Source organism: Amblyomma maculatum, chromosome 6 (genome assembly GCF_055883805.1).
Source record: "Amblyomma maculatum isolate TAMU_Amacu chromosome 6, ASM5588380v1, whole genome shotgun sequence".
Taxonomy (NCBI): Eukaryota; Metazoa; Arthropoda; class Arachnida; order Ixodida; family Ixodidae; genus Amblyomma; species Amblyomma maculatum.
In genome coordinates this window covers 165,498,315-166,075,030 of record NC_139349.1, presented here as the reverse complement: position 1 = coordinate 166,075,030, position 576,716 = coordinate 165,498,315, and the positions used below count along the sequence as shown (strand labels likewise).

At 45.5% G+C, this 576,716-nt stretch overlaps 1 protein-coding gene, 1 non-coding gene and 1 pseudogene across 2 annotated transcripts; all 3 read left to right on the top strand.

Annotated features, from left to right (window-relative positions):
- Positions 1 to 20,983: 20,983 nt before the first annotated feature.
- LOC146187344 (uncharacterized) lies at positions 20,984 to 28,008 on the top strand (annotated as a pseudogene).
- A 241,507-nt stretch (positions 28,009 to 269,515) lies between these two features.
- On the top strand, positions 269,516 to 542,249 carry LOC146187342 (uncharacterized). The gene is made up of 7 exons (XM_084607651.1): positions 269,516 to 269,970; positions 405,742 to 405,776; positions 471,430 to 471,626; positions 522,593 to 522,720; positions 524,238 to 524,503; positions 526,580 to 526,646; positions 540,213 to 542,249. Exons 1-7 carry the CDS (start codon positions 269,817 to 269,819, stop codon positions 540,398 to 540,400), a joined length of 1,035 nt encoding a protein of 344 aa, XP_084463777.1. The 5' UTR covers positions 269,516 to 269,816; the 3' UTR covers positions 540,401 to 542,249.
- TRNAS-GGA (transfer RNA serine (anticodon GGA)) lies at positions 397,222 to 397,295 on the top strand. The gene has a single exon. It is a non-coding gene; the product is annotated as a tRNA-Ser (tRNA).
- Positions 542,250 to 576,716: the final 34,467 nt, after the last annotated feature.

Sequence of the window (576,716 nt, the reverse complement as noted above, 5' to 3'; positions counted from 1 at the left end):
GACCTGGATTAGGGTGTGCAAGAGCACCAGGCACAAGCCGTTAATTTCATCAATTCACGCTCTCGTAAGTGAGACCTATGCGCCAGTTATATGTTTATCTCATTTCCGACAACCGGCGATGGTATAGAGTAGACCTAGACGCAATTTATTCACAGAGCCCGCTTTCGGCGGTATCAATTATCCACGTGAAGCGTACTTTGAAGTTCTTGAAGTGAGCAATGTACACAAGAAATAACTGATGGAGAGCTTTCATGCTGCAGCCATTTATTGCCAATTAAGAGCTGTTAGGCTCGTATTGTTTTTTTTTTTTTTTTTTGCAGTGGCTAGGAAGAGCTGTACGGGGAAACCTGAATCAAGAAGAGCGAAAGGTATACTACGTAGCCACTCGGAAGCGTCAGCAAGGCAAATTTCAGCCAGTAGTCTTCGATGCTTATGCACACTCTCATAATTAGCCAGCTGAATATGATCGTCGCTTAAAACTCAGTATGTTTGGAAGAGGCGGAACGACAGATGTTTTTCTTGCTAAACAGCCACAGACCGAAGGCACGGATCACACAGAGTAAACTGGACCCCAAAGTTATTGTGCTGTAATTTGCGACGAAAGACTCACGCTCATATCATAATAGCAGCAATTTGGTTAATCAAATTCAATACAATAGTTTGAAGCGAACGCGGTTGAGGATTAGTGTTACGCAGACAAAATAGAGAGCAAGAGAAAATTTACAATGGTAATATTGTTCAAACGAGTGGAACGTTACAGGGCAGTTTAAATAACCTGAGGGGTGGAATGCGGCAACATTGCGAACAATTTTGTTCATAAAGGTTTTTTCATTTCAGTAGGACTTGCTAACATGCTGTCCCAGTTCAGCACGTACAGAGTGCCTGCAGAGCAGTCACCCTGAGCTGTCTTTCTATGGGATGAGACGGGCTTTCTGGTTTCATTCACACTTGATTTCTCACCTGCTCGTTGCCTCAGAAAACTCACCCTTGTCACGTGGTTGCATGACGTCCCACGACAGGGAGACCATTCAGCACTCAGTTGCATTACTGCTCAAGGGAGGTGAAGTATGCCGCTCTTCTCTGTGTACACCTAAACTTACTACGAACTGCATGCAGCTGAAGGTAAACATGTCCTTTCAAATCCATATTTCCACCCAGAATCCAAATTAGCTGAAGATTCAGAAGATTGCCAGTGAGAAAAAAATGAAGCAGGATTTCGGAAAGAATACTCTACCGTCGATCACATCCAGACTATCAAGCAGGTAATAGAACAGTGCTCAGAATAAAACCAGCCCCTATACATAGCATTCACTGACTACGAGAAAGCATTTGACTCGGCCTCAGCATGCCGACATTTTGAGATCAGGGTGTAGGTAAGCCATGTGTAGAAACACCGGACGATATCTACAGTGGCTGCCCAGCAACCACAGTTCTGCATAAAAGTGATAAATTTCAAAGTACGAAAGACGACACGATCTCCCCAGTGGTATTTATAGCTTGTTTAGAGGGTATATTCAAAGGCATGAAATGGGAGACGTTACGCATCAGGGTCGATGGAGAATATTTCAGTAATGTTCGATTCACTGATGACATTGCCTTGTGATGTAACATGGGAAACCAGCTGCAACTAATGGTTTGTAATTTAGACAGGAAACGAAGAAATGTAGGCCTAAATTTAACAGCAGAAGACTAAGGTAATGTTGAACAGCCTCTTGGAAAGGAACGGCAGTATCAAACTGTTAGCGAAACTCTGAAGTGGTGGCAAATATGTCTGCTTAGAACAGGTAGTGACCGCAGATCCGGACCGCGAAAGGGAAATAACTAGGAGAATAAAATTGAGATGGAACGCATTTGATAAGTATTCGCATATTATGAGTACCAGCTTACTGGTATCGCTAAAGAGGCATGCATGCAACAGTTGCATCTTACATGTACTCACCTATGAGGCTGAAACATGGAGGTTAATAAAAAGGATTAGACTTAAGTTGAGGACAACGCAGAGGGCTATTGAACGAAACACGGACGTTACAGGATAGGAAGCGTGCAGAGTTGTCAGAGAAATAACTCAAATTACAGATATTCTCGTTGAAATTAAAAAGAAATGGGCATGCGCATGACATGTAGCGTGAAGGAGTACAAGCGATGGTCTCTAAGAGTAACCAATTAGGTTCGAAGGTAAGGTAAGCATAGCAGGGGGTGACACAAAACTAGTTGGGTTGAGTAGGTGAAGACATCTGTAGGGTTCACCTGGATAGGATGTATAGGATAGGATAGGAAAAGAAAATAGGATGTACATTCTCCCTGCAGTGGGTATAGTCCGGCTTATGAGAACAAAATTTTACACTACTTTGGAAGCTGCCCAAAGACTAGTTGCGCAAGAATATTTACACAAAAATCTGGGGATTTTTTTTGATGCGTTTTTTTACTTTCCGTCAGGTGACGGCGAAGTCTTTTCCAGACAGCGAGCTATGTACGCTTCCCGTAACATGAGACACAACAAAAAGGATTGTTCTTAGGCTTTGCGTTAGGAGCACATGATATCTCGTCTGACATCAGATTTTTCTTACGCATATTTTTGTGGTTTCAGACTGACGCAAAGATTGCTAAAGAAACGACTTTATTTGGTATCGTTTGAGGAAAAAGGAAAGCGTAGAATGTCTAACTTTTCGGTGGACATTCAAAATGCAATTAACAGCATAGAATTGAAGGCCCAGATGTTGTCGCTTCAAATTTATATCACAAAGTAGACTGTAACTTGACCAGCAGATGAATGTCAAGTGGGAGGAGCTATGAAATGACAACACCCTGATCTCTGCACAAAACTACCGGTTGCGCGGCGATTTCAAGCCGAAATTAAATTCTTATATTTTAAGACACTGTCTTAGTTCATGCTTACGGCGACGGGAACTGCGACGCCTGGTCTACCAAAGGAGCTATGTACACTTCCCATATTATACAATAACCATGAAGCCCTGTATGTGTGGCGCAGTGGTTACGGCGCTCGACTACTGTGCCGAAGGAAGCGGGATCGAATCCGGCCTCGGCGGCTGCGTTTTGATGGAGGCGAATTAGAGTGGTGTCCGTGTACTGTGCGATATCAGTGCACTTTAAAGAACCCGAGGTGGTCGAAATTTCTGGAGTCCTCCACTACGGCGTCTCTCATAGCCTGAGTCGCGTTGGGGCGTTAATTCCGACAAACCAACCTACAGTAACCATGAATATCCAATCAATGGGCACCATGAACTTTCAGCTAGATATATCATCAGGCAAATTTACGTGGGCCCCTTAAATACGAATATGCGCTTGAGAGTTCAGATGGCATTGTAAGTAAGCTGTTCAACAAAGCTGCTCTTGATACATGACATGATATCCGGTGCGAGTTGGTAAATTAAGAGCTGCTCCAAGCACACTAGCTGCAGATTCAATATAGCGGTCACGACCTTTGTCCTTCCCCGTATTATCATCACATTTTATTTGCCCCTTTTTCTTAAACTCTTTCGACAGCTGAACCTAGTATAGCAAAATATTTATTATTGTGTCATCTCTAGCGCTGCCAAATACATGCAATAGGTACAGGGTTGCATAAAGAAATGAATGGCGTCTTGTGCTCTCACTCTGGGGATGTCAATAAAGGGTGCTATAAGCGAATTAAAAGATATATTTGAGAAAAGGAGTAGACGCAAGCAGTGCCAGGCTCACTTCTCATCTAGCACAGTGCGCTGTCCAAAACAACGTTTAGAGGCGAAAGCCTTTCTTCCACCTGGAATGAAATCCCGTGCGCGAGAACTGAGATTTGTGTGCGAAATCTGTCATTTCTGCGAGATTCCACGAGATCTCTTCTTGTCGAGCATTTTTGAAATCTGCAATCCCACACTCACTTGAATACGCGTCAAGGAATGCCACGCAACAGGAGCGATGGTGTACCATCCAAACTCATACTTGCCGGAGAAAATGTTACAGATAGTGGGCCTTTCCTGCCCTGTAAACAAGTTGTAATTATCTGTAGCTCTGCGACGAACGCCTATAAGAGGCAAAAGATGAGAAGCAAATAATAAAAGAGGAAAGGTAGGCTTTCGCCATTCTCCCTTTAATAGGCTATCTAAATTTCAGTTACCAGTTAGCGCCCAAGTTTGTCTCTTTCCATGCTTTTTGCATACACTGTAGGGTTTGATTTGACCATTGGCGTAAGTTTGGCTTGAATCCTAATCAAATATCAGAAACCCACAGATGTTCGTGCCCAGTTGCGGTTTAAAACTGTGCCGCTTTTAAACAGCGCTCATAACTTTAGCATGCCGTCTCCAGCACGCGAACGATAAAGGCAAGTGTGGTCGCGTTCGCTCCGTATTCCTGGATCAAAATACAGAATGGCAGTACACTGCAGCCCTACACTGCTCCGTGCCACGTCCCAGCCGACGTATGGCAATTGTGAGCATTTATACTTCAGTCCCTCAGCGCCCGTGTCTGTACACAGCTCAAGCGGTTGCATCTTTAGATCTCCTGGCGGCATGTCAAGAAGAGGCCCACAGTAGGGTTAGAGTACCGAGTCGAATGGGTGCGGTCTGCTCTAGTCGCGCTGATGCGCTTCCACTCCGAGGGAGGGAAGGGGGCACAAGTGTTTTTGTTACACAGAAAGTTCGATTATACAAAACTGAACTGCATTACACCCATTAGGCTACTCGCTCCTGGTGTCCATCGGAATCCGACAGGGGGCCGCAGCAGATTCTTTGACTGACAGAGGTTGGCGCACGAACGCCGGTTCGCTAGGTCAACTGTGGTTCGTGAGGCTGCTAACTACGGCAGCGGCTTTTAAAAGGCGGAATTTACCGGGTGGGTTTATGTATTCAGGGGCAGATAAAGGGCTATTCGTCCTTGATGGAAGGCAGGCCGTCAAGGCACAAGATATATCCCTCAGGCCAGGTCTCCAAGGCAGAGAAAAAATCTACCGCTCACTTACAGGCTCAATTACGCTTAGCGGAAGCGCGTGTCCACGTGGCTGAGCAAATGTGAAACGACATTGCGCCCAAGGCTGTAGCGAACTAATTCGAAAGGTAAACGACACAAAGCACCACCTCGAGGTACATGTTCTTGTGCTCCACTGTGCATTAATTTTTTAGAGGTTTTAATAGAATGGAGTCCACGGCCACGTTGAGCCACATTCGGGCTAAGTCTTGTTGATCCTTTCATCATCCTCATCATCATCATCTTCAGCCAGACTATACCCACTGCAGGGCCAAGGCCTCTCACATATTTCTCCAATTAAACCGGCTGTGTGCTAGCTGCATCTACTTTACCCCTGCGAACTTCCTAACCTCATCCGCCCACCTAACTTTCTGCCGCCCCTGTACGCTTTCCTTTCCTTGGAATCCTGTTTGTTACCCTAAGCGACCACCGGTTATCTGCTCTTCGCACTACATGTCCTGCCCATATCTTCTTCTTGATTTACACTAGAATGTCAGTAGCTTGAGTCATTTCTCTGACCCACTCTGCACGCTTCCTATCTCTTAATGTTACTCCTACCATTTTTCGTTCCATAGGCATCTGAGTTGACCTGACCTTAAGTAGAACCCCCTTGATTAGCCTCAACAGTTCAGCCCCTTAGGCGGGTACAGGTAAGATGCAACTGTTGTATACTTTCCTCTTGAGCGATACCGGTAAGCTGCTAGTCATAATCTGCAAGTGCTTGCCAAATGCGCTCCATCTCAATCTTATTCATCTTGTTATTTCTTTTGCATGGTCAAGATCTGCGGTTACTACCTGTCCTAAGTAGACATATTCGCCTACTACTTCAAGTGCTTCGCTACTTAACGTAAACTGCTGTTCCTTCCCAAGGCTGTGAAACATTACCTTAGTCTTCTGCATATTGATTTTCGAGCCTACCTTTCAACTTTTCCTCTCTAGGTCATCAATCATGATTTGCAGTTCATCCCTCGAGTTACTTAGCAAGGCACTGTCATCAGCAAATCGCAGATTATTGAGGTATTCTCCATCTACCCTTATTTTTAACTGCTCCCATTCCAAGTCTCTGAATACTTCATCTAAGCAAGCTGTGAATAGTACTGGGGAGATCGTGTCTCCTTGTCTAAAACCTTTCTTTATGGGAATTTTGTTATTTTTTACGCAGAACTATGGGTGCTGTGCAGCCACTATATATATCTTTCAGCACTTTCAGGTACGGCTTGTCTACCCCCTGATTTCGCAATGCTTGCAGCACCACCGAGGCTTCTACTGAGTCAAATGCTTTCTCGTAATCAATGAATGCTATGTATAAGGGCTGGTTATATTCCGAGCATTTTTCTATCACCTGGTTGATGGTATGGATATGATCGATAGTAGAGTACAGTTTGCAAAAACCTGCTTGAACCTTTGCTTGATTGCAGTCTAAGGTTGTCCTGATTCTATTAGCGAGAACCTTAGTAAATACCTTATGCGTAACAGACAGTAAGCTTATTGGTCTGTAATTTTTAAGGTCCTTAGCGTCCCCTTTCTTATGATTGAGGATAATGTTTGCATTCTTCCATGATTTCGGTATCGTCGATGACACCAGGCATTGCATATACAGGGTGGCCAGTACATCTAGCACGATATCTCCCGCGTCCTTCAGCAAATCTGTAGTTATCTGATCCTCTCAAGTTGATTTTCCCCTTTTCATAGTTTCTACTGCTTTCTTGACCTCGTCCTTCGTCACTGATGGAACGTCTAACTGTCTTTCCCTACCGCCAATCTCATTATGGTCCTGACTATTTTGGCTACTGTAGAGATCTGTATAGAACTCCTCGGCTACTTTGACTATCTTGTCAATATTCGTGATGACGTTGCCTGCCTCGTCTCTTAACGCATACATCTGGTTTTTGCTTAAGCCCAATTTCTTCGTTACCGCTTTAAGGCTTCCCCCGGTCTTTACAACATGCTCAATTTTCTCCATGTTATACTTCTTTATATCGGCCACCTTGCGCTGCAGCGGGGCAAGTGCAGCAATGGCGTAGTGGTAGAACATTCACCTCGCTTGCAAGAGGACCGGGGCTCAAATCCCGGTGCCGCGCAATTCTTCACCGGATAAAAAAAAAATCCGCTAGTCGATGGAATTGTATACACAGGTTTGGTGTGCGACCTGATGCCGGCGAACACCTCTGGCAACGCACTCCCTCACCAGAACAGGATTTGGCCACCCTGGTGCAGTTATTGGCCGCAACCTCTTATGGTTATTCACATAAAACCCTGGCCCTCAGTCACCAGTGGCTGCGGAACAACTGACGACAGCGGCGGTCAGACCTGCGACGCAGCAGGGGGTGCTAAGAATTCCTGGCTCCACTGGACAGGCCACGATTGGAAACTGAATCTGACAACGTTTAATGCTAGAACCCTAGCTAGTGAAGCTAGTTTAGCAGTGCTGTTAGAGGAACTAAAGGGTATGAAATGGGATGTCATAGGGCTTAGTGAGGTTACGAGGCCGAATGAGGCATATATTGTACTGAAAGATGGGCATGCACTGTGTTATCGAGGTTTACCGCAGAGGCGAGAACTAGGAGTAGGTTTCCTTGTCAATAGGTATAGAGCGGGTAATATAGATGAATTCTATAGTAATAATGAGAGGGTGGTAGGCACCGTAATTAGGCTTAATATGCGGTATAAACTGAAGGTTGTACAGGGCTATGCACCTACACGTAGTTATGATGACCAGGCAGTTGAAAGCTTCTACGAAATGTAGAATCGGCAATGCGAAAAGTAAAGACGCAGTATACTGTACTAATGGGCGACTTCAATGTCAAGGTAGGGAAAAAACAGGCAGGAAACCAGGCAGTAGGTGTCTATGGCATTGGTTCTAGGAATAGCAGGGGGGAGTTACTAGTTGAGTTTGCAGAGCGTAATAAGTTAAGAATCATGAATACCTTGTTCAGAAAACGGAAGAACCGGAAATGAACATGGAAAAGTCCTAACGGGGAGACTAAAACATAAATTGACTTCATACTGTGTTCAACCCTCACCATTATGCAAGATGTAGAGATAACCGGTAAAGTGCGATGCAGTGACCACAGGATGGTCAGGTCCCGAATTAGCCTAAATCTGAAGAAGGAACGCAAAAGATTAGTAAGAAAGAAACCCATCAACGAATTAGCGGTGAGGAGAGGGGCAGAAGAGTGCAGAATCTCGCTACAGAATAGATATTCTGCTCTAACCGAGAACGGCGACATTACCCTTGAAGCAATGAGCAATAATTTCAGAGATATCATTACTGAGTGCGCTGTAGAAGTAGGCGGTAGGATAGTTAGAGAGGATACCGGTAAGCTGCCTAAGGAGGCGAAAGATTTGAACAAGAAACGCCAGAGCATGAAAGCTTCCAATCGAACAGACCAGATAGAATTGGCCGAAATATCAAAGCTAATCAATAAGTGCATGGTGGCTGATATAAGGAAGTATAACATTGTTCCCGTACCCGCCTCTAAATCAATTCCCAGTGTGTTATACTCATCGCTTCATCGTTCCAACTCCTTGGCACGCCCGCGAATCACTCCCGAGAACGCTCTGCTTTGGATCAACGTCACACCCATGCTGGCAAGCCAGTGGGCCTCTTTACCCAATACCTTGGAGCGCGGCCTGGACGACCAGCGGGCCAACGCGCGTGGAGCGATGAGGGGCAGACGACGTCCAGAGCTATATCGCACCTCGCTTAGGACACGGAGTTCGCTTGTGTCGTAAAGAACAGCGGGTGCCCTACAGACGCCGCGAAACATCTTGCGGGAACGAAGCAGTGATGCGGTAGCAAACAGCTGGAAATACTTGCTGAGCGGGCGTAGCTACAGCACACGAGTACTCAAGTGGAGTATTTCCGGGGACGGCCTTCGCCCTGCTCAATTTTAGTCTCATAGAATGCTCATATTGGTCAATTCCGATTAAAAACGTCGGTCTGTATTTAAGACCGGGAACAAAATTGGGTTGTGTATCTCGTAAAGCGTAGCGCGCGTACACTTTTGTTTACGCGCGCTTTACAATGCAACAATGCTCTGGCGCCACATCTTGCATGGGCTTGCATCCGCACTAACAAGAAAACTTGTTGTGCGTAAGCGCATGAAGCATCATTTGAAAACTCCTCGTGTGTTTCTGACATACATCTGTTCGGTGTACGTGGAAAATACGCTTCAAGACTTTCCATATCACGGCCGCTCTTCTAAACGAATAAAAGCACCACAAATATTTTCTGATGTACCTTTAGGATCTGCAAACGCTAAAGGCTCAGGTCAGTCAAACGTCGTTTCTGTGCTTAGAAGAACGTATTGTGTTTCCATCGACGCTATCCTAGCATTCCGGAGGAATGTGGACAGGATGGCGTCCCTTACAGTAAACTCCCAGCTGTTGGTTATGGTTCGTGATCACTGTTGCTTCGTTTCGCCATCGATATGCAACTTTGTACTCCCTTAAAATAAAAATATTTAAAGAAAAACAAGGCACTCCTGGGGGCGTTAATGTGAAGGATATCTTGCATTTAAGTATATTTTTATACTAGTATATATTTCATACTTAATTATTTAGGGCCCCTGTGTAGATGAGATAGCTTAGCTGCGTACCATCGAATATTGTTCCTGATTTGGAGCTTCTTGTGTCTCTAAAGTGTTCTTATCATCTGAGGAATATTTATTTTCTGCGCTCGTGGAGCAAAGTTTAATTTGTCTAGATAGATGAACTACAAAGTTTCCTTTTATTAGAACAACTATCGCTCAGGTAGATATCAGTCTTATTGCCTTTGCTTAGTAACAAAGTAATTGACAATGATTCTAAGCACGCTATGCCCACATAGTCTTAAGATTATTTGGCGCTTCTGGCGTCCTCCACTATTCATTTGCCCGTAGTCTTCATACAAGGGTCTGCTTTGATGGACACATTCAATTTGCCGCACTTGCTCGATTGTGATGCCCAGAAATGGAGATGGAGAAGATGAGGTCGACGAAGAGGCGGCTCGTGCTAGGACTCGCAAGTGGACACGGCTTGGTGTTCGCCGTTCGGCCTGCGTAAATTAAAACCTTGCTCTTAACATCTTGGTGCAGCTGCTGGGGATCGATCCCAGTACCTATCGCGCTGGGTACCTATAGCGCTCAGAGGCGCTAGATAGACGTTCACCAGAAACCCCGAAGACAGATTTCCAGCTTGAATCGCGACCAAGGAAGTATAACTGGCTTGCTGGCTTGCCGCCATTGTATTGCATTGTATTTTACTGTATTGTTTTTTTTGGTACAGAGGCTATCATGCGCCAGGAACAAGGTTTGGTTTTTGTGTGGATCAGGACTGGTATATATATATATATATATATATATATATATATATATATATATATATATATATATATATATATATATATATATATATATATATATATATATATATATATATATATATATATATATATACCAGGTTTGTTCAGATGCGAAGACAACATAAAATGAATTCGATGAAGCGTTTATGGTGGCTGCCCGATTTCCATTCTTCATTGATCGGCTTGACAAGGTGTAATGTATTATTTATTTCGTTTTTCCATGAGGTCGCCATTTTAGTCCCAGTTTTCTTTTTACAAGTCTTAGAACATCTTTATGTGGTATTTTGACTGGCTGTAGTTTAGTAAGACGGGCTGCTGCAGCACATGCATCAGCTCATTGCCGCTGATTTCAACGTGGCTTGTACAGAATACATAATTTAATTGTATGCCCCTGTGTTTCAGCGGGTATTACATTATGAATGATGTCTCCGAATTGAGGTTATGTAGCATTTGTATGAATAAATGCTGTGATAATGCTGACAGAATCGGTAATAATGATGCTATTTTCAAAACCTATCTAACATTTTTTCTACTGCCAAAGCAACAGCGTGACTTTGAGTTGGGAAAGTTGATGATAACTCCAGTAATTGTACTATTTTTTCCCGTTTTTCTTGTACCACCGTACTTCCAACATGAAATGTTGTTTTAGACCCATCTTTATAGAACACTGTGTAATCTCTGTATTGGTCATTTAGTACAAGGAAGTCTTGTACTATGTGTTCATGTGGTGGTTGTTTCTTACTGAAGTGTGTCAATGTAAAGGCGTGTACAGCGGGGAAATGGTACCAGGGGGACAGTGGACTGGGTTTTCGGGCAATGTTTAAAAGTGAATGACGTATTTCTAAATCTTGGCATATCTGTTCAAAACGAAGAATTTACGGTCTGATTGCTTAAGGGTTTTTGTTAAACAGGGTTCTTAATGAGCACTTTGTAACTATGGGGTAGCAAAGGTGTTTTGAGTGAACAGATGTTAAAAATATATGAACATGTTAGCATGGGTATTCTGTCCTCAGGAGATAGCTCATTGGCTTCCACATAGCCTGTTATAGGTGATGTCCTGTAGGCTCCGGTTGGAAGATGCAAACTTGAATTACGAACAGGATGCAATCGTTTCAGATATGAGGGTCTTGCTGAACCATACACTATGCTACCATAGTCGAGGCAAGAGCGCACTACAGCGCGGTAGATATTAAAGGGGCACATTCGGTCAGACCCCCAATGTTTACGTGACAGGACCTTTATTTTATCGAGATGGCATTTATATGGGGGGAGGAAAGAGATCTTTCTGTCAAAAGTTAAACCGAGGAATTTGTGTTCGTGTTTACTAGTAATGTAATTTCATTAGGGCAAGTGGTGCGGTCAGTGCGCAGTGCGTCTTAGAGGGAAAGGATGGCTACTGATTTTTGTGTGGAAAACCTAAAATAATTTCTATCTGTCATGCTGCCAGTTTATTTACTGTTAGCTGTATCTGCCTTTCACATGTTGCTACGCTGGCTGACGTGCATGCAGTTTGCAAGTCGTCAACATAAACCGAGTACGTAATGGACTTCGGGATTACCTTTGCTATATATTTCATGTTTACAATGAAAACAGAAGTGCCTAAAATGCACCCTTGGGGCACTCCAGTTTCTTGTGTGAAGTTTTTAGAAAGGATGGAACCAAGACGTACTTGAAAAGATCGGATATGGAGAAAGTTAGCTAGAAAATTTAGGATCCTGCCGCGAATTCCAAGCTCTCCCGAATTCCGTAGGATCCCAAACCTCTATGTGGCGTCGTAGGCTTTTTCAAGGTCAAAGACGACAAGGCAGCGTTGCTTATGTGCAAACGCTTCTCGAACTTCTCGCTTCTCGAGTTTTCGAGGCGGACAAGATGATAAGTGGTGGAACATGTGTTCGTAAAACCGCACTGGGTAATGTCCAGTAGCTTTCGAGATTCGAGAACAAACATCAGTTTTATATTTAGAATGCTTTCAAAGCACTTCGATAGACAGCTCGTCATAGATATTAGCATATAAATGCCTGCGGAGTTTGGTAACTTCCCAGGCTTCAACACAGGCACTATAATAGCTTTCTCCCAGGCCTCTAGAATTTTTCCGGATATCCAGATTTTATTAGAGTTTCAATGATGCTTCTACTCTGGTTTCAGATAAATGAGCTAACATTTCAAAATGAACTTCATAGGGCCCTGGAGCAGTGTTTTTTCCTGATAACAGCACTGCATTTATTTCGTCAATGTTAGCAATGAAGCTTTCATTTGCACTACCAGATATTGGGAGGAGTTTTCGTCTTTCAGCTATTGATTTGTAGTTTAAAAAAGAATGTGTATAGTATGCTGAACTTGAAACTGCAGCAAAATGTTTTCCTAATATGTCTGCTTGTTCCTCTACAATCGTTTGTGTGCCAGGGGTTATCAGCAGTGGAACTGCAAAGGGTGAGTATTTTGCGTCCAGTTTATTAACTTGCTCCCACACCTTTTGGATGTATTGGAGCTGTTTACCGATAACACATAATTCTGCCAGGACATTTTCTCGGCACCTCGGCGAGTGTGTCCTGCTTTCGCTCTCGCTTTTTTGAAATTGACAAGACTATCGTGTGTTGGATATCTTCGGAATACTACCCATGCCTTATTCTGATTCTGTTTTGCTTGTTTGTATTCTCGTTTATACCAAACTTCGTGTTTTCGCTGTACCACTTCCGATGACTAAGGAATAGCCCAGTGTGCGGCAGCAATCCCAGGTAGCACAAGCGACCGGCCCGATATTGTTAATTGATTCGCAACGTCTGGTCCACCAGTGGCCCGGTGTTGCCAATGCGCTAGAATAATGGTACAGCCATGTGATAACATTGACCACTCTTGGACCAGTGATTTACATGTTCCCCAATGATTGGCATTCTTAGGCTGTAACGGGCAATAATGACCTTGTGTAAAGAATTGCTTGCCAACATTATATACACAATGATAAATTATGGCCAAAATTACCAGCCATTGTCAATGTCTTGCCCATAATTCGCAAATTATGGCGTACATTGAGAAGTATTTTCCTGCCAGTATATATGGCTTGTTGACACTGAATATAGCTTGGCATTCATTGGTCTGTATCATCGGCCAGTCTTACTGGCTTGCCAACATTGTATCCATCTTCAGTTCCAGTGGCCGATATTGCCCGAGCGGTGGCCACTGGTCTCCATTGAACATACGGTGGCAATATCTGCTAGGTGGCAGATATTGCTAGGCAATATAGGAACGCTAGGTGGCAATATCATGGCATGCATTGGTAAATATTGTCCAGCAAGTATTGGCAGCTTTTTAACGTCGAATATATCTTGGCATACATTGGTCAACATCCCCCTGCCAATCATGATAGCTTTCCAACATGGTGTATATCTGCAGATAAAATGGTCATTGATGGCATACAATGGTAAATATTGTCCTGCCAGTGTAGCTGGCTTGCCGACATTTAAAATATATTGGCATATATTGGTTAATGTTATCCCGCCGGTCTTAGTGGCTTCCTAACTATGCATACTTTTGGCTTTAGTGGGAAATATTGCTAAATGCACTGTGGTGATAGGCCAGCATTTCACCTATCATGGCATATATTGGTGATTATTGCAATGCCAGTATTGATTGCTTGTCAGCATCGAATGTATCTTGGCATACATTGCTCAATATCATCGCGCCAGTCGTCTTGGCTTCCCAGAATTTTGTATCTGCAATTACAGTGGTCGATGTTGCTTGAAGAAGTGTAATGACTTGCCAAAATTCCATGCATCTTTACGTAGGATAATAAATATTCTCTTGTTATCATTGATGACCTGTCAACTCGAAAGATTAACTGCCATATGATGGTCAATATTTTACTACTAGTTGAGATGGTTTACACTAGTTGCCAATATTGAATGCATCATTGTATGCATTGATTGATATTATCCTGTTAGTATAGCTGGCTCATCTACATTGAATATATTTTAGCATACGTCATCGATGTGGCCCCGCCAGTTTTGGGGACTTTACAAAAATGAATATGACTGGGTAATAGGGGTCGATATTGTCCACTGAGTTTTGATGTTTGGAAAACATTGCACATAACATAACATGTGTTGGCCAAAATTAGCTTGCAGATATTAACGATCAATTCTCAACCTGTATATGCTGATATATTTTTAACGTCCCGAACAATACTGATGTTTCTTTCGCGATAGCTTTCCAGTATGTTTTATGCATTGTCAACAATGTAGTAGTAGTAGCAGGGAACATTTATTCAAGAAAAATGGCTCAAGCAGTAAGGGCACGGTTGGTATAGGGTCCTCCTCCCATGCTTCGGTGGCTTAACCCCTGCTGGCGTAAGGCTTCATTTTCTTGACAAGCCCATGCCATGAGAAAAAGTTAGAGATTCTGTAGCCAAAACTTTTAGAAAGGCCCGAAATGAATGATTGGGTGCCACTACGCATGCAATAATGGCATGCTTCGTGCAATGTTGCATTCGAGTCGGACGCATGGCTTATGCCGTCTACGAAGCGCTTAGAAATGCCCGGCTGTTGCACTGTTAGCAGCTGTGAAGAATTTTAGTACATAGGTGGAACGCGCCGCAATTACAGGCCCCACTATTTCTTCTATACGTCTGCAGCGTAATGCGTGAGGCCACTCATGCATCACAATTTTAGGAATACTTCGTCGCCCTCCACGACAAAATCGCAACAAAACAGACGCATAATTTTTCAAAGTTGACAACGGTCGCTGCCTATGTATAGAAACACAATACGGCGGAGTACACAAGCATATACACTTCTGCAATCTGCAGTAGGCCAGTAAGACGTAGCAAGTTGAAAACCATATATATTATAGGCTGTCAGCCCAGCTTAATTTGTTGGGATGAGGTTTTACGTCTGTATGCTGAAACCTTTGTCCATATCTGAGAAATTGACACATAAATGCTTTATTTATGAACACCGTTGCGGGCGCGCAACTTGTATGCTGCATGATGACCGCTTTAGCCGACGATGCACTGGGCGACGTCTGCGCTTGAAAGGCTTTTACGCTTCCTTCGCATACGCCCGTTTCCAGTATGCACTATTTCATTGCGTGGAGAAGGAGAAGATCAAATTCTGGGAAACAGAGGTCGAAGAGATTGTGCTAGTGAAGGCAAATGCTGCACCGTTTCGTCATGTACGCTAGATGACTCCTCAACGAGGCGCCAGCATCGACTGTATTCCGCACAGAAGACGGGCTAGCTGCAGCCTATTTTGTATTGTAATTCACATCAGCCATAATCTTGCACTTGATTCCTACATGCCGGCGTTCTCTGCTTTGAGTGCTTCAGCTAGGGACAAATGATGAGCAAACCCTTTAGGCTGCTGATGCAGCATAGCTCAGTCAAAAGGTAGATCCCCCCACATAAAAATAAAAGCATTATTATCTATGCGTTCTCAACCTTCGCTTGGCAGAGACAAAAATTCAGCTTTCTCAGATGTTCTGAAATGAAGTGTATATAAATTCATCAGCGTTGCACTGTGCACAACGGTTTACTACAAGTTGTGTACTTGCTATGGCAGCTGTTAACTTGTTCGGACTTAACATTTGCTGGTAAAGACATGAAAGAGGAAATATTGAAGAAGCTTGAAACATAGCAACCCCTCGTTTGGAGACTGGAAATAAGTGTGATTGAATTTTTTTGTTTTACAGAATAAAAATAACATGAATGAGTGCTCAGCACCGAAATATTTGTCTTAGAATTATTGTTGTCTGGTCATGCTGCTGTTCAAGGAAATTATTTTTGACCGAAAGCTGTATAAGGGCGTGTACAACTTTCATGACCTGCCATCGAATATTTTTGCCAAGTCAGCTTAACATCACGCATTTAAATGCTTGTTCCTATGCAGTATTCTGGGAAAATTCTCCACGCTTTTAGTAAAATTATCAAAACACACTGCAACCAGACCGAGGGTATTTCAATCTAGAAATTATGTTCGTTCGCTGTAACAGTTTAGAAAAATCATACCGTCGTTGCCAAAAAGTAATCAGGCTGCAGGGTTTGCTTCTAAACCGTGTTTGGAGCCCTTGATCTATTTCAGAAGGCAAAAAATGGTCTTTACAGATAACAGTGATGGGCTTTTTTCCGCACAGGTGATTAATGATTTAGCATGTCCAATAAAGCGCCTAATTGCAGGGCTAAGGAGCAAATCGGGCAGCTGTTCTCTTTGGCAAAAACGGTACATTCTTTCTAGCAGTGTTAGACAGGCGGCTATTTGCGACGCAGCGGCGCCAGCCTTCGCCGTGGCAGCGTACGCGTTCTTCGTTCCCACGCATGAGCAGCCTCAAATCAACCTCGCCGGAATTCCAACTTGCAGTGTCATATGAAACCATGCGGACAGCGTTGCCACGCTCGCACGACTGGCGTCGGCGCGCTCTGTCTTCGCTTTGCCCTCGCACTCTAGCAGCGCAGGTGCGCGCCTCGCGGGTTGCCTGCTGCAGCTCCGCTCGCAATCGGAGAATAAACAGTAGAACCACGACATCCCTCGTCGTGTCTCGCGGAACAGTCTGCAGATCAGTGTGAGCACCACTGAGCCTTTATTTTAAGATATATGTTCGTTACGGGAGTAGGTTTTTGGGAGCATTTGTTGCTTTATTTGCCTCCCATGTTGTTACACTTCCCAGCCGGAGTAAAGACTCGCGATCACTAGGACGGAACTTTGCGTGCCATTTTCCTCTTGGGCTCCTTCGATTGATGCTGCATGCAGAGCTGTGTTGGACGACCGGCAAGATATCCATTTTTCTTACAGTGCGGCATATTAACTGGAAATAGTCATTTTGTCAGTCATTGGCACCTGATAATTAAGAATAACAAAATGTGCTTATCTCCTGTTTATGTACGCCGAGAGTAAGAAAAGCTTTTGCTTCAACTCTATTGCACAAAACATAAAATATGCATTCTTCATGAATTCTAATTTCAACACACTGACTTGGACAAACTAATTTTGTAGCCACGGCACGCTTTACTGCTCATGAACAGTTTGCCCAAGCTGTACAAAAAAAGACAATTCTGCATAATAGCGCCCCTATTTTTGTTTTCGCTTGCAGATGTTTATACGAAAGGAAGATGGTGACATGCAAGCTGCTCGAGCATACATCTTCAAGGGCTGCTGAAAGATGCTGTTCTTATAACCGAGAGCGAAAGGCGCTCGCTAGAGACGCTGGCTTGGCAGACACCTGAAACTGCCTTTAATGCGGCGTCTTCCTACAACCTGGGATCTGCCGACACCTTGTCAATGGACCTAACCAGAGGTGAAGTCCTTGAAGTCTGAAAGAATTCTGCTTTTAGTTTCTTTTCACTATGTACCTCATGCGCACCTAATAAATATCCATGAAACGAACAATTCTGGCATTTTTGTGTGAATGCATGTAACTTTCAGGATGCTGTATATGTATTATTAGCTGCATGTAAAAAACCTGGAAAAAATTAACTCAAACCTGTGTGTGGCGCATGATGGCCTTAGCTGGCTCTGCACCGTAACACCCATCAAATAAAAAAATAGTCGCAAACGACATCATTAAATAATAATAGGATTGCCTACACTCCAATGATGCAAAGCCAGTGGAAAAGCCTGGGTGGGCGATGTTAGGCAGCTGATGAGCCTAGCTGGATAGCAGTTATTAAAAACCAGTGAGGAAGCTTGGTTATAGGTATTGGATAGCCAGTGAGAGTGGCTGGATGTACGTTATATAGGAGCCAGTGGGTATGCTTGGGTGGAAGATATTGGATAGCCGCTGAGTGAGGCTGCATGCAAATAAGTAACCTAGTCTGCCATTGGTGGCCATTGTAGGAAAGCCAGTCTAGTAGCATGGATTAAATCTTGGCACGGGCAGCGCTCTAATTAAACACCATTATTGGCGCCAATAGTGGGGCCGGTTTCCCCCAATATTGCGCTGATGGCGGTCCATTGACGGCGTGCTACTTGGGTAGTGCGCAGCTTGCAGTAGGGATCCTCGTTCCAGTTCATCGCGCTCTGCCAGGGGAGCGCTGTGCTACGGGTGTCTGCGCCAGGGACACTTCGCGGCTGTCTGCTCACGGACACACTGGACCACGGAACCCGAAGTACGGTATTTGGAGGTAGGCCCGCACAGCTTGTTTTGTGGGTCGTGGAGCAGCGCTAGCTGTCTACCCGGAGGGCGCAGATGGCGCTGCCTCGGGAGCGCTGTGTGATACCTGGGTAGGCGCCAATGAATGTTGTGTCGCCGCGCCATGCTCTGTTACACAACACTAGGAACGATTTTCTGGCAATGGAAGTCTCTTCCCTTCTTTCCCGTAAGTTATATGTTCTGTAAATTTCAGAGTAATTACTTCCTTTTCTTTTTTCCATGCTGGGCATGACCGCGAGTAGGAAGCGTGATTTCCTTGACAGTTGGTACAAAGGTGTGGTTCAACATCACAGTTATCTGTAGGATGCTTGTGTGAAGCACATTCGGCACATTTGAGTTTGCCCCGGCAGCTCTGCGAGCTATAGACGTACCGTTGGCAGTTATGGCATCTCTGGGGGCTCAGGATTTAGGGCCTACTTCGTGTACCCCGTAATCCTGAACCCCCAGGATCCAAATATCTTGCTTCGACAGATTATGGGACAGTGCTTGCAGCAAAGGTGAGTACAATATGCTTTGTTTGTATCTCTTTGTTGTCTCCTCTGATCTTTATCCAATAAATGTCTGTGAGATTTTCTTCTTTAAAGCCTTCAAGAAGTTCTTGTTCACTCACATACCTAAGACATCATCAGAGATGATTCCTCGGACAGCAGTTAGTGATCGGTGCGGGCTAATTACTATTTCTCCAAACGATTTGACTGCACTTAGCCTTTGATGCTGATGACTGTAGAATAATTCTAGCACCAGGTCACCGTTGCCAAGTTTCTTTATCTTATAGCCGTGGCCTATGGCCTCAGTCAACATTCATGAAATGACAAATGGGGACACAAGTCATGCAGTTATTTCCTCATGGTCACTGTGGACCAACGTGAAAAAGAGGAAAGTTGTTTAAGTTCTTTGAAAAAAAAAAAACACGGCGGTCTCAGTGTGCCCCCTTTTAAACGGAGGTCGATCAGGAATGAGAGGTTTAGAAGCCATAAAATGGGTTTTTTTGCTCGGCCAGGGTGGCGGCCATACACCGCGGAGCCCAGAAAGGGAACGCGACAAGAGCTTGCAAGAAGGTCCTGCCTACAGGTTAACCAGGTTAGGAAGGTTAACCACCACTGCCTGGAACTAGGAAGAAACGAAGAAGACAGAAAACCGGACAGTTGTAAGAAAGAAAATGGGAAAGCAAAAGATGGAGGGGAGAATAGCCAAAGGTGACTGCCGATCTCCCACGGGTCGGACAGCCCGGAGGCGCAGTCTATGGGAAGCGTGGGCCGAAGTGGTATGTTGCCTTCACCGAGAGGCCTTAAATGTCCAAACACCCTGCATCGGCTCAACCATCAGAATCCCCTTTCTCCCGACACGGCGATGCCTTGCACGGCTAACCATGGGTGCTCGGGATCCGTGGTGCAGCACAGTACATACAAACTTAACAGGTGTCCCCTGCGGGGGCCACCATTCTGCCTACGACGTCTGTTGACAGCAACGCTCCGAAGTTTGTGCCTAGCAGCTCATGGCAGTATCACCGGGAGCTGCGTTCGTTCAAGGGCTCATCCAGCGAAAACATGGATGAGTGGCTCACTCACTACCAGCGGGTGAGCTTTTGCAAAAAGTGGGCCTCTTTCTCCAGCTAGCTTAGTCTTCGCGCTTAACGACACAGTCCTAACGTGGTACGACAACCACACGGACACTTTCACCACCTAGAACCGCTTTGTAGAAGAGATAAAAAGTTCTTTGGGGAATCTGACACGAAGAAGAATCGAGCTGAACAAGCGCTCTCTCAAAGAGCTCAGCTTCCTGAGAAAATATGCACAAAGTATATCAAGAAAATTTTGAAGCTGTGCAAGCTTGTCTCTGCTCGCATGACATAAGAGGACAAAGTTGGCTATCTGCTTAAAGGGTCTGCTGAAGATATCTATAGGTTCCGAATCGACAAATAAAGCCTTGACTAATTGGATGACGGGATCCAGCATTGCCGCATGTTCGTGACGCTTAAAATGCGTCAAATAGATGATAAGTTCGAACGTTTGGCTGGCATGACGTCGGTGGCCGCTCTTGACGCTGCTGACATAACGTCATCTGACTATCTGGCCTCCACGATTCGTCAGATCGTTTTCGAACAACTAGGTGAGTAGCTAGAACTATCTTGGGGCTCCTCAGCGCTGCCCCCATCGCACCCGCTGCGTCCGCCTCCTACAACCGCCTTTAATGCAGCGAACTATGTTAATTCAGTGCACTTCGATGATTATCTGGGACCGCAGCAGCCGCGGCAGAGCGACATACTTAGGACACCTCAAGGCAACGGGCCCGCTACTACCAGCTGACACATAGCCTGTATGACAACAGTCGACGGGATGCTCTCAGTTGCGACTAACTTGCCCGCGCCACCTTTTCCTCCACCTCCTGTGTGCTATCGCGGCGGCCAACCTTGCCCCATCTCAAAATCATGTTCTCGTCGCCAAGCATCACATTACGGCTACGGCTCCATGAACTACCCTGAGCAGCAGAATAATAATCCTGGCTCTTCTCGTCTTTCACGCTGCCCTATGATTCCGAGAACCCATGGCAAGTACCTTTGCGGGATTTTTGAACAGCATTCAACAGAAGCAGGACACCACCCCCAGCTTCCCCTTCCCGCCATTCTCCATCACTCCGGCGGCGCTCACCACCTCCGAAAAACTAGTCGGCGAGACCGATGGTGGTGAGGTCTCTGGACGTTCGCTACTAGAAGAGATACCCCCGCCTGTGCTGATGTTACAGAACAAAGTCCACGTTTAAGTTGATGGTGTACCTGTGATGGCTTTAGTGGATACCGGCCCGGGCCACCGCGGGATAGGTCTATTTGGAGAAATTCTTGGTCAGAAGGGTTAGACACTGAACAATAAATAAGACAATAATCGGCAAATAAAAGGATATGCCAAGATAAATGCTTGGGTAAATCGGTATATGTACGAGGAATAACAAAAGGCCGAGGTTGGAGCACTGCGGCACAAACCGGAAGTGACTGGAAGCGGGTTCTAAAGTTGGCTGTTGATGACGACCGATTGAGAGCAATGCAAAAGGAATAGTCTTCAACCCTTCAATTATGTTTGGATCTAGGCTGAATTGAGAAAGTTTTCGAAGCAAGCGTTGCTGAGGTACTTTGTCGAATGCCTTAGTAAAGTCAAGGTTAATGCATGGCGTCAGTTTCTAGGTTAATATCAAGGTTGGTGCGAATATCGTGAAGAAAATGGCTGTTGAGCTTCGCAGAAAGCCCTTACGAAATCCATTGTCAATAAAAACATCACGAATAGCAAGACAAGACAAGATATAAGGAAGATACAGGACAAGCGCTTGTCCTGTAGCTTCCTTATATCTTGTCTTGTGTCTTGCTGTTAGCACTGTTTTTATTGACAATGGGTGTTTACCAACTCGCCCAACAACGTATCTTGGTAACCCTTACGAAGCCATGCTGTAAGGTATGGAAAATTATTAGAACCTAAGAACTGCCTGATTTTGGTGCAAAAGGACATTTTCAATGAGTTTGTCGGGTGCACGTGTTAATGAAATGAGACGATAGGTAAGATGTGAATATGCAGCGCCCGTTTTGTGGAAGGGAGCCACCTTCCCCACTCTCCAATAGTCTGGTATGGTTCCTTCTGAGACTGCTTGCGGAAACAGTAAGCAAAAGATAATTTGACAGGGTAGTTTGTTGTTCTTGAAGATTTTTGAGTGATATCGTCTCTGCCAGTGGCAGATGAATTCTTAATTTTATGAATGACGTGTGTGCTGAACGTAATTGCTTCTGTGGCTGTAGTAATAAAAAGTGGTAATGTAAAACGTGCTGTTACAGTTTCTTCAGTAAAAACGGATGAAATGTAAATGTGTTCACACATTCTATATCGGTCGGGGTTGCATCAGCATTGCTTGTGATGGTTACAGCGCGTGTTTCCTTCGGGTTTATCATTTTCCAGGACTTCCTAGTGTTGGCTCCTATCATTTTTGACAGATCTATTTCATAAATGAACGCTTAGCATTTTTAACTTCGGTCAAGTATGTCTGTACAGCTTTGTAGCATTCTTCCCACGCGTGTGGGCTTGCTTTGCGCTTTGCTATAAGAAATGCGTTTTTTTTTTGTTTTCTTGTCTTTCTAGGGTTGTTTTTTTTTTTGAACCAGGGTTATTGATTGTTTTTTCGAAAACTGCGCGTTGGGGTATATTTAACGGTTAGGTCTGATATTGTATGTTTGAATGGCGTCTAGTTTTTGTTTACATTTCTACTATAGAAAAAGGTTTGAAATACTCAGAAGTTGGTTATTTCATTGCTAGTTTTCTTGTAGTTCTTCTTATCTTGAGCCTTGTAGTTTCCTCCAACGTTTGCCTTATTTCAGGTAAGAAGTTAAAAGTGGCATGAATTACTTTATGTTTGCTGGTTTCTCGGAGGCATGTGATAAATTCTAGGTTGTCTGGATGGGTAGTCAGTATGAGGTCCAGACTATTAGCTTTTTCCCCTGCGACAGGAGTCGGCTGAAATATTATTTGTGTAAGAATACAATTAACGCAAACGTCTACTACGCATTCCTGCATTTCTTACTAATTGACAATGGGCTGAGGTTGATTGTTCGAGTCCATATAGTTGTAGTTGAGATCCTCAAGAAGTAGAATGTGTGCTTTAGGGAGCTTTGAAACTAAATTATTTAGGACATCGTGAAGTTTGCTAGGAAAGCCGGGGCTGTTGCGAGGTGGCTTAAAACACACGCCAATTAGTAGCATTATTGGTGTAGCTTGGCCCTTGAACCATATTATTTCTTCGTCTGACTGGACGCTGGTGGCGGAGCAAGACAACTGCTCAGTGACGGCGATAACGACATCTCCCCCACGACCATCCCTGCGGTCGGAGCGAAAAAGACAAAAATTGGGCAGGATGAACAGACTTTCCGAGTGACTGAAGTCATTCAACCATGTTTCGGATACTAGACTACCTCATCATTCTTCAAGAGTTTACACGATATGACCTTTCAGGAGGATGCTGCGAATGTTAGTATATATAACTGATAAGGGAACATTGACAGAAGGTGTAGAAGACCGATGTTTCGATTAGAGGTAGGAATTGGTTGATTGTTACTGTATTGTTTACAGACTAATTTCATCAACAACGTAACGTTTTGGGCCAATCTGCAGTGTCTTGGACCTCAGAGAAAAAGACACAGACTTCGCCTTAGCAAAGGCGACCAGATGTTTACGGAAATTGTGAACACGGCGTGAAAAATCTACACCTATGCTGCAGTCTATCTTTGAATTTCGGACCTTCAAAAAGAACCAATTCGTTAGTTTTGAAAGATGTATTCTCTACGATGATAGCGCGTTGCCGATCTCAAGAGAGCCATTCGAGGCGGTGGACACGTTTGATTTCATTTGGACTTAACTAAATGCCAAGGTAATCAGCGCAGTGGCGAATAATTGGGTCTTCAGATTGTGAAATGGTTTAGGATTGGTTAGTGTCAGGTAAGCCACAGAATATTAAGTCGCTTCGTCGCGAGCGATATTCGGCATCATCAAGACAAGCCCTCAGCACACCAACTAGTCGAGCTGTTTTTTTGGAGTGGTTTGAATTGTATCGAGATCAGTTCTGAGTGCAGGCAGATTTTTACAGTCAGCTTCCAAAGCGCTGAGACGCATGATCAGACTCGGTCTGGCCAGCAGACATCTTTTTCAGTTCACCAAGGATAGCGCCAAACTTATTGGGGCCAGGGTTTCTCGCGGTATCACCGCAAGCAGTAAAAGCGATCGAAAAACATGAAGCACTCGACACTGACAACAAAGCAACACTGAGGGCTCGGAAGCTGTACCAAAGAATAGTTACTGCCTTTCTTCGAAAATTGGCTTTGACAGTTACCAACCTGCAAGTTGAAGTCCAGCGAATTCGATGACTGTTGTGGCACAAGCACCACAGAGTGCCATAAGTATTCGCTGCTCCTTTACAGCCATGTCTGGTTGCAGACGATATTGCCTTCCAACCGAGACTGAGGCTCCATTTCACTTCAACTTGTGACACGGAAAATGGGATGTTGGAGGCCGCCGCGTAGTGTTCCTTCTTCAGCTGAGCCGCTCAAGGATGCCTGCCCCATCGCCGTCGGCTAGGGAGCACAGAAGACCGCAGGGGGCGTGATGCAGATGATCATGGACGCGAAAGACCGCATATTGAAGACGAGCAGATGAGATAAATGTGTTGTGGCACAGTCACCTAAATTGTATTTCACGTTGTGACCCCGTCGGGGTGGCGCAGGGGTTACGGCGTTCGACTACTGTTCCCACGATTGCGGGATCGAATCCAGACCTCGGCGGCCCCTTTTCTGTGAAGGCGAAACGCCAGCAGCCCGTGAGTTATGCGATGTCAGTGCATGGTAAAAAATCCCAGCCTGAGTAGCTTTGGGACGTTAAACTCCACAAAACAAAGCACAATGTTCTGCTTTAGCTCAGAAACGTTTGCTGGTGAGAATGTGTGAGATATCACAGAGGAAAAAATAGGATTTGCGGAGTAGGAAATTGCATCTACACGGACCAGGATCCTCAAGTGGAACTGCAGACGGAAACCACTACTCCTCTTTCATCATTACCTAATAGGCGTAGTTTAACAGCGACTCCCTTCCCATATTTTATTTGACAGAAGAGGGACAATAATTCAAATGTGTTGCTACTTTACGATAACAACATCGAGAGGGTTTGTATGATTTAAAAGCTGGAGCTTGTCACATATAATAGGAAGTTTGAAATAGAAGTACGAATTAATGAAATTTGGAGAAGACGACGTGAATGACGATAAGCATGACGTGTATGAACCCATGAACAAAGAAATATTCGGTAAGGTTGTTACAGATGAATGGCGGAGAAGAGAAGGCGAGGACGACGACGACATGGAGCACGTGTTCCAACGCGAAGCTTATAAAAGCGTGAAAGATAGCGCGGAACTGGGGGAAAAGAAAAGAGACGTGGATTTTTTGGCGGGTCAGGGCCACATTGGTTCTAAAGAGAGCAACGCCGGCTGCACCAGTGATATCGAGTTCTGAGGCGTCGCACAGGTAGCTTCCTGCAGTTTCTGAGCCTGTTCCGGGGAGTAAACGGCTACCGCAACTACCTGCTGCGGCCAGGGGTACCTCCCGTGCTTTTACCACCCATCCGGGTGGTGCTCACAACGCCAACATTGCCCGAATTGCCTCAACGGGCACTTGAACCGGGAGCGCGTACAGCGCCGCCAACTACGCCTGCCTGAGAGCTTCGAACGCCACCTCGGCGCCGCTACCTGGATGCCACTGACTGGACCAATGCAACGATTAATCAGCACCGAACCGTGAGCATGAACTCCGAACGCTAGTAGGCTTTGTTACCTGGTCGTGAGTATTGGTAGTCTTTGTGCTTTGTTCTGGTTTTGTCAGTTTTCCGTGCTAGTGTTTGCGTCGCGTAGGGTGTATTAAATGTGCATCTGTATGGTTACACCTGTCTCCTAGTCCATTCTTTCCGCCCTCGTGCCCTCCGAGGATCCGTGACAGAGTGGCGAGCCTAACAGCATTCCTTTCCTTTTTTTTGCTTCTTGGCTTGTCTCGGATATTAAGGCGAAAGCCTTTATTGCCTCATGCTGTAGTGGACAAAATGTGTCCCGCATTTGCGGCGGCTCTGATTGGCCAAGGCGGGATGACATCATAGACGTCTCGACCAATTACCGAGCACCACCACAGTATGCGCGAATGCCATATGCCAATCGATGATCAATTGCTGATTAATGACTAATTAATTGAATAATGAATGACTAATTATTGGATAATTATGCAATTCATTATTTACTAATGATGTCTAATCAATCAAGCAAATCAAGTACCTGCCTAGTGACAAATAATTAATTAATACATCATTATTTCTTAATTACTAATCAGTGCCAGTTGCGTAGCAGAATGCGGCACTCAAGCTTTCGCCTTTCACTAATTTAGTCGCTAAAGTCTCTCGTAATTGTTTCCGATCTATCGACTGTAGTCTGTAGGGATTTAGCAAGAAGGTTAGAACTGGCTCTCAAGCTAAATCAAAACAAGAAAGAGGAGATCCGTCGCTATGACGAGGCGGCAAGGAGACAGAGAGAGGAAATGGTGCAAGCATGCTCAGACACTCGCAAGGCAGAAAAGCGGGAGGCTAAAGAGCTCGCGAAACAGAAGGAGTTTCTTTTGTGGAAACATGCGCATGTGGCGGGAGGATATGAGGGCATCACTGGCGATGATCAGCGGTCCTTAGCGGATATAGAATCTCCTAGACCGGCCAGAGTTTGTCCAAGAAAGCTGATGGCTCATTTTGATGACAAAAGAGATGATTTTGACGCATATCTACAACGATTCAACTGGATAGCTTTGTGGTAAGGCTCGGAGCGCAGTGAATGGGCCATTGCGTTGAGCATGTGTATAGTCGGGGAGGCACTATATAAACGTGTTCGGGAGGATGCGTGCTGCTGATTCCATGGACTACGAGAAAGTCAAGAAGGCATTCCTTCAATTATTCAGGCTTACGGCAGAGGGGTTCCGCGAGAAATTTCGGACCACAAAACCTGAGGATTCTGAAACCACTAAGCAGCTTTCCTGCAGGCTGGTTAGGTATTTCGACAGATGGCTTGATATGTCAAACACAGAAAAGTGTTTTGAAGGGGTAAATGACAAGCTGGTGGCATAGCAGATTTATTATGTTTCAGTCCAAAGCTAGCGCTATCCCTGAAAGAAAGTTATGTTGATTGGAAGAATTTGCCGACACTGCACACTGATGCCTCGAGACTCAAGTGTTGAGAGATGTGAATGAGGCAAAGGAATAACTCAAAAGGTGCTAGAGACAGATGCGACAAAACCAGATCCTATTCCGGTGCATCTAAGGCGCTAATAAGGTGTTTCCTTTGTGGCAAGGTGGACACGTGCAGTTGAAGGTCGGACTATTAGTGTTGCCCAAAAGATACAAGTTCTGCGTCAAGGTTGGTTGTGAGAGGAGATGACAGGAGATGGCAGGACCGAGCTCCATGCGTGGTCGACTCTCGGGTAGAACTTGTCACACCACCTGAAGTTCCACAGCTAAAAGGAGAGCAAACGCCACTTGAAAATGTGGCAGTGAGTGGAACACTCAAGGCAAAAGCAACACTGCCAGTGGTGGTTGTGAAAATAGCGGGCCGTCCTATATTGGTGCTCAGAGACAGCGAAGCCAACATAGTTTTGTTTACAGCAAGCCTGGTGAAGGACGAGGGCCTTACAGGGGAAGCGTCGGCCGTCACTCTTGTAGGTAGCACAGTCAGGTGCCTTACTGAAGCCAGGATTATAGTGTCCACACTATACTGGACAAGCAATTGCGAAATACGTAGAACCATCAATATACGATCTCATCTTGGAAAACATTACGGGTGCAGGAAGTGTCGAGGACCCCGATGCCGAGTGGGGGATGTTCGATGTTGAGAAAAACCAAAAAGAGGAAAGGCCCATGACAGCTCCGGCGGGTGATGGTGAACTCAATTGCTCGTTGACAGTGCAAACAAGAGCTCAAATGACAGCCCAGGCAACGCAGCGACCGCTCTCTGCTCCCGTTACGAATATCTGAGCGTAACGCTGGGCAAAATTGCAATTAGGCAAAGAGAAGACCCGAGCTCGAAAGCCTGCTTCGAAAGAATATGGTAAAATGTGAAAACAAAAAGGAGTCATACGTCATTCGAATATCAATGGGTAAACGGTCTTCTGCACAGGGAATACATATTTACCTCGGGAAGGCGTGTCTAACAGCTTGTGTTACCAAACGATATGCGACAGACAGTGTTGTGCTTAGAACATGACGCCATTATGGTTGGACGCCAAGGTGTTCACAAAACGGTGTCTAGAATTACTGAGGAAGGTCTTCTGGCCAGGTGCCCAGAGCGATGTTAAACGCTTTGGTCGCTCGTGTGACGTGCGCCAGCGCGCAGTGCCAAAGGGAAGAGTTGGTCCCGTACCCCTGGGCGAGATGCAAGCCATCGACCTACTGTTTGAAAGAGTGGATATTGACATTTTGGGTCCAACCTCGGCAGTATCCTCCAGAGGGTAATAGAAATATGATTACCCTGTTCTATGTGGCCACTCCTTATTCTGACGCTATTGCATTAATAAAGGAGGTAATAATAATAATAATAATAATAATAATAATAATAATAATAATAATAATAATAATAATAATAATAATAATAATAATAATAATAATAATAATAATAACTGGTTCACAGGAAGGGAAAGCCGCAGTATCTGTCACACTTACTCTGTGGAGTTAACTGCCTTTTCTCAGTAAGACATTTACTAACAACGCCATACCATCCCATGTGTAATGAAGTTATAGAGTGGTTCAACGGCACCCTCAAATATATGATAAGGAAAATGTGCTAACAGAGATCTACAGATTAGGATAGATACATCGCAGCATTTTTCGCTTATTGCGAAGTATCGCAAAGGAGTCTTGGTTTCTCACCTTTCCCTGATATTGTGTGGGAGAGCCGTCAGAGGTCGACTTACAATATTCAAGGAGCTGTGGCATAATAACGAGATTTCGTCAGATCTCAAGACAACATACACACACTTTCTTTAATTGCGGGACAAGGGGGAGGAACCATGCAGGCTTTTACATAAATGCCTGAAGAGGGCACGTGAAAAATGTAAGAGCTACTTTGACAATCATAAAAAATTCAATCGGGCCGGCAGGGTTCTCAATCTGCTGCCCACGGATATGTTACTGATATATATATGTTACTGATGCAATGAAAGGGCCCTTACCTTGTGACGGAGAATAAAAATGACATGGATTATGAATTATTGATAAATAACACCAAGAAGGTTATCCATGCAAATGTGTTGAAAAAATAAGAAGAAACGGTACCATTCCACTGTACGGTACCATTCAAAGCTAACATGCTCGGTAGCGGCAGAGGAGAGATGATATTGCCGAGGTGCCCACTTGCAAGGGGAAGAAAAATATAGGATGGGATAACAGGTAAAGCTGGGCAGACTTCCTGAGTAGAGCCAACTGAACTGCTTTGATTATCTCTTGGATGTGTCTTTTCGTTGGTGGTGTTGTGTGCTTATACAAGAGAGTGTATTGTGGATATTACCATGTTTATTATTGACACCGTACGTACTACGGCAGTGGTTTGTTAGTGTTCCATACATTTCATTTGGTGTCCTATGCCAGATGTGTGCTTTCGATGTGTGCTTGACATATGTGTACTGTCGTATGCTGGATTCAGAATCGCTAAGCAAGATAGTTGGTTTACTGGAGGGCTTAAAGACAGGCTGGATGTGACCAGTTTTTAAGGAACAACTCTTGAGAGAGAAGGCCGTTGTCACATATGATAGGAAGTTTGAAATAGAGGTATGAACTTAAGAAGTTTAGAGAAGACGACGAGGATGACGATAAGCATGGCCTGTAATAACCGAAGAATATAGAAGATGAAGAAGTATTCGGCGAGGTGATAAGAAATGATTGGTGGAGAAGAGGAGACGACGATGACAAGGATAATATGTACCAACGCCAAGGTTATAAAAGCGATAGGGATAGCTTGGCACGGGGGAAAAGGAACAGAGAAGCGGAGGTTCCGGTGGGTCAGGGACACATCGGCTGGAAGAGAGCAACGCCAGCTACCGCTCTGTTGATCTCGAGTTCCACAGCATCGCACCGAAGACGTCCTGCAGTTCTGAGCGAGTGATGCCGTTCTCTCAACGTTGGGCTCCTCTGAGCAGCGTTGCCTGGTGACAGATAGCGTAAATATTGTAAAAATGACTAAGAGCGCATTTAAAGTCTGCCGTACTCCGTTCTTTAGTGGCGCAATGTATTGACACTATATACCTGAGCACTGAGCGAATAAAACATCTGTTCGAATATTTAAGGTGCAACATTTTTCGGATTTGTTTTAATCGCAACGTTAAATTAAGCTACTTAGATCTCGCCTGGGGTGTGTTTTCTTTTAGGTTGCATTATGTGATGCATTTAATTGTTAATAGCCGCAAAACTAGCCATGAACAGAGCCACGAAATGATTGGTTTGCGGGGTTTAACGTCCCAAAGCACCACGAAATGACAGCATGACAACGGCATACACAAGTACCAGTCTGACCTTGAGCGCCGCCTCCAACAGCATCAGGAAGCTATCACCCAAATTGATGCCAAATTCAATAGCCTCAATATTCACGTCAGTGTTCAGTTCGAACACATCCTTAATTTGATCTCCACCTATCAGACTTCACTGCAAACCAGCACGGATTCTCTTCCACCTCCCCCAAAGAAGCGCGATGGCATGCCAAAGCGCAACCAAATTAGTTAGATGCCATCATGGAGGACCTCAATATAATTCACTGGAACTGTGGCAATCCCAATACTAACCGCACTCCATTACATCAGTATCTTCTTACTCTCCCCTCTCTGCACCATTTCCTTCTCCTCCAGGAAACTCGCTGCTCCGCTAACGTCCCTGGCTACCAGGCATTTCATTCTATAGCTACGAACCCCCTCTCATTTATCTACGTTCCCCGTGATCTCTCGGTAGCAGCCCTTGAAATTCCTTCATCGCTCCAATCCTACCTAGTAGGCACCCTCTACTATATTCCTCAGGCTCACCTCAGCCTGGCACTGTTGTCCTTCTGCAACCCCCCCACTCACGCCACATATTACACGGCCCTAGGTAAATTTCTTAACACATTGGCCTCTCATACGGCTATACTTCTCTGCGGCGATTTTAATACCCCGCACACACTATGGGGGTATCCGCAGACCTTTCGTGCCGGCCGCCTACTCCACTCCATGGCCCAGCAAGCTCACCTTCCTCTCCTCAACACCCCCGGAGCACCCACTAGGGCGGGCATCTTCTTCCACGGCCACACAACCCGCTGACCTCACTTACTGTTCTGGCCCTATATCACCTCAATGGTCAGCCACTACCGATACCCTTCTTAGTGATCAATATATTATTTTCATCTCCGTCCCTCTTCGAATACCCACCCGCAAGCAACGCATTCGACATACTGACTGGCAGGCCTTTCGCTGTCTCCTCTCCTCTGCCTCCTTCACGTCGTATGCCTTTCTCCAAGCGGCTTCATCTTCCACTTGCACGAAGACCGCTGCATATCCAACTTCTGACCCCGACCCCCATCTCACCAGGCTATGGAAGCATCGCAAAAAGCTTCTCCGAACAGCAAGACTGCAACCCCGCAATATCCAACTGCAGACCATGCTTTCAAAGTTGCGAGACTATATCGTGACATATTGCGCTACGCTTGAGGATTCTCGTTGGAATACCCTATGCAACACTCTTGACATGGGGCTCCATAAAAAATCAACCTGGACTCTTTTTCGAACCCTCCTTGATGTCACCCCTGCCGCTGCCCCGACTCCTGCTAAAGCCCTAGCTACAAAGTCTCCCGATGAGATTTTCAAAACCCTTACAGATCTTTATCTCCCACCCCCTTTGTCCCCCTTCTACCCTGATTACGCAGGCTGTGCAAGCAATGACCTCGATGCCCCTTTTACACTGCGCCAGCTTGAAGCTGCACTTCTGGCTAGCGCCACTCGGTCGACTCCCGGTGAAGATGGAATCACTTACTCCGCTCTTCGCAATCTTCCCGATAACGCAAAAGAGTACCTTCTCAACCTCTATAACACTGCCTGGGAATAAGGCTCTCTGCCATCGTCCTGGACTTCCTCACTTATTTCTCTCATTCCTAAACCTGGTAAGCCTCCAGCCCTTTCAAATCTCCAGCCCATTTCTCTGACCTCTTGTGTCGGCAAGGCAATGGAAAGAATGGCGCTCACTAGGCTTAATAGGCATTTGGAATTTTTAAACTGGCTCCCTCGTATCCTCATTGGTTTTCGTTCCCGCGTATCTGCACAGGACCTTTTCCTTATACTTCAGCATACTTTCTTAGCCTGTGGTAGCTCTCAGCTTCATGCCCTGGTCACAGTCGATGTCCGCAAGGCATTCGATTGCGTCTCCCATGACCATATTCTTACCGGCCTTTCCAGCACCGGCTGCGACTCCCGCATGTATAACTACATTCGAGCTTTTCTTTCTAATCGCGAGGCCTGTTTCCGAGCAATGAACTTAACTTCTACACCCCACCGTTTCACCCGGTGTATCCCGCAGGGTGCCGTTCTTTCGCCCACCCTTTTTATTATCGCCATGGCTCCTTTCGCGGTTCAGTTATCGTCTATCCCGATCTTCAGCATATTGTTACGCCGACGACATCACTCTGTGGTGCTCGCGCGGATTTCCTGGTCACGTTAAAAACGTCATTCAGCAGGGATTGGATATCATTTCTTTTTTCTTGACCATGCAGGCCTGTCTCCCGCGCCCGAGAATTCAGAACTCCTACTTTTCACTCACTCTGTTTATCAGCGAGCTTACAACTCACTGATATCCATTACCTTGGGCGGCTCCCAATCCCCAAAGTTTCTCAATGCCGCGTTCTTGGCATGCCTCTGCATGCCGCCAAAAATGTCCGGGCTCTCCGTGCGGCTTTTGCTACCCGTCAGTCCGTCACCCATTTACTTCGCCGAGTTGTGACACGGTCCTCTGGCCTGAGGGACGCTCACGCCTGTCGACTGGCTCAGACACTGGCTCTTAACAAATTCCTTTATGTCATATCTTTCATTCACCCAGGGCCAGCTAGACACACATGCAACAGCTCGTCAGGGCCTTTATAAAGCTGCTCTTTGTCTTCGCATAACCACTTCCACCAATAAGCTTTATGCCAGCGGGCTTTTTCATCCTCTTCTCAGTCTCCTTTCCCTTCACCGTGACCGACAGATAGCTCGTCTCTCCGGCACAGTTCATGGATGCTGGCTTCTAAACCAGGCTAACATTTCCCCCATTTAGTCAGCCCCTCTGCCAATTCCTTCCCCCTCAGAGCCCCAAATACCTCCGTATACTTCCTCTTCCAACCATAATGTCGCCGGTTCCGCATGATGGCCGCTGACATGCTGCTGCCTCTCATCATAGTCCGCCCTTCAATACCCATGGAGTCGTCTACACGGATGCCTCTTATGTGGCTCATCGCGGGTCCGGAAGCCAGGTCCTCTTTCATCCTCGTCTATCTACTCCTGTCAGACACACTAACGGCCCCTTTCTCCACCCTCCGGATATTATCTCGCTTGAGGTCCTCTCCATCATTCATGTCATTCAAAGTTTCCATTCTCTCATACCTGTGCCTCAGTATATTATATACACCGACGCCCAGGCTGCTATCCGTGCTATTCAATCTAAAAGTCCAACACGTCATCTGTTCACGGAGCTCGAGGTTGCATTTGTTGCGCTGCAGCCCTGCCCTGTCTTCTTCCGATGGATCCCTGAAAACTCGGGGATTGACGGCAATGAGCTGGCGAACCAGCTCGCCCGTGAAACTCGTAACCGGGCACCATTCATCCCCTAGCCAAGATCCTTGGAGGGCGGGTCGAGACTGTCTCTTCGCGCCACTATCAGTGAATGTTACAATGCTACTCGCTTAGACCGCAAGCTCTACCCCGAACCTCATCCTAATTTTTCCGTTCGGGAAGCTCATATCCTTCGGCAAATACAGTTGAACACACTCATAACCCCTGCACGGCTATATCTCTACAAATTCCGTCGTGATCCATCAGGCCCCAACTGCCCTTCCCCTTATGCCAACCTCTCACTCTGCCTATTTTCATGTCCGGTTTCATTGCAATCGGGATTCTTTCCCACCTCCTCCCATACTATCTGGACCTGGGTGGACTGGCTTGGTGCTCAGGGTGAAGAAGAACAACGCCTGCTCGTCCAGCAGGCCATCGATGTATTAGGCGCCTAAGTGCTGCGCCTCAATAAAGTCTTTTACTACTACTACTACTATTCAATTACCTTCACTTTACTGATTTGTTGCCTTCAGCAAGTATATGTTATCTTTAGGAATCGTTAATAGATACATCTCGGTAACAATTACCGTTTAACCTGCTGAGAGGCAATCAGTGAGGAGAAAGAAGTTGCGGGACCCTACCGTTGAGGAGACAAAATTACGCGTTCTGAGCCCGCTCCGGGGTCTCAACGGCTGACGCAAGCCCCTGCCACTGCCAGGCTGCCTCCAGTGCTGTTACCATCATCCGGGCAGTACCCGCAACATCAACATCGCCAGAATTGCCTTCACCGGCACTTGGACCCGTAGCTCGTACGAAGCCGCCAACGACACCGCCAGCGACGCCTGCCTGACGAACACCACCTCGACGACTGCTACCTGGATGCCACTGACTGGAACCATGCAACGCTTCATCGGCACTGAACCATAAACATGAACGGCGAACGCTAGTAGACTGATTTATCAGGTCGTTTATATTGGTAGTCTTTGTATGAGGTGTTATTTATGCGTAATTCCGTCTCCTCAACGGTTGGGTCCCGCCACTTCTTTCTCTTCACTGGTTACCTCTCAGCGGGTTAAACGGCGATATTTACCGAAAGGTGTCTCTGAACGCAACCTAAAACATACACTCACTGACGGCAGGAAATGATTACGGTGAAGGTAATTGATTTGTGTTATCATTGTCATGCCATCACCTCGTGGCTCTGTTCAAGGCTGGTTTTGCGGCTTTTAAGAAGTAAAAACACTACATATTGTAACCTAAAGGGGAACACTCCCCAGGAATGAGCTCGGTGGCTTATTGTAATGTTGCGATAAAAAAAATTGACAAAAAAATAAAACGGTGCTATTACTGGATGCGAAGAATGGTTTTAATCACTTATTGCTGAGGTAAGTAGTGTGAATCCATTGCGCCACTGAAGCAACGGATACGGCATCCTTTAAACCCGGCATTATTTCTTTTTACAATATTTCCGCTATCTGTCGCCAGGTGACGCTGCTCAGAGGACCCTACCCTCAGAGGACTTCGGTGGAAACTAGCAAAAAACGACTGGAAGATTGGTGGCTTAAAAGCAGGGAAGTGACATAATGTTAGTAATGTAGGAACAAAAATTTAATAAATAGAATGATGGTTTAGTTAACCATTCTAAATCAATAATTAAGATATATGGAGAAAAATGAGCATATTAGCTACTGCTACCACACCGTTTCAAAGGGGACGCTCCTATATTCCATCCATCCATACCGTTGAGGGAACGGAATAACGCGTTATTTATGTTGGTGAGTTTGGTGTGCTATTTTTTGTGAAACGTAGGGTGTATTGAATGTGTTTCTGTGTGAATACACCTATCGCCTAGTCCATGCTTTCGGCGCGAGCGTTCTCCGCGGATCCGTGACAGAGCTACAGGGTAGATAACGGGAAGTATACGCACTGATGCACACATTACTACCACCGCTTACTTCCGCAAATTGCAGTTTATGAAGTCTGTTTTTCAAGGGGATATAAAGAAAGCTGTAGTTTATCCTACTATTCATTTCCAGCCGGGGACTATGATATCTGGTGGGTGGAAAGCTTCCAAAATTAATGTACCCGATTTTAAATGCGTTAAGTGGAGCACGGTTAAAATGAAAATTAACAACGCAATCAATCCGAGGTAGATAAATATAAGTGGAGCTGACCTTCGCCATAACTTCTCCAAGTTTCTGCCAGTGGTGAAACAAAACTGATCGAAACCGTAACAAAGTTTAAAGAGTATACAATACAATCAATAAATTTCCACTCACACTTATGGAACATTTTCTCAAATTCCAGTGCCGGCAAGTGTTTACCTAAATCGCAGAGCGCAACAAATCTTAGTGATGTTGCAATTAGCATTTCTGTAAATGAAGGTTGCTGTATATTTCTGATCGATACTACGTTTTCTTTTTTTCTGTGCTTAAGCCCGGCTTATCGACCCCGCCTTAGATGCCTTCGAATCCAGCTCAATGGAAACAATGCTCAGTAGATTGTAGTTTCGGACGAAAAAGGAATGTACTGAACTAAAAAAAAAGAGTTAATGCGAGCATAGGAAACGACGAAGAGGTTTCGCGAACATCTTCCATGGGTAGACGGGCTAAATCGGCTTTCCGCAAAGCTCGGTCAGAATAAATAAACAACGGTGCCCGAAGCCGAGATGGCGACATAGTCCCTGTGGGCTCAACGTTTGAACTTTCCACAGGAGAAAGCAGATGACTTCCTCTAACGGAGATATTTTCGCTGGGAGGCCGCAGTGTTTGCTTTTGGAAGCCTCAACACAAACACAACACATAGGTCAGAAGAATGATCGAGCGGAGCATTAAAGCGCAGGCGAAATCTACAAGTGCCGACGGAAGCGAGTTTGCCGTTTTTATCTGTGAAATAAAACAGCTTTCGAAAACGAAAACACAGCCTACGCACCAATGGGATGACACTGACGATAGTAAAAAAGGTTAGTGCACTCTGAAGTGCTCAAGAAAAGTATGAGAAAGCATTTGAGTGGATGGGGGGAGGGAGGAGGACGATAGAACAATCTTTACACACTCGATCTTAAATGTACGTTTAAGAGAGCACGTTGTTTGGCTAGTCGGTCATACATACTTAAAAAAGGGGGAAATGCGCTAAAAAAGACGCGGACGAGAAGAGGACATGGACGGGCGCAAACTCGCGACTGATTTTATTCAGCAAGAAAAAAATATATATACCGTGAAGCTTATCTAATCAATGCCTAAGCGCACATGCCAGGAAAGTTTTCTCTTTCTTATACAACTTGATACTAGAATCGCTTACGCATTCATCACCTGACTTATCAATGAAAAAAGCCTCTGCGAGTTCACGTGCTACCTGGTTACGACTGCGCCTTAAGATTTTGGTTCTAGCCAGCAAAGGCTGGCATGCTTTATCAGGCGTAGCCAAAGGGCATGCGCCGCAATGTAAGGGCAAATTTGACCCTTTTCCGTTATTCATAGAGAGCTGATATTCACTTAGTCGTTCATTTATACAACGGCCCGTCTGGCCGATGTAAACTTTTCCGCAAGTCAGGGGGATCTCATATACAGCCCCGACAGAACACCTGACAGTCTGGGTGGCGTGACGCTTCGTGCAGTCTCGCACTCATTCCTCACCGGAGACAATCCGGGGGCACAAAGAGAACAACGTGCGCGGGGCAGAAAATACCACCGGCACACCGTAGCGATTGGCTACATTCTTCAGGTTTTGGGACACCCTATGGATATGGGGGACAACCGCCGGTCTGGACTTCGGTTGACCGCCACCTTCTTGAGGTGTTCTAGCATTAAAACTTTGCAGAAGCTTCTCTGCCACAGCAGCCACGACTGAAAGAGGGAAACCAGCTTTCTGTAACCTGCCAACCTGATTGGTGAGGCTGTCGTTTACCAGGTGAACACCCTGGTAAACGACAGCCCCCCCCCCCTTTTTTTAAGTTGTATGACCGACTAGCCCAACAACGTGCTCTCTTTAATTACGTTTCTTCGGCAGTGGGCCCTTTCTTTTGTGTTTCTCCGTCAAGCTGTAATGTACCTACTTTGATAAGCTCCATTGTGTCTGCGACCTGCCGTGCCCGATTTTTTTGCTATTGCCTAAAGAAGAATCTAGTGCCGCTAGAATTTACAGCTCATTTTTGCCACGTTTTGCCGTCTGTTGGACATTTGAAGCGCCTCTGCAAGATATTGAGATCGGAGCTATGGCGCCAAATCAGACTTCTGAATCACTGGCTGCGTTTGCTAGCCTTTAGCACAGACTCCGAGTGGATAGGTGAAGCCAGGTTACAGTCCTATAGGCGACAGACTTCCCAAGCGGTCGAATTTTGGTGGAAGTGCCTTTTGCTGCGCCTTCCAAAAAGGCCGGCCTAGGGAAAAAAGTCTTGGCTGTGCGATTTCTCTGCTCGCCGACACGGAACTACCACCCGAGATAGCCGACGTGCTAAAGAAAGGTCCGAAGTTCAGCATGAAGCCTAATGTGCCAGCGCACGAGTTGCTGTCGTTGAATCGACAAGTTGCGCGCAAAGCTAGTGAAGAAGACCGTGAAAGGTGTCTTCTTGGTGGGGTTGATTGTCTGCTGCGGACGGCCACCAAGCCTCAAGTATCTGCGAGCCGAGGACAGTCAACTGTGGAAAAGGACGCCGAAGAAGTCGTATCCTTTTTCAGGGATCATCAGCAGATGCTTCTGCAGGCAGACAAGGAGGGAGGATTTGCCGTGCTACCAGCGGGGGTGTTTCACGACAAGGCCGTTGACGCCGTCAGAAGGAACTTTATTACCAAAAACGTGAAGACTTCCAAGGTAAAGGCTCAAGCCATTGAACTGTGCAAGGACTTGGCTTTAGACTGTCAAGAGCCGTTAACAACTGTAAGCGCAATAGCCTAGAACTGTTTTTTACCGTGAAGACGCACAAATATGACAAGCCGTTCCGGTGCATTGTGAGTGAGAGGGATACGTGACAACGGGAGATTAGCTCTTTCCTGAAGAAGTGTTTAAAGAATTTAGTTATACAAGACCCTTTTGTTGTAAAGAATTCAGGTGATATGGTCTCTTTCCTACAGGGTTCCTCATCTTTAGGTTACGCTGTCTCTTTTGACATAGAGAACCTGTTCTTTTCTATACCGCATGATGCCCTATTTTGTGCAGTTAGGTCTTGCATCGACGATAATGGTGTCGTAGATTTTCGGAACACCAGCGGCCTAACCCTGGACAATTTCATGAAGCTACTAGAGTTTTATCTTGAGTCCACTTTTGTAACTTCTGACAATCATTTTCATGTTCAACGTCAGGGCATTTGCATAGGGTCTTGTGTGGCACCTTTATTGGCTAACATTTTCATGGCCAGCATTGATCGTGATCTGGTGTGCTATTTGGACGACAAGATAGTTCTTAAAGTTTTTAGATACGTGGACGATTATTTCGTGATTCTTAAAAAGGAACCCGGTTTGACACACACGTTCACCGTGCAAGAGACGTTATCTGTCTTTAAACGACACGGGAGGGGTCTAACCTTCACCTACGAATTACCTGAAGAAGATAGATTACAGTTTTTAGATATTAACATCACTTTAACACCAGATCACACGTGTTGGATGTATTCACCACGAGCCCGGAAAGACCTGTTGCCGTTTGAATCTGCTCGTTCTAAGACGGTAAAACGCGCCAATGTTATGCTGTGCCTGAAAGAAGCCTTGCAGAAATCATGTGTTCACCTGGTAAACGACAGCCTCACCAATCAGGTTGGCAGGTTACAGAAAGCTGGTTTCCCTGTTTCAGTCGTGGCTGCTGTGGCAGAGAAGCTTCTGCAAAGTTTTGATGCTAGAACACCTCAAGAAGGTCAACCGAAGACCAGACCGGCGGTCCCCTATATCCATAGGGTGTCCCACAACCTGAAGAATGTAGCCAATCGCTACTGTGTGCCGGTGCTGTTTTCTGCCCCGCGCAAGTTGGCCTCTTTGTGACCCCGGATTGTCTCCGGTGAGGAATGCGTGCGAGACTGCACGAAGCATCACGCCACCCAGTTTGTCAGGTGTTCTGTCGGGGCTGTATATGAGATCCCCCTGACTTGCGGAAAGGTTTACATCGGCCAGACGGGCCGTTGTATAAATGAACGACTAAGGGAACATCAGCTCTCTATGAATAACGGAAAAGGGTCAAATTTACCCTTACATTGCGGCGCATGCCCTTTGGCTACGCCTAATAAAGCATGCCAGCCTTTCCTGGCTAGAGCCAAAATCTTGAGGCGCAGTCGTAATCAGGTAGCACCTGAAATCGCAGAGGCTTTTTTATTGATAAGTCAGGTGATGAATGCGTAAGCGATTCTAGTATCAAGTTGTATAAGAAAGAGAAAACTTTCCTGGCATGTGCGCTTAGGCATTGATTGGATAAGCTTCAATGTATATATATTTGTGTTCTTTCTGAATAACATCAGTCGCGAGTTTGCGCCCGTCGATGTCCTCTTCTCGTCCGTGTCTTTTTGTGGCGCTTTTCCCCCTTTTTTAAGTTTAAATGTACGTACTTTACTATCTAGGGTAATTGGAGATAACATATTCGCACCGAAACATACCTTTCAAAGCTCAAGTAAAGCAAGCATCTCTGTACCGAAGTCGAAGATGCTTTCGCTATTCTGGATGCCTCGAGTCTGGTTCCACTGATGTTCTGACCGGGCTCTTCGGAGTCCTTCGGATAAGGAATTAATGCTGTGAAGACGTGACTTTCTATCCCCGGGCCGCTTTTTGTTAAGATTTATTTATCTAGAGCCACTCTGGCGTCACCATCACTTGGACATTGTTTCATGGTCCTCGTGGACAGTCGACATTGTAGGACTCGCGTGATCATACTCTTTGTTCATTCTTCCCCTTGCTTGTCAAGTAAAAAGCAAATAAAGAATTTCAGCGAGTTTCATTTCATACTTTACGGTACTTACAAGCATTTTATAGTATGCAAGATGTAGTCTCTGTTGGGTCTAGTAGGGCTTCTAATTTATTACATTTTACTTTTTCAGCGAGAGAAGGGTGTGACAGTGTGATCAGCTGAGACAGCTTTTAATTCAGGCAACAATCACCCACGTACAAATTCCTCTTGGCCAAGTAGTCTAGCAGCTGGGCGTGCGAAGTGAATAGATCGAGGGTTCTGAAAAATTAACATTAAGTAACCCTGTTTGTACAGCTGAGCCCCATTATATAAGGAAGTGAATGACAAGCAAATTAACGCAATTCTTTTCGCTCCTTTTTCAATATAGTCTTCTTAGCTCGGACAAGGAACTATCGTAACTTCTTTGACCGTGTCAGTTTTACGATTTGAAGGAACCTTTCGTACAGTGTATGGACCGTCAGTACAACCGACTATGCCCGAAACGTTACAGACAAAGAGAAATTGCACTTAAAAGGGTTGATACGTCAATTTTTATAACATTAGCTCCGCTGCTGCCATTCGTGAGCAGAAGGAAAAACAACGCGCCTGTGGTGGGAACCGAATTCATGACTGTATCTTCGCGGGAACGCTAGCCGATTTGCCGGAAAGCATAGTTCCCAAAAGACATGCTGCCACTAGCAGCGCACACTAGTTCCGCTAGTACCGCAATGACTCAGCAAACCGCGCGTGGTTGAAGGATCTCGCGGTAGCGAAACTCCCATAGACGCCTGCGTGTTGTCTTGAGCGAGGCTTTAGTTTCTTGGCGCCGCCTGCGAACTGCTATGCAAAACAAAAACGTGACGTTTGAAGGCACGAAACCCGTGACGTCGCAGTGGCGTACCATAAGCGGGCAATTTGATTTTTTTCTTACTTTCGAATGAAACACAAAACCAACGATTAGAGACGCAGAACGACGTTCGAATAATGCGGTAAAATGGATACCGTAACTGTTAAGCCAACTTTAACATGACATGAATTTCTGTCATGTTTCACGTTAACTGAAATGCTACGGCATTATAAAATACCTCATCATAGTATTGTCCTGGTTCCGTTATCGTTAACCTAGTCTTTCGTCGCGCGACGTGTAAGCGCATTGTGTGGCTTATTTCTTCAGGCGCCTCTATGAATTCAAGGGGCCTTCAAGTTAATTTGGCAATCAGATGAATAAGAATCGAATGGCTTGAGTTACTTCACTAAGGTACTAAATGAGCAAAGCTGTGTTGCATCAATAATCAAGCTTTATTAACTCATGATTACATACATAGACGCGTCGCCACAGTGCAAATCAAGCTGTAAAAAGGCCACCACCTTCACTCATCTCTCATGATCTTCATGCAATCCTCGTAATAAAAAATCGCTTTAGTGTAGCCTGTGCAAACAAGAGGCGGCGATATTATGAAAGGGCCAGACAATTGCGAACAATCAGAGCACCCTAAATAGCAAAGAAACGTGAACGGGATGCCTGTAACGCTAGCATTAACACATATAGCTATAAGAGTTTAGGTAAGAAATTCAAAAGAACATCGATACTAAGAAATAACTGCCTGTGTCAAAATCAATTGAGATACAGTACCGTTACTTATAACTAAATTCTCGTCTAGCTCTGCGCGATTCCATTGGTTTCTCGCGTCACAGAGAGGTGTCAATGTGAGTCTAGTATTTTTGGCAACGTTAGCAGTTAATATATCTATGAAAGCAATTCCGCCGACAATAAGAACTTTCCAGTAATGCCAGCTAAAGAACATTCAGCTAACATTGGTGCGTAAATGCTACGCAGTAAGCAGAACACTCAGCAAAAGGAACAGGCCGAAGGCTTTTCGAAATGCCGCATGCGTCTTGAGGTAAATAAAATCTCACCTTCACTGTTCAATTCAAAGGGGACGCAGCGAGAGGCTGCTCATGCAGACGTATATCCGCACCACAACCGCCTTTTCTGCGCCGTGCCCGGGAGGCTTAGCACTGACGCAGCAATATTTGTTTTACTTGGGGGTTTAAGGTCGGAAAGCGATTCATTCTGAGAGACATCGTAATGGAGGTCTCCGGAAATTACGACCACCTATGGTTACCGTGCACTGTCATCGTACAGCACACGAACGTCTTGGTTTTCGCCTCCATTGAAAGGCGGCCACCGCGGCCGGGATTCGATCCGGCATCCTTGGGCACACAAGTCGAGGCGAGCAGCATCGTACGAAAATAGGCGCACGCAGCGCCAACTAGTTTCTCAATGAGAAAGTACCGTTTTCGCCATCCTGTAAAGCCCTGTACCACGGCCAGCACAACCACATGGTGACAGTTTGACACAGATAACCCTCTTTGCACGCAGACGCTTGAAAAATGAAGCAGGCAACATTGAACCGGGGCCCTTCAAGCACCCACACCGCGTGAAAAAAATGCTTGCCTCTGAAGTTCGGAGAACTACGCAGCTGCTACTGAATGATGGAGAGAGGTCGTTAAAGCAAGTTAAGATATTATTACAAGTATGACAAGGTTTTTTTTTTTTTTCTTGTGCAGAAAAGAACGTCAACTGCATTCCTTTGTGCGCATTGAAACAGAATTCGCGCACGTTGCGACTGCCAGGCGCTCTTGTTGAACCCAGCGCTGGGGACGCCATCTCAAAGATTCTGTCCCTAATCCCCCACTGTCTGCCGCCCAACTTTGAGAAAGCAGTCGTTGCCGAAATACGTGCGTCAGCAAGGCCAGCAGGCGGCTGGGGCCAAGACGTTTCGGCTGAAGAGTTTTCATTTCACCGGAGCCGCTGATTCGTCCGTCTGGGCCAAGGCTGTCTGGAGACGGCGGCGGGAAAAAAGGATGCCACAGGCGTACTGTGCTATGAGTCAGTCAGAATCCAGTTGGGATGTAGGATCTGGGATTGTCGGTGGTGTGTTCCCTAAGAGCGCGTGCGTGTAGTGTGTCAGTCAGGGCGCATCGGTTCGTCGCAAGGTGTTCGGCCCAGGGAGGAACCACTAAGGCGTGCCGACATCCACACCGTGATATCCTCCTCGGATCTGACTCTATCACCCCGAACGGCTAAGCACTCGCACTTTTTTAAATTCAAAGGCCTTTCTAGGCTCATGGAATAAAATCCCGTGCGTGAGAGTTGTGCGCAAGATTTCTGCGCTGCATGAGTGCGCTGATGTGTCAATCACTGATAACGTATTTATGAGGAGAAAAGTTACGAATGAAAACGATTTAAGATGACTCGTAATGAATAAAAGTTATTCGATAAATGCCAACAGATGTAATGAATAATGATAATGACTAATAGAGTGATCATAAAATGACTACGTAAAGAACAATATGTGAAACGACGACTTGAAATGACTGGAACTGGCTCGAAACGAGTAAATGTGCTTAGCTATGAGTGGTTACGACTACAAAGGCTACGCACGAGTACAAACGACCAGTATGTAAAACGACAACTTGTAATGGCTGGAACTGACTGCAAATGAGTACACATGCTTAGCTATGAGTGGTAATGACTGCAATGACTATAAATACTTCGTCATTAAAGAGGCAAAGAGAATGAGGCAAACAATAAGAGGCAAGTGGTAAGAGGCAAAGAGAAAGAGGCAAACGATGAGAGGCAAATGATAGGAGAAGAAAGGTAGGTTTTCGCCGTTCTCCTCTTAAGAGACATTTAGGAGACCCTCTACCTTTCCTCAATGCCTCTATTCCGAAGGTGTGCTCGCTAACCGCGCGTGCGTATGGTGTGTCTGCCAGGAGGCGTCGGCTCGTGGCAAAGTCTCCTGCCCTCAGAGAAATCACGCAGGTCAGCCGACATCGACAACCCTACGCTCACCTCTGAGCGCACCCTACCGCCCCGAACAGCTGAGCACTCACCCCACGGTCGTCTTTTGAACCCTCTCACTAATTTTTATCTTCAAAAGTGTCTCTTACTGTATTAGTATTTCCGTTGCTCAGTGATTATGAAATGAGTGACTATGACTTCGGGCCTGGGAATAACAGGGAGTGGTATTGGTCGGGCTAGAAAAACACAGTACTCTAGAAATCATAAATACCTTCATTAACGAATGGAAGAACCGCAAGCAGACATGGAAAAGCCCGACAGGGAGACTAAAAATTAAATCGACTTCGTACTGTGTTCTAACCGAAACACTCTGCAGGATGGACAAGTAATCGGCAAGGTGCGATGCAGAGACTTCACAATAAAAAAGGTCCCAAATCAACCTAGATCTGAAGAGGATTTGCTAGGTTTGTGGGCTTTAATATCCCAAAGTGGTAGACGCCGTAGTCAGGGTCTCCGGCAAGTTTGACCACATGGGTTTTTGTTGACGTGAACTGGCATCACACAGCACACAGGCGACTAACTTTTCGGCTCCTTCTAAAAGCGGCCGCCGCGGTTGGGATTCGATCCCCTCATCCTTGGTTATAGTAGCCGGGTGCTCTAACGGTGGCAGTAAAGTTTTCATTCAATCAATTTAACCCCTGCACCACCACGGCGGGGTATGTGCAGAGGGAATGGAACAAACTAGTGAGGAATATAGCCGTGAACAAAATGGTGGTGAGAGGGAAGGTAAGCGCATTCAGAATATCGCTCCAGAACAGGTAAGGTTTAACTGAGGAAGTCGACATTAGTGTAGAAGCAATGAACGATAAACGCAGGTATGATTACTCAGTGCACTATACAAGTCTGCGCTAGGACAGTTGCCCAGGATACTGGTAAATTATATACAATTAGACAAAAGACTTTGTGCAAAGGAAAATAAAATTTGATTTGATTTGATTTGAATAATAAACGCCAAATAGGAACTCTTCTAAACCAACAGAGAGAACAAAACTGGTAGATATATCAACGCTATTCAATAGTCGTAAAATGTCGGACATAAGGAACCATAATACGGAGAAACTCGAGCATGCTTCAGGGAGCGGGTTGCCTGAAAGCGGTGAAAAGGAAGTTGGTTGACAGGAATGGAAAGGCGCTTCATTTGTCACAATTTTTTCGTGGACACCTTAGAAGCGCCGAAAGGGAAGAGAGGTAGGTAGAATTGAAAGCGAATTAGAAAAAGAGGGGCCGTAGTGGAAGGCGACGGAGCGGTTTTGATCACCTAGGAATATTTAACGTGCATTGACATCACACAACACTAGGACGGCTCACCGTTTCACCTCCATCGAAACGCAGCCACCTGCGGTCGGGTTCGAAACCGGGTATTCCGGCAGAGTAGTCGGGCATCTTAACAACAACTCCACTGCGCCGGGGTGAGAAAGAGGAAATTGGGTATAGGCAAAAATCGGATGTATGTGCTCAGGAATAAGCAGCGAAGTGTCATTACACATTATGCACATGGACAAGGCAATCAGAGTAGCTAAGGAGTTTTATGAAAGTACTGGAAAATATCTACAGTGGCTACACAGCAATCAGTTCTCTGTAAGTAAGGTAATAAAATTCCCCTAAAGAAATGTGTTAGCCAAAAAGACACGGTATTCCCAGTACTATGCAGCGCTTGTTTAGAAGAAGTGTTCAGATACTTCCAATGGGATCAGAGATAAGGGTTGAGGAGAATCCCCCCGTAATATACAATTCGCTGGCGACATTCTCTTGTAAGTAGCTGATGGGACGAATTAAAAGTTATGAATAATGACCTAGGGAGGAAAGCTGAAAGGTAGGCCTAAAATTATTATGCAGAAGACTAAAGTAGCGATCAACAGTCTCGGAAAAAGAAGAGCAGTTTTAAATAGGTAGCGGAGCAGAGGAAGTAGTAGGCGATTATGTCTAGTTAATAAGACAGGTGAGAAAGGAGTGAGGCAAGGCTGCATAGTGTCGCCCTGCCTATTTAAGCGATATGCAGAGTGCATCATGAGGAAGGCCGGTCTGTACGAGTCTTCAGCTGGAGTGAAGATTGCTGGAAAACGTATGAACAACCTTAGATATTGGGATAATACCACTTTAATGGCAGAAAGTGAAGTGGAACTCAAGAGACTTCTGATGCGCGTACAAGAAGAGAGTGAGAAGTTTGGGCTTAAACTGAACAATAAAAATAAAGATCATGGCGTCTTGCGCTATCAAGTCCTGGAGCATCAATGGACAAGAAGTGGAAGCTGTGACAGATTTTCTCTTCTTGGGCTCCAAGATTACCTTGCAAGGAGACTGCAGCCATGAAATTAGGAGACGCCTGTTCTGGGAAAGAGAGCAATGGTTAGCCTAGACCGCCTAGTAAAGAGCAGAGACAGTCTGCCAACCAAGATCCGTATAACTCGTGCTATGGTCTTTCCAATTGTGATGTATGGATGCGAGAGTTGGACTGTGAAAAAGGCTTACCGCCGAAGAATTGACGCGTTTGAATTGTGGTGCTGGCGAAGACTCTTGAGAGTTCCTTGGACTGCCAGAAGATCAAATCAGTCGATATTGTCGACCATAAACCCTGACTGCTCATTGGAGGGTCAAATTCTAAAGTTAAAGCTCAGCTACTTTGGTCATCTGATGAGAAGAGAGGAGTCGCTGGAGAAAGATTTGATGTTGGGAAAGGTTGAGGGTCGCCGGAGAAGGTGTAGGCAGCGAACGCGATGGTTAGATGGCATCCTTGAGGCCCTGCAGATGAAGTTATGTGATGTTAGGAAGAAAGCGAGAGACCGGAAAGCGTGGCGTGACATGGTCCATAGGGTCACGAAGAATCGGACACGACTGAACGACTGAACTGAACTGAATAAGACAGGTAGTAACGGCAGGTCAGCGCCACGACATAGACAGGCTGAGATCGGCATACATTGAGGATCCAACTATTCCCAGCGCTCCTCACCACGCCACCTACTTTTCTGAATTCAGAGGAGCATGCACATCGTCTCTAGCTCCTTACACCTCTATAGCGAAAGCAAGTGCGTGTGCCACTCCTCAGCTTTATAAAACGCTCCGTTGCTAACGGCCGATTCACGCGTTGGGCGAACCGTCCTTGGACGAAGCACAACGTCGTGCGACATTACTAACTACGTCTCAGTCGCTGGCGTCGGAAGGACAGAGTGAATGAAGGCGCGGACGGAAACCGGCTGATGCTGGGGAGACATACCACAGCTCCACCACCTAAGAAGAAATTTGGAGGCGGCGCCATGTCAAACCAACCACGCTGCATTGTTGACTAGGGTGCCTCAATGGCCAAGAACATACCAAGGGGGCGAGAGCATTGACGCACTTTTTTGTTGACAATAAAAAAGCGCCCCGACTATGTTAGAAAAGAAACGAAGATAACATTATGGCCCCACTTATAGAAGATGTAGTTCTGCTAGAAAACACCAGACCAGCGTCATATGTTTAGAGGGGCAACACATTCCGCCTGTTTTTGACTTGCGAAAGCTACGCTGTCCGTGGAAGAGGTGGAGCCAGTATTGTCGGTCATGTGGTGCTCCTCAAACTCACGGACTCCAGCGATACCATTCGTCATGTGAGTCGGCTTTAATCAAAAGGTCCACGTACCAGCAACGGAAGGTCCACGTACCAGCAACATCCCGAGACTGTCATTTGCAATTTGTGCCGCTTCTCAGAAGTGCCGGCCCCAACTTTGCTTGGAAAGCCCCACCAAAGATGAATAACGCCACACGGAAAGGTCAATGTGAACGCTCGTCCAGCTGTGTGCTTTGTGTCTTGTAGCACACTTGCTTTAGTTACTGGCGGAAGCAAGTTCCGGGCAGTCAAACATCATGGATAATGTTTGCTTCGGATGTGTTGGAGACGTCCCTTCATCAGACGTGTTAAAGGACTATAGATACGTAGATATGCAGGATGTTACAAAGGAAAGGTCAGAACGCTGGGCTGGGAGCAGAATTACGAAAAACCCAAAACACGCCACTAGAGGATCCGGAGCAGTCAAACGCAAAAACATTACTATGCCTTAGCTCGCCCAAGCCCGGCCATGTAAGCGAGACCTTTTCATCCTTGCTTATTCTTTATTGCTGAGCCACGTTAGACTCACATTGACCAAAACCTAGTTTAGAGAGTAGAAGTTCAACTAAGCGTGGTCAGGCATAGTTTCCTCTGGTTTAAATCCTCAATATCTGTCTGCGAACGTCAAGGAAACGTAGTCGAAGCCTTTTTTACTGCTCGCGACTACTCCTAAATCTGCCTCTGAAGCTCAAGGTCATCATAGATTGGCCTAGACGAGACGAAACTGTTGAGGGAACTTTTAAGTGGGATGAATTTTGAACGGGGCGGAAGGGGGTGGTGGAGGGCAAGGGTAAGCACGGCTAAGGCAATAAAATTTTATTCACAATACGTGGGAGGAATAGGAGACGTCAGCTAGCGTGCCGCAGTCCGTGGAGACCTTTAGCGACGCCGGCCCATTGACGGCCTTGAAATGAATGCCAAGGTCATCGCTGGACCTTAGCTTCTCCCAAGCTCCTTTAGAGGAATCAGGCAAGAGCTCTGAGGGAGGCCTATGGGCTTCGCACGCAACAGGAAGGATGAGACACATTGTGTGAGGCAGTTTTGCGTTATTTTGGAGGTATGTACCGCTGCGAATAAACTTTGCCATATGTACGAAGAAGAAGAAACAGATGTGCGAAGTAGTAGAAGAAGCGAGCGCCACCGGTTCAGAGCGTCGCACGTGCACGTCCTTGTGCAAGACTATCTTCTCGGAGCCACGTTTTCTCGCTCGTGCTAGGCCACTAAAGCTTTCCCTTTAAAACTCAACTTATGAACTCGGGTGTTTCAATCAGTCAATCAATCAATCAATCAATCAATCAATCAATCAATCAATCAATCAATCAATCAATGTATTTTATTTTTCCAGAAAATAAGCCTAATGGTCTCCTGGGCTAAAAGCTCCTCAAGAAGCTTCACTAAGGCCCAAGAGACCACTACGTGGCAGTAGCATACAAAAAGAAAACAAACAATCATTATATAGTTGGCTGATAAACAGTCGAAAACATGATATTTACATTGGACATTGATAAGAAAAACAAAAATAAAACAATTTTAATTACATCCTAAAAATGTAAACACGAAACAGTTCAAAACACGAAATTCACATCCGGGATGACAAAAGAAAGAGAAAGTAGTGAAACAAATTCAGTGGCTTCAACTTAAAAAATGAGTTGTGGTGCAGCTCGCTGCTGCACCTGTGGTAAACGCGCCAGCTGGGAACGTGGTTCTGCCGAAGACGCAGTCAGGTGCAGGTCTTGTATCATCAAGAAAGATCAGTTCCCACTAACATCTCATTTTCCTGAATAATATACGCGTGGTGACCATCCAGCCCGCGTCCCGCTCATGCAGACTAGACATGGAAACTATTTTGAAATAAACTGATCCTATGAAATAAACTGATCAGCATGCGTGTTTTCCATATCGCACTTAGCAGTAGTGAGTAAACGCGACGGGCGAGATGTCGAAACAAACAACAGAACATTATGTGGCACAATTCTAGAATTCTGTAACAATAATTTTCAAACTTTTTAGAAGCGACTAGGGCTCGGGCTAAGGATCCGATCAATCATAGATCCCCCTACTTTTTTCTTTCAATAAAGCGTTTTCATCATCCAGTGACTATTTTCGCGAAATCCATGACTACAGCCACATTTGAATTTACCACCAAACAGCAAGGTAGAAACACTTCGCCCCTAAAAATACGATCACGTGCTGTTTTGTTTGTATAGCGCATTTTCTCACGTTCAGTAAGCGAAATTCTTTATCACGCAAACTGTACACCTCGCTCAATCAAAAAGCAGTCAGTGGAGTCGATTCTATGTGCCGAAAATATTCGTGTGGAAAAGTCCTGCTTGCTGGACATAGTTATGACTTCACAACCCCATGACTTCGTGCGGAAATTGCAAACATCCAATATTCAAACTAAAGACATTTAATGGATTGGTGAAAGGTACAAATGAAGGAGAAATCGGCACTGAGGTTCCTCTAATTAAGGTACGTATTTCAGGAGTTAAAGGTTCCAACTGAATAATTCAGTCGCCATTCTGACTGGAACCCAGAGCCTTTGCATCATGCTAGCCGGCCGTGCTACGCATAGGCCACGACGGGTCGTCGGTATCAAGCGTGTTAGAGAGGCGCACCCATTGAAACCGTTGTGATGCCTGTGATTTATTAACGAGTCTTATTGCGAAAGCAATACTACTCTAGGTTTCGAGCCTTCAGAGTAGCGCGGCGGTAGCAACGTACGTCTTACTCACGTGACGCTGTGACGTCACAACACACGTGACACACGGGCTCGCAGAAGCTGCCAGCTGGGGTCTCTCGTTTCACATGGGACGGTCATGTTAGAATCAGCCTGCTAGGACCCTGGCATTCACGTTACCCTTATAAGCCACTAAGGCACGTTCGTGCGGCTTGGTTAAAGCGGGGCTTTATAGGTAGGCTGAGAAAGAAGAAAAAGAGAACGCTCAGTAATCCGCAGCTAATACTTACGCTCAGTATTTCGTTCAGCAGCGTTAAACTCTTGTAATTTTTTTGGAAGAGGGCTGATGTTGCAGTAGTGATATTTCTAAAATTGAAATGATTTAAACAATAAAAATAAAAACATTCGGTATTAAAAGGTATTCGCGCCTTTTTAATGCGAAGCTTAAGCGTCCCCGTGATATTTAAATTTCATGGTAGCGGACTTTAAGACAACGGGAAAATATTTATAATTTAGCAAAAGTAGAGTAATTGCCATAAATTAGTTTTCGTTATTATCGTGCGCATTTTTTCACTGTAGAAGCCTAAAGAATACGTGAAAGCCATTGAGTTATTCGGGAATATATAGCTCGAAATATGCACACATATTTTCAGTTGTTTCACGACTGGAGAGCAAAAAGTGACAGTTGGGATTGCATCAGTAGATGTAGTGCCTGGCATGACGCATAGAGACATGGAACAATTTCTCTCTCCTGTTTCTCACTTCTAAGCACCGCGAACATTAAAATTGAATTTTTGAATCCCCAGGAAATATGTGACCACATAGATTTCAGTGTACCTACCGGCTAACATATTGAAGCCCCAGTCATGCATAGGTCTTGTGTATCATGAAATAGAAACTTAGGGAGGGTAACTGTAAGATATTTATTTATTTTAAATACCTTCAGTCGCCGAAACATTGAAGAGGGGAGTGGAATACAGGGATACATAAACAAAATAAATAAATACGAGCTAACATCTGCTAGAACAGTGAACACCTGACGCAGATCACATTAGATAAATCAGTAATAATGACCAAATTACAACATTTTTAACAAAATATAGTACTGAAGAGGGGTTTATTGGGGGTTATTCGAGAGACAGGAGACGGCGATCTGTGACACAAGACGATCGTAGAGCGAAGCCCAATCTCGTCCGAACAAGACAGTCCGAGCTCTCAGTGCGCGCGCCAGCTTATCGGCGTCCTCATCGTCGTTAGCTTCGGCGCTGTATCATCTTCCTCCTTACAATTGCCCCGGCGGAAAAAGGGAGCCACCCTGGCGACTCCAGGCAAGGGTATGACAAGGGGATCGTAGTATGGCTTAAGTCGACTGACGTGAACAACTTCTCGGCCGCGGCGACGGTGGTCTGAAGAAGGCGTTGCTGGCTCCACGACGTAGTTATCTGGTGATGTACGCCCTAATACACGATAAGGGCCATTATGCTTTGCAGAGAACTTGGAATCAGCCGGAACACAGAGCCAAACGAGGGTGTTGGTAGGAAAGTCAGAAGCGGGCTTACCGTGATCACTCTCATGTCGGCGAAGATCTTGAATGTCCGACGTGAATTATGCGAGCCAGCTGACGGCACTGTTCAGCATTACGGGCAACAGCAGAAAGAGAAGTGTACTCTGAATTGTCGGGGTGGTAAGGCAGTATAGTGTCCAGTAGACAGGAGGGCTCACGCCCGTATAGGAGAAAGAATGGGGAAAATCCAGTCGTTGCCTGAGACGCTGTGTTATAGGCATAGGTGACATACGGAAGCACCTGATCCCAATTATACGCGTCAGAAGAAACGTACATGGCGAGCATGTCACCACGAGTTCGGTTAAACCTTTCTGTGAGGCCCTTGGTTTTAGGATGGTAAGCTGTGGTGGTTCGATGTACTGTTTGGCAAGCTCCCAACAGCTCGTTGACCACTTGAGAAAGAAAGACGCGGCCGCGGTCACTGAGGAGTTCACGAGGACCCCCTGGCGTAGAACGAAATGACGCAGGATGAAGGAGGCGACGTCACGAACACTAGCCGTAGGCAGAGCTGCAGTCTCAGCGTAGCGAGTGAAGTGATCCATGGCGACTGTTGTCCAGCGGTTGCCTGATGTCGAAGATGGAAGAAGGCCATAGAGGTCTATGCCGACACGATCAAACGGTCGCGCTGAACAAGGCAATGGCTGTAAGGGCCGGCGTAGGGGCGCGGAGACGACATCCGCTGCTGACAAGCAGTACAGGAGCGAATATAGCGGCGGACAAAGTTGTACATCCCCCGCCAGTAGTACCGCTGGCGGAGACGCTAGTATGTCTTCAACAGGCCAGCATGTGCGCTTTGCGGGTCGACATGGTGATGGGCACAAATTTCTGAGCGAAGATGACGAGGAATGATCAAAAGCCATTTGCGACCACCCGGGCGATAGCTTTTGCGATACAGCAGACCACTCCGGATCGTAAAATGGGAAGCTTGGCGACGAAGGGCTCGCGGGAATGAAGACGCTGATGACGCGGTGAGAACGTCTAGGAGCGAAGATATCCAGGGATCCCGGCGTTGTTCAAAAGGCAGGTCATCGGAAGTGCAACGGAGGGTTCGGATAGCAAGTCCGAGGGTGCAGAAGAAGGCAGCGGTGAGCACCACAAGCCGTCAACGTCGGAGTGTGCGTCCCGATCGATATATCACGTCAAGGTCAAAGTCTTGAAGGCGAAGAGCCCAGCGGCCGAGGCATCCAGAAGGGTCTTTCAGGGAAGCCAACCAGCAGAGGGCATGGTAGTCGGTGATGATGTTGAAGCAGCGGCCATGTAAGTAAGGGCGAAACTTTATTAAGGCCCACACGATTGCAAGACACACCTTTTCTGTGACGGTGTATTTAGATTCACCTTTCTTCAGCGCTCGACTATTGTAAGCAATCACATATTCAGAAAAGCCTTGTTTGAGCTGAGCGAGAACAGCACCGAGGCCAATGCCACTGGCGTCAATGTGCACCTCTGTGGGAGCGGATGGGTCGTAATGGCGGAGAATGGGCGGTGAAGTTAGTAGACGTCGGAGCGTAGTGAAAGCATCGTCTCAGAGTGGGGTCCATGTAGACAAGTCGGCGGGATCATTCAGCAATTTTGTAAGCGGTGCAATGATGGTAGCGAAATTGCGGACAAAACGGCGAAACTATGAGCATAGGCCGACGAAGCTGCGCAGCTCTTTAACAGACATCGGTTTCGGGAATTCAGTGCTCGCACGTAGCTTGTCCGGATCGGGCAAGACGCCATCTTTGGACACGACATGACCCAGTATTGTCAGTTTGCGGGCGCCAAAACGACATTTCTTCAGGTTAAGTTGGAGACCGGCGCCAGTGAGACAGCTCAGGATTTGGTGCAAGCGCAAGAGGTGCGTCGAAAAATCGGGAGAGAAAACGACGATTTCATCCAAATAACAAAGACAAATGTTCCACTTGAGGCCACTTAATATGTTGTCCATCATTCGCTCAAATGTAGCAGGGGCGTTGCAAAGACCAAACGGCATCACAGTGAACTCATATAGTCCATCAGGGTTAGCAAAGGCTGTCTTGGGCCGGTCAGACTCAGCCATAGGGACTTGCCAATAGCCAGAACGCAGGTACAGGGATGAAAAGAACTCGGCTCCTTATAAACAATCGATGGCCTCGTCAATGCGGGGTGGTGGGTACACGTCTTTACGAGTAATTTTGTTAGCACGGTGGTAGTCAACGCAAAATTTTATACTGGAGATGACCACGGACTAGATGAAGGCTGAATTACACCACGTTGTAGCATGTCGTCGACTTGCACAGCAATAACACGGCGCTCCGTAGGCGAAACACGGTAAGGGCGCTGGCGAAGAGAGGCATGACTGCCGGTGTCGATGTGGTGAACAACCTCGGTCACACGGCCCAAGGAAGTCGTCTGAGCGTCAAATGAAGAACGGAACTGGTTGAGGAGAGCAAACAATTGCTCACGGTGAGTCGGGTCGAGGTCACGGGCCACAGACGATTGAAAAAGGTCCCAACTCGGTATATCGGAAGACTCAGTAATCGGCGTTAGGGAGGCAACGTGGGCACTCTGTGGTAAATACCTAAAACGGCGAGATGAGGTCAGCAACTGTAATATGACCAAGGTATTCTCCACGAATTAGCGGGACCACAGCGGTGGAGGTATTCGCAACAGCAATGTCAGCGGCACCATAATTAATATCGGTGCTAGCAAAGGGAAGAAGAAGGTGACGGCGAGAGGCGAACATTGGAGAAGGCGCAAAAAGAACAGTCGCATTGAAAGAAAAGGGTACACATACAGGAACAATCACAACACAGTTGGGCGGAATGTCGGTGTCGTCGAGGACAACAAGTTTGGCTCAAGAAAAAGACGGCGAATGGTCAAGAACCGCATCACAGAGCGCAGAGAAGGCAACGTGGGCACGGGTGCAGTCAATAACAGTATTGTGGCGGGAAAGAAAATCCCAGCCAAGAATTAAGTCATGCGAGCATGACGCAAGCACTAAAAACTCGACGACATATAAGACGTCCGCGACAACTACACGCGCTGTGCAAGCAGCAGATGGACGAACGGAATCGGCGCTGGCGGTGCGAAGAGAAAGTCCAGAAGGCGGGGTTGTGACCTCATGAAGCGAGCGGCAAATACTTTCGCTAATGACTCAGAGAGTGGCCCCTGTATTGACGAGTGCAAGGGCACGAACACCGTCAACAAAAACTTTGAGAACGTTCGGCGGAAACAGACGAGGACTTGTGGTAGGCGAAATGTGCGCAGTTCGTGCCCCAGGAACTGCAGCTGCTAGTTTTCCGAGTCTTGTGTCACGCTGCGACGCCGCATTGGCGTCAAGGACCGACGGCAAGCGGTGCAATGGAATGTTCTGGCGGCCCGATGAGCTGTGCGGCTGCCCTGAAGATGTCCCCGATGGTGGGTGCAAGGTGTCGTACTGATAATTGCTATCAGCCATAGTGCGTGCAGGGGCAGAACGCACAGTACGACGGCACAGGCGGGCGACGTGGCCTGTAATACCGCAGGCATAGCAGATAGGCCGGTTGTCATTCGTGCTCCAAGTATTGTAGGGAGACGTCGTTGATCGGAACCGTGGAGCGACAGTCGGTGGCGCCATAGTCGGCACGTACGCAAAGGACTGTTGCGGCGGAGAACGGGCGGCAACTTGTGCATATGTGGGAGGCATTTGCACCCAGCACCTCCATGAAATAAAGAGGGGTTTATTGGGGGTAATTTGAAGGATTGATGACGGCGAGCGGTGACACAAGACAATTGTAGAACGAAGCACAATCTCGTCCAAACAAGACAGTCCGAGCTCTGCGTGCGCGCGCCAGCTGATCAGCGTCTTCATCATCGTTAGCGTCGGCGCTTTATCGTCTTCCTTACAATACCATTTAAAAAGACGTACATATAGCAAAAACAACTAAGCATGAAAGAAAAAACTGAATAATAGATAATAGGCACAGTTCGAAAAGGCTATTTACCAAGCACAAAATACAAAATGGGACACAACATTGAAATAAAGACTAAAAAGAAAACTAACTACATAATCAGATTATTTTGTGGCGTAGCAGAACACGTAAGCTAGATGTAACTGTGGTTGCTTCGAACCAAAAGTGCAAACACACACAGAACAAGGCACTTCACCGGTTAGTCTGCGGCATTGACAAACATAAAAGCTGATAATGCCTGCTTCTAAAGGACCTAATCGTTGATGCATGCAAGTTTAGAATAGAAGTATGAACTTGAGAAGGTAGGAGGAGATGACAAGGATGACGATAAGCATGACGTGTATTAACCCTGGTGTAAAGAAAAGGAAGTATTCGGTGAGGTGGTAACAGAGAATTTGTAAAGAAGAGAAGACGGTGACGATAACGACAAGGATGACGTGTACAAACGCCAAGGTTGTAAAAGCGCGAGGATAGCATGGCACGGGGGGAAGAACAGAGAAGCGAAGGTTCTGGTGGGTCAGGGACACCTCGGCTGGAAGGCAGAAATGCCGGCTGCAGCTCCACTGATTTCGAGTTCTACGGCGTCATACCGTAGACTTCCTGCAGTTCCTGGGCCCGTTCCGGGGAGTCAACGGCGGATGCAACCACCTGCTACTACCAGGGGAGCCTTCAACGCTGTTGCCACCCGTCCATGTTGACAGTTAACAGCCGTGTGGTGCGGACGCGTACTCCATCGCTCCTCCGATTGCACGTGGCTACCGGGAACGGACGGAATGGCGACAGCGGGTGCTTCCGAAGCGTCAAATAGAAGAGTTCTTTCTGTTATTAACTTTATTTCCTTTTCAGCTAGTTAGCTTAAGTGCAGCCTAAAGAATAGATTTTAGCTCTTTATCCTAGCGGCTTGGTTTTTCGTGCCGGCAGCTAGGTTTTATCGGCGTTCATTCTTTAACTATTTCGTTTAGATAAATATATTTTTTTTCTAGGCTATTGGCATTCGCAGAATTGATTTTAACGCGTGTTTGCTAGTCGTTTCTTGTGTCTTCTTTTGGCGGTTTGAATATTTTGAGAATTCATAATAAAAATAGTTCAGTCGATACATGCTTAAGATGTGCAATCAAAAGAAAGTAAAGTGTAGTCAGTGTGAGGGGCAGGTTAATCTCAAGGAAACGCGTTTTGACTCTAGGTGAAGCGGAAGGCAGCGACGTTTTGTGTGTGTGTTGCGTGCTGAGTGCGCGCCTAGATAGATTTGATCAAGAAAGGGGCAGTTTAGTGTCTCGTGTGGATGATTAAGAAAATGAAGTACGTTAAGGGCAGAAAATCAGAAACTGCTTAGACAGCTCCCTCAAACGAAAAAAAAAAATTAGCCGACTTTATCTTTGGAACCAACGAGGACGAACTTCCAGTGCGGGCTACGTTACTGGAACCAGCACTGGCATGGAAGGCATAAGCAAAGTAGGTCAGGCGGATCCGAACCGAAAGAGTTATTTAGAAGCAGCTACTAAGAAGCCGAAAAAAAAGGAAGAAGCAGCGAAGAATGAAAATTCCAGAGACAAGGACACAAATAATCGAAAGCAGGAGCCAACAGTTGGGAGAGGGAGAGAGAAGGGCCAGGTGCTTATCGCCGGAGATTCTAACATGAGCAGGTGCAAGCGAGATATCTTGGAACGTGTAAAGGGTGATAAGCGACTGTTGGTTGGAGCCTTCCCAGGGAGAACAATGAGGGCAGTGCTAAAAGAGAGTAAAAATAGGCTGTTGAAGAATTCCGCAGAGCGCAGTATGGTAATAGTAGCCGCGGGTCTAAACGATGTCCTAAATGGTGATGCTGCAGGAGTGGTGGAAAGTTTAGCTAAGGGAGTTGACGAGATCAGGGAGATAGCACAGCAGACGCAGATAGGTGTATGCACAGTACAAGAGGTGCTAGGATTGAACGGAAAGATGGAAAAGGACGTGGTGACAGTTAACCAGGACATAAGAAAGTTAAGCCTGGAGAAGCGTTTCAAAATGGTTGAGGTAAACAGGGAGGTGCATAAAGCAGGTTTTGGTAGGGCTTTTCAGCGAGATGGCATTCGTTTTAACAGAAGGGTGGGAGCAGAGATCGGCTGGCGCCTGGCAGGCAGGGCTGTAGTTTTCTTAGGGGGTCCGCGAGGACTCCGTGCACAGAGGTAGTTAGAAGTGAAGCAGAAGAAAGTATAATAACGGAGGCTGAGCCCCAAAAAATAAAACTAGGATCAGCTACATAAACATGCAAGGAGGTAGAAAAAGAGCAAAATGGCTAGAGATTGAACAGCAGTTGAAGGATGACAAAATAGGTGTGTACGCTCTTTGCGAGACACAAGAAGATCCGCCGTTTATAGAAGGGTACGTCTGGGAAGGGTGCAACAGAACGAGAACGGAAAAAAAAAAGGTGGAGGGGGACGAATGTTGATACACCAGGGAACAAATTGGTAAAGAATTAAATCATCTTGTAAAGACCATATCTGGGTATCAGGAACAATAGCCGGCATAAAGACATGGCTAAGGGTAGTTTATTTAGGAACAGGACATCAATGCAGGCAAGAAAACAAGGATCTTGTTGAATGTCTCAGTAACGATATAAACCAGTTTGGAGACGGGACCAATATTATTCTCCTGGGGGACATGAACGGCCACATCGACGATCTGGAGGGATACACGGATTGTAACGGGAAGCTAATGCTAGATTTCCGTGAGCAACACGAACTAGTTATAGTAAATAGAGAAACAAAATGGTGAAGGCCAAATCACGTGGGAATTCCGCAACAGGCGGATGACCATTGACTACTGTCTGATGTCGCAGGAAATTTATAGCAAGGTCACAAAAATGGAAATAGACGAAGAAGGGGAGTGTAGTCTGGGAAGTGATCATAAACGTATTAGTCTGCAGATGGGGCCCTTGATGAAAAGAACAATGAAACTTAGACAAAAAGTAAACGAAAATTTACGATCAAAGAGCGCAGATAGCAGCAGACATAGAGGAAGCAATAGAGAAAAGCTCCATTAAGGACTGGGATTATGAACAGGTGGAAATACTCATAAGGAGGAAAATTAAGGAGGTTAAAGTAGCAAACCACTGGAATGGAAAGAGGAAGCCACGGAGCTAATGGAATATGGAAATCAGGGACGCTATTGAACAACGACGGGCTGTTTTAAGGGAACACCAAGTGGCAAAGAAAGCACAGCTATCTCAGGAGGAAATCGATCAAAAATGGGAATCATATCGACAAAAGAAACTTGAGGTACAGGCCCTCGTCCAAAGTAAAATAAGGCAGTCCACCGATCGCTGGATGGCTGACATACAGGATGCCTCTAGAGGCGGAGCAAGAAAAGTCTGTAACCATATAAGCTGGCTAGGGAAGAAGAATCAAAGAAAGCAGGATCAGATTCAAGATAACGAGGGAAATAGTTTAAAGGGAGACCACGCAGAAAACTACATTACATCAGTTATAGCAGAGTCATTTAAGAGCGACGATAGGGTAATCTCCACAATTCAGGAAGCAGAAGGTAGCAGAATACAAAGCAGCTTAATACTCACCAATCTAAATTAGAAAAAGGCAAAAAAATATACCTAAAAACACATCTACAGGAATAGATGGAATTCCGATCAAGCTGATTAATGAACTTGGTCCACAAAGTAAGGACACGTTGTTACAAGCTCTGGAAACAGTCATAACTAATAAGCAAATTCCGCACACCTGCCGGCAGAGTAAAATGAATTTGATTTATAAATGAAAATTAGAAAGGATGCACATAAAATCTTACAGGCCGATTACCATAACATCTGTTATGTACAGGTTGGCCATGCAGGCGGCGAAATTTAAGATGCAAGCATGGGTAGAAAGTAACAAGATACTCGGAGAACTTCAGAACGGCTTTAGAAATGGTAGGCGCTTAGATGATAGCCTGTTCGTGCTTACCCAATGCATCGAAATATCTAGAGTGGAAAATAGACCTTTGTATTTGGCCTTCCTGGACATAAACGGGGCGTACGACAACGTAAACAGAAAACTCCTGTGGAACATATTAAAAGAAGAAGGTACATAATAGAGTTCCTACCGGAAATATACCGGGATAAAAAAAGTAGAAATTACATAGGATGGGATAAGAAGTACGGAAGATGTCAAAGTATGCAAATGATTAAGACAAGGCTGTCCTCTATCACCGCTGCACTTCATGCTTTATATGATAAACCTGCACCGGAGGATACAAGACAGCAGCCTAGGTTTTAACCTGTCATATATATTAGGTGGAAAGGCGGTAGAGCAGCGCCTCCCCGGTTTGACGTATGCAGACGATATTGTGCTGCTAGCTGAGAGTCTGAAAGAATTGCAAACTCTAGTTAAGAATTGCGGAGACGAAGGGGAAGCTCTATGCTTCAGTTTTCGCGCAGTTAAGTGGGGTCTGATCATTTTCAACGGCTTAACTGATCAGGGTCTAAAAATACAAGGCCATGAAATACCCAAAGTAGCAGAATATAAATACCTGGGGGTATGGGTAAACAAAGGATTGGTATACAATGGAAAGCGTGAACAATCACTTAAGGCCAAAGGGCAAAGGAATGCCGGGATAATGAAACATAGAGCATTAAGAAGAAGAAGAAGAAGAAGAAGAAGAAGAAGTTTGTTTATTCATGAAACAGGTATTACATAAATAATACAGAAGGAGGTCCCAGAGCTCAAGGCTGTATCGGGACCTCCTATGGATGGATGTATAAACTTAAGAAAAAAATATTATTGGACAGCAAAAGCAGTCAAAAGGGGCAAAACCGGCGAACATAATATGGTAAAAACAAAAGAATAGGAATTCAATACAAGCTCGAAAATTTCATGCGCGGCCGGTATTGTTAAAATTAAGTATACGAAGTGATACATATTCATACAAAGATACATATACAAAGTGATACGTCTTCCCTACGGGCATATGAAAACACTCATGAATTGAATGTGAACAAAGCGGTAAGTATATAAAGAAAAAACTTGTTTGAATGTGACACTATTGTGATAATACAGATAACAGTTGTTGTTTAAAACCGGACAGAGATGGGGATTGCTTGACATGAGAAGGGAGGTTATTCCAAATTTGTAAAGAAGCAAAAAGAGCCGTGTGCTTGCCGTAGTTTGTTCGAACGGTTGGTAATAGAAAATTGTTGTCCTTAGCAAATCTTGTTTGATTGTTATTGGTGAGGGCCTCCCTGTTGATTACAATTGAGGGTATGGTGTTGTGCACAGCTTTATAAAGTAGGATTGCGAGACTAGAGGTAATCAGTGAAGCGATTGGTAAAATGCTGTGCTCGTGAAGAAGTGATAGCGCTTCGCTGCGGTATGAACTGTAGGTTATTATACGTATGGCCTGATTTTGAAGGTGTTGCAGTTGATATAAATGTGATGGGTAAGCGTTTCCCCATGAAGTGATGCAGTAATTAAAATGACTATGAATGAATGCGTAGTAAAGAGCTATTAAAGTGTCACGATTGAAAAAGGGACGCGCTTTTAGTAGTGCTCTGATGCCAAAACCACATTTTTGTTTCAGCTTAGAAATGTGCTTATTGTATTTAAGGTTAGCATCCAGAGTAACGCCAAGAAATGTGCAATGTTCTGAAAGTTCAATGCAATGGGAATTAAAAGTAAGTGGTGGGATGTGTACGGGAGCCCTGCGATTGGAGCTGAATACCATGAATGTTGTCTTAGAAGGGTTGATCTGCAAGCAGTTACGATGACACCAGTTTAAAATATTATTGAGATCAGTAGTCAGCACAGATGTTAATGAGTGGATTGATTTATCAGTAGCTAATATAGTAGTGTCATCGGCATAAAGAAACGGTTCTGATTTAGCAAGACAACTAGGTAGATCATTAATATATATTAAAAACAGCAGAGGGCCGAGAATAGAACCTTGAGGCACACCTGTATTAATTGTATTTAAGTTAGAGAGCACATTAGAAATCGACACGGCTTGTTTTCTGTCTAGTAAGTAACTTTTGATGAGATTAAGAGGCGGCCCTACTACCCCTACAGCTTCTAGTTTACTTAGTAATATAGAGTGGATGATAGAATCGAAAGCCTTGGTCAGGTCAATAAATACTGCCCCGGCAAAGCATCCCTTATCAATGGCAAATTTAATTTTGTCAGTGAAGGCAACCAATGCTAAGTTAGTTGAATATCCCGAGCGGAACCCAAATTGATGAGGTGAAAGTATGTTGAACTTAGAGAAGTAACTAGTCAGGCGCTGTGCTATGCACCTTTCTATTACCTTGCTAAAAAATGGTAAAATGACAATGGGGCGGTAATTCGAGATACAATGACGGTCACCCTTCTTAAAAACTGGAATAATCTTAGCGTTTTTTAGCTGAGGAGGAAATAGTCCCGTTTCAAAGATGATGTTAATAATATAAGAGAGAGGATCGGCAATAAGATGAGCGATCCATTTGATGTTAGTGGGGGGAATGCGTTCAAGCCCTGCACTTGTTGTCTTTAGATTTAGAATACATGTTTGAATTTCCTGTGCGGTGACAGGAGATAAGAAAAATGATTCTGGGCAGCGTGGAAAAGGTGAAAGACGAGCATCAACTGGCAATGAGGTGTGATTGCAGTAGAAATCGTTGAATGAGTTTGCAATATCAAATGGATGGTCGTAAACGGTGCCTGACGGCATGATTATTTTTTCAATTTGTAGATCTTGGGTCTGTCTGTTTAAAAAAGTATTGAACACTTTCCACTTTTCCCTGTGGTCATTTCCAAGCTGGTGGATTTTTGATTCATAATATTTCCTTTTGGCTTCTTTAAGTAATCTGCTGAGCATGTTACTGTATGTGCTGTAGCGGGACTTGAGTTTGAGGTTGAAAGGTCTCTTTTTGACTTTCTTGTAAAGATTGTCTTTCTTACGCATTGAGTTAAGCAGGCCGGTTGTTAACCAAGGGTTATGTGGGGCGGAATATTTTTTACGACATTTAACGGTCTCCGAAGAACTGTTCAGGCAGTGTTGTAAGGCGGTAGAAAATGTTTCGAAAGCGATCGCTGCATCTGTTGCTGACTTTAAATTCGTCCAGTCGAGATTAGAAACTTTAGAAATAAATTGGTCTTTATTAACCACAGTCCTATAAAATACTTTTTTGCTGCTGGATAAGCTGGAATGAAGACGAAAGAAAATGGGGTAGTGGTCCGTTATGTCAACCTCGAGGACCCCGCAGTCTTGTGGAGAAATGAAGTTAGAAAAAATGTGGTCGATGAGCGTGCTCGGCCCTCCAGGGACACATCTAGTTGGCAGCGTAATTGCAGGCTCGTATCCGAATCCGAGGAAGCAGTTCGAGTAGTTGACACTGGCAGGATTGTTTTCCTCTCAAAGGTTAATGTTGATGTCACCCATTATGACCACATTTTTTCCCTCTGATGATAAAGTAAATAATATCTCGTGAAGTGAAGAGCAAAAGTCGCTCACTGATGACGATGGGGAACGATATAAACATCCAAGAACAAACCTATGCTGACCTGTGGGTAGGGAAAGTTCGGATACCTCTATCTACACAGATTCACAGTCGGCAATGCAAATATCAAGATCTGCATTGATCTGCATATCAATAGCATTGTGGGGATACAACAGGTAGGAGGTTTCAAGGGGTAGTTTGAAAGGAATTATGGTTACCGGACTTCCTTTCGGAAATGCGGTTTTGTGCCTAAAATCAGAGGTACAGTCGACATTAGAAATAAATCGGAGAGCCGTTGGATGATTAGCACTAGGTGCCCACGGCAAAACCACAAATGAGGCGGTACAGGGAGATATGGGATGGGCATCTTTCGATGTACGGGAAGCTCAGAGAAAAATATTATATGAGGAACGCCTGAGGAAATTGGACTGTAACAGAGGGGCATCTAAAGTATTCAAGTAGCTGTACTTAAAAAGCGTTGACTCGCAATGGAGGAAAAGAACTAGGAAACTAACTAGTAAGTATTCTAGTCACAAGGACGGAGAAATAAAGAGCATTAAGCAACAGGTGAAAAACACAGAAGGTGAAAATTAGATAAATTCGACGAAAAAAAAACAGAATGTGGACCTATACCGAAAGTGGAAAAGACAGATCAGGAAGGAAGCTTTCTTTAATTACTCAAGTGGCAGTGCCCTACTTTTTGAAGCTAGATGAGGGTGTCTTAGAACACGCAGCTGCAAAAAGAAATTTAACAATGAAGATGACGTATGTGCTGTATGTTGCAACTCCAGTGAAACAATTGACCATATTATACTCGAATGTAATGGTATCCATCCGGAAGTTGATGCAGGCGCAATCACTGTTCCTGAAGCTCTGGGGTTTAGAGATACCAGTGGCCGGGTGAATAAACCGGCGGTGGAAACTAGCAAAAAACGACTGGAAGATTGGTGGCTTAAAAGCAGAGAAGTGACATAATGTTAGTAATGTAGAAACAAAAACTTAATAAATAGAGCGATGGTTTAGTTAACCAATCTATATCAGTAATTAAGATATAGGGAGAAAAATGAGTATGATAGCTACTGCTACCACCCCGTTTTAAAGGGGACGCTCCTATATTCCATCCGTCCATCCATCCATCCATCCAGGTGGTGACCACCACGCCAACATTGGCAGCGTCGCCTCCATGGGCACTTGGACCGGGAGCTCGTACGACGCCGCCAGTGATGCTGGCCAGAGTATTTCGAACGCCACCTCGACGGCTGCTATCTGGATGGCACTGATTGGACCCCTACAACGCTCCATCAGCACCGAACCGTGATCATGATCGCCGAACGCTAGTACAGTGTGTATTCACAGGTTGTGTGTTGGTAGTCTTTATATGTTATGTTTGTTTTGTGTGCTAGTGTTTGCTTCCTGTAAGGTAGGCTAAATGCGCGTCTTTGTGGGTACACCAGTCGCCTGGTTCATTGTTGAGGCCCGAGCGTTCCCCGAGGATCTGTTAAGTGGCGACCCTGCAGGTTTCATTTCCTAGTTTCTTTTTTTGTCTTGTATCTTTCCGATCTCTCGACGGCAGAAAAATGGATTTGGCAAAAACGTTACAACTGGTTCCCTAGCTAGGTCTAAGCAAGAAAGAAGCGATGGGTCTCTATGACGAGGAGGAAAATAGGCAGAGAAAGAAAGCGGTGCAAGCATGGGCAGGTGGTCTAAAATACTCCGAAGTCTTCCACTACGGCTCCTCTTTCTCTATCTACTTTCACTTGCACCTTCCTTCCTTCCTTATCTTAGACGCTCACGAGGCAGATGAGCAAGGGGCTATAAGAGTCACTTTAGCGACTAAAGTGGTGAAAGGCGAAAGTCTGAGTTCCGCATTCTGCTACGCCTTTGTTGGGGATCTGGCAGTGAATCCTGCTTCGAGTAAAGAGGGTAAATTCTTTTTCACAATCCTCACTTCCTCTACAGGTTGGTACATATATCCGTGGAGAATTGTGAGAGATACTGCGCGTTTTTTATTCTGTAAATCAATTTCAAGCACGCTGATGCCTGCTGTACTAACGGCTCCCAAACATCTGGGTCTGCTTCTTTTGCTGTGTGGTGACGCTTTCGAGGAAGCGGCAAACGAAATAGCGCACGGCCGCCTGAATCGGACGCCGGAGGGGTAAGCTTCATATATGCATGAGTCGCCTTCTGGCATCATGACACTTGTCGAACACAGCCAGCATTTCGTTCAGCGAATTAATTCACCAGCGTTCTTAATTCGTCTACAGGAAAGCAAGGGTACAGTATCTGTCCTCGCGAAATCCCGCTATCATTCTCACTGTAGACAAGGAGAATTGTGAAGAGCGATTCACTATCCGGGGCGTGGCGCAATGGTAAAGCGCTGGGCTGGGGATCCAAGGGATGGAGGTTCAATTCCACGGTGAAAGACATGGTTTATTAAATTATTTACATTGCCCTAGCAATACTGCGCCTTGTTTCAAGCCGTCGCGTGATCACGGCGGAGGCCACGCTTGACCATGGACAGCCGAGGAGGACGAGGAGCAGAAGAAGAAATAGACGGGTAACCTACGCTATCGCGTCATACTCTTAAAGAATGAGCTTTAATGCCCCAATAATTTAGCACCTTACACTGATAGGACGTGATAGGGGAATAATGTAGCAGGCAAACGAAACTTCCGCCGTTACTATCGCAATTCAACTAAGGTTAACCAGAGTTTAATCACAACTAATTTTTTAAGTATCAATTCAATGGTGATTTTGCATAAGAATTCTGGTTAGTCGCTTTGAATTTGACGGCTAGTGACGTCACTTCTCTGTCGACCAATCGCGAACACAGCTTTTTTTCGACATCAGTATGAGCCAATAAAGGCTTTCGCTTTAAAAGAGCTCGCAATCAGAAGATCGGGAGAAAAGAATGGAATAGGCGACACGTGTACCAACACAGACGCACATTTTATACACATTTTATAATTTTATGCACATATATAGAAAACTGACAAAAACTAGCCCAAAACACAAATGCTACCAATACAAACGACCCGGGAACACCCAGTCTACTAGTGTTCGGCTTACGTGTTCACGGATCGGTGCTGATGAAGCGTTGCATGGGTCCAGTCATTGACATCCAGGCAGCAGGCGTCGAGGTGTCGTTCGAAGTGCTGAGGCTAGCGTCACTGGCAACGTCGATTGCGGCATCGTACGAGCTCGCGGTCCAAGTGCCCGTGGAGGTAACGCTAATGACGTTGGCGTTGTGTACAGGCCCGCCGCGCCCTAACCAGGCGCTGGAAAAAACAAAAGCTTATAATCACAAGCTTAAGCAACGGATAGCCGACCTCACCCGCCGGGTGGCCGATTACGCAACTACTCTATCCCATAAAAACTGGCGTACCCTATGCGATAATCTCCGTGGAAAACTCGGCCTTTCCAAAACCTGGAATATGCTACGCGTCCTTATTGATCCAGCTAACCGAAATATCGAACAGAAAGCACCACTACGAAGAATTATTCACGGATTTACAGGTACAATTGAGGATCTGTTTGCAACGCTCACCAAAACGTATCTCTGCACCGAACCCTCTTGTTCCTACCCAGACTACACAGTTACGCAGAATCCCGCCCTGGATGTTGATATCACAGTTGCGTAATTCGCGCAGCTCTGGCCGCTATGTGGAAAGGTGCAGCGCCGGAGCTAGATCGTATCAACGGCAAACTTCTTTTTAATCTTCACGATTCAGCCCTTGAGGCTTTGACTGAATATTACAACAGTAATGTTTGGGCACAATGACTTATTTCTGACTCGTTGAAGACTGCTGAAATCCGCGTTATGCCAAAATCCGAAAAACCCTTCTCAGTTGAGCACCTCCGCCTTATTTCCCTTACTTCTTGCTTGCGGAAGCTGTTTGAGCGAGTTATTAATACCAGTCTCACCAAATATGAGGAAGATAAAGGCATCCTTAGCACTCTATGTTTGGCTTCCGCGCCCATCTCTCTACACAAGATATTGTTATGGTGCGCAATATCTAGATGACGGCGACGCACTGGTGTGGTGTTGTGAAGAAGACGACGCTCAGGCTAAGCTGGGTTCGTGCTAGTGGTGTGTGTTTCTGAAAATTATCTGGCGTTTACCGCTGTGTGAGTTTTACTTAACATTTGGTGGAGGATTGCTGGAAGTGCACCCGTAGGAAACCTGGATCTCCGTAGTGGCCGCCAGATTGGTACCATCACGATGCCATCCGACGCGACATCAGCTTGAGCTGCACCACCGGCTTCCACAGTCGTCATGACGCAGCCTCGTGACCCGGGCACCTTTTGCGGCACCGACCATGTCGACGTAGAAGACTGGATCGGTATGTACGAGCGCGTAAGCAAGCACAATCATTGGGACGCGACCCTCATGCTCGCAAACGTCATCTTCTACCTGGCGGGTACGGCGCGCGTCTGGTTTGAGACGCATGAAGATGACATCACATCCTGGCATATGTGCAAAGAGAAGCTTCGCGATCTATTCGGCAAGCAGATCGCACGCAAGCTCGGCGCACAAAAAGACCTCGCATCCCGTGTCCAGTCTTCCACGGAATCATATTTGTCTTATATTCAAGATATTCTAGCCTTATGCCGAAAAGTGGACTGCGCCATGTCCGAATCAGACAAAGTGGGCCACATATTAAAGGGCATTGCAAACGATGTTTACAATATGCTGCTTTGCAAAGACTGTCCGACGGTCGACTCAGTCATCCAATTTTGCCGGCAGTTTGAGCAAGCAAAACACCGTCGCATTACTCCCCGCTTCGACCGCTTGCCAAATACAGCTGCTACGTCTTCGTGCGAAGACAGTCCAACACTGCAGCAGCCATCTCATCCCTGCAACTTGACCAGGATTGTTCGCCGAGAGATAGAGGCTATGGCGCCCGTTGCATTCGCTCCTCAACCGGCAGATGCTACTATAGCCTTAATACAATCTGTCGTTCGCCAGGAGTTCGCAAATGTGGGCCTCAACGCGAACGTGGGCTTCAACTCTGGCCAGTCTTCCGCAGAGCCCTCGTTCCAACCTAACGCACAGCCATCTGTCTAACCCACCGTTCCGGTGGTAGCAGCTGCGGCTCCAACTGCGCCCTTGCCGACGCGATACCGCTACCGCAATCCGGACGAATGGCGAACCTAGGATGACCGACCCATCTTCTTCAACTGTTCACGTTTCGGCCATATTTCTCGTCATTGCCGCAGCCGTTGGATTCCGCCACCTCGACCCCGCTACTTTCCTGATCGCAGCGCCGAATATCCACACCCAAGCCATTTCCGGGATGCGCGCTCTCGTGACTAACTCGCCAGCCCCGCGCATGTCCAGCCGCTCACCGTCGCCTCAGACCCGGAGGTCCCGCTCGCCCCTACCTCACCGTCCATCATCCCCTCACTTCTCTGGCTCTCTTCCGGAAAACTAACCAATGCAGCTCCCAGAGGTGATGCTGCATTGACGACCCGGCCCGAAAATCCTCTGCTGACCCTCGCTCATCGCCGCAACCTTCTAGACGTCTGCGTGGATGGTGCCTCTGTTACTGCCCTCATTGACACTGGTGCCCAAATTTCAGTCCTCAGCTCATCCTTTCGCCGCTGTCTCAAAAAGGTTGTCACACCAGCCGCTTCATTCGCCGTTCGTGTCGCCGATGGAAGCGTCGCTGCCGTCGTGGGACTGTGCACTGCGCGCGTCAGTATTTCCGGTCGCACTACCCCTGTTCTCTTCACTGTTATCGACCGCTGCCCTCACGACGTGATCCTCGGCATCGACGTTTTAGCGGCCCATTCTGCCCTGATTGATTGCTCAACTGGCCTTCTTCGCTTAGACCTGCCCTACTGCCCCGAAAACACCGATGTCAAGCCCCGCCTCCGATCCGCCGAATTTGTTCGTCTACCACCCGAAGATGCTATTTATATTCCACTGGCTCCGTTCCCCGCAGTTCCTGACGGCACATACGTCACTTGCCCGATTACCGATGTTGTTCTGCGTCGCAACATCATACTCCTTCATACCGTTGTGACTGTCACTGCTAACCGCACCTCTCTTCCCGTCCTTAACTTCAGCCGCTCGACCCAAATTTTACCCCATGACATCGCACTTGCTGGTCTGGTTCCTTTGGCGGTCTGCGAAGTTGCTGCTCTAACGCCTCAGCATCTGTCGGAACAGCATATATCAGCTTCACATTCGAACCTCTTTTCAAGCATCATATCTGCGGATCTGCCAGATGACCAAGCCAGAGCTCTCTCCGACGTTTTGCTGTCGTACGCTGATATATTTGATTTCGGGGACCGACCATTGGGCCAAACATCCGTTGTGACCCATCGAATCAGTACGGGTGACGCCAGCCCCATCCACAGAAGGCCTTATCGTGTTTCCCTTACGGAGCGGTATGCTATACAGAAAGAAGTTGACAAGATGCTGACGCAAAACATTATTGAGCCTTCCTGCAGTCCCTGGGTGTCCCATGTCGTATTGGTCAAAAAGAAAGACCAAAATTGGAGATTTTGAGTGGACTATCGCCACCTTAATCAAATAACAAAGAAAGATGTTTACCCTCTTCCACGAATTGACGACGCGCTTGACTGCTTGCATGGTGCCAGCTATTTTTCTTCCATCGACATGCGTTCAGGCTACTGGCAAATTGCTGTCGACGAACGGGATCGCGAGAAAACCGCATATGTCACCCCCGACGGACTCTATCAATTCAAGGTGATGCCATTTGGACTCTGCAACGCTCCTGCGACATTCGAGCGCGTGATGGACTCGATCCTCCGTGGCTTCAAGTGGACAACATGTTTATGCTACTTAGATGACGTCGTAGTTTTCTCTTCCACGATCGAAACCCACCTTGATCGACTTTCTACAGTCCTGGCCGTTTTTCGCCGCGCCGGTCTTCAACTGAACGCCAAAAAATGCAGCTTCGGTAGGCGCCAAATCAAAGTCCTGGGTCATTTGGTAGATGCAAATGGTGTGCAGCCCGACCCTAACAAGGTTCGAGCCGTGCGCGAGTTCCCTACCCCGCATAGCTCAAGTGACGTGCGAAGCTTCCTTGGCCTTTGTTCCTACTTCCGCCGCTTCATTCGGAACTTCGCAGACATCGCTCGTCCGCTTACCTCTCTTCTGAAGAAAAACGTACCTTTCACATGGGGTTGTGACCAAGCCTATGCCTTCACGACGCTTATTTCCGCCCTCACTACACCACCTGTTCTGGCGCACTTCGATCCTTCTGCACCTACCGAACTGCGCACCTCCGCTAGCGGCCATGGTATTGGGGCTGCGTGATTCCGTTCCCTCAACTGTAGGGTCCTCTGAGCAGCGTCACCTGGCGACAGATAGCGGAAATATTGTAAAAATGAATAATAGCGGGGTGTAAAGCATGCCGACCTCGTTGCTTCAGTGGCGCAATGGATTGACACTACTTACCTCAGCACTAAGCGCGTAAAACAGGTGTTCGAATCCTGTAATAATTACTTTTTTCTTTTATTTTTTAGTTTTGTTTTAGGGCAGCATTATAAAAAGCTACCAAGCTCATTCCTGGGGAGTGTTCCCTTTTAGGTTACAATTCGTAGTGTTTTTATTTCTTAATAGCAGCAAAATCACCTGTGAACAGAGCCACGAGGTGATGGCATGACAATGGTGACACTAATCAATTAACCTTAACCGTAATTATTTCCTGCCTTCAGTGAGTGTATGTTACCTTTAGGTTGCGTTCAGAGACACCTTTTGGTAACTATCGCCATTTAACCTGCTGGGAGGCATTCAGTGAGGAGAAAGAATTTGCGGGACCCAACCGTTGAGGAGCCGGAATTACGCATTGGTGCTATCCTTGCCCAATCCCAGCATGGGTCCTCCCGCGTCATTGCTTATGCCAGCCGCCTGCTTTCGTCCCCTGAGCGCAATTATTCAATTACAGAGCGGGAATGTCTTGCACTTGTTTGGGCGCTGACCAAATTTCGCCCTTATTTGTTTGGGCGGTCCTTCTGTGTAGTGACAGACCATCATGCTTTGTGTTGGCTGTCCTCACTTAAGGACCCCACTGGCCGTTTAGGTCGCTGGGCCTTGCGAATACAAGAGCACGAATTTACTGTCGTATACAAGTACGGCCACTTACACCAAGACGCTGACTGCTTGTCCCACCATCCTGTAGATCCTCCCGATTTGTCCGACCGTACTGCTGACGACTACATTTTGTCCATCTCGGATTTTATAAATATCCCCTCCGAACAGCGTCGGGATCATGCCCTGCAACCAATTATAGACCAGCTGCGCAACAACCCTGATCCTTCCGCCAACATGTTCGTGCTCTTAACGAGACATTATACAGACGCAATATGCGTCCAGATGGCGCGGACCTTTTATTGGTTGTTCCGGCTCATCTGCGCTCTACTGTCCTCGCCCAACCTCCCCACGCCCCTATAGCAGGACACTTGGGAGTATCACGCACACACGACCGTGTGCGACGACAATTTTTCTGGCCTGGTCTCTACCGCTCTGTCCGTCGCTACGTCGCCGCTAGTGAGCTATGTCAGCGCCGTAAGACACCATCGCTTCAACCTAGTGGGCCCCTGCAACCAATCTCAGTGCCAACTGAACCGTTTTCTCGTGTGGGCCTCGATCTTCTTGGGCCTTTTCCGACGTCGACGTCTGGAAACAAATGAATTGCTGTGGCGACTGATTATACTACCCGATATGCTGTAACCAGGGCCAACCCCACCGGCTGCGCCTCCGACGTTGCTGACTTTCTTTTGCATGACGTAATCTTGATTCATGGCGCTCCGCGTCAACTGCTCACAGATCGTGGCCGCTGTTTCCTTTCTAAAGTGGTTCATGACCTTCTCCGCTCATGCGCTACTCGTCACCAATTCACCACGGCCTACCATCCGCAAACGAACGGTCTTACTGAGCGCCTTAATCGCACACTGACCGATATGCTATCTATGTATGTGTCCGACCACCATCGCGACTGGGACATCTCCTTACCTTTCGCACGTTCGCCTATAACTCCTCACGCCATGATACCGCCGGATACTCTCCCTTTTATCTACTTTTCGGCCGCAACTTTTTACTCCCCTTCGACACCTTGCTGCCTCGTGACAACTCTGTGGTTACGCTTCGGACGCCATCGCCCGCGCTGATGCCGCCCGCCACATTGCTCGAGATCGGCTTGGCGCGTCTCAGTCTCTTACATACACAGAACTTCTTGAACACTACAGGCTGTTTTTATCATACATTACCTCCTCCTTCTCCCACCCTGTCTACTCAAGAAGCAGCAACTTAACGCCGCCTGCAAACTCATATCTTTATTACACCATTTCTCCTAAACCTCGGGTACCCCTCCCTTAATTCCCCTGACTGCCCACATTGCGGTGAGCGGGCAACGTTCTACCACATGGTTAGGGCGTGCCAAATTACCCCTTCCCTAAGCTCTCTCCCCACCCCTGCATGGAAGATTGGGAGGCGGCCCTGCAGGACCTTTGCCCGGAGCACCAGCAATGGCTGGCTCGCCGCGCTGTTGCTGCAGCCGCGGCCAACGGGATCCTGGACTGAGGGTATCCACCCCCCGCTCACTATATAAATAAAGATGTTTTGTCCTCCACCACCCGGATGAGTGGCCACATCGTTTGAGCCACCCCTGGTCGTAGCAGGTGGTTGCATCAGGCATTGACTCTCCGGAACGGGCTCAAGAACGGCAGCAAGCCTACGGTACGACTTAGTAGACTCTAGACCACCGGTATAGTAGCCGGCGTTGCTCTCTTTACAGGCGACGTGGCCCTGAACCGTAGGAGCTTTCGCTTCTCTGCTCCTCTCTCTGTGCCATGCTATCCCTCGCGCCTTTATAACCTTAGCTTTGGTACACGTTTTCCTTGTCGTCATCGTCATCGTCTTCTCTTCTCCACCAACCTCTCTTACTACCTCACTGAATATTTCATCTTCTTTTTCTCTGGTTAATACATATCATGCTTATCGTCATCCTCGTCATCTTCCCCAACCTTCTTGGGTTTATACTTCTATTTCAAACTTCCTATTATATGTGACAGTAACCAAAACGACATTCCGGAAGGGTAGCCTGCACTGCGAGGAAGGTAAGAAGGCTGAAAGGGAAAAGCGGCAGTGAGAAATCCGGTCAGGATAAGCACACCATTGTAAGGAACACTTGCTTGAAAATCAGTCTCCCGAGTCGACGGGCATTACCGATGTTCAAAGGTGTATGAAGACATGTTCCTCGCAAAGCATATGAATGCACAGTTAGAACTACATTGCAAAAACGTATTTAACCAGTTGACCTCGTGCTCATGTGTCATGCTATGAATTTAAAATTGCGCTCTGAGTAGTAATATTGGAGTCAGATAAACTTGTGAAATGCACTTCATCTGGAATTATAGAACGGGTGTTCACAACTGGTGCCAGACATTTATTTAGCGCATAACGGATCACATTAACCAAGCTGTTGACAGCTTGCTTGGTCATGGGAATGGTGATAAAACTCAGTAACTTGTTCTTTCTCCTTATCCAATTTCCTTTTATATTCCTCTTTCGTACGCAGTACCTTCTTTGACACTATCGGGGGCGGTAAAAATAGTGCCTCCTTTATCCGGAAACTGAGATGGCGAGGAATCGCTGGTGCGGAATTAGAAAAACATAAGTGCCAATAATGAACTTAACATCTGTCTTGAATGCCTGAGGCAGAGAACAAAAGCACTTGAATCACGACCACAGGGAAAGATAGTCGTATGAAACCGCCACATTGGGTACATTATACAAGCTACAGGTTTTATGAACAATTCTTCGCAGATCCAGCTTTTATTGTTTTGCATTGAGGGCATTGAGTCAATGTACCTGTATGGACAAAAGTAAACGGAGCACGCTATTTCCTTCTAAAAACTTTCATTCTTTGGAGAACTGGAACTGGCTTTAATAGTATATGCGAACTAGCGGTAGACGCCAGTGCCCTTTCATTTGGACAAATACTGTTTTCGTATCTCCGGAGCAGAAGGCGTGATTTTATTTTGAACGAAAACGAGTGTTCCGTTTATTAATGTCTGCACCTCTACGCCCTTCCCAAAATACTTCGTGCGATTATATCCGATGCAAACCACCGCCTAACATCCAGGCATGTCGTTTTCTTCAATAGATCTGAAGCTGCAATACCGTCCCGAACAGAGGGAAAGAAGATCGCCACAACGGCACATTATAGGTTGGCAGCGCGAACGACTCAACGGGAACACGAGACAAGAGGATGACGCAACGAGCGCTCTCGAGTGTTCCCGTTACGTTGTTTGCACTGTTAACTTATAATGAATCACCAAAACAAGCCTAATCGCCTGTACTAGGACACAGTCTTCTTTTCCCCCGCAACTATGGTTCGGAAGTCTTTCAAAAGATTTCTCGTAAAAGCGAAGATGACGTCGGCCATTCATGCATAAGCTACCGCAAATCGAACAGCTTAAAAAGAGAAACCACAAACGACTGTTGTCATGATAAGCATTTTTGTTGATAACAGTTCAAAAGGAGCATTATTGACTGAAGTTCAGGGCAAGGCAGAATAAACATCTGTTATCATCCTGGAAGATTTCTGCAAGGTAAAACCATCCAGGATTTGTTCTGCTTCACCATATTGATGGGCAGCTATGAAAACTAAACGGTCCAAAAGGTTTTGGTTCATTAAGGGTTACAATTTATGCGTTTCGGCGAGCCTCCACGATCATACGAACAGGTTTGAGACATCGTTTTATAGGCACATCACTGAAGCCAATCAAATGCCGTTATCCTTTTAGAGAACGGCTGTTTCTTCCTCTCTCAAGCTACAAACTTTGAAGAATACACTGAAGGTAATACTGCTCTACCGGCCGCTGTTGAAATGCTCTACATATAATTACCATTTGTTCTAAATAAGCTGCAGTATGCAAGAACGTTGCACATGCCTTGTCACATTTTAGTCGCCGCTAGCGCAAAAATGCGTCCATGCTGCCCACCCCTCACTGAGGGAGAAAACTCTTAAATTCCTCAGTTGTTTCTTGCTTTTGCTTTAGTACCAATCCTCTTGTTTTTTCATGCGTTATGCCTATCTCTTTACGTGTGGTACAGCGACAAGCGCTTATGACCACTTCTGCACGCTACTATGCACATACTACTTGATAAGTGCATTTCAGTAGGCACTTTGCTTGTTCGTAAATGTCTGGCTGTCACCTGTGTAGCAATCTCTTTTTGAGTATTACACTTTTTAGTCGTTTACGGCGGTTTTCCAATATCTGAACTTGACAGACGGAAATTATACATGCACGTTCTGATTCAGCAGCCCACTCGTAAGTGTCAAGGAAAAACAGCAGAATACTGACCGCATCTTCGTCCAAAAAGCACTAGAAGTGTAGGCGGCAATGGGCAATCGCCTAAACGACCGCAGCTGTCCATGTGCTGTAGTACTTAATATACAAACTTGTGACCTTGCCTGGGTTTTAAACCGATTCTATGCTAAATTTATCAGTCGTTAAACGAAACAGCGAATGAATATACCAAGGATAAGTTTCCGCAACGCTTCGGAATGCCGGATTAAAGGATGGCAGATCTTAAACTCATTTTCGATGACGAGTTAATTAGGTGTGATGAAAGGTAGATTGAAATAAGAGCGAGATAGATCATTTTAGGCAGTATCTATGCCATCGGGCTTACCATACTGAATACGCCAGTTCTCGTCCGATCACCTGCTAATCAGCATTGGACTCGGTCAGTGCGAAATCATCTAGGAACTGCAAGTGCTGACACTTCTTTTGCCTGGTCTCCCTGCTTGCTCTGGCCAGCATTCCCGTGGACCTCCACGGACATGGGAAAAGGCGCACAGCCAGCAACGGTGATTATCAGAGCTGCTCACCGCGTCACTGCTCCGGTAGGCGGTATCCGGTGGTGCCCTCCTGTTGCTCCCGACAACGTGGCAGCGATGGACCACTGCCGCCACCGCAGTCCTCCCAGCTCCTGGCCTATCAGGCCCCCGCTGGCGCTGGTCAAATTCCCACCGACTCCTGCATGGGCTCACTTGCCCTAGGCGCGCGCCGGCGGCGGCGGTTTCCAGCATCACCCGCAGAACGATCCTCCCCTGCTGCCGATTGACATCATCGCCGCGGCAGCCTACTGCCGGCAGTCCTCGCCGCAGTCCTCCAGCTGCCCCGCCGGGGTATTGTTCCAGGCCCTGTCTACTCCTCTTCAGATAATCACGGCTCCTACCCGGAGTCGGAACACTGAAGTAAGCCAACCTGCTCCAGCCTGCTCCAGCGGCACCAGACATCAAAGGCCCGGCCCCACGTATTACCCTAGTAACTTATCCTTAGGACTTGGTCCCATCGGATTTTGTTCTGAGTCAACGCTTCGGTGCCCCTCTTCCTTGCCCAACTTCGCCTATCGTCTCGCACCTGTTCTTGAACCCAGCGGCCAGCATACGTCGCGATTATGTATCCCCCCTCCCCCCGACTACCTCATATAGAATCCGGCAACCACCATCGCTACTAACACTCACGCAACCTCCAGCTGGCACCACTAATTCACACGTTGACAACTCGTCATCTTTTCTCTCCTCTCCTTTGTTTCTTGCGATGTTCGTCTCTTACAACAGAGCACACAATTTTTATTTACTTAAACAGACAATGCCACCAGTGTTCTACCTTATCTTCCAAAGAACTAAAAGATGTCCCATTTCCTGTATTACTGACTCAAAAATGGCAGCAAAAAAAAGCTGCATTATGCTATATTCGGCATTTGGCGCTTGGCACGCGAGCTATTTGCGAGCAGGATCACCGTCGTTCCCGGAACTACAAGTGGGAGGACTGTAAAGCAAAATCTTTTCGGAGATGTTACGAGATTCTTCAGCGGCTCCTCGCAAGCCTGGTTGTCTGGCGTCCGTTATCGACATTTCTTGATCCAGTGCATCCAATATGAATGAGGCAGCCATGGACGCCAAAGGAATGCCGGACCCAGACCTCATGCAGGAGGGAAACAACACCTGCGTAGGCCGCGAGCACGTAACAAGGTTGTGTCGTGTACTCTGCATGGCCAGCGCTCTCCGTGCATCGGGCGCTACCTTATTCCTGATCTGGTGCCTGTCTACCGCCAAATGAACAGGCATGTGCGCTTAGCTGCTGCTGGAAGCACGTTTCTAGCTTCCAGTTTTTCTTCGTACTGACACGGCCCCGTGCTGCAGGTAGGAGTGGACTCCCAGTCTGAGAGTTGTTTATTAGCGCTGCTATTTCACTGCGCCGCATCGCACTTTTTTAATTGGTTACCTTGATCGTAATTCTTAGGGTGCCGACAATATGCAGCGAAGAGCGCTCATGTTCTAAGAGTAATGTGCTCAGATTTACAGACTTGGTTGGCCAATTTATTTGAACACTATATGAGGGAACTGAACCTACAGGCGAATAAGATTGATTTGCTGGCAGTTGTTTTATAATCAACTGAGCCATACATCTCATCATGTCCTTAAACAGTGGGAATGATACTGAAGGAAAAGACCAAGCTACACGGGGAGAAGAAATGTGGCCCGCTTTTAATGGAACTGTTAACGTCGAGAGACCTAAGTTACAGCAGATGTTCTCTTGTTATTTTTGTGGACTGATCCGTTAGGGACCCATTTCTCGCCAGAGGGATCTTGAGTACATGCGCTAGTGTCGGGTTCAAGCGCAGCAGGTATAGCTGCAAAAGGCAGATACATTCGTTGTGTAAAGGTGACATAAGAAAAGTGATTGAACTCAAGCGATCATTGAATTATCCCTTAAAAACTAAAAGCCCGTGCTGATACCTTTGCTTCTTCTACAGATACTTTTAGTGCAAATCTAGGCCTTACATAAGATTTCACTGCGCCATCTTTCTAGAGTTGTCAGAAAAATGTCATCCGTCCATGTCCATCAGCAAAACATGGTTAGGCTTCATGTCACGCCTCTTGAATATGAATTCAGGGGAAGTAATAAAAAAGTCGTTATCATCTCCTTTGTTTTTTGTATCCTGCAGGAAGGATGTCTTTCTAGTCAGGCCTACTACAGATGATTTACTGCGTGGCAAAGTTGTTCTGGACAGCTCGAACATACACGGAGTACTAAGTGCTGGAGCTAGTATTTGAAACATACTGACAGAACGGCGTAATATAACACTACCCGCGGTGGCAGCTGCTGCGAAAGACGCCGTGGGCTTGGAACCTAATCGTAGAACAAGCTCCTCTGGAAGGCTAAAAAAAGAAACATCTATTACGGTGAAAGCGCCTTTTCACTCATAACAAAGGAGCCCGACACACTCAAACTTGTCCGGAGCCTCGTTATTAGCAGAGTAGCGTATGCTCTACCCTACTTAAATATGATCAAAGGAGAGGAAGACAGAGCGGACGCCATCATCAAAATGGCTATCAAGACCGCACTCAAGCTCCCCAAGAACACAACGAACCACAAGCTAGCAGCTCTGGGCCTGCACAATACAATACAAGAATTAGCAGAAGCCCAAATCAAGTCACAGCTAAACAGACTTCTACAAACGAGGACGGGAAGACGGGTGTTGGAAAGACTGGGATATAGCACACACCTACAGGCTTATAACAAGACAAGAGAGGTATCGCGGGAAGTCAGAAATTGGTACCGAATTTGGCCCATACCAAGAAACATGGACCCCCCCTTACATCCGGGAAGGAGGCAGGCAAGGGCAGAGTATTATGAAAAAACTTTCGGCCAACAAGACACGTCAAGGTTCACCGACGCAGCCTTATACGAAACCAACGCAAAGAGTGCGATAGCCACGGTCACAGACTGCGAAGGCCGGGAGGTAGTTAGCGCCTCGATCCAAGACCGTACAGTCACGGAGGCAGAGGAAGTGGCTATCGCACTGGCCATTAGGCAAGGAAGAGAAACGGGAGAGAGTCTGACGATACTGTCGGACTCTCAATCCGCGTGAAGAAATTTTCAACGGGGTAAATTATCTAAGGTAGCGCGCCAAATCCTTACTTCCACAAGCGAGCCAACAAAACAATTCACTCAAACACTAGTGTGGATTCCGGGGCATGCAGGGATCACGGGGAATTTGTACGCAGACGGGGTAGCCAGAGGACATGCAACCTACCGTGCGCCCAACAGTCTCGCGACAGAGGACCTGATTCCGCTTGACCCTGACTACACCACAATACTACAACACTACAGAGGCTTGCGGAAAGTATATCCGGAGCCGCATAAAAAGCTCAGCAACGAGGAGGCCATATATCTGAGGCGGCTACAGACGGGCACCTTCATTAATTTGCACATATTACACATGATGCATCCCACGACATTCAGAGACGAGTGGCCGTGGTGCGGGAAGACCTCTACCCTGTACCACATAACATGGTAATGCAGCTCACATCAACTACAAAAAATTTAAAGCCCAAATAAAAAAAAGTGGGAAGCTTTGCTGGCCAGCTCTGACCCGAAGGCTCAGCTCTACCTGGTCACAAGAGCTCGCAAGCTGGCGAACGCCAGTGGTGCCCTGGACTGGGGGCGCCAACCGCTCGTCAGCCTCGGTTGAAGAGGCGAAGAAAAAGATCCCCGAGGAGTTAATAAACTTCACTCACTCTCACACTCACTCACTCTGATCTTCTTTGTCGTGTCTTTGTGATTGGCTAATGTTTACTTCGAATGGCAGGTCGCGAGCGCTTGGTCGGATCACAAACGAAGCGCATCACTCTGGCTAGATCCTATGCTCCATATTTGCCATTAGAATGTGTTCACTGAGGCGGGAGCATGCTCCCTGGTGTCGTAAGCCAAACAACGCGCACTCTGGTTTTCGTGGCTCCGCCCTTTGCAGTGGCCGCCGTCGCCATCGCTCCGTTACGAGCACATTTTTGCAGCGGTTGAAAAGCAAGCGTATCTAATGTCGTGAATCTTTACGTTTCTAGTAAAGCATAATCAAATCTTGGATAGAAGCTAACACATGTCCTTGTAGCGGCGGAGGTGCAATCTAAAAAAGCTGCCGACGCCGAGCGTAGCGCAACGACATCTCAAGCGAAGAGAACGAATGTTTTTCCAACCTACAGTAGTTCAGGGGCTCGTGCATTAAAATGCAAATAACTTAGAGACTGCTTAGAAGCATTGTTCTTGCATCGGCTAGGATGCGAACCATTTACGAGATCCGAATGCGAAAAGCATATGCTTCGATTGTCGACGTTGTCGTGGCTGGCTGCAGCGTTTCGTGGTCTTGCTGCCGCCGAAGTCTGCAAGCACAACGTTTAGAATCATGCATACAGATAACGTGACGTGTTCTTCCTTTCTTTCTTTCTTTATTGATTCCTTGGACACAGTCTAAGAGGGGGCCGAGGCTAAAGGCGACAACGCACCTGACAAGGGCCTCGACCCCCTTACACAATGTACACAAACAAAATAGTAAAACAAAGTTCGGTCAAGCAGTCTATTTGGGTACTAAACGGGACTCGTCACTGCGAGATTGACATGCAGTCACAAACACTTTGATCTGCAAAACAACGATAAGTACAAAATAACAATAATTTAATGATGTATCGCGAACATGATGTCTGTAACAATAGGCCATTGGACAACAAACCGGTTTCCAATAAGCAATCAGCAAATCATCACACATAACCATGACATGCATCGTGTAACCAATACGCTACAGTACAGTTTCACAGAAGTACACTAAAATTGTAAGAAATGACAAGGACATGGCGAGAGATCATAGAACGCATGAACACATTTTGCAATAATTTACGCCAATGAGAACTGAATATTACTGTTCACAAGAAAATTCCTGCAGTACTTTTTAAAACTTTTGAGACCCATATTAAAGTTTACTTGCATATCGTTGCTGTTCAATGCATTAGTTATTTGAAAATCCAGTGCTTGCCTTCCGTAATTGGTTCTAACTTGCGGCATTTTTCGTTTTGGGTTCCGAATGTTGTACGAGCTTGAAGTATGTGCTGGGGAAATATGTAGCTTGTGTTTATGGATCCGTTGCAATAGTTTGAAGAAGTACACCTGGTCAGCCTTCAACATATTGTTACGAAGGGGTAAGACGTCGGAGCGCTGAACTACAAGACGATAGGGTAGGGAGCTCAGCTGGTCAACGGCAGCGCGTCCGGCACGAGAGTCCTTTTTCAACGTCTTTCTCCTTCACCTGTCTTCTAAACTTCATCTTCTTCCGTGCTGTTACATTTTCCCCCTTTGCAGACGAAGCCCCCCGGGCGAGGTAGTTATTCGTTTCCACGAGAGTGACACGGCTTCATCCGGGCGACATGGGCAACTTCAGTTCTGACTGAACGACGACCACTTGCTGTCATACGTGCTATTTGGTAGTTCACTTCACTGATGCGTTCAAGCACAACGTAAGGGCCAGCGTAATGCGCCAACATTTTCTGCGCTAAACCACGCTTTCGGAGAGGTCGCCAAAGCCACACTAAATCTCCAGGGGCGTAAGACACATGGTTATGCCGGCTGTCGTACCGAGCTTTTGAACGCTCTTGAGAAGCGAGAATTCGCAAACGGGCGAGACGGCGAGCTTCTTCGGCTCGACAAAGAGTTTCCGCAATGCACGGTTCATCATGGACGGAGTAAGGAAGAATGGTATCTAGACAATACCGAGGAGGACGGGCATATAGCAGGAAGAACGGGCTATAGCCAGTAGTCTCATGGGTTGCGGTGTTGAATGCAAACGTTATAAATGGCAGTATAGTATCCCAATTCTTGTGGTCAGATGCGATGTACATAGATAGCATGTTTGTGAGTGTGCGGTTTGTGCGCTCCGTCAAGCCGTTGGTTTGAGGGTGATATGGTGTGGAATGCCTAAAATGCGACGCACACAAACGAAGAAGCTCTTCCACAACATCTGCCATAAACTGGCGACCTCGGTCACTGATGATCACTCGCGGAGGTCCATGGCGGAGGATCACAGAACGGAGCAAGAACAGGGACACGTGGTGAGCGGTGGCTGAAGGAAGAGCTGCCGTTTCGCAGTAGCGGGTGAGGTAGTCGGCACAAACCACGATCCAACGATTTCCGTCGGATGACTTCGGGAAGGGACCCATAAGGTCGATTCCGATTTTCTCAAATGCGCCACGTGGTGGAGTCACAGGATGCAGCAGGCCCTGTGGCGTGGACGTAGAGCGTTTGTGTCGTTGGCACTCAGTGCAGCTCGCCACATATCGCTCAGTTGTCTGGCGCATCTTTGGCCAATAAAACCGGTCGCGGGCACGATGGAGCGTTCTTGCAGAGCCCAGGTGACCGGAAGTGGGGTCATCGTGCATGGCACGTAAGATGCACGAGCGGTAGCTCTCGGGAACCACAAGCAGAAAATTCGTACCGGTGCTTGAGTAAGCCTTTTTGTACAAAAGGTCATCACGGAGACAAAATGGGCTGGAAGCAGTGGAATCCCGCGCCTCCGCAAGCAGGGGCTCGAGGCTTATGTCGGTCTCTTGCGCAGTCCGCAGAGCCGAGGCGTCGGGAAACTCGGGCACGACGGAGGCGATGTAATGATCGAAATCACCAGAGTCACATTCGGTCGTAGGAAGAGGAAGGCGTGAAAGGCAGTCTGCATCGGCGTGTTTGCGGCCACTCTTGTACGAAACAGTGAAGTCGTACTCTTGCAGACGAAGGGCCCAGCGTGCCAGACGACCAGATGGATCACGAAGGTTGACAAGCCAACACAGGGCATGATGGTCCGTCACAACCGTGAAATGGCGTCCATATAGGTAGCACCGAAACCGCTGAACAGCGAAAACTACAGCGAGACACTCCTGCTCCGTAACAGTGTAGTTACGCTCAGGTTTGCTGAGGGAACGGCTTGCATACGCAATTACATGCTCGCCTGTTGTCGAACGTTGCACAAGCACAGCGCCAACACCAATCCCACTTGCATCAGTGTGGACTTCAGTCGGAGCGGAGGGGTTGAAGTGCCGTAGTATGGGATGTGACGTTAGCAGAAACTTTAGTTGGCGGAAAGACGCGTCGCAATCTGAGGTCCAGTCGAAAGGGACGTCCTTTTGTAGAAGGGATGTCAGAGGGTAGGCGACGTCGGCAAACCTTGGAATGAATCGTCGAAAGTAGGAACACAGGCCCAGAAAACTGCGGAGCTCCTTTTGAGTCTGTGGTCTTTGGAATGCTGCAACTGCTGCAGTCTTCTGTGGATCTGGCCGAACTCCATCGCGGTCGACGAGATGCCCGAGTACCAGCGCTTGACGTTCACCAAAACGGCACTTTTTAGAATTCAGGACAAGGCCAGCCTTCTGTAGGCAATCTAACACAACAGCGAGTCGCGTGTTATGTTCAGTAAAAGTCCGGCCAAAAATAACAACATCGTCTAAATAGCACATGCAGATTTCCCACTTGAGGCCACGAAGTATTGTGTCCATAAATCTTTCAAATGTGGCCGGCGCATTCCATAGGCCGAAGGGCATCACGTTAAATTCAAATAGGCCGTCCGGGGTAACAAATGCAGTTTTTTCCTTGTCAGCAGGATCCATCGGAATCTGCCAATAACCCGATCGCAAATCAACTGATGAGAAATAAGACGCGGAAAAAAGGCAATCTATGGCATCGTCGATGCGTGGTAGAGGATACACATCCTTTTTAGTGATGGAGTTGAGGCGACGATAGTCAATGCAGAACCTCCATGTTCCGTCTTTTTTCTTCACCAATATCACCGGAGCAGCCCAAGGACTGGAGGATTCCTGTATTACGCCCCTGTTCAACATGTCTTGGACTTGCTCGGTGATGATCTTACGCTCTGATGGTGACACGCGGTACGGCTTTTGACGGATCGGATGGGCTGATCCCGTGTCAATCCTGTGGCGTGCGCGCGACAGCGGAAAACGTTGCGAGCCGTTGGACTGCGTGAAATCAAAGACGGATAGGTGCTGGGACAAGAGGTTCTTCAATATCTGTCGTTGTGAGGTGTTCAACGATGCACTGATCATCGGAAGAAGCTTTTCGTCAGCAGGTGAGTTAGTAGCGGGGTTGTCTAGGTCAGGAGTAACGACAGCTACACAATTCGGGAGAGTTGCGCTACATGAAGCTAGTTTGGAACCCGCTGGAAAAACAACTGGTTCCAATGAGCAATTTATAGTCCACAGTCCGGTACGGCCCTCTTTCACGCGAACCAAACAATGCGGCACTAACGCATTTTTCTTTACGCACTGTAAATTAAGAGGCGCCACAGTAGCCTCAAAAGAGTCGTTAATAACACGGGAGCAGGACACCTGGACACACACTGCTGAATTTGGCGGTATGACGACTTCATCACACACACACAAAACGTCTTCATAATTTGATGTCTCTTCCAAAAGTTCACGAGGAAGAGAACCACTAACACTTAGCTCTCCCGTTCGACAGTCAACTGTAGCGCCGCACATACGCAGGAAGTCAATTCCCAAGATTACGTCATGTGTAGATCGGGGCAGTACTGCAAATTCCGCCGGAAACACTGTGCCCCCCAAGGAAACTTTAACGCTGCGTACCCCAACCGGATACAATAACTCTCCACTTACTCCATAAAAATTTGAAGTTTTGTCCCAAACAAACATAACTTTGTTCTTCAAAAGGTTCTTAAAATTTAAACTCATTACTGAAACTGTAGAACCAGTGTCTACCAACGCCATCGTTGGCAAACCATCAACAATCACATTGACCTTGTTCTTTAACATGAACACAGACGGAGGAATAATAGGTAGCAGCGCACATTGTCCAGCGACCTCACCTCCATTGGCCGCGCTGGCTAGTTTTCCTGCGTTGGTGGTGGAGATCGGCGCCGTGGAGACGGGGAGCGGCGCACACGAAATGACGGAGGTGGTGTCACACTACGGTCAGACGCTGGCGAATGGCTGCGGTGCCCTTCGTTTTGAAAACGGCCCCTCCGGGAAGGATGTTCTGGCCGATAGTTGTCGATGTAGGGCTGGACGATGCGTCGGTTCGGTGCCGTCGGGGGATTCCGAAACGATGTGCGCCGATTACAGTAGCGGGAAATGTGACCCGCGGCACCACACCGGTAGCACACCGGAAGAGGTCGCTGAAAAAGTGGCGTGTCAGCTGGTTCCTGCATGGTAGGCCGCGACGAATATCCGGATGGTGGTTCCGGAGCGATGTAGTTGTCCGGCGGTCGGCGCGATGTACGACTGGAGTAAGAGCGAGGATCTGTACGCTGATGGCAAGAGAATTGTTGGAAATTCTCTTCAGGCCTTGGTCGCGGAGTGTATAGGTCTTCGCGGCAGACAAAGTCGGTGACATTCGCGGACATCGGCGGGCACGCACCCCCACAAGTTGGACGAGCATATACGTCCCCTCCGAAGCCATTGGGCCGGACAAGCTGCTCACGTCGTGACATCTCATCTCGAACAATTTCACGGATGGCGCACAGGAGGCTTTGAGATGGCGACTCTTCAATGCTAGCCAGTGTAGTCACATTTGCGAGCCGTCCAAATTTCAGTGTAATGCGGCGAGTCTTTAGGGCCTCGAATGTTCGGCAGTGCCGGATAACGTCAGAGACCGAACTCAAGTTTTCTTTGGCAATTAGGAAGTGGTAGACATCTTCCGCAATGCCCTTGAGCAGATGGCCTACCTTATCATCTTCAGTCATCCTGCTGTCGACGGTCTTGCACAACTTGAGTATGGCCTCTATGTAGGTGGTGCAGGTTTCTCCGGCTGCCTGGGCCCTCTGAGCAAGTGTCTGCTCTGCCTGTTTCTTCTTTGCAGCTAGGTCACCGAAACATTCCTTGATGGCTTCGACAAAGCTTTCCCAAGTTGTCAGGGAGTCCTCGTGGTTCTCATACCACATCAAGGCGGTTTGCGTCAAAAAAAGACTACATTGGCTAGTTTAGCCACTGAATCCCAGCGGTTACAGCGGCTCACACGTTCATAATGAGTGAGCCAGTCATCAACATCTTCCCCTGCTTGGCCGGCAAAGGAACGAGGCTCGCGAAATGGTAGCGTCGCATTCGTGGTGGTCGGCGGCGCATCGCGAGACGAGGGTAGAGGGTCCCGTGTTGATGTTCGGGGCTGCTCGGTAGTCTGCTGCATTCTTGTTGAAAAGGGTGGGAGACCAGCGAGGCGACGGCTCCGACGAAGCTCCAGCGATTGAGGATGCGTCTTGAGGGTAGTCGTACCCAGCACCTGACCACCAATTTGTTACGAAGGGGTAAGACGTCGGAGCGCTGAACTACAAGACGATAGGGTAGGGAGCACAGCTGGTCAACGGCAGCGCGTCCGGCACGAGAGTCCTTTTTCAACGTCTTTCTCCTTCACCTGTCTTCTAAACTTCATCTTCTTCCGTGCTGTTACAATATTATATTTGACAAACAATGGTTGTGTTCTCAAAGACTGTTTATTACCTGCGTAATCTTCCAATATACGTAATATTTGATTTTGTAATATATTAAGTTTATTGTAGTTAGAGCTTGTTGTCGTTCCCCAAACGAAAACACCATAGCTTATTTTGGAGTAAACTAGAGAATAGTACAGTGCTTGTTTTAGGCGTCTGGGTATCAAATGTTGAACTTTATAAATACACCCAATGGTACGAGACAAGGTTGATTTAAGTTTACTAACATGGGTATTCCATGAGAGGTCGTGGCTGAACCAAACACCAAGAAACTTTTGTTCTGTAACTTGTTCCAACAAGCGTCCTTCAAACCTAATGCTCACCGAGGTGCAGCCTTGTTTATTTATTGGTCTAAATATTATGTACTTCGTTTTATTTATATTTAGACTCAAGCGGTTTCTTTGAAGCCATTTAGATAACTATATTAAGTAATCGTTTGCAGAGTTCTGTATATCCTGCGCATTTTCTCCGGTGAAAAAAACATTAGTATCGTCTGCATACATTATTATTTGTGGGGATCCAGTTATTGTGGTAATGTCATTTATATAAACAAGAAAAAGCAGGGGTCCCAAAATAGAGCCCTGTGGAACGCCATGTTGCACTTCTAGTTTGCTTGAGGACCAATTATTGATACACACATATTGATATCGTTTCTCCAAATAACTACGAATCAGTTTTAGCGCCACTCCTCTGATGCCATATTTTTCCAGCTTTCTTAGCAAAATATCATGTTGAACAGTGTCGAAGGCTTTGCTCGAATCTAGAAATAAGCCAAGAGTAAGCATTTTTTTTTCTATATTTTTAATTATCTTATCCTTGATGACAATAAGTGCTTGCTCTGCTGATTTGTTCGCTTGAAAACCATACTGAGATTCTGTTATTACTCGGTGTTTCTTAAAAAAATCGCTTAGCCTGATGTTGATGACGTTTTCAAATACCTTCGAAAAAACAGTCAGAACCGAAATTGGCCTATAGTTCCTTAAGTTAGACTCACTACCGCCTTTATAGATAGGTGTAACTTTTGCAATTTTCAAATCGTCGGGGAAATCTTCGCTAAGAAGCATATGGTTTATTATGTGCGATAATATAGGACTTATTAAGAACGACACATGCTTAATAGGCAATGCCTTTAATCCGTCATCACCGCAGGCGACACGATTTTTTAGATTTCCTATTATTTTTTCAATTTCATCAGGTGATGTAGGAGTGAGCATAATGGAGCCTAGCACACTGCTTACACGTATGCAGTCATCTGCACTGTCATATAGGCCTCAGTATATACCTGTTTTCACAAAGTGCCTATTCATTTCGTCTGCTAGGTCGTTGCCATTTAGCACCACATTGTCAATGCGGATTTCCTTCGGACTGCATCCGGCTTGGCCTCTCTCTAATATGTTATTCAGCATGTCCCATGTCTTTCTGCTGTCATTTTGAACGTCCTGGAATTTATCTTTGAAATAACTAGACTTTGCGCTCTTGAGATCTGGGTTCAGTTTGTTTCTTAATTGTTTGAATTCGGCCAGTAAACATGGGTCTCGAGTTTTAATAAACTCTTGAAATTTCCGGTTTTTTCCTTTTATTCTGGTATACAGCTCATTAGTAACCCATGGTTTCCTGATCCGTTTGTGTTTCTTACCACCTTTTTTTAGTGGAAAGGCCATATCGTAGCAGCGCTTAAATATATTCAAAAACACCTGGTACGCCAGTGTGACGCTATGTTGCTTAAACATATCATCCCAGTTCTCTTGTTCGATCATGTTTTGAAACCGCATCAAGGCTTCGTCAGTTATTGCTCGGTACAAAACTTTTTCTGAAGGAGAGGCACTTTTTTTGTCAAAAGGAAAACCCAAGCAAAAGATCGGTAAATGATCACTGATGTCATAGGTCAGAACGCCAGCGATAACATTCGTTTCATTCAATTTCGTGATGCATACGTCAAGACACGTGGCAGTATCTGCTGTGACCCTGGTTGGTAGTGATATCAGATTAGAACAGGCGTGCGAACTTAAGATGTCATGAAAGTCTCTTGCGCATGTGCTATCTGATATGGTATCTATATTGACGTCACCAAAAACCATGAATGACTTCGTAACACTCTTTAAAGAGTACAGCGCGTTATCGATGGATTTAATAAATTCCGCTGTGTTGCCTGCGGGCGGCCTGTAGATCGCGCCAACAGTGATGTTTGACAATTTCACGAACAGGCTTTCAATATCTCGATCGCATCTCGTCATGTCGCTCAGCACCTCATACTGCACGTCTTGTTTTATGAAAATTGCTATGCCGCCGCCCCTTTTTATGTCCCTACTAAGGTTAACACATTTGTAACCAGGAAGGTGCGGTACCGTGTCTTTGTGTTAGCCAGGTTTCTGTCAACACTATTGAAGAAAATTTGATGCTTAGTGATTGAAGAAGTATCTCAAGATTGTCCACTTTGTTTTTTACGCTTCGCATGTTCATATGTATAGCCGAAAATTCTTTGTTTAACCTGTACTTTTGGTTAAAAGACTGACAGTCGTAATACTGGCAAATATCCTTTCCTGCCATCATTGTTCTGAAGTGCATCCTACAGATGCGACACCAACCTTAGTTTATTTTTTCAAGATCAGATGTTTTAGCAATCCTGATTGCATCGAAGCCCTCATCTTTTCGAGCAAGAATTTTTCCTCCTGCGCACCACACGAACTTCCATCCTGCAGATCTTTTCTTGGCAATTGCAGCCCCCAGAAGCCTTTTGTTCAGAATTGTCAAATGTTCATTCACGTATACAGGACAAGGTTGCCCCTCATAGTCTAGATCCTCAGTAGTCATCCTTTGTTTTTTACTTTTTTGCAGAGCTGCATTTCGCATGGTACGCTGGACGAAACGAACAACAATATTTTTCTCTTCCGACTTGTGCACAGGGACACGGTGACAGACATCGATATCAGCGTCACTAATTGGCTCGCCCAAGAAGGTGCCAATTTTCTTAACGACATCAGTTGTATCTCCATCTGTTGGAACACCCTTGATTTCTAGGTTGTTAGATCTCTGATGCTGTTCCATCTCTTCGATTCTATCGCTCAATCTGCGGTTCTCGGCTGTGAGTTCTTCGTTCCTTTCCACTACCTCTTGAAACTCCTTTCGTAGTTCTTTCAGCTCTTTCTTAATATCATTTACACCATCACATGTGTCACTGCAGAATTTCACACTGTCTTTCAAAGTCCTGAGGTCCGCTCGAATTTCGCGCTTGAAGTCATCAAGGGCCTTAGAAAATTCTTCGCTCGTGGTGTTCGTCTCTCGCTCTTGTGTCCTCGTCTTTTGCTGCGCTATAGTGTATTGGAAAATTCTTTGCCGTCCCTACTCATAGCTAGACAAACTTGAACAGCTGTGAATACAAAGACAAATCTTCGTTGTACACTCGAGTGCTCAAAAAAAAACAAGGGCGACACTCATGGCACGCGTTGTGTTCGGCAACAGTGCACGCACAAATACATTTTTTTGAGGATAAGTACGATTAGCCTCACCTGCAGTAAGGAAACAAGATTAGGTCCGTGTTCACTGTGCACTGTCGCCGAACTGAGGCCGCAGCTGGATGTCGTCCTTCTTAAGTAGGCTGGTGTGGCGCGAACGTCGTGGCGAACTTCTTCACGGAGCGCGCATGCGCAAGGTAGCCGTGGGAAGGATGACCGAGGGTGATGAAGCGGCAGCTGGTCTTCGCTGTGCGATCGGCCGTTCGCGGAAATCGATCCGTGACAGGGACTTCAGTAAGACAGGAAACAAGATTATGTCCGTGTTCACTGTGCACTGTCGCCGAAAGGTTAACATAAAAGAAAAGCGTACAACGGATAAATTATTCCGTCTTATTTTGTAGCAATTTCTTTTGCGAGTGGTAGCCACTGCTCGTCTATACAGCGTCGCTGCGACGGCTGCCCTCTGCGATAGGCCTGATGCCGGTGCTTGCCGGCGGCATCCGCGCCTTGCTCGATTTCGATACAGCCCGCCGTTCAAGATCTTTCGCCGCGAGGATTTCGCAGTGAAAGTTGACTCATTGGAGTCGAGCAAGCAGGCGCTGCTTTCATGTCATACACAGCTGCTCGGGCCACCGTACAACGACCAGGAAGCAACCATGCGCCGGTCGTAGCAGAGAGCAGAAGCGGAAAGATGAGACGCGGCATACGCGCTTACAGCCAAATCCTCCGATTCCAGCGCAGAAAATATCGCTGCTCCACCGAGCGATCTGGGATCCACACCTGACCCCAACCTACCATTGGAATAGACTGCTCTCGCTCCCATTCTGTCATTCGAATACAACTGCCCCAAACGGAGCAGAAAGTCTTGATTAGGATCTGCCATTGAAATTGAACATAAGTGTTTTCTTGAGATCACAATCGCGTGACCTCGTACAGGTAGTTCAAACTCAGTCCAGTATAGAGGTTCAAATTCTCTAGTCCAACAGACAATTATTTCAACCTCACCAAACATTCGAGAAAGTCAGAGAGCTATGACTGAACAATGACTGACCATGTCTCTCGCAGTAGTTTCATGTTTTAAAACTTCCATCTGAGTGAATTCCAACCAGTCGGATTGGAACCCGGATACTTGGGTTCCATAGCCGAGGTTCATTAACACTGAACCACGGGGGGAGATTCACTGATCGCTTTAACTAGATTTAAGTATCCGCAGTTTGAAGTCGCAGTTCCCAGATGGGCCCACAAGAGGGTTAAACTCCCGGTCTCCGCTATTAAGCATGTCATTGCGCCCGAGATGATGGCAAAGGCCACGGTTAAACCTCCGTAATTTCACGCGGTGGCTCTTAGATGTAATGCTGTAATGTAATGCTGCAATGCTGAAACATGTAATGCTGAAACTGCAGCTTCCCTGCTTTCGCGTTACAATAGGTTCAAGAGATGCACCTCTTGTCAGTTTTAGCTATACGGATGTAATGTGGCATTCACGTTGTTCTCTATTTATAGCAGAAAGACACTAGCTGAAATTACGGCTCAGAATCAAACATTGGTAACAGCTCAGGTTCCTTGGGAATCACTGAGACTTAGTGTGGAATATTCTGGACACTCTTGAAATTGTTTAAGTTAGTGGCCCAATATTCCGTTGAGCATTATGCATTTCTTTGTAATTTGTACTTAGCAGGCATCGAGAGTTAAGACTTTCATGGGAAGACAATAGGAAACATTTTGACGGGACAGAAAAACAGGGACAGCATTAGTCCGAACGCGTGCGCGAGTGTTGAGCTTCGTGTTCTCATTGATTTAGTAGAGGTGAAAAATATGCGAGCAAAGTAGTCTGATAATTTCTCTCTACTGTTTTTTTTATTTTTTAAACATTTGAGCAATGATTTATTTAATTCACAAATAGTGTTTGTGAAATATAATATTTTCTAGAGAATAATTTCTTAGTGCTTGCGTAAATATATTGTTACGGACGACAAGGAAGAAGAAGCGGGCAGTGGCGCGGGCAGGAGCGCTCACGCTAGGCTCGCGAACATTCATTAAAGTCATCTACCATCGTCATCGGTCAGTTCTGTCTCCTGTCTTCATCGGCTTGCCGCTTCGTAACATTTGGGCAGTGGCGCGGGTAGGAGCCCGCGCCACTGCCCGTTTCTTCTTCCTTGTCGTCCGTAACATGACCCGGGGCCATCGAGCAATCGTCCCGATCGTGGACGAGGAAGTTTAGCGATGTTAATTATTTTATGGCATTATGATGGGCGTGTCTGGATGCTTGAAAAGAAGAGGAAGAAGGAAGAATAGAACGGCTTGCCGGTACGATATGTCTGATGCGTGGGTGATCCGCCTCCCTTGGAGCTGTCAACCATCCGTCACCAGAGTCCATGGGACCGATGGCTCGAGGTCACGTCGGGCAGCTTAGGCGGGGGGTTGCGTGTTCGTGTCCATCGGTTCCTTCGGGTCATTCGGTTCTTTCGGGTCCTTCATCTCGATTCTGATCGGTATGTCTGTTTTCCTTGTCTTCAGGTCCTGGCTGGGGGCTGGGCGGTGGTAGTTGTTCAGGTCTGGGCTTGAAGGGCTGGGCGAAGCTGCTCGGCGGTGTCCCTGGGCCCTCGGTGACAGTCCCGGCTTGAAGGTGGCGTCGATGCTCCAAGGAGAGGATGGGGATGCCGCACCCAGCACCTCCACCAAATGTTACGAAGCGGCAAGCCGATGAAGACAGGAGACAGAACATGATTGATGACGATGGTAGATGACTTTAATGAATGTTCGCGGGCCTAGCGTGAGCGCTCCTGCCCGCGCCACTGCCCGCTTCTTCTTCCTTGTCGTCCGTAACAATATCATGTCTTTATGTGATTTAGTTAAGATGCCGAAATTGTTCACTGCTTTATTTTTCAGGATCCTCAACGAATAATCATTTAGGAAATATTAATGCGCAGAAGGCCGTTTTAAGAGGTTTCTTTGCCGAAGCAAGTAGCACAATCGTAGAAAATATGAAATATATGTGAGGTAATTGATTCAACGGTCCATCAGAAATGCAATAGGAAGTTTAGTTGAGAAACTTCGTGGTTTTGTTGATAATGCAGAAGATTGGAAATGCCGCTTAAACATAGGGATTAATTTTAAGGTTGCTTTTCGAGGCTTTAAATGTGGCCAGTGCCTTACAAGCCGCGCGAAACTCCACTTAATAAAGGATGCCGCTGAGCAGACCGCATTACTAAGAGCTGTTCGAAAGGTATCGTTGTCTGGCCGCAGTCAGTCCACTAAAGTCAGTCCGCAGTCAGTTTTTATTTGCAGGAAATCACTCTTTCCTGCGGGTGGCAGAGACAGAAGACCTGATAGCTTGACGCGGTCTCTGCCCCGTACCAAACTAAGCGGTCTGCAGCTGTACATCAGAAAGCTGGTACGATACACAATCAATATGAACATAGGGGCCGCGAAAAAAAAATACGTGTGTACATTTATACATCGTGGCTCTATTCACTCAACCACTATCCACTGAGCGGCCGAATTCTAATTCGTTATGATTTCAATCACATTGAAAATTCGCTCATGTCACAAATACACAGAAAAATGTTCCCATTGGCATAATGAAAAGAAAACACATTTATTTATTCACATTGTCAACACAAACCAAAATTGTGCGGATTTACCGTTTGGACGCTTTTATTGGTCGACAAAAATCCAAAATAGGAAGATAGCGATTTAAAACATCTATTACCTAATATTACAGATCTTTTTTTCCATAGTTTGTTCTAACTTTCTTAGTTCTCTGTTTGGGGTTGCGAATATCCTATGACACCAACACAGGCATGTAAATAGTGTGGAGCTTCTCTTTATACGCTTGCTGTGCCAGCATCTATAAAAACACTCTATTTGCTGGCAAAACATTAAACGTAAAAAGAAGTGATTGCGTTGGCAACAATCTAATAGGGCCTGTGTGGTTCACAAAATACGGAGGACATGTTTTTTTCAGCATTTGTAGCCTTTCATAGTTCCCATTTGCCGTCGTTCCTTCAGTTCAGTTCAGGCGTTCAGTCGTGTCCGACTCTTCGTGACCCTATGGACCATGTCACGCCACGCTTTCCGGTCTCTCACTATCTTCTTAACATCACATAGCTTCATCTGCAATGCCTCGAGAATGCCATCTAACCATCGCGTTCGCTGCCTACCCCTTCTCCGGCGACCCTCAACCTTTCCCAACATCAAATCTTTCTCCAGCGACTCCTCTCTTCTCATCAGATGACCAAAGTAGCTGAGCTTTAACTTTAGAATTTGACCCTCCAATGAGCAGTCAGGGTTTATGGTCGACAATATCGACTGATTTGATCTTCTGGCAGTCCAAGGAACTCTTAAGAGTCTTCGCCAGCACCACAATTCAAACGCGTCAATTCTTCGGCGGTCAGCCTTTTTCACAGTCCAACTCTCGCATCCATACATCACAACTGGAAAGACCATAGCACGGGTTATACGGATCTTGGTTGGCAGACTAATGTCTCTGCTCTTTACTAGGCGGTCAAGGCTAACCATTGCTCTCTTTCCCAGAAGCAGGCGTCTCCTAATTTCATGGCTGCAGTCTCCTTCCGAGGTAATCTTGGCTCCCAAGAACAGAAAATCTGTCACAGCTTCCACTTCTTGTCCATTGATGCTCCAGGACTTGATAGGGCAAGACGCCATGATCTTCGTCTTTTTAATGTTCAGTTTAAGCCCAAACTTCTCACTCTCTTCTTGTACGCGCATCAGAAGTCTCTTGAGTTCCACTTCACTTTCTGCCATTAAAGTGGTATCATCCGCATATCTAAGGTTGTTGATACGTTTTCCAGCAATCTTCACTCCAGCTGATGACTCGTCCAGACCAGCCTTCCTCATGATGCACTCTGCATATAGGTTAAATAGGCAGGGCGACAGTATGCAGCCTTGCCTCACCCCTTTCTCAATCGGAAACCAATCAGTAAGACCATGCCCAGTTCTGACTGTGGCCTCTTGCCCTTCATAAAGCTTCCTGAGGAGACAGATGAGGTGAATTGGAACACCCATCTCTCGGAGAGCTTGCCACAATCTGCTGTGATCTACGCAGTCAAACGCTTTTGCATAATCAATAAAACAGAAGTAAATGGGTTTCTGGAACTCTCTTGCTTTTTCCATGATCCAGCGAAGGTTGGCAATTTGGTCTCTAGTTCCTCTGCCCTTGCGAAACCCAGCTTGCACGTCCGGAAGCTCCCGATCCACATACTGCTGCAGCCTACCTTGCAGGATTTTTAACATCACCTTGCTAGCATGCGAAATAAGCGCGATCGTGCGGTAGTTGGAACAATCTTTGGCACTGCCTTTCTTTGGAATGGGGATGTAAACTGACCTCCTCCAATCCTGTGGCCACTGCAGGGTTGTCCAAATCTTTTGACATAATGTATGCAGTGTGTTAACAGCGTCATGGTTGAGGTTTTGAAGCAACTCAGCTGGAATACCATCAATTCCGCTAGCTTTGTTCTTAGCAAGGCTGGCTAAGGCCCATTCAACTTCACTCTTCAGGATGCCCGGCTCGAGATCAGTAATCACAACCGTCTTATTTGTGTTTGCACATTCGGGTCCTTCTTGTACAGTTCTTCTATGTATTCCTGCCACCTCTTCTTTATCTCTGAGACTTCATTGAGGTCCTTGCCTTGTTTGTCCTTTATCACGCCCAGCTTAGCACAGAAGCTTCCTTTGATATCTTTGATTGTCTTATACAGAGCTCTTGTGTTCCTTAATTGGCTGTTGTCCTCAACTGCTTGACACTGTATGTTCAGGAAGGCATTCTTATCCCTCCTTGCTATTTTCTGAAAATCCGCATTGAGAACCTTGTATCTTTCTCTTTCCCCCATACCTTTTGCCATCCTCCTTTCCTCAGCTATTTGCAAAGCCTCTTCAGATAACCAGTTTGCTTTTTTGCATTTCTTTTGCTTTGGAACTACCTTAGTAGCAACTTCTTGTATTATATCACGAACATCAGTCCACATCTCTTCGGGCTCTTTGTCTTCTAGATCTAATTCTTGAAATCGATTCCTCACTTCCACAGCATATTCTAATGGAATCTGATCCAGATCATACCTGAAAGGCCTTCTAGTTTTCTGCGTTTTCCTCAATCGAAGCTTAATTTTGGCAACAAGAAGCTGATGATCGGTGCCACAATCGGCCCCAGGCCTTGTTTTTACTGCTTGTATAGCGCTTCTCCATCTCTGTCGGCAAATAATATAATCGATCTGATTCCTGTACAGACCGTCCGGTGAAATCCATGTGTACAGGCGCCTCTTGTGCTGTTGAAAATGAGTATTCGCTATGGTCAGGTTGTTTTCTTGACAGAACTCTACTAGCCTCTGCCCTTACTGTCGTTCCTTAGACAAACATAGAAGATAGAGAAATTTGGAAGAGGGCAGGGAGTAATATGGTGATTATTTTTACCAGAGAGCTAGACGAAAACTATTTTTCTGAGATATCCAACATACTTTCCGAGTTCGGAGAGCAGGTGATTGACATGAGAGGTCCATGACGTCTTCACTAAACCATGCCTCAAGAAACGTCTGCACACTTACTTGCTGTAAGTATTGTCCTCTCTATAGTAGATGAATCTTTTTCTCCATACCTATTGACTGTCCTAAATATCATGTACTTCGTTTTTACAGCATTCATTTGATTTTTTTTTGTTGCACCCACGCAGATAGTTCATTCAAATGCAAATTTAGTGATTATTCAATATCGTGCACTGTCCAACTTGTAAACAATAGACTAGTGTCTGAAAAAAAGATTAGTGTAGGTGTTGTTTTTAATTACGTGATGTGATTTCACACTTAAGAAGAAAAGCAACTTGTCTAGTATCAACCCTTGCGGAATATCTGGTTTAATGTCAAGTTGATTTCAATGAGTACAATCTATCATAACAAACTAACGCTTAAACGATAAGTAGCTCTTGATAAGATCTAATATAGTTCCTCGCATCTCATAGCAATCTAGTTTTATAGCTAAGCTTTCACTGTCAAACGAATGAAAAGCTCTACGCAGATCTAGAAATATCCCTAAGGTGACGAGCTGACTTCAAGATTTTGCTTCTTTACCGTAAGAAGAGCACCCAGAGCTGTCTTATTTTTCTTAAAGCCATAGCCGGAAGATGAGATTATATTGTACTTGGTTAGGTATTTTGACAACCGGTTGTCGACCGACAGGTCGTAAATCTTGGAAAGCCCCGGTAGCACTGAGATTGCCAAGGTCATTCGTAATATTCTTTATTGTTTTACACTGTGACATACTATAAATGATGCTGAACAAACATGTAGTTGCGATATTCATGCCACGGACTTGAGTTTGATTCACATCGAAGTGACAAATCCTTCTTAGGCGTATGCTGATCGGTGCGCTTAGGTTTAAACCGAAAAGGTAAAACCTGGGATCATTATTGCAATTATATGATAAACCAGGCTACCGCTCGATGCATCTAATTGCAGTATTGTACAGCTCACATAGATAAAGCATATATATTCAAGAACTTGCCTGATGCAGGTTATATAACTGCAGAGGTTTAGGTGTTAAATCTAGTGTACGAGAGAAAGCTCTTTTAGGCAAGGTTCTCAGAACTTTCGCCCAGCAAGCTATATTGACCGGATGATCAGTCTCCGCCTGGCATCAATAGGGAACCAAGCCTCAAGTTTGGCTGCACGACTGCAGAGCGCTCCTCCCCAAACGCGAAATTCTGCGACGCTAAAATGGCGCGACGCTGCCACGCCGCCTGCAACACGTACGGGCTGCGCGCGCTTTCTCTTTCCGCATGCTGCTCGCGCCCGTTGCGCTCGTCTCCTCTCAACCGCGGCGGGTGCAAGCAGATGTCCGGCGGCAACACCGCGCATCGATTACGTTGGTCGGTGGGCAGTGTTTTCATAGTTTACGCGACGTCACGGCTGCCTAAAAGAGGGGATGCGTCTTGCTTGCTTCCCTTGCGTCTTGCTTTCCTCAGATGACGCATTCGTCTACTGTCTTGCGTGTTATGCACTGAAACTCTAGGCACGTGGCACGAATTGCATACATGTGAAATGTCAAAACAAATCGGTCATGACTCTGCCGTTGTAACTTCGAGGTAATTGGAACCATACATCGCCTGCGACTACAGCCTGCGACAAGCACCGGCAGTCCTTCATTATACACTTTTTACTTATTGGGCACCTGTAAACAGGCAGTGCGTACAATTTCAAAGACGAAAATGCAGACGCCATTTTATATCCAAAGTTCTTCCGTACACGCAGGGTGGTAAGAAGCGCAGCTCTGCAGTTTGTAACCCTTGTAAATCATAGACTTCTGCGTGATCGGGCAAAACGAAAGCAATGTCCAGGTAGTAGTTTTTGAAATTGATGACCCAAGATGGATTGCACGGGCGGTCAAAACCGGTTTGGAGGATTTCGGATTAGTAGGCATTGGATATCAGTCCGTATGCTAAATACGCTGACCACGACCATGAATCAAGGCAGCGTTGGCTAAAATTACAAGGCAGCCAAGTGCTTAGTAAGTGCCGACTTCAGGCGCTCTGTCATAGATGGGTGGTGGTCGCCGAAGCAGAGGTGGACCGAATTTGAGAGTGAATAGTTTTATTTATATCATGAGCACTGAAGCGGATAACTTTCGGCCTTCTTGTTGCTTTCCTGTGCACCTGTTCCTCGGTGGAGAATATACTTTATATATAATGCTTAGCCAGCAATCACTTCGGTCTAGTCACATGCCCGGCCTTACCGAAAGAACGCAATCTCTTCTCTCCGGTAAGATGCCGATCCGGGAATTGTGCTGACGGACTCGAGTAATTGTGGTTGTTGTTCAAAATTGGTGATATATCGAATCACTCACGCAATTTATTCCTTGCACAAGAAAGCCGAGGAGGACACTAGGTGCACCTTTAAAGGCACGGAAACGCTGGCGCCGTTGTGTGTGGTTGAGAGGCACAACTGTGACCAGCTGATTTCCCGGGAACAAAACTTGAGGACACTGTTTATGACGCTGATTGAATTGAATGAGAATACGCAGCACATTGCCGCCAAATCCTGAGTGGTTCATGCGGCGTGAACTCACAAGCGGTCGAAGTCTCGAGTCAATCTTGCCCAAGCCTTTCGCCGAAAATAAATGGGAAGTGTTTTGATGACGCCATCGAGATGCGACACCGCACCCAGAGTTGTTCACACAAAGGAAACTCAGGCGGTCGGGTTGAGTTTTACCATGTCAAAGGACGCATTCAACTCAGCACCTCTGTCTCGATGTGGACGAACGGCAGAAACGTACGTCACACCGAAATTTCAGCCACATGTGGTCAGTCAGGTGCATAGACATCACAAAATGGGTTTTCGTATTTCGCCCACACCAAAGTGCGTCAAGTATCAATCAGGGACGCTTGAGTCAGCAGCTTGGAGCCAAACTGAATACCGCACCACGGAAACAAAAACGCGAAAGTAACAGACAAATGCAACCAGGACAATAACTCAGCGGAAGCAACCACGGGGAGCCGAGCAAGTACGGTATGAAGGCGGGAAAAGGCGACACGCATTCATGCCGCAGACTCGTTTATGGTAGGCTCTTCATTTGCACTTCGTATACGTGTTTATTATCTAAGAAAAAATTTTGCTCCGAAGATAAGCGTAAAATACCAATTCCCTAACCGACGGGAGCCCGCATGAAATCTTTCGCGGTCAAGCAGCTAACTGGCAAAGACACAGTCTGTAAGGCAACCTGCAGAAATTATTAATAATAGAATTGTCACGCATTGCTAGTTTTATATTAGCATGCGAAGAGACTCGTCATTTCTGATATGGTTTTTGATACTGCACAGTTATGTTTTACCCCTTTTGTTGGCGCACTGTCATATATAATTTGTCAGTGCATGGCACACTCCACCATTTCAACTACTGAATGATGCGGAAAGGGTTTTTTCTTTAATTTACATTAAACATTGTTTCAAAATTACTTAGACACCTTGTTAAATAACGGGAATATAAGACATGATTGAAAAAATAATAGTATGGTTCAGAACCATTGCCTCGTAGTGTGGGAGACGGATATAAATAAAATATTACCATTTCATAGAATACGAAATGCTCATTTCATTCAACTAAGTACATTTTCGAAAACGCTGGAACCTAAATCTTGGGCGCATCTAAAAATAAGCTATAATCTCTTTTTAATAGCTTTGGTGGGCAATTCATGTCATTAACACAACTGTTTTCTTGAATAATTTCGCAACATGTATAATGAGAAACTTTGTTCTGTTCAAGGATATGGTAATATGCAAAACCGTTGGATTTAGTCATTCTCCAGCAATGAAATTGGAAATGAAACGTTTTAAACCTTGGTTGCACACGCATTATGTTTCTTCGGAAAGGTTACTACGCCATCGATTATATACATATTGTCAACTCGCTGATAGCCAAACATAGCTAAAAAGAACACGGAGAACACGAACAAATGGGAGAAAAGGGACGCAGCAAGCGCTCCAACGTTTTTACTCCGAGAACACAGACACACAGCAAAACAGAAGGTGAAGTGAGCTCCTGTTGAGTTCTCATTCTCTATATTGTCCGCGTGTTTTCTGTGCTCCTGTTAGCTATGCATTTTGACCAAATAGGCCACATACCTGCGTTGATAGAAAAACGTTCGTTATATACGAGCCCCTACACATATCTTTAAATAATTACAGGAAAGCATTTTACTCAGTCGAAACCTCAGCAGTCGATCTTGCTAGAGCATTGTGAGATCAGGTTTTAGATAAGCAGTACGCGAATCCACTGGAAGATATCTATAGACCTTTTGTTCTGGCAAAGGATACATCAAAGTGCCTCTTGTGTGCACTGGAGAAAAACTGGTTCCGATGCAACGCCACCGTGCTAGCGACAAGCTAAAATTGCAGTCCAACGAGCACTATGGTGGTGCCCAGCGACAAATTATTGAAAAGATTTATAGTAGCTGCACAACCACCATAATTAAATTTAGTAATTGAGGTCCCATAAACGGGCGCGGGCAAGAAGACACACTCTCCTCAGTATACTATTCAGTGTTTTCTTAGAGGAAGTATTCAGACTTGGAATTAGAAGAGTTAGGGATAAAGGTTGTGAAGAACGCCTAATTAATTATTGATTCTCTGATAACTTTGCCTTGACATGCATATCCGGAGACGAATGCAAAGAATTATGGATGACCAAGGTAGGAAAATTAGAACTTAAGGCATAAAATCAAAATGCCCAAGACAAAGATAATTTGCAAAATTTCCGCAAAAGAACACCGGTTTGCAATAGGCAGCGATGCTGGAAGTAGAGCTGTGCACGGGCTCGGGCCAGCCCGAAAGCCCGTACCCCCCCCCCCCCCCCCCCCCCCGAGCCGGGCTCAGGATCGGGATCCCTTTCGCTTGGGCCGGGCCTGACATCACGATCACGAACACAAGAAATCGCGAATACGGCTGTAGTGCGATAAGCGTCCTTTTCCAGCGTCGTACCCAAGCGAGAGCTCCGCCTTTTGCGCGAGTTTTCTGCGCATGCGCGAAGCCGTAGCGGCGACCGATGGAAACACATTGGATGGGGTCGATGGCGTTTCTCGGCGCCGCCAGTGCACGGGGGCTGGCGGCGCCTGGCGGCACGGTGACCGTCGCAGGCTTGGCAAAGGGATGCCAACCACACCTGCCGCGTACGCGCTTGCCCCTCTCTAAGCGTGCCGAGATGCAAGACGCGGTTTTTCAGGTTTCCTTCGGTGAGCCGCGACCAACAACGACGTGAAGCTTGAATTAGGGCCACCAAGCGTCAAGATGTGAATGGCCGACCTTAGCAACCAACTGCGTACGCTCGACTGTGCGAAAAACACTTCGTCACAGGTATGCATGCATCTAAAGAAAATGTGCATGATGAAAAGTATCTACCGGAGTTTGCACCAAGCCTGTAACCCACCAGTGATAGCCACAATGAGCATTTGTTCGGCGCGTCTGATGGCGATGTATTTTGTCGTTTGTTTTCTTTATGTGCGAAGGGGCCGAGTAGCGCAGATATCGCAGGTGGCTGTGTGCGCCACACCGTAATATTTTGCATGTTTTATCACGGCTGCCGCCTTACTAAAAAGAAAAAAGAAATTGGGCGTTTGTTGTGATGTACCGCCGTTCGCGAACCGATTGGTTGAGCTGGTCATGAGGCTCGCGAACGGCAGTGCATTAAAACGCCGTAATTTTTTTTCTCGTTAGTCAGGTGGCAGTCACGATATAACATGCTAAATATTACGGCCTAGCGCACACAGCTGCCTGTGATATCTAAGCTACCTAGCCCTTTTGCACATAAAGAAAAGAAGCGACAAAATACATCGTTTTCAGGCCCCGGCGCAACTAAAGCAATCACGCACAGAAGAAATCCTCATTGCAGCTATCACTGGTGCGTTACAGGCTGGGTGCAAACTCCAGTAGGTGCTCTTCATCATGCATATTTGCTTTAGATGCATACTATACCTGTAGTATCTGTTTTTGCCCCTCGGAGCACATGATGCACTTGACACTCTTGCGCGACGCACAGTATTTTTTTTACCTTAAAGGCTCGCCTTCGTGCACGCCAAAGCATTCGGATTTTGTTCCTTTGGTTTACGCACTCAGACGCACTTAGGAAGCTATCGTCGTCTTCGTCCAACCGTTTGCAACGGCAAGGAAATCGCCCGGCACAAATGAGTCTCCTGGAGGGTTCATGCTCGTTCACTTGCAGAGTGGATCGCTCAGGACGTAGAACAGGGTTGGTTCCTGACCGAGATGCGCATCCGACATGTAGGAGATACACATGTGTCGCCAAGTCGTCGATTCCGCAGAAATCGCGGCGGAGGCAGAAAGGTTGTGGATCCTTTCACAACATAATGACCGTTGGCTGTGCACTGAGAACCTTTTCACCAATGTGACCACACCTGTTCTGACCCCTGAGGGCAGAAACGGGCTACAGCGCTGAATTATCCGTTGCCAGAAAATTGCCGCGCGTTTTTTGCAGGTGTGCATTCCGGCCGGGACAATGACCTTTTCAGAGGGTGTGTATAAGTACCTCTCTGCCGAGCTTCGTAGACGAAATCCTATAGCTGCGCGATTGTAGATGACGCGAGGAGGAAGCGACGCCCATTGCACCATGCCGGCGACGCGGTGACCGCATTGTGCTCGGTAACTCAAGACACCCCGCGCATATGCGCCGCTCGAACTTACAGGAGACGATTCCACCTAGCTCTGCAGCATCAAGAAACCCCTGGCTGCTTTGCCCTTTGAGATCCCTCTCTCTGTCTCTCTGCCTCCGCGCTCTCCTGTCTGCCGAAAACCTGCAGGCTGAGAGCGTCTCATTCTGTCACGTCGAACACGGCCTGCGCTACAAGCTCTTACAATACGAAGATAGTATATGCGTGCGTTATGAGTGGATTGTCAAAACACTGTACATTCCCCCATACGGCGTGAACATGACATACTTCAATCACTGTCACTACTTTCTGCCCCGAGGCCAAAAAAGGGGGGAGCTTTCGCTGTCTACCTGCGTTGGCGTGGTCTTTTCGTATGGTGCGCTTTCGCGTCGTCTGCTACACTGCCGTCCGATGTGTTTCTCGCCCGCTCCCGCATGATGGCGCCACATCCTCCCGCAAAAGGCGGCGACGTCGACTCGCCCTTCCTCCCCGCCTCCTCGCCGCAAACGGAATTTTGGTAGCCGTCAGGGATCGAGCAGAGAGGCCGCTTGAGGGCTATTGCCTTTTGAGTTTCGCATATCCGCTTTCGTAACACCGTTGCTGATGTTTAGGTATCTGTTTCAAAATTGGCGCCACGCTTCCGCCTGTCACACGTCTCATTGTGACTTACTCCAGCCTCGATATGGCCTCGTTTTGAGGCGGGACATGGCTGAAAGAATCTGCGGTGCAAGAGTTTCCTGTTTTTTCTCTTGTTGCGAAAATTTCACTTGAAAGGCCCACGGCGAACAAGGCGAGCTAACCGAGTACTTGGTCCCATATTCAGCCGCTTGTGTAGGTTTAGAGCTTGCGCACTTTTGGGGAAGCAAACAAGCTGCTTACCGAAAACTTGGTTTTCTATCAAAGAAAGTGGTAGCCTTTCCAGCCATAAGCTGTAGCACTGAAATAAACTTCAGCGCTACCGGGTTTATTATCAAGGAGCGCCGCAAATGCCTCAATTCAATAGATAACTTGTTGTTTATGCGCAATAAGCTAATTCTGAGTGCTTGCTGTGTCCCTATATATTCAGCAAATTTGTCATTTCAAACGTGATAACTCAACACTTTCAGTCCTTCGATAGACTTATCATCCTGAAATTAGTTTCATATTTTTCATCGCTTCAATTGCAATTATAGCATGAAGGGCCGGACCGCACTCGAGTCTATAGTATCGTGCCCGGGCCGGGCTCAGGCTCAAAATTTCGAGCCGTGCACACCTCTAGCTGGACGTAAGATAAGATAAGATAGGAAGCTTAATTTTTCATCAACGATGAAGGGAGACGAGGCTAAAGCGGCGGCAGCAGCTTGATTAGTCTTCACCCCCCCCCCCCCTACATGAGAACGATGGAGCGGCAGATGGCACTTGACAGCAAAGCATACAATACCAATGAAAAATACCAGTTGCACAAAAGATATTGGCGTGAATAGTACACAATGCCGACAGCAATGTGCAGTGGCGAACAAAAAGTCTAGGCCCATAATGGAGTCTAAGAGATAAAAAAATTCGGTAATCATGAAAAAGGAGATAATCTACGCAACTCTCTTGCATTTGAAATCAGTTCAGGCACATACTGACATCAACAAAAAAAAGGAGTATACTAATGCATCAGAAATGATATCACCAGAAGATAACAACAAAAAAAGTGATATAATTTCCAGGTTATACAATACTAATATCGAAAGAAAATGCTCTTAAGCTGCTTAACATTCAGCGGTAAAATTTCGCATTATTAGACAAAAAAGAATTTAGAAGCGATGGAATACAGTATTTTAGTGTTTGCGCACCGTAATTCGTTCTGCTGAAATCAACTTTCCAGCATTCGGGTCTCCGCACGAATTGTCCAGACGAAACTTTGGGAGTTAATTCCTAAATTTGTTATGATATTACTATTCTGCTTCCTTTCTTTGATTAATGCAGACATAGATTGTAATTTTACATGTCTTTCACATGCAAAAGTCCCAGCGTTTGAAGCAATCGTTGCACTTTAGTGTCGTAATGATTCTGACTACCTTTCTCTGAAGCCTACTGAGTTTCTACATATTAGTCACTGTAATAGTACCCCACACGGGATTGCAATAATTATTGTAAGACAAAACGAGAGTGTTATATAAAAGTGTCATAACATTCTGAGGTGAGAAAAATTTCTTTCTATGCAGGACACCAATTACTGACGCAAGCCTAGAAGATATGTAATCTATGTGTCGGTCCCAAGACATAGTATCTGTAAACATGACTCCTAATGTGCTAAATTCACGCACAATTTCTATTTCCGAGCTATTTAGCTTAAGTTTTAACTCTGATGGTAGCATTCTTGTTTTCGCACAGAAAACGGTCGCTTTTAATTTATTGTTGTTAATTAGTAAACCGTTCTGTTTTGCCCAATCACCTACTTTAGATAACGCCGAGTTTGCAATGTTAAAGAGTTCTGTACAGCTATCCGAGACACAAAAAATGCCAGTGTCGTCAGCTATAGATTACGAACTTAGCCTGCGCTTCAACGCTGATGATGTCGTTTAAGTATACAATAAATAGAAATGGTATAAATGCTTCCCTGTGGGACCCCGGACTGCATAAAAAGTAGACTTGAGGAATGGCCACTGAGCTCAACATACTACACGTGATGTGAAAGTTATTATTTGATTAGCTCTAACGGTAACCCACGAGCACCGTACTCCTTTACTCTTTCAAACAGCAAGTTACGATTCAGATAGTCAAATGCCTTGGTAATATCTAGGTATATCCCTAGTACATACTGTTTGTTGGCTATGTTTGTTAGAATGTATTCTTTTTGATCTAGCAACACAAGTTGTGTAGATCGAAATTTCCTAAACTCATACTGCGCATCGATTAAGCTGTTTGTTTTTTCAAAATAGAATTCAAAGCGCACAACCCTATCTTTCTCTAACCCTTTAGAAAATACAGAAAGGATAGAAATTGCGCGGTAATTATTAAGAATGTTATGATCCCTTTTTTGTATATAGCCCTCACCTTCGCTATTTGTATGTCGTTGTGAAATACTCCAGAGCTTATACACAAGTGTGTTAGGACAGGTGATATAATATCAAGAACTTATTTTACAGGCTTAATTTGCACATTATGGACATCACAGCTGGCGGAGTTGTTTAGTTGCGTGAACATAAATACAATTCATTGTTTGTCACAGGACTGAATGAACACTTGAGATGAATAATTACTTAAAGCCTGCCTCTTTTCAAACCATTATTCTCATGTCTCCTGTCTGGCAAAACGAAGTATTATGCCAGGAATCTTGCCGGACTTGGACGGAAGGGGGTGAATAGCGTAACGTCACGTTTGGTTAACTCTGGAATATCCATCATTTCAGCGAGAGCATTGACCTCATCAAGCAGAGTTTCGTTTTCAGTCTGCGGAATTCCTTGAAACTCTAGATTTTGTTTACGGTTCCTCCATTCAAGGTTATTTAATTGATCCCTCAGAGTTTGTACTTCTACTGTGTCTTTCTGTTCAAGCTTTTGTACCTTAGCTTTACTTTCCTTGATCTCTGTGTCATGACGTGATATGTCTGCAATAATTTTGTCGTATTTGTCAACATGAGCTCTACAGCTTGCTCAATGTTTAGAGCGGTATCCTTCAGGCTCAGAAGCTCTCCGAGTTTCTCTTGTATATCTACGAGGACGAGACTAATCTGAGGGCCTTCATCTACTGATGTCTCTAGCGTAGCTGCCTCTGAAACGCTGTTTTGTTTTTGGTCCGACTTGTGTTCGCCCTACTCGGCATGTCTGGCAGCACCATGCCTTTCTCGTCGTTTTCCTTATGGAATTAAGCTAGGATTCGTGAACACCAGAGCGTTTCCCTGAGTGATGCATATAATTGCAGTCACTGCATGTCAAGTAGGGATCTTCTTTGACCAGTTCTGTCATACATAGCAAACATCTCAGTTCACCAGTCACGTTCACAACCCAATTTTCTGGCAGCAGCAGGGAAGACACATACAATAAAAAATAAAAACCAGCCTAAACGGCGCAAGTATGACAAGACTGACCTGCGACTGACAGTTGCATCTTACCGGCACTCACCAAAAGGGCTGAAAAGCGGAGGCCAACGAAAGGGGTTGTACTTGAGTTGAGGACACGCAGAGAGCTATAGAAAGAAAAAAATTAAAGAGCAACGCAGAATTTACATTGGAGTAATGCGAAAGCAATGCTGCTGTTGGTTGCTTCTGGTTGCTTCTAGTAGCTTAATTTCCTTCTTGTTGGCTCATTTTAGCCTTTGGTACTTTCAAATTGCGCGCCAATCCCTTCCTATGCCCTCTATCGGTTCTACTTGCACTTGCCGCTTGGCCACCTCCTATAGTAACCAACGTTGCACCCCCGGCGGTGGCTGCGGCTGCAGCCCCATAATTTCTTCTTAGCTTTAGGAGCACGTGACACAAATGCAGCTCCGCCCGGCCGTAGATCAACGTTGGGCTTAACTCTCGGTGTGTAAGGGCGTACCCGAACCGGCGCCCCAAACGTCGTTCTAGACGGTCTCACAACAGTCTCAGGGATGATGTCAATCCGGCTGTAGTGCTCCCTCACGGAGGGAGCGGAGTTAGGCCGCGGCTGGTAGCTACCGCCTCGCGAGCCGACGTAGCGAGTTGGGTCATAACACGTGTGGCGCTCCTGGCGGAGAGAGCGGGAGTTAGACCGCCGTTCATGCGCACCGCCATCTCTCACGGACGGCGCGAGTTGGTAGCCCAGCTTTGAGGGGTGACGTCATAACACCTGTGGCGCTCCTGGCGGAGAGAGCGGGAATTAGGCCGCCGTTCATGCGCACCGCCGTCTCTCACGGACGGCGCGAGTTGGTCGTCAGCTTTGAGGCGTGACGTCACACAGAAGTCATGCGAAAGGTCATTTGATGTGCACCGCCGTCGCACCGCAAAGGCTTGAAAGTGAAAGTAGTATTGCTTTCGCAATAAAATGGCAGGTGAAAAGTTAGAGATAGGAAGCGTGCAGAGCGGGTATAAAAAATAATTAGTTAATGATATTTTTGTAAAATGAAATTCCGAGACCACTGTGGAATCTACACTGTAGAAATGCGAAAACCTGAGCTTTGCTGGTGCGCACGGTGCATCACAATTGCTCTCGTTATCATTATCAACTAAATGCACCGTCATTACCATTTCTAATGCCCTCTATGTCATTATCCCTAACTGCAGGGCCATTGTCACTGCTACTATCATCCTCCCGGTACTTTTCACGGTCCCGGGCGTGGTGTAGTTTTTTAAAGTGCTCGGTTGGGGATCTAAGGGCTGGAGGCTCGAATCCCGATAGAGATCAGATTTTTGTGTTTTTGATGTCTTTAGTTCAGGTTTGGAGTTATGATGTCTCTTGATTCACAGCTATAGTGTGAGCGAATGAACGAACACCGACAGTATGAGCCCTTAAAGGCTTCCGTTTTAAAAAGAAATAAATTGACATGGGCAGGGCAGTAGTGTGAGGAGAGGAGCCTCAGTTGTCTTTAGTTAAACAAATCATAATGCAAGTGAAAGAAGGCGGAATCAGGGAGTGGCAGAAAGTAAGGTGGACGGTTGAGGTTAAGAAATTTCCAGGTGTAAGTGGATGAAGCTAGCCCATGACAAGGTTAATTGGAGAAGTATGTTAGAGGCCTTCGCCCTATAATAATAATGATTTTTCGGCTAGAAGTTTAGGGGTTTAATGTCACCTCCATGATTGATAGGCGTGCTTCCAATATAGTTAACTCTAACGGTAAAATACCGAGTGTTTAGGCGTGGGTGATCCAGAATATTTAAAATAATTTTTTTAGATACAAAGATGGCTTGTGCACTAATATAACATGAATGTTGGCGGAGAAAAAAATGTCTAACAATTTATTTGCTTTGGAAGATATTGGATAATTTTTTTTTATGATTAGCGTTAGGCGTCTGTTAGGAAGTACAGATTTTTACCTGTCCATTAGAAATACCTCATAACTTTTTAGAATGTTTAAAAGGCGGTTACCCTGGGAGCCGGGGATCACGAAATGTTTACATCTCGCGCCACCACGCGCGTGTTTTCTTACAACCAGCGTCAGTAAAAAGCGACGCCGGTGCCATTCAACTTTTCTGGCCCGCCAGACTTGCAAGGAGCTCGGGCGGCATTCAGAAGATCAGTTTGGCTTATAGGGTTTAGCGTCCCAAAGCAAGTAAATTTATGAGAGAGTGAAGGGGTCAGAAAATTTCGACCATCTGGGTTTCTTACACGCACTCATTGCAAGCGAGGAGGTAACGAAGCGATCAGGCTTTACACCTAAATCATGACGACTGTAGGCAGTGCTGCGCTGTCTTCGAATGACTGGTAGGTAAAGCAAAGAAACAAAGTTAACTATGTGTTCTCTCGCATTACTCGCCCTTCAAGCGAAAGGAGAGGCGCGTCACTTTGCCGGTAAGTAGTGTACGTAAAGTCCGAGGCAAAAGTTTGGGGGACCTGGATTTGTGGAAAAACATTTATTTCTTTTTTGCCTGCCTAGTTTGTCCTTTTACATTTTTTTTCTGCAATAGGTGTGTATGTGGCCTTGCGATTCAGCACATTTCTTTCACAAAATTTGCCCAACAGCACAAAAATAAATTTTTTTCCACAAAGTTGCCCCCCGCAAGCTTTTGTCCCTGAATGTGCGGCATTAAAGACAAATAGCGTGCCTGCGCTAGCGTCTACCTCCGGCGTCGGGTGTTGGTGTCCACGTAGTTGAATGTAGTATTCGGAACGCGTGTATGCGCAATCTACTGAGGTGTAAATTTGTTAAGCACAGTCTTTTGTGGCGTGCGTGTATTGCTAGACGAATCGAAACACACTTGGAAAGTTCTCCAACCATGAGATGAAATGCAACTGCGTTTGCTGTGTAAACCCGCTCGCGGAGCTAGATGCTCTTGCCGTTTTGTTACCTAGGGATATGCAAAGCTCATCAGTGAATTTTCTCAGACTTGTGGCAAAAACTTGAGAACGAAATTTATTGCAGCGTTTAGTAAAACATGCATGCTTCCTTGCATTTATTCGTTTGTCGTCAGAGAGACGCAACTGTTCATCACTCAAGAGATTGCTTACAATCAATTTAGATGGTACGTGTCCTAATCTTAAGTTATTGCTTTAGCCGCGTCTTTGCCAGCTGCACCGTGACAATAAGCAAAAATATTTTGGTAATACTTGAATTAGTGATTGTTTCGAAGTAGTGCTAACGGTTGATGTATCAACCGACCCCTTTAAAATACTACCTTCCTTCCAAACATTCTTCAATTTGTCATACATGTAGTTATTTGAAAATTATAGGGTGTACGCAGACTTTTTAAAGTTATTAAAATAAAAAATAGCGTGCCCATTTTTATCACTTATGTTCCATGTCGCGGTGTTGTGTTTGAAATAAGAGTCATGCATGCACCGGTGCTCCCTTTGGTTTCTGCATTGAAAATCCTTGATATGTATAGTTCTTGAGCGTAGATGATTTAATAGCTTGATTCTTTATAACAGCACAGAAGACACAGACGGCGAAGGGTATGGTTGCATGCAAATGCAGGGTAATTACTTTCTACAGCAGTTTAATGAGGCCAGTAGCTTGATATTCCTGAACGCCAGAAACGAACTAGCATCAGAGCCTTCTGATAAATCTCTTTGTGTGTCCTTGTGGTAAAGAAACTTGCCTATTTTACATGCTGGTAAACACATTGTTATTATGCGCATATTTGTGAAGGAAGGCTATGTAGTTGTTTCGGCTGAAGAAAATGTTCTTAATTTCACTTAGTTTCTCTGCTGATGATTTTGCGCTGTTATCAAAGTGTATGTGTACTTGGTTTTTGGATTTCATCATTTTGATTTCCTATGTATTTCGGATTGTACACGAGATGCCGATGTGTACTTATACCTAGTGATTCGAATAAACTCATTTGGAAACTGGTGCCCTAGTGCATCCTTGTCCGCGTCCCGCAGTGCTGTTTCATTGGAAATGAAGTCTTCCTTTTTGTCGTAAGGGTCATTCGCAAGAACACGACAATGGTTTGACACTTTCCGGGGTCGTTCAGCCAGTTCATGGTGTTGAGCGCGCCGCAAAAAGTTTGTCTAAGAGGAAATTTTTGTGGACTGCGAAAGTCATGGGCGCCTGAGCAAGCCAGACTCTTGTTCCGCATCTGGCGAATAAATGAACGTGGTTGCATTTTTTGAAAGCCACGACGAATAGGCGTAAAGGAAAAATCATTTAGCGTGTAAAGACGAAAGGAGATGACAATCTTAATTTTAGCTTTTTAGTCGAGACACAACCACACGAGTATCGTTTTCATGTTCGGCTCATGCTTAAGCGGCAACAACAGCAACGGAGACATCAAGCGCGTCTTTTCATCAACTGTGTGCAGAGGAGGACATGTGCAGGCCTTTCTTGTACGGGGGGGGGGGGGGGGGGGGGGGGGGGGCTGGAGGTGAAGAGCGGGCGCTAATAGCACTTATTTTTAAATTCTTTGTAAGATATAGGCTCTGCGCAAAACTTTTTGAATTTGATTCGAGCCCTATAAAGACCACTTCTATAGATTTCTTACGCTAGGTTATTTCCGCAAGCACAATTTCAGGGGACCTTTAAAATTGGTGGGCAACTTTTCTTGATGAATTAAAGTCGCTGTGTGGTGCTTTAAAAAGGGTCTAACGGAAGAACGACCTTCAACGAAATGCGTAAAAAGATAATTAGGAAAGTATATAGAATACCTAGTTCACAAGAAAGGAAGGCGCAGCATCTACCACACTTGTTCTGTGGACACCTGAAGCGCGCTCTTAGGGAAGGGGGAAGTGAAATCGGAAAGAGAGAAATGGATGCCATAGTGGATATGACGCCAAGGATGTGACGTCACACAACCGGAAGTAGAGCCAAAAAAAAAGGGGGCATAGGCAGGGAATTGGCGCGCAATTTGAAAGTAACAAATACTAAAATGGGTAAACAAGAAGCGAATTAGTGCGAGGTAGAGGATCTGACGTCATGCAACCAGATGTAGAGCCAAAAAAAGGCATAGGAAGGGAGTGGCGTGAGATTTGAAAGTACCAAAGACTAAAATGGGCAAAGAAGAAGTTAATTAAGCAACACGAAGCAACCAGAAGCAACCAACAGCAGCATCCGCGCTTTCGCATTACTCAGATGCAGATTCTGCAGCGCTCTTTCATTTTTGATGGAAGCTGTGCTTTTTTATAGTGGCTAATCGATTCACGCACGTGTCAATGTCTGCGGCAGCGTTCGGTGCGGAATGTGGCTCGCAGGCACTGCGCATGCGTACTTGCTACATCTTCCCCTGTTTGTCAGAACTTTGAAACGTCAGCGATTTACTTGTTTGAAGTTCTGCTGTGGAGCCTCTTTGGCTGGCTTGTATTTCTGAAGGATCGCCTTACTTTTGGCGTTGACTAGCCTGTGTATTTGGCGCCTCCACCTCTATTTAGCCGCATACAGGGCACCTGCTGGTAGACGGGCTAGCGCTCACTGTCGGAATTGTCACTTTCGGCTGTGCTGTGCTCAAAAAGGTTTAAGCGTCGCATTTAGGTGCCTTCTGTTACAGCGGGGCAGTTCATTATCTTCGGTAAGCAATCGATATGGACGCGGCGCAACTGGCCCCACTATTTGTGCTTTGCGAGTCCACGGCTTGTCACGAATCCTAACCCCGTCTCCTTTCTTGAAGCATAGTAGAGATTTAGAACCAGCATCCAGAGGATTGCTCTTGAAAGCAGTTGTCTTCGGCTGTCTGCTGAAGTTAGGAATTAGTGTGCGCACACGTCTGCCTTGCAAGACCTCACTAGATGAACGGCCGTTCTCCAATGAAGTCGACCGGTAGGAAAGCAGTCCCAACCAGAACTCATGCTGTGTCTCCTGCGTTTTTTTTCAAGATACTTTTTATAATTTGGACGCCTTTTTCCGCACGTCCATTAGATTTTGGAAACCCAGGGCTCGAAGTAACATGGTTGAACTATAGTACCTAGATGCAAAAGCAGCCAATTTATGTGAGGAGAATAGGGGACCATTGCCACTGTAACTTCCACTGGAGTACAATAAAGAGCAAAGGTTGGGCTCAGCTTGTCAATAACAGTACGAGCTGTGCACTCGCTAAGTTTATCAACTTCTTGCGAATTGGAGAGGGCATAATACACGCACAGGTAAGAACTACCGCCATGCTGGAAGTTATCGACGCTGACTCTGTACCAAGGGTAACTGGGTGTTGGCCGCATCAGGAAAGGATCGCGTTGTTGTTGGTACGCGCATTTCTTGCAGACAGAGCAACTGTTCAACATCCGCTGAATATCGGAGCACAGTCCAGTCCAGAACATTAGCTGGCGTCTCTTGCTTTACTTTTATTCAAGCCTAAATGGCCTACATGTAGACGTTGAAGCGTTTCCGCCCCCTCATCGACTTTAGGATGACAACCTTGGCCCCCTTTAACACAATTGCTTCAACCAGTAGCGAATGGCTTCATGCTGCCAACCAGGTGACCTCTATTTTTTTGTAACGTTTAACAGACTGTAAATCAGGATCCCTTGCAGTGGCCTCAACAAGTCGATTCATGTTTTCGCTGCTCACAGATCCGTGACCACTCCACCTGCATGTACCTTTACGTCATCTGGGAAGTCGCAACGTATGCCGATTCCTTTGGCGACAATCTTGATAGCATGTCGGCGAGCAGCAGCTCATTCCCTGGTAAAACTTTAAGGCACAATTTAAGGTACAAAATTAAATTTAAGGAAGTAATCGTACTTCAGTAAGTGTAAAAAGAAACGTTGAAGCCGTGGCGGTATATCACCGATTCCTTTCGCCGCAATCGCTAGGAGTGGGCGGTGCTCTGTTTCAACAACGATTTTTCTTCCATAATCAAAGTGGTGAAATTTTTCGCACCCAAATGTAATTCCCGTGGCTTCTTTTTCTGTTTGCGAATACCTTTGTTAAGTTTCAATCATCACACGCGATGCGTAGGCGACCGGACACCAGCTATTCCCGTGACGCTGCCGAAGCCCAGCTCGTAGACAACTTTTTTATGCGTCCGAGTTGGTTTTCGTTTCCTTAGCTGGATCGAAAATTGCCAGCACAGGTGTGCTGCTTAAAACACTACAACGAGCAGCCCACTCAGTGGCATGGTTCTCTGTCCAATGAAATATTATATTTCTTTTTGTAAGATCTTGCGACAACTTGGTCTTCATAGCAAGATGCTGAATACACTTTCGAAAGTAATTGGCCACCCCCAAAATTCGCTGAACTGCTCGTCTTATTTGTTGGGAGCGTCATTCCGGTGAATGATGTGCTGAACGTGGGACTGGGCTTTATGCCGTCCTGGCTGGTGATGTCACCCAAGAATTTCGAATCTGTGAACACGAACTTATATTTGTTTGCTATTAATGTCAGGCCAGCTCGCTCACGAAGGCACTCATCGTGTTCTTTCTGTGTTGTGCCCCATGTCAGAATGTCATCAACATGCACGCAAACGCCTGGAGCTCGGTAAAATAGCTCAGTCAATTTTTTTCGGAGCACCTCCGGGGCGGAAGCAATCCGAAATGCCAGTCTTGGGAAGCAATACCGTCCGAAAGGTGCAGCAAATGCGCAAAGTTTTGACGTGGTCACATCCAGGGATCTCATGAAACCCTCAATCGGCATTGAGGCGGGATAAGTATTTAGCGCCAGTGAGCTCCGCCTCAATATCATCACGCTTCGGCATCTGAGAGTGTTCACGCTTCAGGTACTGGTTAATATTTCTGAGATCCATGCAGACCCTCAATTTGTCATCTTTCTTCCTGACAATGACCAGTGGACTCACCCAGTCTGTTGGTTCGCTGACCCTTTGAACGATGTGCGCCTTTTCCATGCGTTGCAGCTGCTCTCGCAGTGCTTCTTGCAACGCCAAGGGAACGCGTCGTGCCGGCTGTATCACTGGAATTGCATCTTCGCGCAGAACCATCCAGTATGAACGCGCTACAGAGCGGGTACCTTGAAAGAGCGGCGGGAATTCTCGCAACATTTTGTCCGAACGCAAGTCGTCCACGGCTTTGACTGAACGCACTACCAGTCCTAGAGCCTCAGTTGCCCGTAGTTCAAGTATTGACTGGTTGCTCTTCTTTACAATGAAGAAGGTGAACGTCTCGGACTTGTCGTTCATGACCACTAATAGGGTCGCCACTCGAAATTGTTTAATCACGTCCCCACTGTACGACCAAGGAATGGAGCAGATGGGTTGCAGAGATGTCTCTGCTTTGCTTTTACGAAAGACCTAATAAGGCAGCAGGTTTGCCTGAGGCCCAGTGTCCTCTTTGAAAACAGCATTCTGGCTGGCCATTTGGCTACTAGCATCCAATGAGCTGTCCTTTCGACAGTGCAGACACTGACATTGAGGATTTCAAAGCTGTCCTCCTGAACTACCGCACTGACTGCAGACATTCTGGCAGCAGGTTGCGAAATGATTCGCCCCTTTGCACGCAAAATATGTCTTCCCAAACGCTGGATACTTGTTCCGCTCGTGCGTTCAATTGTATCTGCGGCGACGGAATTGTGGACGCTTTTTCATCGAAGCCACTTGCTTTTCAATTTGGCCCCAGGCCTAATTCTATTGGGCTAGCACTTAGCAGCTTTACAGGTTCTGCCTTCACCAGCGTAACGTCTTTCACCTTGAACATTTTCTCCCGGAGCTTCGGGTTATTTGTGCCGAACACAATTTTGTCCCGGATAATCGAGTCATTCGATGATGCGAAATTGAAACTCTGGCTTGCTTTCCCAGGTCGCGCTCAAAATGTTCAAAGGGTTCATCTTCTGCCTAGATTCTTGTTTGAAACACTTCTTTCTCATAAACTTCAGTCTGCTGCTTTTGACAGTAAATTTAATACTTCTTTACGGCTGTTGCATAGTCATCTTCGCTCTCTTCCTCCGCAAAAGGGAAGTTAATAAATACCTCATGGGCCTCGTTCCCAGCAACACTCATCAGCAGAGCCGTTTTAGCCGATTCTGTCCTTTGTTTCTTGGTCGACACTGTAGCATTTAGGAAGATCTCGAACTTCTGTCTAAACAGCGTTGACTTCGTTGCTATGTTTGGAGACAGAATAAGTTGGTCGGGCGGCTTGATCAGCTCCACCCTTCCTGACGGTTAGCGGCGTCTTCTTTCTTCTTAGGTACTCCGCTGACACCATGTTACAGTCAAGACAGGTAAGAGCAGAATGAGCGTTTATTGAGGGAAACTGTGCTTTTTTAGAGTGCCTGATCGATACAGGCACTTGTCGGCGTCTGCGGCAGCGTTCGGTGCAGAATGTGGCTGGCAGGCACTGGGCGAGCATATCTTCTACACTCTCGAATGGAAAGAAATTTGAAGCATACAATTTCAAGTGTGCAGAAAAGGGTGTGTGCGATAAAGGTTGATATGGAGAAATGTGTGTTTCTATTCATTCAATGCTCAGGTGAATAGAAGGAAAGAAAAGCCAACTGTGAATCGTTTGGTTGACATTTTTTACTCGCTTAGCGTTCTATATCACACAACAAAACATATATCTTATAAGACACACGCAGGGAGCTAATCGAATCGAAGACCTATCAGCATTGAATAGTAAGGTCAAAATTTTGACACATTAATTTCTCTGATGGTCGTGCTAATTTCTTGGAATGCAGCCTAACAAGTAAGATGGCTAAGCGCGGTGAAGACCTCATTATTTTTCTTGACGATAAAAGCAAATAGGTCTGAATATACGTCGGAAAGGACAAAGATGAGTTGTCGAAATTCATTCTTGTGTCCACAAAACCTGCGTTCTGATATTGGAGTTTTTTATGCATGAGAAGAAAGATCATGTAAATACCGGGAATAAAAATGGACGCAGGTCGCTTTCTCAAATTAATATAGGGGTCTAAAAAATTCATAAAATGCAACAACCAAGGAGACCAGCGGGGTCACTAGCCCGGCTTTGTAATCGCGGTGGAATGTATCTAAAAACCTTTGCCTTTCTGCCTGGCATGCGAACTTCGTGCTGCATGGAGGCTGAATTGGAATGTCTAGAGGTAAAGCCTCCACTGCCCGCACTAATGAACCTTGGATCAATATGCGGTCTTTCGCTCGGACTGTCTCAAGGCCTGTGCTAACGCCAACTCCCTCTTCGTTATCGTCAAGCACGGCTGGGCCAATCGTAGTTCCTGCAGTAGCCACGCACGAACAACAAGCCTAATGAGCTCAGCTCACTTCGTTTCACTTCTTCATTTTCTTTTAGTGGCAGCTGAGAAACCACCTCCTTGTTTGAGGAGCTACGCCTCGGCGAATTCTTCCATAGATAAATTAGGGATGAAGAGACAAATAAGTGCCTTTCTCTTGAGTTTCCAACGCACGTGCTTGGCTAGGGGGAGTTTTGCGCAGCCTAAAAATGAATTCAGAACCAAAGAATGCGATATTCTCGAACCGCCGTTTTAATGCTTAAGCCGTTCTTTGAGCCATGCAAAAAAAAAAAAAAAACATTTTTCCACCTGATTCTTTTTCTTTTTCATCGCTCGATCCTATATTTCTATGTTTACCGCAATCCAATGGAGAGACTTCATTTTTTGCTATTTTATAAAGATGTAGAGCAGAGGTGCTGAAATATTTTTAACTTGAAAGAGAATTCAAAGTGCGCATATTGTAACGAGACCGATTTTAACCGCCCAACAGGAAGAGTTGTTTTACTTCAACCTGAATATGCATAAAAAATAAGCGCCGCCGTTATGGGTATAATGCCAAAGTTTTGATGCTTTCGCTTCACCGGTGCGCCTTGCGGGTCCTCTTTGCGCACAGTGCTACTCAAATAATTATTATACTTCAATTTGCGCCTCTGTTATCCCGCAAATACTAATTAGCATACAGCCGTAACTACTCCATTATATGAAAGGTCACCCAAATATATACATAAATCCTCAGTTGAACCAGGCTGTACGAACGGCGTCTATGTAGGCGTGCAAAAAGCACTGAACAAGGGTAGAGGGGAAAGACTCAGTTTCGAGGTAGAGCCAACGTTTTGACAAGTGGACTTGTCTTCATCTGGGCAAAGCGATCATCACTGGCAGGGGTGTACGTACACTTTTGCTTCCGAAGATAAAAAAAACGAGGGGGAGGGGGGGGGGGGGAGAGAAAAACGTAGGTCAGGGAGTTTACTTTCAGAATGCATTGTCGGTTGTGAATATGGATTGTATTTGTTTTCCCTTCAAAAATGGCGTTGTGACATAGTTTCAGTGTGTGAGGCCTGCGGCTCGTCAAGCTGTCTCTTGTGACAGCATTTTCTGCAGGGACTCTGTGTCTTGTCTTTCTTATAGGACACAAAATAAAGTCATTATCATTATCATTAAAAACTGTCTGTTCGATATGTATTTCGCACTCTAAGACCGGTGATCCTGCAACCTGAAAAAGAAAATGAAATGCTGAAGCAGCAGGAAAACTATGGAGACAGCACCTAAAGCAGGTTTGATAGTGACACATCTTTCTTGAACCGGGAGAGGTATTCCATAGGGTCTTGATAAAAGCGTGCAAAGATCATAGGTCATTTAGGAGCCTTTTAATTTCTCTTCGCCTCTTCAAGCCAAAGCCCGACTTCGAAGTGCCTGTTAGCTTGATCACGTATGTAGACTGACGATGGTGTGCTGCCCGATGATCATTAAGTGCACGGCCGAGTCACCTGCCATCTATAACCTGCCAGAGCCATGCCCGTGATTTCCCACTTTCAACGCCAGCTCCTAATTGCCTAAAAAACGGAGAATTTACCAATATCGCGTAAATAGTAATACGGTATCTTCCTGTTGCTAATTCCTTTTTAACGTCGAAGAATAGAGGTGAGCTGAGGGCTGGTAGTTAGGCGTTCTGGCCGCTGCAAGGGCGATCCTGTTGTGAAAGCAATACCGCTGCGTGATACATGGCACGATGGGGATGATGCACGGGATTTGTGTTCGGATTTACATGCGTAAAGGCAGCGCGGGAACAAAGCACAAAAGTTATCGCGAATAGAGCTGCCTTTCTAAAATATTACCATAAAATCATAAAAGATGCCACGTATATCAAACACAGCTGCTGTACTATTTGGTAAAACGGCGACAAAATAAGTCTGGGCACACGCAGAGTGGCACAGATCATATAAAACTGTATCGCCGCGCCGCCTGACATTGCATTTCTCTTGTAGAGACGTAGCAGTAGGCCAGCTTGTAGCAGTGCCTCCTCTATATTTACAATGCCAGCCGAATCGCGCGCTTGGCAGTGTGAACAGGCGGTGCACCTCACTTCAGTTAGTTGCCGAGATGTTGCTCTGCCCTTAAGCTAACACTGCTCGAATCAAGCTTGCGTCCGTGAGCACGCATACGTAAAGTATTTGAGGTGTTTTCGTCGCTGATTACTGTTCTCTGAGACATAGATTCATTGTTTTAAGTTGTCACGTTCTTCGTTCGTATCGCCTACGAAAGCTTCTCGCTCGCGCGTTTATTTCGCTCTATCTCGCTGTTTCTGCATTTGTCTGCGTCTTTGCCTCTTCTTCGTCACCGTCTCTTGCGAGCAGTAGGTTTTCCGTCTAATATGAACCAGCTGGCCCGAAGTGACTACAAAGTACTCCCAACTCGCAGCCCAGCATTTACAAAAGAGATGCCAGACCGATAAATTAATTGGCTAAATAAATGCTTTCACATCAGCCTCTGCACCATACATTCGAAAATGGAAACAACCGTACAATAAAGCCATCGTAGCTCAAGACTACCACGGGCAGCGAAAGGCGTTTGTTGCCTTAATGATTATATATCATAATTAAAACCTGCTGATGCCTAGTAATTTCCACGAATTCCTTCTCAGTTAAGACTCACCATGTTTTATTGATATCTTCCTCTCTCCTATTTTCCGTACTAAATTAATTGACTGACTCAAAAATCATGCAGCTAACTTTATTTTTAACTACTTTTACCCTGTGAAGTAATATTTTTGTTCAGCAGTTTCACCGCCACTACTGAAATGTCCCTGCGTCTAGCTAAAAGACATACGTGTTTCCAACTAGCCAAAACATACTTTCACAGCGACGCTAATGCCGTTACATCCACTACCCGTGCCTCGTTTTAAAACCAGCACCTCCAGCATTGCACTAACGGCGCTGTCTGTGCGACGTCATTTCTTGAAAGACAGCCTGATCATAAAGAAATTAATAAAGAGCGGATAGTCCTAAATCCGGCCCCAGGAAATGACTTCTGGGGACGTGAGGTGAATCTCTGTATTGTGAAAATGATGGTGGGCTGGCACCTCGGCGCATCAGCCTGCCAGAACTGCGATCAAAGACACCTGTGTCAGTCGCCGCCATCAGAAAAATGCTTCAGGGCTGTTTCTTCGCTTGTATAACTTGGACTTGAATACAGGACTGTCAATAACGCGCATATTGTGAAGCTCGTTGGCCAATAATAAAGAGCTGTTCCATGTAATACCTACGATAAAAAGCCAGTTTTTCACGCAGCCACTAATGTGCTGCTGCCTGGAGCGATCGCCTAGAGTCTGCTAGCCTGGGTGCTTAGGGCATCGCGCAAATTGAGCAGATCGTTAATTTATTAATGGATGGGCTTCACAGTATGCGGTGACAAGATTCGAACATCTATTGCAGTGTTGGTATGCCCTGAAGCACCGTCCGCTGCCCCTGATGCGAAACCGGCTAGGCCCAGTTACGATTAGGGCAGAAAGAGATCAGCGCAACTGGTAGCCCTACGTATCTGCGGACTGCACAATTGTCGAAAGCCCCAAACTTGTGCAAGCATGCTGCTGTTGAAGTTGAGGTTTGAACTTCCTTTATTGATTCACGAAGTTTTCCTGTGCAGGAGGCAGAGGCTAAGTAAAGGCAAGATGAATGACGTACAAAGCCTCTACGCCCCCACTGTTCAAAGCAATATATCAGTCGAAATAGAAACATCAGGAGCACCAAACCTTTTTCACTTGAGAAAAGCACGCAGATCCCCGAGACATGCCGTATGTTGAATTGTAATAATAAGTTTTAAGATACTTTTTACAGGAATAGGAACTAGTCATAATCATATGGTATAAAAAACACTATATATCACAAAAGAACACGAAAAACAGCTTTATTTGATTCAAACGTAATGTCCACATTTTAATGACCACGTAATGGACACATAATAATTGAGATCTTTTAGTGACATGTAATGAAAGTATGTTGTTAATCGTAGTAAAAAGGTTTTCGAGATGACTACAGTAGCTGCACTTTATAACTATTCCTACCTATTTGTACACGCAAATCAAGCCTTTCCCGCTCGTCCACGTTCAAATATTTCAAATATCTCCTTGTCTTTCTCTTTTGTGTGCGTTCATTGTTTGCGCCAGGGTCCTTCCCAGATTTTAAAAGATCACATTTCCCGCCACCGGAAGTTAAGTCTACGTCACAGGAAATCAATTACCACGTGACTCCTTTTTGACGTCAATATTACTCCTCCCGGCTGTTTCGATGGCTGAATGGCCTAATTTTCTGTAATCAATAACTAAATAACCCCCATGCACCTCCCTATTTCTCATACGAGGTTCTTTGATGCTCTGTCTCATTAAATCATTCTTGTTCTTATAAACTAATTCGTTCGAACCTAATCGTGATGCCACGAAACCGCAAACTTAGCCATACATTGGTTACGCATTTATAATCGCCGACAAACATGGAAACATTAAAGAAATTCTGGAATGAAACGTGTTATACAAATGAAAATGTGATGCATGAATCTAGCGGGCAATCCTTCTAAAAGCATTGCTGTTCTCTTTTTTCTTGTACGATCGTGAGGTTAATCTAGCTAGGGAGTGCTGAGACAGTGCTGCGGGGTGACACCGGCTCTGGGTGAAGATTGAGAGGCCCACCATAGTGTGGCTTGTTGCTTCATGTGCCACTGGTTTGCGCTGGGGCGGTAGTAGGCGGTGATCGGTACGGCGAAATTCTGAAATTTTCGCACATGTGCCTCCTCCTATATCGGATTAACGTAAGCACCCCTCCGCCCCACCTCCTAATCTTGATTCGCTAGCATACAATGCCACTGTGATCAGGTAAGCACATGACCCTTAATATGCCACAATTGACCATATGAAGTAAGGCGCAGCACACAATATTGTTGCGGTGGTGTCGGGAGACGACGAGGATGTTTTTGGTGGTTTTTAACGACGACGACGCTGAAGCGGAAGCTGCTGTGTGGTTGTGCACTGGGGTCTCTAAGATGCTCCTGCCATTTAAGGGAGACCCTTCGCTAGGAACGCCCCATAACACTATGTCAGAGATATACCTGTATAGCATCGGCTTGAATACCAATTGCAGAGCATCCTAGAATGTGTCCAGCAGATGCAGGCTAAATGGGTAGCGAAGTGGTATGTTAGCCACCGCTTAAAATCAGATTCCAAAGTGGGTGAGCTGGCATGTATCCATTTTTTTTGTGGCACCACAAAAACGAGGACTGCCTTGTTCTGTCCCTTCTTCGTCTCGGGCCTCGTTTTTGCGGTGCCACAACAAAATAGAATCGCCCTAAAGGTTGTACAAATAACGATTGCATCACAATGGTGATAAGAAACCATTGCAGAATTGCTCCAACACGTTTTTCTAAATTCTGCAGGTCACGGGGATAGCGATGCCTTTTCGGTCGATCGAATTGTATAGGCTTCGAGTTATAACACAAAGCTGACCACACCTGCGATGAGACGGTTTCGCAAACGCGGCGACGCAAACAATTGACCTTCACTGGCCTCTGCACGAGAGCATTATGCTGTTGCCGCAGCCGATCATCAGTCGTGTTATACCTGTCACTCTCTCGCCCTGTGCATTGCATATAGTCGTATTCATCATATTCCACCTCTGGGCAATGCAATGGATCTAAGCGAACGTCTATTGCTTTGCCCTCTTAGGGTCGATTAATCGGCCTTAAAGTTTTATACAATGCTACTTTTATTGGGAAGATGAGACAAGAGCCGAATCCGAGCCATTGAATCCCGTATCAGGCGTACAACGCATCGGCCATGAAGTGACGCTCAGAAGGCTTGCAAAATAGGGTTTTATATCTACGTCAGGTGGTCTTTCATAGAATTTGGTATCCCACTCCTGTATGATATGTATGCTTCACATGACGTAGACGATAAGTATGTGCGAGGCATTAGAGGCAATATCAAGGAAGTAGTGGCTGGAAACATTGGTGGTGCAGAATCAAAAAAGAAAATTAATAAAAACGTGAACGCAAAGGACTTTAACAATTACAGACCAATCGGCTTACTATCCGCTATCTACAAGGTATTTACTATTGTAACCGCTAATGGAATCAATGCAAGCTTAGACTTCAGTCAATCAAAAGATCGAGCAGATGTTTGAAAACTATAATCTGTACTATCGATCATCTCCATACTGTCCACCAGGGGATAAAGAATGCTCGGAATACAAGCAGCCCTTATAGATTGCATTCATTGTTTGCGAAAAAGCATTTGACTCAGCCGAAACCTCGGCAGTCATGCGCAGGAGCTGCAAAATCAGGGGGCAGATGAGCTGTGCGTGCAAGTATTGGAAGATATCTATAGTGCCTGCACAGCAACCAAAGTACTGCATAGAGAAAGTAATAAAATTTTCACAAAGAAAGGTGTTGAGCAAGGAGACACGATCTCCGCTGTACTATTCAAAACTTGCTTAGAGGAAGTATTCAGAGACTTGTAATGGTGGCAGGTATGGGTAGATGAGACCAAAGTCGAACCCGAGCCATGAAATCCCGTATCAGGCGTACAACGCATCGGCCATGAAGCGACGATCGGACGGCTTACAGAATATTTATGTTTTGTATGTTTTCTTTTCCTCTGCGACCTCTGCGAATGCTGTTTTCTTCAATATGCTGAATTTCCCTCTCCGGACGGGTTTCCGTCAAATCCACAACTACGGATAAGGATTCATGCAGAATATCTCAGTAAGCCGCGATTCGCTGGTGACCTTGCTTGGCTAAGTAACTCGATCAAAGGAAGAATGGAAAAAAATGATTGATGACCTAGAATGAAAAACGAGAAAGGTGGATCATAAAATATTATGCAGAAGACTAAGGTAATGTAATGCTGTTCCTCGGGAAAGAACAGCTGTTCACAGCAGGTAGCGAAGCACTGGAAGTGGTACACCAATATGTCTATTTGGAACAGTTAGTAACCGCAGATCCAGTGCATGAAAGGGAAATAACTAGGAGAATAAAATTATAATGGAGTGCATTTGGCATGCGCTTGGAGAGGACGGCTAGCACCTTACCAGTATCACTCAGGAGGAAAGTATATAACAACTGCATCTTACCTGTACTCACCTATGTGGCTGAACTTGAAGGCTCACTGAAAGTGTTGTATTTCAGTTGAGAACAATGCAGGGAATCAGGGAAAGAAATATGATAGGTGCAACGTTTAGAAATGAAAAGCGTGCAAAAATGGACATGGGCAGGGGACGTAGTTCGAAAAGAGGATAACCGATGGTCGCTATGGGCCACAAGTAGGATTCCATGGGAAATAAAGCGTAGCAGGGGGCGGCAGTAAGTTAGGTCGGCGGATGAGGTTATGACGTTCGCAGGGGACAAGTGGACGCAGCTAAAAAAGCGTTGGATTAGTTGGAGTAATATGAGAGAGTCATTCGCCTTGCTGTAAATGCGACCGCAGATTCGAAAAAGGAGCCGCGCTGATGGGAACCATTAAACCAGCCGAGTCGTCCTCTCGAAGGCGAAACTTAGGAATTGCGCAAATTGTCTGCAGTGAAGTAGTGAAATATCCCTTGAATCTGTGTTCTATGTAAGTATCGCAGGGAGAAGCGGGCTAGTTGGTGGTTAGTGCTGGAATGCACTTTGCAACAGCGTGAAATCAAGCAACAAGGAAGACGGCATACAGGTCGGGGCGTGGAAAACGGAGGTTTTACGGAAGCAAGAATCATTTTTCTGCAGTAAGTTAATTATGCAGCATCAAGCACGTTCACAGCTTCGTCCATGAGGAGTCGAGGCGTCCTTTATCGAATGTTCCGGTCCTGTGGCAAATGTTGCATAAAACAAACTGTCCTTTGCAAAAATTGCTAAATGTTTGCATAGATCATACACAATCATTCTCGTTTTTAAGTGCCCACCATTTCTCCATGGCCGCGGTTATTCGCCTCGGTTCCGCGAGACGGGAATTTTGAAAAAGGTCGTATCCGAACTTTTAAGGGAATCGTTTGGTGCTTAGTGCATAAGGAAATGGTTTGGCACCACGCCGGTAGCCACGCCGCGGCGCAGAAGAAGCAGCAGACGAAGAAAGAACAGAAAGAGAAGCTACCTCGGCTTTCCTTATGCAACCTACATGGTTTATTAACAATAGCTAAATCCCAGCTAATTTTTTAGACGATTTATCTGGATGTTTCCCTTGCCAGTTTTGAACTGAGTTCTGCGAAAAGAAGCAGGCCTTCTTATTTCCGCAACTACCGATGAAGTTTGCTGCAATGACCGCTGCCGATTTGCAGATTCCTGCGGGGGCAATTCAGCTCGCAAAAGCGGTTCTTCAGAAGGCCCCTCGTTTTCTTCCTAAGTGCGACACTTCCGTCTCGACTATGCCAATGCATGTTTTCTCGGGACAGAAACTCGCCCACACACCGCTCAATGCTAAGTAGATGAAACGTGGAGGCGGATAACAATCATGTAGTGAGAAGGGACTGGGCGCAAGATGAAGGTTGGTTATGAGGCTAAAAAACTTTAACTGCACTAATATAGAAACACTTTCGTGTCATATTCTCCACCCTGACACGAACGCAAATCACGTGCTGCTCTTGAATAGGGCATTACATAGACTGTGGTCGTTGCTTCACACTCGTGGATTTGAATTCCTATATAAAAAATGTGACCTAATTGAATGAAGGATCATATTCTACACTGGATAAGAAATAGAACAGCCGGCTCAAAGCCCCGCGTTCACCAGAAAATCCGGTGTAGCGTCGGCGCTCTGAACGAGAAATCACGAGCATGTCTGCGGCAGGTGGTAGTTGGCAGGTTGCATGTCTGGACACAGATTAGCCGGAGGATTGTATGACGTCACATGGCCACGTGGCCTGGCCGAGTTAGTAGGAGCCTATTTGAGATGGAAGCATGGAATTAGAGTCGAGTCCTCTAAGACGATTTTATTCCAAGTCAGACACTCTAACCTTAAGTAACGCAGGCGTTTTATAGGGGATGGCTAGAGCGGAAATTATATCTACGTCCTGTGGCCTTGCACATATTTGTAGAGTAAAACTGATCGGTGATGGGCATCAGTGAAATAATGGAAGTACGAAGCGCTGTTAAGGTAAAGTTTCTAAACAGGTTGGTGTAAAGTGTAAGAAATATTAAGTACAGCACACATCTGGGCGGTTTGGTATGTATTGATACTGGCGAATAGCGCAACAAAGGCCCGAGAAGGCAAAACAAGCGCTTCTTTCTTCGTTGTTCCTCCTTTGTTGTTCTGTTCCTCACTATGAATACCTTTGAACTCGTTTGAACCTCATCTTTATTTCCGGAAATGACGTCTGTCATGCCGTATAGCAACTGTGTCATGCCGTATAGCAAGCTGTTTGGGCAGGCGAATAGTGCAACAAAGGCAGGAGAAGGACAAGACAAGCGCTTCTTTTTCGTTATCCTGCCTTTGCTGCTCTGTTCCCCACTATGAATACGCACAATACGTACCAATGTGTCCGGAGCTAATATTTACTTCCAGGAGTGACGTCTGTCGTTACAGCTACCGGAAGCTGCTTAGGCTGTGAGAGCAGTCAGCTTTGTTCTTCCCGAATAACCTCGCATACGTTGACTCACAGATTGACACCGTTTGCACTCATGTTGTGTGGCTCGATTGCTAAGCCCACTCAAAATGTCCGTACACTCAGCGTCAACTTGGAAAGAATAAACCTTCAGTCAACTGGAAAGTAACAAATAGTTTTGAAACGAAAAGCTTCACTACAATGGTAGGAGCCGAGCTTCGCGCATGCCATAAGCCGTAGGCCACGATCGAGTGACTTCACAGCCAAGGCCAGCTGCGCAACCCCCTGTATGCGAGGTGTGCGACTCCTCCTCATTAAAGAAAAAAAAAACAACTGTCTCCGTCCTGGAACCAAGCCTCCATCCCATGGACCTCCAGCCGGACGCTTTACCGCCGTGCCCTGCCCTGGGTCGTGAAACACTCTTCATAATTCTGCTTGTCTACCTTGAGGATGGTAGCGGGATTCCGCGAGTGACAGATACTGCAATTGGCACGCAATTCGAAAGTACCAAAGACTAAAATAGTTGTCACTTAATTAGGGTGGCGCCGAGGATGTGATGTCACCCATCTGTCGTAAACTATGAGAACCAAGCGGAACGAGTGCGCTCCAACGCAGCCGGATGGTGCTTCTTGCCTTCCACGAGTGACAAATTTTGCGCCTTTCCTTTCCTGTAAACGAAATATAGAACACCGGTGAACTTAGACGCGCTCGACATGGAAGCCAAGGAGAGTTTAGCTGCTGGCGAACGGCGCAGAAGACTGGATAAATTTTCTTCTGATCCCAAGGTAGTCACTGCTTTTTGCTACGTATATCCAGGCATAGCAGAGCTAAGCCATCTTTCTTTTTTTATATTGTAACGATACTTCATTCTCAATTAAGCAAGCGGTAATGTACCAGGGAGGAAATGAGACAGCTATTTGCTTGTATTTGTTTGTTTCCTCTTAAATATAAAGAGTACTCAGAGTACGCAGGTTTCCCCAAGACCGAATACCTTCATATTCATTCTCACTGTATACAAACGAGTGCTCCTGTCTGCACACATCGAGCAAGAGAGCTTCACGTCTCGCTTTGTCTTTGCAACGTTGTACATACAGTTGCGACTATACACGCGTAGTACTCTAAGACAATATGCCACTAGAAGGCTTGACGCGGTTGCTTGTGCGCTTTGCTGCATGCTATTTATTCAAGAGAGCATAAAGCGCGGACGCGCCTTTGAATATGCGCGGTTTATTTGCATATGTATGCTGTGCTCGACCAGGCGCAGAGCTGATACGGAGTTTGCCTGGACACTCGCGTAAACATGTTCACTGTAATGGCTTTTTGATGACTTTCCTCTGTAGAGATCTATTCTTTAATTGACCTCGGTAATGCGTACCAGGTCCTTCATTTGTGTCAACCAAAGCTCGGTTCCTTGGGACATTCGAGGTCGGCAACAATTTTGCTAAGGAAGAATCTGTACATTTAGCATCCACTTCCTCGTAGACAGGCGGAAAATTCATCGAACAGATCCAAAAAAACTACGTTCGTGAAGAAAAATTTGTCCTGGTCTCATTTTCGAACACTATAGGACACTGAACAATTCTCTGCTAATTGAGCTAACCATAAGCATTGTAAGAATACCTTTTTCTTTTTTTCAGATTTTTTTTTAATTACGGAACTTTAAGAAGACGAATAACCATTCTGCGCTTAAACTCTTTTCGCCTTTACTGACCCTGTTATCAAGTAATCAAAAGAAAATGCCTTCTGAACAGTATGCTTGCTAAGTGGTCCAGATTGGAAAAATTTTGTTGGCGTTGCTATAATTTGAAGCTTTAGCATATCGAAAATCAGCAACAATTTGTAATTACTCCGCTTCATGTAGCCACACCGAATTGTGCGAAAAACCATTTAAAGGGTCTTTCACCCGTTTAAAGTAACAGGGACTATAACCAATTTTAAATGAGTCTTTTACAAGCCTATTCCCGGTAGAACACAGTGCGATGTTAACGCTTGGGCTTAAGATGACAGGCAAAGGAAAACATTAAGGCGAGAACGGTGGCACCCTGGCGTTATCAGTCTCCTCTGTTCTGACAAAATAGGAACAGGCCCCATTGCTGCCTCACTGCGTCTGACGCTTTTTTGATAAGTTGTTTCCTCGTATAGACCCCGGGCAATGATTTTTTCTGTCGTATTTTTAACTCCTTTCAGAGTGTTTGTCGCCGTTTTATGGCTTCCGTCAATATATTCCCTAATCTAGTTGAAGGCTATTGGTTAGCCAGCCTTCCATGCTGACCATCTACCCCTTGGCTTCTTTTACGTAGAGCCACCAGATGCCTTTATTTTGCTATCATAACGAACTAACAGCTCTTCTCTTTTTGTAAGGAATGTAAAATATTACCACGAGAAACAATCTTGTTATCGTGCCATTCTCGGGCTGCCGAGGCCACGACGAACTTGTACATTGCTTTTGAGTGTAACTCTGTGTTGCTGAAGTTGCTGCTAATGACCGGTGTCACTGAAACCAATCCGGACCCTTTTATCGATTTTGATGACCTGGTTAGCACCCTGAAGCAGTTGCGAAACAGGCAGTTAGAGATTCTTGGCTAACGAAATTCATTTAATCCACTTTAGCAGAACACGAAGTTTCTTTTACCTAAAAACCAGACTAGATACTACTGAACAGTACTGCGCTCCTTTAGCAGCAAAGAGGAATCAGATTGAGGACCTCGATCTTCCACACAGTATTACTTATCAGCTCAGCCTGTCCGTTTTCACGAAAAAGGGCTGCGTCGCAACAATCATTTATATGTTAAAATATGCTCATAATATTTCGTGATGCCAGTCGGAAAATCTCAGAATCAATCTCTTTAAAGATAACTTTGCAATAGGCATACAGCCTCGAGAAAGTGACCGTGCACATCCGCAGGGCACCTTTTCTGTAAATACGACATATACAAATATCCAGCCATTGCCAAGTTCACTTTTTTGGAGGACAAAGATGTTATCTGTGGATAGTAAGCTAAACTACACCGACTATGCTCTTGCTGACGACTTTTTACTTGATGTCCATGTAGTTCTCAAGCATTTAATCGAATATGAAAAGTATCATGACATAAAATTCAATCTATAATATTAAAACTGATCTCTGGCAAGAAAAGGCATCTATTTGAAGCTATTCTGGCACATTCTTTGAGTGCACGTCCTATCAATTATGTTTGAGACCTGCCAGAAACAATTCGTGGAAAGGTCATTCTTTATCTTTTCTTTTTACTAAGACAGGCAGTGTTATTCTGAAGCAAAACATTTTGTGTAATCTAGCTTTTTGAGTTCATTCAATATCATTCTGTGGTGAAATATGGCTAAACTCATCATTTCTCGATCCCGACATAGCTCAAGAATTAATCAACTTCGGCATCTTTCCTGAAGAGAGAATTTATAACTGCCGCTGAAGGGGCGTGCAAATCACCACTAAGCATATTCTGCACCGCACACTATTTATCCTACCATCCCCATCAGAAATTATTTGGTTATGCTATAATAAATGGGAACTGGGCACTTTCATTGGAGTCTGTTATCGCCCACCGAATGCTGTCGCCTTCTTTGCACATCATTTTCATGACGCTGTGAACACACGTAGAAAAACTTATCTAAATAATCCAGCCCTAATTGTAGGTGATTCATGCCCTCCTTGAATTGGTCTTACATTGCTTCCACGTTATCGAAAACTAAAATGCTTGCCAGTTTTTCAACAAGAGAGTGACTATCGGATTAATACAACTTCTCTCACAGCCAACGTTCACCGCTCTCCATTTTTCAAACGCTCTCGACCTTATGTGGTACTTCTTGTCCTGAAAGCTTCATCGTAGTTTTAAATCTTCAATGCCTCAGCGACCACACAATAATTCGTGCTTTATTCACGTACATTTTGCTCGTACGTAAAAACCTTAAAAAGAATCTCACACCTTACGATGGTGCCGATTACTCCAGCGATAGTGATGATTACTCTTCCGAATAAATCAGGAGTGCACTTAGCACAAACTATAGGCCTGCAATGCACTCATACGATCAAAACTCGAATATGCCGCTTTTGTTTGGTGTCACCATGCAAAATGACTATTACAGAACTAGAAAAAATACAAAGACGCGGAGTCGTTTTATATTTGATAGCTACAATAGAGCTGATTCCCCACCTTCATTATTGGCAGCAAACGATATTAAATCTTCACTTTTCAGAAGTAAGATCACCCGCTTAACCTTCTTTCATCATTCCCTGCTTCCGCGAGTAATATGGGTTGTCGATTTTGGCAAGGCACATGTGACCTATTTTATATTATGCATGTGCTATATTAGGCAATTTTATTCCTCTTATTTATTGATGTTGCTTGCCCTTAAATTTAGTGATTTATTGCCGCCCTTCCTGTCTGAGCACGGATGAGGGTCAGCAGTATTGTACTAATAAATAAAAATGGGTAACAAATTATCCATTGTCTATGAGAGCTTCGCTTCCAGTTATCAATCTCGCTCAACTGAGTCTAACTGGCTACTTATAAGATTGGAGATTCAATAATTAAGCTAAACATTCCAACAATTTCAATAACCGAACATGCGCAGTGTCTTGATTTAATATTAAGCTAAAGCGTCTGAACAATATTACAACATGCCTCTTCTTCCATGCGAAACTTATTAACGTGCAACTCGACTGGGACAAAAACTGCTCTGCTGCTAACAATGATTCTGTTGTACTAGAACAAAAACGAAAATTTGACTCTTCTGCCTTACCTCCCATGCTGCATAACAACCGCAATTACATTTGAAACAGTACTCATCCCAGGTAGTCTAATACTGTACCCCTTTGTGCTATCGGTGGCTCACGTATTCCCTATTCCGAGGTAATTCAATAAACAACGCGTTTTGTTCTGTGTTCCAACCTGAGCCTGTTAAATATATTCCTAATAATCCTTGTCACAATTATCCTAAAATCGGTAAGAATTTTCAGTCTCAGCGGCATCACTTAAATTATTCAATCGGTAAAAAAATGCTTCAGCTGTTGTGACTGATTACATTATTTTGTAGTTTTTAAAGAACACTAAGCATATACGCAACTTAACTTTGTCTCCCATATTTCAGCAGTCATTAACCACAAGCTATGCTCCAGCAGGTGATGGATTGGTAGAACAATTACTGTATTAATAAAGGTAACGGATCGTTTTCGAACACTTACCGACCCATTTCCTTCAATGGTGCCTGCTCAAAAATGATAGAATATGTTATTTATTCAAATTTTCCGAACTGTTATATTCTTCTGACATCTTTCATCCTTTTTGAAAACCGCAACATCGACACTCTTTCCGCAAAGGGAGTTGTTACTCTCAGCTTGCTCTTTTTTGCTTCATGACTAACGTTCTTCCCTTGACCCTAACATTTATGTCGACGCCTTGTTTTCAGACTCCGAAAAAGCATTTGATAAATTAAGCAATATATTGCCGCCTAAGAGCTTAACACTTAAAATTCCTTTATTCTTTATTCAATAATTAGACCCCATTGCCCGAAGACATTAGGCAGGAGGTTAGAGTTTAGCAAGAAAAAAAAAGAGAAAAAACATCGTGGTGTGCATCCTAATCTTAATCTCCATCCATCTGTGCTGAAATAGATCCCGGAATTCTTAACTATTCTACAATAATTTTTTTATGCAAACTTACATTTCCCTCCTATATCCGCCGTCCTCTCCGGAGTGTCCCATGGTAAAGTAGTTGGTCTTCTTTTCATCATATTACATATTAACAACCTACCTGATAACGTCTAGTACAAAATTCGCCTATTCGCGCACGAGTCTGTCATATACACAATAACGATTCACCTAGATGCTTCCAGCTTGTGACAAGATCCTAAAAAGTTGCTAGCATGGCGCAACGTATGACTCATGATCCTCAATGAAAGACGTCCTATCTTCCACCACCACAATAACTACGTCGCTCCAGCGCATTGCATCTCTGCTGTCCTTTCTGACTCCTGTAAACACATAAGTAACACATAGGTGTTAATAGCTTTAATTATCTAATCTGAGCATAGCACGTTAACTTCACTATCTTGGCTACTTGGTTGCCGAGATTTTTCTGATCTTGCGAATCGCACAACCTTGCAACCGGGCATTTGCAAATATTATTTAAGTTACTTAGATACAAGACCCTAATCCGACCGAAACTAAATTACGGTAGAGATACATTTGACTCTCATTACAATAACCTAGGAATAGAAGGGGGGAGTTACTAGTTGAGTTTGCAGAGTGAAATAACCTAAGAGCCATGAACACCTTCTTCAGCAAACGGAAGAATCGGAAGTGGACATGGAAAAGCCCTAACGGGGAGACTAACAATGAAATTGACTTAATATAGTGTTTTAACCCCGCCATTGTGCAGGACATAGAGGTAATAGGGAAGGTGCGATGAAGGTGCGATGCAGTGACAACAGGATAGTAAGGTCTCGAATTAGCCTAAATCTGAAAAGGGAACGAAACAGAATAGTAAGAAAGAAGTTCATCAACGAATTTCTGGTGAAGGGTGGGGCAGACGATTTCAGAATCTTATGCAGAATAAATATCTAGCTCTAACCGAGGATGTCGACATCAGCCTAGAAGCAATGAACAATAATTTCAGAGATATCCTTATTGAGTGCGCTGTAGACGTAGGCGGTAGGATAGTTTGAGAGGATACCGGTAAGGTATCTAAGGAGACAAAGGATTTGATTAAGAAACGCCAAAGTATGAACGTTTCCAAACCAACAGATCATATAGAATTGGCAGAGATGTCAAAGCTAATCAATAAGTGAAAGTGGCCGATATAAGGAAGTATAACATGAGAAAATTAAGCATGCTTTAAAAAACAGGGGAAATCTTAAAAGGATGAAGAAGAAATTGGGCATAGCCAAAAATCATACGTATGCAATAAGGGAAAAGAGGGCAATGTCATCACGAATATGGACAAGATAGTCAAAGTAGCCGAGGAGTTCTATACTGATCTCTACAGTAGCCAACAAAATGAGCGCAATAATAAGACTGGCGGTATGGAAATGCAGTCAGACGTTCCGCCAGTGACCAAGGACGAAGTTAAGAAAGCCTTAGAAAATATGAAAAGGGGGAAAGCAGCTGGAGGGGATCATGTAACTATAGATTTGATGAAGGACGGGGGGGATATCGTGCTAGAAAAACTAACCACCCTGTATACGCATGTCTGGTGTTATCGACGATACCGAAGCTATGGAAGAACGCAAATATTATCCTAATTCATAAGAAAGGCGACGCTAAGGACTTGAAAAATTACAGACCAATCAGCTTGCTGTCTGTTGCGTATAAGGTATTTACTAAAGTAATCGCTAATATAATCAGGACAACTTTAGACTGCAACCAAGCAAAATATCAAGCCGGTTTTCAGAAACGGTACTCTACGATAGATCATATACATACCATCAACCAGGGGATAGAAAAATTATCGGCATATAACCAGCCCTTATACATAGCATTCATTGATTACGAAAAAGCATTTGACTCAGTAGAAACCTTGGCGGTCATTCAGGCATTGTGAAATCAGGGTGGAGACGAGCCGTACGTGAAAGTGCTGGAAGATATATATATATATATATATATATATATATATATATAGGGGCTGCACAGCAACCATAGTTCTGCATAAAGAAAGTAACAAAATTCCCGTAAAGAAAGGTGGTAGGTAAGCAGACACGATCTCCCCAGTACTATTCGCAGCTTGCTTAGAGCAATTGTTGAGAGGCTTGGGCAATGGGAGCAATTAGGATAAGGGTAGATGGAGAATACCTCAGCAATCGGCGATTTGCTGATGACATTGCCTTGCTAAGTAACTCAGGGGATGAATTGAAAAGAATGATTGATGGCCTAGACAGCGAAAGTAAAAAATGTAGGCTTGAAAATGAATATGCAGAAGACTAAGGTAATGTTCAATAGCCTAGTTAAGGAACAGCAGTTTACGTTAGGTAGCGAAGCACTGGAAGTAGTAGGCGAATATGTCTACTTAGGACAGGTAGTAACTGCAGATCCGGACCATGAAAGGTAAATAACAAGGAGAAAAAGATTTGGGTGGAGCGCATTTGGCAAGCACTCCCAGATTATGACTAGCAGCTTACCGGTATCGCTCAAGAGGAATGTATACAACAGTTGCTTCTCACCTGTACTTACCTATGGGGCTTAAATGTGGAGGCTAACAAAGAAAGTTCTACTTCAGTTGAGTACAACGCAGAGGGCAATGGAAAGAAAAATGGTAGGGATAACTTTAGGAGATAGGAAACGTGCAGACTGAGTCTGATAAATAACTCGTCACTGACATTCTATTGGAAATCAAGAAGAAATTGGCATGGCCAGGACATGTAGCGCGAAGAAAGGATAACCGATCGTTGCTTAGGGTACCAAACTGGATATCAAGGGAAGGAAAGCGTAGCAGGGGGCGGCAGAAAGTTAGGTGGGCAGATGAGGTTAAGAAGTTCGCAGGAGTGAAGTAGATGCAGCTAGTACAAGACCGGGTTAATTGGGGGAATATGGGAGAGGTCTTCCCCCCTGCAGGGGGTATAGTGAGGCTGATGATGATGATTAGGATGACAATAACCTAACAAAAACCCTCCGATTTATGCATAACCGGCCCACTGGATATATTCTATCTGATTACTCTTACAGCAGTATTACAGGATTAAAAACCCACCTGGACTTGTACTTACTCCCCAGCGTCTCGTCGTAAAATAGCCCGCCTCGTTTGTTTTTTAAAGATTTTGCACTTATTGCCACCACACAACGCTTTATGAAACCTCCCTAACTTCATTCCGCAATTCCTCCCCCCCCCCCCCCACCGCCCCTATCAAGTTCTGCCTTCCCCACGCACAAGCACTGTCATATACCAAACTCCTAACGGCAGAAAGCATAGAGCATAAGCATAAAAAACGGCCCAGCTGAACTGCATAACTATGAGGTTTTAAAAGAGAATGGCGATCAATGTGCCTGGTGAACAGTGTGTTAGTACATCTTCCGTTTCCTTAATGAATAATGAGAGAATTACTGGCTTACTGTTAGGACAGGGAAGGAAGCCATTAGCTGTACTTAGATGAAGTGATGAAAGAAGACGCGCGGGTGTGAATAGTTAGTTGTCCGTACAGCATCCTCGTGTGTGTGTGTGTGTGGGGGGGGGGGGGGGGGTGCATGTGTGTTGTTAGTTAATTACGTTCCGTTTTGTGGCGCAAAAGCAACTAAGGCTATGATGCACCAAACACAAGATTCAAAATGTAGGTATAGGTAAAATAGTTTGACACCTATAGTTTCTGTAAAATGCTAGCGTTTCTGAGGAACCTAAACATTTTTGAAGTATCGAGAATGTTTGTTCACTTAAAAGCAGCATTGGATGTAACGGAAGCAGTTTTTGCAAAATACTTTAAAAAGTGGTTTAGTGTTAGTTCATCAGCGCAAATTTCGCAGAGTGGTTTGCCTTGTTTTGTCAGTAAGTAGTTGTGCGTGAGGTGGGTATGTCCGACGTGTAGGCGACATAAAATTACTTCTTTAAAACGTTCTTAATCTCGACAGGATTTCCATTCAGATAAAAAGGGTTTTAACAGAGCATATTTTGCATGTTTAATTGCTCGTACCATGTAGCTAGCCATTTAGATCTCAATTTATTGTGTACAAGCTTTAAACAATCCCTATGTGGCATGCTCAGTTGTTTAATTTGATCAAAGCGGGCTTGTGCCGCATATATATCCGCTTTCTCATTTCCCTCAATTCCAACATGGCTAGGGAGCCAGCAGAACTTTGTTATGTTTTCGAGCTGTGATTTTACTTATGTTATGTATTATGGTTCCTAATAAAGGTTCTTGTGCATTTTTGTGTTGTATAGCTTTAAGTACGCTCAAGTAATCGGTATAGATTACGCTGTTTTTTTTTTTTATTTTCTTCTTGGCCATCTTCTCTACAGCGACACATACGGCGTAACACTTGGCAGTGAAACCCGAGGCGCATTCTGGCAGTCGTTCTGTTTTGCTGGCGCCTTGAACTACTCCACTTCCTACGTGCACTTCTGTTTTTTGAGCCATCTGTATGATATTCGGTGTAAGCATTACATTTTGCTTGGACTGCAAAGCATTCTTGTAATTTGTGCTGCTGTGGTGTTTTACTTTTCAGTAGCGGTGTCAGTGAGAAGTCACATACTGTAAGGAGGTTTGTTAGAGGGTCATTTCTTGGTGCGATGTTAGGTAAAGCATCAAGCAAGTTTAGCTCTTTACATTTAACTACAAACCGTAATATCAATGGCCTGACAGAATTTGGTCTGTTGAGAAATAGTATTTTAGACGGGAATTTGGTTATAATAGGGTAGCAGAGATGCCTCGGGGATGAACGGATTTTTAAGACGTATGTACCCATTAGAGCAGTTCTGCGATCCTCTAATGAAGGTGTATTTGAGTCTACATACGGGCTGGCTACGGAGGATGATCTGTGCGCTCCGGATGCTAGGCGCTGACCGAGATTATGAACAGGATTGAAGCGTTTTAAATAGGACGGTCTTCCCGAGGCATATACTAAACACCCATAATCTAACTTTCATCGAACCACAAAGCGATAGATTTGCAAAAGACATGCTCGATCAGACTCCCAACACTTTCTTGACAGAACCTTTAGAACATTAAGGGCTTATGCAGCCTTTCTGTTAGGTTGTTTATGTGCGTTAAAAATGTGAGCATTTTGTCAAACGTAATGCCTAAACTTTGTGTTGCTGTTTCATGGCAGTGTGGTTCAATTCAGGTGTAGCGTGGAATCAATCTGTAAGCTTCGTCGTAGTGAGAACACGAGAGCTACTGTCCTTTGAAGGGAAAACTTAAAACCATTCCTGTCTGCCTGTGCAGCCAGTTTATTAGGTGTGATCAGTATTTGTCTCTCACATGTAGCTATGTTGGGGGAAGTGCATGCTATCTGTAGGTGATCTATATAAAGGACATAAAGACAATATTGACTTCGTGGTTATTTGAGCTAAAGAATACATTTTTACTATCAAAAGAGTTATGGTGATAATGCACCCCTGGGGAACGCCGTTCTCTTGAATAAAGGTGTTTGAGAAGGTTGCACTTAGGCGAACTCAAAATGTGCGATCAGCCAGGTAGTTGCTCAGGCAGTTTAGCATCCTCCCATGAATTTCTAGCCCCGATACACTGCTGTTTGCGAATGAACGCCTCCCCGACTGTGAAGATGCCTTTTACAGCGATAGCAACATTGCGCCAGGTTTAAGCCGTCGCGTTATCCCGGCGTACGCCACGCTTGACCTCGAACAGCCGAGCCGAGCAACCGTTTCAACCGATCTAAAGCCCCGCCCGCTTCATCGGCGCCGCTACCGCGCCGAACAGATTGTTTGCCGTTGCTTCGGCCTCGCCGTGACTGCTTTGCTATGCAGGCAGAGAGGTGTCGACGACAAACTGCGGCAAGTAAGCGACAACGTGCACAAGAGACAGTTGAAGAACGTGAAGGACTTCGTGCTAAGCATCGTGCACAAGATATAGCTCGGCGACTATGTTCTAGCTCTCCGACTGCTTCCACCTCGTCGGCTACTGATGAACACATGACTACTCAGGAACGCCGCAATGCCACCAAGCGATGACAGCGCGCTGAAGAATCGCCAGAAAAACAGTCGTAACCATTGTGTGTCCTGTGTTACTCTATAGCCAAATTATCGAACCACACAAGATACGCAACAAGCGAACACACAAGCGTAGCCATGCCTCCATTGCTAACGCAATTTACCAGGCATAACCAGAGCTAAGCCACTGCCAATTTTTTAAAACCGTATTGACGTACGTCCATCAGCTGCCGACATTCAAGAACAAACGTTAGTCGGATGTTTAATACGCTTTCGAACGATTTGCGATGCAACTAGTAAGGACTATTGGTCTGTAACTTGTAGGAGTTGGTGATTTGCCGGGTTTCAGAAATGGAACTATTATGGCTGTATTCGATGCCTTCGGTAATTTGCCAGTTATCCATATTTTATAACAAAATGCCAAGAGTGCCTCTACGGCAGCCTGGGAGAGGTTAGTTGGCATTGTGTAGAGTATAAAGTGTGGGCCCGGTGCTGCTTTTTCCCTAAGTTTAACACTGTTTAGTTCCTGTATTTTGAAAGGCTGTATTCCTCATGTAGGCCTGTGTGTGTGTGTGTGTGTGTGTGTGTGTGTGTGTGTGTGTGTGTGTGTGTGTGTGTGTGTGTGTGTGTGTGTGTGTGTGTGTGTGTGTGTGTGTGTGTGTGTGTGTGTGTGTGTGTGTGTGTGTGTGTGTGTGTGTGTGTGTGTGTGTGTGTGTGTGTGTGTGTGTGTGTGTGTGTGTGTGTGTGTGTGTGTGTGTGTGTGTGTGTGTGTGTGTGTGTGTGTGTGTGTGTGTGTGTGTGTGTGTGTGTGCTTTCGTTCGTGTTGGTGTTCTCTGTTTAGTTATCTGTTCAGCTGTGTGTTTCATTATGTGTAGTGACCAACTAGCTCAATGTTCTACTGAATTATTTCTCTGTGGGCGTAGGTCTGACGATTGTTTTATATGCCGATATTGTGATCAGCCTATCATACCTTGTATGTTGGATATGTTGGAGGAAGTAGCATGCACTTCCTCTAACATATCCACCTGTGAGAGACAACTACAACTGACACTAAATAAACTAGCTACCTGGGCAGACAGCAATGGATTTAAGTTCTCTCCTCAAAAGACAGTGGCCGTTGTGTTTTCATTGAGACGAGGCTTACAGAATTATCCCACGTTATACCTCAACCAAACCATACTACTAGTGAAACATGAACATAAATTTTTGGGTATCACATTCGACAAGAAACTTTCATTTCTTCCCCATTTACACCATCTGAAAAAGAAAGCAGCCCAATCACTTAACGTCCTAAAGGTGCTGTCGCGAAAACGGTGGGGGTCCGACCGAGTATGCCTTCTGCAAATCTACCGCTCCGTGGTGCGCTCTAAGTTAGATTACGGTTGTATAGTATATGGTTCAGCTAGGACATCCTATTTAAAACGACTAGACCCGATACAAAATCTTGGATTACGGTTAGCAGTTGGCGCGTACAGAACATCCCCAATAACCAGCCTCTATGTAGAAACAGATGAACCTGCAATAAAGGACAGATGATGCGCCCTAACATGTGCATACATCCTGAAACTTCGTTCTCAACCAAAACATCTATGTCATTCAGCAGTCACGGAATGTCCCTCTAGGACAGTCTTCAACAACAAGCCCCAGTTGATTAAGCCGCTTCTCATGCGCTTCGAACAAATCTGCCAAGATTTAGACATTAGTGAATTGCCAAGTATTGCCCCAAGAAATAAACCACTCCCACCATGGTACACCCTCCCAGCAGTTTTCGACCTCACACTAACGCAGTTTCAAAAAACACGCACACCACATGAGCATATATCACAAGAATACCTTGCATTAAAAGAAAAATATGAAAATTGCATTGCATTTTTTTCAGATGGCTCAAAAACTAAAGACTATGTTGGCAGTGCAATAGTAAAAAATAACACAGAGAAAATAACACGACTACCCCAGTGTGCATCAGTTTTTACAGCCGAATGCTACGCTGTCTGTGTTGCTGTTGAGAAAATATTGGATAAGAACATCAAAAACAGCATCATCTACACAGACTCATTAAGCGTCATCAGTGCAATAAACTCCAAAAATGCTGTTCAACCACTGATAGGAAACATTATACACAACATAGTAAATATCACAAGAAGAAAACATACTATCAAATTCTGCTGGGTACCCAGTCATGTTGCGATAAAGGGTAATGAACGAGCAGATATATGCGCTGCAAGTGCGAAAAATTTACAAATAAAGCAAATCAACATGCCACACAGAGACGGAATGAAGTTAGTACGTACGAAATTAAGAGCTAAATGGCAGGCTGATTGGGAAAGCGAAGCAGAGAACAAGTTCCCTCCATAAAGCCCATATTAGGAGAATGGCAATCATGTGATCATCAGAAACGTTTCATTCAGGTAATTTTATGTCGTCTGCGCATAGGCCATACACACATAACACATAACTTCCTACTAACGAAAAAAGGCACACCTGTATGTGAAATGTGTGGACATGAGCTAACAGTAAATCATATTTTAATCTCATGCTCACAACTCGAAGAGCACAGGAAAAAATATTTTACTGTATTTTACAAAGAACACATCCCATTTCATCCCGCATTGCTTTTAGGCCAAGGAGCACTTGTTGATTTTTCACTTGTTTACGGATTTTTAAAGGAAGCCAATGTTTTAAACCAAATCTGAGCATCTTTACTGTAGCCACTTGATCGTCTAACCTTGCGGTTGGTGCATGATAGCCACAGTTGCTTATGCGCCATAAAACTCCATATAACTAACTAACTAACTATCCTACCTGAAATTTCGGCGTGAATATATCCACAATTCGGTATGTCGGCTTATTGTACAAAACGGACCTGCATAAAACCGGCATTAGCTGTCTTACTGAAAACATTGCTAAGCGTGAAAACGAGAAGAACCATGTGAGAAGAGGAGATGGGCGCAACCTTTAAAAACGTTTATTTGATGGTGAGCGTTTAAATATCCTCAGTGCACAGCAGAATGCAGGTTAAAGGTGGTAACTCGAAACTAGATTCACTTTCAAAAGATGGATGGAAAAACTATATTTTCGTCAGAGAGCATGTGTGGATGATTCCGTGTTAGATGGCCATCAACCCATGGCTGACGGCGACCTGGGTGGCCCACTCCACGGCCCTGGTCTGGACGACTGGGTCTGAGCTGGCCAACACGGCCTCCCACTGCTCGAAGGAAGGATCACGCATAATATCCGCCGGTGGCGGTGCTATGCTGCAGCTCCATAATATGTGGTCATAGGTTGCCAATTCTTGACACCATTTGCACTCCGGCTAAATCTCCGGGTAGATTTTGCTCAACACGTATGGGTTGAAGAAACATCTAGTCTGCAATCGTCGCCAGACGCATTCCTGCGCTTACAGCAATTGTTTGCCCGCGGGTGGGTAAATCCTCCGCTCAAGTTTGAAATGATTAGTAATGTCATGAAAGGATACCAGCCCATCTCTCGTGGACCTTCCCGAAACGTCCGGCTCACCTACTCGGCTGACGAAACCTCGAGCATTGATGTGAGCCGTCTTGTTCCCAGGGTTCCTAGAGTGTGCAGGTACCCAGACAATTTCCGCCTCCGTAGTCCCTCGCCCCGCGGCCCGACTCAGCAATCGCGCCGCTGTGACAGATATTCTGCCCCTCGCCAAATTTCGGATGGCTGTTTTTGAATCGCTGAAGATGAAGTCAGCATTACTACTAGTAATAGCTCGCCGCTTCCTCTGCAGTTTCTGGGGAGTGGGTTCTGACTGATCCCGAGGCGATCAAGCGTTTCTTGAAGACATAGCGCAAAAAAGAGACGGGGACAACACAGATGTAGACAGGACAGGCGCCTGTCCTGTCTACATCTGTGTTGTCCCCGTCTCTTTTTTGCGCTATGTCTTCAAGAAACTACTACCAACTAGCCCAAACCAAACATCTGTCGATCAAGCGTACCCGCCCGTCCACCCCCGCAATTGCAAATGCGTTCTTGTCCTTATAATCGGCGACATCTACATAGACTGCCCCGTTGTACTTCCCGTACTTAGCATGTAATGCTTTGGCTCTTGCCTTCCTGCGGTCCTCGTGATGTATTGGATGCATGTTCTTGGGCAAAGGTTTTATGTACAAGCCCTTGTGCATTTCCCGCCTAATCTGAATTTTAGTGTCACCAGCTGGAGCGTCAACTCCAATGCCGATCCTTTCCAATATGTTCCTTCCTGCTTTTGTTTTTGAAAGCCTACCGAGCTGCATCACCAAGTGCGCCTCCCGTAGTTCTTCTAGGGTGTTGTGCACCCCTAATCCCAGCAGCCTTTCGGTAGACGCATTGTGAGGCAACCCAAGGGCCGCTTTATACGCCTGCCTAATCATAGCCTCCACCTTGCCTTTTTCCGTCGCGTCCAACTTCAAATAAGACGTCGCATACACTATTCTACTGAGCACAAACGCCTGCACCAGCTTACACATGTTCTTATCCTTAACACCTCTCTTACGATTGGCGATTCTCCTGATTAGCCTCATGGTAGCATTGACCGTATTTTTAAGCCTTTTCAAGGACTCGCTATTCTTCCTGCTGGTCTGCAGATACATACCTAGGATCTTGATCGTTTGGACCTCAGCGACCGGTACTCCCCCCACTTTGAACTCTAAAGGCGGTGGCGGCACATAGTGCATCGCATGTATCCCTCTTGGTTTGTCCCTCAGCACAAAAAGCTTGGACTTGGGCTGAGAGCACGAGAGTCCTGCTTCCCCTGCTAGCTCCTCTACAATATTCACCGCGTGCTGTAGAGTTTTTAGCAAATGTGCGTCACTGCCTTTTGTTACCCAAAGAGTAATGTCATCCGCATAAAATGTATGTTTAAGTCCCGATATCCCTTGCAGCCTGGGTGGTATCTTGATCAAGGCGAGAAAATAGGAATGGCGATAATACCGACCCTAGCGGTGTCCCCCTGCCCCCCCAATGGGAACGGATCCGATTTCATTTCTCCGACTATAACCTCCGCAGTCCTACCCTCCAGAAACGATCTGATGTACCAGAAGGTTCTACCCCCGGTCTTATTTCCGATAGGTTCCTCAATATTGCCTCATGGGTAACATTGTCAAAGGCCTTAGTTGGGTCGAGCCCCAAAATAGCCTTGGTGCCCGTGCCGTACCCAGGATCAACCACGTCTTTTTTGAGCTGTATCATAACGTCCTGCGTTGATAAATTAGCCCTGAAGCCAATCATTGTTTCAGGTATACACTCGTTGTTCTCTACATAACCCTGAAGCCTGTTCAGGACCACATGCTCCATCAATTTGGCTAAACACGACTTTAGCGAGATGGGACGCAGATTCTCAATACAGAGCTTCTTCCCTGCTTTAGGAATAAATGTAATCCTAGCATGCTTCCACTCTGGCGGAATCTCCCCGGCCACCCAACCTTTATTCATCAAATTCGTGAGTGCCCCCACTGACTTGAAAGCCAGGTTCCTCAGCATTTTATTAGTAACCCCGTCCGGACCCGCTGCTGACGTGGTACGAAGCTGACCCATTGCAAACTCCACCTCCGCAACCGTAAAGTCTGCATCTAATTCAAGGTTTTCCTCTTCCGAGTAACCTGGCAAGCAACCGCCCGCCTCTGCGTTTATGTAACGTCTTCGGAGTTCATGTATAAACTCCCCAGTCGTGCCTTGATACCGATGCACTAACTTAGTCATTTGCACTTCTGCGCAGATTTGGTTGCCGCCGGGTCTAAAAGGTGCCTCAACAACTGCCATGTTTTTTTGCATCCGAATTGCCCGTTCATTCGGTCAGAAATCTGCCCCCACTGTTTGCACTGAAACTCCAATGTGTACGTTTCGATTTCTCGTTCTAACTTGGCCATCTTTATTCGGAGGACACCATTATGCCTCTGTTTCCTCCACCTCCGAAGGAGTCTCGCATGTGCTTCCCACATGTGTAACAATCTGGAGTCAGCCGTAGAGCCCTCCTCCTCCATTGCAACCTCTTCTGTGGTACTCTTCACGGTCTGCTTGAGTGCCTCAACCCAGGCTCCTAAGTCCTCGATTTCCCCGTTCACTGTGTAATTCCTTACTTTCCGAAATCGGTCCCAGTCCGTCACTCGAGTTCCTTTCACCTTGTCTTTGTGCTTAGCAGCACTAAGTATTGTGGAAAGGATATAGTGACCACTTTCCAGTGGCTGTCGCGTGTTTACCCACTTTGCATCCCCGAAACCATTCACAAATGTGAGGTCTGGAGAAGTGTCTATGCTCAAGCTGTTGCCTATCCTCGTATGAGCTAGCGGGTTGTTCAAGATCGTGCATCGCAGGTCCTGGGCAGTCTGCCAAAGTTTATTTCCCTTTGGGCTGGCTCGGATGTAGCCCCACTCCGGATGAGGCGCATTGAAATCCCCCACCACGATGGGTTGAGACCTAGCCGCTAGCAGTTGCGTCTTTATCAGGATGCCTGGCAAGCCCACCCCCTTATCTTTTGGAGAAGAGTAGACCCCTTCATGGATCACTGCCTTGTCTTGGCGGAGGGGCTTGAGAAACTCGATGAAGTCGTGAGCTCTGCTGTGTTGGGCCACCCAAGATAGACAGGTCACGGCAGAGAGTTCTGACAAAATGTGATTCACTGGAGAAGGTAATGGCAACCCACTCCAGTATTTCCTGCCATGAAAACCCTATGGCCAGTCACAATACCATTAATGATATGGCGCCGGAAGATGAGCCCCCCAGGTTGGAAAGCGTCCCACATGTTACTGGGGATGAACAAAGGACGATTCCTAGTAGCTGCAGGACGAATGAAGCGGCTGGGCTAAAACCAAAAGGACGCTCAGTTGTGGATGTGTCGGGAAGCGACCGGAAAGTGCGATGTTGCAAGGAGATATATCACATAGCAACATGGAATTTAAGATCTATGACGCAGGGTAAACTGGATGTCGTCAAGCGAGAAATGGACAGATTGAACATTGATATCTTGGGTATCAGCGAGCTCAAGTGGACCGGAATGGGAGAATTTAACTCCGGCGACCATTATGTCTTTTATTGTGGGCACGAATCCAAGAGAAGGAATGGGGTCGCTTTCATAGTAAACAGAAGAATGGGCAAAGCAGTGCTAGGGTACAACCCCAAAAACGACCAAATGATTTCACTTCGGATCCAAGGTCATCCTTTCAACATAACAGTTATTCAAGTCTATGCACCGACCACTACTGCTGAAGGAGCTGACGTTGAGAGATTTTATGCGGACCTACAATGCCTTTTAGACCACACCCCATCATCAGACGTCGTTTTTCTCATAGCAGACTGGAATGCTAAGGTCGGGAGTGAAGAAATATCCGGAATTATAGGCACGTTCGGTCTTGGCGAGAAAAATTAAGCTGGGCAGAGGCTAGTAGAGTTTTGTCAAGAAAACAACCTGACCATAGCGAATACTCATTTTCAACAGCGCAAGAGGCGCCTGTACACATGGACTTCACCGGACGGTCTGAACAGGAATCAGATCCATTATATCCTTTGCCGGCAGAGATAGAGTAGCGCTATACAAGCAGTAAAAACAAGGCCTGGGGCTGATTGTGACACCGATCATCAGCTTCTTGTTGCCAAAATTAAGCTTCGATTGAGGAAAACGCAGAAAACTAGAAGACCTTTCAGGTATGATCTGGATCAAATTTCATTAGAATGTGCTGTGGAAGTGAGGAATCGATTTCAAGAATTAGATCTAGAAGACAGAGGGCCCGAAGAGGTGTGGACTGATGTTCGTGATATAATAGAAGAAGTTGCTACTAAGGTAGTTCCAAAGCAAAAGAAATGCAAGAAAGCAAACTGGTTATCTGAAGAGGTTTTGCAAATACCTGAGGAAAGGAGGATGGCAAAAGTTATGGGGGAAAGAGAAAGATACAAGGTTCTCAATGCGGATTTTCAGAACATAGCAAGGAGAGATAAAATGCCTTCCTGAACATACAGTGCCAAGCAGTTGAGGACAACAGCCAATTAAGGAACACAAGAGCTCTGTGTAAGACAATCAAAGATATCAAAGGAAGCTTCTGTGCTAGGCTGGGCTTGATAAAGAACAAACGAGGCAAGGACCTCAATGAAGTCTCAGAGATAAAGAAGAGGTGGCAGGAATACATAGAAGAACTGTACAAGAAGGACCCGAATGTGCAAACACAAATAAGACGGTTGTGATTACTGATCTCGAGCCGGGCATCCTGAAGAGTGAAGTTGAATGGGCCTTAGCCAGCCTTGCTAAGAACAAAGCTAGCGGAATTGATGGCATTCCAGCTGAGTTGCTTCAAACCCTCAACCATGATGCTGTTAACATTCTGCATAGATTATGTCAGAAGATTTGGACAACCCTTCAGTGGCCAAAGGATTGGAGGAGGTCAGTTTACATCCCCATTGCAAAGAAAGGCAGTGCCAAAGATTGTTCCAACTACCGCACGATCTCGCTTATTTCGCATGCTAGCAAGGTGATGTTGAAAATCCTCCAAGTAGGCTGCAGCAGTACGTGGATCGGGAGCTTCCGGATGTGCAAGCTGGGTTTCCCAAGGGCAGAGGAACTAGAGACCAAATTGCCAACCTTCTCTGGATCATGGAAAAAGCAAGAGAGTTCCAGAAACCCATCTACTTCTGCTTTATTGATTATGCGAAAGCGTTTGACTGCGCAGATCACAGCAGATTGTGGCAAGCACTCCAAGAGATGGGAGTTCCAATTCACCTCATCTGTCTCCTCAGGAACCTGCATGAAGGGCAAGAGGCCACAGTCAGAACTGGGCATGGTCTTACTGATTGGTTTCCGATTGAGAAAGGAGTGAGGCAAGGCTGCATACTGTCGCCCTGCCTATTTAACCTATATGCAGAGTGCATCATGAGGAAGGCCGGTCTGGACGAGTCTTCAGCTGGAGTGAAGATTGCTGGAAAACGTATCAACAACCTGAAGATATGCGGATGGTACCACTTTAATGGCAGAAAGTGAAGTAGAACTCAAGAGATTTCTGATGCGCGTACAAGAAGAGAGTGAGAAGTTTGGGCTTAAACTGAACATTAAAAAGACAAAGATCATGGCGTCTTGCCCTATCAAGTACTAAAGCATCAATGGACAAGAAGTGGAAGCTGTGACAGATTTTATGTTCTTGGGCTCCAAGATTACCCGGAAGGAGACTGCAGCCATGAAATTAGGAGACGCCTGCTTCTGGGAAAGAGAGCAATGGTTAGCCTTGATCGCCTAGTAAAGAGCAGAGACATTAGTCTGCCAACCAAGATCCGTATAACTCGTGCTATGGTCTTTCCAGTTGTGATGTAGGGATGCGAGAGTTGGACTGTGAAGAAGGCTGACCGCCGAAGAATTGACGCGTTTGAATTGGGGTGCTGGCGAAGACTCTTGAGAGTTCCTTGGACTGCCAGAAGATCAAATCAGTCGATATTGTCGACCATAAACCCTGACTGCTCATTGGAGGGTCAAATTATAAAGTTAAAGCTCAGCTACTTTGGTCATCTGATGAGAAGAGGGGAGTCGTTGGAGAAAGATTTGATGTTGGGAAAGGTTGAGGGTCGCCGGAGAAGGGGTAGGCAGCGAACGCGATGGTTAGATGGCATCCTCGAGGCACTGCAGATGAAGTTATGTGATGTTAGGAAGATAGTGAGAGACCGGAAAGCGTGGCGTGACATGGTCCTTAGGGTCAGGAAGAGTCGGACACGACTGAACGACTGAACTGAACTGATACATTAAGAGCAAAGAGACTCTTATCGCCCTTTCTTTTGGGCAAAATTTCCAGCAGGACGTAGTCCTCCCTGCTGCTATCTATGGTGTGCTGAATTACTGTGGTGTTGCGATGGACTGGCATGGCCGTGAAGACGCTCAATACGCCCCCTCGAGCAATCTCTTGTGGTGTAAATGTCTTAAATCTCGGTAATTTAACAGAGCCGCTAGCCTCCTGCAACGCTATAATGTCCGGCTTACTTTCTAGATTTTGTATGTGCAACTGCAGGTTTCCCCTCTTGCGACGAAAGCCCCTGCAGTTCCACTGCCAAACCTCAATTTGCTGGCGAGGCCCATGGTGAGGCACTAGGTTCACTAACATCGGCTCTTGGCCTACTACGGGAGGCAATCTAGCCTCTAGCATAGCATTTAGGTGTTTAAACATACACATTACTTTGGTCTGGAAACCCCGCAAGTCATCGGTGAAGGCGTCAAGACGCTCCTCAATCTTGCCTAGTCTGGCTTCGATCCTGTCGACCCGACCTTCCAACCTATCCTGTCTCTCTTCCAGTTTTCCTACTCTCTCCGCAATGGTAAGCATGTTCCTACTAAGACTAGTGACTTTAACTACTGGCTGTGGCGTGTCCGCCGCCGAAGTTTCTGCTACTCTCTTTGCATGAGCTCCCTCATCTTCCGGCGGCGGCCTTTTGACCGTCCCCCGATTCTCCACTTCCATAGCTGTGTTATCGTCCACGCTAGAAGCGTTCGCCTGCGCCGCTTTCTGTGGGGCCTGGGCCAGCAGCGTCTGTACCCTTTCTACTCTGCCGGTTTTAAGCGCGCATTCCATCTCTGCCATCCTAGCTTCCATCTTTTTGATAGTTTCGGCTTGCTGCAACACCTGCATTTGTAGCTCCTTCTCTCGAGTGGTCTCATTTCGGGAGCCCGCGTTCGGCCAGCTCACCTTTTTCCTCGTGCCACTTGGACTTCTTCCATGACCGGAACCTTGCCCTCATTTGGCAGGCTCGGGTCCGGGCAGTGACGGGAAGGAAGCTGACCGGTCCCTTCTCTTGCTATCGCCTCTCGCACCGCTAGATGACCGCTTCTTGGGCCTCGAACGCCGCTCTTCCTTGCCAGTTTGGCTCTTGTCCTCGTTGCTATGCGGCGAACGCCGCTCTTCCTTGCCAGTTTAGCTCATGTCCTCGTTGCTGTGCTGCCGACCCGTCGGCTGCTGACGGGCTAGGCGAAACTTGCAGTTGCGGCTTCCCGTGCTGTGCGCCCCATGGCACACGCTGCAGTCCGGCGTGCAGGTCAGCGACTCTTCGTCCGGTGGTGCAGGATGTTCCTTCCCGCAACGGCGACACATATTAGTCTTCGGACGATAGAATATTATTATATCAATGTTGGGATCAACATGCTCATGCGTCGTTTTATTTCTATTCTTCAATAACCCTCTCGAATCGGCAAGGCGATGCTCTGAAGTGACGCGCTTGAGAATGCTCGTAAAGATTGGGGCCCTTCTATGGTAACAAGCTCACGCAACGTCTGATTTAGCCAACGTGGACTTTCCCGCACGTAGGCAGCAGCTTGCGCAAGAGACCATCACATTCATTTTGCTTTTTCCTATTAGTACCAAATTTAGGATCACGAGAAACATTTTTCACCCCTGACTACATATATCGGAAAAGAAAACATTCGACACCAGTCTGTCCGGTTGCAAACTATAATCTAAAGAGGTAACTAGCTCCATCTAAGTTCTTTTACAGAAAAAGCTGACTTTTGCATTCCAAGCTCGAAATATGTGAGCAATATGCTAGTTCACATTCTCCTAAAAGAAAGGAGTTAATAACGCACAAATCGAATACGACCATCGGGTGTATCCTCTCCCATCCGAAGGACTACTACCGTAAACAAATAAGGCGACTACTTGTATACAGGATCCCCTACTTGGTCTGCCCGGCATTGCACATAGAATGAATAAAGCAGCAAAAAGCGGACGTCTTACAAATGCACTGTGAGCGGAGTGCCGTAGCCGAACACTGCGAGGCACGAGACTACAAACGGAATTCTGCACTGCTATATTACTAGAAACCTAAGCGAATCCAAACAGGAGGCTCCTACTCCAGCCATGGCACAATCAGCATGTACGAGGAAATATAAATCGCTCCTTTGGGACCCTTTCCCATTGCGTGCACTGTCTAGGCGGTCGAGCACACGGGAGCTTAAAAAAATTACAATCGTTCAACGCTGCTGAACCAAATATAGAGCGAAAGCATTAGCTGCGGGTGACCGAGCTTGCTTCCTCTTCTGTTTTTCTTCTTCCTCAGCCCACATATAAAGCTCCGCTTTAACCAAGCCGTATGAACGTGCCTCAGTGGCATATAGGGTTAACGTGAATGTCAGGGTCCTAGCAGGCTGAGACTGGCATAACCGTTCCATGTGAAACAAGATACCCAAGTTGGCAGCTCCTACCAGCCCATCTCTCGCTTTTGTTTCACGTGGGGTGTGACGTCAAGGCCTGCGTCGTGGTTGCGACCGCGCTACGCCGACCGCTTGAGTTGGTAGCCGAGCTCTCACCCTAGTGCCACGTGGGGTGTGACCTCACAGCGTCACGTGAGTGTGGCCGTGCTACGTCGACCGCTTGAGTTGGAAGCCCAGCTCTTACCATAGTGCCACGTGGGGTGTGACGTCACAGCGTAACGTGGGTGCAGCCGCGCCACGCTGAAGGCTCGAAGCCTAGAGAAGTATTGCCTTCGCAATAAAAGTAATCTGCGCCTTACCCGTAGCCACGTCATGAAGGATCCCTGCCGGTTCCGAAATATCATGTTGTTTCTGTGTAAGACTGCTTGGCGCTATTAACCGTTCTCTTAAAAACATACATCCATCATTATGTCGAAGTTGAGATATTTTCCTTGTATGGGAGCCGCTTATACACGTCCCCTTTTTAGCCATATAGCTTGCTTACGGCTAGATCAGTGCTTTTAGGGGGAAGTCTTGGCTAGTGACAAGCGTTGATCTCAAACTTTGTATAGAATCTTGATGCAACAACGATCACACGCGGTGCAAAGAGTGTCGCTAAATCCCAATTTTTGGCAGGAGAAGATTGAAAAATCCAGTATGTATCGGTAGATCGCGTTTCTTACGCTTGCACTGGAGAGTTTGATGAAATATAGTATGCCTCTACAAAACGTACTTTATTTCTCTTGCACATTTTCCCAAATACCCTGATTTCTGTGTACATCTATTGTCAAGGTATAAAGCCCATCGAGTCTGTTTCTGATCCACTTCTAGCGGCTTATGATGCATTTCCAGTGTTCCAAATGTCTTCATGGTAAGAAGCTTTTTGTGCTACCCACTACAACGGGAAAGACCGCGACTAATTCTGAATCAGTGCCACTACACGGTTCAAAACAGATCCCCTGAACTCGACACCTTTGACAAAAGCTGTACCTTATGTATGCACGACTACTGTATTTATAGAAAGGCCGCGATTCTTCGATCGTACACATAATCCTTGTGCCGCACTGCGTCTTAACTATTACATAATGGCTGCCGGGCATTACCACTTAGATTTAAGTGTTTTAAATTGATTTTTTTCCAGTGGTCTTTAAACTGGTTAACTCACCAGTAAGTGGAGTACTGAAATATATCCACACTGAATAACGCGGACACAGCACCTCTTTTGTGCACGCTATTTCAGAAACAAATGATTATTATTAGCTTGCAAACATTACACATTGTCATACTTTACTAGTAATTCAACGAAATGATATAAAATTACGGTTCGAGATCGCAGAGTTTTTTTTTTCTCACGTGGAGGCAGTATTTCGCAGCTTATACAAGAACTCGTTCAGAAATCGTGGATATTTTGACCACATTGCAATTTTGAAATGCCGTGTTATGTCTAGTGTGAATACTACTCGCAGTCGTCTTATGAATACATCATTTCATTTTCCTGCGGCTTTGTGTCGCAGTACTCTTTGGCGCTCCATTCTTGCCTGCATATTTTTCGCTGAATATTCACCGTAATTATAGCAGCGCAAATATTTTTGTATGCTTTCTTTTTTTTTTCTTCACGGCAGTGCGGAAAACCGCACTGCCATAGAGACCGCCGGTGGTCGCCTACTTCCATGGGTTCATGGCGGTAGGAAGGCAACGCTTTCTTTACTGCGGCCGACACGGTCACTCTCGATGAAAGCGTCCACAATCCATCTCTGTCGACCGGCGGCTGTGCTCCCAAAAAAAGCACAAGTGCCGCTGACGAAGACAAGCAACTTCTAGGCCGAAAGTTCTAACACGGCCGGCCGTTTCGGCGTCCGTGTCGCCTGCGAATGAAGCTAGCAGCAATATACAAAGTGGAAGCAAAAAGCGTTCTGCTGGAATACGGATTGAGCGCGGAACTAGCAGAGGCAAGCGCGACTTCGAAGCTTGCGCTTGCGTCTCTTGTTTATGGCTTCCGGCCCGCCGTGAACGAACTTGCTGGACATACTATGTAGGACGACAGCGTTTCTAGTCCTCTACCACAGCCTAGTTCAACTCCTACATGTATATTCATAACCTTCAAGAGTCACTGACGGCGAGCGCGCATCACTCAGTCATAAACCCCCATGGTAGTGTTTCATGTTCCCCGTTTTAGACATAGGCGAGTATTGAATTTTTGGCTGTGGGCCAGCGACGATAAAATGGAATCATTCGAATAATAATATTTATCCCAATGGGTCATATACTTCGCTATTGCTTGTCATGCAATAGACTACGCTAAAAGCAAGATTTCCGATGATATTCTTACCGGCCGGCAAGCCGACAAAAACAGAACAGAGGACAGTGAGATGTCCGATGATCGTGAGATGACGTTTAATGTTGCCGAGCCTAGCGCGAGCGCTTCTTCTTCTTCTACTTCTTCTGCATTTATATAAGGCACATACCCATGAAGGGGGATTGGGCAGGGTTCAGTGTGGACAGCCAAATATCCTACACAAACTGAATTAGTGCATTACAGTAATTGTTAACTAAACAAAAACATAACATTTAAGATCACAAAAGTGATTGATAGAAAAAATACGAAGCAAAAATTTGGAAGTTTGTAAATTTGGAATACAATTAGCAAGGGAATCTGTCCGTAGCTGTGATGTAGTTATGTAAGTACTGACAAATTTGAGGCAACGCAAATCCTTTCGCACTCGCCTCGAAGGAGAATAGAAGCGGCACCGACAACATAAATCCCAAGCGTGCAATTGGAGTTTCTAAATGCACCCTCCTCCGATGTAAAAACTTTCGGCAAGCGAGAAGGAACTGATCAATAACTTCAATCTCACCGCAAGCCTCACAAAGGGTTGTGGAGCTGATCCCGCATCTACGTAAATAAAGATTTAGACGAGGAGTCCTCAATCTCATGAGTCATCGTTACCTCTCACTGCTCAAGTAATACTCTTGTTTGGGCGAGTTGGTACACAAACGGGACACAAAAAGGCACATAAACGACATGTACAGTGCGCATGTCGTTTATGTGCCTTTTTGTGTCCCGTTTTTTGCGCAAATATACATAACCTCTCACTGCTGTGATTTACATGAACGAACTTTCCATGAGTGTATGAGATGCTGGTATTCGGCTGTAGATAGCAAGGAATCATTGCATGAAGCGGCTAGGTATTGATAACGCTGGAAACGGGACATTCCACAAATGGTGACATTAGGGATGGTACATGAAAAAGATGCATCAAGAGCTAATTTAGCCAGGATATCTGCTGCTTCGTTCTGGAAAATACCGCTGGGACCTGGGGCCCAGATGAAGCGTATTTCTTTCACCCACCCCGCTATGAAATACTTTAGTGAGCGGCTCAACAGAGCATCCCGTGCTGACTCCAGTGACAACAAAACAGAAAGAGAGTCTGATAGAAAACTTATTTTTGATTGGCTGTAGGGAACTTTTAGTAGTGCTAGCCCAATTGCCATAAAGGCTGCTAAAAATATCGCTGTGTAATCCGGGACACGCATCGAAAAACTCCAGGAAAGAGTCTCGTAAAAAATTCCATTCGCTGCTTTCTGCGCAGTCACAGACGCATCAATGGGAATTACAGTGTGATCAGGGAACTTTTCAAGTTGAATACATAGGAAACTGGATATTAGACTTGAAGGTAAGTGCTTCACATTATATGAAAATATAGAATTATAATTTATATCCACAAAGGACGTTGAGCAACCAGTAGGACGTATAGAACCGAGGTCCACACTAATGTTTGCTAAAATGCTCTGCGTGAAAACAACCTGGGGCATGCAGACCCTTGGTCACTGGTGAGTGAGAAAGGGGGCGGGGTTTTACACAAAAATAGGTATAGCCACACCGGGAGTAACCTCAAATGATCGCAAGAATGATCAAACAGTTAAAAGGCGGAAACGGGAGTTAAGGTCCGGAATGCGGGCCTCCAAGTACAGAACAGTGGTAGAGACTGACTGTGGAAGCCCTAGGCAGAGGCGCAGGGCCCGTCTCTCTAAAAGCAGCAAAGGAGGCCGCTTATATTTTGGACACCCAGAAAAAGGAATACAGCCAAATTCCAGAATCGGTCTCACACAGGCTTTGTACAGAACTAGAAGAGTATCCCGACGCATACCAAATTTCCTATTACTTATCCGTATGAGCCTACCAAAGGCACACTCACCTTTCCGAACATTAGACTTGATGTGAGGCCTCCAATCTATACTAGCATCATACGTAAGGCCTAAATACCGCCCAGATTCCACTTGACGTATGACATCTGCGAACGCTCCTGTCCGCGCCACTGCCCGCTTCTTCTTCCTTGATGTCGTCCGTAACATTACCCGGGGCCACCGAGCGATTGTCCCGATCATTGGCGAGGAAGTGCGCGATGTTGATGATAGCATGGCATGATGATGGGCGTGTCTGGATGCTTGAAGAAGAAGAGCAAGAAGGAAGAACAGAATGACTCGCCGGCACGATGATTCCCGATGAACCTTGGTCCAGGGCACCCTCGGGCCACACGTTGCCACGACTCGATAACGGAGGACAAGGCTCGCACCGCATAGCATAGGCAGGGGAGGATGTCTTCAAGTGTAGCGGTGTCTTGGGTCGTGGGATCGTTGGTCGGCACATCAGGTCAGTAGGGTCACAAATTGTCGTTCGGGTGTCTTGTGGTCATGTGTGGCGTCTCGGGTCAGTTTCTCCTTTGTCGTGTCTTGTGGTCGGGGCGGGGGGCGGGGCGGAGGAACGCAAGGTTTTGCTGGGTCTGGAAGGCTGGGGGATAGTCATGCGATGCCTCCTAACCTTTCGCCGGCGGCGCAAGAAGTCCCAGGGCGCCGAAGCTCCAGAGCAGGATGAGGGGGTGATGATGAAGTACCCCGCACCTCCAACCAAATGTTACGGGGCGGCAAGCTGGTGAACAATATTTACAGTTCCCCTAATATGAAAAATAGCAGAATAGAAATGAATTTAATTGACATTGAATATATTGAAAGTTTTATATTCATACGTAGACGCTTACGTTTCACTATGAATCAATGCTATGTACCAATAGTTACACTATCCTGGTAGTTCATATAAAGTCAAAGTGATGCTTACATGTTGCAGCGATTATTACTACCACCAAATTGAATATCCTCATTCCCCCCACTAATGACATGCGTCGCGTCCAATAATACTTCCACATTAGGTAGATGGTATATGATGCAAGGAGCTTGCACAAAAACTTTATGTCAACAATTTAATAGCCATTGCTTCCTGATCGGTTTCTTTGCACCACTCTGATGTAGGCGATATCTTCAAATATCTCATTCTGGACCTTAAAAGGGCTGACAAAATCAAGCATTTGTTCACCAAAAATTTGCTTACGTTAGCACAAAAGAAACAGAAAATTTACTGTATGTTAAAGTATTACTCATGATACGAAGCATTCAGTAAACCCAACACTACAAAAAGCAGCGTCAAAATTGCAATGTATAATTCAAGGTTGCCTTTTTACAAAACATCGATTGAATAATAGAACAAAATAAAAATTTTAGAAAAACATAGCAGGAATAAAACGGATAGTATATATTGCTTGAAAAAGGTGATGTTGCAGAGGGAGATGCCGCTTCAAAAGCAAAGTGGTTTATGGCTAATTCTATTCTAAAAGAAATGGTTATGGTATTCTAAAACGACGGTTACTGCAGTTGTACTATCGATAAAAAATATTGCGTTTGACTGTCATTGAAGTGGTGTGTTTCTACAGCGCATTGGTGTTTCAAAGTTTCCTAGTCCTTACAATATTCGGAAAGCCTTTTGATGTCTCGTTTTCGTTCTGCATTCCAATATCTAAAAGTAGCCTTTGATAAGTATTTGAACTATCCCTGCCTTTCTCATGAATGGAACGTTGCGTCCGTTGCTTGGCCCATAAACGTGGTTCGTGAACCTCTGCATCAAATAAATTACCGTCTTATGTCGCTCACATTTTTCTTGTGCAACATGCGTGAGCATACATTACATAACTATTGACATACATAGTGAAACATCTCTACATTATGACCTGTTTACCCTTATCAACCTGCCTTCCACAGGGGACACTCCTATGCGGCACAGTTACTAGAATTTACCTTCGATCTAGCTACAGCACTTCACAATCCCCTGCTCACAATATGACAGTTCGTTATAATATATGAGAAGGCATTAAATGTCTCTCAAGGATGAATCTATCACTTTTGATATTAAATCGTATATAAATGATATATGAGAGAAGGTACCGTTGTGTGTGTGATTGTTCCCGGACGACTGCATAATGGGCAGAAACATTTACCGCGATGACGGCTTTGAGGCAGTTCCAAACACGTGTAATGGGAAAAACTTGGGATAAACCTAAACCTGGCAATAAAAGATGATTTCGGCACAATCATCAATGGCGTATCCTTAAAAGTAGTTCCCGAGTTTGAATTAGTAGGAGCTTATCTTACCAGTCTTTATGGTGACGCTGGCATGTACTAGAGTACATTGTTGCCGTAGCCTCCACTTTCCAGGCTTCTTACGAAGGAATACCAGAAATATTCTCTAAGTTACCAGAGAAGCTTTATGCGGATTGAAATTTCTCTCCATTTCAGATTATGCCTCCTCAATATGGGATCCTTTTTACTGCCCTCGACAAAAACAGGCTTAAAAACCAACACATATGCCTGTTACATTCTAGGTAAATAAAGCAATATATTTTTATTATTTAGTGCTACACTTTCTAATTAAGCACGATGCTGGGAACCATTGAAACTCCCCAGGGGCAAGCTTTGATAAAGCACGTTCATGATGTTTATCATTCCCGCACTTTTTTACTTCGTCTTTAACCCCCGATTGTGTGCCTTTCACCTGGAATACGACAAAAACGTACGCGAGTACAAGTGCTGAATACGACTAAAAGGTGCACGAGGTTTTGCCGCAAATACTTAGAAATTGAAACCGCTCCTCTTCGTCAGTCCTGGTCTACGCATTTACGTAAGGCGTTTGACTCCATTGTATGCTTGGACGCCCATTGCTACTTTTTTTTTCTTTTCTACCTTTGAACCATTTCGTAGCACGTATAGTTTGATGGTCTCAAACAATTGTTGTGATAGCTTTCTTTGCATTGTTGTCAATGTATCTGCTTGTGTGTGTTCCCAGTTTATAGCTAAGATTTTTGTTTCATCCGTGTTTCATTTCAGTGGAGGCATCCGCTTCTAGATGGTAAATAAATGTTATGAAAAGATTCCTTTTATTATGATGTGTCTACAGTGTCTCTCTACTCTAGTGCAAACATACGAGAAACGCTCGCTCTCTTTTAAGCGCTGCAAGGTTTTACACGGGCGCACATCAAAGCAAAGAGGTGCAGGAATGGAGGATCTGGGAGTGGCTGCCAGTTTGTTTTGATGGGCAACCCTGTCTCAAGCACTGGCCACAAAAGATATCGGCGACTGCCATGTTAAACCGAAGTGGGCGACCCCGTACATGAGTTCATTCCAGTTTTGCACTGGATAAAATGCATTTCAGCGTTGTGATGAGAAGATGCGCCCGAAGCTTTGTTTGTCCTGCAGAGGACTGCAACACGTATTCGTATTGCGTTAAGTGTGATCTTTACATTCCCTCCTACCCCCCCCCCCCCCCCCCCAATTTGTCCCTCCGTAATCCCAAATGGTGCTGTGGGCTTCAGATTCACTAAGGATGAGAAGGCTGACATATCAGGGCCAAGGACCTCATGTGTCAGCACTCTCTATCCGTCATAAAAGAAATAACTGGCGTTATTAACAACCCTCATCGAAAACGTGGTACCATGTCAGTGTGTCGTGCGTGCATAATATGTACTGCTCGTGAAAAATGAAAATTGTCAGAAGCCAGCGTTAGTCTTGTTGGTGTCCATTTGTGAGCACTCTTTCTATGATCCGCTTGAGATTTTTATTACAATGTTTCAGCAAAGCAAGCCGCACTGCTAGTATAGCTTCGTCTTGTTGGCTAAGCAGCTTGTTGGCTATGCGAGAATGTCTCTCTTGTGTGCATTGTTGCCTGTTCAGCTGCGTGTTTCAACATGTCTGCAGACCAACTAGCTCAATGTTCCACTGCGTTATAGTTGCTTAACTCGATAGTCACGCAAATATATTGGTAAACTGAGTATCGATAGTTATTCTGAAACAATCTGATAGCGTAATCAGATGATCGATAGTACTATTAGTAACAGTATATAAATGATATTGCTTCTGGCCTTATCGAAAGTGCTGTTGAAGTATCACTATCGGTAATACAATCGATAAAAGTACTGACGAACATGCTATTGATATTGCTGTTGGATATTTACACATTTATTAAGAATTATTTAAAGTACGTATTATTTATTTTCAGGTCGCGAGAATCTATAGGAGCTCTCCGTACTCAAAACTGCTTTCAAGGCAACATTCTGCCATTTGAATATTCCTTATGACACCGCCATGTTGGATCCGTAATTTCGGCACGCGACTGCTAAACCAAGGATGCGAGATAGAATCCTGGCGGCGGCGAGCCTTTTTCGATAATAGCGAAAAGAAAAGGTCCCTAGTACTATGTAATGTGCGTGCACGTTAAAGAACCACAGGCAGTCCAAATTTCAGGCCTCCACTATTGCGTCCATCATAGCTTGAGTTGCTCTTGGACGTGAAACCCCATACAGCAAACAAATCCAATATTCTTCATGTGGTCCACTTCCACGTTCTTCCCATGGTTTTTTTTTCCTTCAGAAAACAATAGCTTATATAAACCCCGCCAGTGGTAACCGTGATGCCCATAAGAAGAGAAGTCCAATTATCGAAATGCTGCCTTGTGGACTGAGGGCCCCACATTCCTGGTTCGGTTTCCTTTGACTTTGTGCACCTGTCTTTCAGGCCTAATTCTACCTTGCACGGGCTACAGTCTACGCCTACACTTTTCTACGCCATCAAAACCATGCCAGTGCTACCCAGTGCTTTCAACCCGCACAGCTCACACTGTGAAGGAGTAGCTAGTCATTACCACACGGTTTGGGCATGCCAGTGCAATCTCTATTATCACACACTCCCCGTCCCCTAAAAAATTACAGGGGTTCAACGCTGCAGAACTGGATTTGGAGCGAAAGCTTTCGGTACGGGCAACTCGCTGTGTCCTTTCGTCTCTACCAAAGTTGCAACTACCGAGTCGACACCAACGGTTTCTTCTTGGCTCAAGATCATTCGTGGAGTCGGCGCCACGGCGGAGGTACGACCAAGCTGAGAGGCGAATCGGCTCGCGTAATGTTTCTTTCGCAACAAAACGCAACGAGAGGCCTTTCCGAACAGCGATCGCACTTAACGCCAGCAAGAACTGGTAACGAGGGCCAATGTGGCGGCCATGACCAGTGGAAGTAGCTTTTCAGTCATAGCTAGCTTAATGATAGAAATTTTATTTGTCAATTATTCAATTCATTTTGGTCTTTGCACCCGTCAAAACAAAATAGAGTGGCCTGCTGAACAAAGAAGTGAAAAACTTGCGCAGTTCTTGAATAAGATTAAGTAAGATCCCAAAATGTAAAAATTATAATTTATATCTTATAATCTTAAATAAGTCGTCAATGTGCGGAAGGCACGCCAGCATTATTGCCGGGATCTATATTTATATCTAATATTCACCATGCTTTTCACATCTGGAATTAACTTCTTTTCGTGAGGTGTCAGTGCTAAATATATTTCAGTGATCTATGTTTTTCGTTCGCACTTCTCTTCCAGGACCTGAAAAAAAGAAAGGAAGACGTCAAAGCAACGTGATCATATGTCCATGTTTTGCGTAATGCAGTAAATTATTCCGCTATTCTTCTCAGAAATCACAGCAGAGACAAAAGAAAATAATCCTCATCAGAATGCCAGCCACCTTCTTTCGTCTGCAGGGGCCGTGGGGAGCTAAGCATGCATCGCTGAATCTCGACGTGTCGAGTCCCTTTTCCTACCGCCGTTCTTCTTCCCCATAGAAGTACGTACGATCAATCTCTGTCCGCGACAAGCATTTCGCCCAAACAGGAGCCAAAGTGCCTCTGATGAAGACAAACCCGTCTTGCCCGCTGGTCGAACATGGCCGCCCATCTCTACGTACGCGATACAGAAGAACCAGGGACCGGCACAGAAACAAAATTAACGCAAAGCGCCAGCCCCAGATGTTGGTAGGGGACTCGATCAGAAGGAGGCTGCCTCCGCTCAGGCACCGTGAAACGCGGCATGGACGGGTCCGCATCCTTTCCCATTATGGGATGCATGTCACTGCTAAGCCGTACACATAACCTTGAGAGTGCATTGCTCGTGAACACCTAGCTATATATTTGTAGCGACGGCCTCACTGCTTTCGTTTTCCGTCAAGACACAAAGTACGACCTAGCGACAGCTAGCAGTGACGGAATTATCGTAATAAAGCGACCCTTTCAATCTTGTTAGGCTTCATTCCAATGGGCATTTTCTCAGCTTCCTTTGGACGTAATAGTATACGCTTTCTGATGTTTGCATCGAGTCGCTGACATTTATTTTTGTAGTAATGAACTATAAATCATGCCGAACACAGATTCCTGAAGCGTGTGCACCGGAAGGTAACCAAGCAAATATTGTAAACAGATGCTCCTGAAGATACTCTTGGCGCGTTGGCTACTGCTATAACGTTTTTTACGAAGCATCTTTACATTGTTTCTTCATTACTTTTTTTTCTTATGTGCCTGAAAAATAGTTTGTTACTGCACTACCTCTGGGAACAGCAACAAAATTAGAACATGCGAAAGTACATTCGAGCTTTTGCAGTTGATCACTCTTCCATTCATTCACGACGTTTCGACCGGAAACCGATCGTAATCATAAAACGTTCTAAGGAAGCGTACACTTCGCTGTACAATTGTTTAAGTGGCCGAACACAGTGATCTATGTTCTCGCATCCTATATATTACAAGGCGTCAAGCCGGTGAACACAGAGAATAGAGAGAGAAGTGATATATAAATGATCCAGGGGGGCCTAGCGCGAGCGAGTCTGCCAGCATCACTGCCCGCTTCTTTTTCCTCGTCCGTAACAATATATCTATATGAGATCACAGCATGTTGTCAATATCGTGCAGAACGTCATCTATTTATATTACACTTGAGATATAATAAGACACGTTTTGGGACGTACGAATGATTTGCTGAAATTAAGTCTGTGTACAGTTTACGTTAACGGCTACATTTATTAAAATAGGCGTGTCGCAACAGTCTAGTGCGCCAAAGCAATATCTGTAACAGGCAACACCCCGAAACACAGCAGGAAAGAAAAACTGGAAGATTAATATTGTAGATCGAATAATTAGGGGAATCCCTTCCTAAGGGTGGGGCAGATTTGCAATAACGGAGTAAATACTGGCATCCACCCAAGCGCAGCCACACGGCTACGAAGGAAAGAAATAACGCTTTCTCAGAAACTTAGTGGTTAAAGAAAAATTCCTCCTGGCCCAGGATTCGAACCCGGGACCACAACCGTTCCGGCGCAATCACTCTACCACGGGATGGTCAGCGGATCAGATGTTAAAGTGAGAGCGAATCGATTGGCTCTCGTCCTACCAGCTCATCTGGCCGCAAGCAAGTTGGAAGGTAGTAGGCCACGTCGTCTCTTAAGGGCCGCATATGTGTTGATCCCTGGTTATATGCTCACATCCACGTACATGGACAGCATGTCGGCCAGGAGACTGTTCAACTGTTTCACCAAGTCCTTACTATTCGGGTGATACGCTGTTACCTGTTTATGGCTAGTGCGTGTAAAAGCTTCAGCACAGCATTAAGCAGGCCGTAAAAGCTGCCCCACAGTCGCTAATAGCAGCCGGAGCTCCATGACGCAGTATAATTTTGTGGACAAAAAACGGCTACCAGTGGCAGTTCTATTTACAAGCAACGAGGTCTCAGCGTACCGTGTCAAGTATTCCGTCGACAACGCAATCCAAAGTTTTCCATCACATGACTTAGGGAATACACCAAAGAGGTCTATCGCCAATTTTTGGAAAGGAGTTTTCGATGGAACAAAGGGTCGAAGAAATCCGGATGGTTTCATGCAGACTTTAGGCGTCGGCAGCCATGACAGGTTTTAACGTAAGTTTGTATTGTGTTTGGTGATTTCGGTCAATAGCACTTATCCCGAACCCTTGCAAGCGAACGCCTCACTCCCAAGTGGCCGGTGGATGGTTTATCGTGACAAGCGCTCAAGATGACAGGGCGTAGTTGCGTAGGTACCACAAGTAGGAATGTCTCGTTTGAACTACCAACTTTGAGATAGCAGAGAACGACACTAGATAAAATGAATTACTTTAAACCACGAAGAGAAGCAAGCGGTACCCGAGCATTGCCGTCTTCATGATATTCGATGAGAGCCGCCAGCTCCGGGTCCTTCAGTTGAAGCTCAGGCATATGGGAATGGGTAACTGCACAATACAATGGAAATCTTCAGCGATTTCCAGTGCAGCAGAAAACACGAGCGGGCCTGACGAACACTCCGGATCTTGGACGGGCACTACGGATCCGCAAACCGTGCGTACTTTTTATTGAGCCTCGAAAAAAGTGTGGATGGATGGATGGATGGATGGATGGATGGATGGATGGATGGATGGATGGATGGATGGATGGATGGATGGATGGATGGATGGATGGATGGATGGATGGATGGATGGATGGATGGATGGATGGATGGATGGATGGATGGATGAATGGATGGATGGATGGACGGACGGACGGACGGACGGACGGACGGACGGACGGACGGACGGACGGACGGATGGACGGATGGACGGATGGACGGATGGACGGATGGATGGATGGATGGATGGATGGATGGATGGATGGATGCATGGATGGATGGATGGATGGATGGATGGATGGATGGATGGATGGATGGATGGATGGATGGATGGATGGACGGACGGACGGACGGACGGACGGACGGACGGACGGACGGACGGACGGAATATAGGAGCGTCCCCTTTGAAACGGGGTGGAAGCAGTAGCTATCATGCTCATTTTTCTACCTATATCGTAATTATTGATTTAGATTGGTTAACTAAACCATCATTCTATTTATTAAATTTTTGTTTCTACACTACTAACATTATGTCACTTCTCTGCTTTTAAGCACCAATCTTCCAGTCGTCTTTGCTAGTTTCCACCGCCGGTTTATTCACCCGGCCACTGGTACCTCTAAACCCCACAGCTTCAGGAACATTGACGGCGCCTGCATCAATTTCCGGATGGATACCATTACATTCGAGCATAATATGGTCAATTGTTTCACTGGAGTTACCACATACAGCACATTCGTCATCTCCATTGTTAAATTTCTTTTTGTAGCTGCATGTTTTAAGGCACCCTGATCTAGCTTCAAAAAGTAGGGCACTGCCTCTTGAGTTATCAGAGAAATCTTCCTTCTTGATCTGCATTTTCCACTTTCGGTATAATTCCACACTGTTTCTTTTCCGCGCGTGTTCTTTTCAGCGCGTGCGAGCGTGTTATGCCACGCCATCTAGTACAGATAAACAAAACTAATTTTGTTTAGTCGAGCCACCTCGAGCTTAGCCACGCTGCGGCCGTAGCCAAGCGTCAGTCGAATTGGAACTTGCTTATGTTTACAATCTATATTACAACAACTACAACCGTCTACAACGAATTGGCTCTGGTTGGCTGCCGGCTTGCATCTGGCGTTGTGGTCACTTCTTGCTCAATTATGATATCGCGTAATCTTGAGAGATCAGTGCTATGACCCCCACAAACGCTTATTCGTCAAGCTTAACAGCTGAAAAATCGGCCTTTTATTTAAAAAACAAAAGGTATTTGTCACTTAAAACTTTTTGCGGTGGTACTTTTCGACACCCCTTCATGGATCACTGCCTTGTCGTGGCGGAGGGGCTTGCGAAACTCGATGAAGTCGTGAGCTCTGCTGTGGTGGGCCACCCAAGATAGACAGGTCACGGCAGAGAGTTCTGACAAAATGTGATTCACTGGAGAACGTAATGGCAACCCACTCCAGTATTTCCTGCCAAGAAAACCCTATGGCCAGTCACAATACCATTAATGATATGGCGCCGGAAGATGAGCCCCCCAGGTTGGAAGGCGTCCCACATGTTACTGGGGATGAACAAAGGGCGATTCCTAGTAGCTCCAGGACGAATGAAGCGGCTGGGCTAAAGCCAAAAGGACGCTCAGTTGTGGATGTGTCGGGAAGCGACCGGAAAGTCCGATGTTGCAAGGAGATATATCACATAGCAACATGGAATGTAAGATCTATGACGCAAGGTAAACTGGATATCGTCAAGCGAGAAATGGACAGATTGAACATTGATATTTTGGGTATCAGCGAGCTCAAGTGGACCGGAATGGGAGAATTTAACTCCGGCGACCATTATGTCTTTTTTTGTGGGCACGAATCCAAGAGAAGGAATGGGGTCGCTCTCATAGTAAACAGAAGAATGGGCAAAGCAGTGCTAGGGTACAACCCCAAAAACGACCGAATGATTTCACTTCGGATCCAAGGTCACCCTTTCAACATAACAGTTATCCAAGTCTATGCACCGACCACTGCTGCTGAAGAAGCTGACGTTGAGAGATTTTATGCGCACCTACAATGCCTTTTAGACCGCACCCCATAATCTGACGTCGTTTTTCTCATAGGAGACTGGAATGCTAAGGTCGAGAGTGAAGAAATATCCGGAATTATAGGCAAGTTCGGTCTTGGCGAGCCAAGTGAAGCTGGGCAAAGGCTAGTAGAGTTTTGTCAAGAAAACAACCTGACCATAGCGAATACTCATTTTCAACAGCACAAGAGGCGCCTGTACACATGGACTTCACCGGACGGTCTGTACAGGAATCAGATCGATTATATTCTTTGCCGGCAGAGATGGAGAAGCGCTATACAAGCAGTAAAAACAAGGCCTGGGGCCGATTGTGGGACCGATCATCAGCTTCTTGTTGCCAAAATTAAGCTTCGATTGAGGAAAACGCAGAAAACTAGAAGGCCTTTCAGGTATGATCTGGATCAAAGTCCATTAGAATATGCTGTGGAAGTGAGGAATCGATTTCAAGAATTAGATCTAGAAGACAGAGAGCCCGAAGAGATGTGAACTGATGTTCGTGATATAATACAAGAAGTTGCTACTAAGGTAGTTCCAAAGCAAAAGAAATGCAAGAAAGCAAACTGGTTATCTGAAGAGGCTTTGCAAATAGCTGAGGAAAAGAGGATGGCAAAAGTTATGGGGGAAAGAGAAAGATACAAGGTTCTCAATGCGGATTTTCAGAAAATAGCAAGGCGAGATAAGAATGCCTTCCTGAACATAGAGTGCCAAGCAGTTGAGGACAACAGCCAATTAAGGAACACAAGAGCTCTGTATAAGACGATCAAAGATATCAAAGGAAGCTTGTGTGCTAAGCTGGGCGTGATAAAGGACGAACAAGGCAAGGACCTCACTGAAGCGTCACAGATAAAGAAGAGGTGGCAGGAATACACAGAAGAACTGTACAAGAAGGACCCGAATGTGCAAACCCAACATAAGACGGTTGTGATTACTGATCTCGAGCCGGGCATCCTGAAGAGTGAAGTTGAATGGGCCTTAGCCAGCCTTGCTAAGAACAAAGCTAGCTGAATTGATGGCATTCCAGCTGAGTTGCTTCAAAACCTCAACCATGATGCTGTTAACATTCTGCATACATTATGTCAGAAGATTTGGACAACGCTGCAGTGGCCACAGGATTGGATGAGGTCAGTTTACATCCCCATTCCAAAGAAAGGCAGTGCCAAAGATTGTTCCAACTACCGCACGATCGCGCTTATTTCGCATGCTAGCAAGGTGATGTTGAAAATCCTCCAAGGTAGGCTGCAGCAGTATGTGGATCGGGAGCTTCCGGACGTGCAAGCTGGGTTTCGCAAGGGCAGAGGAACTAGAGACCAAATTGCCAATTTTCGCTGGATCATGGAAAAAGCAAGAGAGTTCCAGAAACCCATTTACTTCTGCTTTATTGATTATGCGAAAGCGTTTGACTGCAAAGATCACAGCAGATTGTGGCAAGCTCTCCAAGAGATGGGAGTTCCAATTCACCTCATCTGTCTCCTCAGGAACCTGTATGAAGGGCAAGAGGCCACAGTCAGAACTGGGCATGGTCTTACTGATTGGTTTCCGATCGAGAAAGAAGTGAGGCAAGGCTGCATACTGTCGCCCTGCCTATTTAACCTATATGCAGAGTGCATCATGAGGAAGGCCGGTCTGGACGAGTCTTCAGCTGGAGTGAAGATTGCTGGAAAACGTATCAACAACCTTAGATATGCGGATGATACCACTTTAATGGCAGAAAGTGAAGTGGAACTCAAGAGACTTCTGATGCGCGTACAGGAAGAGAGTGAGAAGTTTGGGCTTAAACTGAACATTAAAAAGACAAAGATCATGGCGTCTTGCCTTATCAAGTCCTGGAGCATCAATGGACAATAAGTGGAAGCTGTGACAGATTTTCTGTTCTTGGGCTCCAAGATTACCTCGGAAGGAGACTGCAGCCATGAAATTAGGAGACGCCTGCTTCTGGGAATGAGAGCTATGGTTAGCCTTGACCGCCTAGTAAAGAGCAGAGACATTAGTCTGCCAACCAAGATCCGTATAACTCGTGCTGTGGTCTTTCCAGTTGTGATGTATGGATCGAGAGTTGGACTGTGAAAAAGGCTGACCGCCGAAGAATTGACGCGTTTGAATTGTGGTGCTGGCGAAGACTCTTGAGAGTTCCTTGGACTGCCAGAAGATCAAACCAGTCGATATTGTCGACCATAAACCCTGACTGCTCATTGGAGGGTCAAATTTTAAAGTTAAAGCTCAGCTGTTTTGGTCATCTGATGAGAAGAGAGGAGTCGCTGGAGAAAGATTTGATGTTGGGAAAGGTTGAGAGTCGCCGGAGAAGGGGTAGGCAGCGAACGCGATGGTTAGATGGCATCCTCGAGGCACTGCAGATGAAGTTATGTGATTATAGGAAGATAGTGAGAGACCGGAAAGCGTGGCGTGACATGGTCCATAGGGTCACGAAGAGTCGGACACGACTGAATGACTGAACTGAACTTTTGGACAAACTGAAGGCGAGTACAACAGTGCAGAACACGATAACGCACCAAGGAATTAGCGATGACGCTGGTTTTTCTGTGAAGCTGGCGTGCAGGGCGCCGCCATGTTGTCAACTGTACGTCAGCCAGCAACGTGAAGATTCGAATACGTCAGTGAGAGAAACGTAGACCGTTCACGTTCTGCGCATGTGCACTGGCCATACGTAAGAGCTCTACGCGCGTGAAGCCGCCACGTTATGAAACTAAAACTGCCTAATAAAACAGTGTGTACTAGAGAACCAGGAAAAATAAGAACTTTTCTTCTTCAAATATGAGCTACATGGCAAAGTATATTGCGAAGTAGTCTTTTAAATATTTAGGCGTTACCATAACCAAGATTTAAACCACAATATTCGCATTAACGGAATGTGCAACTCAGGCGAAAGTTGTGGTACTTAGGACGGAAATTAAAAAAATGCTCCTCCAAATGTGAAGCTCACAGCCTACCTAAACTTAGTACGTCCCATGTTAGAGTACACAAGCATTATATTGTCACATAGTGGTGACAAGCAACGATCTCCTGGATGATGTCCCGAAGGCTATGTCCGCTGGCAGATGCGCTGCTGTAGGGGCTTGCGTAGACCCGTTCGACTAGTCGTTCATATTGGCGCATCCGGGTGTACAACGTCTTCTCAATGGTAGACGCTTTGATTTCAAATTCCGCCACAATTTTCGGCGAATCCCTGACAAGTCCTGCAAAAAGAGACTCTTTAACCCCTCGTATTAAAAATTTCACTCTCTCACCTTCGGTCATGTTAGGGTCGACGCGGCGAAAGAGACACTTCATCTCCGCAACGTACACTAGGGCAGGCTTGTTAGGGAGTGAAAGTCTTGACTGAATGAGGGCCTGGGCTCTTATCTTTTGGACAACACTTGAAAAGACAGTCAAAAACTCTTTCATGAAAATCTCCCAATCCTTCAAACCTACCTCATGATTTTTGAACCATATTGAGGCAGATCCTTCAAGAGAAAAGTTGACTTGCCTGAGCTTCATTTCGTCGTTGCAGGCGTTGAAAGGTGCCACGCGTTCGAACAAGTCGAGTCAGTATTCCGCCTCCTCGTCCGGTCGTCCATGGAAGCAGGGCGGCGCATGGGATTAGACGCAAACTACTGGTGCTGTAGGCTGGGCCATTATCAGCGCTGCTGCCTTCCGAGATCGGATGGGGTCCGGTAGCAGACCTTGTTTGGGTTTGAACCCTTGAAGTCGGCGGCTGGTTCGGTGACCTGTTGGCTGGTCCCCCAGGGTAACCGGAACAGGACTGTCGCCTTGGCTTGAAGGGGTAAACCGGGACCTCGAAGGGCAGCACCTCCACCAGATGTCACGTAGTGGTGACAAGGCCGTAGAGACCAGAAGAAGGCACATTCTTGATAGTACTGATATTAACTCTTTATTGGACTGACTTGCGCCCGCAAAATAACTAAGCAACTCGGCGGCGGCGATAGCAACAAACGTGCTCGTCGATCGCCTGTCGCACACGTCGCCGCTCAATTTAAAGGCTGCTCAGAATCATTTAGATAATGTCGCAAACTGGTACTAGCACAACCAGGAACATTGTGGAAACATACGCGAGTGATTGGAATCTTCGAGACAGATCTCAGCACATCTTGCGCGAGAAAGAATTTGATACAGGTGCGTCTCGCGACCATCGAGGGTTAACAAACAAAGAATATAAAATTGTTTTGCGTGCCAGAATCGCAGTGATAAGGTAACATTCGGCGGCTTCTAAAAAATAGCAAATACAGTTTTGAAGGCTTCGCTGCATAATGAGATCTGCGTACAAAAGAGCAAATTGATCAAATTTAAAGAATTCAGAGGAGAGCAGCAAGGTTTATCCTATTCAAGTACAGAACAATGGATTCAATCACGGCCATGCTAATTTGAACTTACCAAAATTATCCCAGCGGCGAATGATGGTCACGTTAAAGTTCCTCCATTTCATTTGTACGAATTACTTCATTTTAAGACCGAAAGTTATATTCAAAGAAGGTCATCAACATCTGTCATACACAGCCACCCTTACCAAATCGTGCGCCTAATTGCAAGGACTGACAAATTTATATATTCTTTTTCCACCCCACGATAGAAAAATGGAACTCATTACCACGTGAGGTCACTCAGTTGGGCACAACTTCTCAATTTGAAAAGGCTACATTGATTTACCTTGTGGCAAGTGCTGCCTTTAAGCGCCCAATTGTTCACACTATTTTCAAATTCGTTTTCTTGTATTAAAATTGTGTTCATAGTGCATTTACATTTTTTTCTGAGACACCCCTTTTTTCCTAGGAATGCCACATTTTTATGTTTACCGGCCTCGGGGCCAACAATATCAATAAATAAATAAAAATAGGTATTCGGGGGGCTCTGTACGGTGGCCGAGGCGGTGGTGAAGAAGAATAATCTTCGTAGTGACAAGTAGATTATGCAGGACTATAATCAGACGCGGCGCTGCCTCCACCAGATTTGTACCGTGAAACTACACAATAGGCAATCTGGAACCGACGAACTAAAGCGACCAGCAGTTGTTGTCCGCTTAGATAATGGTACATACCTACCAAAAGGGATGGCCACAGATGACAGATGAAATGGGCATTATGATGTTTCATACCAGATTAAAAATACACCAACACATATAAATATTCAATACGATAGAAATAGACCCTACCGTCAAGAAACAAAATTAATCTCGACTCAATAAGAATCTTGAGCGGAGAAACAGCAGAATCGGCACAACTAGCCGGGAATTCTGCCAGAGGCGTTAACAAATTTGTGTAGCGCGCGGAGAGCACTGTCTCGCTGCTGATACCCAGCTGAGTAGCGCCAAACGAAAGTGAATTTGCAACTGTCAAGGATACAGATACATTTTTGAAACGAATTTCAACGAAGAGTTTTCGGAGGGAGGCGAGACGGCGACAGAACAGGGAAAAATGATCCGCTGTCTCAGGTTCATTGCAGTATGAACATGACTGAAGGGGAGCAGCCCGATATATAAAGGTAAAAGTTAAGAGAAGGAATCCCACACCTGAAATTTGTCAGACACACCTCGCACTGACGGGAAAGGCACTGACCATGATTCCATTTATATTTTCAATGACGGAAGTCGTCAAAAACTAGAGAGGCCGAATATGAGGACCTCACCGAAAGCGGCCAGTCAGGCGAGCACGAGCCACAGCACGGTTTTCACTTCATAATCATCATTCCCAATCTTACGCGTCAGTCTGCGTTGTCTTTGCTGGCATGTGTCAACCTATTTGTCATAGCGACCATAACTAAGCTACAACAAAAACAAACCGCACCACTACTAAGCTGTCATGTAACAGGCAGGTAATTTGGAATCTCATGCAAAGAACGTTTGCTTTTGTAATCGTTAGTTTGTAGTCACTGAGATGCTGAGAAGGTCAGTAGCCGAAAACCCTAGCACAACATCAGAGAATCGTGCTAGAGGAAACTTCTAGATCCTACGAATTTTCAAACACTCTTGCGAAGGGGACCGACGCCTTAATGACATTCTAGATTTCAAAGCATTTGGCAGCGTCTAACTACCAGGAATACAGTTCATCTGCAAATACATATGTGCCCCGGCCAGAGCAGGTATGCGAATTGCCAATAGTGCTATGGTCTCATGCTTTCGCCGTTGAGCTACATCCGACAGGCTGTAACTACACGTTATTAGCGAATGAATGCTTGTTCGAACCATCTCCAGTTAGGGGACTTTAGTACTAACGCTCACGGGACGATGTCTGAAAACTTTAGCTTAGGAGCCGCATCACGGCCGAAAGGAGACATATATGATAAAAAAGAGAGCCACACATGGGTGTCGCAACATTCGCACCAAGACAGCAAGAGCACGCTTTTCGTAATTGTGCTGAAGACAAGTTGGGGAGCACCAAGTAGATCAGCCCGGCATATATACGATGCCCGAGTTTCTTACTGTTACTTAGCCGGGTTTTCTGAAAGCTTATGAAAGAGGCCCTCGCCATGCACGGGAGTATAGTCTGGCTGCTGATGATGGTGCCCTATATAAAAAGCTTATGTAGTAATCGCTGCCGTCATCGGTTTAGCACTTCATACACCACGGACGCTCCAAGGACCATGACAGCAAAAGCTACCTATTGCACAAATATGACGTTTAGGTAGAATGTACTAAAAAATCAGTGCTTTAAATTAAAAGATCCACTGAGGTACAGCTTATATCGCCGCAAAGTAAAAGATGCCTTCTCTCCTATGTGGCTAAATAAAACATGCCGTCGAAACCTATTCGTTTCGAACTCTGTTGTTATTCCCCTTGAACAAGGCCTTAACGAGTGCCATCTTGTATGGTACAAAGATCGCCTGTTTATTTAATCTACTTATTATTCAAACCTGTTGCTCAGAGCTCTTTAGTAGGAAAAAGGGACAAAAACTGAATACATAAAAATGAACGGTGAGCATAATAATGTTTCCAGCTATTTATGTAATGTTAGCTGCGACAAGACTGGTCGTTATTGATTTTAACAGTTTCACAGAGAAGGTAGTTTATTTCACGTGAAGCATGGTATGATCAATGTTTGAATGCCAATCTCATGGCGATGTCGGCGTGGTTGGAAACGCAAAATACAGGAGCAATACGCATGTAACGAGAGTGGATTATGACCTGAAAAACTTCAGCGCAAATGATGTAGACCAAACGCGGAAAAAAGAAGGTACAAGAAAGAATGCTTTTTCCTGTCCTTTGTTTTAGCCATTGTGCTACATTCTTTGCGCTAGGAAAGTGCGATGCAGCGACCACAGGATGGTGAGGTCCCGAATGAGCTGAGATCTGAAGCAGAAACGCAACAGATTAGTGAGAAAGAAACTCACCAACGAACTAGCGGTGAGGGGGAGGGCAGAAGAGTTCAGGATCTCTCTAACCGAGGATGGCGACATTACCCTAGAAGTAATGAAAATAATTTCAGATATGTCGTTACTGAGTGCGCTGTAGAAGTAGGTGGTAGGATAGTTAGAGAGGATACCGGTAAGCTGTCTAAGGAGACGAAAGATTTGATTACGAAAAGTCAGAGTATGAAAGCTTCCAATCCAACAGACGAGATAGAATTGGCTGATATATCAACGCTAATCAATAAGCGCAAGGTGGCCAAATAAGGAAGTATAACATGGAGAAAATTGAGCATCCTTTAAAGAACGGGGGAAGGACGGGGGAAGAACAGTACCGCGTAAGGTAGTCTACTCACACTATGGCCCAGCGGTTTCCGTTGGAGGAACGGGGAAACCGAAGGTCAGTTCCCGCCTGTTCGAATGGGGTTCGTGGTGGCGTTATAGGCTGAAGGTGACCCGGCGGTGAGCAGGTTGGGTGCTTGAAACGCTGGCACTGGAGGCAGCTGGCCACATAACGTTGAGTAATTTGACGCATCTTCGGCCAATAAAAACGTTCCTTAGTCCTGTGCAATGTCCTCGCGAAACCCAAGTGTCCAGCCGTGGCATCGTCGTGCATTACCCGAAGAACCTGACACGTAAGACTTGTAGAAACTACCAGAAGAAACCGCGCACCTACTGACGAGTAGTTCTTCCTGTATAGTACACCGTCACGAATGCAGAATGAGGTCATAGGGTTCCGGGGACTTGCTGCATCAAAAAGCGGCGCCAACTCGTTTTCGTTCCGCTGCGCAATCTTGAATTCATCAACATCGGGGAAACTTGTAGAGATAGCAGCTATATATTCATCCAAGGCCTCATTGTGGCAATCAGTAGTTGCAAGTGGCAACTGTGACAGGCAGTCAGCATCACCGTGCTTACGACCACTCTTAAAAGACACAGTAAAATTGAATTCTTGAAGGCTCAAAGCCCATCGCGCAAGGCGTCCACAGGGGTCAGGAAGGTTTACAAGCCAACATAAGGAATGATGGTCCGTCACAATTTTAAATGCACATCCATAAAGATATGACCGAAACCGTTGCACACCGAATACAACAGCTAAGCATTCCTGTTCATTTACTGTGTAATTACGCTCAGCCTTGCTCAAACAACGGATTGCATATGCAAAGACATGTTCATCGCCATTGTGGCGCTGTATGAGCACAGCAGCAACTCCAACCGCGCTAGCGTCAGTGTGAAGTTCTGTTGGAGCTAATGGGCAGAAGTGGCGTAGTACTGGTCCTGATGTCAAAATAAATTTTAACTGACGAAATGCGGAGTCACAATCGGCAGTCCACTTGAAAGGCAATCTTTTTGCCGAAGACAAGTAAGCGGATATGCTAGGTCAGCAAACTTCTGAACAAAACGCCGAAAATAGGAGCAAAGCCCCAAAAAACTCCTGAGCTGTTTTAATGATTTCGGCGGTTTAAAACAAGTTACAGCTTCGATTTTATTCGGATCAGGCCTGATTCTATCCTTGTCCGTGAGATGTCCAAGTACCACAGTCTGGCGTTCTCCAAAACGACATTTCTTGGAATTGAGTACCAGACAGCTTTCTCAATACACTCCAAGACAATCTCTAATCGGTTGTTGTGTTCACGAAAAGTAGTCCCGAATATTACTACACCGTCCAAATAACACATAAAAATCTGCCACTTCAGTCCGCGCAAAACTGTATCCATGAATCTTTCGACGTTACATAATCCAAACGGCATCACATTAAATTCATACAGCCCGTCTGGGGTGAAGAATGCCGTCTTTTCTTTATCTTCCGGGTGCATGGGGATCTGCCAATAGCCTGATCGTAGGTCAACTGAGGAAAATTAGGAGGCGGAATGTAAGCAATCAATGACGTAGTCAATACGTGGCAGGGGATACACGTCCTTCTTGGTAACAGTATTCAGCCGTCGATAATCAACACAAAATCGCTATGTGCCATCTTTCTTTTTGACTAGGATCACAGGGTCAGCCCACAACTAGACGATTCCTGAATGATATGTCCTTATGCAGCATATCCCGAACTTGTTCTTCGATTGTTTGGCGCTCTGATGGGGATACACGGTAAGGCTCCTGACGGATTGGATCAGCAGTCCCAGTATTGATTCGGTGCTGAGTACGGGAAATGGGAATCCGTGGTGGCGAGTCTCGAGAAAAATCGAAAGCCGCAGTATAATTCGCCAGAACATTCATTAAACTGTGATAGTCACTTGTTGGCAGGGATTTGTTAATCATGGCAAGAAAGTTTGTCTCATCTACTTCTGAGCATGCGGTAGGCTGGGAATTGTCTGTGCTGAGCACGGCCACTGATTTAAAAGTGTCTTCGTCAAAGTTGGCAAGGTTTAGACCACGTGGTAATACAACAGGTTCGTTAGAGCAGTAATTCGTCCACAAAGAAGAATGGCCATTCATGACTGAGATGATGCAGCGTGGAATCAGAATACTTTTCTTCGCGCAGTTGGGGCTGAGTGGTTCAACCATAGCGTCGAACGCATCACTGGCACAGCTTGAACTAACAACTTGTATAAACTCTGCTGACGTTGCAGGAATGATTGTCGTCCGAAACTGAAAGCGTGCTTGGATTGGTCCGCGATATTTTCACGCAACGCGAATTTTCACGCAAAGCAGATTCAATTCGAGTGCTCACAGAAACGTCTCCGTTGCGAAAGTCGAGAGTGGCCCCACATTGTTCCAGGAAATCGAGTCCAAGAATTACGTCATGCGTTGATCGAGCAAGTACAGCGAATTCAGTTCGGAATCTGTGGCCGGCGATAACAATATTCACAGAACAGACTCCAAGTGGGTTAAGCGGTTCGTAACCAACACCAAACATTGTTGTCGCACTGTCGCAAGCAAACATAATTTTACGACCAAGGCAGTTTTAAAAGCGAGACTTATAATAGACGGACACGTTCTAGCGCATATGAACGAGGACGAGAGAGATGTAGACAACACGAGCGCTTCTTTCAACTGATGATTTATTGACACCATTGCACATTAAATACAACCTGCATCATGACGTCACCCGACATAAACGCCGACATCGCGTGGCCCCGGACAAAACATTTAACTCTTTGGCCGTCAAAGAAACAGATGGTGTGCTGACACAGGATGCACTCGCTTTTATAATCAGATCTGCCTCGATTACTTCCCTGACATCTTTACACACATGTTTGGCTACTATCTTGCACGCGTTAAAAAATGGTTTGCACGCTTTTTTATTCTTTTCAGCACAATCGTGACAATGCACAGATAGATTACCATCCCTGTAGTTGCCCACGTTCCTCCTGTGCTCCAATAATCTCTCATTGACACATCGGCCAGTTTGGCCGATGTACCTCGAGCCACATGACAGGGGAATCTCATACACCACCCCGGACGAACAAGCTACAAAGGGTTCTCGATGTCTAATTGTGCACTGCTGTTTTGGCCTTGAAAAAGGGTTGGTCATTTTCACTCGTGTTGTCTACATCTCGCTCGTGTTGTCTACATCTCTCTCGTCCTCGTTCATATGCGCTAGAACGTGTCTGCAATGCACCAACTCGCCCAACAATCTGTGCTCTTGAACTTATAATAGAAATGGTTGCACCTGTGTCCAACAACGCCATAGCACGTACACCGCCCACAAACACTTCAATTCGGTTCTTTAACATCGAAACGGGCAGAGGCATGGGCAAGCTAGAATCATTTGCCACCTCACCTCCATCGGCCGCACTCACTAGTTTCCCGGAGGTGGCGACCGTCGTCGGGGAGAAGGGGAGCGTCGTAGGCGCCGAGATGGTGGTGTAAGGCTACGGTCAGAGGCCGGTGATTCATTTCGGTTCAGCACCATTCTGCGTTCTTGTCGGCTAGCTGTTGCTCTGTACTCATTCCGGCCAAGTGTTCTTCTATATGAATCATCATTGTCAGCGGGAAACCTTGTACGGGAGTTCACCCTTTGTCGGCGATGCTGCTAGTACGGACGGCGGTTGCGGTAAAAACGCGAAATGTGGCCGATCATTCCGCAGGCGTAACACACTGGCGGCTCACGTTCATTCGATGAATAAGACTCATCGTCGCTTGGATTAAACGCTTCATGTTCTAGATGTAGTCGACGAGGAGGACGAGAGTGCTCGCGGTTGTAGATGTTGATGGTGAGAGGCTGGATGTTCGGGCGATGAGCAGCAGAGCATCGGGTGTCCGAAGGAAACGTAACAGAGGGAGCATAACAGGTAGAAGATAGGCTATTGTCTGACGAAGAGGTGCCACTGTAGACGGGTCTGACGTGGCCCCCAATATCTTGATGCTTCCGAAGCTCTTCACGGACGATCTGTCGAATTGTATCTGCCATGCTTGCGTTTCAGAAACATCCATACTGGCAACAGTAGTGACATTAGGCAACCAACCAAACTTCGGAATGTACGGTGTCGCTTCAAACATTCAAACGTGCGGCAGTGTCGTGTTACATCAGCGGTAGTATTCAAATCGTCCTTGCAGATAGGAAAGTTGTACACGTCTTGCGCTATTCCTTTGAGGAGGTGACCCACTCTATCTTCCTTAGTCATCCGAGCATCAACTATTCTGCACAGCTTGAGGACTTCTTCTATGTAAGTTGTGCAGATCTCCCCCGGTACTTGCGCTCGTTGAGCTAGAGTCTGTTCGGCGCTCTTTTTTCGAGCATCGGCATTGCCAAATCCCGCTGTCATTTCTTCCATGAAGCGATCCCAGGTGATAAGGGATGCTTCATGGTTATCAAACCATGTTAGCGTCGTTTCTTCAAGAAAGAATACTACGTTGGCCAACTTGGTTTTTGCATCCCAGCGGTTGTATTTGCTCACCCGAGTTTAGTGGGTGAGCCAGTCATCCACGTCTTCCTCGGGCTTGCCATAGAAGTGCCAGAGTTCCCGATAGGGCTGTGTGGTGGCAGATTGAGCTGTTGGCATTGGCTGCGTCGGAACATCTGCTTGTGCCATCTCCGTCCGTAGAGGGGGTAGCCCAGCTATTCTTCTGCATCGACGGGGTAGGAGAGGTTCCGTGGTGATCGATACCCGGAAACTCCACCACAGTTACGTGGTTTATCTATAAGGCGGGTGTTAGATGCGCTGGTCGTTATATATATATATATATATATATAGATGTATTGGCTTTGGACAATATGTGCGGATTTCCTCACATGCTAGCCAGAAACAATAATGTAAAAACTGTTTCAGCAAAACATTTTAGGTGCACAATTAGATTTTATTTTTTCATTTTCATTAGATCACTGGGTATAATGCAGTGATATTTATTAGTCGTTGACATTTGCCGCAATCAAAGAAATGCCTTTTTCTGCGGGAACTCCTTATGCCCGATAGATTGTGCGAACACATGAGAAGTCATTCTTTTGTGGTCAACGGTTTCCATTTCTTTAAGTAACAGCAACTGCGCACCTTATGAAGTCACATTTTTTAAATTATTGTATGCGCCGATTCTTATTATTGCTCGTAGAAGCAGAAACTCGGTTCAATTAAATTATTTCATTGTTATTATGAGAGTAGAGAGTGTGGTATCGGTAACTGGATTGCGACGCTTGCGTCTACTGCTGTGTGATAAAGTTTATCACTATCATCTGCTTCTTGTGCATGTGCTGTAGTATGGGGAGGTGCTTTAATGCTGCCAGTGGGGAGTACAGATAATAAAGTTTTTCTTAAAGACTACGCCTGCTTTTTTTGGATGCAACAGAAGTCGTCTCTAAACAGCAGGCTGGAAACCGACGGAGTAAGAGCATGGCGAAAATTCACTCTTGTCACTTTCTTTCACTTTCTCTCTCTATGACTATGTGTCATTAAACGTGTGAGCAGAGGGGAGCAGCCTGCGAAGTTCTGCAGAAAATTTCAAACAAACTGGTTCGCGCTGTTGCCAAGCGAGAGCCCGAGCCAGTGCCGTGGGGCACGCCTAGAGCAAAATGGTAAATGCGAGGCTCTATTCCCAAATCGCGGAAATAGCGTGGACATTAAGGACAATAAACGCGCCGTCACAAACGCGCTGCAGAGAGAGAGAGAGGTCTGCACAACATTAGGGAAAACATGGAGGAACCGGCGAGCGCACGATAAGCGAGCCAGCCCGGCCGCCAAAGAGAACACATTCGTTGTGGGAGAAGCCCACTGTCGCGAAAGCAGAGCGCCCATTAAAGGCCCCACAATGCTCACCATCTCGCGCAATGTGTCGGACGAAATGGTTAATGCAGAATTGTGCCTGCGGTTAGCAGTTCCCTCTGTTTTAGACTGCACACTATTCGAAGCACTGCCTGAAATTCAAAAACAATAAACAGGTTGGCGGCAAAAAACAGGCAAAGTTCTTGTAATAACCGTAAGAATGCTTTCTAAGGGCGATCGGTACATATTTTATAAATAGATGTGATCAATGCTGCTCTATCGAAAGTTTACAGCTAGTGGTTTCTGCCCCTATAGCCATTTATTGCGACATTTCTCGTGAACCTGACGTTTAGTACTTCTATATAATTTTTATTGCAATATGATCCACTATCCTACAATCCTCCCTGCTGTCGTGGCTGAATCGTTAGGGCGCGCGACTACAGAACCGGGGTACGTGAGTTTGATTGTGAATGCGAAACAAGACTAGTGTAAGAATGAAAAAACCGGTGATCTCATACCATAAGTGAACGGCACAGAAAATAGACATGTTCATGCCTGCCACCATCTCTTGCACAGAATGGAACATGTAGCACACAAAGTCAGTGTTGTGCACACACACGAATGCACCTAACACGCACACATACTTCAGATATCGGAATAAATGCGCACAAATCTTGGTGCATTCAATAATAGCACAATATTTCACCTCATTTTCATATTTATATTATATACAATGAGCCTTCAGCGGTGTAAACCCATGTGAAGGCATACGCAAGAATGATATATTATTATATGTGCATGCAGCAAGAGTGAAGCCCAGGTACAGCTGGTGAGAAGGGCTACAGGCAAACACATGCTAACATGCCCCGGAAAACAGGGCCCGCTTGCACAAAACAATCTTAAGACTGTCTTAGCTAAGTCCAGACTTAACTGGAGTCTAAAGAATAGGCCACTAGCATGGCCGCTTAAGACTGGAGTCAAGACTGGGCTTCAGTCCTAGCTTGAATTCAAGTTGCTTGTATGATTACGACTCTAGTGCTGTCTTGGTTAAGACACAAGGACGTCAGGTGTCTAAGTAGAGAAATTAGGGAAATACAGGGATGCGCTGGCACTGTCCCTGCTGTAAGATGTACACATTCCGTCAATTTTGCGTTGTGTAAAATCCGTGCCATTGCTTTTTGCGGCTTAAGGTTGTGTTACGAGGAAAAATGCCCCAAGTGGTTGCTGAGGCCGTTCTGGGAAGCCATTCTGGTGAACATGAACCCGAAGCGTTCGACGTTCGGAACACGAGCCGTCTTAAATAAGCTTGGTCTTTCTAAAGACACCATTTAAGTCTGGACTTAGCTCGGACTTTATCGTGCAAGCCGGCCCAGGTTTTTACACAAGCGTGGCCGCATCTCTCGCTTGCCTGTGCCTAATCCTGTCGGACATGAAAACTTCAGACCAGCCATCTTTTTGCCCCATTTGTCAGGGTCGTTTTACCCTGGACGCATTCAAAACAGTTCGCTCGGAGAAATGTCCAGCGCAAAAGCGGCCGACATTAGTTGCAAGGGCTCTCTTCGACCAAGTACTGCCAGGACACTCGCAACGGCTGTCTTCAATGACGTCGGGAAATATTTTGAACGATTCGGAGCAGCAGCAGTATGACATCGTAAGCTTGAGCTAGCTCGATAGAGCAAATCACAGCCAATAGAACTGCAGTGGTGATGACTCTGGTCGCTTTAGTGCAACTTTCACGCCACATTGCATTGAATACTAAGAGAGAGCTGCACTGTCGATTCTCCCAGATGGGTCATCTGTTCGAAGTCAAATCGATATGACGGAGCATGCCATTTGTGGATATCAAGCATCAGCACGGATTGGTATACGCTGCTGCCTTATACACGGCGGCGCTGAAGTTTGTCAATTTCTATATTTTAATTTCACCGACGCATTCATCACATAATCTTAGCTTCACGTCTATACTTAAAGGGCTGTGACGTAGATCTAGAGTCGGAAAATAGGAGTCACGTCCATGCAGTCTGCTCAACAGTATCATGAAAGACTCTTGAATGCTAATAAATTTTGTAGCCTTGGAAGATTTAGGCATTATTGTAATACGGCACCTTTAGCAAGATCATGCAACTTTCACTACGGCTCCTGTGCTGCTGAAGAGGTTTCTGTCAGCAATCGACAGTATCGACTCACCAGATGATCGCCCCTGGAGTCGAGCTTCTGCTAACCCTCATCATCATCATCAGCCGGACTATACCTGCTGCAGGACGAAGGCTTTTCCCATATTCCTCCCTTTAACACAGTACTGTTTAGCTGCATCCACATTATCCCTGCGAATTTCTTAACCTCATCCGCCAACATGACTTTCTACCACCCCCTGGGACTCTCTTTCCCTTAGAATCGAGTTTGTTACGCTAAGCGACAATCGGTTAGTTCTTGCCCATGGCCATTTCTTCTTCTTGATTTTAACTGCAATGTCAGTAAATTGAGTTATTTCTCTGACCTATTCTGCAAGCTTCCTATCTCTTAATATCACCCCTACCATTTTTGTTCCATAGTCATCTGCGTTGTCCTCAACTTACGTAGAACCCATTTCGTTAGCCTCCATGTTTCAGCCCAAAAGGTAAATACAGAAAAGGTGAAACTGTTGTATACTTTCCTTTTGAGCAATACCAGGGCACTGCTAGTATAATCAGCGAGTACTTGCCAATTGCACTGCATCCCAACCTTATTCTTGTTATTTCCCTTTCGCGGTCCAAATCTGCACTTACTACTTACCCTAAGTAGACATATTCGCCAACTACTTCCAGTGGTTTGCTACCTAATGTAAAATGCTATTCCTTCCCGAGACTGTTGGCCATTACCGTAGTCTTCTGCATATTGATTTTCAAGCCTACCTTCCTGCTTTTCATGTCTAGGTGATCAATTCATCTTCAGGTTATCCCTTAAGTTACTTTGCAAGATAATGTCATCAGAGAATGGCAGATTACTGAGGCTTCTCCATCTACCCTTATTCCTAACTGCTCCTATTCTATGTCTCTGAGTACTTCCTCTAAGCAAGCTGTGAATAGTACTGGGGAGATCGTGTCTCCTTGCCTAACACCTTTCTTTATAGAAATTTTATTACTTTCCTTAAGCAGAACTATGGTGGCTGGGCAGCCACTATAAATATCTTCCAGTACTTTCACATACAGCGCGTCTACACCTAGATTTCTTGCATGACTGCCGAGGTTTCTACTGAGTCAAATACTTTTTCGTAATCAATGAATGCTATTTTATTTATTTATTTTATTTATTTCAAAATACTGTCAATCCCTAGAGGGATTGTAACAGGGGTGAGCACACACAAAAAAATGGTACACTGTGGTTTAATAGGCAAAAAGTAAACAGAGGCAAAAGTAAACAGATAAGGGCTGGTCATATTCCATGCATTTTGTTGTCACCTGGTTCATGGTATTAATATGATTGATTGTCGCGTACTCTTTCCGATAATCTGTCTGATATTTCGCTTGATTGCAGTCTAAGGTTGCCCTTATTCTATTAGCGATTACCTCAATAAATAGCTTATACGTAACAGATAGTCAGCTAATTGGTATGTAAGTTTTTTCGTCACTGGCGGAACGTCTGACTGTTTTTTTTTTCGGCTGCGAATCTGTTTATTGATCTGACTACATTAGTTACTGCACAGATAAGTATAGACGTTCTTAGCTATAGTTTGGCTATCTTGTCAATATTCGTAATGGTGTTGCTTGCCTGGTTCCTTACAGAATACATCTTATTTTTGCCGCAAACCACCATACCAAAAGCCCGCATCCTCCTTTGCTTAAACTAAGCTAGCTAGAAAAGGGCGCCAGGTGCCCACCTAGCAAGACCCGCGTACGATATGACCACCAATTCGGCATAGAAGAAAGGCGGTCTTTATTTTTCGGGGCTCGGAGGAATATTGCCTAACGGAAATTTATCTCACGAGCTTTCTCCGCCTATTGGAGCGTAGACGTCGACCAGCCCCGCCTAACGAGGACATTTTTCCATAACTTAAATTTTTGGGTCGGAACCAATTGGCTATAGTGCAAAGTTTATTTAGAAGTAAATACAATTCTTGTGATTACACAAGGTTACAGAAAGAAGTCCCAAAGTTTGACACTGTACTGAGACCTATATGTGGAAATGAAAAAAAAAAGAACAAGTCACAACATAAATCAACATTGGACATATTTTAAACTTGTTAGCGAAATTTAAAAATATACAATATTATTGAGAGCAGACAAAAACACTAAAATGTAAAGTTTCGTAAGAGAGCAGACAAGATAAATATAAGTTGGATCTAAACGCATCAAGAATAAACAATACGTTCAAATAAAGATGCAGATGAGACGGTTTTCATACCATGAGCTAAATAATTCCGTAACAGAAAACTCAACAGTCTAAATTACAGCGTTGGTTTGAACTTTTGGAAGCGCAAACTTATTGTGAGATGCAAATTTAGTAGTAGTGCAGATGCAGAATTATCTAAGGAATATAGGGAGTAAAAGTTGATTAAAAACAAAGTTAGGACACTAGTACGCTTTTAACCGAACACCATAAACATGGATTTAGTAGGATTATTCCGACGTCCATTTAAACGCACCAAGCACTATTGTTAATAAGAACTGAATTAAGCTGGGACATCAAGATATCCCAAAATTTATGGGAGGAGATTAGGGTAGCATCATCCCATAAAGCTCGCCATCAGTGGTAGGAGAGAGACATTTAGAAAGTTTATTTATATACATTAGGAATAGAAGTGGAATGGAACCTTGCTGGACACCCACGGTAACATCTTTTCTGTTAGAAAAGAAACATGATATATACACTGTTTGTTGCGTTTTGGATAAGAAACAACGAAATAATTTTAAAGAGATCCCATCAATACCATAAGATGTTAGTTTAGAAATAGGGATATTGCTAATAATTTTATCAAAAGCCTTAGTAAGATCAAAGAAGGCCGAAACGACGTAGCTACCTCCATCTATTTCAAGTTTGCATTTGTTGATGAATTATGTAGGTCAAAGCAAGTTTAGTGGAGAAACCATGCCAAAATACAAATTGTTTGGCATGCAGCATATTAATTTTTTTTATAATAGACAGTCTTAAGTGAATCAATTTTTCAATTAATTTACTAAAACAATGAAGGTTGAGATGGGTCTGTAATTATTAATGAGGTTTCTATTTCTTTCCTTGAATATAGGTACAACTTTACTTTCTTTAGCTCTTGGAGAAAAATACGATTCAAAAAATGTGTAATAGTACTGGCGAAAACATCGGCAATGTTATATACAATCGCTTGCATAAAATTTTTGTTAATATTGTCTGAACCAGGTAATGAAGGTCTGATATTTAAGATCGTGCTTTTAACTTTAGGAGGGGATGTAGGGGCTAGAAAGAAATTAATGCTTAGAGGAAGCGGAACGGTCAAAGTAGGTTGAAACAGGAGATGGAGGGGAACAGGAAACAAATTCGCTGAAAGCGTTGACAATGTCAACAAGGCTATGCACAGGTATTCAGTCATGAATTACGGTTAATATAGACGAATTAGAGTTCTTTTTCAGAAAAAGGTTATTTTGGCGCTACTGTTTACTGAAATCAGACCCAGGGCTAACGACTTCATTTTCATAAAACCGTTTTCTGGCACTCTTTAATAGTATTGTCAACGTGTGACAGTAATTTTTCAAATGCTGATGTTGACGAGTGTTAAATGGTTATCTTTAACTTTTCCTGTATAAATTTTCTTTCTTTCGTAGGCTCGTAAGAAGGCGTTTGTAAACCAAACGTTATGAGCTGAATAGTGCTTGCGACAAATAACGGTTGATGAGAAAGCCAAGCATTCAGCTATTATAGATAAGAGGGCACTGTATGTCATTTGAGCGTCAGTTATCAAAGTTAGATTCTACCAGTGTATAGAAGATATCAAATGGCAAATTGTGGGCGATCAAATAGGATCGTGGAGAAAGTATGTGAAGTTCTGCGAGGAATATTTTGAAAAGTATATATCATAATACCAAAATCTGATGAAGGATAAAGAAGATTGGATGGTGCATGATCAATTAGAGAGCCAGACTCGAGGGAAGTACAACGAGTCGTAAGGTTCAGCAATGATTCAATTTCATACCTCTGAAAGCAGCTAACATGCTCGTCACTATGAGAGTTAAGGTCTAGTAAATTTATGTTTATATCACCCATAATAATTACACACTTATTATCATTTGCTAAAGCATCAAGTACAGTGTCGAGAGGCTCACAAAAAGCCGGAATATCAGAGGTGTAGTTGAGGAGAGCGTGTTGCCGGGCTAGTTGGTGATCCATTAAGTAAAAGATGTAGCGCAAAAAAAAGAACACAAAGGACAAAGAAGAACACATAAGACGTTTGACGAGCGCTAACTACCAACTCTTTATTCAAGCCGAAGTACACAGCTTATATATGAAAAAGCGAGCATGCGCAGAAGGGGGGCAGATAAAACAGTAGCAGTCAACACAAAAACATGTCTAGAAAGGCACATTCCGCCGAGTACATGTGTACAGATGTATCGCTAACACAACGATCGGATAGCTTATCTAAATGATATGCCTCTAATAGAAGTCTTGTCTTATAATTCCCACTTTTGCCCAGAATCGTCGTCTTGTCAAATCCTGCCCTACACTTACAAGAAGCAATGTGCCGCACAAGGTTGGCGTTTTCATCTTTAATTTCAACGTTTCGAGCATGCTCCCTCAACCGGTCATTGACACAGCGGCCAGATTGTCCAACATATGAGGCACCACAAGAGAGGGGGAGGGGGGGGGGATTCGGGGGATCCCAGAGGTGTAGGATAGACTGCACTCAGGAGACCGACAAGAATACAGGCACAACCCCGACATAACCGTCCTCTTATTCGTTCCTGTCCCCACGCTCACACCGCGCTTCATCTTCTGCCGCGCCCTAATATCTTTCCACCGGCGGAAGAAGAGAGGGAAAGCCCAGTGTCCGGTCAGAGTCCATTCGATTTCCTTCCTCAAACTTGAGCAGAAGCTCGGGTGCTTCGCAAGGCGCCCCTCGAGTTAACTCGCAAACAAGTGGTTTGTGGCATTACTAGATTCAGCCACTTTTTCACGCTTGGCTAGGAGCTATCCACACCAACACTAGAGCACGGACGCGTCTCCAGACTCTACAGGCGGGCACATGCGGATGACCGCTTTGTCCGCGAACCGTTCTGAGGCGCTGTGTTCCATGACCAGCTTGGTAATAAACTCGTCCAGTCGGGCCTGCACCGCCTGCTTTACGTTGACCGGGATTCGCGCTTAGTTTCTCTCACAGTCGAGTTCCTTCTTCAATCCGAGCAGGTTCTCTTTCTTCAACTTCCCATTTCGGCGGAGAAGCCGCAGTTGTCGCACACCGTTTTCTAGTCTTCTGGAAGCGCCTCACTCTTTTCCTAGACGGTGCGCCGCACGCATTCAGCCGGAGCCAGTTCTTCGTTGGCTCCACCGTGCTGCGACTTTATATCTGTAATACGCTTGGGGGCGGCCATGCCTTGCCGATCTAGTTCCTGCCGCGACGCCCGAACATCTTCCAACTCCTCTTGCCGGTGTTTTTCCGATTCCTCTAATTCCACTTCTCGTAGTGCCTCACCAAAGCTTTTCCGCAGAATAGCTATCCCGTGACCCCTATCTTCGATACCAGGCTACCGGAGTTTGTGTTCACAAAGAATTGACGCCTGCAGCAAATTTCCGTCTCTGAGCAGTGCTTCCAAAGTATTAACGTTGCATTCCAGCTTGTGAAGCGCTTTCTGTGCTTGATGCTCGCGCCCATTCTGCGCAGTGAAAAGAAGAAGCAGTGAAAAGAGGACAAGGATGAAGAGAAGAGACGTACGTCACGACTTTGTCTTTGTCCTTGTTCTTTTTTTGACTTATCTCTTCACAATTTACTAACTAGCCCAGATTTCTACTCTTCACCTCGTTTGGCTCATGCAGCAACTTTAAGGTGCAATCCCAATCCAACCTGGCTAAGCTTGCGGATGGTATCTCGACATTCAACTTAGTGATGCACGGTTTTGTGGCCACTGTTAGCAGATCGATTGCTAGCCAGCGTCCTTCGTCACGTTCGTCACTCCTACAGGCTCTTGATCTCTCTAGTTGTGTTCCATGTGCTGAGGTCCAACTGTGTGTGAGGAGTCCATAGCCGGGTCCATGGGTCTTCCTGCGTCCTCAAGTAGTACTTGTTCTAAATCCAGGCGTTGTCCAAGCTTAATGTTTGTAAATTTGCGTGGTTTTAATTTTAAAAGGTGCCGCCGGTGTTCAGAGAGCTGCCGTTTCGATGGTGGCTAATGTTCGAGTTCTTTCCGATGGGGGGGAGTAAAGTGTCCGCTCAAAGTCCGAGGAGACCAGTAGGTGGGCACAGCAGAGTAAAGCAATGCCATCAAACTGTAACAGCCACTCACTGAAGTGCAGCTGGGCATAGATATTGCACGCAGGGCGCCATTTCTCATCCATGGTGTCCCGCTTGCTGAGCAGCACTTGCGGATTCCGCCGCCTTAATGCCGCAGCCAAGCGGGCGTACTCAAATTCCGCTTTCAAGCAGTGATCCCACTAGCACCTACTATCATACCGGTGGTGGCAGCCAAATGCAACAAACCAAACACTGAATGTCTATACCAAACACTGAATGGTCTAGTTCAATACAAACGCACTCACAGTCCGTCAAATTTAAGCACGAATCTAGTTTTCGTTTTTGTTTTATAACAAAATAAATAAAAATAGCAGAACTGCCATGGCAAGAAAAAACACGGTGACAATATACAATATAGTAAGACAGAAAGCAGTACAAGTTTTGATTAGCACTACATAGTCATGTCTCAGATACCCAGATGACTGATGATATGCGGCGACTAGAGGATTATAAGAATTTCTTCGTTTATTCTCCTCCGCACGAGTACGATAGCCTGCTGAGTATAACGTAGATAACCTCCCTGCTATTCCGTTCTTTCTTTCTTTTTTAGACATCTTTCGCGTTTCGCAGGAGTCTCGCGCCCGTCAGCGCATGAAAAGTAACCCGACGAAGTGTAAGGCCCAGCATGGGCCTTCCACTTAGTCGGTTGTGTGGGAGAGAATGAGAGCGAGACAGAGAGAGAGAGTACTTGTCTTTTTCACACACACACACACACACACACACACACACACACACACACACACACACACACACACACACACACACACACGCACGCACGCACGCACACACACACACACACACACACACACACACACACACACACACACACACACACACACACACACACACACACACACACACACAGGCGCGCACGCACTCTTTTTCTCTCTCTCTCTATCTCTGCGCTGCTTTCCGCGCTCTACACAACTCAAGCCGGCACAAGATGTTAGAACCAAGCCGATTTGCTGACCTGGTGATGACTGGTCATAATGAGGCTGTTCGAAAAAGGTGGGCATCCCAGCCAGTAGTTAACACTAATTAATACTTGGAGACTGCGAGCTTTGTACTCGGACAAGGACCATGCTGGCTGAGCAGCAGCCTCTTATCCAGTGCTGGAGCGCCTTCGCAAATCTATCCTATACTTTTGTATCCGACGAGGTCCTTAAATTTGAATGCCGCTGATAAATGAACGTGAGATATTATCGGCGCTTATGAGCAGGTATGCCAATTTCCCCTCCCGTTCTGCGCCAAGCCATTGCGAATATTAAAGTGAATGCTGTCGTCGACAGAAGCCGTCCGCGCGAGCGGCCCACCTGATTGATCGACAGAGAAGTGACGTCGCCAGCCACTAAATTCGAAGCGACTAACCAGAAGTGACATCTTGTCTAGCGTTCTTGCCATCTGCAATCCCACACTTGAATGCGCCCAAGGAACGCCACGCGACAGGAGCGATGGTGTACTGTCCAAACGCACACTTGTCAAGGTGTGACAGATGCTGCGCCTTTCCTTTCCTGTAAACCAATTATAATTATATGTAGCACTGTAACGAACGCCGATAATAGGCAAACAATGAGAGGCAAATGACAGGAAAGGCAGGGTAGGCTTTCATCATTCTCCTGTTAAGAGGCATCTCAGTGTCTTGTTGCCATTCTTGCTCTTACCTGTAAGGCTCCTCGCGTCCCGTTACTCGCTGAGCCTCTCCATGCGTAGCTGCTGCTGAATGTCTGGCCTTACGTATGTCATCATACACTGAGACCGCAACGCCACAACTTATTTCACTCGCCCTCACTGCAACTCGAGGCGTCCGCATTGCGGAATGCACCGCAATGGTTCGGTTCCTGAAGCATCATCGTTTTTCAATTTGGCTCCAATATGTAGTAGCAGATGACAGTTTCAGTGTAATAGGCGCTTCTTGGATTTTAGAAAATTGACAATGAATTTTTACCCCCGCATAATTGTGGAGTTGGTACCACTCAAACAATAAACGAAGGCTGCAGTGCAAACCTACACTAAATTAGGACCAAAAGCAGGCTTAGCGGGAACACAAAATTTGATATTAAAGAAGAAATTCATTAAATTAAAGCCGAAATGAAGGTGACCCGTTTCCACTATCAAGCCACCAGGTGGCCTTCCTAAATATATCGCCAAATCATTTTTTGTTAAATCATTGTTTTGTTAAATCATTTTTTATGTTATTATTCGAGTGCAACGCAAGAAAAGAATATTCCCTTCGTTCTAAAAAACGCGGCATGTGTTTCTTCCAAGGGGATTGCGAGAACGTCAGCACAGCGAACTAACTGTGGAGGTTCCTTGCTCAGGCGCATCATCCAACTTAGTGCGCGTCGATAGCTTTCAGTTGTGAAATCAATGCAGAACTTGCTGCGGCTGGAAGCGCGAAACAAAGAGTGGAGGCGCCAGTTTTTGCAGCGAAAACAGTCGCCCACCAGCCGACAGCTGTCTAAAACGCGGGGTGCAGTTTGGGAAGTACGTCTGATCAGATTTCAGTCTGACAGTGACAGGACTATTTAGAATTCCCGCTGTGTTCGCAGCATTCTTGTGCCGGTGGAAATGAGGCGCTGAGTCCCGCTGGCTGAGATGTCACAGTCATTTTCATCTCCTGCATGCACCATTAGGCGGGTTGATTGCGCTGACGGGCGCTGTTGTTGCCTTGCTGCATCGGCGGAGATCTCTTGTAATTGAGCAGCTCGTTTGAATTTAAAATGAGATTCGGAGTCGTCTTCTTCTTCGCCCTTGCCAGCGAGCCAATTTAGAGCCACACCCCTTTCCCCCATTGCTATACGCGACGTCGAAAAGGAGTCCTGCTACCAGGCAGCTCCAACGAGTTAAAAATTTAGGCTAAAACGCCATTGAAAGAGAAAAGTAATATTTTTGCCTGCGGTACAATAGACAGCTTTTAAAGTATCTGTCATACTTTTTGGAGGGGGGGGGGGGGGGGGGCAGTGTAGCTTGAGTCAGCTCAAACTGCTAAATATATTTATTTCTTTATTTATTAGTACCTCAAAGGCCCACGAGAGGTGGGCTTACATCAATTTATATTTTCAATGAACGATTTGAAGCGCGCGTTGTCGAGATGAGCCACAGCTTCGGCAGGCAAACAGTTTCAATCTTTCACTGTTAGAACAAAAAATGATTTTAGATGTTGGACGGCTTGTTGATGGTCGATTCGGGCTGAGTGGCGATGCGCAGGGGTGATAACGGCATTGCGCAGGGGTGAGTGATAAAATTTGTGGAAAAGACAGAGCCTGGTGGTTTTACGGCGGGGTTCTAAGTTTGCAAAGTTAGCTTTGTCTTTAAGTGATGAAACACTTGTGTGATATGAATAGTCTAAAAGGCAAATCTTACCACTCTGTTTTGGACGGATTGGAGTGTTTTTGTAAGGTTAGATTGGTGTGAGTCCCAGATCGAGCAAGCATATTCTAGGTTGGGGCGGACTAATGGTAAATAAGCGGACAGTTTTACGTGAGTGGGAGCAAGTCGTAGTGCTCGCCTAAGATAACCTAGAACACGGGCAGCTTCATTAGTGATGTTATTTATATGAGATGTCCAGGTAAGATCTTGAGTAAATGAAATGCCCAGGTATTTATATGTAGTTGGATGCAATATTTGTTCACCACATAAAGTATAGTTTTGGGTGTGATATGATGCACGACGATTAAATGAGACTAGAGTAGTTTTGTTTATGTTTAGCTTCATTACCCAATTAGTGCACCATGTTTCAACAAGTTTCAAATCACACTGAAGATTAAATGAGTCCATGATGTTTGTTATTTTACTGTAAATGACGCAGTCGTCAGCGAAGAAACAAATAGTGGAAGACAGCTCTATTAGGAACATCATTAATGTATATTAAAAATAGTAAGGGTTCTAAAACAGTACCTTGTGGTACACCAGAAGTGACTGCATGGGGTCAAGGAAGATGCGCGGTTATTGGCCCATACGAACTGTTGGCGATTAGTAAAACAATTTTGCAGCCATTCAAGCACTAGTGGGTTTACGTTTAGTCGTGAGAGCTTATGGAGTATTCTTCGGTGGGTAACTTTGTCAAAAGCCTTTTCAAAATCTAAATACAGCGCATCCACTAATGTGTTAGTGTCTAAGCTAGAGCTGATGTCGTTAGTGAATAATGCTAGTTGGGTAGAGCAGGATAGGTTTTTTTTTTTTTTTAAATCCGTGCTGACTGGGATGGAAGAAGTCGACAGACTGCAGGAATTTCATTATGTGTGAGTGAATTACATGCTCTATTAGCTTGGAGGGAACACTGGTTAAAGAAATAGGGTGATAATTTTTAGGGGACGATGGCGAGCCTTTTTTATGCACTGCAATAATTTTTCCCACTTTCCAGTCATGAGGTATGGCATTGTGTTCGAGTGATTACTTGAAAATGTGAGAAAGAATGATGGCGACAGTATCTTTAGTATTGCGAAGCACTTTAGCGTTGATGTTATCGACTCTGGCCTATGATGACAGTTTTAGAGATTCGATTAGCAATTTTATTTCGTTAGGCTCGAATTGTATGTCTGGCATTGGTGGGTAATCAAAATATGGATAGCGAGGCATGCAATCATCGGATTAAATTGTAAAGTTGGCAGAAAAGACATGATTGAATGATTCGCTCACAAGATTTTGTGATATGGGTGAACCTAGGTCGTCACACAGGGTTAATGAGTTGAGTGGCTTAGGCCTTATTGCTTTCCAAAAGTGTCGAGGGTTATAGAAGCATTGACGGTAAAGTGGTTGCGTAAAATGTTTTTTTTAGCGTTAGCGGCGGGATAAGTAAAAATTTTTCCGCATAATGGTACTGTTGCCATGCGCAGGAAATGTTGCTGAGTTTTGCATAACAGAAGAAGCTTTTCCTTTTATTCAGCAGCCTTTTTAATGTTTGGTTGAACCATGAGGATGACGATCGCGTAATGACTGTTTCTGTAGGAATGTGTAGGTGGATCAGTTCCTCCATTTTGTGCTTGAACAATGACCAGTTAGTTTCAACAGTACAATGCGAGAAATTAGCAAGGAAAGAATGACTAAATTCCGTTAGTTTGCTTTTTAGGGTGTTGAAGTCTCCTTTATCATAGAGCTTTAATGCTTTCGTTACTTTTTGAGCGTGCAGTGTCAGGGTATAATAAGAGCCGTGAATTACAGAGTAGTCGCTGAGGCCTGATATATGCGTGAGGGGTGAAATATTATCAAGATGTGAGGTAAGCACGAGGTGGAGTACGTTAGACGGGTGGCTATTTTGACTGGTAGGAATGGTCACGAGTTGCGATAAACCAAATGTGAGACACGTGTTAAAGAAATCGCTCTCGACATTCTGCTTAATTAACGTCATCCCGAGATTGTTCCACGTTATTGAAGGAAAGTTTAAGTCACCCAGTATGAGCAAGGGTGTGTTTGGGTGTGATTCGGTTATGTAATGGAGCGTGTTGTGGAATTCCATTGCAAATGAAGCGTCCGCATATGGGGGGGGGGGGGGGGGGAAGGGGTGGCGGTAACCACAGCCGATTATCATGGGTGGGTTAGTGGCTTTGGAATGAAAGAATATTAGCTCTAAACTTGAGCTAATATTTATTGGGCAGCAGAGCAGGCTTTCATGAGTGGCGATCAAAACGCCGCCGCCTCGCCTGTCTGCACGATCATGTCGAAAAATGTGATAGTTGGGGAAAGTAGCGCAGAGTTCGGCATTAGGGACCGAAGGATTCAACCATGTTTCAGTTAGGAAAACTATTTTGCGATCTGTTTTGTAGATGAGGCTCTGTAAGGGATCCAGTTTTGTTAAAATGCTACGGATATTAGCGTAGAGGAAAGCGACGGATTTAGTTCGAGACTTAGGGCTTGAGCGCCTAGCTATGGTGAATGTGGGATAGGGGAGTCATGTTGTGGTTATAGTGGGACAACTGTCTGTGATCGGTGATCGAACACGTATGTGCAATTATCTACAGTGAGCTTGTTGTAGCGAAACTTAGATTATTTAGGTTGAGTTTTCGAAAATTCGAGGAGGTGTTTGCGGGCCAAACGTGTTCTGGATGAGTATTCTTCTGATATCAAGTATGGATAACCCTTAAGTTTTTTGGCATTCAACATGAAAGTTTCTTTTGTTTTGAAATGAGAAAACTTTACTATTATTGACCTATTTTTGTTTGCCTGGTAGGGTCCGAGCCTATGTGCGCGCTCAATATCGACAGGTTGGATAGAAACGACGAGATTTTCTTGGCAAAGCTTAATAACATTCTTTTCAAAGTCATCCCAATACTCCCAGGCGCTATCTTTAACGTTGAAAATTATAAGGTTGGAACAACGAGACTGTTCCTCAGCACTATCCAATCTGGCTGTTAGGACGGCTATCTGTTTCACATGATCGTCAACAAACGTCCTCAGAATACCAACTTCTATCTTGATAGCGACTAAAGAGGCACAGTTTTCTTCACTTTTAGCATACGTTTGTTTATTTCAGCAAAGTTTATGTCATACGGAGCCAATTTTGTGTTTATAGCTTTCATCTCGCCAACAAAGGTGGTTTGACCGGTATGATTTCTATCAAGGCAGCCAGTATTCCTGATGACGCTTCTTTGGACGAGGAGCGGGTGTATGTGCCGGCTTTTCTTCAATGCCACTGGACATGGTAAGAAGACATAAAAACTATGGGCACAGTCTAAGGCGATTGCTAAACACCAATGTGGGCTCGGCAGCGCTAACAAGCCGCGGTAACCTGTTTTAGAAGCAAGTAAGGAAACATTGTTTGTTACCTGCACAAGAATCCTGGGAGGCATATGAGCAGGTATAATTTTATGTGCGCTGCCGAGCCCACTGAAGGATGCGACGAGTGTATTTGTCCTTATATCGGGGCATGCTGATGGTCGTGGCGATCCGGTTGATGAAGGTAGGGGGGGGGGGGGGGCGGAGATTCGAGGTGAACCGGTTGCGCCGCGGGCACTGGAAGACGGTCATGGGGTGTTCTGACAGCTGCCTGTCTTTTCCACGGGCAGCAGGCAGGCATTGAGGTCCGGCTATCTGCAGTAGGCGATAGTGGCAGGTAGGAATCGGAGGCTTGGCGGGTCTCGCTGACGTGCGCAATTAGCGCTAGTAAGCTGACCTGCACAAGAAGCACGGGAGGCATATGAGCAGGTGTCATTCTATGCGCGCTGCCGAGCCCACTGAAGGATGCGACGAGTGTGTTTGTCCTTTTATCGGGGCATGCTGATGGTGGTGGCGATCCGGTTGATGAAGTTAAGGGGGGTGGGGGGGACGGAGAGTCGGTCTCGCTGACATGCGCAATTAGTGCCAGTAAGGTGACCTGCAAAAGAAGCACGGGAGGCATATGAGCAGGTGTCATTCTGTGCGCGCTGCCGAGCCCACTCTCTCAAATACAGGAGAGACTATTATAAGCTACGGATATGTAAAGCTCTTACGATACGGAGTTTAGAGAATAAAAGGAAATTTTTGAAGCATTCTTTCGAATGATTCACGATGAACTTTAAATAACATTGGTTTGTATTTAAATCATTCGGCCAGATTGGTCGGTCGCCTGAAGGGCTTCGACCACGCACGTCTCTGTTTTTTCGTTCATTGGACCCAATGACATAGGACTGCGGAGCAAACTAAGAGCCAATACCGTTCATAGCTGGCACGTCGGCATAGCTCGGATGGTGATAATAGTTATTGAACTCTCTTTCTTTTCAAGCAAGCGGCCATGTTCGAGGAACGAATGGGAGTAAAAAGCCGCATCATGCTGCTTGACAAGCTCCCATCATCTATGAGTGTTAGGCAGGGCAATGCAGACAACAGTAGTGGTTGAAGCACGTACTTAGTGCGCACAGGTTACAAATTACAGATTACAAATCGAGAAATACAGTGATGATCAAAAGAAATAGCTTCAAACAAAAACAGCCAGAGAAACTTGGGAAGCGCTTCGACTGGATATCGCGGAGCGCCCGTACATTGGAAGAAAAATAGGGAGTACACACATTTTGTAAGGACTTTGTTCTTGAAAGAGATCGCAGAAACAATGTTAGGAATACTTCGTCGCCTTCCTCGATAAAATCGCAGCAAAACTGACGCACAATTTTGTTTAAGCTGACAACGGTCGCTGCCTATCTATAGAAACACAACACGGCGCAGTATGCAAGCATATACACTTCTGGAACCTGCAGTAGGCCAGTAAGACGTAGCACCTTCAAAACTATAAAGATTATAGGCTGTCAGTCTGGCGTAATTTGTTGCGAAGAGGTTTTACATCCGCATCCTGAAAACGTTTGTCCATAACTGGAAATAGACACATAGATGCTTTACTTATGCAGTATTTCATTTGCGTGGTGTAAGAAAATATCAAATTCTGGAAACCAGAGGTCGAAGAGATTGTGCTAGTGAAGGTAAATGCTGCACCGTTTCGTCCCGTACGCTAGCTGACTCCTCAACGAAGCGCCAGCACCAACTGCATGTATTGCGCCGTAGGTGGTCTTGTAAGCACAGAAGACGGGCTACCTGCAGCATATTTTGTATTGGAATTAACAGCAGCCATAAACGTGCACTTGATTCCTATATGCCGGCGTGCTCTGCTTTGAGTGGTCCAGCAAGGGACGAATGATGAACAAACCCTTTAGGCTGTTGATGCAGCATAGCTCGTAGTCAATAGGTAGATCCCCCCACATAAAAAAAATAAAAGCCTTTGTAATAGGAGTCTTTGAAAAGGGCGTTAAGCCGTCAGCAGTCAATGCAACGTTCTGCGATCAGTCGTTGCACTTCTGTAAGCGCACGCCCGAGCGTCGGAGAGAGAGCTTCGCTGTCGTTTTCTTTCCTGACCGTCACGCGCGTTGAACATGGTTGTCGTTCTCTTCAGAGCATCAGGCACTGAACATATCAGAGCCGAATACCTGTTTTACAACTTTCCCCGGGGCGGATTATGGCGATGTGACGATGGCAGGGTGGTAGTAAGGCTTCAGGCGGTTACTGTGCACTATTTCACGATTGCGGCGACGGTGGTCAGCGGATGGCGTAAGGGGTTCGATGAGGTAGTTGACGGGGGATGTTTGCTTGACAATACGGTAGGGGCCCTGATACTTGCTCAAAAGTTTGGGTGAAAGGCCGGGACTGGAGGAAGGCACCCATAGCCAAACCAAAGAGTCTGTACGGTAAGTAGGACGAAGTGCAGTTTGATCTCGTGTGGTTTTCTGCTGTTGCTGAGCGTGAGAATATGCCTCCACTGTTTGGGACCCGTACACAAAACGCAACATTCACGCACTCGAAATGATCCAACGCAAAGCTGTTCGTTTTATTTTTTCCAAGTATCGTGCAATCGATTCACCAACAGAACTAATGAAGCAACATAACATCCCAACACTCGAATTACGAAGAAAGATTCAAAGACTCAAACTTCTGTTCTTGCTGAAACACAATAAATTGTTAATGAACTCCTGGCCTTACCTGAAACCGTTAAACACCCGTCTGACAAGAAATCGTCACGAACATCAATTAAGTCCATACAATTCTAGAGTAAACGCTTTTAAATATTCCTTTTTTCCTCGTACTATAGAAGACTGAAACCGACTGCCACCTCACCTAACAAATAGCATCGACTCGATTTACCTAATTGAGTCTTGACTACCTTAACTAACCTGTTGTTGTGTTGCTGCTTTAAATATTTGTGTGTGTTTTAAATAACAAAAAAAATGTTTTCCCTTGTACTGCCGATTTCAATGACGTTTTTCATTTGATTATTGTACCAAATGTTCGATTTTTCAATATGATGTAATAATATTATAGTTGCCACTCCTGCTTGGGCCCACCAAAGGGCCTGCAGTATATTGTAAATAAATAAATAAATAGAAGTGAAGGACCGGGAAAGCTGGCGGCATTCTTCAGCATAAGTTGCAGCTTGTGAAACAGTCGTGAATTCGGAAGAATCCGGTCGGTAAGGGAGAATGGTGTCCATGGTACAAGAGGGCTCACGACCGTACAGAAGGAAGTATGGCGAGAATCCTGTGGTTGCTTGAGTGGCAGAGTTATAAGCGAATGTGACGAATGGAAGAACGCGGTCCCAGTTGGAGTGGTCGGAAACGACATACATTGCCAGCATGTCGCCCATGGTGCGGTTAAAACGCTCAACCGTTACATTTGTTTGCCGATGGTACGCGGAGGTGGCGCTATGAACGATTTTGCATTCTCTAAGAACAGCTTCGACAACTTTAGAAAGGAAGGCTCTGTCACTCAGCAATTCTTTGGGAGCCCCGTGGCGAAGAATGATGTGATGGAGGATGAAGGAGGCAATGTCTTGGGCTGTAGCAGGTGGCAAAGACGCCGTTTCGGCGTAGCGTGTGAGATGATCAATTGCAACGATGATCCAGCGATTGCCTTTTGATGTGCTAGGAAGCGGGCCGTACAGGTCGATTCCAACGCGCTCGAAGGGTTGAGCTGGGCAGGTCAAGCGGCTGCAGAGGAGCGGCGGGCTGGCGAGGTGGGTGTTTTCGGCGCTGACACTCTTAGCAGGACTGGACGAACCGACGAACATAACGGTACATCCCACGCCAGTAGTACCGTTGTCGCAGGCGAGTGAAGCTTTTCAATAAGCCTGCGTGGGCATGCTGGGGATTATCGTGGTAATGGGAGCAAATCACAGAGCTCAGATGGGTCGGTATTACAAGCAGCCACTTTCTACCATCCGGAAGGTAATTCCTACGGTAGAGGAGCTCGTCTCTGATGGCGAAATGGTGAGACTGGCGACGGAGAGCGCGGCAAGGAGGTCGTGAAGCGCGGCCAGATAAAACATCCAGGAGTGAAGCGATCCATGCGTCTTTGCGTTGCTGGGAAGTCATATCGGTGAGCATGTCGGTGGGGTGTAGAACGGATATAGCAGGAGTGGCTTCAGACGGCAATGGAGAACGTGAGAGAGCATAGGCATCGGCATGTTTACGGCCAGAGCAATAGATGACGTTACTGTCCTATTCTTGGAGCCTCAGAGCCCAACGGGCCAGTCGACCAGAAGGATCTTTCAAAGAAGAGAGCCAGCAGAGGGAGTGATGATCGGTGACGACATCAAAAGAACGGCCATACAAGCAGGGGCGAAATTTTGCTATTGCCCAGATGATAGCGAGACACTCTTTCTCGGTGACGGAATAGTTTGCTTCAGCTTTTGTTAGGGCACGACTGGCGTAAGCGACAACGTACTCATCAAAGCCAGACTTCCGCTGAGCGAGTACTGCGCCGAGGCCGACGCCGCTAGCATCAGTGTGGATTTCCGTGGGAGAAGAAGGGTCGAAATGACGCAGGATTGGCGGAGTCGTCAGAAGGTGGCGGAGTGTCGCGAAGGCATCATCACAGTGTGGAGACCAGGCTGAAAGATCGTGGCTGTACAGAAGCTTGGTGAGAGGGTTGATGATTGTGGCGAAATTGCGAACGAAGCGGCTAAAGTATGAGCAGAGGCCGACGAAGCTGCGGAGTTCTTTCACATTAGTTGGCTTGGGAAATTCTGCCACAGCGCGCAGTATTGCTGGATCGGGAAGAACGCCATCCTTGGAGACGACATGCCCGAGAATGGTTAGCTGTCGTGCTCCGAAACGGCACTTCTTTAAATTTAATTGGAGGCCAGCGTCGGTCAGGCATCGCAGAACTGTCTGAAGGCACTGCAGGTGAGATGGAAAATCTGGGGAAAAGATGACAACGTCGTCCAGGTAACAAAGGCAAGTGTGCCATTTGAGCCCTCTGAGTAGGTTGTCCATCATGCGTTCGAATGTGGCAGGGGCATTGCATAGTCCGAATGGCATGACAATAAACTCATAGAGCCCATTGGGTGTGACGAAAGCGGTTTTTGGGCGATCGGCCTCTGCCATCGGCACCTGCCAATAGCCGGAACGCAGGTCTATTGAAGGAAAGAGTTCAGCTCCCTGCAGGCAGTCAAGGGCGTCATCGATACGAGGGAGAGGATAAACGTCCTTGCGCGTAATCTTGTTCAGTCGGTGGTAGTCTATACAGAATCGGATGGAACCGTCTTTTTTCTTGACCAGGATGACCGGAGACGCCCAAGGGCTGTGCTACGGTTGGATGACGTTGCGCTGGAACATGTCAGTCACCTGTTCGTCAATAATGCGGCGCTCGGCGGCTGAAACACGGTACGGACGCTGGCGCAAAGGGGCATGCGTGCAGGTATCAATGCGGTGAGTTACGGCAGTTGTGCGCCCAAACGAAGGTTGCTGGGAGTCGAACGAAGCCGCGAAACGTTGTAGGATGGCGACAAGCTGGGCTCGTTGTAAGGGCGTCAGGCCAGCGTCCATGGACCGGTGGAAAACTTCGAGGGAAGATGAAGTGGCGACAGGAAGAGGCGTTATAGCGCTGATGTGAAGGCCGGCAGTGTTGTCGACGAAGGGATAGGTGAGAGTGGAATCGAGCAAAGCAACGCTACCCAATGACTGGCCACGTAGCAAAGTAGTTGGGCAGGGGCACGGGTTACAAACAAAAATAGCACTTGAGCTGCGAAAATTGTTAGCACAGCATGGGGCAGCAACACGGATTTTTGGTCATAGCATCGTAACGAGGGTGTGTAGATAACAGTGGCGTCGGAAAGAGCAGCACAATAAAGAGGCACAAGCACTGAGGAGAAAGGCGGAACGTCGGTGTCCTCTGCGACGTGCACGGTAGCGGCAGCAGCAGCGGATACGTCGAAAGAAGTGTCATTAAGGGGTGATAACTCAAGTTGAGCATGGGCGCAGTCTATTATGGCGTTATGATTGGAGAGGAAGTCCAAACCAAGGATGACATCGTGTGATGAGCGGGCGAGAACGAGGAATTTAATTGTGTATTGAACTTCGTCGATGACAAGGCGGGCGGTGCAGGCGGCTAATGGTCGAATGTCCTGAGCGCTGGCGGTGCGAAGAGAAACGGCAGGAAGCGGTGTCATTACCTTTTTGAGTTTGCGACAGAGGGTGTAATTAAGAACTGATATGGCTGCGCCACTCTCTACAAGTGCTTCGACAGGAACTCCTTTAATGATTACGGTAATAATGTTGCCTGGTACTGAAACAGGTCTTGTGTTAGTCCCTGATGGCGCAGTTCTTGCCTCCAGAACTGCGGCCGTTAGTTTTCCGTGTGAACGGCTGATTGGCGGCGGAGCATCGGAGAACGGGAACGACGGCGAGGTGTAAGCGAGCGGTGGGATCGGCGATCGTAACTTTAAGAGGACTGCCGAGGAGGCTCAGCGAACACGGGCGAGGGGGACGGGGTAAGATTGTACATCGGCTCACGTGTATAGTCGTAGGGACGAGGGCCACGATTGCGGCAAAAACGGGCCACATGGCCGGCGACTCCACAGGCGTAGCAAATGGGTCGGTTGTCTTGTGTGCGCCAGTGGTTGGAAGGCTGTGGCTGTAATCGACGGCGGAGAACTGGATGATAAGGGGGGATTGTAGGCTGTTGATGTTGCTGATGTCCCTGAGGTTAGTATAGAAGGAGAGGCCGGCTGTATAAAGGGTGGCCGCACCAAAACATCAGCGTACGTGAGAGCAGCCGCCACCAGGGGCTGCTGAGGAGGTGAAGGCAGAACCTCAGCGACCTGCTCTTGTATAACACGCTGAAGGGTGGGATTGAGCGGCGGCGCAGGCGTAGGTGCTGGGGAGCAGGTAGACAAAGAAAGCTGGCGTGCGACTTCCTCATGAACAAACTGTTGAATCTGCTGAATGAACGACTGCTGATCCAGGGCACCATCCCCGGAGAGAGCCAAGCTGGAAATGGTGGCCTGCTGAAGGCCAGCACGTCGTGTGGAAAGCCGCCTTTTGCGCAGCTAGTCGAAGCTTTGGCAGAAGCTGATAACATCGGACACAGTTTGGGGATTTTTGGCGACAAGCATATGGAAGGCGTCATCGTCAATGCCTTGCATAATGTGCCCGATCTTCTCGGCGTCGCTCATGGTAGGGTTGACGCGCTTGCAGAGGTCGACGACATCTTCTATGAAACAGGTGAAGTTCTCGCCGGTTTTTTGTAGCCCGACTTTGCAAGCGTTGCTCGGCGCGAAGCTTACGTATAGCGGGACGGCCAAAACCTTCGGTCAGGCTGGTCTTGAGAGCCACCCAGGTAGTGATGTCACTCTCATGGTTACGAAACCATAGATTGGCCACGTCGCTCAAATAAAAAATGACGTTTGTGAGCTTCACGTTGTCGTCCCACTTGTACGCACTTACGCGTTCATACGAAGCTAACCAGTCTTCTACATCCGTGTCATCGGTGCCGCTGAAGATGGCTGGGTCGCGCTGACGCGCTGCACCGGGACAGATGACAGGCGATGGGGTTCGCGGCTGGTTGGTGGTCTCAGGCTTCGCGGAAGGGGTAGGCAACGCTCGGCTGCGAAGCTTCAGGTTGAGGGGATTGCTGTCACCTCCCCCACTTGTAATAGGAGTCTTTGAAAAGGGCGCTACGCCGTCAACAGTCATTGGAACGTTCTGCGATCAGTCGTTGCACTTCTGTAAGCGCACGCCCGAGCGTCGGAGAGAGAGCTTCGTTGTCGTTTTCTTTCCTGGCCGTCACGCGCGTTTAACATGGTTGTCGTTCTCTTCAGAGCATCAGGCACTGAACGTATCAAAGCCGAATACCTGTTTTACACCTTATTTTCTATACGTTCTCTACCTTCGCCTGGCAGAGAAATAAATCTAGCTTTCTCAGATGTTCTGGAAGTAAGTGTATTTAAATTAAATGCATTGCACGGTACCCAACATTTTACTACAAGCTGTGTACTTGTTGTGGCAGCTGTTAACTAGTTCGGACATAACATAACATAAAGAGAAAATATTGAAGAAACTTGAAGCATAGCAACCCCGCAATTGCAGACTGGAATTATGTGTCAATGAATTCTTTTGTTTTACAGAAACAAAAAACATGAATGCATGCTCACCACCCAAATATTTGTCCAAAATTATTGTTGCTTGGTCATGCTGCTCTTCAAGGAAATTTAGCTGTATAAGCGCGTGTATAAGTCTCATGATCTTCCTTCGAATTGTTTTGCAAAGTCTGCTTAACATCACGAGTTTAAATGCTTGTTCCTGTGGAGTATTCTGGGAAGATTCTCCATGCTTTTTAGGAATATTATCAAAACACATTGCAACCAGACCGAAGGTACTTCAATCTACAAATTACGTTCGTTCGCTCTGACAGTTTAGAAAAAACATACTGTCTTTGTCAATAGTAACCAGGCTGCTGGGTTTCCTTCTCAGCCGTGTCTGAAACCCTTGATCTATTTCAAAAAGCAAAAAATGGTCTTTACAGATAAGAGTGATGGGCTTTTTTTTCCGCACAGGTGATTAATAATTTGGCATGTCCTGTAAAACGCTTAACTACAGGGCTAAGGAGCAAATCGGGCAGCCTGGTTACTTTTGGAAAAGACGGTACGTTCTTTCTAGCAGTGTTAGACAGGCGGCTATTCGCGACGCAGTGGCGCCAGCCTTCGCCGTGCAGCGTACGCATTGTTCATTTCCACGCCTGAGCAGCATCCCGTAACCCCGGCGGAATTCCAACTTGCGGTGTCATATGAAACCATGCGGGCAGCGCTGCCATGTTCGCACGACTGGCGCCGGCGCGCTCTCTCTCTTCCCTCTTTCTCCTCTCTAGCAGCGCAGTGCGCGCCTCGTGCACCCGCCGGGGTGGTGCAGTGGTAAGACGCCCGACTACTGTGCCGGAGTACCCGGATTCAAACCCGACCTCGGTGGCTGCGTTTCGATGGAGGCGAAACGAAGAGGCGTCGTGTGCTGTGCGATGTCGGCGCACGTTAAAGACCCCAGGTGGTCGAAATTACTCCGTAGCCCTACACTACGGCTCCTCTTTCTCTCTTTCCACTTTGACTCCCATCTTCCTCCCTTCCCTTACGGCGCGGTTGCGGTGTGCAGAGCAAACAAGTGAGACAGTTACCGAGCCTTTACCTTCCTATAAATCGGTCAGTTATCTGCTGGCCCCGCCGGGATGGTGCAGTGGTAAGACGCCTGACTTCTGTGCCGGACGGAGTACCCGGGTTCGAACCCGACTTCGGTGGCTGCGTTTCGATGGAGGCGAAACAAAGAGGCTTCCATGTGCTGTGCGATGTCAGCGCACGTTAAAGATCCCCAGGTGGTCCAAATTACTCCGTAGCCCTCCACTAAGGCTCCTCTTTCTCTCTTTCCACTTTCACTCTCACCTTCCTCCCTTCCCTTACGGCGCGGTTGTGGTGTCCACAGCAAACAAGTGAGACAGTTACCGCGCCTTTCCCTTCCTATAAATCAATCAATCAGAGGGTTGTCTGCTGCAGCTCCGCTCGCGCTCGGAGAATACATAGTAGAACGACGACATGCCTCGTCCTGTCTCGCGGAACAGTCTGCAGCTCAGTGTGAGTACCACTGATGCTTTATTTAAAGATATATGTTCGTAACGGAGTAGGTTTTTAGGAGCATTTGTTGCTTTTTTTGCCTCCCATATTGCTACACTTTTCTGCTGGAGTAAAGACACTGGATCACCAGGACCGACCACCTGCGTGCCAAATTCCTCTTGGGCTGCTTCGGTTGACGCTACATGCAAGGCTGGGCGGGACGACCAGTCAGATATCGATTTTTTATGCAGTGCGGCGTATTAACTGTAAATTAATCATTTTGTCACTCATTGGCACCGGATAATTAAGCCTAACAGAATGTGCAGATTTGCTGTTCATGTTCGCCGAGAGTAAGAAAAGCTTTTGCTTTAACTCTATATTGCACCAAGCAGAAAATATGCCTTCTTCATGAATTCCAAATTCAGCACACTAACATGGACAAACTAATTTTGTAGCAGTGGCAAATTTTCCTGCTCACGAACAGTTTGCCCAAGCTGTACTAAAAAAAACAATTCTGTATAATATTGTCTCTCATTTTTGTTTTCGCCTGCGGATGTTTGTACGAAAGGAAGATGGTGACATTCAAGCTGCTCTAGCATACATCGGCAAGGGCTGAAAGCTGCTGTCCTTATAACCGAGAGCAAAAGGCGCATGCTAGAGATGCTGGCTTGGCAGATACCCGAAGCTGCCTTTAATGCGGCGTCTTCCTACAACCTGGGTCTGCCGACATCTTGTCATTGGACCTAACCAGAGGTGAAGTCCTGGAAGTCTGAAAGAATTGTCCCTATAGTTTCGTTTTTTCACTATGCACTACATGCGCACCTAATACATATTTGTGAAAGGACATTTCTGGCTTTTTTGTGTGAATACATGTATACTTTCAGGATGCTGTAAATATTTTATTAGCTGCATGTAAAATGCCTGCACAGAAACAAACTCAACCCTGTGTTTGGCGCATGATGGCCTTAGCTGCCTCTGCGCCGTAACACCGATCAAATCAAGCAATGTGACAAAAAAAAAACAATATTAAACAATAATGGGATTGCCTGGATGCCAGTGATGCTAAACCAGTGGACAAGCTTGGCTGGGCGATGTTGGGCAGCCGATGAGCCTAGCTGGATAGCAGTTATTAAGAGCCAGTGAGTAAGCTTGGTTGTAAGTATTGGACAGCCAATGAGACTGGCTGGATGTACGTTATTAGCAACGAGTGGGTATGCTTGGGTGGAAGGTAATAAGTAGCCATTGAGTGAGGCTGCATGCCAATAAATAACCAAGTCTGCCATTGGTGCCCCTTGCAGGAAAGCCAGTCTAGTAGATTGAATTAAATCTTGACAACGGTAGCGTCCCAATAAAACCCCATTATTGGCTCCAATACTGGGGCGGGTTTCCCCCAATATTGGGCTGATGGTGGTCCATTGACGCGTGCTACTTGGGGACATGATGGGTGGGGTGGCTGCTCTGGCCTACGGGGCTTAGAATTGTAGGCCCTCGCCGTTTGCTGCGGGGACTCACCTGCCACAGGCGGGTCCCAGTTGTAGGCCTGTTGTAGGCCGTCATTGCATCCGCTACCGATTCGGTGGTGGACGAAGGCTGTTGCGACGGGTGTCTTTCTATCGCCCTCTTTTTATTTCTCTTTTTCCCCCCTGTCCGCCCGAGGCAGCGGAGGTGGCTCAGCTACAGAGCCAGTAGCAGGCCCGTGCATTTTCTTTTCCTTCCTGCAGTCGCAACAACGTGTCCTGACATATCGAGCACAAGGATGCCACTTCGTTTCGCGCCTATTGAAACGCAGCCGCCAGTAGTCGGGATCTAGCCCTAGTACTCCGACCCATAGAAAGAGGGGTTTTAAAAACTGCACCACAGCGGCCGCGATGGTAGAGGTGGTGGTAAAGCATTTATTTTACATTTTGAACGAGGTTAGTTTGGCGCGGAGCCTAAGGGCCTCGGCCTTATAATACTGGGTGGAGTCCCTAGTCAGGGACCCTATTGGCGGTTGCCGCCACCTGCGCACGCCGCGTTAAGGCCCATTGGGCCTGTAGGTTACAGCAGCCAAAAGTCGTCTCCCTGTCCTCCCGGGAAGGGTTACAGATGGGGAGAAGCGATGGGTTCTGTTGGCAGGCCCATACCACGTGGTAGGTGTCAGCCACCTCACCACAGTACTTGCACTGGCCAATGAATTGGTAGTCAAAATGTTGAAGTACTGCTGGGCACAATATCGTGTTGGTGAAGAGGCGCAGGAGCAGCCTCTCGTTCGCATTTCCCAACCCTTTGCGGGGGTTATGGTATTTGAGATGCGAATTTTGATAGAAAATTACAATGTCTTTGAATGTGCAAGCCGGATTGGAATCAATTTCTTAAGCCGATTCGAGTCCCGAGGAAGCTGCCGGAGAGAAAGCGCGCGGGCGGCTGCGTCAGCTGCCTCTTTCCCTCCTACACCCTGGCGGCTAGGAGCCCAGACAAGATATCGGCACGCGGGGCCGCTGTCCCAACTACACTTTTGATGTATTCTATAGGCTAACAGTGTGGTCCACCCTTGCGCGACTTTCCGACAAGCCCCTCGTGAGTCGGTGATGATATATTTAGAGGTGTAGTCAGAGGCGGCGAGTGCAATGGCTACCTCTTCAGCGTGTGTTATAGATTTGGCCTTGAAGGTAAGGCCATCGACTGTGTTCTCGTTGTGAACGACTGCGGCCCTATACCAGCACCTCGGATGGGGCCCGAGGCATCCACGTAGAACACACCTGATTTGTTGCCATGGTGGCGAGCCAAGGCTGACGCCCGCGCCAGGCGCCGCTCATTGTGGTCTTTTCGTGACATGTTGGCCGGGAGAGGAAGCGGGCGTGTCTCCAGAGTTCTGTAATGCGGAGCCTCTCCTCTGTGAACTGTTCATGTTGAATGTTTTGCCGGGCAAGAAGGCGGCGACCCGACACTTTCTGTTTGAGACGGGTATATTGGTTCATCAAATATGCTTCTCGAAGGTCCCTGTAACTGTTCACCACCTCTAGGGCCATTAGCCGACCGTTAGAGGTGGAGATTAGGAAGACGAGGGTACGTTTCACGGTTTTGCGGAGGATCACCTCGAGGGTTTTCTCCTCGTGCTCCCGCAAGTGGAGATAAGGAGTCGAATACTATTCGACTGGCTACGAAGGCGTTTGCCAGCCGCAAGGCATTCTTACTACCCCCCACATTTGTTAGACACCCGGCGGACCATACTGCCCACCTGGTCCCCCACTTGGCGGAGCTTGGCTAGTGTTGTGTCAGGGTATCTTTGGCGATGGATGAAGAGACCGAGTGCTCTTATCTCTTTTGATTAATGAATTTGACCGCTCGCAAGTGAGATGGAGATTTGTGCGGTGCGTCTTGGAGAGGGGCGGAGATGCACAAACTGCGATTTCTGATGGGAACATTGAAGACCACAGTGCCGGGCATAGCGGTCCATTATGCTTGTCACTGTTTTCAGGTAGGTTTCAATGTCGCCCACGCTGCCCTACGTGGCCCAGAGACTGATATCGTCGGCGTAGAACGCGTTCCTTCGACCTCAGCCAGCTGGACCGGCAGACGCATTATGGCAATGTTAAAAAGCAGAGGGGAGAGAACTGCGCCGTGGGGTGTGCCCCGCGGGCTGAGCATGAATGGTCCGTGCTCCTTGTCTTGTACTTCATGTAGGATCGTCGGTATGTAAGGAACTGTCTTATAAAATTGAAAGTATTGGTGCCACAGGTGGGTCAGTATTACTTCGTGTGTGACGTTATCAAAAGCACATTTCAAGTCTAGGGCAAGTACCACCCGGTCATTGTGGGGGCGTTCGAATGAGTTGAGAATTTCTCTGTTAAGTTGGAGAAGGACAACCTGTGCAAATCTGTGTGGGCGTAATCCGAACATGGTGTCCGCGAAAATGTGCCTGTGTTCAAGATACTCGGATAGCCGTTCGCGTACCATAGTCTCCATTAGTTTGCCCACACAAGAGGTGATAGAGATGAAGCGAAGGTTATCTGCGTCGATTGATTTGCCAGCTTTCGGGATGAAAGTCACAAGTTCCGTTATCCAATCGATAGGTAAGGGAGTTTCCCCTATCCAGATTGCGTTAACGTATTCAAGTAGGCACTGTTACATCGAGTCAGGCAGGTTCGCCAAAAGCTTGACGGTGACCTTGTGCCGACACGGCGCGGATCCTCTCTTCATTTTGACTAGACTGGCTCGAAGGTCGCGAAGCTGGAAAGGTTTGTCCAGCTCCGTTTACTCCTTGCCTGCGTAGGAGTACGCCGATCCTCGGGGGTCTTGAGCTCTGCACAATTAGCTGTCCCGGAGCGATTTGCCAGCTGCATAGTGGTGCCTTTAAAGGAGTGGATTGCTCGATACAAATGTATTGGGTTTCGGTGCGGGTCTGCGTTGGATAGATAAAAGCTCTGAAGTGCCTTCATGTATTACGGCTAGACATTTGTCGAGGTGCTGTATTGCAACGATCCACCCAGTTCAAGTCCGCGAGCTGGGCCACGTACTCGGCGGCTCGGTGGATGAAATCGGCAATACGTTCTTAAAGTTTGCGGGTGTGCTTTTGGCGACGCCAGCGGCATGTAAGGCTGCGGCGAGCTTCCCAGAGGTGAAGAAGGTGGTTATCCACGTCTTTATTGCCTCTGTGAGCTGGATCTGCGTTTTATGTGTGCGAAGGTGTGACATCAGTGACTGGGACCAGTTGGTGTACCCTTGCTCTGCTATGGGCGTGTTGGTAGTGGCGGGAAAATTTTGCCGGAAGATGGTCCAATTAGCAATGTGGATTTGTGTGGTAGGACACTTGAGGGGGCCTGTGTAGATCGTGGTATTGAGAAGGGAGTGGTCGCTGTCGAGGGTTTCCACGGTGTTAACACAGTCTGCGTGTCTTATGTTGCGAAAGAAGGTGAGATCCGGGCACGTGTCCCGCGGCACGGAGTTACCTACGCGTGTTGGGTAAACGGGGTCAGTGTGGAGGGGGAGACTCAGTGTAGACACAAGCTCCGCCAGTTTGCGTCCTCACTCCTCGTCTTTACGGTACCCCCACAGCTGACTGGGGCATTGACGTCACCCATATCAGGAGGGGGTCTCTACCCGCTGTCTTCAGCGCGCGGCTAAAGATGTCTGCGAACGTCACTAGCTTCAGTTTGGGCAAGCAGTATATGTTCAGTATGTGCATGGGAGGATTTGAGCGGCGGAGGGGAAATATTGTCACCATGACATACGAATAGGGGAATATTAGCTCTAGATCCACTTCTTTGGCAACGTATGATTTGCGTAAGAACAGATGGGACGAGGGGTCTCGCTGGAACGTCATTTAGGTTGTTAATTTGGCCACCGCTCCTGGCTTCCGGAGGGCGACCACGCCGGGGAAAAGTTTCGAATGTTTCTAAGTAGAGGCGGCGGGGTGGCTGCCTCTGCATTTAATCTACATTGTAGAGAAAGGAAGGCGTAGTACATCATTTGAGTGAACAACGCGAAATTGTGGGCAGCCACACTTAATTAGGTTAAGATCACTTGACGGCCAAAATAATTTTAAACTAAGACCTGTTATATCTACTGTATTGAAGCTTTCGCTTCTATTGGAAATTGGTTTATAATAAAGTAACGGCGCAATAACACTCAAGGTCAATTCACGGTGAAACTTTCATGATTCGCGACGGCTGCCCGAGGCAACGAAATGAAGTATTACTTCAATGAGCGCTTCGTTGCCTTGACATCATTAAAGAAACAGAGGATTAAGTACACATGTGAAACATGGAGGCGAGTTTGAGTTTATTTTCATTTCAAGAAGAAAGGAGCGATGTGAGGCAAAAAGTGAGCGCATTCACCTGACGGCACTCGGGCCCCACTTTGAGATCGAACACTGAATGCTGAAATTTTACTTTCGCAGTGTCAAATACTGCTGGAAGCTTCAGCGCACCACTTTTGCAGCTTACCGCATCATGTAGCGTATCAATCGTTGCGTCGTTCCAAACACCTGTAGGCATTTTTAGAGCGTAGTAAACACACTCATTCTCTGTGAACTTGGCGACAGGCTTCAACATAAAAGACTGGAGATACATTTGGCCTCCTAAATGGCAAATTCGAGTGGGAGAGCAGGTGCACTCGAGAGCACTTCGGAAGTGCTCTCAGATTGATTGGTTTATAGGAAGGGAAAGGCGCGGTAACTGCCTCACTTCTTTTCTGTGGACACCTCAACCACGCCGTAAGGGAAGGGAGTAAGGTGGGAGTGAAAGTGGAAAGAGAGAAGGAGGAGCCATAGTGGAGGGCTACGGAGTAATTTCGACCACCTGGGGATCTTTAACGGGCGCTGACATCGCAGAGCACACGACGCCTCTTCGTTTCGCCTCCATCGAATCGCAGCCGCCGAGGTCGGGTTCGAATCCGGGTTCTCCGGCACAGTAGTCGGGCGTCTTACCACTGCACCACCCCGGCGGGGCAAAAATGCTCTCAGACAAGCGGGCGCGCCGCACTCCACTGGGAGAGCAGGTGTAGAATCACCGGCTTCCAATGGGAGAGGAGAAGGGCTTTCCTCCGCTGACAGCACCCGAGTGCACTCCCGGCTGCTCCCTCACCTAAAGCGAGTGTAGAGGAAGTTACATGGCATGAAGCGTCATATCCGCGCCATCTTTTTATTTTATCTTTAGTCGGTGATGCTCAAAATGGTGGCTGCAAAGCGTTGGTTATCGGAAAGAATCGACCATTTGCGGAAAAGTGAGCGCCACCTTTCGTCCAAAATGGGAAGCTTCGCCGGCACTTTTGGTTGGAAAGAGCTTCTCGAACTGGCATGCGCAAGGCAGCGTTCGGCGTTTCGCGTGCGCTTAAATCGTTGTTTTAGCGTTGCTCTTTTGCTGAAAACGTGCATATGCTGAATAAAGAGGATGACATAGAAGGAGAACGATGTAGAGCGCCGACGTTCTGGGTTTTAGCCAGAATAATGACCAGTGCAGTTTGCGTCCTAAACTGTTCGCCAGGCGCATTGTGGCCGATGCTTAAAGGAGGAAGGCCATGTCAGGAACTTGAATCTTCATACCACTAATCAGTTTTGATGAGAGTGAGCACAATCCATGAAGACCGCAGTGTTTATGCGACAATGCCATGGTTCGCTGTTGATTCGGGTCACATCGTTTGAACTCACTGCGATTGCGTTGTGGGGTGAGATATTTTGCTTAGAAAGATGTGTATCTCTCTTGTGCAGAATGCTGATACACAAAATTAACGTGTATTGCATGGGCACTAATGGGCCGACGAGTGTTACAGTGACTTGGGATGCACTGTTTTGTAACACGCGCAAAAGTTTGTCTAGGTTTTCTGACGTAGGGCAAGAGTTCCTGCTGACTTCGTCCCTGCAGCTTCTGATGTAGGCCAGGCTTTACTGATTTGTAAACGACTCATATTTTCTCAACTACGCTCGCGCTCATACGCGAGAGCTTCGCTTACTGACGGACCGCTTCCTGCGTAGGCTGCACTCTTCCGTGCTCCCGCTGTTCAGATATAGCGCACCTTGCTATTGTATTTTTGGATTTACGGTGGATGTTTATACAAGTATATAAAATTCATTTCCCACCGAATCTGTCGATGCAAGAACTCTTATAAAACCAATATGTGTTCATTTGGCAGCAAGCAACAAATACAGCAAGAACGCCCAGCTACTAATGAACGGGTCGGTTGTGCCCAACCGACCCCACTTCTTCGTCTTTCGCGCCTTGTATGTCGTCGTGGTCCTCGTTATATATACGTACCAGTGTCGCTGTTGCATGGCACATGCTTAGCTTAGATAGAAGGCATTCCAGTCAAATGACTATTTAGACTGCATGCAATAGTGAACAATGCTGCGTATCTTTACTCCTTATTCAAGGCTCAGCGAAACCTGTCAGCATGTAGAAGGGCTGCTGTTGAGTGTTTCTGTGAGGGCACTATGATGCTTCTTCTTGCACGGGCGTACTCTGCAAGTCGATAGTTCTTGGTAAGGTATAGAACTCACTCCAGCAAAGCTCTACACTACCTTTTCTCAAGGCAGAGATGGCCCCTTTTCCGTAAATGGTGTGGCTGTAGCAGGAAACAAAACTCATAACAATAGATTATGGCACCGACATAAAAAAAAAAAAAAAACGGGGGAGAACAAAAGCGGCTCCGCAAGGAAGCAGCGGAAGAGGACACCGAGCACACTGCTTCGTTAGCAGACGACGCGCGCTCAGGGACCAGTCATGAAATATCGAGACAGCCTTTTTTCACGTGTCCGACTTTTTTTTAAATGCGTGATAAGTTTTCCCGAGCCGCGGGCACACACATACGGCGAAAGCGAGACAAGCAACTCAAATCATCCACCGCTGTACAGCGCGAGAATGCACAGCTAGGCAGCGCTGGCGCGTCATGTTTTCCAACCAAAACCAAATCGCCCACAGAGGGCGCTAGTTGCGCCTTTGTCGCGCATGCGCAGGAGCTTTTCCGCAAATGGTCCATTGCTCAGGGGCTGTATGCATGTTTGAGAGTAACGGCTGGCGTCGAAAGGGCAAAACGAGGCAGATCGCCGCACTGTGAGAACAAAGGCATACAAAACAAGCGGTTCTACACGGAGCGTTGGTCTCTCCTTGGGATGCAACTGCCACCACTGCGGGCAGGCGGAGAATGCTGAGGAGAGAAGATCGGTCACATGGTCGTGGCGCTGCTCTCGACCCGCAGAGAGTGTTCCTGCGGGAGGACAGTTACACCCTTGCTCGGCGTGCTCCTGTACTGTTCTGTACTGCTCGGCGCCTCTTCTTTTGTCCCCCCAACCAAATGCGTCATAAAAGGCTGTTACGTGGTTACCCGGTTGAACAGATTGTAGAAATAGACAAGCACTGTCACTAAGAGGCACCGAAAGCCACTGAAGAGCCTTCTCGATGAGTCGTCAATGCTGCGTTCAACGTTTCGTGACAAGGACGTTTGATGGTATGACACTTCTCTTAGAGAAAGGTAGAAAGAGAAAGAAACTCTATAACTCTAAAAGCACTTTGAGCTCTCGTTTTTGGTGTCGTGGTAGGAAGAGATAGGTTGGCTGCTCTTGGCCTTACGGGGTCGAAAATAGGGGCCACCGCGAGGGCTCGCCTGCAACAGGGGGTTGTGCCTGTTGCAAGCCGTCACTGTACCCACCGCCGTTTCGGTTGCGCCATTCTCTCTCCCTCTTGTTTTTCTTTCATTCTCTCTACAATTTCTCCTCTCAGCTATAGAGCCAATAGCAGGCCCGTGTAGTTTCTCTTCCTTCTTCCAACAGTCGCAACTTGGTGCCATGAATGATGGTTTTCTGTGAAGCTTGAGTATTGCTGGGTTCTAATATGTGGGCACATGTGGTGCTCACGCCCATAAATATAGGGCCGGTGTCGGGCTGTTGGTTTGCTGTTGCAAGATGCAGTCTAATTGAGCATTGTATAGAAGAGACTGGTGAAATGGTGTCACACATGAGTGCTGAGAAAATATTATAACGCATTCTCCTTACTTAGTTATGTCAGCGGTAAGTGCATTTAAAATCTCTAAGAGAGATTAGACATACTCTCTTCCATCTGCTGCTCTTGAAAGCTTCTTATAAAAAATAAAGCGCCGGTTTGATTTGTTAAGGAGATGCTGAAGTACAATTCAGCACTCAGCTAACATTCGGTTCGTTTAGCCTACCTTTGCCGCTTCTTTTCATGTTCAGCTAACTATAAAATGAATATTTTATGCTTTTATTAGAATGAAATATGACTAAAAAAATATCTATTGAGACTTTTACCCAGGAGGGGAAGAAAAGAACGCCCTGAACTCAAGGTAACAAACTGGCCGCTAAAGATATCCAGACGTCTACTACCGAAATGGGCACAGGTCTAACAAGGTGCCAGAGAAGTAGAGAAGTTATATTCTGTTTCTAACTGGGCTCGAAACATCCCTGCGGCGATGTTAGTTTGGCTTCTCATTCATCCTTACGAGATCAAACAATGAGGGTATCAATGCTTCCACGCTAAAACTCTCCAAGGAGTTTTTCATTGACGCGAAGGAAACTTTGATTACGTCACTTGTGTACCCAGTTTATTCAGCGTCAGTCAGCAAGCTATCTTATAGGATCTTCATGCGCGCATTACAGCCTATTTACAGTTAGCTCTTTTTAGTTGATGAGAGCAGTGAATTCCAGAGCGCAACAACCAGCCTCAAGTTGGACGGTCGTAGCGTCCGTAGCGGAATGGCGTACCATAAGACAAAAAGTTTATGTTCAAGGGCGCGTTTCTGAATGAATTGCCGAGTATTGTGCTGCTTTATTTTTCACGCAGCACATATCCTCGGTTCAGCCGGAATACGCTCTGCATATACTTTGTTTCATTTCAAAGCTTGACAAAGCTTGACAGGTTATTAATACTAATTGCAAGCAATATTAAATTTTAAATAAATAATGTTAGGACCCTAAGAGTTCCAGAAGACTGGAATTTCCAGCTCAATGACAACTCCCAAGGAAGAACTTTTCTCGATTGCTCGTTACGCTGTCGTCGCTATGAAAATCGTCTTTGATAATGTTTGTCTCCTCACAATGCATTGTACGCTAGGATGAATGCCCAATAGAAGATGTCACATATATCGGAGTTACATGCATGCTCAAATATTGTAGTTTAAAACTCCCAATAGTGGTTTTCAACTCATATTACGCAACAAACAGAGGCTCGTGCTTTTCACCTGTACTGAAACGTGGCCAGTGCAGCCATGAATTGCACCCGGAATCTTTGTTCGTTCCGAAAAGAAATTCCAGTACCAAGTAGGTGGAGGCGTTTTATTTTAGACATCGCTGGACTTAAAATGTGCTAGCGAAGTAGTGCAGTTTATTACCAGCTTATGCAACGCTTTGTGTTTTTACTTTGCACATTTCGGAGTTGTTAAATGCGTAATGGCCCCTCACAAAATGATGCGAGAGAATGCCCACCTCATTTCTCCTTCTTTTTATGTTTACTGAAGCAATGGCCTTAAAATTTATGATGTGTTAATCGCTTTTGCCAAGTTCTTTGCATGTGTAGCCAGAGTTTACTATTAACTTATCTTAAGGTTTTATTGGAAATCTGGAAGCCACAATCATCAAGGACGAAGAAGTTGCCACTGCGACACAAAAAAACGCCTACATGGCGGAATATGGAGGCAGAAAATATAGCATGTTTGGGGAGCCATGCCTTACTCAACGTACCCTGCCCCTAACAGATTGTCATAGGAGCCATCGATTGGCGCTAACTGTGTTGGAAAGATCCCTCTAAATGTTACGCAGGTTTCTCCGTAATGTATTTGAGAAGAAAGCTCCATCCCTCTAATCCTGTCTAAGTCAAATGTTATTCATAAATCTCAGCGGCTTAATGAGCACATTCACCCAGGTGTTCGTGACTCAGCTTGTTGGATCCACCGCATTGTGCACAATGCATTATAAGGTTCGGCTGCATTCGAATAAACTATATCCACTAGTGGCGTAGAGGTAGAACATCCGCCTCGCATGCAAGAGGACCGTAGTTTGAATTCGGTGCCGCGCTATTCTCCACCGGGTCAAAAAAAAAAGAATAGATCCGCGTGTGGAAGAATCTCTGGCTGACCCTGGCAACATTTAACGCTGGAACCCCAGCTAGTGAAGATAGTTTAGCGGGGCTGTTAGAGGAACTAGAGGGTATAAAATGGGATGTCATATGGCTTAGTGAGGCTAGGAGGCCGAATGAGGCATATAATGTACTGAGGTTTACCGGAGAGGCGAGAACTAGGAGTAGGCTTCTTGTCAATAAGGACAAAGGTGGTAATATAGATGAACTCTATAGCATTAATTAGAGGGTGGCAGACATCGTAATTGGGACTAATAAGCTGTATAAGGTAAAGGTTCTACAAGAACACGTACCTACATGTAGTCATGATGACCAGGCAGTTGAAAGCTTCTACGAAGATGTAGAATCGGCAATGCGGAAAGGAAAGATGCAGTAAGACAAAAAATTGACTACTGGTGAAGATGATAATAAAGCTCTTCAGATTAAGGCAGTTGCAGGTGACATAGTAAATCCCCTATCTCATATTTTCAATCAAATTCTAGCCCTTGGTATTTTCCCACAACCATTGAATATTGATAGTGTGCTCTAATACACAAAGGTGGTAAATACAATGAATTAAACAATTACAGGCCAATCTCAGTGTTGTCACTGTTCTCCAAATAGGCTGAGCGAATCCTATGTAAACGATTTAGCACTTTTTTATCGTCAAGGAAAGTGTTTGTTGAACAGGAGTACGGATTTCAAAAAGGGAAATAGACAGAAACGACCCTGCTTCATATTAAAGATAAAATCATCCGTAACATCGAAGCCAAGTTACTTCCAGTTGTAATCTACCTAGACTTTCGTAAGGCGTTTGATTCTATACAACACCATATCTTGTTCAGTAAGCTTCAAGTATGTGGTTTCAAGGGCACAGCACAAAGTCTTATACATAGTTATTAGCACTCGAGGTCTCAGTTTATTTCCATACGTAGCATTACATCAGGGAAAGAAAACATTAAATAAGGCGTTCCTCAAGGCTCTATGCTCAGCCCGTTGTTATTCATACCGTATATAAATGATTTCCATTACCATTTTAACTGCGGGTGAGCTGTTGCTGTACGTTGACGACATAAGTGTCGTTTTTTCTGGCAGAACCTTGAAGAACTTGAGACCACGTCAAATGCATGGCTGAATGAGCTCGGTTTATGAGTACATACAAAGAAGCTTCAAAAAAAATACAAACAAAACTAAATATACGATATTTTCAGCATAAAAAGAAGCCCATCCTCTACAATGTGATCCTTTACTATAATGATGCGTTGCTTGAGCATGTAGATTGTCCTACATTCTTAGGTGTTACTTTCCAGCAAACCTAACATGGTCCTACCATGGGGGAAATGTAAGAATGAAAGTAGCGAGATGCATTGGAATGTTAGGCCGCCTTCGAAATTTTATCCCTGTCAGGCTCAAAAAGCACCTCTATTTCTCAAATATACACTCTCACTTTAATTATTGTTGCTTAGCATCGGGTACCAGAATTAAGACCGATAATGATAAGACTCTCTTCACTGCAGCGGAGGGCCATTAGAGCATTATATAAAGAAAATGTAGAAACCGTAACATTCATGGCAACACATAATATCCTACCTTTCCACGATATATACAAACGAAAATTATCTATGTACGTATTTTCTGACGTGTCGAGCGAATACAATAGATTTTCTAGTCATTATCTAAATAGAGATACTGGTCACAATTTGCTGAGGACATTCATTGTTGTAGATAAACCTTGTATAAATTATGCTAAACAGACAATTAATTATCAAATCATCTAACTATGCAATAATTGTCCAGATATTCTTGATATCGCAAGAATAAGTGAAAGTTTGAAAACTTTTAAACACCGAACCGTTTTTCACTTCAAGTAGAAAACCAAATGCATGACTAAAGCACATATGAAATCGCAATGTATTGTGCTATTCCTTTATACTGTTACAGAGTTTCATGACAACTGTTACATTTCCAAATGGTTTGATACAGGCACGTGTCTGAATGCGTATTTTGTACAGTGGTGATGATTGCAACTCCGTGTTGCTTTTACTTCCTTGTTTTCTATTTTTTTTATTGGAGCGTATTTATATACGCCGAAGATTGTTGTATTCAATTGCATGTGCGCTGCCTGTACTTTGTAGCCGCTGCTGTTTCGCCCAGGGGGGCCAGGACCCCGTCAGGAGACTAATTACCTCATTTTGTCCTGCCCCACCGGCAGTGCCATGTATTGCCCACCCAATCACTGAATAAAAATATATACTGTATTAATGGGTGACTTCAATGCCAAGGTAGGAAAAAAGAAGACAGGACACCAGGCAGTGGGCGACTATGGCATTGGTTCTTGGAATAGCAGGGAGGTTTACTAGTTGTGTTTGCAGAGCGCCATAACTTAAAAACCATGAATACTTCCTTCAGCAAACCGAAGAACCGGAAGTGGGCATGGAAAAGTTCAAATGGGGAGACTAAAAATGAAATTGACTTCATACTGTGTTCTAACCCCGCCATTATGCAAGGTGTAGAAGTAATCGGGAAAGTTATATTCAGTGACCGCAGGAGGGTAAGGTCTCGAATTAGTCTATATCTGAAGAGGGAACGAAACAGATTAGTAAGAAATAAGTCCATCAACGAATTAGCGGTAAGGGGGGGGGGGGGGGGGAGGGAGGGGAGAGTTCAGGATCCCGCTACAGAATATGATGACGGCATTAGTCTAAAGCAATGAACAATAATTTCAGAGATATCATTACTGAGTGCGCTGTAGAATTACGCGGTAGGAAACGGGCAAAATTTCTATGGAGACAAAAGATTTGAGTAAAAAATGCAAAAGAATGAAAGCTTCCAATCCAACAGACAAGATAGAATTGGCAGAGATATCAATGCTAATCAATAGGTGCAAAGCGGCCAATATCAGGAAGTATCCTGTCAAGTACGGGGGAAGCCTTAAAGCGGTGAAAAAGAAATTAGCCATAGCAAAAATCAGATATATGCGATAAGGGAAAAGGCGGGCAATATCATCACGAAATGGCCAAGATGGTCAAAATAGCCGAGAAGTTCTATACTGACCTCTCCGTTAGCCAAAGTAGTCAGGACAATAGTGACATTGGCAGTACGGAAAATCAGTCCGACGCTCCGCGAGTGACGAAGGACGAGGTTAAGAAAACGTTAGAAACTTTGGAAAGGGGGAAAACAGCTGAGAGTTTCAGGTAACTGTAGATTTGATGAAGGACGAGTAGGATATCGTGCTAGGAAAACTGGCCACCGTGTATACACAGTTCCTGGTATTATCGACGGTACCGATTCCATGGGTTAACGCAAACATTTCTTTAATTCGTAAGAAAGGGGACGATAAGGATCTGAAATATTACAGACCAATCAGCTTACTGTCTGTTACGTATAAAGTATTCGCATAGGTAATCGCTAATAGAGTTAGGACAACCTTATACTGCAATCAAGCAAAAGATCAAGAAGGTTTTCGGCAAGGGTACTCTACTTTCGATCATATCCATACCATCAACCAGGGGATAGGAAAACGCTCGGAATATAACCAGCTCTCATGCATACCATTCATTGGTTACGCAAAAGAGTTTCGAAAAGCATACTATATGATGGCTGCACCGCAACCAAAGTTCTGCACAAAGAGAGTAACAAAATTCCTTCAAAAAAAGGTGTCAGGCAAGGAGACACGATCTCCCCGGCGCTATTCACAGCTTGCTTAGAGGAAGTACTCAGAGACATAGAATAGGAGCAGTTATGGATAAGGGTAGTCGGAGAACACATCAGTAATCTGCGATTTGCTGATGACATTGTCTTGCTAAGTAACTCTGCAGATGAACTACAAAGAATGATTGCTGACCTAGACAGGAACAGCAGTACGGTTGGCTTGAAAATCAATATGCAGAAGACTAAGGTAATGTTCAACAACCTTGGCAAGAAACAGCAGTTTATTTTAGGTAGAAAAGCCCTGGAAGTAGAAGGCGAATATGGCTACTTAGCACAAGTAGTAACCGCAGATCCGGACCATGAAAGGTAAATAACGAGGAGAATAAGATTGGGATGCAGCGGATTTGGCAAGCACACAAAGATAATGACTAGCTGCTTACCGGTGTCACTCAAGTGGAAAGTATACAACAGCTGCATCTTACCTGTACTCACTATGGGACTGAAACGTGGAGGCTAACGAAAAGGGTTCTACTAGTTGAGGACAATGCAGTTGGTTATGGAACGAATAATGATAGGTGTAACGTTAAGCGATAGGAAGCGTGCAAAGTGGGTTAGAGAAATAACTCAAGTCACTGATATTCTAGTGGAAATGAAAGAGAAGAACTGAGCATAGGTTGGACATGCAGTGTGAAGAGAGGATAAGCGATGGTCGCTTAGGGTAACGAACTGGATTCGAACTGAAGGAAAGCGTACGCAAGGGGCGCAAAACGTTATGTGGGCGGATGAGGTTAAGAAGTTCGCAGGAGTCAAGTGGATACAGCTAGCACAGAACCGGGTTGATTTGAGGAATATGGGAGAGGCCTTCAACTTGCCGTAGGTAGAGTCAGGCTGATGATGATTAAATCTAATTTCAAGACTGTGCTCTTGCAAGTGTTGCTTCAAACCAGTATTAATCTTTGTCTGTAGTGTCGGGTTTCTCACAACTCGCCCTTCCCATTTGTCCTACCAATGAAGCCTTCAGGTCACGTGGCCAAAAGGCCTCCTGCTTAGGTAACAGTGAAGGCATTTACTTTTGATTCTATATACCTGACATTACTAATATTATTTTTCCGCCGATTATCAGTTCGGAGCTACTAGTAGACTCAGAACAGCGCCCCTATACGCGCCAGGGAAAATCTATATCATCCCCACAAGTTTCATAATAAAACTCTTTGCTCGAAATCCTCGCTCTGCTTACTGCAGCATAGGCTACTTCATGCGACTGCTTGAACCAAGTGCGCTAGGAAAATACTTGAAATTTTCTTTCACTAAGTGAGGGTGCGATATATTCAGTAAAATATATCCAAGATTCACTATTGCTAACATTCTCCCAAAGTTCCGTAAGTTCCTTCATATGATATTCTACTGTACGCATCCTGCATATAAGCAAAGGTTTCTTGTTCATAAAATTTGGGGTATATAAAAGCTCTCATGTAATATTTACCACTGCCCTTTTTTAGAAATGCATTTTCAAAGCAAAGGAACGGAAACCTTAACGTAATACTATTACACATTGTGAGTGACCAATGTGCGCTATATTTGTGAACAAACACTGCTTTTCCTGCAGTCAATAGAGAGTCCGTCTGAGCAATTGGGTGTGGTCGTCGAATTGCTGTCTTATCTTTTCGTGGTTTGGTCGTCTTTAAGGCAAAAACCTTTCATGCCTCATCGTTGTCGACAGAAGGCTGTCAGCAGAGGTGTCACGCTTTTGATAGGAAGGGTTAAAAATAAATTTATAAACCTTGTCTTCACCGGGAATCGAACTTTCATCCCTTAGATCCCCAGCGCAGCGCTTTACAAACTGCGCCACGTCCCGATTTGGTTTTCTTTATTGCACGGAAAAACTTCCGTAAAAAAGTATAAACTCCACTTACTTAAACTTGTCCATATCTAAAGTTACAGGGCTACTTAATACGAGTCCGCCATTTCCCTATTGCGATAATGCACCATCGAAAACATCAAAATTCTGGGAGGCAAACACATGTATCTGGATACGGCATTCAGTTTGGAGGTTCTTCACATGCGGCATATACACGCCTCCGCAAAGCATACTGCTCCTGCAACTCGGATTTGAATGACCTTAGTGGATCGTTTCACCATCCGTGACGTGGCGTCTGTTCAGTCTTTGGACAGGCGCCACGTCCCGGATCACGAAACATTCTTCATAATTTCCCTGGTCTACCGTGAGGATGATAGCGGGATTCCGAATTCGGAATTCCAAATCTGTAAACGAATTGTAGAACGCCGGTGAACTTTGATGCGTTCAATGAAATGGTGGTTGTGTTCGTTCTTGTTGTGGCTGTAGGAAGAAGAAAAAGAAAATGCACGGGCCTGCTACTGGCTCTGTAGCTCAGCCACCTCCGCTGCCTCGTGCGGACAGAAAGGGAGAGAAAGACGCGCGTCGCAACAACAGCCGTCGTCCACCACCGATGCAGTGGCGGGTGCAATGACGGCCTGTAACAGATAAAATTCGGTGGCTAGCTAACACCCGCCGCAAGCGGCGTTGACCTACCGTTCCAGCCCCGTAGGGCCAGGAACAAGGGGCGCGCGATGTACCGTCAGGACAGGTCATGACGTCACCAGGCGATTTATGCATATACAAAGCTTACCCCGCCGAGCGTCCGATCCAAGCCTCCATGCGGTGCCTTTCATTTGCCGCTTCCTCGAACGCCGCACCGCACAACAAACAGCAGCAGACCCAGATGTCTAGAATGCGTTAGTACAGCAGGCATCAGCGGTGTTTGAAATTGATTTACGTAATAGAAAAGGCGCAGTATCTGTCACAATTCTCCGCAGACACATGTACCATGCCACAAAGAAAGGGAGGAAGGGAGTGAAAGAAGAGATGGCGATGGAAGAGCTGTAGCGGAGGACTACTATCCACCGCGCTATATGGCTTTCGCTTTATCGCACTTTAGTGTTCCAAAATGCCTTGTTGAATTTTTTCTCAGTCTCCTGAGGGTCAAGAGGGTTTTGGTGCTGTGGCCGTGAAACATCACAGCACGTAAGTTTATTAAAACGTGTGACTTTACCTTTACATGGTCCTCAAGGTTTCTTGCTGGCCCCAATGCACATTGGATCACGAAAATTAACACACTTCTCGTTGCCATCACTTAATTGCATGTATATTCCAAGCCCGGCACTCCTATATAACTTCAGGGCATAGGGGTTGTGTTCTTGACTACCACCAAAATGTGAGAGGTTCGATTAAACCTCGTGACATTGTTGGATTGGTAAAACGTTTATTCGGGGCCTGCAGTAGAACGCACGCTCGCGTGCGCGTGCTCCGGATGGGACCTACGTCGTCCTCTGGGCACCGGCCACGCGGCGTGGGTCCCCGCTCGCCGTGGCCGCCTCGCTGGTTCCCTGCCTGGCCAGCGCCTTGATGACCTGCTGGACGGCCCAGAGTTGTTCCTCTTAATTGTCGCTCCCTGCGGCTGCTTCCAGTCGCGGCGGGATCCTCCCAGATTTAGCTTCTTCCCGGTACTTGCTACAATTCTACAGCATGTGTGCGAAGCCGGCCGTCTCCGTTCGGCAGACTCTGCATTTGTCTGTCGGGTGCGTCTCGGGATACAGTCTATGCATCAGCGACGGGCTGGGGAGTGAGCCCGTCTGTAGCTGTCTGAATAAAACGGCTTGCTCTCGACTGAGCCCCGAGCAAGGGGGTGGAAGAGTTCTGCGAGCTAGGCGGAACACCTTGGTTATTTTGTTGTAGTCGGTCATTCGGTCTTTGGTGCTGAACCACAGCGGCCAGTCGACCGAGGCGCGGTCCGTTAGCGCGCGCGTCTCGGCGTGTGCCGTCTTGACAACAATTATATTTTTTAGAGTACTTAAGCTCATTTGCGTGATTTGCGTTCCAACAGGGGTTAACTGATATGATCGACTCGCTATGGTAAGTTACACAATTGTTTTAAAGCAGAAGCTGTAATCTCCGGCGTCTACCTAGTGTCGGCGATTGGCCTTGAGTTCTTCTAGAGGCCCCACCTAACTTAACGTTCTTCTGAAGCCTCCGAGTGGGGATGCGAAAATTTTGATCGCGCCATCTCGCCTTCCTCTCCCTACGTCTGTCAGTAGGGATATGGATAATGTCGAGCGGAACTTCACTGTTGGCTGGGTGCGGGCGAATGACTTTGAAGACATCGCCTTGTCAAACTAGGCGTGGTCGTTTTCGTGGGGACTTAAATAGTCCACGAGTAGTGCTTTCACAGTAAAAAGGAAACCATCGGAGTGGAGTTGATTTTAACTGTTCGGTTGGACCCCAAGAACAAGGGTAAGTTAAGTAGCCAATCATCTTAACCACTGAACCAAGGTAGAGGATGCTTGCAGTGATTATAATGAAGTTTAGGTACTTTTATTTCTCAGCCATTTTCAAAGGCTCCTTGTGCTGCATGTCGAACAATAATGAATTTTCAGTCAAGCGTACTCCCAATTCTCAGCCGAAAGAGACCTTCAGCGCTATCACTTTAAAACAGAACTTACGCCAGCGTTACTCGTCGAAGCTAAGATGCAGTCGTGATGTTTTGCGTCGAGTTTTCTGTTCACGTAAACCGCTCGTGTCAAATCTTGGGGTGCACACTCGATTGAATTCCGGCCGGCCTCCCGAGTGAGAATGAAAACACCGAAGGTTTTGCGTCTACCTGCCTGCTAACAGGTCGCAGCTGCTGGTGTTATGCACCGCGTGCCGTGTATCACGACGAGGTGATGCGTCCCACTTGTTCATACGGTAGGGTTTAAATCTTGTGACATGAGCTTTAGCACACACCGCAACCTGCGACGGACGGCTGACAGAGGCCAACAGCTGCGGCTGACGGGAGTGTCGCCAACACGTGCGTATCGCGCGTGCCGCTGCGCGGGTCCTGAGAGCTTCTCGTTTGCAGGCAACACGTGATTTGCATCCGCCGAGTTCGGATGGAGCAAAGCTGCTCCGACAACGGATGACACTCTGCTCTCAGCCTCGATGCCTCTGGGGGGACGTTGGTGGTTTCAGCGCAGCACACAAGCCTTCTTAGGAGCACGCAGGGTACCCGTGACTTGCTGCCTACTTGTGTCAGTTGCTGACAAAATACCATATGCTAGCGAAGATGACTGCTAAAGTAGGCCGGTCAGCAATAAACCACTTGCAATGCACTATATTTATTACACCTTAGATGTATGTTGTTTATATCATTATTTTTATGCTTGCAGGATTCAGAACGCAAATTGGAAGCACGAGAACAAGAAGGATGACAGTATAAACCGCGTCGTACTGCCGTCCTTCTTTTTCTTGAGCGTCGTTTTTGTGTTCTTAGTCCTGCAAACATAGAAACAAATCAAGTAGCCCAAGAGCAAGTATTGCTCTTTCCTTTGTCTGGCAAAAATATTTTCGTTGGCTAATATGCCGGAGTATCCACGTGCCGCTAAAAGCGCACGAAAATACTACAAAGATACCCTCATTTAATATTCGGCTACAAGCAACGACAAAGGAAAAGAAAGCGACTGCTAAGCGGGTTTTAACAACGATGGAATTGAGTTACAGCGCCGTAGTCAACATCCGAAAAAAAAATGTGGTTGTATATGTAATCATAAATTCCAGCGCACATCAATAGCGACGATTTAGCTCAAGACGTCGCGAGTGATTCTTTTCTCGACAAAACCATCGCGAAAAGTGTACTCTGATTTCTTTCAAAAATCTATATAACAGTTTTTGAGTAAACTCTAAGGTTTTAATCAAAACTAGGGTGATATATTTGACAGTAAAATATAAGAAGGAGCATAGATATCAGAGCGGTGCGCACATACCGGATGTCTTTTTATTGTTCAAGTAGTTGTTGTGCGCTACCCTTCGTCGTGGTGTTATTAAGACACTATGCGGTGCTGTCAGTGGATCTTATGAAAGGGGAACATTCAGTGAGCAGCGTTCAAATCGTGGAATATATGCAGAGAGCTCAGCCACCAAGCTGCAACGTCCTGGTGAGTACGGAAATGACAGACGGCCACAAATAGAAGGGTAAAATATATATATAACTGCAAAAATGTTGAGTGGGCAATGCGAATGGTTATCAAGAGATGTGGTTTTGTTTGGTGTCATCCAAAGGGGAATTAATGCCCATTGCTGCCCATCTCTGTTGGATCATCGCACCGATCGCCTGTGATTCAAGTCCAAAAACCTATGTCACTGTTTTCGAATAAACTATCAGGTTTTAATCAACGCCATCGTCTTCATTAATTCCATGCCTACGCTGGAGTACTTCACCCTGGATTTCCTTCGTGAAACGCAGAAAAGTGACACCCAACAGCTACTTGGTTACACCAACCGCACAGAACGCAAGGCGCTTCGAATCATTTTTCGAGAGCGCATTGCTCTAGTGGTTTGGTATTTTGCACGTTCTTCGTTCATTTCAAATAATATTTGTCCACATCTCTACATTACGTTGATCAAAGCGGATTTATTCACTGCCTTCTTGTCACATCGGCAACATTTTTTTAATCTTTAATAATCATTGCTGTCCCTTCAATGGACAATAAGTTAACTTCGATACTCGTTACATAACACGCCCAGTTTAATTTCAGTCTCTTCTGCGCAAGAGTGCCTGCGCCCTTTTCTTATTCTGGACCGGCGTCTGCCTCTCAGCTTATTCCGTAACAGTTTACCGGCGCATTTGCTCGATGCTAAAATTTTAATCGAGCCCTTTACCAGTAAGTGTGCAAGTTTCAACCTCAAAATGGCTCAAATATGCTGCAAAGGTACACGTCTTTTGCTTCGGTTTAAAGCGCCAGTACCGGAGAACACAAGACCATGAGTTAATCAACGCTCTGAAGTCATTATAATATACCGGACATTTAGTCCTGCTTGTTCTGCTTGCCGTGGTCGTTAGCGTTTACTTAGGAAGAATAGGAATAATATGCATTCAGTAAAAATTTAAAATAGAAATATATTTTGCATCCTGGTAACATGTGGTCTGAAACGGGTTGGTCACAATATCTACCGTGCTGAGCCTACATTTTTGTACTTAAATAAAACCTTCCAATTTTGACAGCTTTCGGCATTGTCTCGATGCATTTTTCATTAAATTCAGGATTTCTATAATGAGGGTAATTACACGCCGCCCTCCTACTTAAAGGGACACTGCAGCGGTTTTCAAATGTGCCAATACTATAGATTTTTGAAGTAGATTATTTTTTGATGATGTCTGTGAAGTTATTTTTTAGATTATGCATAAAACACCTGCGCAATTGCCGACTGAAAGCACGCAATTCGCACCGGGCGACTGCTACAGAGGAGGCAGGCGGAGAGAGAAACCTTGCGTCTCCGTCCGTCATGACGTTACTGTGAGGAGCCGGATGCATTCAGAGCCAACGGAGGGGGCTTTCGGCGTGCGCTGTTCTCGTCGTGCTTGCGTTGCGGACGTACAAAACACGTAAACTTAGTGTTGTGCACCTGATACAACACAACTCTGCATGTGTTTGGATGCACGAACAGCTGTGGCCCTGTGGACGCGACGAGGTAACGTTCAATTGTAATAAAAGCTTGTGGCGCAATGTGGCGTTGCTGAGAAGAGAAATAAATTCAAGCCAGCCAAAGGAAACATTCTACTCGAAGCATTTTCGCGACTTTGACTACATGCAGTTTGTTCCTAACGCAATTTCTATAGGGCTTTACTAAAAGGCATGGCTGAACCATGACGTGGTTCCTTCCATTTCCTTGTGCAAATGAGTCGGGACATAACCGCGATTATGAAAGGAAGAAAAGGGAGGCAAGGCTTGTATTTCGTAGTTCCTTTACTTTCTGACTATTCAGGTCTCATTTGTATGTGAACCGTTGCGCTTAGTGTTGATTACGATCGGTTCATGGAGTGCAATCTCGCGATGAGACGGGCAGACAGCATCGGCACGCATTTAATTTGGTCTCCAGCGCAATGGCCCAGTCAATGCCTCGCATGCATTGCAGAGCTCGGCAACCGCGCTTCGCTTATTATTCATTTGTCTGGCGCCAGCTGTGTACTGCATCACCCTCTCTATAAAATACTTCGTTTTCCCAAGGTATCACGAGTGGCACTCAAAGCAGGATTTGGTACGCCAACCTTTGGGTCCATTTTTCACATGACCTTTCGGGTGGGACGGTAGGCCTGAGACGGAGGTAGTCGCGGCTGGGGTATTTTTCGCTGCCCTTCTTTCCCAGGAATATGCACGCACAGGTTTCACTGCGGGCCATGTAGTTTCTGATAATAATGACAGATACTGCGTTTCAAAATGCGTTTCTAACCAAAGCAAGTTTTCATGCCAAACCTACGCTCCCCACAACGGAAGTGCTGCATCGTTTGTGGGCAAAGGGATACATGGGGTGAAATTCCCTATGGTCATTCGTGTGGAAATGGCATGTCATAATGACATCACAAGGCCGCAGAGACCACACAGCGCAGCGAAGGAGCCACATCGGCAGCTTTCCCAGTCCTCAATATGTCGTCACGCGACGTCTTGGCCAATCACAGGCGGCGGCGCGACCCGCGGTAAGCCCCGTCGCGCGAGCTGCGTATTTCTGCTGAAAAATGGTTATTTCTACTTTCTTTTGCATATTTTTAACCTGATATTTGCGTTCGCAGTATGAAAAACTGTGGCTTTCTGCTAAAAGCCCAATTTTTGTAAAAGGTCCTGCAGTGTCCCTTTAACCATGAAGCCTATAAACACTTTTTGCTAACCTCAACTGCAAACTAATTAGCATTTCTTTTCGTATCTATACACCCCTAGCTCTTGGGGGAATATCAGTGCCCGCATAGGCTTCTGGATGGACACTGACACATTCACTATAAGCTATTCATTTGTACCTCGGACATCTACCACACATAGAATAAGCTTAATCACCTTGCGTAAACGTCTCTAAAAGCTTCGCGTTCTAAGACATCCTGATCTAGCTTCAAAGAGTAGGCCGTCGCCTCTTGGAGTTGTCATAAAACGCTTCCTTCTCAATTTTGCTGTTCCACTTGCTGTACAGATCTACAGTTGACTTCTTTTCATTGCATAACTCTAGTTGTTACCCTTTGCGTTTCAATCCTGTTGTTTAACGTTCTTTATTTCTACGTCATGTTGCTCTAGATATTCCTAGTTAGTTTTAGTGTTCTTTCCCTCCACTGATAGTCCATACCCCTTCGATACAATAATGAAATGCCTTCGCTGCCCGCATATAATCGTCCAATGTGCTGAGGCCTTCATAATATAGTATTTTTCTCTGGGCCTCTCGTGCCTCGAAAGATATTCCCTGTTCAACAAATCCCTGCCTTGCTTCGTTTGTAGATTTGCCGTGGGCCACAAACACATATCTTTCCAGAGCTATATGACATAACTGTAAGCGTGATTGAACCAATAAACTCTAAATCGTGCTGCCAGAGGTAAGTTCTGGCACCAATAATTCTTTTCCAAACACCTTTCAGTATTGACACTTGATATGTACCTCGGTAGTGCTCGGTGCTGATTAGAGCAGCATCCATTCGTCCACGTAGTCAGTTCATGCTCTTCCATGTAGGCCCGCCCTTCGTTTCTGCTCATTCCAAGATATTTACATTCTCTCAATCGCATTGCATTGTACTGGCATCGTTGAATACCATCAGACCTTTCCTAATTATGCTGAAAGTGAAGCCTGCAGCATCTCTATCGTCACCACACGTATCAAGGAGTGCCTGAATGTTTGCCTCGCAATCAGCCAGTAGCACGATACCGTACCCTTACATTAAACATGGAAGCCGCTTCCCTGCGGCCCTTCCTCCTAGTCTGTATGAGATCAAACCCGATCTTGCTTTCCTCCAGCCTCTTTTCCATACTTTTCATATGAACCGTGAAAAGACGCGGTGAATGTGCACAACCCGGCCCTAATCCTTCGCGCATCGCAACATTCGCCGCCCTCTTGAACCCCTCCCGTACGGCCTCTACATCAAGTTTCTTTTCTTTTTTTTTTTTTTTTTTGGCTCGGCATCAGCGGATCACGGTGCGTGCATCTCAAGTCGAAAGTCAGAGCCACGTTCACTTGTCTCGCTAGCGGCGTCAGCGGCAGCAGTCAATCGCGGCTACCTCTTCGCCACGCAACGTTCTTATGGGCCCACGCGCTGCTTCTCGCGCGCTTCCGATAATTTAATAACTGAATTGCTCTCTTCGCTCCTCATTCAATCCCACACCTGTGCGGCGACAGTCAGAGCGCCGGCGCGGTGGCGGCGGATCTCGATATGTGCACCGCCCGAGCCGAAACACATACCTGAATCTGTAGAAAAGCTACAAGAACTGATGAGCTGCTCTCAAATTTCGCATTAAGAAATACATAATCGTCGGCAATGTTTTTTATCTCGGCATATTTCCTTTAGTAATTCAATTACCATTTCCCTGATATATTCACTTTTAAGTATGTTCCACAGAAGCTCCCTATCTACGCTCTTCGTAGGCACCCATTATTGTCGAAAATCTCACTGCAGCTGTCTCTTTTCCGCCCTGGCTATCTCTATGCCTTTCAATGAAAAAAAGTATTATTCATGCGCCTACCGCTCTTAGGACCGTTCAGCAGCAGGACTTTTGAATACCATGTCACTCGTAAACTGAGTCTTGTTGGAGTGCCGTTAAACCTGTTCTACAGCATATTTGTGATATTAGTAATTTCTCAGAGGTAAATAAAACTTCTCTTATTACGTCCTAATCATGAAATCTCGCGTTCACTAAAAGGCCTATGAGAAGCGCCGTGCTTAAACAGGCCAAGAAATGGGCGAAGCTGAGAAACAGGTCTCATTTGTAACGCGTATACGAAATAAAAAAGACAGACATATTTTACCCCTCGTGAAGAAATGTGTGCGGGACCCGTTAACATTTCAAACGAAAATCTCCATGCCTTCGAAATGAAAACAAAAAAAGAACTGCGTTTATGTTCATTTCAAATAATTACATTTTTTCTTGTTCACATTGTGTATGGCCCCGATAGCAGCTTTTGTGACCTGTAGTAATGCATGAGCTCTGCATTGAGTTATTTTATTAGGTGGGAAGAGCATGACACAGACAAAGTCGAACAAATTCTAACAGCTTCAACGCAGAGCTCTCAGCACGTTGGCACTTGTTGACGAACAAATATAAAAAACCGGACAATACATTAGTGGTAATAGCAATTGTTCATTCCTCCTGCCAGCTCCTTCTGGTTAGAGATAAAAGTAAATACGCTATAGCTTTTCCAGTTAAAGTAGCTTAAAAAATATTTTTCTCCCTCACGGAAGAGTGTATAACGCGGCTCGCACGACGATGGTGGCTGCATTTTTCATTTCTTCCGCCCATTTCTTGTACACAGGTAAGAAAACGCTAGTGCTGTAACTTAGGCTGTTGGGTTCCTCCGATTTTCAATTCTCGATAAATTGACGACTATGAATGAAGTAGTGCGGCTTCGGCTCCAAGATGATCGTGCTATCACTCCTCACGGATAGAAGCTCCTTGTTAAAACAAGATTTCAAAAACTTCCGCCTTTTTTCTACGAGTACGGAGCAATCAGGAGCGTACGTCCTCTGTCTCTAGCGTGTTCATATACCCGCCGCTCCTGCTTCTGTGAAACCCCGCTGAAAAAAATCGACTCTTAAGCGTTCGACAACTGCGTGTAGCTGCAAGTGCAGCCAACAACTTGATACGTTTGCCCAGAATTTGGTTCACAGGACATACTGAAACAATTAGTCCTACTTTCTGCTCAGGGAGTACTGAAGCAATCTGTACATAAACAAACGACAGATTGCGCATTTCCGCAACGAGCGAAGCGCCTAGAGGCAGGGCCTATAGTCCAGCTGTACGGTCCCTATAGAGCTCGTTCGGTTGAAAAACCATTGCCGTCGCCTTTTATGTTGCCGTCGCCGTAATACAAATTGAGAAAAATTGTGCCGGAGAAAACGCGAACGTTATTTGTTATCAAACTTGTGTGAAAATGGTACTTGAAAAGCATGCGGGTGAGGTCATACCATCCGCTTCCCCTTGAGCTTCCGACTTCTAGTCAAGCTGGAGTGTTAGTTCGCGATAGGTATCCGGACCGACGACATAGGTACTTCAGTTAAGTGTAGCTGTCTTCTGAGAAGTGAAGCCGGTACTGCGCTTTCCCTTAAAAAAAAAAATTGAGCGCCCTGCCACGGTAGTGCAGCGGTTAAGATGCCCGACTGGTGTACACAGTATGACGCGCAGTTTAATCTGAAGGAAACGCGTTTCGACTTGGTAGAGGAAGCCGAAGGCGCTGAATTTTTGTGCCAGTGTTGCGTGCTGAGTGTGCGCCTATACAGGTTTGAATTAGAAAAGATCGGTCTAGTGTCACGTGTGGAAGCCCTAAAATATGAACTATGTTCAGCAAGAGCAGAAAATCAGAAACTGCTGGGACAGCTTCCTAAAATGAAAGAAAAAATGACCTACACTGTCCTTGGAAGCAACAAGGACAACCAGTCCAGTGCGGATCGCGTGGCTGGGACCAGCAGTGGCATGGACGGCAAAAGCAAAGTAGGTCAGGCGGGGCCGAACCGACACAGTTATTCAGAAGTAGCTGCTACGAAGTCGGGAAAGAAGCAAGAAATAAAGAACAATAAATTGCCAGACAGGACACACATAACCCAAAGAAGGAACAAGCAATAGAGAGGGAGATAGAAAAAGTCCGGGTGCTTATCGCCGGGGATTCCAACATGCGCAGGTGCAATCGAACTATTATGGAACGTGTAAAGGGTGATAAGCGAGTATTAGGTGGAACCTTCCCAGAGAGTACAATGGACGCAGTGCTGAAGAAGACCATGGATAGGTTGTCGAAAAGTACCGCAGAGCGCGATATGTTGATAGTAGCAGTGGAGTTTAATAATGTCCCAAATGATGACGCTGCAGCAGCGGGGGAATGTTTAGCTCAGGGAGTTGACGATATCAGGCCGATAGCACAGAAAGCGTACATCGTTATGTGCACAGTACCAGAGGTGATAGGAAAGAACGAGTTTGAAAAAGACATGGTGACAGTTAATCATCACACAAGAAAGTTAAGCCTGAAGAAGCGTTTCGAAGTGGTTGAGGTAAGCAGGGAGGTAAGTACAGAGAGCAGGTTTTCGAAAGGCTTTTCAACGATATGTCATTCATTTTAACAGAAGGGGGGGGGGGGGGGGGGGGGAGCACAGATCGGCTTGAGCGGGGCGGGCAGAGCTGTAGAATTTTTAGGGGTTCGCAAGGGCTCCGGGCGCGGGGGTAGTTGAAACAGAAGCAAAAGAGAGCAAAATAACGGAGGCTGAGCCCAACAAAATCACAAAGAGGAGGTCCAGATGGAAAACTACAAAAAAGAGATTTAACTTTATAATCAGCTACATAAACATGCAAAGAGGTGGAAAACGAGAGCGAAATGGCTATAGATAGAACAGCAGTTCAAGCATGACGAAATATGGGCGTACGCTCTATGCGAGACTCATCTCAGGGATCTAGAAGATCCAACGTTTATAGAAGCTATGTCTGGGAAGGGTGCAACACAACGAGAACGGAGAAAAAGGGGGGAGGGGAGGTTGCTACAGCAAGGAACAAATTGACGAAGATTGAAATCATCGTGTAAAGAACACATCTGTGTACCAGGAAAAATTACCAGCATAAGGACATGGCTTGGGCTGTTTTATTTAGGAACAGGGCACCAATGCAGGCGGGAAAACATAGATCTCGTTGAATGTCTCAGTGAAGATATAAGCCAATTTGGAAACGGGGCGATATTGTTGTACTGGGGGATATGAACGGCCACATCGGTGATCTGGATGGATAAACGGAATTGTAACGGGAAGCTAAGGCTAGAGTTCTGTGAGCGGCACAACCAAGTTATTTTAAATATAGAAACAAATCTGCACGAGAAATCACGTGGGAATTCTGGAAAAGGCAGACGACCATTGAGTACTGTCTAATGTCGCAGGGAATGTATAGCAAGCTGGCAAAAACGAAACTAGATGAAGAAGGGGAGTGTAGGGGAAGTGATCTTAAACTTATTACCCTGCAGATGGGGCCCTTGATAAAAAGAGAAATGGAACTTAGACAAAACGTAAACGCAAAACTTAACGACGATCTAATAGCGCGGATAGCAGCAGGCATACAGAAAGCATTAAAGAAAGTCCCATGGACGACTGGGATTATGAACAGGTAGAGCTACTCATAAGGAGGAAAATTAAGGGGGTTAAAGTAGCAAACCTGTGAAATGGAAAGAGGAAACCATGGAACTGGTGGAATAAGGAAATGAGGAAGCCATTGAACAATGACGGGCAGCTTCAAGGGAACACCGAGAGGCAATGAAAGCACAGGTATCTCAGGAAGAGATAGACCAAAAATGTGAGTCGTATCGACAAAAGAAGCATCATGTACACGCCCTCGTCCAAAGTAAAACGAAGTATTCCACAGATCCCTGGATGGCTGAAATACACGATGCCACTAGAGGCGGAGCAAGAATATTTTGGAACCATATAAGCTGGCTAGGTAGAAAGAATCAAAGAAAGCAGGACAGGATTCATGATAATGAGGGAAATTGTTAAAACGGAGACAACGCTGTGAACTACATTACATCAGTTATAACCGAGTTATTTAAGAGCGACGATGGCGCAATCTTCGCAAATCAAGGAGCAACACAAGATAACCGAATATAAAACATCTCAGAACTGACTAATCTAAACTAGAAAAAGGCGGTAAAAAATATTCTTAAAAGCACATCTATTGGAATAGATGAATTTCCGATCAAGCTGATTAACGCACTTGGTTCAAGATGCAGGGAACGTTGTTAAAAGATTTGAAAAGAGTCATAACGAATAAGCAACTCCGGGCAGCTGACGGAAGAGTAAAATGAATTTGATTTATAACGGGAAAGGAGATAGGATGCACATAAAATCCCACAGGCCGATTGCGATAACATCTGTTATATACAGGGTGGCCATGCAGGCGGTGAAATTAAAGATGCAATCATGGGTAGAAAGTAAGATGATACTCGGAGAACTTCAGAACGGCTTTAGAAATGGTAGGCGCTTAGATGATAGCATGATCGTGCTTACCCAGTGCATCGAAATATCTAGAGTAGAAAATAGACCTTTGTATTTGGTCTTCCTGGAGATAAACGAGGGGTACGATAACGTAAACAGGAAACCCCTGTGGAAGATATTCAAAGAAGAAGGTATCGGTCCTGAGATAGCAGATTTTCCGCAGAAAATATACAGGGATAACAAAGCAGAAATTACACGGGAAGGGATGAGAATTACGGACGCTGTCAAGGTATTCAAAGGATTAAGACGAAGTTGTCCTCATCACCGAATCAGTTCATGCTATGATAAATATGGAACGGAGGTTGCAAGAAAGTAAACTAGGTTTTAACCTGTTATATAGATTAGGCAGAAAGGTGGTAGAGCAGCGCCTCCCCAGTTAATGGTGTCACGTAGTGGTGATAAGGCCGTACACACCAGAAAAAAGACACAGGCGTGATGGTACTGAAATCAACTCTTTATTGGGCTGACTTGCAATCCCAAAAGAACTAAGCAATTAGGCGGCGGCGATAACAACAAACGTGCTCGTCAATCGTCAAACAAAGAATGCTCGTCGCACTCGTCAACGCTCAATTTAAAGGCTGCTCAGAACAATGTAGATAACGTCGCAAACTGCTATCAGCACAAGCTGGAACTTTGTAGAAACATAAGCGAGTGATCGGAATCTTCGGGGCAGATCTGGGCGCATCTTGCTGACAACGAAACTGATAAAGGTGCTTCTCGCAAAATCGAGCATTAACAAACAAAGAATACAGAACTGTTACGCGATCCAGAATCAGAGTGATGAGGCCGGATGCCGGCGGCTGCCAAAAAAATTATATACCGTGTTGCAGGTTTCGCGGCATTACTCCCCCCTTAAAAAAACATCGGCCCGATTTTCCAAAATCAACACAGCAACCTATATAGAAACATTACAAAGAGTAAATATTACGGATTCTTTAAAGCGCGTAATAAGGCTTCAGACGAGCAACATGTACGATTTCTGAGCACCCGCGTCGCAGTTGTGATGTTGTCGTACCTCCGGAATGATTTCATAGTCGAGTTGTCCACGCAGCGAACGTTTCGTATGGCTCAAAGTATCGACGCAGCAGCTTTTCACTTAGTCCACGGTGGCGAATTCGAGTCCGAGCCCTCACTTGGTCTCCTGGATTGTACTCTGTGTGGCGTCGTCGTAAGTTCTATCGTCGGGCGTCGGTGCGCTGTTGGTCTTTAATACACAGCCGCGCGAGTAGTCGGGCTTCCTCTGCACGCTGCAGGTAGGCGGCGACGTCAAAGTTGTCCTCGTTGGTTACGTGCGGCAGCAATGCATCTAGCGTCGCCGTGGCCTCCCTTCAGCACACAAGCTTGAACGGGGTCGCTCTGGTCGTCTCCTGGACTGCCGTGTTATAAGCGAAGCTCACGTACGGCAAGATGGCGTCTCAGATTTGTGTTCAGGGTCGACGTACATGGCGATCATGTTCTCGATCGTTTCGTTCAGGCGCTCAGTACGGCCGTTGGTCTGGGGATGGTACGCAGTTGTTCGTCGATGGCCTGTACGACTGTATTCCAGAATGGCTTGCATCCACTCTGCCATAAACGCCGTTCCCCTGTCCGTGATGAGCACTCCTGTGGCATCGTGTCGCAAAAGAATTTGTTGGACAAAAAATTTGGCAGGTTCTGCCGAGGTACCATTGGGTAGTGCTTTTGCACACCAAGAAGCTGCGCGGTCCTGTTGGGTGCGAAGTACTCCTTCACGAGGAGGCCATTGCTTAACTCGAATGAATATAAATGTTGCCTGAACACACCAGGAGGGGAAGCGATCTTTCCTTCCAAGTAATCAGCTAGCGCTTTCAGCTCAGGGTCTGATCGCCGTTGTTCTGCGAAACTGCTGGCGCTTACCGGTCCCAAAAAGGCGTCTTCGTCGTCATCTTTCGCCGACGCATCAACGGGGGCTCGCGACAAGCAGTCTACATCGGAGAGGTTGCGGCCTGACTCGTAGACGGCTGTGATGTCGAATTCTTAAAGACGTAAGCTCCATCGGGCAAAATGACCGGAGGGGTCTTTCAAATTTGCCAGCCAGCAGAGCCAGTGGTGATTGCTTACCACCTTGAATGGTCGGCCGTATAAGTACGGGCGGAACTTTAAAGTGGCCCAGATGATCGCAAAGCACTCCTCGGTGGTCGAGTAATTGGCTTTGGCTTTCGAGAGGGACGTGCCAGCGTAGGCGATTACTTTCTCCTGTCCGGCATTTTTCTGAATGAGAACGGCGCCTATAGGCCCAGACTGCTCGCGTCGGTATGTATTTCAGTCTCGGCGTTCTCATCAAAGTAAACTAGCACAGGAGCGGACTGTAGACGGCGCTAAAAATCCTCGAAGGCTTCCGCGTGGTGTGCTTACCTTTGAAATGGTACGTCTGCCTCTGTAAGCTGCGTCAAAGTTTCAGCGAGGCGCGAAAAGTTCGTGACAAATCCTCGGTAATATGCGCATAGTCCGACGAATCGGCGCACTGCTTTCGTTTCACCAAGCTGTGGAAACCGTGCGATCGCAGCTGTTTCCTGTGAGTCGGAGCGAGCTCCCTCCTTGTTTACGATATGACCAAAAAGCATCTCTTCGCAGGCAAAGTGACACTTCTCAGCGCGAGAAATATTTACACGGAAAGGGCGTATGATAAAGGAGTAATGCATCAAGATCGAAAAAAAAAAATACGTTTAGCCTATAGACATTGGTTTCGAAGCAAATTACAATCACAAATCTTTATTAGTCTTAAAACCACATCCTTAGGAGCATTACAACTTCAACCGGCCACTTATTCTATTCAGAAATACTGCGGGGATAAAAACGAAAACTTCATGTAGGACGTTTTGCATGAATTTTCGGGGTTTTTGAAACTGGTATCTCTTCTATTTGATATCTAGTTCGGTGCTTTATATCATTTATGCTTGTCATTACCTGTCGCAGCAGTGTATATCGCGTGCAGAAGTTTCAGCCGGTTTTTTTGGCGCCTTATCTGCGGCGGTTCCTGTCCTATGTGCTTCTTTATTTCAGTTATGTTTGCTTGTCTGGAGTACTGCTTCGATATAAGCCTGGCTGCGCGTTTTTGTATGCCTTCTAGCTATTCCGTCAGGTACTGTTGGTGGAGATCCCAAAATAAGGCCGCATGTCGTATTGCGACATTACCAGTGACTTGTATACTACACTTTTAAGAATCTGAGGGGAAGTTTTAAGGGTTCGTATAAGAGGCTAGCATTTTCCCAATTTTTTTTTATTTGACGCTCATATCAATGAGGCTGGAAAAGGAGAGATAAGAATTTAGACGAACACCTAAATATTTAACTTCGTTTTCCTTTCTGTGTATGGAATCTCCAAACTTGTTAGTAGGTTCATCAGTAATTTTAGATTTAGGGAAGGTTACCTGGTGACATTTATGAGTATTGAGGCTACGTTTCCAATTTTAGCACCAGGAGGCTATGCTGTGCAGGTCCTGCTGAGCAATCAGTTAGGGCAAAAGGGTGAAAAAATGCCGTGATAATGAAGCATAGGGCATTGTGGGTATACAGCGTGATCAGGTGCTCAAGGGTAATTGGAAAGGCATTATGATGCCCGGGCTTACTTTAAGAAATAGAGGTACAGATGACATTAGAAATAAATCAAAGAGCCGTGGGACGATTAACACTGGGTTCCCACAGCAAAACCACAAATGAGGCGGTACAGGGAGATATGGGCTGGGCATCTTTTAAAGTATGGGAAGCTCAGAGTGAAATATACGAGGAACGCCCGAGGAAATTGGGTAGTAACAGATGGGCAGCTAATGTATTTAAATACGTATACCTAAACAACGTTGACTGAGAATAGAGGACAATAACTAGAAAACTAACTAGTAAGTATGCTGGTCACAAGGACGAAGAAATAAAGAGCGTTAACCAATAGGTGAAAAACACATGAGATAAAAATTGGAAACATTCTATGGAAAAGAAACAGAATGTGGAACTATACCGAAAGTGGAAAAGGCAGATAACGAAGCAAGCTTTCTTTGATGGCTCAAGAGGCAGTGCCCTACTTTTTGAAGCTAGATCAGGGGGGCTTAGAACACGCAGCTACCAAAAGAGATTTAACCTTGAAGATGACACATGTGCAGTATATGGTAAACCCAAAGAAACAATTGAACATCTTATAGTCAAATGGGATGGTATCGGGATGGTATCTATCCAAAATTCGATGCAGGTGCAGTCACTCTTTCTGAGGCCCTGGGGTTTAGAGACACCAATGGCCGGGGGAATGAACCTGCGGTGAAAGATGGCAAAACACGATTGGAAGACTGGTGGCTTAAAAGCAGAAAAGTGACATAATGTAATTTAGAAAAAAATCAATAAACGAAAAATCGATGGTATGGTTAACCGATCTGAAACAATAATTAAAATATAGAGAAAAAACGAGCATGATAGCACCTGCTACCACCCCGTTTCAAAGGGGACGCTCCTATATTTCATCCATCCACCTGCTGAAGTGCGTCTATATAATATTTATTGCTAATTAATCTGTAAACATCGCAGTCATCGGCAAAAAGTCTCATTTGTGAAGAAATGTTTCAAGTGCTATCACTGATGTAAATTAAAAAGAGCAGCGGTCCTAGCACCGAGTATTGCGACACTCCCGAAGTGACTTGGACAAAACTAGGTTTTACCTAGAATACCTACGCATTGCATTCTGTTGTTCAGGTAATCTTCAACAACCTTCAGGAGTTTCGCATCGAAATTAACAGTGCTCATTTTATGTAATAATAAGTCACGTGATACGGAATCAGAGGCTTTGCGCTAATCGAGAAAATTTACATTGAGAAGCATATTTTTGGCGTCTCTCATAGCCTGAGTCGATTTGGGGCATTAAAGCCCAAAACCCAGTGTTATGTTTGCAGCAGTATCTGGAAGCTCATAAAATAACACAATCAACTGAGTGGCGCGCTCATGCCTTTTTGAAAACCGTGCTGATTTGAAAAAAAAGTAACTCATTTCTTCTAAGCGCCTTATTATGTTCCTATAAAGAATGTGCTCAAAAACTTACAACAAATGCGACAAAGTGAAATTGGTTAGATGCGAAGAGTTTAGAACAGCTTTTAAACACGGAAACTACATGGGCTTTCTTTTCTATCCTTAGAGAACACGCTAATTTTGAGGGTGTCGCAGAATATTATTTGAATTTATTGAAATATAATGAAAGAACAGGATTTAAGTATCCTCAGAGAGATTCCATGTAGTCCAGTTGTTCGGCTTCATTAAGGGAGTTGAGACAGTTCCTGATACCCTCCAGTGCAATAATAATAGGAGGCATTACGCTTGGCCCACTGTAAGTATGTAGTGTTGGGAAAAGTATTCCTAGCTTTCTTTCGTTTTTTAAAACACTGCTTTAAAGTAATTGTTAAAATAGACCACTTTAGCTTTGCTTTCATGTAACTGAATTTCGTCGCGATGAATACTCGGAATACTCGTATCCTCTCCTTCCGCTCCTTTTTTAGATAGCTCGAAAATCCTTTTGGATTTGTCTTGATAAGATCAGCTAGTTTGGAGAAGTACGTGACTGGCGGTATTGATAGCCTCGATATATTCTACGTGTACCTTTTGCAGACGGCACTCAAATTCATTTGAAGGTTTCTTTTAATATTTTTGATAAGCACGATTGCTTCGCTTCACCTTCGTTTTAACCTCTTAAGTCATCCAGGGTTTCCTTTGCGAGGTGTTTGTAAGGCACGTCTTTCTATCAGTGATAATAGCACGTTTTTAAAATGATTTCACAAGGCGTGCACACACTTGAATGAGTGTTGTGTAAAAGCCTCAAAGGCTCTTCCAAACTAAGATTAATTTTATTAAAATTTGTCCTAGAGTGTTCATACACTTTGCGAGTTTCATGGGTAGCAGGAATAATATCTGACAGAGTAAGCATTGCAGTGGCAATTTTGTGATCACTAATAGCAGGTGAAATGTACAGGGCATTATTTACAGCAAATCGGCACGGGTGCCGAAGACTACAAGCTAGACGTAAGTGTAGTCGCACAGCGACGGTCAGAGAGACTACAACGAGTACCCGCATTGCGAGCAGCGCGGCGCTCGAGGAACACTCGTGAAGGTCCCGGTCTCCGGAGGCAGTGCGCTCGCTTGTATATCTTCGAAAAGACGTTGACACTCAAATTGTTCAATCCGGAGGCAGCACGTGACGACGGCCCGAGAGGTCCAATTAGCGAGCACGCTGATTGCTCGCTTCAAATCTGCCGTAATGCGAAGGCGACTGGCAGCCAGGGGACCGACGCCCGGGTGTCTGCGATTGCAGACGTGTTGGAACAAGTTGACCACCGATACTTCCTGGCAATACGACGCTGTGTTGCGGAGTAGCACATACGCTTGCGAAAGGGGCGCTAGCAAGAGAAGCCTGACGGTCGAACGACGGCCGGGCGGCTTGCCCGGTGTTAGGTTTGGGTCGCGAGTGCCTGTGGGTAGCGTACCGCTGCCAGCAGTTATTACGTGCGGCGCGCGGCCCCTCGATAGCGTCGGCCTGGCGGCTCCATGGACGGCGGACGGCATCAACTGTGCCAGCAAAGACGAGGCGCCTTCTAACAAAACAACCTTTACTGCAACATCATGAAGAAACGGGCAGTGAAGCTGACCCGGAGAGATTACAGACACTCTCACACAGCTGGTCTCTAACGTCGTGCCAACGGCGCGTCAAAGTAGTCTCTAACTCAGGGGAGTCGGCCGCTGCTTTTTATAGGTTTTCCCGTTCACAGGGAAAGGGTGAACCCTCACAGGTAATGGAGCGCCCAACGTGTCTGGGCAAGATGGAATGACTCAATCGTAAGTGGTCCGAACGCATCTCCTCCACCTCCTGCAGACGGGCGAGGACGACGCTCTCTCCCTCGAGCTCCAGGCTTGGCCGGCGTTTGCACACACACGCACGCACACACATTTGGCGCGTGGCAGGATCACGTTGAAACTTGTCGGCGGGAGGAAGCGTTGCGCGGCCGATGAACGGCGTCGAAATGGCCGATCCGCTCGCGGTTCTGCCTGTTGCTATGCGGTGGCCGCGTCAGCTGTCCCACTTCTCGATGGAGAAACATAACACCGGCCACAACAATGCGAAGCAGATGAGCCTTCGCGCCAGTTGAACTTTGTGTATTACGGAACCACGGAGAAAGAGCCGTGTTCCTCGAATAAGCTGAAAACACACTACAAGGACCACGAATAGGTACCGAATAGATTTTGATTTTAATAGTTACTTTATGCTCCTGAACCACCTGAAAGGCTTAAAATCAGCCATGCTGAAGTGCGCAATTTGCAACAAGTATCTTCACGAAAGAGGAAATGGCAAATAACATTTCCCCCTCACATTAAGGTGTGTTCTACATTGCATTATTAGCTCTCCAGAATTGCTCTTGCTGTTTTGCGTGGAGACGCCCTTTGTATTAACAACCAGTTACTTGCGCTGTGATCCAAATTCTAGAATTGATTTTGACTGCATTGCAGACCCTCCATTCAGGTAAATGTCGCGACATTTTGCACTCACTTCACCTTTCTTGAAAGCATTCCAGAAGGAAAAGAAATCAATACGAATGTCTTATTACAAAGCTCTGAAAAGAAAGATTTCGAGAGAAGTGTAATGGATATCGTAGCCGATGACGGGATGCCACTCAACGTTGTCAAATTCGTCGCTTTTAGAAGCTTTATTCAAAAACAATTACCATGTTTCAGTCAAGTCTCCAGGATGACAATAACATCTCTTTAGGATAGATTTTAAATGCGCATAATAAATAAAGAACGTAGAGGGTGAATTTTGTAACCGTGTACATGCTTGTGTTTTAAAAGTACGAGAGATACATCTGGTGGCTTTGTTTGGGCGGGCTTCAGAGCAAAGCAGGCATCATCTGTGCGAACTGAGCTCGATGTGTAAACGATCATATATCTATATCTAAATAGCTTCTTATTTTATTTTAGGGGCAATAACATAATGTGATATCACATTATGTAAACAGCACAAGTAACATCTATTTCTTCATTTCCTTATCATGCACATTGAAATGTTCATTTTAAAGCACGCTTATATGTCTTTCGGGCATGCCGAGACGAAAATAACAAGCAGCAATTCAAACTGCACTCATGTATGGGTTGTGATTAACCCTTCGCTATTTCGACTGTGATAATTAACCGCTCCGGCAGCGCTGCACCGTACTGGACTACCCTGTTCCGTCGTTTTACTGTTTTTACCGGCTGGTGTTTTGTCTTTGTACTTATTTAAACGATGGGCCGTTTAGACACGCTATGTTTACGTGTGAGGTTTTGTCTTCATACTGCCTTAGCGGGATAACTTGAAAATCCGCGTTCACCGAAGGCGCGGAGTCGGTGGCCGTCCGCCGGCGCTGGCGGTCTGAGGGAAACGTCAGGAGCACGGCGTTGACAGGAGGTTGCTGGCAGCTGACATGGCTGTGCACTGACATAACGTAGGGTTGCCTGACATTACGTTTGAGAAGAGTTGCCAACTCGGGCCTGTTTATTCATATGGGAATAAACCCAAGTAAATATCATTGCATTTGCTTTACCCCTAGGCCGCGCATGCATGTTTATACGGCTTGGTTAGAACGGGTCTTTATATGTGTGCTGGTAGCTTAGGCTATCGGATCCCGTGCTTAAAGGCAAAAGTTTTTTTTCTTTTTTTTTTTTTGCCCTGAGCTATTTTGTTTTAACGGGACAGCGTTAAAGGCCTAATTTTCTCGTAGGATATTTTCTCGTCGGGCTGTTATTACATGGCGCGCATTTTCACCACAGCGGTACAGTATGAGTAATCTCGTACACATTCGATTACAAAAAAGGAGAAGAAAACATTAACATGCCTGCAGATGGTATCCGAGTATAGCAACACTTCCTGCGCAAAATCTAAAGCCACATTGCTCAAATCAACCACCACCGCTCAAACTCGCCCCCTCCCCCCCTCACGCACACGTAAACACAAAACACTTCCGTCCCATATACCTTACCTCCCACATTGGGAAAACGATGCAGTATCTCGGTATGCTCTAGTACATGGCCTAGTCAGAGTATTCCAAAGCCTTCTAAGTTCTTCTCACGACTACATCCTCGCTTCAACTGATTCGAAAAAGTGTGCTTCTGGCGTGCACATCTATGACTAGATGTTCATTAGGTTTCAGCTTATTCACTGCACGCATAAAAGAAAAGAGTCACAGCGCTGTGAATATTTCCTTTTATGAGTAATGCACCAACTAGCCCAGCAATTATTTTTATGCACTGTACGTCCTCATGCATTGTTCCCTCTCCGACGTGGCTGTTCTCTGTTGCAGTCTTGTAAGCTTTTGTATGGTTCAGTTCAGTTCAGTCGTTCAGTCGTGTCCGACTCCTCGTGATCCTATGGACCATACCACGCCACGCTTTCCGGTCTCTCATTATCTTCCTAACATCACATAACTTCATCTGCAGTGCCTCGAGGATGCCATCTAACCATCGCGTTCGCTGCCTACCCCTTCTCCGGCGACCCTCAACCTTTCCTAACATCAAATCTTTCTTCAGCGACTCCTAAATTCTCATCAGACGACCAAAGTTATCTTTGGTGGTCTGTTATCTTCACTGAAGGGGTCGTATCAAGGTAGGATATACATCAGAAAATATCAGTATATTCTCAGCTGATGCGCTTGATTTGTCCGTTTGTTTTAGTTATGTTAGCGAGCCTCCATTACATATGTAGTTCCTGAATGGCCGGATATCACTGTGATATGAATGCGAGGCCTGCCCGCATATACTTTCATGAAAGTAGACACAGGTTTATTGAGGTTTCAAATCTGAAACATTTACCCCGGACTGGTTACCAAGGTTACAGCCCTTGGTTACGGTTAAAAACTTTTTATGTAACAGAGTTATACTCGTAGGAGTTGCCGGTTTTTATTTTATTCTGTATTGCATTGATGTCTATCAAAACCTGGCAATAAAAAAACTATGTCACTCAGCTTTGCATCTGGTTCGCCTGTTGTAAGCGTAATTTATCTGGAGCCCGGGATGGAATACGCAGACAATTTAGATGAGCAGGCTTGCTAGCATACGACATATTAGAGCTTCTACTGCTTGTCTAAAGTAAATATCAATCGTCATGATAGTCTCGCTCCGGACGATGATCATATCCCCATAGTCTCCAAAGGGTCATAAGCATACCCCATAATCCTATTGGCAGCAAGTTAGGTCATAACCAGCTACCACTAAGTCACCGAAATATTTAGCAGAGTTGTCGCGATACGCTACCCCCCCCCCCCCCCCTACAGGAACAGGGAAGACAAATTTCTCAGTCCACTTGCCAACAATTACCTCTAGTACTCTCCTATATAATGTCAAGCGCCTTCTCAGAACATGGACGGAAGAAGAACGGTTGGGCTGGGCGGATCGGTAAGGAACAAGAAGAGCAAGGGCAGAAGGACGTTTTTAGGCTTCGCTGCGGTCTTGCTTCGATCGACCCTTGCACATGCCCTCTCCCACCCCCCACTCCCCCCTTGCTTACTAACCACGTAACAGCGTTAGTGGAGGACCTGGGTCCCTCCCGCCCCCGCGGTAGAAAATACATTTTTGTAAAACAAAAAATAAATGTTCCTAGAAAAGAACAACGCAACAAACAGATATATGAGTAAAACTCACAGTGTATGTCAAAAATGAATTTCAGAGGTTAATTATATTTTCAGAGAAACATAACGGTGTCTCAATCTGAAACAGCAACCGGTAAAGAATTCAACTGAGTATGGGGAAAAAAGGTGCATGCATTAATCTGTGATTGTGGAGTGCGGCAATTATAATCATAACTATCTCATAGTTTCCTTGTTTCTTGTAAAACTAAATACTTGGTTTTGTCAATGTTGTAGAAGTTCCTAGGTAACAAAAAAAAAAGAGAAATTTCAGCCTTGATGATTTCAGACGAGTTGCTAAATACGGAAACTGTAGTAAATTAAGCCTTCGTGTGACCAAATCTTTACGTGAAAATTCCAATAATATCAATCTGGCTGCTCGGATTTGGATAATATGTATCTGGCTTCTCGAAAATGCACATTCTCAAGTCTTTGAATTAAGCCGATTTGAAAGGAGCCGCAGAGAGGGAGCGGAATCGGGTTTAGTAGTCCTGCTGGTCTGATCGGCGGCGTCTTGCGTCGTTGGCACTCACGACACGTATTAACGCAGTGGGCAACTTCGGCAGGCAGTCGCGGTCAGTAGTACTTCTCCTGGATTCGACGCAACTTGCGCACAAACCCGAGGAGGCCTGCTGTGGGATCATCGTGCAACACCTGCAGAATTTCCTGCCGCAGGCTTTTAGGCACAAGAAGCTCCGAGGTTCTGTTTAATGCGAAGTTCTTCACGAGGAGGCCATTGCTTAACGCGAACGATGATAAATGTCGCCTGAACACACCAGCAGGGGAAGCAGTCTTTCCTTCTAAGTAATAGCCTAGCGCTTTCAGCTCAGGGTCTGATCGCTGTTGTTCTGCGAAACTGCTGGCGCTTACCGGTCCCCAAAAGGCGTCTTCGTCGTCTTCTTTCGCCGACGCATCAACGGGGGCTCGTGACAAGCAGTCTACATCGGGGTGTTTCAGAACTGACTTGTAGACGACTGTGATGTGGAATTCTTGAAGACGTATGCTCCATCGGGCAAGGCGACCCGAGGGGTCTTTCAAATCTGCCAGCCAGCAGAGCGAGTTGTGATCGCTTACCACCTTGAATGGTTGGCCGCATAAGTACAGGTGGAACTTTGAAGTGGCCCAGATGATCGCAAGACACTCCTTCTCGGTGGTCGAGTAATTGGCTTCGGTTTTCGAGGCATCGGCTAGCGTAGGCAATTACTTTCTCCTGACCGGCATTCTTCTGAATGAGAAGGGCGCCTAGGCCCAGACTGCTCGCGTCGGTATGTATAGTCTCGGCGTTCTCATCAAAGTGGCCTAGCACAGCAGGGGTCTGTAGACGGCACTAAAGTTCCTCGAAGACTTCCGCCCGCTCGTGGTGCTTCCCATTGAAATGGCACGTCTGCCTTTGTACGCTGCATCAAAGATTCGGCGAAGCACGAAAAGTTCTTGACGAATTGTCGGTAATATGCGCACAGTCCGAGGAATCGGCGCACAGCTTTCTTGTCACCGGGCTGTAGAAACTTTGCGATCGCAGCTGCTTTCTGCGGGTCGGGGTGAACTCCCTCCTTCCTTACGATATGACCAAGAAATAACATTTCTTCGTAGGCGAAGTGACACTTCTGTGCTTTCATCGTTAAACCTGAGGACGTGATTACATCAAGTACTGTTCGAAGCCTTTTCAGAGGGTCTTGAAAGTTTGACAAGGACACAACGACGTCATCCAAATATACCAAACAAATCTGCCACATTAAGCCCGCCAGGACAATTTCCATTACCCGTTAAAACGCTGCTGGTGCGGAGCACAAGCCAAGTGGCAATTCTATGAATTCGAAGAGGCCGTCCGGTGTTATGCACGCAGGTTTCTCGTGGTCACTTTCGTCGACCTCAATTTGCCAGTACCTGCTCTCCAGGTCCATCGACTAGACGTACGTACTTAGCATTACAGAGCCGGTCCAGTGTGTCGTCGATGCGGGGAAGCGGGTAGACATCATTCTTTGTTATGCCATTCAAGCGGCGGTAATCAACGCAGAAGAGAAGTGTGCTATTTTTCTTCTTCGCCAAAACGACTGGTGCCGCCCAGGGGCTGTTGGATGGCTGGATCACGTCCTCAGGTTTAACGATGAAAGCACAGAAGTGTCACTTCGCCTACGAAGAAATGTTATTTCTTGGTCATATCGTAAGGAAGGAGGGAGTTCACCCCGACCCGCAGAAAGCATCACGCAGCAGTTACTCAACTTGATCGCGCATGGACTGGCGTTCTTGCGCTGATACACGGTAGTGGCTTTGACGTAGCGGTCGAGCGCTTTCGTCCGTGATGATGCGATGCTTTGCCAACGGAATTTGTCGCACCTTCGACGCTGAAGAAAAGCCCTCACTGTAGTTTTCAAGAAGAGTGCGAATCCGGTCTTGTATGTCTCGGGGGAGCGCTGGCTTAATGTCGAAATTGGGCTGCTTGGCTCAGTTGGGTGTATCGTTTTCAAGTTGGCTGGGGAGGGCAGAGACTTCTCGCGTGCACGCTAGCTCGTCAATGAAAGCAATCATCATGCCCTTGTTCAGGTGCCGGCATTCGTCGCTGAAGTTCGTGGCGAACAAATGAGCTTGTCCATGACAGAAACGAACGATGGCTCTTGCGATGCCAAGTCCTCTATCTAGTAACAACTGAGTGTTTTCATCCACAACCCTCTCCGTGATTTCTTCTTCTTTTGTGGCCACAGAGATGATGACGCTTGATCGGGGCGTTTCGGCCAATTCTCCGTCGAGGACGTTTAGAGCGACGTGATGCGTCGAAGTTCTTAAAGAAAGCATGGCTTTGTCGGTTGAGAGCTTGATGAGTTTGAATCGGAAGTCGATGATCGCACGATAATTGTTCAGAAAATCCATGCCCAGAATCACGTCGTAGGAACAGTGCTCTAGGAAGCTGGTAGGGTAGGTACGTCCATTTACTCTAACCATTGCGGTGCATCGCCACGACGGCATAATAAGGTTACCACCAGCGGGGCGGATTAGCGGGCCATCCCAAGTGGTCGTCACTTTCTTGAGCTGGGCGGCAAAAGCTCCACTGGTGACAGAGTAGTCGGCTCCGTAGTCCACTAGGGCAGTAACAGTGCGTCCGTCGACATCAACCACAAGGTCGTTGTTCGCGTCCTAGTATTGCACGTTGGCTTCGGTCTTCGATCTCTGCTTCGTCTCCTACTGAGGTCGAGGGCGGGGCACACCATCGTCACGTCGCTTGGCGGCGGTATCAACTTGAAGTCTGGTCGTGACTTCGTCGACGTTGTCGTCTTGTGGATCGGCGATTTAATGGCTGCGTCGTCGTGACTCATAGGCGGCGATGGAGGATATTCGTGTTTTCGCCGTGAAGCAACCTCACCTCCAAATTTTGCTCTATTTAGTTTCCCCTGCGCGAGCTTGGGGACCTTCCGCGCACACTGTCATCGTAAGTACGACCTGGCGTCGCAAAGTGGGCCCTGTTAGGCGAGGGTGAGCGTGACAGACTAATTGGCGACGCGTGCTCTCCTCTCCGCAGGAAGTCGTCGATTTCTTGTTGCCGCTCGCCAGGACGGGGTCGTGGGGCATCGATGGCGAAGCCGCGCACGCTTATGCGTCTATAAGGGCAGTGGTGTAGGATGTGGCCGACCAGGATGTGGAAGCATAGTTGCCGGTTGTTCGCAGTCCTCCAGGCTTCGCACTTCCTGGGGCTTGGGGGTCGTTGGTAGGCTTGGCGGGCGGCGGACAGTGGGCGACTTTCGGGAACAGGACATTAGGGACGAGGGTCAGGAAGGTCACGTCTGGGTGCAGGACGACGTAATGCTGCAGCATAGTTCATGGCTGCTGCTTCTTGCACTGGAGCAGTCGGAGCCGCCACTTGAAGAACACGCAGTGCCTGCTTGACTTCTTCTCGGACGACGTCCTCGAGCGTAGCCACCTGGGGGTGTTGGCATGGCGGCAGCAACCGGCGGGGTTCTCGTACGATCTGCCGGATGAGGTCCCGAAGGCTCCCTCCCCTCTCCGATGCGCTATGGTAGGGGCTTGCGTAGACCGGCTGGGATGGTCGTTCGTCGTGGCCCATCCAGGTGTCTATCGTCCTCTCAATGGTCGACGCTTCACTTTCAAATTCCGCCACCGTTTTTGGCGCATTTCTGACCAGCTCTGCAAAAACCGACTCTTTAATGCCTCGCATTAAAAATTTCACTTTCTCACCTTCGGTCATGTAGGGCCGGCGCGGCGAAAGAGGCGCTTCATTTCCTCTATGTAGACGAGGACAGGCTCGTTTGGGAGCTGAAGTCTTGATTGGAGGAGGGCCTGAGCTCTTTCTTTTCGGGCCGAACTTGCAAAGGCCATCAAAATCTCTGCTTTGAATGTCTTCCAATCCTTTAAAGAAGTATGGTGATTTTCGAATCAAGCTCGGGTTCTCCTTGAAGAACAAATTAGACTTGCCTGACTTTCCCAGCGTCGTTCCAGCCATTGAATTCTGCCACATGGCCGTAAAGGTCCATCACGTCTTCCGCATCTTCACTGGGCAGACCCTAAAAGATGGGGGGCTCCCGGGGCCTAGACGACTGGTGCTGTTGACTGGGCCATTTCCAAAGTTGATGCCTTCCGGAGTCAAACGGGGTGAGGTAGCAGACTGTGTTCGGGTTTTAGGCCTTGGAGTCGGCGGCTGGCTCGGTGACCTGTAGGCTGGTCCCCCAGGGCGACAGGAACAAGGCTGATGTCTTCGCTTGAATGATCAAGGGCAGCATCTCCACCAGATGTCAGGTGGTGGTGACAAGGTGGATGACGCAAATGATGAGTCGGTGATTGCACTGAAAAAATTCTTGATTGGGCTGGCTTGCGCCCGCAAACGAACTAAGCAATTTGGCGGCGGTGACAGCAACAAACGTGCTCGTCGATCGTCGAATTAAGGATGCCCGTCGCACTATTCAAGGCTCAATTTAACGGCTGCTCGGAACAATCTAGATCACGTCGCGAACTACTACTAGCACAACCTGGAACATTATAGATACCTACGCGAGGGATTGGAATCTTTGAGAGAGCTCGGTGCATCTTGCACGACAACGAAGCTGATAAAGGTGCGTCTCGCGACATCGAGTATTACAAGCAAAGAATACAGAACTGATACGCGACTCAGAGTCACAGTGATAAGGTCGCATGCCGGCGGCTGCCAAAAAATAACAAATAAGTTTTGTAGGTTTCGCGGCAATATTCCAATATGAGCCTCACGTAGGTTGAGCAGGCTGTTCGTTTAGACGAGTCTGTTGCCAGTTCTAGCTTTCGACATAAGAACCACAGTTTCTTCTCCACAGTTGAACAACTCTGCAAAGCGAGGGTATTCCAGCTAAGGTCACTTGCTATTTTAAATCCCAAATACTTTGCTGCAGTAGCTGGTTTTAGTTCCGTAGTCCCCATAGTGTAACTATAATGAAGTGCTTGCTTAGCCTTGTTAGTGATTCTTAGGACGACTGTTTTTGTCTCATTCATTTTATTCTTCCATTGGTCACACCAGGTTCCAACCCTAATCAGGGCTTTACCTAAAAAAATCGTAATCTGCCTTTGCTCTTATGTCTCGATAAAGTAAACAATCATAAACCGAAAGACCTACGATAGCCTTTATATCGATATTAGCAGTGATTTCGTTAATATATATTAACAATAAAACTGGCCCCGGACAGATCCTTGCGGGACGCCAAAGTTACGCTTTAGCATTCTGACTTATGACCATTAATTTCATCATACGGGGCTCTGTTTGATAAATATGCAGCTATCCAGTGAATCACATTAGAACTGATTGCTATTAGCTTTAGTTTTTCAATAAGGGCAAGGTGAGACAATCTGTCCAAGGCATTGGACAAGTCGAGACAAATTGCGTCAACCTGTCACCTGTTGTCCATTTCCCCCGCAAAGTCATCTCTGGTTTCTAAGAAGTGCGTTATCGTGAAACATTTGTACCTAAAACCGAGTTTGTTGGGAAAAAGGCATTTATTTCTTCCGTATATGAGTAGATTGGTATTGAAATTATATGCTCCAGAAGCTTCAAATGACGTATGTTAACGATATTGCCCTATAATTTTTGACGTTTTGTCGACTTCCTGATTTGCGAATAAGCACTACCTTAGCTAATAGCCAATCATCTGGGACCTGTTTTTGTTTAAGTTGTTTAAGCGAGGTGTTGAAAATAACCAGCACTTGGCGAGCAATTCGTTCCGCATACCTTTGTAAAAATGCAATTTAAATCCCGTCTGGACCAACCAATTTCTTTTTGTTAACATTGAGCGAAAAAGTTACCATTTCCTCGTGCGTTGTTTTTATGTCAGACAGTGCGTAATTCGCTTATGGTGATGGCGGTTGCTTTGAGTCGGACGTGTCTGGTAGCACAAAAGTACAGACCTAAAGAAATGATTGTAGTAAGATGCTACATGTACCGTCTTTGCCAAAAGTAATCGAGCAGCCCAGCCGGCCGGCGGAGCATGCACGGGGCCGAGCTGCGGCGATATCATCGCCATCGCTGGCTGTTGCTCTCCGGCGGCGAGTGTAAGTTGACTGACGTAAGCATGCTCCCTCGCTCTCCTTCTTGGGATGATAAAAACTAAGCGTGTATCATGCTCGGTGCCTGATTTGGTGCCTTCAGAACTCTGCGCTACTCACGAAGGGCGCTCCGCATAGCATCAGTCGCTCAATGCTCCTTTTTGTCTGGCGCTGTGAAGCTGCGCTCTTCCTTACAATGCCTTCGCGTTTACTATCAGCACAGTGCTCCCATAGTCGTAACGAATGGACAAATACACGCTTTTCTACTCGCTTGGATTGTCCGGAAAGAATGGCGAGGAATTGGTTTCGAAAACTCGATGCCCTTTTCCTGCGGTTCCTAGTCGTCTGTTATGACCACTACCGGAATTGTTGTGACGCTAAGTTGAAGGAGAGAAAAATAAGACTTCCAGCTTTACGTTCATGCGTTAGCCCGCTGCTAATCGCTTCGTTTAATGACTGAACGGCATAAAAATGTCATTCTCACACCTTAAACATATGTCGCTTATTTTCTCAATAAGTGCGGCCGCTTTTTTTTTTTTTTTTGCAAGGGAACATCATGCGACAATCTTAAGAGCAATATTTTCTGGAAGTGAAAAGAAATCCGGACACGCAGCATTTGACTTGGAACGCGGAATACTTTTGCGTTACTATTACCTTAACGACTTGATTGGTAGTTCAGTGCCCGCTGGTAGAGTGGTGCATCGGTGACTCAATAAATAGGTTGCTGGAATAGAACCTTCAACTGAAACACAAAATCAAGCTTGTAAACCTGAGACCGGTCTTTACTGAACTCTATGGCTCCAAAAAGGTGAAGCTTAATTCGATGGGAATTTCAATGCAAGTGGAAGCAGATCGTCTTCATAGGCATCCTTCGCAATAGCAAGGCTTTCATGTGGGATCATATGCTAGGGAACATTTACATCACCCCTTCGGTATTGCCGAATATTTTTTCAAGCAGTTGCAATCTCTGCTCAGAATTTCGGCACTCAGTTTGGCGTTGCAATCGCGAAAACCATTGCGCGCTTCTGTGCGCTAACAAGCTGTGGCAAATGCGACATTAACGGATTCGCTTCATTACATGGACACGAATAGCCGCACTAGAAACAGTGGAAATAGCCCCTTGTTTTTATTTCTCTCTAGCTCAGCGAAGTGACATAATCGCAGACTAGAATTCACGGGAAAAACCAAACCCAGGTTTCTATCATGTCCAGTCTGACTGTGCTAACATTCCAAACGAGACAAAAATAACTTTTCCAATCTCTTCATCTACGGGAGCTGTGTACAGGGATTCAACATGCAAGGTGTTCTAACAAGAGCGCAGCTTCACGACCCCAGCCCAAAATCAGCGTTCAGCGAGTTTTGCTTTGCGCAGCGCCCTCGATGACTAGCACAGCATTCTAAAGGAATGAATTCGGACGGCGCACACGGTAACCACTTATAATTTATCATCCCAAGAAAGATAGCGAGGGAGCAGCTTTATGTCAGCAAGCTTACACTCGCAGCCGGCGAGCAGCGGCCAGCGACGGCGACCGCCACACCGCCGCTCGGCCCTGCACTTGCTCCGCCAGTCCTGGGCTGCTCGGATTCTTTTGGCAAAGACAGTACACTGTCAGTTATGGTATCATTGCCGAGTTATTGTATGCAGAGCAGAATTTGGCCGTGACAGATGACGCCAGAACCGCTGGGGTGAGATCTTGAAAAAGCTTGGTAATACTATTTTTCTTTTGCAGGAGACTGGACATTGTGGATATATGAGTGGAATATTGTGTAGCATTCTTTCTGTAGCAACTTATCTTTCTTTTCAGACGGATGATCTCTCGATTATTCCGAGGATTATGTCGATTCTTTCTCGTCTTCCTTAGCGGTAAAATGTGTCAATACAATGAAAAATGATGTTCTTAAAACACACCTACATTGCAATGACGTCACAGTATCCACCAAATCCACAGGAACATACACAGCAGTTTCTTTAAAACGTAATGTCAAGGTCGTTTTTAACCAAACAAAAACACGTTTGTGATCTGATAGGCCTTGTTCGGCTGCCACGTCGTCACTTTCGAGACTCCCGTCAGTGAGCACTAGATCCAGTGTTGACTGACTTCTTTCTGAAATCCGTGTGCGTTGGTTAAAAATTTGCGTTTGGTCGTGGCTAAATACAATGTCAAGGAACACCTCATAATCAAGCTTTTCTCTTGATTCAATTGTGAGAGAGCTCCAATCAACGCCTGGTAGGCTGAAATCTTTTGCAATAATTAGGTGATGCTGGCTTGTTTTTATTTTTTCTAGATAGTGTGGTATAACTTCTTAGTATGTAACACGCACATTTAGTGTCCCTATAAAATACGCCAAGAAGAAATAATGTTTTTCTGCACATACACTAGCACCAAACAAATTCATGCGTTACAATGTCTAGCATAAGAATGAAATCTATTAATTTAATTATTATTGCAACACCCCCCATCCGGACATTCGATCGTGACGTACTATGCTCTACCCAGGAGGTAAAAGTTCACAATCTTGTATTTCTGGAGGCAACCATGTTTCGCTAACAGTAACCACATGTGGGTCGTAATTTGCAAACACATTCAAGGAGACCCATTTTATCCGCTAAACTTCGAGCGTTGAGGTTTACCATACGAAAGGCAGCCGTTTCCTGTTCTTCATAGATTCGATCTCTTCGTTTCTTAACCGGAATGTTTTTATTGCGACTACGTTTCACCCGACAATTCAACGCGTCATCCCAGCAGAATACATCATCATTGATCACAACCTTATCAACTCGAGACGCACGCTATGGCCTTGATCTTTTTCTTTCTAGGCGGAATCCCAGAAAAGCTTGCCATTGCTTAGGGTTTCCTTCGAAAAGTTGTCACTGATGCTCATTTCGCTTCCCTTCAGCTTTTTACAGTTCCTGAATATTTCCCATTTTTCTTTGAGGTCGTAAAGCCTCATATTACAGGTCGTGGTCATTTCCTCTTTGGTCTTCCGATTCTGTCTATTCGTTTTAATGTATTCAAGGAAACGCTTAGCTTTTCCTCAAGTACTTCAGACAGCACTTTAATTTTCGAATCAGCAGTCGTTTTCTTTTCACTTTTCTTAATACCGAAAACTACAACGTTGTTTCTACGACTTCTGTCTTCCATAATAACTAGCCTTTCATGCTTCTCTTGAACAATCGCTTCGAAGCTTCCTTCATTCTTTTTATGAGATCAGCAATGCACTTTGCTTGATTTTTGATGGCTTTCTTGGCCTTTCCACTCCTTTTAGCGTTTTGGTTAGTGCGCCTGAACCCGCTTAGATTGCTTATTGCTCTTCTCATAGTTGCTTCGAAATCATCTTCATGCTACCATATTTGTCTTCGGACCAGGGTTCAGCTCTACGTCTTCCAACGAAAACAAATGCAATGATGCAGACTGAAAAAATCACCACTAGGCATGGCAGCACAAAAGCAAGCGGTAATCAAGAAGAATAGTAACTAACCTGCTCGAGATACAGCAGACGAAGATTAGGTCACATTGCCCCTACGTTGCTGCTATGCCCGCTGATGAAAGCAACGTATGGTTCCCGATAAAAGAAAAAGATCAGGTTAACCAAAGCATTGTTGCTTTGTTTTAATCAACAATTTAGATTGAAGTAATTATTAAATACATGACATCTCATTACAGTACGAAAAGAACAGCGCCTTTCTTCAGGGATTTTTCTGCTAGTTGTTTAGCTGCTACATGTGATTTTCTCTATTTGTTTATTTCTCTCAAATTCTACTGATCTTTTTTGGAGGCTCTGGAATGAGGTGTCATTTGAGGCAGCAGTATCATCATGATATTAAAAACCGCGGCAGATACGCGACGGAGGGAGGCAACGGCACGAGCTATTGCCTCATTAACTGGCCTGCACGTGTACCCTCTTGATTATTACCACCACGATTCTTTCTTATTCCCCACCAAACTGGACGCCCTTTGATCATGATTTATTCTCCTCAGATTCTCCTTGCTCCCTCAGTCGTTCCCCATTCTTCGCTTCCACGGCACATGGCGTTCATCCTTCCGGACTGCCTCTCCTCGTGTTCTTCCTGGAGCAGCATTCTTTTTTCGCATCAGGTACTTTGTCATTGCCAAAAAAGGTCACAGCCTGAATAACGCATGTACAAGAAACACGTGCCGCTCTATGTCGATACCGGCGGAAATCTGGGCACAGCCTGCTCCCTCCCTCTGATTTCTTCTCTGGGAATGCGGCGCGTTTCCTTCTCTGATTCATCGTTTCGCGCGCATGCCGAGCATGGCGCTCCCAAGCGTGTCGTCGTCTACAGGCCAGGTCAATTCCCTTTGCGAGCATCCATTCGCGCACCGAGATGGGGAACCGGAAGGATATGAGGCTCCGTGTTGTTTCCGGAACCCCTCAGACTGCGTCTTTCTTCCATTATTTTTCTTTAGCATCGATAATCGACGTAGACGCCTTCGCGTCAGGATTCCCGGTATTACCGCATCAGTCGGCGTGGAATCTCTTTACAGTGGCTCAGGTCTGCCTTCATCGGTGGCTCGTTCCCCGCCGACCTTCTGAAAAAAACAATATGAGAGCTGGAAAGCACTTCCTCGAACACGTGCGCGTTATTGATGCTCTCAGTGCTTCGTGCGAAACAGACGACGTAAGAAACCCTTTTCTTGGCGTCGAATAGTTTCAACGCACCAGGCGATGCGTCGAAATCGCACCTCCCTCTTTTAGAGTTGTCACGAGGCTTGTGAAGGGGAAAGTCTAGTGTGCGCTAGGCGAGGCGATTATGGTGTCACATGATTACAAGGGTATTTTATGTTGGAGATGAACTCATCCATGATATTGTCCATTGGCGCAAACTTTAAATCCTCCTTGAACCACCCTCTGTATAACAACTTTCTAAGAATAGTCACGTAATTAATTATATGACTATTGTTTTTACTAATCAAAGTCTTTCATCACCTTTTAAGTAGCACACACGCACACTCTTCAGTCTCAAACCCCCGTTCAAAAACATTCTGTCTAGTTTTCCTGAGAAATTCCCTATCTGCAGCTATTTTCTTCCCCTCGCAGAAAATCGACATGAATTGTTCTTCTTAGTCCCGAAGCTCTCATATGTGCATACCTTTCGAGGGACAGCTGCTGCGGCTTCTCGCTTTCTTTTTTTTTTGAAAAGCTGCGCTCTACACTCCAATTATTTGCAAATGATTTATTGATGACAAAGGCAGCTTTGCTTTGCCATGGTTGCCAGGAGTGTTGTTTTTTAAAGGCGATTTGAAACGTGTTTCAGAGCGGTAGCTCTACTACTCAAATGTTCGACTGCGTTATCTCCGGACGACCAAGAAGTGCAGCCAAGATCAAAGAGATACCTAGCCAGCCTATAAGCAAGTCTCGCTTCGTATAGTTATATTGTATTTTCGTATGGTGCTATTGTGAACAGGTTAATGTCCTCGTGACTTACTCTGTTTCTGACATGAATAACTACCCGTTTCATTAATTACGCGCAATATTTGAGTAAAGTTAACTAATGAAATTGTGATTAAATATTTTCGAACATAATTCGACAGGACGCTTTGTATATCTAATAATATGTTTTTTTACTTCATTGTGATTACAAATTTGAATAGCCCATAGAATGTGAAGTCATATCACAGAATATCGAGTACGACTGGCCCACATACACTGCAGGTCTTAATTATAGTAAATTATATGGGTGAAAGTGAAAATTTAACTTCATGGCACAATTTTAAGTCATATGTTGTTGGAAATGTTAAGACGATTAGAGGCAGAAAATATTGTACAGCCATTCCTCGATCATTGCTGTGTAAGTATAGGGTTATAACCTTATGATTTTTTAACCAGGTTGTGAGACGTGTTATTGAGAAACCGTATTCAGACTTCCTTTTTAGATAAATTGAGACCTCGTTTGCGAGTTTGCTCATGACAACCACTTTCAGCGACGCAGCGTTAAGAGGCCGTTCAGAATGCAAAAAATGCATTGCCGGCGTTGTCATTGTTTTGTGTTAAAATTCCAGAGCATGGCCATGGCAGGTGCATGTGACATGTGACGTGTCCAAGCTCTGATTGGTCGATGTCTTGCAAGGTGTATCGAAACCGCATGACGTGCAGGAGTGCAATTATCCGGGACAGTTGTTACATTTTGACCTACAATTAAACAGCGCAAATCACAGAGCCGAGACACCGACACAGAAAAGGGTGCTGACTAGCAATTGAACGGAAGCGTATTGGTGCAGTGGCAAAATACACGCGGGCCTTGCCCTCACCTTAAAAAGCTAAAACGACAAAAACTGTATGACGTTAGCCGGATTGTTCTCATTTACTATGCGCCAATATATCTAATCTTTCTGCTATTTAAAGCTACAGACGAAGTGCTGGCACAGTCTACTTCTCTGTGGTGAATTTCATTTTGCCTCAAATAGTTCGCGAGCTAGCTGGTCCTCGTATCTCTTCAAAACTATGCTATCGTCGACGTTTGCAGTCCACTTGCAGGTCATCATATGATCATGTAAATTCTTCCTGGTGCTATCAAGTTTGATATTTTTGTTATATTCCCGTAGTCTATAATTTAGCAACACCATTTAGCCTACATATGCTGACTGAAATGATAGTCGGCTTTAATATGGTACTTCTTTTCTGCATTCCGTGGAATCCTTTTTGTGTTTCATTTCAGTTTTGGTCGTGGTTGTTGTCGGTTCACCTTTCTTCGCAATTTTTCCAAATTAATTGCAGCAGAAAAAAATTAGCGTTATACCGGAACGCCTCAAAGCCTTTTACAAAGGATGACTCACTCCGTGCACGTACGGGATTACCATTGTTTTTGTTTGTATTTCTCTTTTATTACTTGTAATGTGCTTGGCGCTGTATGCTATGGTATAGGAGGTATGGTAGCTGCTTTGAGATGGGGGTTGCATCACAATTGAACCAAGAACCCTTGGGTGCGCAGTAAGACGCACAACGCTTATAGGCCGTGCATGCATCTCATACGGCTCGTTCAAAGCGGGGTTTGATGCTGCATGTGATTAGGTCGGGTGATTTTATCCGGCTGGAGTTATCTCTGACAGAGCAATTATAGCGCGAAAAAACAGGCTTTGCTTCGTCGTACTCATTTAACGCAATGTGATTTCATCTTTGCCTGATACTTGCCTGATATTAACATTTCCAGAAGACACTCGATCAACCGGTTAATCAATATCTTTCCTATGAGGACATCAAGTAACTTACAATTGTTTTCACCAACCGAAATAAGTAGGGTGTTTTCTGTGGCTATGGACTTGGTGCGCTGCAGTGTCAGATATACATGCGGCGCAATCTCTGAGCAGCCGCGTCAAATGGCAGTGGTTTAACCGCAGCCTTGCCTATCATCTCCTGTGCAATAGCGCCCTTGATCGCTGATGCAACGAGTTGAGCCCTATCTGTTGCGCCATCTGGGAACCACCGCGTAAAATGGCGGATGTTTAACTCCGCTTAAACCCGCCGCAGTGGTTCAGTGGTTGAGACGCTCGACTACTGAACACGAGTACACGGAATCGAACCTCACTGGTTCGAGTCCGGAGTGATGGCTTTTTTAGTGCGAAAGCACAACAGGACATAGTTAGTTATTAGTAAGTCCTATGTTCCACCACTTTCTGTGCTGGGTGGCGAACTTGAAAGACAAATCTCGAATACTCGCGCTTTTCACCCTCCTGATCGGACTTAGTTTGAATGCCTCACGCGAGATTGCGTGGCTGTGACCTCACGAAACAGATTAGCCAGTCAAAGCGACTGTACAAAATAGATCTTGGAAGATTCTGTGCTGGTGGCGGTGAACGTATGGGTGATTTTTACATATCTGGGCTGTATGTGGCTGAGTATGCGTAAGATTACAGAGGCGCAAATAAAAGGATTAGCGATTGCTCGAGGGGACCGCGCATGCAAGGGAGCGATATCTACAGGAGGCCCGAAATCGGGATCCTAAACGTTGTCGCGTCGAATATTACGAGCAGGTAGCTTTAGTGATGAGGTAACCGAGGCAACTGATGAAGCAGTGTAAAGGTATAGGAAGATCAGCACATCAGACTGTGAACCAAAAATGTAAAGCTTTATTCGAAACCAGTTGAAGCAAATGAAGGAGAGTTGCGTGGTTGGTAGCAAGAGAGAGAGAGAGAGAGATAAAACTTTATTTGTCAGCGATTGGTATTTGCCTTGGTCTGCATTCAGCTGTTCCAGATGGCCGGCAGTCCAAGTCTTTCAGCGACCTCTTGCGCTCTTGCCGAGGCCCGGGACTGGGCGCCTGGTTCCCGGCAGCTTCTCAGTGTTCCAGCGAGGGAGATGGTACTAGATCTCCCGGAGGCGGAATCTCCGCGCAGTCCCAGATTATATGGTCTAAGGTCGCAGGCTCTCCTCACAGTCGGCAGTACCGATTTACTATATCGGGAAAGATCTTGGCATAAGTCCAAGGGTTTGGCTGCGACCGCGTTTGCAGCCGCCGCCACGTGGTAGCCTGGTCTCGGCTGCGCGAAGCGTGCGGAGGAGGCAGGCTCGCCCTGAGCTCTTTGTAGTAAGTGGTAATGGCCTGGTAGGCATCCTGAGTCTCAATCCGTCGGGCACCCGCGTCAGAGATCCCCTCACCAGCTCGGCTGACAAAACCTCGAGCATATTGGTGAGCGACCTCGTTCCCCGGGACGCCCGAGGGAGCCGGGACCCATACGAGATCCACTACGTTCCTATCTTTTGGCAATGCACTAAGAATTTTGAATGCAGTGGCGGAGATACGACCCCTGGTGATGTTGCGAAGGGCCATTTTGGAATCACTGAGAATAGCACTGGTTCCGTTTTGAACCATTCTTAGGGCTATTGCGGCCTCTTCTGCCTCTTCTACTCGGCCCGTGACCACCGTAGCTGCTACCCTGCGGGAGATGCTCACCGCGCTCACAGCGGAAGCCTCCTTTCCTGTAATGTTGTATTTTGCCGCATCGAAACACACGGCCCTATCATCACCTTGATACTTTTAGCCTAACGTCTTCGCCTTGGCCCTCCTCCGACGTTGGTGGCGATCTGCTTGCATGTTCTTGAAGAGTGGTTTGACCCGAAAGCGTTCACTCATCTTTACCGGCAAGATGACCTGGCTTGAAGGGTCCTCGTCCTTTATACCTAAGCTCCTCAGGATACACAGCCCCGCCTCAGTTTGCCTGAGCCGCTTCTCTTGCGATGTTATGCCTCAAAGCGCTCTTCGAGGGTGTTGTGGACCCCTAGTGATAAAAGTCTCGCGGTGGACGTGTTTCTGGGGAGACCGAGAGCCGCTTTGTATGCCTGCCTTATCAGGCGATTCAATTTTTCACTATCAGCCTTGTTGAGGTCCAGGTAGGGGGTTGCATACACGAGCCGACTGAGGACAAAAGCGTGAACGAGCCGACATGCATAGTGCTCTGCCATACCTTGTCGCCTAGTCACCACGCGCTTAATTAGCCGTATGGTCTGTTGGATAGAGGTCGACAACCTTTCCAGCATTACTTTGTTGCACCTGTTAGATTGTATAAGCATCCCAAGCGCCCGTATCGTTTCTACCTCCGGTATTTCGTTTCCCTGGATTTCTAGCTGTATCTTGTTCGGCTGTATCTTGTTGTGTATCTTGTCACCAACAGTTCCGACTTCTGTGGGGAGCATTCCAGTCCTGCCCAACGGGCGTGGGCGTCTACGACGTTTGCCGCCTCTTGTAGGGCTTCCTCGGTTTGCCCGTCTGATCCCTGACTCGTCCAAATCGTGACGTCATCAGCGTACAGGGTGTGTCTAACACCGTGTATAGCGTCAAGCTTTTTAGGAAGCGTGATCAACGCAGCGTTGAATAGAAAAGGGTATAACACACTGACTCCTGCGGCCTGCCCCTGTTTCCTAGCGGTATGCGTTCCCACTTGAGTTCCCCTATGGTAAGCTGAAGCTCCGCAGTCCTGTTGGACAAAAATCTCTTCGTAGTCGTAGCTGTGTCACCCTACGTTTAGTTCCGAGAGGTTGGACAGTATAGCCTCGTGGGAGACGTTATCAAACGCTTTCTTCAAATCCAACCCCAGGATGGCCCGCGTGCCGTGACCGTTTCCCGAGTCTATGATTTCTCTAGAGAGTTGAAGCATCACGTCCTGCGTGAACAGATGCGGCCTAAATCCGATCATTGTGTGCGGCATGAGGCGATGGGTTTCTACGTAGTTCTGCAAACGCGTGAGAAACACGTGCTTCGTGAGCTTACCCAGGCACGACGTAAGGGAAATAGGAAACCCAAGCTCAAGATTCGCCGCGCGATGGTAGCGCCGGATTCCTGGCACGGTGGCGAAATGTGAAACGATGGGACGTCGCCGGAGCAGGCGCTCTGCTAGCTTCCTGTGCACGTGTGGCGATCGAGTTGCGCCTGGCGGTTATTTGGCAATACAAAAACGCTTCCGCTGATGCGAAACGGAGGTACTAAGTAGCATTGTGTCATGGGTAGCTACAATAGTAGGCTAAGCGCCAAAAGATGAGGCTCACGTGTGGACCTTTGCTGATTTCATTGGAAGCGTTTCCACAAGACCTGTTTTCCAACCGCATGACAGCATTCTGAGACGTCTCGCGTTCTTTGTGGAAACGAAAACGGCCAATTTTCCCCTTCTCCATAAACTCAGAAATGTTCGACAGTTGACAAAGACGTCTTAGAGAGGCATCAAAATAGTACAATGGTTTAACACCATGTATACGAAGTGAAGGAGGTGGAGGATTATCCTGCTCTTCGCTCTGCGTGTGTCTTGCTTTGCCGATTGCTCTCTCCCTGCTTTGCGAGTGCTCTGAAAGCAACCAAATCAACAGATATCCAGCGTGCGACGTCCGCGATCGACAATGATGTGTGAATGTACTCTACGACCAAGAAAATATCTAGAAACGAGGCCTTTTTTTTTTGGGGGGGGGGGGGGGGGACATGCTCGGCTGAGCCGCTTTTACAGATTTCTGCAAATTGGCCAATAAATGAACCAACATTATTATTATTCATAACAAAAATATGTTGGAAGTGCAATGCAAAAGCGATCCTAGTTATGGCTCGATTGACACTACTCGCATGGAGCACCCTATTCGCGTCGCAGGTTTCGTAAATGCAAACCAAATATAAATGAAGCACAACCATTTAATAAGAACCGAAATAAAGCCCGATTGTAGTACAAGCTTGGTTAGCCATGCGGGCGGTGAAATTAAAGGTTCAAGCATGGGTTGCAAGTAACAAGATACTCGGAGAAATTCAGAACGGATTTAGAAATGATAGGCTCTTAGATGATAGCCTGTTCGTGCTTACCCAATGCATCGAAATATCTAGAGTGGAAAATAGACCTTTGTATTTGGCCTTCCTGGACATAAACGGGGCGTACGACAACGTAAATAGGGAACTCCTGTGGAACATATTAAAAGAAGGAGGTATCGGTTATGAGATAATAGAGTTCCTACAGGAACTATAGCGGGATAACAAAGTAGAAATTACGTGGGAAGGGATAAAAAGTACGGAGGACGTCAAAGTATGCAAAGGATTAAGACAAGGCTGTCCTCTATCACCGGTGCTGTTTATGCTTTATATGATAAACCTGGAACGGAGGATACAAGACAGTAACCTAGGTTTTAACCTGTCATATAGATTAGGGGGAAAGGCGGTAGAGCAGCAGCTCCCCGGATTGATGTATGCACACGATATTGTGCTGCTAGCTGAGAGTCTGGAAGAATTGCAAACTCTAGTTAAGTATTGCGGAGAGGAAGGGGACGCTCTAGGCTTCAATTTCAGCGCAGTTATGTCAGGTCTGATGATTTTAAACGGCTCAACTGATCAGGGTCTTAAAATACAAGGCATGAAATACCTCGAGTAGCAGAATATAAATATCTGGGGGAATGGGTAAACGAAGGATTGGCATACATTGGAAAGCATGAGCAATCACTTAAGGCCAAAGGGCGAAGGAATGCCGGGATAATGAAGCATAAGGCATTGTGGGGATACAATTGGTACGAGGTTTTGAGGGGTATTTGGAAAGGAATTATGGTGCCCGGACTTACTTTCGGAAATGCGGTTTTGTGCCTAAAATCAGAGGTACAGTCGACATTAGAAATAAATCAGAGATCCGTTGGGCGATTAGCACTAGGTGCCCACGGCAAAACTACAAATGAGACGGTACAGGGAGATATGGGCTGGGCATCTTTCGAAGTACGGGAAGCTAAGAGTAAAATATTATATGAGGAATGCCTGAGGAAATTGGACAGTAACAGATGGGCAGCTAAAGTATTTAAATACCTGTACCTAAAAAGCGTTGACTCACAATGGAGGAAAAGAACTAGGAAACTAACTAGTAAGTATGCTAGTAACAAGGACGGAGAATAAAGAGCATTAAGCAACAGGTGAAAAACACAGAAGGTAAAAATTGGATAAATTCGATGGAAAAGAAACACAGTGTGGAATTATACCGAAAGTGGAAAATGCAGATCAGGAAGGAAGATTTCTTTGATAACTCAAGAGGCAGTGCCCTACTTTTTGAAGATACATCATGGTGCCTTAGAACACGCAGCTACAAAAAGAAATTTAACAATGGAGATGACGCACGTGCTGTATGTGGAAACTCCAGTGAAACAATTGACCATATTATACTCGAATGTAATGGTATCCATCCGGAAGTTGGTGCAGGCGCAATCACTGTTCCTGAAGCTCTGGGCTTTAGAGATAACAGTGGCCGGGTGAATAAACCGGCGGGGGAAACTGGCAAAAAACGACTGGAAGATTGGTGGCTTAAAAGCAGAGAAGTGACATAATGTTAGTAATGTAGGAACAGATTTTAATAAATAAAATGGTGGTTTAGTTAACCATTCTAAATCAATAATTAAGATATAGCGAGAAAAATGAGCATGATAGCTACTGCTACCACCCCGTTTCAAAGGGGACGCTCCTATATTCCATCCATCCATTCCATCCATCCTTCCATCCATCCACTAACCTAGGTTTTAACCTGTCATATAGATTAGGTGGAAAGGCGGTAGAACAGCGCCTGCCTGGTTTGGTGTATGCAGACGATATTGTGCTGCTAGCGGAGAGTCTCTGGAAGAATTGTAAACTCTAGTTAAGTATTGCGGAGACGAAGGGGACGCTCAAGGCTTCAGTTTTAGCGCAGTTAAGTCGGGTCTGATAATTTTCAACGGCGCCACGGAACAGGGTCTTAAAATTCAAGGCCACGAAATAACCAGAGCAGCAGAATATAAGGTATAGGTAAACAAAGAATTGGCATACATTGAAAAGCATGAGCAATCACTTAAGGCCCAAGGGCGAAGAAATGTCGGGATAAGGAAGCATAGGGCATTGTGGGGATACAACACGTATGAGATTTTGAGGGGTATTTGGAAAGAAATTATGATTCCCGGGCTTACTTTCGGAAATGCGGTTTTGTGCCTAACATCAGAGGTGCAGTCGACATTAGAAATAAATCAGAGAACCGTCGGACGATTAGCACAGGTGCCCACGGCGAAACCACAAATGAGGCGGTACAGGGAGATATAAGCTGGGCATGTTTTGAAGTACGGGAAGCTCAGAGTAAAATATTATATGAGGAACGTCTGAGGAAATTGGTTTGGTTTGGTTTTGTGGGGTTTAACGGCCCAAAGTGACTCAGGCTATAAGAGACGTCGTAGTGGAGGACTCCGGAAATTTTGACCAACTGGGGTTCTTTAACGTGCACTGACATCGCACAGCACACGGGCACCTTGCTTTTCGCCTCCATCGAAAAGCGGCCGCCGAGACCGGGATTCGATCCCGCGTCCTTGGAAACAGTAGTCGAACGCCTAACCACTGCGCCACTCAGAAAATTGGACAGTAACAGATGGGCAGCTAAAGTATCTAAATACGTATATCTAAAAAGCGTTGACTCACAGTGGATTAAAAGAACTAGGAAACTAACCAGTAAGTATGCTGGTCCCAAGGACGAAAAAATAAAAGAGCGTTAAGCAACAGGTGAAAAACACAGAAGGTAAAAATTGGATAAATTCGATGGAAAAGAAACAGAGTGTGGAATTATACCGAAAGTGAAAAATGCAGATCAGGAAGGAAGATTTCTTTGATAACTCAAGAGGCAGTGCCCTACTTTTTGAAGCTAGATCAGGGTGCCTTAGAACACGCAGGTACAAAAAGAAATTTAACAATGGATATGACGCATGTGCTGTGTGTGGTAACTCCAGTGTAACAATTGACCATATTATACTCGAGTGTAATGGTGTCCATCCGGATGTCGATGCAGGCGCAGTCACTCTTCCTGAAGCTCTGGGGTTTAGTGGCCGGGTGAATAAACCGGCAGTGTAAGCTAGGAAAAAACGACTGGAAGATTGCTGGCTCAAAAGCAGAAGAGTGACATAATGTTAGTAATGTAGAAATAAAAACTCAATAAATAGAATGAAGGTATAGTTAACCAATTTAAAACAATAATTAAGATATAGGGAGAAAAATGAGCTACTGCTACCACCCCGTTTCAAAGGGGACGCTCCTATATTCCATCTACTCACATCCATACTCGGGTGCCTCGATGTCAGCGGACCCTACCGTTGAGAGAATGAAATCGCGCAGAGGCGTCCGTGTGCTGTGCGATGTCAGCGCACGTTAAAGGTCACCAGGTGGTCGAAATTACTCCGCAGCCCTCCACTACGGCTCCTCTTTCTTTTTTTTTTTTTCCACTTTAACTTCCACGTTCCCCCTTTCCTTACGGCGCGGTTCAGGTTTACACAAAACCAAGTGTGACAGATGCTGTGCCTTTCCTTTCCTGTCAACCAATTATTATTATTATTATTACGTTGAAACTGAAATCATTTTGGAGGCAAGCATCAACAGTCCTAGGCTTTGTTCGCACAGTGGTGCTACTGGCAGTCGTATGTGTGTCTTCTGACCAACATATTTGAGAAGTAGTTGGTCAATACATGTTATGAAGAATTCTTAAGTTCTCATATTACTATCACGTAACTGTGACGGAAGCATTGTAGTTAGGAAACAATGGAGGGCTACCTAAAGGTACTCTTTTATTGGGCTGACTTGCACCCAAAAAGAACTTGCACGAGTTAAATGGTTGTTTCAATAAGTATACACAAGAGAATAAACATAGATACTTCTTGATGCATATGCTTAGCTAAGTTTGGCTGACCAGTGAGCAAGGACTTGACCGTTTTCGAGGTCCCGTAACAACGAAGTCTACTCGAAAGTTTCTTGCTATCCTCTTTATATTATGCGATACGCGGTGAACGTATGACTCCACACGTATCTCTTTTTCTGTCTAGCATCAGAGGTAGTGCATGGAACAGGTTTACGTTTTTCATGTTTCCCTACCTGCTTAAGCAAGCCTTCCACGACAGCCGCCAGCACAGAAACAGGATAGCCATCATTCTTGAATCGTTCGGTCTGCAGTGCGAAACTCGATTTTACTTGGTGAATACACAACTTGGACAGCGCGGATATAAAAGACAAGGAGACGATACCACGCTTTCCGAGTTTAGAATGTGAGAAATTGTGCGTGCGAGGCATATAGGCCCCAAAAAATTTGGCTTGTCATGTTAAAACACAGTATTAAATCTAAAAACTGAAGCGCGTTATTTTGTGGCAGTTCAGAGGTAAAATTCATGAAATTGGTGACAGCAAAAAGCCGCCTCGGGACTTAGTAGGAATCAGTGTTATCACCCATTAGTTGTAAAAGGACCAGGAAATTGTCAACAAATCTACAAACCTGAGCTACGCAATCATTACACTCATTCTGGCTTAACTCACGGTTAAATTTTGCTAAAAACGTTTCGCACAAAACAGGAGTTACACAAGAGCCGATAAAAATTCCTTGTTTAGGACAAATAATTTTTCTCAAAGCTAATAATAATACGATTAGCTTAATCATAGTACAATTTATTTCACTTCCAATTTCAGTTGTAAGTTAGCGCTCGACCTGTGTGCCTTTCTTGTCCTCGTCTGTCTTGTGCTAAGCCTCCCTGTAAATCCTGTGCCAACTGGCCCAGAGCTCCATTTTACTAAAGTATAGCATGTTTCTTTGTTGCTTTACTTTCCTGACAAATGACAACAAATTTCGACATCAGACTGTAAACATGTAAGCTGCGTATGAATGAAATCACATGCGGGTCATTCCATGCCAAACGTACCAGAGGAAAGGAGAAAACAGACCACACAGGGGCTCCACCACCATCATCTGATGCTCTCTTCCGTATACGGTTTTTCGTGCAAAACTCGAAACAGAATTCCGAGCGGCGCCACGGCGGTGTCCTGCAATGCAGTGGCACTGCGGGGCAACCATGGATCCATGTGCAACACTCAACTTCAGAAATAGTTTTCTCACCTTAAACAAAAACGTTCCGGTTAGAATCGTTCAGCGCGATTCGTATGAGACTAGTTAGGAATTGAGGTCTAATTTATATTTTTACTAGGAACGCCTCTGTGCCACATTTACGCGTGAAAACGCGGCACACAGACGTCTTTTAAAGTTTCACTTTTATTCTGGAATAAATTGCGCTGTATTATAGTTTAAACATTTTAACGAGATCGCGTATATTACAGAGAAGTGGCGAAACATGTGGTGTTGCTCGCCAATGTCATGAAATGGTACGAAGATCTGCAAAAACGTTTTTTTCGGAAAAAACAACAACATTAAACACCCCAAATATACTGCGCTACAAATTTATTTGCTGTGTCATTAGAAACCGAAATAGGTACCCGTTAACTGTGAAATATTTTCAAGCGCGAAAGTAAAATATTTGATTCTTTTGTATAATATTTCGTGAGATCAACTTTTGCGCTCCTCTCAGAAATTTTAAGGGCTGTCGCAAGACCAAGAACTTTTTTCGTCAAAATGGTTGAAGTTAATTAATCTAGCTGGCTCGTTACAGAACCACAAATATTTATCGATAAGATCAGAGGGGTCGAGTGCGAACTCTAGTGCGCTTGTCATGGAACACAAACAATATTCCGCCCTTGAAAAAGAAAAAGAAAGAAGAGCACTTGCCGGGCTAAAATTTCTTCTCTCACTTTATCATCAACAGTTCAATTTTAGCTCCAGTGACTACCTATGCCCACGCATAACCCGGCACACTAGGCACACTCATGACCGCATCCTTGCGCAATACTTTGCCCGTACGAACCTCTTTCAAAATTATTTCCCCGCACTGTCACTCAGTGGAATAGTTTGCCACCTCATGCCTTTGTCTCGCGTGATGCTGCCGACTTTTAACAACGTGTGTTTCCTCTCATCTGAGATAGTTTCTTCACGTTTCTTATTTTTTCCCTCCTGGCATATATACTTATCACCTGCTAGTCATTTCTCTGTGTATTTTATTTTTATTGCTTCTGTCACCTTTTGTTCCAAGACGATGCTGTTTAAAAGCGATCCCTTTTACCCTATAATGTCGTCACATTTGTCGCGCGCATTTCAGATTCTTTCCAATGATTGGTGTTTGTTTTGTGTGTGAGGTGCTTGCTTTTATGTCCTTGGTTGTTGCTATATATTGTCCACTCTGCTTGGCCCTCGGGCTACAGTATATTGAAAATAAATAAGTTGAAAGGCATGCGGCAATATTAAATTACGAGCATTGCGGGAATAGAGTGGGAGCTTGCGCAGGACAGGGTTAATTCCTTGGCTATGCAAGATGCTATTGGTCTGCTCTGACGGTAATTAGGCCGATGATGACAACATGAGTCCATTTTATTCGCGAAAATTCTGCACTATGGCCCAAAGGTTGTGCACGGTAGGTTGTGCAGCACGAACGCGACAGTAGGAAGCGAAGTAGAAGGGTGCTGCAGGATCCACTGACTGTCAAAAGACCTGGCTTTCGAAGATAGGAAACACAGAGACTTGTGCCAGTTCTTTTCAAAAGGTCCGGGTTTGGGAGACTATGATGCACATTCCTACGCGCCTCACCTCCTCCCAGTAGAGTGAAAGCAAATAACGCCTTGGTCGTGGAGCTCCGAACGCCTCATCGGAGTCGCTCAACATTGGAACGCGGAACAGCTCCTCTTGGTTTCGTGCCCTTTTGAGAGCCCACTGCCCTCTGGTGACGGCCGGCGCGACGTGGAGCGCCCTTGGCGCCAGCCCGCGTTTTCCTGCCGCCTGTCGGCGTCGATGTCGACTTGCGTGACGTCACACGTGACGAGAGAAAAAACAAATTGCATTGACGGAACCGGGGGAAAGGAAGCTGGAGATCACGGTGCTGGAGATGAAGGAGTACGTGGAAGAGAATGCGGTCTGCGGAGGGAAGCATGAAAAGAATGAACGGAGAGGGTAGGGCTTTTAAGGAGGAGACTGGGGCGTCAGTGGCGGCGGACCTCCCCACCCGCGTGTTCCGGAGGCTCTCTCTCAGAGCGGAGTCTGAACCCGGCTCTCGAAGCCCGCGTGCGTCTCTCCTTGTCGAGTGCGGAAGAAGCGGAGCCGGCGCTGAGGCCACGCGGCATCGGTGAACGGGCGATGTTCTCCTCTACGCCGAGCCCTGCCGTCGCGTCGGCACCGCCTGCGACGAGTCATCTCTCCTCAAAAAGAGCGCCACGATGGATGTGGTTACTGTTGTTTCTCTGTGCAAGCGTGACTATAACCACTGCTTACGGAGTTACGCCTCCCACGGGTGAGTTTTTCGGAAAGCCCTGCTCATCGCGTTAAAAGCATGCCGACACATGCAGTCCGTCAGCAGACAGAACAATACGGCGGACACCGTATCTTGGTTGTTTGTGTTTACAGATATCGAGCAGCTACAGGACAGACGCTTTCTATTAGACGCGCCTGCAGATGGAATGAACTATCCGATGACTTATTTTCGGTGCGCTACAAGTTTGCCTGAAGAAAGTTTAGATAAACTGTTATTATTTTTGTTATTGTTGTCGTTTTCGCTAGCTTACTTTTGCAACAGTCTGCATGCCGCTTTATAAAACCCGCGTAAAAAACGCTCATGAAACTCCACACTGAAAAGGCAATTTCTGGTGCATGTGACGTAATTCGGAGTCTCAGTAACTGAAGTGATCCCAGTAGCATACGGGCAGTCGCAATTGACAGGGACACAACATGCATATCAGATCTCGGCACTACAAGCTTTGAGTTCTTTGACAAGATTGTGCGTTATATGAAATCAAAATCCAGTATTATAGGTTTCAAAATAAAGTTTGCCCATGAGCAATTGATCCCACTCTAATTGCTCGCAACCGCGGCATGGATCGGCAGAATAAGACTCAGCCTATTAGGCCGAAAGCATGGACCGGGACAGTAATTATATCTGAGACCCTTTGTTTTCAAATAAACTTGGTGTTGTGCCCAATTCTTGTGCCCCAGACAAACTACATTGGGATTAAATTCGGTTTTTATACTGAAACGAGTCTTCAAGAGATTGCACTTTTTCAGTGCACAACGCTGAACGCACAGCGCGGACACTAAGAGATACCTTATTCTTAAAGCGTGTCTCTAGTGACATCTCGCTAAACAATGTTGTATAAGATGAAATGATCGCAGGATATTTTCTAATAGAGTACTCTTTTGTAGTGAGTGACGGTCCCAATCAGACGTCGTCTCGGCCAGCCTGTTTTTGCGGCGTTGCCCGCACAAACATTCATCTGCAAAGCTATTGCGTCTGCTTTTAAAACGGCTGCTGCTATGTTTAACGAATATTTTGGAAGGGTACAAACACATGACTACCACGCAAGTGCCGTACATAAGAACGTCATACTACATGAGCTAATCGCTGAATTCTGTTGTGTTTGTCAAGTCAAATGTAAGAAATGTCTGTTTCGATAAACCCTCTCTGTGCGACATGACATTTTTATACTGCCTATCGCATCAATGCGCACACAATAGGCAGTTGGAGTTAGAGTTCATTAAAGTTACACAGTTATAATTGTCTGGGTGAAAAGGGCTAAAGGTGACTCATATGGTCACCTGCCTAGGCCCTAGTCACGCTGTATTCATAGAGTCACGGCTTGAAATTAAGGCAAATAAAATATCACGGACAAAGTACACAATATTACAGGAAGAGTCCAAGATTTCTTTTTTCACATAACGATGAAGATAAGTATGTAAAGAGTACCTTTCTTACAAAACACTTATTAAATGTAAGAAATAACCCCAAATAAGTTCTCTTTCCAGAGCTACAAGAAAAATATTCCATAAAGCGGGGTATAATTTCCGAAGCAACAACAATTATGCTCTAAATAATAACAAAATAGTGGAAATTTTCGCCTCTTTTCGGAAAGCAGATAGAGAAGAAGAGATTTTCATGTTATCCATCAAGTCAGTATAAATATTCAGCAGGTTAGAACTTTGCCAACTGAATAATTGCGTTCCATAGTTCGTCCTCGATTATGTTTGACAAAACTGCTTTTCTAAATTCGTAATGTGGCTCGTTTTTCGTATATTTTAAGGTCAATAGTGCTGGATAACTTTCAAAATCTTAAAAATCAAGCGATAACAATCGCAGCTTAATAAGAAATGGTTCAATGCCTAGAATTCAATTCGGCCTGTAATATATTTGTGTCAAGTCTCGATAAGTTTACGATAAAGCGCGCGCTTTTTTTTTCTGCAACATATAGAGGCTTTCCACATTTGACCTATTAGTAGTTCCCCACACAAGCAAGCAATAATGTAGCCGCAAGTGAACTGTACTGAAATAGATTAGGCGATACAAATAACGAGGCAAAGTAAAGGAATTCTATTAGGAATACCAATGCGTTGCGCAAACTTGGATTTATTAAAACAAACATGAAAACACCAACAGACATTTTTCATACAAATTTGATTTAGGAAACCCGTTGCAGTGGTCGTGACTAGAATATCCCTTAATTACTTGTATGAAAAGGCCTCTTAACAGCAGTAAATAAAATGTACTTTGTTTTGTCAAAATTTATTAATAGTTCGTTTGCAACAAGCCAGTCGTAAACATTCTGCAGCCATAAATGTACACGCGGAATTAAGAAGTCTAAATTTTGCGCAGATGAAAAGGCACTTGCATCGTCAGTATAAAGGAAAACAGCAGGAGGGTGTGGAATACATACAACACCGTTAATGTAGAGAAGATTAAAACAAGGGTTTATAATTTATCCTTGGGGAAACCCAAATTTATTGAGCTGATAATTATACGTGTAATCATTTACTACAACATGTTGAGAGCGACATTATAGGTAGTTCAGCGATACTTTAAGGGCAGCCCCTCGTATTCCTTATTATGTTTAATTGAATCGAATCCCTTACTGAAATCTAAGAAAATATCCACTGTGTACAAATGATATTTAGTGTTTTTAACAAGCTTATCCTTGATGCTAATCAAGGCACATTCAGTCGATTTGTTATTTTTTTTATTCTTGAATTTTCTACTGGCTAGATGAAATTACAACATGTTTATAAGGGTAGCTTGTAATAATAGTATAACTGACTTTCTCTGCTATTTTGGAAAACAATGGAAAAACTGATATAGGTCGATAATTACTCATGACATTTGCAGCATTGCCCTTAAACAAAACAGCCGCTCTTACTATCTTTACTTTGTTGGAAAATTCTTGTGTCATGATGGGATTTGTCAAATGACAGAGTAAATTAGCAATCAGGCCAGCAACTGCTTTAATTAATATTGCCTTAATGCCTCCCACTCTACAGCAATTGGTATATTTGATGCCCAGTATTCTGTCATTAACTTCCGCAGGAAAGGCGTGGTGAGAAAAGGTTGTGCTTATAAGCTTATGCTTATAAGCTTATAAAATTATAAGCTGGGTGCTTCTCTCTATTGAAAGAGCTTCTCCTGCTGGCCAAGATGCTGCTGGGCAGGCTGCATTCCATATTATATGCAGCCGCTAAAATGACACGAACCTTTAAAGTGAAGGCTGTCCTCACTCAGCAAAACAAACGAACCACGTGCAACAAATGACTGAATTCTACCGTCTTCTCACAAACGTCGCATTCGCCGACGCTGGCGTCGTGCGCCCTCTGCTACAGTGGGCCGTTCTCTTTCGTTCCCTTGTCATGGCATTTGAGAGGCGCCTTTTGAGTATAGTCTAGGCTACATAAAGAGAACTACCAATTGAGTACATGCGGCAGCTTATCAGGCTACACAACGTGCTGGTGGACTTCTGAGAAACATCGACAGGATAGCGACCCTGTCGACGGTATGGTGTGGTGTATGGCTTCATAACAACACATATTTATAGCGGCGTTAAAAAAAAAAAAAAAAAAAAAAAAACAATCTTTGACTGCCTCTAGAATGGCAAGGCATACTGTGTCACGCATTTCTTTTTTTTTTCAAAGCATTCGCGAGGTTTTGACAACCGGCATCTCCCGTTCGGGCTCTGCGAAACGAAAAAAACATTACAGTAGGTTTTGCTTACATTTATGTCTGACACTAGCGCTGCCGCCTTGTACTTTCATGCCTTCTGCAGAATTAAAAAATATTCCCCGTTTGCAATTACATTTCGTACTTTCTTAATATGTTCTAGGATGTTTATACTTTCTGTTCACCAAAGGATGACGTCTTAAGTGCGCTATAAAATCAGGAAACTTATTTGAAAACATCCCTTTCCCTGTATTTCAATTAGAGCTAGGCCTATTTTTCACCCCCTGCAGCTTCCGCGAGTGCCCCCATTATTTGTAAACACGACGTTGGTGTACACGTTGCCTATGCCTCCGTCTGGAACTTAACGTGGTGTAAGCGTCTGCTATTATTCATGTAGCGCTCCTCTAGGGGTGTAAAAAAAGAACGTTAGTTTTCTGTTCCTATTATCTTCCTTCCATTGGATGTGCTTCGCTGACAGAGATAACAGTGACTACCTATTGCCAAACCTCCCGCATTGCTAAGTGGTATGATCATATTAGAAAGCATGTGCATGATCCTCAGCGGACGTATTCTTTGATCGTATAGCGAAATTCCTCGTACAACATGAATAGGGTGATGCATGCGGACGTTACCCCGCATCGGCGTTCCTTTCGACACCAGTTGTGTTAGCAGTTTGCGGGACAAAAACCCATCGAGTTGAAATGAACTGGAGGCTGTGATTGAGACAGAGAGCGCTGCTAATTCCTGTTTTTCAAATAAAAATAATTGGAGAAATGTCGTTGCTCTTGCCGCTCATACTTGCAGTGGGCAATGGAGGCATCGACCTCATTTCGACGAGCACGCTACGGCACTTAAGCCGTACGCGAATTTCGGTTTCTAAGCCTTCTTCAGAATTCGCGCTGTTTTATGTGACGCTTTGCGACAACATGTGAAGACGCACTCGAATTAGCCGCGCAAGTTATAACTACATTTAGTTTACCTTGGAATATAAGAAGAAATATCCAGCATTCTATTCTTACAGAGAGAGAGTGTGTGTCTTCGCATCGTTGTTTTAACATTTAGTATAATCACTAATATAATAACAGCTCCACTTAGTTTGTTTGTTTTTTTAAATCATTCACCCCAACGTTTACCCTTTCCTGCATGTTATCACCTGACTTCAAGAAGACAAAACATTGCTTTTCTGCTAGTTTTTTTTTTTTCCCCGACAGCAGAATCTACCACACCATGGAGCATTCATATGGGAAGCTCTCTCAAAATGTAATAACAGAGGCCGTGACCTCTGGCGCGGTTCAAAAGCGACCCCATTATGTGGCAAGTTTGAGGTCTTTACGCGCTGGCGGCCTGCCAGCTTGCTCGGCGAGCATCCGCACGCGGCCTCACACGACTCATAACAGATGGGCTCAGGGCGTCTGGCAACCTCCATTGTGCTTGCAGTCATGTCTGCCACTCGTCTTGACTCAATGGCAGCGGCGATAAAACGCCGACACTCGCGCCGATAATTTTCTCTGCATTTACGGCGTACTGGCCAGAAACCGCCTGGTGGTTTTGCATCGAAATAATTTCCTGGTGTGTTAACCGCGCTGCTAACCGCCGCTAAGAGGATGCTAAACATTTCTTGCCAGTTTTCACTTCACTCTCTTTTTCCCCATCTCTCCTATTCTGACTGTTATCAACTTTGTCAAGAACGCCACGTCTAGCAGCACATGTCGCTGGGCTGTTCGCCGTTTATACACACAGAGTCACTGAGCAAGATAGCTTGCACGAGCGGAATAAGGCAGCAATTCACGAATCCGTCATCACGAGAACGAAAGATACGACAGTGAGAGGTCCCTGGCTGCTGAAAATGCAGGGAAGCAAAATTTCGCGCAGAATTCCCTGCTCATTGCGAGGGCCCGACTAGGGCACTGCGTAAATTGCACGTCCAGTATCGTGTTGCATACACGGCTAGCTAGCTGTGCGTAAACGCGGTGATGGAATTAGTTATTTGTAATTCCGTTTTGTAAACATCCGCGTGGCGTGTGCACATGCACACCTTCGCGCCATAGTGAAGGATGGGGAAACGGGAACCGTGGTTATGAAAAACAAAAGGTGTTTTGACAAAGGTTGTATCATAGCCTATTCGCGCGCCGACCGTCCGTGCCTGTTTGCACCTGTATACCGCGCTTAACTCCCCTCCGCTCCGGCGTATATAATATACTACTCGCATAGGCAGCGTCGCGCAAGATGTGTGGGGCACCCGAACTCGGCTAATTAGTGCGGGGGAACGAAGCGGGAGAGCCGGCGTGCGCGCCTTGTCATCATCCACTTTGACGGCTCCTTTCACCGCTCTGTCGGTAGTGCGGCAGCGCGGCTCGCGCCGTCGTTCCAAAACGCGATCGATCTTCTGACACAGCGCGCAGACAATGTTGCCGAGTTACGAGGCGGTGCTGCTCATTGTGCACAATTTGCGAACGACATTTTAGTTTCTTGTCAGGCGTGCGAAACGAGGCGTTTGTTCTTAGGGGACCGAGCGCTCGACGGAAGGTTTCATTTTTGTACGTTCGAGCGTCCGCGTGTGCTAAGAAGCGGGAGCAGTCGGGGCAAGTTTGAAGCGGCGAGCGGAGCGTCTCTTATTAAATTTAATACAGTAAGTGAGCCCAGTCTGCAGAAGGCGCAGCCGCGGGAGGTTCCGATCTTGCCAGTACCCGCTAAGCCGCGGGAGCTCCCGCTGTGCGCAGGCTCAACGGCTCCTTTGTCTGCCCGCAACGCCTCTTCGGGCGAGGGGCTTCGTACTGTGGACATCACATTTGTTTCATTTAGAAGAACAAGTGCTGAATATATAGTTTTCATGATTCTTTGTTTTTTTGTGTGTGCTTTAACTGTAATAACGGCGTTTTCTCTACCAGAACAGAATTTGAGAAATCGGAGACTGTATTTAGTGTTGAAAACTCGATTATCTGATTTTGTTTAGATATACACGCTGTACGTTAGACGAAATCGCCTTTTTCACGCTTATATACATCCAAGCGAATAAAAAGTGAAGGGACGATTTTGTTCATAACCACGGCCGCGAACTTAAAACAAATGGCTTGCAGCTTCGCTCTGCTAAGCTCTGTGATGCTAGCGAAAGCTTTGTTATGCTTGGTTATGCTGTTTTCCAAGGCCAGGTTAGACTCGTGTGAGGTGACAGTGTGTATGCACCCTCTTATATGTTGCGTTGTGTATCCTAAGGACCATCGGATTTCGCCCGGTATTTACGATACACAGTCTGAGCACTGGTTCCGAGACGTGGCTCCTTTCTGGATGTATGAGAAAGTCCAGTGAACGCCTCGCGTTTTTATTTAGCCGGGCCACGAAGCACGTGGTTCCTCGTAGATTTTGAAATTCTGTCAGTCTTATGTTCTATATTTGGGGAGATATATGAAGTTTGCGAGATTTGTGAAGAAGAAGAAATAGATATTCGAACGAAAAAAGAAGCGAAGCAGAAGAAGAAGAACAGGACGGCACAGGCTTCTGGCGCCGCCCCGGAGGTCAAATTTACCACGGCGACGACCTGGTTTGAAATTTCTCCCACTTAATAAACCTGCATCGCCCGCAGTTAGAACGCAGGTTATTATTACTAATTTGCTGCTGGTTGTTTGTCCTGGGAGCTTTTTTCCTAATAAAGTTGTTTTCATCCATCCTATCCCTGATTTACTTCATTCAATAAAACCTGCCTTGCATGTGTTTGATCCTACGTATTCAACTCGAAACTTTCTCCACAGTCTTCGCGTTCGGTCTAACAAGATTGCGGCGATCAGCCCCAAACACCCCCGAAAAGGACGCAGATTTTTATTATCGTACTGCCGTAGTATTACCGACGACGCTAATAACGTTCTTCTTTTGCAATTTTGACAAAAATGCAGCAAACTATGACTTCCATGCAGTGCCTTGTACGAGGTCTATTGTAGTCGACTGCGGTGGCCAAAGTTTGAGGATCCTGCTCTTCGTCAGAGATGGAGGTAGTTTAGGGCAGAGCACATTGTGTGGCATCGAGCAGAGGATAGTCTCACTGCAAACGATGCATTTTCTCCTCACAATCACACCCGTTTGCTTTAAGCAGTGCTTTTTGAAGCGGAATTGATTTATAGACTGCACAGCAATAGAGCTCGAAGGTGGGCTGTATACAGAACATTAAGGCGGAAGACGAGGAGATTGTCCTGAGGCCCAGTATACTGAAGAAATGTTTAGAAAACACACCCGATTTTTTCTCGAAAGCATCACAAGGATGCCATACCTACCTGTTGCTTAGCTATATCTGTTTTTGCTCCGTCATTGCAAACAGATCCCGCAGTTTCCTCCGCGAATCGGTTTCCACTGAGGCCCCTGTGTTCTGACAAGTGACCATGACCACCAGGACGATTCGTCTGTATAATCTCCGGCATACCTGATCCGAAAAAAATATTACGGGCTTACTCCAGTCACGTCACTGGCAGTGTACTAAGAAGTACTGATTTGGTTCGTGGTTTAGATCAAGATCCGAGGTGAGGTCATGATCAATAAGTGCTCAATAATAGGCTGGTCAACACCAGCTTTAGTTTCAATCGCCCGTACGAGACCATGTTGTCGTCAAGTCCCAAAGAAGCTTAGCCGATCAGATCACAGTCAGCTTGAGAGCGTTGCTGGGTAAACGGGGCTGGTTGGAAGCTACCGATTTCTTGGCTGGTAAGCGTCCTCGCTGCCGAGGCGTTAGTTCAGCTGCCATTTTCGCACGTAGCCCATTGTTGATTTGGGACGCTTGGTTCGGTCCCGCTTTGTCTCCAGGGAAATCTGGCACGGCAGGCCTTGATGTTGTCCGCGCTTCCCGGATCTTGTTAACATTAGTCAACCAATCACTGGCTGCTAATTCTTACCGAGAAATTAGGATGCCTTCTACGGTGACAATCATGGCGAACTACGGCGCGTGGGCACAGTCCACGGCGCAGCCCAGCTGGCGAACGCTGCTGCGATGCAGGTGGCAAACGCCACTGCGACGCGGAGCTCCGTATTGTTCGACGCGGCGCAGTAGGCCTAGCGAGACATCTGGCTTCGTCGCGGCGAAAAGCTGACTTAAAATCATTAAACCTTCTCGTACGTACTTCTGGTTAGTCTTCCTAGATTCCGCTCGTCTTCAAGAAACCGGTGATAGCAATGTAATTATTGTAGGATCTCATTGTCTAGGGTGAAGGCACGAAATAAGCGGAGCTCATGTGGTCTTTCCCAGCTTAATCATGGCGAGCAGCTCGGATAACACCACTATCTGGCAGAGGAACTGTCGTGGGTTCGCGCGTAAGCGTCCGCTCCTCCAGCAGTTACTCACCGCGAGTGATCGCTCCGAACTAATAGCTCTCCAGGAATGCTCCAAGTACACGCAGTTTGCCGGTTACACTACACACCTATCGGAATTAGCAAAAAACTTCGAATATCCACTCTCGTCAAACGTAATCTTACTGTACTCCAACACAATTTAGATACAACTTTCCCCGAACACGTCTTCTTAGAAATACTGCCTTGACCCTCGCGTAAACATCGCACTAGTCTGTTTATAATTAATGTCTACAGCCATCCCCGAGCCCATAACAATATTTTGAGTCCGCTTTTCTTCAACGCCCACTAGTCGGCGCAGGGGCAACCCCTCCTCATTTTCGATGACTTCAATGCGCATCCCCGCGCTTGGGGCTACCACTACGACTCGGCTAAAGGCCGACGGCTTTGGAATGACTGGCATACGCACCAGCTGTTCCTTATCATGGACGTGTCCTACCCCACTAGACACGGCACGGGCCTACGTTGTGATACAACGCCGGATCTTGCCTTTACGACCTACGCAGTTAAAGCGACTTGGTGTCACACACGAAAATTTCGGAAGTGATCACTTCGTGTTCGAAATAATGATACACGAGCCCACCAGGCAATGTACGAGAGGTGATTGACTGGGACTCCTTTCGGACGAACAGGAAACAGTAACACAAAGCTCCCGCTATTACTGACATCAAGGCGTAGAAAAACGAAATTGTCAAATAAGAGGCTGACACCACACAAGCCGTCGTGTTAGAGGACACAGTCCCACACTGCGACCGCTACTACGCCCATCTGTGGGAGCGCAACAAGTCGCTCGAAGCTCTACTTGCCACTTGGAAATGGAACCGCGATATCCGACGTAGACTGGCGCACGCACACACAAATATCGAGAACTATGCAATCGAACTCACTCGACAGAGCTGGCACAACATTTGTGACCAGATGAACAAGCCTCCAAACGCTCATAACACGTGGAACCTCCTTCGACATTTACTCGACCCAGCTGGAGGCAAATTCCAAACACGCCAACAGCTCGAACGAATCTTCCACCAGTATCCTGGTACGCCAGACGAGCTCAAACAAGAGTTTATAAATACTTACATCCGCCCTGAACCAACAACCAACCTCCCCTTCTATCAGGGCGCTGACAATCCCGGCCTAGATACTCCAATCACTCTTGGGAAGGTCCGAGCAGAACTCAATCGAATCAAGACGACTTCGGCGGCCGGCCCCGATCGCATTTCAAATGAAATGCTAAGGAATCTAGACGGCGCATCCATTCATGCTCTCGTAGACTATCTTTAAGAATGTTGGGCCAGCGGTACCATCCCCCAGCAGTGGAAATGCGCCAATCTAGTCTTCATTCCCAAGCCGGGCAAACTACCAGCCTTGGTCAACCTCCGCCTCCTCTCTCTCACGTTCTGCGTTGGGAAGCTGGTGGAACACGTCATCCATACCAGACTCTTACAATGCCTCGAAGACAACCATCTTCTACCAGACATACTGTTAAGCTTCCGCCCTCATTTAGTGGCCCTGGAAATTATGCTTCTTCATCATCAGGTAGTCATGCGACGCACACCAGACACGAAAGTCATCATCGGCCTCGATGTTGCCAAGGTATTCGACAACATATTCCATGAAGCGATTCTTCAACAACTTCAGGGTCTCGGTGTCGGCCATCGCACGTATGTGTACACCCGAAACTTCCTCACCGACCGCACAGTGAAACTTAAAGCCGGCACAGAAGATAATCTCATCATCTCTCCGGGAAACCGTGGCACGCCGCAAGGCTCCGTACTTTCTCCAATGCTTTTTAACGTTGCACTGATAGGCCTGCCCAATCTACTGGCCGACAACCCCAACTGCATCACAGCATTTATACTTTTGATCACGCGCGGCAGTGAGGCCAGATTGAAGATACTCTACAGATCGTCATCGAACGAATCAGAGCTTATCTCAGTACAGTTGGTCTCACCTGCTCGGCGACAAAGTCAGAGTATATCATTATCCCGTCCCCAGGACGATGCCCTCCCAAAGATACTTCTTGACATCAGCCTCCAGGTGCAAGGAAACCCGACTCCTTGCACAGATCACATCAGGATCGCATCAGGACGACGGCAGCAACAACATGACGCTCCAACGCATCGACCAGTCCGTAGTACAGATCGGACGCCTCCTTAAGCGAGTCTCCAACAAGCATCATGGCATGCGAGAGTCCAATTTCTTGCGTCTCGTTCAAGGATTCATCCGCTCCCGCATCACCTACTCTGCACCCAACCTACGTCTAACTCGTGCCGAAAGCGATCGGCTAGAGGCGTCACTTCGAAAAGCATACAAGACGGCTGAGGGTCTTCCCATGTCAACAGCTACCCTAAGTTCATGGCTCTCGGAATCTCCAATACCGTCAGCGAACTGATCAAAGCAACCCTCACCGCCCAATATGAGCGGCTCTCACTCACACACGCTGGCCGAGCGGTATACAGCAAGTTGGGATCTCCCCGCCGAGAGCGGCCTCACGTTATGCATAACTTACCCCAGAATATCGCCTAAATCCCCGCATCCCTCCCGTTTTCAACCGGATGCACTCGGAAAACCACGCCGAGAGACGGGCCGACCGGGCACGTCAATTCGAGAAACGCTTCAATTCGAGACATGCTTGCTTCATGAGTGGGAATGCTTCGAGAATCGCCCCTGTACAAGCACTGTGGCATTTGTATAAATGACGCTAGGCTAGAGCGAGTCTACGATGAAGCCGTTCTCCCTGACCTAGAGGAAAATGTCGAAGACTACCCCCATCTAGCAGATCAAAGAGAATCCGTATATTTAAAATTCTGCATACATTCATTCCAAACTATATACTGATTACGGGCCGCCTCTTTTTATATGCATGAAATAAAAAAAAATAATGTAAGGCGACCAATTTCTGTTCATTGCTAATCAATATCAGCCCATCAACATGCTCGGCACATCCCGGTACCATTCAGGGGAAAGTAGCTCTCGCTACATATATCCTGGAGTAAACGAGCTAAGCCACTGCCGATATTTTTGTGCTCTTTTTTCTACTTTAATTTTTATTCGCACAAAGGAAACTCGTGCCTTCAGGTTTGAGCAATTGAAACAAGTGTTGTTTTCTGCCCGGCCCCAGTTTTTAGCGTGCGAAAATCCAATGAACATTATCCGCCATGCAACGTCCGTTGGAAATGAACGTTGCCAAAGCTTTGTGCTGCAGTAGGGGAACAATGGGCTCGACTTCGATCCTTGGTTGTTCTACATAGTTTTCGTTAGGTGGCTGCTGTCAGATTTGATTTGATTCGATTTTTATTTGTCTTGATGCGGTACATATGAAGCACTTGAAGTACCTCCTGTAATTAAGTGCAACAGTTAAAGCGCAAATATAAGGCAGCAAAAAAAGATAAGTGCACAGAGCCGACTTAAATCATAAAAAGTAAAAATAATGCAAGGAATATGCATGAATAAAAGTCAGTATAAGCACATCCGTAAACACATTTTACAAAACAAATGCAAACGATAATAACAAAGTAATCAATACCATTGGCAAGGAACCACAAAATAGGGAAACAATGGTAAGAATAATACAGCAAAAACTACAATATAAAATAGCGTTATGACACATTTATCATAAGAGGGTATAACATGTCGGACACTAATCACCGACGATAAAAAAAGAGAAACAAAATGATGAGAAAGATGGTATTCAACGATTTCACTGATAAAAAGCTTACAATACAAAGGTAGTGAAGATTGACAGAATATAAATATCTCGGGGTATGGAAAAAAACCAAGGTCAGATATACATATAAAAACATGAACAGGCCACCAGGGCAAAGGGACGAAGAGGAGAAACTAAAATGTTCACAGTGCTAATGCATTTAGTAAATAGCTCTTCAATGATTGATGCAATGAGCGGGATGTGAGCAGTAATTTCAGTTGAGTGGGTAAAGAATTCAAGATTAGTATCGCTGAAACGAACATTAACTGCTTACCGTAACTAGTATGAATTTTCGGAAGAAGTTGTTATGTTGTGAAAATTTTGTTATGTTCGTGTTTGACAGGAGAAGTAGTTCGAAGAAATCTAGCTTGAGTTTATTATACGAACGCTATATATAAGCCGGAATAAATTAGCCTCACGTTGAAGGTCGAGAGGGAAAGGGTGCCGAATTTATTGACCGCGATAATGAAGATCCAAGAGAGTATATGCAGAGTCAAACGCACTTGTCTATAGAGCGCTCGTGCGTACTGCTGCGGAACAAATTCAATCACATCTCAACGTCGGTTGCCTTGTATTTGGCGATGACCTTGCACCTGTGTTGTTTGTATGTCTATTCGGCTGCCAGCGAGTGCAAGTATCTTCAATGAAAGCTGGTATGTGATATAGAAATTCGTTGTATTTCTTCCGCGCGAGATGCGCGAGTGCTCTTGATTAGTGTGGTTGACTTTATGCATGGTTCTGTTTAAGCACGTAGGCAATCGGACTTATCCTAAGTTCCTAACAACCTGTAAAGGAATCGTAAAGCAGGGCTGACACCAAATGTGTAGCATTTGGTGCCCCTATTTGCAGTTTATCAACACTATGCGTGGCCTCTCGGAAGCAAACAAAACCAAGCGAAAATTCGGGAATTTCATTCTGAAACGCTGAGAATTCTGTTAGTAGATGGTACAGCGCCGCATGTCTACGGGATGTCTCAGAAAAAGCATTCCTCAGTATTGCGATAAAAGAAGGGAAGGATCGAGGGAGGCTCAGCATAGCAGACGCTGCTCGTCTGGATCTCTTCTAGATTTCTTATTCCCTTCTACAAAGGAAACAAGGATGCAACTCAATAGAGAACGCATAGAAAGAATTGAGTACACTCTACAGACCCAGTTGAATCACCTCAATGAGGTTTCATGCTTTAATTCTTAAATGCTTATTACTGTGTCTTATCTTACATCGTTATCTGTCTTTTCTTTGTAACAGAGAACACAAAATAAACATTATTCGCATGCCCGTTCTCTTCAAATACCTTTGTGATGTCATGAAACCCAATCTTTCTTGCCCCTCGTACCGTTCTTCTTTCGCTGCTCTAAAAGGAAACCCCAGTTTCCTTGAATTCTGCTTGTAAAGAGAGGCTTGAATGTTTACAGGCCAAGTCGTTACACATGCGTTCGACACGCCCTTAACAAGCTGTCGCGTTCCTCACAGCGTGCGGCTGCATCTCCGCGGATTGCTAGGCGTGCGCCCGAGTACTCAAAGCAACGCGGTCAGGAGCTTGGCTCACACTTTTCCGGCTTCCAATGAATTTGAAAGCCGTTTAGTTCCCATGGCTTCCTTCGAAATGCGGTGCATTCTGTTTAGCGTTGCACTGGCTGCTTTGGCATTTGTGTGGAAGCGCTGCGTGTTAGCCAATGGCGGATATTAGTTGCTATACTTGTCTCTGTTGACTGAAATTAACTCTGAACGCACTCGGTCAATCTCAGACCTAATCTAAAAGAATAAAATTCGTCTATTTTACAGGCTCGAACAGTTTGCCACTCACTTTAGTTTAATCATTACATAGACGAAAGGCACTACTTTAATAATGAAAACCATTGGTCCTGCGGACATAATACTCTGAAGACAGTATACATCTAATAATAGCATATTTCTTCTCTTTTCAGTTTCCAACTTTTACGGAGATGGAGAGTAGTCACTCTATCTTTTAGCAACATAAGACTTCAAGTCTGTCTTCGCTTTATGCACCACTGCCTGCCAAATTGGTCCTTTGGAGAACATATAGACAGCAATACTTTCTCCGACCTGCATATGATGATAGCGATGGGGTGCTTAGCCTTCCGTAGAATATTTGAGGTGTTTCTACGAGTGCAATCTGCACTGCCACTGAGCTGACCTGAAGCGAAACTGATAGTCACCAAAATGTTAACTATATACACAAATCGCTCTTCCTTTCATGCGAAAACTACTTTTGTCTAGTACGAGCGACTACAATAACGATCAACACCGCCAAACTGCAACAGTCACGAAATATTTTGAGGTAGTTGGCAAACATAACTTAGCGGGTGTTTCCACGTAAGACCAAACAAAGCAAGGTCGGTCGGCTTTTTATATTTATTTCAAAAGTTTATACCTTGTTATCTGATGATTGGAGAGAGAAGGTCTACAATTGGCTTTGCTACCAAATATTTTTTCGAGGCACAGGGAATTAATAATGACGAAGAAGTGGAGTGCTGCGCTTATCTCCTTTGCTGTTTTGGCCAGCAGGGGTTATAATTACACCAAATATAATAAAGTTAGGTAGCTGGAAATTATCTGACTAAATTTATGTATGCTTTTATTTGAATTCAGTTAATGTTCGCTTTTGAATGTAGTATAGATGTTTTTTATAAAATTTCTCAAAATCGGCCCAGGAAACAAACTTTTACTCACTTTCCAGGCTTTTTATCACAAAAAACTTTGACAGAGCAGCTATAATTCTGCACTATGCTCACAGCATACTTGTTTACCAAACAGTTGAGGTTTATATTCATATCACGTTTGAATACTGAGATACGATCCAGCTAACTTCAAGAAAACAGACACAGATGTAAATGTCAGAGGACATTTGAAAAAACTACCATTTTTCATATTTTTCAAACCCGGTTCGCCTATTCTCCTCTACTTCAACTTTCAAAATCAATAAAAAAATATTGCACAATTTTGTTCTACTAATAAATACGGCCACTTCAATAAGGCCCTTGCGAAAGGCAGAACGCACAGCGCAGGGCCGAGGATTATTCGACATGTGTGAATCACATACGATTTTTAAAATTCGGCATAATATTGTCACGGGGAGAAGTATATTTACAAAAGAGTATTAGATATATACATTCATAGACGGTCAAGGAGCCAGGCAATGAGTGCCCAGCATTCGATGCTCTTCTTTCTCTTCACCTTCCACGCAAGAGCGCGCGACTTCGTCCTCATCGTTTTCCCCCAGTAAAAATATTCTATCAAGTCATGTTTGTCTCGACATTGCGAAGTAGCTATGAGAGATACCGCATATTAATGATTCGGAATCAGCCTTGCACGCGTGGAGTTTCTATACGCTGTGGCATGAGGCAGCCCACAAGCGTTTTTCGCAATTCACCTTCACCGTAACGCGGATTAGACTAAAAGACGATAACGTTGAATGGGCAAGGAACGTATTCCAAATAATGTTTAATGAAATAGAAAAATTGTGATGGGCATAGAGGACTGCCTCACTGCAAAACAATATTTCTGGACTGCAATCGTTCATCCGCATGATACAGCAGTGCACATTGTCTACGTTCCTGTACACACAGTTTCTTCCATGCAGTCCCGGCCATGGGCTCCGGCATGAAGTGTGATCGAACGCGCGGCAAAAGACCGAGGTCTGGCCGTCTGGTCGCCTTCAACTGAGAATGGCGCGAGTGCCCGTTTACTTATAGTTTTGCGTTTTTTGGCATTCGATACCTCGCTTTGCCACTGGAGCGCCAGGTCCATGCAGTGTTGAACACATTTGTCAGCTCGATTTTCCCAGGCGTTTTTTTCCAAAGACATATATTTTCGTGACCAAGGGGATAGTATATGGCGCCTTCCCGAAGCTATCTGTGCAGGCTGACACTCCCGATAGTTTCTAAATATATGTTATATAGAAACTCTATAACGCTAGCGGCCTGCCCTAACCCCTCTCCCTAACGACCCTGCAGCTTTTATTCAAACCTAATTACCCCCTTCTGCCCCGCCGTGGTGGCGCAGTTGTTAGGGCGCTCGACTACTGTGCTCAAGGATGCGGAATCGAATCCCGGCCGCGGCGGCCACTTTTACATGGAGCCGAAAAGCTAGGCACCCATTTGCTGTGCGATGTTGGTGCATGTTAAAAAAAAAAACAAAAAAAAACAGGTGGTCGAAATTTCCACAACCCTTCCCTACGGCCTTTTTCATAGCTTGAGTCGCTTTAGGACGTTAAATGTCATAAATCAAACCAATTATCCCCTTTTCCCCTCCGTACCCTTGGACCGAGAGCTGATTGTGTCCACGGCACAAGGACAAATATGAGTTTTCTCCCTTGTTTTGGCTGCACAGACATAGAAAGTTGTTCGAGATGCACCAGAATGCTTTCTGGGAATCGTGAAAAAATATCGCACACTTGACTATGAGAAAATGAAGCTGTTCCATTCCTACCCTCCTAAAGCGAATCCGGAATGTCGCACTCTGGGCGCTTGTTTGGTGTGCCATGCGCGTATCCAAGGCCAAGCAAGCAAGTGAAGACGGGCCGAAATTCTGCTCCCAAATAAAGGCCAGCTCGGCGTCTTCACTATGCCTTTACACTTTTTCCAGGGGAAACATGTATGTAACACCCGTTTCCAGAAACAGCGGAAATTTACCACATTTCCAATGGTTTGAAAATAAAATTCCCTTTTTTTCTTAGTAGCTTGCATTTCTCGCGAAATGCGAAATTTTCCACGTTTCGGCAACACTACATCCATGCTTTCCACAGATCGCATCTGGCGCACCAAAGTTTGTCATGCGGCAGCGGCTGTCGCCCGCGTGGGTGAAGCAGGCGTTCAAAGCACCCGATGTGATCTGATCTTGCTTTCTTCCCCCCGGGTTGCACTGCGAACAAAGGGCGGATAGAATACCGAAGCTCCGGTGCACATGCATTGAAAAGCTTCCTGATTGGCACAACTGTTCCGAACTCTGTCGGTTCGAAGACGCGAAAACGAGCTCTCTCTTATAACGAACATCTCTGATGCGTGTACCTCCGCGTTCATGGTCGCTCCGGTGACGAAGTCGTCTCATAAGTAACGTCCTCAGTTCCGACATCTTTTTCGTATACTGCACATTTTTAAGAACCTGAAATACAATCCTGTTTGCATTTTATACGCTAAGGGGGCAAGAAGTCGGATCTTTATAGAGGGTCATTTTGGACTGGCCGTAATTACTTGCAGAACAAAATTATGCAATATGTTTTCACAAATTGGAAGCTGAATAGGTGATTTTGAAAGCTGATAGGAGAATAGGTGGAAAAAAGTAAAAAAAATATCAAAAATGTTTTTTTATTTGTCCTCAGAAATTTTTATTGTTAGCTGTTTTCTTGAAATTGGCGCAATCGTATCACTGTATTGAAACGCTATATAAATATGAGGTTTAGCTGTTTAATAGATAAGTATGCTAAGAACATTGCAATTATTGCTGCTCTGCCATAAGCCTTTTTTGAGGAAAAGGCCTGGAAAGAAGGTAATATTTCGTTTCATGGACCGATTTTGAGAAAAAAAAACATCTGCACCACTCAAAAAAGCGAAAATTAACGAAAAGAAAAACATGCATATATATAGTCAGACAATTTTTAGCTACCTAACTTTATTATATTTTGCGTAATTCATAACCAAAGTTGGCCAAAACAGCGAAGGAGATTAGCGCAACACTCCATCTCTTCATTTTATTATTTCCCTGTGCCTCGAAAGAATTTTTGTCAGCAAAACCAACTGCACATCTGTTCTTTCCATTCATCAGGCAACAATAATAAAATTTTGATGTAAATATAAATGGTCGTCCGATCATGCTTTTATTTCATCTTACGTAGAAACACCCTAGTTTTATATACCGCAAACTAAATTTATAAACCTCAGCGTTGGTATACGTGAATGCTGGTTTCAATTGTGCAACTTACACTCGTTTATTTTGCTATGGATGAGTTCAAAAACGTTTTAAATATGAAACATGTTTAGTATCATGTCCATAGATCGCATAGCATACTTGAGACATAGAGGTATGTTTTATTCTAAGTTTCTGCAATATTCAGATTTCTATATTGCAATAAAATTTTACATATACATTTAGAACCAAAGTGGCACGGAAGCCCATTGGAATAACTTCTATCAATTTCTTAGGTCAGTTGGAGAATTATATCCAGCTGCAAGTTGTCTACCACAGCTACATTTTGTATATTTAAACTGTACTTTGTTCTAGGTAGTATATCATATTTTGAAAACGTTGACAGTCACGTTATGCATGTTAGATACATTTTAGAAAGGAATTTTGTAAAATGTGAAGGAATTTTTGTAAAGGAATTTCAATGGCTTCAACCTCTCGATCCACCATCTCTTAAGTGAGGGCAAATCGACCAAAAAATGCACTTTTCAATTTCAATGCAAAAATGTGCCGAATTGTTGAAAAATGTTTCTATCAATTGCAATCTTCAGATACGCACCAGGGCCCGTATTCCGAGTTTTCGTTATTTTCGAAGTGTCGCTGTCTCACGGGACCTTGAGTCGTCTGATTGGTCCAAACGCCGGAACCGGGTGTTGCCACTACGGATCCGGAAGAGGTGGCAGCATCATGTTCCGGCGTTTCCACCAATCAGACGACCCGAGGTCGGGGACATATCGACACTTTCGATAACGACGCAAACTCGGAATACGGGCCCAGATGTCATTTAAAAAGGCAGCCACACATGCCCCATCCCCGTGCGACTGGCAGTGGTAATTCCGTTGATTTTTTTTTTGTTTTAACAGCGCATAAAAGCGTTTACCTCAATAAGGTTTTAGAAATAATAATATAGAACTTCTTCAGTATTTTCTGCAACGCCGCAATGGCGCTGCGTTGCCGTCATGAAACGCGCTTTGGGCGCGCAACGTTTCTTTACGTCTGGTTCGTCTGGTCGCCTTCGGTCATTCTGCTTTAGCTCGTGTAATTGTTACCTTTTAGCCGTGTCGCAGACGTTGTGTGATAGCGGTACTGTGCAAATAGCAATGTCTCAATCTTCGCCTAATCCACACAAGACCCTTAAATTCTGCGGAACGAGCACACGAGACAATGTAAATTTAAAGGGGTCGAAGCCCACACATACATATAAGCGAATAAAACGCGACAGAGCGGCATTCACATGTCTCCCGCTTTCTTCGCTTGTATGTGTGTGTGCGCGCGTGCATGCGTGCGTGTGTGTGTTTGTGTGTGCGTGCCTGCGTGTGTGCGTGCGTGCGTGTGTGTGTCATTTCCGGCGCCTTTAAATTTACCATGATTAGCTAACAGCTCAAAAAGAAGTTGTCTTAAACAAGAAGCAAGCCCTATTGTGTCAACCGATTTAGAGTAAAAAAGACAGGCCTTCGAAGCCAATTCGAAGCAAACATTGATGAAACCTATACGTATCAGGGGCATCTTAGGACAGCTTGGCTGAATGTATTATCTTGAGTTACGAATTCTCAAAACGCCCTTTTTGCTTACGAAAGAAAGATTTTCTCTGCATCCACTCAAGTTACTAATTTTCTTTTGTTTCCGAACGATGATAGAACATTGTGAACAAAATACAGTGTGGTGTCACAATCATATTTCATTTTCTTGACACTTTTTATGCGCGGCAATCGGTCAAAATTTGAGGGTCCGTTATGCACGTGTTTTTCAGGAATTAATGGTTGCAGCCTCTATTATTTTTTTTTTTCGCTCAGAACGAGGCCTGGTGTATATAGAACACCCAGAAAACGTTTCAGGGGTGGCTCTATATAACATTTCCAAAAATGTCCCTTCAACAGATAAAAATAGAAAACGTTTCATAAGAATACTTTAGGAACTTTTAAAATTTATTGTATTATTTTTCGAAGGCTTGTAATCGGCTTTGAATGCAAGCACCCTCTACAATTTCAGCCTAATTTATTGCAAAATGGTGGAGATATTGACGGAAGTATATACGCATATATTACATTGTCGATTCCACATTATATGTGCGCCCAGCGAAGGATGTGAGGAGTATAAAGAAACAGTAAAATGGCAGGAGGGTTAAGGAACAGAAGAAGGTGGAGGATGACGTGCGTCTAGGAGATTGCTCACTTTAGGTGAGAACGTTTTCATCACGCACTTACCACACCCCAACAGATATCCCTGTCCTATGGCATACGTCGCCGAGCGTAAATGCTCGTACCTTTTACAACATAATCATTTTACAGCATGCACTGCTAATAGGGTGCGTTAGCAGTAATATGAAGTTCATTATGCCAAGGCTTCTGAAAAGGTTCAACCATCCTATGACGGATGTTATCCCTTCTCATTCCATTCCATCATCTATCAATCAAATCCTAGAGGCACCTGTAAGAAGGCAGGCGCCAGGCGCTGTTTGCTACCCATTGCTAGCCCTCAAGCTGGATGCAGGATATCAATGATAAACTTTAGAGGCTGGGGTTAAAAGATAAGAATGTAGGAAAAATCGCCGAAATAGGTGACCTGGTTTGAACTCGACGGCCGACGACAGCGTGTCGATGGAGGCGCAACGCAAAGCCCTCCGTGTGCTGTGCGGCGTCAGTGCACGTTAATCCCCGGCTGGTAGAAATTATTCCGGACTCTTTACTACGGCTCATTCTTTCACTCCCGCCTTCTTCCCTTGTCTCGCAGTGCGGTTCAGGTGTCTGCCGACTAGTATGATAGAGAGTGTGCCTTTCCTTTCACAAAGACCGATTTTTCAACCCACAATACAATTTTGGAAACACTTAAAAACCTTAAGGCACCTTAATTAACGGAGCAGACCGATAGTCATGTGTTTGGAACGGGTGGAAGATGTTTAATTTAGACGACATGCAAGGCTACAGCGCGAGATAATGGGAGTTAAACACGCGGTGTGAGAAGATAGCAATGCGAGAGGATTGCGAGGACAGCATAGTGCTCTCGTGCAGGGAGCAAATAAGAGCAGATTTCTTCGGTCCGCCGCTGTTTCGAAACCCAGGCTCGGAAAATCTTCAGCATGCTTATTGCAGCTCTTTCGACGGTTCTTTCTGTCTTCATACAAGCGCACAGACAACTACTTGCCGCCTGACTGCAGAGGGCTGGCGCATGAAATCCGGCTTCAGGTGCAGTTATGTGTAGACCAGGTGCCAAATGCTGATTGCCAATTCTGGCCTGTGACAAAAGGGAGAGAGCTAAGTACTCTGGTCCTGTTTCTAGACAAGAGGAGGGAGAGATGGGTAGGCGGCTGCTCACTTTGGTAACATCAGTAACGCCTGAGTAAGGAACTGACGTACTAAAACAGGTATTATCAAATACTGACTCATAATGAATAAAAATATTCACAATTACTAAGCATGAACACCACAAATGAAAATGACCAACGGGTGCTGAGCGGAAATAAAAAAGCCTCCGATATATGAACGAAATTAAAATGATTGAGAATGACTGCAAAGTTAACCGCAAATTTGTTGATCGGTTTGCCAAGGAAAGCTGTGTAAGAAAGCTTTATTGAGCAAAAAAAAAAAGGGGGGCATGCAAAACTGCATATTAACTCCGAACCTATGAAGTATAAGAGAAGCAAATAAAAACAAAAAGACACAGTCATCTCATAAATAAATTTAAGAGACTTGCTATTTTAAATGTATCAATCATGAGTTTACATGGCATCGATGTATTGTTCACGTATCCCTTCGTGATTGCATCGTGACAAATGTCTTCAGTGCACGGCAATGGGTGTATGACGACACCCTTGCCAGTCGCCTAATTTTACTAACAGACACAAGAGAGGCCAATAACAAACTTAATAGCCTAGAGTACGGCCCGAAAGCGGTGGCAGACAACAACGCTAACTGGCGAAACTAACTGGGTCGCTGCTCACGCGTCCTGGGGATTTCTTGCCCCGATAGCAAGCGCCTTTGTTCTGCGTGTATGCTTGGTGGCATGCATCTATTTCAATGGTGGCAGAGACGTATTGCGCCAGTTGGTGTAGCTCTTCGCGCACATCAAAGATGGCGTATTTGAAGAGAAATATTACAAGCAATTAACTAATACTTGGTTCTTAGATTGATACTAATATACACTGTTTCTCTCATGCGGTCTTGTGAAGTCGTATGTAACCCGTCGAGCTAATTATCAAGCCGAACCTCGCATAGCGTTGAGAGTAATTAATGGCTTTTCATGCTCAAAAACAGTGAACAAAAGCGAGAGATCGCGAAAATGTATGGTTTATTTTCTTCCTGGTGCGCCATCAGAGTTTGCGCTGTTGGCAACAGCGAATTATTGAATAGAGCTTCGGCATTGCGACGGCTTGTCGCACATTACGTTTTATCTTGAAGATGAAAAGTGGCTGCCGTAAAAGCGCCATGACGTCATGTCTGATGAAAGTTTCTAAAAATAACGTCAAATTGTATTTATTCTCAGGAGCTACATGAAGGCATTGCTTTTGTATTCTGCAGTGTTCAGTTATCTTCCACAACACTCTAGAAGCACAGAATCTGCTTGAACAGTCTAAATGAAAACGCAGCTATATCAATCTACCAAAGAACGAAATTTATTTTACTACTGCTAATCGAAATAAGGTGTTGTGCAGTGTTCTGCGCTTTAGAACATTTTGTTTCTCTTCTTTATGCTCTTAAAAAAAAATAAACACAATCCGGCGAAATCGATAAAACTCCAAAGCAGCCCCACCACTAGATGCAATAACAGTTTGTACTTTTAGTTCCTAAGTCTTTTTATCCGTCCATGCGTTCCCATTTCCGACATTTTCTCAGATGCCTTCGTCATTCGGGAACTGCTAGGGTGAAGTTTTTGCCTGCCTTTAATGTTCTACTTGCTCGGTTTCTTTGTTCTCCTCTCGAGAAATCCCCTTGCCCCTTTCTTCGTCCAAATTTTCATCCTTTTCTTTTAATGTCATCGGAGTGCCCTCTTTGTTTTGCCCATCTCCGTAGTTCACTCTAATAGATACAAGCCACCGAATGCGGGACAGATAAATGAGATTCGGTCTTCGGTTTCGTTCGCCGCCTTTCCAGAACTCTGGCGCATGCATGTTGAGACACTGACGAAGCGCCAGCATCGCTTCTTTTCTTTCTTACATGCAATTCCTTTCTCCTGAAAAAAAAAAAAAAAAAGAACCTAGATGAACGAACTTCCTCGAATGTATTCATTCTGGACCTTTACATTTCTAAAGTTTTGAGCCTCTTCAGCTTTAACTATTTTTGTTTCATCATCTCTGTCGATCAATAAGTCCTCTCTCTGATTCTTTCAAAGTTCCCACTTATATTTGAAGCGGTTACCTGTCTTGCAGCGTCCTCAAAATAGTGGGCTTATTTTGTCTCCAATTCTGAGACCCTGTTTTTGTTGCCTCTTTATTTCATCGCAGTCCCCATTCAGCTGGCACGCTTTATATTTTTCTTGGGCTCATGTTTGTTTTCCTTTCTTATCGTTTCGAAAATGATTCCATCGAGTACATTACCAACTGATAGCTATACAAAAAATCAATTGTTTATTTCACCCGCATGCTCGCATTCCTTCTTCATGTCTCAATCTTCCTCGATGCCGCAACTTTTCTTCTGCAGAAGCTTTGAGGGAACGGTCCGTTGCCTTGTACTGGTTTAAAACAGCCTTATGCCGAAAAAAAAAGTAGAAATTCACATTACGTGCACCTTTTCTGCTCACGGCATTTTGCCGTTCCCTCCTTTGCTCCGGGCAAATAAGCAGCAAAACGTGGCACAGACTGTCTTTCTTTTGTCAATCTGGCCTTACATCTGCAGACGGTTCAACATTTCTGAAAGCCACGCATTACCTCTTTCAACAAACATACAGCAACGAAGAAAGGATGAAACAAGAGGCCTGAGCTTCAGATCGCTGATCCGCTTTGCCCCGGCGTGTATTAGAGCTGTCCTGTATTTTTCCAAATTCCCATCTCCTATTTTGCCCTCCTTCCTCTGGCACTAATCCGCTCATTTCCTTCCAGGAGCTGAGTACGGCATTTCTTTCCGTCATCCCTACCCACGGGATGACCTCTGGTCCCTTCTGGTGACTGTTTTCCCCGTTAGCTTTTCTTTTTTTTTTTCGCGCGCCTTTTTGCGGCACTGCACTGAGATCGGTACGATATGTCAGACGAAGAGCGAATAAAAATCTGACTGGGCCTTATCACAATGACCGTCATCTCAATCTAGAGAGAGAAATTCGGTACCTCTCGCCAACGCTTCGTTTGATTATGAAATGTTCTGCGAACGCGTTTCAAGGTGCATTTCGCCGACATAGGCAGCTGCAACTCAGTCAGGTAGTATCATTACCTACTGGTAAGTCGTGTATTTAATCTTGAGTACGTCAGCTTACCTCCACACCGATGCCTACGCTGGCGGTCGAACACGAGGCAAAGCTGTCAGACATGAAAAGGGCGGCAGAAAATGGCGGAACTGTGCACACACGCACACGCACGCACGCACACACACACACGCACGCACACACACGCACACACACACACACACACACACACACACACACACACACACACACACACACACACACACACACACACACACACACACACACACACACACACACACACACACACACACACACACACACACACACACACACATTATCGGTCGATCAAGTACCAGCCTGTAAACAGCGAGGCGGGTGCCACAATAAATGTTTGAACGAAGCGCGTCAAATACGAGCAGGTGCCTGTTACAGAAATATCTGCAGTCCAATCTCTTACATTCGCGACCTTTGTCCGTAAAATAACCAGAGAAATACAGTCGGATGGGGTGAAGGGTGGCTGATTCTTGCCCTGATGGTGCTGGGACAGGTTGGTCACCGCCGCTTGCGGCGGGGGTTAGCCTGCCACTGGGTTTTATTTGTTGCAGGCTGTCATTGCACCCGCCACCACTTCGGTGGTGGTGGACAACTGCTGTTGTGGCGGCGCGCGTATTTCTCTCCCTCTTTTTTTTTTCTTGTCTATTTTCTCTTCTGTCTACACGAGGCAGCGGAGGTGGCTCAGCTACAGAGCTAGTAGCAGGCCTGTGCATTCTCTTTTCTTTCGTCCTACAGCCATAACAATAGCCCTTCTAAAGCTAACTGAATAAACAACAGCGTGAAAGAACAAGCATATAAGGCTTTCTTCTTGTGTTTATTCCTGTGTCCTCGTTCAATCGTGCTGTTTTTTTGTTTCGTCAGCAAACCATAAACTAACTATCCCTGCAAAAGGGTTCAGGTAAATCTGCTAAGTACTCTCATATGATTATCATGGAACGTTCACAGTATACCAAATATCCTTCGAGGAAACATTATTTCGTCCTCCAAATGTAAATAACATCTCTTACCTATTGACACCATTCGATTCTCGGAGAGCAACCGCGGCTGTTTATTGCTTTTGAACAAATGTAGTGAAATCGCGCAGGAGCTGCTTTTTCGATTTCAAAACTTTCTACGAGAGTTCGGTTTGCGTTAAGTGACGTCGCCTCACACTTTGCAACGAAGACATTTTTTTCGGGGGCAGAAGAAGCGACGAAATTCAAAGCTCATGCATTTTGTTAAAGACGAGATGAGACGATGCGAAATTCCGGTCACCCATCCACGGCCAGTGAATGTAATGAAACGCACAATAACAACGAGACTACACTCTGTTGCGAGGTAGACTGCTACAAAAGCGCACCGTAAAGTTCGAAACGTTCTCATTGTGAGCGCGAGAACCATGCGTATAAACCGATACGATGGCTCATTTAAAGCTCAACCAATAAAGAACATTTGGCCCATCCGCGTTATTTCTTTTCTCGCGCATCGGCTTGAACTGCAAGCTTCGAAAGCAGCTCTATATACCGGTGGCTCCCATTTATTTCAAGTACTTCCCCTGGTATCGGCCTTTTCCGCGATCTTCATAATTTTCAGTGCATTTTGATGTATAATAAAGCTCTTCACTTTTTGCGTCAGTCAACATCATCCAGGTTGGTTAGACTGACATGCTGGCTTCCAGATTTGTATTAGACAGGTTGCAACAGGAAGAACTCAACTTCAACCGCGGCGGAAGCCGAAGAAATTGTTAAAGGAACGGATGCCTCTCGCCAGGCTACATTTCATCTCGGTCGTCGTCATAAGCCTCCATATCATAGCGTTCATGGATATTTAGACCAATTAGAACAAACGTTAAGACTGCACGCGCAGTTTGCGTGACGCAGAATTGAAAATTATTTCCTGTAGAAGATCTCTTCGATGCTTCGAAGGATTCCTTGTGCTTGCGCATGAGTGTGGCTCACTCCGGTAGATCCCCGCACTTCAGCCTTGAGGCATCGTTGCTCGCGCTAGTATTCCTTGTTCTCGCGTGGCGATAACTTATTCTTTTTCATTTGTGCAAGTCTCATCTCCTTCTCTTCGCTATCAGAGTTGTACTTTTACCTTTCACCGCTACAATCGTGATTTTAGATTGCCTCATTTAATCTGCTTTAGAGATGTACACTCCCCCATAAATGTGTCCTTAATGTGTTGCGAAATATCAAGCTTATTGAGCCTATTGAGGAACATGGCCGTTTTGCGTTTCAATCCTCCAACCATCTAAGAATGATCTGCTTTTCTTTGAAAACATAAAGTACATTTCCTGAAATGAACACCGCAAGGCACCTCTGTCTAAATATAAAAGGAGACCAGAACTGCCCCTTCATGTCACGAGATATGACGCAGATCTCCCACGCGACCGCATACTGGGATCCTTAGGTCTGCACTACTCGCGCCTTGTCCCATGCATTGCAACGCTGGGAAATACTTAGAAGCTAACCTGAAGAGGTGCGCGTTCCTCCCATGGAATATATTTTAACGTACTCATAGCCAAGGCTCAAAACGTACTGCGCCGTATGAATCGACTCCACAATAAGAGGCGTAATTCAAGCGCACTTTGCAACATTCACAGCGTTGCGGGAAATCTTCACTTTGCTTCTTTTTCTTACATAGTGAGATGGCGTGGCGTCTTCTTACACTAGATGTAGAACCACTGGACAGCCGCTTTAACGGAAATGACACATCCCTGTTCACCCGCAGCAAAAAAAGTGCGTTCTGGCACGCAAACGTCGCGTTAGCGCATAAGAACCATTACGGCAATCGGAAAGGTGTCTACAACCTTTTGGCACTTGCCAGAAAAGACCGAAGAGGGTATCGTGGCCCCTTCATGTAGCCAAGCAAGTATCCTGCCTTTTTTAAATTTTTGATTGGAATAGGAGGTTGTAATGGCGCACTAATTGACCAGCCCTTGTTCATTCGGAAACTTTTTGTCGAATGTAGCTGGCATTCAGGTGTTCACGAACTATGGGCGTCTATCGTCCGCTGTAACGCATTTCGCCACATGAGACAGAAAAACTCCTTGCGTGACCTTCGTAGGAATCGAATTCGTGCTAGTTCGGTCACACAACTACAGATCCGTGATAATATCAACGTGCTGAAAGGAAAAGGCTTACATCATTTGTGTGCGGTAAATCGACAGGACGAAGCCCGTGCATGAGCTCAAGTAGCGTTTCTGTCAGACATGCAGAAATTTACCCGTTCTCTAATAGCTATCCTTTTCCTACAGAGATTATAGCTGGGGTTACATTTCTCACGCCATTCAAGGCAGGTATGGCCGCCCTATTTGTTTGTTCCTACTAAAAATGAGTGTTCGACTTATCACAGAATCACAAAATAGGGACAGTCTTTGCTGCAGAGGGGACGAGGTATTCTGAGCGTGAATGAAAATATCTGTAATAACAGTTTTTTTTTTATTAAACCGCCTGGATATACCTCCCGTAGTAACGATTTTGTTCTACGCGAGCTAATATTATACCCAGGGTCGTTAAATTACATTTTGCAGAAAGTTTGATTTTCCTGCTAAATCTTGCAGAATGTAGAATTTTTATCATTCTGCTTATTTTAGCACTACTCCTCGCTCCATTTACCAGACTCAGTAAGTTTCGCGAAGAACGGCAACAATATTTTCTTTAGTCGCAATCGAGATATCGACGTTTAAAAACCCTAAACCTATTTCTTTCAGAAAACAAAACTTCTCGGCACTCTTCAAATAAACCTGAGCCCAGCACCTTCGTGTGAAAAAAACATTGCCAGCTTTGCAGAAATATTTCAGCTGACTTTGAGCTCAGGCGTCAGAGTTCCTCCGCACATCTCCGCTCTTGAGCACAGCAGCCGTCAGCCCAGTTGGCCTGCAGTAAAATGCAAGCGGAAAGCAGAAAGACAACCAAAGGATCGTAAAAGGTTCCGGAGAAGGCGGCCTTTTTGTTTACTTTCGCTGAAAAGCGTTTCGCGAGTCGAAAAGACAAGCGACAGCAAAAGATTTGGCTGCGCAGAAATATCAAACGCAGGCAGAAAGGCGAAGGTTGAAGAATATGAAAAGCGAACTCGTATAAGGAAAGTGAAGGAGGCCCTTGCCGGAGAAGCATCGACCGGAGTATAAAATGCAGTGGGCCCGCCCGCAACTGTCTCTGCTACCCGCGGAGGGTGAGGAGGAGCAGGAAGAGGATGAGGAGCGGATCGCGGCAGGACGAGCAGCTCCGAGCTGCCTTGGCGATGCTAGAAGAAGCGGCTCTCTTCACTTCTGAATTATACATCAGTGATGCGCAGGGTTTCTTCGGTTGGGGCAGCGCTAAACCGGCAAATCTCTGAACGCTGCGCTGTGGGAAGAACGGCGGGATTGTGGCGCGGTTTACGGCCCCAAGGAAGAGCAGCATAAGCTGTGGAAGAGCAACCAACGGCGGACGCTGGGTCAGTCTTGACAAGAATTCCACGCTGCACGGCAAAATAAGAAAAGTTCACTTCTGATATACGATACTTGCGGCATTGTAGAACTTTCTTCACATTTTGCTCAATTTTTTCCAATATCTGTAGAGAGCGATATATCAAGAGAAAGCGCGAGGAACTGATAGGAGAGGCGTGTGTTTTGAAATGCTTCAGATGTTGCCACAAGACTCTTAGTCTGGATGTGCACCACAGGCAACAAGAGTTAAGCCCCTTGCCGAACTGTAGATCGCCAGAGAAAATTTGGGGGAAAACTCTGGCCCATGACGTTCGCTACGTAAATAGCGCATCTAGTTCGGTTTTTTCCCGATTCATAATCACTTCTTTCCGTAACCGCTCGGCGGATCACTGCTTTCACACTATCTTTGACGCAATATGCGGTTTCCCGGAATTACTGTGAGGAGCCGGATTTTATCTTCTTGAATGGTTTCCGTATATCACTTGAAGCCTAAAACGAAGGATTTGAGTGCATCGAGGCTATGATGTTGATCCTACGTGCTGGGACACATTGCGACTCTGCTCTAAATGAGCATTTCCAAAGGTCAAGCTTGTTTTCCCTCATTTTATATTTACCAATAACTTTCCACGCAAATGCTCAAAGCGCTTCCAAACACTTGCCATTGACAGTGGGATGCCATCATGGTAGCCACGTCAACGTGTTCTACGTCTAAAGAACCAAGTGGGCCTTCAAATTTAAATTTGAAACTTGAAAGTCCCCTAATTTTTTTAAAGCGCAGCATGGTGGAATCCTTGACTTAAAATATTAAAAACACGTTCTAGGCTGCAGACTTCGCAAAATATCATAACTTACTGAATGAGCACTTTTTGTGGACAGTGTGCGTAGTTTTTTCAAGTAGTGTGCTCGCTTCAGTTGAGCAGTTATTTCATGCAGTTAACAGAGTGACTGTGTAACCATGTCGCAGTGTCAAAGAAAACCAAACAAAGGCTGAGGGGTAGCTGTAGTCTGCTAGCCAACCTTTCGACAAGTGGAGTTGTCTTCGTCTGGGTAACGCTTAAGTCATATGGTGGGGTTTATGTACGCTTTTGCTAGCGAAGAAGAAAAGCCGGGGGAGGGGAGAGGTGTCCCATCGACCTTTATTCAGTTTCCTTACAACTTTGTGTAGCTGTTCTTCATCTCGTTTTAACATTAACCGTGGCCCTGCTATACGCTGACATGCTTCCGTGTTCTGTCTAATGATAACTGGAGAAACATGAGAGAGGCCTTCGCCCTGCAGTGAATATAGTCCGGCTGATGATGAACGCAAAATGCTTCAGGTAAAATAAATCTCACGTATTTTTGTACGACAGCTAGAACAAACGGCAGCAAAAGTACCAAAAGAAAAGATGGGCGATCACTATGCCAGGGACGATGTCGCCAACACGGTGTGGCTTTCAGCGAGGTCTGAGCTCAAAAACAGAAAGCCGTAGCAGAAGCGTTCGTAGCGTGAGGCCCATTTGTGCAAACGTCCGTGCCCCCTGCTGACCGTTTGCATCTCAACAGCCGAACGGACGCTAAACAGAAATATTAGCGCAACACGCTCTTCGTTAACTTCCGTCTCAGAGGCGGCAGCTGATAACCTGCTGCGTCCACATGCTTGCTACTGTGGCTAACGTTTGTCTGTAGCTTCCGCACTGCTGAACATATCAGAGCAGAACTTTTGCCAGTTCAGGCAAATGCATCTAAACAGGTAGGGCGAAAAGAAAAAAAAAACACAGTTCTTAACCACACAAATTAGAGTGCCTATGGTCATTATAGGGTATTGGTTGCACACACTCTACACTACAAAGTATTGACTTATCTAGCATATAAATGGGAAATATTAGGATGTGAACATTAGATTTGTAACTTTTCGATGAGAAACTTCTTTTAACGGCGAGCTTTGATCTGAGTCCTAATTAAATTGCCATTCATGATAGAAATGCTTATAAGCGATTATACTGCCAAATGAACAGGAAATGAACTGAAACTTTCATAATCTATATAGAAGCACACTGTTTGGCTGCCCCACCGCATGCAAGTAAATAATAAATGTAGGCTGCGGTCATAAGCGCCTAAATGAGACTCTTCTTCTGTTCTCAGCTCGGGAGCGCAAATTCAAAGTAGATAGATACGCGTGGAACTATCCAGTTTCAGCGTACTAGATACATGCGTAAACATTTGGCAGCGCTGCCATACCAAGAAACGAGTTGCTTTTGCTAATGCTAAATTCGTGGTTAGTATGCAGAAACGGTATGGGAAAACAGGACACAATTTTAATGAAACGAGGCGATCGCTATTCCTGCCTGCTCTTCTCAGCGTCTTCAATTTAGATAGCAGTTATGGACTTGGAAAGACAATGATTAATAGTCGATTAAACCAATTTATTGCTGAATGCCGCAGAAAAGCGCATTCTTGTGCCCCAAGTGACGGCGCTAATGGCGATGGCGCGTTTGTTATCGTCGTCTTCTCTGTTCAGATCTCGCGACATAATCTTCACGTCCTCTGCCGTCGATACCAAAGTAGCAATGGAGGGCCAATAAATTGCCACACTTGATACTGTCCAGGATATTGAGCTCAAACTGACAGGAGAGGCTCTCTGTGGCAGATTACACTCATATTGATTCATACATCGTATGGAAGAGGCAATGTTTCGTTTATAAGGATTTGATGCGCTGGGTTTTTAGTAGTTGAGAACAACGCAGAGGGCTATGGAACGAAACATGGCAGGGGTAACATTAAGAGATAGGAAGCGTGCAGAGTTTGTCTGACAAGTAACTCAAGTTACTGACATTCTACTGGAAATCAAGAAGAAGAAATGGGCATGGGCAGGACATGTAGTGCGAAAAGAGGATAACCGATTGTCGCTGAGGGTAACAAACTGGATTCCAAGGGAAGGAAAGCGTAGCAGGGGGCGGCAGAAAGTTAGGTGGGCGGATGAGGTTCAGACGTTCGCAGGGGTCAAGTGGATGCAGCTAGCACAGAACCGGGTTAGTTGGAGAAATATGAGAGAGGCTTTCGCCCTACATGGAGTATAGTCAGGCTGACGATGATGATGATGATGATTGCGGCAAAATAGGGGAATCTGTTGTGTGTTGTGTAGGTTTTTCGCATTCTCTACCACTGCGTCCACTGAATATATTCTTCTTGCTTTCACATGCGAAATATTTTACTCACCTATTTAGCCCCCCCGTGCTCGTCGTTATTACCGCGAGATCTACCTAGAGGTGGCGCCACCGTCACTTCGGTAGTGTGGATCGGCAGCCGGCGGCGCTCGCAGAAACGCACGCTGCGTAGGTCTGCTTCCGAGTTTACGGCAGGTTTGTTGGCGATGAAAACGTGTCTTCTGCAGTATCTCTGCAATATTGCAGAAAAAAAAAATTCAAGGATTTCACCAATGCAGCAGAAGAAGAGCGGATTTTAGGAAAACAATGCATGAAGCCACCAGACTTCTAGATTTACTTTGCACGTTTCTGGCGCTGTACCGCGCTCACGCGCCTAATGCTTGGGCCTGCCTAATGACAGCTTAGTTTTTCTCATCGACTTTTAAACAGTTTGCGCGTGTCTCATGCGAATGACACCGGCGAATTTATTGTCAAGCCCACGCAGAAATCTGCAGTACTTTTGATTGAATCGAGAAAGCTGGTTGTTTATATCGTACTTGACTCGAGGATTAGGCAGGTTAAATGTAGCACCTGCAGCGTACTGCATGGCGAGTTGCTTTAGACTGAGTGCACATGAACTCTGGCCCAGACAACCACGCACAAGTATTCCCCGAAAATCAGATCACGCCGACACTATACAGGAAACCTCGCCGCACAGGAAAGCTGACTGCTCACGTGTAGAGCGGTGAGTGGATTGTATTTGCCGAGATGCTTTTTGCGGCCACTGTCATAGAATGTGATAGTGTATTACTGCATGCGCCACTAACTGTAAATGATTTCCTGAAACCGAGGAAAGTATAAGGGATTCCTGATGTGTGGTGTTAATATATAACGGTAAATTAGTACTGTAATTGTTTTGTTTTGCAATGCCAATACACTTCACCATGTGAGAGAACTTTTACACACTTGACAGAATTTACAATAAACAGCGATTAATTTTCAGTAAAGTTAAAGTGCAACCTACGAATTGCTCGCTGCGAAGACATCGTTATAAACTGCGCATGGACACTGTCATGTTCTGGGAAGCAATTTTACAGGCTGAAAATTTCTTCATCACTAATTATTTAGCAGTGACGAAATCTTATGCGAAGTAAAATATTAGGGTTGCTTCCAAAACAGATGCCGGGTATAAAACTATTCCTAAAGAAATGGAAGTCATCTTATCATGCGACTGAAGCTGTTTTCCTCCCCTTGTCAGAAACGACGAGTTTGCTCGGAAGATAGCACTTGGACGAAAAGGGATTTTAATGATTTTAATAGGCTACTACCAGTCAAATACATTATTCTAGGTGTATTAGGTAATATTTAGGGTAACAATTAGGTGCAGGGAATATGTTTCTCCAACATTCGAGCATTTCTCTAAAGCAAAATGTGCTCACTTAAACTTTTACGGATGCACAGAAGCCTTCAACAACAACAAAAAAAAAAGAAATGCATATTGGCCCGGGTTTAACGCGTGAGAGCGGCATCGGCTATGACGGATGATTGCATAGGCTGGTTTTGGTGTCGTTTTTTTTTTTTTCATTATTAACACCACATTTACCACGTGGGATTGTTTATTGTGCGGGCAAATCTCACAGCAGAGCAGCGCCTTTCGAAACGGTTGTAACTGAATCCCCCATTCTCGAAATCAGCAGTCGAGCGCCCTTACCATTGAGACACCGCGACAGAGGTTTAAAAGCAAAAAAAGAAGAGTACTCCCACAACTTTATCGTGAATACAGAAGGCATAGTAGGCATAGAGTGGTCTGTTCAAACTGCATTCTGCTATATGAAGCAGTCTCGGTGGCATATGTTTCAGTACCTGCGGTATTCCAAACAGAAACGGGAATATGCGATCTCTGAGCGTTTGCATTAACTTTTATTGACGGCAGCGACCTTTTTTGCTTTGACACGGCGGTAACGACAGTACCACTTCGTTTGAGACATTGCATGTCAAAGGATCTCAAGCGCCGAAGACGGCGATGGATGATGTCCTTATCCAAGCATGACATGCTCGATACGGACAAGTATTTTTTTTAATAAAGCGTGGGGTTATATACTGTTCATATTTATTTTGCAAGAGGCATATAGGTAAGCAAAAGCTCACAGAAACCGCGAAACAAATAAAAACACTCCTGTACACGCCGCACGCGCGCGTAAATCACTGCGGGCTGGCACGCGACGCGAAAACGCATCCACACTGAGTAGGTTTCGCCGCTGAGCCGCAAGGTGGCGACTCTGCTCGATCTCGAGGCCAATAGAAAGTGCGCGACGGGATTAAAAACATAAATTTTCCCGATCCAAACCGGTATCGAAAAATCTGTAAAGTTCGCTCGGTTTCCATCAGGGATTAAAATTGTGAAGCTGTACATAAAGATATTTTCCCTTTTTAAAAACGACAGTCTTATTGAAAGAGCACCTTCATTGATTTATTTTGCATTTTATAAGCGTTCATAAAGAGCACCTGCTGCTGCAGCAAAAAGTGTATGATTAGTTACTGCTACTCTTAAAAATCACTCCTCAGTTTCTAGCGGTGTTTCCGTCAAACAAACTGCCCGCCACCTGAGTGTCTGATGCAGCCGACGTCGTGGTCAGAGGTGGCTGTGATATCCAAAGTGCTTTGACGTTTGTTTCCCGCTCTGTGCATAATTCAACAGCTGTATTCAACAGTCCCTTTTTTACCGTTCGCCTTTTATTGTTCTCATAATTCACTGCAGTGCTACTTGTTTCAATAAATAATATTTAAGCAATAGAACAATCCAACCGAAAATAAATGTTTTTTTTTTGTTTCGGTATTTTTTTTATGCAGATATTAACCAATGTGTGTCTTTTCTTCAAATTATATTGCGTACACAAAAACAAGGACGTAAACGTACACACTACAAGCGCAGAGAGTACACACAATCTCTGCGCTCGTTGTGTGTACTTTCACATCCTTGTTGTGTGCGCAGTATACTTTGAAGATATGTCTGTCCGACTCGTACAATAAACTCTTTTAGAGTATGTCTTTTCTATCTTTAGCTTATGTTAAAATTGAGTTTTCCTATTTTTTTACTTTATTCTGCTATATTCACGTTAGAAAACACACTTCGTAGATTCAGACCTTAAATTTCATTTATCTGAAACAACATCAAAAATTACCCTTCAAATTTTTAACGTTCCAGGTAAGGAGTTAAATAATGAAATTTAAGGCATTACTTCGAAATGTAGTGCCATACAATAGCACAAATTTATATGAGTAAATCTTTAGCTGGGAAACGCAAGGTAGGGTCAAGCGTCTGCCAATAGCGTTAACGTCTCCAGAAACAGGGAGAACTGTGACCAGCAGCTTGAGCAGCTTGTCACGAATTCGGCTCTGCATAATTGTAAACATAGTTACATCATAAACGAAGAGAACAAGTAGGCAACAATCGACCCACTTTTCCATTATGCCGTGACGAGCTGAAAAAGATCGATGCTTGGGAACATATACCTGAAAGAATGCATAATAGGGATATACAGCCGACCGCTGAAGAGCATTTAAAGCTGTTATTATCAGCGATAGCACAGCACAAGAATTAACGCACTGAAATGCGAGCAGTAACAGCGTAAATGTATTTTGTAATAATTCAATCTATTGCAGGTAAAAATTATGCCTATTACCTAAGTATTTCCTGCGCTGACTAACCACAGTTTTACCGGAAACAGCCGGAAAATATTCTCCAGAATAAATACAAAACCTCAATGTAAAAAAAAAGAAAAGGGTACATAAATCAAATGTCTTTCATTGCTCAAGAGCACATTGCGGAAGTAAAAGAGCAAAATTTAATCAGCGAGACTAGAAAATGTGCGTGAATAAATTATACTAATGCACATGTCAACCACTCGGCCTCGTCAACAAAGAGAGCGACAGAGAACAAAAAAGCTTCAAATTATAGCCCATTGCAAGTTTTGATCCCAGAAAAAGGAGAAACGTTTTGGAGTGTTGTATCAGTACATAGCTGCTCTTATGGATTTTCACTATGCCTTGAAGGCCATGTATGATTTGGATCAATCAGTGATGTGTAATTAAAGAAATTAAAGAGATTACTCTAGCTGAAAAACAGTAATGTCCGATTATTTAGCGAGTTTATACATGAATATTGTAAAAGGTGTATTAAAACAAAAATTATGGCTTCTGTGATCTTCTAAAAAACCGCACTTTTAGAATTTCTTTTATTGGTGGAACATTGCTTTGCAAGAGCCTGACAGGTCTGCAGATTCAGGTCTCAGCGATGGAACACGAAGCGCGAGCAAATGTATCAGGCAACAGCAGGCGGCGAACTACAGTGACGTCACTGCCGCTTATCACTGTGTACATGCCGCCATTGTGCAAGCAACAAGCAAACCGAGGACGCAGACAGCGGCAGACAGAGTCCCATCCAGATTCCTAATTGGATGCGCTCTCAGGAAGCATCCCTAAGCTGGGTGCTGTAGGGTGCCATCTTTTGTCCTTTTTTTTTTTTCAATCTGTGCCTTTTATCAAGCGCAGCGGCGCTTTAGGGCTACTCTCATTTTGTATTCGGAGCACTACGCAGAGGGCCCAGCAAAGCCAAGTCCCCAAACAACAGCAACAATGGATTGATCGCTCACCACCACAACCGTCAACCGTGCTCCGGGTTCCTTCCCTTCTCGGCATACCGTACAACAAAGCACTGGATGATGAAACACCGGTAGGGTCAGCTGCGTTTGCACTGCTCATGCGCAGAAACATCAGCGCCCGCCCATAATTTCAGGTTTGCTTTCTTCGTAAACCCACGTCATGTCGTCGCCGTTAATGGAGGCTTCTCTCTGCCCCCTTTTGTCTCACAGCCTTGCACTCTCTATGTATGTGCGCGGCTTCCTTTTTCCTCCCTTTTAACCCGACGACATTTTTTCTCCTTCTGGTGAACATAAAATTCCTGCGTTTGACTCTCCCTATAATCCCAATTGTTTCTTCTTTCAATAATGCTTAGGATGTTTGCTCGGCATCTCCAGTCGTTCACAAAGCAAAGCAGGACGCAATTAAATTGCTAGCAATACCTTCTACATGAACAAGCTTTCTTGGCAACTGACTTCTCCGGCACCCGAGCAATGTCCGTCCACCCTGTTCATCGCTAAAGCATTTGCGAACTCAAATAAGATCCTGTCGACCATCCGTTGTCACGCTTTGCCCTTCTTGACAATCGTTATATGTGCCTTTCCTTAGCTTTCAGCCACTCCCGTGCGGAATCTAAGCCACACTTCGTGTCTTCCCATATGTTTAATTCGGCATCGAAAGTTGGGTCCTCAAGGCACTCGGGTTGGAGTGGAGAAGACAAAGGCCTCTGTCGCAGCTGCAACGGCTGTTTTAGTATACGGAAATGTTTTCAGTCAAACGTACATCCGCGTGTAGCCTGAAGAATCACTTCCGTTCTGCCTACGGTGCGAGCTCTTTGGACATTATATCTCTTTGAAAATTATAGTTCGATCTTAAGCTCCGAGAAAGTACCACGTCCGCTTTTTAGTAGACGCACAATTTTCCCGAATACTTTCGAATTTCGAGCGCCACGACAAGGTCATTGCTGAAGCACATGCGCCTTTTATTAATGCTCGCTTAGCAGAGGCCGCATAGCCAGAGTTACATCTCATTATGATAACAAAGTTCGAGCGTGCTTTTTGAAAGCATCAACTTTCGTTGAGTTTTCCTGTCTTTTTATATTTTTTTTATTTTGTCAGAACAGGTCCACTATGTAACATGGGTAATATACGCACTTAAATCGATTATATCCATAGGCATGCAGCCTTTCTGTGCACGTCACAGGAGACTACGCAGAAATAGTTTGGCGTCTGCAGTAAGCGAATGCAGCAGGAAGCATCGCTTCATTTCGGTCTAGTACCATTTTGCGCGCAGGGCTTATGTGCTTAACATAGGCGGGGAAATTCGAAGAGATCATTTGAATTTGTGAACGCGGTCATGGCTTTTTGTTTACTGCTGAAGCGTGACTTCGCTACCAAAGCACAAATTCTAGTCTTTCTGGGCCTGAACTCGCAGTGACCTTGTCAGGCAAACAGCATATCAACAATAAAACGAAATAGAAAGTGGTGGAAAGGCTCCGGATTCGAAAACAGGCATTTCTCATGGGAAAAAAGTACCGCTTAGTGATCTCTGCAGCCAATTAGTCGGCATGCGCGTTTTCATAACACTCTCTTGTGCTTTGCATTGAATACCGTCCTATTCACCACCTTCAGTCCATATGCAATAGATCCACGTACACTGCTCTTGCATAGTTAGTTGTCTTAAGCTGCTTGGAAAGGGAGAATTCTTTAGACTTATGAACTTCGCTTACCTTCAAATACTGTATGACTTCGCGCATTAACAAAATTGAAATTTGAAAATTCGGTTGACCCATGTTCAGAATTGATATAGGCCACCCCCACAATAGACTTGGCACAACCATGAAATTTGGGTGACGCACATCCAATGTTAGGTTGGAAAGTCCTTAACATTCGGTGCAATGTCGACATTTAGATGTTTTCGCAAGATCCCACTCTGGTTGACACAGTCGAATCGTCGATGTAAATTACCACTGGCGCCTTTTTTCATCATTTGTTGCAAGGTGGTAGCATTTTTCAAGTCTTTCCGCACCTACCATGACATTAAGGGGAGTGCATGAGGAGGCTGATGTCCAAGCGACTGGCAGCACCCCAGACGTGCCACTAAATTCCAAAGCTTGTCGATAAATAACCAACTCTTTCAGTTCTAATTTTAATGCGATTTCTGTCATATATGAAGAGATTGCCAAAGTTCGCCAACAGCTTGATCACCGTTGCAAACGTCGGTTAATCTTACTGCAACGTTCGCACCAATCGCCTGTTGAGCCTACACGTCAAGTACATCATTGCTCTAATGAGTACAGTCATTTTGAGTCAAATTATGCCCAACCTCAAAAATCTGCAGCTACAACTTCAATGACATCACTGATTACACTGCTGCAGAAACTGCCTGAAATGATAGCATCTGTTCTGCAAACTAATGGCCACTAACCATAAATCCCTTATAATGCAATGGAACTGTAGAGGTCTCACTAACAAACTACCTGAATTGAAGCTCCGTATTCAAGAAGGAAAAGTTAATGCATGGGCTTTCCTTTTACAAGAGCATAACGCTATTCCACCTCTATCTGGTTACTGCATATATTACTGCCCCTCGATACCCGACCGCCGCAGTGGTCTTGCTCCCGGTAAAGCGGCAATATATGTTCATTCATCCACTCCTCATTCTCCAATAGACCTATCCCGTTGGTGCAATACCCGTCAAGAAGTGACCGCCATCATTACTAAGCCCCAACGTACTCCAGTTATATTAGTATCATTTTACGCACGACCGATATCTACTGTACTCAACTTTGGATGGCTCACACATCTACGCACCTCATACCCAGGTGTACCCATACTTGTTGGAGGAGATTTCAATGGACCGCACACAGCATAGTGTTATATACAAGACTCTAAGCGTGGACGTCAAATTTATGACACATTTTTTGACCAGTCGTTTACACTTCTCAACAGTTTGACAAAATGTACCCGCCCGCGTGCACCGGCGTCGACTCCGGACCTTACGTGGTGGCTAGGCCCTGGGAATCCTCGCTGGAATTGCGAACCAGACACCTGCGGCAGTGACCACTCCCCCATTCTAATCGATTTTACCTCAAGCACACTACGTAAAATTCGCCGCAAAATTCACATTACTTCTTGGGATACTCTACGTACAGATGCTCGCCTCATCTCAATAACACCTGATTCGGCACTTTCTACTTTCATGCAAGTTCTAAATCAGCACACCGTGTCTTCAACCATCAATGAAGACCAACCAAACCCTGACCTTCACCTCCTTAACCTCTGGGCACGGCGCAAGCAAATGGACGTATACGTCAGTCAGCATCCGTCCAATAATATTGCCATAGCAGAACTTCATAAACTAACCGCTAAAGCCCGTTGGTATTCTAAGCACCTTCTACACAAGCGTTGGACAGACTGGTGTTCTCACATAAGTACTCCGATCGGAAACCGCCACCTATGGCGTGTGTTTCATTCAATGGAACGAAAACCCTCAGTTAAAGACTACGCAGAGAGTATTCGAATAGCCCTGCGTCTTTCACCGCCAGAATTTGCCAAGCAAGCAGCTCTTCAGTTCTTCCCCAATTATGACTGCCAACCTGCACCGGTTCCACTCAGTCTCGACAACCATCTCCTAGAAGATAAGATCACGAACCCTTTCACCATGGCTGAGCTGATCGCTGCGATTGAAGACATCCGCCCAAACACCACACCCGGTCATGATGGTGTGCCTTATACACTATTCCGCAATCTAGAAGGTGAATCATTGACCTCACTTCTGAGAATTTTCAATGAAATCTGGATTTCCAGTGAAATGCCACCAGTTTGGAAACATTCTGTAGTAGTTCCCATACCAAAGCCCGGAAAACCACCTACAACCCTTGGTGCTCTAAGCCCGATTTCTCTTACCCCAACTATCTGTAAATTGTACGAAAAGCTACTTGCCATTCGAATATCCTGGTGGCTTGACCATCATCACAAATATTCGTCTTCACAGATTGGCTTTCGGCCTGGTTACGGATCTGAAGATGGTCTTCAACTTTTTGCCAATGAAGTAATATATTGTTCATCTCACAGTCGTCTCGTCCGCACAGTCGTGGCAACAGATATCACGAAAGCCTACGACAACATCCTCCACACAGCGATCCTCAATACTATGTCATCACTTGGAATGCCCTTACAGCTTTGTCGTGCAATTCACGCGTTCCTCTCCCACCGAACGTTTGCTATCCGTGTAAATGGAAAGCCAACAGGACATTTCATTTCTAATCGTGGAGTACCGCAGGGCTCAGTTTTAGCCCCAACTTTGTTTAATATTGCATTTATTCCTCTCATACATGAACTTGCCTCAATTCCTAATATTAAAGTGCTAGCCTACGCAGATGACATTACTATGTGGTCTACAAACCGCTCAGTGCAGGTGCAGCAAGACTCCCTGCAAAATGCCATAAATATCCTTCAAAACTTTCTCAACAACACAGGCCTATCCCTCAACCTCACTAAAACATGCTATGTCCATGTGGGCAATAAGGCCGGCCGCAGAAGTTTCAAAGCTAATCCATTCGCGTTGACAATTGACAATACACCCCTCCTTGAAGTGGAACATACCAAGGTGTTGGGTCTCCATGTACATTCTTCAGGAAAAGGCACAGTTTGGCTATCCGATGACACCAGTGGCAAAGTACTACTATTCCAGTTCCCGACAAATGCCCACACTGCGAAGAACCGGCTTGCGACACCACTGTACGGCATCTAATATGGACATGCCCAGGAACTTCGCATATGCGCAACACCATTCTACAAAAAGCTGGACTTTCACCAAGTAATGACTCTCATTTCCACTTATGGACAACAAACAACATTTATGCACGCAGTTTGTGTGACTTCTTGCACATGGCTGCACTCCACACATTCCTGTGACGCTATACCACCACCTTTTATGCCGTGTGGCAAACCCAGCGCCATAAATAAATAAATAATTTTAATGCGACAGTGTTAAAGGCTTAATTTTCTCGAAATCTTCATTGATGTTGTTTCCGCTGTGAGCAAAAAATCACAGCCATGGTTCCGGCAGGTTGTCATGGGTACCACATGACATCGCCGATAGGCCTCGCAGGCGCTTTTACGGCTTGGTTAAAGCGATGATTAGATCTCTTTTAGGTGGCCTTTGACAAAATGTGCTGTCTTACGCGTCTATGCCTGTGTTTACGTGTGGGATATGAAAGACACAAATGAAGATATCGCTAAATCAACGACTAGAAATGTACATGCACGCGAACCAGGATCCGTTATAGGAGTCTACAAACGACACCCTTTAACGCTGTCAAGCCATGCGCCTGAAGGGGTGAGTGCAAATGTTCGCCCAGTTTTTTTTCTCCTTTCTTGATTCTTCTATCGTCTTATCTTCTATTCCTTTTCATCAAACATTACAAATTCTAGGGTGTTCCTTATATTTCAAGGAGAGCGTTCAAAATTTGCATACACCGTAGTGCAGTAGAAAAGGCATTTAAAAGGTTATTTTCTCTGTAAATCTTGGTAGCCCGTCAACCTGACGCAGGTCTCAGCAACGTGTTAGAAAAGCGATGCAAGCAGCTTGTTATGCAAAAATAAGGCCTCGGTAAGAACTCAGCAAAAGTAGTTCTCAGGCTCCCCAATCACGGTTACATGTGGTCCGGCCTTCCCACTGCATACAGGAGCCGCCTATACCCTCTAGCAGGCATTTCCCACACAACTATGGCAGACGTGGGATAAAGAAAGGCTCATGTTAACCTTGATGTGTTGCCAAGGGCGAACAACAAAAAGATATTTATTATCGGAGCTGTTTAAATTTGCTTTCTACACTTGCTAGAAACGCTTCCGCTGAGACCCGTTCAGATCCTTCTTGTATATCCACAGACCCTGCGTTACATTACAGAATGCCATGTCAAGTGGGATCATGTTCTTTAAGGTTATTCTAAGATACTTTGTAAGCCGTTGGGCTATACTTTTGCTTGTACACCTAATATTGCTTTTACTGGGCACTCACGCCCTTAGTTGTCACTCTCAATATCTGAAAAAGCGAGAATACACAAAACATTCTTCCCGATGTTCAGCAGTCCAGCGCATTCACTTCCACCTCTTTCCCCCATGTGCACGTTAAGAAACGATTTACTGCCATTTTCGCTTTTGGAGACCCCTGAAAAGTCCTCTCATCAGTTTTCTGAGAATTGGAACTACAGGTCATTATTACTAAATGCGGGAATAAATATGGTTGTTTTATTAACCGAACGTTTGCAATGTTACGGCTTGTGCAAAAAGTTTCGATGCTGTGACACTCGACACTGACAATATCAGCAACTAAATTTCACATAAAGGCGACCTAACGGTAAAAGGCATCTGTGACGTAGAGCGAATTCGTCTTTGAGAATTTTCCAAGCTAAATTACATTATGTCCCAGCAGGCTGCATGATAGGGTCGCTTTCCTACCTTGACGGTAAACTAAGTACCACCGTGGGTATAAACTAAAATGTTTTCGCTCCGCAAAACACAGCAAAAGAGAAGAACGCGGGACCATTCTGGAAGCCTCAGTCATCAATGTTCTCTCAAGCGAAATTTCCTTTTCTTTCGCAAGCGAGGATAATAACAATAAAAAACATTGCTGTGCGGTTAGAAAACGTCTACTTTTCCTTGAGTTGTTTTTAACCGAGACATCCTTTATAGGAGCAAATCGTAATAGGGACCCAGGCTCGCAGTGTCCACCCGCGCTGGAGACAGCGCTATTTCGAAGCGCTAACAGTTTTCTGAAATGTGGGGAGGGAAGAGACGAGCGCAACGTTCTAAGAAAAGGCGCAAAGTGGTAAAGAGGTGGATGGTAGGCGTCTAAGACCCTAACGCCTAAAAGCCGCCCTGACAGGCGGATATTTGCTTTATAGCAACTTCTGGTAAGGCCCGAGAGAGCGTCTAAAAAAACGAAAAAAATATAAAGAAAAATAGAACGTATAGACATTCCTTCGGAGTTCCACTTCGGCACAGCTCAAAGATTTCTTGATACCGTTGAGCGTGAAGGCAAGGCGCAACTTTCTTCTGTTGTAGTTTCCACTTCAACAAAGGCGCAAGCGGGGTGGCTAAATTGCTAAAGCTCAATGTATTGATTTGGACAAGTGCAATATCTCAGGTTGTTAGCTGCCCTGTCGCTCTTATTCGACCATTTCTCGCTGCAAAGCAGCGTCTCTCTGTTTGAATTTTTGTTTCGTGTTTAGCTTTGTGCGCCCAGCTTGAACGTTTCCTCTCAAGCGCGAAGCAGCTCCAACGCTCTTCCACTTCAGGTTATCTGTCGGCTCCGCTCCAGCCCCATAGAATAACGGCTTGATTTCTGCATTTCCCTTTATGTCAACTTTACTGGAGGAGCCGCTTCACTCGTCTCACTTCATATTTTATTTCCCTTTAGAGGTACAATTGATTCAAAACTGGTGGTTTGTATTGATTATATGCTGTATAGAAAGAGAAAAAACTTTATAAGAAATCCAATACACTTTGGATGTTCTTGGGCTCATACACACCTTTAGAAGCTCCCTCCATAAACCATTACTGTGATTGACATAAACACGGGCACCGCAGGAGCTAATCAATGAATCGGAAGCAATAATGATTTTCTGGAGTGATTCAATGAAAAGGCGGGTTGATTGCCGTTACTGAGCTTCTTGTCGAGGCACTACCGGCAAAGTTCCATCATTAAAGCAGGATGCCGTTTTTCAAATAACCAAAAGAATTGATGACTCTCCTGAAAATTGAGTTTTTCTCTGCGTTGTTTTAGTAAGAGGTGCAATATCAAAATCAATATATGCAAACTATAATCGAAGGTTGGCTAACATTCTCACGTGAGGGTTCGATGCACGATGGCTACGTGTGTAAAATGGGTGCTTAGTTTTTCATTTTGTGTAATGTATTTTTTATTTATTTAAATAACACTGAAGATCACTCCAGAGTGTGTGTTGTTCTTTTCCCGAAAGCATTCATGTGGGTTCAATATTCTTTTATTCCCGAAACAGTTCTGGTCATGGAAATCAAAGAGGTAACAAAAATATGGAAAGGTAAGTAAATAATAATGACTGCACCCGGATTTAACGCTCTGATAAACTTAGGCGACACAAGAGTATTAAAAAATATTACAGTCAAGTTGAAGTCGTAGCATATCTTCAAAGTGTTTCGGTACGCAAGCCATGCTGAGAAACATCTGAGGCGTCTTGTAAGCCGGCGGGCTGTATGCGTGTTTCTCAAACATGGGTCCGCGCCCGGGTGAAGGAATGTCGCGGAGAAATACAGCGCTTGCGAGTATCATTTCACAGAATGCAAAGAACGTGGCCTGCATTTATATCGCGGCTACGAGCAGTATTGTCCGTTCTTCTGATGCAGAAGAATAGGCACTCTTAGAAACCACTTCAAGCCAAGCCTACAAAGGACAGTTGCCTCACAAAAGCACATTAGAAGTAAGCCAAAATCTCCGGAGAACAAGATTTGGCCATCTTGGTGTAGTAATTGGCTACAACCTCCTATGAATGCTCTAACAAACCCTTGGCCCTCAGTCCTCAGCGGCTGCAGTCGCTTCGCAGCCGCTGGGGACTGAGGGCCGGGGGATTTGTAAGAGTATTCATAGGAGGTTGTAGCCAATTACTACTCCGGGGTGACCAAATCCTGTTGTGGTGAGGGAGTGCGTTGCCGGAGGTGTTCACTGAATAGGTCATTCCCCAAACCTGTTTATACCACGCGGTATCTTATTTTTATTTTTAATTCAGTGGGGAATTGATTTTGATTTTGAATTGATTTTTTTCTCTTATGTGCTGCTCTGCCAACCTTGTAAGGTGGTCAGGACCACGTAAAGCTATTTTTTCAGCTGTTAGTCTTGGCCCCTCCTTTTCTTGCTAAAAGGAAAATAAACTTGAATTTAAACTTGAATTGCGCAGCACCCGGATTAGAACCACGCTTCTCTTGTACGCGAGGCGGATATTCTACCTCTATGCCAACGCTGTACGTGGAGCTAGCACAGGACCGGGCTAATCGCTGAAATATGAAAGAGTCTTTCGCCCTGCAGTGGGGGATGATAATGGTCATGATGATGAAAGTCTCAGGCGATGCATGTAAGGAGTGAGACCCAGGGCATACCTAATCTTCTGAACCCAAATGTAAAGGGTTTCTCTTTTTTTTTTTAGAAGGTCCAAACTTTTAAACCAAAGGTTTATGTTTATTTTAGCTTTGGGGTTATATCGTGACCTCCGGTGGACACTAGGTAAGATTCAAAATAATAAACTATTTCACTAATAGCCAAAATACGTAAATTTACCCTTTTAAATTTCCTTCCACAATAATATAGCGCGTCGAGACGCAGTGTTGCTGTACCGTTTGTGGATTGATGTTGCCGTCACGAACGAATATGATTTCCGGATTGGAATGACCGGCAGTCCTGCGTGTGAAGAGACAGTTGAGCATCTCCTTTGTGAAAGGCCTGCATTTGCGAATGAAAAACAAGTTTTGCGCTGCACCCCTTCGATCTTCACCCTTTAACGACGGATAAGATACTTAGTCAGTTGCGCCAACACTCGACTGCCGTCAAGGCATACAAGGTGCTGTTTCCAATATGGCAGCCTGACAGCCACCGACTTGAATGAAAACTTGCCACAGTGCTCCTCGTCCCTTTTTTCTTCCCCTCTTGAATTGCCTCATTCCTTTTCCCCAGTGCAGAGAAGCCAACTGCAATTTTTTGTGTTTAATATTTGTACCTTCCCTTGTCCTTTCTACAAAAAACTCATTTTGCGCTATTTAAACTGAGGACAACGCATTGAGCTATGGAACGGAAAATGGTATGTATAACGTGAAGACATAGGAGGCTGCAGTGTGTATCAGAGAAATAACTCTAGTTAATAACATTGTAGTGGAAATAAAGAAGAATAAATAAGCATGCACAAGGAATGTAATGCGATGAGATGACGATCAATGGTCGCAAGAGTAACAAAATTGAGCCCAAGGAAAGGAAGGCGTAGCTGGGGGCGGCAGAAACTTACGTGGGCGGATGAGGCTAAGGTCGCAGGGGTCAAGTGGGTGCATCTAGCACAGGACCGTGCTAACTCGAGAAACATGGTAGAGGGCTACGCCCTGTAGTGGGTATATTCCGGCTGATTAATGAATTGTCATTTTAGGGGTATGTCGTATTTGCAGCATTCTAGCTCGTCCTCCAAATAGTACAGCGACGAAAACAAATTTTCTTTTAAAAAATTGTAGCGAGCATTAGAAGGCACAGAAGTGTCCCCCTGATAGACAGTTTCACACAGTAGGACAGCGCATGTGCGCAGATGGCACCACTTATAGGGATTTCATTACATGAAAACCAGTCTTGCTGATATAAAATTCATCACAGTAGCAGAGCACATGTGACATAGATCGCTCAAGCCAGAGATTTAGCCGTTCTGCTGGCATCACATGAGAGCCAGACGGGCTCGCGGTGGTTCGTTGCTGACGCGTGGTCGTGGTTTCGACCACGACCCTGCTGATACTTGCTGTGTCTCTACCCAATGCGCGCTGTCATTTGCTTGCAGTCCGGCCACAAAGTGCGCATTGGTAGAGCGATCTACGCCGGGCACGCCGCTGGCGCTGCGTTATTAGGCGAAACTACCTGTCAGTGTCACATCTGTGGGCCTTGCAACGTCTGCTATAATTTTATTTAAGGAACTCTTTTTTTGCATCCTTTCTATTTGGAGTAAAAGGTCCAACACTGCAAATACCACACACCGCCTAAAATGAAAATAAAAAGTTATTTAACGTGTTTAGTTGATTAGCTATCTAAATGTAGCATTATGTGCCATACCTGGCGTCCGCTGTAGCCCCTTATATAACTTCAGGGTTAAACTACGTCTGTTACCCGTTTTTTTATTTTTGAGCCATCTTAAAAAACGTCCCGCATAATGAGACCATTTGTGCTACGTTTTGTTCCTGTCTTACAGCATATCTCTTGAAAAGAAGAATGCGATCTCAGTGGCTGGCTGAGTCCAATGCTGGAGCAGTCCTATTAGCTTGCTGATAGAAATGACGGTCACTATGAAGAGGACAATGCCCATGAAAAAAACAAATATATACCGCGCTGCCCTCTTCAGACAAAGGCTGGCAATGGCTTATGAATACCAAGTGTTCTCCAGCTTTCTATTGTATGCCTCAGTGCTCCATGAAGGCGATCTACTGCCGCCTCACAGCCGCTCAATTGAACACACTGTTGAAGACTCAAGAAGTCTTCCAAACTTAGCAGAAGCCATACAAGCGACGGGCCATGTCTTGAATTTGATTGCAGCACCGTTTATCAGATTGATTATTTTATCTTTGCCTCATGTAGGTCACCACTTGGTCCGCAAGCTACAAATCGAAGCCCTGCATCTGTCAAATTCCAGCAACGTCGACGTACTTTCGGTGCGCCTAAATATTTAGAACACTATCAAGGGTATAGACATCTGAGCAAAGTTTCAGCCTTCTCCGCTCTAATGATTGGAGATTGATGTACTTCTCCACAGTTTAGTGGTCCAAAGTTCCCCGTAGAAGTTTTGGTAGTCATTGGAGTTGGTCTGTGAACGGAGTCTGCCCTTCGGACATCTAGGCACGGTCTTCCCGGCTGTCGATCAGGGCAGGACCCTCGAGGCGACTGCGACAGCAGATGTCACCCGATTACTTGCACCTCTGCGCCGACACGACTGCGTTTCATGTCCTGATTTGCGACAGAATGCGCAGGTAGTGTTCTCCGCCGTTAATAAATTTTGAAACGTGCGCGCTGCAATGCATAACCAGCTGGAGCCAGTCTCTTCCAGAAGGGACAGTCGCCAATGGTATGGGTCTCAAGCAAACAAGTTCACGGACTGCAAAATAGGCGTCATGTGTAGGGTTCCTTCGGCATGCGGAAAGATATATTATTGTAAAACGGGCAGATGCATAAACATGAGACTGAAAGAGCACGAAAATTTTCTTAATGTGAAAAAAAAATCTTCTAACCTTGTGCAGAACTGCCTTGAATGCAAAGAATTTAAAGGTTACCCTTGCCTGTCTAACTTGCAATAACACAACGATGGATTACTGCAGCGACAACCAGATAGGCAGGAGAATATTTTATGAAGCATACTGCATTACTAAGAACCAGGAAACGTGTGTGGCGAAACCGTCCGTTGCTTTACAGGGAAACGAGATAACCTTCCTTGATAAATGCCTTTCCTTGCAGCGTAATCCTTGTGATTTGTTTTAGGTTTTGCGCGTTTTAACCACTTGTTATACAGCGCCTGTGTCATCTTCCCTTTTCACAGTCCTTTGTCTCTTGCGCTAATGCACAATATGTGCCATACTGGCGCTTCGGTTTCGTGCAGTATTCCGCAGACCTGTGTCCAGTCTTCTCGCAGATGAAGCATCGAATCTGAGACTTGGGACTCAAGGCCGCATCATTAGGTTTCGCTGCACTCTGCTGAGATAGTTTCCAATATGTGCCATGTGTAAGCTTCGGTCTCGTACAGTATTCCGCAGACCTGTGTCCAATGTTCTCTGAGATGAAGCATGGAATCACTTGGGGTTTGGGGCAGCGTCATCGGGTTTCGCTGCACTCTGCTCGGATAGTTCACAATATATGCCGTATGTGGTCTTCGGTTTCGTACAGCAGTCCACAGACTGCTGTACGAAACCTGCACAGGATGCTGTCCACAGCAGTCCAGTCTTCCCGCAGATAAAGCATCGAAGCTGATGCTTTGAGTTCAGGGCCTCGTCACTAGGTTTAGCTGCACTCTGCTGGGATCGGTTTTTAAAAACCGGCAGGTTATTCTGTCGCTGAGCCTCTACAAAATTATCGGCGACCTCAGAAATTTTTTCGACCGTTTTCAGTCACGTTCGCACAAGAAGGAAACTATGTGATTGTGGCAGTTATTTATAAATCGCTCGGACCGAACAACCGTAAAGGTTTGACCTTGTCATCGCATCTCAACACAATGGTCAAAGAATCTAAACACCCTTCTGGCGTCCTGGGAGGCTGTCTGGCCATCTTTGGGCTCTTTTTCTCGAACGTCTTTTTATATCCCTCAGCTGTGAACCGGAATCCCGGAAGTGCCTCAAGTTTCACTGCCTCAGATTTCACCGAGTCCTAGGGAGAGAGTCAACCAAAGTGTCTGAGAGCTTCCCTGCCGAGGTACACAGACTCAGGGCCGTGGCCCATTTCTCGTTAAGCTAACCTCGGCCAATGGGGACATGTTCAAAACGACACAATATGCGTCCAAATTGTACCGTTCCCTATTAAAGTAATAGTATCGAGACATCAGAGCTAACTTGGAAATCAGGACCATAGACACCGAGCTTCGCACTCCCAACACTAGAAACATTTTCTGCCACTTCCGTGAGTCACGGCCACAGCTAGAAATTCTGGACTTTTCGCTCGAGTTCTAAATGTTGCTTGGTGGCTTCATATTCTGCAGTTCTGTTCTGCCTCGCGTTTCGCAATTTCTCCGCTATCAAACGCCAGGCAAAAACATGGCGTAAATTTCAAAATAACGCTTATCCAAATCCACAATTATGTAGCCTTTATTCGGAAGGACTCTATTCAGACAAATGCAAAACTTGTGATATTAAACCAGATCTAAATCATATGATCTGCATCTTCCCAGAGTCCCTACAAGCGAGCCCCTTCATAGATGACTGATCACTGGGAGGCTCTTCTGCTCAGCTCCGACCCGAAGACACAGATCAAACTCTTCGAGCTGGCTGAAAAGGCGGCAGCTGCCCCAGGGATAGTGGCCGTCGTTTAAGAGGGGCACGGCCACTCCTCTGTATCCGCTCGTAATAGTTTCACCACTGCCCTTCCTCCAGTGCCGCTGCTCCCTTTTCTTCTCGTGTCTGGCACCACGCGCATTCGTGTCGCCGCCCTGCACGTTCTCCTCTTTTTCCTTCTTTCGAACGTGGCATTTTTTTTTCTTATATACTTTCTTCACGTCTCTATCACGCATACAGGTTTTTAACAGCCTGCAACAGCACTCAACAACGTGGAACATAATTACGAGGCTGACGAAAGGCCACAAAATTAAATTTCAGATTACGCAGTCAGTTTCACAGAAATTATTCAGAGAATTTTAGCTAAAATCATAGGAAAGCGGCGTTGCACAAGTTTTGCTTTTTTATCGTCAAGCTTTGCGTGGTTCGCTGAAAGCAAACACATACTTGTCTCCACTTAAATCTCTTCTTTCAGTAATTGCCAGCATGACTTCAGCGCCAAATGGCAGGTCGTTCCATCGCCCTGGCAACGCGCTGCTATCGAGCAGTTTTGAAGTTTGCTATGCAACTTTATTGCGTTGCTATGCTGCTGTTCACAATTGCAGAGGCTCGACAAAGAAGGTTATAAATTTCTCGGAGACATAAGCATCATCAACAGGACTATACCTAATGCAGGACGATTTCCTCTCCCACGTTCTTCCAATTAAGCCGGTCGTGCGATAGCTGCCTTTAATTCACTTCTGCGATCTTCTAAACATCATCCACTCTCCTTACTTTTTGCCAGCCAATGCTACACTTTTCTTCCCTTGAAATCCAATTTGAAACCCTCATCCTCTCATCGCACTACGTGTCCTGCCTATGTCCAGTTCCTTCTCTTCATTTCTACCAGAAAATTCCCCTCTCTTAACGTTACACCTAAAACTTTCCGTTCCATATCTCTCTATGTTGTCCTCGGCGTAATCTGCAATAGTATCTCTGTATTAGAGCTTTCTCTTTAAAACGAGGCGGTATCGCAGTAAACGACATAAAGAGGGCTGGTTAAAAATATTTGTTGTGGTTTATCTCTAGTTAAATCGAAGGCTAGCGAAAGCTATGGAGCTATGGTTACGCTTGGAAATTGGCGGTGGCTTAGCTCAGCTAGGCCAGAATATACATAGCGGAAGCATGTGTGCCTGGCGCTAGGCTGTCTGCTCCTATTCAATCTAATCTCATTCCATCCAATCCAGTGTAATCCAATCCAATGTAATATAATCCAATCCAAACTAATCCAATATAATTCTATTTAGTCCAATCAAGTACACTTCATACCAATCCTGTCCAATTCAATCCAGTCCTATCCAATTCAATTCAAACCTGTCCAATCCAATCCAATCCAGTCCAGTCCAACTCAATCCAATGGATCTCAATTCAATCGTGTCCAATGCTGAATACACGCTCGCCTGAAATGCGCCTCTGACTTCGCTATCATCATCACTACTATTATCCTCATGCTAGAGAATGAGAATATTCAGGATCCCGGCCATGACTCCGGTTTTATTTTTTATTGACTTATTGATTTTACCCTCAAGGCGAGGCCTTACAGAGGGGAGTGGAGGGTACAAAACGTAATAAGAAAAAAAGAAAGAAAATAACGCAGACAAGTCAGTCGCTACATATACAATGTTGGCTATGGCAGTACGAAAATGATCAATGTCTTCAATGCTGGCGATGGGAGCGGGGAGGTGGTTCCGATCCTTGGAGGTACAAGGGATGAAAGACTCGTAGCATGTTTGTGTTCTGAATAAAGAGATTTCAACCTCGTACGCATGTTCCAGTCGAGAAGGGATGTACCAAGGCGGGGGAATGAGTACGGTACGAATCTGGGGGCAAGTGTGAAATATTTTATGAAACTAACAAATGCGCCAAAGTTTACGACGAGACGCCAAAGAATGAAGGTTTAAAATGCGCTTCATTGCGCGAAGACTTGTTCATTGATGTAAACTATGCGCGAACACTTGTTCATTGATGTAAACTATGTAGAATAAATGGTCCCCGTGATGCATGGTGAATGGTGTCGCAGGCGACACTTAAGTAATTTGCTCAATTTCTGCATGGATTTATGGCTTGTTCTCGCTACAAGAAATACGTTTAATCAACAGGCTACTTTTCATGTATCTTCATTACCCCTGATCTCGTCGTTTTTACAGAGAACGTTTTTGTTATCGAGCTTCTTCATGTTCTTCACTCGAAAAGTTTTGAAACTTTCCGAAAGTGCGTTTTTAGAGACGCGTAGCTAGCACCAGCCCAGACGCGGCAATAAGAAAATTACCTTTTCATGCTATCTTAAATCCTCGCTCAGACATCTAAAATCGAACATACTTGGCTACGCCGGTAGAATGCCTAGTCGACAGCGCTCCCTTGGAGATAGCGCGTTAAGAATTGCGATTTGCTTCCCGATCCCTCCTGCACATCTCTGCACTGAGCCATGCCACAACTGCTTTATCGCACTCTGCGTTTTCCTGCTTCTGTTTTTATAAAGAAAAAATCGTACCCTGACGTCTGTGTAGAATGAAAAAAAAAAAAAAAAAGACAACAACAATGCTTCTACGTAAAACCAGATCTGCTAAACTCTAAAACGGCTGGTTCAAATACAAGTCGACATTAAAGGAAGCCCTCGGGAAAGAATGCGCCTGGGCATTCGGACGCACAATGAAAGCGCGACGGATTGCAGCCGCTCGCTGGCTGAAAAAGCCTCCGAGTCGGTGGTGTGTTCTATGTACTGAAGGCGTCGAGCAATATTCGCTGCCTTAAGTAGACATTGCTCTCGGTCGAAGTGGCCATGGGAGCCCAAACACCGTCTCATTTCTTCCCGGCTTAGTAATGTTGCACCGAAATATTATTGCTGAAATTGAGACTTTTCGCAAAAAAAAAAGTAAAAGGAAGCTTTTATTGGAGGCTTCTCCGTGTGCAGGTGGCAGCAGTTGCGATTACATGCGCAAAGATGGTGGAAGCAATTGAAACGCCGAAAACCCAGATAATGTCTCTTTTTGAGCTGGCGTAGTGAGCCGTACTATACCCAAGATATAAGTTTATTTATTGACAAAATACTTATCGCCCTTCAGGGCCTTACAGGAGGGGCAATACCACTCGATACAGATTTTTAAAAAGCACTGAAAACAATTGAAAGGGCAAAAGCAGCAATTCCGACGACGTTAACACTCTATTTTTAATTTTCAGACATGTAATTCCGGAATATTTCAGCTTCTCTTGAAAGAGCAGTTATTTTCTGCTCCGGATAATCAACTATAGGAAGCGAGAGAAAAGCAGTTGAAAACTTTGCCATTCTGTCCTTCATCCCAGACGCATTCTTTCTGCAGTTTTAATTTTGTTCTGAGAAATTGTGTTTGGCCATTGCAACAGTCGCGTGAAGTTTCTGCGTAAGCGCCTTCGCTTAAGCCTAACAAAGATTCGAAATTTTAGTTTCCGCCCTTACGCCCCTTGATTACGAGGGAACTCCAGCATGTCACGTAACCACCAGCGTTGTTACAGGTCAGATAGAAAGCGTTGACATGTCGTTAATTAGAGCTTGCTCTTTGGCGAGTTTGTTCATACTGGACAAAGATATAGGTTGCGCAAAAGGGGCGATCACTTTAGAGGAAAACACAGCACAGGCGCAGTTTCGACTAAATTTTATTGTAACCTCATGCATCTTTTTATGCATTGTCCTTGCACAGGCGCAGTGATGGATCAGAAGCAGGGACAAAGGCAACAGATAAACTAAGTAGATATACGGGAGATCTTTAAACAGGGGCGTCAAGAAACACATATTTCCCTTCAGTACATTTGGTAGAAATATCCCTAATGCAATCAGCCCCTGTTTTCCTGATATGGTAAACCTCCAGAAGCTTCCTTGCCCTCACGTCTTTACACAAGTTGATAACTTGCACTTTACTAAGTAAGGGCCGGCCCTATGTAGTTTGCCCTATGTATACTTTGCCGCAAAAGTGTTTACAAAATCCCCCGTCTTGTGGCAAAGTCTCTATAGGGCAAACTGGTCGCAGTAGTAATGTACGGCTTGGCAAGCATGAAATATCAGTTGTTAATAACGGGCTGCAAATCTACCTAAGCACTGTTCTAGCCATTCTTGCCCGTCTTTACTTATTGAAGTGCAAATTATCAACTTGTGCAAAGATATGAAGGCAAGGGAACTCCAAGAGGCTTGCCATATCAGGAAAACAGGGGCTGATTGCAATAGTCATACTCCTATCAAAGTGTACCGAAGGGAATTGTGTTTTCTTGGCGCCACCGTTTAAAGATCTCCCGTATATCTATCTAGTTTATCTGTTGCCTTTTTCACTGCTTCTGATCCATCATTACGCCTGTACGAGGACGATGTGTAAAAAGATGCATGGGGTTAAATAAAATTTAGTTGAAGCTGCACCTGTCATGTGCTCTCTTCTAAAGTTCGTCAAATATTTAGGAGAATCTCCATAAATGGAGTAGATGTTTAATAAGGGAGTAATTGCTCATTGACATCCCCCCAGGTGCAGCCATACGGCTACAATGGAAAGCTATAAGCTTTCTCAGAAACTTCGTAATTAAAGAAAAATCAGTTCTCATCCTGGGATCGAACCCGGCACCACCACCCTCCCGGGCAGTCGGTCTACCGACTAAGCTAACCAGGATGGTTGAGAGATCAGATGGTAGGGCGAGAGTGAATTGATCTATAACTAGAAGTTGGAATGGTGTTGGTCAAATATTTAGCGGAATACGTCTAAGGTAAATTTCTAATAAGGGAGTAATTACTCGTTTACATCCACCCAATCGCAGTCATCATCATTATAATGAGCCTGACTATACCCACTGCAGGACGAACACTTCTCCCTTATTTCGCAGCCATACGGCTACAAAGGAAAGCTATACAGCTTTCTCAGAAACTTTGTAGTTAAAAAAAAAATTCGTCCTGACCCGGGGATCGTACCCGGCACCACCTCCTTTCGGGGCAGTCGCTCTACCGACTAAGCTAACAAGGGCGGTTGGCAGATCAGATGGTAGGGCTAAAGTGATCGTCCCTTTTGCGCATCCTATTTCTTTTTCCATTGACATATCATCGGATGCTAGGAAGCAGTGAAATGCTTTTGCAAGGTGCATTGTTATGATCATGTTTTCTTTTTTGTGCTTCTTTTTTTACTTAATCTCACTGCTTGAAACTTACTTCCAGTTACCTCACTTTGCTTAGGCTAGCTTTCATGCTCGCCTGTTAGGTTTTATGGCTTTATCTTTCTGCATTATGCGCATTTCGCCTCGACGCGCCGCATCAAGTATCTCTCCTGCTTCTTGTTGAGCGTGACTGTCCTGTGGATAGCCAAGTCTGAACGAGCTTATTATGTGAAATATTGTAGCCTCTGGTAACCTGACAGCAATATCATTGGTAAAATGCTATGCCTGGAAAAAAAGAGAGGAATTATGTTAAATACTTTTGAGGGATGAAAACAAATGACGACCGATTTAGCGTGGCTAGCCCCGATGCAAATTGGGTGTTTTAAGACTGAGGTTTTCATTCCCCTTTCGGGTTTCCCATAATAATTAAGGCACAGTCATAATTGCAATATTTCCTTTACAGAAATGACTTTTTAGCTGGCGTTGGCGCCTTGCTGAGTAGAAGTTGAATCGACAAAAAGTCAACATGAACCCAATGATTTTGAGTATACTGAACAATTCCTAACCAATATTTCGGTTGCGCTTCCGCAGCATCGTTTATGTTGGATGAGTTTCTGTTATGGTATTACACAGTATATAAACAGCAAATGTACGCTCATAAGTGCATTACCCCCAGTGGAAGGCAAAAAAGCTGGCAGACAACGGTTTGACGGTTCTCCCTCTCACTTGACTGCATTGGTGTCATAATAACCAAGAGCTTCTTAACCACAATCACACAATCTATAGTAGACATTAATATAGAATTTTAAATAGTTTGAAAACACAGCCCCTTGCAGGCAAGGAGGAGGAGGAAACAACTTTATTTAACGCATTGCATTAAGCGTTAAGAATGTCCTGGGCCAGGGTCACCAAGGCCAACTGATCTTGCAGCTGGTCAGAGGCTAACCAAGCCCGCCACGTTGGGGGAGGAGGGTGTGGAAAGTGAGGAGATTGGAGGGCTACAGGGCATGAAAAGATGCAATGCTCCAAGTTTGCATAGTGTTCTGGGCAATTTGGGCATGCAGGGGAATGTATGATTCTGTATAGAAAAGATCGGGCAGGAGTAAGCAGTGTATTTAGTTGTATGCGTCTAAGAATGCGGATTTGCGTGGTAGTGAGAGATTTATCAGGAATTTATGAGGAGAGATTTATCAGCAGGTAGTGAGAGATTTATCAGGAATTTATCAGGAGAGATTTATCAGCAGGCAAAAAGATAATAAACTTTGTACAGGAGGAAGGTTTAGAATAACCGTGTTCTTTAAGAAACAGTACAGCAAAAAATGAATTAAAACAGTCTAAAGGAAAGACAACACATAGCATATGTGTATATAATGAACTGAAATTAGAGTACCGCAAACTCCAAAAGAGTATAGTTGTAGGATTTGTATACTAGTTGTGACCATCAGAGTGCATGCACAGAAATAGCAGCGGCCTGTTTTTCAGTGAGGTTGGTATGCCTTGGCGTCGAAGGTGGTGCTGCGAAGCATCGAGATACAGTGGAGGACACAGGGCAGGATTGTCAGTAAGAATCTAATCCGCCCCCCTCCCTCCCTCCGTCTTGGTCAGTTTTGTTTTGTTCACATATCATAAGATGCAAGCACTGGTTTGGAGCAAACAGAAAGATGTGTAGTAATACCTGACTTTCTTAAGACATTCCAGAACGGCATTCACTTGCCATACATGAAATATATGAAGAAATATGAAAGAAAGTGTGCAGCAGTAGAACTGTAAAACTCGCCGTGGAACCCCACCAATTTTGGCGAAATTATACCTTTTTGTAAATCCATACCAGGCAACCCCATGAGACGTGTTCGTATCGCTCTCCTCTGTCCTGCGGGTTTCCATTTTCTCGCAACCGCTTCCTTCTTTTTTCATGTTGCTAGAATTGTTTGCTACGCATAGAGAATAAAGCAAAAACATTTAGGGATCCAAAATTCATATCGAGGGACACATGTATGAACACAAAGATCATGCCAGCCCAATGCGCCCTCCTGTATCGCGTGCGGGTCAATTGACACGCCCTAATACCTGACTAGAGTGTCCGCAAAAACAGTTCTCCGTTCTATGGCGGGAATAAGCTTCAAAGAATCCGCCATGCCTAACGTAAAATGTGCAGTGACTTGTGCAATTTATGCTGAAAAGTTAAAAGTGACACTCACGAAGCAAAAACAACACAAGCCTTCAGTGGACGGGGCTGATCATTCCTCTGCGAGTGAAATATGCTTAGTGTAACTATTTGACATTTTGTTCCTTTATATGCTTAGTGTAACTATTTGACATTTTGTTCCTTTATATGCTTAGTGTAACTATTTGACATTTTGTTCCTTTCCTCTGAGCTGTAATTCCTAACTGGTCACCAGTTCCGTCCAAAAAGTGAGCGCTCAGTATATCGCAGTAATGTACGTTCGATAATCATTGCTGGAGTTGCATGAAGGTGCTGAGAAATTGTAGCGCTTTGTTTCCCAGATGATTTTTGCAAAGTGCATTTTATCTGGAGTTTTTCTTTATATGCGAAAGCAATACTGCGTCAGGTTTCGGCGCGTCGTGTAGTCCGTCGCCGTAGTCACGAACGACCTTGAACAGCCGCGAAGGAGAAGGAGATTAAGAAGAAGAAAGTGCAGAAAAAAAAGAAGAAAAGAAGAAGAAGAAGAACGCTTGGTGACACGCAGCTAATGCTTTCGCTATATATTCGGTTCAGCAGTGCTGAATCCTTCTTATCATATGAATTTTGTTTCTCGTGTTGCATGCTGTATAGGTGACCAGGCAATCGCGGTTTCAGGCCAAGCTTTCACACTTACTTGTGAATCGCCCTTTAGTAGTAATCTAATACTGATGTGCCATTCTTTTGTCTTCCAAGCTCTGCGTACTGTACATTTGGTAAAAATCGTTTTTACCAGAGGAGTTGAAAGCACTAGGCTTCCGCCTGCTAGCAGTTCAGACATTGGTTTAAATCCAAGTTAGAACTTTACTACTTACAACATATGGCCAGACATGCCCATAACTTTTTATTATAAAGGGTTGTATTTAAAGAATTGTTGCATTTGAAGCAAGCGATATGATTTTTTGATCAAATTAAAGTATTTCCACCAGTTGTTCAGAGTCATTTCCGGCATTTCACTGTCTAAGGCGACATTCTTGATGAAACCGTCGGCACTATTAAATATCTTTCTTTCCTTCGTTGTTTCCAAAAGAGCTGAAGGTACACATTTTTCTACCCTGGTACAGTTTCACGCAAATATTCTATGCAGAACGATCATGCCATAAACAATGCAGAAGCTTCTTTTATGGAATAATATAAAATTCTCGCGCATGGTGCCCCCATTACAGAGCGTCGGGTACTATGCAACAGTGTCACTATGCAAGAGAACAAAAAGAAAACAGTTGACACTCGTTACCACGTTTCATCAGTTTCGCTCCCCACATTGACAAGAATGGTTAAAGAATGCCTTCTGCTGCAATCTTTGTTCGAAGAAGCAGATTTTCATTGTTTGGATATTGCCTTTTTTTTTTTCTGGTTGCTGCTGCGACATTTAATAGAAAACGGGCGTGCTTTCAGCAGTTAAGCCTGGTTTCCGCTAGGTGCTGGAAATGGCATTTAACATTCTAATTTTTCTGCACTTCGCACCAATATCCATAGATGCAACAATCGCAATTAATGTGGTTGTTACAGCTCATTATTCTAATTAGGTCACTTAAGACGAGCAACGTCCACGCCCTCCAATCATCCCTGCTGTATGCTATTCCTTGTTAGCCTTTTTCGTTACTTTCCTTTATCTGGCCCAGTCATTGCCTCTTGACCAACATTTACCTCCCTTGGAAATAATCTTAAGATATCATCGTTTGTCTGTTCTTCAACTGCACTGACTTCTCCTGGTTGTAGTCTGTGGTTCTCAGTGGCGCTTTTTTAGAACTATCTGTGGTTGTATGAACTTTTAGTTGCGTAGTTCAAGAACACCAAAGGTCTGTGCGTCACTTGCCATGTATGGGCACACCACACCTGATATATCCAATATGTTATCCCTACATACATGTTCATCTGCATTACAGTTTGTCTTGCTGGGGAAACACAATGCACACGTATTGAATACTTCAGCGCCTTCAGAATGAAGCCACCAGGTTCAACTCATTCAGTTTTTTGTTACCGCACTCTTTTCCACTGTATCACAGCTTGAACATATTTTCACATCAACACTTTTTTAGCCTAAAATTATCGGTAATTATGCAAGTGAAAATCCGTCATAACACTCGTATCGACAGCGTCATGGCTCCAAATGCTCTCCTATTAGATTTCAACAACGCAATAACCCTCTGCTATAAGTGGGGACAAATGAAAGACAATTGACTACCTGCTTTGTCGGAATGTCCTCTTTGAATTGTTTACCTGAAAAAGCAAATCAAGCCATCACTTACTGCTTTCTCATCCCACCATCACACGAAATTATATTTAATAGACAGCCTAGTAGTTACGACGCTTGAAAAGCAATATTTCTTTTCTGACTGTAGCTATATTATATATATATATATATATATATATATATATATATATATATATATATATATATATATATATATATATATATATATATATATATATATTATACACTCAAGCTTATGCTCTGTCTATTCTTTAGTCTTCATGGTCATATATTTGGTAACGTTGGCTATTCTGTACATTGCACATTTATACTAATTACTTGTTACCCTGCTTCACACTGTTCCCGCTTCTACTTCGTTTGCTTCTTTCTGAGATGTCCCCCGCAAAACTTTGGGACCTCCTTCTGTACAAATTGTTTTGCATTCGCTTTATTGTATGCACGAGTAAATTAACTTGAACTAAAACTTGAAAATCGCGCTCGAAGTACCTATTATGCGCATGCAAATGATCTCAGAGCTATAGAGATCTGAACCTCGTCTCCTGCTCCGTTTTCGTCCATTCTCTGCATTATCCTCGCATCTGTTATCCATCACGCTGGAGCAGGTTGTCAAACCAGTTCTCCTTGGTGATTCGGCGCGGGATGCACTAAACAATTAATGCTAATCCGCAATGAGGTTTGCTCTATACTATGACTCTTTTCACTTCCGTGGGCTTGTCCAAGTTGATTTCCCTCGTACCTAAGAATACTTCGCGTCTCTAAGATAGGCCAGACCTGTTTCATCTGATATTCTGACCGGACCTAACCGACAAACCAGAACCGCCGCAGATCTGCTCGTCCGGCAGGACTGCTCGCGGCTTCCCTCCGTCTCGCATTGCGTGAATTTCTTAGCAGTACAAGGCTGTTCTCCGCCGCGTGACTTCGCCGTATTTTGACGGCGAGGTTCCCTAACGGTTAGATTAGGGTGTCGGTATATCAACCGCTAATCGCTGCATGTTAGCGTTGCAATAACTAATCACTCAAGAGGGGTGTTGGTGGTATGTTTCTGTAACCAATTAAAGCGTACGAGTGCCCACAGACTGCAATTTTCACAGTCGTCCTTGGGAGTCGAGTCCGATATATCAATGAATCATACGTGCTTTGGCCCCTGCTTGCCGGCTAAGGATTGTCTCGGGACGTATCTGTGGTATCACAGCCCTCTAGAAGAAAGCGAACGATGCACGCCTTTAAGTGCAGCAATCCGGGCGAGGCATAGAAAATAGTGGAGAGCATCAACACTCTCACGACGTTTTGCCATGCCCATTAGTTTTTCTGCAAAAGGCATTGTTTTCTCTACAAACACTGTATCATCACCATGAGTGGCAGCACATTTGAAGATGCCGCATTCTACCCAAAAATGAAAATTGATGCTTTGTACTAAATGGGACTCCTTCGGAACGTCGAGGAAACAAACAAAGAAAAATAATGCTTTATCAGTACAGCTTCAAAAAATATTGAAACACAGACGTGACCAAATCTCCAGGCCAATTCTGAGGGCTCTTACGAAGTTACGAGGCTCCCTTTTTTGACTGTTTCTCATCAGAACCTACGTGGCATTTGTTTAAAAACTGCACACCTGGTGTTGTTTCTCTCAGAACTATATTAAATATTTTTGCGGTTCCTTAGCAGTTTGGGGTTAAGAAATCATTACTAAAGTAACCTGGTGGCGTATTGCCAAATCATATCCCACAGGAGCCCTCCAGCAGACGACGCTTTAGCACGTGGATGGATGGATGGATTATAAGGGGCGTACCCTTCGAAACGGGGTGCTGGCGGATGCTATCATGCTCGTTTTTTTTTCCTGTATCTTAATTATTGTTTTTGCTCAGTTAACTATACTATCATTCTATTTATTGAATTTTTGTTTCTATGAATGAGATGGATGGATGGGTGAATGGAATATAGGAGCGTCCCCTTTGAAACGGGGTGGTAGCAGTAGATGTCATGCTCATTTTTTCCCCTATATCGTAATTATTGTTTTAGATTGGTTAACTATACCATAATTCTATTTCTTGAATTTTTGTTTCTACATTACTAACAGTATGTCACTTTTCTGCCTTTAAGCCACCAATCTTCCAGTCGTTTTTTGCTAGCTTCCACCGCCGGTTTATTCACCCGGTCACTGGTATCTCTAAACCCCAGAGCTTCAGGAAGAGTGACTGCGCCTGCATCGACTTCCGCATGGATATCATTACATTCGAGTATAATATGGTCAGTTGTTTCACTGGAGTTTCAACATACAGCACGTGCGTCATCTCCATTGTTAAATATCTTTTTGTAGCTGCGTGTTCTAAGGCACCCTGATCTAGCTTCAAAAAGTAGGGCACTGCCTCTTGAGTTATCAAAGAAAGCTTCCTTCCTGATCTGCCTTTTCCACTTTCGGTATAATTCCACACTCTGTTTTTTTTCATCGAGTTTATCCAATTTTTATCTTCTGTGTTTTTCACCTGTTGCTTAACGCTCTTTATTTCTTCGTCCTTGTGACCAGCATACTTACTGGTTAGTTTCCTAGTTCTTTTCCTCCATTGTGAGTCAACGCTTTTTAGGTGTAGGTATTTTAATACTTTAGCGGCCCATCTGTTAGTGCCCGATTTCCTCAGGCGGTTCTCATATAATATTTTACTCTGAGTATCCCGTACTTCGAAAGATGCCAGCCAATATCTCCCTGTGCCGCCTCATTTGTGGTTTTGCCGTGGGCACCTATTGCTAATCGTCCGACGGCTCTCTGATTTATTTCTAATGTCGACTATACCTCTGATTTTAGGCCCAAAACCGCATTTCCGAAAGTAAGCCCGGGAACCATATTTCCTTTCCAAGTACCCCTCAAAACCTCATACCTGTTGTATCCCCAAAATACTGTATGCTTCATTATCCCGGCATTTCTTCACCCTTTGGCCTTAAGTGATTGCTCATGCTTCCCAAAGTATACCAATCCTTCATTTACACACCCCGATATATTTATATTCTGCAACTCTGGGTATTTCATGGCCTTATATTTTAAGACCCTGATCAGTTGAACCGTTCCTCTGAGCAGCGTCACCTGGCGACAGATAATGAAAATATTGTCAAAATGAGTAAGCGCGCATGCAAAGGTCCCTGGTCTCTTCGATTTTGTGGCGCAATGGCGAGGGGGGGGGGGGGGGGGGGGGGCGTGGCACAGCGGTTCGTAGAAAAAGAACCCGTTCTGGGCGGCTGTGCGTGAAAATGTTCCTTGCTGCAAACAGCGCATCACACTGAACCCTGGCCAATCGTCCTTCGCGGGTATGTGCCAAATATCAAGGCAGAAGAAGAAGAAGAAGAAGAAAACAGCGCATCGACCGTTGGTCGAGGTCTTTCTGCTTCTGAGGATATTACGGACCCGTACAAAGTTGTCCTTCTAAGCCTGCCCACCGGTAATGTTGTCCTTAATATCGTTTTCCTGCATGCTGACCTTAAGGGTCGCCCGTAGTGAGCACTCTACTTTCGAGACGCATTCGCACAATTTTGGATCTCCGGGAAATTTTGTGCGTTGGTCAATACGAAAAGAGCCACGTGTGGATGGTTACCTGCGATAGTACATTTTACAAGCAGAAGCTAGTCAGCAAAGCAGAGTTCCCTGTGAAAGGACTTAGGTGCATGGTGTTCGATCCGGACACAAAGAATGTGAAGGCTAAGCTCCTTGGCTTCCCCGCTATATGGAGCACCGGCGGATTCTGGAAGCTTTAGAGCCATATGGAATGATTCAATCTGTGGAGCGTGAAAAGGGGCGATGACGAGATGGAAACGGCGAACCGTGAAATCTCCCTCACGCTCAAGGACGGAGTATCAGCAACCACAGTTCGTCACACTCTTAATGTTTACGGGGCGCAGGCATTATTTCTTATGCCAGGGAGGCCTTTACTGCGTCTTCGATGCAGCCGGATTGAACATGTACGGCGCCAGTTCCGGACGCCTCGATGCACCCAGTACCGGCGCTTTGGAAATACTGCGGAGAACTGTCTTCAGTTAGGCTGATAGGCTACGTCTTGGCCATTGGTCACGAGAAGATGACTTGGCTTCAAAACATATCATGGATGTGTCAGAGGTTGTCGATGTGACCAGTGAACCCCAAACTGATGGGGACCAGAAGCCTTCTGCACCTCATTTAAACACACAAACATCTGCAGTGACTGGCCTTCTGTAATCAACGTCTCCAAAGCCAAAATTGCCGGCCCCGGGTACGCCTGGAAGAGCCGCTCAGAGTGCTGTGCTGGATGCACAGGAACCACCTGTCACTGAAGGACATCTGGATATGCTTCTTGTGGAGCCAGTGGAGACTACACCGCCAGTGGATGCTCGCTAATCTTGCTTCATCGTTGAAAGGTCACAGTGAGCCGTGTGTGGCGCCGATATTAGGCGTGTCCGGTTCTTTGTCGGCTGTTAGGGAGACAGCGTGCGATGAGCTGCATTTAGGTTCGTTGGCCGATATCTTGGGTGTCTCAGAGGAGGACATGGAAAACACAGCACCTTTGAAGCGTCCCGCAGATGATGAGGTGTGTATCGACGGTGGCACACAGAGGGCACACTGTGTAAATTCCACGGGAAGGGTGACATTAAAGAGGAGGGCGATGTCTGCCCGAAAGGCCGCCAATTTGCAGGAGGGCCACCCCATTTCAGGGTATGATGTTTAAAAGGACTGGTACCAAAAATAGCTAACGTCGCAGCGTATCAAGCTGCTACCCATAACGTCAGGGGTATGCGTAATCGTCGGCGGAAGCAGCAGTTAAGGCATCTGTTGAAGAAACGGAGCGCATCTGTAGTAGCAATCCAGGAAACAAAGTTGGCCGGCGATAAAGAGACAGAAGCTGCTCTCGAGCCGTTTTTGCGGAAATATAAGATTATTGTTAGCCACGATAGTCTTCTCCAGAAGGTGTATGCTATTCCTGGCCAAAACGCTATAGTGGCAGACATGTCTTATTGCATAGATGACGAGGGGTGACTTATATGTTGCGACCTCACAATTTCAGGTGTGCAGTGGCGAATTATTTGTGTTTACGCCCCTGTAAAGCAGCGAGATAGGAGGCTTTTTTTCTGTCATTAGCTAACCATTTGTACACAGATTGCAAAATTATATTGTTGGGAGATTTTATTTGTGTTTGCAGGGATGATGACCTATCAGTGTTATGTGAGAGATATGACCCTAGTGCTGCATTACTTAACGATTTAGCCTGTGAATATAATCTTGTCGATGAGGGGCAGAAAAAATACGACATTATTCATTGCACTCGTTTTCAATTTTTCTCTAATGCCCGCCTTGACAGAATTTATATTTCTTTAGACACGTTAGCAAATGAGTTTGGTTACTGGGTGCGGCCCATCTTCTTCACTGACCACTGTATGCTGTCTCTTCGAGTAGGGAGATACAGTCAGCACATACGACACCCTCGATGGGAGCTGTAGAAGATGAATAACTGTCTGCTCTCAGATAAAATCTCTAAGCGCGCTGTACTATACTTTTTTAAAAGACATATAGTCACGCCATGGTCTGTCAGGTTTTCAAAAATGGGACTTGTTCAAACAGGAGACCAAAAACTTCGCAATTGAAGCGTCTGCAAGAATTGCGTTCCTGAATAGACACCACCTTCATGAGTTTAGGCGCACTCCAACTGAGCTACATGAGCTAGAGAGGGTTAGCCCGGGGGCTTATTTTGAAGAAATTAAAAACTTAAAGGCCGAGCTTCAACAATTTGCGTCGGAAAAATACAATGGAGTCCTGATAAGATCTAGGACTCGAAGGTTTTTTTGACGAGCAACTTTCACGTCGGGCCCTGAGGGATGAAAGAGACAATGCTCTTAAGAAGGAAATATCGGAAATTCAGTATGGTTATTGCACATACAGTGATGCTCCTGGTATTCTTGTTGCTTTAAATGACTATTATCGAAAGCTGTTCAGCAGTTGTGAAGATCTGAATTAAGGTTCCGGTTATAATTCCTTACTTGAGAACTTTCCTCGGATGGACGGTGAGAAGTGTGCTGTAGGGGAGGAACCCATCACTTTGGACGAAATTAAATAAGCCATTGCAGGCCTTCAGAGCCAAAACTATCCTGGTCCAGATGGCATTACTAGCGAATTCTATAAAATAGTTTCGCCAATTGCCTAACGCCTGTATTGATAGAAGTTTTCCAAGCATCATATGATGTGGGTTTTCTGCCTCCGACTTTCTATTCCAGCCATACAATATTAATTGCCGAAATCAAAGATACTAATCCGTTGAAAACGTTTGAAGGATACCGTCAAATTTTCCTCTAATGTTGATTACAAATTTTTTGCCAAGGTTGTTTGTTTTCGTTTGCAGCTGGTCATTATGGACTTGACAGGTTCGCATCAGGTATGTGGTAATAGAGGGCGCAGTGTTAAAACACACATCAATATTGCACGTTCAATAATGGAGCCAGTATTAGATTAGACGGGCCAAGTAGCTCTGATTCAAATTGATGACCTGGCGAAGGCGTTTGATAAAGTTCGGCACAATTTCTTGTTCGCGGTCTTGGAGCATGCAAAAATTGGTGACGTTTTGCTCAAGCACATAAGGCTGCGTTATATGAACTCGTATACAAGACTAATTTTAATCAGAACCTAACGAAACCAATACCACTGGAATTATCTGTTCGTCAAGAATGTCCACTTTCTCCCCTGTTGTTTGCCTTATATCTGGAACCCGTCTGTCTCAGTATAATTACCAATGCACCCATCCGTGGTTTCTCTCTGTCTTTACGTGAAGTTAAGGTTTTAGCCTACGCTGACGAAATCGCCCTATTATGTTCTGACAAAAAGAGTGTACTTGAGACTCTGCACTTGACTAAACAGTTTTGTGATGTATCAGGCGCGGCTCTGAATATAAATAAATTCAAAGGCTTTTGGTTGGGCCACTGGGACATTGGACCAAGTCAGTTTGGAGGCATATGCTGGGACTGCAGTCCTCTTCAGTACCTAGGGGTTCCGCTGCACCAAGTTCGCAACGGCACAGCCTACTGGGATTCACAAATCGTACCTATGCGGCGGCAAACACAGGCTTGGATGGGTAGGGAACTCTCAGTGTTTGCTAGGGCACAGGTCTGTAAGATATGTTTGTTTACAAAGCTTGCGTATTTCCTTCGAGTCCTGCATTGTGCGATTAGGAAGGTAAAGGTTTTAGGCAGAATATTTACAACATTTGTGTGGCACTCTTAATGGAAGCCCATGCCGCGTGACAACTTGTTCCTTCGATTACAGTTTGGTGGAGTGGGCCTTATTCACTTGTTTATACATCAATTTGTTTCCTCTGTTTTCTTTTTCAAATCGGCAAACCACCCGTTTCTTGTAGCTGTGCTCATTAGGCGTCTTAGTCCACATTTGCCTTACTTATTCGAACCGACTGAGCAGGCTCCTGAGGGGCCTTTATGGGGATTCCTTAAGGAGGTTGCTGACGCTTTCAATTTTCTCACTGTGCGTTTCTCTGTAGATTACCTGTATAGCCTCTCAAGAAAGCAGATGAGCTAAGTTCTCACTGAGTCTTTCTTCCCTACACCATTGTATCGGCAGCCTCATCTAGGGTTTTGGACACCACTGTTCTAAAGCGTGTTAGGCAAATGTGCATTCAGGCAGCTGCAAAAACGTTCTTTTTCAAACTACACACAGCGACGTTGCCGGTCAGGACATTTCTTCGTGATAAAGGAATGTTTGTGCCCCGGACGGTGAATTGCCGTCTCTGTAACGTGCCTGAGACAATTGATCATTGCTTTACTCTGTACCATGATGCTATGTTCTTTTCGGACATAAAACAAAGAACTCTTTAAAAGGACATCAAAATTATGTCATAAACTATTAGATTTTTGCCTCCTGACAATAAATCTGTCATGCCTTAAGATATATTTGTGTTGATGGGACTGTTCAGTCTTTGGAAAAGCCGTATGATAGATAGGCATGCCAAGCCACCAAGATCATCCAAATCCGTGCTTCGGGAGCAGTGTGCTTTGGTGAGGAGTGTATATGCTGTACTTGAAGAACCTCCAAACTGGGTGCCGTATCTAGATGCGTGTGTGCTTCCGAAAATTTTGATTTTTTGGTGATGATAAGTTGTTGGGCTAGGGATATAACGGGCTCCTATTAAGCAGCCCGGTAGCGTTAGACATGAACAAGTTTAAGTAAGTGTAGTTTTTCTTCTTTTTTTACGAAAGTTATCGCATGAAGTAAAGAAAACAATCATTTTGTGGTGCAGTGGATTAACGGTACACATCTCAGCACTGATGCCAAAGAAACTTCTGTTCGAATCCTGTGTTGGAACGTTTTTTTTTTTTTCTGAATATACTTATTTCATTACAACGTTAAAATACGGTATCAACAACTTTCCTGGAGTGTGTGTCGCCCTTTAGGTTGCATTACGTGAGTTTTTGGTTCTCAACAGCAGAAAATGCAGCCATGAACAGAGCCACGAGGAGAGGATATGACAATGGTTACGCTAAGCAAAAACCACACAGTAATACATTCCTGCCTTCAGTGAGTATATATTACCTTTACGTTGCGTTCAGCGGCATCTTTCAGCAACAATCGATATAACAACGGTTACACTAAGCAGTTACCATCACTATAATTATTTCCTGCCTTCCATGTGTGTATGTTACCTTTAGGTTACGTTCACAGACACCTTCAGCAAGAATTGCCGTTTTCAGTGAGTGGATTTTATGTTTAGGTTGCTTTCAGATGTACCCTTCAGCGACATTCGCCGTTTAACTCGTTTAGAGCGTCGTCTGCTCGAGGGCTCCTACAGGATAATGATTGACAATACGCAACCCGGAGGCGTTACTTCGTAGGCCCGACGCGATTTAGAATCCTGTGTCTTTCTTCACTCTCTCGGTTCTATTTCTTCTTGATTTCTGAGTTTCTTCATGGTGTTTTTATTACTCTTATCAGCGGAATTGTCGTATGAACCACTCAACGCAGCAGTTTTTTTCTTCAGCCTTCCGTTTGTTCTTTTATCTTTTCTCCTCCCAAAACGTCGCGTTGTTGCGACTCGAAAGCAGGAAAGTTGTCAGACGGAATTCGGGGCACTCGGTAAGCGTAAAATTAGTTTCGCTGTTGGGACAGAAAAAAGACCTCACTGTAATCAAGACGTGAGACGAAATCCTTCCACGATGTCGTGCTGTCAAAAAGAACCAAACCAAGAAAAGCTAGCAGCCTCTTCACTTCTGATTCTTTTCTTCGCTTTGTTTAGCTTTCTCTCTGAAGTGTAATGTAAATGCAGCAGCTCAGGCGTGTGACACCTCAATTTCCGTGGTGTGCGCTCTCTTCAGGGAAAGGCCCGTTATGTGAGCCCGCAGCGAGATGCGAAGAGTAGATCTCGCGTCTCCAGAGTTAAATCTTTAATTCTCCATTCCACTCGAATTCAAAAGCCATTTTTTTCCTTGATTGGCCGTCCCGTGGGCGACGTCGATTAAAAAAGGTGTTTTGCTTTAAACTCTCCAAACCCTTTGCCGACGTATGTAGCTAGCGTTGCGCATAATCATCAGTAGCACATCTCTTCCACGAATATTCTAGTACGCGAGGTTTTTAGGGCATGAATGTTCTTAGTTTTAAAAGTATTCTTCGTAACATCAGGGGCGCTTTTGAAATGGTAATATTCATTATCTCCGCCGAACTCAGCGTATAAAATACGTTGAAGCTTCTGCAAAGCAAGCTTGACTTTCAACCAAGCTCGTCACGACGGTAAGAGCATCAATGGTTTCCGAATCGCCAATATGCTACACAAATAAAATATGTGGCGGAACCTGCCCAGTAAGGAAGAAAAGTTTTTGAAGCTGCTGCTTTTCATCGTGTTGTGCGTAGTTTAGACGTTTTTATTTTCCCCCTGTTTGGACAGGTCTTCGCAACTGAATTATGATAAAGTTTTTGCTAGACAGGGACATTATTTTGCCATGAGCCGAAATAATAAAACCCAAAGTTCCCTCGCAGGCCTTTATGCGTTAGATGAGCTTGGCCTCGATTGTCCTGGCAGCCTGTACGACAGCCCGCGGCGAATTTTTGCGTGCGAATCCACTCCCGCAGACTATAGGCGGCCTAGTCAGGGAAACTCCACATCAAACTCGCCTTCTCGGCGTGAGTAATCGGGGTCTTAGCACCTGAGTACGTTTTAAATCTACTGCAATCGATAACCTCAAGACTTCTAGGGCCGCATTTGTTTCTGTTGAGCAATTGCTAATCGCATGAAAAAAGAGAATTTTGTTTGTGGAGGGAACATGCAGCTGCTTCCGGCAGAATAGCACTCCGTTTACTTGGTGGCGATAACCTACCGTTATGCTTTAAACTAACATCCTGTTCCATACGCAGTCCATTAAGGGAGGTGTTTCTTCATTTATACTTCCTCACATTCTAATTCCTACCTCAAATGCGCCCATTGCGCACAGAGAGCGGCCACAAGAAGCTGAACAGTTCATCATTGAGAAGATTTGATTTGGGAGTGACTGAGAAGCGCAGGTCAGGAAGGCTTGATCCTATGTAGCATCCCATGTAGCATCAAGGATTCTCGATTGACGAGCTTTCTCTTTTGATTACGCTCAAAATTTGTATTATTCTGACCCGAAGAATGAGACGCAGCGCATGTCTCAAATGGTCTAAATTCCCAGAGCTAGCACTCGACGCAAACCCCGTTCGGCCGCGACCACATTGCACTTCGTGCAGCCGTTGCCATGCGAACAATGCCAAGTCTGTCAGCAAGCTTGCGCTGAAAATTTTGGTACTTATTACCTGGCTTCTCGAAGGCGAGTCATCCGAATATCCGGTGACGGCACCGCTAGCGACAACTACGCTGTGACTGTCGCTATTGCCGTCGCTGAGGCGCCTCTTCTCGAAACTGCTGAAGTACAGTGACCGATTATGAAGTCGCGATTTAACAAAAAACAAAAAAGTGATGTGAGTTCTGACCTACTAGCGCTGCCTTCATGGGCCCTTTTCAATGATGAACAAATCATTAGAGTGCAGCCATGCACTGCCCAAGATTTACCAATTCGATTTGCTCGCTTCTCACGCTATACGTTCATGCCTCATAAATTCAAAGTGGGCGCTTTGCGCAATCTGTGTTCTAGTGAGTCTCTGCGTAGTCGCCGCTGTTTATTTCTTCCCCTGATGTCAATAGCAAACGCAGACTTGAAGTATAGTCTCTTAAAAAATTAGGCTTTCTTGCGGTGTCCCCATGACAAGGTAACCGCTTTACCTGAATCCGGTCCCGCGTCGCCCTATGAGCCTTACAATGGGCACGCGCTTAGTACCTGAATACCGAGCGCCCAGTTGGGTGCTGGGCCACTCAGCTGATGAGACCCTTGATGTGGCCCAATGACGACGGTCCCGCTAGGCTCCCCTTTCAGGTTGCCAGCACGCTACCCTAACGACCCTCAAAATGTCACTGCTTTTCCCCATAAATAGTGTGTTCATTTGCCATTTAGTTTCTTCCCTGCGAAGGGGGGGGGGGGGGGGGGGATTCGAACGTTGAGAATTTTGTATAATACGTTCAGCACTGCGAGGTACATTTTCTATCCTCTCCTTCAGCGCATTTTAGAGTCAGATATATTAGCGTACTGTTCTGCTTTCCGCGTTTCGTCGGTTATGACCATTATCTGGTGTCCGAAACTCTTTCCTCACCAAACGCCAGACAAAAATGAGCAGAACGGAAGGCCTTCAAGATAAGAGCTCTGCAGAATGGTTTCTACTGGCGTGTTCAGTCCATTTTGTTAGCATCAGTTATATCATAATAGAAAATCCACTTTACATCCAGTGTTCTCCATTGTGCGCTTTTGTTGATTCGTTCGAGCTGTGCGATGGCTGACATTTTCTGCCAGAGGTACGCGGGAAAACGAAACCTTAGCTTAATGCGCCTGTTTTGAGTAAGTTGTTTTTAAACGTGGTGGTCGAAGCACTGCCTTCTTGTCTAGGTAACAAAGTGGCAGCCATCCAGCGCAGCAATGGGTTTCTAATGATCACCACATTTTTAGCGAAGAAGAATAGGAACACGGTGCTGAGATGATTTTGGAACAGTGGAGTGCAAACATTCAGACAGTGCTGTTTTGCAAACTGTGCGGTTTTTAAGGCGAAAGTCTTTTTAGCCTCATGGAATAAAATCCCGTGAGCGAGAGTTCTGCCCGAGATCTGTGAGCGAAACCTGTACGCGAGATTCCACGAGATGTTTTCTCCTTGCAAAGTGTTTCTGCCATCTGTAATCCCACACTTAGACGCGCGCGAAGGAAGGCTACGCGACAGGAGCAATGGTGTACCGTCCAAACTAACATTTGCCGGAGAATACGACAGATACTGCGCCTTTTCTTTCTTGTAAACCAATTATAGTTATATGCAGCACTGCAACGAACGCCGACAAGAGGTAAACGATGAGAGCCAAATGATAAAGGAGAGGAAGTGCATAGTCCTTCGCCATCCTTCTCTTAAGATACATATAAGAGATTCTCTTTTTTTTCTTTACTCTTCTTTCAGAATGGTTTATGTTTTCTTCATGTCTTGTATACTTAATTTATACTCTTGTAGCATCAAAATCTGTTTCAACTTACTTGACATCTAGACCTTTCTTTAGATATCTACGATCCAAGTCAGGCGATTTATACAGGTGATTGGGTCTGCACTAAAACCTAGCATATCCTTCACTTGCGGCATGCGCCTCTCCTATACAGAGCCACCATCGTGAACATGGTCAGTACCTTTCGCAGCTAGCTCAAAACACGGGTGCATAAACTGTCTAGTAAACAGCACTAGTTCGATCATCTCAGAAGAAGTATCTACTGTATCTACTGTCTTCAATTTTCCTTTACTTCATGCGGCGCATTTGCTAAGATTTTTGGTTTTGGTTCCTTCAACAAAGGTTTGGTTGGCGCATGCGTTTCTTTTTTTGTGTGCTTCTTTCTCTGGCTGACTTTAATGACAGCGGGCGCTTGACCCTGTCCTTGCATTTCTCTGTGTCCTCTTTGTCACGCTCAAAGGTTGCGAATTCGAGCTGAGTCGGCAAGGTACATACCTCCCATCTCTTGTTTTTGACGAGAATCACATATGCTGACAGCCATATATTTTGAACGTCTTTCCAGAATACAGCCAAGCCTTTCATGAATTTCCCATACAGCGTTTTGAACTGGGCATAGAAGTAATTGCCATTTCTTACTAACACGAGCTTCCTTCAGCACGTCACTATGCTCCAAAGGTAAGTTATTCTGGCCTGAACTGCTTCGTACATACCCAGATTCAATATTGGCGGCGCTACGCTTCAACAACCAAGTTCATACCGGGGAGATTAGCTTGGCAACTTAAGTAATGGCACAAACGTGGATTAGTTGCAACACCTGAAGCGATTCATGAACTGAATCACCTGAAACATCGTGCTTCAATAATGAAACTAAATATGCACAAAGTGAATAAGATTGCGAATCTCGCAGTTAAATTCAATACCAAAATTCAATATTAATGCCAAGATTCAGATGCAAAGCCAAGCTTTGCCCAATCCAAGTGCTAAACTTCACCTGCCGATCAGGCCTCGATGAATAAAGCGCTCTCCAAGAAACCTGGTTCGACGCTGGTGCCGTTTTTTTTTTGTATAGGTAATTGTGAGGAACTTAATATTGATTATGCGATAGGGCACAATTGTGAAGGCCCACTACTTCTCGAGACAAAAATTAATAGGCGCTCTGAAGACACTATCAAAATTCGGAACGATAATATCGGCAACATTGTAAATATCTGGCTCATTCAGACCCTTAAGTTCAAGGGTGAATTGCAGGAAGCACGAATCCAAGTCGACGCTTTCGACAGCGAATGTTTTTATGAATACAAAGAAAAAGCTATCCGGGAGTTAGTTGAGGACTTATTCGTATTGTTAAACTCAGATTCATATGGACTAGCAGATGGTCTAGTTCTCTTCAGTGCGAATTTGAAATGAACTTTGTAAATGCGTGAAATCTGCCCAATTTAGGAAACGGCGCCCTCATACACAACATTATTTTGAGCTCAGCATATAATTACAGCCCGAAAAACAGGACAAGAGAGAAGGACTTGTTGCGAAGCGCTTTGTTCTTTCCTTCTCTCCTGTCCTGTATTTCGCGGGTTAACTTTTGCAGATCGTCACCAACTCGGCCAGCAGCTTGCTTTCTCGAATTTGGATACTGACCAGTGTGACGTCATCACTGTATACAGTCCAATTATTAAAGAGGTCTGTTCTAGCAACGCCTAGTTTAAAACTTAGCGCTTGCATTTCTAACCATTTATGTATTTTCGTTTTTACCCGCTCTGTTGATTGCAATTACCCTTTACTTCCGACAGCTTTTCACTCTCGTTTAAAAGCAATCTTGCAGGGTTAGCGATAATTGAATTTCTCAGCACGAAATTATTTGGCATCGGATCCAAGCAAACTCCTACATATATCACAGATGGCTTAGTACCATGCATCTCAAATGATGATTTCCCAAATGTACTAACTGCACCATCATTTCAGACTTGTATCGCGTGATATGCCCGGGGCTTGCGAAAAGAGCTCAGGCCTACTGACCGTAGATGATTTATCGATTAAGCTTTGGCATTGTGTCGCAGATCAAACCTATGGGCTTCTGGAATAAGGAGTCTACTAAAATTAGTATTTGGTCTCATTATGGCATTTGCACAATCATATTAGGTTTCCGCGCTTTTTCGTACAGGATATAAATGTGGGCTGTGGACACCTGAGAATTACACTTGCGAACAGTATAGTGAAGTAATGTGTTTTACCTCATAAGCCAAATGGTGGCTTCAGCTTATTGTATCACTCTTGTATATATACAGCAAAATTGTTTCTACCTTTCATGCATTATCAGTGCTTGAATAGTGCGACTGTTCAACTTTAAACGCTGTATCCTTTCATTGCTCAAGGTAGATTACTCTTCTTGTTCTATTAGTACATTGTGACTCTACGCTGGATTCGATGATGCCATGATTTTGTCACACACCCCTTGTTGCCTCCCACATTGTCGAGAACCCTCTACTGTCTTAAATATTTTCTCCCCCTGTTGCGATCAAACATTTGCCGTACAATAGTCTGCGAGGCAAAAAGTCATTTATTTCAGAGCATTCGCTTAATCCAGTCTCCAAGAATGCCTCGACAAATGAGAGGACGTGCACATTTCCTCTCTAAACGAATGAGGGCATGTGAATGTTCTGTTAGCTCGTAAGAGTAACAGTTGGCTGAGTAGCTAGCCACTACAATAAGTGATTTTTCCTCAAAACGGGCTATCCGTAAAATTTTAATCACGATAGTACAAATGCGCATGGTGCATATCCTTATTCCGCATACCCTAGCTTTTCATCCAGCACTTCTGGGGCGAAAGCATTCATACGATCTTCAGAGCCGAGCAACGAGCTTGGTTTTGCCTGACTCCTGATTGACCCACATGACCATAACGTCACAGTCAACATGTCCTGGCTATTACCATCGGTATAGCGAAGATAAACCTCAAATGGAGCCTCGAAAATCGTCTACCGTTGATATGTCAATGTGATCACAAAAAAAAAGTCCTCGGATCGGACTCGAACAAGAGTTTTCTCGTGGGACGCGAATGCGGAACTTTCTACAACTTTCGTCGTAAGCGATCATCGCTACGCGTGCGGACTGCAACTCTCGCGATGTGCATTGAGCATCGTAATTTCCATCCACTCTCATCTGAGCGAAAAAGCTTTCGCATGCCCTATTATGATTTAAGCATGTAAACTTGGTTCAAGTACCACCAGGGGCTTCTCTTGTACGAATGACCGGGAGTAGCGTGTGAAGCACAATTTCATGCAGCTCCACGCCAAACCAGTGCACTTTACCAGACACTTTATGGCTCAAACTTTGGGGCCTCCCACGTGGGACGAGCCGGCGGTTCTTCGTATTGTAGGGTGTCAGTCGACGCCGTGTTTGGCCTGGAAAGACGAAATCACAGTTGCCGTAGCTACGCGTTTCTGCCCATCGGCGACGCAGAAAAACAATGGTCTCCCTCACTGTGCCATACGGCGCTGCGCCGGAGATAAAAGCAGGCGCACACCAGACGCCCAGGCAGCCGTGGCAAAAGCCATATCTCGAGCGACCAGAAAGGCAGCCGGCTTGCGCGTATTGCTTGCGTTCGGCGCTCCCGATACCGGGAGAAGCGAGACACAAAGGCACCTAGCTCGCGTACACAAACACACACCATCGCAAAGGCAGCACCCAAGCACCCTACCGACTGACTTTTATTCCTAACCGCACTACGAGAGCAGCATTTCTCCCCTCCGAGCAACATGTTCCCAGCCGTGCATCCACTGCTGTCAGGTGGCAAGAGCAAAGCTTTCTCATCTAGCGTTTTGGCTTTGGGTACTTTGTTTCGCGATATTTGGTTACTTTTATGGAAACCAGCTAGAGACTTTGTTTATTGGCGTTCCTTTTTCTTCTCCGGTGTGTGTGTGTCCCGCCTTTTGTTTCAGCCACCGACACGGCTGAGACCGCCCTTTGGCGATGGAATCGTTTCCCGTTCTGGTGCAACACAACCATGATCGACCTGCGAGCGTTTCCCGCATCGCTGACCGTACGATTGGCGCTAGCCTTCATACAAGGCTGCCGCTCGGCCCGATTCGCTCGAGCGTGATCCGCTCTCGTGTGCCAGGAATGTCTCGCTCGCACGCATGTTACAAAGCAACAGACGGGAGCAAGCAGGCTTATGCTTGGCGATGCACAAATGATGCGTTGAATCAAGGCGCACAGCTGGCTACCAACAGTACACAGAAGCCTCGTGTAAGCGTCTGCACGCCTGGCTAACACACGGGCGCATTCGTCGCGAGAGAAAAGTAAAAACTCGCATTAGCAAGAAAATAGGAAGGACGGAAAAGAGGAACAGGATATAATAGCAACACACAGATGCTTCACATTCGGCTGAAGAAGGTAAACACAAACAGCGCGATGGAACGAGATGCAGAACGTATTGCGTTAGGCTTCCCCCCATCTTCTGCATCGCCAACTTGCCGCTGGTGATTCTGTTAGCAGAGATGTTGGGCCGCGCGGGTGATAATTTCAGTCGCTACATCTGACGCTGCTCGCTGACGCGGATTAGCTGCACCATCGAGCTGCATGTCTCCACGGATGTTTCACCGCCGCCTCTACGATGACGCTTCAAGTAGTTTGCTTTGCTTCCGTTTGGTTCAAACAAACATCTGAACGCGTTCTTAGACCAGGTCTACTAAGCAGGGGGTATCGCAAATTTAACGAGTACCTTTTGGCGTCCGGAATCAAGACCGGAAGACAAATTTTTTGTTGCAAACAAGGCGGGGTTTACAGCGACTCGATCCCGATGACCACGGTGCGCTCGTTGGCGGTTTCCAATGTCTGATCAGTAGGCCTAACGTATATCGCCGGGCGTCTTTTGCCCGATATTCTTGTAAAAAAACGTTTGCATGTGCCAGATTACAAAACGGAGACGAACGACATTCACCCTTGTCTTCGCAGTTCTGTCTCTTCTCTGCTCTGTCTCGTGCACGGTGCGGTCTCGTATAAGTGCTGTTTTAGTGCTGCAACAATCCTAACCGCATTATCCCAAAAACCGATGTCTGAACATTTCACGTTTCCATAGAAAGTGTGACGAATACTGCGTCATTCCTTTCCTGGCAACCAACTATTAAGTCCGAAGCACATCAACCTCCGGTTGGTCTGATTCACTGACCACGAAATTGTATTTACCAAACTATAATACAAAGTGTTATTCGTATCCAAAGCTATCGCCAATAAAGCATCACTATCACCATATCGTCATCATCATGATGCTTTAAAAGGACCGTCTATCTGAAGCACATGCAGTGTGTGGTCTGGAATCATGGCCGCCTGATCAACACGACAAAATTACGTTTAATAATTGAGACACAGCAAACACAATCCTGTTAAAACGTCCTGTTGCTGCACGATATTGCGTGATTAAATAACAAGATCATGCATCCATCAGCCGAAGTTCTAACTTTGTCATCTGCATCTCGTAATCCTTCGTCCCGTGCTATGCAGAGCCGGAGAAACAGCAGCAGGCTCCGTTACGCGCTGAGCGTAAGCGGTATCAAACTTCGTCTTCTAATAAAACGTGTTTTCCTGTGCACGTATTAGTAAGTTCTTTAATCTGTTCTCCATTCTTGTTTGATCGAGCGTCTTTTTTTATCTCCACAAGATTTATTTCCCCTCATTATTCGCAATAGGGGACCAAAGCATCGCAGGGTGGCGCTAGTGGCGCCAATGAACCATGAAGATGACAAATGTGCAGTATGTGGTAAATCCACAGAAACAACCATCTTATACTCGAATGTGATGGTATCCATCCGGAAGTCGATGCAGGCGCAGTCACTCTCACTGAGGGCCTGGGGTTCATAGATACCAGTTGCCGGGTGAATGAACCTGCGGTGGAAGCTAGTAAAAAACGATTGGAAGGCTGGCTTCTTTAAGCAGAGAAGTAGTATAATGTAGAAACAAAAATTCAATACATAAATGATGGTACAGTTAACTGATCTAAAACAATAATTAAGATAAAGGAAAAAAACGAGCATGATAGCAACTGCTACCACCCCGTCTCAAAGCGGACACTCCTATATTCCATCCATCCATCCACCCACCCACCCACTCACCCACCCTCCCACCCACCCGTCCGTCCGTCCTTCCGTCCAGCAGAGCCCTCTCCGGGCAAGGTCGCATACATTATCGGGCAGAACGAATAGCTTGCCTACAGACTTTTGTGCCTGCGCCATCTGCAAGCGGAGCCAACTCGCTTTGTGCGCGCTTTCGGTGATCGCGCTTGGATTTCATTCGTGAAAGAAAGCTGCCTAACGCGCGTGCGCGCTCTTGCTTCTCGCTTGCGCTTGACCGGTTGTAGGTGACAAACTTGTGCTTGAACGATGTCGTGCTTAAAGTGAATGTACAGCGATCTAAACACTTCGGTGTGGTATCAAGAAAATAGCCGACAGCTGTGACTATTTCGCGGCGCAAATGTGAAAAAGTGTGAGGTTTTGATTATTCATGTACACATGAAACACTTTATCCCGTGTAATATGCGGCCGCTGTGAAGGATTTGATGCGTGCTCCCATCCGTTAGAGGATTGATATTTTGTGCTTATCTCGTCATCCGATTTTTTTTTCTCCAGGGAATAGCCGCTTATACAAAGTAAAATTTGAAAGGCTGCCCTAAACAAATCTGCAGCACGAATGCGTTTCGCTTTTTCGCGCCTTCATACCGTACTTGCTCGGCGCCCAGTGGTTGCTTCCGCCGAGTTCTTGTCCTAGTTAAATTTATCTGTTACTTTTGATGAACCACCCAGCACTCGACGGCATGGTGCTGCGTGTTCTCGTTAAAATCGATGAGCTTCGACAGTAACAGTGTCCTCATATTTGTTTTCGGGATATAAGCTGGGCAGAGCTCTTTTTGTGAAACCACACGCAGCGGTGCCAACGTGTTCGCGCCTTTAAAAGGGAGCCTAGTCTCCTCCTTGACATCATTGTGCAACGATTAAATCGCGTGGGTGAAGCGATACGTGACCGCTCTCGAAAAATAACCACACTTATTTACGTGCCCGTCATCACTGTACCCGGGTCGGCGTCTTGTCGGAGAGGAGAGAATGTGCCGTTTTAAACTGAATTCTTAAGGCCGCGCATGTGAATAAACCGAAGTGATTACAGATTAAGCATTATATAAACGTATATTCTCTACCCAGGCACAGGTGCAGAGGAAAGTGAAACGCAGGCGAAAAATTCTCCGCTTCAGTACTCATCATATAAGTAAACCTGTTCTCTAGAACATTCGGTCCATCTCTGCTTCGATGACCACCACCTATCATGAAAGAGTGCCCGAAGCCGGCACTTACTCACCACATGACTGTCTTGTGATCTTAGCCGGTGCTGCATTAATCCATGGTCGTGGTTGGCGTATTTAACATACGCGCTGCTCTATCAAATGTGTACTGAACCGGGGTCCTCCAAAGAGGCTTTTACCGCCCGCTGCAATACTTTTGGGTCGTTAATATCAAAAACTGCTACCATGACGACTTTTCCTATACGCTTAAGGCAGCACCGCTTGTACGCGGTCTCGCAGAGGTCTATAAATTACAAGGGCTACAAACTGCAGAGCTGCGCTACATGCTACCCCACGCGTACTACAGAACTTTGCATATGAGATGGCGTTTGCCATTTTCGTATTCGAGATTGTACGTCCCGCCGGTTTACAGGAGCCGAATAAGTGAAACCTGTGTAGTAAAAAAAAAAAAGACCGCCGCTTGTCTAGTTTTCATGGATGATGTATGGTTCCGATTACTTCCCAATTACAACGCTACAGTTGGGGCCGACTTGTTTTGATATTTCACTCATGTGCAATTCGTGCCACTTGCCTAGAGTTTCAGTGCATAACACGCAAGACAGTAGACGAAGACGTCATCTGAGGAAAGCGAGACGCATCACCGCTTTTAGGCAGCCGAAACCCCGCTTCAAGTATAAAAAAAAAAGCCCGACGATTACGTTACTTCCCAATGAGAAATTTGAGCGCAGCTCATAAGCTGTTCACATTTTCGATAGATTGAGGCAAATATTTCGAACAAGATATGTATGTACAATTACAGACAACTTTTTTTTTTTATTTTTCACTCATATTCCTTCAAGAAACACTCCACTAACAGTTCTTGACTATCATGAAGGAAGCTTCATGGTCGGAAAAATTAAGTGAGCAATTATCGGCAGGTTGCGAGAGGCAGCGCGTGTGTGCGTAGGAACGTTGCGCGGCGCAGAGATAGCAGCGACTGACTGATGCCGCTGACTCAGTTCGCGAGTCAAGACAACGTGGCTCTCCGTTTCTGCTTGGGATGCATGCACCGTGATCCGCTGATAGCGAGCTGGCTCTTCGGCAACCGGAGAACACCGTCGCAGCCACACAGGAAGAGAAGGAGGAGGTGGGGAGGGAAATACACGCAGTGGCGAGCGGTTGTTGCAGGAGCACGCGCAGCAATCGGAGAAAAAGCACGGTCGTGGCCACAGAGCAAGAGGGAGGGAGGAATACGCGCTACCCCGGCTGCGGAACTGGTTACGAGGGACAACGTCACCAGCGACGCCGATGGCGAAGACGACGCAAAAGGCAGGAACGGGCACCAAAGAGCCGGGCTCTAAAACTGTATAGACCGACCAATGTACGCAAGTGGCGCGCAGTGTTGCTGCCGGGCATCTGCTGGCACCCGCCACGGTCGAGAGGAGGCGAACGCAACGGGCACGGGCAGCACGCGGAGAAAGAAAGCGAATGCAGCGTCTGTTGAAAGTCGAGTCAAGGCGCCGCGTTGCTCCCGATGAGTGCTTCTGAATTTCGTCCCTTGGGGAGGAGTGCATGCTGCAGTCGCGCACGCAAACTTGTGGCTAGGTTCTCTATATTAGCGCAGAGAGAGAGAGAATAGAATAGAAAGGCAGGGAGGTTAACTAGGCGATGACCAGTAGGCTACCCTAAACGTGGGGAGGAAAACAAAGGAAAAAACGGAAAGAAAGAACGCAAGAAAAGGAGTCAGTCACATGTCCAGAGATATATAGTAAAAGGGGGTAGAGAGCATACACTTAAAATCTTGAACTCAATCCCGAGTCATTTAAAAACTTAGGGAGCGCCTTCACTACTTTCCTTTCTGATAAAGGTGTTGTCCAATATCCTAGAATCTTAGCTTGTGTAAAAGGGCGAGAGTCCAAGTGGCGGAGTGTAGCAGCCAGGAAGCCACATTTGCGCTCAAATTGAGGCAGTCACAAAATATGTGCGCAATGGTTTCAACACACCCGCAATGCTCACACGAGTGTCTGCCATTCCGATAAGATGAGAATAGGCGTTTGTAAACGCCACTTCTAGCCACAGGCGACACAACATTGTAGCATCACAGCGGGGGAGACAGAATGGTATCTCCAGTTGAATTAACTGGTCCCAGTGGTGAGAGCGGGACGTCTAGTCTCCAGGCATAGACCGTGGGGGTCTAGTCACGTTTCAGGTGAGAAGTCGAAGGTGCCTTGCTGCGTCGGCTCTTAATTGTCAACGGTTTCTCAACAATATTGGTTGTATCGTGAGCCGGTCGAGCAGCATCGTCAGCTAAGTTATTGCCAACAATTCCAGTCTGGTATCCACTGGTAGATAATTTCGTGACCCTGTTGTAATGCCCGGTGGTGCTGATATCGACCCTCCGCTACAAGATGCTCATGGTCGCCATGGCTCAAGGCCGATTGAAGACATTTTAGGACAGGCTTGGAATCACAGAACACAGCCCAATTTTGAGGAGCGTTTTTCGAGATATAGTTTACAGCGGTACAAATGTAGCCAGTGCTGCTCCAGTAGACGTAATCTTATGCGAAATTAGATGGTATATGTTTGCTTATCTCGCAGGGACGACGGCGGCGCATGCAGAACTAGTAGGAGTTACCGAGCCATCCGCATAGACGTAAGAACAATCCCGGTAGACATGGTCGAGCATGAACAGTGTCGGTTCCTGAAGGACTGGCGTTAATAAATAAAATTTCTTTGATCATTATCATCATCAGCCACTGCAGGGCGAAGTCCTCTCCCATATTTCTACACTTAACTCGGTTCTGCGCTAGCTGCATCCACTTGACTCCTGTGAACTTCTTAACCTCATCCGCCCAACTAACTTTCTGCCGCCCCCTGCCACGCTTTCCTTCCCTTGAAATCCAGTTTGTTACCCTAAGGGACCATCGGTTATCCTCTCTTCGCAATTTCTTCGATATCCCCGGAATATATAGAAACTAACAATACCACTTGGGAGCGGCAGACACCACAGTGACAAAGGAGTCGTGCTACCAAAGTTACCTAGTTTTGGGATGGATGACTGGTGCGTTGCTATGATCTCTATAAATCCAGAATGTGGTCTCTGCAGAGGCATCTGCGCAAAGTGGTGCTGTCGAACCCTTGAATAATATTGTATGTGCATTCGCAAAATCCAAATATTCGCAGAAATCCTTTAACATGTATTAGGTGGTCAATTTGGGCCCGTTGCATGCCCACATTCTACTTATAGCTCTCATTAATGATTCACGGCAGGATCGTCCTGACGTGCACGCAGGAACGCTCTGCCCGCCTCTCGTTAAATTCTGACCAAGTGTGCAGTGCATATAGCACGCACGTAGACTAGTTAACCATTCCGTTTCTTACAAGCTAAATTTTATTAGATGAGCTGCGCAACGCACCCAGAACCCTTTTGATTTTACCATATCAGGCTCTATAGCCGACATTTATTTCGCAATAGTCCGTGACGGGTAGAAACTAAACATTTGTCAGCAAGCTTGCATCACTACTGCCACCCCAATAGTATTCTACGCCTGTGCGCGCTTTGTTGCCTCTAAAGAGCGAGACGCGTCCGCTGATTCGGGAAATCAAACGTAACTTGGCACAGCATGAGGTTTGAGGCAAAGTATAGAATGCGACTGCGTTGTGTGAGAAATTTACTCATAATTAATGTGATTTATTTGGCGTTATATGCTTTAGATTTAGTGACCCAACTCTATTTCAGATTTATACGGACAGGCTTAAATTCCTGACACCACCGAACTAAGGCGAACTTAAATTATAGGCAAGATACATTCGGGCTAGCACCTGTACGTATTCTAAAGCAGACGTTACCTCTAGCTGCACGTGAAGTTACGCTTAGCAGCTAGATTAAGGGTTCTGAGCATGTTCCTTTCTTTTAACGTACATTTATGCTTCCAATGAGAAGTAACGCAGTGCCGAAAGCCAATATCTCACATTTAGAATGGCCTTAAAAGTAGTCCTCAAGCCTCAATGCAAGTCACCCTTTTCAAATGCAGCAATCGTTAGGCAATGCTCACAATTAGCGCGTCGATGCATACTGAGCTCGCCGACTAATTGCCACAATCAGATCTTATGTCCTTTATAGCAGGATTCAACAGCGTCTACCCATTCATTTGTTTTACAGATTCATATTCAGCGTCGTCACCAAATGTTTTGGACGTAACAGTGTCTTCGTCTGGCACTAAACTCATAACTAAACTTTATAGGAAACCGACTGACAGGCATCAATACTTCCATTTCGAGAGCAGCCATGCAAGGCACTGTACCACCAGTATACCTTACAGCCATGCACTTCGTTTTAAAAGAATCTGTTCAAAAGATTCCGACTTCGTTGACAACTGCGGGAAACTGCGTGATGCCCTAACAAGACAATCATATGCGACGCAAATTATTGACGACGCAATAAAACGCACCGATGTAATGGACCGCAAGGATCTCCTTAGCTCACATGAACATACTCGACAATCACCGAACCCCACTTTAGTGCTAACCCATTGTGCGTCAGCACCAAATGTTAACAGGATTCTCCGAAAACATCCCAATATTCGTATGCAGAGCAGTCCCCTGACCCAAATCTTTCCACAACCACCTCGTGTCGCATACCGAAGGTCGCGAAATTTGCACGACTTGCTGACTTCATCTCAAATGACTAACACTCTTTCAACTGGCTGCCGCCCTTGCCAAAAGCCACGTTCTAAGGTGTGCGATTACATGACCACCACTACAGTAGTGAAAAGCACAGCATCAGACTTTTATTGTAAAATAGAAGGTAATTTCACTTGCGCCAGTAGCAATGTCATCTATCTGCTCCAGTGTTCTGCGTGCGAACTCCAATACATTGGACAGACTGAACGGACGTTCAGGTTACGATTCAATAACAACAGATCACATGCTAAAAGCTTGTCTAACCTTCCGCTTTCTAAACATGTCGCGATCCCGAGCCATTCTTTTGACAACATTGCAGCCACAATACTGGAATCTGGTTTTCAATCTCATCATGAACGAGAGGTTCGAGAATCCTTTTTAATCTACAAATTCAATGCAGTTACTTCTGGTCCTAATGAAAACCCAGGGAAAATATCTTTTTTTTTTCCAAGACGCGTGCATGACTGTTTACGTTTTTACATGTTTTCGCTTTTAATACAAAGGAGTGCTGCAGCAAACTTGATTTGAACTTTCTACATGTCAGCATATAAAAATGTCTTTCTGTATGTTTCACCACCTACTACGCCTCGAGCATTGCATTTTGCATATTTTTGTGTAAAAGTTGATTACATAACTTGTGCATGAATCTTGGTAATATCTTAAAAGACGCAATACGCGTTAATCATTACCTTGTTCGCATGTGAGCGGACATTGTGTGTTCAATTGCTTTGTATCTGCATGTCATGCCGAAAATGCACTGCATAAGCGCCACACTGACCATTACGAAATAATACAACCTCTTTGACAATCCATTATTTGTGTTTGTACGCGCATTTTATTCTATTGTCATTACAGTGTTACTACTTGTCACATCTCCGTCGATAACGCATGTATTTAGGCGGAAAGAATAGGCTGCGTTGCACATTCCTTGACGAAGGCCGGGCCCCGGCCGAAACGTCGGAAATAAACCATTGTTTTCGTTTGTGCGCTCCTACCTCATCTTAAATAATATATATATATATATATATATATATATATATATATATATATATATATATATATATATATATATATATATATATATATATATATATATATATATGTGTGTGTGTGTGTGTGTGTGTGTGTGTCTGTGTGTGTGTGTGTGTGTGTGTGTGTGTGTGTGTGTGTGTGTGTGTGTGTGTGTGTGTGTGTGTGTGTGTGTGTGTGTGTGTGTGTGTGTGTGTGTGTGTGTGTGTGTGTGTGTGTGTGTGTGTGTGTGTGTGTGTGTGTGTGTGTGTGTGTGTGTGTGTGTGTGTGTGTGTGTGTGTGTGTGTGTGTGTGTGTGTGTGTGTGTGTGTGTGTGTGTGTGTGTGTGTGTGTGTGTGTGTGTGTGTGTGTGTGTGTGTGTGTGTGTGTGTGTGTGTGTGTGTGTGTGTGTGTGTGTGTGTGTGTGTGTGTGTGTGTGTGTGTGTGTGTGTGTGTGTGTGTGTGTGTGTGTGTGTGTGTGTGTGTGTGTGTGTGCGTGCGTGCGTGCGTGCGTGCGTGCGTGCGTGCGTGCGTGCGTGCGTGCGTGTTACTCTTCCGGTACTCGGTGCTCTCGGTAATGTAAAAACAACTGATGCGGTTCAGAATTTCTGCTGAGCAACAAAAAGAGAGCGCGAGTTATCGTGCAAGGTTACCTCCTAGGAATGTTTCAGCATACGGGGCGTCCTAAACATACACAAGCGTGGCGCGTCTTGCGCTCTGTAGCGCTCGCGATGTTCTTCAATTACTACTTCTGCCATGTAGCCTGCTTTCATAAACGAATTAGGCACTTAAACTCCACCTTGAAGGATGTGCCACTACAGCTTGAGTTAATCCCCATTAATCTCGTCGGATGCATCCCTTGTGGATTCTTGTTCGCGTATACAAAGATTTATTTGCTCAATTAACATTTATTCCCTCAATTTTTATTTCTGGTGTCTTACGGATAGTAATTAGCCTACAGACGTAAGCTGCACCTATATTATAGAGCACCCAGCATAGATATGAAGGCCCGCCTTAACCAAGCAGTACCAGCGTGACTATGGAGCGGCCTAAGAGCAGCGTGTCTAAAAGAGGATGCAAAGGTCCTGGGGAGAGATTTGATGTCACTCTCTCATCTCGAAGGCGAATCCAGAGTTGAGAGTGCCTACGAACTTGGCTGTTTAATGTGGTCTCCCGACATCACCAAACCCAATGACCAGTGAATGCATGGATGTTCACCTACAAATGAACATCTTCCGGTGGCCTGCCCATGATTTTTTGCACACAATGCAGATGCCGATGACGCCGATGCTAAATTTTTCGAAAACGTGGGTTTCAGCACGCGCTCGCTAATTCTATTTTGCAGAAAAATTGTCTAGCTACTGGTGATGCGCCAGCTCATGAATGAGCAGAAATGCGATGAGGCATACAAAATGAAAGGTGCATTCATCGATAACAGGAGGGGTGGCATAAAGAAAGCACTCCACATGCATTGCAAACAGTGGAGTGTTATCAGGGCCGTGAGGTGTGCTGTATTCCTCCGTTATATAGGGCAGGCATGACAGCTTTGCGCGAGACACATGATAAGCACAATAATTCAAACAGAGTGCTTCTTTCTAAGCCTGATTCACGTGAGGCGTGTAAAAGAACCACGCGTTAGAACAATAGATAGCAGGAAGCGCCGAAAACAAGCTTGACGTGGCGAAACTTTCATTGCATGCGACGACGGAGTCGCGCTGTCGGACAATGTCTCATGCATGGGAGAGTCCCAGGGTAACGCTAACGTCCACCATCAGGCGCTTAAAATGAGCGACACGCCAGCGGTGCTTTCAGACAGCGCCGTGTCACAGAGGCGCATTGTAAGTCCCGAAAAGAAGGCGCGCGAGCAAATACACCGTGAAGCGGCATAACGAGTCGTCGCCGTCGGAATGTGCGCTCGCTGCTCACAATGGCACTGCGCCATTGTGCCCGGACTCGACCTTTGTATTCCGCAACGGGCCATAGTGCCCTCCGACCCGTGCGAAGACAAAGGTTTTACTGGTTTCATCGCACCCGCCCTCCTTCCCCTTTCGATGAAATACTTTATTTCTTGCACTTTCTTTACCTTATATTGTTCTGTACCGGGCTCGCAGCGGGGCTTATCACTTGCTTTATTCTACCGTCGGGGATATGCGCTTTTGCACGAGACATTCGCAAGCGACAATTGAAAGACGCATTTTGCACGAGTCTCCGTGCCTTTCAGTGGTGGCGTGCGCGCTCTAGTCCGCATATTTAGGTGCGATTTCAAAATTTTGCCAGGTTCTGTAAACTGAAGACGGCTATACTGAACGCACTGTCTTGGTTTTTATTTAAATAAGTAAGGTTAAATTTATGTTCGTATCCTTCTTGACTGAGGTCTCAGATCCCATGTATTGAGTTAGTACGCGTGGCACTAAAAGCATACCATCAAAGATGCCATCAGTGCGATTTTTTTGCATTTTCTTGTTTACAATATACACACTCCATTCATCTCGAATAGAATTTATTTCTAAGTGTAAGTGGTGTTAGAATAAAATTTTATTCGAGACGAATGGAGTGTGCATATTCTAAGTGAGACAATACAAAAAATCGCACTGATGGCATCTTTGATGGTATGCTTTTAGTACCACGCGGGCTAACTACATGAGATCTGAGACCTCAGTCAAGAAGGATACCAGTAAGAGCATTACAATTCCCTATTTTCCGACGCATTCTTTAACATCTGCGAGAGCATTTTTCGGGGCGTTTCGCTGAGGATTCGACGAGGCTTTAGCCCGATTTCAGGACGCTCAAGAAGGTCTCATTGAAACCCTTCCCGGGTGGTCGCAGCCAATTTTTCGAATAAACAGCGTGAAAAATTACACGTGTGCACTTCAGTCTGCTTACGAGGAGAAGTGCTAATGCATTATGAGTTCCACACCTAGTTCCGTTATGAGTTATGCATTTCTTCGCTCAGTACCGTTGCTTAGTTGCCGCATCTACTGGTCAAATTCTTACGAATTCAGATCTGGGGGTCAAGGGATCAAAATTTATGAATAGCCCGCCCAAATTTGGAAGTCACTATTGAGCTGGCTGTACTCAAATTAGGTTAGACACCGACTTTGTTCATATTCCGGAGGTCCAGGGGGTGGCCCACCTTGGTTGGAAGGTCACCACTGAATTGGCCATACTCGAATTAAGTTATACATCGATTTAGGTCACATTCTGAGAAGGTCGAATTTTGGGGGCCAAGGGAACACTTTGGGGGTGGCAGACGAATACAGCGAAGCAGTGACAGGGACAAGAAAGATGGCGAACGAAAAAACAGCCGCTAACACTGCTGATTAACTTGACCTGGCTTATACAGCCTGTACCTGTGAGCCAAGGGGAAACGAGCCAGTTCTTCCGTATGTCTTGGCGCACTCAAAAATAGTAAACAGAGCTACAATTAAAATCTTGTTTTATGAAGGCTCTTGAAAACTCGTGCTCACGTCGACCTAGCTTATATAGCCCTCAGTCCTAAGATAATGTAAAGAACTAAGAAACGCAAAGCACTAAGCACAAAGTACTAAGAAACGCACCTGTGACAAGATTACCTCATTGCTGGGATTTGCTCCAGTCCCTAGCCTCTAAACATCCACAAGCACGGGCTTAAAAATACCTTTTTGTTTTCACTCAGGTATGCGAGCGGTGAACTGACGCACTTATCAAAAAATTTTGAAAACGCCTCAGCTTCAAATACCACTCTTGTGGTGGCCTTACGCACATGTGGCGAACAAGTTTTCTTTCAAAGGTGAGTGTGTAGTTCTTACACTTGCTGCGAAGTTTGCTTACGTCGCCTGAGTTGAAATCTTTCAGATTTATTCTGTGCTCCCGTAGCATTATGTCCAGACATATTCCTATTTCGCCGATATTGATATTTCCACATGACAAGGCCATGAAATAAACATCCTTTTTTTCGCACTTTGTAAAGCGCAAGTTATATTTGCTAGCGCAGGCGAGCCACCTAATGCTCTCAGAATGAGCCTTTTTGCACAACAAACTCTTTGGCACCGAGAAGACAACGTCGATTCCTGCTATTTTTCAATCTTCTTTATTTTGGGTTGTGCAGTATGTATAGATACTTTATCACAGACACTTTCCTTTGGTTATCGTTTACGTTTGGTTGCTTCGTTGATTTCTTTTCATGCTCTCTTCTACAGAAGCTAAACGATGTGCTGAGTACCTGCCTTCTTCAAGACGATGCAGTTGCCTTTGAAAAATATCTTCCGGCCGATTTGCTACCCCTTGGCTCACAGACCCAGCACAGGTGCTCAGAGCCAAAATACCAGCACAAATCTAGAACCCAAATGTGCCCATCGACCATACACTCATAGGTTACCTTAAAGTTTGTCGGCAGCCAGTGAACATGGCTGCAACATGGAACACTAGTGTCTCAAAACACCCTTTGACGTCGTTCAGAATTAAAAGAAAGTCAACCACTAACCTAAAGACCATACATGCTTCAAGCTCGGCTCATTGATCTCGTAACTTACGGTCACGGAAAGCAAGATATAGATCACTTCAGATTGGCGCGACACACGAGTTATTGCAAATTCCGCTTCGTTGCGAGATAATGTGAGCTTCGATTTGCGCAAATGTGGATTTTAAATACTTTGATAACAACTGCAAACAACTTCCGACTGAGCGACTGAGGAAAGACGAAGACAGCTGGGTGGCAGGCCGTTCTTTTCGCTTTTCGTGGTGCTTGAATTTTATATGAACTGCCGGGCCTCTTGGCATCAATGTTACTAGGCGGGGACCGGTAAGACCTGAACGACACCCTGAGTGGCCTTTGGTCAGTGCCTTTGAATCAATTTTTCCCCTTCTGCTATCCGACGGCTGGCGAGTTGGGCCTACCGGCTGCTTGAGGCCATGACCGACCAGGCTGCTCCAGGCAGGCCACCGCCTCCGTGCGACGCGTCCTCCTGTCAGGCGGCTTCTAACATCGTCGCGGACCTGACCTCCTACAACCCCGACGTTGCACCTCCTGATAAGCTTCCGGAGTCCGACCCTGCCTCCCCATCTACCAGTCTCCATTTGGAACGCGACATTTCTAAGTTGCCGGGAACCCTGGACCTTCCGCCGCGGTCAACTGTGGACTCGGAGTCGCCGAAGTACAACAGCTTGGAACTTGGAACGGACGCTGACGCCATGAGGGTCCATGAGCAGATCGTTGCGGCTATTCTGGACAGGGATAGCAAGATTGGTCCCTCAACCAGGGCAGTCCTCTTGCCTCTTGTCTGTGCCCTGTACCGTCACACTGCGCACTTCTTTGCGTGTGCTGTCGCCGAAATGAACCATTCCCAAACACTTCGGACCTCTTTGGCTGCACGAGATCATGAACTGAGTGTCCTCCGAACGCGGCTTGCTGGGGTGACTACCAAGGACACCACGGCTGCGGTGCACCTTTCCGGCGGGAGACAACAGCCCCAGGTCTCTAGGACATATGCTGCTGCAATAAGTGGCTCTTCAATAACTGCTCTACAGGCTGACGCAGCCATTGCAGCCCCTACTGCGACCTCTGACTCGTGTGAGTATCCTGCTTCCGGAGATTCCTGCATCAATCCCCAGCCGCACCAGATGGTTTTAACTTCTGCTGCATCTTCGGACCACGTCGGCAATGAAGTGGTGGCTCTTCTCAAGGCAAACATTGATCCCGAAGTCGAGGGAATCGGGGCTGTTACTCTGCGGGCCTCCCGTCGCGCCCTGACGGTTACCTCCAGGGATCCTGAGGACCTCTATCGCCTCAAGTCTGCCATCTCGCGGATCGAGGCCACGCGGACCTCCGTCAACGTCCGAATCCCCAAGCAGCGGAATCCGCACGTTCGATTGACGGGGGTTGACCCTGATATCAGGCCGGAGGAGCTTATCTCAGCACTCAACCATCGCAACCCGACTCTTCATCTGGACCCCTCTTCCTGCAAGGTCAGGCTATCTTTTCTACAACGCTCCGGACAGTTCGTTCACGTCATTGAAACAGACCCCCCAGCTTTTGCCCGTCTCTGCAAGGCACGTCGAGTAATCATAGGGTGGACTTCCGTCGAGGTGTGCGAGGACCTGCATGTACCTCTGTGCACATTTTGTGCACAGTATGGGCACGCTTTGAAAAAGTGTAAGCTTAGGAATGACCCTTCGAAGGCGCGTTGCACCCGTCGTGCGGGGCCGCATGCCTTGGCAGCTTGCCCGAGTTCCATCCGGGATCCTAACGTTAAGTGTGCCCCTTGTGCTGCCGCCGGTCGCCCATCAAATCATCATGCGGGACACGTGTCATGTTCTATTTTCAATGAACTCTCGGACAAGATCCGCGCGCGAACTAAGTATGGGCCGTGCACGGAACACAAGCACAGTGAAAATGGCACACAATAAGAAGACGCATCGGTCTGCAGCCTCGGGCATCACAGTTTGGCAATGGAACTGCCGTAGCTTCAGACGGAAAAGGGCATCCTTACAACTCTACATTCAGAACCACGCAACTACTCCGGATGTCATAGCCATTCAGGAAACAGGCTGCTCGCCCACTTTGACCGGATACAATACCACCTCCCTATCTGCACGCACTGCAATTCTCGTCAAAAACACTCTCACGGCCATAGACCATACACTCAGCAATCAAGCCATTGAGCATACGCTCACTGAAATACTGCCGCCTACACCAGATGCCCCCAGCCTTTTCATAACGAACGTTTACGACCCACCCCGAGCCAAAGGACACGGCTTCCTCACATTTCTATCCGACATCAAACGCATATCTGGCTCACATACACTGATAGTAGGTGATTTTAACGCTGGACACACAGCCTGGGGATACCTTAAAAACACTCCCAAGGGCACACGTCTGTACAACGCATTTATGCAACTCTCTCTCACCCTCATCACGGACCCCAACGCCCCTACCCGAATCGGCACTAGCACCGCCAGAGACACCACCCCAGACATTACACTGACCAACATTCGCTCTCCCATTTTCTACAACGTACTACCAGACACACTGGGCAGCGACCATTATATTATCCAAACTCAAGTGCAATATGGCGCAAAACAGTTCACATCCAAGAGCCAGCGTCTCACTAATTGGAAAGAATTTCGTGAGCAATTAGCGGTAGTCACTTCCGAGGACAGCAATCTCCCACTGGACGCCTGGGTAGATAAGCTTCAGTCTGCACTCAAACGCACCACTAAAAACATCAAAATCACTCCGCAAGCACCTCAAATCGACCCTCATCTTTTGCATCTCTGGGAGGCAAGGCGAAGCCTCGTTAGGAGATGGAAAAGACAACGACACAACAGAAAACTCCGCCTCCGAATCGCACATATTACCACTGAGGCCATAGAGTATGCATCCAATCTGGCAAACTCGAACTGGCGAAACCTCTGCAATAGCCTTCAGGGTACTTTAGGCACGCGAAAAACTTGGAATATTCTCCGAACCCTGCTCGACCCCACAGCCACCAAACAACAGACAGCCATCAACACGCACCGCCTCATTCACACTACAGCACAACAAGGCACAGACATCCTTCAATACCTCACACAGCGATACATTTCGCCCCCGCTCCCACCTTCTTCCACGCCCCCATCCCCTCCCCCACCTAACCCAAGACTAGATGAGGACATAACCACCGCGGAGGTACGGTCCACCCTCGCCCATATCACTCGTAGCACCGCACCCGGGCCAGACCAAATTACATACAAACTCCTTCGAAACCTTGATGATACATCTCTTTCTCAACTCACAGCTTACTACAACCAACATTGGAGGGAGGGTACTTTACCAGCCTCTTGGAAACATGCTGCAATCAACTTCATTCCTAAGCCCGGAAAACCCCTTTCCTTAGACAACCTACGCCCCATTTCTCTCACAAGTTGTCTTGGCAAACTCTATGAACATGTAATCCTTAGACGGCTTCAACCTGAACTCGAATCTACCGGTTTTTTTGCCCACTCTCAATTCGGCTTCCGCCCACATCTCTGTACCCACGACATTCTACTGCACCTGAAAGAGACCATCCTAAACAATACCCTCCATAAACATGCCACACGGGCTATACTTGCACTTGATATACAAAAGGCATTTGACAACGTGAGCCATGACCACATTCTGTCTACCCTTGCCACAACTAACTGCGGGCTACGCATCTGGCGCTACGTTGAGGCATTCCTAACGAAACGCACGGCTCATATCACACTCGGGTCCTACACCTCCCCGACCATCTATTTACCCAACCGAGGCACACCGCAGGGCTCAGTCCTCTCACCCATCCTCTTTAACATCGCCCTAACTCCCTTAGCCCGGATACTCGAGACTATACCTGACCTTCAGCACGCAATATACGCAGACGACATCACACTATGGACTACTAAGGGTTGCCCTGGCCAAGCTGAACAAACTTTGCAATTCGCTACAGATGCCATCCACACATATACAAAGGCTATAGGTCTTGCGTGTGCACCGCAGAAATCTGAGCTCCTAGTCATCAAGCCTTCCCCACGTGCCCCAACCATCACCGTACTCCTTGACAACGCTCCGATTCCCAAAGTACCACGGCTCCGACTGCTAGGTCTCCACATTCAACAGGACACTAGAGCCACCTACACCATACACCTCCTGCAGCGCCAAATCAACCAGATAACACATCTCATTCGTCGCATTTCAAGCCGCAATCATGGCCTCAAGGAAAAAGACACTTTAAGACTCGTAGATGCCCTGATCGTTAGTCGACTAGCTTACCACCTCCCCTACCATCACATCACCAAAACACAACTCAATAAACTTAACGTCCTACACCGCTCAGCCGTTAAAGCAGCCCTCCATTTACCTCGTCATACCAGTACAATTAGGCTCCTTCAATTAGGCATTCATAACAATGTTGAGGAGATCATAGAGGCGCACCTCTCCAGCCAGCAACGTCGACTCCGCACAACATCTACAGGCACTCATCTCTTGCGCTCAATGGGCTACAATACCCCTGATCCCTCACCTCATACTCATATACCCATCCCTCCGCATCTGCGGAGCCTCCTCGAGCTCAAACCCCTCCCACAAAATATGGATCCCGAACACCACAAAGGTCGTCGCGCAGCCCGTGCCTCATATTTTTCCAAACAGTACTCCACACGCCAAGACATCATCTACACGGATGCTTCACACAATCCGGACATTCCACACATCTGCACTGCTGTATTCACGGACATTCGCCGCTCAACATTCAATGCCGCCTCCATCCACTGCACTAGCATCGCCGAGGCCGAATGCTTGGCCATTACACTTGCAATTGCACACATCAGTCAGTTGCAGACTCAGCACACCACAATATGCACAGACTCCCAAACAGCATACAGATATCTACTGCGAGGAACCCTCCCACACTCATCTGCTAAAATATTATCTACTCTACCTACCCCTCCCGATACCATCACCATCACATGGGTTCCTGGGCATGAGGACATCCTCGGAAATGAGCGCGCTCATGCGTTTGCCCGAGAACTAAGCTTCCGGGCGCCGGTGGATGTCCTCCCCAAACCTTCATTATACACCACCATCGAACCTCTTGACTACACTACAATTGTTCAGTACTATCGTCGCTGCCGTGCCACGTTCCCGCCACCACATCCCACGCTTTCTCACATCGACAGCACGTACTGGCGACAACTCCAAACACATTCGTTTCCATCTCCTCAATTTGCCCACATATTTCACCCCACGGACTTCCCACCGTACTGCACCACATGCAACGCCACCCCACCCACTCTCTATCATTACTTATGGGAATGCCCACATCCAATCCGCGTTCCTCCCGTCAAAAACCCCACCCCCTCCTCCTGGGAGGCTGCCCTTCTAGCCACGCAACCTGCAGATCAGTTACGGCTGGTCGAGCGGGCTAAGCTAGAAGGAACAGCCAGAGGGCTCCTGGACTAAGAGGTCCTCCTGGGAGTGTTTACATTTTTTTTTTAATAAAGTTTTTTCCTCCTCCTCCTCCTCCTGACTGCGACCCCCGACTCATTCTGGAAGTGACCCACTTCATAGGCCTCTATGCAGTCTCTGACGCTGTTCAACAGTTCGAAATGCGAAATTGACTAGCTTAAGTCTTTTACATTAATGCACATTGCTAACAAACTGCCTACGTGCCGGTTTTCAGAAGGTTCAGGACCCTTCATCTGAAAAGGGTCGCCAATGGTGAGCCTGTTCAGTTGACTCTGAGAAGAAACGTGGCTGTAAAACCTTGGAAACTTTCTCGAGACTGAATTGAACATGCTTACCAATAGCGACTTCTTTTCAGGTCTCATTCCTGGAGTCATGAGCACGAGAGAGGGAAATCAATTTGATGGAAAAGAAAGGTAGGGCGGTAAGGCGACCCTGGCCTGCTACTCTGCCGGGGAAAAGAGATGTAATGGAGACTTAGCGTATAGGGATTGGGGGGGGGGGGGGGGACGATGATGACATAGCATAGTGAAATTCTTTTTGGGAATCTACGTTATTCATTAGACCTCGCTCACACTTCGCCACACTTCCATACGCGCTAGTTTTCACTGCCTATACATCGGCAGAGTAGCAGAGAAGAGCTCTGCCCTTTCGTTGCAGGACCAAACGCATGTACCCGCATTCCACGCACTGCGTCAGAACGCAGTCGCCGAAAAGATCTGTGCACTTTCCTATGCTGGCACGAACGCATCACGGCCATGAAATCCCGGGCGGGTGGCCGCTTTTTGAAGAAGGGAAAAAGCAAATTGTCCATGTGATATGCGATGTCAGTGTATGTTAAGGAACCGCAAGGCGTCGAAATTTTCAGAGCCTGCAAATACTGTATCTCTCATTTCGTGGGTTGCTTTCGGACGTTAAGCCCTATAAATGAAACCAAATCAAACATAAAATATGTTGTTAATTGAAAGTCAAAAGCGGTAATTCTTGATAATAGCGACCAGGTCAGCAAGTAAGTATTCACAGCCACGGCATGTCTTTGCAGAAATTTATGTCCATACATCATCGTATCTTACCAAGGTATGGTAACTCTGTAGCGATGGTCAACATGTTTAGAAAGATAAATGGCGTGTGTGAGCAGGCCTGATCTGCGTTAGTCATAAGAATTATGAACCAAGAATATAAAATAAGTAAATACAAGAAATCGGACGATGAACAGCGAGGAGCAGCAAGTTTAAACTGTTTTATACTAGGGACGCTTCCAGTACGGTGATATTTTTTGACGATAAATAACCTGAGCGATTGTGTACACTCTACACGGTGCTATTTAGTGGTGAAGGGGCGGTGTCGCACACGGAGTAAGCGTACTTAAGATTGTGTACGGCGTACGCCGTGCACACTTGTCTTTTCAGGGAAGCTGGAGCCAGGGAAAAATCCTTTTTTAGGGATCGAAGCATGCAATTGGCTTTGGGTGTTATGTACTTAAGGTGAGCCTTCCAAGGATGGTTGTGCGCAGTATGTACAACGAGATGCTTACAAGCTGAAACAGGTGTATGTGATAACGATTAATAAAGCAACTGATGCAGGATGAATGGCTGTTTTCAAATCGCATTGTTCTCACTTCGGAGCGTTCAGTTCTATCTCCCAAAGAGAGCACGAACTTTAATTTAGTCTGAAGTAATGTCGCATAAGAAGCATTATTTATTTCATGGTAACATTTTTGGAAACCTATTGATCTAATATATTTACTTACACTCAAAAACATTCTAGCGCAAAATAATTGTAATTCTTAATCATTTAGGAGAAACCTGGTAGGACTTTAGTAAATGCCTACTCAAAAACAGATGCTCCTGCTTATTACAAGGAAAACACCAAGGATATTGGGTGCTCAGTTTCAATACGTATGAATCAGTGGAGTGTTTTACTTTGAGTCCTGCTATGTAAAGAGAATAGCGAATACATATGCACACTGCTCGCCTTACGTGCTTGTTGCACTAGAGCAAAACATTCCAGGGCAGCTACTGGTATAGGCCTCATCATTGGAATAGAAGCTTTTGTTATTGTTTTTTTTGCACATTGTAATTTAAGTAACAGCGAGTTTCGGCTGCTTCCCATATTCAAATAGCGGCTTCATTCAACTGTTGTACGGATTAATTTCCGTACAAAGCGTCAAAATTCATAAGGATCTAAACGGGGACTTTTTTGTAATTGTTACTCGAGCACTGATCGCAAGAGCACCCATTTCAAATGTGCCTCTGTATCAGGGGTGAAAACGCTAAGTCGAATCGGTGAAACAAGTTGGTTTCGAAAAGTAGAATTAATATTTCGGCAAAATAGATACCAATTTGAATAACGCCCCCAAAATTGTCCAAATATAGCTCTGCGTATACAGGCTTCTACTAGTTCCCCACGCGGCTCCTAAAGTGCCCTCCTCCGTCTGAGCCGACGCATTTCCGACATAAGCGAAGGCTGGGAGTGTCTCCAGTGGTGCGCTAGCTTCGCCGCCAGTAAGACCGGGAGCCGGCCTTGTTGACCCGGCGACTTTTAATTAAAACTGAAACTCGTTATCACCCGCCACAGAAGTTTCCCCTCAGTGGAACAAGGGCTTGCGGTTTCACTTCCTCCGTCCCCTAGGGGTTAAGAAAGGACCGTTCTTCTTACGAGCTTCCACTTTATTTGTTCCTCCTCCAATCAGGCCTCCGTTGGGGTTCTGTCTCCCATGTATTGAATTCTGAATCAGGCTTCCAAATTTGACCGCATTTCGCTGTTGCTGTTTTTTTTTTCTTTCTAAAGTTTTCTGCCAAAAATTGAGAGCTTAAATGTCTCTCAGTGCATAAAATGGCTCCGGTACCGTATACGCAAACTTCCAGTTGTGGATTGTGGAAAGATAACACAATGAGAAATGCGAAAACCACGAATATTTCGCTTCCATGCGGCGGCAAATATCTATAAAAAGAACACTAAGAACCCTTTTCACGCAGCACTTCGCAACAGCTTCCATTCACAGTTCAAATCAATTCAATTTAGTTCAACGTCATAAAGATGTTGGGTCCACTGATGAAAGTTAAAAAACAATAAAGGCTTGATAGGGCACATACTAAACGCTGATGACCGTGTCTTAGTACGTCCTCAGTTCCCATATTAATAACAGTTCCACAACCTGGCTCTCGCATCCTTTTCGTCTGATTGCCGCTGTCGTTTCTCTTGGTTCAAAAGCCATGCCACTTGGTTGGTGGAGGGCAAAGTAAGCAAAAATACGCAACACAGGGTTTATTAACAACTCATTTCCCGTTTTCGGTATGCTACTAATATAACGAAAGGTAGCATGCAAAGAAAAAAACGCAAAATGAAAGGAGCGCCACAACAAATGAAAACACCGAGGATCAACGGCAAATGATTCGCACAGTCCTCAGAGCAAACTGTGGCAGTAATGAAGAATTCGCACAATTTCTGAGATACAGGCAGAAATTGTACTAATGCAACTCTCTGCATGCCTTCCTGATCTCGATTGCTTAGATGATTTTCTTGAGAACTAGTGTTTGTTTTTCGATATAACATCTCGCTTTCCACATTTCACCTAAATGATGAAGGACGAATTATAGTACAATAGACCTTCTTGCTTGTTCGGTGGCCCATTCGACTTGCGTACCTATCATTGCTACGGTCACCAGTCGTGCATGTTTTACTGTCGAAACAAAGCACAGTCACAGCGTCAGAGTCTGCGAGATTGTGAAGGCTAGAATAATTTTGGTTAGCTCACCTCAACCGGGAATGCCTTCACCTTCTGGTTTACGAATGGTCAAGCTAATTCACAGCAAGAAAGAAGCTTGGAGAGTTTCGACGACTTGTCAGCCAGGATACGGATTTCACTTGGAATCGAAAACTCAACTACTACTGAAGAAACATTTGGAACAAGGTGCTGTAGCGATCTGCCCACGTGATGCTCAAGTGGCCCGTCATGCACTTAGTGCTATCACGCTGCTTCTGTCTGAGATCATCGTCTTCACTAATTTGTGCCAGTGGCGGAAATCCTGAGAGGTGTATCGGCTGGGTGGTTTTCGATCGCGCTGACCTCTGCACAGAGCTGTTAAGTTGGAAGGCGTCTCAGCTTGCGTCCGAGGATATCCGATGAGCTGCGGGCGGTTGAGGTTCCTAACCTTTCATTGGTGGTGGTGGGTATCGGTTTATTATGCTACTCTAAACACTGCGTCTGCTCAGACAAAGAAAAGCATGTCCTTCTTTCACGTTAATGCGCAATCATTACGTAACAAAGCTGACGAGTTTGAATCATTCCTTTCTGCACCTAATTTTAGTTTCAACATAGTGATGGTGACTGAAACATGGTATCAAAGCAGTGACGAAGCCGCAGAATTGCCAAACTATAACACATATGTGCAAAATAGCGATGATAAACGAGATGGGGGCGTTATGACAGCAATATTCGGAAATATCAAATGCGGCGTTCTTACCAATTTCACTGCAACTCATGATGACTATGAAATACTCTCCTTGCAAAGGGGTAAAAACGACTTTTCTGCATTGTAGCGCCCTCCAAAAACACTTTTTGAATTTTGCCTGCTTCGTTGACGAATACCTCCAATGGATCACAGAGAACAATCTTAACGCTTTCTTGTGGGTGTGATATAAACAGATTTTCTTTCACATTCCGCTAATAAACTAGAGGTAGAGTCAATACTGCAGTTCAACGGCTTTATTAACGTCATAAATGTCCACGCGCTGTTTCAAGCAGCGACAGCAATCGATGTTATTTTTACTAACTCCTCAGCTGATGTTCTGACTTCAGGAGTAATAAATGGTCACATAAGTGACCATCTTCTAATATAAATCACTATTGAGAGTTGCTTCTGTCCTAAAAATCGTATGTTCCCATTTACCACCTTTCGACATATTAATCATGACACAATGGATCACTTTAGGGCAGCATTATCAAATGTAACTGGAATATTCTGCAAAACAAAGAGCACCCAGAAGAGTTTACAATCCTTTTATTGCCATATTTAAATCCATTTTCGAACAATGCTTTCCTCTTGCAACACCTACAAAAAAAAAAAAAAAAAAGAACTGCAGAGCTGGCAAACCATGGATACCCGCCGAATGCCTCAAAATGATAGAAACAAAAACAGACCTCTACAGTCGCTTTATCCTAACCAGGTCATCGGATGAGCTTTGATCTTGTACAATTCAAAGCATACCGGAACAAAGTTGCGTCTTTTCTTCGTCAGGCGAAAAAAAAATGCATGTAAAAACTTTTGAACCAAGATTTATTAAAAAGGAGCTATTTTGTATGGAAAAACATAAACCGAATTTTAAATCGAGTTACAACTGCTACTAGTGCACTTGAAATATTAGTTAACAATGAAAGAGTGAGGGGGAAACAACTAGCCGATGAGTTAATAATTACTTTGTGTCTCAGGCAGTTTTTGGGAATAAAAGTTCTAATAATGTAATGTGCCTTGACTCGCGGGTTGTTTCCAGTGCATTCTTGTCTCGAACCAGTGCTAACGAAATAGAAAATTGTATCCCGGCTTTACAAAACAGCAAGCCGCCTGATATCGACGACTTTAAAAAATCCCAGTCAAACACGTAGCTTATGCAATCAGTCCATATATTTTTAACTGCTGCATTGGACATGCAGTATTTCCTACGAGAATGCAGTTTGCCAAAGTCACAGTCATTCACAAAGGTGGAGACAGGAATAATCTGTCAAATTCCCGTCCCATGTCTATTTAACCTGTTTTCTCAAAGTGCTTTGGAAAGATCTTTTTCACAAATATATTAAGTTTTTGTGACAAATACAGCATAATAACGCCAAGTCAGCATGGTTTTAGAACGAATTTTTCAACAAAAACTTCATTTCAAACACAAAAAGAACTAATTTTAGAGTCATTCCAGCAGAAACCTCCACCTCTTGGTATATTTGTTGATTTTTCAAAAGCGTTCGATCGCATCAATCACAGGTTACGTTGACTAAACTCGAACACTACGGTTTCCGCGGACAGTTCCTTCATATATTATACTCCTATTTAGGTTCTCAATCATAACAAGTAAAAATAAACAGACTTATCAGATGTCAAGCATATGGTTTCTTGTGTTCCGCAAGGCAGTATCTTGGGACCGGTGCTGTTTCTTATTTACGCCAACGGCGTTGTGCGTAACAGTAATCTACCAACTCTTGTCATTTATGCTGACGACACCATTTTATTTTTCAGACGTACCCAATTAGTAGACCTTGAGAAACAAGCCTCAAAATGCCTACAGTCACTTCTAGAATGGTCTCAAAATAAAATTTTAAACATAAACACCGAAAAAACGAAAGCTGTGCTGTTCAGGCCTCGAAACATGTTGGCATACATGCCACCAATTTGTTTAAAGATCGGTGCGTCACGCATCGAAATGGTCTCGGCGGTAAAACGCTTAGGCGTTATTGTCAACGAGAATTTGAGTTGGAATGACCATGTTGATATGGTGGTGAACAAGCTGTTAAAGGTTGTCGGTATCTTGTGTCGATTGAAATATTTTATGCCGAAGCGTATTAAGGAATTATTGTATAATGCTTTCTTTTCTTTTGTTGTTAAGTATTGGTTTTTGGTGTGGGGTGCCACGTCTTTTATTGATATTAACCGCTTATACCTCCTTCAAAAAAAAGCCGTTAGAAATATTATGAATGCTCCCCGACTTGGACACACTGAACAATTTTCATTGAACTTCTAATTATCCGCTTGCCACAATTACACGAAACTTTACTCTTGCAGCGGTATGAAACAATATGTGCCGTGGTGATAAAGCTGTCAGGATTGCAACGCAAAGAGTCAATATAGGCTACACGAAAGACGCCCAAATGGCTTATACATGTGATCCGAACAAATTATGGTTACCGAATCTTGAACTGTATTCTCCCGTGTCAACTAAATAAATAGTCTGAACTAATGTATAGATAATGAAAAATCGGTTGTTTATGTATGTTCTTTTTTGTAAACGTGATATTATGCTATGTACCACTGCAATGCCTATGTATAGTGTGTCGGCCTCGTCAAGCCTTTTCACTGGCTTTTTGCCTGCGCACCCAACATCCTCAAGATTTAAATAAACATTATTAAACGTACTCGGTCCTAGTAGTCTCGGAGCCTCCACCTCAGTGTCCAATCCTGCATGATGAAGCCAAAGGTGCGAGCGCAGGTGGTAAATATGATTATGAGAAACTGTGCTCTCAGCCTCAACCAGGTAGATAAGAATAAGAATAAGAATAATGTTTATTTAACATCTTGAGGATGTTGGGTGCGCCGGCAAAAAGCCAGTAGAAAGGCTTGACGAGGCCGACGCACCCTACAGAGGCATTGCAGTGGTAAATAGCATAATATCATTTTTAGAAACAAGAACAAACATAAAACAATCGATTTTTCATTATTTATACATTCGTTCATACTGTTTATTTAATTCATGCGGGAGAGTGTAGCTCAGCATTTGGTAACCATAATTTGTTCGGATCTTAGGTACAAGCCATTTGGGTGTCGTTCGTGTAGTGTATATGGATTCTTTGCGTTGCAATCCTGACAGTTTTATTACCAGGCAGTTGTTATTGTGAACACCGATTTCATACCGCCGGAAGAGTAATGTTTCGTATAATTGTGGCAAGCGGATAATTTGAAGTTCATTGAAAATTGGTTCAGTGTGTCCAAGTCGGGGAACGTTCATAACATTTCGAACGGCTTTCTTTTGAAGGAGGTATAAGCGGTTAATATTAGTAAACGTCGTGGTACCCCACACCAAAAAGCAATACTTAACAACAGAAGAAAACAAAGCATTATACAATATTTCCTTAATACGCTTTGGCATAAAATATTTCAATCGACACAAGATACCGACAACTTTTGACAGTTTGTTCATCACCATATCAACATGATCATTCCAACTCAAATTCTCGTTGAAAATAACGCCCAAGATGATGGGGCTTTACCTGCACTATACGCCCTTTCGGCCATAACACCTTCTCACCCTGGCGGACGTAACGTATGCAGTCTCTTTCCCTACATTGACGGAATGTCGGTCTTCTTTGGATAACCTGCCTTTTTACTGATTCTTGATTGCTCTGCACAGCATCCCGAAGCGAAGGCTTTAGTAATAAGCATCGTGGGCGGCATTCGCTTCAGAAAGAGTTAGGCGTCCGTGTTAGCGTCCTACACGCCAGCAAAAGGTGGTCCACCTCCCTTGTTGTCGTGGAGCAGCTGCTTGGGAAGGCTATTTTAACACTTTACACTGCTCTTTCAGCTTACCCGTAGGACTCCGAATTGTATGGTCCACAGGAATCGAGGACTTCCTGCAAATTCTGCAATGAAAATTGCACCATGATCAGCAACCGGCGGTTCAGGGAATCTGTAAGCAGCGAACAGACTTCGCAAGCGCTTGATAGTTCTCGCTGCTGTACTTGAGGGCATATGAAACACTTTCATCTACCTTGATAGCGAGTCGACAGACAAGAAATGTTTTTCAAAGTAAAAGAAAATAACATGCACTCGCAGCCAGCAGCGGACAGGACACGGCCATGGCTTGAGCGGAGCACGGCAGCACTATTTAGTACTGCTTTGCAAATTTTGCATTTTTTACAAGTTTCGCGATGTCCGAGTCCAGTCCTGTTCACCATAGTAGGCTTTCAACCTTGTTTGTACATCCGGCGTACAGCGATACCTTCGCGCATTTGTCATAGCACAGTGCGATTTCGGCGTCTTCTAGTTGTGCTGTACATCGTTCAAGTGTATATTGGTACACCTCACTGAGCACATGGTCAAGCTTGCTGCTTAGCAATACCATTAGCTATCAGTGGCGTAGCTTCAAAAAGAGCGATGGTATCTGTCTCGTCAACCATGTTTCTTCTTGCAAAAGACAGTCTGGAGAACCTATATAAAGTCACAGCGACAAAAAGCCAAGATTAAAGCCCATAGTTGTATGCGAGCAGCCGCAAAGAATGGAACCGCTTGTGAATGGTCTGCGAACAAAGTTTCCCCACTGCCCATGAAACCTTATGAGCACCAAAAGTGTCGCCAGCGCTTCTCGCTTGATGTCCGAGTAGCCCCGTCTAGCTGGCGATGACGTCCTGGTTTCGAATCCAACAAACGTTTTTCATAGCAATTTGGGATATGTAAGAAAGAACAGCGCTGATTCCGTGCTACGACGCATCACAGCTTATAGCGGGTTCCTAGCATAGTAAGTTAGTTCCGGACTGGTCGTGAGTGAGCTCGGTCTTTCGAAACGCTGCAGCACACTCGCTTGCCCGATTCCAACGTTTTCCATTCTTTAGGAGCTCCTAAAGTGGCGCAGTGATGGTATGTTTGGCAGGAATTTCAAGCAGAATGTTTCTATTCCAAGGAAAGACTACAGCTCGATGGTATTGGTGGGCTCGGGTGCCTCACTTATTTTATGGCCCTTAATTTTTACCCTAGGGGCCGGATTCCCTCCAGGGAAGTCCTGTGCCAGGTAGCGGACTTAACTGTAAAATAACATTAATTTTTTTCTTGCGCAACGTCATATTGTGAACTTGTAGCCGTGTAAACACGGCTGCCAGCCTCGACCGAGAGTCATCGTTACTCGAACTAGCAATGATGTGATCATGAATGTAAAAACCTACTTGGGGAACACCCTCCAGACGTCCTTCCTTGAGCGAATAGAATATGTCAGAAGCACTCACGATTCCTATATAAACCGCTGGTATTTGGCCTGCATGTTACTCTCAAGGCTCGCCGCACGTATGACACGTGTGCTTGCGATACTAGCATCTTTCCACCGCATGCCTTTTTCCGCAATGAAAGCCCTCCGGGAGCTCCGTCTTGCTTCTATAGCTGTTCTTATTATCATTCCCTTCCTCCAAAACATCAATTTTGAGTCTAGATTGCATTTTCAAGCTAGCTTCGTGCTCAAGTAAAACTGATTGCTGGGCTAGTTGGTGCATAGTCAGCGCCTATCCTGTGTGCCTAATTGTGAGTGTCTTTTTGCTGCACTGTTAATCTTTCCTTTTATGAACTTCGTGCTGTTCTAATTATATTTGTAGAGTCGGGGTGGAGGCTAGTTCGCGAATTATATTTTTAAATTTTCCACAAACGGAACAGTGTCACTTACATTCCTTCTCCCAGACTCACCACTATGCTCTGGTATTGCGCCTCTCCCTAAGCCCGAGAGTGTGGTCAATCATGCGGATCAGCATCATTAGGAGATTTTTCCTTATATATTCCTTTCGTGGAGGCTCGTGAACTTCCTGCTTTCTGTTTTCAGAGTACTACATATGCGACCGCATGTATTAAACGCTGCTTTCCCCAGCGAGTACAACCAGGCGGTGTCCTGGACGCAATTTAGAGATTCTGACAGTGTTCCCTTACATACCGCCGTTCGTGACACATTTGTTTTGGTCGCATTCAACTTGTTTGTGTATGCCTTGGAGGGCTGGAGGGGAGGAGCTTCTCCTGGGGCATGCCTCTGATATTTAATAAGCGTAATCAGCGCGTAGTTTGCGCTGCGAGGAGCGATCAATAGCCCGCAACGACGCACAATAGCTGTCCGCTGGCTTTGTAACGGGGCACTTTTTCGCTCTTTTCTTCCCTTTCGGCCATTAGCTCGGCCAAAATAAGAAGTAAATATGCTAAAACCCCTCGCCGAGCTGCTACGTGTTTTCGGAGGTGGTAACAGTGCGGCGAACTTTTGTTGTGCGTGGTGGATCGATGTGTCAAATATTTCACCGCTTTCTTTCCTATGTATTCAACCCGAATTTATTTTTTCATTCAAACAACATCATAATGAACCAAACGGAATGATCAAAACGTGGTAACAGTCTAAGCTGCTCTGCAGTTAAAACAATTTGGCTTTGAAATTCTAGCTCTGTTTTCCTTTTCAAAACTACGGCTGAGTACGCTGTGCTTATTATGATAATGGCGCGAGTTTTATAACACCAAAGAGTGCTGAAATCTTCCCGTGAACGTAACGTATGCAAGTTTGCTCTCACGTCTTCAATTCTGCAGAACTGAAAAAAATTACCGACGATTACGTTACTTCCTAATGCGAAATTTGAGCGCAGCATATCAGCTGTTTCAGCTCTTTCAATAGAATGACGCAAACAATTCGAGCAGGACACGTACGTACGATTACACGCAACATGTAGGCAGGCGGTGCACAGTGGTGAACGACGGCGGATATGCGTTTCGGCTAGGGTGGTGCACATATCGATACCACAGCCACCGATCCGGCGCTCTGATTGCCGACGCACAGGGGTGTGACATTTGAGGAGGAGCGAAGACAGCAATTAGTTATCGGGAGGTCACGGGAGGCAGCGCGTGGGCCCACAGGAACGTTTCACGGCGGAGAGGAGATAGCCGCGACTGACTGATTCCGCTGACGCTGATAGCGTGTCAAGTCAACGTGGCTCTGCGTTTCGGCTTGGGATGCAGGCACCGTGATCCGCTGATGCCGAGCCGGTGCTTTGGCAACCGGGGAACACCGTCGCCGCCACGCAGGAAGAAGAGAGGTAAACTCAGCGGCGAACGGTGGCGGCAGAAGCGCGCACAGCAACTGGAGAATACGAGGGGGGGGGGGGGGGGGGGGGTACACGCAGCGGCGAACGGTGGCGACAGGAGCGCGCACGCTGCTTCGGCTGCGTAGCTGGTTACGAATGACAACGGCGACGCCGACGCCTATGACGACGCGAAACGCAGGAACGGGCGCAAAAGAGCTGCGCTCTAAAAACATAAGGAGCATGAGTATTTTCTTGCGGCTTGTCTCTTCGCCCAGCATTTGCAACCGAGAGCTGAAGTTCGCGCCTTACGCAGCCAGGCTTCTCGATCCCGCAAGTGAAAAAAAAACACAATCAATGCAGGCCAGGCACGGACGAAAAAGCTTTACCCCTAACCATCAAACGTTGTTTCATTATAAAGGTGTCAAAGCAGTCTACTGGACACGCCATAGTCTCAAAGGCCGAATTCGCAGCAGTAATTTTCATGCCTTTTTTTTCATAAGCGCAATACATATTGATACGGGGCAGAAGGCTAGCACAGGAAACCACAGCAGGTGATGGGCAAGCGTTCACAGCACAGTAGAGCAGAACACAGCAAGTGTTCAGGCAAGTCCCAACGGTTTCTTCAGCTTCGTCTTTCTATCGCGTCACTACTGTTTATCGTCCTCTTCTTCAACATCCAGCGACGCGCAGGGCATATATGTAACATTAGCCCCCCCCCCCCCCCCGAAAAGCACCGTCTCGGTGCGCATTATGTCGAACTACTGCAGGTGTAGTACGGCTTCATTCGGGCGACATGAACGATCTCGGTACGTGACATAGCGGACTGTTGCGGCGGATGCACAGGGGTGATCTCATATGTCACAGGAGTGACTGGCCGTAAGACACGGTAGGGTCCTACGTAGCGTGGCAAGAGCTTCTCACACAGCCCAACTCTACGAGCGGGAGTCCAGATCAAGACGAGAGAGCCCGGAGAGTAGTGCACGTCGCGGTGACGAGAATCATGGCGGCGTTTCTGGGAATTTTGGGAAGAAGCTAGTCGGCGGCGAGCAATAACCCGGGCGGCGTCAGCTCGAGATATGGCATCACGAACATAGGAGCTGGCATTAACGGTGGGAGGCAGTACGCTGTCAAACGGAAGGGGAGGGTCGCGGCCGTATAGAAGATAGAAGGGGGAGTAGCCCATTGTGTCGTGACGGGAGGAATTATATGCGAACGTTACAAACGGCAAAGTAACATCCCAGTCACGGTGATCATGCGATACATACATTGACAACATGTCCGTGAACGTTCGGTTGAGGCGTTCGGTGAGGCCGTTCTTTTGTGGATGGTAAGCGGTGGTGAAATAGTGCTTAATGGAGCAGAACCGGAGAATTTCGTCGACTACTCGAGCAAGAAAGCAACGGCCACGGTCAGTGAGCAGCTGGCGTGGAGCACCATGGAGCAGGATGACGTCGTGGAGAAGAAACGCAGCCACGTCAGCTGCACAGGTGGTAGGTATCGCTCGGGTGACAGCGTAGCGCGTAGTATAATCCGTAGCCACCGCAATCTATTTTTTCCCCGACGAAGAGAGTGGGAAAGGCCCGAGAAGATCAAGGCCAACTCGGGAAAACGGGTCAACTGGAAAGTCGATCGGCTGCAGGTATCCAGCAGGCAACACCGATGGTTTCTTCCGTCGCTGACACCGGTCACAAGAAGCCACGTAACGACGAACAGAGCGATAGAGGCCCGGCCAAAAGAAACGGCGGCGGACGCTGTCATACGTGCGAGATAGACCAAGATGACCCGCAGTGGGCACGTCGTGCAGTTGCTGTAGAACGGTGGCGCGCAGGTGTTCGGGGACTACACGCAGAAGCTCGGCGTCATCTGGTCGCATATTCCGCCGGTATAAGGTGCCGTTGTGGAGCACGAACAAAGCAAGGGTTGCATCAGGGTGATTAGTGCTGAGGCGATTGATAATACTGCAAAGCTTGGGATCTAAGCGCTGTTCATGGCGAATGTTTAAAAGGTCAGAGATATACACATGTGTCATCGTCACACTCGCTGGTTGGTGGTGGATCTACCGGGTTGCGGGAGGGGCAGTCAGCGTCAGCGTGCAATCGGCCGGACTTGTGGACGACAGAAAAAGTGTATTCCTGAAGGCGGAGGGCCCAACGCCCAAGGCGACCAGTAAGGTCCTTCAGCGTAGAAAGCCAACATAAGGCGTGGTGGTCGGTGATGACCGAGAACGGGAGGCCAAACAAGTAAGGGCGAAACTTTGTAATGGCCCACACGAGGGCTAAGCACTCACGTTCTGTGATCGAGAAATTCCTCTCAGCCGCAGAAAGGAGGCGACTGGCATAAGCAATGACGCGAGTGCGACCCATCTGCTGTTGGGCAAGAATGGCACCAATACCGTGACCACTGGCGTCGGTGCGTACCTCCGTTGGTGTTGAGGGATTGAAGTGTGCCAGGATGGGCGGGTTGGGGAAGGCCGCAATGAGCGCAGAAAATGCTTGAGACTGTTCTTGGTCCCAGCAAAATGGAGCGTCGTTCTTCAGAAGATTGGTGAGTGGACGAGCCGTCTCCGCAAAGTTGGGGACAAACCGCCGAAAATAGGAGCAAAGGCCTAGAAAACTACGCACGTCACTGGTACAGCGGGGTGTAGGAAAGTCACTTATAGCACGTATTTTGTCTGGGTCGGGTCGAACGCCACTTGCTGTGTTCTGCTCTACTGTGCTGTGAACGCTTACCCAGCACCTCCACCAAGATGATACGGGGCAGAAGGCCAGCACAGGAAACCACAGCAAGTGATGGGCAAGCGTTCACAGCACAGTAGAGCAGAACACAGCAAGCGTTCAGGCAAGTCCCAACGGTTTCTTCAGCTTCATCTTTCTATCGGGTCACTACTGTTTATCGTCCTCTTCTTCAACATCCAGCGACGCGCAGGACATATCTGTAACAATATGACATCAAGAACGTAAACTGATAGTTGGTACATGTGACACCATTCATACGTCTCTAGTGTGCTAGCATCTCATGGCATTGATCTTCGATTTATCTTTTTTAACAAATGTCATAACGCTTCAACGCCGTTTCCTGTCTGGTCAGCCTATAGAACGTCAGCGTGAAAAATGAATTTTATATATAATTGCGCAAACTCTTCGCAAAAGCGGTGTTGTCGCCTTAGTCCCACATGACCTCTCGTCTCTCTACTCTTTACTGGAATCGTTTTGTACTGCCACGGTTCCGGGCAGAAAAGTGTTACCTACCACAGCTTGGCCAGCAACCTCCTAGATGTCCTTCCGACATAACTGAGAGCACGTATGGGTGATAGAGTTCACCGATGTGTACAACTGTCACGGATGGTTCGCATGCTTTGTGCGTGTGATTTCTTTTCGTGTCTGTGATGACAGCTCGGCAGCATACACGCGCATTTAATGTGTGCGTATCATATTGCATATACCTCATGACAAGCACTTGCGCCCAACCACGAAGGTATTTCGGTGAGCTCTGTTCTGTGTGGGCATACGACAGACGTCCAGTGCTTTACCGAGCCTCACTAACAAAAGCGGTCTTCGTCTATCTTGATGTAGTTGAAAGTTATTCTGAAAGACCACCACAATATAATACAGTCCAGCGTCTATCTATTTCAGGCCATTAGGAGTGCCTTTCACTGTAACGAATGCTCGTTGCGCTAATAAGGACCAAATAACATTAGCAGAAAAGTTTCCACATTCCTGAGAAGAAATACATGGTACACAGCCAACCTTCCGCATAGTCTGTCGGACAATGTAGAGCCCAGTAACTTTCCCCATCTCTTTATATTTTTTTTACACCGCGCGAAAGATCTCAATTAGCCTTCTGTTCTTCATTTACCTCTGGACAGCTCAGTAAGGACGCGGTGCAAATTGCCGCGGCTGCAATGATTTGTCTTCGGCGGAACACAGCTGGTAGATGCTTTCGCAAACTTGTTTAAATATGTGGCACATTGCAGAGAGCTGCAGAAAAGTGAAATTGTGAGGCTAGTTGGCCCGCATTCATCACGAAGGTTAAAAAAGAACCTTAATGACACATGCTTCATGCTGGAGAGAGTAGACAGGACGAACGCTGAGCTGGTTATTCCATTCATTACACAAACTCGTATGTGTGTGTGTGTGTGTGTGTGTGTGTGTGTGTGTGTGTGTGTGTGTGTGTGTGTGTGTGTGTGTGTGTGTGTGTGTGTGTGTGTGTGTGTGTGTGTGTGTGTGTGTGTGTGTGTGTGTGTGTGTGTGTGTGTGTGTGTGTGTGTGTGTGTGTGTGTGTGTGTGTGTGTGTGTGTGTGTGTGTGTGTGTGTGTGTGTGTGTGTGTGTGTGTGTGTGTGTGTGTGTGTGTGTGTGTGTGTGTGTGTGTGTGTGTGTGTGTGTGTGTGTGTGTGTGTGTGTGTGTGTGTGTGTGTGTGTGTGTGTGTGTGTGTGTGTGTGTGTGTGTGTGTGTGTGTGTGTGTGTGTGTGTGTGTGTGTGTGTGTGTGTGTGTGTGTGTGTGTGTGTGTGTGTGTGTGTGTGTGTGTGTGTGTGTGTGTGTGTGTGTGTGTGTGTGTGTGTGTGTGTGTGTGTGTGTGTGTGTGTGTGTGTGTGTGTGTGTGTGTGTGTGTGTGTGTGTGTGTGTGTGTGTGTGTGTGTGTGTGTGTGTGTGTGTGTGTGTGTGTGTGTGTGAATTACTATCTCAGATCCTTCACCCCTGCAAAACCCGCAGATTTTTTAAATCTTTCCTCTCTACACAACTAGCCTTTTCTACTAACAATGTTAGTTTTGGCTTCTACACACGAGCAGAAATAGGAGCATTGTTCTTAGACTCCGAAAAGAATTTCAACAAGGTTGATCACCATAGTTAAGCACATAAACTGTTATATCAAAATCTAACCACTATGTTTGTGCTGTTGCAAATGTTTTTGACCAAACGCTATATGTTTGTATGGCCAATAACCACTCGTTTTTCATATCCCCTGACACATTTGGTATGTCGCAGGGTGCTCTTTTAGGACCTTAATTATTTCTATTCGACGCTGACAATATTCTTGATAATCTATATGCTACCATTCGTCTATACGCGGAGGATTGCGTCGTCTACCTAAATATCACTAATACACCCCGCACCTCTACCAAGATGTTACGTGAAGGCTGAATCTATTTACAGTATATTTACAAAATTACAACTGGCATAGCAGCAAGCAGCACCACAGCAAAACAGCCCCACTTCTTCGTCATCTATCTTGCCGCGAGGCAAGGGATGAACCACTTCGTCTTCGTCTTCGCGTAACAATATTTTCACATCACTATCTACATATCAACAGTATATCGTCACTTATGAGGTAATTAGGCCTGACAACCCCTTCTCATTTTTATCCCGTTGCATCATTTTGTCTCTTTGAGAGGGTTTTGCATTTGTGCCGTCTGACCATGCACAGGAATCGCCAAAGCTCCTAATTCTGATACTTGGTTACTAGATTCGGACGTAGAGGATAGGGCACAACGAAAACGCGCACAAAAGGTAGGGGGACGGGCTTTATTAGACGCACTACTCTTCCAATTGGAATTTATTTCTAGAAGGAAGTATTTATACAGTATTTTTCTTCTTTTTTCCTTTTTCTACACATATGTACTCACCCATTCGCGTGCACGCTTACACATGCAACACGCACAATTATATACATACACGCACTCATCAAAACATACACACATGCACAGACACCTACACGCGTGCCTACATACACGCACACACAAGAGCTCTTGCCTAGGCCCAAACCATGAGCACACATGCATACACACGCGTGCCCTTAATCACACATTAACAAGCGCATAAGCACAAGAGCCCAAACATACTTACCTACACCACAAACACACATGCACACATGCATAAACAAGTGTGCCAACATACACTAAAATACACGCGCACACGCACTGAGACACACGCGCATGAACACACGCACACTCTCCAGAAACATATACACGCACGCATTGCAGGAACACATTTACATATACAGACGCGCGCACTCACAAATGCATCCGAACGCACATGCACGTAATCAACCACACATATATGCGTGTAGACACTAACACACATGCACGCATATGCCTGCTGACACATGCAAACATGCCTATAAACACACACACACATGCACATACCCAGACATAGATACACGCATAAGCGTGTGTCACATATCACACATTTACATCCATGCACGCACGCCCAAACACGCACTGACTCACACATACGCTCGCAGAGACACACACACACACGCATAAACGCACGCACGCACGCTCGCGTTCACACATGCATACAAGCACTCACAACATGTAAATGGGTTAGTCCAGCTCTTCACATGCACAGTCTTTGTCAAAGGTGTAGAGCCCAGGGGGTCTGCTACTGGGCCACTTCGCGCGGCTTGCAATGCATTTCAGTGTTCCGACTCTTTGATGGCAGGAAGAACTTTTATGTTGCCCTATCCAATGGGAAGCACCTCCACTAATGCTAAGTCAGCTCCATTACACGATTCAGAAGCAGACCCCTTGGGCTCTAGAGTTTTGACAAAGGCTGTACTTCATCCCATCAGTAGTTAGCGAGGGAGTGAAGTAGGCCGCTACTGCAGCGCTATGAAGGCGCGGCCAGATGGCGGTTATGGCAGTCCCGCCGAGTTTGACAACAGAACCTAGTCAAATAACTTTGTCCTTCAAAAGGAAGGATTCTTAATCTTCTTAGCTAGTATGCTGCCTGCAGCGCAGTTGCCTGGCAATTGAGAGTAGTGCCCCGGAACACTACATTTTTGTCCGTATGTGAGGTCTTCCTGGAAATTTCGGTTGCGTAGTAAGGGCGCTGTTACGTCGCCGCCAGTGGTACCAGGGGTCTAGTATTCATTGAGCCCTTCTAATACGCTGCTCTGAATAAAAAGAAAAAGCGAACAAAGCAGTGGATTATGGTTGCACTCTGCTTAGCAGAATCGGAAATTTCAATCTTCCGCCACTGCCTCTGTGTCCTGTAGAATAACAACCCGGTGAATCCTAAGACTCCGAATTGCCAGTTTTGCGCAAGCGCACATTGCTTACACGAGCAGTTCCGTACAATATCCATGAATTAGCGGTTACTGGAAATATGTGTCTAGAGCAAGTCCAGCTCGTCAGGTCCCTTCTTTAAGCTACAAACCCCGTTGACAACGTTTAACGCTTTCACGAACGGTTGAGGATAATCCTGGTGATGCAGCAGCTCCGCTCTTCAGGATATGACATGCCAGCATTATTGGCTCCGTTTTGCCGGGATCTTTATGCACGCACATGCACTTAAACACTCGTTCAATAACTCCCACTCTGTTTTCACGTCTAATATCTTAGACATTATCACACCTTCATATAAGCTATAATACAATCTGGAAGGCCACCTGACATGGATATAAAACCTCGCTTGAACCAAACCGCATGAGCGCGCCTCCCTAGACTAGGATTTCCATGCCTGACTCAGAATCCAAGGATTTCGGGTTCGAGTCCCACCTCATAGGAGCCAACAGAGATAGCAGCTTCTGACATATCAGTCATATCACGTGATCTCGTAGCGTAACACTACTCAGGCATAGATTTGCTCGTGATTTTCCGCAGCGTCAACATAGGGTGCGGTTGTTTTACGAACAAAGGGGAATTACCCGCAGCCACATTGTACTTTAATTTCCTAGCAGGCGCTGGTGAGATGAAATTTGTAAGCTGTGTGGTCCTCGAGGAGAAATGTGTGCCATAATGGACGCTGTTTCGCAGGTCTCCGGATTTATTCAGACCTCTTGGACTTCTTGAACGGACGCTCAAAAAGAGCAAATCAAGGGTACAGATGTTTTGAGCATGTCGCCTCCACTTGCCTGCCACCGTGACGGCCGGGAATCCCTTACACTGTGGAAGCTGGCTGGTTAGGGTCATGTTGTGTCGTTTCCTTTTTTACGCTTGCTTCAGGTAGCCAAAAGCTACGCATACAACGCCTACACCTTGGCGGCTATGCACAAGTTTACCGCATTACGAGACCTAACGCAAATGTCAACTTTTCCTCTCTCCTTACAGAACCCTGGCCATGTTAGTGACAGTGCGAAAATAGTGTCATTTACACGATCTCTAAAAAACACTTGGTTGTCATTAAAGGTGAAGGAAATTGAAATCAAGACCCGTTGGCCCTTCCATACCACGAAGCCTAACGCCTCGCACACTGCGCAATGTCCAAGATGCGCCTGTGACGACCCTGCTGAAAAACCTTTAATTTAGTTTAAGTTCGATCTTGTGCGAACGTGACACAATGTCGCGTCAACCACGAGTTTTCAAGGTCTTTTCGAGAACTTTTGTTGATTTTATCGCATTAATAATAAATTGAAAAGATTCATTACGCTTTGTTAGTACATTACATGTCTCGCCGGGGGATTGGTATGTGCCACGCGGTTTTTCATCAAATTTATTTATTATTTTACCAAGCCGTTCGCAATAGCACACTTGCTGAAAGCTTCTATCCTGTTTTCATGTGGCCCGCCTTTTTGCAGTGCTAACCGGTATAATCGTACTTACCTCACAAAACGGAGCACCATGACACGCTGTATCGAGGCGACAGGCGCTCGCCGACAAGAGCTCGGGAGACCGCGATGGTCTGCAAGTATCCTGCTTTTATGTCTACTACAAAGACGTTTAGCCAACGTGCTCGAGCATTGATGTTAGAGAACGGCAGTAGGGGAATTTTTGAGGATATGGTTTGTAGGCATTAAATACAAATACGATTGATTGATTTTGCGCTAATTAAGCCATCCCATTTCGTATGAAACCCAACCCATCCTATTCTATTTGTAACATAATAGCAGCGCGAAAGTGAGCATAGGTTTTTAGTCTACCTCGGATGGAACCTAAAACCGACTACAGAACGAAATAAGTAATCAGTTACTTACTTTCCCAACCGCAAGCATCCCAGATTAAGTGGCCCTTCGCGCTCGTTTGGCGCTTGTATTAGCACCAAGTGGCTACCGCGTATTTGATGCATCAACTATACATACACGCAGCGGCTGACTGGCTCGCCCGCTCTGACAGCTTCCTCCTATTCTCATTTAATGAAAAGGTTGCCAAATGAAAATACAAAGAAACACTCAGATCGTAAGACAAGCGCTGATATTACGTGAAGCAAGAATTAAAGCAAAGCGAGTAAACGGAACCCGAAAGAGCAGGAGGCGAGGCCATGGATTGCGCCGCACAGACCGCGTAAGAAATCGGGACCCCTCGACTCATTTTCCTTATCGCTTCCGGTCGTTTCAGGGATCGGCACCCATTATGGACTGCACTGAGTGAAAAGAAGACAGAGGCAAATATAAAACAAGGCTTCTTTCTTCGTGCTTGTCAGAATTGCCACGTGTGCGGCCGAGCGACGTGGTCCAGGTGCATTAGCCGTGCTCTCTGAAGTAATGAAATTTCTGCCAGTGGCGCCATTATTCGTTTTAGCGCCGCTCTTGACGTGCTCCTGTCGCTGCGTTATTAGATTGATTTCCGGGAGCCGACTGGCGGCGAAAGTGCCGCCCCCCGTGACGGAGTTTGGAAGTGTTTGCGCTTGCGGCCACGCCAGTTTGCAGCGCGCACTGCGTTTCCGAGTGGCTGCGAATGGCTAGATTAAAGCCTGCTCTGATCTTTGCCGATGGACGTGCCTTGCTTCGCGAGCGGTCGTTCACTTCTCCGCCAGAAACTTTCTGGGGCTGGCTAGAAGGAAGATGGGTGATTGGGGGAAACCAGAAAGAAATCTCTCCGAAGTATCGTATGGTCACTCTCTATCAAACGTGGACCTCATATACACTGACCTGGCATCTAAGAAGATAAAAGAACACATTTATATTGCATAACTAGGATTTAAGCAACTTGGTGACTGACGTGAAGCTTTAAAAAGCACATCAGAAAAGTGTATCCTGTATATCCGTGCTTACTAAAACCATGGGCTGGCGACTTCCGCGTGTTACTATAAATGACGCTGTTACTGGAAGCAGTTGCAACAGTAGTTTCTGGTTGCGTTTTGTTTTGTTGAAAGCCTGCAGCACGCTGATCGTATCTGGCAGCTGCTCTTCGGGGCACGTGAATTAAACCGCTCGCGCTTAAGTCCAGCGAGCTGCATTGCCGCGAGCCACTGGCTTTCTGCCTGCTTCAACTGCCGTATAAATTGTTAAGCTGGACGGTTAAGCTCTGCTTTTAAGGGTACTGCGTGGCAGCGTTAATAGAGAGGTATAATATTTACAGAATACTTCAATCCCATATGCACGGCTTTCATCAAATTACCTTGGTAATGTGACACAGAAGAAACTTAGCAGAGATATATGTGACTCACTGTTCCCTCCATCATTGTATAGGACCATGCACAGTGCAGGCCCTGGTCAAAATATCCTTAACAGTGTTAAGAAGTGGACACTACTCCTGCAGCCAAAATTTTCTTTTTTGACTACATAGCAGTACTTTGCCGGTTAAAGCGTGGTTGGAAGAGAAGAAATTATTGTCCCATGGGGAGTATACTGTTTTTTATGCAAGAAGGATGAAACAGTAGAGCATGTTTTCTTGGACATCTGGGACGCAGTTTTCTTCTGGGACGTCCTCCAAAGGACTCTTAAAAACGACTTTCCGCTCGACCCTCACGGAGTCAGGTACCCCTCGATGACCTTGTAATGACGTGGAACCTGCACAGTTCCCGGAGCAGCAGAATGGCAGTGAGTCATGCAGATCTTTACGCACGGCCAGTTAGAGAATATTTTAGGGCAATTGCTGCAAGATATTGTGTGCTTATAAAGCTTTTGGATCCAACAACTGGTTGCATCCCGCACATTGAAATTTTGAAATCTCTGGTACGTCAGTCAAACACGGCTGGTGATTCTTCTTGAAATATTGTATATTTTGAGTGCCATAAAAAAATGGCTGTGGCCCTGTAGGAGAGCATCTGCCTCGCATTCGGAAGGTACCAGGTTCGATGCCCGGTGCCGCCGCGTATCCACCAGTTACTAATGAGCACAAATTTCCCCCCGGGCTGGTGCTGGGCTCTTGGGAAAACGGGCAATGGGTCAAACATGAATAAAAAGGGGCCACATAATGGGCTTTTGCCGCACAAGGAGCACTTAAGGTTATCCGGTGGCGGAGCGAATCACTGGCCCATCGGTGCAATGTTGCGCCGATGGGCGCAACACTGCGCCTTGGTTGGTACCCGGCGGTATCGGGGAATGCAAACTTGTTACCTCCCGAATGCAAGGCAGACGCTCTTCAACAAGGCCGCCCTTTATCCTCTAACGCACGTTCCACTGCGCATGCCGAGATCGCCTTTATGACACTAGATGGCGCCACATTGTGGAAGGTGGCAGGCCGTCCTTCCGCGTCGGCACCAATATACGCGTGCGCACTATCGGCGTGGGAGGGGGCACGGTGGCGTATCTATGATCGCGCTATGCTTTAACTTTCTAGCGGCCTCCGTTTGCAGCTTCCCTTCTGTGTTCTCAATTGCGTGCATTTAGTTCGCCACTGGCTTAATTCATACTTTGTCCCCTATTACCAGAGTATGGGAAACACCATCCGTCATTACCCTCTTTCTAACCAAATACGACCACAATCGCATTTGAAATTTAGTGAACTCTCTCAAGTTTAAGCTAGCTACATTATTGGAAGCGCTATTTAGTGGATGCCCCATGCATTCATATATACAAAGAGCCCAGGATGAGTCTTATGCAGCATTTTTCTTGTCTTATTCTGCCTCCGAGGGGCCACCAGGTGGCGTCGCCCAAGACAGCAGCATCCGCGTCACGCCCCAATAAAATCCGTACGCATCACTATTCAGCGCTCCCAACTCCAAAAGCTTTCAACTGGCGGCGTCATCTCATCGTCCCACATTGCCTGTTACCAAGGTCGACCCGGTGCCACTCCGTTTTGCGTGACAGTGACTTTTCTAAAGTTCTAAGCGGCCGCCACCCTCGTAGGCCTCATGGCCCAGCAGCATAGCATGGACCCCTAAGCCCCAGCGGCGCTCCAGCCCCAGACTGCTCCTGGAAACATTGCCACCGCGCCTCTCACAACCGCAGCGTCCACCTCCTTCTCGGACAAGGCCCACTCGAACTCGCAGACTTAACCCCGGACCCCGCAGGCGGATGGATAAAAGGTTTGGTTTGGTTTGTGGGGTTTAACGTCCCAAAGCGACTCGGGCTATGAGGGACGCCGTAATGGAGGACTCAGGAAATTTCGACCACCTGAGATTTTTTTAATGTGCACTGACATCGCACAGCACACGAGCGCCTTGCTTTTCGCCTCCATCGGAAAGCGGCAGCCGAAGACGAGATTCGATCCCGCATCCTTGGGAACAGTAGTCGTGCGCCGTAACCACTGCGCTTCCCCAGCCGGGTGGATGGATAAGACCCGTCGCACGTAAGAAGACATGCACCGAGCCCCGTTGCCGACATGCCCTCCATTCCGTGTGCGTACAACTCCCGTCGCCTCCTTTGCGCCTGCTGTCAAGCCCTGCACTGTGTCACCACCTTCTATTCTCCATCCCAGACTCCTGTTGGCGCCTCTTCTGACACATCTCTCCATCTCCGGCCCCAACTGTAACTTCCCATCATTAAGATTACAAAAAAACGGGCTATGCGAACCATTACACAAAGCAAGTATTCCGAGCCAAGTAAACCACTTGTCCAGTTAATAAATATTCTTTCTTTTGACTTTTGACTTTTGTGAACTTTAAATATAGCGGTGTGTGCAAACAACATATAAAATATAATCAACCTTTCAAATGCCTCCCTGTTTCGCTCTTCTTCTCGACTCACAAGAAATCTCACTCATAGTAACCTAAATGTGCCACCGAAAATAACATATGCAGCGAAAAATTGTTGCAGTTCTCTGGAACCAAGTTTAAGAATCATTTACCCCCAGAAATAAAATAGTTCTATGAAAGAAGTAAAGCATTAAAGGTCCACGGAAACGGCCCCCAAGAAGACACTAATAAACGCGTTCAATGTGTAGAACGAATTATTTTGAGCATTAAACCAAAGTATAACTCCTTAGAACAAAGCCAGTGATTTATTATTAATTTTTAAAAACAGCGTTTTTTGAAATTCGCGGGCACAGAGGATGTCGTTTGGCGGTGTCGCATGGAACTATTTCCCAGGACCGTGACGTCACGGGCATGTTGACTGGCAAGCAAGCCAGAAGCTGCCATTCGCTGCGGCCACTGCAGCCATGACGTCACGGACACACTTCCGGTAGCTGCGAAAGTCGTCTGCTCGTGCGCTGCTCGAACTCTGTGCGGGCTGTTACAGCTCGCCGCCCTTATCGGTTAGGTGGCCATTGCCCATTAAGTGCAACCGAAGCGACGCAGGGATCGGCAGAACGAAGCTTCATTTACAAATATCTTATTTATATAACGTGGTTTCAGGAGTATCGGAGTGTCGTCCGACGAGGCGTCAACAGCACGGTCAAGCACCGCACGATGGCAGCACCTCCTTGACCGCCGTAAACGCCGCCGCTGTGGCCCCTCCTCCCGCATACCGTTCGCGACCGACACGGCGGATCGTTAGCACCGATGTCCGAAATAAAGCGTGCTAAAATTTGTTGGCGTCTGGAATATTGAGCCGAATATCAAGTATGAAGCCCTCGTGAGGATCGCTGACCAGCAGCAAATTGCTGGTAAGAACGATAGCCGTGATACAAGCTAGTTTCTGCTCAAGCCAGCTGCCGCTGGTGCATTTCGGCTGATCCGATCTGCTCGTACTAGCTCTGCAATTAATGCGTCGGCAGAGTTAATCCTATAATTATTTTACTATGGCAGGATAGGAATCACTATAAGGCAGTTTCATAAGTAGACGATTTACGACAGCGTTGATCATGTTCCAAAGCGTCGACCGCCGCGGCTTCGAAGCGAAACAATAGGCCTAGCGACGACTAGGGACGGTCACGCACGGCGCCGGCGTTCGCCGCGCTCGCACGTTCCACCCCCGCGGTAATTGTGTAACGTACCTCAGCCTGCTCGCGGCATCCCGTGCTGCAGGCGTTGCAAACTCGTGTACTTTCATAGCTAAGGCCGCGTATTTTTTGGCGTTCTGCTCAGCAACAAGCCGTTCAAACGATACTGTAGGCACGACAAGGCTTCAGTACGCAGTCGCTGCGCTGTCGGCCGTAATCGAAGACCTCGGGCGGCACCATATTCTATACATCGATCTTTAAACGTGATACAGTGTGCAAATGAATAACTTTGTGAAGCAGACCCGCTCGTACGTTTCGCGCACTCGGGCGCCGACGAGTAGATTCCGTCAACAGACGCCGTCATAACCTCAGTTAACGACGCAAACCGAGGTCGTCAAGCTCGGTTTGCGGTAACCGCGGTTAGTGGTGCAACCATGGTTTGGTCCGCCGTGTAACATAGGATAACCACGGGTTCGCGGTTACACTAACCGTCGCTGCGCGAACTGGCGAACTCCTCAGGCGTGTGCAAGCGAGGACGGGTTGGAGCGAGTACGCCAGCGAGCGAGCGCGCGGCAACCGGAAGTTCGTCGAAGTGACGTATGTCTGGGCGGAGCTTTGAACTTGCTTGTATTCTTTGTTTTTTTATGGCTCCCTTCGGCGTACGAGTTGAGGGGGAAAATTGGAAGGGTCATTTTTAATCGCCGATATCTCTGGTGTTGCAGAAGCTAGATCGAAAATTTTTGCGGGAGAATGATGGGTGGTTCAATAACTATCAGTGTTATGGCGTTGTTTACCCTTCTTGGTGACCCCTTTCTGGGGACCTTTAAGAACCTAATTTACGAGCCTCATTTGACCTATGTGACAATCGTTTTAGGTTTGTGTTTGCTGTACCGTGTTGTTCATGACAGATGTTTTTGTTGCTGCTGTAAAATGCACGTTATTTCATTTTCTTCGCATCGTGGGCAGTATTTTAGCCTTTGGCCGCTATTTTGTGCTTTTAATTTTACACAAGTGCTGTGTCATCACCATCATCTATTTTGTTTCTGAACCCCACACAACCTCTGGCTACGGGTTCTGTCAATGTTTTGATATTTTTTACGGCAAAAGTAGATAATAAAATGAATGAATGAATCAATCAATCAATCAATCAAAGCGATCTGTATTTGTATGCAACGAAATACATAACGAATATTTGGACCGATAGCCGCGGGGCTATAGTAGACGGTCCAGTACAGAATAAATTTGATCAGGCAGCCATAATAAGCGCGCGCGCGCGCGCACACACACACACACACACACACACACACACACACACACACACACACACACACACACACACACACACACACACACACACACACACACACACACACACACACACACACACACACACACACACACACACACACACACACACACACACACACACACACACACACACACACACACACACACACACACACAAGATGAAACGAACAAACAAAAAGAGTAAACACGCACGGAGGAAAAAAATACATTTCAGCAAACAATTAATAAGCGAGTAATACAAAACGCAAGCGCACAAAAAAATGGGGGGCCGGGGGGAGAGGAGATCATGACTCTTCTTGGCTGTTAATAAAGAACATTTTGCAACTCATCTTAAAGTTATCTGCAAGTTTCACATTATTGGCAACGTGTTCCAATGTTTTGCTCCAGAAAATTGCACTAAACGTTCTCCGTACACATTGTGGCCGGCAGGCAGGTTGAAATTGCCATTTAATGCATGTCTTGTAATACGAGATGGTAACAAGAAAATACCAAATGGCAGCGGATTGCTAGTATTAATGATGTTATTGACCAATACACAGATTTTGTAATTAAGTATGGATTCCAATTCAGTACTCGATTTTCTAGAAATAAATTATTGCTCCTGCAGTTGGAAGATACGTGATATATTATACGCAATGCTCTCTTCTGCAGTCTCTGCAAGGGAAGTAAATAGGTTTCGTACGTTTGTCCCCAAGATTTGCAGCAGTAGCTAGTGTGGAAGTCAAATAACGAAAAATACAGGGAACGTAGTAGGGTGTATGGGAGGTATCTTTCTCCTTGGCAAGCGCGTAGCAATTGAATGCTAGCTTTTTAGATAGCTTATCTATCTGCTCTTGCCAGTGCAAGTGCTGGTCAAAGATGATACCAAGGTATTTGAAAGAACAAACTTGCTGAACACAATCATTGTTTAGATATATGTGAATCGTACTAGGGTCAATGTTTCTTCTCTTGGAGTGGAATACTACATATTTAGTTTGATCTAGATTTATTGTTAGTTTATTAGCACGAAACCATTCTGAAACATTAAACAGTTCGGATGTTATCGTGTTTTCTAGGCCAAAGAGTGACTCAGATGTGAACAAAAGAGCAGTGCCATCTGCATACATAAAGACCTTTGAAAATTGAATGGCCTGGGGTAAGTCGTTCACGAAAATAGAAAGCAAGACAGGACCCAATACAGATCCTTGCGGGACCCCGCAAATCACGGGTATTAGTGTAGAGTGTCTGTCACTCAGCACTACTTTTTGTTTTCTGGCGGAAAGGTAGCTATGAAAGGACTGGGGAGAGGCATTATTAATATCACATGATTTTAATTCTTTCAATAACTCTCAGTGACAGACGCACTCAAATGCCTTTTTTGTGTCGAGGAATATTACTATTGCAATTTGATTTTTGTGAAGAGCAGTGTTAATATGGTGAGAAAGTGATGGGACAGCAGTGGTTGTTGATTTGGCTGAGATAACGCCATGCTGCTCAGCACAGATTACATTATTATCAAGCAGCAATTTATTCAATTGTACGAAAATTAATTTTTCAAAAACAGTATTGATTACACTAAGCACAGATATGGGCCTGTAACTACTGGGGTCATTGGGATCTCCTGTCTTGTAGACTGGCACAACTTTCGCAATCTTCAAGTTTATTGGATACTGGGAGCTAACCATCGCATGGTTAGTTATGTTGCATAAGGGGGTGCAAAGGATGTCGATATTGCCTTTTAGCGCATTCAATGGTATTCCGTCATAACCGCAAGCTTTGTTTTCTCGCAGAGTTTTAATTACTGACCTCATTTCTTCTTCAGTTATCTCCCGGAAAGCGAAGGTATTTGTTGCTATAGGTCTTGTTAATCGAGGCGTTGTTGAAGGGAAGGCATTAAGCAGTTTCCTTCCGCGATCAACGAAATGATTATTGAAGGTATCAGCCACCTCCTCTGAGATTACGTCTAGAATGATGTTATATTTTCCTTAATCCAACAACATCGCTCACAATCCCCCATATCTTTTTGGAATTTACTTCCTGTCTCGCAATTAGATTAGTGTAGTATTGCTTCTTTGAGTTCCTCATCATGGCGACCGATTTATTTTCTGTAGCATCGAAAGTGTTCCCGGCAATACCTAGTAGTCCGATTGCTTTTCCACTTATGATAGTATGAATCTTTCTTTATCAGGACTTCAAGTATAGCTTTTGTCATCCAAGGGCATATACCATGGTCGTAGTTACGCCTGGTGTATGTGTAAATGGATCGCTCAATGACGTCTGTGATTTTTATTACCAGATACTGATATTCAGTATCGATGTCGTCATCATGCACGCCTTCGAAATCGGTGCACCGAAGCAGCGATCGCACTCGAGCGTGATCGATTCGGGTCGTACGTTTTTTAAACTGCTTGGATGGACAGCGCAAAGGGTCACAGGGATAAAGAACGAAGATGGGATTATGGTCTGAGATGGCAATGTCGCGCACACCAGCAAACAGGTTTATGTCCTTGTTGCAAAGGACATGATCAATCAGAGAGGCGGATTGGTTAGTGACTCGAGTTGGCTCATCTATAACGTTTGTCAAGTTAAAGGACTGTATCAGCAAGAGGTAATCACGGCAATCATCTTTCAACAAATCAATGTTGAAATCACCACAGACAATCAAAGACGATTTACCCGTCGCAAGTGATAATAGCGTAGTTTCCATTACGGAATAGAATTTGTTTAGACAAGCGCTTAGTGGGCGGTAAACAACCCCTATAATGATGCCACACTTCAGTTCAATGAACACAGTTTCAACTATACCTGCTTCATAACTAGCATTGCATTTACAGCAGTAATCAATCCTCTTTCGAACAAAAATTGCGAGGCCACCACCACGTGATACAGTATCCCGCGGTCGCGAGAGGAAATTGTACCCAGGAATTTCAACAGTTGCACCTTGCTTGAGCCATGTCTCTGTCAGCGCAATAACATCAAAACGATACTAGTAATGTGAAAGATAAGCAACAAAATGGTCCAGGTTTTTCCTAGCACTCCGGATGTTGCAGTGTAACACAGATACTTGACCGCGCCCAAGCCATTTGTTTTCAATTTGAGCAGAAGTGTAAGTCATTCGGAGATATAGCGATTACAGTGTAGCTTATTTATTTCTGTACCTGGGCGAGGTCAGCCATCCGCGTCACCTGCAGTACTTGCGATTTGTCTGTCTTGCGCATCAAGATTTTACCTTCTATGACCCAGGAATACTCCAACCCTTCTCTTTTTTTGCCTTCAAAGCGTGGTCCAGCAGCACTTTCTCTGCCGGGCACAAATGCTCGTTCTACATAGACTGGTCAACTCTTTTCTTCTGAACTGTTGAAATTCAGGTGAATTGTATTTAGTCTTTGTTTTTGGCAGCTTTCAGCATTTTGTCTCTAGCGGTATGGGAAAGAAATTTGACCACCACATTTGACTCTTCTGTGTTCTTCGATGGAACTCGGTGAACGACATCAATGTCACTCTCATTGATTTCAATTTGCAAATGGCGTGATATATCTGTCAAAGTAGCGATAAGGTTTTCACCCTGGACTACAGGAAGCACCTTGATTTCAAGATTACTTCTCCTGCTGTACTGCTGCAAGTCAATCACCTCTTTCTTCATGTCTTCTAGTTCTTTCGAGAGGCCATCGTTGTTCCTCTTTATTTGTACGCTTTCAGCTTTCACATTTTTCAGTTCCATTTTCATTTCAACTATTTCTGCCTTAAGCTCGTCAAAAATTGTGTTAATCAAATCCATGGATTTCCGCACTGGCTGAAGTTCATCTTGTATTATCTTTTTGAGAGCCTCTTTCAGCTCTACCTGATTGGTTTCAAAGTGTCCTGATAAGTCAGCAAGTGCTTTCACGACTTTCTTTATAGGTGCCTTGTCTCCCATAATATTATGTACAGACGGACGGATCAGTCCAAGAGCCGCTATATAGCAAGAAGCACCTTAAGTAAAAGAAGGCTCACACATGTACCTGCTCAGAATGAAGCAGGCAGTTAGTTGCAGCTCAACGTTACGCAGTCCTGGACTGCTCCGGAATGGTGCTGAGGGTGGGCTAGACAGCGGCTTTTATAGCCTTCCTGTGACGTCGACGCCCCTTTCAGCTGCGCACGCGCATCTGACTGCCGTACGATAATGAAGGAATTAATTAATCAGTAATTAATGAACGAACAGTTTGTCACAATTGAGTGCTACACGGATGAGTGCTATTAATCACATCACCCTCAATAATGAAAACATGCACGCCCTTCCGTACCTTGCAGCCCCCGCCCCTGCTGCTGCCGCTGTGCTATATAAAGCTTTGACGCTGGCCTCATCAAGGGCTTGAGAGTTACTCTTAAAATACGTCCTGATCCGGGAATCCGGATCAGGACGAATTTTTCTTTAACTACGAAGTTTCTGAGAAAGCTGTATAGCTTTCCTTTGTAGCCGTATGGCTGCGCTTGGGTGGATGCAATGAGTAATTACTCCCTTATTACAAATCTACTCCACCTTGAGGGATTCCCCTAAATATTTGACCATCACCATTCCCACTTCGAGTTATAGATCAATTCGCTCTCGCCCTACCATCTGATCTGCTGACCGTCCTGGTTAGCTCAGTCGGTAGAGCGACTGCCCCGGAAAGGCGGTGGTGCCGGGTTCGATTCCCGGATCAGGAAGAATTTTTCTTTAACTACGAAGTTTCTGAGAAAGCTATATAGCTTTCCTTTGTAGCCGTATGGCTGCGCTTGGGTGGATGCAATGAGTAATTACTCCCTTATTACAAATCTACTCTACCTTGGGGGATTCCCCTAAATATTTGACCATTCCAGCCTCTTCTGGCCACACGTGTGGACCTTATAGCAACCTCCCAGCTCAACCATGCTTGAAATCACGCCCATTGTACACGCCACATAGACATTCTTGCGAATGCCGTCTAGAATTTACATTATGCACACGGACTCTCAAAACGCTCATCAATCTATCCACAACCGCCATATGACTGTTGATTTACGAGGTACTCTCGATGCGGCCCTTTTCGCCTTACGCCTAGCCCATGTCACTAGTGGATCCCTCGACATACAGGAATCACCGGAAATAAGTTGTGTAATCAGACAGCCCGCGATTTCTATAACCGGGCTCTGGTGATTTTCTGGGTCCGCCCATCGACAAGTGACTAAGTACGCACTATGAAACACCATCAGCGCTCTACGCGGCAGAAGAAAGGTTTTGCCCATCTTCCGGCGTCCCACCCAGCCTTTGATATCTCCCAAACCCGAGCACACCGCAAGATTCAATCAAATGCTCTCACTACCCATGCGTGCCTCTACCTTTATCACATGCGAGCTGACCTTTCGTGCCCTAATTGGCCCTGCATCTACGCGAATCTTGAACACTGTCTTTTCCACTGTCCTGACAACATAAAATCCTCAAACAGTCCCTACACCCCACTGTATTCTGCTGCTGCCTGGCTTGAATTTTGTTCATCGAAGGACCATCTAGTCTTGGTACAACAGACTGCCGATCTGCTGAACGTTTACTTTTTGTCCTAAATACAGTTTACCCCTACTACTACTGCTACTACTACTGCTCCGGCCTTTTACAGCACATAACCAATCGCTATAGCTGTGGACAAGTGTCATGATGGTTAGAATTATTTCGAAAGTAATCACCAGGAGGTTCTGAGGTTGGCAAGATTGCCTAACGTTTGCGTGTCCTAGAAGCATTTGCAAAAAAAAAGAAATGAAGACTAGAATTATGAAATAAATTGCGAAAAAAAAAAACGATGGCGTCGTGAATAAGTTATGAGACGAGTGTCATATGAGCAATTACGCCCTTAAAAAGTTGTGTAGTATGTGGCGGTGATGAAACATTGTTACCATCGGATGCAGTGAAATGACCCCGAATGGCCGCCCCTCTCCTCTCCCATATCACGACGGCCGCTATCCCTTGGGGAGCGGCGTTTTTATCCAGTTGGAGGAGCTTGATGTGTTACTGGGTTGGAGCAGTTGTCAAAGTCGCGTGTGAAGGGGCTCGCGTGTAGGGGCCGTCGGCGTTTACTGATCATAAGATTCAGATCGGCGGTGGTATCCATATTTTTTCATTTTCCTAATAGTGTCCTTAATATAAGCGGAAGAAATTAGAAAAGGTTATTTGGGACAAAATATGAAAACTTTGTCGATATAAAATCTACATAATTGGGGATCCTATAGGCGTTTTAAGTTGTTCATGGTAACTAGAAATCGATAACGTCAATACGTCAAAACAGTGAGCATAACTTGCAAGTGGTGAAGCAGGTCGTAACTGGAAAGTGAAGATGCCATTAAAAGGAATACGACAAAATATCATTTGCACGTTGAGGCTGTATGACGGAGTTAGAAATTGTTGGCCTCATCGAGTCACATAATCAAGGTGACCTTCAAAGTCCGCTATATCGCACTGTATGATCGCACTATTCTCACAGTATTTTTTGCGTCTTTCGATCGTATGTGCAGCGCTTTGTCCTCATTACAGCTGGAACACATGAATAACTATGCTATGTGGGTGCAGAATAGCAATTCTTGCGATTCGGCTTCGCTCGTCCCGCGTTGAGTTTGTCTCCATCCATAACATTTCTTTAAGCGTCAATCATTAGACCTTGTCTAGAGAAAGAGGGGGAGGGGGGGGAGGGAGGCAAAGCTCAAAGCGTATAAACGGCTTAACCTGCGTAAAAACCGATTCGAACAGCTTCAGGGAAAATAAAGAGAACTTTCACATAAATGGCTTTATCACCTTTGTTGATAATTGCTTCTATTTTTGTATGCGACTTCAATGTACTAACGCATAAAAAATAAATAAGTGTTTGGCAGATATCTAGAGTTGACCAAATTTAATATTATGTCCATGGCGTGAACGGTGCGGTGCGCATTAATGATGAGAGCTTCCCACGTTCAAGTTAAAATCCCAGTTTTCCTCGCTATATTATGCTGTTCTTGTATTTCAAAATTCAACCGCATTTTCTGTTTGCGCGTTTGGGAGCTTCCAATACACCAGTTGTCCTTGATTATTTTAGGCAAGCTTTCAAATGTCCAGAGTTTGCTAGCTAGCTCAGTCAAGCTGACTACAGGCTTCAGAGTTGTGTGGACGTGCCTCCTTTGATTTTCTGCTTTGCAGAATTTAAGTTATTATTCACAAATTAGCTATGTTTTTAAGCACATGCATTAAGAAGAACATCTGTATTCAGAAGCTGTGCATAGTCGTGCGAAACAATATACTTAAATTTCTTCATCGTGGTTCTATTATTGTAGCTTTTCTTTGCTGGCATTGAAAGGAAGCTCGCACTTGGGCAGCTGCTGGTGCATATCTCGCATGAATGCACGTTCAAAGCATCACGGGGCAGAGAACTCCAGCAAACAGTTGATTTTCTCATCTCAGAGACATATTGAAACGCTCAAGAAGCCTCGCTACAACGTGAAAGATGTATTTTAAAGCTCGTCTTAAATTTTAATGACGCTTAAAAAAACCTACTTGAAACTAACCTTACTCCAAACATTTATCAGACTCTTCTTCTAGATGGTTTACAACTTCTGCGTTGACACTGTGCTCCCTAAGGCAATAATAATAGCAATAATTAATAGCTAGTTTTCACTAGCTCATAATGTTTGGAGGAGAAAAACTAGCGCGAACTCAATATGAAATTTACGGCGGTAGAGAACCCTATCCTGCACAACAAAAAGCTACAGAGAAGAATCCGACCTTCCAGATGTAAGGCTTTCAATGATGGATCTTAAAGATGGGTCACTGCGCTGTTCGTCTCCTATGTTGAAGAGATTGGAAAGTGCGAAGAAGCCGGAAATGGCTTCTGTGTCACCGAGATCAGATCGAGCAGAGTCGCCACCTTGCGGCTCAGCGGCGAAACCTACCCAGTGTGGATGTGTTTTTGCGTCGCGTGCCAGCCCGCATTGATTTACGCGCCCGCATGCGGCGTGTACAGGAGTGTTTTTTGTTTGTTTCACCGTTCCTGCCCGCTTTTGTTTCCCTATCTGCCTCTTGCAAAGAGATATGTGAATTAGGTATCATCCCGCGCTTCATTACAAGAAAAAATACTTGTCCGTATATAGTATATGTCATGCTGGATAGGGACATCATCCGTCGCGGTCCTCGGTGCTTGAGATTCTTTGACACGCGGTGTCTCAAACGAAGTGGTACTGTCGTTAGCGCCGTGTCAAAGCAAAACAGGTCGTTGCCGTCAATAAAAGTTAATGCAAACGCTCAGAAATCGCATATTCCGGTTTCTGTTTATAATACCGCAGCTACTAAAACATATGCCACCGCAGACTGCTTCATACAGCAGAATGCAGTTTGAACAGGCCAATATGCCTGATATGCCTTCTGTATGTACGATAGAGTTCTGTGAGAACTTCTTTTATGCTTTTAAACCTCTGTCGCGGTGTATCATGGTAAGGGCGCTCGACGACTGATTTCGAGAACGGGGGATTCAAGCCCGACCATTTCGAAAGGCGCTCCTCTGCTGTAGGATTTGACTGCACATTAAACAATCCCACGTGGTCGATGTGGTGGTAATAATAAAAAAAAACGGCACCGAAACCAGCCTCTGCAATCATCCGTCATAGCCGATGTCGCTCTCATGCTTAAACCCGGGCAATATGCATTTCATTTCATTTTGTTTTTCTTTTTTGCTGTTGAAGGCTTCTGCACATCCGTAACAGTGGTAATGAGCGCATTTTGCTCTGGAGAAATGATCGAATGTTTGGGAAACATCTTCCCTTACACTAAATATTACATAATACACCTAGATCAATGTACTTTGCTGGTAGCCTATTATAATCGTCACAATCCCTCTACGTCCAAGTGCTGTCTTCCGAGCAAACTTGTCGTTTCTAGCAAGGGGAGTAAAACAGCTTCATGCGGGCTTAAATATCAGTGTTTAGTTTGGGAATAAATACACCTTTACAGTCGCATGATAAGATAACCTCCATTTCTTTCGGAATAGTTTTGTATTCGGCGCATTTTTTGAAAGCAATCCTAAACTTTTCTTCGCATAAGATTTACACTGCTCAATAATTAGTGATAAAGAAATCTTCAGCTTTTACAATTGCTGGCCAGAACATGACAGGGCCCATGCGCAGTTTATGACGATTTCTTCGGAGCGAGTGATTCGTAGCTTGCACTTCAACATTGCTGAAAATGAATCGCTGATTATCGTAAATTTTCTACAGTGTGTAAATGTTCTCTCACACGGTGAAATTTATTGGCATTGCAAAACAAAATAATTACACAACTAATTTACCATTATATATCAACATCACACACATCAGAAATCCCTTAGACTTTCCTCAGTTTCAGGAAATCATTTACAGTTACTGGCGCATGCAATAATACACTATCACATTCTATGACAGTGGCCGCAAAAAGCATCAGCGTGGTTATGAGCTCGCCAAATTTAATCCACTCAGCGCAGTACATGTGAACAATCAGCTTTCCTGTGCGGCGAGGTTTCCTGTATAGTGTCGGCGTGATCTCATTTTCTGGGAATACTTGTGCGTGGTTGCCTAGCCTGAGTTGATGTGCACTCAGTCTAAAGCAACTCGCCATGAAGTACGTTGTCATTGCTACATTTAACCTGCTTAATCCTCGACTCAAGCACGATATAATGAACCAGACTTTCTCGATTCATTTTTAAGCACTGCAGATCAGAGCACGACCCTTGTATCTGCGTGGGCTTGACACTAAATTCTCCCGTCTCACTCGCATGAGTCGATAAAAAGTTTAAAAGTCTATAAAAAATGCAAAGCTGTCATTAGGTAGGCTCAAGTATTAGGCACGTGAGCGTGGTACAGCGCAAGATACATGCAAAGTAAATCTAGAAGACTGGTGGTTGCGTGCCTTGTTTTCCTAAAACCGGCGCTTCTTCTGCTGCATTAGCGAAATCCTTGGACTTTTTTTTCTACAATATTGCAGCAATACTGAAGAAGACCCGTTTTCATCGCCAACAAACTCGCCCTAAACTTGAAAGCAGACCACGTCGCCTGCGTTTCTGCAAGCGCCGGCTGCCGCCGATCCCCACTACCAGAACGACGGGGCGCCACCTCTAGGTCGATCTCGCGGCGAATAGGACTGCGAGACAAAGCGTCGCCGTCTTGATGAAAGCGCCACATTATAGGAGTATTCTTGAAAGTGCCGGACCCAGCGACCAAGACGGCTGGAGGTACCTTTCAGGGATGACAACCAACAAAGCGCGGGATGGTCCGTTACAACTGATAAAGAACGGCCGAATAAGTAAGGTCGTGATTTAGCGACTGATCTCTGATCTCGAGCCGGGCATCCTGAAGAGTGAAGTTGCACGGACCTTAGCCAGCCTTGCTAAAAACAAAGATAGCTGAATTGACGGCATTCCAGCTGAGTTGCTTCACAGCCTAAACCATGACGAGGCTGTTAAAGTTCCGTATACATTATGTCAGCAAATTTGGACAACTCTGCAGTGGCCACAGGATTGGAGGAGGTCAATTTACATCCCCATTCCAAAGAAAGGCAGTGCCAAAGATTATTCCAACTACCGCACGATCGCGCTTATTTCGCATTCTAGCAAGGTAATGTTGAAAATCTCCAAGGTAGGCTGCAGCAGTATGTGGATCGGGAGCTTCCAGACGTGCAAGCTGGGTTTCGCAAGGGCAGAGGAACTAGAGACCAAATTGCCAACCTTTGCTGGATCATGTAAAAAGCAAGAGAGTGCCGGAAACCCATCTACTTCAGCTTTATTGATTATGTGAAAGCGTTTGACTGCGTAGATCACAGCAGATTGTGATAACCTCTCCAAGAGATGGGAGTTCCAATTCACCTCATCTGTCTCCTCGGGAACCAGTATGAAGGGCAAGAGGCCACTGTCAGAACTGGGCATGGTCTTACTGATTGGTTTCCGATTGAGAAAGGAGTGAGACAAGGCTGCATACTGTCGCCCTGCCTATTTAACCTATATGCTGAGTGCATTATGAGGAAGGCCCGTCTGGACGAGTCTTCTCCTGGAGTGAAGTCTGCTGGGAAACGTATCAACAACCTTAGATATGCGGATCATACCACTTTAATGGCAGAAAGTGAAGTGGAACTCAAGAGACTTCTGATGCGCGTACAGGAAGAGAGTGAGAAGTTTGGGCTTAAACTGAACGTTAAAAAGACAAAGATCATGGGTCTTGCCCTATCAAGTCCTGGAGCATCAAGGGACAAGAAGTGGAAGCTGTGACAGATGTTCTCTTCTTGGGCTCCAAGATTACTCCGGAAGGAGGCTGCAGCCATGAAATTAGGAGGCGCCTGCTTCTGGGAAAGAGAGCCATGGCTAGCCTTGACCACTTAGTAAACAGCAGACATTACACTTCCAACCAGGATCCGTATAACGCGTGCTATGGTCTTTCGAGTTGTGATGTATGGATGCGAGAGTTGTACTGCGAAGAAGGCTGACCGCCGAAGAAGTGATGCGTTTGAATTGTGGCGCTGGCGGAGATTCTTGAGAGTTCCTTGGACGGCCAAAAGATCAAATCAGTCGATTATGGCGACCTTAAACCCCGACTGCTCAATGGAGGGTCAAATTCTAAAGTTAAAGCTCAGCTACCATGGTCATCTGATGAGAAGAGAGGAGTCGCTGGAGAAAGATTTGATGTTGGGAAAGGTTGAGGGTCACCGGAGAAGGGGTAGGCAGCGGACGAGATGGTTAGATGGCATCCTCGAGGCGCTGCAGATGAAGTATTGTGATGTTAGGAAGATAGAGACCGGAAAGCGTAGCGTGATATGGTCCATAGGGTCACGAAGAGTCGGACATGACTGAACGACTGAACTGAACCGAACTGAATTTAGCGACAGCCCATACAAGGGCGAGACACTCGCGCTCAGTGATCGAATAACTGCGTTTTTCGTTGGAGAGAAGGCGTCTATCATATGCGACGACGCCGTGGCGATTGGTTCTGTGACAATTGGCTACATGCGATTGGTTCCGTGGTGATGTTCGCTGTTATATAAGTTGCCGCTGTCTTGTAAATATTCTGTATATACATCGAGCCTTCACGCAGCAATATATTCAAGTGTAAAATCTAAGAAGTGAGGCTGGCACTAGAAATTAAAGAATTTATAAGCAGCTGAAAATATTTTTGCGGCGCTCGTAATAAAAAGGCCTGTATAGCAGAGACACACATACTACACATAGAGCTTTCTATGAAAAAGCGGCGGTGGAAGCAAGAACTCGCGCAGTTTCTGGTTGCCTCAGCTGTGCAGAAAGGGCTAAGATGAGTTAAAATTATTCTCTTCCTCTACAGAGTGGATGCTACGGACTTGCAGGTATTATACCAATTCGTTCAATCACATTCCGAAGGTTAAGCAGCAGCTTTGAAGAAATAAAAAAATTCAAGGACGCTTTGGCGACTAAAGTGATTAAAGGCGAAATCCTGAGTGCTGCATTCTGCTACGCGACTGTTGCGCATGTAGCAATGAATGCTGCTACGAGTAAAGCGAGCGACTACTCTTTCACATTCTGCGAGTATATTTATTCAGTGAATTCTGCTTGGCTGCGACGAGATCGCGTTCCTTGTATCTTCGCAGTTATTCTACGTGTACAGTTGTGTGATTAATTTTACCGTGTGCGCGGCAATAATTAGCAATTAAGGAATTAAGTACACCTAATTAGTAACAATAATTAGTTACTATTATTTAGTAATTGATCATTGATCGGCATGCGGCCATATAAGGCACGCATTCGTGCATACTGTGGTGGTGCTCTGTGACTGGTCGAAACCTCCATGACGTCATTCCGTCTCGACCAATCAGAGCCGCCGCAAAAGCGTGACACTTTTGCTGACGACAACGATGAGGCAGTGAAGGCTTTCGCCTTAATATAATGAGTTAAACTTTCTTCATTTAGAACTTCATTCAATTTGTCCACACAAATCGATCAATTAGTTGCTCTCTTTTTTGCCTGGCCTAGGTATTCCCGGCAGTAGAAGCTCGTATGTTACGACATTTACTTTCGCAACAGTCGCGTTGATCACTCGCGAATTTCCCGTACATTTAGTGTGTTGCATTTGTCCGCTGTAGCCTTACCGCAACCATGCTAATTCTGAATGCAAACGTTGCTTCTTGTTTCAGATTATGAAAGAAGCCAGAACCTTGCTGCTGACACGGTGAGTGGAATTGCCTGCGCTCATGCGCCTTCAATATTTCAGCTCCCCCTTTATGTAGAAATCTCTCAGGCACCAGATGCGTACCGCCGTAAACAGTGTGGGTAGAAGCATGTGTCGAACGTAGAGATTAATTTGGAAGATAAACAGAACATCAATATTATATATGCTTGTGAGATAGTTTCTGCACAAAATCGAATCGCATGCAATTAGCGCATCTTGCTACTGAATCGAATACGAATCGAATAAGGCTGTACTAGCATCACGTGCGTGCCGACTATTCGTAGAAAGCAAACAGTGGGAAGCAGCAACGCGCTAGCGGTTGTGTTGTGGAACAATGCTCGAACCTATGCAAAAAAGTATACCTTAGAGAAATATGAGATGAAACATGGGAGCACGTGTCATCCACGCTTTGCAAAGCGCTGCCACCGACAGGTAATAAGAATCAGCGCTAAGGCTAAGGGCGCACGCAAAGTAAGCTTGCTCGGCTGCTCTTTCCGAGAATGCCCCTGGTGCCACCCATTCTCGTCTTCCGTTGAAGGCAGCGCTCTGCAAAATGCGACGGCCACGCGCTCCCGTGTTCCCTCTCAAACTGCTTCCAGCTGTACCTCAGGTGTCAAAAGACATAACACCGATCTCAAGTAAGTATTCAAGCAAAATCTAAATATTTTTAAAACAGCAGGACATTAAGGAAGCGTGGAGAAAAGGCTGTTTCTGTACACCTTATCAACAGCCTCGGTTAAAGCGATTTAACTGTGCGTGCGGGGAGCGGGGAAAGCGGAGCGTTTGGAAGGGATAATTTTCAGCTTTTTCTGGGTTAAGCACAGTTCAATATCCAATATGGCAGCGCCCACGACCACTATTGTGAAAAGGTGTAGACAACTCTAGTTGTCTACACCTTGTACACCTTGGAGCCTGCGTCTACAATACTCCTCGCTCCACCCCCCCCCCTCCCCCCTTCCGCCCCAAAAGTACAACATTAACAGGTGGCATATTTCAGAGTGCGATGCGGGACAAAATGACATGTTTCCTTACGAAGGATGAAATTACCTTCGTTTCAGGCGTCATAGCGACATAGGTTAATATACCAACTTTCCCACTGTGTTCATTTGTGCAATTCATAACGCGAAAATTCACTGTAAAACGGATACACAACAAAACCTTATACATGCGTAATGAAAACTGAAAGCCTGTACAGATAAAATGAAACCACTATTTGAATTTACTTCAAATATTATCATAAGGGTCAAGTGTGCCGAAAGAACAGCGCCAAAATGCGAATTTTGTTTGTTGTTTTTTATGAGTTTATACACCAAATTCTTCCGACTGAAAGTGCCTTAGAGTGTCGGGAAATGCGCGCATGATGCTTTGCTGACCGGAGTATGTACTCACATAAAAAACGAATGTGCCACAGCGCGTGATGGTGATATGGGCACGTATTATGCTCGCTCACTAAATTAACGGGGTTTAGGGATGTATAGTTTTCTTTTCCAGGATTGTTGGCTTGTAGTACCTGGCTAACTGTATGTACCTTATAACACGCTGCTTTTAGGTGAACGTATAGAAGTGCATATCAGGTAGGAAGCATTTCCTAATGCACGCATTGCTGTTTTGTCCAACAAGCTTATATTATTTATTCTTTGCGGTCGTACTTCCTCATATCAATGAACGATAATCAAGCTCCGAATGCACTAAACACTTGTAAAGCGTTTTGACATCGGATGGAAACGAGTAATGGCACCTGTATAAAACGACGCTGTATAAGATACCTTAAAAAAGCCTATAAAGCGTTTTTACATATTTCCAACGCAATATACTGAATGAACCTAATCTGACACGGTCTGGCACATTTACGCAAGTACCTCGAGCTCGATAAAAAACAAAAGCCTATTTGTTTTTGGTTCCTTTATTTTCATATTTGTTTCTGCAACCACTGCTCAAATACGAACAGAACCTGTTTCACGATTACATCTCTGCCTGAAAAAAAGTGCAGTACCATCATCGGCGTAGTTCGCAAAGCGGCAGCTCTTGGATTGTTACCACAATATCATTTAAGTACTGCAAAAAAGTGCGGGTCCAAGAATGATACCTTGAGATTGCCCAGTTTTAATCTATCGAGGGGTTGCTTCATGTTCGTAAATTGCTTAAATTGGGTTCTTGGCTCGAGGTATGATTTCAGCAGCTCTAGTTAAAGTCCTGAAATTCCGTTGCTCAAATTGAGTTCGTGATTCGAGGTATGATTTCAGCAGGTCAAGTGAATAAGTCCTTAAATTCCCATCATTCTAGATTACCAATAAGCCGTAATGTGCTCGATCGAAAGGTTTACTGAAACAATGATAATTGGACTCTATTTAGCATTCTTGAAGTTCTTAAGTTGCTTACTGGAACACCAGGATGGAAGGCGATGACTGGGTGCCCAGCGACCGAATATCACTCGAACCAGGTCTCCAGTGTCGACCAGGCTTCAGCTTCACTTCGGCGACCTCATCGACGTGTCGCGTGAGTTACTGTCGGTCAGAAGTACTACAATACCTCCTCAACAAAAAAAGGAGCCACCCTGGCATCTCATGGTGAGGAGAGGGTGGGCGGATCATAATAAGGCTTGAGGCTCTCGAGGTGTACGGTTTCTCGGCCGCGGCGACGATGGTCCAGAGATGGGTCCGGGGGCTCTACTATGTAATTGACAGGAGAAGATTGTTCCAGAATTCCGTGCGGTCAGTGATAACGAGATAGGAGTTTAGTGAGAGGCCGGGAGCGGAGGAAGGCACCCTGAAGGTGTCGGATTTCAGTAATAATAATAATAATAATAATAATAATAATAATAATAATAATAATAATAATAATAATAATAATAATAATAATAATAATAATAATAATAATAATAATAATAATAATATTTATAATATTAATTGGTTCACAGGAAAGCAAAGGCACATTATCTGTCACACTACTTTCTTTGGACACCTTAACCACGCCTTAAGTGAAGGGAGGAAGACGGGAGGTAAAGTGGAAAGAGAGAAAGGCGAGCCTTAGGGGAGGGCTACGGAGTAATTTCGACCACACGGGGATCTTTAACGTGCGCCGACTGTGCCTTTGGTGAGCCTAGTTTTCCGTGGTGAAGGAGGGTGCCAATTGTCGGCATTCCTCAACATATGTGCGTGCTTCACACAGTAGAGTGGTCTCTAAATCATCGGGGTGATAGGGCAAGATAGTATCTATAGGAGACGTAGGTTCTCAACCGAATATAATAAAACCAGGAGAGAACCCAGTCCTGGTGTGTGTAGCCGTATTGTAGGCGAACGGGACTAAAGGCACTACCTTGTCCCAATTGAGGCGTTCAGTCGTGTCACGAAGAGTCGGACACGACTGAACGCCTGAACTGAGCTGAACTGTCCCAATTGAAGTGAGCGATATCAATGTACATGGCTAGCATACCACTAAGGATGCAATTAAATTGCTCGGTCATGTCGTCCGTTTGAGAGTGATAAGCTGTGGTACACTGTTGAATGATATGACACTGCTTAAGGATGTCTTAGACGGTGTAGGAAAGAAATACACGTCCGCGGTCATTTAGCAGCTCTTTCGGTACGTCGTGACGAAGAACAAGGCAATACAGGATGGACGAAGCAACATCATCCCGCGCGGTAGCAGATTGCAAGGCCGATGTTTCCCTGTAACATGTTAGGTGATGAACTGAGACTATGATCCAGCGGTTGTAAGCGGAAGTGATCGGAAGCGGTCCAAAAAGATCGATGCCGACGAGTTCAAAAGTGGCTGGGGTAAGGCAGTGGCTGCAACGCAGCGGTCGCGTGGAGGGGTGGACTCTGCGACGTTGGCAAGCGTCACACGATCAGATGTATTTACGAATGAAGCGGCACATGCCGCGCAAGTAATATCGCAGATGCAGTTGGACATGCATTTTCAGCACACCGCGTGGCCGCATTGGGAATCTGCATGCAAAAAGACGTAGATGGCAGCTCGGAAGTGTCGAGGAATAACGAGCAGCCACTTTCGTCCCGCAGGATTGTAATTGCGCCGGAATAGAAGTCCATCACGAATGGCGAAATGATTTTCTAGGCGATGAAGTGCACCTGACGGAGGCGTGACTGTGGGTGTATACGGGAAAGTTAAGAGCGAGGAAATCCACAGATCCTTCAGCTGATCAGATAGGATGTCGTTCAATGTTAAACGCTGACGTATCGTAGGCGCAGAGGAAGCCAACCATCGAATCTTTTGGAAGCGGCGAGCGGAAAAGGGTATCAGCGTCGATGTGCCTGCGCACAGATTCATATATGACGTAGATATCGTAGTCCTGAAGACGTAAATTCAGCAGGCGAGGCGCCCAGAGGGATCTTTGGAGACAGCGAACGGTGTGCTTAGTGGTCTATAACGGCGTAGAATGGGCGATCGTAGACGTAGGACGAAACTTGGTAATTCCCTGATGATGGCCAAACACTTTTTTTCAGTCACAGAATAGTTCGATTTCGTTTTGGTGAAGGTTCGACAAGCGTACGTGACGACATACGCTGAATATCCAGTTTTCCGTTGGGCCCCAATAGTGCCCAGACCAACGCCCCTTGCAACAATGTGTATTATGATCGAGCAGGCAGGGTCAAAATGGCAGAGTATAGGGGAGAGACCAGTAGGCGGAGTAATGTATTGAACGCAGCGTCACAGGCTGGTGATCAAGAGGGGATTTTAGGAGTGCCGGCGAGAATCTGCGTTAAAGGGGCGAGAATACTGGCGAAGTTGCGGATGAAACGGCGGAAAAATGAGCACAGACTTCGAAACCTGTGACGTGTTTTCAAGGTGGTCACCTTGAGAAAGTCCACGACAGCACGAAGCTTACTAGAGTCCGGTACATTACCATTCTTGGAGACAGCATGGCCAAGTATCATCAGCTTGGTACTGGCAAAGTAATATTTTTCAAGTTGAGTTGCAGGCCGGCTTCTGTAAGAAACGTAAGTACACGCTGAAGGCGCAGGAGGTGGGAAGAGAAATGTCTCGAGAAAACGAGAATGTCATCACGATACCAAAGACACTCTCTCATTTCAGCCTACTGAGAATATTATCCATCATTGTCTAGAAGGCGACTGGGGCATTGCGCAAGCGGAATGGCATCACGTTGAATTCATATAAGCCGTCGGGGGTGATGAAGGCTCTTTTCGGACGGTCAGCGCAAGCCATTGGTATTTGCCAATAACCGGAGGGTAAATCTAGCGACTAAAAGAACTCCACTCCCTGCAAACAGTCTAGCGCATCGTTCATTCGTGGTAGTGGATAAACATCCTTACGGGTGATTGTATTCAGATGGCGGTAGACCAAACAAAACCGAATCATGCCATTTTTTTCGTGACCACTACAACGATGGAGACCCAAGGACTCTTAGATGATTTTATGACTCCCCGTTCAAGCATATCGTAAACAATGTCATGGACGACGCGGTGCTCAGTGAGCGATACGCGGTACGGTCGCTGGCGCAAGGGAGTGTGAGTACCATAGTCAATTTCGTGCGAGAAGACCAAGACGCGTCCCAAGGAAAGTTGGGACACGTCCAAGGAAGCACTGAAGCACTAAACCAGGGTTTCTATTTGGTCAAGTTGAGCTGGTAGTAGGTCGGTAGCGATGGTTCGATGAAGGGCGTCGACAGGAACCATATCACTCGTAGTCGCACAACACGTCATGGCCGCGATGTGACTAAAATCATGAGGTTCGGAAAACACAGGCGAGATCAGGGTCCAGCTCCTCAATGTAGCCGAGGCACTCGCCGCAAAGAACAGAGCCGTTGGGCAGGGAAACGAATTTGAGGAATATATAGCACAGCTGCCATCGGAAATCGCGAGAACGGCGAAAAGGATAAGGAGGTGGTGATAGTGGGTAGAGGCGGCTGCGGGAATAAAGCAGACAAGGCCAGGAAGGGCAGAAGTCGAATTAAGGAGAACGAGATGAGATGAAAAGCGAGGAATGTCGGAGTCTTCAGCTGCAAGTTTAGCAGAGCGCACAGGGAAACATTACGCACGGGTGAAAGCGCAACTTCAGCACGGGCAATCACAGCGCTGTGGGTCGAAATGAAGTCGTAGCCGCAAATGATATCGTGAGATCAGTCACGCAGCACCACCATCTCAACGGTATATGCACATTCGTGTATACAAATTAGTACCGTGCACGCTGCCACGGGGTTGATGCACTGTGAGCGGTGTGTACGATGCGAAAAGACAGAAAGCGGCGTCGTCACCTTGCGAATTCTGCGTCGAAGGGAATCACTAATGACGGACACGGATGCACTCGTATCCACCAGCGCTAGAACAGCAAAGCCTTCAACGAATGCTGCGATCACTTTGGCGGGGGAAGATGGAGGACTTTACGGAGTTCGTCAAACGCGCCGTTCTTCACTCCGGAACTGTGGCACTCAGCTTTCTTCTTGCGAAGTGGCCTGTCGACAGAGCATTGGTGAAATGGAACGTCGGCGAGGCGAAGGCGAACGTCATGTGGTATATTGAGCACGAGGTGGAGATAGTCCAGAATGTATATTGGACATGGGTGGCTCGAGATCTTAGTGGTACTGGCGCACATTATTCCCAGGATGAAGCGGACGCTCACAGTAAAGACGAACAACGTGCCGGAAGCCCGCAAACGTAGCAATGGGGCGATTGTGGGCGGTTCGCCATGGGTTCTAATGCGCCTTTGCTATCGAGGAATCGAGGGAGATTGCGGCGGAATGAAAGAGGGTGGACCACAGAATGTAGGGCCCGCCTGGTAGGATGGCGTGGGAAGCCGACCAAGCGCTCTAGCGGTTACTTCAGCGAGCGTAAATCACTGGCGCTTTCACGAGAGTAAGCGTAACAGTGAGTGGAAGGACTTCGGTGACTTTCTCTTCAATTACTTGCGGATAGCCGGCGTGATGTACGACGCGATGGCCGGCACTAAGTGCGAAGGAAAGATAGTCGTTTGAACGAGATGTTGGAGGTACAGCTGGCGTGCAACTTCGCGAATGAAGTTGTGGGTACTCTGTATAAATTGTGACTGCTCGACAGACTATGAAGCTCTTGCAAAGCCGGCAATTACCTCAGCAGGTTCGCCAGACTGCCGCGTAGAAGCGCTTTGCTTCCGCAGCTCGCCAAAGCTCATGCACAGGGCTATAACGTCAGATACGGAAATAGCATTCCTGGCCAGGAGCATTTAGAATATTTCATCAGCGATATCTTTGAGAATTCTTGATTCTTTCGGTCTCAGGCATGGACGGATTGACACGCTGGCAGAAGTGAACCACGCCATCAATGTAGGTGGTAAGTGTTACTGCCGTAAGCCGAGCCCATGGACGGAGACGTTGTTCGGCGCGGAGTTTACGTACCTTGGGGCAGCCAAAGTCGTCTGCGAAGCTCTTCTAGAATATAGACCACATCGTGAGGTGGGCTTCATGGTTGCGAAACCATACATTTGCAACTTCAGTGAGATAGGAGAATCATCCAATCGATTATAAGTGCTGACGCGCTCGAAGCAGCCCAGCCAATCGTCAACGTCGTGGTCGTCGGAAACGCTGAAGAATGAGGAGTCATGCTGGCATTGAGCCCCGGAACAGAGGATGATGCCAGGGAAGAAAGGGCGCCGACGGTGGTTGGCTTGGAGCTTCCTGCATGGTAGCGGCAGACGCTAACGTGCGATTCCGAAGTTCCAGGTAGAAAACCTTTACGAGGACAGGGGCGACGACCGAGACACCTCTATCAAGTGTGAGTTGTTTATTGGAACACCAGGACGGTAGATGATGGCTGAACAGCCAGCGAGAGTATCGCTTGAACCAGGTCATCTTCTTCTCCTTCCTCTTCTTCTTCTACCTTGATAAATGACAATTACCCATGAAAGGGGTTGGCCAGGGTTCAGTGTGGACTGCCAAATGTACTACAGATGCTGAATTAGTGGAATAAATTAATTATCAACTAAACTAAAATTTTAAGGTTTAAGGTCACAGAATTGAATAAAAAGAAAAAATACGTAGCGAAAATTCGGAACTTTGTAAATTTGGAATATAATTAGGAAGAGAATCTGTCCGTATCGGTGATGTAGATATGTAAATATACTGACAAATTTGAGGCAACGCAAATACTTTTGCACTCGCATTGAAGGAGAGGAACCGACAACGTAAACCCTAATTGTGCTATTAGAATTTATAAATGTACCCTTCTCTCTTGTGCAAATCTTCGGCAAGCGAGAAAGAAATCTTCAATATTTTCAATCTCACCGCAAGCCTCATCAAAGGTTGTGAGGCTGAACCCGTGTCTACGTACGTAAATGTTTAGGTGGGGGATCCTACATTGCATGAGAGTCAGCGTTACCTCACACTGCCGTGATTCACATGAACGAACTTTCCATGAGTCTATGAGATGTTGGTATTCTGCAGTAGATAGCAAGGGATCATTGCATGAGGCGGCTATGTATTGATAACGCTGAGGACAGAACATTTCAGCAATGATGATGTTTAGGATGGTACATGGAAAAGGTGCATAAATAGCTGATTTAGCCAAGAAGTCTTCTGCTTAATTCTGGTAAATACCGCAGTGACCGGGGACCCAGATGAAGCGTATTTCTTTCACCCATCCCGGTATGAAATACTTAGTGAGCGGCTCAAAAGAGGTATGACGTCTGAGCGTTAGTTTATTGAAACATATAAGAGGGTTTATGATTTAAAACTAGCACACTACTTTTGCACACATTTACAAACAACTTAATTTTTTAAAACCACACCTCAAGTGCACTTGTTCACCACAGGCTTACGCCTGTGGTGAACAAAAGGGGACATGAATATATTTTTCAAAGGCGAAGAATGCTATGCTGCATATACATATACAGTTACCTCAAGATGAGCGGGATTATTGAAAATCAATATATTAAAAAGCAGTGGCGAAAGCACAGAGCCCTGTGGCACCCCTCCTGTCTGTGTATTGGTATCTGAGGTAAAGGAGTCATCAGTGCAATACAATTCTCGTCCTTTAAAAAATTCACCGATACACGCATAAATGTAGAAAGGGGGACGTAATAATGACAACTTGTTGAGTAGAATGGAATGCTCAGTGCTGTCGTAGGCCTTGGTAATATCGAGCATCGCTAACGCTGATACCTCATTGTTGTAGATAGCAAGGCGAATTCTGCTTTTTAAATCTACATTAGCAGACCATATTGAGCATCCATGTCGGAAGCCAATCTGGGCAGAACTCAAAGCATTGACCTCTGAAATATGCTTTGAGAAGCAGCCACGCACAATTCTTGCTATTAATTTTATCAAATTTGAAGTCAAAGATATCGGCCGAATGTTTTTTACATGAAATTCTTTCCCAGGGTCTTTCAACAAGAATATATTTTTTGCCACTTTCCAGATGTCCGGCAGCCATGTAGATTTTAATGTTTGGTGGACCAGATCCAAGAGGTCCTGAGTAAACTCTTGTGCTAAACGTTTGAGCATACCTACCGTAATCCCGCCTCAACCTGGAGCCGAGGATTACATGAAGGAAATCATAGTTAGCAGTTCCGACCTTTCAACGTCAACATAGTCGGAGCAGGAAGCGGGGGCGTACAAAAGAACTCTGCACTGCTCCTGGAAACGTAATGCTAGCCCTTATGCAATGTTTTCCGGCTCATCTTTGACCTCCTGTGGAGACAACACTACTGAACTTAACAACTGAGGAACCTGTGAGTACCTACTCTGTTCCATGAAACGATATATTAATCCTTCTTTTGTTGTGAGCTTCAAAAGTAAGTATTTAAATCTTGGCTGTACTCCTCCTTTGCCTGAGCTCTAGTTCATTTAATGACGCTGAACAAAATTTGTAGGATATCCAATTTACTGGCTCCGGTTAAAAAAGGCTTCTCCATGCTGCTTTCCTACGGCGGAAAGCTGTCTTACACGCATCATTCTGCCATAGGGATGGCGACTTACTGCTTACAACAGACAGCACAGTGAACTGTTAATTCGCCGTAGCGATCACAATTCAGAAAATGACTTGCTGTGCTCTGGCGGTCGCACATGAACAAATATTAGGTATGAGGGAGGAACGTAGCTTTGCGGCATAAGTGGCATTGTTTACTAGTTTTTGGGCAAAAGTGCTATCTCGTGTTGGGCTCATCATGATTGTAAGTGTTATTGGAAAGTGGTCACCAGATCTACAACAGTCTAATGTTGACCATTCCCCTATACCTATCCCTCCTGCTGCCAGGGATAAATCGATGACAGATCGCGAATTTCCGAGCATGAAGGTTTCCGCGCCCGAGAGTTGCAGCAGCGCACAGCACTTGCCGATTCACGTCCATAACAACTGCCCATATGAGTCAGCGTAGTTATTCAAAAGAGCATGGTGCGCGTTGCAATCTCCTGCAATAGTGACACTATCATAATTTGCAAGTATTCTGTCGAAACAGTGTTTGGTACGTACACCTACAAGACAGTAGACATTAGCGACTGTGACAGGGGCACACTGCAGCAAAGTGATATCCACAGCTAAGAGCTCACAGTCGGGATTCATTATTGTTTTGTTTTGTTTTTTCCCGGTGACATTATTTTGAAGATACCAAAGTTAATAAGCCACCGCCCCTACTGTTTACACGATCGGCGCGGAAAACAGAAATTTTATTTAAGGTAAATGAATTGACAGGGGAGATCAAGTTTCTTGTAACAGCACTATATCTGGCTTATGTGTTGAAAGGAAGAGATGTAAATATGGAAGTGAAGATACAATAGAGCGACAATTTCGCGGTAGAACTTTTACACCTGCCACAATTACTTTCTTAAAATGGAGGCTGCAACAGCCTCTTTTAGCACATCGGGTTACGGTAAAACTTTGAAAGGCCCTTTTTTTTCTTTTGTCTGGGGGACTGAGGACTTAGAGGGTGAGATAGAAGCACGCCGCTCCTTAGTAGGGCATGTCAATTCAATATCACTAGTGAAAACACTTTTGCGAGAAATTGTCGCAGGGACACGCGATAGGCTGCACTTGAGTCGGCACTTGAGGTGAAGAAACTGCATCAAAGCTTTCAGCACAGGTTTGAAGTGAAGTTGATGCTGGAGTCAACACAGGCTGAGGTGGGCAAGATGACTGGCTAGAAATAATATCAGGCAAGGCTTGAGTAAAGCTACTAAGCATGCGGTCAACCACAAGAGAAAAGGCTTTTTTAACTTTGTCCCAATTGCAGTAGACAACGTGGTTTCAAAGTCAGGAGTAGAAGAGCGCACAAAGTTGGCACAAGTGTGCCTTTTCGGATCGAGGAGGGCATAAGGGTCTGCTCGAGAGCAAAGATTCTGTTGAATTAATTCTAGTAATGTTTGCTCCTGAGAACGTTTCTCACAACTGGCGTTATCAGCGAAGTGCTCGTTACTTCATAGGCAACAGCTAGGCTTTCCAGCGGTACAGCTGTCAAAAGAGTGGCCTTCCCCACATATCCTACATCTAGTTGAAGACTTGCATTCTCTTCCACTATACCCAAACCGCCAGCAGTTGGTACAGAAAAGGGGCGAGGATGTAGGGCGTCAGTGCGATAGAAATCTGGCCAAGTTTGCAACGCAGAGGGACACGTACGTGAGACCAGCAAAAGTTGTTATCACAGACTCTGTAGCACGAACCCCGACCACCATGCGAGAGCAGCGAACACCAGCTCCAACGTCCTGAAATTCCTCCACAATTTCTTGAGCAGTAGATGCAGGGTCAACTCCATGCACAATATCCTTAGTGCATGCCAGGAGTTCTGAAATGAAGGCTTTGTCAGGAATGGAGGTAAATGACCGGCAGCGTAGCCGATCTGACGTACCGTTAATGTTTGCAGATTTGCAAACAATACCTCGTCTCCCGAAAGGTCGCACCTCAGAGATAGCAGGATCGTGATCAGCCAGACTCTTGAGTTGCTGCTGGATTGTTTTCGGATTTTTCATTTTCAGCGTTCCATCGCCTATCGGTGCGAGTGCTACAGGAATCACATCGACACCCTATTTAGCAAATAAATCCAGAGGCAAGCTTTCAATCGGCAGGCTGGCCGGCCAATCTGCCGAGCTCCCTCCCAGGAGGTGAAAGACATGCCTATGCACAAGCTAATGACAACTTTCCGTTACCTGAAACCTGACCAAAAAGCACCCAAACGTGAATAAGCCTCAGCACAAAGAAGCACCAGGCACCGAACATCTTGTGTGAACCAAAGGATAAGATTTTGTCTCCACATCAGCACTCAGTCGGTCGGTGAAAAGCAGCAGTTAACAGCCAGCTAGACATGAAGCAGCCACAGTCCACAGCGACTTCGTCGACCTCTTCAACGTGTCGCGTGAGCTTCTGTATGTCTGTAATATTACATGCGAATCAATATAGCGTCCTTTGTACTGGTAAGGCAGCTTTAGTTTAACGTGTTTGTCTATACACGTGCTGACTATCTGTTATTAAATTATTCTTGGAAGTGAAATTATCAACTCGGATATGATTTACCTTGAAGAATAAGAAAATGTTGAAAGTATAGTGAGCGGAGGTAATTACTGACGCTGTTCCTATCTCCTCCCATGTGTACGACTGTGGTCTTCAAACCTCTCATGTTATCAGGCAAAACGCATGTTGGCAATGTGCTACTGAAAACGCGCGTTAATACTGGTGCGACGATAGGCAGGACACGTCTAGTTGGGCATCATCGTCTTTGCTGCTCCATGTCCTAACGCATTTAAAAAGTATAGTACCGTTGAACGACATGTGGGTTTCAAAAATAATGTGTGCCAGCTCAGCGCGATGATAGCCAGAGTTTTATCGTTCTTATCACCGGTGCTTATATCTGTATAAACGCTATTGAAATCATCCGCAAGTTGCTAAAACTTTAAAAGTACATTGTGTATTTTCAGGCTTCCATTGCAGGTATGCGCAGCTTTCCTGCTGTACACGCCACTTAACATTTCTGATAAGATGTCGCTTTTTGCAGACAGGGTTTGTCAAATATGTAGCAGTAACAGTAGCTTCTGTTTTTGCTTTTTATTTGGGTGTTATCAACACGTTTTGTATGCCGAATCCAACCATTTATTCATGTCTCGTGACTGCCCAGTGCATCGATAAAACTCATGATTCTTTTTTATTTGCTGAAGAAGTTGTTTTGATACCAACGGTTTGCATGACCGTCTAATTTGAATCTGTACTTTTAAAGGAATTGATTCAAACTTATGTTTCTTTAAACATTAGAGGAACGCATAAACTTCGCCTTGAGACTAGACGCGAAATTCTTTTAACACAGCCTTTTCGTTGCGCGAATTCTTTAAACTTCTTTTCTGTTTGAATCATTTTAACTTTAAAACTGACATTACTGTAACAGGAACACACCTATCAAACTAACGTTAGTAAGTCGTATACGCGTTCGCAAGGACCCTCTCTAACACACTCGTTACCAAGGACCTTTTGTGAAGTCTATATTGACGAGGGACAGAGGAATTATTTGGCTGGGTGACATTCGTTGCTCCTGTTTCTGAACGTGCCCTTTTTCGAAATGTGTTAATGGCTGCACTTTAGAAGGCAATGTGTCGACCAATGGCGGCACGCAAGCGTTCACTAATTTTCAGGGATTGACCCAAGCGATATTGAATTGGGCATATATTTCCTTAAAGATACTGCCGTTATGCAAATAATATTTCAGTAAACGCATTTCCTTTAGCCATCACAGTGGGGCATTTCTTTTTTTACAATGCCAGAAAGTAAAAACACGGCATTCTCTCGGGATTCGTGAAGTAACAATGAGTAGCAAAAGGAGAGAGCATTCGAAAGTTTGGTTTGGTTTAACCAAACCATTCAAAAGTTTTCAGTTCAGTTCAGTCGTTCAGTCGTGTCCGACTCTTCGTGACCCTATGGACCATGTCTCGCCACGCTTTCCGGTCTCTCACTATCTTCCTAGCGTCCCATAACTTCATCTGCAGTGCCTCTAGGATGCCATCTAACCATCGAGTTCGCTGCCTACCCCTTCTCCGGCGACCCTCAACCTTTCCCAACATCAAATCTTTCTCCAGCGACTCCTCTCTTCTCATCAGATGACCAAAGTAGCTGAGCTTTAACTTTAGAATTTGACCCTCCAATGAGCACTCAGGATTTATGGTCGACAATATCGACTGATTTGATCTTCTGGCAGTCCAAGGAACCCTCGAGAGTCTTCGCCAGCACCACATTTCAAACGCGTCAATTCTTCGGCGGTCAGCCTTTTTCACAGTCCAACTCTCGCATCCATACATCACAACTGGAAAGACCATAGCACGAGTTATACGGATCTTGGTTGGCAGATTAATGTCTCTGCTCTTTACTAGGCGGTCAAGGCTAAACATTGCTCTCTTTCCCAGAAGCAGGCGTCTCCTAATTTCATGGCTGCAGTCTCCTTCCGAGGTAATCTTGGAGCCCAAGATGAGAACATCTGTCACAGCTTCCACTTTTTGTCCCTTGATGCTCCAGGACTTGATAGGGCAAGACGCCATGATCTTTGTCTTTTTAATGTTCAGTTTAAGCCCAAACTTCTCACTCTCTTCTTGTACGCGCATCAGAAGTCTCTTGAGTTCCACTTCACTTTCTGCCATTAAAGTGGTATCATCTGCATATCTAAGGTTGTTGATACGTTTTCCAGCAATCTTCACTCCAGCTGAATACTCGTTCAGACCGGCCTTCCTTAAATAGGCAGGGCGACAGTATGCAGCCTTGCCTCACTCCTTTTCAATCGGAAACCAACCAGTAAGACCATGCCCAGTTCTAACTGTGGCCTCTTGCCCTTCATACAGGTTCATCAGGAGACAGATGACGTGAATTGAAACTCCCATCTCTTGGAGAGCTTGCCACAATCTGCTGTGATCTACGCAGTGAAACGCTTTCGCATAATCAATAAAGCAGATGTAGATGGGTTTCTGGAACTCTGTTGCTTTTTCCATGATCCAGCAAAGGTTGGCAATTTGGTCTCTAGTTCCTCTGCCCTTGCGAAACCCAGCTTGCACGTCCGGAAGCTCCCGATCCACATACTGCTGCAGCCTACCTTGGAGGATTTTCAACATCACCTTGCTAGCATGCGAAATAAGCGCGATCGTGCGGTAGTTGGAACAATCTTTGGCACTGCCTTTCTTTGGAATGGGGATGTAAACTGACCTCCTCCAATCCTGTGGCCACTGCAGGGTTGTCCAAATCTTCTGACATAATGTATGCAGAATGTTAACAGCGTCATGGTTGAGGTTTTGAAGCAACTCAGCTGGAATGCCATCAATTCCGCTAGCTTTGTTCTTAGCAAGGCTGGCTAAGGCCCATTCAACTTCACTCTTCAGGATGCCCGGCTCGAGATCAGTAATCACAACCGTCTTATGTTGGGTTTGCACATTCGGGTGCTTCTTGTACAGTTCTTCTGTGTATTCCTGCCACCTCTTCTTTATTTCTGAGGCTTCAGTGAGGTCCTTGCCTCGTTTGTCCTTTATCACGCCCAACTTAGCACAAAGGCTTCCTTTGATAACTTTGATTGTCTTATACAGTGCTCTTGTGTTCCTTTATTGGCGGTTGTCCTCAACTGCTTGGCACTGTGTGTTCAGGAAGGCATTGTTATCTCTCCTTGCTATTTTCTGAAAATCCGCATTGAGAACGTGTATCTTTCTCTTTCCCCCATAACTTTTGCCATCCTCCTTTCCTCACCTATTTGCAAAGCCTCTTCAGATAACCAGTTTGCTTTCTTGCATTTCTTTTGCTTTGGAACTACCTTAGTAGGAACTTCTAGCATTATATCACGAACATCAGTCCATATCTCTCCGGGCTCTTTGTCTTCTAGATCTAATTCTTGAAATAGATTCCTCACTTCCACAGCATATTCTAATGGAATTTGATCCAGATCATACCTGAAAAGCCTTCTAGTTTTCTGTGTTTTCCTCAATCGGAGCTTAATTTTGGCAACAAGAAGCTGATGATCGGTGCCACAATCGGCCCCAGGCCTTGTTTTTACTGCTTGTATAGCGCTTCTCCATCTCTGCCGGCAAAGAATATAATCGATCTGATTCCTGTACAGACCGTCCGGTGAAGTCCATGTGTACAGGCGCCTCTTGTGCTGTTGAAAATGAGTATTCGCTACGGTGAGGTTGTTTTCGTTACAAAACTCTACTAGCCTCAGCCCAGCTTCATTTGGCTCCCCAAGACCGAACTTTCCTGTAATTCCGGATATTTCTTCACTCCCGACCTTAGCATTTCAGTCTCCTATGAGAAAAACGACGTCTGATGATGGGGTGCGGTATAAAAGGCATTGTAGGTCCGCATAAAATTTCTCAACGTCAGCTTTTTCAGCAGTAGTGGTCGGTGCATAGACTTGGATAACTGTTATGTGGAAAGGGTGACCTTGGATCCGAAGTGAAATCATTCGGTCGTTCATGGGGCTGTACCCTAGCACTGCTTTGCCCATTCTTCTGTTTACTATGAGAGCGACCCCATTTCTTCTCTTGGATCCGTGCCCACAATAAAAGACATAATGGTCGCCGGAGTTAAATTCTCCCATTCCGGTCCACTTGAGCTCGCTGATACCCAAGATATCAATGTTCAATCTGTTCATTTCTCGCTTGACGACATCCAGTTTACCTTGCGTCATAGATCTTACAGTCCATGTTGCTATGTGATATATCTCCTTGCAACATCGGACTTTCCGGTCGCTTCCCGACACATCCACAACTGAGCGTCCTTTTGGCTTTAGCCCAGCCGCTTCATTCGTCCTGGAGCTACTAGGAATCGCCCTTTGTTCGTCTCCAGTAACATGTGGGACGCCTTCCAACCTTGGGGCTGATCTTCCGGCGCCATATCATTAATGGTATTGTGACTGGCCATAGGGTTTTCTTGGCAGGAAATACTGGAGTGGGTTGCCATTACCTTCTCCAGTGAATCACATTTTGTCAGAACTCTCTGCCGTGACCTGTCTAGCTTGAGTGGCCCTACACAGCAGAGCTCACGACTTCATCGAGTTTCTCAAGCCCCTCCACCACGACGAAGCAGTGATCCATGAAGTGTATTAGAATTTTATTGAGCATGGAAGTTAAGCAAACTGCTCAGTTCACGAAAAAAAATAAGGGAAGTTAAGGGCCAGTTAGAACTCTCTGACACAGAAAGGCATCGTGTATAAATAATAAGGGTAAGATTGGAAAGGTTAGGGTTAGGAGATAAGCAAGCACACGAGCTATCAGTGGGGAAAAGAGCTACGCAACAGCGCAACGAGAGCTAGCAGATCCAATATGGCGAATAAGTGGTTAGTGATAACAGCGTCATGAAAAGAGCATTCGGTGAATATAATCAAGGCCTGTTTCATAATCAAGGGCAGTCCTAGAAGGTTTTGAAAACGAATGGCTTTGGCGTAGGCCGTTATTGGAAGTAGAAGTTAAAACACGCCCTCAAAGACCTGATATGCATCCGCGAAATACAGGTAGCCATTGGGAGCTGATGGTTTGGGTGCGGCAATTTTTAAAACACGTGGCTCTTGTTTTGCATAGTGTTTTAAAAGCGTCATTTAAAAAAATAAGCTGCCTTCAACCTATTTTACTGCCCATTTGGTACTAATACTTAAAACTGATGATGCTACGAAACTGCAATAAGTAGGGAGAGCACTTTCACCAATCAGTCTCATTATTGCTGATTCTAAAATATTTATGAAAGTACTGGCTAGAAGGCTACAAACAGTAATAAAGAGTCTTGTAAGAGACTATCTGACTTTTGCGGTAAAAGGCCACATAATATTCACTAATATTAATATTACAAGAAGTCTGCTAGAATGTTGTGACGCTTTCGTGAGCCCAGTTGCTCCGTTGCAGCTAGACATTGAAAAGGCATTCGATCGAGTCTCACATAACATCCTTGTCACGATTCGAGAATCCGCAGATTTGTTTCTGTAATTATTGGCGGTCTAAAGGTGGCTTATACTGGTTGTGCCACACGTATAATTGTAAACATAAACCTTACGGACAGCGTTACCGTGAGATCAAGGAAGCCGATGTTGCCGTTGCTTTTTTCAGTTTGTCTATTACCCTTATAGGATACCAAAAAAGCACATTTTCATCTTTAATTAATTGAAATGGAACTTTTATCGTACGCAGTTAATATAGGTGAATTGTACTTGGGTAGTAAAAGTTGCAAGAATACGGGAAGGGCAATTAATTAAGGAAAACGTACAGGAGTCTCACATGGCGAGTGGCGTAACACGCTGAGTTATTTTGCGTATGTGCTATGGACAACTAATTCTACTAAATACTAAGGTTTGCCACTTGATTGCTACAGCTAAAACAAAATAACCTGGGAACATGAAACACAGGCTGCCATGGAGAGGTCGCAAGGCTGGCAAGATAGAGACGTTTCAGTGTTCGCCCGTACGACAGGTTGCAATATTTTTGGGGACCCAGTAAAGTGTTATATGTCACAAGTATTTTTCACGTCGCAAGGCAATGCACAGAAGATTTACCGCGCTTTAGCTTTTTTCATTTTGGCATTCAAGTCGAGAATGGTTTAGCCGCACAGACCTTTTCCGGCTGATCAGCAGTGGGGGTCTCAAACTGTCTGATTTGCTTATTCAGAAAATTATTTCTCATTTCATATTTTTCCATGACCAGGAAGAAATGTTTTTGCGTACAGTCATACAAGTAAGTTTTCAAATTTTTTTACCAGAATTTGTTGTCTCCAGCAAAAATGTTGTAGCTGTAGATTTAAAAGGTATATTTCTCGAAAGTTGTAACTTCACTCCGCAAGCTTAAGGTATACTTAAGCAGTGTGAAACGCAAGAAATTATACAGTGGCCTAATTGATATCCTGATGTCGTTCATCTATACGGGATGACTTACAGCCGTGTGTCCTTAAACGGGGGAAGATATTGCCTGTAAAATCTTCCTCCGTAAAATCGTTTTTCTGTAGACTCCACACAACCACCCTCTCAGTTAAAGCTTGGCTTCATGAGAAATTGATTTTTGTCCCTTGGTCAATCAACTGCAGTCTTTGCAACAAGTCGGAAGCTATAGCATGCGCTTTCATTGAATGTTTAAAAGCAGCAGATGATATAGATTCAAATCAATGTATTAGAACATAGGATCGCTCATAGGACATAGGGCCTTTGAAATTCCGGCAGGAGGTCACGTACTTGTGATGTCATAACCCTACCGACCAATCAGGACTTTCCGCAGGATTATTTCAGACACGCTGGTTTCGATAACAACAACTACTACTACTACTGATATCTCTACTACGGCGACGACCACGACGACGACGATGATGACGACGGCTTTTGGACCGAACGAGCGCTTAGGCTTCGCGCAAAATATTTCGAAATTTGTCATAACACTCATTCGCCTCTCTGAGGATAAAGATGTGGCTACAGTGAGTTCGGAGCACCTTTTTTTCTGAAGCTTTCAAATGTCATGGGCGAGATATTCAGGTATGAAATTCATTCTGCTTATTTTTTTTTTTAAGCTACTGCGCTTCTTTATCATGAATATGGGCTTGTGATCGTGTTTTGTTTTTTGTCAGCACGTAATACCCACCATATTGTGTTCTCTGAGCGCGCTTTTGTAGCGAGCATATTCAGTAGTTATGACATCGACGCGGTAGTGGGTGTGGGTGTCGTTATCACGTTGCGAAAGTGGTCGCATTCAAGAAAAGAAAGAACTTTTGCCGCTGGTGGTGAAGTTTTCAATATGGCAACGTTAAAATCACCACCCCAAATCAGTTCGTGTTTGCATTAGATAAGCGACAATGAAAGAACTCTAAAGATGCTGATAGTTTACTCTGGGTGGGCGGTATATTACCACAAAACACTTTGCGCTTGTCCTTCTGCGAATGACGCCGAAACTGTATTTTATGGCTAGAATATTTTTCGACTGTTTAGCAGCCCAGAATCTCTGTCTGTAATATTATTTTCGCGTGCCTTGACGATTTAATTTGCGATGATAGCAACAAAACCAGATCAGGAATTCAGAACTAATCATGTACCACGTTCTAGTGAACATCACGGCATCAAAAATGATGCCACTTGATAATCAGATGAGACATGGTTCGTCTGAACATACCGGTAATTAAAGTGGAAATTTTTAATCCATTTCTCTAGATTGGTAGCAACAAAGCATCTTTTATGCTTTCTGTAAAAATTCAATCCATGAACGGGGAAGCTATACTTCAGGGGGTGTATCAGCACAAAGTTTACTGATTTCGCTTTCTCTACAGTTTTACAAAGCAGCTGACGTATCACTGAGGCGCGGAAATATGCTACCCGTCCGGTTTTCACGCTTGCGTGCGATAGCGAGTCCAAGCATTATTTTTATCGCTGGGCATAAGTGCTCTTCTATGCGCATTTTAGGAACGCAATGCAAAAAAAAAAAAAAACGAGGTCGGAAGGGAAGCGAGAGATGCGACCTTATGTTTATGTGTATTCTTTCTGGCTACGTTCTCAAAATGGAAATGACCACTTTAGCATCCTTGTACTCGTTTTATGTATTTAGGGGAATCCTCGTCATCTTCACTTGAGAGGACAACTCAGCCTCCTCTTTCGCTATTTCTCAACAACCTCAATTATCTCTTTTTCACTACTTTGAAACTGCACAATGATGTTTCATTTGTCTCTCTCGTTGACACTCTCTAGCACACGCCTACGTCCCTGATGGATATGCTTTGCAGATGGTATCACCAACCGATTTATCTCATTATATTTCGATTTCTTCCATACTGTTCGGATTTAACTAGGTTTATTTCTCAATCACCTAAGTCCTTTCAAGTGAGAATACCTTCTGCCGAGTGGATTTGTTCTTTTTCTTGACGCTGCTATGTTCTTTAATAGTCGCGTTTGAGTTACAGTTTGTTTAATTAAGTGTTTCACAAATATCAATCATGTTGAACTTTATTTCCTCTAGTTCTGTCACAGGCTCCAGGTAATGTTTCGTTCTAGTAAGTGTTTTAGCGGTTTCCATTCTTATTTCATGTCGTCTTGAAACTCTCCTAGCAACTTCGCCATTTCTTTGGTCATATTTAATAATTACTGTTTTCACAGTTCAAACAACCGTACATGAAATCGGGGATCCAGGAAAAAAGCGTCTCTGCCGTTTGTTGATGCCGGCCTCGGTGAGGTCTGCACTCAGCACGGCGGGTCATTTTGGTGTCCAATGAGGTTGTTGTTGTTGTTCTCCTCTAAATTGATTGCACATAGCGTGCGGCGATGAGCTATTCGGTCTTCGTTCTCTTGTCAGAAATACTATTTGCTCGCGACTCTCACCCGGTTACACCGGCAGAGGCACCGATGGATAAGCGGCTCTACCACAGAGCAGGTGCGTGAGAGCTGCGCTCTGACTTTCCCCTAAAAGGCTGTGCATTAACCTCCAAGGTGGTGTATTCAAACGTTACGCTTTGCCTTCAGCGTCGCTGCCACTGCTTCCATCAGTGGTTTTCGACAACAGCGCTAGCTTATAATTGCTACAGTCGGTCGAAGAGCTGGATCAGCAGGCAAATATTTGTGAAGGTTAAAAGCAACGGAAGGACACAGACAGAGAAAGGATCTCAGGACAACGCCGGACTCGCAACTGAGTTTGTAAGAAATTCACGCTTCTATATAACTTTCTTGCTTTCTGCGCACATGAAATAAAACCACAATAACGAGGAAAATTAAATGCCCTCCGCAACCCGCTGAGTTATCTATGGGTGCTCTGCAGAGCTTAGCAACTGAATTTCTTTCTCAGACAACACCACAGACGCGTCACTGACACAGCTCTTTTATATCGAAAGCTACATTGAACACGAACTAGAAATATCGATGCAGCAATGTTGGTGGACGCCGCGCGCTCGCCGCCCCATATAGCAATCAAGAAGGAACCAGAAGAAGAATATGTCACGTCTTTAGTGCACCGACAGCATAGCTAAACAACCAGACTAGCCTCAATTAATATACAGAGCTAGGCCACTGCTAATTCTATGCTGCGCCGGTCTCCTCATCAAAAAAAGGATCGCCTCCATAGGGAACCAGACCTCCATTCCTCGTATCCTCAGCCGAGTGCTTTAAACAACTGCGCCACGACCGAGATCATGAGTAGCGCATCTTAATTCTTCTTCTGTAGCGTGAGGATGATAGTAGTGATGATGATAGGCTAGTCAGCGCGCATTTCGAGCGAGCATGTGCTTAGTATTATACAGGGTTGAATTGGACTAGATTAGATTGGACTGGATTGGATTGTATTGTACTCGACTGGACTGGTTTGCATTGGTCAGGTTTGCATTGAATTGAAAAGAAATGAATTGGATTGCATATGACTAAAATGAACCGTACTTGATTGGACTGGATCTGATTAGACTGCATTTGTTTGAATTGGATTACAATGGATTTTATGGGATTAGATTGGATTGGAGAGGAGAGGAGAAGAGTCGGCATCCGAGCTCCAGGCACATCCACGGCCAATTTTTCATTTTATAGTCTAGTTCTTTGACGCCCGTTCCTGAGCTTTGCGGCGTCGCTGTTGCCCCTCATAACCAGCTCCACAGCCAATAAAGAATGGTGCTATATGGTACTCACACACGTTCTGTACACACCTTAGCCGCTCCTGAAGGAAGTAAGATGGGAGTGAAAGCAGAAATACTGAAAGGGTTGCCGTAGTGGAGGGCTCCGTAGTAATTTCGACCACCTAGGGATGTTTAATATGCACTGACATCGCACAGCAACCGGTCGCCTCTTCGTTCCGCCTGCATCGAAACTTAGAGCCAGTTAAGTGGTTTACAGGAAAGGAACGCACCAGTATCTGTCACTCGCGGAAGGGGAACTAGTTTGTATGGAATGTCTGTGAAAAATCACCACTTGTCTGTAATTGTACATATATGATTTGCTAGAAATGTCTACCTCAATCTACGGAAAAACTGGAACAGCTGGTGAGCTGCTCTCAAATTTCGCATCAGGAACTAACGTAACCATCGGCAAATGTTTTGACGATATACTATGCTTTTTGGATTTCGCGTTGGCTCTTTGATTCGCGCCTGCACATAATGACGGTTTCCTTAAGCAACGGGCTGCATTTATGCTTTTGGCAGTGTTTTGGCAAATTCACCTCCTCACATAATGCAGAGAACTTTCCTGTTCTCGAAGTCAGGTACTTAGCAACGGCCCGCCTGTGTTACGTATATTTTCCCGCAGCTTAATGATATACAATACACAAGTTGCGTTGAGCGGAGAAGTTTTTCTCGTGGTTTAAAGTGCACTGTGAATTTTTGTTCTTCTTGCTAGTGCTGCTGCCCACACTGTTCAGTTTATGTGGAGCGCAAAAAATTACTTGAACACCTTCACGACTGGCGGCCTTTTATCTTCTTCGAAAGCGGTGCACGTAAGGAGTGACTTCAATCTTCCTTTATCAAAGCGAAAGCTTTATTAGTCCATTACGCGAAAATCCGGTTGCCGGCGTGTGGAGAGCTCGAGGTTAAGGTTGTCGCTCACTAAAGGTAGGATTAGCCTTGCGGGTTCTACGGGGCTAGCAACTACTCCATCGTAGCGCCCCTTAAATATTAATAGCATGCACAAGTCAGTCACACATAATCCCATGGAATGGATAACAGTCATAACTTCTGTCGCCATCTGGATTCCAGATGCGAGCCCTACAGGAAAGTTAAAAGAAGACGAGAAATCTTGCTACAATACGAGTTTCCGCACGGGTAGACAAATGAACTGTTGGGGACTTCTGTTTTCTTGAGGGAAGCGAACAACAAGCTTCTTTCCGCGCTGTACCTTGGACCGACATAATGTAGTGTTCGATATCCCCGCTCATGTGGAAGACGGCAGCGGAAGCGTTTCTGCAGACTTGTCTTTTTACAACCACGCAGGTGTACGAGCATACAGTGCAATATAGCAAAGTGGCTTGGGTTCCTTTCAGTCATTTGGTGACACATGGTACCCCAAAACAACTTCAGGTGTCCACAGATCGACTGGATGTATCGCTACGCAAGGCATACAAGACAGTAATAGAAGTAGTAGGAGTAGTAAAAGACTGTATTGAGGTACAACACTTAGGCGCCTAATACATCGATGGCCTGCTGGACGAGTAGGCGCTGTTCCTATTCACCCTCAGCACCAAGCCAGTCCACCCAGGTCCAGATAGTATGGTAGGAGGTGGGAAAGAACGCCGATTGCTGTGCAACAGGACATGAAAATAGGCAGTGTGAAAGGTTGCCATAAGGGGAAGGGCAGTTGGGGCATGATGGATCACGACGGAATTTGTAGAGATATAGCTGTGCAGGTTTTATGAGTGCATTCAACTGTATTTGCCGAAGGATATGAGCCTCTCGAACGGAAATATTAGGATGATGGTCGGGGTAGAGCTCGCGGTCTAAGCGAGCAGCACTGTAATATTCGCTGATGGTGGCGCGAAGAGACAGTCTACACCCGCCCACCAAGCATTTTGACCAGGGGATGAATGGTGCCCGGTCACCAATTTCACGGTCAATCTGGTCCGCCAGCTCATTGCCGTCATTCCCCAAGTGTCCAGGGATTCATCGGAGGAAGACGGGGCAGGGCTGCAGCGCAGTGCAGCCTCGAGCTCCGTGAACAGATGATGTGTTTGACTTTTAAATTGAATGGCACAGATAGCAGCCTGGGAGTCAGTGTATACAATATACTGAGGCACAGGTGGGAGAGAATGGAATCTTTCAATGGCATGAATGATGGAGAGGACCTCAAGCGCATTGGGTCTACCCATGATCACTTCCACCACCAAACTGATGACCCTCGTGATCTCCAACACAGTCGACGAGCTGATTGAAGCGACGTTTAATTCCCAAATGATCGTCTCTCTCTGACCCATGCAGGTCGCGCAGTGCTGCGCCAGGTATGAATCACTCCTCTGAGGGCGCCTTCTACGTATATATGGACCTCACGCCTCAGCACAGACTCAGTCTTCGTATACCTCCGGTTTCCAAACGTATGCATCCAGAGTATCTCACAGTGCGCAGAGCAGACCGAGCCCGCCAACTCCAGAAACGTTTCGCCGGTCACCCCGACGTTGCATACACAGATGCCTCTCACCATCCCCTTCACCCCGCTATGATTGCGGTTGCATTGGTACCGCACCGAAACTGACAAAATGCCTACACCGTCCTCAACACCGCCACTATTACCACCGCGGAAGAGGTTGCCATCACGTTAGCTCTGACCGAACCCCTCACCAAAATACTCGTTAGCGATTCTCAACAAGCAATTAGTAACTAGATGCAGGTCGTATGTCCCGACCGGCACACACTATCCTCCGGTCTCTCCCCTTAACGTCTACACCTCGTCTTCTCATGCCCCTGCGCCCCAGTCCATGAGGCGCTCAGCGGGAACGCACAGGTGCTTGCTCTAGCCCGAGAACGCAACTACCGGTCGGAGCATCCTCCTCAGCCTGCCGCTTCGTCTGACGCTCCCCAAAGCACTCAATTATGCCTTGTTACGTACACGGACATCCTCCAACATTATCGGCTCCAACGGTGTCTATACCCCCCAGAACACCAGGAACTATCCGGCGCAAGGCGGTCCATTGGCGCAAAATACAAAGAGGAACCTTCCCAAACCCATGGCTTTATAGAAAACTTTTCTCAAATCTTATTGCACCTACATGCAAACACTGCTCACAACCGACCATATTCATTCACATGATGTGGACATGTACACAGCACAACGCAGGCAATACAGCTACAATGGACGTCATCTCTCCTGATGGGGCTGGTACAGGTGGGTCACCGCCGCTTGCGGCGGGGGCTAGCCTGGCACCAAATTTTTATCTTTTGTAGGCCGTCATTGCACACGCCACCGCTGGTGGTGGACGACGGCTGTTGTTGCGGCGCACGTCTTTCTTTGCCTCTTCCTTTTCTTTCATCTCTATATTCTCTTCTATCTGCACGAGGCAGCGGAGGTGGCTCAGCTACAGAGCCAGTAGCAGGCCCGTGCATTTTGTTTTCCTTCTTCCTACAGCCACAACAACAACAACAGCTACAATGGATGCATGGGAGTCAATGCTGCGTGCCTCCGAGCTTGCCCAACAGCGCCAACTCATTTTGCGCATTGGAGGCCGCAGAGTCCCAAAGGATCCCTGCTTACCTCCTCTAAGCAGTGCAACCAGTCTTTCGGCTGGTTCCCCAATTTTTCGGAGTAAATAGCTTATTATCATCATCATCCACAGAAACAAGTGTGTCAGATGGAGCGCCTTTCCCTCCCTATAAGGCGAAAGTCTTTCTAGGCTCATGGTGAAAACCATAGAGTTTCTTACACTAACTAGATGGAAAGCTGAGGGCGCTGCACTTCAGCCACCTTGGGCGCGGTAATAATCATGGGCCGGTGTTCTCTTGTTGCGGTACAGTTGGTTTTTCTCGGATGCATGGAGTGGCGTTAATATGATCTTTTTTTTCATCATCATCATCATCTCGAGGTGCGTACATAGACCGCAAAAGTTATAGTAGCGAAGGCGCAAAAGCAGACGTCGCCAATTAAATTTCTGTTTCCCGAAATGCCACTAAAAACTTCTTTAAGTAATTGCACAACCATAAATGTTTCCAAAACATTTTTTCCTTTTAAAGTGTGCCTATTAAGTGCGAAATATTAGTATTTGTGCTGCTCAAAACTAAGCCAATAAGAGAAAGAGCCATTGCTTATATTGGATAAATCTCACACTGACATGCTGTTCTCTCCCTTTTTGAAATTTACAGTCACAATATTGAATGATAGGACATTATTTACGCTAGAACAACGTTTATCTTTGCATTTGTTTTGGCCAAAAGTTTTAGTTCTGCACTCGGTAGCTCTCCGGCCTATGATGCTTTGAGCGCCCATGGTCGCTGAACTGGTCGTCTGGAAACTCTATGTATACTCCCATAGATGGCAGCAGAGCTTTCCCTCTAGGTAAGATTACGAAACTCCATGGTGAAAACCTCGTGTTGACAAGATTTCTCCGCGAGATGTGTCAGCGAGATTCCGTTAGTAACGGACACGGCGCCTTTCCTTTCCGGCAAACCAATTATGGAAATACTGTGCTGGAGCACCCGGGTTCGATCCCGAACGCGTGCGGCTGCGTTTTGATGGAGGCGAAACGAAGAGGCATCCGTATACTGTGCAATGTCAGTGCACGTTAAAAATACTCAGGTGGTCTAAATTACTCCGCAGCCCTCCACTACTGCTCCTCTTTCTCTCTTTCCACTTTTACACTCAATTTCCTCCCTTCCCTTACGGCGCGGATCAGGTGCCCACAGAAATAAGTTTGACAGACACTGCGCCTTTCCCTTCATGTGAACCAATTATTATTATTATTATTATTATTATTATTATTATTATTATTATTATTATTATTATTATTATTATTATTATTATTATTATTATTATTAACGCTGATGAACTTTGATGCGTTCAGCGGAACGCTAGTTATATTCGACAATGGGCGCGCGATGTACCGTGTGCAGCAGCAACACTCAGGCCTTCGCGTTTCTTCACTGCAGACTCTGCAGTGCTCACGAAGTTTTCAGGCTGAAGTTGGTTGATTACCTCTGTTTACACACTTTCTGACCATTCGCACCCATTTGCGCACGCAAGTCATACCCTTTCCCGCTCGTTGACTTTCAAACATGTGAACTTTCCCGCCACCGGAAGTCGAGTATACCACGGACACCCTTGGAACGTTAACATAATTCCTGCCGGCTATGTCAACGTCTAATTGACATAACACGCCATGCGCAGCGCCATTAGGGGCGCCACTGAAAGCCGCGTAGCGGCGGCCGTCGGAACCAGAGACGGGCCTCATGCGGCAAGCGTGGCCGTGGTGCGCGCGTGCGAGTCTGCCGTTTTGTGCGCGCCTCGCGGGCACTTCCGCAGTGACAGTGTGCGCAAGGGGATCGCACTTTATAATAGTGGACATGTTTTCGATATAACGGCCGTCTGGAAACTACATCGCCTCCGTATGCATCATGTGCCTGCTGCATACGAGCGTAAACAATGTTGCATACGAAGTGGTGCTCATTTTGAGTACCCCGCTTTGATAACAACGCCAAGCTAACTCGTTCATGCATTAACCTATGAACCAATGTTGTTTCTTTGCTTAATGGTATACGCTTGCTTCGTTTAAATGCAATATGTTTCTACAGTAAACTAGGCAGCGTCGTCGAAACTGAGAGCGGTTTCGTACCGGTGAGACCGCAGGAAAAGCCAGCAAGCTTGCAAACCAGCATTCTGAGCATCCGAAAAATAGCGCATATTGGGTTCCTGTAGGAAGAGTTCAGTCTGAATAGCAAGTGCAGCGACATGTTATGCTTTCGTAATCTTGCCAGACAACAGAAATTAGCACTGGCTCGGTCTTCAAAGGAGTTGTTTGACAAGTTTCAAAACGCATATTGGCAAATATCTGTTCAATAACCCGCTGCAGTGGCTCAGGCTACTGAGGAAGATCTAAATATCGGGACCGATCGAGTCGACCGCGCCGCCGGCGTTTCGGGGGAGGCGAAACGCAAAATGCAACCGTGTACTGTGCGATGTCAATGCACGCTAAAGATCGTCTGGCTAAGTGTTTCACAAATCTAATTCGTATTGTATTTTCCCGGCCAGCGGAGGCGATCAAGTTTAAACAAGAAGTGTTCACAGAAGGTTCAGTGACAAGTAGAACAAAACATTGTTATCACTCAAGCCTGCCACACGGCAAATTTAATGCCTTCTCCATCGAATGACGCTCGTTCAAGATGATATTTGTTTGTTGCTGCATGAGAAAATATAATGAGATTTGACGAAAACGACATTAGGTATCGAATGAGTTTGAGGTACTCATCCTAATGCAATCAACGAGGAAGTATTCTATGTTGACACCAGAGACTCGGTGAGAATTAAGAAACTACAAAAGTGCCACCGGCATTAAATACTACTGTGCTCCTATAATTTTGCAGCTAGTCATCTATGTGAACTATGTCAACTAGCATCGTAAAAAACTGGCGCCCATCGCTGCCAGCCAACCCGTAGCCACTGCACTCAGCGCAGGCGGAACAGGTCGCCCCTGCAGCCGCGGTCCGTCGGCGCTGAGTCGCGACACGGCGGATTTCTGTCGCCACCTTCAGAAAAGCATGCTCTGTTCATCTTAAATAATACGCGCTTAATTTCAGGAAGGAATCTATAAAAATTATCTTTACTGAGGATCGCTGTTATGTAACGAAATTTTGGAAGAAGTGATAACAGCAATACCAGCAAATTTCTGCTTTTAGCAGCTGCCGCCGGTGACACGCAGCTCATCCGATTTCGTTTTCTAGCATCGCTGCTGAGGCGTCGCCAAAGTTACACCTTCAGTTCACTGTAAGACAATTTGTGAGACAATTGAACTGATGTAATGTAGTATTATTAATAGGAAATTTACTATTTCTAAAGCACTTCCGGCTACGGCTTTTATGCGAAACCGTTTAGGAGTTAAGGCCTAGTGATGACTAGGGCCTATAGCACACGGCCGGAACGCCGTAGTCGGCCGCTTCGCGGCCAGCGTCGTTGCGGTAAGCTCGCGGCATCCGATGTGACAAGCGTTACGAATTTGCGGTATTCTTTCTTGATGAGGCTAAGCTCGAGCATTTTTCGACGGCCCTTAACACGCCGAGCGAATCATCTGGCGAAAACGTACTGGAGTCAACGGGGCTGTAGTATGCTGCGCCGTAGGGCGATACTCGAAGGTTCTATAAAAGCGCCGTCGAACAGCACACTAGATAATGCCTATTTACGTGTTGCTCTTGACATTTGCTTTAGTGCGCAAAGTTTATGTTGTTGTAACTTGTACGCGTTTCGCAGTCGAGCGCAGACGTGCGCACCTTCCGTGCCCTTTCGTAAACAAACGCCGCCGACACTGCCGCTAACTTCGTAACTGAGAGTCCTAATCAACAGGTTGGTTACAAGGCATGCAAGGCATGAATGTCAATTTAAAGGCCGCTTTCGTTTACATCGCAGTTATCTTAATTCGCAACATCAATCGCAGTTACCATAATTTGGAAAGGGCATTAGCTTTGGTCGTGTAGCATCGCGTCGAAAAAATGACATTAACCTGAACAAATATCATTAGGTGCGATTGCTTGCTTCACCGCCGCTGTCGTTCTCGTGAAGCATCACTGGAAACTTATACAAAGGTGTTTCTGGCAAGGTTTTATGTGTGTTCGAAAACCCAACTACGCAGCAATTCTTGCCGGACATTGCTAAAGGTTGACAGCGGCGTTATATCTGGTAAACCGCGACCAAAGACGAAAACACGACGATCGCGCATAGGTGCTGCCATGAACAGCGCCCGACCGAGCCCGCCTACGCTTTGCGGCTTTGGCGACAGGCGGGGTTTTCGGCGTTTTGCGCATCGTGTATTGGCTCTAATTAATTGCCTAATAACAGACATGCACCAAATGTTTACCTAGCGAGATTGTTTCATCCTCTATGTAATGAAACCATTCTTTTTCTTATAACTCGTATCGATCGCGTGTGATCGTGATGGCAAATTCTCGTGACACGAAGCTGTTCACATAGCCATACAATGCACACGCATTAATAAATTCACACAATAATGATCTGCATAAATTGCCTGTCATGTGATGGTGTGGCGCAGTAGAGAAAAATGTACACAACTAAATAGCGTCCTAAACGCCTGTAATCTTGCTGCCTTGCTGAAAAGGGAATTATTCTTTTCTATAAGATTATGAGCAACATACTACGCACTGATAAGCAGGAATGCCTAACCAAAATCCCTTCACGTATTACTTAACGCAGACATGTACAAGAACAAACGTTGTCTAAGCAATGTTAACACCTTTGCTTCTTTCTATTTATGGCGAAAGAGTGCAACAAACTAACAGAGCATGAAGTGGTTGCTTCAGGTGTAGATATATTACCTGCTGGTGTCGTGAAATGTGGTGTGGGGATTTATATAACGTACTTTTTGATTCCTTCAAGCAAATATCCTCACATTGTTCTGTGCTTAGTCGCATTGAGATTATCGCGCTTGTTCGTTTGTTTCGAACAGTTTTTTTAAATGGTTACGGTCGGCAACCGCTGGACTATGCTTGTGTTTTGTCGTTTATGCTCACTCTGGGTTGTCTGTGTTACATTTACACCACTCGTATCTTGGTTCTGATTAGACCAATAGTATCTCGAATGAATAAATAGATTAGGCAGAATGCAATAAAAAGACGCTTTTAATCACTTCTTTAAATTTTAGCTAAAGGTGTAGCAGACAGGTTAGTACGAATTTAAACTTAAACTTTTTTGCAGTCACTGCTGTTGTGTAGGGTAATTATTCCGGTTTAATTTCTTCCGCAGTAGCAGTAACAACATGCTTCGATCCACGTGTAGGAGCATGGCTTTTTTGTTGCCAACACCCACAACCTTCAACCGTTTTATATTAGGACACAAAAGTATTCAAATTCGTTTTCATAAGAAGCGCTTTAGGTGCAGACGATTACATAAAAGCATATTGTCGCGGCAGCGTGCGCTGCTTGCTTTTCAGCTAGCAAACAATTCAGCAAGGAAATAGCACTCATGTGGCAGCCCTGTTTGCCTGCCTGCCGACACACAGAAAGAGAAACCTCTACCCGCTCAGTGCCGCACGTACTTGCGAGACGCTCGGAGATCAATATTGCCAATTTAGTGAGATCCTGGCCCCACTGACGCTTGCCTGCCTTGTCCAGAAAACGTGCGTTACTCAGGCGTGTGATGTACTTTGGAGGTTACTGGTGGAAATCTCGCACACTTGCTAAACCGGTTGCGGTCAAGGCGCGAATGCGACCTACTTTGGCCTTTAGAAAGAGTATGGTTGCCGCCTACGCCTAGCTGGTCAACCTTCGCTCAACCTTGGAAGCCCCTCACAGGAACTGGCATAAGCAACAACGTCAAGCTTCCTACTGGATTCGACAGCTTGAGAGACGACGGTGAGCACATGGAGAAAGAATTCACAGTCCGAAGCAGCAGAAGGTAGCATGAGCACACTTTAAATTCAACCAGATAGCCAGATGCCCGCCGGTGTTGCCTAGCGTCGGCGTTTTCGGTTCCTCCGTTCCGGATTCCGCCGGTCAAGAACCGAACATAACAAAAGCGGCGCTAGGAAGCGAACATTCGCAAGAAAAATGGCGCCAAGAATTTTCCTAAAGGTCTCGAGAATCAGCCCCTTCTCCGAAGCATCATGCATGCGTGCTCTTCGCTTCCGTTCCCACCAGTCTCTGCTAGCTGGCTTTGCTTTTTCTTCTGCTGCTGCTGTTTCCGTTTCGCTCTTGCCGCTCGGTTGTCGCAGCAGTAAACATCGCCTTGGGCTAAAAACAGCGCCGCGGTTTTTCGGGATTGGATCCCGAGGGCAGCGTCTCCTTCGCCGGGAGTGCGAAAAGCGTGCAAGAGCAAATGCAGGCTCCACTGCATGCTCCATTCGCTGCCCGGCAGGAAAGCCCCGAAATATATATGCGGAGCACGGGACGGGGCAAAATATGGCCAAGCAAAGCAAAGTAGATGGGAGGAAAATTTTCTCGATTTGTTTTCTTTTCATATTGAAAACAAAAAAGCAGTATAGAAACAGCGTTTTGTGGAAAAGGGGCCAGCTGTGCCGTCTGCATCAAAAAACAAATATAACTCCACACATCAGTTTTAAATTTTCGACACGATAGTCAGACCTCAAGGAAACTTAAGATTGTCCACTTTACGGCGACATATGATCGGAAAGTGTAGGAATATAGCTGAAGCAGCGGTCCATTAAATGCTTCCAACTCTGAAGAGTAAATAAGTAGTAACTATATGTTTTCCGGGGTGTACTTTCAGACTGAATGGAAACGCAAGGTAACTTGCCTGAGCAGACCGTTATGACAAGCGCTCTAGTGCAAGTGTATTCAGCTGAACTTCAGATACCGCGAGGCATAACTGCAGTAAAAGAAATAAAAATGGCAGATGACCGTTAGGACGAGCAAATGGAAATCCGTAGCATCAGACTTGAATTTCCTTTTGCATAACGTGTCGCACCGCACGATGTTTGGGTTTCCAAACTCGCCACATGTCCTCAACGTTTATATAACATCCCTTGAAGGTGCCGTTTGTTGTGATACTTGAGCTCAAAGTATTCTGCTCAGCGGCACACGGTACTACGCAGAAACACCCCACAGCGCCGTCAAACCAAAAAGGCACACAAAATCACCTCTGTGGAACCGTTGCATACAAATCGCGCGTGCACAGCTGATACTTCGGCTCCTGTACTTTTGTCTTCCTCGCCCCCACATTTCACTACAGCCACCCACAAATCTGTTTCCGTAAAGCCCACCTTCGGGTTAGCATCCGTCCACCCCCATCAGAACCGCCTCCATTTACGGTAGAAATCATCTGTTCTGTCTACAGCACAAAACTGCAACCTCCAAATTGCAACCTGCCAACCGTGGCAGGTGAAAGGTGGTTCTCAGACGCTGCAGGAAACACCAAACGCCGGAAAGTTTTTTCCGACATGCATGTCTTGAACACAAAGGCATTAGAACCTTTCATGCCTGCATGCATCTTGGCTGACACAATAATGTGATTAAGCGTATGTACATCGTATTCGGGTGACAAATTCGGACACAAATTGAGTGTGGCAGCAATTACAAAAAACTAATTTAACTGACGCACACGTAACACAACAGCCACAGTAAATAAAGGAATCAACAAGGCAAAACGCGGGGGCAATTTGTTGTTTCATACTAAAGGAATCGCGCTAAGTGGCACAAAAAGACGTGAACACAGGCGCCTTTTGTATCACTTCACCGATTCGCACGTCGTCTCGTGAGACGATGAGCGGACACAGGCAGTGGGTCAGCTATAACGCAGGCGGTCATCTTGCAGAACACTGAAAGAAATGCAAGGTGTGAGGATGGCAACCTGCCTGTGATCCACAACGCGATTTCCCGTGCGAGTCTATTCCACGAGTCAAAGCTAAGGGCGAAGGCAAAAAGAAAAAAAAAAGGAGTCGGAGGGAGGTGATCGAAGCATGGCGTACTTCCATGGTGGTGAATGATGCGTTATACCTTATCAATATCGTGAATCAAAACCAATGTTGCCTTTTTGGTGACATAATATAAAATGTTATTTTGTTTTGTTTTCTTCGAGGTTTTGCTCACGAGCTTTTTACCTTGACACTGCTGCTGGGCATTTAACTGACTGTGACTTTGATTTCTTACTGATGTTGTTGTCGTCATTTTTCTTTTTCTTTTGCGTGTCCGCAGCTGATTTAGTTTTCTCTGACTGCTTTTGCTATGACTCAAACCATTACTTATTTTTTCATTGAGTTTTATTATTGTGGTTGTTTGTGAGCTCTCTATGCGGTTTTCCACTCTTGGAGGCATGCCGCCGAGCTGAATGCTTCTATACCTCGCCTCTAGTGATAAATGCAATGTGTCTTTGCTGGGCGGGATATCATGTTTTGTTTTTGATAAATGGGCACGGCATGGCTTTCTTTGTGTAAATTGCGGCCTGCATCTGAATAAAACTTCAGTCGGTAGTTCTGCGCTTGTCCTATCGTCTGCGTGCCTTCTGTAGTGTCCCCGTTTCTTTTGTGCTGCCACTGTCTGCAATGAATCACCGTCTACTAGGCACCAAGTTAGTAATCGGCATCACTGACCACCGCGAACATGTGAAATATAATATCTATCCCAAATAAATTAAAACTATCCAATTCTGCTAAATACAGATGTAGCCCAATTACTGGCCAATATTCTTGCAGGACGAAGCGCCAACTTCATCTCTCCACGAAACATTACAGTTTCGTAGACCTCTATGCTGTGACCACCTAGATAAGTGGGTGACGAAATTGGGTATTCCAAACGGGCTAAAATACGGTACAACTAAAATAAGCCAACCACTGCTGCTTGGTTCAAGCAGTTGGAATCACCTACAGCTACGAAGCCACCTTTAAATTTACGAAGCGGGTGCCGCTTGAATTAACCGCACTATTTCACAAGCCAGAATGGCGCCGTTTTTGTTCCATTCATGTTGGTTTTAAATACCTACGGAAGTAATTATGAATTATGTAAGGTTCTTTGAAATTTATTACTTCCATCCAGCCCTGCTTTATTTTCAAAGGGCGTAATTTGGATGCCGCATGATGTCTCCAAAAGTTAGCTCCAGTTTCAGTCTTCCTCTCTTGTCATCTGTCAGCACGTTTTGCAAATTATAGATCTGTGGTGCTCTGAACTTCATCCTTGCTGCGTGTTTGAATGTGTGTTTCTTTGCGCAAGTACGCGCCTTTTAAGTATTGATTAACATTGTTGTAATAAATTGCTTTCAAAATTCTAAAAGCCGATATGCCGCTGCACGCAAATCTACAAATGCAACTACACGCCTAACTGTAGTAGCTAAAAAATTCATTATCAGAAATTATTTATCCTGCTAACTAGTTGACGTTATTCTCTATTTTTTCGTTATGTTCGACAAGACTGGTGAAATTATACCGCAGAAGTTCTCTTCGCTTCTCTAAATGAATGTTTTTAATTTGTGACGTTTTTTTTCACACGTTTAGTGCAAAAAGCACACCGTAAACACTGTCTGCTTGAGTTGCACCCGTCTACTACAGTCGCGAGTAAAACATTGTTAGCGAAATTACGCCACCAGAGCGCAACAATCGCGCAGTCCCATTATTTGCGAACGCTCCTGACATTTTCGTTATCGGCGTGTTCGTAACCGCAGCGCCGGTATTTCCGGTATTTGTTATCTGCCGCTCCAGAAACACGCACTAGTTAAAGCGAGATGGGCAGTACAGGAGAAAGACCGTTTATTCTGCATCACACCGTATTTAAGGACGCTTATGATTAGTGGTCTGCGCCGAAACATGCGCTGTTGTTGAGTTCACAAGCATAACATTGCACTCTGTTACTTCTTCCTTCTTTGTTAAAAAATTTAAAAAAAGAAAAGCAAACAAGAAGAGAGGTACACCAATCGGAGCCCACACCTCCACCAATTATAGGGGTGTGTTTATTCAGTCAACGCAGATGGATTCAGTTGCTCGGGATGAACTCGCAGTGGAGCGTCAGGCGTAGCAAATCACAAAGACAACGACCAAGTTCTTCGTCCTCGAGTGCGCCAGCACGCGATGCATGTCAGTGGCTATGATGACCAAGATTACCACACTACAATAGCAACAAATAGGGAGAAAAGTCTCAAGCTTAATTGTTCGATTAAGCTTCCAAACGAGGCTTGCTTCGCTATTTTTTACGATCTGGTATGGCATATAACGCTGCGGTTCACGGTTTAAAGATTCACTTCTTTGAAGAACTCCATGAACTGCTTCTGTAGGCGGGCTACTTGAAGAAACATGCCCTTAGGATGCTAGTGCCACGGCTTTGTAGGCCCTCGGAACTGCTGTCCACTGTTCGCAGCCGCCACATACGACCGTGTTAGCCCTGTTGGGCCAGCCAATACGGCCGGAGCCCGCGTTCTGCTCCATGGGTCATACACAGACACCAGATTTTCGCTGTAAAGGTCTGACGCACTGCATTCCGTTCTGCTGTAGCATCAACGTTCCTTGTGTGTAATGTCTCCTAGTCGCTGTCGAGCGCCGTTCGTGGGGACCGTCTTTGGCTCCAGGGGACAGTTGAGGAACGGAAGTCGCTTTCTGGTATGACGTCCCATTAGCCCCTGAGCTGCGGATTGTAGACGGTTGTCCCTCTGAGTGTTCATCCATTCCAAGAAGGCGCTGAAAAATTCAAGGAAAGCGAAACGGGCGTTTGTTCAACAGTTTTTAGCTTCAACAGCTTGGGGGTTATGGCATACAAGAAGTGTTTGATGTTGAACTGACTTTTAAAGGCTTGGAAGCTTAAGCTGCCGAAAGGAGAGCCGTTATTGCTACAATTTGGCCGGGGTGTAATTCTTCGCGACGATTTGCGCAAATGCGCTGATTACAGCAGCAGCACTGGTCCAGTTAGCTTGCGACAACTCGAAAAAGAAACGAGTAAGCTTCTACAAGTATAAGATATTCACTGCTTTGGCGGTGAAAAAGGTCGGCACCGACAATTACAGTTTGCATAGGGAATTTCGCAACTCGTCACTAAGAATGGACAGCTTTTCATTTCACTGAATGCATTTTTTATGGACACCTGCCCAATAAATTAACCCAATATGCTATTTGCGGTTTTGCTGTTTTGCTCATGAATTAACTACATTTCATTAAAATTCTAAAGCCCAGTTTATATGTGTCAACATTTCTTCTCAAATAAGGAACATAGCAATAGGAGCGCCACAAGCTAGCATACTTAGACTTCTCCTCTATGATATATAGTTGAGATTGACAGTCACGCCAGATACATCATCTATACGGACGACACCACACTCTTGTTTTCTTCTCATAGCGCCTGAGATTTATTAGCAGCTGTTAATACTTTACAGAAGAAATTTAGGCGTGGTTCGTCAAAAATGGTCTCATCACAAACGCAAGATTAAAGAAAGCTGCATTGTTCTAAGCAAAGAACAAAAACGACGCACTGGCTGCAGACATACTTGATTCGACTAAAATAGAACTAGTGAATTATGAGAACACTAGGAATCATTTTTGATCATATCTCATGATCATGATCATACCGTGTTCGCCATATTTTAAAAGGCATCGTCTCGTTTGCCTACGCTGTTCTAGCAGCCCAGAATCCCTTTACGGTAGTTGACATTCGCGCCACTTGCCAGCGGCTTGACCATCTGCAGTCGCAGTGGCTCAACAACACCTCGGATCCAAGCCAAGCTCTCCAGGCCGATCTGCGCACAGCGATTCGCTGTAGCTCCGTGAGGAGCTACAGAGTGACCTTTGTTCAGCTCCTGCATCTTCTAGTCTACCTCTTTCTTCTCCCGAGTAACGTGACATCATCAAGGAGGAGCTTGCTTTCCTTGCTCGTCCCAAGGCTCCGGAACCACCAGCCTCGCCCTACGTCCCGACGTGTGCTGAGATTGATGCGCTACCTGCTACCGCTGCTACCTGTCTTCCTATCCACCCAATACCTGTGCAACAAAGCGTCGCTGCCCTGTCCTCGAGACCACCGATGTGTGGTGCTTGGCGACCACGCCCATCTCCAGTTTGTTTCTACTGTGGCATACGCGGCCATGTTATACGTGTCCACCGACGCCTGCGAAATGAGCGTGCAGCTGACCTGGCGACGATGTCCAGTTACCTCCTCGCCAGTCTCTCTACGACAATAAGCTCCATCGCTACCCTTCCTCGTCAAGTTCCCCTGACCGCTCTACGAACGAACGTCCATCACGTCGCCGCTCTCCATCACCCTACCTCCCGACCTGATCACCCCTTCTCCCGCCTTCTTCGACCTCTGGTCGTCGCACGGAAAACTAACTTGTGCAGTTTCCGGAAGTAAAACTGCAGCCCTTGCCGTCGCTACGATTCCTCCTCTGCCCCCATCGCACATGTTGACTGTAATCGTTGACGGCAATGTACTAGAAGCAATTATTGATACAGGCGCCGCTATTTCCGTCATGCAGCTTTATTTGTGCTTACGACTACGCAAAGTACACGATCCCTACAGCGGTCTGCCATTATGTGCTGCCGATGGAAAGTCTATCAACCATTCTGGACTTTGTACAGCAGGAATCATCATTGACGGCATCCTGTACTGCATTGAGTTCGCTGTGCTATCATCCACTGTCCACCCTCTCATACTCGGCTGGGATTTCCTTCGAGATGCATCAGCAATCATTACATGTTCCCCTCCTACTATTCAAGTCTCGGAATTCAACACTCCTGCAGATTCAGAAGCCTCTTGTTACCACTTGGTTAACGTCGCCCATCACATCCTCTATCCCGGCTGCGAAGATATTCTTTCTGTGACCTCTGACGACGTGACTGATGGGGACGTTCTGATTACACCCAGTTCCCATCTCGTGTCAAGGGGTATCATAACCCTCTTGTCACTACTTCGATTCTCCACTGTGTCTTCTCGCCGCCTTCAACACCCTATCGTAGCCAATTCTTCTGTTCTGCGTCTCTACTGTTGCTTCAGTCACTCCCGCCTAGCCTGTCATCCTTCTTCCTATCTCCACCTTAGCTCACTCATATACATCACCTATTTCGCTCAGTGCAGAACCTCGCAACACGATCACCACCGATGTCGCATCACAGCAAACAGAAGTATTGCTCGGTGTATTTACCAAGCACGCAGCCTCATTCAACGTGAGTTCTCGAGCATTGGGTCAAACCGCTGCAGCAAAGCATCGCATCCACACAGACGGATCGTGCATCGTTCGACGCCGGCCATATCAGGTGTCTTCAAACGAGCGCAAGCTAATCCCGGAAAGTTGCTGATATGCTCGCCCGCAACATCACACATACTTCGTCAAGTTCTCAGTCATAACACCCGTTGTGTTAGTGAAAAAACGGCGGTTCTGTTCGATCTTGTGTAGGTTATCGTGCATTCAATACAATCACTTGCAAGGATGTGTATCCCCCCCCCCCCCCGAATTGGCGTTTTTTCTCCAGCCTTGACTTAAGATAAGGTCATTGGCAAATTCCTATGCATGAATATGACAAAGAGAAGACCGCCTTTACCACACCGAATGGTTTATACGAATTTAATGTTGTGCCATTTGGGCTCTGCAATGCTCCGGCAAAATTCGAGTGCATGATAGCCACAGTAGCTTAGGGTGCCTCAAATGGAAAACATTCGGGGCCCAAATGTCACTATTGTTTTGTTTCTTGTCCTGCCCTTGTTTCATGTCCTGATCAAGGCTAGTGTTGTGTGCCATCCTGCCGCAATATTGTATTTCCGATGCTTACTGATCATGTAGCAGAGGGCTGAGGCCGCGTCAGGCGACCGCGCCTTTAGCCTCAGCCTCCTTTTAGGCAAATGCCTAAGAAACAAATAAAGAAAGAAGGAAACTTGTCTCTGTTACTTGAACGACATCTTTATTTTTTCTTCGACATTTTCTGACCATCTCGCTCGTCTCGATTTAGTTTTGACAGCGCTTTCCAACAGTGGTATTCAGCTAAACACTAAGAAAGGCTGCTTTGCGTCAAAATCTATTAAAGTTCTTGACCACCTCATAAGCAGCGAGAGAATTAAGCCTGACCCTGACAAAATCGCTGCAGCGCTGCACTTTCCGCGTCCGACTCGAGTCAAAGATCTCCGCAGTTTCTTGGGGTTGGCATCACACTTCCGCCGCTTCATCCGCAATTTCGCCTCTATTGCCTCACCTTTACATACGCTTCTCCGCACCGACACTCCCTTCGTCTGGTTTCTTGCTTGTGAGACAACATTTGAAACTCTAAAGCGTGCCCTGACTTCGAGTCCCATCCTCTGCCATTTTTATGATAAAGCTCCGACTATTTTGCACTGCAACGCCAGTAGGCATTGATTTCTTTAGTATACCGGGAACATGTAGGTTCATCATCATCATCATCATCATCATCATCATCAGCCTGATTATACCCACTGCAGGGCGAAGGCCTCTCCCATATTTCTCCACTTAACCCGGTTCTGTGCTAGCTGCATCCACTTGACCCCTGCGAATTTTTTAATCTCATCCGCCCACCTAACTTTCTGCCTCCCCCTGCTACGCTTTCCTTCCCTTGGAATCCAGTTTGTTACCCTAAGCGACCATCGGTTATCCTCTCTTCGCACTACATGTCCTGCCCATGTCCATTTCTTCTTCTTAATTTCCACTAGAATGTCGGTAACTTGAGTTATTTCTCTGACCCACTCTGCACGCTTTCTATCTCTTAATGTTACCCCTACCATTTTTCGTTCCATAGCCCTCTGGGTTGTCCTCAACTTAAGTAGAACTCTCTTGGTTAGCCTCCACGTTTCAGCCCCATAGGTGAGTACAGGCAAGATGCAACTGTTGTATACTTTCCTCTTGAGCGATACCGGTAAGCTGCTAGTCATAATCTGCCATGTAGGTTCACCGAAGGTTTATCCATCACCCATGGTGGCTGAGTGGGCAATAAGGGAGGGCATAGCCTGTTGGTATTTGCGACTGATAGCAGCGGAGTGCACTAATTGCAAAAACTGCTGTCTGGCCGCTCATCCAGAATATTGCCCAGTGGGTGATAACGGTGTCGTGTAAGTGCTCGTAATATTTACACGAAGTGGTTCGTGTGACAACTATATCGATATTGGGCGAGCTTGTGCCTCTTCAATTGGGCCGGTACAGTCTCAAGTACTGTCTAGTATGAGCTTTTCATTTTTGCGGAGTTTAGAGAGAGTGCGAGCGCAGGCGCTGAAGACATGCCTTTGAATGCGAAGAAGGTAACCGATGGTCCTTACGGGCGAGAGTGCCTTCCATGGCAAGGCAAGCGTGGCCGCGAAAGCTATAGTTAACAGATCACATTAACAAGTAGGCGATTATATGATGGCAGCAGCTGTCACAGGAGAAAGTTGATTGAAGAATTTTGGGAGTGGCATTTTCCCTGCAGTGGACAGAGTCAGGATGGCAAAGGCAATCATATTTTTAAAGAACAAGAGGGTATTTGAGCAAAATACAAATTAGAGGATTGCAGTTAGCTTCGCCTAAATTGCGTGTTGGTGTGCTTATAAAACTGAACACGCACGTGGCCCCTACGGGGCATTTTTATAAAGACTAGGAATAACTAGCTGAACGGGGAAATTAAGTCGACGTCAGAACCTATTGTGGCATCTTTACCGTATAAATTATGACGGCGTCTAAAACATGTCTGGCGGACACATCTCGCGAACAAATCTCTCTGAATATCGCCGACTTGAGATTTTTCCCTTGAGCCTAGACTGTATTTTGACCCAAAACTGAGCTAGACTAGCCGATAAGCCTACTAGCGTTATAAAATCAGACTAATGGTCGTTATTTAGGCAGGCAAAAACTGCTGGTAATTTTGATATAGTGTTGCTACAACAGCCTTGAAAAATAAAAACAGAAGAAAGTCGCAAGAAAGCAGAGTGTTGCCTTTATCGGACCGCTAAGGATGCACACGAAGAGATGACGGTCGGCCTCTATGTTTTCTTGTAGAAGCTATCGAAGCCGCCTCCCGTTCCTTGCACTAAAATATGAACCTGAAACAAAAATGAGAAAATGAACAGATACTGACTCGTTCAGAGAACGCCATCGCTGCCAGAACGTCGCAATAGCTCGATGTTCTGAGCATTTTGGTAATATAAATGGGCTTGAGAAGAATATACATATAAATCATGAAAGCAGTTCTTATATACAGGAATGTTACCTTTCACATCCAATACCCTTGAATATCCTTCGCTCCGACTTTATTTGATGTTATGCTAAAGGTTGCAAAGCAGTCTACATTTTTTTCGTGAATAACTTTGGCGACTTTGTACCTATTGTTACTTTTCCGCCCGTGTCATCAGGGAATTCAAAGCACTTTAAATAGCGTAGTACGGCGGAAAAATGGTGCGCTTACACAAAGAAGAGTCTTCGAACGGGGCATTTATTCCGGTTTTGTGAAGCGAGAACGACTCGTCGGAATCGTTAAAAGCTCGAAGCACAAAGGCCGTATTCTCTTTACTTCGCTGCAGCTTGGACGGCTGCCAGAACCGTCAGAATAGGAGAGGGTGTTTTTCTTTAGTTAGATTTCTTACTCTATCGTCACTATAACCTCTCGCCTGCGCTTTGAGCAAAGAGCTTTCTCTCTGTAATTCTTCACTCGTTTTCAGTATGGTTTGACTTTCCTGAATTTTTTGCAAAAAGAACTACAGACATGAAAGGCGGCTCAGCTTTCTACGTCGTAAACTGTACCTCCTTTATTACCAGGACACAATACAAGATGAACACAAGGAGAAGCTCTTTATTTTCTTATTTACGCGCACGTTTGTGCTCGCGTCTGCGTGCCTGCATTGTCTAGCTTTACAATACTATCAAGATAATTTTTCTTGCTCACCTTACCACATATTGATTGCTTACTCTCCCTTCCCTAATTACCTCTTCCTGAGTTATTCATGGGTTTATTCAAAACGAGAAGCTAGGACTGCCAGTGTAAGAACAGTGGCTAGCACAAGTTTTGTCTACATAAGGTATTTGATCTCGCATTCCTACACTACCGAAAACATTAGCCAAATCGAAATACAAGAAGGCTATATATTTACCGCACAGCCTTGAAAGTACGTCAGAAGCGTATATGCTGCCGAACTTGTTCTCCGCCTTTGTTTAAAGGACGATGTCTTTACAAATAACTTTCTTGCGCTATTTAACGAAAGGTCGCTGCGAATAAGATACTTGAAGCCTGAGTTGCTTTGGAGCCTCAAAACCATAAATTAAATCAAACCACATTTTTATGTTGAATTGAAATAGTACACTCGAAATGAAGTATCAGTCATAAGTTCCTATCGTAATGAGGGATTCTTCATCCACAGGCTCATTAAGGATTTTTCTTTTGCACTGACATCTCATGTTTAATTTGGTGCTCCATAGTGGCCTCCGGGCAGCTCTCTGTAAATACAGACAATAAATGTTTTGCACCACCACTAACGCCATACGTTTATATTTCTGAAATTTTGTATCTGATTCGTTGCGTTAAGGTTTCTTTGCTTTTAAAACATTTCCTTGTTTCTATTCAATTATTATACATCAAATCATATTACAGGCCGTGACTCCGCAAAATGTGCGCATAGTATTGTCACGTAGTGGTGACAAGGCCGTTGACACCAAAAGAAGACACAGGCTTGATGGTACAAAAATTAACTGTTTATTGGACTGACTTGCGCCCGCAAAAGAACTAAGCAACTCGGCGGCGGCGATAGCAACAAACGCGCTCGCCGATCGTCGAACAAAGAATGCCCGTCGCACTCGTCAACGCTCAATTTAAAGGCTGCTCAAAACAATCTAGATAACGTCGCAAACTGCTAGTAGCACAACTTGGAACATTGTAGAAACATACGCGAGTGACTGGAATCTTCGCGACAGAGCTTGGCTCATTGTTCGCGACAAAGAAAATAACGCGTCGTATCGCGACAACGAGCATGAACAAACACGGGATACAGAATTGATAAGTGCGCCAGAATAACAATGATAGGGCCGCATGTCAGCGGCTGTCGAACAGGAACAAAATAAAGATTTAAACAGTTCGCGGCATTACTCCCCCCCTTAAAAAACATCGCCTCGGTGTTGCAAAATAAATATACATGAATTAACATAAACATTGCAAAGCAAACATGAATAGCCTTTAGCGCGCATAATATGGCTTAAGGCGTACAACGTGCACAATTTCTGGATGCACTCGGCGCCGCTGCGATACTGCCGTGCCGTCGGGAACGACTTCACAGTTCAATTGTCCTAGTCGCCGAAGCAGCTTGTAAGGGCCGAAGTATCGGCGTAAAAGCTGTAACTCAGTCCGCGGCGGCGAATCAGCGTCCAAACCCAGACCTGATCTCCCGGCTTGTACTCAGCATCGCGTCTTCGTAAGTTGTAACGTCGGGCGTCGGTTCGTTGCTGATCTTTAATGCGCATTTGGGCGAGTCTTCGGCTTCCTCTGCACGTTGAAGGTAGGCGACGACGTCCAGTTTATCCTCATCGGTTACCTGTGGCAGCATTGCGTCAAGCGTCGTCGTGGGCCCCCTGCCGTACACAAGGCTGAACGGGGTCGACCTGGTTGTCTCCTGGACGGCGGCATTGTAATCGAAGATGGCGTAGGGTAGAATGGCGTCCCATGTTTGTGCTCGGCGTCGACGTACATTGAAATCATATCCGCAATAGTTTTTTTTGAGACGCTCCGTAAGTCCATTTGTCTGGGGATGGTACGCCGTAGTTCGTCGATGACTTGTATGACTGCATTCTAAGATGGCTCGCGTCAGCTCTGCCGTAAATGCCGTTCCCCTGTCCGTGATGAGGACTTCTGCGGCGCCGTGTGGCGAGAGAATTTGTTCGACAAAAAAATTTGGCGACTTCTGCCGCGGTACCATTTGGTAGTGCTTTTGCTTCGGCGTAACGGGTAAGGTAGCCAGTGGCCACGATGATCCACTTGTTACCCATAGACGAAGCTGGAAAGGGGCCGAGGAGATCCATCCCAATTTGTGGGAGGGGCAGGTCTGGGGACGGAATTGGATTTAGTAGTGCTGCTGGTCTGATAGACGGCGTCTTGCGTTGTTGGCACTCACGACATGTCTTCACGTAGTGGGCAACTTCGGCAGGCAGTCGCGGCCAGTAGTACTTCTGGATTCGACGCAACGTGCGTGCAAATCCGAGATGGCCTGCTGTGGGCTCATCGTGCAACGCCTGCAGAATTTCCTGCTGGAGGTTTTTAGGCACTACAAGAAGCTGCGCGGTCTTGTTGGTTGCGAAGTTTTTCTTCACAAGGAAGCCATTGCTTAACGCGAACGATGATAAATGTCGCCTGAACACACCAGGAGGGGAAGTGGTCTTTCCTTCTAAGTAATCGGCTAGCGCTTTCAGCTCAGGGTCTGATCGCTGTTGTTCTGCGAAACTGCTGGCGCTTACCGGTCCCAAAAAGGCGTCGTCGTCATCGTAATTCGGGGGAGCGTCGACGGGAGCGCGTGATAAGCAGTATGCGTCGGAATGCTTCCGGCCCGACTTATAGACTACAGTCAAGTCGAATTCTTGAAGTCGTAGACTCCATCTAGCAAGGCGGCCGGAGGGATCTTTCAAATTAGCCAGCCAGCACAGCGCGTAATGGTCGCTTACCACCTTGAATGCTCGGCCGTATAGGCATGGACGAAACTTAGATTTGGCCCAGATGATCGCGAGGCACTCCTTCTCGGTCGTCGAGTAATTGACTTCGGCTTTTGTGAGGGACCTGCTCGCGTAGGCGATTACTTTCTCCTGTCCGGCACTCTTCTGGACGAGAACGGCTCCTAGGCCCACACTGCTCCCGTCGGTGTGAATTTCGGTCTCGGCGTTTTCATCAAAGTGCCTAAGTACAGGAGGGCATTGCAGGCGGCGCTTGAGTTCGTCGAAGGCTTCTCCTTGCGGCGCATCCCATTTAAAAGGTACGTCAGCCTTTGTAAGCTGCGTCAACGGTTCGGCGATGCGCGAAAAGCTTCTGACAAATCGTCGATAATAGGCGCACAAATTTCTTGTCGACAGGCGGTGGGAATTGTCGATTGCAGCTGTTTTCTCCGGGTCTGGGCGAACACCATCCTTACTAACGATGTGACCTAGGAAACGCAGTTCTTCGTAGGCGAAGTGACACTTCTCTGCTTTTAGCGTTAGTCCCGACGACTTGATGGCTTCCAGCACTGTCTGTAGTCGTTTTAGGGGTCTTCAAAGTTTGACGAGAAGACAACAACGTCGTCCAAATATACCAAACAAATGTACCACTTCAAGCCTGCCAGGGCTGTCTCCATCACTCGTTGAAATGTGGCTGGTGCGGAGCAGAGGCCAAATGGCATCACCTTGACCTTAAAAAGACCGTCCGGTGGGATGAATGCGGTCTTCTCGCGATCTCTTTCGTCGACCTCAATTTGCCAATATCCGCTCTTCAGGTCCATCGATGAGAAGTACCTTGCATTGCAGAGCCGGTCGAGAGTGTCGTCGATGCGGGGAAGCGGGTAGATATCCTTCTTAGTAATTCTATTCAAGCGGCGGTAATCAACGCAGAAGCGAAGTGTGCCGTCTTTCTTCTTCACCAAAACGACTGGTGCCGCCCAGGGGCTCTTCGATGGCTGGATTACGTCATTACGCAGCATTTCCGGAACTTGATCGTGTACGACCTCGCGTTCTCACGGCGATACACGATATGGGCTTTGGCGCAGAGGTCGGGCGTGTTCGTCCGTTATAATGCGGTGCTTGGTCAGTGGTGTTTGTCGTACCTTCCATGATGACGAGAAGCACTCCGCGTAGCTTCGAAGAAGACTGAGAATCCGGTCTTTCCTGCTGTGGGTCAATGCCGGGTTGATGTCAAATGTGGGCTGACGGAATCGGTTCATTGCGTCTTCCATCGTTTGGTTGTGGATGGTAAATACATATTTGAGGTCCGCTAATTCGTCGAGAAAAGCGATCGTCGTGCCCTTCTTGAGATGCCGGTATTCTTCGGTGAAGTTGGTTACCAATACCTGAGCTTGACCTCTCCGGAATTTTACGATGCCTCTTGCGATGCTGACACCTCGTTTTAAGAGTAATTGGATATTTCCTTCGACGATGCCTTCAGCGGTTTCGATATTTGCGCTGCCTATGCAGAATGCGATGCTTGATCGGAGCGGCACGGTCAATTCTCCATCGAGGACGTTTAGAGCGATGTGTGGCGTCGAAGTCGTCGTAACAGGAATGGCTTTGTCTGCAGAGAGCTTGATGAGCTTGGATCGCAGGTCGATGATAGCCCTATGTTCATTTAGAAAACCAATGCCTAAAATCACGTCGCGGGAGCACTGCTGCAAGACCACAAAGCTGGTGGGGTAAGTACGCCCATTTACGGTTATTCTTGCAGTGCATCGTCCCGATGGAGTAATCAGGTTGCCACCTGCGGTGCGAATCAGCGGGCCATCCCAAGCGGTGGTAACTTTGCTGAGATGGGAGGCTAACGGTCCACTGATGACTGAATAGTCAGCTCCGGTGTCTACTAGGGCAGTGACTCTGCCACCGTCGACATCAACTTCAAGGCCACTTGTTCGCGTCGTCGCATTGCACGTGGGCCTTGGTGTTCGATCTCGACTCCGTCGTTTCTTCAGGTCATGGCCAGGGCATACCGTTGTTACTCCGCTGAGTGGCGGTGTCGGCTTGCACTGTGGTAGTATTGTCGTCGATGTCGTCGTGCGGAGCGGCGGTGAAATAGCTGTGTCGTCGTCAGTGGATGTCGGCGGCGGAGAATGTTCGTCCTTTCGCCGTTCAGCAACCTCACCTCCAAAGGTTGCTCTATTTAGTTTCCCCTGCGCGGGCTTGGAGACCTTCCGCACACACTTTCATCGTAATTACGGCCTGGCGACGCAAAGCGGGCCCTGTACGGCGATGGAAACCTATACCGACGGCTTGGTGGCGCAATCTCACCGCTACGCAGATAGTTGTCGATTTCTTGCGGTCGTTTACCTGGGCGTGGTCGTGGAGCGTCAACTGCAAATCCGCGGATACCGATTCGTCGGTACGGGCAGTGGCGCAGAATGTGGCCGGCCTCACCGCAGTGTGAGCATAATGGCCGGTTGTTTGCTGTCCTCCAGGCGTCGCACTTCCTGGAGTTTGGGGGTCTTTGGTAGGCTTGGCGAGCAAGGGCCAAGGGGCGGTTTTCAGAAACAGGACGGTAGCGGCGAGGGCTCGGAAAGTCATTACGTCGGGGCGCAGGGCGACGTAATGCACCAGCGTAGTTCCTCGCTGTTGCCTCTTGTGCTGGAACAGTCGCAGCTGTCGCTTGAGGAACGTCCAGCGACTGCTGGACTTCTTTACGGACGACGTCCGCAAGCGTCGCCACCTGGGGTTGTTGCGAGGATGGCATCAATCGGCGGACCTCCTCTCGCACGATCTCCCGAATGAGGTCCCGAAGGTTCTCTCCGCTTGCAGATGCGTTGGGGTAGTGGCTTTTGTAGTCCGGCTGAAGTGGTCGCTCGTAGTGGCGCATCCGGGTGCATAACGTCTTCTCGATGGCAGACGCTTCCGTTTCAAATTCCGCCACGGGTTTTGGCGGAATTCGGACAAGACTTGCAAAAAGCGATTCTTTAACGCCTCGGATTGAAAGTTTGACTCTCTCACCTTCGGTCATGTTAGGGTCGGCGCGGCAAAAGAGACGCTTCATCTGCTCAACGTACGCCAGGACAGGCTCGTTAGGAAGTTGAAGTCTTGACTGAAGGAGTGCCTGGGCTCTTACCTTTCGGACGACGCTTGAAAAGGCAGTCAAAAACGCTTCCTTGAAAAACTCCCAATCCTTCATCTCTGACTAATGATTTTCGAACCAAACTCGGGCGTGTCCTTGAAGAACAAAGTAGACTTGCCTGAGTTTCGCGCCGTCGTTCCAGCCATTGAATTCTGCCACACGGTAGAAAAGGTCCATCCAGTCTTCTGCATCTTCGTCCGGTCGTCCATGGAAGCAGGGGGGCTCACGAGGTTGAACGAAAATAACCGGTGCTGTAGGCTGGGCCAATGTCAGCGTCGATGCCTTCCGATATCGAATGGGGTCCGGCAGCAGACCGTGTTCAGGTTGAGCCCTTGAAGCCGGCGACTGGTTCGGCGGCCTGTTGGCTGTTCCTCCAGGGTAACGGGAACAAGGCTGGGGTCTTCGCTTTATGGATCAAAGGCAGCACCTCCACCAGATGTCACGTAGTGGTGACAAGGCCTTTGACACCAAAAGAAGAAACAGGCTTGATGGTACTGAAATTAACTGTTTATTGGGCTGACGTCAGCCCGCAAAAGAACTAAGCAACTCGGCGGCGATAGCAACGAACACGCTCGTCTATCGTCGAACAAAGAATTCCCGTCGCACTCGTCAACGCTCAATTTAAAGGCTGCCCAGAACAATCTAGATAACGTCGCAAACTGCTAGTAGCACAACCTGGAACATTGTAGAAACATACGCGATGACTGGAATCTTGGCGACAGATCTTGGCGCATCGTTCGCGACAAAGAAAATAATAACGCATCGTATCGCGACAACGAGCATGAACAAACATGGGATACAAATGTGATAAGTGCGCCAGGATAACAATGATAAGGCCGCATGTCAGCGGCTGTCAAACAGGAGCAAAATTAAGATTTAAACAGTTCGTGGCAGTATAAACCCTCTGTCGCGCTCTTATTTACATTATCACTTCATTTTGAGAAAAACGTACATATTATTGTATAGAGCAACACTTTTTTCAAAATTTCACGGCAGAAAATAATGCGTCATATTCCTGATCAATTTTCCAGCAACATTGTGGGAAAGTTTTCAGTCGCAGTTTATTTTCAATTATTACGCCACTAGTTTATTAATCACAGTAGTTTGACTCTGTATTTCTGAAAACATGTACTAACAGTGTTGCTTCATTAAATAAAGAAGAATAAAGATACGGCGCTAAAGGCGCTAATGGCGCTATCGCGTGTACTGTCGAAGGCGAAGCTTGAGTGACGCCTAATCCGAACCTTCTAACCATGCGCAACGTTTGTAAATCATGCAAACGACGTATGGTCGATTAACTAGGTCAACGCCGCGCCAAACCCCTTCGCCAATATTAAAATTTTCCTCCTTACAGTGGGGAAATAGCGCATTCAACTCACCGTTTCTTTAATAGGGAGGAGAAAATTACTGCGAACACTAAGCAAAATCAGAACTGCAACTGTACAGAAAAGAAAGTGACCTACTGGCCACTAAATTTGTTAAATGCGAATTGCTTATCGCATAATTGGCGATAAGGAGGAAGGAGATGAGCATGATGCTTCAAATCTTTCAATCCGGCCGTAAGTCATTTTCCCTGTCCAGTAGAGGCGCAGCTTCACAGTGAGCGCAAATTAGGGTTTGGGTGACACGGCCATGTGGGTTAGTATAAGAATGGGCATTCATTACATCGCGGACAAGGGCAGGGCGGAGTGCGGGTAGTGCAGCAAAGTCAAATCGATGTACCTATCTTCAGCTGTCGCCAGGCGTTGGCCTGCCTTGCTTGACTCATTTGAAGCGGATGGTCATCATTTCTTTCCCGAGCGCTGATGCTGGAGAATACATGCCTACTGGTCCGGTACTGATTCCGGTCATATACGGTCTATTAGAGGGTTCCTAGTATTCAAGTGCCACCCGCGCAGGAGACAGTGTGTGTACGCTGGTTCCCAGGAAGGGTTTGATATCCAGGGGCCCATTCTAGTACATTAGAAACATTTAGCATAGCGCTACCGCTTACCGCTACAGTCTAATACTACCGCGCGCCATCAGTACGCATGCTCAGATCGCCTTGACGGCATCACTTAGTCGTTATTGACCGCTCCAAAGCCAATCAGCGCGTGCGCCGTTAGCGGCGCGTAGTAGCTGTAGACAGTATAGGTGGCAGCACTGTGCCAAATGTGTTTCTTTCCTTTATTAACTTTATTTCGTTTTCAGCTGGTTAGGTTAGGTGCAGCCAAAAGAATAGATTTTAGCTCTTTGACCTAACGGCCTGGTTTTTCGTGCCGGCAGCTAGGTTTTCTTGGCGTCCATTCTTTAACTATTTTGTTTAGATAAATACTTTTTTTCTAGGCTATTGGCATTCGCAGAATTGGTTTTTAACGCGTGTTTGCTAGTCGTTTCTTGTGTCTTCTTTTGGCAATTTGTATATTCTGAGAATTCGTAATAGATATAGTTCAGTCGATGAGCGTTTAAGATGGGCAATCAAAAGAAGGTAAAGTGTACTAAGTGTGAGGCGCAGGTTAATCTCAAAGAAACGCGTTTTGACTCTGTAGGTGAAGCGGAAGGCAGCGACTTTTTGTGTCGGTGTTGCGTACTGAGTGCGCGTCTAGATAAATTTGATCAAGAAAGGGGCAGTTTAGTGTCTCGTGTGGATGGTTTAGAAAAGGAAGTACGCTTGCTAAGGGCGGAAAATCAAAAACTGCTTGGACAGCTTCCTGAAAAAAAGGGGGCCGACTTTATCCTTTGAAGCAACGAGGACGAACATTCAAATGCAGGCCACGTGGCTGGGGCCAGCACTGGCATGGAAGGCATAAGCAAAGTAGGTCAGGCGGATCCGAACCGTCAGAGTTATTTAGAAGCAGCTAAGAAGCCGGAAAAAAAGGAAGAAGTAAGGAAGAATGAAAACCCCAGAGATAAGGACACAGATAACCGAGAACAGGAGCCAACAGTTGGGAGAGGGAGAGAGAACGCCCAGGTGCTTATCGCCGGAGATTCTAACATGAAAAGGTGCAAGCGAGATATCTTGGAACGTGTAATGGGCGATAGAGAGTGTTGGTTGGAGCCTTCCCAGGGAGAACGATGAGGGCAGTACTGAAAGAGAGTAAAAATAGGCTGTTGAAGAATTCCGCAGAGCGCAGTATTGTAATAGTAGCCGCGGGGCTAAACGATGTCCTAAATGGTGACGCTCAGGAGTAGTGGAAAGTTTAGCTAAGGGAGTTGACGAGATCAGGGAGATAGCACAGCAAACGCAGATAGTTGTATGCACAGTACCAGAGGTGCTAGGATTGAACGGAAAGCTGGAAAAGGAGGTGATGACAGTTAATAAGGACATAAGAAAGTTAAGCCTAGAGAAGCGTTTCGAAGTGGTTGAGGTAAACAGGGAGGTGCATTAAGCAGGTTTTGGTAGGGCTTTTCAGCGAGATGGCATTCATTTTAACAGAAGGGTGGGAGCAGAGATCGGCTGGCACCTGGCAGGCAGGGCTGTAGCTTTCTTAGGGGGTCCGCGAGGACTCCGTGTGCAGAGGTAGTTAGTAGTGAAGCAGAAGAAAGTGTAATAATGGAGGCTGAGCCCCCCAAAATGGCAAAGAGTAGGTCGACAAAGAAAAGTACAAAAAAGAAATTTAGCACTAGGATCAGCTACATAAATATGCAGGGAGGTAGAAAAAGAGCGAAATGGCTAGAGATAAAACAGCAGTTGAAGGATGACAAAATAGGTGTGTACACTCTTTGCGAGACTCATCTCAGGGATCTAGAAGATCCGCCGTTTATAGAAGGCTGCGTCTGGGAAGGGTGCAACAGAACGAGAACGGAAAAAAAGGGTGGAGGGGTAGGTATGTTGATACACCAGGGAACAAATTGGCAAAGAATTAAATCATCTTGTAAAGAACATATCTGGGTTTCAGGAACAATTGCCGGCATAAGGACATGGCTAGGGGTAGTTTATTTAGGAACAGAACATCAATGCAGGCAAGAAAACAAGGAACTTGTTGAATGTCTCAGTAACGATATAAGCCAGTTTGGAAACGGGGCCAATATTATTCTACTGGGGGACATGAACGCCCACATCGACGATCTGGATGGATACACGGATTGTAACGGGAAGCAAATGCTTGATTTCTGTGAGCGATACGATCTGGTTATAGTAAATAGAGAAACAAAATGTGAAGGCCAAATCACGTGGGAATTCCGCAACAGGCAGACGACCATTGACTATTGTCTAATATCGCAGGAAATTTATAGCAAGGTCACAAAAATGGAAATAGACGAAGAAGGGGAGTGTAGTCTGGGAAGTGATCACAAACGTATTAGTCTGCAGATGGGGCTCTTGATGAAAAGAGAAATTGAACTTAGACAAAACGTAAACGCAAAATTAAACGACGACCAAATGGCGCAGATAGCAGCAGACATAGAGGAAGCAATAGAGAAAAGCCCCATGAAAGACTGAGATTATGAACAACTAGAACTACTCATAAGGAGGAAAATTCAGGAGGTTAAAGTAGCAAACCGCTGGAATGGAAAGAGTAAAGCCACGGAGCTGGTGGAAGAAGGAAATCAGGGAAGCTATTGAACAACGACGGGCTGCTTCAAGGGAACACCGAGTGGCAAAGAAATCACAGGTATCTCAGGAGAAAATCGACCAAAAATGGGAATCATATCGAGGAAAGAAACTTGAGGTACAGGCCCTCGTCCAAAGTAAAATAAAGCAGTCCACCGATCGCTGGGTGGCTGACATACACGATGCATCTAGAGGCGGAGCAAGAAAATTCTGGAACCATATAAGCTGGCTAGGGAAGAAGAATCGAAGAAAGCAAGATCGGATTCAAGATAACGAGGGAAATTGCTTAAAGGTAGACAACGCAGTGAACTACATTACATTAGTTATAGCCGAGTCATTTAGGAGCAACGATAGGGCAATCTCCGCAAATCAGGAAGCAACACAAGGTAGCAGAATACAAAGCAGCTTAGAACTGACCAATCTAAACTGGAAAAAGGCAGAATAAAATATTCCTAAAAACACATCTACAGGAATAGATGGAATTCTGATCAAGCTGATTAATGAACTCGGTCCAAAAAGTAAGGACACGTTGTTAAAAGCTCTGGAAACAGTCATAACGAATAAGAAAACTCCGGACAGCTGGCGGCAGAGTAAAATGAATTTGATTTATAAAGGGAAAGGAGACAGGATGCACATAAAATCCTACAGGCCGATTACCATAACATCTGTTATGTACAGGTTAGCCATGCAGGCGGTGAAATTAAAGGTGCAAGCATGGGTAGAAAGTAACAAGGTACTTGGAGAACTTTAGAACGGCTTTAGAAATGGTAGGCGCTTAGATGATAGCCGGTTCGTGCTTACTCAATGCATCGAAATATCTAGAGTGGAAAATAGACCTTTGTATTTGGCCTTCCTGGACATAAACGGGGCGTACGACAACGGAAGCAGGAAACTTCTGTGGAGCATATTAAAAGAAGTAGGTATCGGTTATGAGATAATAGAGTTCCTACAGGAAATATACCGGGATAACAAAGCAGAAATTACGTGGGAAGGGATAAGAAGTACGGAGGATGTCAAAGTATGCAAAGGATTAAGACACGGCTGTCCTCTATCACCGGTGCTGTTCATGCTTTATATGATAAACCTGGGACGGAGGATACAAGAGAGTAACCTAGGTTTTAACCTGTCATATAGATTAGGTGGAAAGGCGGTAGAGCAGCGCCTCCCCGGTTTGATGTATGCAGGCGATATTGTGCTGCTAGCTGAGAGTCTGGAAGAATTGCAAACTCTAGTTAAGTATTGCGGAGACGAAGGGGGCGCTCTAGGCTTCAGTTTCAGCGCAGTTAAGTCGGGACTGTTGATTTTCAACGGCTCAACTGATCAGGGTCTTAAAATACAAGGCCATGAAATACCTAGAGTAGCTGAATATAAATATCTGGGGGTATGGGTAAACGAAGGATTGGCATACACTAGAAAGCATGAGCAATCACTTAAGGCCAAAGGGAGAAGGAATGCCGGGATAATGAAGCATAAGGCATTGTGGGGATACAATAGGTATGAGGTTTTGAGGGGTATTTGGAAAGGAATTATGGTGCCCGGACTTACTTTCGGAAACGCGGTTTTGTGCCTAAAATCAGAGGTACAGTCGACATTAGAAATAAATCAGAGATCCGTTGGACGATTAGCACTAGGTGCGCACGGCAAAACTACAAATGAGGCGGTACAGGGAGATATGGGCTGGGCATCTATCGAAGTACGGGAAGCTCAGAGTAAAATATTATATGAGGAACGCCTGAGGAAATTGGACAGTAACAGATGGGCAGTAAAGTATTTAAATACCTGTACTTAAAAAGCGTGGACTCACAATGGAGGAAAAGAACTAGGAAACTAACTAGTAAGTATGCTAGTCACAAGGACGGAGAAATAAAGAGCATTAAGCAACAGGTGAAAAACACAAAAGGTAAAAATTGGATAAATTCGATGGAAAAGAAACAGAGTGTGGAATTATACCGTAAGTGGAAAATGCAGATCAGGAAGGAAGATTTCTTTGATAACTCAAGAGGCAGTGCCCTACTTTTCGAAGCTAGATCAAGGTGCCTAAGAACACGCAGCTACAAAAAGAAATTTAACAATGGAGATGACACATGTGCTGTTTGTGGAAACTCCAGTGAAACAATTGACCATATTATACTTGAATGTAATGGTATCCATTCGGAAGTTGATGCAGGCGCAATCACTGTTCCTGAAGCTCTGGGGTTTAGAGATACCAGTGGCCGGGTGAATAAACCGGCGGGGGAAACTGGCAAAAAACGACTGGAAGATTGGTGGCTTAAAAGCAGAGAAGTGACATAATGTTAGTACTGTAGGAACAAAAATTTAATAAATAGAATGATGGTTTAGTTAACCATTCTAAATCAATAATTAAGATATATGGAGAAAAATGAGCATGATAGCTACTGCTACCACCCCGTTTCAAAGGGGACGCTCCTATATTCCATCCATCCATCCATGTATATTGAATGGGATGATGCCACAATGTCTGAAGGTGCTTGCCGTGAACTAGGGTATTAGGCTTTTCGGCTGACTAATGTTAAACTTTCCTTTAACCTTTAAGATAATATTGATAGGGTGTACTTAATAAACTGCAAGGCATAATGCGTACAACATTTCTGTGCGTTTTTGGTATCAAGAGTATTGGTATTTTTGTTTGTTAAGGTGAGCGATATGACTTGTCTCGCTATTCAAGAACCCTTAAAGCATTTAAAATCATACCAGGTACCTTGTAATGCGTACACCATACCGGGGCCAGTCGACGATATTTCTGCAAGGCCAGTCTTAGTTCACCTTAAAGGGGCGTTTCTTGAGTAATTCTGCTTGAATATAAGATTTATCTTTACCATTAGGCGAACTGAACAGGTGATTTTTTTTTTTTTTTTTTGCGACATGCTAGGCGGACGTCGCGGTACTGACGTCCAAAGTTCACAGCAGCCAGCATATAAACTAGGACGCTTTCTGTCCACTAGCAAGAGGAGTACTGAAAGTCTTAGTCTTTATATTTTAGAGTCGGAAGTTTTCATTCACTAACACAAAGAAACATTTGTACACAGATATTTCGACCGATAGCCAATGAGGCTAGTCAGCGGCCCAATACAAAATAACATGTAGATCAGCCGTCACAAACACAGTGAAGAAAAACTAAATTTGTAGCCTGGCTTCGATTGCGAGAAAATGTCGCTTTCATGTCAGTTTGCAATTCCTTGCTTGTTTTATTTCAATCAGCAGTGATTTTCTAATTTTCGCTCCTTTAAATTCTATTAAATTCTATTCGTCTTTATCCGTACCCATTGTGACGAACAGGAAGATTAAAATTGCCATTGCTGGCTTGCCTAGTGCTGCAGACGAGAGCACTGTATGTACTAAGAGATAAGGGGTAGCTGGTATTTATAATTTGCAGTGGCACTAGTCTACCACGTCTCTTGTTTCTCGTCGTCTTGTTCACTTTCGCTTTTGGGTTCTGGTATAAAATCCAAATATAGAATGGCTCATTTCGCTTGCCACGCCCCAACTACTTTCGCTAAAGCGCTTGCAGGAACTTACTGCTTTGCCCAGATTTCGACAGTCTTCAGAGGACGGGACAGGAAATTAAACGGACCTCGTCATCAGCCGCAAGCAAAGGAGGCTGCGCGGCTTCATTCGCGATGGGCCGGGTGCAATATAAAGAGAGTTTTCCGCTGAGCAGCTGTTGCAGAACGGCTAAAGAAGAAAACATTATTTCCGGAAGTGGGGAACAACCAAGAGCATAGCGAAGTTAGAAGCAGGTTACTCAAATATTTTAGAGGCTGCAGCAACACAGCAGCCAGAAATTCAGAAGGATTTTGTTTTTATTTTGATTAGTGGGGTGAGACAAGAATAACTTTTGTTTTTAACTGTATAGAATTTTCTTAGTCATACAGTGAAACTTTGCTTGAACGAACTTCAAAGGACCCTAGAAAGAGTTTGTTAAAGTGAAAGTTGGCTGAACTGAAACAACTGCCATGAAGCTTGTTGCCATTAGCTCCAAGAAATATCCGGTGTTCAAGTCGTATCTAAACCCAATTTCAGTTTGTCCCTGCGCTAATTTGTAAGTGAAGAATGCAGTAACCTTTTTCAGCACCTTTGAACTCAAGGCTACAGTGGCCTTGAACTCAGTCACTGTGTGCAAACTCCCGTGAACCCGATATAACCTACTGCTGGGCATCCAAGACCTTCATTTCCTGAAAGCAGATCATTGCTTCAGCAGATCACGGTTTACGCCTTTCTTAGAGCTAAAAGAATTAGTAGGACTTAAGGTCTGGCTATGGATGGGCATGACTTTGGATTTGATTAAGCATGCAAAGTTAGCTAGGCATTCCGCTTGCTTCCAGCTTGTTTAGATAGCCAATTTAAATTAAGGCTAAATGACGGCCAATTTTCTTCATGCGGTAATGAAATGTTGTTCAACATATAAATATTCAACAAAAAGCACGGATTGTGCCTACTGAAATGCTCAATATGACTTGTGAAACAAAGGATCAGGACGCGAAAAAATTTGTTCAACTGAAATTAGCAATAACTGAATGTCGTTAGAATGAAGGGCGTTTGCATACCGTTCAATGGAGCTTCATTGGGAGAATATAGCAAAGTTCGTACAACTGAATACGTCGTTTAAAGTGGTATTCTACGTAGTAGTTTTGACTGGGGCAAATCCAGAAGATGCATTTTCATATATGTTCTTTTTTCTTGGTTTTTGGTTCTATTTCAAATTAAATTGATATTTCTTTGATTTATTGATGTTCAGAAATAAAATCACAAATAACTGGTAATGTATATACTTTTCCAAAATGACGGAATCGGAGGTGTTCAAGATTCACTAATCATAAAATATTTTGAGCGAATGGGAGTTGCGCTGTAAACTGAGAAAAGCCAGATACGCTTATTCATATTCCGACAGTGCAGTGCATGCAGTTAACACTGAAGCAGTCTTTGTTTGCTAGCATCGGTATGAGCTTCTATTAGTGCGAAGATATCGAAATTCCGAAGGATGGAATGTGAGGTCAGGAGAGACTTCATATGGCGGAATCAGGCATCGCACTCGGGAGTCTGCAAAAAAGCTCATTTTTGGAGAAGGCGCGTTACAGAGTAGGCAGTGTCCGCAAAACGATGAAAAAAAAACGCCGAAAATATGAACATGACCCTAAGAAACTGCAGACCACTCTGACTGACCGTTCTGCTTGAAATGACTCCACAGCCGCTGTTTCCTGTTTCCTGACGATCCGGTTTCACACCCTGTTTATCGACGAGATGAGCGAGCACCAACGCTTGATGCTCGCGAAGGCACTTCTAATGTAAGTAATCTAACACAGAAGCTAAGCGGTCGTTATGCTCGTCTAACATTCTACGGAAATGGCAGTGCCATCAAGATGATAGAGACAAATGTCCCTCTTCCTGTCAAGAAGTATTGTGTCCATAAATCTTACAAACTTCGCAGGCACATTGCAAAGTCTAAACGGCATCACATTAAATTCAAAAACACTGTCCAGCGTTACAAGTGCAAGTTTTCTTTGTCTGCCGGGTGCACCGGAATTCGCTGGTAACCTAATTGCAGATCAGCGCAGGAAAGTAAGAAGTGTCAGAGCGGCAGTCTATTACGTCATAAATGTGAGGCAAAGGGTGTACACCCTTTCTAGTGATGACGGCCTTTAACCGGCGGTAGTCCAAGCAAAATCGCCATGCGCCGTCTTCCTTGTGAACAAGAATCGCATGAGCAGCCTGAAAGCTGGACGACTCCTGAATGAACTTCTTCTCAAGCACCTCTGGAAATTGCTTGTGAATTACTTTGGGCTCCGACGGCGACACAGGATAGGGTTATTGACGAGTCGGTCGAGACTAACAATGAGATGTGTGTACGGGCTGGGAGAATTCGAAGAGTACTGCAGCAGAGCGTCTACAAACGAGCGACTTCGAATTTCTTAGCGTTTTCTTGATCGTGCCATATTAGTTTGGATGGTTTGGTTTGTGGAGTTTAATGTCCCAAAGCTACTCAGGCTATGAGAGACGCCGTAGTGGAGGACTCCGGAAATTTCGACCACCTGGGGTTCTTTAACATGCACTGACATCGCACAGCACACGGGTGATCATGCCAATAATTGTGGGTTCAGCGCTGGGCTCTTGGATAGGTTAGGCCGGGGCAGCTGCGACCGACGCCTTAACCGGATGTGCACATTGAGTTCAGACAAAAGGTAGCATTAAGCCACTCGGCTAAACGACGGGTTTATAACATGAATTGTTTACAACTACGCGCTGACGTTAACCACGGATATCAGACAGTGTGGCACTATAATATTACATTTAAGCAGGTCGAATTCACCTAATACACTAGCGCCTTGAACATTTCACCTTTACTAGGAGCAGCGAACACCGGAACACATTAGCAGCCAGCGATGCCACGACAGTAGAGATGCACAAATCACCGTTCTGGCGTCCATGAGACTGGGTGCTATCATACTTTCAAAATAATTCTCGCCACTTGCGCAGTTGACTGTAGCTCCGCATAGTTTTAAAAGTCTCATTCCTAGAATGACGTCATGGGTAGAGCTGAACATTATGACGAATTTCGCTTGAAAAACAGCCACATCTTATACGACGTCCAGATATCACACTCCCAGACCACTCAACGGCTCGCACACTCACGCCACAAAACTTTGAGGTTTCATTACATTTGAATATCAATTTGCTTCCTAGCAAGCACTTAAATCTCCTATTGATCACAGAAACAGTAGGACCGGTGACAACGAGAACTAATGTACACATGCAGTTAACAAGCACTCAAATTTTGCATTTAAGCATTGAGACGGGAGGAAAAATATTAGAATAAAGTGGATGTCCAGCGGCGACACTTCTATCGATCGGACTGGATAGTTTTCTGGACGAGGCGACAAAGACCGATAACGAGGTGACAGGTACCGCCGCATGCGAAGCCTGGAAGGAGGAGGCATACTGCGGTCCGATGCATGGGGCAGAAATTCGAAGTGATGTGCGGAAGTTCCGTTTAAGGGCGTATAAGTAGGCAGTCGTGATAGGTGCAAGCTAGTAAGACTTTCAGACAGCGATAGTTGATGGCTCATATCAGGAACGTCGACGCGTTGGCAAAACTTTGAAGTATGTCCAGTATTCCTGCAGCGGAATCAAATCAGAAGTGTAGATCAAGGGTTGGTTCCTAACAGCATTCATCGTTATCGGGACCCGTTGGGAAGTGATCAGGCCTTGCGTTCTCGTCAGGGACATGCGGTGGCCTTCGCAATAGCGTTGGACCTGATGCGACCTCGGAACATTGTGCGGTCGATGAGACTGAGGCACCTGGTGCACAACAAAGTATATTGTGTTGATAAAAAATACTCCGCCGGCCGCTGCAGAAGAGTGAACGTCGAGTCAAAACGGGGTGCATGATAACGGGGCAATTCCTCTGTATCTACCTGGTGGATAGTGGAGGCCAGACTACTTGAAAAAGCCGTGCCAATTGCAGCCACTGTTGTGACTGCGTTGAGCCGACCAAACTTAGGTCTTATTCGCCGTATCTTGACATTCTGAAATGTTCGGCAGTGCCATAACATATCGGCGATGGTGTTCAGGCCCTCTTTGCTGATAAGCAACATGTGGATGTCCTCGGCGAAGCTCTTAAGCAAATGGTTTAATTTGTCCTCGTCGGACATAGGAGGTGAGGCTACTTTGCAAAACTTGAGTATTACCTCCATTTACTGTGTACAAATCGGGAACATGAGCTCGATGACCCTGAGTTTTCTAGGCCATTTTCTTCTTCGCGGAGGAGTCACTAAAGCACTTCGTACTTTCGTTCACAAAGCGGGACCAGGACCTCAAGGTACCTTCCTGAATCTCTAGCCATGTATGGAACGTGTCCGTGCGCGAGAAAACGACGTTTGTCAGCTTGTGGTTTGAATCCCACTTGTTATAGCGGATCACTCGTAGGTATTGGGTGAGCCACTCTCTAACGTCCTCACCAACTACTCCCAAGAAGGCGTGCGGCTATCTATAATGCTGCCAGAAACTGCTGCTTGTAGTCATAAGGGTCGCTTCGCCTTCCAGGGGAACCTCTAGGCGTCGACTCCGGCATGGCTCAGGCTGATGATTCATTGTTGATTAGAGCGTACCCAGCACCTCCGCCAAGTTGCGAGCTCAAAACCTTTGCTGAAGGCCGGTTTGCGTAAAGCATGCGCAGTGAGCTTTCGATACCATTCAGCGACCTTATTTTCCACTTTTCCCTCAACCTTCTGTCCTTCGACTACGTTGTCTTCGTACCATGCAATATCAATGAGTCTTCCTGGTAAGCTGGCTTTTCTTTTCTTTTTTTGTATGAACTTGAAGCTCTAAAGCGCCGTTCATTGCTTGCAGTTAACGTATAAGTACCCTGTATGCAATTCGAAACATGTAAGTCCTATAGGTCAGCGACAGCCAGGGCGCGCAGGAAAGAGTGCAGAGTGCTCACACATGTGTTGTCCTGTCAAGAGCAAATCACGAAGTCTCTGATACCGCAGCTGTTTGCCCTTTTTTTGCTGCGAAATGGAACCACACCGAAAAAAAAACATTGAAACAATTCAGCGAAGTGGCAGAAGTGCTAAATCGGTGGAGGCTGAGCGCCAGCGCACCCTATCGCGCGCCGCCAGGCAGCAGAAGTTGATGCGGGAGCTGGACGAGCAACTGAGCAAGGTACGGCAACAGGAGAAGAGTTTCAGGGCCCAGTAGAAGCTTAATGAGGAGCAGTCAGCACTGCTGCAGCGGTGGATGAACCAGCTGGAAGTGGAGCTACAGCGAGCATAGGCCTCGGTGCGTGAACGGTTGCGTTCGCGAGAGAAGGCGCTGGAGCACTTTCACCGGGAGACCCTGGAGCGTGGGCGGCAGGGGCCAGAGGCTCGCCTGGCTCAGGTACAGGGGCAGGCCGATACCCTGGAGGCGCTGCGTCAACTGCTCGACCAGGAGACCCATAAACTGGCTGTCCAACGCTATGCCTCTGAGGACAAAGTGAAGGAACTGAGCAAGGCACATCAGGTGGAGCTGGAGGCCGAGCGGGCAGAGCACCGCTGTAGTATGGAATGCTCTAGTGCGGCGCTGTGAGGAAAAGGCCCACCTGGCCGAGGAGTCTGTCTGTGTCTGTCTAAACTCCATTCGCTCCCGTTTCTATAGAGGCTTTTCATATTTAATCAAACTAACACGCAATGTGAAGAAGGCAGCCATCCAAACCAAAACAACTGTTTTGTTTTTACAGAGATGTACATAACAAGATCACACAGTCGTCTCAGTGTACGTGCCACCTCTTGCTCTTGTCCTTTTTTGCATGGTTCCCTTTTAATGTACCAAATGAACCAGATTTCCACTCTTCTGTAACACGCAATGAACTTGGTGACACAGGCCATGTCTGAAGTACACTTAAGCTTATTATAACAACGTTAATCAAGCATATTTATTCTTTTCATACAATAGGAAAAGGCCTATAACAATCGCTTAGCGTCATCTACTTTCCGTTTTTATTCATCGACTTGGCAAGTGTCTGTTTTATAGTGCCTGCATCGCTTTTGCTCGCACTAAAAACTTCTGTCAAACATCCATATGCATTCCTTAGAGGCAGTTAAATAAATTGGTTCACAGGAAGGGAAAGGCGCAGTAACTGTCACACTTGCTCTGTGGACACCCGAACCGCGCCGTAAGGGAAGGGAGGAGGGTGGGAATGAAAGTGGAAAGAGAGAAAGAGGAGCCGTAGTGGAGGGCTACGGAGTAATTTCGACCACCTGGGGATCTTTAACGTGCGCTGACATCGCACAGCACACGACGCCTCTTCGTTTCGCCTCCATCGAAGCGCAGCCGCCGCGGTCGGGTTCGAACCCGGGAACTCCGGCACAGTAGTCGGGCGTCTTACCACTGCACCACCCCGGCGGGGCAAATTAGAGTCCGTGTGGTGGGAACTCTTTGTGTCTACATTGAAGATGCGCAGTCAAGAACTTAATCATCTTTTTCCTTTAGCTTTTTCACAACTTGCACTCAAGTGATCAGCGCGCTTGTCCAGGAGACCTTAGAGGGAATGCTGTGATGCAGGCTCAAATACGATCTAAGGCTGAAAATAAAAGACGTAATAGCTCACTGTGAAAGAAACTTCGTTCCCACGAGATTAAAACGTACGAAACGTACAAACCTATCGGTCACACGTAGCCTGATTTACCTAAAAAGGAAGCTACAAAGGATACAAAAGCAAAAACGCAATCCTGAAAATATTCGTCAGGTTTTTGAGCAGCTGAGAGCTGCTATCCGATAGGCATGGAGACGCTTTCTTTTCAACGAGACTTGTAACTTTTATGTCACAAGCCCCACAAAAAATTTGTCGCTACCTATCTAGGTCGGAAAATAAAGTGACACAGATTGAGGTTAATGAAGCTGTAATCGACGAGGCACATATGGTTGCCAACACATTTATTAGATACTTTCAGTCCGTTTTTACACGCACTCTAGCAGTCGAGGATGTGAACCTGTGAAAGATCCTGCACTATAGATGCCTCCAGTAGTAATAATTCTACAAAGAATATTTATAACTTGCTGCTACATTTCGACGTTAAATAATCGCCAGGACCTGACAACATTTTGAATTTTATCCTCCGTCGTTACGCCGAGCAGTTAAGCCTTTTTCTTCACGAAATTTTTGCAGCGTCACTCCAAACAGCCACGCTGTCAACCGATTGGCTCCGTGAAAAAGTCCTTCCGATTCACAAAAGAGGCAACAAACTATACGTAAAGAATTACAGGCCGCTTTCACTTACTAGTTGCATCTGTAAAAAGATGGAGCATATAATATTCTAGGCAGTTACCACTTACTTAGAGTAAAACAATCTACTTTACTCCAAACAGCATGATTTTCGCAAAGATATTTCTAAGGTAACTCAACTTCTCGAAATAACGCACGACTTTGCTACAGTAATTAACTCCAGACTTCAAGCTGACGCAATATTCAAACTTCTCCAAAGCCTTTGACAGGGTGCCCCATTCGAAACTAATTAACAGGCTGAAGGCTACGGGTATCGGCACTTACGTAATAGACTGGATAGCTGCGTATCTTTCAAACCGCACACAGTATATTAAAATAGGTGAATGTGAATCTGAAGAATTAGATGTCCACTCCGGGGTCCACAGGGGTCAGTGCTGGGTCCCAATTTCTTCTTAATATTTGTAATGATATTCACTCTCATGTCGACCCTAATATAATTTTAAGGATATTTGCAGATGTCTGTCTCATCTACACCACAGTGCGCACCATTAACGGCCAGATACCATCCCAATCCTTCCTTAACTAACATTTTCAAGTGGTGCCAAGAATGGGGAAAGGAAATAAACACGAAAAAAACCGCTTCCATGAGCATAACCCGAAAACGGGTGCCCTTAAAGTTTACTTATGATGTTATGTGAGTACAAGTAGCAGATGTCGACACTGTTAAATATTTAGGAATTACCTTCACAAATACAATGAAATGGGACGTACACATCAACGAAACGTGCACAAAAGGGTATAGACACAGCTTGGATTCCTTCAGAGGAAACTTGCACGGGCGCCAGCTTAAGTAAAGCTAGCAAGTTATCAGTCCCTCATACGACCAATCCTTAAGTACGGCAGTATAATTTGGAATCCACACCAAGCATACCTTAAGAATCAATTAGAAGCGATGCAAAACAAAGCGCTTCCGTCTATTTTTTAGCAGTACTCGGGACATGTCTCAGCAGCCACACTGCGCAACAGAATAGACGTCCACATTTTGAGCAGCCGGTGACACATTGCTTCTTCAAATTTTTTTTTACCTTCTGTATCATGACTGTATTAATATCAACAAACAAGAATGCTTAAAACCACCATACAAACATTCAGCCAGAATAGGCCATTTACCACCCGCTCTAACACGTTTAAACATTCCTCCTTTCCGTCCGTCATAGACTCCTGGAATAATCTGCCACTCGACATTGTCTCCTTCCCATCTGCAGATGCATTCAACATCAAGGTAAAAATATTTTTGGCCCAGCAAACTGCAACAGTGTGAGCAGAGGCATTTATGCGGATGGTCGGGTGGTTCGAACAAATGATGTGGTGTGTTGAGAGTGTTTCATGTGCATACATTGTCGCTATCAAGCGAAATACTTAATGGTCCTTGTTGTCCAATGTTCCTTGTTATTCCATTGTTTTCTTTTTTTTTTTCTTTGTCTTCTAGGATGTATTGTAAATTGTCTTTAAAATTATGACTATATTACCCACTCTTGTATGAGTCTGTCAAAAGGCTTAAAGGGCTTAAAGTATTATTAAATAAAATAAAATAAATAGAAAAGAAAATGAACGGTCATCGCAATGGCTGACCCCAGTGGCAAAAGCGTTTACCTTGCATTCGGTGGATAATCAGCACATAGCGACTCTAGCGATTTCCAAGGGTGCATGCATTCTTCGTCAACCATCTTCCGCTGATTCCCTCTTCCCTGCGCAGGGTGGGGCGTCGATTCCCGAGGCCTCCTGGCGCGGCTACCCGCGTCTCTTCACTGAGAGGACGTCTTCGCTACTCAGCGAAGCCGTACAGATGCTGCACCGTGCCAAGGACGTTCAGGAGCGACGATGGCTGCAGGCGTTCGTCCAGCGGCTCACGCAACTCGCCGTCGACCTTGAACGGAGTACGCTTTTCCTAAGGTATGCTCCCTGGAGGGATATCGCACGTGTATTCTTTTTTATCTTTTTACACTGACAGATCTGATTCTAAGCTCTCCCTGTTGGAAGTTAAGGGCCTATGCATAGAGCAACGATAAGTGTCCACAGCACCGGTTTTTGACGGTTACGTGACCGGATGTCATTCGCGCCGCTCACGTGACTGGCGACAAGGGCGTAGTCCTTGCAATCCTTGTAGTGATCCAGGTTGTCATGAACTATAAAATTCGTAGACTTTAAGAAGGTGCTAAGCATTCGCTGAGTATAGCACGTTACCCTGCCGCGCTTGAAGATTATTCATATTTACTGCGCGCGTCTTCTTGTTTACATGCAGTTTAACAATAGCTCTTAGGTCTTCTAAAGAAAGGCTGACAAAGGCCTTAAAAACCGCGAAAACGTTGGTATCCCAAAGGATTGCAGCAAGCAATCTAGCGATTTGTGTTCTCTCCATAATGTTCTCTGCACAAAATATGAGTGGGGCTGATCAAGGAAACAAACAGTGAACAAAACTGACTAAAGTCAGATCATTTGTTTTTGCTGTGAGTACAGGTTTACAGCTAATAATGTGAGCGCATTGAGCAGGAACTTCCCAGGATGAAATCAGCGACACCTGAGATCATTGTGCTCGTAGTTGCTACTTCTTAAAAGCGGAACGATAGGGCTAATTATGCATCGGTGCGGGCATGTTCATCATTTACTTCTACTTCTACAGCGTCAGTCATCGCAGTCACTTACTTATCCGTCCACATTTCCCAGCCGTGCAGCTATAATAACTAACGGCGATGCTTTTTAGAGTTTTCTAATAATGTAAATGTTTCATTTTGTTCTATGCATTACCCATCTCTTAAACATTTATTACCTACATTTTTGTTGCCTTTAAACTATTATAGTGTAGTGACGTGAAGTGACCGACTGACACAACGCAGCTCGCGTGCTTTCGCAGACCTGGTGTCCTCCGTGTGCAGTGCTGTGCTACATGTTCGAACTACACGCATACCAGGATACGAGAGGCTACGAATAGATTTGTTTTTCGAGTTGATTTCGAGGTCGACAAAATTATATTTTGTGAAAAATGAAGTCATGGAATAATCAAGCAGCATGGAGCAGAAACGCTACTACAAGAAAAGATAAGCAGGTTTGCATGTAATTGATTAAATGTAATCGATTGTTTGCATATTATTACATACTTGAGTACCTTTTTCACCAACTGATTACCTTCTCAAAAAGGTTACATTGAAAAAAGTACAACAGTAGAGTGGAATATTGAGCTAGTTGACTGTAGACATGATGAAAACAGCAGCTGAAGAGACATCAATGCACGGAGGAGAGACATACCCACATAGACATGGGCAATGCCGCACTAACAACTAATTATTCACACCCGCGCACCTCCTTTCTTCACTTCTTCTAAATACAGCTAATGTCATCCTTCACTGCTCTGCCAGTAAGCAAATAATTCCGTCTCTTTCTTCAATAAGAAAACGGCAGGTACTAACACACAGTTCACCAAACACATTGATGTCCCAGGCTTGCAAAATCTTTCGTGTCAACTTGCCCTTATTCTTTTTCAAACCTCCAACTTTCAAGAAGTACATTGGCCAGACCGGGAGATGTGTTTATGAAAGGATTAGAGAATACGCTACCGCAATACCGGAGAAGTCTCGCACCAACTTTGCGGTGCACTACAAATACTTTACACGTAAGTTATGCAAGCGACAAAAATGCCCAGCAGGCTTTGATAAACTTTAACTTGGTGCCAGCAAGTTTCCAAGCTCTAAACAATAATTCGCATTCGCGAACCGAAATAAGCCTCTTCTCTGAAATAAAATTCCTTTAATGCGATGCTTAAGCAAATAAAGTACACGCTTTTCAATTGACCGTTATAGCCAAGTTTAAAAATTGACGCATTTACTTTTTTATAGCACCCTTGCGTTCTAGACATAGCGTGACTGTTCAAGAGAACACAGGTATATTCCTGTACCTTAGGAAAACTGCAGATGCGGACGCCGACAAGGAGCTGAGTTGCGTTAACTAACAAACCGGTTAAGTAAATGTTGATGATTGGCTATAGGTAGACGCCTGGCTGTAATCCGAGATTTCTAGCCTTCCACTCGTAATAGCAATATTACATTTTTTTTTAATACTAATAGACCTGGCGCTGGGACGCTACAAATGCTAGCCATTCCTGCGCTCCAAAGGAAAATAAAACTGCACTGTAGAGTGAAGCCTACCACCACACGGCGCTCGGGGTGCACAAAGCGGGCGACTTTCTCATTTGCCTCTGAGCGACGTTGCGCGCCGCTGTTGACAGCTTGGACCATTTATGCCGTCATATTTAAAAAAACATTGATGGCAGCTCAACTCGATTAAGCCTGGATATGAGTAGCAAAAGCTACCAAATGGATCCTTCACAAAGTCTGACTCGAACGCTCCCGTCGCCGATGCACTGGCTGCAAACTGTGTGGTGTGATTGGCGATTTGGCGTGTCTTTTAGCGTCGTTCGAATCTTCTTGCTACATTCGACCAGCTTCTTCTTCTGCTCCCTCTTCTCGCTTCCCTCCCGCTCCTTCTCTTTCTTCCCTTTCTCTGCAGCTCGGAGCAAGTAGTTGTCATGGTTATCGCGCATGCGCAGTCATCATTAGCGAAGATTACCCCAAATGCGCCGCTGACTAGCCTAGTGCAGCATTCGCTACAAAATACCTACTATTTAGTCCTAGGTGCGCTTCTCCGAGTGAACCTCTTAGGTAGTCCGAGTGTTAGACTTATCTGACGCCGTCAGAGGAACCTTTGAGCGTTGCCGGCACGACAATTCGCCTGCTCATGAATTGAGGCCAACGCTCATGCAAGACCCCTGAAGTGAGCCCTTTGCACTGTTTTTAAGTAACAGACGTATATTGTTTACTGTGCTGTATCAGTAATATTGACACATGCCATTCATAGACGACGACGAAGATTTGAACGGGCGATTGCGGGAAGACGACGAAGTGTAACTGTGCTCCGCTTTCGTGCTGACCTGACTGATTGTTGGTGTTCTTCAGTGCCTTCTGTGTAACGTTACGTTACAATATCGAGTGTACTGCTTCTCATTGTTCTGATAAAAAAGATTGCGTGTTACTGCTTGATTCGATTACTCAAAATATATTGTTAGCGCTCGCGAAATCGAGTCAAAAGCTTCCTTCTCGTTATGACTGTGATGATGTTAAGCAGCAGAATTACTCGACGTTCGTAGAAACGGCTTGTGCCACCAACTGCGATTTTATACATGACGTGTTCATTTTAATTGTAAAGGCAGAAAGCTGGGCTAGTTGGTGTGTCATGATTAATAAAAGGACTAGCGCCTTTAACACGGACACAGACATAGAAGAAGACAGGACGAGCGCCAAACATCAACTGAGGTTTTACTTGACCTACCGTGCGCATGCGCCACCGAAGTGCTTTCATGTACCTTTTTTATAAGTAAATCCTCAGTTGATGTTTAACGCTCGTCCTCTCTTCTTCTATGTCTGTGTCCGTGTTAAATGCGCTAGTCTTTTTATTAATCATCTTGCTACCTGTCCCTCTCCAATATATGGCTGGAACACACGGAGAAAGTCACGTTTGGCTTTTATTCTTTACCTAGCCTCTCAAAGCTGTTGACGGAAAAGGCCTTCAGCGAGCATTCCAAGATGCGCGAAAGCCTCCGGCCTTTCGTAGTTACTAATGGAGGTTAGCATGTGCTCCGTACGATAGGGTGATGGCCGTGGATTGAGATCTCTAAGCTACAAGGATACGAAAGACGCCGCAGAACTGTAGGTACTTATATAGAACAGAATACAAGCTTAGATGCAGCTGCTGCGCACGCCATGGTTGAATGACGTATCGGGGTTGTTGATATAGACAGGAAAGACCAACCCACAGAGCCCAGTCTTGCTCCGATCGGCTTACACGGCGGTCAACGACTCCGGTCGTCGGAACCAATGGTGCGACGCCGGCCCCCCGCCGAGCTTCTTCGTCTGCTCCTTTCCACGGTAGGTGGGCACGCTCGAGACAACGAGAGGTTCCAGAAAAGTTTTCTGTTCTTCGGCGGAAATGCGCCTGGTACTAGAGGTGCTCATAGCTATTCCTTGGACAGGCTCGTATGTAAACGAATGCTGAAACTTTCTATCGGTCCATGCTTGATCGGTCTCGGCGATAGCGTTGCGTGCTTGCTCTCCATGACGAGTTCTTGGATTTGCATGCGCTTCATTGTTTTTTTTCTCATAGCGGTGCTGCTCAGCTGCTTCACAACCAAACAAGGCAAGATCGCGATATTTCTTGTAGCTATCTCTGACGCGGGGCAACTTTTGATCAAATAATTTGCCGTTTGTTCAACCTACATTATATATAAGGGGCCTTTCCCGTGCAATTACCTTTCAGTTTCATATTTCTGGGGCAGCTTAAAATTAGTGAACTACTATAGGATAAATAAAATGCTGACACGCAGGTAATTAAGGATATAGTTTATGCATAGACGTCTAGCGAAATGTTTGATCGGATTCCGTGCTCTCGACCACTAATTTGGACTACCATAAAATCCCAATGAACTGCGTTTAACGAACTAAATAGCAAACTAAAACCTAGCGAGGGACAATATGTGGGCATATTGATTATTGTACATTCATACACTACCAGATAAGATTACGTTCAGTGATATTGTCCAAGCATCTTTAGAAATTTCGTTGGTATGTGTGCCTGTAATGCCTTCCTCAAAAGCGAGCGCACGAAGATGGCACTTCCTTACGTACTTGCATACATTACGCCAAATCGACCTCAGGCATTCTTCCCGCAGGCATCTGTTCAGCAATTAATAAGAAGAAATAAAGTTTTTGTCCATAAATTCACTGCGCACTCGGTAGAGTTTTCGAGGCTACAATTATCCCACTTGCCTAATTTTAAGTAGTAGTGCGACTTGCGCGTATTGTAATTTTTTCCCTTCTGCTGATAGTTCTGCCGTGAGGTTAGTGGTAGATAGTGTAATTTTTTTTTAATGTCAAGCAATTCTCATTTTCTGGTAGGGTTTGAAAGCCACGTTTCCGTCAGTACCGCCACATCGGCAACGCATGAATCAATCACAGGCGACAATTCGAGGTGTTTGTTTTATAATACTCCATATGTTTGTGAACAGAAACGATAAATTCAGACTAATGATCTTCGTAGTAATTTTTTCCCAGGATAAAGACGTATTTACGCCAGTGGGGCTAGTGCTAGGCAAGGCCTCGGCTGGACTTCTGCCACTGAATGGTTCTAATTCGCACACAAACCTGTGTCCGCTGTGTTAACGTGACATTTACTGCCGATTTGAAACTTGTTATACCATAGCTGAAATTGTTTCCCACTGTGAGGACCAAAATAGAACAGCTTTTTCCTTACAGTTCTTCTCTGAGTTTAAAAGACACAAATTTAACAATAATAGGTCGACAGTTGTCGGGGACAAAGCGAAGCAGTCTATGGACGCAGAATACGCTTTCGTCGTCCTCGTTTAAACTTGAACGGGCTGATTTTTTTTTTTTTTGTCCGATTCGGCCGACGCCTCCTCAGAACTATCGGCAAAAGCATAAAAATATAACTTTTTTTTTTTTGCCGTGAACGGTCCTAAAGTTCCTTTATTCTTTGATCAAGAGTTACGCCCTAAGGAGCAACACTTTCAACCTGCAGCGAATCAGATGTACGAAGGCTTTCTTCAACTGCATTACTTCAACCGTCAGTATCTGCAATGGGCTGTTCCATTCAATTCTGGACCGCCTTAACTTCGTTAAGCGCCCTCATAACTTTGTCATACCTAGAATCTAGTTTTTCATGTAAATATTTTATGAGCGAAATTACCTCACTGTATGGCTGGGAAGACGCCTCCTTAGAAGGTCCAGGATTCAATTTCACGTCCCCAAACATCAACAGCAGCTTCGCAACGTGAATGCATTCACAAGAAAATGCTACCCTCACATATGAGCATTGAAGTACTAGCACAAAATATCGTCAAATGTTTTGCAAAATAGTTCAGAAGCTTAACATACCTGCACCAAGAAACGAAACTACCTTTGATGCATGTTCGCTGTTGCCATACTCCCATTCCCACTAAGAGGATTCCAAGTGTGCCGATTTCCTGAATAGCGCCCCGAAGATGCAGCATCTGTTAATGCTCATAAGATCGTCAAGGTGAGCTGTGAGGTCATGTGGTTGAAAGGCCATGTGGTCTCACAAAAGCCGCGTCTTCTTGGCGCATAATCAACCTCGCTACCAATCTGGGGATTTCTCAGCCCTTTTCAGAGGTGGAAGTTGGCAGGGGATAAGGCAAGGTTATACATGCTTTTAACGTCACCTACAGCGTCGTAACATCAGCCAAACATCCTAACGAATGTTCTATGAAGAAGGACGCCTATTTGAAGAAAAGATGTTGTCCAGCAAAACCGAATTCGTGCCCCATCGGTTACCGACCGCAGGCACTACCTCTACACCAGGAAGCAGAGCTGTTTATAATTGTGCGATAGTTTAGAGCACTCATTCGAACACCTATACTGTCGAGTAGTGTTGTGCCGGTGGGGTTATCACACAGTAGCCCACCGTCAACAGGGTTGTGCCAAGGAGTTGGTAACGCAGCGCTCGTCACTCGTTTCGTGAACGAGGGCTGTCAGCTCCCTGGGCGGTAGCGATGAATCCGAGTCGGCGTTGGTGAGATGAAGAAAAGGCTTTGTACACTATTTACAGGTATTTACACAACAAGATCGGCTCTGGGGCCGAAAGCTAACATAGCCATGTGCGACTGTTCTCGCGCAGCGACGGCCGGGGAGATTCCGCCGCGTCCGCACTGTCAGGGGGCGAACTGCTCCCGATGGACGCTCGTGACGAACTCACACTTTAAGTCTCGAACGGAAGCATTTGAGACTCCGTCGCCGAGAACCGTTGACGCTCAAAATGGTCCAATCCGACGGCAGCACTTTCGCAGGGCCAATGGGAGAGCTTGCTGCGCTCTCGCTTCAAATATGCCGCGGGGCGAGAAGGGGTTCACAGTCAGGGCCACGGCGCCGTGCTGTCTGGACGCTCAGCTCATGTTGAAACACGTCGCTTCTCTCCCTTTGGTACGGCTCGCTTCCAGTGCACTGGTGCTTTGCAGAGAAGTATCCAGAGTTTGTGAAGGAGGCGTTCGCCGAAGAAGTTTGGCGTCCGGCTGAATTTCTGGGCGGCTTTGGCCGGGCACAACAGCACCCCCGCCATCAGACAATGCGCCGGGAAGACGAGCTGCTCGCATGTGGCTCGGATGCCGGGCGCGCTCGTTCGCCAGGTTCCTCCAAGCTCACGTACAGTGTCCGGGCGCCAGGTAGCCTCACGTGCCTTGGGTTCCACTCGCCAGGTCAGGATCTCTGCCGACAGCCTTGTTGCCGGGGCACGCCGATCAACTTCACTCGGGTCGCTCCGATGCCCTTGCAACTCGCCACTGGTAACGGTCGACTGTTCGGCTGCTTGCAAAACCGACCGACAACAGGCAACACCCAACACAAGCAAGTACCCTCGGTCACCCGTCAAACACCAGACAGAGGCAAAATTTCAAATTCAATTAGCTAAATTGTTGTCCCCTTTTTGCTCCCTCTACAACAAGAGACAAGTGTATACGATGCAGTACACAAGGTTCAAACAACAATTTTGCGCATTAATGATATATTAAATAGCAAGGACGATTAATAATCACTAATGAAAAATTTCCCTTGAAATCACTTGGGCCGTAAACACAACTGAGGAAGTAAAGAGGCCATTCAATTTTGCCCCGATCTGCCTACAGCATAACGGTTAGCGAAGAAACGTTCGTCGAAGGTAGCTATGTCTCGAATGCGCATGACTCAAAGCATCCGAATTCGCACTCTGTTGCTCTCTTACGCAAGCGGCAGAATGCGTAGCAGTATTCGGGCGGTTTGGCTCTCCTCCCTCCGCTACAGCTTCGGCTGTCCATTTCTCTACGAGACCTTTCTTTCCACTTTGTGCGTGAAAGAACAGACATGCATAAGTTACTAGCTTTGTTGAACGATCTGTCTCGTTCCTTACGCTTTGCGCACCAATCGCGCATTTTCTCAGCACGGGTGCATTTGCACCGCTGGGATCGCCGCTTCTTTTCCTTTCGCGATCGTTTGCGTTTTCTCACCTTTCGATGAGAGCATTCTTTCATGCACCTGCCTTTCCGCTCTTTTCGGCGGCTGCACTTGAATTTTTGCTTTCTTTCTTTTGGTGCCAGCTCTTTCAAGCTGCCGGTAACCGGAGCTAGTATGGCGCCGACATCGTCGGAGTGCGGCGCCGCGCCTGCATCGCTGCCAGCAGCGCGTGACTCACTGCCAGTCGCATCCGAACAAGGCTCGCTCACGCCAACCTCCGAGCTAGGCATATCCTCTGCAGGCTCGCCACTCAAGTTACTCTGATCCGCCGGTGTGCCGCATCGCTCAGCGCTAACCGGCGCACGATCAAGGTCGTCCGACAGCAGGGGCGCTTCGGATCGCGTGAGGTCCATGTTGGCATTAGGGTTGTTGTTTTCGCCAATACAACTGAGTGCGCCAGGACACGAAAATTTATGGCTCCTGTCATGCTCGCTGTGGACTTCACAAGTGTGATTCTCGACAGCGTCCGCGTCATGGGCCTGCCTTAGCTCGCTGTGGACTTCACAAGTGTGGTTCTCGACAGCGTCCGCGTCATATGGGCCGGCCTTAGCTGTTCAACACTTGTGAGCTGCGCAATTTCCACGAGCGCAACTTCGTTTTCCTGTGTGTCATGATCTACGTCGACTCTGACTTCGGAAATCGCCAATTCTGACTTCGGAAATCGCCAGTCGTCTCCTAGCCTGACTACATCTCCGCCATGCTTGACAACTTCTGCTTCTGAGTTGTCAGGCGGTTGATTTACTGCCAGTTCCCTACTCTCGATTGGTGGAACCGGATTGCTTACAGCTACGTGAGGCGGCGTGCAGGACGGTGTCACTGCGGATTTTTCGCCGATGGAGTCGGCTCCAACCGTCTCAGCTGCCAGTGGCTCGACCAAGGTAACCCTTAGGAACTTCTGTTCGAGGCTCGATCGACTCGCTGCTGCTATCGTGTTGCTCGGCCGCTTCCCCAAGCTGTGTCTCATTCTCTGGTGCAAGTACAATTTGCTCCGAGACTTCCTGACTGTCTAGCCATTCGGTTATATCGGCTTTCAACTGATACGCCAAATCGAAGAACGTTTTGGTACAGTTTTTCTCACGCCGATACCTGTCCCCAAGCTCCATTGGTGACAGCCGATGTCTTTTCAGTAAAGACTCCTTCAAGTAATCGTAGTTTTTCAAGTCAACGTCTAACACGCGCTTGATTTCTTCCGACACCTCAGCGGAGAGAAGAGCTACCAATTTTTGTGCCCAAGTATCTCGCTCTAAGCGCTTACTTTTGCAGACACGCTCGAAATCTGCCAAATACTCTGCCATATCCTCGGCAATGAGGAATGGTTGCAGACACTTCCGCGGCTTCGAACTGTTACCTTGAATGGCAATTAAAGCGTCATGCCTTTCAACACTTTTTTCATATGCCGAAAGCTCGAGCTGCCAAAGCTTCTTTAAGCGGGAAAACTGCTTTTCGCGTTCTAACCTACGCTCATCGCGCTCTTGGCGTTCTAGCAGTTCTAGCCTTTTGGCTTCCTCCTTCCCTTTTCTCTCTTGAATATCATCCCAGGCCTCTGCGGCTTCCTCAACCGTCACGTCCTCTGCCTGCATGATCTCAAGAATTTCCTTTTTTCTTTTTGTTGAGCCCAAATCGATGCCCAACTCATCACAAATTTGGAGAAGTTCTTTGACCTTGTAACTCTCCATCTTTTACCGGCCTCTTGTTGTTTGCCTTTTTAGAATAGAGTACTATACGTTCGCTATCTCGCCCCTAGCAAGAGATGCGCAAGCCTTTCTCACACTGATTCCCCTCTAAGCATCCCTTGGTTTTCAAAACACTTCCTGTAGGCTTGAAACACGCAAGGTTAACACAATGCTACGCTCAGCCTTTCTCTAAGCTACCCTGTGTGTTAGAGAAAGTCTGGAGTTTGAGGGAAACTTCAGGTACTCACCGCGCCGAGGTGCCTGACGCCGGTCGATCCCGCAGCTGCCGTCCAATGTTGTGCCAGTGGATCCCGCAGCTGCCACCAATGTTGTGCCATTCAATCCCGCAGCTGCCACCAATGTTGTGCCGGTGGGGTTATCACACAGTAGCCCACCGTCAACAGGGTTGTGCCAAGGAGTTGGTAACGCAGCGCTCGTCACCCGTTTCGTGAACGAGGGCTGTCAGCTCCCTGGGCGGTAGCGATGAATCCGAGTCGGCGTTGGTGAGATGAAGAAAAGGCTTTATACACTATTTACAGGTATTTACACAACAAGATCGGCTCTGGGGCCCTCGCGCAGCGACGGCCGGGGAGATTCCGCCGCGTCCGCACTGTCAGGGGGCGAACTGCTCCCGATGGACGCTCGTGACGAACTCACACTTTAAGTCTCGAACGGAAGCACTTGAGACTGCGTCGCCGAGAACCGTTGACGCTCAAAATGGTCCAATCCGACGGCAGCACTTTCGCAGGGCCAATGGGAGAGCTTGCTGCGCTCTCGCTTCAAATATGCCGCGGGGCGAGAAGGGGTTCACAGTCAGGGCCACGGCGCCGTGCTGTCTGGACGCTCAGCTCATGTTGGAACACGTCGCTTCTCTCCCTTTGGTACGGCTCGCCTCCAGTGCACTGGTGCTTTGCAGAGAAGTACCCAGAGTTTGTGAAGGAGGCGTTCGCCGAAGAAGTTTGGCGTCCGGCTGAATTTCTGGGCGGCTTTGGCCGGGCACAACAGTAGACAATGATTGCAGAAACACTCAGTTGGAGAGAAGCCCACTATTTATCGCTACTAAGCAGCTTTCCAACTCAGCACTACTCCTTAGCTCGACTCATTACTACTACTAAGTAGCGCTTTTTACTTAGAGCACCTACTTAGCATTGCTAATTAGAAAATATTTTACTATTGATTAGCAAAATATAAATTAGTTGTGTTGGTTATTAGTACTGAGAAGTAGCGCTGAGTAGAATTGCTAGTTAGCTGTACTGCTTAGTAGTAATATATAACACCGTAATGATCACTGCTAATATAAAACTAATTAGGATAATTACTTTGTAACACCGTTTTCATTTATTTAGCCTTTTGTTGGCTCCAAATCAGGTCGACTGGGAAAGTTGGTATCGCCCATCTTAAAAGCAGCCAATAACACAATACAGAGATGAGCAGAAGACGAGACAGTGTTGTGCCTTTTGACACGTTTTAACATGAAATCAAGCCTGTATTAATTAGTTCATGTAGTAATAGGCTCTAGTAGCGGTGAATTAGCAGTACCATAGCATTATTAAAGCAGCAGTATAGTAGCAGTAGTAGTAGGCCTGGTAGTAGTAGCAGTGGTAATATTTGGTGGTGTACGGCGGGGTCGTATAAAACAAACTTGACCGAAGGAACCGTTTTTAAACTCATTTTTTGGATATCGTTCTATATCTTAACGATACTGAGCACTCAAGAAATTATTTTTACTTGCTAAAACAACTTGTGACTCAAAAGTCCGGTTTAGATGCCAGCGGTTTTGGTTCGGGGTCAGCATCTCTTTATTTGAGACAGCGAAGCACGTTAGCCTTTTGTGAAGACGCTCCGCTGTTTCGGTTTTCCACAGAAAATAGAAGTTTAAAAATTTGAGAATCTAAGTCATTTGGCTCGGCATTTCCCTTCTATTGATTTCGATATCGAAAAAAGAGGAAAACTAGACTTTCACATATCAGAAGAAAAGGTGCAGCTTTAACCGGAAAGCTCGTCTTTGGACATCTTAGAATCGCCACGAATGTGCGCACTTTCTGTTTCGTTCATTAGTTTTCTGACGCAGTTTCCGGGAACGCTCCTAGGCTACACTTCAGTCGCTCAGGAAAAAGCAGGAGGAACAAAAAGTAGCTGTGGAGCACCAGGCTCGTCGCAGCCTGAACGCAGCGTGGGGGCCTGGAAAACGCTGAGTAAGTGGATAGCGAAGTTTACGACATCTGGTAGGCGGTGAAAGCAAGGAACATTTTGGGAAGGCTGAAGTATTTCGTTGCCCTTTTCTGTCGGATTATTTTAATTTGTTCGGTGCCTGGGGCAGAGGCCAAGGGTAAGTTGGGTCTGTGACAGCTTTGCAACCCTCCGATACGACTGATGTTCGCGGGGACGCCCGTAGAGACTCGCTAATCTCTCACTAATCGATCTCAAGTCTCGAGGACCCTCTTGGCTTCTCCCTGTTTCTGGGTGTTGTTGCGAGCCACTGCACGAAGGGCAAAATTCCGTCGCATCACAAACAAACGTTTCGTCATTAGTGGCGTCTAATTAGCAGCGTTCGTGCTTTCAGCAGGCCCGCATTCTTCCGATACCTTTTCATCAAAAAAGCAAACTATAAAAGTACAGCGGCACAAGATTTGGTCACATCTCAAATGAAGAAAAAACAGAAGTAGGTAATTACTAAAATATCTACCACTCTCCTAACTCAATTGTTTCTAGTTGTTGCGAGAAAATTAAGATTTATTCGCTCTGTCACCTCTCCAACTTTAGCAAGGACTTCAGTCGATAAGCGTGTAGATGTCTCTTTATTATTACTTGAGTTTTGACTAGAGCTACCAAACGTTGTAGTCGGAGATGCCTTTATCCTGCAGTCTATCTAGTCAGGCTGATGAAGATTGTTTTATTGTTTATTAAAAAGTGCAGTGAAATGAAAATAACTCGAATATATGCCTGACATTTGCAAAACTAGTTCCGTCTCTTCAGCATTCTTCCTTACTTTACATAGAAAAACAAACGCCATCACTTCAGCTCCTGCTTGACATGAGCTCGAAACTCTGACAGCAGTCTTCCCGATGCTGCTGGACTTTTCAAGTATGCAGTATTCTTTAGGAAATGCCTTCCAGGTTAAAATCTTCGTGTGGGCTAGTCGGTGAGGCATCATGGAGAGGGGCATCGCAATCGAAATACGGACATAAGGCACACGGAAATACTGGATCAACGCCATGCATGCGACGTTTCTTTTTCCGTGTGCCTCGTGTTCGTGTTTCCATTGCGCTGCTCCTCTCTATGATGTCTTACAGGTGACGGCTCAGTCGACGTTAAAAGCACTAGTTAGGCCATGCTTCTCCAGGGGCGTCCAACTCCTTAATAATAAAGTCTTTAATTAACATTGTACCTACGTTCACCTGGCAGCGATGATACGGTTTACCGCAATGCCCAGCGGCCTCTGCTTCTGCGTAAAATAGGGCCGGGAATTCCCCTTGCCACCATTTCTGCCGCTGCTGGCTGTGGCTGGTTCGACGGTTCGCGTCGTCTACAGACAAGAAGCTGTGCGCTCAGTGAGACACGTTCTGACCCACAAAAACACCGGAGCGGCCACGGGCGCATGAGGACAGCGACGCTGAAGCATGGATCACTGATGGCCATCGTCCAGCTTCCTGCATCAACTTTTCGCTGTTACGCCTATTCGACTTTTCACCCTCCTCACCGAGGAAAGACGGCAGCCCTAACTGCGCCACTTCCTAACCATTTATAGACCCATTTTAATAACCCCACTTCCGAAGTCACATTGTTCAAACGCTCATGAAGTGCTTGATATGCACTGAGGCCCACGGTGGAAGGCAAAGCGCAAAAAAGGCGAGGCACTTCAAGCAGGCACTCACGATGAGCATTTTGTTGTCTCGGTTTGGTTCTGCAGTGCCTCCAATCAAGAACCAATACCAAAAGGCTTAACGTTTAGCCCTGCTTCACTCTGACCTAGCCTGCCTGATAACGTCCCTCTATCCTGCACAACAATTCGATGTCCTTGAATTGCACTTTATAACAGCAGCACATCCTTACCACGTCTGTCCTAGAAAACTAGGAACCTCTTTACCCTCAGCTGAATGCTTCTGGGTATTTATTAATGTTCGGGCAGATAATGTACTTTCATACCTTTGTAGTCAGCGGGGTGAGCACTGCGAGCTGCAAACTTTCAGTCTCCGCTGTCGGTAAGCACATGACCCGTTCGGCTTGTGCAGCGGTAATGAGCAGAGGTCACGCTGGACTCTTCCGGAAAGTTCGAGAGCACTCGGGGGCGGAAAGTTGGTTCCGAGGCAGGGAGAGCAGATGCAGTTCCTTATCTGCTTGGCGACAAGGATTCTGATAGCAAGCTTGAAGTCGAAGATGGTGACGAGCAGAGGCTGGACATGCAAGGAGGAGGTGCCCCAGCTTGGCAGTGTCTTCGCACGAGGGGCAGGTATCATGTCCGGGTCGGAATACACAGCAGGGTATTAAGGCAAAAACAGCCTTTCAGCACTGCAGCTCTTTTTCCTGGCTCCGTTTCTAATACGCCCATGAGCGCGACACGCATAAGTGATTTTATAAATGTAGCAAGTACGGACTGCAGGAGGTGCGTGGCAACGGCGCTATCGGGCGTGTAGGCAAACAATTGGGTAGACTAAAACTGATAACTCCGGGCGGGGAAGCAGTAACAAAGGTAATAATAATAATAATAATAGTAATAATAATAATAATATAACCACAACAATATTATTATTATTATAAAATTATTATTAATATTATTAATCAATCGTTTATTTAATGTGCGCAGGAACAACCGAAGGATCTTCGAGCTGCAGCACAAAAAATAATATGCACACACACAGATAAAGAACAAAAGAAGAAACAAACAACAAATTTACTGAAACTGAAACGAAAAGAGTCACGGACATAGAAAAATCAGTGAATAGCAAGTCTCGTATACAAGGTGTGAGAATTCTAGAGCACCTCACGAAAAAACAAGATAGAAAAACAAACCAAATAACTCACATTGTTTATAGTAATATAGAAGTATGCATAAAATAAACGATTCCAAACGCAACAAGACCGTGGTACATAAACCACAGGCAAGTAAATAGGGAAATACAATAAAGAAATAGAACTGAACGTGGGACAGTAAGATTCAAATGTAAAGTTTAAAGTTCAAATATAAATAAGAAAGGGATAAAACGCAGTTCGAGATACAAACAGCATTCATCAGGAGTAAAAGAAAAAAGTGAATTAAATACAATATTTAGGCTAGAAAGTGGAAGTTATCGGTGTTAAAGTACCGTTTAGAATAACACGCTATGAACATCCAATATAAATAAATAGAGCTAGTATTGCAAGACGTCAAGGTGAAGACAAAAAGAACCTATGCATTCTGTCCAGAGGGAAATGGAATGAAGAAACGGAGAACCTTGAAACGGTCTGAATTCCCTCATGCTCTTTCCCGGAACGGGCAGAAGGATGTACTCTAAGAGCTGAGGGCGCTTAATGTGACCATGAAGGAGTTTGTACAAAAAAATTATATATACTCTGACACGACCGCAGTTAAGAGAAGGAAGATTCTGTGGGGCATTCCTGGTGGAGCGAGAGGAGGAATTTGCGCAAGGAAACCGATACCGAAATATTCGTAAAATATTTTTCTGTACTCTGTCAACCTTGAACCAGTTCGATTTACACGTGCCATTCCAAACAACCGACGCGTACTCCAAAAGCAGCAAGCAGATGGACAAATACAGTTTTAGGAATCAAAGTGGAGTACGGAACTCTGTGGTAAGTCTGCAGACGAATCCGAGTGTGCGCATAGCCCGCTAAGCAATGCGTTTAGTGTGAGAGGAGAAGCTGAGGGTGCGGTCAAAAAGTACACCAAGGTCATTAATTTCATCAACCTTGTCCAAAGCACAGAATTCACAAAATAATGATAGAGAAAGCTGTGCGTTTTACGAGTAAATGAGACAACCCTAGTTTTGGAAGAATTGAGGGTAAGTACATTCTTCGCACACCAATCAGAGAAAGATTTGTCCGATTGCACCAACAAGCAATCTTGAAAAGAATGTATGACCTTGAATATCTCTATATCATCAGCATAAAGAAGAAACGAATGGTTCTTGATCACGGAGGAAACGTCATTAATAAAAACGGAGAAGAGAAGTGGGCCTAATACAGAACCTTGAGGAACTCCACTGGTTGCAGGATAAATGAAGGCGGTGTGTCCATTGACACTAACAAAGCAGGAACGAACACGGAAATAGCTACGTAGGAGAGCTAAGATTGAGACTTCGACGCTAGAGAGTAAAAGCTTTTCAAGAAGTAATTATTCCGTAACAACGTCGAAAGCTTTGCTCAAATCACAGTACACAGTGTCAACCTGACCTCTCTGAAGGACTGCTGCAGAGGCATATGTCATAAACGTGACTAGGTTGGTTGACGTAGAGCGACTCGATATGAATCCATGTTGATTGGGTATGATGACATGTTTGAGATGGAAGGAAGTACTTTGCGCAAAGCTTATTTAAAAAGCTTAGAGGTTGCACATAGACGACAAATTGGACGATATTTGAAACCATCAGATGTTTTTCCTGACTTGAAGACAGGAAACACACGTGCCATTTTCCACACGCGAAGAAAGGCAGCATTTTTCAAGCAATTATTAAATATAGCAGTCATTACTGGTACAAAGATGCAACTGAAGGTTTCTATTATGTCGGCTGGAATGCCATCAGGTCCAGGAGACAAAGATGGTCTCAAACGCCTATGACTCGCGGTTATTACCTTCTTGTCAACGAGAATGGATTTAGATGTTGCACCAGATGGGAGGCATACGAAATGGCAATGTCGAGGTTGATACCAAATGTTTGGCAAAACTGTCGGCAACATCCCGAATTTCCGATCCCTGTGGATCAACTAAGCTGATACCGGTTTGATGGAACGCTTGCAAACGTATCGCCAGAACTGAGTAGGACGATTTGAGGCAATTTTCTTTAAAGACTCAAAATATGAGTCATGGTCCCGCTTGTATAAGCGTCTGCAAAAAGAGAACGCGAGCGGCGAAACTCATCAGCCTAATTGTCAAACCCAGGACGTTTCGCTTTACGATGGGTCAGTTGCATTAGTTTTAACGCCATTCTCAGTTCCCTTAAAAACCAGAAATGAAACTTCCTACGCGTACGAATATGCAGAGGTAGGTACTGACGCATACCATCAAGAACTATTTCAGTGAAGCGACTGACGTGTCCGTCGGTATCACTAATGTCACATTAAAAGGGACCGCTCAAAGAAAGAAAAGAAATTATAGAGGCCGACATAGTCACCACGTGCATACGTGAAACGGGGCGAATTCCCTGTCCGATATGAATTAGTAAAAGGTGAGGCAGGGACAGAAATAGTAACTAGAAGTGGAGGGCGAAATCTATCACAGCGAGTCAGCGGTATGTCGGAACTCGAGACTCGAACATTTGCAAAATTCCATAGACAGATATCAAGTATATTACCGCACCAGTTTTCAATGGACTTGTGTTGCTGCAAAGAGACAAAGGCTCTAAAACAAGTAGATGTTACACTTATTAGTATATAATGATTGTTGTGAGAAGAAGTAAATAAGTTCCAGTTGATACCTGAACTATTACAATCGCTTAAAATGAGTAGTCTTTGTCTGGTTGGTTTGTGGGGTTTAACGTCCCAAAGCAACTCAGGCTATGAGAGACGCCGTAGTGGCAGACTCCGCAAATTTCGATCACCTGGCGTTTTTTAACGTGCACTGGCATCGCACAGCACACAGACGCTTTGCTTTTCGCCTCCATCGAAAAGCGGCCGCCGAGGCCGGTATACGATGCCGCGTCCTTGGGAACAGTAGTCGAGTGCCGTAACCACTGAGCCACACCGGCGGGAGTAGTCTTTGTCAGCTATGAGTAGTTATAATATGTACGATTAAGAGCAAACCATCATCGTTAGCTGGAGAAGGAAGATTCGGAGGAATGTAGAAACCTGGCAGTAAAAGTTTTTGATGTAGATTTAAAGTGAGCTCAAGTCACACACATTCTTAAATAGTCTCCAGAAAGGAACGTCGAACACACTACAGAGAACTGTCAATAGCAATGAGCGCTCCCACTCTTCTTCATTTGGGTCCTGTTTCAGGGCGGTCGCTTCTGAAAAAAAGAGTAATTATATCGCTTGACAGCCAGGTTTCGGTAACTACAACAGTGGTATAACAACAGCCCAAACACTAGAAAAATGTTAGATCCCTTAGTCCGAAGACCTCGGACATTTTGATAACAGATGTCCAAATTAGGGGCCACTTCATTTAAGCGTCAGTTCATAATATTGATAATATTATTATTAATGTTTTATAGCACAAAGAGAATACAAAGTTCCAGAAGCGGGCCTGTCAAAGCCACCAATGGCTTGAGGAACTAGGCCCAGCAAAAGTCAGCGAGCGAGCGTGCACTAACCAATATTACCATACAGAAAGGTCATGTAATAGTTCGGAAGAACTATATCAACAGGGGCAAATCGCAAAATAAGAATGACCATCAAACAATTCAACAGTTCATATTACAGACAGGTACATTTTTCGTGTTACGAAGAGCCAAGCATTTTCTTTAATATAGTTTTGGATGTAGCCGAGAGCATCTAAGCCGGCAAATTATTAAAACTTTTTCGCACTTAAACACTACGTCTAGCTTCTCCATATCCCATTGAAGAGCGCGGAACTTCAAAATGGACACTCCTACGAAGGTTTCGAGGGGCTGTGTAACATATTTTAAAATCGCTAAACCAGAACTGCAGTAGCACCACAGTTTGCACAGAGTCCAAAAGCACGGAAGGCCAAGTGCCGAGAAGATGTTGTGATTGGTAGCAAATGGAGTGTTGTAGGCTATATTTCTTAATATATTCTTCAACAAAAATTCAACACGGTTTTTCCATCGCGTGGGACAAGAAGCAAGCACAATAACCCCATATCACAGAGTGCTGTAGACAAGAGCATGTGCAATAGTTTTTTTTTTTTTTTATATGAAATAATGCGATAGATTTAATATGAAAGAATAACCATGCAGCACTTCTAAGCTTGTTAGATATGTGCGATAAGTGAGTGTTCCACGACAAATCACTGTCGAAGGATACTCCTAGGTATTTCACCGAGTTCTTGTAGGTGACAGGCGTGCATCCACCGGGATGGCAATTGCGACCAGGCAGAAAGATTAGCGCATCTATTACTGTTCATTTTAGAGGGTATCTGAAACAAACAAGCTGCGATTTTAAGGCGTTCACATCTAGACAGTTTTATGCGAACCAAGTTATTGCATTATGCTTATTATTCTGCAGATTAGAGATGGCCACATTGCACGAAAAACATTTAAGAACAAAATGATGATAATAATCATTATTATTATTATTATTATTATTATTATTATTATTATTATTATTATTATTATTATTATTATTATTATTATTATTATTATTATTATTATTATTATTATTATTATTATTATTATTATTATTATTATTATTTGATTTCTTTCCAAATAATTACTCTGTTTTTCGTAGCGACCGCCCTGAAACAGGTCCCAAATCAAGAGGAGGTGGAGTGCTCATTGCTATTGACAGTTTTGTGAAGTGTGTTCGACGTTCCGATCTGGAAACTGTTGAAGAATGTGTGTGGCTCGAGCTCACTTTAAATCGACATGAAAAACTTTTACTTGCAGCTTTCTACATTCCTCCGAATCTACCTCCTTCAGCCTATGATGATGTTCTGCTCTCAATCGAACATGTTATAACCCGTCATAGCAAACACAAACTTCTTATTTTAGGTGATTTTAATACTCCTGGTATCAACTGGAACTCACTTATTTCTTCTCACAACAATCATTACATATTAAGTAAGTGTAACGCTCTACTTGATTTCATAGCCTATAACTCTTTGCAGCAACACAATTTCATTGATAACTGTTGCGGTAATATTCTTGACATCTGTCTATCGAATTTTGAAAGTGTTCGAGTCTCGAGTTCGGACATACCGCTGACTCGCTGTGACAAATTTCACCCTCCGCTTCTAGTTACTACTGCTGTCTCTGCCTCACCTTCTACTAACTCAGATCGGATGGGGAATTCGCCCCGTTTCGCGTATGCACGTGGTGATTATGTCGGTCTTTTCAATTTCTTCTCTTCCGTCGACTGGTCCCTTTTAAATGACATTAATGATTCAGATGGACAAGTCAGTCGCTTTACAGAAATAGTTCTTGATGGTATGCGTCGGTACATACCTTTGCATACTCCTACGCGTAGGAAGTTCCCTTCCTGGTTTTCAAGGGAACTAATAACGGCGTTAAAGCTCAAGGAACGGGCCCATCGTAAAGCGAAACGCCCTGGGTTTCACAATTGGGCAGATGAGTTTCGCCGTGTGCGTTCTCTTGCAAACGCTTATACAAGCGGGACTACGACTCCTATCTTGAGTCTTTAGAGAGGTATGCCTCAAATCGTCCTAGTCAGTTCTGGCGTTACGTTCGCAAGCGTTCCATTAAATCAGATTTAAGTATCAGCTTAGTTGACTCTCAGGGTTCGGAAATTCGGGATGTTGCCGACAGTTTTGCACAACATTTTTCCTCCGTTTACAAACATCCACATTGTGATTCCGTTTGCCTCCCATCTGGTGCACTATCTAATTCCATTCTCTTTGACGAGGAGTTGATAACTGAGAGTCTTAAGCGTCTGAGACCATCTTTGTCTCCTGGACCTGATGGCATTCCAGCTGCCATAATAAAAGCCTTCAGTTATATCTTCGTACCAGTACTGACTGCCATATTTAATAACTGTTTAAAAAATGCTGCCTTTCCTCGCGTGTGGAAAATGGCACGCGTGTTTCCTGTCTTCAAGTCTGGAAACAAAACTGATGTTTCCAATTATCGTCCGATTTCTCTTCTATGTGCAACCTCTAAGCTTTTCGAATTAGCTTTGCACAGCGTACTTTCCTTCCATCTCAAACATATCATAGTACCGAATCAACATGGCTTCATGTCGGGTCGCTCTACTTCCACCAACCTAGTCACGTTTATGACGTATGCCTCTGCAGCAGTCCTTCAGAGGGGTCAGGTTGACACTGTGTACTGTGATATGAGCAAAGCTTTCGACGTTGTTACTCACTCACTACTTCTTGAAAAACTTCTACTCTCTGGCGTTGAAGTCTCTCTCGTAGCCCTCCTACGCAACTATCTCCTTGATCGCTTCTGCTTTGTCAGTGTCAATGGACAGACTTCTTTCGTTTACCCTGCAACGAGTGGAGTTCCTCAAGGTTCAGTACTAGGCCCGCTTCTCTTCTCCGTTTTTATTAATGATGTTTCCTCGGCGATAAAGAACTCCTCGTTTCTTCTTTATGCTGATGATATAAAAATATTCAAGGTAATACATTCTTTTCAAGATTGCTTGTTGTTGCAATCGGACATATCTGCTTTTTCTGATTGGTGTGCGATGAATCGACTTACCCTCAATTCTTCCAAAACTAGGGTTGTGTCCTTTACTCGTAAAACACATAGCTTTCTCTACCATTATTCTGTCAATTCTGTGCTGTTGGATAGGGTTGATGAAATTAATGACCTTGGTGTACTTTTTGACCGCACCCTCAGCTTCTCCTCTCACACTAAACGCATTGCTCAGCGGGCTATGCGCACACTCGGATTCGTTTGCAGACTTTCGAGAGAGTTCCATACTCCACTTCCGTTCCTAAAACTGTACCTGTCCATATGCCTCCCGGTCTTGGAGTATGCGTCGGTTGTTTGGAATGGCACTTGCAAATCGAACTTGGACAAGGTTGACAGAGTACAAAAAAAATTTTTACGGATATTTCATTATCGCTTTCCTTTCGCAACTTCCCCCTCTCGCTCCACCAGGAGCGCCCAACTGAATCTTCCTTCCCTTCACTGCCGTCGTATCAGACTTGATATCATATTTCTGTACAAACTCCTTCATGGCCACATTATGTGCCCTCAGCTCTTAGAGTACATCCTACTGCGCGTTCCGCGAAAGAGCATGAGGGAATTCAGACCATTTCAGGTTTCTCCTCTTCATTCCCACTCCCCTCTGGACAGGATGCAGTGGTTATTTAACTCTTTTTGTCCTCACCTTGACATCTTCCAAAACTCGCTCTGTTCATTTACATTGGATGTTCGTAGCGTTGTATTCTAAATAGTACTTTATCACATATAACTCCCACTTTCTAGCCTTAAATTGTATTTACTTCACTTTTTGCTTTTTCTCCTGTTCAATGCTGTCTGTATCTTGAACTACTTTTTATCCGTTTCTTGCTTATATTTCAACTTTAAACTTTATATTCGAATCTTACTGTCCCTTGTTCAATTTTACTTCTTTATTGTATTATTCTGTATTTCTAGCCTGTGTTTTAAGTACCATGCACTTGTTGCGCCTGGAATGGTTGTTTATTTTATGTATATTTCTATATTACTATAATCAATGTCAGTTATCTGTTTTTTTTTTTTTTCCTCTTCTACCTACCGTTCTTTTTTTTTTTTCTTTCTTTATTTCCTGGTGTGCTAAAAAATTCTCTCACTGTGTATATAAGTGATGATACTCATTGTTTGCTTAATTTCCGTGATACTTTTCGTCTCAGTTTCATTTCATGTATTATTTATTTCTTTTTTTTGTGTTCTCTCTGTGTGTGTAAACATGTTTGTGCTTTTTCATTTTTTTTTTTTGTGCTGCAGCACAAAGACCACATGGTTGTTCCTGCGCACATTAAATAAAGATTGATTGATTGATTGATTGATTGATTGATTGATTGATTGATTGATTGATTGATTGATTATTATTATTATTATTATTATTATTATTATTATTATTATTATTATTATTATTATTATTATTATTATTATTATTATTATTATTATTATTATTATTATTATTATCATTAACATTATTGGAATATTTTTCTTTTTTTTTCTTTTTAGAGATGCGCACAGTAAGGACGCATGTGCGCTGTGCTCTCGCCCGTTTATTGGCAAGCAGCAGTTTTTACGCTGTGCCGACTGTGCTAAACGTGTTCACACGAAGTGCTTCACTTGGGCGGATGATGAGCTGCAACTCTTGAAGTCCGGCTCTCGGCCATTCGTGTGCAATTTGTGTGCATCGTCGTCGTCTGACGGTGCTAGGCTTAGCGACGGTGGTGCGCCAGCAGCTACGTTCCTTCCTCCCATCGCCCCGCTCCTGTCCTGCCACCCGACCGGTTTTCCCCCTTCAACCGCGACCAGCGACCATGGCGGTGAGTTTGCCTGGCTACGGGCTCTCCTCAGCGACGCGCTTGAGGGAATCTCTCTTCTGGACGATGAGGTTGCCCATCTACGGGAGGAGAACGAGCGCCTTCGTGGGGAGAACTCGCAGGCTTTCGTACAACAAGCCGAGGTCACTGCCTCTCTACGTGCCGATGTTCGCGGCCTACGCCAGGAGCTTGTGCGGCGCGCTGCTTCGCAGTGTAAGCGTCCTCTCGTCGTTTCCGTGGGCAATCCTACCCGTGAGGAGCAGCCGTCTGTAGACTACTCCGCCGCTCTTCATCCAGGGATGACTCCCGGCGATATTACACGTGCATCTTCTGCCTGTGCTCCTCCCCGTGCGGTTAACTCACCTAGTGCGATGAAGAAGCACCGAAGTCGAGCCATCACTGGCGCATCGAGCTCATCTTTCCTGAACGTTGCCAATTACCAAAAGAAGCGTCCGAAGACTATTTTCGTCTCTAAGCTCAGTCCCGAAACAACATCGGTAGACCTTACCAACCATCTAAAATCAGTGAATATTACCCCCATTTCCGGCCGGCAGCTGAAAACAAGGTACGACTCCTACTCGTCCTTCCATATTGAAGTTGATGAAGAATCCTACAGTAAGCTTGTTGAGCCTTCGATGTGGCCGATGGGTTGCATATACAAGGACTTTCGTGGGAAGCTTCACGACGACATGCTGCATTCCTCCGAGCTGACGCTAAATTGCAGTGGCCCCTAATTTGGACATCTGTTATCAAAACGCCCGAGGTCTTCACACTAAGGGATCTGAATTTTTTTCTAGCGTTTTGGCCAGTTGTCACACCGCTGCTGTAGTTACCGAAACCTGGCTGTCAAGTGAAATCCCTTCCAGTGATTTCTTTCCTAATAATTACTCGGTTTTTAGAAGCGACCACCCTGAAACAGTACCCAAAAACAGAGGAGGGGGAGTTCTAATTGCTGTTAACAGTTCTCTGCAGTGTGTTCGACGTTACAATCTGGAAACTGTTGCTGAATGTGTGTGGCTTGAGCTCACTTTAAATCGACATGAAAAACTTTTACTTGCAGCTTTCTATATTCCTCCGAGTCTTCCTCTTCGAGCCTATGATGTTGTTCTGCTCTCAATCGAACATGTTATAACTCGTCATAGCAAACACAAACTTCTCATTTTAGGCGATTTTAATACTCCAGGTATCAACTGGAAATCATTTATTTCTTCTCACAGTATTCATTGTATATTAAGTAAATGTAGCATGCTACTTGATTTTGTAGCCTTTAATACCCCAGTGACACGGGCAAGTTTAGTGACACTTTCACGAAGTGCACTTACATAGGAAAAGTGACACTTTCGGTGCTCGCTGTCACACGGGAAAATGAAGTGTCATTTTGAAATGACGGCAGTGCCGATGCGGATGCTGCAGCCCTATGTGGAAATAATTTAGTTTTCATGAAAATACTTAAAAAACTCAATTTTATTGCAAGCGCAATGACCTCAAGCTAATATTCAGTTTATTTGTGCATTTGAGTACGTCTTCACAGCGTTTGCTTGCCGTTGTACACAACGTCGAAAAAGGTCCGGTTTCCGCAGTATCACGAAAGTGGGCGACAAGCTCGCAGCGTTAAAACAGCACTGGACGCTACTAGCATTCCGCTGTAGTACCGCCCATCGAGCGCCCGTGAATGGCAGAGCGCGTGGTGCAAGTATAGCGCTTGGCCGTGCGCTCCTCCGTGGTCGTCGCTAGGACTATAGTTTATTTCGCATCGAAGTATCAGTGGGCGGCGCTTTCGTATGGCCAGCTTAATAGAATACATGGCTCACTCGTGACACTGCCTTATTGTCAACCTTGCTGTCTGTTCATAATAACTGACAGGTGCAATTCAAATCGACAACTTAGATAAGGTAGCGTATACGTGTACTGCAAAGGTGAGCTGTGCCGCGCCGCCGGCGACGATGGCTATGAAGCGGTGAGCAGAAATTTGCTTGTGTCGCAGCAATTACACCTACTAGCGACTCGGTATAGGTCAACGATCCCCAAGAAGGATTAATTACTGACGTTGCTTTACTTCAGGGATCATTACGGGAAAAACAAATTCTCGCACACTTTTCTGACGCCGGTGACAGCGGGGCAGGATGCGCGGTAAAGGTGCTGGCGGTGCTGGCTTGGCGCTGGCGGCTTGCGGGAGGAAAAGCGGCCGTGTCTCCGGCCGGCGCTTGAGCGAAATGCTGCATGTCAAGTGACGACTTTATAGAGATTGGGTTACAAATAGCTCTAACTTCGTTGATGCAGCTTGAGATACCGCATACCATCGAAGTGCAGCAGCAGAAGAACGCCTTCGCGTTAGCGCTAGCACTGAGAGCGAGGGTAGCTATTCATGTGTACGCATCGTTTTCAGTTGGTGACAGCTTAAATCTCTTGCCCATTAATAGAAACGCTCATGAAATTACGATAAACATTTCAAAACATTGTAATTCTCAAAAAATGTATGAGTGATATGTCACTGCCCTGCTGTCTAGATTACACACTCGCCTGCCGTACAAAGTGTAGTGAGTTCGCCAAACTCACTTCCCGCCGAGTGTGTTCGGCGGCGAGTGTCATTAAAGTTCATCGTGTGACACGATGCGAATGACACTAAACGCGAGTGCACTCGTTGAAAGTGACACTAAACTTGCTCGTCTGACCGGGGTATAACTCTTTGCAGCAACACAATTTCATTCAAAACTGCTGTGGTAATATTGTCGATATCTGTCTATCGAATTTAGAAAGTGTTCGCGTCTCGAGTTCCGACATACCGCTTACTCGCTGTGACAAATTTCACCGTCCACTTCTTGTGACTACTTCTGTCTCTGCCTTACCCTCTACTAATTCAGGTATGCCCGTGGTGACTATATCGGTATCTTCAATTTCTTCTCTTCTGTCGACTGGTTCCTTTTAAATGACATTAGTGATGCCGACGGACAGGTCAGTCGCTTCACTGAAATAGTTCTTGATGGTATGCGTCGGTACATACCTCTGCATACTCCTACTCGTAGGAAGTTTCCTTTCTCGTTTTCCAGAGAACTGAGAGCGGCGTTAAAACTTACAGAACGGGCCCGTCGTAAAGCGAAACGCCCCGGGTTTCACAATTGAGCAGATGAGTTTCGCCGCTTGCATTCTCTTTGCAAACGCTTATACAAGCGGGACCATAACTCTTATCTTGAGTCTTTAGAGAGGAGTGCCACTAATCACCCTCGTCAGTTCTGGCGGTACGTTTGCAAGCGTTCCATTAATTTGGATTCCAGTATCAGCTTTGTGACTCTCAGTGGTCGGAAATTCGGGATGTTGCCGACAGTTTTGCCCAACATTTTTCCTCCGTATGCAAACCTCCACACTGCGATTCCTTATGCCTCCCATGTGGTGCACCATATAATTCCTTTCTCTTTGACGAGAAGTTAATAACTGCGAGTTTAAAGCGTCTTAGACCATCTTTGTCTCCTGGACCTGATGGCATTCCAGCCGCCATAATAAAAGCCTTCAGTTGTATCTTTGTTCCAGTACTGACTGCTATATTTAGTAACTGTTTGAAAAATGCTGCCTTTCCTCGAGTGTGGAAAATAGCACGCATCATTCCTGTCTTCAAGTCAGGAAACGAACCTCATGTTCATCATTATCGTCCGATTTCTCTTCTTCGTGCATAATGTACTTTCCTTCCATCTAAACATGTCATTACCCAATCAACATGGCTTCATATCGGGTCGCTCTACTTCAACCAACCTAGTCAGTTTATGACATATGCCTCTGCAGCAGCCCTTCAAAGAGGTCAGGTTGACACTGTGGACTGTGATTTTAGCAAAGCTTTCGACGTTGTTACTCACTCATTACTGCTTGAAAAGCTTCTACTCTCTGGTGTCGAAGCCTCAATCGTAGCCCTCCTACGTAACTATTTCCTTGATCGCTCCTGCTTTGTCAGTGTTAATGGACAGACTTCCTTCGTTTATCCTGCAACCAATGGAGTTCCTCAAGGTTCTGTATTAGGCCCGCTTCTCTTTTCCATTTTTATTAGCAAGGTTTAAGAACTCATTTTAAGAACTCGTCTTTTCTTCTTTATGCTGATCATATAAAAATATTCAAGGTCATTCATTCTTTTCAAGATTGCTTGTTGCTGCAATCCGACATATCTGCTTTTTCTGTTTGGTGTGCGAAAAATCGACTTACCCTGCATTCTTCCAAAACTAGGGTTGTCTCATTCACTCGTAAAACGCACAGCTTTCTCCACCATTATTCTGTGAAATCTGTGCTGTCGGACAGGGTTGATGAAATTAATTACCTCGGTGTACTTTTTGACCGCACCCTCACCTTCTCCTCTCATACTAAACGCATTGCTGAGTGGCCTATGCGGACACTCGGATTCGTCTGCAGACTTTCGAGAGAGTTTCATACTCCACTTCCATTCCTAAAGCTGTACCTGTCCATAGGCTTGCCGCTTTTGGAGTACGCGTCTGTTGTTTGGAGTGGCAGTTGTACATATAACTGGAAGCAGGTTGACAGAGTACAGCAAAACTTTTTACGGATATTTCGATATCGCTTTCCTTGCTCAACTGCCTCCTCTCGCTCCACGAAGAGTACCCCACTGAATCTTCCTTCCCTTAACTGCCGTCGTGTCAGAGTAGATATACTTTTTCTATACAAGCTTCTTCATGGCCACATTATGTGCCCTCAGTTCTTATTCTGCACGTTCCGCGAAAGAGCATGAGGGAATTCAGACCGTTTCAAGTTTCTCCGTTTCTTCATTCCCATTCCCCTCTTGACAAATGCAGATGTTGTTTAACTCTTTTTGTCTTCACCTTGACATCTTTCAAAGCTCGATTTCTTCATTTATATTGGACGTTCGTAGCTTTGTACTCTAAACTGTATTTGTCACATATAACTTCCGCTTTCTAGCCTAAGTATTGTATTTAATTTACTTCACGTTTTGCTTTTTCTCCTGTTCAGTGCTGTTTAAAGTATCTTGTACTGCTTTTTATCCGTTTCTTATCTATATTTTAACTTTAAATTCTATTTTCGAATCTTACTGTCCCGCGTTCAATTCTATATTTTTATTGTATTTCCCTGTAGTTCTATCATGTGTTTTAGGTACCACGCACTTGTTGTACCTGGAATGGTTGGTTATTTTATGTATATTTCTATTTACTATAATCAATGTCAGTTATTTGCTTTTTTTTTCTCTCTTTCTATCTATTGTTTTTTTTTTGTGTGTGTGTGGTGTGCTCTACAATTCGCTGACTGTGTATATAAGACATGCTACTCATTGATTTCTTTCTTTCCGTGACACTTTTCGTCCCAGTTTTATTTCATGTGTTATTTGTTTCTTCTGTGTTCTATCTGTGTGTGTGTAGAACTTATGTGTGCATTGTCATTTTTTTTTTTGTGCTGCAGCACGAAGACCACATAGTTGTTCCTGCGCACATTAAATAAAGTTTGGTTAAGATAAAAATTGGTATTAATAATAAATTATTATTATTATTATTATATTATTTTTATTATTAATAATAATATTATTATTAATATTTATTTACTGTTTATTTCTAATGGACGCAGAAACAACCAAATGGTCTTTGTGCTGCAGCGCAAAGAAGATTAAAAATGCACGCGCAAGATTTACACACAGATAGAAGACAAAAGAAGGAAGAAATGGCACATTAAATGGAGTGTACATAATTTAATTGACGTGGAGAATGAGGACAAGCAGGATGATGTCTTGAAAAGCATAACACAATAAACCGCCCGACAGAGGAAAGAACGAAATACAATCAAACTGTATACATACAACACACATATACATTGAAAGCGATAAAATGGACCAGATACAAATACACAGTGTTGAAGGGAAAATATCAAAAAATATAGATTAAGACAATTATGAGAACACAGTCAAATAAAAGCAAGAGGAAAATAACAATTGAAGTAAATACAAATGGCTTGAAAGAGGAAGTTATATGCGATACAAGTGCGTTCATAATATGACGCTACTAACTTCCAATAAAAAGCAAGAAAGCGAGTTCCCGAATACGTCAGCATGAGAACCAAGAGAATTAAACAGCCTCTGCATTCTAGGAGGATGAGAATGCAGAAGCAGAGAAACTTGAAATGATCTTAATTCCCTCATGATATCAGAGAACATAATGTGGTCATGGAAGATTTCTTACTAGAAAATAATATCTGCCCTTAGATGCGGCGAATCACTCCGTTCGCATGAGCGAGAGCTAGAAGCTGGGCAGGAAAAATGATGTTGAAATACGCATAAAAACATTTGCTGTAGTCTTGGTTTTGTCACAGTTTGATTTTCAAGAGCCATTCCAAGCAACAGCCACATATTCCAAGAGCGACAAGCATACGAACAACTGCAGCTTTAATAAAGTATCTGGAGTACGGAACTGTCGCGAAAGCTTGCAGATGAATCCAAGTGTAGGCATAGCTCGCAGAGCAATTCGCTTGTATAAGGAGAGAAGATAAGGGTAGGATCGAAAAGTGCACCGAAGTCAATAATTTTTTCAACACCGGACAACATCATAAAGATCACAAAATAAGGATACAGAAGGTTGTTTGTTTTACAAGTAAATGAGACAACCTTAGTTTTAGAAGAATTGAGAGTAAGCCCATCTTCATGCACCAGTTAGAGAGAGCACATATACCCGATTGCAATCACAAGGAATCTTGAAAAGAATGTATTACCTTTAATATTTTTATATTGTCAGCATAAAAAGGAAACAGGAATTATTGACCATGAACGAAACGTCATTAATAAAAACAGAGAAAATAATCGGGCCTACAATATTATGCTAACATATCCTTGCCCTGTGCGGGTGGTGTGGGCTACCCGCACTACGCTCGGTCTCACAGAAACCGATTATGCATCCTGTTCCCAGAAAGTGACATATCCTATGCCTACGTTAACGTTGTCCGCAGGAGATGCCGTAGTGTTAGCAAAAAAAAATTTATTCGCCGCTTCACGCGTGTTTTAATTCCACTGTGTGGATCAAACCTACCCGGCGGTTTAACTCTCCGTGAGTAGGTGGCGCTGAGAAGAATCCGCGAGGGTGCTGCGTTAACGCCTGCTGTAAAATCTTCCTGGATCACCCAGACTGTCCCATGAACTGCCCTTTCTGCCCATCCCCTGCTATGGAGGCCACACTAGACCACTTCCTAACAACTTGTCCTGGTGTTCGCGTGGCCCGCAAAACACACCTTAGAAGCCACTCTTACCGCCCTACCAGACCGCCCAACACAGGGGTATGGACACATGGCCCACACCACCGAGATCTATTGGCATTCATTGCTGCCACAGGCCTGTATCAATATATTTAAACCCTTATGCCGAGGGGCGAACTTGCGCAAAAAAAAAAAGAATCGGGCTTAATACTGAACCTTGAGAAACGCCCTTGGTTGCGGGGTAAACGAAGGAGGTCTGTCCATTGATGCTGACAAAGCAGGAGCCATTAAGGAGGTAGCTACGCAGGAGGGTTACGAATGAAACTTCGATTCCTGAGAGTAGAAGCTTTTAGAGAAGTAGTGAGTGAGTGAGTGAGTTACGACATCGACAGCTTTGATCAAATCACAGTGCACAGCATCAGCCTGTCGTCTCTTAAGGACTGCAGCAGAGGTATACGTCATAAACATGACCAGGTTAGTTGTAGCAGAACAACTGATATGAAGCCATGCTGATTGGGTATGCTGGCTTGTTTGAGATGAAAAAAAGTACTTTGTGTAACGCTAGTTCAAAACGCTTATAGCTTGCACAAAAGAGAATTGGGGCGATAATTAGAAACATCATTTTGGTTCCTCATTGGAAGACAGAAAAAACACGTGCCTTTTTCTCTAGGTGAGAAAACGTCAATTTTTTAAACACTTATTAAATATTGTGGATAAAACGTGTACGAAGATGCTACTGAATGCGTTTATTATGTCGGCTGGATTGCCATCAGATCCAGGAGAGGAAGATTATTTCAGAAGCTTAAGGCTCATCATCATCATCAGCACCAGCCGGACTATACCCACTGCAGGGTGAAGGCCTATCCAATTTTCTTCCAATTAACCGGGTCTTATGCTAGCTGGATCCACTTGACCAATCCGAAATTCTTAATCTCATGTCGACCTAATTTTCTGCCTCCACCTGCTAAGCTTACCTTTCCGTTGAATCCAATTGGTTACTCTTAGATACCATCGATTATTCGCTCTTCAACCTACATGTCCTGCCCATGCCCATTTCCTCTTCTCAATTTCGACTAGAATGTCAGTAACTTGAGTTATTTCTCTGATCCACTCTGCACGCTTCCTATCTCTTAACGTTATACCTACCGTTTTCCGTTCCATGGCCCTGTGCGTTGTATTCAAATTAAATTGAATCCATTTCGTTAACCTCCATGTTTCAGCCCCTCGGTCAGTACTTGTAGGATGCAACTGTTATACAATTTCCTCTTCAGTGATACCGATAGATTCTAGCAATAAAGTTTGACTACCTTCCAAATTCACTCCATTGCAATCTTATTCTCCTAGTTATTTCCCTTTCGTGGTGCGGATCTGCGGTCACCACCTACCTGTCCTAAAGACATATTCGCCTACCATTTCAAATGCTTCGCTACCAATTTGGAACTGCTGTTCCTTTCCCAGGCTGTTTAGCATTACCTTAATCTCCTGCATATTAATCTTTACGCCTAACTCTCTGCTTCTCCTGTCTAGATCATTTATCATTAATTGCATTTGTCCACTGAGTTACTTAACAAGGAAGTGTCATCAGCGAAGCGCAGGTTACTGAGATATTCTCCATCGACCCTGATACTAACTTTTTTCATACATGCCTTTCAATAAACTCCCTAAGCAAACTGTAAATAGCACTGGTTCACCTACACCCTGATCTCGTAAAGCCTGCATGACTGTTGAGGTTTCGACTCAGTCAAATGCTTTCTCGTAGTCAAATGCTTTTTCTCAATGAATGCTCACACCACGGCTCACTCTAATCGGATTCTCATCAAAGAGAACAAACTCAGGCGCACCAGATGAAAGGCAAACGGAATCCTGTGGAGTTTTGTACACAGAGGAAAAGGGCTGGGCAAAACTGTCGGCTGCATCTCGAATTTCATACCCGTGAGAGTCAACCAAGTTAATACGCAAATCCGATTTATTAGAATGCTGGCCGGAACTCAATAGGACGATTCGAGATATCCTTATAATAATAATAATAATAATAATAATAATAATAATAATAATAATAATAATAATAATAATAATAATAATAATAATAATAATAATAATAATAATAATAATAATAATAATAATAATAATAATAATAATAATAATAATAATAATAATAATAACAATAATAATAATAATAATAATATTCATTATTTAATGTGCGCAGGAACAACCATGTGGTCTTCGTGCTGCAGCACAAATAAAAAAAAAGATACAAAAATGAAAATTCACGAACATGTTTACACACACACAGAGAACACAAAAGAAGAAATAAATAACACATGAAATGAAACTGAGACGAAAAGTATCACGGAAATTAAGCAGTCAATGAGCAGCATCACTTATATACACAGTGAGAGGATTTTTGAGCACATCAGGAAAGAAAAAAAAAGGAACGGTAAATAGAAGAGAAAAAAAAAAAACAAATAACTGACATTGATTATAGTAATATAGAAATATACATAAACTAAACAACCATTCCAGGCGCAAAAGCGCATGGTACTTAAAACACAGGCTAGAAATACAGAATAATACAATAAACAAATAGAATTGAACATGGGACACTAAGATTCGTATATAAAGTTTAAGGTTGAAATATAAGTAAGAAACGGATAAAAAGCAGTTCAAGCTACAGACAGCATTGATCAGGATAAAAAGCAAAAAGTGAAGTAAATACAATATTAAGGCTAGAAAGTGGGAGTTATATGTGATAAAGTACTATTTAGAATACAACGCTACGAACATCCAATATAATTGAAGAGAGCGAGTTTTGGAAGATGTCAAGGTGAGGACAAAAGGAGTTAAATAACCACTGCATCCTGTCCAGAGGGGAGTGGGGATGAAGAGGAGAAACTTGAAATGGTCTGAATTCCCTCATGCTCTTTCGCGCAACGCGCAGTAGGATGTACTCTAAGAGCTGAGGGCACATAATGTGGCCAAGAAGGAGTTTGTACACAAATATGATATCAAGTCTGATACTACGGCAGTGAAGAGAAGGAAGATTCAGTTGGGCGCTCCTGGTGGAGAGAGAGGGGGAAGTTGCGTAAGGAAAGCGATAATGAAATATCCGTAAAAAAATTTTTTGTACTCTGTCAACCTTGTCCAAGTTCGATTTGCAAGTGCCATTCCAAACAACCGACCCATACTCCAAGAGCGGCAAGTATATGGACAGGTACAGTTTTAGGAACGGAAGTGGAGTATGGAACTCTCTCGAAAGTCTACAAACAAATTCGAGTGTGCGCATAGCCCGCTGAGCAATGCGTTTAGTGTGAGAGGAGAAGCTGGGGGGGGGGGGGGTGAGGGGGCGGTCAAATAGTACGCCAAGGTCATTAATTTCATTAACCCTGTCCAACAGCACAAAATTCACAGAATAATGGTAGAGAAAGCTATGTGTTTTACGAGTAAAGGACCCAACCCTAGTTTTGGAAGAATTGAGGGTAAGTCAATTCTTCCAACACCAATCAGAAAAAGCAGATATGTCCGATTGCAACAACAAGCAATCTTGAAAAGAATGTATTACCTTGAATATTTTTATATCATCAGCATAAAGAAGAAACGATGAGTTCTTTATCGCCGAGGAAACATCATTAATAAAAACGGAGATAAGAAGCGGGCCTAGTACTGAACCTTGAGGAACTCCACTCGTTGCAGGGTAAACGAAAGAAGTCTGTTCATTGACTCTGACAAAGCAGAAGCGATCAAGGAGATAGTTGCGTAGGAGGGCTACGAGTGAGACTTCAACGCCAGAGAGTAGCAGTTTTAAAAGAAGTAGTGAGTGAGTAACAACTTCGAAAGGGTGCAGCGGTGGCGTAGCGGCAGAACATCCGCCTCGCATGCAAGAGGACCGGGGCTCAAATCCCGGGGCCGAGCAATTCTCCACCGGATGAAAAAAAAAAAATCTGCGTGTCGATGGAATTGCAAATACAGGCTTGGGGTGCGACCTGATGCCGGTGAACACCTCCGGCAACGCACTCCTTCACCAGAACAGGACTTGGCCACCCTGGTGCAGTAATTGGCCGCAACCTCCTATGATAAGCTCCATAAAACCCCGGCCCTCAGTCACCAGCAGCTGCGGAACAACTGACCACGGCGGCGGTCATACCTGTGACGCAGCAGGGGGTGCTAAAAAAGCCTGGCTCCGCTGGACAGGCTGCCATTGGAAACTGACCCTGGCAACATTTAATGCTAGAACCCTAGCTAGTGAAGCTAGTTTAGCAGTGCTCTTACAGGAACTAGAGGGTATGAAATGGGGTGTCATAGGGCTTATGTGAGGTTAGGAGGCCGAATGAGGCATATACTGTACTGAAGGATGACCATGTACTGTGTTATCGAGGTTTACCACAGAGACGACAACTAGGAGTAGGTTTCCTTGTCAATAAGTATATAGCGGGTAATATAGATGAATTCTATAGTATTAATGAGAGGGCTGCAGGCATCGTAATTAGGCTTAATAAGCGGTATAAACTGAAGGTTGTACAGGCATATGCACCTACATGTAGTTGTGATGACCAGGCAGTTGAACGCTTCTATGAAGATGTAGAATCGGCAATGCGAAAAGCAAAGATGCAGTATGCCAAGGTAGGGAAAAAACAGGCAGGAGACAAGGCAGTAGGTGACTATGGCATTGGTTCTAGGAATAGCAGGGGGGAGTTACTAGTTGAGTTTGCAGAGCGCAATAACTTACGAATCATGAATACCTTCTTCAGCAAACGGAAGAACCGGAAATACATGGAAAAGTCCTAACGGAGAGACTAAAAATGAAATCGACTTCATAATGTGTTAAACCCCCGCCATTATGCAAGATGTAGAGGTAATCGGGAAAGTGCGATGCAGTGACCACAGGATGGTGAGGTCCCGAATTAGCCTACATCTGAAGAAGGAACGCAACAGATTAGTAAGAAAGAAACCCATCAACGAATTTGCAGTGAGGGGAAGGGCAGAAGAGTTCAGGATCTCGCTACAGAATAGGTATTCAGCTCTAACTGAGGATGGCGACATTACCCTAGAGGCAAGGAACAATAATTTCAGAGATATCATTACTGAGTGCACGGTAGAAGTAGGCGCTAGGATGGTTAGAGAGGATACCGGTAAGCTGTCTAAGGAGACGAAAGATTTGACTAAGAAACGCCAGAGTATGAAAGCTTCCAATCCAACAGACTAGATCGAATTGGCCGAGATATCAAAGCTAATCAATAAGCGCAAGGTGGCCGATATAAGGAAGTATAACATGGAGAAAATTGAGCATGCTGTAAAGAATGGGGGAAGCCTTAAAGCTGTAGAGAAGAAATTGGGCATAGGCAAAAACCAGATGTATGCGACAAGGTCAGTTGTTGGGCGAGTTGGTGACGATGTTCCATATCTACAGCGCGATAAACGGGACAAGAGAACACAATAACGACAAACACAGCGCTGTGTTTGTCGTTATTGTGTTCTCTTGTCCCGTTTATCGCGCTGTAGATATGGAAGATGTATGCGATAAGGTACAAGGCGGGCAACGTCATCACTAATATGGAAAAGATAGTCAAAGTAGCCGAGGAGTTCTATACAGTTCTCTACAGTAGCCAAAGTAGTCAGGACCGTAATGAGATTGGCGGTAGGGAAAAACAGTCAGACGTTCCACCAGTGACGAAGGACGAGGTCAAGGAAGCACTAGAAACTATGGAAAGGGGGAAATCAGCTGGAGAGGATCAGATAACTACAGATTTGCTGAAGGACGGGGGGGATATCGTGCTAGAAAAACTGGCCAACCTGTATACGCCGTGCCTGGTGTCATCGACGGTACCGGAACCATGGAAGAATGCAACATTATCCTCATTCACAAGAAAGGGGACTTTAAGGACCTTAAAAATTACAGACCAATCAGCTTACTGTCTGTTACGAATAAGGTATTTACTAAGGTAATCGCTAATAGAATCAGGACAACCTTAGACTGCAATCAAGCAAAGGATCCAGCAGGGTTTCGGAAACGGTATTCTACTATCGATCATATCCATACCATCAATCAGGTCATAGAAAAATAACCAGCCCTTATACATAGCATTCATTGATTACGAAAAAGCATTTGACTCAGTTGAAACCTCAGCGGTGATGCAGGCATTGCGAAATCAGGGGGTAGACGAGCCGTACGTGAAAGTGCTGGAATATATATATATATATATATATATATATATATATATATATATATATATAGTGGCTGCACAGCAACCATAGTTCTGCATAAAGTAACAAAATTCCCATAAAGAAAGGTGTTAGGCAAGGAGACACAATCTCCCCAGTACAATTCACAGCTTGTTTAGAGGAAGTATTCAGAGACTTGGAATGGGAGCAGTTAGAGATAAGAGTAGATGGAGAATACCTCAATAATTTGCGATTTGCTGATGACATTGCCTTGCTAAGCAACTCGGGGGATGAACTGCAAATAATGATTGATGACCTAGACAGAAAAAGTAGAAAGGTAGGCTTGAAAATCAATATGCAGAAGACTAAGGTAATGTTCAACAGCCTCGGGAAGGAACAGCAGATTACATTAGGTAGCGAAAAACTGGAAGTAGTAGGCGAATATGTCTGCTTAGGACAGGTAGTAACCGCAGATCCGGACCATGAAAAGGAAATAACAAGAAGAATAAGATTGGGTTGGAGCGCATTTGGCAAGCACTCGCAGATTATGTCTAGCAGCTTACCGGTATCGCTCAAGAGGAAAGTATACAACAGTTGCATCTTGCCTGTACTCACCTATGGTTACTGAAACGTGGAGACTAACCAAGAGAGTTATATTTAGGTTGAGGACAACCCAGAGGGCTATGGAACGAAAAATGGTAGGCGTAACATTAAGAGAAGTTACCTGCAGTTAACTCAAGTTACCGACATTCTAGTAGAAATTAAGAAGAAGAAATGGACATGGGCAGGACATGTAGTGCGAAGAGAGGATAACCGATGGTCGCTGAGGGTAACAAACTGGATTCCAAGGGAAGGAAAGCGTAGCAGGGGGCGGCAGAAAGTTAGGTGGGCGGATGAGAGAAAGAAGTTCTCAGGGGTCCAGTGGATGCAGCTAGCACAGAACCGGGTTAAGTGGAGAATATGGGAGAGGCCTTCGCCCTGCAGTGCGTATAATCAGGCTGATGAAAAAGCAACGTCGAAAGCTTTGCTCATATCACAGTACAAAATGTCAACCTGACCCCTCTGAAGGACTGCGGCGGAGGCATACGTCATAAACGTGACTAAGTTGTTAGAAGTAGAGCGACCCGACATGAAGCCATGTTGATAATAATAATCAATCAATCAATCAATCAATGTTTATTTAATAATAATAATAATAATAATAATAATAATAATAATAATAATAATAATAATAATAATAATAATAATAATAATAATAATAATAATAATAATAATAATAATAATAATAATAATAATAATAATAATAATGCAATATTTCTCAAAGCAGCGCATGTATGAACATTTCCGGGTATGCCAAAGCCAACACTGCTTTGTTGGGCAAAGCCCGGCGGCAGGCGACGATAATCTGTGTTTTCCGACAAAAGTGCTTGAGATATGTGTGTATTAAAAAAGACACGCGAAGAAGGAAACAAATTAGTTAGACGATAGGAACACGTTTTCACTAATTTGACATTCGTTAGAAAGGCTACACACCAAACAGAACAGAAGAAATAGCACCATACGAAACAAAATATGAAAATAAGCAAAATAAAGTGAAAATTTGCACATTTTTGACAAATCAAAATCCAGCGAAAGAGTAGCTCAAGAGGGCTTTCTTTGCCGCTTTCTTACTCCTCAATTCCCGTATCTCGTCGGGCAGTCTATTAAATATCGCGGGGACATAAAAGCAGCGCTTGCTTACGCCGTACTCCGTTCGGGGAGTATGTAGTGCATAAAGGTTGAGGCACGCAACGAAGGAAAGGAAGCTCGTTGAAATTTGAACATATACATCAACGTATTCCAGACAACAGCGTATTGCAGAAACACCGTGTCAAATTGTGCGAGGCCAAATCCCTGGAGCAATCCTTCTCTTTTTACCAAGGAAATATTATGTGCTGCATTTTAAGGCAATTCTGAACAGAATATTCACCCACGCCTTCACAAATTGTGCAAAATTTCAAAACATCAGCAGATGTAATACCGTAACACAGGCTAGCGAATGAAGTATGACCCTTCTAACTGATACATGCATATAGATTTTCATATAACACAAACGATATGGTACCGTTTATAGCTGTTTACATATATAAGAAAAATAAGATCGCCAACTGAGGTCACAGTCCAAAAAGATGTCCATATATTTCACTATTTCAAGATAGGAAACCGGCGAACAATGACAAAATATGCAATTTGATAAATGAAACTTTCAAGGAGCATCTAAGTTTAGACTATTAAGAGGGTTTTTAAAAGATACTAGTTGTGTCTTTCTGTTATTTAAATACTGACAAAATTTAAATCATACTAGACTATTGTAGTAATGGCACCTTTTTGAAGTATATCGACACAAACATCCAGGGCAGAACAGAAAGAAGATGGCTACAAAAAGACATTGAGCAAAGGTAGGGGAAGGGGGGCTCAGTTTGCAACTCGAGCCAACGTTTCTACAAGTGGATTTGTCTTCGTCCGTGCAGCGCGATCCCCTTTGGCAGGGGTTTAATTACTATTTTTCTTCCGAAAACGAAAATCTGTGGAGTAGGAGGGAGTAGGGTGGGAGAAAAAAATAGGTCAAAGAGTGAAAAAATGCTTTCTTCGGTATGTGTTTCTCTGCCTGGAATCAGTGATCCTGTGGCCTGAAAAAGAAAATATAAATTCGAGGACACTTTGGCGACTAAAGTGATGAAAGGCAAAAGTCTAAGTGCTGCATTCTGCTACGCGACTGTTGCGCATGTAGCGGTGAATGCTGCTACGAGTAAAGCGAGCGACTACTTTTTCACATTCTGCGAGTGCATTCAGTGAATTCTGCTTTGCAGCGACGAGATCGCGCTCCTTGTATCTTCTCAGTTTCTACGTTTACTGTTGTGTAGTTAATTTTACCGGGTACGCGGAAATAATTAGTAATTAGGAAATTACGGCAGTGTCGCTAAGCAGTAAATAATGTTGTGACTTATATGCCCGGCATCGCTGGACGTTAAAGAAGACAACGATCAGCAACAGTGACACATAAGAAGACAAAGTGGTAGCAACGTTTGGTGCTAGAAGAAGGTTGACGCTGCTGTGATTCTGTGCTTTGTGTGCTGCGTCATCCTGGACTAACCCTTGTGCACTAACCTGTGCCACGTATCATCTTGGTGGAGGGGACTAAAGATCCCCGTGTGCACACGTAAATTCATTTAGGCAGCCGAAAGCTGGATTTGCGCAGTGGCCGTCGCCTACCTGGGATCACAACGTCAACAACGGTCACTATGACCGCTGAGGCAGTTCCTAGCACCGCAACAACATCGGCGCAGCCATTCGTCCTCACAAAATTCCGCCACCCTCCCATCTTCAATGGCGAAGACAAGACAGATTTTGACGGCTGGATGGATGAATACGCGCGATGCAGCAGGAACAATCACAAGGACGCAACCATCATGCTGGCGAATCTCATTTTCCATTTTGCGGAAACCGCTCGCACGTGGTTCCAAAATCACGAGCACGAGCTGGTGACCTGGGAAATTTGCAAGCAAAAGCTTCACGACTTATTCGGGAAGCCCATTGGACGGGCTCTCAGCAAAAACCGAACTTTCGCCTCGCTCCCAATCCACCACAGAGTCCTACCTTGCCTACATTCAAGACCTGCTCGCGTTGTGTCGCAAGGAGAACAGCTACATGCTGGAAAGTGAAAAGGTAGGGCACATCTTCAAGGGCATCGCAGATGACGCATTCAACATCCTCTTCTGCATGGATTGCTCTACCGTCGAGTCGGTGCTTCAAGTTTGCCGAAGATTCGAGCAGTCTAAACAACGACGCCTGGTACATCGCTTCGAGCGCATTCTGAAAACAGCAGCTACATCATCCTGCGATGATCTGGCTCCTCTGCAAAAGCCTTCTCAGTCCACAACAATGACTAGGATCGTCAGGCGAGAACTCTAGGCCTTAGCTCCTGCACCACTCACATCTCCACTGCCTGACACTGTGGCCATGATACAGGCTGTTGTCCGCCAGGAACTTGCCAACGTCGGTCTTTCATCCAACCCAGTACCGCCCTCGTCACCATCGTATCCTGTTCCGGTAGTGGCTGCTGGGGCCACTAGCCAAGCTTCCCCACGTCGCTATGTTAGTCGCAATCCTACAGAGTGGCGCACCTCAGATGACAGGTCAATTGGTTTTATTTGCTGTCGAGCCGACCACACTTCACGCTATTGGCGCAGTCGCACCTTCCCCACCCCTCGTTCTTATTGCAACGCTGACTGTCGGTACTACTAAGGACCGCGACGCTTCCCTGCCCAACCTGAACAGCTCCACCCCGCATATGATAGACCTGGACACTTCCCTCCTCACCCAGATGAACCTCACACTGAAGCCGTCTCAAGTGTCCGTCACTCCAGCCGATCTCCATCTCCACGATCTCGTCGATCTCGTTCACCGCCGCCTCGTCGCACCTCCTCCCCATCATACGCCGGCGCCTACTCGGGAAACTAGCGAGTGCAGCGCCCGGGAGTGACGCTGCATTACCGACCCAGACTGTCAACTCGGAACTGACCTTCGCACCCAGACGTAACCTCACTGACATTTTTGTGGACGGAGTCTCAGTTTCTGCTCTTATTGACACTGGCGCCCACATTTCCGTCCTCAGTTCCTAGCTCCGTCAACGCCTCAACAAATTCCTCACACCCGCTTCCTCATCTACTGTTCGTGTTGCTGATGGCAACACAGCTACTGTGATTGGTATGTGTACTGCGAGAATTACCATTGCCGGCCGCCATATCCCTGTGCTGTTTACAGTCCTCACCAGTTGCCCTCAAGACGTTATATTAGGGCTCGACTGTTTAACTGCACATTCCGCGCTCATTGACTGTTCTTCTGGACTGCTTCATCTCGACCTGCCACTCTGTCCTGACAAACAGGCCTCTGATACTTCAACGCCCTGTCGCCGCTCCTCTACATTTACTCGTCTGCCACCAGAAGCTGCAGTGTATGTGCTCATATCGCCTTTCCCCTCCGTTCCTGATGGCGACTACGTTGTTTGCCCCATAACCAACGTGGCACTGCAGCGTAGAATCGCTCTCCCTCATAACATCGTGCACGTAGAAAATAACAACGCTTATATTCCAGTCTTGAACGTCGGTCTTTTTGTGCACGTTCTTCCTGAGGGCATTCCTCTCGCCGAACTGACCCCACTGTCTGATGTCACAGTTGCCACTCTTTTACCTGACCCTACTCCCTACTGCTAAAAAATCGACACGACCTGCACCGTCCCCACCCCCGGAGACCCGCATATCAGGAATATTTGCACCTAACTTGCGCCCTGACCGAGCTACAGCACTTACGTGTCTTCTGAATTCGTACAGCGATATTTTCGATTTTGGTGACCTCCCCTTAGGACAAATGTCCCTCATTACACATCGTATCGATACCGGAGACGCCCGCCCAATTCACAGAAGACCTTATCGAGTCGCCATTTCTGTACGACGCGTCATACAAGATGAAGTGGACAAGATGTTAGCAAAAAACATTATAGAGTCTTCGAGCAGTCCCTGGGCGTCGCCTGTCGTGCTTGTTAAAAAGAAGAACAATACCTGGAGATTCTGCGTGATTACCGACAGGATAGCCTCAACTGCTTGCACGGTGTCAGCTATTTCTCTTTCATTGACCTTCGTTCCGGTTATTAGCAGATCGCAGTCGACGAACGGGACCGATAGAAGACCACCTTCGTCACTCCCGATGGCCTGTATCAATTCAAGGTGATGCCTCTCGGCTTGTGTGATCTGCCCGCCTCATTCGAGCGCATGATGAACTCTCTCCTGCGCGGCTTGAAATTGACGACGTGCTTGTGCTATCTTGATGACGTCATTGTATTTTCTTCTACATTGGAGAGCCATCTCCATCGCCTTGATGCCATTCTTGGCGTCTTCCAAAGAGCTGGTCTTCAGCTGAACTCGAAGAAATGTAGCTTCGGCCGATGTGAATTTAAGGTGCTCGGTCACGTGGTCGACGCCCTCGGCGTTCAACCCGATTCAGACAAAATACGTGCTGTAAGTGCATTTCCTATGCGCCGTTGCACCAGTGACGTGCGTAGTTTTCTTGGGATTTGCTCCTATTTTCGGCGGTTTGTACCCAAATTTGCGGAGACGGCTCGTCCACTCACCAATTTTTTGAAGAACGATGCTCCGTTTTGTTGGACCCAAGAGCAATCCCAAGCCTTTTCTGCGCTCACAACAGCCCTCACCAACCCGTCCGTCCTGGCACACTTCAATCCTTCGGCACCAACGGAGGTACGCACCGACGCCAGTGGTCACGGTATTGGTGCCATACTCGCTCAGCAGCAGATGGGTCGCACTCGTGTCATTGCTTATACCAGTCGCCTCTTTTCTGTGGCTGAACGAAATTACTCGATCACAGAACGTGAGTGTTTAGCCCTAGTGTGGGCCATTACAAAGTTTCGCCCTTACTTGTTTGGCCGCCCGTTCTCAGTCATCACAAACCACCATGCCTTATGCTGGCTTTCTATGCTGAAGGACCCTACTGGTCGCCTGGTCCGTTGGGCAGCACTTAGATACCAAGCTTTTCAGCATTATCAATTGCCTCAGCACTGATCACCTTGATGCTACCCTTGCTTTGTTTGTGCTCCACAACGGCACCATATACCGACAGAATATGCGACCAGATGGCCCCAAGCTACTGCTCGTAGTCCCCGAACACCTGCGTACCACCGTTCTTCACCGACAGAATATGCGACCAGATGGCCCCAAGCTACTGCTCGTAGTCCCCGAACACCTGCGTACCACCGTTCTTCAACAGCGGCGCGACGCACCCACAGCGGGTCATCTTGGCGTATCTCCTCGTACGTACGATGGCGTCAGCCGCCGCTTCTTTTGGCCAGGCCTTTATCGCTCTGTTCGTCGTTACGTGGCTTCTTGTGGCCGGTGTCAGCGACGGAAGAAGCCTTCGGTTATGCCTGCTGGATCCCTGCAGCCGATCGACATCCTAGTAGACCCGTTTTCCCAAGTTGGCCTTGACCTCCTCGGGCCTTTCCCAATTTCTGCGTCGAGGAATAAATGTATTGCGGTGGAGACGGATTATACTACGCGCTACGCTGTCACCCGAGCGATACCCACCAGCTGTGCAACTGACGCGGCTGCGTTTCTTCTTCACAATGTCATCCTGCTCCGTGGAGCTCCACGCCAGGTGCTCACTGACCGTGGCCGTTGCTTTCTTGCTCGAGTAGTCGACGAAATTCTTCGGTACTGCTCCATTAAGCACTATTTTACCACCGCTTACCATCCGTAAACGACTCGCCTCACCGAACGCCTCAACCGCACGCTCACGGACATGTTGTCAATGTATGTCTCGAATGATCACCGTGACTGGGATATTACTTTGCCGTTTGTAACGTTCGCGTACAATTCCTCTCGTCACTACACAATGGGCTACTCACCGTTTTATCTTCTATACGGCCGCGACACTCGCCTTCCTTTTGGCAGCTTACTGCCTCCCACCGCTAACGCCAGTTTCTACGTTTGTGACGCCATCTCCCGAGCTGACGCCGCCCGTGTTATTGCTCGCCGCCGGCTGGCCTCCTCCCAAAATTCTCAAAAACGGCGCCATGATTCTCGCCACCGGGATGTCCACTACTCTCTGGGCTCTCTCGTCTTGCTCTGGACTCCCGCTCGTAAAGTTGGGCTGTGTGAGAAGCTCTTGCCACGCTACGCAGGACCCTACCGTGTTTTACGGCCAGTCACTCCTGTGACATACGAGATCGCCTCTGTACATCTGCCGAGACAGTCCTCTATGCCACGCACCGAGATTGTTCATGTCGCCAGAATGAAGCCGTACTACCCCTGCAGTAGCTCGTCCTAGTGCGCACCGGGACTGTGCTTTTCGTGAAGGGGGGGGGGGGGGGGGTAATGTGACATATATGCCCTGCATCGCTAGACGTTAAAGAAGACAATGATCAGCAACAGTGACACAGAAGAAAAAGTGGTAGCAACGTTTTGTGCTAGAAGAAGGTTGACGCTGCTGTGCTTCTGTGCTTTGTGTTCTGTGTCATCCTGGACTAACCTTCGTGCACTAACCTTGCCACGTATCAATATATATTTACAACTTAATGAGTAATTATCAACTAATTGGCAACTAGTAATTATTTATTAATCCATAATTATTTATTATTTATATTAACTAAATCTTCCTATTTAGTACTTGGTCATTGATTGGCATACGGGCATATAAGGCATGCATTCGCCTTAAAAAGCTGCAGCAGCAGGAAAAACTGACGAGTGCTGACTCATCATCCACCCCGCATTGTAATAGTTCCTGCGGGTGACTTTATGCTATGCGACAAACAGGTTAAACAACAAGGATGACCGGATGAAGCACTGCGGAACATGTCATTTAAATTGTACGGGGGAACTTGTGCGAACAAAATGCTACCACTAACTTGTGCTAACAAATACTAACAAAATGAGAATATTGGCTCAGGTAACTTTTCAAAAAGTCATGAAAAGTACACTGGAAGCCGTAGATATACGATTTCTGAAGTAACATATATTTCATGTTCTATTGAATCGAATCTTTTAGATACATCTAGGGAAAGCCCGCAAGCTATCTTAAGTGCGAAAGTAGAGTGCAAGAAGTGCGAGACCTCTTTTAACAGATCCTTTGTGCCTTTGCCTACCACGAAACCGTACTGACCATCAGAAATAATGTCATGTGTATTCAGAAAACTCCCTGAACACGTGTTTTTCTAATATTTGCGCAAAACAAGGCAACATTTATATTGTCATGGAAGCACAGTGCTTTGAAGACAAGGACAAACAATAGAGTGGACAGCAAGTGTGCTTTGTGGTGTGTAGTTATGAATTTCTGGGAGATAGCCCTTTTTGGGCGCAGGGATCACACGGGCTGGTATCATAAAGTTGGGATTTTACGTTTAACAATGATAGTATTTATTATACAAAGAAGAGAAGAAATAATTTTATCAATTCTATTTAAGACTACTGTAGCCCTCACTTGAGGGCTATTACAAGAGAGGAATACACAATCAAATACTCTTATCAGAGCAAAATGCGTAATGAGCACTGAGAAAGAAAAACGGGACCAGCATTTAGACGTACTCGTGAGGCACTAACAATATGCGCAAAATAATAGCATCATGATCAATTGTCAATTCTCCAGTTGCCTGTAATACAATTCCAAACGGCTCTCAAACTCTTTGGCACCTTTAGCTGCTACAGTATTTTATGAAAGGCCATTCCACACATTAATACATGAAGGAAAAAAAGCGTTTTGAAGACCATCTAGGCGGGCTTATAAGGACGTATTGCAGCATTGTGGTTTAAGCGACCACTGTGTTTTAGAGGGTTGCGGGGGGGGGGGGGGGGGGATATTTATGTTTCTTTGTTTATTTTTATTTCATTCCTGGGGATTTAAAAAACAGTTTATGAATTTGTTTTCTCGTCGTGTTTAGAGCAGCTACAGGTCGCAACATGTCACATGTCTGCTACAGAATCGATTCTCCGGTAACGCGAACAAACAAAACGCACTACAGTTCTACGAATTTTTTCGACTTTATTTCGCAAGTACACTTGGTGAGGGCTCCAAACGGAGGAGCCATACTTTAAACCCGGGCGTATAAATGTCTTGTATGCAATTAGCTTCAGGGTTTTGGTGCATGCAGCAATTTTTTCTCAAACACCACAGCTTTCGATAGGCTTTAGACCAGACCTCCTCCACATGGAAACGCCAGCACAGATCATCATAAATAATTGCTCCTAAATACTTAAAGCTACGCACATTCAACAAACAGTTTTCACCAATTTTTCAGTCATAAAAAAGTTTGATTTTATTTTTTTGTGATATAAGCAAACGGCTACTTAGAATAATTATTATCCATTCCCCCACTTTACGCAACGGTCATATAAACCTTCGAGGCATCGATTTTAATTTGATCAGTTGCATCGCTCACGCTGGAGTAAATTAGGAAATCATCGGCAAAAAGTTATACCTTTAAAGGTGATTCAACAACACAGGGAATGTGATTGATTTAAACCAAAAACAACCACGGTCAAACAGTGGTCCTTGCAGAACACAAGACAGAACTTCTATTGAACTAGATATACAGTTTTCTATCGGATAGACTGTATATGTCCAAACAAGTAAGCTGCTATCATGTTTACAATGTCTGAAGCGATGCCGGCATCCTGAAGTTTAGGCAGCAATTTACCGTGCGGAACCTTATGAAATTCCTTGGCAAAATCTATGCAAGTGACGTCAGTTAGTTCGCGGGCCTCTAAAGCTAAATAGAAATCATTAATCGTTTCAATGAGTTGTGAAACAGTGGATAAACTACATCGGGATCCATGCCGTGCGGAACAGAAGTTATTTGGCTCAAGGAGGTGAATGATATAGTTTGCTATTGCATGCTCTATAACCTTGTAAATCGTAGACGTGAGCGATATTGGACGATAGTTCGTAATTTGCCTTCGACTGCAAGATTTAAAAGCAGGCATTACAACAGCGCTGTGCCAATCTTGAGTTACTGAATAGGTTTCCAGGGGCTTTCGAAAGATTACTGTTAGATAAAATGATATCCATTTCGCATATCGCCGTCAACATTCACTAGGAATACCATCTGGTCCGCTTGTCACTTTTTTTTTATCCAGCGCAAACACTTATTGGATAATGCCCGGTTGGGCGCTTTCTAGAGGGCCCATTGCACAGACGCCCGAATCATCGCGCTCATCGTTTCCGAGATCTGTCAGTTTTTCCGTAAAACGTAACTTAAAGAACACATTGCAACAGTCTGCTATCTGCGTCTTTCACGTAATCATTTCGAATCCACTTATATTATCTGGTCGACTGCTCCTTTTTTATCGCTGAAGTATGTATAGAATTCCTGCGGTGAACCTGGTAGCGTTTCGTTAAAGTACTATTATTTTTTTAATTCCCTTAAACCTTGTTACAGTTGTGCGCGAAAATTGAATACTTCGGCTGAGTTTCGTTTCTTCCTGCGTAACCGTTTTATTCCACGTTTCCTGCGGATATTTCTCCCAGTTACCCAAAGGATTTGTTGCCCCGTCTTTTTCATGCGAGTTGGAATGAATGCGTCTAGGCAACGTTTAACGATACCCTTAAAACACTGCCACAGTTCCTCAACAGACTCACTGGATGACTCAAGCTCAAGTTCTCTAAATGAGAAGCTTAAGACATCAATTATTCATGCATCGTTAGCCCGAGCGCAGTCTTTTACCAGATTAGGAATAGATGGCCGCCGGCAAATGTGTGGGCCGATGGGTATAATATATCCAGGGATACCATTCTGTGGGCTGATATTCTTGGCTCGACTGACACCGTACTAGCATAGCAGCTATTTTGCAGGATAGGAACACAAGGTCGAGTAATTACTGGGAATATGGAGTTTCTCGTGTATTTGCTTAAACTATTTGCCTCACGTTATGGCAAAACATCATTTTCAAGCGTTTTACAGCACTCATGACTTCTGTGTGTCCGGACGAGAGAGTTTTTTAATTTATTTGGGGTAGATAAAATCAACATTCATTATTAGCCTCTAGCTATCGTTCAAATGAGTGCACAAAAAAAGCGTTTAATTCGTCTAGGAACTCAGGCGTGATAGCGGGAACCCTGTAAATGCCTCCTACTATGAACACAGTGTCAGGTAATGTTACTTTGCACCATACTGCTTCTGAAAAGCCACAGATTTTCTTCCAGCTCTAAATGATGACATCAGAACTGCAGCTACACCCCCCCCCCCCCCCCCCCCCCCCCCCCTCTCCTTGGGACCCTGTCCAACTTGAACATTTTATAGCAGGGAAGAGCAATACACTCATTGGGAATTGAACCGGTTCTGTAATAGTAGCTACGTGCGGAGTGCAGAATATTAATATAGATTCAGCTGTGTGATTTTATCTGCAACACTTCAGGCATTCTGTGGAGAAGCCTTGCTGGGTAGTTTTGTCTCCGCCCTGCGGTATCTCTCGGCGCTCCTCTCGATGCTGATCCCAAATGTAAAGCTTGTATTTTATTTTCAGTTTTTAATAGACCAGGGAACGCTTTATGACATTCCATCGAATTCTACTGGCCCACTAAGATGGCCCTTACGTTGTTGTCGTCAGAATTAGTGGCATTACGTAATTGCGCGCATTACAACTTGTCGCCGTTCTGCGGGAATTGAACTCTCACACATCGCTTGTCTGAAGACACGTAACTCTCAAGCGACAGCATGACTGCCCGCGGGCTTCGGTTTCAAAGAGGTAAAATGTCACGGAGCAGCGATGACGACGTAGTGGAAGAATGGCGTGTTGGTGGTGGAAGAGGTGGGAGTGGTGCAGCTGAACGCGACCGAGATCTGACTTTGCGCGTCTGGTGTGGCCCCGTCCTGAGTTTCATGTCATAATAACATAGGAAATCCACTTAGAACGAATATCAGATATAACTAGCGGAATCCGTGTTGCCATCTGGTTCGTTATAAATGGACTCTGCTCCACTGTACATTGACGGGCGGTTGGACGAAGCAGTGGACATGTAGTCATTGCCATTATTATCCGGCCCGTCGCCTGAAAGCAATGCGGCCGATTATGAAGGTTCTCATCGAAAAGTCTCTGCGCGTAGATTTTTTCGAAACACCAAGAACGCTCACACGTGTGTTGGAAGCCGGCAGCATAAGCATCGTGCAGGGTCGTATCGTTGAAAATAAAGAATATGTTAACTTTGGCGGAGCACGGCATGTTCGATTCAGAAGCTGCCTTAACGTCGGATAGCCTTAGTTCAGATCGGGCGCGGTTTGTGGCTGACGTATATGCGCAGCGCGCTGTGCCGTTTAAACACCGCTGACGAGGAAACCAGCGCAGTTTTCTGTAACGAGGTACGCATGTGTCCGAGTATCATTTGTATGCCTGCGCTACAGTAGCTCTCAAAACTCTCTAAGATTACAGTGAATACTGTCAGAGCAGAGTCTCGTTCTGCCTTCCCTATTTCTCTGACACTCTCTACGTGAGCTTTGACAGCCTTTCATGTTTACTATTGAAATACGCGATCTACATACTCTTACTCTACTGAAAGCCGAGGTCGCAGCTGCCGCTTCTCATCCGACCATAGGACAGTAATCTTAATTCCTTTGCAAAATATTTTTGCTGAAAGAGAACACAGGAGCTGCAGCAAGTGGATGTCGCGCTAAACATCTCTCGTTACGTCTCTGCATGTTTGGTTATCGCTTGAAAGAGCAATAAAAAAGCAGCTTGGCAATAAATTTCCTTGAAGAATTTCGTATATTCATGCAGTCCTAATAAGTTCGAGCCTGCTTATACTTCATCGACATGCCAGCTTTCGAATGATTGGGTGTAGTTTGTGGACCACGTTTTGGTATAAGAGTCGTTCGATGGTGGAATTTTAGCTGGTGAGATGTAGAAGGCAATGAATTAGCAGATCTGTCACCACCTGTTATGAACAACATAGTACACACCGATAAGCACGAATAAATAAGCGAATGTACTTCTCGTGTTACTCGGGGTGACCATCCTAGGCATGTTAAAAAACAAAACTTTGCTAAACAGTGCTACCAGCATTACTTCTTTCTATCCACTCCGCGAGACTGAAATAAATTAGCAGAACATGTAGAGCTTGCATCAATTGTACATGTGTTCGCTACTCATTTTCATGAATTGCTTGTCTATAGTGCCTGATATAATGCGCTTTTGCATCTGTGTTAAATATGCTCTCACATTGTTCTGTGTTTAGTGGCATGGAGATTCTCGCGCATTTTCATTTGTTTTCTGCGAGAATATCAATTCTATTAATGAAGTGTTTCAACTTTTCACCGACTTGACGGTAGGTGCTGTCGTTTTATTGTTGCGTTCAGTTTTGGCTGTCGGTATTGCCTTTACCATTTCTATCTTGGTCTTGACCGGACCGATAAATAAATAAATTGACGCTTTTGTAAGGTTTCTGCAAGTATCTAGCGTGATCATTCACATACCATCCCTAAGATATTGACAGTGGCACTTTCTATTGTATCACCGTGCAGTTTCTGGGGCTTCCTCTGGCATCATGCGCTTAGTCACTACGCTGTTTTTATACTATGTCTTGGTTGTGACGTTCGTGGGCCACTCGGCCTCGTCATTGGCATTTGAGCGTATGAACTCCATTGTATTTTTAGATGCCTAAGCATATCGTTAAAATTCAGCGGCAAGCTTTCAGTTGGAGCAAAATGTACTATTTGCCTTACTAATTTGAGAGGCGTGCTTCTTGTCAAATGCCTCTATTCGAACGTTTTGTGGATGATCCATATACCGTGTTTGTTCCGAGAAAATGCTCTCCGCTTATTCGCTTAGGAACCACTGTTGCCTACCGTTCCTATTCATGCATTTCTGCACTATAGAATGCCATCTTCTTACATGTCCCACTTGAGTTTCTTCTCCTTAGCACCTGGGTAGTGATGACTCTTGTCACATTTTCTGGTCGGGATGTGTTCATTTTCAGGTCATCGCCGCCCCCATCGGCGGGACATGAATCCTTCCAGCAGGAACAGACCGTTCCCACCACGGGCCAAATAAGTCCGCCTCCGTCGCCGTCTTCTTCGGGCAAGGGAGCGAGGACGACGACGCAAGGTGTGTTGGCCAGCCTCGTCTTAGCACTTGGTCAGGCTAAGGTTACGAATGCAGTTCCGGCCTGCAAGTCAAGCAAAACAGGACACCTACATCTGATTAATCCGCAACCACTATGCGTGCACTATTTCGTTTTATGCATTTATGATTTTATCAGGAATTCTTTTTTTTATTATTTTTTTTTCTTGCTATTAAAGGAAGGTTTGGAAACAATTTTAGGCACTAAAGCAAGAGGAATTTTATAGCAGAATGTCACGGATTATTTTTAGGAAACCCTAAGGAGCAGGTTGCCTGGGTGCAGTGCCGTTTTGAGTGTTAACCATATACGTCCTCGATGTGGTACTCGACTACCGTTCCCGGTGGCAGCGAGTCAATATATAGGCCTAATTGGCTCCATGCCACTGCCAACCCTCAGTGATCTCAGTAACAGCAGGAACTAAAGGGGAAAATTGTTCTATCGTAATAGTCAAGCTGCACGAAAGAATGTGGGTGATGCGCATGCAGTCGCTAGCATTATTTTCCCGATTTATTGCAGTTTGGACGTCAAACACTTCTTCCAGAGGGAGAGGAATCACTGTACCGTGATCTACTGCGAACAACAAACTTCTTCAAAAGCTTTTGTCGCCAGATTTCCCCCGTCTTGCTTCACAGTGGCTGGTAATGCAGTGCGGTAACATAGGAGGGATGAATTCCAGATGAGTTCTTCTTTCACGTCCCGTGAATATGTTTGGATACCCGGCTTCATAATCATAAACATAAGCTCAAATATAATCACAAACATAATCTGCGCTACCGAGGCAAGGACTAAGAAGAGTCAAGATGCACATAGTGGTAAACCAGCGCAGCTAGGATAATAACCAGGAAGGCAACACAGCGCAAGCGCTGTTCTATCACGATGAATGGCCAACAAGCCCGTTCATCCGTATTAGCGAAGACGCACATAAACGAAGACTATCAACTTTTCAGGGAGGAAAGGAACAGACTTTCGGACGTTTGTTACGATGACTCTGTGGACAGAACACACAGACTTCAAATACCCTTCTGGTCTCTGAATGCTCACTCACTCCTAATCTGAGTCGTTTCCTTCAGAGCTTTCGACCTTCAGAGTTTCCTTCAGAGTTTTTCGACCTCTATATGTGCTTATCCGCGTCCTGTTTGAAACACCGCCAAGTTTGGCTATGACGATGGACCCGCCTTTTACAGGCATATTTTATAAAATCAAAACAGACACCCAGCCAACGGCATCGCTCACAATTACCACCACTATTTGATGGCCGTCTCATCACCATGGAGCAAATTTGTTTGCAAGTTTATGCGATTTTAGAAACGATCTTCGAGCTGAAGCGACCACCGCCTTTGTTAATGTTGCGCTCCATCTTACTGATGTGCGAAATTGCTGCAACAAGCTTCTTGTCTCCGTTACACTAATTTATTGCAAGAGCGCGTCATCGGTTGTGCTTAGAGAGATGAAGAGCTTCGTCGCGACCCTGCCTGTTCCACTGACAGTTCTCGCCTTTCAGAGTCGGTGCAAGACGAAGTCCGTGGTGTGGGGCGACCTGACGCAGTGACGCAGCCCAACCTCTTTCGAGACGAAGGCGATGACCCCCTGGCGAGGCAGCTGCGAGACCAGTGGCGCCGGCTCGAGTCGAAGGCAACAGCTGCGCTGAACACGGCCGCAGTAGCGGCTCGCTCTATGAAACCCCATGGACTGCGCTCTTACGGACGCTTCTCCGACAGAGGAGCATCGCATCAGGAAGAACAGGGTACCTCCCTCGACCTAAAAAAGGTGCCATCACGCCTCTCTCTTCTTCTCTCTCTCTCTTCAGAACCATAGCTTCACGACCGAAGCTGCAAAAAGGGGGCTATATTTGAGGCCTGTCCTTGATTTAATCTTGTAAATCTGCTCATAGCAACATGATGTTTTAGAGTTAAACAGAACTGTAGTATCATGTGAGTCAATCAGCGTCCAGTGTACTCTATGGTGGACATAACCTTTGACCATATGCCCGGGCTACCCCAGAAATAAGGCCCCCGGTCATCCGAAAATGGATCCCGGCTAAAATGGACTAAAATTACTATACAATTAATATGGACCACACCCAGGTCAATGATAAACAGCCAACATCAGTGTTCCCCATATTAAGACGAAAAAATCGCCCTCGCCACTAGAAAATTAACGAACGTAAGTTCACCCAGTGGCACGTGCTTTGGCATGAGTTACCACTGTTGCCGCATTAAATAGCTGGGATATTTATTTTTTCTTTCAGTTTCAGAGTTCAGTGCCCCAGGAGTAAGCATTGATAGCAGCATAGCGAAAACAAAGCTTGTTCATTTAATAAGCCTAGAAGCGACCACCACTGCATTCCGGTTACCAAGAAGCACAAGGCACAGCACTGTGCAAAGAGAGACTCGTTGCGGCAGGTGGCTGCAGTTTAACACTCCAAGGCACGGTATTGCAGAAAAAAGAAAATTCTAGCACGCCTGGCTCAGATTTGTTGGGCAATTCGGCATGCTTTTGTTTTAGTTGGAAGGAACAGCAGTTCAAGGTTGCTTACGTGCCGCATTAATTTTTTTTTTTCAAACGTTGTTTAGACCCGAACACCATGTCTAATTTCGCGACCTAGGACGTCTAACCAAAGGATAACACAGCATAAAAATCGCAACTGTTTTCGGCAATACAACTTTTATCATTAATACAAAAACATTAAACAAACGTTTGCAACAAAACGGATTGTACGCCCTGACAATTCTTTTAGTGCACTGCGCGACGGTAGACTTGCCGGGGCAGCGCCGGCGAGTTGAAGCAAGCCGAATTCGGGAGAGGAAACGAGCGTGGCGGCGCAATCGTGCTGCTCGAGCTATGTGTCGTCTGCTTTCCTGTTCTGCTCCGTCGGAAGTAAGCCGTCGAATCAAGGTTCATGCCCGAGTTCGAGCGCTTGTTGCGTCTGATCGGTGCTTGATTGCTGCAAATTTATAACCTGTCCCCGGTTCCATTTTCGGGTACGTCTCGGGATGTTTCTTTAGAAATTGAATAATGAGCCGACATTTAACGCCCTCGACAGTAATTTATTGCGAATGTAAAGAGTGAAAATATTCATTAGGTGTGCTAAGTTTGTCATCGCAAATGTGTTATTTGCAGATATTATCCGCATTATAGGCAGCGGATAAAAAGAGGTAGTACAAGCGTCTTGGTGCGTCGATGCCTACCAGCCGATTGCAGGTGGAGGCTGCTCGCACTACTTAGAACAGCCTGAAAGACGAGGCACACTGCAGCAGCAGGAATTGTGGGCGAGCCCTTGCACTCACTTGCCTTATCATCTCCTACGTCTTCGCAGTAGACGGTCATACAGCACCGTTAAAGATTTGGCCGTGTGTACATTGAGCATTTTTAAAACATCGCACGAGTTCTACAAAGAGATCAAGAAGAAATACACGAGTACACAATTTTAAAAGGGCAACTTTACTTGTTGCGTCACATCACGCATTTCTTCCGCTCTCGAACTCATGGTTAGTTCGTGTTTCGAACTTATCAGATGTTGGTTCCCTTATAATCACACTTGTTTTATGTATGTCAACAATGAGAAAGTGTATTGTGAAACTCCCGACCACTCATGAGGGATAAAGGATTCCGACTATAATCGCCGTAATGGAGTGCGCTCTAAAAATATACTTTTCTGCATTGACGAGAAGCAATATCTTACTGGGGTTTCATGTTCTCCGCAATCCCTATGTCCTTGCCAGTTTCGAAAGAGCTGTTCTTTATCTGATATTTCTTCCTTAGCGAAGATATTTGTTGACTTCATCCACAAGAAAGAGTCCTTTGAGGCTGTGCTAATTATTTCTTCTTGTTTCTCGCGCGCAGATCCAGACTCTTATTGCACTCGGAATGACTGAAGAAGATGTCACAAGAGCTTTGCACAAACGAATAGGTAAGACAGCCAGCAGCCACGACATACGATTTCATGTTTTTTTTTGTAATACGGAATTGTAATTTCGAGTGGCGGCATAATCATCCTCATCAGCATCAGCCGCACTATACCCACTATCAATGTGAAGGCCTTTCCCATATTCCTCCAATTAACCCGGTCCCGTTTCGTGCTAGCTGCATTCACTTGACCCCTGCAAATTTCTTAACCTCATCCACCCACCTAACTTTCTGCCGCCCCCTGCTACGCTTTCCTTCCCTTGGAATTCAATTTGTTACCTTAAGCTACCATCAGTTATCCGCTCTTCACGCTACATGCCCTGCCCATGCCCATTTTTTCTTCTTTATTTGTGTCATTAGCTCAAGTTCTTCTGGCCCCTCTACACGCTTACTATTTCTTAACGTTACACCTACCATTTTTCGTTTCATTAGCCCTCGCGTTGTCCTCAACTTGAGTAGAATCCTTTTCGTTCGCCTCCACGTTTCATCCCCATAGTCAAATATGGGGTTGAAAGGGTACAGATAAAATCAGACTGTTCTATACTATTAAGCTGCTAGTCGTAATCTGCGAATATTTGCCAAATGTCCTCTATCCAAATCTTATTCTCCTAGTTATTTCACTTTCATGGTCACTTTCATGGACCACTTCCAGTGCTTCGCTGCCTATTCTAAATTGCTGTCCCTTCCGGAGGCTGTTGAACATCACCTTACTCCTGTGCATATTGATTTTCAGGCCTACCTTTCTGCTTTTCCTGTCTACGTATCAACCATTCTTTGCACTTCATCCCTTGAGTTCCTTAGCAATACAATAACATCAGCAAATCGCAGATTATTGCGCTATAATCTCCATCAACCCTTATCCCAAACTGCTCCCATATCTCTGAATACTTCCTCTAAGCAAGCTCTGAATAATACTGGGGAGATTGTGTCTTATTCCCTAAAATCTTTATTTATGAGAATTTTGTTACTTTCTTTATGCAGAACTATGGTTGCTGTGCAGCCATGGTAGATATCTTCCAGTACTTTCACGTATGGCTCGTCTACCCCCTGATTTCGCAATGCCTGCATGACTCCAGAGGTTTCTATGAGTGAAATGCTTTTTCGTAATAAATAAATGCTATTTATAAGGGTTAGCTCTATTCCGGACATTTTTCTGTCACACGGTTGATGGTAGGAATATGATCGATAGTAAAGTAACCTTTCCGATATCCTGCCTGATCTTTTGCTTGATTGAAGACTAAGGTTGTCCTGATTCGGTTATCGATTACCTTATACGTAACAGATAAAAAGCGGATTGGTTTGTAGTTTTTTTTTTCAAGTTCTTAGCGTCTCCTTTGTTATGAATGAAGATAATGTAGTGTTCTTTCGTTATACCGGTACCGTCGTGACGCCATGCATTTCGTATACAGGATGGCCAGTTTTCCTAGCAAAATATCTCCCTCGTCCTTCCACAAAATGTAGTTAGCTGGTCCTCCCCAGCTGCTTTCCTTCCTCCTTTTCATAGCTTCTAAAGCTTTCTTAGCCTTGTCCTTCGTCACTGGCGGAACATCTGATTGCTTTTCACTACTGCCCATCTCATTATTGTCCTGAGTAATTTGGCTACTATAGAGATCAGTACAGAGCTATTCGGCTACTTTGCCTATTTTATCATATTCGCGATGACATTGTCCACATTGCCCACCTTGTCCCTTAGCGGATACATCTGAGTTTTGCATATGCCCAATTTCCTCATCACCGCTTTAAGGATGGCCCCGTTCTTTAGAGCACGCGTGATTCTCTCCGTACATTACTTCCTTATGACGGTCACCGTGCGCTTATTGATTAGCTTTGATATCTGTCAGTTTTATCCTGTCTGTTTGGTTATAATCTTTCAGACTTCGGCATTTTTTAATTAATCCTTTCGACTACTTGTGTAGTTTACTGTTATTCTCTCTGACTATCCTACCTTTTCTACCGCGCACTCAGTAATGATATCTCTGAAGGTATCATTCATCGCTTCTACAATAAAGTCGGCATCCTCGGTTAAGGGTGAATATATATTCTGCAGCGTGAGCCCCTCAATTGTTCCACTTTTCTTCTTAGAATCCTGATGGAATTCTTCTTCACTAATCTGTTTCGTTCTATGTTCAAATCAAGCTTAATTCGAAACCTCACCATGCTGTGGTCACTGCATCGCACTTTTCCTGCACAATGCCATGGTTAGAGTCCAGCATGACGTTAATTTATTATGTCTCCCCATTAGGGATTTTCCATTTCCGATTATGGTCCTTCTGTTTGCCGAAGAAGATATTCATGATACGTAATTTATTGCGTTCAGCAAACTCAAATAATAACTTTCCACTTCTTTTCCTTGACCCAGTGCCGTACTTTCACATTTCCTGGTCTCCAGCTTGCTTTTTGCCTACCTTGGCATTGACGTCGTCCATGAATACGCTATACTGGGGTTTTACTTTCCCCATTGCTGATTATTACTCCTTCTAAAAGCTTTCGACTGCCTGGTCATCATGACTACATGTAGGCGCATATGTCTGTACAAACTTCACCTTACACCACTTATTAGGCTTAATTACAATGCATGGCAACCTATCATTAATGCCATAGAATTTATCAATATTACCAAATATATCCTTATTGACAAGAACCCTACTCCTAGTTTTTATCTGTCTGGTAAATCTCGATAACAGAATATATGTGCTTCCCTCAGTACAGTATATGCCTCATTTGGCCTCCTAACCTCGCTGAGCCCTGTGATATCCCATTTCATACTCTCTAGTTCATCTAACGTCACTGCTAATCTAGCCTTACTAGCTAGAGTTCTAGCATTAAATGTTACCAGGGTCGGTTTCCGATGGTGTCCTGTGCGGAGCCAGAGATTTATTTGTTTATTTCGTATACCCTGAGGGCAGAGGCATTAGAGAGGGGAGGGGTGACAAAGGGATACAAAAATGCGAAATGCAGCAAAATAATTGGTGTTAAAAAATAATGGGTTCTAATCACACAGTATCATCTAATTACCTCATCAATTGCTGATGAATGTTATATGAACGAAGGCATACAGTGAAATAATACAGCATGGCAAATGACAGTACAAAAATGAATGTTCCTATTTATACAATGTTATGTAAAGCGGTTTAAAACGTTGGTTATCAGGAATATTAGCAATTGTAGCGGGAAGACGATTTTACTCATCAGATGTGCTTGGTAGGAACGACTGAAATAAAGCATTAGTTTTGCATAATGAAATATAAACTTCATTAGTGAGGTCTAACCTCAATAATTTTATTGGCGGCGGGGATTTCAGCTCATCACGAATGGAAGTATGGTGGTATATGCAGTGAAAAATTGAAAGTCTAAGGATTTCATGGCGAGATTAGAAAGGTGGCTGAATAAGGCTTCATTTCATTGTAGATATGCTGGCAGTTCGGTCAAAATTAGAGAGAATAAAATGCCCAAGTTGTTTTTATCCTTTCTAAGTTTTGCTCAAAGGAATCCCAAACTGCTGCACCATATTCGAGCTTTGAGCGGAGTAGTGATTCATATAATTGCAGCTTTATAGAAGAAGGTCCTTTTGAGAAATCTTGCTTTAAATAATCCAGCATACAAATAGCGTCATTAATTACTTAAGAAATGTGTACGGACCAGATAAGGTTTGTAGTAATATGGATACCAAGATGCTTGTAAGCAGAAACTGGATCAAGAGGGACAACATTAAGATGGTAAGAAAGCAGTTCGTTAGAAGTTCGAGACACACGCAGAAATTTGCATTTTTTGACGTGTAATCACATTCATCATAATTGGCACCAAGCAGAAAAGGCGTCAAGGTCAGTTTCAATAGCAGATATGTCAGTAACAGATGCTATTTCCCTGAATAGTACACAGTCATTGCAAATAAGTGAATTTTAGAAGAAAGACGGGAAGGTAAATTATTATTGTAAATAAAGAGGGCCAAGCATGGACCATTGAGACACATCGGACTCTACTTGACTGTGTTTTAAGTTTTAGTCATTAGCTGAAACAAATTGTGAGCGGTTGAAAAGAAAGCTCTCGAGCCATGCAAGCAGTTTGAAATCAATATTCAGTCAACGCAATTTAAACATTAAGGAATTAACTTTATCGAATGCTGTCAAAAAAATCTAAAAATGTGTAGTCGGTGAATGAAGAGCGGTCAAGGATGATATTTCGCTAATGCGTGAATGATACTAGTTGTGTTTTGCATGAGTATGTTTTGTGAAAGCCATATTTCGATGCTGGAAAAAACATTATTTAGTTTCAAGAAAGCTAGCAAGATTTGAAGCAAGTAAATCTTCCAAAATTTTACATTGAATACTAGTAAGAGAAATAAAATGGTAGTTGTATGGAGAATGCTTGTCACCTGAATTATAGGGTGGTATCACGTTGCCTACCTTCCATTCGGCAGGCAGAGAACATTTTTCGAGCCACTGTTGAAAAATCATGGTTAGAAAAGTAGAGGAACAACAACTCGTATTCTTTAAAAATTTCACATTGGTTAGACTGGGCACCAGAGCTGTAGGTTTTAGAGATTAAATTATTGATTGAACACCTCCTGTTTTGATATGTGTAGGAAGCATCGCTGGGTAGTCCCAGACAGGTGTGGATGGATGAATAATATCAGCGGTTTGTGGGGGTTCTCACGGGACTCGGGCTCTGCTCTCAGAGTCGAAAGCCACGCCGCTAGGTCGGGCCGCAGCCATAGCCACGAAGAACCACACACAGAGGCACAGTCAGTGCGCCAAGCTGTGGGAGTGCCCAATTTTCATCGTCGATCATAGCAGCATCCGCGTGCTTTGGCGTCGCGGCGTCGTCTCTCTGGATGCAGATGCTATTCGCCGTGATGAGAGGGGAGTGAAAGGAGGTGCTGCCCAGTGTGCTACGCCAGTTCTCCCACCCCCGCCGTCTCCGCCACAGCTCCGGGGGAGGGAGGCCAAGAGAGGAAAGATGAGGGCTCACCGTGAAAAGAGAGAGAGAGGGCGTTCGCGGCGTCGTGTGGCCGAGGGGAATGTTGAATTCCCGCAGGCTAAGGATGAAAAGTTGCGTATAAAACTTCGTGAAGTGCACACGCACATTTATTTGCTGGAATAATATTTCCATCACTGTCTATCAGGGTCATAATACTATCCTATTTCGGGTTGATCATGCGCCAGAATATTTTTAGTGTCAGTTTTTAGCATAGATGGCAAAGTACTAAGAAGGAAATTAAACTTGGCTTGCTTAAGTGCTGCTACATATTGATCGGACGCCAGTTTTAATCAGGCCAGTAAGAGGTGTTAGGTGAACGTTTGGCGAGTTTATAAAGATTTTTTCTTTTTTTTTTAGGCGCTTTGCAATCTTCGCTTCTTAGCACCCTTCGCTGCGTTACAAGTCTGACCGCAGCCATGATAAGTTGCTTCGCAGCCGCTAGGCACTGAGGGCCGGGGGTGTGTTGGAGTATTCATAGGAGGTTGTGGACAATTACTACACCGCGGTCGCCAAGTACTGTTCTGGTGAGGGAATGAGTTTCCGGAGGAGTTCACCGGATGGGTCGCACCCCACACATGTTAATGCAATTCCGTCGACACACGAATTCTTTTTTTAAATCCGGTGGGCGATTGCGTGGCATGGGGATGCGAACGACGGTCCCCTTGCGCGCGAGGCTGATCTTCTACTTTTACGCCACCGCTGCAATCACGGCATAATACAGAATAGAAAAACAAAGCGCTCACATGCACTACGTTCGTGAGCACGAAGTGAACGGTACCGGACTGACTTCGGAATTGAGGCGCAATTCAGCAAGCCTTGCTGAATTGCTTGCCCTTAAGCGTGGAGATAAATCCACACGCAGGTTTTATTCCGCAACGCATAAATATCAGCGCCTATGTGAACTTCGAAGAGCATAGGGAATTCGCGGGCGAAATGCGCCCTTTACAGGACAGGCTTTACACTTTATTCACAGCCTCCTCGCTGTGTCAAAGATCACGGGGATTGCGCGTCTGCGTAGAAGTTAATGGTAGCTGTTGATTTAATGAAAGCCATAATAGCTGCCTTGAAGTGGTTGGAGTTGTGTATACCTTAGCGTGAGTAAAGGTTTGAAGCAAAAGGTGGAAGGCCGGTCGTTTCTCGCTCTTTAGATGTTCACGGGTCCCGCGAGACTGAAAACTCATTTATGCAGGCTTCTCACTTCATCCCAGGATTCGCTTTAAACAGTGTTCGCTGTAGCTGTAGACCTCTCTGTCTTTCTCGATTCTCTTGCCTGGTGTGTTTCAGGAGACGCACATCATGATTTCTCGCACAAGGCTATAATAAATGCCCACAAATATGTTTTTAGGTTCGAGTATACGAGTTTTGTACAACGATGTGACGAATGCTTCAACCTTTTGTATCGGTCACTTTTCGCTCCCTACAAATGTGCTCTGCATGTTATCCCCCTTTTGCTTACGACAGTACAATGTAATGGTAGAAAACTTTAAAACCTTGCTCTTCGTGCCTTCTTATTCTACTGGAGATAAAATAAATTTGCGTCCTTATACAGACTAATCTTTATCAACGGCATTAAGATGGTTTCATAATGTCAACAAAAATCGGGGAGGAGAAAGGGCTTTGAGCAGACCGTTTATTTCGAAAGCCAAATTTCCAATAGTTAAACGAAAAGGAATCCGAGGAAAGTGAAGCTTAGTGGAGCAAGGCGGGAATTCAAGTAAAAGGAGGAGCTTTAGAAGTTTGTGGGGATGATTTGCCAGAAGCCCCCACTGGAGTGGCTTAATTTGACAGAGATTAGAAATATATTTAACCTGTAGTAGAGGCAATTTTGCTACGCCTTCAATGGTTCATTAGCTACAGCTCCTGCTTGTGATTGCTATTAATGTTATTATAGGGATGTCGATGCACGCACAGGAGCTCATTTTCATGCAAAACATTTCCGCGCATCGAGCAGCCTTCGCTCTGCTGTCATATTTAAAACTCCCCTTCCTCAACTGTAGTAGCCTCACTTCACTGAAGCTTTTGAGTTCCACTAACCACTCTAGTAGCCTGCGGTAGGCTTCTGCCGTTGGGCTATTCTGCATCAGCCATCTACTATTCCCGATTCCGAAGTGGCGGCCCCTTTTTATAGCTACGTGGTAGAAAACGACTCGCGCGGTTACAGAATACTTCCTCGGCTGAGGAGCGGAGTTTCAATATGGAGAACAAGGCAGCTGCCGCACCACTATAGACCTTTCTACACCGCACCGCGCGTCCCTCCCATATGGCGCCAAAACTCCAGCTAGATGTCATAAAATGTTCCTTTTAAAAACGCTCTCATGTTCTGGCCGGCGCGACAGCTTTGACGCGAAGGCAATACTGAGCCCGGCCAAGATTAAAGCAAGCGCCGAGGGCACCACGTGGCGACGCAGGGGTGTCGAAAGAAACAAGATCGATGCAAGGCTGCATGCGCGTTACCTCCTTGCAAGGGAAACCGTCTTTACGCAAGAAGGCAAGGCATGAGTGAGGATGCGGGCTCCGTGATTGTGGTCCAGACTTCGCGAGCAAAGCTTACGCAAGACAGTTGCACGTATATCAAAAGTGACACAAAGTTGCTTGAACGGACGGAAAAAACGTTACGAGACACGATGTTGTAAAAACACCCATTCTTCTATTAAATCTGCTTGCATTCCGAAAATGAAACATTTCATGTTTTCACCGAAAGACGCCTTTCCTGCGCCGTATAGCAATGGTGCGGACATCTTCGTTCGAGTTCAGTCTGATTCACGTGCATTGCGAGGACAGCTGTCTGGAGCGTTGTGCCATTCTAATACTGAAATAGAGCCAGAACCAATCACGTTATTGCAGTCCTGACAGTTCCTGTCAAGCTGAGGCTTCGTTCTACGAGTGAAAGGCAGTGTTCCACGGCAATCGGGAGGAAGAAGTTATGACCGCTTGAGATGAACGGCCCCATCTAATATCCTAACTGTGCAAGCCTTTCAGAACTCTTTGCTTCGGAAGCTTTTTGTTCCCTCACCTGTCAGATCCGTCCTTTTGTGATCCGTATATAAACGCGAACATTCATATGGAGAGCAGGTAGAGCCATGAAAGTTTTTTTTTTCTGTAAACGCATTTTTCTTTGTAATTATGTGCAAGATATGATTAAATATGGAGAACTATATCGCCTTATCCTAAGTGCGATAAATAATTTATTGGTGCACTTTATGTTGTTTCGGTTCAATCTTGGTTTCTGCAGCAGAAGAGAGAACATGGGAGATCATACAGATGATGCAAATCCTATAGTGTGCTCGCAACTTTATCGTTTGAGTGGGAGAGTACTAGTCCAGAGGTTCACAGCCTACAAAAATCGTCTAACGCGTGCATGTCGAGGAGGCGTAGCAACGGCACTGCGAACAAGTCCCCATCCTGGGAGTCGAAACGTCAGAGACGATCATTCTTCGCAAGTCGGCGACCCCCTGGCCAGACAGGATCTCATCGCATTCTCAACTTCAGTAGCAAAACAACGGGACATAGAAAGAAAAAAAGTCGGAGCAGAGCGGATTGGAACCCAGGAATTTATCGTGCCACGCGAGTAAGAAAACTAGGTAGCCATCCCTACAGCTGATCACCTCGCATGGTTGAATGCCACTCTATTACACTTTTCATTGCAAAACATCTCATCATCTTTTATTCACGAAATAAAAACATGAGCCGACAAGGATAATCACATGTTTTCGCAAGTCTTCACATTATAACTAAGATATAACACCACCGAACATTTTGACCTCTACAGATCTATACTAGCCTCTATAACAGTGACAACACTTCCTGACGAGGTAATCAAAGTTCTTGCTGTGACCAAACTCACGACAATGTCCGATCTCACAGCACGTCTCCCACATCTAAGCACAGCGACGGAAGGGAGACGAAGCTCTTACTGACTATATATGCACAGCCAGCTACAAAGCACAGAGCGTGGCCAGTGCGCCCTGAGCAACGACAACGTCGTGGATGGGTTAACTGAAGGTGTACGATCGGAATTCTTTTTGCAGTAGTGTTATCCATGTTGCCCATTCCTTTGAGACCTACGCCATGAGTACGATATCAAGCTGTCGGTTGCCTGTGAAGCAAAAACATTGCGGCTTTCAGCATCTGCTTTAAATTCTGGGAACTTCATTTGCTCCGCTCCGAGCAGTCCTGGCATTCCCAAGCGATGTGGGCAGTGGTCGCCAGGCATTGGCAGTACGTCCCTTCATCGGGATCACTGGAGAAGAGCTATCATGGTATGCCCAGGAATAGCCAAGTATTTATTGCGATGTTGTTCTGTGTTCGTTAAATGAAAACCCACGCAAGGCATCATGCGATCATTTTTTTATGTTTACTCTATTAACTGTGACAGTGATGGGTGAACAAGCACATTCTCCGTTTTGCTACTAATAAACGAAATTACGTCCTGATTTGATGCACGTTAAACGATTAAGTTTTGACCTGGAACTGTGGAAGTGCAGTCAATCATTCAACTTCCATCGCCTCTTTCTCTCCATGTATCTGCGCCACTAAGATTCGGTTGTCATTCAGCGCTCTGTGCTGCCTTCATACTGTATCGTCTATGTCCGTAATCTCGTCCACCTATGGACTGAATAGCCGACACCGTCGCTTTGGCAGTTCAAACACAATTTTCTTACTCGCATCAAAGGTTATAAGCGCTGGGAATGCGTTGAGTTAAAGGACAGTAACGATAAGAATGAAGTTGTCCATTATCGATAGAATATCAGCTCCTAATCACAAATCATCACTCTTACAGCCGACAATGCTTGTAGAAAGTACAAAATAACGAGAGCAGAAATACAGGTGCCGCCGCCGCTGCCAATTCTCGTAAGTACAAATCACAAGAGACGCAAGAGACCCCAAAGGCTGTCTAATATGTATTACGGCTACATGTCCGAATTGTTAACTAAGTTTTGTTTAGAAGCTACATGCGCACTTTTATGTCGCATTCAAGAAGATAGCCTAAACGTTGGAAGGAAAACCAAACTTTCGCTTGGCGGCGACACAGGCGGCGGTTTCGAAGTGTTTCGGTCTCGTCTCTTCGTGAAAACAGCTGTTCAATTTCCATGTCCGCGTCGTTTCGTTTTTAATGTGCCTGGTTTAAAAGCGTGCAGCAACAAAGGAAGTGCCAGTATTTCTCGGACGGACTTCTTATATATAGCAAAATATCCAATGAAATGTATACGGATGGCATATACCAGTTTACTGTGCAAGATAAATGTACATGCATGAAACTGGTTGGGCCAGTCGTACGGGCCAACTCTGCATTACTCACCGGAGCTGGTTCCTTGAACAGGTAAAGGAAGGCTGGAAATAAAAAAAGTAATTTAAATTGGCATGGATGCAAGGATAATTTATTCGATAAAGAAAAAGACTGTGCATCGAGCAAGGTGTGAACCCTGCCTCTTGGCATCTTTGTACGACACTCTCAATCATTTGAACATGGCAAGGTTTTTTATTTCGGATTTCCTGTTCACAAAGAAAAATACGGCGGAATCAGAAAGTATGAGGGACACTTAAACCTCGCTTTGCATATGGGCTCATGTAAAGACGGTAATGTGAATGCAAGGGTCCTTGCAGGCTGATTCTGACATCGCCCTCTCATATGAAAGGAGAGGCCCCAGTTGCCAGCTCCTGCCAAACGCAACGTCAGACGTTCACTCAGTACGCGCCCTTGTCACCTGCCAGCTACCGCCTGCCAGCGCCATATTAGTGATATTCCCCTCACAACGCCAACGCCGGCACCAGACGCCGACGCCGGTTTTTCAGTGAACACTTCATTTAACGCTATCGCAATAATCATCTCTATTACAGTATAATACCGTGAAGAGCGCTAGCAAAAAGTAAGCTTACACTATGTTTCAGAATCGATTTAAGCGATAGCTTTTACACCTCGTTCAATCGAAAAGCCATCGGCGTAGTCGGGACCACGTGTCAGAAACAATCAGGGCCAGCATAAAAAATCCTATCATAGTAATTTGTGGTGCTAGTGATTGATAATTAGGTGCTGTGTGAGATGTAACGACAAGTCAATGAAGTCATTGGGATTAACCGATTAATGTATGTGTTAAATCTGGGATAAAGGTTTTAAAATGCTCGGATTCAAAAGTCAATCCTTGATTAATCTAATTAAGAAAATGTAGTGTGTGGTTGATCAGAATAATAAGCTGAAATATTTGAAGAATTGCAGAATGCGTTTAAAAGATATGTCAAACGATAATTTGTGGTTTTAGTCATTTTTATTGATTGCTGTGTGATAGGCGATTACGTGTTAAGGAAATCATTCGAATTGATGAAATAAAAGAATGAGAAACGATATAATTGCCAAAGGTTGTTCAAAGGTATCATAATGCTCAGAATTTAAAGCCAATGCTTGATTACACTAATTAAGAGACATTAGAGTGTAATTCAAATAATTAATTGAAATAAATTATTAAAAAATAAAACCGCATTCAACTTTCAAGGGTGTCAAACTGCTCAGAATGCAAAGCTAATATTTGCTGATGCTAAGCAACAGACGCTCCGGTATATAAACACATAAAAATAGCAGCATAACTGTTAGAACTTGCAAAAACTATCATCACTGTGTGTGAAACGCTATCGCATCGTACCCTTGACGGCAAGATTAAGTGTACCCACTAATGTTTAGGCCAGCCATCTCGATCTGACCTGGTGTACCTTCAGATTTCTCACTATGGACTTTCTAGCATGCTAGCCACACCAACGTTCTGTTTTATTATTGCTTGTATATCTTAACTGCGCTTTTCACAGCTGTTTTTCAGTAGCGTTCAAACTGACATCGCCATTAAGCGTTTTCCTGTTAAGCGGGCTGAATCTCTTGGCTGTTAAGTGGTTTTGCCGATGTTCCACATCATCGAAATTACAAGGTGCATCTGGCATGAGTTCGGCTTCTCAGTGTTCGCGGTTCTGTCAACGCTTCACTTTGCGATATGGGAACATACCATTCACTAATCTTTATGTAGGGTATGCTGCTGGGCTATTTGGTGGTGGTTGTCAAGCATTATGGTGTCGCAGCGCTGGCAGACAAGGACAAAAGGACGAGAGACACACACAACTGCGCACTTGTGTGTGTCCCTCGTCCTTTTGTCCTTGTCTGCCAGCGCCGCGACACCATATTGCTTAATGCAGGGACTTTCTTCTTTTTTAAGCGCAAACAAGGGCAAGAGAGGCGACACACACACACACACACCCACAGGCGCTAGCCAACCGATCACTAACTAACCAATCACTAACTAGCCCGCATTTCTCTGTTATATGTGTCCCTTCAAGGTCTTCTCCACAGAGTCGGGTTGACACTCTCTCAGATTATTGAGAAGAAACCCAGTTCCATAAATTATGAAAAACAAAGTTCTGCATTGCACGACAGGCGAAACTACAGGGCGTTCAAAGGTACAGTCTCAGAATGCTTAAAACAAACACAAAAAGAAGAAAACAAATTTTTTTTTTTCATCGGACATGCGATCAGGTGGATTCCAACTACGTGGGTAATTGTTATCATAATATTATTATTTAAAGAAATGCTATAATTATCATTTTATTCAGTTCAGTTAGCATGCCGGTTTATAATGAAAATTTCGGGTTAGTGGCATGTAGCAAAGCACCTGCATCCCGAGAATTGCGTGTCTCAAATTTCAGTTCAATCCGTCCAATTACGCGTGCGAAACCGCGGCACTCGGCAGGAAGGTCTTCCCTTGTTTTGATGATGCATATGGTGCTTTGCCTATCACGAATGTGGATTCGAAGCCAACGGATGGTGATAACGTTTGCTTCTGGGTAGATAAGAACTTTTAAAGAAAGACACCCCCCTCCCGCCTCAACTCCGTCCGAAGAGCTACTTTTCAGTTTCGCTAGCCAAGAATGAAACCGCTAGCCAAATATAAAAGGTTTTCAGCGTCTGGTGTCTCTGCGAATTCTTGCCAAGCGAAATGCTATACGAAAGAGTTGTGCCAAAACAAGGAGGAGCTACTTGCTGAGTGCCACCGTCTCGCGCCCGTAATTGGACGCTCGGTCAGAAATTTAAGGCACGCATATTTCAGGACCCGTTACACGTTATAAAAATTCTACAAAATAAAATACTATGAACTTCCACTACCTATACGTTTCCAGTATGAACATGCATGTTAACTGCACTCAGTAAAAATTTGTTATTGCATTTATTTGGTTACTGCTATTACGAATACAATTATCCTCACATTTTGGGTCCGCCTGGCTGGATATCTTACGGTAAAAAACAAGTTTTAGGTTATGTTCTTTGTATATTTTAATCCCCAAAAATCTAACGTTTAAAACACTCATATTGCATATTCTAAGTATGGCAGTGTCAACAGACTTGCTCTTATTTTTCATCACAAGTACTAATTAAATGAAATCAAGCACAAATATTAATTTCAAATGCATAGCCTTGGTACAGACTGGCACAAGTAAAGAAGAGGAGTCGGAATTGTTTCTTTTCATGCGCTTCGACTGGTTTCATTCATTCACTATGCAGTTAGTTAACTGGGCCACAGAAACGATTTATTTCTAATTTGAGATGTTGCCTCGTACACAGAGACGGAGTCCAAGGCTGACGCCCCGGCTGTCATGGAGGAAGAGGAAGACGCCGAGAAGGCTTCCACGAGACCGACTGTGGCACCGACACCCCTGGTCGCGTCGGCCGCTGTCGCCAGTGGACCGTCGAAGGCCGAGGACGATCTGATCCGCCAACTGGAGCGGGAAAAGTTCCAGTCCGGTCGATAGGCCGACAGCTGGCCTCCACCGGCGACGGGGGCCGCGCAGTCCTCGAGTTGAACAGTCGACTCGCGGCACCCCGCCGGCGTTGCTGAATCGATCTCGGGCCGCCGTGAACTTCGTGCTGCCTGCGCCCGCTGCTTCCACTTACTGGCAGCAGGGATCTGCCGCCTGAGAACGCCGAAACCAGGGGATCGATGACTTCAAATTCCCTGTTCCTGTCGCCCTTACTTTCCCACCCCACACTTTTCGGGCCATTCTTTCAACCCTATCCCTTCTCCCTGATAGAGGCGAACGGCTGGATTTAAACGCCACGCCATTGTTGAGCTGGCGACCGCGTAACGTTTAGCCCGGCCGGCGTACGCAGTGGGCTGCGGAACTGTGTATACAGTGTGCCCCTATAGAAACGTACAGCGAGGCGCCTGGTTGAAATGGTGCCAATTCGAAGCAGCCGCGAGCACCCTCTGTCGCGGAATTGTAATACACATGCCTAAAAAGCGTAAGTCGGCTTGCTACGTGAAAGCCCACAGCTACCTGCTCGTTTAACACCCTACGACGCCCATGGCTACTAAGAAGTGGATCGCTTCTGTTGGTTCGGAACTTACAAGGAAAATTGGATGCTTAAATTTGTTGCGCCTTCTGATCCAGCAACCACTAGAACACGTAAAAACGTGTTCTCTCTTTCCGTTTTATTGGCATGAAGCGACAATATTCTTCCATATTTTAGCGTAATGTAATGTTTAGACGATTTTCCAAGCCCGCGACAATCGTCCAGTTCGCTCTAAATAAGAACAAAACACAAGTTTTCAACTTCGTTGTCACCCTACGTTTGAAGCAGATATGAATCCCTTTAATGCTGAAAGTTTTCGGAGGGATGCACGAACACTGCTGTCGATTTTATCATGCGGCTCATTCTTTGCCGGAGTATTGCCACTTAAAAGTAAGATCATGTCGTCAATGGTATAAGCTAGCCTTTCAACCCGCAGCTTTAGTTATTCCCTTTGATTGGTGCCCATGGTCCATCAGGGCAGAAATGACACTTAGTTGGTCGAGAGGTGCCACCAGGGGAAGAGTTGTTCGTAAGCTACCGCCAGTAGTTTCTCAGCCCAATGTTAACGTAGGCAGAGTGGCCCTCAGCCTTCCTTGTGTAACACTGAAGCACAGTCCGGGTTCCTCGGCAACCTTGACCGTGGAGCAGACGTATGCTTTACGGCGCAGTGCATCAGGATGCCGAAGGACGCGCTGCGCAAACCGTGCGGAGGGTTCTGGCGTCAGGCGATGACGGGGCTGTGGAAAGTGACATGAGGGCTGCGCACTGTAGCTGCAAACAGGCATGTACGTTTGACGTGCGTGGTGATCCAGTTTGCTTTAAGTGCGGCAATAACACGCAGTCCAGCTGGCCTGTTTTTCTTATAGCTACCGCTGCTTCCTTGAGTATAGGCGAATATATACCGGCTAGAAAAGGAACACTTATCAAGAACTGGCGAGAACAAAAATATGAACATTGTTTATTACTGGAAGCGAGAGTTTTTTTTGTCACATTTTTGTAGATAAAGGGGTCATTCAGTGTAAATATATGTACGTTCGGGAATTACACCAGTGCTTACCCGGCCTGCCCATGTTTTGTCAGAAGCGCTCTTAATTACTTCTCGCTTCTTCTGCGGCTGCAAAGAAATCATTTGAATCGGTCTCTCACGTCCAGCTTCGAGCGGATGCTATCGTCCACCCAGTTCACTTGCTGACGAGTCGTAGGCTCCCGACGTTCACGTGTATATTGTCATAGACTGCCTTTCTTTTGTTGTTCTCCTTCTAATAAAAGTCCGTGTTGAAAAAACAAAAACTGAGAGGTCTCTTTCGTCCGTGGATTTCTTTTGTTTCTGCCTGCCCATCACTCGCGATATTAAAAAATAACATTTCTGCGTGCTGACGCAGCGGCGATGGTATTAGTCTGCCATTCAAAATGTCGCAGGCTCGATCGGGGCCGTGGTGGCAATGTTTTTAATAGAGTTGCAATAAGTAAATAAACAAGCGTTCTCATCTTAAGTGTCGGCAGGGCTCGCTAAAGAAAAGCATTCTAAATAAAAGTATTTTAAATAAATAATCCCTCATCTAATACCCCGCTCCTGGGGCATTGGAGGTGTATTCTGAATAAATAAATAAATAAATAACCATGAGCCCACACGTACGGAGTCCTTCACCCTTCGTTTTGAAGCGATAAATCCTCCTATTTGCAATTTAAGAGCTTTTTATTAAGATATATGATTGGGTCGTATATTGCAGCAGCTCAGTATTTTCATTTTAGCGAGACTTTCCGCTTGAGTGCGCCTTTTCTTTTTTTAAGCGTTGGCTAGAGGATCCAATAATAATCACCAAGCTTAGACGAGCAATCTCTTCCAACGTATTATCCAGTGGTAATAAATGATTGTTTGACCCTTATGCACGTAACTATCGCTAGTCCTCTTTTGCGTGAAGGTAGAAAAACTTTTATTTTTCGTTAACGCAATGGTAGGGAGGAGTCTCGACGTCGAAGCGGAGTGGACCATGTTATACTGTTAACCAGGGCACGTCCGATGCGCAAAAGCTATGAGTGGAAAGTGCGCGATAGCCATGAGCGAGCAGCTACTGAATATAGTGCGATCCGGCCCTTGTGTCCACAAGGTATCATTTTTGTGTCGATCATTTCTTTGGCATATCAGCTCGCGCTTTGTGCCGGCCAGTGTCGGAGCGAGACCTCCCCTGTAAAAATGTTTTATACAGTCCATAGAGTATCAATACACTTCGTTCAATAAAATCTATAACTTGTCTAAATATTTATCGCCCTTACGTTTCTTAAGCTTTTGTCAACTTCTGTCTATAGCCGAATTTGTGACTGTCTGTAAATGGCCTATAACTTTTCTACACCAGAAAGGAAATGTAGGCTGTTATAGACATTATTGTGCGGATAGTCTATAGTTAGTCTACAGATAAAAGAAAATAACTTCAACCTCAGCATAAACGTTTCGCAACTTTCACGAACTGTAGGGGGTGCCGCGGAAAACCTAATATGGCTGCCCTAGAGGTTATCAAGCAGCCGCTCTAACCTTGTGCTGTGCTATGGCGCACTGGCTGACTCTCCAGTAAAATGTCTTGAATTGAGAGATATCGTGTCCCGCGTTACAGCAATTTAATTTAGAACTAAAGATGAAGAAGCCACTAAATAATTCATTACAACCTTCTCAAAGTAATACCCAGAACTGCTGCGCAACATAGACATACGCCTAGAGAGAAATACAACATAGACGTACACTACTGAAAAAGCTGCGAATAGATAATATCAATAAGTTTTAAGGATGGAAATAGTCTATAAGAAGCTATAGAGAATCTGATGACTTCTGGCGCTGCATTTTCTATCACATACACACATACACAACAGTCTACAACAAGACGTCCACACCAATGATGCACACACTATCAACTGGCTATTTACTTGTGTTATGAAGAAGAAGAAAACATGACAAAGAAGAAGAAGAGGACGGGTACAATAAGAAGAAACTTGGAGAAAATTTTCGGAGAAAAAATATTGCAGGATAAATAAAACGAGAGTTATAATTGCTTCGTTTGGACAATAGGAGAAGATATGAGCAATTTGCCATTGTTTAATTATAATTTTCGTTTTATTTTTCCTTCAATATTTTTCTCCTAATTTTTTCTTCGTTTTCGTCTCATTGTACCCTTCGTTTTCTTTTTCTTTGTCATATTTTCTTCTTCTTCATACAACTAGTAAATTGCCAGTTGATACAGTGCGTACCATCGGTGTGGACGTTTTGTGATCTCTTGTGTATGTATGTATGTATGTATGTATGTATGTATGTATGTATGTATGTATGTATGTATGTATGTATGTATGTATGTATGTATGTATGTATGTATGTATGTATGTATGTATGTATGTATGTATGTATGTATGTATGTATGTATGTATGTATGTATGTATGTATGTATGTATGTATGTATGTATGTATGTATGTATGTATGTATGTATGTATGTATGTATGTATGTACGTACGTACGTACGTACGTACGTACGTACGTACGTACGTATGTATGTATGTATGTATGTATGTATGTATGTATGTATGTATGTATGTATGTATGTATGTATGTATGTATGTATGTATGTATGTATGTATGTATGTGATGGACAATGCAGCGCCAGAAGTCATCAGATTCATCTAACCAACTATCCCGCACGCAAGTTCTACTGCCTATAGAGAGAGTATTATTTATTTATTTATTTATTTATTTATTTATTTATTTATTTATTTATTTATTTATTTATTTATTTATTTATTTATTTATTTATTTATTTATTTATTTATTTATTTTGAAGGCGGGAGTTTATTCAAAGGTACTGGTCCCCGAAGAACAGCTGCGAACATAGCCCGCAGACAGTCAGGTCGAATACACGCAGCGATGTCGATGCCACTGACAGGAACCTTCCATCTAATAAGAGAAAGCATCAGTACTAATTACACAAAGCAGCGAGGCGATACGAGTAAAGTTGTCATTGCACAGTGGGAACCTGGAATATTACACAATGGAAACATTATTGAATGCTGCGGCTGCGACGTCAGGTTTTGCTACACGACTTCGTCATTAGTAAGTTGATTCCATTCATGTACCTTTCGAGGAAAAAATTAATATTTAAAGCAGTTATTACGCAGTCTAAAATTGGTGATTGTAAGTTTGTGTCTTTACCTCGTAGTTTAACCTGTAGAAAAAGTTATTAATTCGTACAGATTAATTTTATTATGACCGTTGATTAATTGATAAGAGAACTTAATACGAGGAAGGTGATTTCTTTCTGTTATAGATACTAAGCGAGCACTTTTTGAAAGTTCACTTACAGATGTGCGTCCATAGCTGTTGTATACAAAACAAACTGCTCATGTTTGTATTTTTCAATTTATTTAGGATTATTTGGAGAATGTATCCCAAAGTAGCACCGCATGTTCTAATATAGGAAGGGAAATCGATTTGTACGTACGTTAGGAGCCAAACTCAAGGTGCGGAGAGCTTTAAGCAAGCCTAAGAAAAAAAAAAGTTCACGTTATGGACCACTTCTTATTTATTTGCCCTTTCCTTTTTCGCAGAAGCGCGTGTTACCGCAGCCTCACGGCAGCCTACTTTTTACACGGCTTATTACAGTAGGCCAGCTCACAGTTTTTCGCATGTCCGAAGGAAAACGCATTGGCAAGGCTAGAAGGGTACAGACGGCTGTGCCAGTTACCTCGACAGTGCCGCAAAGCAGTCTTCTCGAAGTCTAGAGGGAAATGCGGCTGACTACCAAGAGCTGCTCAGAGGAAGATTAACGCGTTCGTCGCATACTCGAACACTCACATTGCGAGCGCTGTCAGCTGAACGCTAAGGCGAAGCGCGCGGCGAAGCCGAAGTAGTCCATCAAGCACGGCTGCCTTTCGTACGACTCCGGCAGGGAAAAGCCATCGCTCAAACAGGATTACGCGCTGAAAGCCACGTCAGGACCGGTCCTCCTCGTGCTTCGCGCAATTTTCTTGGCTTAGAAATGTTCGGGCTTCAAAGAGATGGCGTGTGCATTTCGTCGAATCTTAGAACCAGAACAGACGTACGCAGTGCGCGCCGCTACGTCACCACGTTCTCCTAGCAGATGTGAATCTCCTTATTTAGTGTATCTTTCTTTTTTAATATTTTAATGAACGAGTGGAATGACTTGTACTTCTTCTGTTCTTTCGCTCTAATATACTCCTAGCTGTCCGACACAGGAGGTGAAAAGAAGAAAGCACTCGGGACAGGCACCTTCCCCGCGCGATTCAAGCATGTGCGGTAATATCTGCGGCGACATAGATCTATCCGCGCACAAGATCTTTTCTCCAAGCAATATGTAGACGAATTCTCGTGCTGTCACGATAAACCGACACTAAAGTACACCACATGGCCCTGTCTTAAAGCCGACTTGGACCCCATCATAGACAACCTGAGTGTGACACAATGTGAGCACTTGCCAGCGAAGACGACGAAAAGCAACGATTTCTAGCACGCCGAGCTACAATGGCAGCAGTGAAGTGCGGCATCCTGGACCGAGAATCAACCACGGCACACAACTGACCAGTAAGGGTCACGAACACATCAAACATACGCGAAATATTTTTTTTTTCATCCATCCATCCATCCGCGTATTTGAAACATTTAAGATGTTATAGCGCAACCGACGCATTTTGTTGCATTACTTTTGTTCTTTCCTTAATTTCAATGCGACAATTAGCTAAATCTTCAAAACAGATATTCCCTACGTCCTTTGTACAGGAAATCTTCTAAACCCGCAGTGCAGTACACTGCGTAGCTTCCACGGCCCCATCGATGGTATTTTGGAGCGAACGTTATACGCAGTGCCCAATAAGCCTCTTCAATGCAATAGCTAGTCCCTCTGGGACGTTAAACCCTATGAATGAGCCATACATGCAAATGCCGATCTATTTGCATTTGTCTTCTTTAACCTCACTTAATCGTTGTCGTAACTCGTGAGCCACTGTGTAGAGTGGCCAGTGAGCCATCCTATATAACAGTTGACCCTAAGGAGCCAAGTTTTGTTCAGCCTCCCGCAACCTGCTGCGGACAGCCTAGAGAACGGCAGTGATTGAAGCATAATATAAAGTGCCAAAGAATCATTGAATTCAAGTAAAGGAAAGTTCAATCATGTAAAAAAAAAATGCTTCGTTTGAAAATTGCATTCATGTTTTGATTTTACTTTTTTTAATATCGGCTTGTATGGCAGCGAACAAACTCTCTCTTCTTCTCTCTCTTCTTCTCACTCCGTTCCTTTTTAAAAGCACTTCTGCTCTCTTTGCAGCACGCTCCTCGCCGGATACCGTGTATCAACAAATTCCCCAGGATGGTAAAGTACATTGCGCAGTCGTTTCTACGGCACCGGCTTTAATTGGCGGTCACGAACATATATACTTTCTCGCAGGAAAGGAATCAAGGTAAGAGAGAAAAACCTTTAAATGTTGAGAGAATCGAGAAAAACGTCGTTAACTTAAGCTCATTCAGTCGCTGCCATCTCTTCCCTGACCTGTTTTGAAAGAAGCGTTGTCGTCGAGCGCGAAGAGGAACCTCGGCGCCTCACGCGACTCCGGCTTTGTCGCGCGCGCGTGTCCCCCCGTACGCCGGCCGCCATGCAGCAGGTCAGACTGGTTTTCACGACCTCCAACGTTGCAAGCCTCCCGATTTCTTTTTTATATTTTTCATTCGGTTTCTGCGGAAAAAGACACGGATGCCCCGAACACATGCGCCGCGGCCGAAAAGCAAAAGCCGCTCCGTGCCGTCCAGAGCTCCCCGCGTGAAGGAGTTAAGCGGAGCAATCAACAGACCAGAAATGAGGTCACAGTGCCGTTTCACCTGCCTCTTCTCGCGCTTTGTAAATGCAGTGAGCGAATCCGCCTAACGATGCAAGTCGTCGCGAGCCGGAGAGCTCTATGTGCACCATAATACGCAAACTCTGAAACGTCTCCCTTTACAGCGCGAGCAGACCAATACTGGCAGTTTGTTGAAACTGTCCGATCCTACTTGGGGTCAGTATATTGTCAACGTACTCCAATAATGGGCCGGTGGCTAATGCTTCCTCGGAAGGCTTCCCACTCCAGAGACAGGCAGGAGAGAGCTGGGAATTTGAATCGCAGGGCTGGATGAGAGGGAGTTCCACAGGGATGAGCGCTTGTGAGAAGCGTGGAATATATGGTGGTAGATCACCGAACTGTCTCTGTGAGGGCGTTGGTTAGGGCGCGGGCGTACAGCGTACGACGCATTGGTTTTCCCTTTAGAAGTGAACAAAACTGTACATACTAGCAGGATAACAGTAGCGGATGCCACATTTGAAAAGCTCATTCTTCTAATTCACCTTGTCCTTTCGTCTGCAATCGGAAAGCCTTCACTTTGAATCTAGAAACGGTAACTAACATTGGTCGCCAGCGACCAGCACTCCCTTCTGAGCCAGCATCTACCAGTGGTGTATGAACACCACAATGAGCCTCTCACCAAAATTCACGGAAGCCTACACCTTTCGCCATTGTTTCCTTACATGGGTTATAAAATATACTCTTCATTAAGTTTTCAATTATCCCCTCAAGCGCATACTTTACTGTTTGAGTTTTAGCGAACTGCTTCAGCAAACGTGGGTCTGATAACAAATTCAGATAACAAAACGCTCGTGCAGCGTTTTATTGCTTGAAACAGAAAGCTGTTTTATTTGTGCTAATATCTGTTTCATACGTGGTGGCGGCGAACGGGACAGACATACGTAGTACTGAAATAGCTTTATTGGGAATAATTATGTCGGCGACGGCAATAGCAACTACGTAAACGCTGGTCGAGCAACTGCTATGCGATGTTGGTGTACGTTAAAGAACCCCAGGGGGTCGAAAGTTCCGGAGTCTATTTCATTAATTTCCACTTGCTGAAACTATACTGGAGCACGTATTTACAGCCTACCTGAACAACTTCTTAGAGCAATCAGGGATTTTAACAAATGCTCAGCATGGCTTCCGACGAAGGCTTTCAGTTACAACGCAACTGGTGTTCACTGTAGTTGAACTTACCAACGTACTTGATGGCGGTAGTCAGGTTGACATAATTTTTAGACTACCCTAAATTTTTGGATAGAGTTTACCATAATAGACTAATAACAAAAAATAAGATTAATAGGCATCCCGTTCTAAATAACTGGATTGCACCATATTCATCAGACAGGAAACGGATTGTCAACACCGATGGCTCCATTTCTCGCTTCTATGAGGTCAACTGAGCTATGCAAATTCAATATTTCGCAAATAAATATTTATGTTAGTTATCTCATAAAAGCTCTCGGACCCTCTGCGCGTTCTCTTTGTATTGCATTTTTCCTACTCCAATCAAAGCACCTGACTATCACCTTGTTTTGAATTCTAACCTGCAATTACTAGCAAGTTTGTGCGATGAGTTGAAAATGCTTATCGACGTTGATAAGGCTGTTGCGCACTACACCAGTAAAAAAGAAATCTTTATTATTATTACACTTTATTTAATCAACATCGAGTGAGTACAAATAACTGGCCTGCCAACGCCTTAAAGGGATTGAGTGGCAGAGTCTGACAGGCAGCGGAAGCACGCACATATAAGCGAGGCACGATTAAATATTTGTACAAGAAAAAAGGATATGTATCATAACTTTGATTAGGAAAACAAAGAGGTACACAAACTGTACAAGACTACATTCCAGAGTTAATGCTTTTCATGTGTACGCAAGAAAAGCAGACCGTATTAGTGCATGCATATAAATAAAACGTGAAACATATCTTCCAATAGATCAAAACATCTCTAACGTATCACTCGTGCTGCAAATGCATTTCTTTGCATTCATATCGCTCTGTGACACATGAATCGCCAAGATGGTATGTGGAAAACTTATAAAATTGTACAAAAGCCATTATTACATTTTTGAACGCGTATTCCAACACCCTTTTAAGTTTATATTTCGTTTTAGAGCGAAAAATGCTAGCGGTTATCTTGTCAAAGAAAAATTTAATGTAATACAAATAACCACTTAATGTTTGTGTACCACAACAATATCAATGTAATTAGACAAGTAAGCGAATATGAGCGCATAAATGTCACAATAATTTCCAGGAAGAGATGGACAAATGGCACAACAGTATGCGCTCCTACGCTCGTAAGTTTCGTTTTGTCAAGTTCCATATGGCAAGATGTAATCATGATCATCAGTCGGACTATATCCACTGCAGGGCGAAGGCGTCTCCCATATTTCTCCAATGAGTCCGGTCCTGGACTAGCTGCATGCACTTGACTCTTGCGAACTTCTTGACCTCATCCACCCACGTAACTTTCTATCACCCTCCAGATGTACTAGCGTATTATGGGTGAAGGCATATAAATCCATAATGAGACGGAGTCACGAAAATGCCTCCATTGCAGAATAGGAGTTGGTCACCCTGGTGCAGTGATTGGCCACAACCTCCCACGATTATTCCTGCAAAACCTCGGCCCTCAGTAACAAAAACTCGGGCCAGTTGCCGCTGAGCACGCCCGATAAGCGCACAGAGAGGTAAAGGTTGTTGAAGTGCGCGGCATGTAACACGGTCAGGACCAACATTTTTGGTTCATGCATGGCCTAAGGTAGTACGAACCATGTAAAAACGACACCAGGAGTCGCATTTCACAAATTGCGCTCGTTATTCCTCTTTCCGAACTGACTGTTCTCCTTAGGTTTCGGCGAGTACATACTCGTGGGCATATAGCGGATGTTTCTGTTCTGCTGTAGGTTCCCAAAAGATACTGAGGAGCTAACACTTTGGGAACAGGATGAGCAAAAGACAGCGGCGGCTTGTATTTTGTTCATTTTATTCCAGAATTCATTGACTGGACAAACGGCATGATTGCTCATACGCTCTGTGCCAGCTCTGTTATTTCCAAAGCAGCTACAGGCGCCGATAACCAGTATATAAACTAAGCACGGTTCATCCTGTGTAATAAAGTATACATGACGGATGAATCTGCGCGCGATTATTACGGGTAGCGATACAGATCGCTCGGTCGAAAAGCAGTCGTCGTACCCCAAAATTGAGAAACAACTGTCAGAAAAATTATGGAGATCTCTTGTGGTGCTTGTTAGATAGTGACATCGTATGTCGGGGACATGAATTACGTGTGAAGGCGAATAAAGTGTGGATAAAGTTAGATTATGGGTCGATTAAGGAGGATTAGGTGGAGAAAGTTTGATTACGTTTTATTACGTTATAATAACGGTGAGTTAGTGAATGAAGGGCGAATAGGGCGTATTACGTTTTATTAAGTGCGATAATGTTGGATTAGGACGGATTAAGCTGGATTATATAGGTTTTTAAGCTGTAATATGGCAGTTTACGTGGGATTAAGCATAATTAGTTTGGATTAACTTCGATTATGACGTTCGATTATGACGGTGGGGTTGAATAACAGCAATTACGATGGGTTAAGGGTGATCATGTTGATTTAATGTGGATTAGGTTTGATTAAAGGCCGCTAATTTGGGTTGTGCTAGATTATGTTAGATTATGAATAATTAACTTCGCATTCATAGTACGTAAGCAGCAGCCCCGTACTTTAAAGGAAGCAAATAAGTAATTGCTAATTAGGCGAGGAGAGAAAGGGCGGAAACCACTTGCAAGCAGAATTTGAAATCACTTAAATATTTGAAGAAAGAAAAAGCACCAAGTGCTAGATGTGTTAAGCCTTTTGCCAGAGATAAGTATGTTTCTCAGTTCAATCAGCATTTCATAGACTACGATCTTGGGCAAGCATCTCTCCAAGATTCGCAAAGGTGTAGTAGAGGTCTACGTAAAATCAGGATTCCTTACATAACAAAAGAGTGTTAAAGTCTCGTACAAAATGGCAAACTGAGGTCAGTCCTTTAATACTTACCTTATTTGAGAACCAGCGCAATTTCAGTATGCACTATCAGCATCATGGCATTAACCGTGACCAGTGTCACTGTTTATAGTTAACGAAGAATGCGTGCAACGATGGTGTAGCACTGCGGTTTGCGGCTTCATGCAACCCATGGGATTAATGGCGAATAATGCATTCCGAAGAGATCTTGCCTTGCTTACACTTCAGCAGAACAGCACATCTTGAATTTTAATACTTTATTTACTTTGATATTTGGTAGTTTTGTATCAAATTCCAACTTCATTCATATTTATCTTTCAGCCAGTAAATTCTATGTTTGTCATAATATTGTCACATTAGGCGGTGCATACGCATAAAGAAAGAAGAAGAAGACTCTCGTGAGTTTGAGAGAAGACGACGTTCAACAGCGTCGGCTAGTGCCTACAGAGAACGTCTGTTTGAAAGCCTTGTCTTCGGTGTCCGCCCTCTGCTACAAGCTGAACTACCCCGTAACACCTTGGTGGAGGTACTTTCGATTCCCCTTGCCACAGGTCCTCGTACTTTCGCGCCAGAAACCTGGATTTGCGCAGTGGACGTCATCTCCCTGAGCTCACCCCACCGACTACCACAGTAAGCATGGCATCCCAGGACGCATCACCCGCTACGAAAACTCCAGCTGCCCCCATGGTTTTAACCAAAGTCCGTCATCCGCCTATCTTTAACGGCGAAGACAGCAAGGACGTTGAAGATTGGCTTGACGAATATGAAAGGTGCAGCAAGAATAACCGCTGGGATGATAGCATAATGCTTGCAAACATCATCTTCTATCTGGCGGGAGCGGCGAAGGCCTGGTTTACCAATCACGAACATGCCTACGTGGGAGATCTGCAAACAAAAACTGCAGGACTTATTCGGCAAACCAATTGGGCGAGCTCTGGCAGTCAAAAAAGACCTGGATACTCGGGCTCAATCGTCAACCGAGTCATACCTGGCCTACATACAGGACGTTCTCGCATTGTGTCGAAAGGTGAATACCTCCATGACCGAAGATGATAAAGTGGGCCATATACTTAAGGGTATCGCTGATGACGCATTCAATATACTTCTCTACAAAGGCTGCTCTACGGTGGACTCAGTCCTGCAAGTTTGTCGCCGTTTCGAACAGGCGAAGCAGCACCGCATCGTCCATCGGTTTCAGCGCCTTCCCAACACGGCGACTACATCCTCATGTGACGACTTGCCCACGTTACAGCAGCCTTAAGTCAGAATAACCTCACTACCATCGTCCGCAGAGAAATCGAGGCCTTGACTTCTGTTACACATACGTCACCTCCTGCACAGGCAACACTAGCTATGATACAGGCTGTTGTCCGCCAAGAATTCGCTAGTGTTGGCCTCGTTTCAAATCCGGCCCCACCACCCCCTGCACCACAGCCAATCCCAGTGGTTGCTCCTGCTGCCACAACCCCGCCCTACACACCGCGCTATCCTACCCGCAATCCTGCGGAGTGGTGCACATCTGACGATAGGCCTATTTGCTTCGTCTGCTGTCGAGCTGGCCATACGTCCCGCTATTGCCGCAGCCGTCCGGCTCCCCCCTCTCAACCCTATTACAGCCCTGTCCGCCATAACTATTATGGACCATGACGCGTTTCTGTCACCCCAGCACATCTTCGTACTGAGAACGCAGAGCAAGACTGTCGTCCTAGCCGTTCTCCATCGCCTCAAGCCCACCATTCCCGATCACCTACTCGTCGCCGCAGCTTTTCCCCAACGTACCAAGGCACCTACTCGGGAAACTAGACATCGCAGCGCCCGGACGTGACGCTGCTTTACCAACCCGGACAGCCAACTGTGTTTCGACCATCGCACCACGCCGCAACCTGATCAATGTCCTCGTAGATCGAGTCCCTGTGCCCGCTCTCATTGACACTGGAGCCCATATTTCAGTTCTTAGTTCGTCGTTCTGCCAGCGCCTCAAAAAAGTTCTTACGCCCGCAAACACCTACAGTTCGTGTTGCTGATGGAAACACTGCTGCCATCATCGGAATGTGCACTGCACGCGTTAGCATCGCCGGCCACCACGTCCCTGTGCTCTTCGCCGTCCTTACTACTTGTCCTCAAGACGTGATTCTAGGCCTAGACTTTTTAACAGCCCATTCCGCTCTCATTGACTGTTCCTCCGGACTTCTGCGCCTAGCTCTGCCCTATTGTGTTCACGACCCCAGTGCTGACCAATCCCAGCCTCGCCTCCACTCCAGCACATTTACTCGCCTACCTCCCGAGGCGGCAGCGTACGTGCCCATGTCACCTTTCCCCCCCCCCCCCTTCCTGACGGCGACTACGTTGTCAACCCCATCACCGACGTCACTCTACAGCGCAACATCGTCCTACCTCATAACATTGTACACGTCGAGAATAAACTCACCTACATTCCCGTACTCAACTTCAGCATGTCTTCACAAGTTCTCCCGGAGGGCATTTTCCTTGCCGAGCTGTCGCCTTTGTCCAGCTTTACTATTTCTGCCGTGCTGTCCGACCGTCACGCCGACGTACCTGCACAACCTGTCCCATCACATAGTCCGGAGGACCGCATCTCAGCCATGGTTGCCTCTGACCTGCGTCCCGAATATGCCAGCGCCCTTGCCGGCCTTTTGAGGTCATACAGCGACATTTTTGATTTCGGTCACGGATCCCTGGGCCAAACGTCCGTCGTCACACATCGTATTGATACTGGAGATGCCCGACCTATTCATCGACGGCCTTACAGAGTTGCTCTTTCCGAACGCAGGATCATTCAGGAAGAAGTAGAGAAAATGTTGGCAAGCAACATTATTGAGCCGTCGAGCAGCCTCTGGGCGTCTCCGGTAGTGCTCGTCAAAAAGAAAGACAACAGCTGGAGGTTTTGCGTTGATGATCGACACCTAAACAAGATAACAAAGAAAGACGTGTACCCTCTTCCAAGGATCGTTGACGGTCTCGACTGCCTGCATGGTGCTAACTAGTTCTCCTCCATCGATCTCCGTTCTGGATATTGGCAGATCTCTGTTGACGAAAGAGATCGTGAAAAGACGGCTTTTGTCACCCCGGATGGCCTCTACCAATTCAAGGTGATGCCTTTCGGCTTATGCAATGCCCCTGCGACATTCGAGCGTATGATGGACTCCCTATTACGCGGGCGCAAATGGACCACATGTCTGTGCTACCTCGATGACGTCATCGTATTTTCATGAACCTTTGAAGGCCATGCACCTCCATCGTGTTTCGGCTTTTCTTGGCGTCTTCCGACGAGCTGGCCTTCAGTTGAACTCCAAGAAATGTACCTTTGGTCGCCGGAAGCTCAAGGTCCTAGGACGTTTAGTCAACACCCATGGCATCTAGCCAGACCCCGACAAAATTCGCGCTGTAAGGGATTTCCGTAAACCGAAATCTAGCAGCGACGTGCGTAGCTTCCTCGGACTTTGCTCATATTTCCTGCGATTTTTACCAAACTTCGCAGAAATAGCCCGTCCGCTCACGCAGCTTCTGAAAAAAGAGGTCTCCTTTACCTGGGGCCACGAACAATCGCCCGCCTTCGTCGCTCTTATTGCCCACCTCACCGGTCCGCCAGTGTTGGCTCCCTTCAATCCGTCATCGCTCACAGAAGTACACACCGACGCAAGTGGTCATGGAATTGGTGCCGTTCTCGCACAACGTCAGCTCGGGTTACCTCGCGTCATCGCCTATGCCAGCCGACTCCTCTCTGCGGCCGAACAAAATTATTCCATCACTGAACGTGAGTGCTTAGCCCTAGTTTGGGCCATTAAAAAGTTCCGCCCTTACTTGTATGGACGGCCATTCACAGTAGTCACTGACCACCACGCACTGTGTTGGCTTTCTACACTCAAAGACCCTACTGGCCGCCTTGGACGTTGGGCCTTGCGCCTTCAGGAGTACAATTTTTCAGTAGTTTATAAGCCTGACCAGTTGCATCGAGACGCCGAGCCGATTGCCTGTCCCGTCATCCAGTTGACCCGCCAAGCCAACCTGAATGTGACAATGACGCTTGCGCGCCCTCTATTTCTGATTTCTCGAACATTCGCCATGAGCAACGCCAGGACCCTCAGCTTCGCGAAATTATCAATCGCCTCACCGCCGATCGCCATGACCCTTCCCTTCGTTTGTTCGTGCTCCACGACGGCACCTTCATCATCATCATCATCATCAGCCTGATTATACCCACTGCAGGGCGAAGGCCTCTCCCATATTTCTCCACTTAACCCGGTTCTGTGCTAGCTGCATCCACTTGACCCCTGCGAACTTCTTAATCTCATCCGCCCACCTAACTTTCTGCCGCCCCCTGCTACGCTTTCCTTCCCTTGGAATCCAGTTTGTTACCCTCAGCGACCATCGGTTATCCTCTCTTCGCACTACATGTCCTGCCCATGTCCATTTCTTCTTCTTAATTTCTACTAGAATGTCGGTAACTTGAGTTATTTCTCTGACCCACTCTGCACGCGTTCTATCTCTTAATGTTACCCCTACCATTTTTCGTTCCATACCTTATACCTTATGACCTTACCTTATACCGGCACAATATGCGACCTGATGGCCCCGACCTTCTACTAGTAGTCCCTCAGCACCTACGCTCAGCCGTCCTTCAACAGCTTCACGACGTTCCTACAGCGGGTCATCTAGGCGTCTCTCGCACATACGACAGTGTGCGTCGTCGGTTCTTTTGGCCAGGCCTATATCGTGCAGTCCGCCGCTACGTAGCTGCTTGTGACCGCTGTCAACGCCGAAAAAAGCCATCAGTTTTACCAGCTGGACTTCTGCAGCCAATCGACATCCCCATAGACCCATTTTCTCGAGTGGGTCTGGATCTTCTAGGGCCTTTTCCACTGTCCGCATCGGGGAACAAATGGGGTGCGTTGGCCTCTGACTACGCCACAGGCTACGCGGTCACACGAGCAATACCAACCAGTTGTGCAACTGATGTCGCTGCTTTCCTCCTCAACGACGTTATACTCGTCCATGGAGCTCCCCGCCAACTGCTCACCGACCGTGGCCGTTGCTTTCTGGCTCGTATAGTCGACGAGATCCTACGGCTGTGCAACGTTCATCACTCTTTCATGACTGCCTACCATCCACAGACGAACGGGCTTACCGAACGCCTTAACCGGACACTGACTGACATGTTGTCTATGTACGTTTCTGATGACCACCGTGACTGGGACATAACGCTGCCATATGTGACATTCGCTTACAATTCGTCGCGTCACTACACTACCCGCTACTCCCCCTTCTATCTTCTTTACGGCCGTGAACCTCTGCTTCCTTTTGACAGCCTACTCCCGTCTGTCACCACTGCCAGCTCATATGCTCGTGACGCCATAGCCCGAGCTGATGCTGCCCGCGTTGTTGCTCGCAACCGACTCGCAGCCTCTCAGCACTCCCAAAAACGTCGCTATGATTCCTGTCATTGCAACACCGAGTATTCTTGCGGCTCTCTCGTGCTGCTTTGGACTCCATCTCGCCGCGTTGGCCTTTCGGAAAAACTTTTGCCCCGGTATACAGGACTCTATCCTATTTTACGACAAGTGACTCCAGTGACATACGAAATTGCGCCCTTGCATCCCGTCCGCCATGCCTCTACACCACGCACCGAGACGGTCCATGTTGCACGCCTAACACCGTACTACATGGACCCTGGTTTGGACGCTAGTACGCACCGGGACGGTGCTTTCCAGCCGGCGGGGTAGAGTCACATAAGGCGGTGCATACGCATAGGGAAAGAAAAAGAAACTCTCGTGAGTTTGAGAGAAGACGACGTTCAACAGCGTCGGCTAGTGCCTACAGAGAACGTCTGTTTGAAAGCCTTGTCTTCGGTGTCCGCCCTCTGCTACAAGCTGAGCTACCCCGTAACAATATAAACGATTTGATGTTCGTATTCACGTTGTAGGCAATATCGCATATCTGTGTAACCCACCAGAAATAATGTTCCTCCCTGATCTTTTGTTCTTTTTTTATTTTGTTAGCTAGTCACAAAATGCTCGATCACAAGATTTGAAAGCACCTGCTGCCTTGAAGCGTAATAAAGTGTATCAGTGTGATGGTCAGACTTATTATTTACAGCTGTACGGGTTTCTTTTGGGAGGAACTAGAAACTATGTCACTGCTCTTGCTTTTTTCCAAAAGGATGAATTCAACTGTCATTCAGGTTTTTAGCATGCATTGTTATTTCTCATGCCTTGAATCAATTTTATTTTGACAACAAACATGACTGTTCATATATTGTTTTTATCTCTAGGCCGAAACTATGTGTATTTTAAGCTTTAGAAGAAGCTTTATTTGCAGCTGCGGTGGGCTTTGGCGAAGGCACTCACCTGCTAACCCACAGGTCATGGGTCCGATCCTGATAAAGGAAATTGCATACTAATGACGCTATCATGAAAGGAAATTGGCCATCTAACTCGGCTGAACGGAGATCGATGAGCAACAGCTATATTTTGCTTGACTTTTGCGTCGTTTAGCTTTTGATTTTTGGATTCTATTTGTCGAGAGCGTTTCAACGATATGTGATATGACGTTGTAGCATAATATTCAATGTTAATCATATTTACCAATCGTCAGAAGTTAGGACCTTAGTGTACCGCCATGACATTACTTTGTACAGCCCTACTCGATATAAGCTACGCTAAGACATACGACTTGAAAGGATAGCGTACATTTAACTCTTGATTACAAGTAACTAAGTAGCGGTAAATAATTATGACGTGCAGTTAGTCCAGTGCAATTATACTCAGCATAAGCAATCGAACGATATGCTACGTTAACCTATAGCATGTATTTTAATTTTTATTAGCAAATAACTAATTGTCAGTATTAAGTTGGGCATACAATTAGCCCAGTGCAAATATACTTGACATCAACTATCTAATCTTATATGATCCGATGATGTCGCATGTTTAATAGCAGTTAATTATTTCACTATGTTTAATTAAAACTTGCACTTACTTCAGTGCTAATATACTCCACATAAACTACGCAACTATCTAATACTAGCGTTTGCTATGGCTTTACTGAGGTTTGACATTAAGGTAGAGCTGCGACTTTTGCCCTGAGTCAGCCTAAGAACGCCCGATTACTTGAATATCGTCGAGATCTTTTAAAATCAAGGTGGTTCGAATCGATTCAGAGATGTCTAGTATGGCCTATCTGATGGCCGACAGCATTGCATCAGAACCTAAATATCCTTTAAACTCTTGAAACACACTTGCAACGCCGGCAACCAGTGCTCCCTAGCGCTTGGCAGGCGCTTCTTGCCCCCTTTGAGATACCCGCCACAGCCTTCACCTCAGCCCGTTCGTCGGTCCAGGCGACTTCCACGCCAAAACATTTGTACAAACTTCATCGCTCTAATCGAAAATCACGACCCTAGCCTGGAAGCAAGGAACAATAATTTCAGAGATATAATTATTTAGTGCGCTTACAAATAGACGGTAGGATTGTTCTAGAGGATACCGATAAGCTTCCTAAGGAAACAAACGATTTGATTAAGAAACGCCAGAGTATGAAAGCTTCTAATCCAACAGACCAGATAGAACTGGCATAGATATCAAAGCTGATCAATAAGCGCAAAGTGGCCTATATAAGGAAGTAGACCATGGAGAAAATACAGTATACTCTATAGAACGGGGGAAGCCTTAAAGCGGTGAAGAAGAAAGGGACAAGGCGGGCAATGTCATCAAGAATATGGAAAAGGTAGTCAAAGTAGCCGAGGAGTTCTATACTGATCTCTACAGTAGCCAAAGTAGTCAGGACAATAATAAGATTGGCAGCAGGAAAAAGCTGTCAGACGTTCTGCCAGTGACGAGGGACGAGGTCAAGAAAGCATTAGAAACTATGTAAAGGGAGAAATCTGCTGGACAGAATCAGGTAACTGCAGATTTGTTGAAGGACGGGGGTATATCATGCTAGAAAAACTGGCCACCCTGTATCGCAGTGCTTGATGCCATCGACGGTAACAAAAGCATTGAAGAACGCAACAATTATCGTAATTCATTAGGAAGGGGACGCTAAAAACTTGAAAAATTACACACCAATCAGATTAGTGTCTGTTACGTATAAGATATATATGAAGGTGATCGCTAGTAGAATCAGGACAACCATAGACTTCAATCAAGCAAACGATCAAGCGTGTTTTTGCTGAAAGGATACTCTACCATTGATCATATCCATACCATCAACCAGCTGATAGAAAAATGCTCGGAATATAATCGGCTCTCATACATAGCATTCATTTATTACTAAAAAGCATTTGATTCTGTAGAAACCTCGGCGGTCATTCCGAAATCAGGGTGTAGATGACTTGTATGTGAAAGTACTGGAAGATATGTACCGTAGCTGCACAGCACCCATAGTTTTACTTAAAGAAAATAACAAACTTCCTTTAAAGAAACGTGTTAGGCGAGGAGGCACGATCTCTCCAGTACTATACACAGCTTTCTCAGAGGAAGTATTCAGAGACTTGGAATGGGAGCACTGTGGAATAAGGGTAGATGGAGAATACCTCCATAATCAGCAATTTTCCGATGACATTGCCTTGCTAAGTAACTCTTTCTTTCCGAATTCAGTATCATCACTGATGGCTATGAAATTCTGAAGATGCAAAACAAAAGAGAAACAATTTCAGTTGTATACCGCCCACGGCGAGGGAATGTCATGCGCTTCTTTCACTTTTATGAAACATTTCTCAACTTTGCTTCACAAAGTAACCTCTAGTTGACCAGCGGCGGCAATTTCAACATAAAAATTTTAGAAGACTGTATTGTTACTGTGAAATAGAAAAGGGGCGTTTATTTACAGTGATATGGCAGTAGGATAAGGTGAAGCCTACTAGCCCCAGGCACCAACGCTTTCTCCTCTTCTTCTCCCAGACCAGCACAATTCTTCCTCGTCGTCAGTGGCGTGACATTTCCCCGCTACTCAGCCTAAGCCCTCTGGGCGTGTTCGTGAGTCGTGCGAGGCTGACACGGCTTCAACATGACATAGATCGGTTTTGGCAGACCGACGACCCCATGCTGTCAGGCGGGCTATTGCATAAGTTAAATCGCTGATGCGTTTGACAACCACATATGGGCCGTCATAGTGGGCAAAGAGTTTTTGATGTAGGCCACAGCGCCAAATTGGACGCCACATGCAGACTAAATCCCCTACAGAGTACGTTACCCGCCGGTGACTGGCATCGTATCGCACTTTAGAACGTTCTTGTGAAGCCCCAGACCGTAATCGGGCGATTCTCCGAGCTTCTTCGGGGAGACAGAGGGTCTCAGCCAGGCAGGGGCCTTCACGGCTTATGAAGGGCAGGATAGTATCCAGGGAGTAGCGTGGCGGTCTGGCATAGAGCAGGAAAATTGGAGTGTACCCAGCCGTTTCATGCGTGGCGGTATTAAACGCATACGTGATGAAGGGTAGTATGGTGTCCCAGTTCTTATGCCCTGCGTTCACATACATGGCTAGCATGTTGATAAGCGTTCTGTTGACGTGCTCAGTCAAGCCATTTGTCTGGGGATGGTATGGCATCGAGTGTCGGAAAGTTACGGCGCATAAACGAATGAGCTCTTCAACATCAGCAGTGAATTGTCGGCCCCGATCAGTGATGACAATTCGTGGCGGCCGGTGTCGTAAGATGACTGAGTGCAGACGAAAAGCGACACCTGATGCGCCGTAGCAGATGTAAGAGCGGCGATTCCACAGTAACGTGTGAGATAGTCCACGCATATTACAATTCAGCGATTTCCATCCACGGACTTCGGAAACGGACCTACGAGGTCAATGCCCACTTGATCAAACGGAGCTGTCGGGGTCTTCACAGGGTGCAGCATGCCAGATGGAGTTGCAGTTGGACGTTTGTGACGTTGGCATTGCTTGCAACTGGCAACGTATTGTTCAATCGTCGAGCGCATTCTGGGCGAGTAAAATCTTTCTTGAGCACGGTGGAGTGTTCAAACCGATCCCAAATGCCCAGAAGTTGGATCATCATGCATAACACGCAATACGTCCGTGCACAGCGCCTTGGAAACTACGAGTAGGTATCGCTGGCCGACAGGCGAATTAGTCTTTTTCCATAGGAGGCCATCACGCACACAAAAACGGCTTATAGGTACGCTGGCTTGGGCGGCCGCAAAGAGAGGCTGCACACTGCTATCATTTTGCTGTTCCGCTTCGAAAACATTCGTGTCGCAGAACGCTAGCTCGAGGGTCGATATATAATTGTCGAAATCGTCGCTGTAAGGTCCAGTCGTGGCCATTTGCATCATAGAAAGACAATCTGCGTCTGCATGACGCCTCCCGCTTTTGTACACCACGGCAGTCATATTCCTGTAACCAGAGGGCCAAGCATGCGAGTCGACCACATGGGTCTCGAAGGTTCCCCAGCCAACAGAGTGAACGATGGTCAGTTACAATCAAATCAATCAATCAAAGTGATCTTTAGTTGTAGGAAACGAAATACATAAAGAATATTTGGACCGATAGCCGCGGGGCTAGTAGACGGTCCAGTACAGAATAAGCTTGGTCAGGCAGCCGTAATGAGCGCATACAAACACACACACACACACACACACAAAACGACTAAAACAGACAAACAAAAAGAATCAACACGCACGGAGGAAAATACATTTCAGCAAGCAATTCATAGGCAATTAATACAAAACGCAAGCGCACACAAAAAAAAAACAAAGGGGGGTAGGGGGGGAGGGCGGGGAGGGGATCATAACTCTTCTAGCTGTTAATAAAGAACATTTTACAACTCATTTTAAAGTTACCTGCAAGTTTCACATTAATAGGCAAAGTGTTCCAATGTTTTGCTCCAGAAAATTGCACTAAATGTTCTACGTACACATTGTGGCAGGCAGGGAGGTTGAAATTGCCATTTAATGCGTGTCTTGTATTGCGAGATGGTAACAAGAAAATATCAAAGTGGCAAAGGTATACTAGTATTAATGATGTTATTTACTAATAAACAGATTTTGTATTTAAGCATTGATTCTAAAGAAAGTACTCGATTTTCTAGAAATAAATTATTGTTGCTGCAGTTGGAAGATACGCGATATATTATACGCAATGCTCTCTTCTGCAGTCTCTGTAAGGGAAGTACATAAGTTTTGTACGTTTGTCCCCAAGATTCACAGCAGTAGCTGATGTGGCAGTGAAATAACGAAAAATACAGGGAACGTAGTATGGTGTGCGGGAAATACCTTTTCGCCTTGGTAAGCGCGTAGCAACTGAGAGCTATCTTTTTAGATAGCCTATCTATCTGCTCTTGCCAGCGCAAGTGTTGGTCAAAGATGATACCAAGGTATTTGAAAGAACAAACTTGCTGAACACAATCATTGTTTAGATATATGTGAATCGTACTAGGGTCAATGTTTCTTCTCTTGGAGTGGAATACTACATATTTAGTTTTATCTACATTTATTGTTAGTTTATTAGCACGAAACCATTCTGAAACATTAAACAGTTCGGACGTTATCGTATTTTCTAGGCCCAAGAGTGATTCAGGTGTGAACAAAAGAGCAGTGTCATCTGCATACATAAAGACTTTTGAAAATTGAACGGCCTGCGGTAGGTTATTCACGAAAATGGAAAACAAAACAGGACCCAATACAGATCCTTGCGGGACCCCGCAAGTCACGGGTAGTAGTGTGAAGTGTCTGTCACTCAGCACTACTTTTTGTTTCCTAGCGGAAAGGTAGCTATCAAAAAACTGGAGAGAGGCATTAGTAATACCACACGATTTTAATTTTTCCAATAACTCTGAGTGACAGACGCACTCAAATGCCTTTTTTATGTCGAGGAATATTACTATTGCAATTTGATTTTTGTGAAGAGCAGTGTTAATATGGTGAGAAAGTGATGTGACAGCAGTGGTTGTTGATTTGGCTGAGATAAAGCCATGCTGCTCAGCACAGATTACATTATTATCGAGCAGAAACTTGTTCAATTGTAGGGGTATTAATTTTTCAAAACCAGTATTGATTATACTAAGCACAGATATGGGTCTGTAACTACTGGGGTCATCGGGATCTCCTGTCTTGTAGACTGGCACAACTTTCGCAATCTTCAAGTTTATTGGATACTGAGAGCTAACCATCGCATGGTTAATTACGTTGCATAAGGGGGTGCAAAGAATGTCGATATTGTCTTTTAGCACCTTCGATGGTATTCCGTCATAACCGCAAGCTTTGTTTTCTCGTAGATTTTTAATTACTGACCTCATTTCTTCTTTAGTTATCTCCCGGAAAGCGAAGGTATTATTTGTTGCTATAGGTCTTCCTAGGTGAAGCGTTGTTGAAGGAAAGCCATTAACCAGTTTTCTTCCTCGATCGACGAAATTATTATTGAAGGTATCAGCCATCTGCTCTGAGATTAAGCCTGGAGGGATATGTTCTTTTTTCTTTAATCCAACAACATCGCTCACAATTCCCCTTTTTTTTTTAATTTCCTTCCTGTCTCATAATTAGATTAGTGTAGTATTGTTTCTTGATTGATGAGTTCCTCATCATGGCGACCGATTTGTTTCTGTAGCACCGAAACTGTTCCCGGCAATACCTATTAGTCCGATTGTTTTTCCACTTATGATAGTATGAACCTTTCTTTTTCAGGACTTGAAGTATAGCTTTTGTAATTCAAGGGCATATACCATGGTCAATGACGTCTGTGATTTTCCTTACCAGGTATTGATACTCAATATCTATGTCTTCATCATGCACGCCTTCGAAATCTGTGCACTGAAGCAGCGATCGCACTTGAGCGTAATCGATTCGGGTCGTACGCTTTTTAAACTGCTTGGGAGGATAGAGCAAAGGGTCACAGGGATAAAGAATAAAGTTGGGATTGTGGTCTGAGATGGCAATGTCGCACACACCAGCAAACACACTTATGTCCTTGTTGCAAAGCACATGGTCAATCAGAGAGGCGGATTGGTTAGTGACTCGAGTTGGCTCATCTATAACATTTGTCAAGTTAAAGGACTGTATCAGCAAGAGGTAATCACGGCAATCATCATTGAACAAATCAATGTTGAAATCACCACAGACAATCAAAGACGATTTACCCGTCGCAAGTGATAATAGCGTTGTTTTCATTACGGAATAGAATTTCTTTAGACAAGCGTTAGGTGGGCGGTAAACAACACCTATAATGATGCCACACTTCATTTCAATGAACAGTGTTTCAACTACACCTGCTTCATAACCAGCATTGCATTTACAGCAGTAGTCGATCCCTTTTCGAACAAAAAGTGCGAGGCCACCACCACGTGATACACTATCCCGCGGTCGCGAGAGGAAATTGTACCCAGGAATTTCAACAGTTGCACCTTGCTTGAACCATGTCTCTGTCAGCGCAATGACATCAAACCGATACTAATAATGTGACAGATAAGCAACAAAATGGTCCAGGTTTTTCCTAGCACTCTGGATGTTGCAGTGTAAAACAGATACCTGACTTCGCCCAAGCCATTTGTTTTTCTTTTCGATTTGAGCAGAAGTGTAAGTCATTCGGAGATATAACGATTACAGGGTAGCTTATTTATTACTTTTCCTGGGCGAGGTCAGCCATCCGCTTCACCTGCAGTACGTGCGAGTTGTCTGTCTTGCGCATCAAGATTTTACCTTCTATGACCCAGACACACTCCAACCACTCTCTTTTTTTGCCTTCAAAGCGTGGCCCAGCAGCACTTTCTTTGCCGGGCACAAATGCTCGTTTACATAGACTGGTGAACTCTTTTCTTCTGAGCTGTTGAAACCCAGGTGAAATGTGTTTAGTCTTTGCTTTTGGCAGCTTTCAACATTTTGTCTCTAGCGGTATGGGAATGAAATTTAACCACCACATATGACACTTTTGTGTTCTTCGATGGAACTAGGTGAACGACATCAATGTCACTCTCATTGATTTCAATTTGCAAATGGCGTGATATATCTGTCAAAGTAGCGATAAGGTTTTCACCCTGGACTACAGGAAGCCCCTTGATTTCCAGATTACTTCTCCTGCTGTACTGCTGCAGTCAATCACCTCTTTCTTCACGTCTTCTAGTTATTTTGAGAGGCGATCGTTGCCTTTATTTCTACGCTTTCAGCTTTCACATATTTCAGCTTTTTCATTTCAGCTATTTCTGCCTTAAGCTCCTCAAAAATTCTGTTAATGAACTCCATGGATTTCCGCACTTGCTCAAGCTCATCTTCAATTACCTTTTTGAGGGCCTCTTTCAGCTCTAGTTGATTTGTCTCAAAGTGGGCTGACATGTCAGCAAGTGCTTTCACGACTTCTTTTATAGTCGAAGGTGCCTTGTCTCCCATAATATTATGTACAGACGGACGGAGCAGTCCAAGAGCCGCTATATATCGAGAAGCACCTTAAGTAAAAGAAGGCTCACACACGTACCTGCACAGAACGAAGCAGGCAGTTAGTTGCAGCTCAACGTTACGGCGTCCTGGACTGCTCCAGAATGGTGCCGAGGGTGGGCTAGATAGCGGATTTTATAGCCTTCCTGTGACGTCGATGGCCCTTCGAGCTGCGCAAGCGCAGCTGACTGCAGGATGATAAAGTGTCGCCGACGGCCCTCCAACAGTCCAACAGCAAAGCGCAGGCACAACAGGTATCTGAAAGAACGCAGCACGTGGACGCTCGATGTAGGCAATAAGCAGGATTTCAGGCGATGGCTAGTAAACGACCGTCCGTACAAATATGAACGGAAACGCCGCACAGCGAAAACTACAGCCAAGCATTCCTGTTCGGTGACTGTGTAGTTTCTCTCCGGCTTGCTCAGGGTACGACTTGCGTACGCGATAGCATGCTCTCGTTCATCGTGCCGTTGCAAAAGGATTGCCCCGAGACTGATTCCACTAGCGTCCGTGTGAACTTCTGTCACTGCAGAAGAATCGAAGTGACGTAGGATGGGTTTCGATATTAAAAGAAACTTCAGTTGACGAAATGACGCGTCGCAGTCAGGTGTCCAGTCAAAAGTAGTTTTTGTTGAGAAGGCACGTCAATGGGTAAGCGACGTCAGCAAAGTGATGCATAAAGCGTCTAAAATAAGAACACAACCCTAGAAAACTGCGCAACTTTTTCACTGGCTGCGGGGGTTTAAAAGACTTAACAGCGGCAGTTTTCTGGGGATCCGGCATTACACCATCACCATTGACAAGGCGTCCTATCACCAGCGCTTGGCGCTCTCCAAAGCGGCACTTTTTCGAGTTTAGAGTTAGGGCGGCGTTGTGGAGACAATTCAAGATGCGTACTAGACGGTCATTGTGTTCTTGGAAGGATTTCCCAAATATGACGACATCGTCCAGATAGCAAAGACAAGTCCCATTTTAAGACGCGCAAAACTGTGTCCATAAAGCGTTCAAAAAGCGTTCAAATATGGCTGGCGCATTACAGAGCCCGAATGGTATAACATTAAACTCATAAAGGCCATCTGGCGTTACGAAGGCTGTTTTTTTTCTTATCCTCAGGGTCCATTGGAATTTTCCAGTAGCCAGATCTGAGATCAAGACAAGAAAAATAGGACGCACCAGAGAGGCAGTCGAGAGCATCGTCTATGCGAGGAAGAGGATAGACGTCCTTTTTCGTAACAGAGTTTAGACACCGATAATCGACGCAGAATCGCCACGAACCGTCTTTCTTGCGTACAAGAATAACAGCGGCAGCCCAGGGGCTAGATGACTCCTGTATCACCTTCTTCCGTAGCATGTGTCCTCCACTTGCTCATGAATGACTTTGCGCTTAGATGGGGACACGCGATATGGCATTTGACGAATGGAACGAGCCGAACCAGTGTCGATGGTATGAGGGGTCCGAGAGGCAAGGCAAGAGGTTGGTCCATCTGTTTGAGAAAAGTCAAACATAGGCAAAAAGGGTGGAAGAATATCCACAACAGTACGGCGTTGAGGTGAGCTGAGATCGGCGCTGATCATACGGAAGATCAAAGTTTCATCAGCAGGCAGAGGTACGGTGGCACTCGTAGCATCTGTGACCAAAGCAACGACGTGGGGCGCATCGGGTCCACAGGAGGCAAGCTTCATTCTCCGTTAGTAAAACTGCGGGCTCGGACGATGGATTGATTGTCCATAACGAGGCACTACCGTGATGCACGGAGATCATACAGTGAGGGATAACATTTTTCTTCAGGCATGCTGAGTGAACTGGATGCACCACGGCCTGAAATGAAAGCTGGTAAAGAAGTGGAGCGGACAAGGGGACGAACATGGCAGACAAAGGTGTAACTACTGTGTCTTCGGTATTACTAAAAACTGTGTCTTCATTACGGCCACTGTCAAAAAACGTCGGCAGATGCGAGTTGTCAAAATGAACCTCTTGACTTCGGCAGTCCACGGTAGCGCCACAAAACTTCAACAAGTCCATTCCTAAAATGATGTCATGCGTAGAGTGGGGTAAGACTACGAATTCGGCTTGAAAAATTGCACCACCCACAGACACTTGCGCACTACACACACCCAGTGGCCGCAACGCCTCTCCATTAATCAGTAATTTAGGTAAATAATGTCAATTAAGGATTCCAAAAAAAAACCTTTTCTGTGGCGCTCAAGGTAACTTCCAGCAATATGTATCTGGTTTCCTTTGCCTGCCTCCGAAATGTTTTTTTTTATCCCTTGGATCAAATTTGCTTGGACAAGCAGTATATGTGTAAAAATGATGCACCTGTGAGCTACCCGTTTACGTGAGCTCCCGTTTAAGTGAGCTACCCACAAAACCAGTCAAAAGCGTATATCAGCTAACCAGCGGCCAGTGCAGCAGTCGTGGGCTTAGATCGCTTGTGTATATTAAATCTAGCCATTTCACAAAAATGCAAATGGTCGCCGAACATTCCCTTGGTAACGATGTTTAGTATAAACTTTTTGCACATCGTAGAACGCGTAGGAGCGGCAAAAAACTAGTGCGCCAGTCATATGCGGAGACAGCCGACAATCAAGCACTAATTCCTAGTATGGGATGAAACACTGGCTGTCTCAGCCGTATTGCTATGGAGGCGATCAAAATGCAACAGGGCACATGCTATGCAATGTATGTGCGTCTTTCATCCTAACAAACCCAAGGAAGCTGAAACTAATCTGGAACTCATCAGTATAGCGTTTCTCATTGACCACGAATTTCGGTACATGAATCCTGGAATTTTCTACATCTTCCTAAAATAATGCGCGCGATTTTATATGCCTCGTAATAGTGTAGTAAATTTTGTTTCCTCGTTGTTTTTGTGCAGGTGCCATTTGCGAAAAAGTTGCGGTGGACGATTTGGAGGCACACGCATTTATTCGCAGGTGGCTGCCTGGTTCCTGTGACAGAGGGGTGGAAGAAAAAGGCGTTATGCTGAAACCTCCCCTGGCGAACCAGGCATGCCACCTGTGAATGCAATTGCAGGGTCAGCCCCCTCACTACGCCTATGAGTGTGCCCTCCAGCTCCCTGGCCCCTTCCACTTCCCGAGAGCACACCCTGCCCTGTGCAACCCTGCCACTGCCCTGCATGCCCCTGCTGCCACTCTGCCTGCCACTGCCCCGCCAGCTGCGGCTGTGTGTGCCCTCAGCGCTGGCTAGTAACAACTGCCGTCTAGTAACAATTGCAATAAATATTATCTTTTTGTGAACCATGCCCTTGTTTTGTGAATATCTACTGGTTGCTCATGAGCGACAAATTGAATTAATATGGCCACTCCTATTCGAAAGGCCATTATTGTCCCAGCAACTTCGATGTGCTGTCACGAATATGGCTTGAATGAAAACGGCTGCATTTTATGGCCGGCACAGGCTGTGCCACAAAATGTGTAATCTTGACATCATCAATGGTACATGAATGGAGTAGCCGGTGTACCCATAAACCATTGGATGAATATTGGTATCGACAATATGCGGCATGAATGGAGTAGCCAGTGCACCTGCAATGGCTAACCATTGGTATGATATTGGCATTGACAATGGGCCATCAATGGAATAGATGGTATTAAACAAATACTGGTAATACAATGATGGTATAATGCTGGACAGTATTGGCAAGAATCATGGTGCATGAATGGAAAGTCTAATATTGTGCCTACATTGGTGGCTCCAGCTTGGTTGAACACTGGACCAATCTTGGAACGAAAGATGGGCCAAGAATGGAGAATGTAGTAAAATGCCCAAATGCCAATATCAGTCCAATATTGATGCCATTATTTTCCAGTGATGAACCATTGTTGGACCAATGCTGTTGCGCTGCTTGGGAACCTGCAACGTTAGGAGCTTGTGCGAAAGGCTGCACTGTAATCGCTTGTGGTGGTGAAGCCGGCCGTCTAGATACCCTCTGGACAGAGACCTCGGCAGATTCATGCAGAGGAAGTGGGTTGAGCCGCAGGAGTTCTTCCCGCACGATTTGCCGGATCGTCGACGGAAGCTCTAGTTGGGCATGGTCATCAAGGCTGGCCACGGTAGGTACGTTGGCCAGCCGCCCAAAGTTTGGCGCAATACGACGGGTTTTGAGAGCTTGAAAAGCGCGGATGTGTTCAATAACATTGGAGACGGTTTCAAGGGTGTCTTTGGCAATTGAAAAGTTGTACACGTCAGCCGCTATGCCCTTCAATATGTGGCCGACTCTGTCTTCTTCGGGCATGTTGGAATTCACACATTTGCACAATTTGAGGATCTCTTCTGTATAAGTGGTACAAGTTTCATCCGGCAATTGAGCTCTTTGAGCAAGGTTCTGCTCAACCCGCTTTTTGCTCGGTACAGAGTCACCAAACCACCGCTTTATCTCGGTGGCAAACCGTTCCCAAGTTGTCCTATCGTCCTCGTTATTCTCGAACCAGGTCATAGCCATGTGAGTTAGAAAGAAAACGACATTTGTGAACATGGTGATAGGGTCCCACCGGTTGTACCGACTAACTCGTTCATAATGAAGTAGCCACTTCTCAACGTCCTCTCACCTTCTTCTCCTGCAAACGGTCGGGGTTCCCGGTAAGGCTGGCAGGAAACAGAGCTGGAGGGGGCAGGCCTGTCACCAGCCTGGCTTGCAGCATCGCGGCTGGCACGGTTAGATTCGGTGTGGTCCATGATTGTTGGACGCGATGGCAGTCCAGCAAGGCAGCGACTACGTCGAAACTCAAGTTGGTCTTGCTGCGCCATGCTTAGGGATCGAGCGGAGCACCTTCCTCCAAGTTGTTACGCTGAAATAGAAAGGGGGTGTTTATTTACAGTGATATGGCAGTGGGTTAAGGTGAAGTCTACTAGCCCCCAGGCACCAACGCTTTCTCCTCTTCTTCTTCCAGACCAGCACAATTCTTCCTCGTCGTCAGTGGCGTGACAGTATACAAGTGGAAGATTTCAAAGCGCAACTATCTCTCGGTTTCTCAATAGTGATTGCTTCACCAACTCGTATTACAAGTTATGCATCTTCGACTCTCGACCTTTTGATAACTAACATAGGTACAACCATTTACAGTGCAGGTACAATCGCCTCTGATGTCAGGGATCATTGTCCGGTTTTTATGACACACTGCAGCAATCCTGTGGAAACAACTCAACTAAATATACCTTGTGTTACACAACACATTACCAAAAACAGTTTGGAACTGTTCAAACAAGCGATCATATCTCAGAACTGGTCTTCTGTAAAATCCAAAGGCGACCGAAACGAAGCATATTGTTACATATATGGCCTGCGTCGCTGGACGTTGAAGAAGACGACGATCAACAGTAGTGACACGAAAGGAAGACGAAGCTGTAGCAACGATAGCTGGTGCTACGAGAAGGTTGGCGCCTACCCGGACATTCACTCAAGTCATCAGCCATTGCATTCTCGAACTAACCTCCTTGCTACGTATCACCTTAGTGGAGGTGACCAAAGGTCCCCATGCGCACAGATTACGCCTTGCGCTGCCAAAAGCTGGATTTGCGCAGTGGCCGTCATCTACCTGGGCTCTCAACGGCGTCGACAACTACCACTATGACCTCCGACGCAACCCCTACCACCGCGGCAACTTCAGCTCAGCCCGTCGGGCTCATGAAAATCCGCCACCCTCCCATCTTTCATGGCGAAGGCAAGACAGGCGTGGAAGATTTGGCTAGATGAGTACAAGCGCTGCGGGAAGAACAATCACTGGGACGCGACCCTTATGCTGGCCAACATCATTTTCTATTTGGCAGGAACAGCTCGCACGTGGTTTCAAAATCACGAACAAGAGTTGGTGACGTGGCCAATCTGTAAACAAAAGCTTCAGCACCTGTTCGGGAAGCCCATTGGTCGGACTCTCGCAGCAAAAACAGAACTTTCGTCTCGCATCCAATGCTCCACTGAGTCCTACCTTGCCTACATTCAAGTCGTGCTTGCGTTGCATCTTCAGACGGCATCCTTAGTTCAAAAAAACACACGCACACGAGAGAAAAGGCGGGACACGGGACAAACGCTACTACATCTGGTTTATTGCACTGAAAAGACCTGCAATATATAGGAAAGACCACACATGCGTAGAACAACCAACACACCCCCCTTCACCGAAACCGCTCAAGAAATCGCATTTCTGCCCCCAACAGAGCGACAGACGTGTCACTAACACACCCTTCCCCCCTCTTTCTTATATGAAAAGCTTCAAGGAGTTCACGCGCCTTATCTAAACTTGTGCCCAGAATCCGTATCTCGTTAAGCCGCGGCTCACACCCACTGCATCGAGCACAGTGCTCAGGGAGCCTAGCGCCCTTGTCAGAGCTCAAGCAGCGAAAATGTTGCGCCGCGCGGTCGTTAACACATTTGCCTGTCTGGCCTATGTAAACCTTCCCGCAAGTCAACGGGATCTCATACACGACCCCCTTGCGGCACTCCACAAAACGTTTCTCATGCCTAACACCGCAGGCGGGCCTTCTGTCTTCACGCGTGACACATGAGCAGAGTTTTGAAAGCTTCTGGGGAGCGGAGAACACGACAGGTACACCATGTCTATTCGCCACCTTTTTGATGTTGTCGGATAACTTGTGGACATACGGCACCACTTAAGGTTTAACCGCAGCCCTACTCCGCTCTTTCCAGCTTTCCTGACATGGCTTTTTTTTTTGTCTTTTTGACCAGACCTTCTATTACCGACGTGACGACCGCGCAGGGGTAGCTTGCTGTATGCAGCCGCTCGACCTGTCTCCTTAAACTCGAAGCCATGGCATGCGGGCAAGCTGGAAGAGCGGAGTAGGGCTGCGGTTAAACCTGAAGTGGTGCCGTATGTCCACAAGTTATCCCACAACATCAAAAAGGTGGCGAATAGACATGGTGTACCTGTCGTGTTCTCCGCTCCCCAGAAGCTTTCGAAACTCTGCTCACGTGTCACGCGGGAAGACAGAAGGCCCGCCTGCGGTGTTAGGCATGAGAAACGTTTTGTGGAGTGCCGCAAGGGGGTCGTGTATGAGATCCCGTTGACTTGCGGGAAGGTTTACATAGGCCAGACAGGCAAAATGTGTTAACGACCGCGCGGCGCAACATTTTCGCTCCTTGAGCTCTGACAAGGGCGCTAGGCTCCCTAAGCACTGTGCTCGATGCAGTGGGTGTGAGCCGCGGCTTAACGAGATACGGATTCTGGGCACAAGTTTAGATAAGAAGGCGCGTGAACTCCTTGAAGCTTTTCATATAAGAAAGAGGGGGGAAGGGTGTGTTAGTGACACGTCTGTCGCTCTGTTGGGGGCAAAAATGCGATTTCTTGAGCGGTTTCGGTGAAGGGGGGGTGTGTTGGTTGTTCTACGCATGTGTGGTCTTTCCTATATATTGCAGGTCTTTTCAGTGCAATAAACCAGATGTAGTAGCGCTTGTCCCGTGTCCCGCCTTTTCTCTCGTGTGCGTGTGTTTTTTTGCGCTAAAGATGCCGTCTGAAGCTGAAAACCATCTAGCCCGTCTAAAAGTTCTTTTAAACCGATTGCGTTGCATCGCAAGGTAAACTGCCCAATGACGGAAAATGACAAGGTGGGCCATATCCTCAAGGGCATTGAGGATGATGCGTTCAAGATCCTGTTCTGGATAGATTGCTCCACCGTTGACTCGGTGCTTCAAGCCTCGAAAATTCGAGCAGGCTAAACAACGACGCTTCGTACAGCGCTTTGATTGCCTTCCAAACACGGCAGCTACATCGTCCTGCGATGAGCTGGCCCCTTTGCAACAGCCTTCTCATCCCAGAACTCGAGGCCTTAGCTCCTACACCACTCATGTCTCCGTTGCCCGACACTGTGGCCACGATACAGGCTGTAGTTCGCCAAGAACTTTCAAACGTCGGCCTCACCTCCATCCCCGTACTGCCCACGTCACCATCCCACCCTGTTCCTGTAGTGGCTGCTGCTACTGCCAGCCCACCTTCCCCACGTCGCTACCTTAGTCGCAATCCTGCAGAGTGGCGCACCTCAGACGACAGGCCAATTTGCTTCATTTGCTGTCGCGCCGGTAACACATTGCGTTATTGCCGTAGCCGTACCTTCTTCGCTCCTCACTCCTATTACAACGCCGACCGCCGTTACTACGAAGGACCTCGACGCTTCCCTGCCCACCCAGAGGAGTTACGCCCTGCCTACGATAGACCTGGCCATTATCTTCCTCAACAAGATGAGCATCGCAACGAAAACATAGCCACTGCCCGTCGCTACAGCCGATCTCCATCACCACTGGCTCGTTGATCCTGTTCACCGGTACCTCGCCGCAACTCCTCCCCATCATACGCCGGCACCTACTCGGGAAACTAGCGAGTGCAGCGCCCTGGAGTGACGCTGCATTACCGACCCGGACTGTCAACTCTGAACTCCCTCCCCGCACCCAGACGTAACCTCATTGATATTCTTGTTGACAGAGTCTCAGTTTCTGCCCTTATTGACAATGGCGCCCACATTTCCGTTCTCAGTTCCTCGCTCCGTCGACGCCTCAACAAAGTCCTCACACCCGCTTCCTCGTCTACCGTTCTTGTTGCTGATGGCAACACAGCTACTGTCATTGGAATGCGTACTGCGAGAGATACTATTGCCGACCTCCACATCCCTGTGCTATTTACAGTCCTCACTAGATGCCCTCAAGACGTTATATTAGGACTTGACGTTTTATCAGAACACTCCGCTCTCATTGACTGTTCTTCTGGACTGATTCATCCAGACCTGCCGCTCTGCCCTGACAACAAAGCTCCTGAAACTTTAACGTTCCGTCTCCGCTACGCTACATTTAGTCGTCTACCACCAGAAGCCGCAATGTATCTACTCATGTCGCCTTTTCCCTCCGTTCCGGATGGCGACTACGTTGTTTTCCGCATAACTGACGTGACTCTCCAGCGTAGCATCGCTCTCCCTCACAATATAGTGCATGTAGCGAATAACAGCACTTGTGTCCCAGCCCCGAACTTCGGCTCTTTTGTGCAACTTCTTCCTAGGGGCATTTCTCTCGCCGAACTGACCCCATTGTCGGAGTTTAATGTGGCTGCTATTTTACGTGACCCTATTGCTGGAGTGCCGACACGACCCGCACCCTTCCCACCTCAGGAGGTCCGCATATCCCGCATCGTTGCTCCTGAATTGCGCCCTGAGCGTGCTAAAGCACTTACGACCCTTCTGACATCATACAGTGATATTTTTGATTTTGCTGACCGCCCCTTGGGTCAAACGAACCTCGTAACACATCGCATCGATACTGGAGACGCCAGCACAATTCACAGACGACTTTACCGGGCCGCCATATCTGAACGTCAACTCATACAATATGAAATCGGCAAGATGTTGGCAAGGAACATTATAGAGCCTTCTAGCAGTCCCTGGGCATCACCTGTCGTTCTTGTTAAAAAGAAGGACAATACCTGGACGTTCTGCGTTGATTACCACCACCTCAACAAAATATCAAAAAAGGACGTTTACCCGCTCCCGAGGAAAGATGATGCCCTTGACTGCTTGCACGGTGCCAGCTATTTTTCTTCAATTGATCTTCGTTCCGGTTATCGGCAAATCGCTGTCAACGAACAAGACCGAGCAAAGACTGCCTTCGTCACGCCCGATGGCCTGTACCAATTCAAGGTGATGCCTTTTGGTCTGTGCAATGCGCCCGCAACATTCGAGCGGATGATGGACTCTCTTTTGCGCGGTTTAAAATGAACGACGTCCTTATGTGTTTTAGATGACGTCATTGTCTTTTCTTCGACCTTCGAGAGCCATCTTCACCGGCTTGATATCATTCTTGGAGTCTTCCGAAGAGCTAGCCTTCAATTTATTTCGAAGAAGTGTAGCTTCGTCGACGTGAACTCAAGGTGCTAGGTCACGCGGTCGACGCCCGTGGCGTTCAACCCAACCCAGGCAAAATACGTGCTGCAAGTGCATTTCCTACAACCCGCTGTACCAGTGACGGGCGTAGTTTCCTTGGTCTATGCTCCTATTTTCGGCGATTTGTCCCCAACTTTGCGGAGACTCCCACTCCGCAATCCACTCAGCAATCTTCTGAAGGACGACTCACCATTTTGCTGGGACCAAAAACAATCTCAAGCATTTTCTGCCCTCATTGCGGCCCTCACCAACCCACCCATCCTGGCACGCTTCAATCCCTCGGCACCAACGGAGGTACGCACCGACGTTAGTGGTGACGGTATTGGTGCCATTCTTGCCCAACAGCAGATGGGTCGCACTCGCGTCATTGCTTATGCAGGTCGCCTTCTTTAGGTCTATTCACACTTGCGACTAGATGAGGTCGCGCGACAGAGGAGAGGAGCTCGCCACTACCGATGTTCACACTTGCGACTGTCGCCTTCTCGTTCTGTTCTGGTTCCGAACGAGTTGGGAGTAGGAGAGTTGCTGGGCGATGACAGCGAACGTCGGTATACAACCGCTTGCCAGACACTTCAGCTTTTTTAGGCGAGCCCGTGCGGATGCCGCG

Excerpts from the sequence above, each read along its gene's own strand:
- LOC146187342 (XM_084607651.1), top strand. The coding sequence starts at position 269,817 with ATGTTCTCCTCTACGCCGAGCCCTGCCGTCGCGTCGGCACCGCCTGCG. Across the intron at positions 405,777-471,429 it reads AGAACCTTGCTGCTGACACG|GGTGGGGCGTCGATTCCCGA; the intron begins GTGAGTGGAATT and ends TTCCCTGCGCAG. Across the intron at positions 522,721-524,237 it reads AGCGAGGACGACGACGCAAG|AGTCGGTGCAAGACGAAGTC; the intron begins GTGTGTTGGCCA and ends CTCGCCTTTCAG.